The following is a 576716-nucleotide window of genomic DNA, read 5'->3' on the forward strand; positions in this document are numbered from 1 at the left end:
TGTCGGCCTGTGTGTCCTCGGGCAAGCTGCCTCCCCCCGTGCCTCAGTTTCCTCATCTGTAAATTACCGATAGGAACAGCCCTCACTGGTTTGCCATGACGGTGAGATGAGGCTAAATAAGTGCCCTGCGGCCACCATGGGATTAATGAGAAATTGTCTAGTGGAGAAAAGATGAAACCCAGGAAAGGCCCCTTGCCTCAAAGCTGGAAGGGGACAGCATGTCCCTTCCATGCACAGCTGTGGGGGCCCTGGCCTGCCCCGGTCCCATGGCCACCACCCCTCACTGCAAGGGGCTGGAAAAGTGGTCTCTCGGGAGGGTGCAACGGAGCGAGGACGGGAATGCACCCTGAGGGAGGGGCAGCCTCTCCCACGGGCGGGAGCCGGCGAGCCAGGGAGGGGTGGGGAGGGGAGCGCTGGGTCCCGGGACAGGGTGGGGAGGGGGCCATGGGTCGTGGGATCCCACGCTCCAGGGCGTCTGCCCAGCACCACCTGCTGTGCGGCCCACTGCGCCCGCCGGGCTCCACCCGACAGGCCGCCGGGGAGGAGCATGATGGGTGCTCCTCTCCTCGTTCCCCCGCTTGCAAGGTCCCCGACACGCGTTTTCCGGGGCTCCTTCCCGAGGCCTCCTCTGACCGGGGTGTCCGCAGATGCTGGGCTGGCCGAGGCCCTGGCTGCAGGACGCCCTGACACGTCTTGGTGTCCTACCTGTTCCCCAGGGCATCCGAGCGCCGGTGGGCGACCTCAGCCACTGGGCTCACAGTCCAACCAGAGCCCTAAGCCTGGGGCTCCTGAGCTGGTCGGCCCCAGACCTGCGTCCGTCCGTCTGCACACTGGATTTCTTCCTGATTGGTTTGGAACTGGTTGCTATTAGGGCCATTCAGCACAATTGTATTACCGTGCGTCCCCGGTTAGTTACTGAGTACTAACTAGTAGTTATTGACGAGTAGTGCTCCTAAATATCTGTTCCAACCTACAGGCATCCCGTTGAAGACGTGTCCCTGCAGCCGTTGCTCGCACAGTCCTTTACTGGGCACCACTGTGTGCTGGGAGGCCGAGGACAGGGGAGGGCACATCAGAACCGATAGTCTGGGGTGGATGGACGGACAGTCCACAGATAATCTCCCCAATAAGTCTGTAATTACAAATATGATTACAGATGCGGTTAACACTACGAGGAGAGGGAAAGGGGTCGAAGGAGAGGACGGGATAGGAGAAGGAGGCGCTGACTTCACGGGGGTGGTCAGAAAAGGCTTCGAGTGACAGTGAAGCTGAGAGGTGGAGAACGGGTCTGCAAGTGTCGGGCTTGGAGGGGAGGCGGACAGGGCCGGGCCAGAAGCTTGGGCCCAGTTCTAGGAGCTAAGGCTCAGGCCGGCCTGAGCAAGGCTGGGAGCTGACTGGGTACCTGTGACTGTGGCAGAGGCTGTCCTGCGGCTGTAAAGCGTGGCCGCTGTGGACTGCAGGAAAGCATTCCAGGGACAGCAATGTCAGGTGCAAAGGCCCCGAGGCCCTGAGGATTCTGAGGGGAGGAAGGGGCAAAGGGCAAGGGCGTAGGAGAAGCGGAGGGAGCCAAGGGAAGTGGGGAAGGAGATGAGGGCAGAGAGACAGGGGAGGGAGGACACTCTGGTGTCCAAGAAGATTTTGACTCCCCTCGGAGTGCAGTGGGATCCGTGGCAGCATTTTGGGACTTGAGCTCTTACCTGCTGGAGGTGTGGACAGACAGACCAAGGATGGAACCAGGGCCCACACGAAGGGTGCTACAGCCATGCAGGGAGGTGGCAGCTGGTGCAGGCTGTTCTAGGGTGGGAGAGATGGGTTCCAATTCACCGAGGGCCTTGGGGTCTGCTGTTGGCTTGGACGGTGTGTACATTTGTTGGTGTGTGTCTGTGAGTGTGTGTGCAGTTGTGATGACTCCAGCCTTTTGGCCGGGAAATATTCCCGCCTCCGCACCTGACCACTTGCGTCTCCCTCTCTGGCAGTGGCTTCCTTGTGCTTTCTGATTTTCCAAATCTGACTTAGCCCCCGGGCGGCACGGGTGCCCAAAGCCCCTTCCGTCCTTCCCAGTTCAGGTGGGACCCATTCCAGAAGCTCTCCTTGGCCATGGAGCAGCAGATCTCAAGTGGACTTTGGCCTCAGAAGGAGACAGTCAAATCCTGACCCTGCATTTTTTACTTGCTGGTAAATATCTAGATGAAGCTGCCTGAGTTTCAGTTTCCTGTCTCTGGATGGAGATAACAATGGTTCCAGGCTCAGGTCGCTAGGGCGGCCCCACGAGGGACACTGCTTTGCCCAGCGCGTGGGCTGCCTGCGAGCACAACTCATACTCCGTATGACCATTAGCTCGGACCGCACGCTCGCCTGCAGCCTTGTCAAGGCATGGCGTCCTGTGCCTGCTCCCCTCCGCTTGTGAGCATTTGGGCGCTCTGTTGTTTTCTGGCTTCATAATCCAATTCCCTATTGAGATTTGATGACTTCTCCTGTTCGAGTTTTCGGCTCCCACAGGCTTGAGGCTTTTTGAGGAACATCATTTCCCTGTAGGTCGAAAGGGCTAATATAATATGGGTTTAATAAAATCTCCTCTACTATTGGATAGTTAAATCCCGTCCTTCTTGCAGTCTCCCCAGCAGGTCCTGCTGCAGCTCTGTTAGAGAAGGGAGCCCCTGGCTCTGAGGGTGCCCAGGCCCAGTCTGCAGATTTACTCTCAAGTCTCCAGAGATCCGAGGTCTCAGGAATCGTCACCCCAAAATCTGACACCCCCTAACCCATACAGAATGAAGTTCATAAAAAATCACCTTCACATCCCATCTTTCATATACAGCCAAGAGGAAGGCTCTTTGGTAATGTGACCATAGCATCAAAATGTAAGTGTGCACACACCCGTGTGTATGCTTACACCAAAGCTTAAACATACAGAGAGCCATTGACCCAGGAATTCCACGCCTAGGAATTTTTCCTATGGATGATCCTTGCCCAAGACAGATGAAGAGGGATATTCATTGTTGCCTTATTCATAACAGCTGCGAACTGGAAAACCCAATTGTCCATTCATAGCAGACGAGCTAAATAAATCACGATAGCTCTGTACGACGGCTGCTGCTCCACGGCCAGTTAAGAAGAATAAAGCAAACCTATGTGGACTGGTGGGGAGCGATTCTCCAAGGTAGACTGAGGAGTCGAAAGCACAAGGGGTGGGCGATGTCCACAGCATGCGGCTATTCGCGTCAGTAAAGCAGGAGGGGACACCTGTCTTACTGGGACACAGAGACCCCTTCTGCCCTGGCTCATAGGTCCTGTGTCCATGGGAGCATCGGAGGGTCGGCTTTTCCCTGGATCATTTTCCATGCTCTTTGAATTCTTTATCACGTGCTGGCACGATAAAGAAATTTAAGGTAATTTTTTAAAAATTAGCGTCTTCTACGCAGTATAGCTTTATCAGAGAGCGGTTTGGGGCCTCCTCCTAACAGTCCAGGCGGCATAATTCTTGAAAGGTTGGGGCTTCTCGGTCTGACCCCTGCCTGATGACGTTGGCAGAAGCGGAGCGTCCTTGAGTTCATTTCAGCATTGGCATCTTGACATAAACGTTCAGGCGGCACCGTGCCCTTCACCAAGAGATTCACGCTCAAGGCTGTGGCTCTTTACCTTTCTTTATCTCACTGATTCCGACGAAAGTGCTGTGGGGCAAGTGCAGGAGGCAGAACTTGTCCAAGGCCACGGGCTAGAAAACGCTGGAACCAGGTTTGAACTCGCCTCTCCCTTCTCTGCTCCTACGTGGCTTGAGATGGCAGTCTTTCGATGTCGTCAGGAGACATTCAATTGACAGGTATTTATCAAGTGCCCTGTGGGCTGGTCACCTATGACCAGCTGCTAAGTCCAGGGTCACTTCTCAGGCCTCATCCAAGCTGACCTCTCAGGAGCATTTGGGGTGGTGGGTCACTGCTTCTTCCCCTGCATACTTTCTCCTCTGGGCTTCTAGGACATTCTTTTCTCCTGGCTTCCTCCACCTCCCCGGTCCCCTCTGTCGGCCCACCACCCTGCCTGCCGGACCTTCTGACGGTGGAGCGCCCGCCCGGCTCTTAGAGCCTGTGTCTCTCCCTCCACCCAGACCCAGGTGATCTGCCCCCACGTTGGGGGGCTGGACACGGGCCACATTTCTGCTTCCAGCCCACACCTCTCCCCTGAATGCGTTCCTCCAGCTCTGGGGCCATCCACATGACTGAGCTCCTCACCCCTCACAGGTCTCCCCACCAAGCCTATGCCCCGCTCATGCCCCCTGACCCGGCTGTCAGCAGCTCCCCCTCCCCTTCGCTCAGGTCAAAACAGCTCCGACCCCGGGACTGCCCCCCCGCACCTCGCACAGATGCGGCCGGCTGTGCCCGCTCAGGGCTGAGGTCAGCCCTCTCCAAAGCCTGCAGCTCACATGGACCCGTGCTGTGCCCGGGTACAGCGGGGGGGGGGGGTGTCCCCCTCCCCCAGCTCCTCCCTCAGCCTCCCTCCAGCCCCCCTCCCGCAGCTGCCCCCACCCCGTGGCTTCTTTTAAACACCACAACGGGGTGAGCCTTTTAGAGCATGCCAGGCTGCCATTCTTCCATGAAAAGACTCCAGGGATTTCCCACCTAATTTAGAGAAAAATTGAGCTCCTAAAAACAGCCTAAAGGACCTTCTGTGTTCTGCTCCCCTCACACGCCCTGACCTCCTCCACCACTGTTTCCGCCCGTGGCCACAGAACCTCCTGGCACAGTGACCTCCCGCAGGTCCTCCAACCCCCAGCAGGCACAGGGCACACTCCGGACACACTCAGGGCACACTCCGGACACACTCAGGGCCACTCAGGACTCAGACTTCCTCTTCTCCCTCACTCAGGAATTCTCAGTCTCGGCCCTAGGGGTGCTTTGGGCTGGGTAATTCCTTGTCCTGGGGCTGTCCTGTGCATTGCAGGAAGTTTTAGCAGCATCCGAGGCCTCTTCGCACAAGACTCTGGGGGCACTACCCACCCTTGCCCCAGTGGTGGCGAACAGAGGGGTCTCCAGCCACTGCTGAATTCACCCTGGGGTCAGGGGCAAGATGGCCCTGCTGGCTGGACCCGCTGTCCCACCCGGAATGCCCCCCTTCCCATCTCCTGCAGGCCTCCGCTGAGCTCCTTGGGACCCCCCCTCCGCGTATCTTGTTGCCAACCCCGATTCCCCTTCCTGCTTTACCCCCTCCACAGCACTTGTCACCATCTAATACACCATCTCCTTGACTTATTTTGTCTAGTACCTACACTTTCTTACTAGAAGGTAAGCTTCGAAAGGCCGAGGCTCTTTGTCCGTCTCGTTCACTGCTGTATCCCCAGCACTCACGAGAGGGCTTGGCACACAGTAGGCTCTCAGTGAAGCGCTCCTGGACGAACAGGTACACCCAAGCATTGTCCCCTCGTCTCCAGGGACATGCATTCTGTGGGGGCTGGGAGTAAGCAGAAGAGTACATAAAATGGCACACAGGGATCAGAGCGGTGAAGACAAATGAAGGGGGGTGTGGGCTTAGGGAAGGATGCTAGGTGCTGCTTTAGGGAGGGTTCCAGGGAGGGCTGCTTGGGGGAGGTGACATCTGAGCAGAGACCTGAGCGCAGAGGAGGACTGCGTCCTGCAGATATCGGGAGGAAGAGTGTTCTAGGCAGAGGGAGCAGCAAGCGCAAAGTGGCATAATCATAGCGCTTACCTGAAAAACTGCAAGGCCTTGATGAGTTAGTATGTGTAAGGAGCTGAGGCACGCGCCGCACGGTTAGCAGGCGGTTAACGGAAGCCATTATTATTACTGTTGTTTGTCCTTTCAGCATAGGCTGACTCAGTGCCAGCTGTGGGCCCGGCAGCTTCTACGGCTGGAGATCCAGAATGAACAAGCCCAGCGTCTGCCTCTTGGTACTAACAGCCTCACTGGGGGGAGCCCAAGAGACCAGCGTGTCAACAGATAGAGCAACTGCCTGAAAGCTGATGGTCACCCACGCTCACGGTCACGGTCACCCGTGAGACCATACGGCAAGGTGAGGTCCCAGAGTGGACTGCTGGGTGGAGTGGGGAGGTCTCCTCTAGATGGCAATCAAGGAAGGCTTCTTGGAGGTGGTGGCCTTCGAGTGGAAGGACCTCCCTGCTGAGTAAATTGTTCAGGGAAGTTCACGGAGCAAGGACCATGGGTCAGATGGAGGTCCATGGCCCTGGCTTCAGAAGGTGGCCTGGGCAGGCCGGGCTGGCATTGGCCATGGGGAGGAGCCCAGCAGAGCCCGATGGGCCCAGAAATGCCTGAAAGTCTCCCCTGCTTAATTATAAAGAGCACAGGCCCTGAGACCAAAATTGGTCTCAAACCCAGACTTCCTTTACCAGCCCCAACCGCTGCCCCGTCCCTACCACCGAATGAAGAAAACGAAAGTGAGAAATGGAGAGTAACTCCCTAGGACAGTCCTCCAGGTTCAGTCCCTAAGGACAGGCGGCCGTGGGTGTTGGGCAGTTCGGGAGAGAATTAACAGCATGGTGACCCACTGGCTCAGACCCTCCAACAACGCTCTGACTTGGGCTCAATCCCTCTCTTCTTCGTGTACCCTAGAAAATCGTTTTCTCTTGGGCATTCTTTTGTCTCCTAATTGTTTCGGGGCTATGTGCCAGCACATGGGAGGGCATTAAGGTGTTTAATGAATGCTGCATAGAACCGTGTTGAATCAAATTCGAAGTCCCTTCTTCCCGGCTAGAAAAGAATGTGGCGGTTTTGACATTCTCGCGGTCATGTCTCTGTCCTTTTGAAGTTACATTTGTTGTTTTGCTTCATTTCGGGAGAAAAGCCAGAAATCTGCCTTACGCTGTATTTTGTTCCACCATCTAGTTGGGGCTCTGGAGAAAGCAGAGGGAGTCAGGCCTGGGTTCAAAAGCCAGGATTTTGGGAAGAGAGAGAGAGAACACGAGTGAGAAATTATGGCCCCAGAGACTCCCCTGGACTCGACATTCATTCCACAAGGATTTATGGAGCTCCCAAGAAGGCTGTGCAGAGCTCTGCAGATCCACCCGCTAAACCTAAGTCAGCACTCAGCCCTCCCGCAGCTTACCGCTCACCGCGCACTCCCATCGGATCTGGACTCCAGGACAAGAGCCCCAAAGACCAGGGTATGCATGCCGGCCATCCGACTGAAGAGCAGGTCCTCAGTTTTCCTCCTCTGTAAAATGGGTTCAGCGATCCATGCTGCATAACTCAGAGGAGGGAAGTTGCCCCAGGAGCCTTGAGGCCTAGAGAAGAAAGGAAGGGGGTACTTGTTGCTGTTAATTGGGCCTGTATTGGGTGCTAAGAGCATGGTAGATGCTTTCTTTCAGTTCCTACCCCACCCTGCGGGGCTGGTGCTGTTATCTCCTCTACCCAGAGGCCAACACAGGTCAGAGGGGGTGAGTTGCTCTTCCAAAGAGTCCCAGCTAGAAGTGGGCCCCAGGACTTGGAAGCAAGAAAGGTAACTGAGGAGAAAACATTGCTGGGGAGGGTTTGGTGGGCACCAGGTTCAGAGCAGGCTGCTCAGTTCCTAGACTCACTTAAACTTAAGAGTTGTTATCTTCCAATGCAGCTGGGCCCCTGGATTGTTCATGGCTCAACGCGGCCACCCTACAGAGGTCCAGATGTCAGGCTGGGGGAGGCCGGCGCTCTGGCTGGTATTTATGGGACTGGAGGTGTGGGGCGAGGCTGGTGAGCCAGGAGCTGGGAGAAGCCAGTTTGTCGGAAGACAACAGAGGCAGGGTGTGGGAGAAGCGGGGAGGAAGGGAAGGCCCAGACTAGGTGATTTGTGCAGCTGGAAGCCAAACCTCCCATCTCTGGGGTGCTCCACCACATCTGCCTGCGAGCTCTGGCTTCAGGCGCTCTGGGCTTCAGCCCCTTTGTTGGAGCTGCTGGTTGTGAATGGGGTTGTCAGCCACCCGGCGTTGCCGCCCCTGGGCCACGCTCCATTGTCCTTTACGAATCGTCCTAGCTTCCTTTGGCAACCTGGTCATCCCCGGCAGGCTGCATTTTTCCTGGAAATGCTGCATTTCTGGGCCTCCTCAATTTCCACCGGGCTTTCCTAATTCTTTGATTTGAAAAATTGAAAGTTTGGGGCATCGTCGCCAATGATTCACACAAACACTCCCTTGTGCAACATCCGCCAAATTATTTTTTCCCCCCACCTAATTATTTTGAGCACCTACCATGTGCCATGGGGAGATAGAATGAACAAAACAGACATTAAACAAGAAATCAAACCACAAGAATTTATGTCCAATAGTTAAGCATGTGTTAGTTATTAAATTATGATTGTCATAAGTATCTCGAGGGCTTGGGATAACAAGGGGCCTGCTTTATCGGGGCAGCAGGCCTGAGAAGCTGCCCTGAAGAAGTGCCTTCCGTGCTGGGTTTTGAAGGAGTGCAGGAGTTCACCCAAAACTGGTACCAGACACCGTGCTCAGTAAGCGCTTTTACCTACTGAGCTCATTTAATCCTGACAGCATGCTAGCAGGTGCTTTAGCACCATTTTACAGGCCCAGAGAAGTTCAGTCACTTGTCCAAGGTCACCCAGCCAGTAAGTGGGCGAGCTGGGATTTCTGAGCACTGGCATCCGGGCTCGGAGGCTTCAGAGCAGCCCCGGGGCGATATGGCCGGGTGTGGTTAGCGCTTGGCGGCCGGAGCCCAGGCTGGGCCTCGCTGGGAATCCCTCTTGCTCCCTAGGCGAGGTGGAGAATTTGAGACTGCGGCCTTGAGAACAATGGGGAACCTTTGGAGGGTTTTAGAGGTGGGGGATGGAGGTTGGGGGTGTGTCCTGGACCAAATTGAAATTTCAAAAGCTTGGCTGGCCAGGGGGGCGGGGGCATGGGGGGGAGGGTCCGGGGGGGGGGGGGTGGAGGGCAGCCGTGGCCTTGCAGCCCCGAGCCGGGTGATGGTGGTTCTGCAGCGTGTGGCCGGCCGTGCAGCATGGAGCTCCGAGGCCGCACGCGACCCTGGAAGACATTCCCACGGTAACTCCCGCGGGTGCGCGCTCGGGAGGTGGGCGCCGCAGAGGTCTTGGCGACGCCCGGGTTTGGGTTTTGTGGAGCTGCATGGACGGGACCGCATGGACGGGGAACTCTGGGTGGGAACCGGATTTGGGTTTTGATCGAGTTGCCCTATGCCTGGGGTTTCCTTTGTGTCTTTTGGTGATTTTCGTGGCTAAATTGGCTCCTGACTGCCCTTAAGTGTTTCCCGTCCACTTTAGGTCCCTTTCTTTGTGGTATTAGTTTCTTGGAATTTTGGAGGCCGAGAGGATTTCGAGCTGAGTTTTCCCTACGGATATTTTCCTTTGTCGATGGTTAAATTATTTAATCTTTCCGGGCCTCAGTTTCCTTATCTGTGAAACAAGGATCCTAATAGAACCTTCCTCCTAGGATGTGGGGGAGGATTAAATGAATTCATATGTAAAATGTGCTTAAAACGGTGCCAGGCACGTGGGCAGCCTTAACTCTAGCCCTCTTAAAGGGAAAGATGAATGATGCTGTCGTCATGGCAACCAGGCAGGAGGTGGAGGCAGGGCCGCTGGCAGCTGCAGAAGGAACTGAAACCCGTAGAGGTCCCTCCAGTTACTTAGCAGGAACATCCGAGGGGACGTTTTGTACTCAACCAGAAGGAAACTGTATGTCCTTGAAGCTCAGGGAACTCACCTTCACTCAAATCCACACAGAGGGTCCCTAGCGCGCGGGATCCAGGCTCTGGGCTGCCGTAACGTGTGGACCATGAGGTCCCTGCCCTGGACAGCAAAGGCATCATGTAATTTAAAAATGTGCTAAGTGCTGGAAAGAAGATGAAACTGCTGTTGTGATGATGTGATCTGAGAGGGCCTCCTGGAGGAGGTGACATTGGGCCCTGGAACTGAAGCGAGAGGAGGAAATAGTGTAATGGCCCAGAAGGGGTGGCAGGAGACTACTAGTGTGTTCAAGGACTCCCAAGAAGGTCAGGGTGGCTGCAGTGAAGTAAACGGTTGAAGGAGAGGATTATTTGATTCATTTTTCTCAGTATTGCCATTGATAAAATGACTGAGATGCAGTCTTTTTAAAATTCATATGCAAATGATAACTTCACGTCATTCATCGTAATAGATTGCACAAGGGGCAAAATCCATATTAGGGTCGTGGCTGATCTACTGGAGATCTTATACAGAAATTACTTTATATAGGAAGCAAAGTTCGTTCATTGGACAAATATTTACTGAGCACGTATTATGCTGCAGGCACTCTGCTGGCCCTGGGAACGTTGGAGTGCGGGAGACCCAGAGTCCTTGGCTCCCTGTGTCTGTAAACAGACAAAAAGGAAGCCAGCGTCTGCTCATCGCGCTAGCTACAGTGCGCTAAGCCCTAAGAGGGAAATAACGGAGTGACATCTCACAAAGTGTTTTGGAGTCAGCTTCAGATGGGTGGTCAGGAAAGGCAGCTGCCAAGGTGACCTTGCAGGGGGAACTGAGCGACGAGAAGGAGCTGCCACGTGACTGGACCAGCAGCTGGACCAGGCCTGGTGAGGAGCCCGAGTCCCCAGAACCGGGAGGGGGGATGTCCTGGGAGATGCGGTCAGAGGGGTGGGACCAGCCCGGAGGGGGCTTTGCAGGCCGTGTTTGGAGTGACGGGATGTTCCTCTGAGACGAGGGTCGCTGAACATATTCTGTAACGGGCCAGATCGCCAATATTTTAGGCTCAGTGGGTCCTACGGCCACCGGCTCAGCTCAACCACCCCCCTCCACCACAGAGCCCCAAAGCACACAGACAACACGTAAATGCGTGGGCACGGCTGGGGTCCAATAGAACTTTATTTATGGACACCGAGATTTGAGTTTCATGCGATTTAACATGTGTTGCAGGTTACTGTTTCGGTTTTTGATTTTTTTCAACCATTCAAAAGTGCAAAAAGAAATAAAGGGCTGGATGAAAACGGCCGATGGGCTGGATGGGGGTAAAGGGCTGCAGTTTGCTGGCGCCTCTTCTAAAGCCATGAAGGTTTTTGAACAGGGGAGTAAAAAGGTGCAATTTTCCATGGGAGGCTATAAGGACATGGTGTGGTATCAGGAGTGGGGACACACGGTGTAAAATTGAGCCGTCATTCAGTTATTCAGCAAACACTCCCTGAATTCCTGCAGTACCCATGGTGCTGCAGGAGAGGCCACAGCCTAACACACAGGCCTGTACCTGCGGGGTTTATAATATTTCAGGGGTTGGTGAGCGACAAATGCCTGCAGACTGCAAGGCCAAAAGCAAAAGCTGATTGAGGAACAGCAAGTGGCTTTCTCTGGCTGGGGTGGAGCGAGCCAGGGAGAAACTGGTAGAAACGTGGGGAGTCGGCCATGCCGGGAGGCCATGCGGAGTTGGGATTTTGTCCTTAGTGCGATGGGAAGCAGGAAGGAGGTTTTTTCCCTTAATTGTAGTAAAATACACATAAGATTTACCATTTTAAAGTGAGCAATGCAGCGGCGTTAAGTGCCTTCACAATGTTGGGCAACCGTCCCCTCTGTCTACTTCCAGAGCTTTTCATCCCCCCCAAAGGAAACCCTGTACTCATGAGCGTCTCTCCCCAACTCCCCCCAATCGCCAGCACCTGGCAGCCGCTGGTCTACTCTCCGTCTTTATGGACTTGTCTGTTCTGGAAATTTTCATATACAGATATCATGGACGATGTGAATTCTGGTGGCTGCGTGTTGTTTTGGAGGTTCAGCCACGTTGTGGCATGGATCAGTACTTCATTTCTTTTCATGGCTGAAAATAACCCCATAATATGGCTAGACTACGTTTCCTCCTTCCCTCAGTTGAAGGACGTTTGGGCCGGGTCTGCCGCTCGCCACTGTGGACAGTGCTGCCCCAGGAAGGTTTGAGCAGGTAGGTTGCAGCTCCCGCCTCATGGGATCCCTCTGGCTGCTGGGTGGGGAGAGGCCGGTGCCAGCCAGGGGGCAAGCAGGAGACCAGACAGGGAAGGCTCTCAGGAAAGGGATCTGCTGGAGGCAAAGCAGACACCTCCCTGGCTTTGGAGTAGGCTGCCCCGGTGATGATAAGGCGAGGCGAGGCCTGGGGACTGGGGGTCGCTGGTTATAGGAGGCTGCACCACCTCCCAGGTGGACAGTGGGTGCGGGAGGCAGGGGGCCACCTTGGGCAGACACTCGAAGGCTGAGCTCCAGGTTTGCTGGTGCTTCCGACGAAGTGTGCGCAGAAGGGAGGGGTTGAGGGGCCATGTTTGAAGCAAACTCTTGAAGGGTTTGGGGGAACCAGGAAGTGGGGCTTGTCGTGCTCACAGTAAGGTCCCAGAAACCATCCATGCCAAGAAGCCACCAGGTAGGGCACTGTGCTTGGCTGTCACAGGAGTTCAGAAGCCGGGAAGCATCCTGGCTGCGAGGGGCACCTGGGGTGGGATTCAAGGCTGGGTGTCATTTCCATGGGCAGAGAGACCTGACGTTGGGCGAGCCAAGGTGGGCCAGCTGGCCAAGCAGGTGAGCTGTTTGGCTCCACTGAAACATAGAGGGAGACAGGGCTGAAAAGGTGGATAAAAGGGGCGGGAAGTCAGGGCTCTCCTTAGTAAGCAGTGGAGAATCACTGAAGGGTTTTTTTAAAGGGCAGTGAAAATGGTAGCCAACGTTTGTTTCGAATGGTTTGTTTATGGCGGGCGTTTTCATGCCCATTAATTCCTTTCATCTCCTGTGAGACAGGATTATTATTCCTAGTACAGAGGTGGAGAGCCAGTGCGCAGAAGCACGGCTATCAGCCGAGTTTACCTGGAATCTGAGATGGTGTGGACTAGGCGTGAAGGAGAGGGTGCAAAGGAGAGAGGGTGGACCTGGGTATCCAGACTGGGAATCGGCTATGGCAGTGGAGGGAATGGCCGCACGGAAAGATTTTAAGAGGAAGAAAGACCTAACGCCTCCTGTGTTAAATAATCCCCAAAACGACCCGGGGGGGACCACAATGCCCATTTTATAGATAGGACGATTGATGCCTGACAAGGTGAATAAATAGCTAGCCCGTGTTCCCATTAGGTGTTAAGGGGGAAGCTTGTGGCCGGGTGGGTGGGGCTCCCCAACAGAATGGCCCTGGAGCCTGCTTGCAGGCATCACAGCGTCACCAGGCTTGGAAGACGAGGCGAAGAAGGAGCAGCCAGGGAGTTGGGGTTGCTGGGCTGGACAGTGGCAGGGAATCCAGTGCTGGCCAGAGGTCAGGGCAGGCAGAGCCCAGAGCAGCTGGCTGAGCTTGATTCTTAGCGGGCAGTGGTGACTTCTTTTTCTTCTTAGAAACTTGGTGTTCAAGGATAATTTCTTTTAAAAAGGTACCTACACTTCGAAAATGAAGACATTGGAGATTTTATATAATTTATGAACGAGGGAACCCGTAAGATGTTTAAACCAGTTTGAAGAAGAATTCTAAGTACTGTGCACATTAGGAACGCTGCAATAAATTTACAAGTAGATGCAAAAAACAAAAAAACTAGCAAAACCGGTCAATATCCACTGGGCCTTAATCAATTGCATTCCTGGAAACTAAATTTGCATTTCAATGGACAGGAATCATTTGCATTACTATTAGTTCTCTACAACTTGAGTTGTGAAATAGCTCAAAGATAATGAAAGGTGCAGTTCGCCTGATGGAAGAATTAGACTGAATACTCACTCATCTTTTTTGTTTCTGCCTTTTTCACAATCTTTCACAGTTTATTTTCATTATTACATGTGTTAATTTATTTTAGAAGAGGTAATACATTTATATTGTTGAAATTCAAAAGGTATAAATGGGTATACCAGTGAAAATTTTCCCATTGCTGACTCTTGGCCACCCAGGACCGCATGTATTCATTCATTCATTCATTGTTAGCGATGCTGTTTGCTTCCCAAGAGAGCCTGTGCATAACAAGCAAACATGTTAACAACAACAAAAAATACACACACACAAAGGTTTCCTTTAAAAAATATAAAGCCAAATGGCTCTATGTACCACATATTGCTGCTATTTCCCGCCCCCACAGTGTATCTTAGAGATTATTCCCTATCAGTACATAAAGGTTTCCAGATTCTTTTTCATGGCCTCATGGTATCCTTTTGCAGGGCTGAGGTCACCCAAAGGCACTAAGAGGTGGGTGGGTGGGGAGGTGAGGACCCTGCCGGAGAAGCTCTCCCAGTAGAATGAGATCACTAAGAGCTCCTACATCAGTTTCCACATCTGTGAAATGGGATCAACGATTTTAAGGGCACCCGCCTTGTAGGGTTGTTGTCAGAATGACGGGTTAGTTCTTGTCAAAAGTTTAAAACAGTATCCGGCACAGAGCCAGTGTCCATCATGTGTTAGCTCTTAGTATTTATTATTCCCCTTTGGAAATGTGATGGTGAAGGACAGAAGAAAACTTTTGGAAATGTCCAGAAAATCCTTTTTAGGAAAGAGGTGCCCTACCTCTGTCGGCAGAGAGAGCTATAAACAGCAATTCGACTGAGCACTGACTCAGTGCCGGTGGACTGTGAGTGCTCGGCAGGGCTGACTCACCGATTGCTCCAGGTACCACTGTTATCTCCACTGGACAAATGAGGAAATCCAGGTGCAGAGAGGGAAGTAACTCCGGGAGGCCACAGCGCTGGCAGGTGGGGCAGCTGGGATTCAAACCACACAGTGTGGTGCCAGCAGCCAAACACTCAGCCACAGCACAATTCTGCCTCTTGATGTGGGGAAGAAAGGAAAGAGGTCAAAGGTGCAAGAGAAGCAGGGCTGGCTGTGGAGCTCGGGAGGGGAGCAGCTGATAGCGCAGGGGAGGAGATGCCAGTGTTGGCTCAGGCAAGAAGGCAGAAAGGTGCAGGCCTGTTGAGGCCCAGAGGAATGAAATGTTTTGTGTGAGGTGGTTTTGGGGAAGTGGGGAGATCTGAGAGTAGGAGGGGGTGGAATAGAAGGCAGGTGCAAAGGCCCTGTGGAGGGAGGGAATGCGTTAGGTGGGTGGAAAGGGCAGAGGGCAACCAGAGCGAGCCATGGGAAGGTGGAAGGAGACAGAGCCAGAGGTTGGATCTCTGTAGGATCGGACCCTGTTGGGAAGCCTGTTTTTAGGATTTGGGCTTTTACTCTGCGTTGGAGGAGGGTACGATCAGCTATGGCTGTTATAAAACATCCTGGCTGACCCCGCATGTCTGCAAGGGCAAAAGCCGAGGGCTCAGGTAGGAGGCTGCTGCAAACTACCCAGGTGGGAGTGATGTTTCGTTGAGTCCTCACTCTTGTGGGGTACTGTGGGTCTGAGGACACAGTGGTGAGGGGCTCAGATGAGGTCTCTGCAGGGTTTCTCTGCCTCTAACTGCTGACGTTCTGGGCTGAGGAAGTCTTTGCAGTGGGGTACTGTTTGTGCATTGTAGGCTATTCAGCAGCATTCGATGTGTTTGCCAACAAACTTCTGGTGCCATGGCTAACAGTCAACTTCAGTCAGTTTACCATTTTTTTTTCTTTTCTAGAGAAGAAAATTGGCCTTTTTTTTTATGGAGACTGATGGGTGCTTTAACGTTACTCTTTGTGTTTACAAAATGCCTCTAAAATGAAAAGGCCGAGCTTTCTACAAAACCAGGGTTTCTGAGCATCAGCATGGTCGACATTGGGGCTGAGGATCTGTTGGGGGGCTGTGCTGTGCATTTCGGGCTGTTGAGCAGTATCCCTGGGCTCCACCCAGGGAGATGCCAGCTGCACTCCACCCCCAACCCCCAGCCCTGACAACCAAAATTGTCCCCAGGCATTTCCAAATGTTTCCGGAGGTGGGGGTGGAGGTGGGGGTGGGCAAGCGCCCTTGGTTGAGAACCTGTGTTCTAGGAGACCTGGGAGGTGGGAGAGGCAAACAGCGCAAATAAATACACGCGATGCACTATTCCTCCAATAAGGATGAGTGCGAGGAGAAAAGAAGAGCAGGGAGAGGGGAGGTCCCGAATCTTCTTCCTTTTGATTTTCCTTCCGCCCCTGCGCCGTCCCCACCCACAGAGTGGCCATCTGCCTGCTGGGTCCTGCACTGCCAACCCCCTGCCCTTTCCACCAGCCGCTTTTGTTTTCTCCTCCCGCCATTTGCCTAATCCTGCCGGGCCCTCCTAGAAGGAAGTAAACCCCCCCCTCCAGAGTCGACTTCTCCGTGGTGGCCGCAGGTGCTAATTGCTCATGGTGGCTGGACCTGAGCTGGCCTGTGAGCCCTCCCGCCACCAGGCCTGGAGTTGGCCTTGGTTCCAGTGGGTCAAGGAGGAACAAAAGAAAACAGGATGTTTAAAATGCCTCCCTGCCCCCCTCTCTCTCCTTGGTTTCACTTAACGACGGCGAGGCCTGTGGGTACCTGGGGGCGCATGACCCCAAGTGCTTGTCCTAGCTGGAGGCTGGCCACCTCGGGGTGCAGCTTGCCGGACCTCTGCTCCTGCTGCTCGCCTGGCTGGAGCCCAGCGGGCGTGCAGGGCTGGGTCGGCGAGGCCAGGCCTCCCTGGGAAGGGATGTGGGGCCTGGCCAGGGGCCAGCCCTGCCCCCCATCCGCGGCCGGCTTTATGACATGACACTGCGTGGCTTCCTAAGGCCCAATTCTGTTCCCGGCTCTCTCCGTCCCCTGGGAATGCTGAGCGATGCGGTTTAATCTATTTTATTAGCTCATCGCTTATTAACATCACGGTGGAACCTGCTTGTTGGGGCCTGTGCCGGCTTTTCTATCCAGAGGCACAACTGGCTGCTTTTTTTTTCTCTTCCCTTTCATTTGAAGCAGGGTAACTCAGCTTCGGTACTGCTTGACATTTGGACCAGATAATTCTGTGTGGTGGGGGTGGTCCTGGGCTGTCCCTGGTGCCTGCCCACTAGATGCTAGTAGCACTGTCCTTTTCCACCCATTTGTGCCAAGAAAGAGTCCAGATATTGTCAATATCGCCTCTGGTTGCGAACCACTTGCTGCAGGAATATAAAAGCCTAATTTTAGGGATGGCCGTGTCGCCCCCCCACCCCCACCCCCCCGACATCTCCCTGGAGGTAGCTGGGAGAGGGGATTTCTCTCTGGGGCTCAGACTGTAAAGAAGGGTTTGAATAAGTATTCTAAAAACGTCTTTCCCAGCTCTACCATTCATTAAAACCTGGATCTTTCTCGAAGGGGCCGTGGTGGAGGGGGCACCACCTAAAAGGAAACAGTGTCGTAAAAGAAAACACACCTGCCCTTTGTGGACCCAGCCTCGTTCCTGCTGTCATGGCTCGGGCAGGTAAAGGCACAGCTTTAGGGCTATGGAGCCATAACTGGGCTGGACATCTGGTCTCTGCCATTTGCCCGCTGTGTGACCTCAGACAATTCACTCCACTTCTCTGGGCCCAGTTCTCTAGTGAAACACCAGCCCTCCCCTTCACCTGGTGCAAGGAATTCAGGAGCCTGTCTGTGTAAAGCACTGGTCAGCCTAGGCTGGCACACACGTGTGCCGTGGCTGCTGGCTACTCCTGCCACGCTGACCTCTCCAGCCGGGGCCCCTTACTGAGGGCGGCCGCATGGCTCTCTGCGTTGAGTGCTGCAATGTTTGGTTTCCATTTTCCTGCTTATCAGCCACATTCCATTGGGCCCAGGGCTGGGCCTTCTTAGGCCTGCCTTAGGCTTCCTTTACCAGCCTTGTCTTTCCCGGGATTCCATCTGCCACCATACCTTTGTCTCAGTCCCCTGCCGAATTGCTGTTTTCCAGATAACCTCAGACCTACCCAAATGCCAACAGCATTCCTCAAACAGAGCAGAGCTGCCAGAATCAGCCGGCAGCTTCCTGCTCTTTGCCCCAGAAAGCATTTCAAGTTATCAAGTGATCAGAGGTGGAGGGGAGGCAGGGGGAGGAGGGGTTGATGCCGCAGCTGCTTATGCAACAAACTTGAATCCCGGGGTTAAAATCTGCCACGCGCAGTGGCATATTTCATTTCCTGATTGGGTCGTGGCGCTGCACATAAGATCCGCCACGAACTCACAGCCCTGTCTGTTCCCCCACAAGTAACACCCGCAGAAACAAACGGTATCCCATATGGAATGGTGGTGAGGGCCGCTGCCCACGCAGCCGGGGGGGGGGGGGGGCAGGGAGAGAAGGCAGGCTGGTCTGCCCTGGCCTCCGCCTCTCAGCCCCCCAGTGGGTCTCCTATTCCACGTTTTCAGCCCCAGGAAGAGCAGCGCCCACCCCTACCCCTTCCGGAGAAGCCCAGGCCTGGAGTCCTGGGTGCTCGGCCTTTCCCACAACTTGGCCTCTGTAGCCTAAAAACCAACAACAAAATCCTGTTCCTTTTTCACAAAGCCTGGGCCCTGCCCTGCAGTACCGTGTATTTAAATTCCCAGCATGTTCCTGAGACTGCTTGATGTAAGATTCTCAGCTAGGAAGAATTTATGGACACACGGTGGGCATCTGTTGTCTGTGGCCGGGTGGGGGGCGGGGGGAGCAAGTGGCCAGCCGTCATTTTCTTTGTGGGAACCGCGTGGCCCCAGGAAGCGCACAAGTCCTAATTTTAGGAGCAGAGTGTCCAGCCCCCCCCTCCCGCCCTGCCCAATATGGTTGTGTCACCTCTGGAAGCTTTCTCCAGTCTTACAAGAATGGTGTTTACTCAGCTTCTGTGGTTCCAGCTTGCTGTTTTAAAAATCTTCGTCACTAACAGCACCTTGTCGTTTAAAAAAAAAGAAGGAAAAAAAAAGCGTGGCCATTATAAGATACTTGAGGCTCTGCCTTTTCTTTTTCAGGGTACGGATAAGCTGCAGAGGCAGCTTTAGGGAGGGAACCAGCAAAGACCGTCTAATACGATTGAAGTTGGAGGAATTATAAGCAGCTCTGAAAAACGAGTTAATATTTTACTGGGAAGCAGTGCCAGAGAGGGTGGGGGGGGGGTGCTGCCAAGAGCGGGACCGTGTGTGAAATAGCTGCTCCATCTGCCTTAGGGGACGAAAGGAGCCCTTGTCTGTGGAACTAAAATTAAGCAAGAAGCCTTATAAAGCCCATGGGATTTGGCTGCCCAGTAAGGGCCCAGATCCCCGGGAACAGACATACAGGGGTGATTGTGCCGGGAACAGCTAACCTGTGGGGAGGCCTGCCATATAATGGGGGTTCTTGTTTCCTTGCCGAGTCTGACATCTTTCTCTCTCTCTCTGGATTTAAATGGCTTCTCAGACCGAGAGGCACTGCCTGTGCCCTGGATTCAGAAGGTACACGCCTCCTCGGGAAGCCAAGGCGAGAGACAGCGGCTCTCTCTCTCTCTCTCTCTCTCTCTCTCTGCATCTGCCGGGAGAGCTGCCGCTGGTATTTTTCCACAGGCCTACCCTGCTATCTCAGGGCCTGGTTTTCCCAGCCGGGCCCGGAGTCCGAGAGAGGGTTAACAGGCAGGAAGCTGAAGGCATCACAGACTCACACGGAAGTCAGATTTGTGTTTAACTGACAGGTTCAGCAGGCCCTGGCGGGGGAGGGGGCCAGGAGGGGAAGGGAAGTTGTCGAGCCAAGCATGTGGCCCGCTAGCAGCGCATGGGGCTTGTCCTAGGGTAAGGCCGGCCAGGGGGCCCTCCTCGGCACCTTGGCAGGGAGGCGGTAGCCGCTACACTTTGGTTTTCTGGCCGAGGTGGGTGGCGGCGGTGGTGGTGAGACGTCAGCCTCTGCAGGGCAGTAGGCCCTTAGGCCTGCCTTTTCAGGAGGCGCCCTGACAATGACTATGCAAACTTGACCACTGGCCTGCCCCTCCTCCCCCCTCCTCTCCTCCTCTCCGCAGCCCCTGTCCCCTGTCCTGGCAGAGGCCCTCTGCGGTGTCTGGGGGTTCCCCTGGCTGCGCCCCTCTGCACGCAGAGGCCTGCCTAGAGCCCTCCCTTCTGGCCCCCTCGTCCCCCTCCTCCGCGTAACGTCCCCCTTGCAGGACCACGCTGCTGGACTGTTCTAGAAACGGGTCCAGGGCCGCTCCTGCGGGGGGGGCAGGTGAGCGCCAGCCCTGCAGTCACCCCAGGGCCCCTCGCCGGGCGCCCCGGGCCTGGGGCCTGGCTGGGCCGGGTCAGGCTGGCCGCCCTGGCCGGGCCGCGCCGGGAGCCGGGCCGGGGGTGGGAGAAGCGAGGCTGCGGGCCCGGCCCGAGCGCGCCGGCCGCTGAAGGCCTGGCCTGGCCGGCCTTCTCCTGGGCTCAGGATGGGTCTTGCTCACCAGAGCCTCACAAAGATAATCGCTCAGGAAGTGTCCCAGCCAATCCCGGGCGGCCTTCCTCTCCGCTCTGCCGGGGCAGCCAATCGCGGATGAGCTTTCATCGGGCGGCCAGACCATCAAGCCGAAGTGCCAAACCCTTTTTCTGTGTGAGAACTGGGAGCCTGTCCTCCATGTTTTATAAGTATTGACATTACACAGTGTTAACAATGCATCCACAGAGGTAAGCTCGACTTTTTAACCATCTTTTCTCCCCCCTCCCTCTGAGACATCCGACTGGTGGGCGAGCAGTGTGATTTCTCCGTGGCTGACCGTGCCACACTCACCCCACAGCACTTAGGGTAACTTGGAACTGTTTAGAGAGATTTTTTTTTTTTTTCTTTTTGCTTTCTTGGGTCACATGGCTAAGGAGCCATCAGCCATAGCCTGATTTTGCAAACTGGCAAGGGCCTGGCCCACCTTTGCTTTTCACCAGGACATGGTGCTTTTTGGAACAGTTTGAAGCTAGGTCCTGGTATGCCAAAAAAAGAAGCTTTTTTTTTTCTTCCTCCTCTCTCTCTCTCTCTCTCTCTCTCTCTGAGCAGTTCACCCCCCCCTGCACTATTGTCTGTCTTGTGTCACATGCCTGCTGGGGGAAGAAAATGGAAGGTAAGCAAGCAGGCTCCTCTCCAAGGAGGGCTCATGGCAGATAGCAAAGCAGGCAAGTTTACCTCTCCAAAGAGGTTCTGGGAAGGCTGGATAAGTTCTGCAAAGAGAAGATGTGCATTTTCAAAAGCCCCCAGCCCCCAGCGCACAGCAGCCCTGGGGGAGAGAGGAGCTGCTGGGCCCTAGGTGGGTGCTGGTGTCTCTCCTTGGTCTTTTCTCTCCGTCCAGGGCTTCCTCACTTGGAACTACATTGTTCAGCCTTTTTTCCTGACTCAGGTTAAGGCAGTGTTCTTCTGCAAGCCAGCCTACAGCCAGCAAATGTTTCTTTAAGTGTTTTCTAGGCTTTGGAGGAAGTTTTTGGAGTAGGGAAGGGGAGTGGGGGGGGCAGGATGGGGGCATATGTTGGGCAGCATCCTGCAGTATGCTGAGGACTCCTTTTGAATCCCTTAGCTTGCTACTCTTGCATGATTTTCAATGAACTAATGTATCTTTTATCCTTGTTTTCATTTTCCCTTCCCTTTTTTTTAACATTGTATCACCCTCTGTCCTCTGATAGAGTGCAGAGGAAATAAAATCATGCCTGTGGCTCATGACAGCTTTCCATGTTCACTTGTTGGGTTGTGTTGTGTGTGTGTGTGTGTGTTTAATAATACCATGTAACTGTTTAAAAAAATTTCCTTTTTGATCAAGTCCCAAATCTGCCAGCCTGTTCTCTCTCCCTAACTGTGGAAAAATGAGACGGTTGCTTGAACATTTGTTGGGTAAGTAAAGCAATCCATTTCCTCTGTGACCATGTATAAGGACTTTTGTGAACATGGGGGGGGGGTCTGCTTGTGATGGGGTGGGGGAAGAGTCTGGGCTTTAGCAGTTGGGGGCTTCATTAGCAGGAGCAAAAGAAGGACTTTTTTAAGTGTCTTGATTTTAGGTGACTGTTTGAATCCACTGTTTTCCCTGATATAGGATTGAAGATAACACTTCCTGTTTACCTTCGGCCAGGGTAGAAATATTCAGTTCATTGTGACTTGACTCTAGACTTCTAATGGGTTTGTTTGGATTTTAGAACTTGGGGTAGGTGATCTGCTTGTAAAATGTGAGGAAAATGCTCGTGTTAGAATCATAGAGCCCTGAACATGGGGGCAGGAGCTGCTGGTGGTGGTGTGGTGTGTGTGTGTGTGTGTGTGTGTGTGTGTGTGTGTGTGTGTGTGTGTGTGTGTGTGGGTGTGTGGGTGGGTGGGGAAGGTGGTGTCAATACTTATGTTTGAGGATACTTAGGTGGAGCGTAAAAATACCAGCCACCACCAGACTTGGTTTGATTCAGGACTTACTGAACAACAGATTTCGGCCTTTTCCCAAGCCTGACCTACACATCTGTGTATGCATGCTTGCCTTTACTTATATGATTTATTTCTCACGGTTTATGTTCCCCCTGACCTGTTAATGCTATAGATTCCTACTGAGCTTTACTTTCAGAATTTCCCTAGAAGTTCACTCCATACATTGCTGGCCTGAAGACCAATGCAGCATGGCTCCAGAGCTGGAAATAAATTCATTTGTTGTGTTATGCGAACTTTATGGGAATAATAAAAACCATTTTCTTTTCAGCTAGTGTCCAGCAGACCGCTTTTTAGCACTCATTGGAAAAGGGCTCTTTTAATACAGAAAACTGTATCAGATTCTAAGTTGAGAAAAGACTGCGTAAGGCAGGGCAGCTTTGTGGAGTAAAAGTGCAGGCGTGTAATGATCTTATATACTTGAAATTGAACAGAGCTGCTGTCCCCACACAAGTAAATTCAGACTTTATATTCAAATAGTTGGCTGTTTTCTTTGTTCTTATCGCCTTCCTGTAAATGGAAATTATATATTGAGGCTCTTGGGGGTCTCCCTAGGAGCAATACCTAATCATGAGTCTCCTGGTTTGGTGCTTTCACCGTTTGTGTAATACTGTGTTTGTTGGGCTGGAAGGAAACTTAAGAGCAGGGCATTTGTCCTGCATTTGTCCTCCAGAGGCTTGCATTAAAATGGCTCCTACAGGTTTGGAAAGCCAAGGCCTGATTTCAGAAGTGCAGCCCAACAAGTCCCCAGCTTTGACCCAGGCTGGCCCCTCTGCTCTGATACTGTGGCAACCATGAGCAGGAGTCTGGAAAAAGTTAATTGCTTTCAAAGTAGTATTGTTTCCCAGTTTCACTAAAGGGGGAAAAATAAATGTCTGCATTGCAGCAGGGCAAGGTAGGAGCTGTCGGACTGGCTCGCAGAGCGGCCCAATGGGGTTCCTCTCTCTAGCTTTTGAACCAATAGACTTGGAGGAAAGGTTAAAGATTGACAATTGCAGTGGCCTGACTGAGAACGGGCCTTCTGGAAATTTCTACCATCTTTGTTCTTTTTTTAGGAAAAGCAGAACCACCAAGTTGAAGCAGCTCCATTCCTAGGGCACCCCCACCCCTTTTTCTATTACATCAAGGTAGCGTGTTCTCTCTGGCACATTTGTAAATTGCAGAGGGAGGAACAGAGTGTTGGGCTGTTTTCCTTCTACCTCCTCAGTCCCCAAAGAGGTTGCACAGCTGCAAGGAACAAACAGACACACTGGAGCTTTTGATTCCTCTCCTTTTTTTCCCTTTAAGACCTCCAGGATGGACTCACTTTCTGCTCTGGGAAATTAAGGGGCATTCATTGGGGGAGGGGGAGTAACTGCTTTTATTAGCTCCAGAAAATGGTCAGTGTTCAGTCTGTAACTAGAGATTAATTATATATAATCACTCAGTAAACTTTCTACAGAGTTTTTCCAATTGTGAGCATGGACAGAGTTAGCTGGAGCCACGTCCTGTTACTTTTATAATTAACAGCACCAAGATTTGAGTCAGAAAGAAAGAAACAATGGGCCTCTTGGATTATAAATTAGGTTTGAAAACAATAGCTTTTTTTTTTCCTTCTTCCTTGTAACCCCTTTTCTTTTAAACAAAACATCTCCCCTTTTCTTTCCCAGGAGAACAGTGGGCTTCAGTTCTTAAATAGGAGAGGGGGAAAAATGAGTCACTTTTTTTTTTTTTTAAATGGGGTGACTGTAACCCAGAAAACCCTGAAGGCAAGGGTAGATTTTTAAAAAATCCAAGCACTTTCAAATGCGGGGTCTCTTTGTTCCTTTTTGCCTTCTCTCCCCTTCTCTCTCCTGTGGCAGAGGCAACAAATATTTGGCAGAGAAGGGCTCCACATCTGGCTTTGCCTCTGGTTGACCCTGGGAAAAAAAAGAAGAAAGAGAGAGACATTCAGTGGTGTCTTGTCATCTCAAGGCAGGGCCTTAAGAAGGAAACTGGTGTAGAGCCCCTTTAGTTGTTGTGCAAATAGCACAACCAGTAAGGATTCACCCTTGGCTTCAGGTTGCTAGGGCTGTGAACTGCCCTCCCCCCTCCCGCTCTCCTTACAGACAAACAAGCAGGCAGGGGCCATGTCAGCTCTGCGGCTCGCCGTGCTGCCAGCCTGTCTGTCCTCATCAAGATTACCTACCTACCAGGGGCCCGTCCTCGCCTGGCACAGCCTTGGGCACCATGTCTTCTCTCCTGCCCTGGAGCTGAAAAGCAGTCACCTTGAAACCCTTCACTCACGCCACCAGAACTGTCCCGAGGCCAGTTCTCAGACCTGGTTTCTCCTGTAACAGTAAATTCCCTTACCTACTGTTGTGCTATCAGTTGGGCCCCTGAGAGCGGGTTTTGCAAAACCCATTGTTAATTCTCAGGGCTTTGTTGGGGTGGACAAAAATCTAATTTGTGAGTATCCTGGGCTCTGGCTCAGTGAGTGTGTTCCCTTGTGTTTCTCCTCTACAGAGTCGGATTGTCTTTCCTTGATTGATGTCTTAGGACGGGGGGCTTCACAGGGTGGGTGTTTGGCCGTTTTCGGGCTTGTAAACAGCCTTTGGATATTACCTCGGCCTCAGACTGGGGTGCACCCCTGGGCTTGGCTTCTCCAGATGCCTGCTGAACTTGAAGCCCTTTCGTTTTACCTTGCTCCCTGCTGGGCTGGACGCAGAGCTGGTTTCTGGTAGATGGAGAAGGGGGAAAGGGTTTCCCCCCGCCCCCCCACCCTGCCCTCTGTGAACATTTTTGTGTTAGTGCAGACACCTTGTGTGTCTGCAGCCTGTTCCACGGAGCTGCACTATTCCTGAGCTTCCACCCACCTCGGCCGAGGGCAAGGGGGCCTCACCCCAGAGCCTCACGTTGGAGGTTCAGCATCTGAAAGGGAAGGCTTTTCCTTAGGAACCTGTGACTTCACATACCCCCCCGTCATTGCAGATTTTTTTTTTAAGCTTCTAAACGTTGGGTTGTTGGTGTCCTTTGGTCGAGCTTTTCCTAGGTCTGATATTTAGGAAGGTGGCTTTGAAACTAGCAGAGCTGCTTAAACAGGAGCTACAGCTATTGAACAAACTGCTACCATTTTAGCTTCAATACAGGAATGAGGCAGTGTTGCCAGACGCCATTTTAAGAATCCTGCATAAATAGCTTAGCTACCGATGACTCTGCCCGTTTTAGGTGAGTGCTTATATAAAGCTGCTCTGCTAACCATTCCCTTCCCCCATTTTTTTTTAAAACATTAATTGCAGATCTAGGGAAGCATGGTTTTTGCATTTTGATGCTCACTATTTTGTGATCTAGAAGAGGAGGATGTTGTGTCTTGGGGATTAAATATTTCTTGCAGCCTGGACCAGTTTGGTATTTTGAATGAAAGTAAAAACCAGAAGGAAAAGTCCTTTTGAATGATGCATGATTCTCGAATTGCCGTGCGATGAGCCTCATCTGTAGAACCAGTCTTGTGCATGCTGGTTATGTATTCTAGATGGGTTAGATATTCTTGGTTAAAAGTCAAGAGAGGGGAACTTGGGGAAAAGAAATATCTGGGCATTGTGTATCCATTTTACTGTCAAAACCAGATGCTTTCTCTTTTCTCTCTCTCTCTCTCTCTCTCTCTTTTGGAAGTATTGAGGGGATGGGGTTCCTGGGAATTACGGACCAGCCTCGAGCCCTCAGAATTAATAATCAGAAGGCTGAAAACATCCTAGAGGTTCAGCAGTTCATCTGCAACTTTTTAATTGCTCTTTTTCAGTGCATGCAGGTGAAGAAGTAAGCATAGGTTTTCTTGCTCAGGCATTTGGGGGGGGGGGTGTCTTTTATTCTTTCTGGGACGGGGTGGGATTTGCTTGTGCTTGCAGGCGCTGCTGTTTTCTTCTTTGAATTGCCAGAAATGTAGCAGTTTGTGACAGCCATAGGCAAGTGACTTAGGGTAAACAGGAATGCAAGAGGTGGTGGCGGGGTCAACATGAGCAGATACAACTAACTAGTGGATGGTGCATTTTCCTGTTGGGTGAGAGGCTGGTTTTCAGCTAACCTCACCCTTTGCTTTAGCGGCTCCCCCCCCAGCCTCCCCAGCAGACCTAATCCAAGAGAAAAAGTAATGTCAGTTAGAAACAAGGGCTTGTTGTTCCATTGCTTTTGATGTAAATAATCTGCGTTGCTGGAGGCTAGGAGATATGGAAGGAAAGATGGTGTTTTTTTTTTCTGAGATGGCAGGAGTTCCAAGTATTTTTTTTTCCAGCTGCTGTTTTCTGTGCTTTTTAACAGTTCTTGTTGACTTTTTTTTTTTCCTCCTAAATGACTGAACAATTTTAAGCCTAAATTGACCAACATCTGTGGGACATTCCAGACAGGTACAATTTTTTTCTCACTACCACTCTTGATGTAATATTCATAGTTCTTTCCTAATAATATACCAGTTCTTAACACTAAACCAAAAAAAAAAAAAAAAAGACAACCGAGATGAGTGGTATAGAAAAAGGAAGTCCCTTTAGATGTGGCTTATTCAAAATGACTAATTTTGCATTCTGATCTTTGCTTTTGTAAATGAATTTTTTTTTTTTTGCTTTTAATGCGTAGACACTGCGATTTCCTTTAGTCAAATAGCAAGTTACTGTGTCTATGTATTTGTGTGTGCGTGTGTGCGCGCGGTTTGGTTTCCCTTTGAAAGGATGCCTTGCTGAACTGTGAGAAAGATGGTTTTCTTAAATTGTTGTGCTTGAAATCCTTGGCTGAAGCTGGTGGTGCTATTGCTAAAGTTAGGTGATCGTGTGCCCGCTTGTAGTGATTGGAAAGATAAAACAGCCTAACTTAAGTCCTTTCTCTCGCTTTCCTGCCCCAGAATTGATTATTTTAAATAACTCAGCAGCAAATAGCCACCACATAACCAGTTTGCATTTTCTTAGCCTCACAGCAGCTCTCCTGCCTCTAGCTCTCACTGGGCTGTTACCAGCCAAATGCTTGTTCTCTTGAATGCAGCCCTCCTCGGTGATGTGTTCACCTTTGAATGTTTTCATCTCTGCAGAAATCCTTCAAGTGGTTTTTTTTCTTTTCTTTTTTTTTGGGGGGGGGGCCCTCTGTTATGCATAATTGTTTCTTTCACCAGTGTACTTTTTGGTTGGATCACAGATTAGGGTTTTCTCTATCACTCAAAATATGGGATCAGTTTCAAGAAGATTAGGATTTCACATACTTCATGCTAGAGAGGGAAACAGAATTCTGTTTGCTAGAAAGATCCAGGTTGCTATTTGTTGTTTTGAATTTAACCATCTCCCCCTCTCTGTGGGGTGCCTGGGGCTTTTTGTTGAAAGGTATTTCCAGTCACCCCAAGCAGGAAAGCGACAGCATGCAGTTGGGCAGCATGTGCTTGTCTCAGACAAAGTATTTTGGAGCAGAGAATGTTTGCCTCTTAACTTGGAATAGAAAGTATTAGTGCTAAATTCACCTTCGCCAGTTTGCCATTGTGTTGTTACTGCATGTTGGTGATGTGTTTAAATTTAGCAGGCTGCTTTCTTCTGATGAAAACCATTTGTGACAATATGTCAGTTGTTTCTTTGGTGATTTGTGTTACAAGCTTTCTCTACAGAGGCAGGATAAACGGAATTGTTAACGGGAGTTCAATATCAGAGAGCTAAATGTGTTAATATTCTGATTTAAACCAAATCTGCCTTTCTTCTCTCTGCTGGGACTAGTTAAGTCTGAGTGAGGCCTCCAAGCTTCTATAATTTAATTCTGCACTATGATTTTTTTTTTCTTTCTGTCTAGCTCCCTTCCCCACTTCTCTTCCCCGCGACAAACATGGAACTCTCCTAAGCACAGCTCCATCCGATTCTGGAGCTCCACGCCTGACGGTTGCCTTTTTGCTTTGTCATAGTCCCAGAGCACGGAAAACAGACAGGACATTCTAGGCCTTTCCCTGTTGTCCGGCCTCCTTCCTGTGCTGGCTTTGAGTCTTCCAAATGGAAAATTCCAGTCCTGTCAACTGGGGGTGCCCCCATTTCTTCTCCTTAACCATAGTCTGATAGAAATGCGTTTAGAGGTTGCTCCGAGGCTTGTCACTCAAGTTTGGGTCTGAACGTTTGGAATGTTCTAGGACCTCACATAATTTTCTACCTATTTTAAAAGCAGAAGTTAACGTCATTTCTTCCTCTGGTTTGCCTTGGAAAGTGTGAGTGTGGGATGGTCTGACATGGTCTGTGCTTTATTCAGCCCGAATTCCAGCGGCAGGGGGGGTGGCGAGAAGATTCTGGATGGGAGGCCTTCTCGGCGCAGGGGTCTGCTTTCCCTGCTCCCCCCCCCCCCCCAGCCTGTCTTTTAAATGATCTTTCCTCATTCCACTTTTGTGGCAGAGGATAATTAGTCACAGTTCAAAAGAGCATTGAATGCTTTCTCTAAGCAATGCCTGCTTCAGAGAGGAAACATCTAGAGGGTGGGAGAGTGTGGAGAGGAGATCCCAGCCCTAATTCCGGAGATAAATGTTGGTTGTCTCAGACCTTCCGCTTCTGGCCTGAGTATATTTCTCTGCTTTGTAATTTAACTCTTTTTATTTTTTAAATTCATGTTTCTACCTTGTTGGGAAGTTGTAAGATTTGGGGGAGAAGGAACACAGTTGGCGGTGTAGAATTCCGGGGGTCATCACTGGGTAGGGATAAAACACCTCCAACCTGTCTCTCTTTGAACCTGGCGGTAACAACTAGAAAGTTATTTACTTGGAGGCTGGGTTCTCATTGGCAGATGGGGCGCTTGTAACTGTGTGTCTAAAAAGTGCCTTTTTGCATCCCCTAATAGCATGACAACTGCAATAGTAACCACTTGGCGGAAAAAGGGTAACCTAGTATTTGAAGAGCTCCTTTAAGAATCTTAACCCTTGGTTGAGATCAGGGTGGGTTTCTCTTCCCCACTTCTGTCCAGGGATGGGGTTGTCTTAAAGGTGGGTTTGTGGTTGAACTCCTAAGTAGCTGCCCCCCCCCCCCCACAAGTTCTCAGCCTCCCTAAACATGAACATAATCTGCTCTATTTCAGTTTGGCTGAAGAGGAAATAAAAACAGAACAGGAGGTGGTAGAGGGCATGGATATCTCTACTCGCTCCAAAGGTGAGTACAAATCTGGTCTCATCTATTGCATAGCAGAGGACAAAATTGGAATTTCTTTTTGTTGGTGTTGCAGAGCAGGGGGGTGTGGCCTTAGGAGCCAGTGGTACAACTCTGGTCCGATTTTGACAGGTAGAGCCTTTGTTGGCTGAACCTAATTTAGGCGAGAAATCTCCGCCTTTTAATTTTCTCTCCCTTGAATGTTTTGTAGATATACCAACCTGTCAGTAATTCTCCCGATAGCAGATTGCATGTGTGTGCCATGGCTGAGGGAGCCTGGCCACCTCTCTGCTGGGTCACTTTCAGGAACGAGAATTTAAATAAAAAAATGTCCTAGAAGTGACTGGACTCCTCAGCGGCTGCTTGTTTTCTGGTTCTAATAATGGACCTTTTGGGAGCACAGAAGTGGGATGCTTGATCAGAAAACGGTGGTCTTGAAACAGATAAAAAGGGGGAATGTAGGACTTTCTGGAACAGTAAGGCCAGTGTTTGCATTTAGTACAGAATTTAGCAAATCAGGGGAAATAGAGTATTTTCTTTCAGAATGCTGTATTAGACTTCCAGAGTCTTCTAATTTAGGTTTTGTTACTTTTCATTTGTTCTGTGCAAGAGGCATTTTAATGAGGCTTCCCAAAAGGAAGGAAGTCATTCCCTTTTTCCTTTAGGGTGCTTTAAAAATGAGCGACTGGAGCATTTTTCATCTTTGGTTGATGAAAATACTCATCTCCAAGCATAATGGTTTCTCCAAGATGTTTTATTCATTCAACAAGTCCGGTTGAGTGAGTGCCTGCTCGGAGCCCAGAGCCCGCTGTGGGTTTTGGGGTAGGGAGGGTGGAGAGAGGGAAGGGCTGGAGAGAGGTTTATTACTCTCTACCCGGAAGGAGGGGCTAATCTAGTTAGAGAGTGTCACAAAAAGTGACTCCCTAAAGGCGCCTGAAACAAAAAAGGCTTTTTGAGGGTTTTATTGAACATCGTGTCATTCCAGGCAGAGCTGGGAGGGTTGGATCGCAAGTGGGGGGCAAGTGGGGGCTGGCGGCTGCTGGGTCCTGGCCTGCCCTGGGGGATGGGCAGAGCTCCGCGGGGAGGAGGGGCGGGCACGGGAGGCGGGAGGGCTGCGCGGCGGAGGTGGGGGGCTTGAGGAGGGCGGACTGCCTGGGCAGGTGGGCTCTGCCGGGCAAGCTGCAAAAGGAGGGTGGGCTGAGTCAGAGCTGCCACACGTCCCCCCACCTCCCCAGGCCTGGCCGTCCAGGAGGGCGAGGTTTCAGGACCTGCGATGGAGCAGGAGGGCCACGGCAGAGTTTCGTGCAGGGAAACTGCTGGAAGAGGCCTTTTGAGACAGCGAGGAAGTGCGTGTCACGCAGCTACGTCCCAGTGCCTGGTGGTGTGGTCACAGTTGAATGCGGGCCCCTGGGAGACAGGCAGACTGGGAGAGCCAGGGGCCCGGAGAGGCCAGCTGCGCCTTCCCTGGGCCGCTCCTTCTGTGTGCCCTTGGGTGGTTTACACTTTCTGTGCCTCATTTTACTGTTGTAAAATGGGATTAGGTTAGATTATAGAATAGACACTGGTGGTATTTACAGAGCCTTGTTTGAACGGGAAGGGTCTCTTTCCATACCCTTCCAGTCCCCTTAGGAAGGAGCTGTCCTTCCCGTTGGCCATGAAGAGACTGTCGCTGAGTGGTGACATTTTGGAGTCTGTTAGCAGCAGCGTGGGATTGAGCCGAGGCTCTGCTTCCGAGGCAGCACTGCCATCCCCGATGCGCTAGTGCCCACAGGACCCTGCAGTCCCCTTGTGAGACTTTTCTGGAAGGGTCCACGGAAGGGCTGGTCACCAGTTCAGAAGGCCTGGTCACCAGGTCAGAAGGCCTGCCCTGCTCAGGAGAACCCTTCTGTCCTCCTCCACGCCCCGAATGCTCCTGACCTTCACAGGATGGCACCTCCCCCTGCCCATGCCGTGGGCACCGTGCCAACTGGGGGCCTGTTGTCCTGTGTTCTCTCACCTGCCCCCTGAGACCCCCCTCCCCTTATTACCCAGAGCCGTCTTCAAAGCCAGATCAGATCAGCCCTGTCTGGGCTTGCTCCTTCTCTCACTGACCTCCACAGTCCTCAGGTCCAGGCTGTGGGCACCTGCCCCGCTGGGCCGCCCATCACCTTCCCTGTATCTCTGTTCACGACCCCCTTCACCCCCACTCTCCTCTTGGTTCACCCCATTCATCTGGGTCACCCCGAACCACCCCCATTCACCTCGATTCACCCCGAACCACCCCTATTCACCTTGGTTCACCCCATTCACCTCAATTCACCCCCATTCATCTGGGTCACCCCAAACCACCCCCGTTCACCTCGATTCACCCCGAACCACCCCTATTCACCTTGGTTCACCCCATTCACCTCAGTTCACCCCCGTTCATCTGGGTCACCCCGAACCACCCGCATTCACCTCAGTTCACCCCCGTTCATCTGGGTCACCCCGAACCACCCGCATTCACCTTGGTTCACCCCCATTCATCTGGGTCACCCCAAACCACCCCCATTCACCTTGGTTCACCCCCATTCATTTCGGGTTGCCCTGAACCACCCGCATTCCCCTTGGTTCACCCCGAATCACCCCCATTCACCTCAGTTCACCCTCATTCATACCGATTCACCCCCCATCACCCCCATTCATCTCGGTTCACCCCCGTACACCCCCATCCACCTTGTTCACCCCGGTTCTCCCTCAGCACCCCATTTCCTTCTGTTCATCCTGGTTCACCCCCATCAACCCCCGTTCGTGTGTGTTCACCCCCACTCACCCGTGATTTACCCTGCTCACCCCAGTTCAGCCCCACCCACCTTGTGATGTTCTGCTTACCTTGGCTGGTTTCCCCCTTGACTCCACCTGGGCACCTGGCCGCCCTCCTCACTGTCCCTCCCCTGCACCCTGGGCCCTTTGAGGGAGACGCTGCTTATTTCTCATCTCTCAGCTCTCAGCTCTGATCTCTCCTCCTCTGAGAGGCCTTTGGTAGCCATCCAATTCAGGGGGCCATTCCATCATTTTCTGTTCCGTTTGTCATTTTAGAATAGTTATAGGTTTACTAAGGTAAAAGTGCAAAAGTAGTTCAGAGAGCTCCACATAACGCCCCTCCCCATATGATTTCCCTGTTTCATCTTGCAGTGATATGGTACATTTATCACAATATCAACGTAGTAATATTAACCAAAGCCCATGTTTTTTTCTGATCTCCTTAGTTTTCTGCTAATGTCCTTTTTCTGCCCGAAGATCCCACTTTACACGGTTGTTGTGTCTCTTTAGTCTCCTCTTGCCTGTGACGGTTTCTCAGATCTTCCTGGTTCCTGATGACCTTGACATGCCGGAGGAGGACCGGCCAGGTGTTTTGTGGCATCTCCCTTGATGGGGACTTGTCTGATGTTTTTCTCATGGTGGAATAGGGGTTCTGGGATTGGGGAAGACTGCAGAGGTGACGCGCCATTGCTCATGGGTGTTACCAAGGCCGTGTCCTCTGAACGTGGCCTGTCGGTGTCGGCGTCGGCCCTGAGCCCTGGCCGAGGCAGTGTTTGTCGGGTTTCTCCATGGAAAAGCTGTTTTCCTCCATTTGGAAGGAGGTCACTTCACGTCCCCCATGCGTAACACCCGTTTGGGGAGGGGTATCTGTATGTTATTTGGACTTCATCTGTAGGGAAATTTGTCTATTTTCCCCCATTTATGTATTTTCCCGATCATTTATTTCTGTCAGCATGGACTCTTAGGAGTAGGTATTTTATACTTTTGTGATTGTCCAATACTACATTATTTACTTTGCTGCTCAGAGTGTTCCAGCTTTGGCCATTGGGAGGTTTTTCGGTTGGCTTTTGCGTCCCTTTGGTTGGTAAGACCCATGTCACTGTTTTTTTTTGAATACTTCCTTTTTGGTACCTCATAGGTGTGCTAGGTTAATTTGTACATTTCCTACCCCAGAATTGGCCGTTTTTCCCAGGAGCCCCGTTTCCCTTGTTGGAAAAGGTGTTAGAAACCAAGATTGAGCCCCAGGTGTGCTCTCTGCTAGGGGTTTGGCCTTCCTTCCAGGCCCTCCCACTTGGCAGAGGAAGGAGACAACACTTTGTGTACTAACCCGTGTGGATACCCATATATACATATTTCTCTGTGTAACCATCTGTGTCTGTAGGAAACCAGCCGTGAGTTCATAGATGTCTCCAACCCTAATCCATGACCCGTGGCTTGTGTTAGCCCCCTCCCCCCAGCAGGGAGGAGCCTGGTTCCCGCCACCCCCATCCCCTTACTGTTCTCTGGTGCTCACTCACTCACTCATGTATGTGTGCATTTATTGTGCATTTTTGATCTGTTGTGCAGTGCACAGCTTGTTGAATTTGTAACACACTTGCAGCCACCACCCAGCTCAAGAGAATCAGCTGTCTCCCATACTCCAGAAGGCTCCTCTGTTTACTCGCTGTTTTCTCCATTGTCCTTACCCGTGACCTTATATTTTCTTACGTGTTTGCCAGCTGTCTCCTCTGCTCGAATGCAAGTCCTTTCTGTCCCCACCACGCTGTTCTCTCCCTTACATTTGGGAGGCAAGATGGCATGGAGGTTTAACAAAACCCAGCTTCTTGAGCCAGACTTCTGGGTTTGAATTCTGGCTCAGCCTCATGCTAGCTGGGGAACCTCAGACACATCACTCCCTGTGGCTCAGTTTCTCCTGTAAGTGGGGGTGAGGGGATGATGAGGCTTGAATGGTGTCCAGCACAGAGTCTGAAAAAGCATGGTGAGTGCTGGAGATGCAGGTTGCTGAAGAGTCAGGGGGAAGCAGGAAGGATGAGCCTGTGGTGGTGGTGGGGGGGCCCTGTGCCCTGTGTTCTGTACCCCCCACTTAACAAGCTCCAGGAAGTAGGCATGGATGTGGGGACCAAGCCCGGACTCCCTCCCTGCTCAGCGGGGGCGCAGTGGTGAATTACATGTCACCCAGCAGGCGAGCTTGGGCTGGGATAGAAATTCGCATCTCTAAGTCTAGGATTTGGATGCTTTGTGCCACTCTGCCTGCTTCCTGATTCATTGGCGGCTGCGATGTTGGAATAAAGCCAGCCTGCAGCTGTTTGGATGGATTTTCACAGGGACATTGGAACCCCTGCGTTGGCGGGAATCCATGAGGGTGAAGGGGTAGTGGAGATGGCAGGGGCCACCCAGTTTCCAGCGAGCCCTTTGCCTCTCTCCAGGGTCAGCTCGGGAGACTTCCTCTGTGTGGCACTGACCTCCCACCTTCCTATGTAGTGAGTCCAGGTGGCAATGGGTGGCTGCTTTTGTTCCAGGACCCTTTCCTGACAGCCACTCACATCAGGTGAGCTGATGGCATTATGCCAAGGCTCAGAGCTAAGATACTGCATTGAGGCTCCCAGAGCTGAAATGGGCACGGTCAAAATACGACACTTGCAAAGGATAACTGGAAAAAGGCTTATCTCTCTTTCAGTCCTAATTATCTCAAAATCTATGGCGTGTCAGTTAGGACACAGAGAACGCATATTTATTCCTCCAGCTTGCTTCTCTTGGAGCTTGAGAAATTCAGCGCTTCAGTCCCCACATGCCACCATCCCCATCAGGATTCTTTGGTTGCGAGCGCCAGAAGCCGGCTCTGTTCATTTTGGGAGGAAGGAATACACTAGACGATTGTCCGATGGCTCCTGATGTCGATAGGAAGGCCGGAGAGCCAGGGCTGTGCTGGGGACGGAGAGCTGGTGCAGAATCTCCTCAGGGCAGCAGGGCGAAGTCCCCAGGGAGTCAGTCACCTGTTTGCCCTTTGGCCTGGGAAGGTCTGGTGCCTGGTCCTCGACCCACCGACACTCCCCGGGGGAAGAGATGACTCCTGAAAGAAGATGAAATGGCCACTCAGGCTTCTGGGAAATTGGCAGTGTTATTCCCAACGTGGGTCAGAAAAGATTGGCCCTGAACTAAACTGTGCGTGGGAGACTTACAAACTCTGACAGTCATTGGCTCAGAACTCTTCCATCCTGTACCTCCTTTCAGGGTCTCTAACTAAATTTCCGTTTGTCCGCTCCCTTTCCTGGGACACGTGCTCACTTATTAACTGAGTGATTCCCGAGTCAGTCATTGCCATCATGCCAGACTTGGCATTTGCTGGAGCGTTTTGGTTCTCTGGAGACAAAGCTTTGGAGCTTTTAAGATGTCAGGTTGACATTTGTGTCCGAGGGTGATGATCTGCCCGAGTGTAAATCCAAGGCACGGCTGGGTGTATTTGTGTAGTCAATACTTTATGAGGTATTGTTAATGTAGTGTGGAGTATTCTATATAAATTGCATCGTTTGATTCTCTTACTAATGCCAGGATGTAAGTGTGTTGCTGTTGCTAGCTTCCAGAGAAAGAAAGTGAGGGTCAGAGAGACAAATGAAGTGGCCTTTGCTCTTAGCCCCGAGGCATCCCTCAGGCTCCCATTCAAAAGCCTAAGGGTCTAGCAGTTAAGTGACCCTAGTGGTATCTGGAGGTGCCCTGGGGTCTTTGGTGCATGGGTGCCTGCCTGCACTAAGCAAGGCGGTGGGGGGCACCTCCTGTGATCTCTGCCCAGCAGGAATATGGCTCACCCTGTACTGCCAGTTTGGATATTTTTTCCCCTGTGAAATCACTTCATTTAGGAATGTGGTCTATGCATATCAGTGTCTCAAAGACGCTGCACAAACCCAGCAAAGCTCATCTGCAGGTCAGACGTGGCCAATGGTTGTCAGTCTGCATTTTCTGCGATAGACTGATGATGGCACGGTTGATTGCAGGATTTTGGCTTCACCGTGCAGGAGTCAGACCAAGTGCCTCAAAGCCCAGGGGTATGGCGTCTGAGAAACGACGGCTTCTGTGGGTTCCTGTCACGTCCCCATCCAAAGACCCCCTTCCCCTCTCCCGTCTGGGGGTCTCACAACTCCCTTCTGCTATGTGTGCGTTTTGGGGTGGTGATCGCAGTGCGTGGATGCCAGACTGCCAAAGCTGAAGCCATTTTAAAAAATGTCTGGGTAATGTCACCCGTGCACGCGAACGAGACACTGGGAAAGCAAGCACAGATGCAGCGGAAGCGCGCGATATTAAAATCATGAGCGGTATCACTCTTGCTGCGATTTGCCTGGCTGTAGATATGTTTTCAGAGGCAGGGTGCTGGAGAATATACAATTACAGCAATTTCCTAGTCAGCCCCAGACCTTAATTCCGACAGAATCCTTGTTCTCACTGTTGTATGTAAATTAAGACTGTTTCACAAAGGGATTGTTTGCTAGGACAGCTCAGAGCTAGAGACCTTCTGTCATTTTCCAAGGGAACTCTTTAAGAAAATATAACCATAAACACCTTAAAATCAGAATGCAATGCAGAGCTGCTTAGAAGTTTCCTTTAAAAAAAAAAAAACGAGCATCAGTATTTTTAACTCTGTTTTGTCTCTTCTGCATTTTCTGCCTCCCAGAGGTGCCACCCATGTAGGAAAAATTGATTGCAAGTTAGGAAGCCGCCACGTTGTTCCTCTCCTAGCAGGAAGCTAAAATGTCTCAGCTCTCTGAAGATGTTTGATGCTGGATTTCAAAATAAGAAGTCTACCCTCTCTTGGCCATCATGGTATTTTGGGTGCTTCTTTTCATGGGATCTGTTGAGAATGGCCGTACAGTGTAGTTCAGCTTTGGGGTTCACTTGTGGGAAGTCGTACATCGGTCCCATTTTTGGGGTCTGACCTACGTTACGTGTTTGTGGGACTGTTATTATAGAGGGTTGTTTCCTAAAACCATTTTCAACCTCAGTTCTAGAAGAACGGTCTCTTCTATTTTCTCCTGCAAATCCCTGTAGGGAAAGAAATGTACCCCGGTTTAGGTCCTTCAGAGACCCAGGCACAGGTTGGTTCTCTGAAAGTTTCAGTCCATCGGTACATTTTACCTTGATGGTGGTCAATCCTTCACTGATGATTGGAGACGAGTGTGGAAAGCGTGCCTCGCGTGGGGGGGACGAGTGTGAGTGTGAATGTGATGTTACAGTCCCCTGAACCCCCACTCTCCTGGGAGCCTGGAGAGCCAGTGTTTCACAGGCCTCTTCTTAAACAGCTTTTTGAAATACAATTTAATCATCATCCATTCACCCACTTACAGTGTACGATTCGATGATTTATATATAGTATGTTCATAGAGTCATGTCGTCTGAGTCACCACAGTGAAGGTTTAGCACAATTTCATCACCCCAAAAAGATCCCTCATGGCATCAGCGCCGCCTCCTATTTCCTGCCCCTCCCAGGTCCTGGTCGCCACTGACCTGTTTCTCTTTCAGTGAATTTGCCTGTTCTGAACGTTTGGTATAAGTGGAGTCATATACCCTGTGACTTTTTATATCTGGCTTCTCTCACTGAGCACAGTGTTTTCAAGGTGTGTCCCTATCGTAGCGTGGGTGCGCATCTCCTTCTGTTTCACGGCTGAATAATGCTCCGTTGCATGGATGGACCACACTTTTTCTAGCCGTTTGTTACTTGGACACTTGGGTTTCTGCTTTTTGTCTGCTATGAATAAGGCTGCTCTTAACGTATGTTGTGTGTGTTTGTGTGGATTTGTGTCTGTTTTTCTTGGGTGCACACCTAGGAGTGAAATTGCTGGGTCAAAGGGCAGCGGCTTTGTGGAAGGCGCAGGACATACCCAAGTCCCTCCACTCTGCTCCTTTGACCCCTCGTCTTTCCTGCCAGCTACTGTCCTGCCTCTAGCAGCTTCCTCAAAGCTTCCTCAAGAAGCTTCCTCAAGCTTCCTCGAAGTATCAGAACTCAAGTCTTGGTTTCTTTTCCTCCACCGTTGCCCTCTGCCAATTCCAGTTTGGCTCCCACCCAGTCCTTCCATGTCACTGGTTCTCACTTCTCATGGCTCCCTTGTTGCTTTCTCTGGCCGAGGCTTCCAGTTTTCAGCTCACCTGATCTCAGCACTACCGGACCTGGGTGATCATTTTCCCCCTGGACACTCCCTTCTTTTGACTTTTTTGCCAACATACTCTTGATTTCCCTCTTACTTCTCTGACAGTTCCTCCTCCTCCTCTTTCTTAGCCATCAAGTGTTAGGGTTGCTGAAAGCTTGTCAGAGACATTTTCCTCATCTCCTCCGGAATCTTCTTTTCCTGGGTGATATACATCACCTGCCTCTGTAGCTTAATGACTCCCAAATTTACCTTTCCAACCCTGAGTTACGAAGCAGATAGCCACCTGCCTACCTGTTGTTCCATGGGTGTCAAACTTGACATGTGCAAAACTGATTTCACATCTCAGCACCCCTCTCTGCCAAGAAATGGAACTTCTGCCATCCTCCCTGGCGAGTGAGCCCTCTGCCAGTTGTCTAAGCGACAGATACGGGACTCATCCTTGATTGTGGTGCCTCCTGTGTCATTTTCTTAAAGTGGAACATCATCCTAACTGTCGGTCCTCCCCAAGCTGTCCCTCTTGATTGTAGCCGTCTTTTGGCCAGTTTCACTGCCTCTGCCTGCCACACTTCCCCCACCCCCCATGCTTGCGAAAGGCATTTCTGCTCAGGCCACTCTCTCTTCTACTTGAAACTCTTAAGTGCTTTCTCATTGGTTTTAGGATGAAGATCAAAATCCTAAAATCCTCATCCTGGGCGGCCCCCGTCTGCCTCTCCAGCCTCCTCTCTTGCCGTGTTATACCCTGACCTTCCAGGGCGTTGGCAGAGCTATCTCTGGCCCCTGGGCCTTTGCTCATACTTGGAATGTTCTCCTTTCTCCCTTCTCCTCTCAGCTCCCCTCTATCCATCTATTTCAAGGCCCCAAATGAGGCTGAGGTCTGCCTTTTGCTTATGCTCATCACTTTTTTTCCATATGTCTTTTCTCGTCCTTGTACAGTAAGAATTTTTGAGCAAATGAATGAATGTCTTGGCTTTGTATATCTGATGGATAGAACTCTTATCCTGGAGAATGAAGGAAAATCTTTCGGGCTAGAGAGACTGACTTTGTTTCCATGATGATCCAGTGTCTGGAAATAATTATCCATGCTCAAATGACTGCTCTCTTTGAAATGATTGGTGGCCTGCCTTTCTTTTCCTTTGAGAGAGAGACATGATGCCCTTTGAAATGGTTCTGTTCCTTCTGATTTCTTTCCTCCCCAATGTTTTAATCCCACTTTGAGCAGATCTTTCAAACACACACGTCCAGTTGTCCACTCCTGCTTTAAATTTCCAGTGGCTTCTCGAGACCACCGTCATCACGGCTTTTCTCTGTGTGTCCTTGCTGGTCCGGCCTTGGTCAGCACAGCTGCGGCCCTGCAGACCTGTCCCTCCTACCCAGCCTGCCTGGCTTGCCACACTTGTGCCTTGCTGAGTCACCTTGCAGCTCCTTCCAGCTGCTTCCTGAGCCGCCCCCTCGCCTTGTCCACACCCGTGAGGTCTTGTCCTTCTCTCTTAGCCCCCCACATACTCCGTCCTAAAGAGGAACCTTTTGGGTGTCAAAGTCAGCCGAATGGTCCCTTCAGTTGCCCACGAAAGCACTGTCATCAGCTCACATCAGGAGTTCTTATGCATACTAAATCAAGGCTTGAGAATTTCCAGACAAGACTAAAGGAAGAATCAAAAGCAAGGCCACATACTCATTTCTGAGCATCAAATCATTCTGCCTGTAAGAAAACTACTGAATCCTGAGAGCCTGTGGGAGGGAGGGAGCTTCGTAGGTGCTCCTGCCCTCCTGCCATCCCTGCTGCCCGTCGGTGGATAGTCAGCTTCTCCAGCCCTGTTGTCCAACACAGTAGCCACTGACGGCGTGTGATGGCTTACGTTTACATTAATTAATTGAAATTAAATGAAATAAATTCAGCCCTCAGTCTCACTAGCCACATGTCAAGTCTTTACAGGCACATGTGGCTGCCACACCACGCAGCACAGAGTGTACAACTTTTCCACTTTAATCTCGGGCACCTCTTTAACATGGGGCTGCCAGTTAATAGCTGCTCAGTAGATGTGGTTTTTTTTAATAAAGCTTATCTACCGAGAAATGTAAATTGACTTTAAGGGCAAAAAAAAAAAAAAAAAACCAACACACAAAAAAACCAGTTTATTGAATTTTCCTTCCAGTGCATAAAAATCAGTGTTACAACTGGACAAAATATACAGTGATAAAAAGCTGAAAATCCTCTCCTGCCAGGTAGCCAGGCCAACAGCTCAGTGTGTTTTCACCTACACTTTTGTCCTGTCTGTGGTTATAAAGACATAAGATCTATACCATGCGGACATAATGGAATTGGACTTTTTAGAATGCAGCCATCCTAGCAAAGCATCCCCCACCTCTGACTTCTCTACTTATTTTCTTCCCTTTTTTTGCTTTCTCCTGCCCCGTTAGATTCTTAAAGCAGTTTTTAAGTTTAGATGTAATTGTATAAAAGGTAAGAGAAACGGAGACCTTGACAAATGGGAGTTTGCCTTCCGTCCCCAGAGTACCCCCTGGAAGGTCCCTGCATGTGGAAGTGCCATCCCATGTGGCTGGATCTTCTGATTTTTTTTTTTTTAACAGAAAAGTAAGAGTCTGAATTTTTTCATACAGCTTCTCCCAAATTAAGAAAAAATTATCACGGTAAAATAGATATAACGTGACATTTGCCATTTAACCATTTTTAAGTGTACAGTTCAGTGGCATCAGTTATATTTGCAACGTTCCACAACCATCACCACTCTCTATTTGCTAAACTTTTCATGAACCCTAACAGAAACTCCGTACCCATTAAGCAGTGATCTCCCAATGTCCTCTCCCCCAGGCTCTGGTAACCTCTAATCTGCTTTCTGTCCTTCATGAATTTGCCTGGTCTGGATAGTCACATAAATTGAATTTTTTAATATCTGCCCTTTGGTGTCTGGCTTATTTCACTCAACGTGGTGCCTTCAGGGCTCTTCCATGTCATTTGCATGCGTCCCAGCTTCATTCCGCTTTATGCCGTAACTTTCCCTTGTGTATATACTCCACGCTCTGATTCCCCGCTCATCTGTTGGTGCACGCTAGGTGTGTTTCCACCTTCTGGCACTTGTGAATAATGCTGCTGTGAACACGGTGTGCAAGTGTCTATTTGAGTTCCCGTTTTCAATTCTTTACACACCTAGCAGTGGAATTGCTGGGCTCCTAGGCTGGTCTCTCTTTTTGAGAAACTGCCAAATTGTTTTCCTCTCTCCTTTTAAGAGCCACATCTGGCTGTGGATGACTCCGGCCTGCCGCCCTGCCGGCCTGTCGTTGGCCACCTCCGGTCTAGGCGGTGGCTGTAGGGCCTCCTCGATCGGTTTCCTTGTCACTGACCACTCCCCTTCTGTATCACTTTAGTTTATGTGGCCTACTGTCACGTGACTCTCCTCTTAGGTCTGACCTGCTCGTGTCCCCATCTCCTTGAAGATTTCAGTAACTCCCATCTCTGCTCTTCCTTTAGGGGCTGCCCTGCGGCTCGCATGTCCACTTCTTGGGTTGGGACCAGGTGCCTTAGTAGTTGGTGAGCGTTGAGGGACATCTTGCCCGACAGACCTGTAGCTTTAAATTCTAGACTTATCTAACCCTGGCTAGATGCTGACACTGAGAAACCTGAGGGAACCTAGAAGGAGGAGGACAGAGCAGATTTAATGCCTCTTGCCTCATGCCCATTGAGTGGGATGGGGAAAGATGAACTTGTAAAATAATTTTTTACTTTCCCTTTTCCGAGGCTGAGCCCTCATTGCTTTGCATTGCACAGGCAGAAATGGAGACACAGGAGGCGGGGGTCAGGGGGAGGTGCTGGGCAGGGCTTCTCACACTTAAAAGGACAAGAACCCAGGACTAAAAAATGTGGTGAAGTGGTGAGCTCTGTGGGAGGTGGGAAGCCTCTCTTAGCAGGGAGTGTGTTTTCCATGGGGAAAATCATTGTTTTCTTTGGTAAATGACTCTGAAACAATAGCTCTGAAAGTATGGGTGACCTGAGAAAATCTCCTAGTCCCCCTCCTCACTTTTCAACAATCACTTTCTGCATAGAAGTCCTTATTTAGGGAACCTGGAACCCTTGTGGGGAAATGGCCCTTTAAGCAAGAGGCAAGAGTGGATGGAGCCCTGTAGAAAAAGGGAATTTTCTGCTCTAGTTTTTTATTTTCTGACTCTGAAATGGCCAGCTTCCCTTGTGTGATCTGCCCCATTGATTCTGCAACCCTCCTGCCGTTTGGGTTTGCTGGGAGAGATTCTGAGTCTGGGGACGAAAAGCTGGAGTGGCCTGTGGGTCAGGCCCGGCTGGCCCACGGGGGGCCTTTGCTGCCCCCTCCGGGGCTTGTTTTTTGCACCCTCATGTGTTTACGGGGCCGTGTACCAGGCCTGTGCTACAGCAGAGAAGGACAGTTAGGTAAGGTGAAGCACACTTCTGGGGGAGGCACAATAAACAAAGAGAGAAAATTGCTTTTAAGGTGGAAGTTACATAATAAGGAGTCTGGAGGCAGGGGGAGCTCCCAGAAGGCCTCTGCCGGGAGATGACGTCTTAGCCAAAAGCTCAGAGTTGCCTGCTATGGAAGGCTGGGGCATGGAACACTCTAGATGGAGGAGCCAGCAAGTGCAGCTGAGCTTGGCTTGTTGTGCGGAGCAGAAAGGAGACCTTTATGGTTAGAGCTGAGCAAATGGAGGAAAAAAGGTGAGCAGGACCCCATCAGTTGGGGCATCTAGGTCTTGAAAATGTTGGGTCTTGTATTCCAAGAACGAAGGCATATCTTGGAGGGAAGAAGGAGGAGAGGGTCTTGTTAGGTTTGAAGAAGGCTGATGGGGGGCAGGTGAGGGAGCAGGCCAGCCAGTGGGCAGTCACAGGGCTTGGATGAGCCTGGCACCTGTGAAGTAGCAGGTGTTACTGCATCCAGGTACCTGTCTGGATTAAGGCCGCGTTTGAGCGAGGCTCTGAAGGTTGGACCGAACTTGGATAGGGCAGAAGTGATGGCTGGGGAAGGAAAACATCTTGGCCGAGGCGTCTTCATCCAAACCTTGCAAGGTTTGACATTCTTCGGTGCATTTGGGACTCAGAGAGAGGCCACACAACCCATCGAGTCTGGACTTGATCTACTCAAGGATCAGTACCAGACTCCTTGGGCCTTGGGCCTCACTTGAGTAGGGAGAAACTTGCATTTATTTTGGAAATAAGGTCAATTAGGGAGGGTGGGGCTGGGATTGTGGCCTCCCCGGAGAGAAAGCCTGAGCCCTGGGGGGATTGTGAGTCTGGTTTGGTGGAACCTGTGCCAGCTGGAGAGAGTTTCCTGTAGAAGTTTTGTGTTTCTCACCAGGTGACTCTCTTTTCCTGGAACGGCTGGGAAGAACTAGTCCAGTGCAAACCATGGTGAAGATACCAATGGGTGTGGGGAAGCTCGAGGTTTCTGGGTTGTCTGCTCTGGCACCTGCTTACCCTAGTGGGTTTTAATAATAGTAACAGTCCTTGGTGCTTTGATATGCCAGATGCTGTTCCCTACATGTATTATGTCATTTAATCCTAAGAACCCTTTAGAGGAAGATCCCATGTTATACCCATTTTATAGCTGCATTGACTGAGGCACAGAGAGACTAACAGTGTGTGCAGGGGTGCATAGCGGGCAGATGGCGGCACTTGGATTCATAGCTACCTAGGGGTCTGGCCCCGGAGCCTACGCTCCTGGCAGAGGCTGTCTGTGTGGGCTTCGGCCTCGTGCTGGGAGTCATCAGGTGCCGCTCACGTCAGGGAGGCAGGTGACCAGGTGACCGGTGCAGGTGAGGGCTGTGGCGTTAGACCCAGCCAGGATGGAATCCCCGGCATGCCCGTGCCCCCCGGGCTTTATGCGCATAAGTGAGTTTGCCCTCCTGAGCTTCACCTGTAAAATGGGGATAGAAGCAGCATCATGACCTTATGCAATTCATAAAGTAGCTCCTCAGTAAATAGCAGCTGTGAATTGCATGAGCCTGGTTTGAGAAGGAAATACAGAAATGTTTCCTAGCTACCCCACTTCCCTCTGTACATACACAAACTCCTGTTGTTCCCCTCCGCCCCAGCTTTTTGTCCATCTGTAACCGGTTTCTCAATCATTCTACATTTACTAGCCACTTTTCCCCGTGGGCCCCTTTCTCTTGGACCTCAGTTTCTTTGCTGATTACATGGGGATATTCTCGGTACACACCACCTCGAAAACTGCAGTGTAAGTCAGTCCATAGGTGTCTTTTAGAATATGCCTTGCAGATCCGAAAGGGCTGCACAAAAGGAAGCTCTTTTCTCTTTTTTTCCCCCGCTCTTGTTCCTGACTCCCTGCCCATGAGGATGGACCTGCCGGCTCCCCTGGCAGCACGGATGTCCATAGTTGCTCAGTTCTTATTTGTTGACTCACTGGTCCTGTTCCTTTTCTCTTTTTGATAGCTGAAGTCAGGCTGAGTGGAAGAAGCATTAGGCATCGTTTTCCTTCTTCATGGGTGCACATGCCGCCAGGCGTGGATTATTTATTTACACAAGGAAGTTTCCTTGCACCGGGGTTTCTCAAGTCTTGCCATCGTGGGCTCCTGTGGCTGAGTCAGTCCTTGTCGTGGGGGGCTGTCCTGTGCATCGCGGGATGCGCAGCAGCATGTCTGAGCAGCCCCTTCTGAGGGGCACCCGATGGGTGCTGGAAGCTTGTATTGAGAGCCTACTGACAGCCCGCTGGGGTAGGCCCTGCAGATGGGGACCGTGCCTGGGCCTCTGTGTGCCTGGCGGGTAGTGAGAGAGAGCCCCCAGAATGTTATCTGTTCTTATCTGTGGACCCCACAGCCATTTAAAAGTATCTGCAGTTAAATACAGCAACATGACCGCAAAGACTTCGAAGCGGAGTCCTGCAGGTATAGTTTCCTGCGTGCTCTTCCAGCCCTTTCTAAACGCAGACCCCTGTTTCTTTTACACGGACTCTATTTCTGGCCTTTTTTTTCACTTGGATTTCATTCTGTGCCAGTCCATACAGTGTGGTTCCTCTATGGCTGCATCATAACCTATCGCATCGCGGTCTGCTGTTAGTGGACCTTGAGGTTACTTCCCGTCTTCTCTCGAAGGACCGCTGTGAGGTGGCTGTAGAAGCCTACCCTTGCACAGAGAACTTTCTTGTCTCCGTTAAGGTGACTTTGGAGAGGCCAAATGGGAAGCAGGGGCCCCCGGGGCGTGGAGGGACGTTGCTCGGTTCCCAGTGGCGCTTCCTTTATCTACCTCCCTTTCGACGAAGCCTCTTTCCTTCCCTTCCCTTCTCTCAGCTCTTCTGTGCTTCAGCTGCTGCTGGCACAGAACTCTTTTTGTCTCTGAATTGGTTCTCCGATGCCGCAATTCCCTGTTGCAGTTTGAAAGCCACGGGCACCTGAGCTTTCCTGAACCCGAGCGTGGCTGGGGGATGGGAGGGTGAGGCGAGATTGAGACGGGAATGCTGTCCCTGCCCCCGGCACCCCCCAAGGCCCGCCCTGGCCGAGTCCCTGGAGCCGGGATAAATAATACAAATGGGTCTCAGCCGCCAGAACCCCTCTGCCAGCCCTCATTAGCCACCTCCGATGTGAGGGCCAAAAGCAACCGGTTCTTCCACATTCTCCTGGGTGATTTGGTCGGGTCTGCAGGGCCTCAGATAATGCGCACACATTCGTCGCCGCTTTCTGGGGCTGCCGAGGGGTGGGCGCCGGCCGCGGTTTCTTGTAGGGAGCTGGGCTCCGCCCCGGGCCCCCTTTGTGAGGTTTGACCGAGGTTGGAATTCTTGAACCAGGAAATTCCTGTTGAGATGTCCTTTTTCCAAAAGGCCTCATCCCAGCTAGGAGGAGGAAAAGGGCAGCCCGCGTCGCAATTGGCTCTGTGGTTGTTGAGAGCTAAACACTGAATTCATTTGTAAATCAGCCTCGTTTCCAGAGATGGAAGCAATTTCGGTCCTGCCAGGCTAGTTTGGAAGTTCACCTTTTACATATGACTGTGCCCTTTAATTGCCACTTCTGCATTATTGTGTGTGTGTGAGAGAGAGAGAGAGAGAGAGAGAGAGAGAGAGAGAGAGAACAAGAGAGACACACACGCAGTCATACAGGGTGCGTGTGGGAAAGGATGGCTTTCTTGTTTCCAACACAGGCACATCACAACTAAAGATCATCTGAATTAGTTACAAATTAAAAAAAAATACCTTAAATACAACCACAACAGCCCCCCCCCACCCCCCTTCTGATATTCTTGCTTCAATCAGCAGAACCACCCTGATTTGGTTTGTTGATTCGCATCTGGTGAAATAAGTGGCTCTTGAGTGCTGTGTACTGAAGACTTCCCTCCTAGCCGAGTTGCTGTCGCGGGCGATGAGTTAGAGCCACAAGCCGGGGACATTGAGGCAGGTTGCTGCCCCTCCGAGGTGGTGGCGGACCCCATGCGCAAGACCAGGGCTGGCCTGGCGCGCGGGGCCTCCGAGTCTGGCCTCTCTGCTGCTTCCTCCTCCCCCTGGGAGAGGCCGCTGAGGATCCGGAAGCAGGAATGTCTGTCGTGTGTCAGCCTCTGCTCTCTGCGAGTAGGGAGGCCGGGCCCCCCGCGCCGCGCCGCTCTCCCCATGGCAGGTAAGTGCCCGCGCACGGCTCAGGCATCTGGGCCCTGGGCATCTCTCTCCCAGGCTTTGCCTCTGGAGCTCACGGGGTTCCCGGTCCAGTGACATTTCCCTACGTTGAGAAAGGCCCCTTTGTCCCACTGCCTCGTTTCCACGCCAGCTCTGCTGTCCCTGGGTCTGGAGGAGCCGTTGGCAGGCGGGGCCTTTCAGAGGCGCGGCACAGTCCCCGGTGCGGCCAGCCCTGCTGCAGGAGCTGCCCGGCCTCTGCGGTGTAGACGCGCAGGGCTGGAGCAGGTGACAAGGGTTTCCGCCCGCAGGTCTGTCCCCTTTGCTTAGGCATTCTCTGCTGTAAGAGGAGAGTCACCCGTTTCCCACCCCATCCCTCGCTCCCCACTTTCCATTCCTGCTCCCTTCCCCGGAGGACATTCCCTGCTTTTGTTTCATGATGATGCAATGATGCAATGACTAGCTGGGAGGACCTGCAGGTCTGGGGTAGAGAGGCCTTCTGGGTATCTGCTCTGTGTCTGCATTTGCTGCGTGCCCTGAAATGATGAGCCCATCTCTGCTTTCCTGCTCCTGGGAGAGCAGCGTGTGGCCCTGTTTGAAGCAGGCTTTGGGGAGGCCTGGCAGTTACGGGGAGTGTTGGCTGCGGTTGCCGTCCCAGCCCCGGCAGGGTCAACCTCTGCTCTGACCCTGCCTTCCCCGTTCCCCGAGGCAGCCCTACAGTCTGATGGAAGTGGAGAAATCACATCCTGGCCGATTTTGGCCTCCTGTTCTCTGTAACTTTGAACTTTTGGCACTGGTTGAACATACTCCTGTGAGAAAGCGAGGCTGTATTTTTAGAATGGTGGGTGGGGAAGAAGGAGGAGGAATGAGTCTCAGTTTTTAAAAAAAGAGTAACATTTATCGAATGCTTAGTCTTTGCCAGGTACTGTCCTAAGATCTTATACGTGAATTAACTCATCTAATCCTTCCGTGACTCAGCGAGGTGCCGTTATCTCCATTTTACAGAACAGGCACAGAGGCGTTAAGTCGCTCCCTTAAGGTCACACAGCTGGGAAGTTGCAGACCTAGATTCTGCAGTTTGATGCCAGCGAGCGTCTTGCTGACTGTGCTGTCTGTCTCTACGATCTGCCACCCCGGGTCGGTCCCTCAGAGCAGTCACCCCTGAGTTCCATGGAGGATGAGCGGCTCACTCTGGGTTGCCCAGGACTATCCCAGGAGCTTGTCTAGAAGCCCCCGGGCACCCCACGCTGACCCCCACCTCTGTGGCCTGCTAATCCCCTTGACCAAGTTTCCCTTGGACTCCAGCAGGCTGGCCGTCATCAAGGAAACCTGACACCCACGAAAACACCCCTGGGCTGGTCCTTGGGGGCAGTGCCCAGCCTTCCAGCTGCGGCCCTCTGCCTCAGGGGAGGAGGCAATTCCCTGTACTGGTGTGTCATTTCCTAGACCCTGGAGAACCGAGAGTGCTGTGACTCAGGCCGGATGTGGGTGGGGGGGTCTGGACACAGCAGGCCTGGACGGGGCTGGCACAAAGGGTGGGGAGGTGGCCACAGAGCATTGGAGGCTGGGTCCCGCGGTCCCGATTGGAAGATGTGGAGAAAAGCCTGCTTCCTGGGGACTGGCTTTGAGAGAGTGGCGTCGCCAGTGAGTGACCCAGTTCCTGGAGCTCTTTGCTGGAGAGCCTCCCACCCTGTCCCCTGACCCCTCCGCCTGCAGTTGGGGAAAAAAGAAGGACAAAGGAGAGCACACATTAAACACACAGGCCCTGGGGTGGGAAGCCCTCTAACTGCAGAGCTGAGACGAGCGCCTTCCTGGTGTTAAGGCCGTGTGGCCAGTGTCGCACTGGCTCAGATCCCAGCCTTGTGACAGATGCTGTGTGACCTTGGGCAGGTGAGCTGGAGTGAAGTACAGGGGCAGCATTCGAACAGGGCCTCGGACCTTGAAAGCAATGAAAGGAGATCCTTGCTGTTTCTCTGTGACCAAGGAGACCGTAAGAGGCCAGCTTAGTTGGAAGTAAGAGTGTCTGTGAAGTCAGAGGACCTTGTAGACAAGGACATTTGGGAAATGCTAAGAAGGGGGGGATATAGGTTTGTGACAAATCTCATCACACACTTGGTTCCTAATATCCAGCAGCTCTATCCATGTTATTAAGATTTCAGTGAAATGTCACATGGAGAGGACATTGTGCTGCCTTCTGCTCGCTGCCAAGCTGTTTTCCTGAGTCATTGCCCTGTCCTCGGGCCCCAAGGCGGCACCCCTCCCACGCCCCGTTAACCCATTAGAAGCCAACTTGTGGAGGCTCCTGTCCTGCTTCTCAAGAGAAGGCAGCAGAAAGTTCTCGGATCAAGGGGGAGCCACTTTGCCTGGTGACTCGGTCTCCGTTGGCTGTCATCGTTCCAAGCGTACAGATGAAATGTGCTTAGCAATATGTCCTCGTCAGAGTTAAATCATTAAAGAAGGGAGGGAAGAAAAAACAACCCAAAAACCTTTGACTCAGCTTTCTGGAAAACATCTTTAAGGTCTGTTTGGTTAACGTGCTCCAGCAAGGCTTCCCCCCACCATCCATCATCCCCAGTGGCCTTGTCCCCGCTGGTGTGCTTTGGTTTTAAAGTGGGAACCCTGACCTGCCATCTCATACGTCTGAAGGACGCTGAATCCAGCAGGCATTTCCCATTTTCTCTCCCTAAGCGCCTTCATTGAAAGCCTCTACTGTTGACAGATGTGTCTGTTGTTTGCAACCTATTAAATTTCTACCCCTTGGATATAGCTGCTGAACTCCCATTAACTCCGGGGGGAATTAGTCTCGGGGGGAATTAGTGTGTTTGTGACAGGGAGCAGGATTCGACTCTCCGTGTTTGCTGAGACCACGAGGCTGCAGTCTTCAGGGGTGTGCAGCCTTGGGCCGGTGGCCTCTTTCTCAGCAGGACCTCAGTTTCTCTTTTTGCTTCTTGGTGGGCACAAGCCTTCCTGGCTCTAAGTAGTTGTGATCGTCTTGTTATCTAGTGGGTTGTCTTCTCTTTCCCGTAGAATTACAGAGCTTTGCAGTTCAGAAGGGGCATTTGGGTCCTCTGGGCCTGTAGTTTCTAATACCTAGTGTTGAGGACACCTTGGAGAGGGGGACGTAGGCTGTGACCCCCTCTTCCCTGGAGAGCACGTCCACGTGCAGAATGGTGGTGGCGCGTGGCTTGCAGGTCCCTGAAACACTTTCATGGACCTCTGGTGAAGACTGGTCTGGTTTGTCTTGCGTGCCTTCCCCCCGCCCCCCTCCATTTTGCAGCTGAGGCCTTGAGGGTGAGAAGTACAGACTTGCCGAGGGCTTTCTCTTTGGCTTCGGTCCTCCTTTTCCACCCTGGCCACCTGGGGAGCAGTCCAGCCCCACGGCCAGTGGTAAGAAAATCGAGGGGTTGGCTGACCCGGGTGGAGAACACTGCCCTGGCCTTGGCACCCTCAGACCCTGTTTCACAGACACGCGCCCCGAGTGGTGGTTCTCAGGCTGGGATGCATCCAGATCCCAGGGAGGGCTTGTGATGAAAACCCAGGAATGGGCTCACCCGCTCCTGATTCTGCAGGTTTCTAGCACATTCCCAGGTGGTGCTGCTGCCACTTCTCCAGGGATCACACATGGGGAACCACCGTTCTGGGGGACCAGCCACAGGTGCAGTAAGCCTCCCAAGGAGGACCTTTACTCCTTTGGCTCCAGAGGTTGTTGACTGAGCTTTGGCTGGGCTCAGTGGTTGTTCAGAGGGTAGCGGTCTTGGGGTGAGGGGCGTGTTTGGGAAATATGTGGGGACACTTATTATTGTCATAGTTTTTGTCTTTTAATGCAGTTTTGTTGAGCTGTATGTTCTATATATATATAATCATCCAAATTGTGCAATCAGTGGTTCCCAGTGTCATCACGTAGCCGTGCATTTGTCGTCACAGTCGATGTTTTAACATGTTTATGTCGCTGTCTTTGAAGGTACTAATGGCATTTAGTGGGAGGGGGCTGAGAGTGTCCTTGGCAATGAGGAGGGATAATACATGTTTTTTCCTGAACATACTTCCTTTTCTCAAAATCCACCCACCAACAAAACCAAGCCTGTAAAACCAAAACCAAAATGCAAGATTGCTTTTGATTTTTGGCTGGCTGAGATGCCATTTCTTCCAGGATGCGTCAACCCTGAGACCCTCTTGCCCGTGTGCACACTGGTGCTCAGAGTTGTTTGGGTTTATCAGCTCCACCATTTGGTACCATTTGGGTTGGGGTAGTCCCCACACCCCTCAAAAAAAAAAAAAAATTAACGCATACATCCATGTTTGTACGAGCCTAGCATATTCCTAGGAGAACACAAAAGTATGATGAGCCTGCCGTGAGCCGGCCGGACTGGCCCAGCTGATGGAGTTTTTTGATCCTGTGCCGGGTCTCCCTCACCCCTCATTACTGACTTTGGTTTGCACCTGCTGCTTTTTTATGTGAAACTCAACCTTCTAAATGCATCATTTTTAATTTTCATTATTTTGATAAAGTAATCCATGCCCATGATAAACACAGTACACAGGGGTGCACGGTGGAAAATAATCCTCCCCCTCCAGGCAGGCTCTCCTCCCTCAGGGCAGCCGCCATTCCCCATTTTAGAGCCAAATCATACTTTTGTGTTCTCCTAGGAATATGCTAGGCTTGTACAAACATGGATGTATGCATTAGATTTTTTTTTTTTTTGAGGGGTGTGGGGACTACCCCAACCCAAATGGTACTAGACAGACATTGTCAGTAATTGTGCTGGACTCACGTTGCCTTTTTCAACCTGACACGGCAGCACGGAGGTGGTCGTGTGTCAGCCTGTGCCGCGGTGCCGCCCTGTGCTGCTGGGTACCTGTAAGGCTAGTGATAGCAGAGCAGTCTCTGGTTGTGCACTGTAGGTTGTTGTTATTTCTGGGTGTGTGGCACACACCCTGTGCTGCAGTGGAATCTTCTTGCATGTGCTTGGCTCGCCTGTGACTGTACAGAATGTGTTCTAGAAACTTCCTTCAGGTCAAAGGTTATGTGGAGAGCATGAGAGTTTGCACATTTGATGGCATGTGGGGTGAGGACCCATGCGAGACTGAGAGGTGCCTCTCTCCTGGGGACGCGCTGATCCCAGGCTCTCCCTTTTTAGTGAGTTTTCTCACTAACTATCTCTCTTGTGCCTTTGAGCCGACTGGGGGTGCTCTCGGGGCCTCCGTTTTGATGTCTGTGGGATGAGCGCCGCCGCTCTGGGGGTGTCTGCTCATTCTCAGGGTGCTATGGTTTGCATTTAATTTCCTCCTAGGGCTTTGTCTCAGCACAGCGCTCTGAAAATTTGTCTGGGATTTTCATCTGCCTGGTGGATCTGGAGCGTCCGTCCTGTGCATTGGGCGATGAAGCAGTGAGTTTTCCAGAGCAGTTCATTGGCTTCCGTTGTGAGTTGCTGAAAGGTGCTTCCATCAAAACCAGCAGAAGGCCTTTTAGGGCCCCTCCGGTGTGGCCATATTGCACCTCATTAATCTGCCATCACAGGACAGACGTGCATCTTGCAGCTGGGCTGGCCTTGGGTGCTGAAACTGGAGGGGAGTTCTGTCGTGTCAGCTTTGGGGATAGTTGCCTTCCAGATCTTTCCATCCATCATATTGCCTCCAGTAACTCTCGGCATCGTTTTCTTCTCTCCTGGTTCCTGTAGCTCACGTTCTCAGGACATAAGGGGCGCCAAGCTGCTCCCTAATACCATTTTTCCTTGGCTAACAGGACCACTCTGGCATGGAATGGATTCCAGTCCTTGCAGGTGAAGATGGAATGGTTGTGGAAGTGTTTTTAGAGGCGAAGGCAGTGAAGACTGAATGGTTTAAATGACGCTCTGGGAGAATGAAAAATAAGAGGGGAGGGATGACAAGGGTGGGTGAAAACTGTTGAGAAGTTACCTGCTGTGATCTCTTTGGAGAAGGGTGTCAAGCACATGCCTCCTGGACACTGGGTCACAAGAACTTGGTGCATTGTTTTTATGGGGTCACACTTTTTAAAATCCGATAAGCATATGCAAATGCTGTTCTTGTTCACAAAGAAATATATTCCCCTTCAGTTTTTGGAAATTTGTGGCCTGCTTGGTCTATGGTCGTGGTTTCTTGCTTTCGCCATCAGACATGGGTATGGAGAAGAAATATTTCTTTGGGCAAGAAAAATAACCCCGGTAACGGCACAGCAGGTGGGTCTCAGCCTCCCTGGCAGAGTCACAATAGGGAAGGGTGGGGAGTATGGCACAGTGGAGCGCACATTCCCGTCTAAAAGTAGGTGGCTATGTTTCAGCATCAGCTGGTCCAATGAGGGGAAACAGGCCCTGTTTTTTTTTAAAGTGAAGATGGAAATCTAGATTATCATGTGCAGTTTCCCAATTTTTATATTTTGACAACAAGTGAAATTTAACAACATTTTCTGTGGGTCAAATAAGACTGTGTAATTACTGAGACAGGTGACTGAGACGGGTGACAGAGTGGGAGGAGCGATGCTAAAATGATACAGGGAGTTTGGGGGACAGAATCAACTGTCCGTACAGCCCCATGGAGCCCAGTTCCCCTGGCTGCGTTGAAACGTGTGGTCCCGTGTATCTCTTACAGATCCTGGCTCGACCGAGAGAACAGCCCAGAAGAGAAAGTTCCCCAGCCCTCCACATTCTTCCAATGGCCACTCACCGCAGGACACATCTACAAGCCCCATTAAAAAGAAAAAGAAACCCGGCTTACTCAACAATAACAGTAAGGAGCAGGTAAAGGAGTCCTGGGGGAGCAGAGGCCACTGGGAGACGCGTGGGGCTCAGGGGGTTTTCGAGGAGCCCCTGCTCTGGGCATCCACGGAGCTGCCTTGTGCTGGCTGTCCTTTGCATAGGACAGATGGGACAGCTCAACATGTGCCCACATAAAAATTTCCAGCGGTTTCTTGTAAATTTTTTTTAATTAATAAAAAAAAAAAAAAAATTTCCAGCGGGTTTTGGGGACAGGGCAGTGACCCAAATGAGATGATATGAGGCTGTTTAGGATCTGGGGAGTTATTTTTCTTTGCTTATTACTTCCAAGTAATACCACATCCAAGGAGTAAGCCACAGCCCCCAAAGCTGTTGTAAAGACCCTCAACCCAGGAAACTAATGTCTTTTCCAATTGTTTTACTTCTCCCGGTGTGGCCTGGGGAGTTTCTCCCTCACGTGGGTGCTGTCAGTAAGACTCTGGGGAGGCGATTTGTTGGCTGAGGTTAAGTCTTGCTCCCTGCCGGACTCAGTTTTCTCATCTGTGAAATGAAGGGTTCACATCTGGGTACAAGGTAGACACTGATAATCATTCCTAATTCCTTGTCATTGAGTACGGACTGGCAACCAATTCTTTTCCAGACTGTACCCCCCGGGCAGCTGGGCCAGGGAACCAGGCAGGGTCGGTCTCTTCGCCATCTTGGGTCTTATCTAGGAACTTTCTGGCTTTAAAATTTCCTGACCCAGGGAGGGCCACAGTGGTGCAGTGGTAGAGTTCTCGCCTGCCGTGCCGGAGACCCGGGTTCGATTCCCAGTGCCTGCCCATGCCAAAAATAAAAAACAAACCCCTGATGCAGGCTAGCCGTTCTTCTGACTCAGAATGGCGAGAGGTGTGTCAGTGGATCTGGTGGAATTTCCCTCTCCCCCTGCCCTCCGCAAGGCTGCAAGGTCAGGCCTCGGAGCCCTGAAGAAACCGCGTCCCCCAGGGGTTCCCGTGGCGCACAGGGGTGCTCTCGTCCACGTTGTGTGTTGTTAATCCCTGGGCCGCGCCTTGGCGGGCTCAGGTCGAGTAAAACAGGGCTGTTGCTTTCACAGGAAGAGACCTAGCAACAGTTAAATGCCAGAGCTGTGAGAGGTGTACATTTCTAAGCACTAATCTATTTACATTCTCAAAATTATATAGTGAAATGTCAGCTCTGCTTTTCGTAGGGTTGTGACATTAACCTCTTTGTTACTGGTTTTCTCATCTGCTGAATTGGTTGCTGCTGGGTGATACTATTCATCTTACTGGGTTGTTGGGTGAATTAATTGAACTAAATGATATAAATAATAATAATAAACTAAAAGTTAAGCCAGGCTCGGGCGAAGTAAAACAAAACAAATGACCTCATAATCTATACGTTAGATAATACAGAGTAGCTGTGGAAATGTTTTCACATCTCTGCTGGTGCCCTGAGCACATGAGGCTGTGCAGAGCTCCAAAGTAACAGGTGTGACCAAGGGACAGGATTTTTAAAATGTAATTTTACTTGAATTTAAGTGGAAGCAGTGGCTACCCTGTTGGACAGCCCAGGCCTAACGAGTGGGGAATCCCATTCTGGGAGAAGCATCTGGTGTGTGATAAATAAATTTTCGAGACTGTCGCAATTTGAAGAAAACATGATGGTGTTAATGATAATGCTACCAGAAGCAGTGCTTGTGGGGTGCTGGGTCCTGATGTATTCCTTTTATGTGTTGTTCATGACAACCCTGTGAGGAAGGTTCAGAGAGGTTCAGTTTCCTTCCTGAGGGTTCCCAGCGGGTCAGCTGCTCATGAGCTTGGACCTGCCTACCTGGCTGTCAGCCGGCAGCAAGCCCCCTCCTTGCCCAGAAGCTGTTCCACAGCTGTTAGGACTGAAGGTTAACTGAGAAGCGTGAACCCCACAGATAACCCCAAGGCCCTAACTTGGCCAGAAATTCCGTTTCCTGGGCCACCCCTCTTTTCCCAGAGTTGCCCATCAGACCTTCTGTGTGTGGCGCCTCCTTGCTGCGGGCACATGTGGTGAGCGCCTGCCTGTCCTGCTAGAGCAGGCTCACGCCTCTCCTCCCGGAAGCTGAACTCCTTGGGTGTTTCCTTCTCTGGCTTTTCCCAGCCACGTGTTCGTACCGTTTCTGTAACGCCTCCAGCCCTCATGCCCGCAGCCCTGTGCCTGGACGGGCAGCCTCAGGAAGCTGGGGCCAGTGTCCCCCCGGTGCCTTGGACCCCAGTTGGGCTCTGCGTGGGTGCCCAGCCCGACGCTGCTGAATGGATGCAGAAGGCCACGGGTGTGGAAGGGAGCGGAGAGTGGGTGACGGCCACAGGGCCCGATTGTGCTCATTTCATCATGGGTGCAGCGGTCGGCGGGGGTCATGTGCTGCAAGGGCACGCTCCTGACCTGGACATGGGCCCCCCCCCCCACTGCAGCTGGGACGCTCCTGACCTGGACATGGGCCCCCCCCCCCATTGCAGCTGGGACGCTCCTGACCTGGACATGGCCCCCCCCCCCCCACTGCAGCTGGGACGCTCCTGACCTGGACATGCCTCCCCCACTGCAGCTGGGACGCTCCTGACCTGGACATGGCCCCCCCCCCCCACTGCAGCTGGGACGCTCCTGACCTGGACATGCCTCCCCCCCCCCCCCCACTGCAGGGCACGCTCCTGACCTGGACATGGCCCCCCCCCCACTGCAGCTGGGACGCTCCTGACCTGGACATGGCCCCCCCCCCCCACTGCAGCTGGGACGCTCCTGACCTGGACATGCCTCCCCCCCCCACTGCAGGGCACGCTCCTGACCTGGACATGGGCCCCCCCCCCACTGCAGGGCACGCTCCTGACCTGGACATGGGCCCCCCCCCCACTGCAGGGCACGCTCCTGACCTGGACATGGGCCCCCCCCCCACTGCAGCTGGGACGCTTTATGGGGGGCCTTCTCAGTTGCTGTCCCATCTCTGAGCTTCAGGTACCTCGTAAAATAGGGGTTTGGACTAGGAGCGTTGTATTTATTTCTCTGATCTAAAACTCCTGGATGCAACGACCGGGAAACCTTTGTGGGCAAAAGGGGAACAGCTTTAACCGCAAGGAGAAGAAATTCCTGGACTTTGACCCCATAATTCATTTTCCCATTTAACTCTACATAATAGGGCGTCCTGTCCTGTGAAAACTGTATTCTTCATGGGAATATAAATCCATCTTCTTTTATTCTGGACAGCAGTTTTTTAAAAGGAGAATTGTGGAATTAAAAGCAGAGAATTGTAGGTGTGCGTGCAGATGCTGAATTTGACCAAGCAACATAATGTAATTGGTTAGTTGTCAGCATTTAAGGATTGTGAGCTTTTAGATAAAAACCATCATTTCTGGATTCTCATAAAAACTCAGAAAATCATAAAAACGGAATAGAGTCTGCCCCTTTAGATGCAGAACCTGTGCTTTCCAGTTTTCTCCACTCCCCAGCGTGTCCTGGAGTCTCACGCCCACCTGCTTCCTTCTTCCTTCTGCTGCTGGGTCCCTGCTGGCATTGGAGCTTTTCTTTCTTTCTTTTTCTTTATTTTTTTTGACTTTGGTGTATACCAAGTTTCTCTGCCTCCTTTGTCTCTAATTTCTGTGTTCCAGCTTTCTAAAAAGAAGCCCTTCTGGCCTAATTAAAAATTAAAAAATAAACACAAAACAAACCTGAATTTTGCCATTTCTGGTGGAGACCTTGTATTTTACTAGGTAAAGGTTGAGCTTAAGTTTGGACCCTGTTTCACCATTTTTCATGTTTCAGAAATTCAGTACTTTTCGGAGAGCTTTAAGTAGAGCTTTAATATCCATTCGTTATTTTTAGAGGGAAAAGTATTCTCAGGTTTATGATTCATTTCTTAAAGCTCACTGGGCCAGTGGTTTCAGCCTCAGGAGGGATTTGAAAACGCGGGTGTTTTCTCTTGGAGGTGGGGGGTGTCCTGGAGGCTGGGACCTTGTTTTCGGCATCGCATCGGGCTTTTTGTGGAGAAGGGTCAGGCTGCTCAGCATCCTGCTGTGGACGGCGCAGCCCCTTACAAAAAAGGAATCTCTCACCCCGGGTGTCAGGAGGTCTCTTACTGAAAAGTACCACCCTGATCTTTAATTCTCAGGACATTTGAGTTTGCAGAGGTCTCCTTTGCTAATTAAAGGATTGGGAAATAACCTCTTAGCAGATTTATGCGCAGTGGCCGTGGGTATGTATCCTTTGGTCAAACGTGGCAGAGACCTGATGGGCCGCCCTGCCCCCTCCGAGCCAGGGTGTAAGCGGGCACGAGGGCAGGCGGGGGCTCCCTTTGCTGGGCCCATGCAGTGCATTCAAAATTGGGACGTTTCACCCAAGTCCTCTGTTAGGGAAACAGAGGTAAGAGCAGGATCCAGGTAAGGGCTGGGACCCCGGGCTTCTCCCCAAGGCGAAGCGGCTTGGAGCAGAGTGGGTGTGGCCCCCTGAGATGGCCTGGACTCTGCCCCTCTGCTGTCTCACCCGCCTCGAGGCCCAGCCCCAGTGCCATTCTCTACACTCGAGGGCCAGGTGGTGTTTTCTTTTTTTTTTTTAGAGAAATATTTTTTTAGTATCCATTCTTCTGCCCAATGCCTGAGAACAGAAGCTGGAGCAAGGATGTGTTTTTCCCGCTTCCTTTATTTTACCTGCGTGGCCTCTGTAGGAGTTTGAGTTTGTGCTCCTTTTCCCTCCCCCACAGGCACATGCACCCCATGCTTACAGCTGGAGCACCCTGTCCCTGAGCTGTGTAGACCAGGGGTCGGCAAACTGTGGCCCAAGGCTCGTTTTTGTAAGTGAAGTTATCAGCTGCAGCCACACTCATCTGCTGCCCCATTGTCAGTGCCCACCTGGGCACTCCAGTGGCAGGACTGGGTCGTGGTAGAGACGCAACCTGTAAAGCCTAAAATATTTATCTCTGGCCCTTTTTCCAGCTTCTGGGATACAGAGATCCTGGAAGTGGATGAACAGCCCTTCTCCATTTCTCTGTTTAAGGCAGCCCATGGAAGGAGAAGGAAAATAGAAACATCTGCTCTTGTAACCTAGTTATCCTATAATTAGACAGGTTGCAACTGGTTTGCCTTATTATCAGGGTGGTAACATACCTTTTACATGTGGTGAAGAAAAATCATAACTCATTTTAAATGGAAAAATGAGCTATGAGTTCTGAAATGAGTTAAAAATGAGTTATGATTTTTAAGATGAGTTAAGAAATGAATTACCTTGCTTTTTTTTTTTTTTTTTTTTTAAATGTTCCATGTTTGTTATCAGATTAATTTTATGGAGCAGGAAACTCAAGCTGTAGACAGGAAAGGTATTTGATTGAGAAGGCAATTAATCAGGCAGCTACTTCTTAGCAACAGTTGCTGCTTAAAGAGAAAATGAGAGCTCCCCAAAAGGGTATGGGACAGCCACATATCCCCATGATACTCCAGGGGCACCGACCCTCAGCCAGTGGGGGGAGCTGGGGACAGTGGGGCACACTTAATTTCTGAGATGTCAGTAGTCCAGCTGTTTGATGGAAAAGCTTGGCTTGGAAGTTAGGGAGATGAGTAGACACAGTCAATTCCTCCGTTTTGTTTAGGCTTTAACGAATATTCCTGTTCTGTATTCACTTGTTGACAGGAAGTCCAGCTGTTCTGTATTCACTTGTTGACAGGAAGTCCAGCACTGAAAATAAAGCTTACTTCTATCTTACAAAAGACACAAAAAGCATCCTGGAACAGGGGCAGATCTGACCCCTGAAGAAACATGACACTGTTTGGAGATACTTTTGATTGTTACAGCTCAGGGGAAGGGGTGCCCTGGCATGTATATTCTGGCAGCCTGTGTAACAGGATAGACCCCCACTATCAAAGAGCTGTACCCCCAGAATGCCACCGGTGCTGAGGCCGAGAACCCCTGCTTTATTTTCTTTATTTTGTTGAAATGAGAAACCTTGCTTTTATTTTTCTTTTCTTTTTTTCATCTCTAAGCAGTTTTATTTGGACGTCATACAATCCAACCTAAGTAAAAAATCGGTGATTCCCTGTATAATCACTTAGCCATGGCTTCACCACCTCAGTCTATACATTTCCTTTTTTTCCGCACAGAACTCCTAATCTACCCCCCACCCCCTACCCCGCTGGCTGACGTTTAGCTTTGGCACAGTGCCTTTGTTACATTCAGTGGAAGTATGTTACAACGTTACGGTTGACTATAGACTTTAGTTTGCATTGACCATTTTTTCCGTGTGTATCATCCCATTTTCAACACATCCATTTGTTCCTCATGTGAAAACATTCTTATATATGTACATTAATCACTGTCATTGTCCACTCTAGATGTTGCTAAGTTATACTGTCCCAGTCTTCATCCTCTGTCTTTTCTTCCGGTGTCATACGTGCCCCCAGCCCCCCCCCCCCCATGCTCACACTCAGCTTTGTCCAGTGTACCTACAATGTTGTGCTGCCACCAGATAGTATTGTGCTATCCATTTCTGGATCTTTACAATCAGTTCTGTTGCCCATTCTGTACCCCTTCAGCTCCAAATGCCCAATCTCTACCCTCTTTCTATCTCCTGGTAACTTGTGTTCTTAACTTTCAAAGTTCACTCATTCATTTCAGTTCATATCAGTGAGACCATACAGTATTTGTCCTTTTGTTTTCTGGCTAATCTCACTCAGCATAACGTCCTCAAGCTCCATCCACGTTGCATGCTTCATGACTTGATTCTCTGTTACAGCTGCATAAGATTCCATCGTATGTAAAAACCGCAGCTTATTCGGCCACTGGTGCACTGATGGGCTGTTTCCATCTCTCGGTTGTTGTGAATGTTGGTGTGCAAACGTCTGTCTGAGAACCCCTGCCTTGCATGCTGTTACCTCTTCGTCACCTTCTGTTAGGTTTCTAGCACTCTTGCTACTTTCCCCCCAGCTTTTTGCATAAAACGGGACTTATCTTGAACTACAGAGAATATTCTCTGAGGGTTTCACCCAAATCATCAGAATCTCTCCTGCGTCACATTGCATCTCATCTGGGGTGCTGGGGAGAGGGTGTTGGGAGACCGGGCCTCCAGCCCTTGCTGTGGGCTAAGGGCAGATAAGTCGTTTTCACCTCATTTCCCCACCTGGCACAGAGAACTTGTGTCTGTCCTGAGTAGCCCTCTGGGTGGGCTTGAGGGTAAAATGAAATGGGCTGCAATGGTGCTAAATATATCAGGAAACCCTTGATACAGTGTAACATGGAAGCAATTGTGTAACAGTGATGTAATGCTGTGGAAAGCAAACAGACAAGATGAACTTAAACAGGGAAAGAGCTGGGCTAAAGAATGAACACAATCACTCTTTTGAGTCCTTGCTGTTTACTTAGTAAATGTGAGAATAGGGAAGATTAGAAAGATTGGTTAACACAAATTTGCTAAATAAGCATCTTTTTCAAGGACTGAAGAAATAGGCATGTTTAGAATATTAAAACCTCATAATAAAAATGAGGAACAAGACATGATTGCCTGTTATCTAGGAGGCTTTTTCACATTATCTTGGAGGTCCTAGCCGTTAATATGAGAAAAAAAAAAAGAAAAAGAAAAGTATTGGAAACCTTACTTAGGGATGATTTTCAGTCAATAGTCAGTTAACAAACCAACAGCTTCTCTATGTAACAACAATAACTGTTTAGAAAATAAATTAGGAAGACATTCCCATTCACGGTATTGATGAAACTTATGTAGTATTTAACCAGTATGTGATGGGTATGGAGAAAACCATGATGTTTTATTGAAGGACATAAAAGAAGCTTGCATACAATGAGGTTTATTCTGAAGTAGGTCCTGTATTGTTGCTGAAGTGTTACCCATAGTTGTATCATCCAGGAACCAAGGTTCAGAGAGGGATAGTAGTTTTCTCAATACCGCTAGTTACCAGAACTTTTTTTTTCTTTAAATTTATTTTGTATTATCAAACCAAACCACATACAAACATGAAGATTCTTAACATACAAACATTCGCTGTGTGGTGTGTAGTCAGTGGCTCACAATATCATCACAGAGCAGTATATTCATCACAGTCATCATTTTTTAGAACATTTGCATCACTCCAGAAAAAGAAATAAAAAGAAAAAACTCATACATACCGTACCCTCCCTCTCATTGACCACTGGTATTTCCACCTACCCAGTAGATTAACCTTTGTTCCCCGTATTTTTTTTTTCTATACCCCTTACCAGTCCCTTTCATTGTTCACTAGTATATCAATCTACTCAATTTAACATTTGTTCCCCCATTATTTATTTATTTTTAGTCCATATTTTTTACTCATCTGTCAATATTGTAGATAAAAGGAGCATCAGACATAATGTTTTCACAGTCACAGTTACATTGTGAAAGCTGTATCATTATACAGTCGTCTTCAAGAAACATGACTATTGGAGCACAGCTCTACATTTTTCAGGCAGTTCCCTCCAGCCTCTCCAACATACCTTACCTAAAAAGGTGATATCTGTATAATGTGTAAGAATAACCTCCAGAATAACCTCTCGACTCTGTTTGAAATGTCTCAGCCACTGACACTTTATTTTGTCTCATTTCTCTCTTCTCCCTTTCGGTCAAGAAGGTTTTCTCGATCCCTTGATGCTGAGTCTCAACTCGTTCTAGGGTTTTTCTCAATCCCTTGGTGCTGAGTCCCAGCTCATTCTAGGATTTCTGTCCCATGTTGCCAGGGAGCTCCACACCCCTGGGAGTCATGTCCCATGTAAAGAGGGGGAGGGCAGTGAGTTTGCTTGTCGTGTTGGCTGAGAGAGAGAGGCCACATCTGAGCAACAAAAGAGGTTCTCTTGGGGGTGACTCTTAGGCCTAATTTTAAGTAGACTTAGCCTATCCTTTGCAGGGATAAGTTTCAAATGAACAAACACCAAGATCGAGGGCTTGGCCTATTGCTTTGGTTGTCCACACTCCATGCAAGAATATCAGGAATTCTCTAAATGGAAAAGTTAAATTTTTCCCCTTTCTCACCATTCCCTCAAGGGGACTTTGCAAATACGTTTTTATTCACTGTTCAAATCATTCTACCAGAACTTTTTTGACACATGTTCCTAGACCGTTTCTTGCTTTTTCCCTAAATGGGGGTTCCTGTTGGTTTCTGATTGACATTTTTTCAGTGAGTTTCTTCTGAATGGTTTTCTGTGTTGCGAGTGTGGTTTTGCTAGATCCTAGAATACATCATTAGGGAAACAAGACTCTCCTGACATTTTGAGGCAGGCGGGGTTGGATTGGCTTCCGTGAAGTGGCCATCTCATCTTTCTCAGAACCGCGGTTGGTTCTGTGGCCCCCATCAGATATGAGGACTTGCCATTTTCAAGAAGCAAGGATATCACGAGCCTTGAGAGGTGTTGGCCCACAAGTACTTCGGCATATACTTTAAGAGGGGATGATCTTTTGTTTTCCCGTGACGCAAATCCAGCTGATGTATCCCCAGTGCCTGCTCTTTGAGGAAGCCCAGGGCAAACTGCCAGGCTTTTATTGGCATTGGAGACTTGGACATCCGTACATTGGGCTCTTTCAACCTTACTGGCAATACCAGTCAGTGTGGCACTGCATGAAATGCATACGTTAGTTATATCATCCCATTTAATCCCAATCCCAGTCCCATGGAGTTAGGTATTGCCATCTCCGTTTTACAGATGAGAAAATTGAAGCCGAGAGGTTGAGAGACTTGCCTAAGGTCAACGGTAGGGCTAAAACTTGAACCCAGAGAGACCCGGTGCCAGAGCTGTGGGTTGTAGCACTTGTGCTGTCCTGCTAGGCTGCCCGGTACCTCTTGATACCAAATTTCAACCCACAGCCCCTTAAAGGAGAAGAAAAAAAAATGATCTTCCCAAGACCCGCAGACTCTGTATTTAGTAGCGTCATCTAAGATCCCTTGGCTTTTTAATGAAATTTGTGAAATGCTGTGTTTGCTTTTGTTGCTATTGTTAATGTGTTTGTTCAAATTCCTTTTGAGAATGCACATCTGTTTTGAAACCAAACCTGTCTCTCTTGCCTACATTTCAGTCAGAACTAAGACATGGTCCGTTTTACTATATGAAGCAGCCACTCACCACAGACCCTGTTGATGTTGTACCGCAGGACGGACGGAATGATTTCTACTGCTGGGTCTGTCATCGGGAAGGCCAGGTCCTTTGCTGTGAGCTCTGCCCCCGGGTTTATCACGCTAAGTGTCTGAGACTGACATCGGAACCAGAGGGGGACTGGTTTTGTCCTGAATGTGAGGTTAGTTCCCGGTGAACGAATGCATTTCCTGCCGCGTTTGCTCTCTTCTCTCATTCTTCCCTTTCTTTTTTCGTTTTTGAGGTTATCCAGCTGTAGGGAGAAAAGAAAGCTTTTGTTTCCATCTGGTACATCTGTTTTTGGGACCAAGCATCAGCCAGGAGCCATGCAGCTCTGAGAAAGAGTTGCTCTGAGTGTTATTTTCACTTCTGCTTGGGCCTTTGGATCACGTTGAGATCTGCAATGGTCTCTGATTCTCCCGTAGTGACTGTTTCAGAAGTCACTTAGGGGTCTTTAACAGCTCACATCTTTTAAAAAGATCCCTTGCTGTTTTCCTCTTTCTTGGATGTCGTCCCCTGCTGTGTCTTTGACTCATCATCAGTAGCCAAGCTGGGAAGACCAGTTTGGTTGTGTGTTTCATGTGATTGCCAGCTGATGCTTTCATTCATGCAACAAGTATTTGTTGAGTGCCTATCGGTGCTAGGGATAATTCCGTGGGGAAAAAACAAGACCAAACAGACATAAATTGCATCCTTTTTTGGGAGAAAAGAGCAAATAATGTGCGTTGGAAGATGAGTGCTCTAGAGCAGATGAATCAAGGATGGGGAAGAAGGCATGCAAGGGGACGCAAGGGTCACTGTGTCAAATGGAGAGGCAGAGGAGGCCTCAGGAAGATTCGAGAAGGACCTGGAGGAGGTGGGGTGGGATCCTTGCAGCCATCTGGCGGAGACCTTCCAGGCAGAAGGAGCTGCAGGTGCTGAGCCCTCAGGTAGCACACCTGGCTGAGTCGAGACCATGGATAGACCATTTATAGCCAACACTAAGAACTCTTCATTAAGCCATACTAGGACTTCCACCATTCTGAGGTTCAGATGTGAGCTTTGCTCAAGATGCTGGAAATAAGAACAACTACAGAATAACTTAGTGTGGAATGTCACTTGGATTCAAAGATCAATTGGAATTGCAACTCAAATGTGGAAGTGTTTGATGTATGAAATGGAAAGCTCTCCCAGATGTACCTGGCGGGAAATAAGGAAGCAGTAGGAAAGCACGTACAGTACAGCTTTTGTGCAGAGAGGAGAGAAAAATGAGAAAAAAAGTTAAGATGTCAGGTCATTGTGATGATGACGTTTCAATGGTGTCCTTGGAAATTCTGTATCTAAAATCGCACAAAAAAAAGGCCACTGGTTCCCTTTAGATTTCTCTAGGTGGAGAGACGTGTGGGATAAGCTTTGCTTGGTGATGCCCCTTTTTTCAGGGCCCAGTGTCACTCAGCCAGTTAGCGTGGGAATGGAGCTTTCATCTATTTTCTTTTGCCTTGACCAGCTCTTCCAGATTGTTTAATGATTGTGCAGGAAAGATAGCGGTTTAGATAGGGTGCTTGTCCTGCAAACAATAACAGCTCCTGATACAAGGTGGCCGGACTATAGGGTTTTATTATCAGTTAGCATCATGGTAGAAAGAAGCCTGAGATAGTGCCAGGCCTGAGCTTGATGAGAGCCCAGCCTTTTTGCAGCTTTTCGTTCTCACTGTGGAGGCAGTGTGTCCCCTGTGGGCTCAGGTATCACGTGTGGTTAGACAGAAACCCTTCCCAGAGGCAGGTATATCTGTCCTCTCATTTCTTTTTATCAAGGAGAAGGACTTGCCTGTCAGCCCCCAGCTGACTGGCCCGTGGACTCTTTGGTCAGGATTGGGTCTCAAGGAGACCCCTGCAGAAGAGACTTGAAAAATGCTTCCTGGCTCTTTTGTCCAGCTGGTGGGAACCAGGCACCCCCAGCCCAAGGAAGGATGGTGGGGTGCCTTGAATGACAGGTGGGTGGGCAACCCAAGTGCTTGCCATAGCTGCCTGGAGACTAAGTGGTATTCAACAGGCAGGTTCTGTGGCTACTCGGGGGCCTGAATTTCTTCCAGGGGTCATTGTACGGCCCTGGACTGGGCAGATGCTGCAGGCCGAGCAGTGAGGTATGTGCCGGGTACCGCTTTCAGCCGTTGGGTCACTCCTCGACAACCTTCGTCCTTTTCCTTGATACAGCCCATACACCTGGAAGCCCCAGACATAGGAAGGATGGGAACCGAATCTAAATGAATTGGAGAAAACTTTTCTCAGCTTTCCCTGCACCGATGGTTCAAGAGTATTTTCTGAAATTGTCAGAATTCACTATTTTTGTGGTTGCTGGATCAGGGTTCTGAAGCTCTGAGATACATGGTGGAGTTACATAGGTGAATCCGGTTTGAGACATTTCAGCCACCTCTGGCTCTCTTCTTGGACGGGAATTTCCTTTATGAACTGACACTTATTACTCAGGGAGATGGCAGAGTGCCCCTTACCTGTGTGCGAGCGTCCCAGATGGTTTTACAGAAACGTGACGGAGACTGAAGTCATTTTTATTTTTGATCTACTGCTGTCCTTTGGGTTTTTCTGCAGGGAAGACTCGTTTCCATCAGTGACATCACTGAGTTTTCTATTGTCAGTTTCTGGAAAGCCCAGAACTCTTAAGAGGATCGAGATGCCTGGTTGATCAGTGACCGTATCCCTCTGAGATCGTTCCCAGACCACCAGCTGCCTTTCTTTTTCCATCCTGCTCTTGAGATGCTTTGTACCAGTAAGAACTCTTCAGGTCCCTTCCTCTCCACACGCTTCATCATCATCTCCACGAGCTGGAGACACCTCCTCACGAGCTGTGTCCTGCCTGCGGGTCCACGAGCACAGGCGTCCTTGCCACGTGGGACAGCTAGTTTCGCTTAGATGGAATTTCCTTTCTGTATGAGCACATTGGACGAAGAGAAGGAAGGGGAAATAAGTACGGGGATGGTAATATTTTTTCTAACTGTTCTCTTGTGTAACTTTGACTTGTAGAAAATTACGGTCGCGGAGTGCATCGAGACCCAAAGCAAAGCCATGACGATGCTCACCATTGAACAGTTGTCATACCTGCTCAAGTTCGCCATTCAGAAAATGAAGCAGCCAGGGGTAAGGAGAACCTTCCTCTTGGTACCAGCGCCAGTGGAAATAGTGCCCTTTGGTCTGGTCCGTGTACTTTCTGATTCTTCGTAGGCTTCTTTTTTCAGATATCTCTGTTCACGTTTGCCTTGTTGTGTAGCTGAATTCTAATATTTCTAATTTAGGCATAAGTTAAATGGTGGGCAGTTAATTTTAAAAAATGAGTGGTTTCTACATCGGAAGGGTTTTGATATATTTTTTAAATTAATTAAAAAAATTTTTTTAAAGTACCGAAAAACACCAAACAAACGCAAACATTCGTAACTTTTGATCATTCTGTTCTACCTATATAATCAGTAATTCACAATATCATCACGTAGTTGCATATTCATTATCATGATGATTTCTTGGAATGTTTGCACCAATTCAGAAAAAGAAATAAAAAGAAAACAGAAAAAAAATTCATACCTACCGTACCCCCCACCGCTCCGCCTTACCGATCACCAGCATTTCACTCTAAATTTATTTTAACATTTCGAAAGGGTTTTTTAAAAAATTTTTTATTTATTAAAAAAAATTACAAGAAAGAAACACAAACATTCTAAATATGTGCTCATTCCGTTCTACATATATAATCAGTTATTCACAATATCATCACATAATTGCATATTCATCATCATGATCATTTATTAGAACATTTGCATCAATTCAGAAAAAGAAATAAAAAGACAACAGAAAAATAAAACAAAAACATTGAAAGGGTTTTAATAGGAAATAGTATATGGTAGAAAGTTTCCAATTCTGATTGGTTCTAAGGTAGAGCCTCATGCCCTGTCGGAAGGCGCTTTGGGTCCTTCCACAGGAGTTGGTAAAATTCCATTTTGAGGAAAGAGCTGGGCAGCACGACTTGGTTTCCTTATAACTCAGTTTTCCAGGGAGACTCAGCCAGTGAACACATAGGGGAGCTTTGGTCAATTCCTTCAATTTGGAAATGAGATTTGACATATGAACTGTGTTCCTTGCAGAAAATTTGCATGTGAAAGCAGAAAAGATATTATGACATTTTCCCAAAACTGAACCTTAAAGAAACTTGAGCGTGCAGAGCTCTTTTCCGTTCTGTGCAGTGGTACCACCTCGAAGTGGCCCTTTGTAAAATTCTTCAAAATTTGCTCTCGAGCCAGGTGACTGTGCAGATTTGTGGAATCTCAGGTTTTTAGTGGTTAGTGTGGTTTAATTCCTTTAAGACAATAACCACATGCTTTTGTTTTGAGATTCCTTTCCAGCATTTAACATTATGGTGAAAAAAATTCAGAGCATGCCAGTTGGGAAGCTGAGGGTTTCCTTAATAAAATAGTCTCAATCAAATCAAATCTCAAAGAAAATTTACTTCAGTTTGGTAAATTATTTTTTGCTGTGGAGTGATTTTAATGTTGTGAGACAAGAATTATTAACTGCTTTTCAGAGCCTGAAAATTGTATCTACGGAAAACGAGTTACAAGAAAAGTCGATTCTTATAGAGTTGTCAGTCCTGTAGCAATCTAAATTACAAAGAAAAACTGAAGATGTCAGTTTCTCATGTTAATTGTTTGTTGTTCAGGCAGGGCAGAAAGTTACTGATTTAAGACACTTTTTAACATTTTTTTTTTATTTTGAAATATATATATAAAAGCAATAAATTTCAAAGTACATTGTAACACATAGTTATAGAATAGATGTCAGAGTTTGGTATGTCATAGGTCGACAATTTTAGTTTTTTCCTTCTAGCTGTTCCAAGATACTAGAGACTAAAAGAAATATCAGTATAATGATTGAGCAGTCAGACTCATTTGTTAAAGCCTGTTTTGTCTGTTATAACTCCTTTCTTCCTTCTCCTTGGACCCTTCTCCACTCTTTAGGGGTATTTGGGCTACGCCCCTGTTGGAAAGGGCTGTCAGTAATATGGGGTAGGGGGATGAAACTAGCTGATGTTCTGGAGAGGCTGGGCCCTCCAGGTTTCAGGACCTATCTGGACCAGGGATCCATTGGAGGTGATAGGTTTCTAGAAAGTAATCACAGTGCGTGGAGCCTTTGTAGAGTCTCAGATAGAGCCCCAGGTGTTCTTTAGGGTTGGCAGGAAGGGTTTTGGTTGGGGTTTGGCAAGCTGTGGGAAATAACAATAGCTAGCTGAAGCTTACAGGTGTTTTAATTTATAAGTAAACACTAGCCATTAACATTCTGGGCTGGTTCAAGTACATCTTAAGAAACTGGATCAAGATGAAAAACTTATAGAAGACTCTGTTTTGAAGATAATTTGGCCTCTCAAAGGAGGAACAAAATCCCACAAAATTTTCCCCACACGTAAATACCTGTTGGCGTCCAAGGGAACCGCCCCAGGTGTGTCACTTCCAGCAGTGTGGGCTGTGGGCATGGCAGTGGGCAGACAAACGTCCTTTGACGTTCAGGTCTTACCTGACTGTCTGGGTGTGGCTCCTGTCAGTCTGATAGAGAGGACAGGATCTGTTAGCCGATTTATGCTGAAAGCAGGACAAATGACAAAACCAAAGCGTTACAGGGCGCGTGGTTATCACTGACAGGCAGAATTAGAAGGCAGACCTTCTGGAGGGCTCCAGGGTCACCCTCGGTGGAACCCTTAGGGCCATATTACCTGAAAGCCTGTCTCCATGTTAAAAACTCTCTGTAGGTGTTCGAGCTTGGCCTCCCCTCCCAGTGACAGGCGTGCGTCTGTGCGCGCTTATCTCTTTTTTTCTTGCAGACAGACGCGTTCCAGAAGCCTGTTCCTCTGGAGCAGCACCCTGACTATGCAGAGTACATCTTCCATCCCATGGACCTCTGCACTTTGGAAAAGGTTGGCCGCCTTCAGAGACCCTCCCGGGTGTAGCCCACAGGGCTCGCCATGACAGGCTGATCCCCTCACTTCCTGGCTTCACCCCAAGTTAGACAATTTCTCTCCATTTTTCAAAACAAACACGCTTTTACTGTTTCCAGTTTTCTGCTCTGGCTTTATTTGGATGGAAGGATTCTTGATTGCCTTACTTGTCTCCTCGGTAGCATTCTTCCATATTGGCATGGAGTGTTGAAACCTACTGATCTAGCTTCAAATATTAGCTGTGTGTGTGATTCCAGCTTTTTACCTGAAAAAGCGGTAGCTCCTAAGAACTGGCAATTTGATTGATTTGAGCCTTACCTCCTCTTTCCTTTTGTTTGGAGGCGCTAATGAGAGCAACAGAAAGGAAGAAGAGAAAATTAAGTGTCCGGGAAGCCTTCAATGAGAAATAAAGTGGCTTCTTAAAACTTGACTTACTCTTCTACTGAGAAGGATATTTCTTTAATGCCCAAAGGTGTTTTTAAAAGTTCATGCTAAAATTCCCTGCTGAAAATTACCCTGGTAACACTGTAGGTTGTGCCCATCACCCTGCGTGTGGAGTTTTAAACTTAGCATTAAGATACAGGTAATGAAAAACACCTATGGTGAGGAAATATGACTTCATATTGGCTGCACCAACAGCCACAAACAGTAATTCCAACCCGTACCGGAAAATCGCCCAGACTCTTGTGGCGTGGCGAAAAGGTGGAGGCTTTCGAACGAGACAGGGTTAGAATCCTGTCTTCATAACTTCATAGCTTTGGAACTTTGGATAAGTTCCTTGACATGACTGAACCTTAGTTTCCCCATCTCTGAAATGGAGATGAGGATAATTACTTTATTGAATTGATGAATAATAAGCAATATATAAATTGATGAAGTATCCTGGTTAATTGGAGATGGGAAAATTCAAGTCAGTGTAATGCATTTAATGAATGTGTTTTATAAGGTTATAGAATTAAAAAATAATAGCATCTTGGAAAATGAGTAAAAGTACATTAATTTGGCAAATGACTGCCAAGAAAGTGATGTGGGGCTTCAGGTGTGTTTGGCTGTGACTTGCACAGACTCAGTGGTGATTATGCTCCATCGTTTTCCTCCCAGAACGCCAAAAAGAAAATGTATGGCTGCACAGAAGCCTTCCTGGCTGATGCAAAGTGGATTTTGCACAACTGCATCATTTACAATGGGGGTGAGTGTTGAACTGGCTGCCAGAAAAGAGAAGAGTGCGTATCGCACGTTGTTCTGCCTTTCTTACACGCTTAGGCTTCTGATGGGGACACCTGGGCCAATGATTGAGAAATCTTGCGTTTAGGTTGCTGCCTTGTTAACTGGGGAAGACGGGGGCAGTGGTTATGTGCCTTGTAAGGTATGAGCTGATACCCGGGGTGGCTCACACGTTGTTGTAGTGCTGTTGCTTCTTACTGTGATTTAAAAAACCAGTTTCTTTTAACGGATGTGCAGTTTACTTACAATAAAATGCACCCATTTTAAGTGTACATCTGATGAATCTGACAAATGTATAGCCACCACCACCCCAAATAGGAGATCGATCATTCCATCAACCCATTTTGCTTCCATGTGTCCCTTTCCAGTAAACTATTCTCCAGTTTTCTGGCACTGTAGATTTGTTTTTCATATTCTAGAATTTCATGCAAGTGGAATCAGAGAGGATGCACATCCCCCCCCCCCCTTTTTTTTTTGGTTTGGCTGCTTTCTCTTAGTGTAATTATTTTTGGGATTCATCCATGACATGTATCAGTAGTTCCTTTTTTTGGTTGAGCAGCAAAACAATTTGTTTATTCACGTATTGATGAGCATTTAGATTGTTTCTAGCTTTCAGCTATTATGACTAAAGCTGCTGTGGACACTTTTGCACAAGTGTGTGTGTGGACATGTGTGTTCATTTCTCTTCTACAATGGACTGCAGAATCATGGCAAAATTTTTGCCTTTTTTTCCCCTCGAAGTGGTTGTATCATTTCAGTTGTTTCACATCCTTGTCAACACTTGCTATTGTCCATGTTTTAAATTTTAGCCATCCTTGCAGGTGTGAAATAGTATGTCATGGTAGTTTTAATTTGCATTTCCCTGATGCCTAATAATTTTTTCATGTGCTATTAGCCACTTGTAGATCTTCTTTGAAATGTAAATTCAGGTATTTTGCCCTTTTTAAAAATTCGGCTGTGCTTTTACTGTTGAGTTGTTTATATTGAGTTCTTTGTGTTCTGGGTGCAGGTCTTGTCAGTTGTGTTTTCATGGGCTAGAAGAGTCAGCCTTCTGGGCAGGATGGAGGAAGTTTTCTGTTATGATCTCTCCTCTAGGCATCCTTTGTCCCGCCTCCAGCCCCACCGTCTGGCCAGGTAGACCCGTCAGTGCCCTGCCCCAGCGTGCTGCCTTCACCCCACGGTCCTCTTGTGTGCCGTCCCCTCTGAGGGACCCCCTTTTCCTCTCTTTGCCTGGATAAACATGTCCTTTGGTCTTAGCCTCTCAGTCCTCTGAGAAACTTTCCTTGATGTTCCCAGACCATACCAGGTGTCCTTGTTTGGAGCTCTCAGAGTACCCTGCACCTTTCCATGGCAGCACTGAGCACATCTTCTGGATGGTGTTGTTTTGTTTGTTTGAGTTTCTCAGCAGGATGGAAGCTCTTTATTGGCAGACGCCATACCTTGTTCTCTGCATCCTCTGGAACTGTGGTCGGCTGTTAACTAGAGTTTAAGGGGAATGTGTATGAGCGGATGGTTGTCTGCTTCAAGCATGTCTGTTGTATTATGAACTAAGTAGTGGGACCAGGAGTGGAGGGAGGGGAGAAAGAGAGGCACTAGGCAGTGAGAATTCGTGTAGGGTTAGAGCCTCCGATACACAGAAAGGCCCACTGGGTCATACAAACCAGTGAGTCAGGCCAGGTGGAAGCAAAGCAACAGCACATGCCGGGATGACCCTGGTCTGGGGGGTGCCGGGCACAACAGAGGGCAGGGCGCTCCCTCCAGGTTTGAAGATGCAGCCCCAGTGCTTTGAGAGACGCAGAGTGAGCAGATCTCCTGATTTTTCAAGGCAAGCCAGGAATCTAGGTGTGTGTTGTGTGTGCATTTATGTAAAATCTTTTGGTGAACACACGTACAATTTCCTAAAATACTATAAGGACTGAAGAAAACATGCTTCTTGATTATCTTTCCTCTGATTTAGGGCATAGGTGAGGGATTTAAGAGATAGACTTGGGGCCAGAGCCTCAGCTCAGTATCTAAGGGGTCTCACGTAAGCGATGACCCCTGTGGCTTATTCTTCAATCAATGGGAGCATTCATACCTGCTTCCTCAGTTGGCTTCTTGAGGAATTGACACTGGGCACATCAGGACGGCTCAAATGTCTTCTCTCCCCACCCCTTACACCCCTGGGACAAAATGCAGAATAAGGCTCTTTTCCATGAATTGAGCCTTTAGGATATGAAAGCATTTTTCAAATATGAATCCATGAATTCTTGGGAAACCCACACAAAGTGCTTAGTTTGAGAGACGTCATTGATGTGCCAAAGATTGGTTGATTTTCATGGGAGAATGAGACAGTTTGAATTCATATTAGAAACTAACAACTTCTGTATTTTAGCCTTTAAAAGCTTAATCCTGGGGGAAAGCAAGTTGAAAGGATGTTAGTGGAGCTGCATTCCCAAGGCTAGTGTTAATGTGCTTCCGTTTGAATTAATCCTATTTTTTTATTCCCTCAGGAAATCACAAGTTGACGCAAATAGCTAAAGTAGTCATCAAAATCTGTGAACATGAGGTATGTGTTTCCCACTCTGTCCTGTTTAAATGCACCCAGAGTGAGGGGTTGGGTGGGCTGACATTTCCTTCTGCAGACTCTGGTGGTAGCTGTGGTGATTTTGGAATCTCCTGGGGGCATAGCTAGCACCCCCTCTCAGCAGGGAAAGTAAAAGCAAAAAGAGGAGTGTGTTATAAAACAGGCACTTACTTTAGCCATGATCGACAGGAGATGGAAATGATTTGTATTTTTCATCCTTAAGTCATTGTCAAACTCAGCACAAGTTTTATTGGTCCGTAGAGGTAGGAATTCCTGACCTTTGCCCCACAACTGGTAGGATGACAGACCTTTTGTAGAGCAGGTTTGGATGGCGACATTATTTGTGGGAGGAGCCGCAGCTGTTCTCCTCAGAGAGCTTTTGGGTCCCCGAGAGTCTGTCCCTCTTACAGATTCCCATGTTTTGATTGTTGGATGACTTAACCTCCTGGATGTATGAGCCCAGAGAAGTCGCTGGTGGTGGGGGTGGGACTGGAGGCGGACATGGTGTGAGAGGGGTCTTCCTTATATAGAGCCCACCTCAGAGTGACAGAGACATCACAGCCTTCAGCCTGTCTGTGCTGTTCCTTTCATCCGTTCACTCATTCATTCATTCATTCATTCATTCATGTGTGTGTAAAGAAAACATGGGAGCTCCTAGGAATATGCCCTTTCCTAAATATTTATATACATGTACAATATTATCATATACTTTTCCACTTAGTTTATTCTGAATATTTTACTGGGTAATTAGACATATAAGAACCCAACTTCATGGCTGCATGGTATTGCTACATATAGTCCATGGCCATTTGTATGATTAATTCTCTGTTTTCATTTAGGTAGTACACAGTTTATCAACATACCGATAACGAGGTGTTGAGTGTCATTGCTCATTGATGAGGACACATCTGATTATTTTCCTTAGAGTAATTGTGTTTTTTTTTGCATGGACAGGCACCGGGAATCGAACCCGGGTCTCCGGTGTGGCAGGCGAGAACCCTGCCTGCTGAGCCACTGTGGCCCGCCTGTTCTTAGTATAATTTTTAGAAATGTAGTTACCAGGTCAGAAGAGGGGGATTCAGGCCGATGTGGCCTGTTTGTCTACTGGAAAAGCTGTGGCAATGCTTGCAACAGCAGCCTGGGGGGATGAGGGGTGAACATGGTAATTTCTCTGTGCCCTTTCCAATATTGGAAGTTCTAATTTAAAAAAAAAGTGTGTCTGTTTACCCCCCCAGCGTTTCCGTGATGATAAGTGATGCTGGACCGTTCTGATATGTTCATTGACAGTGCCGAGATTTCTGTGACTGAGCTGGCCAATAGTTTCCTCTTGGGGATTCATCTGTTTTCCTCCCTGTGTTTGAGAGGTGAAGGCCCAGCTTTTAATCATGGGCTGCCCTGAGAGAGCGTTGATCACCCACAGATGCTCTGTGTCTGGCATTCCAGAATCTACCTGCTCATAACACTTTGCCGCTCTGTGGGCTGCAGGGCCAGGTCTGCCCTGAGCCAGGGCTTTCCCCACCTCTGTCCCAGTCACTCTGCAGGATGGCCCACTGGTTGTTTGTTGGTTCATTCATCAACCTCTTGAGTTAGTCGTAGTAAATAATAATTGAGCACCTACCGTGTTTCTAGGACTTTGCCTGATGGCAGGTACTATAGAGAAAAACAAGACTGATGATGATGGGAAGCTAATAGCAAGCAAGTTGTAGGGTGAAGTGCATGGGTTTTGGAGCCCGGCTGTCCAGTCCTGGTCCTATCACTTAGCTGTGCTTGGGCAGGTCACTTGATTTTGGGGTTCTCATTTTGTCCCTCTGTGAAATGGGCATGATGAAGGCTCTCCTCCATAGGGTGTGTGTGAGGATTAAATGAGTCCGTACACAAACAGCGCATGGACTGACCCAGGACTCTAGGTCTTCAGTAAGTGTTAGCTGATACGTTGATGACCGTGCCACTGAACGGCTTTGCATTGATTGTCTCACTTAATTTTTATATAATCCTGTGTCGTAGGTCTGCTATAGCCCCCAGTCTGTAGATGAGGAAGGAGAGACCCACAGCCATGTTTCCTGAAGTTACAAAGCTAGTAAATGGTGGCGCCTGGAGTCAGATATGAGAAGGAAGCGTCCAGGACTCTCAGCTCTGAGCCTGCTCGTGTGACTCTAGGGGAAATGACTTCCCAGAGAGGGAAGGGCAATAAGCAAGTCAACCCCTGAATAAGTCACAGAATTTTCAGATAGCTGTCAGGGTAAATGGATTTGCTGAGCTGCTCTGGGCCATGTGATTAGAGTTGAGCATGGCATGTGGTGCCAGAGCGAGTGGGATGGCTGGGGGGTGTGGGGGGATGGAGCTGGTACATGATGCGCTCCAGCAGGTGGGAAGGGCTGGGCCACAGGTGACCGGGAGGGTGGGTTGGGTGTTAGTATGGTGCAGGGCTTCTCAGCCTCACTGTAGACAGTTTGGACTGGATATTTCTTTGTTTGCGGGGACTGTCCTTTGCATTGTAGGGTGTTTGACAACATCTGGGCTCTACTCACTCGATGCCAATAACAGCTCCCACCTTCCCCCAGCCATGCCATGTGAAGACGTCTCCAGGCGATACCAGCTGTCCCTGGGTGAGGGGTGGGGTGGGCACAGAACTGCCCCGATGGAGAACCAGGGCTGTAAGGGGAAATCTTCGGGAACATAGTGGGGCAGGGACGAGATGAGATTTGTATTTGTTAAAGACGACTCTGGCCGCCATGTGGAAAATGAACCACGCAGGGGCACGAGTGGAAGCTGGGGGCCGTGTTGGGGGGGTCTGTGGTGGCTTTCACAGGTCTGTGCGGGGGACATTGGCAGCTTGGACTAGGGTGGAAGCTGGGAATGGTGAGAGATTGTTAGATTCATCTCCAGAGCATTCCTCACTGTGGGACTTGTTGAGCTGATCTTGCCAGTCCAAATCATCGGGCATTTCTTGAGGACCTCCAGCATGGAAGGCCTTGTGGATGATCTATTTCTAATGTATTTTTGCTTTACAGATGAATGAAATCGAAGTATGTCCAGAATGTTACCTAGCTGCTTGCCAAAAACGAGATAACTGGTTTTGTGAGCCTTGTGTAAGTTGGATTTCCATTCAGTCTTTCATTTTCTGAACTCGATGTCTTTGGCAGCCTTCACCAGGTGGCTTATTTGATGAGCCTTGAGGTGATGTTTTAAAATAATTTTTTTCCCCTTGAGCTTTCGGCTTAGTGAAAGTCATCCCGGTAGGATAAACCTTGTAGGCTGAAGGTCTGTGTGTGCCAGGGGGGCAGCTGGTCAGCGACCTGCGGCCGAGCACTGCAGACAGTGGATAATGGGTCAAGTATTAAATGAGCGTGGCGTTTACAAATCATGCTGGGTCTGCTTTAAGAGGTTGGAAAGGCCTCCCTGGATTGTTTTCTCGGGAGGCAGAAGGTCACCGTACTGTCCCCCTTTGGATCTACATTCTCCAAACTGAAGAGAGAAGTAGAAGTTGGGGTTACACTGCTGGTGTGTGCATCAGAGGGCGGAGGCAAGACTGCACATAAAGTTGCAGTCTTGTAATTTCCCTCTCTTGCTGCCATTGGCGATTAAAATAGTAAATGCCCGAGTTGTCCCTGATAAAGAATAAAGGTGGCCAGTGCCAGCCCTTGTTATTTGCTAGGCAGGATGCACATTTCGTCCTGAGGTCAGTGCAAGGTTTGGTGTTGCCTCTTTGTTGACCTGACGGGTGGACTCGCTTGCTGAGAGGCACCTGGCAATCCGTGGCGGGCCCGGCATTCAGAGCTGGCTTTGGCATAGCTCGGTTCTGCTGGCCTCGCCATCCAAGCCCACTCCCAGCTTTGCACAAGTGCATTGGCCACGCATCTAGGAAACACTGGTCTGGGAAGCCGTTGCCTGTCTGTTTGCGGTCTGCCCACCTCCACCTGTTTTACACTTGCACCTTGCTGTCACACATATACAAACCCCGGATTTTGTGTTTTCTTTTCCTAGAGCAATCCGCATCCTTTGGTGTGGGCGAAACTGAAGGGGTTTCCATTCTGGCCTGCTAAAGCTCTGAGGGATAAAGATGGGCAGGTGGACGCCCGCTTCTTTGGACAACACGACAGGTGGGAGTTCAGAACAGGTTTTGGACACGTAGCCTAAACTGAGTTTTGACATTGTCACTGGATGCAAAAGGGGCAGAGGGTGTGACTGTTACTTTGTTTATTGCCAGGAAACCAGCCATTTAAAATGTAATTTTCTGGTCTGTGATAAATCTAATGCCTGGGCTTCAGGTTTTTCAGGTGTATTGGAAAAGAATCTTGCTTTCGTGGTTCTATTTTTGAAACCAGTATTGAAATGGTATCAGTGGCTGTATTAAGTTCTGCTGTTCTTTTCTGGATTTTTCTGGAGTAAATTAAATTTATGGAAGTGGTTTTTCAAAATGCTTTCTGGGATCAGAAGTTATTTTCCCAGATTGCCTGTAAATGAATTGGTTATCACTGTGCTGAGTAGTTTCCTCCTAGTCCCTTTTCTCTGAAGCTAGAAAGGGAAGTTCTAAGGGGGTGCTATTTTGACAGGTGTGGCCCTTCCCTCCCAGGCTGTCTGCCTTCTCCTTTCCCTCTGCATATGGCAGAGGGAGTTATTTCAGCTAAAAATACGTCTCTTTGGAGCGGAGCCCCCTGCGTGCTCAGGAACAACAGGTAGAAGAGATGAGCAGGGGTTAATATCTTTGTTCCATTTTAGCAAGTTATGTTATGATTAAATGAGGCAGAAACGCTTTTAAGCCTTGCCAAGCGGTAGAGAAAACCATGTGAGTTAGGGGAGAATATTTAAAATGCAGATGTTAAAAATCTTAAATGTGTGTGTATACACATACACGTTCAAAATACTCAGAAAATACAGTGGTTTATAATTTAAACACTAGAATCTGAAATGCTGTTCTTTTTGTTTGGTTTTACCTGTCATCTTGCAAATCAAAGAAAAGCATGAATTCCAAGGTAACCTGCAAAATTACCTGCAAAAAATAGTAAAGGATTACTATTAGAAATTCTGGTGACCCATTGCCAGTAGATAAAGAGAAATTTAGTTGAGTTGGTACTGGGTTTGGTAGGACCTATTACACTTTGATTTTAACCTCTTTTGTTGGAAATCGTCCAATTCCTCATTTATTCCTTTATTCGGAGGAGTATGTATGTGTGCCCCAGGCTGTGTGCTAGGTGCCGAGGTTTTTGGGTGACCAGCCCAGCTTAGGATGTAAGGCTGCATCTAAGGGGCAGCCGAATAATGGGCTGGTAATAAACAGGCAAGATAATTCCAGATTAGGAGGACCGGTGGGAGGAGAGGACGAGGGAGACGCGGTCAGAGAGGGTGCCAGGGCTGCAGGTGCCAGGGAATCAGCGCCACGCGGTACGCCATCCTGTCCTGCCTCTTTCTCGGGCCGGCAGGTGTTAATTGTCTGTGTCTTATCTGATTTAGGAATGGCACTGTGTGAATGTACTTAGGAAATGGGGGGCGGGTGGAAACCTCTTTTGCTCTGTGTACCAAATACTGCTGGTCCCTTAGCGTCGGGGACTCTGCTCCCCCAGCTGTGCCCCCCTCTGCCCGGCCTCTCGCTCCCACCTGCCACGGGCCCACGGAGGTAGGTGGTTCCTGCGCGCGCTTGGCGAGCCTGGTCTCCGGAGCGCTTTCCCGGCCCCACCGCGCTTCCGGGTGGAGCTGTGATGGAGGCCCCGCCCCTTCTGCGGGTCTGGGAGGAGAAGGCAACAGGTGTTATACTGATGACCTTGCTGCTGCGGTGGCGGGTGGCGGGTGTGTGGCAGCCCCCCGGATTTTCCCACACCCCTCTCCAGGTCTGCGGGGTCTTTATCCCGACATGGTGGATGCTCTGAGCCGCTGGGCTCATTTTGGGTGAGGGGAGCACACTGAGGGGCTGTGAAGGGCGCCCCACACTGATGGGTCATGAGGCACTGGCATGCTAGGGATGTCCTGGGGAGCTTCTGGTGGCGAGTCCCTGGTGACTGTGAGCCAAGCCACTCCTAAAAGGTTCTTCATTCTGGGGCAGCGTCTGTTCCTTCCCAGGGACTCCAGGGTTTCCCCAGAATGGGGCAGGGGTTAGCAGCAGCCTGCTCTGGTCAGGATCCTGCGGAGGCTAAAGGGGGGCCACGCGAGGCAGAGTGCACGCGGCCCTGTCTCAGGAGCTCCAGTCTGGGTGTAAGCAGAGCCTGGCCACGCACGGGAGGAAGTCGGGGCAGCCGGGCAGGAGATGCAGGGTCAGATGGGAGAGAGGTTGGGGGTCCTTGTACAGGTCTGGGCAAGCACGAGGAGCCTCATCGCATGCTTTATCCTTGGAAAGATTCTGCTTTCGGTTTCTTTTATTTTAAAGGCGTATATACGTATTATATTATTTTAAAAACATAGGAAGTGTTTTAAGTGCCTGCAGAACTAAACATACATACATACGTATATATATATATATATATATATATACACACACACATATATGCAGTAGAATGCGGATAACAAGCAGATTCTATGCCACATGGTGTTGCAGAGATTAAACGAGCTAATAGGTAAAAAGCACTTAAATATATATATACATGTATAACCTTAGCTGAGTACTTATATCCATGGGCTCAGATTTAAGTGCTTTTTACCTATTAGCTCGTTTAATCTCTGCAACACCATGTGGCATAGAAGCTGCTTGTTATCCACATTCTACCCATAAGAAAACTGAGGCCCAGAGAGGGTTAGTTCCTTGCCGAGGGCCGCACAGCTTGGAGGCAGCCAAGCTGGGAGAACCAGACAGCCTGACCTGGAAATGAAGCTCTTCAGCCTCATGCTGCCTGGTCCCTCCAGAAGCTTTCCCTTGTTAAGTGAATTTCATCCCCCTTTACATATTTTCCTGGGCCTGCTTTAGGGAAGAGACACACTTTTACTGAGCAGCCTCATCAGAGGCCCCTGAGAATCTGGGAGGGTGCAGTGAAGGTCCCGAGATCACGCGAGAGAGTGTGTGTTTGGTGGGGGGGTGACACAGTCCCAGTGCGGGAAAACGACCGTCCTGATAACAGTGACCCAGGACTGAGAACCCCAGCGGTGCCTGCACTGGCTTCACGGCCTCTTGTTTGACTCCTGCCTAGGGGCTGAGGCTGGCTCCGAAAAGTTGGGGTCCCTGGCCCCAGGACCGCTGGGGCTCCTGAGTGCTGCTGGGGACCCTGTCGCCTTGAAGGCATTTGGCGCCCGCCCAGCCCTCCAGTCTGGCTGGAGATGTCGTTTCTCATGTCTACCCGGAGTAGCCACCGCAAGGGGCAGCGAACGAGAAGCTGGTCATTTCAGGCACCCAGAGGGAGCAGTCAGATGTGTCGGGCATTAGTTTTGGTCCTGTAGTCAAGTGTCACTCACCATGAGCTGGAGATGTCAGCCTGTGTTCTGAATTTTGCCCCATGACTGTGCTGTCATTTTCCCCAGGATCATTTTCTTTGAAAGAAAAGAAAGTGAATTAGATGCTAACTGTTAAAATTTGGGAGGGTGGGCCATCGTGGCTCAGCAGGTAGAGTTCTCTCCTGCCATGATGGAGACCCGGGTTCGATTCTCAGTGCCTGCCCATGCGAAAACAAAACAAACAAGCAAAAAAACTGGGTAAAATTTAATATTTATAAAATCCGTCTTTTCTGTTTCTCTTTCTATAATTGGATGACCCGGCACTGTCGGTCCCAGATTCCTGAATGGCCACTTTTGATGGCCGTTGAGAAGATGCTGCTTAGATTGGACATGAGTTTTCTCTAGTCCACATTTACTCCCCTTTGCTTCACGCCTGACTGGAGTTCATGGTCTGTAAAATCCAACAAGCCTCCCTGGAAACACGCATTCCCACCGGGTTCCCAGCTACCCCCAAGGAATGTATGTGATCACACGTTTTGTCCTGGACGCCCTGCAGCAGGAGCTCCCATCTCCTGCCTGTGCTCACCTGGTGGCTGGTGCCAGGGAAGCAGCCAGTGACACTTTTTTTTTTAAAGGTCAAAAAACTTATATTTAGGATTTGCCAGCTGGACTCAGTTTATGAGCCCAGTTTCGTTGGCAGCATCCAAAGCGCCATGGTCAGGGTTGAGGCGAACGTCCGCCTCCTTGTCCACGCCAGGCCTGACCGGTGTTGGCCTTGCCGCGTCAGTGCCTGTAGCATCTTCACAGCCCGTCTGATCTGGCGCTTGTTGGCCTCGACGTCCACAGGGAACACGTGTGTGTGGTCTTCGTTCTTCTCCATGGCTGCCTCGGTGGTTGGGGGACTTGAGACGGCCTGGTGGTCAGGCTGGTTTAGCCGGGGCGCTCTTCGGGTTGTCTTCTGAGACTCAGCGTCTTCGGCTGGTGCCTGGGGGTGAAGCGTGGCTCTCCTTTTTGTGTGTGTGGCTGTGGACGCCTTCCAGTACTGCCGTCTTGGCTTTCAAAGCCTTAGCTTTGTCTTCGGTTTTGGGAGGGACAAAGGCTTCCTTTCCTTCTGCGTTTTTGGCACCATCTTCTTGTAAAGGCAGCCAGCGGCGTTTTTGCTTTCTTGGTCTCTGCTGCAGAGCGAGTTGGTGTGTTGGGGTGTGGGAAAGTCGCAAATGGAAGGACAAGAGTGGGAGATGGAGGGGCCCGCCCTAGGCCAAGGGGTTGCTTTTGTTTGTTTTTCCTGTGAATTGTCTCCCGTTCCAAAACATTTAGGCTTAAGGTTTTCTGGCGTTTTCTTCTGGTCCCCTTGAGAATACCAAGGAGAGGGAGGTGCTTTAGGTCTGTGTGTGGCTGAGTGAGAGCTGGGGAAGCATGGATTCTCTTTTAGGCTGGGTGGTGCACTGACAATGCAGGGCGTTTTCCATCTCTCCAACCCAAGGCAAAAGGCATCAGCTTTTTTTTTTTTTAAATTATGATGGTTTTAATCACAGTCCAAAGGCACCTTTTTAATGGACTAGAAGGAACAAGTCTTTTGAGCCTTTTAACTTCTTAAAGTTTCAGCTGTTTTGCTGCCTGTGTTCTGTCACTATGACAGAGCGTATCTGTTAAGTGGATCGTTTATGTCCCATCCGAACCAGGTCACTTTAAGACAGAGTGTACAAGTATTTAAGAATCTTGGTGAAAATATTAGGCTGATTTGCTTTGCATTAAGAGACAAACCATCTCGGAAATTCCTGAAGCTGACTTAAACTCTTTTTTTTTTTTTTTTTTCCCCCCTTCTTTTGCCCTCCCAGGGCCTGGGTTCCAATAAACAATTGCTACCTCATGTCTAAAGAAATTCCTTTTTCTGTGAAAAAGACTAAAAGCATCTTCAACAGCGCAATGCAGGAGATGGAGGTCTACGTGGAGAACATTCGCCGGAAGTTCGGCGTTTTTAACTACTCCCCGTTCCGGACTCCCTACACGCCCAACAGCCAGTACCAGATGCTCCTGGACCCCGCCAACCCCGGGGCCGGCACCGCCAAGGCCGACAAGCAGGAGAAGGTCAAGCTCAGCTTCGACATGACGGCCTCGCCCAAGATCCTGATGAGCAAGCCCCTGCTGAGCGGGGCCGCCGGGCGCAGGATCTCGCTGTCAGACATGCCGCGCTCCCCCATGAGCACCACCTCGTCCGTGCACACGGGCTCCGACGTGGAGCAGGACGCCGAGAAAAAGACCACGTCCAGCCACTTCAGCGCCAGCGAGGAGTCCATGGACTTCCTCGACAAGAGCACAGGTCAGCCCCCCGCGGCGAGGGTCGCCGGCCCCTGCTGGACCCCCCAGCGGCCCGCGTCAGAGCGGTCACAGAGCAAGCTTGGGGCGTCAGCTCCAGGGGTGCAGGGCTTCAGCGAGTCCCCAGTGGGCAGGCCGGAGCTCGTTCCTACAACTGGGCAGAGATGGCTGGCCAGTCTTCAGATGCTCAAATGGCACTGCCACTTGGGTGAATCTCACCAGCTTCCCCTCCCTCTGTAGTTTTTTTATGCCAAGAATTCTGTTTTAATGGGAAAAGTATTTTCCTGTCAAAGCCGTACATTCACACACTCAACACTCAAATGTTAGAGATGCGTACAAGGTGAAAATAAAATAAGACACCCTGTCCAGAGCTGCCCCGCGCCTTATGGTGACTTGGTGTTAAGAGCTCTGCTACTTTTGAGACTCAGTAGGAGTTAAGAGTGTGATGCTGGAGCCACAGCGTGGCCTCTGGTTGAGCTCTTCCACTCACTAGCTGTGTGGCTTCAGGCAGGGTACTTTACCTCTCTGTGCAACATGAGGAAAAGAAAAGGACCCACAGATTGAATGAATCAGTATGCATAAAGGGCTGAGCATGGTGCTGGCCACACTAAGTGCCACCAAGTGTTGACTGCTACACTGTGTCTCATGGTGATTGCCAGTCCAGTGCCACACAGATTGAAGAGGCCGTGCAGATGACGGATGCTGGCTAAGAAAAGTAATGTTGACCAACATCTAATTTTTTCTACGTGTAGCAAACCTAATCTAGTTGCATGTTAAATACAATATGCACAAGGAAACGGGTTGGCTCCTGTTTTTCTTGAAATATATGGCCTGCAAAGTTCTTTGTCTTTCCACCTTTGAGAGATGGGTGCAGAGACCCTTCGGAACTAAGAAAGGTGAGGTGGTGGCCAGCCAGCCCTCAGGCTCCTGACTGGGTTGGGGGGACCATCAAGCTTGAGGGGTGGGTCTGGTAAAGCAAGGGGCACGAGCCCAATCTTTGATCTCTATCTGGCCCACGGTTGCCACGAAGGACTCACAGTTGTCAGATCTTGGCATTTTTTGAGAGAAATGGGAGATGTGCGTTTTTAAGGTAAAATCTCCAGTTAGTAGATGTCAGCTGAGACCACATAAAACACAAACTTCTGACTGAAGCGTTAACCGTGAGAGACTTGCAGTTCTGAGACCTTCCTTCCTTCCCCCCTCCCTTCCCCTTCCTTCCTTGTTCCTTTTTCCTCCCTCCCTTTTCTTAAGAACTCTTGAAGGAGCAAGCATTCATTCTTCAAGGGAGCAGGAGTATGCCCAGGGACGGTAAAGCAGAGGGGACACAGTCATTTGTGTTCTTGCTTTGGTTACTTCTGACCACTGCTTCCAGCTGCTCCTGGGACAGCTGTGGCTGGGCACAGAGTTAGTTACATCCAGATGGCTTTCAGTCCTTCGAAATAAAGACGATGTCTGTTTCTTAGTACATAGTTTCTGAACAGGTTTCCCTCTTGCCTTCTTGCTTTCTGACCAGTCCTAAAACCTCTCTTTTATTCTGTGACATGATACCGTTTTAGTCAACGTGACAAAATATGGTCACGATCACACAGGCTCTCGCTGAGTACGGCTTGTTGGTTGCTGTAGGGAGCACGCGTTTGAGAAAGTTTTTGGCTTCGGCAGCAATCTTGTAAATAACTGTGGCCTGAACTTTCATCTGCCTGATTTTTGTCATATTTAGTACCATCTATTTTATTACATACTTAAGTATTCAGTCTGCAACTGAGCCTCTTTGTAAGCGATAAAATCTATAAGCTCATGTGTTTAAATTGCATGCTGTATTTTTTCCCTAATAGACATGAAGTGAATGCATAACCGGTAAAATGTGTTCTTGTCTGTGAACTGCCATTGGTTCCCCACCACATTTCAGTAAACATAGTTTTCTAGGAACATCAGAACAAGTACAAAGGGAGACGGAGAAATGACATCAGAATTCCTGACAAAATTTAGGTGATAAATTAGCAGAGCCTCTGTTTCAGGGGACTCTAAAAGTCTTTTTCCCAAAATATAGCCAACTCCCTTTCAAGTAGATGCCTGGGTCATTTGCGAGTCATGAGCTGCACAGCTATTGAGAAAGGGAAGAGGTGATATTCAAAATCACTTTAATCTTCCCAGTTGCCCCCTTTTCTGCAATGGGCCAGGTGGTAAATATTTTAGGATACCTGCCACTGTCATCACCATTCAGTGCTGTCTCTGTAGCACGAAAGTGATACAAGACAGTAAGTGACTGTGCGCCAATATAACTTTTTTCCTTTAGAAAATGTTTAATTCCAGTATAACTTTATTGATAAGACACTGAATTTTGAATTTAGTATAATTTGCATGTTTCCTAAAATGTTGATTCTTCTTTTGATTTTTTTCCCCCAACCATTTAAAAATATTAAAAACCATTCTTATATCTCAGGCTGTACAAGACCAGTGGCAGGTTGGACTTGGTACATGGGTTGTGGTTTGCTGACCTGTCATATGAGACTAAGAGAATTAGAAGAAATGGAGCCATTCTCCCATTTACAGAAGGCAGACGGAGCCTTCCGGGGGCTCCTGAGGGAGGCACCCATGTGTTCCCACAGGCAATCCTCAGCCTTGGCCTGTTTTCTTTTCGCTGCACTGTACTGCCCTCTGCTGTTGGCAGCGGTAATAGCAGTTAGTGGAGGGAGAAGCAGAATATATAATGAGTTGTCCCCATAACCATGGATGATATAATTGTGATGAGGCTGCAATTTATCCAGAATCATGTAAGAAGGATTTTCATTTGATAGGAAAAACACAGAAGTAGTTTTAAACCATGAACCTTTTACAACCATCCATGTAAACCCACAAATAAGTGAAATAAATAAGCCACTAAAAGTAAAACTTAGGTGAGAGTTTAGAAGCCTGCCTTTTGTTTGTGCTCTGTAGGGCTGGATTTGACTTTCGAAGAAGCACTTTGCTTGGCCAGAGCCCTTTTTCTCACGGGCTCCTGGAGTCCTGCCATCTTAATGGCCAAACTGGTATATGTTCTCAGTCCTTTTTCTGGTTCCCCCTTTGTATTGCTGGTCAGAATTGATGCCTTTGCCAAGATTTACTTGCAGGGTCCTGGGTTAGTCATTAATATGTGTGAGGGTGAGAATCCCGGGCTCAGCTTTTACCCTCCCTGTGAGTTAATGGTCCTTGGGTCTTAGAGCTCCATGTACTGTCTGGGAAGGGCGAACTTCCCACACTCTTTTTTAAGGAGTAGCAAAAGAAGGCTCCCCTTTCAGAAATGAGGTGAGGTGGCCATGACATCCTGTTGGGTGTGGTGGGCCTGGATGAGCTGCTTATTACACACGTGTGTGCGCTGGTGTGTGCGTGCATGTGTAAACTTGCCCTTCTGTCATGGGTGATACACCTTTGAAATTTGCTCCGTGTTGCAGTTCTTTACCAAAAAATGCAGCTTTTCGCCCTGTGATGGGTGAGGGCCTGTTTTGGAGTGCAGCAGTGGAGGTGTCTGCCTTTTCTGATGGGACTGGTGGGCCCCTCCTGCTCCTTCTTACCGAGTGGGGAGGTGGGTGCGGTGCTGCCAGATTGCTGACTTTTCAAGAGAAGCCTTAAATCTATATTTTTGAAAATGGGAACCACTGCAGCTTTTACATATTGGCTCAGAATTTTAAAAGAGAGCTACGTGTGTCACATAAACTGTATCTGTATACCGCTCTGTTCACACATCACCTGGTGGTGGTGATGGTGGAGATTTTTTTTTTAGTTAACCTTTTTTTTTTTACATGGGCAGGCACCAGGAATCTAACCCCGGTCCTCAGGCATGGCAGGGAAGCATTCTTACCTGCTGAGCCACTGTGGCCCTCCCTAGTTAACCTTTTTTATGAATGCTTTTCCCCATTGGTTAGTAACCCTTTGAAGACGTGCTTTGTGTCAAGGCCCCTGGGTGCCAGCTCTTGTTCCAGGTGGAAGTCCGTGGAACCCGTTGGCTGGTCCCAGGGTTTTATCATTTTATACATAGAGGAATCCGAACACGAATCCTTAACTCCTCCACCCCCACCTGCCTAGAGCGCTGGGGCTTGTAGGAGGGAAGGGGTGTTTTTTTTCTAGTTTGATTCCAAGACTCATGTCTCATGGTCAGAATAGCACAGGCTAGGGTTTTGTAAACGTAAGTAATACATGATGTGTTTTAGCCCACACTTGTGAGTGGTACTTCAGAGTATAAAATCTGATTAAATTGTTTCTGATTTCACAGGCAATTAGTTCTTGCTTTGAGTGAGATTTATGGCTTTATAAAACGATTGGCATCCGTGCAAAGTTTTAGTTGAAAGGAGCATTTCTAAATGTCTTTTTGCTTTTTAAAATGTCTAGAGTTATTTAAGGCAGAGTTTCTCAACTTCAACACTATTGACATTTTGGGCTGGGTATTACTTTGCTGTGTGTTGTGTGTGCATGGGTGGGGGGTGTCCTGTGCATTATCGAATGTTTAGCCACCACCCCCCTGGCCTCTGCCCACTAGATGGACAGCTGCACCCTCCACCCCCACAGTTGTGACAGCCAGAAATGTCCCTGGACACTCCCAAGTGTCCCTTGGGGGTCAGAGCGACCCCCCCCAAGTTGAGGATTACCTATTTAAAGTACCACGATTACGAATTTTAGCCCTGGTGACAAAACTTGGGTTGTGTAACATTCCTCTCCCAAGTTCTCCAATGTTTTCATTTAATTTTACGTCATTTTCCCCTGAATGTGAAATACTCCTTTGAAAATTTTTAATATAATAGGATAAACAACATAATACAGTTCCCCACAAAAGTATCCCTTCAGATTCATTAGATGAATAAAATGTAATAATCTTTGTGGCAGAATTAACAGAGGTAATAGATTCTGTGGCAAAATACTGTGCTTTCTGTTTCTTTCCACTTAGCAATGTTCTTTGATACCCTTCTCAGTACTTAGGGGTCTAGTTGTAATTTATAAATGGTACATGAATTTGAAGATATGCTGGTAGCATGGGATTGAATTTTGGAAAACATTTTAATGTAAATTATAAATGTGTGTGTACACTCATGCATTCATACATACAAATAAAATGTCCTTTCCAACTTTCTAACCCCATATGTTCTAGACATTTTGGCCAGTTTAGCATTTAAAAAAAATGGAATTGAGTCACATGATGAAAATTAACCATTTTAAGTGTACAATTCAGCATGATTTGGTACATTCATAGTGTTGTCCAGCCGCCATTGAGTATGATGCTGGCTATCGGTTTTTCATATATTCCTTTTATCATATAGAGGTAGGTACCTTTGATTCCTATCTTCTGGAGTGTTTTTTTATCAGGAAAGGATGCTAAATTTTGTCAGATGCTTTTTCAGCATCATTTGAGATGATCATGTGATTTTTCCCTTTCGATTTGTTAATGTGCCGTATTACATTAATTGATTTTCTTGTGTTGAACCATCCTTGCATACCCTGGTATAAACCACACTTGGACATGGTGTATAATTCTTTTATTGTGCTGTTGGATTCAATTTGCTAATATTTTATTGAAAATTTTTTCATCTATGTTCATTAGGGAGATTGGCCTGTAGTTTTCCTTTCTTATGGCATCTTTATCTGGTTTTGTTATTAAAATGATATTAAGGGGTGGGCAACAGTGGCTCAGTGGCAGAGTTCTCGCCTGCTGTGCCAGAGACCCAGGTTTGATTCCTAGTGCCTGCCCATGAAAAAAAAAAAAAAGTACATATCTTTTAAGTGTGAGTGGCTGAGAGATTCCAAACATAGTTGAGAGGTTATCCTCGAGGTTATTCTTATTCATTAAATAGATATCACCTGTTTAGTTAAGGTGTAATGGAGAGGCTGGAGGGAAATGCCTGAAAAAATGTGTAACTGTGCTCCCGTGGCCATGTTTCTTGAAGCTAATTGTATGATGATACAGCTGTCACAGTGTGACTGTGTGATTGTGAGAGCCTTGTGTCTGATGCTCCTTTTGTCTACCTTATCGATAGACAAGTAAAACATATGCATTAAAAATAAATAATAGGGAGAACAAATGTTTAAATAAATTTAGTGGATTGAAATGCTGGTGATTGGTGAAGGGGAGGGGTAAGGGGTATGGTATGTATGAATTTTTTTCTGCTTTCTTTTTATTACTTTTTCTAATTGATGCAGATGTTCTAAGGATCAATATACAACTATGTGATGATAGTGTGAGTTATTGATTATATGACAAGAATGGAATGATATATGATAAGAATGTGTTTGTATGTGGTTATGTATCATAAATAAAAAATTAATAAAAAAACCTCAAAAAAATAGATAATGGGGGTAAGAGGTAAAAAATTGGGTAGATTGCAAGGCTAGTGGTCAATAAGAGGAGGGATAAGGGGTATGGGATATTTGGGTTTTTTCCTTGTTACTTTTTCTAGAGTGATGCAAATGTTCTAAAATGTCATGGTAATAAATACACAAGTACATGATGATGACATGGTGAGCCATTGATTGATGGACTGTGTGGGACATGAGGATATCTAAATGAAAATATTTTTTAAAAAGAAAAAAATGATATTAGCTTCATAAAATAAGTTAGGTAGAGTTCCTTTTTCCTCAATTTTTGGAAAAGTTTAGGCAGGATTTATGTTAGTTCTTTCTGGAATGTTGGATAAAATTCCCCTGTGAAGCCATCTGGCCCTGGGCTCTTCTTTGTGGAATGAATTTTGATGACTGATTGAATCCTTTTACTTCTGATTGGTTTGTGGAGATCTTCTATTTCTTCCTGAGTCAGTGTAGCTTGTCTGTGTGTCTCCAGGAATTTGTCCATTTCATCTAAATTGTCTAGTTTGTTGGCATATAGCTGTTCATAGTATTCTCTTATGATTTTTTTTATTTCTTCAGGGTCTGATTCTCATTTCTGATTTTGTTTATTTGCATCCTCTCTGGCTAGTGGCCCATCAATTTTATTGATTTTTCTCAAAGAACCAAATTTTGGCTTTATTGATTCTTTCAGTTCTTCTCCCATTCAGTTATCTCTGCTTTAGTCTTTGTTATTTCTCTTCTCCTATCTGCTTTGGGATTACTTTGCTGTTCTTTCTCAAGTTCCTCCAGGTTTGCTGTTAAGTCTTTGATTTTTGCTCTTTCTTGTTTTTTAATATGGGCATTTAGGGCAACAAATTTTCCTCTCAGCACAGCCTTTGCTGCATCCCATAAGTTCTGATAAGTTGTACTCTCATTTTCATTCATCTCCAGATAGCTGCTGATGACTGTAGCAATTTCTGCTTTGACCCACTGGTTGTTTAAGAGTGTGTTATTTAATCTCCATATATTTGTGAATGTTCTCATTTTTTTTTTTGGTGGTTATTGAGATCCAGCTTCGAGAACGTTGTGATCAGAGAAAGTCCTTTGAATAATTTCAATATTTTTATATCTATAAAGACCTTTTTTGTACCCTGGAGAATGTTCCATGAGCACTAGAGAAGAATGTATAACCTTATGCTTTGGGGTGCAGTGACCCAAGTTATTAACTTCTCTGTTTCCTTGTTGATCTTCTCTCTGGTTGTTCTGTCTATAGAGGTGAGTGGTGTATTGAAGTCTCCTGCTGTTATTGTTGAAACATCTATCACTCCCTTCAGTTTTGCCAGTGTCTGTCTCCTGTACTTTGGAACTCCTTGATTGGGAGCATAAACATTTATGATTGTTATGTCTCCTTGATGAATTGACCCTCGTATATAGTGTCCTTCTTTGTCTCTTATAATATCTTTACATTTGAAGAATATTTTACCCGATATTAGTACAGCTACTCCTGCTTTCTTTTGGTTACAACTTGCATGAAAAATCTTTTCCCATCCTTTCATTTTCAGTCTGTTTTTATCTTTGTGATTTAGCTGAATCTTTTGTAAGCAGCACATAGCTGGATTGTGTTTCTTAATCCTTTCTGCCGATCTGCATCTTTTAATTGGTAAGTTTAGTCCATTAACATTCAAAGTTATTACTGAAAATGTATTTCTTGATTCCACCATCTTATCTTTTTCATTTTATTTATCAGATCTATATATTCTTTTCCCTCTTTCTTTTTGTATTCTTTAAATTAACCTTAGTGGTACTCTTCAATTCTCTGCCCTCCTCCAGACCTCCCTCTCCTGTCTTTTTCTTTCAGCTGGCAAAACTCCTTTTAGTATTTCTTGTAGGGCTGGTCTCTTGTTGACAAATTCTTTCAGGACTTCTTTTTCTGTGAAAACTTTAATCTCTCCCTCAGTTTCTTTTTTTAAATGGGAAACTATTAGCATCTTATTTTATTATCAATGGTATTCATTTGATGTCAGAGAAATTAAGTCTATTTTCCAAACTCAAAACTTTTGCAACTACACGAAATTTCTGTTTTACTAGAAGATTTATGTAACACTAGTTCAAAAGCATTTTTCTAAAACTACTTGACCACTACTTGAATTATTTTAGTCATCCCTAACTTCACCAGAGAGATTGAATTTAAACAAAATTTCAAATGACTTAACTTTTCGAAAAGTGAGACGAAAATAGCAATCATTGGCGCTGTTAATCCCCAACAAAATACCTTGTCAAAATGTGTCTTCTGAGAGCAGTTGTTACAAGTTAGAACCTTCAAAAAAACAAGGCAGAACAAGTGTACAATAATAGAAGCTTTTGCAATTTAAGCATTCCATAGGCCTTCGCCTGACAGATGCCAGGCAATGCGTCTTCCTGCAAACTAAATGCCCCCCAATGTTTCCATCTAGTTGAGCTTTCAGAGAGAAAGGCCCAAGATATATCATTCTTACAAATATACCATCGTGGCTCTGGTTGCATTAGTTATGCCTGAAGAGTTTAATACCCGTCCAAGTCTAAAGGTGGAAGAGCACATAAACTGGGGTGGTTATTGGCAAGAGCAGACTGGAAAAGCACGGGCTGGCTGTCCTAGTGCAGCCCTGTGGGAAGGTTTCTTCAACAGAGGCTGACTAGAACAGTCCTGCTAAAGAGATCAGTGGAGTAAGGGCGGTCAAGGAAGGAAGAGACAGAAGCATTCTTCCCACTTCCTGCCGGCCAGCCAGGCGTTTTAAAAGTTACCTAGCATGAGTAGATTTTAATTGTGTGTTTTTCTTTAAATTATCATCTAGTGCCGCTCGGTTTCTTCTTGCCTCTTATTTTGATGTATCATCCTAGCTGCCTGTGGTATCATATTAGGAATGCATCAGTGATTCGAAATGCTATTCCCAACTCTTCATGCATCGAGTCACGTGTTGATGCTTCATATCTGAGCAGCTTCTTGGAGAGCGGGCACCGCAAGAACCCCAGCGGCGCCGGGTTGAAGGTGTGGTGGGGCGGCTCCTCCCGATCTGTGAAGCCCCCTGTGGGAAATTGCGGAGGCCGCGTGGGTGTGCCCCACAATGCAGAGGCGAGCCTTCTCTCTCAGTTTTGAAGGACAGTTTGGCTGGGTGCAGAATTCTTGGCTGGAAGTCTTTCTCTTTCAGGATCTTGAATATATCATTCCGCTGCCTTCTCGCCTCCAGGGTGCTGGTTGGGTAGTCATTGAGTCAGTGAGTCAGTCTCATTTGGTTTCCCTTGTATGTTGTGCATTGTTTTTCTCTTGTCGCTTTCAGGATTTTCTGCTCCTCTTCAACATTTGACAGACTGATTAGTATGTGCCTTGGGGAAGGCCTATTTGGATTTATTCTGTTTGGAGTTCTTTGGGCTACTTTGACTAATATATTTATGTCCCTTAGGGTTGGGAAGTTTTCCCCCATTATATCCTCAACTACTCGTCCTAGCCCTTTACTCTTCTCTTCTCCTTCTGGGACACCAGTGATTCTTATATTTGTGTGCTTTGTTTTGTCTGTCATTTCCTTGAGTTCCCATTAAGTTTTTTCCATCTGTTTTGCCATTTGCTGTTTTGAGTCTTCGAAGTCAATTATCCTGTCCTCTATAGCACTTATTCTTTCTTCTTCAGTCTCTTCAAATCTGGTGTTGTGTGCCTCTAGTATGTTTTTTATTTGGTCAACAGAGTCTTTAATCTCTGTGATATCCACTGTTTTTCTATTTATACTTTCAGATTCCTCTGTGCTCTTCTACTGTCTTCTTGATCTCCTTTTTGTCATTTGCTGTCCCATTTATTTTATTAAATACAGTTGTATGGACATCTTAGATTAGTTGTTCCAACGTCTGTTCTCCTCAGGTGTTTTAATTTGGTCACTAGGCTGGGCTATATCTGTCTGCATTGTGATATGCTTAGAGATCTTCTCCTGTCTTCGTGGCATGTAAATGACTGGCTTGGCTTGATTTTCTTTGGGAGTTGATTTCTTTCAGTAGTGTAAGGTCTTGTGTTTGTGGGATGGTTGTACAGCAGGGGGCAGGGCATGGGGTGGAACACTCAGTGCAGTGATGTGTCTCAGGGCAGGTATGGGCACTGGTTGGGGATGTTACGTTGATGCTTGTGAATGTGGGCACCAAACGGCCAGGGAGGATGGAGCTGTGAGGGTGCTCTGGTCTGGGGGATGTAACCCTGGTGTGTGCTGGTCTAAGGCATGGGGCCCTTTGTGTGCACGCGTAGATCTGTGGCAGCAGGTTGGCGTTACGCCTTCCTGGGCTGGGGCAGATGTGACCTGGTTGCGCAGGTCGGCACTTTCTCAGAGCTGGGAAGTAAGGCTGAGGGCTGGGCGCATGCGTGGTTCTAGGACTGCTGTAAAGTGCCGTTCCCAGAGCTGAATGACGTGATTGGGGGCCCATGCGCATGCGTGGGCCTGAGAGTGCCGTAAACGGAGCTCAGGTGGGGCGAGGTGAGCCTGTGCGACCCCATGGGCGGTGTGGGGGTAGCCTGGGTATGGAGATCAGTGCCCGCAGCCTTTAATCGCTGGCATCAGCCTGCAGGGAGCAGGGAGGGGGAGGCAATGCTTGGGAGGGGGCAGGAGAGGTGGGCTGGGCTGCCCTTGGGGTGGGAGTGTGGGGCGGGTCTGTGCACTGGGGGCTGGTGGGGTGGGGGCGCCTGGAGCGTGGGGAACGGGAGTGGTGATGGGGTTCAGGTGTGTGGGGTGTGGGGTGAGTCACGGGGCTGCGCTGGTGAGGGTAGCGTGCCCAAGAAACGAGGTCTGGCTCACTTTCTAGTCCCGTGTTCCCATCCATGCACTCCCGTGGGCTCTGCGATTTTGTGCCAGTCTCCAGCTTTCCACCTCTCAGCTCCTCGGCCTCTGCAACCAGGGCTGCCGCATGTGCTGAGAAGGCTCTGCGGGTCAGCCGCACCCCCAGATGGCCACCTCAGTTGCCCTCCTGTCCCTTCTCCAACTTCTCTGTGGAGCAGGGCTAAGCTTGAGCTAGTCTGTTTGGCCATCTTCCCAGAAGTCTGCCTTAACTCGGTTAACTTTGCAAATATTTTAAAGATTTCTGCCCCAGCAAAACAGTCGTAAGATAAGAGTCGATAGAGTAAGGACAAATGGGCTCATAAGCTGTACACCAATTTGACTCTCCTTTAAGTATCAGGACATGCATATGGTTAAAATGAAATAAAACAACCGATCGATATTAGCGCAGTATAGGAAAGTGTAAAGAAAGAGGTTTAAGCGCCTCCTGACCCCCACACTCTGAGCTGCCGTTTTTCTCCTAAGATTACCTCTGCTATCCGTTTATGGACTATGATTCTAGAAAGAGATTATGTATATCCTCAAATATGTGTATCCTTTAAAAAAATATTTCCATGCATGGAGGCATGCTGTATACAATCAAGTTTTCTTGGCTCTTTTTTCCACCAGATTGTTTATGGAGACCACTGTGTACCAACTCCCATGGATGTGCTTCACTCTTTCTGAGAGTTGCACGGTGTAACATATACACGCATATACCCTTATATATGTGTGTGTGTGTGTGTGTGTGTGTGTGTGTATGCATATACACCATACCATATATAGGATATATACCATGCTATTCATAAATATAAATATATATCACATTACTTATTATATATATAAGTCAGTCATAGCCATTCCTTGGTTGATTGACATTTATTAGCTACTTCCTGTTCTTCTCTTAAGACTACCACTGGAACATGTGGAAGATTTTACTGTCTGCGCTCCTCGTTGCTCATCTGCCCTCAAATACTAGATGTTGTTTTTGAACAAGTTGTTATGAACGTGAAAAGATAACATCTGGGTGTGCGTTTCTGTTGAGCCCAGAGATTTCTTTGCATATTTATTGACCACTGCATTTTTCTTGCACGCTGCATGTTCTATCTGTTCTTTGGGTTGTTCATCACTTTCTTACCGCGTCTTGTTTATCAGTCCTGTATAATATTGAGGAGCTTGCTTCAACTGTTATCTTTGTATGAAGCACATTTTAGTTTGGTTTTTATCTTTTCTTTATTGGTTGTCATGCCCACCATCATGAGAAGAGGGATGGAGAGCTCATTCTTCAATGAATTATATCTTGTATTTGCTTGTCCAGTGAATATATTGGGCCCCTGCTGAGCTCCATGCCGTGTCGTGGGTGCCTGTGGCATCTGATATTGGAGAGGGTGCCCGCTGTCCTGGGGCTGGTGTCACGGCAGGAGAGAGACAGCGAATGAGAGACTCCTTGGCGGTCTAGACGGGATCATCTCTCCCAGGAGGTGATGCTTGTGCTGGGACCTGAGTATCGAGAAGTGCACACCTTCTGCGATCCGGGGCTGGGGGTGGGGGGAGACAAGGGTGAGCCTTTTTTGGGGAACAACACTGAGTATAAAGGCTTGAGGGGGAACATCTTCCAGAAGCAGCTGGAAGGTTAGCACCTTCCAAAAGAAGGCACAGAAAGGTCCGATGTGAATGAGGTGGGAGAGGAATTGGTGTTCTGTGGGTGGGTTTGGCTGAAGGCCACTCTCTTGTCTGTGGCCGTGGCTGCTGTGGGGGCCGTCCTGGTGGTCTGGGTGGTCCCAGGTCCTGGGGACAGCAGGGAGCTCCTGTGGGGTCTCGGTGGGGAATCCCGGGTGGATGTGGTGCTGCACAGCCTTTTATTTCACCCTCCAATGCATGTCACCCTCTCATCCCCCATGAAATATGAAAATTATTGTGTCTGTTTTTACACTGTATGCATATCTATGACTTATACATAAGAAGAGTAAGGTTTTTTGTTCACCTCCTGTATTAGTTTAAATCGCCACAAACTGGGTGGCTTGAAACAGCAGACTGGTCCCTTTGTAGTTCTGGGGGCCGGAAGTCTGAGCTCAGGGTGCTCGTGGCAGTGCTGGCCCCTCCCAGAGAGGCTGGGGGAAGCGTCTGCGCCAGCGGCTGCTGCCCGGCCGGCCTCAGCATTGTTTGAGCTGGAGCTTCCCGAGGCCGGTGTCAGCCTCCGTCCCCCTTGGCCTCGGCCTCCGCCCCCCTGTGGCCGCGGTCTCTATGTCTTCTCCCTTGTCGTAGGAAGACATTTACTGAATTGTAGTCCGATGTGATGTCACCTCAAGATTCTCACCTTATTAACACCTGTAAAACCCCTTTTCTAAGTAAGGTCACATTCACGGGTGCTGGGCTTTACGACGTGGGGCATTTTTGGGGGGGGGGTCTGCCATTTAACCCATTAATCCCCCCCAGGAACCACCGTTCACACCCTTGGTAGGGGTTTTGTCCCTTGTCGCGGACTCATGGACCAGGGTAGTGCAGTGGGGGTGGGAGGGATTTGGGATCTGTTTTGGGAGTGGCGTGTATGGAGGCCTTGCTGCAGAATGAATGGGAAAGCGAGGTGGACTAGACTTGTCTGCCCAGGTGGGTGGACACTGCATGAACGGAGGTGAGGAAGGTGAGGTGAGACAGACTGGGAAAGAGGGAGGGGCGTGCAGGGTGGGCCCAGGAGATGTTCTCGAAAGCTGCAAAGGTCCGTTCTGCAGCTTGGGACCTGTGTGCTGCCACCTGGCCCCAAGGCGGTGGCCCCTTTTCCCGTCCTCCGGCGTGTCCCGCACGTGTGGGCAGGTGGGCTTCTGCCAGCTGCGTGGAGAGCAGCTCAGGTCAGGCACTGGGAAGCCAGGGTTTTTCCCACCTCTCTTGTGCTGGCCACACCCAAGTGTCATGTTTAAATTAAAAAAAATATATTAAAAAAAAAAATTTAGTACTCAAATTTATTTACAAAGACATCTCTTACCTCTATGAAATTAAAGCCTTGTTCAGGTTATTATTATTATTTATTTATTTTTTTAAAATGGGGAGATTTTTTTTATTAATTAAAAAATTAAAACATTTAGAAATCATTCCATTCTACATGTACAATCAGTAATTCTTAATATCATCACATAGTTGCATATTCATCATTTCTTAGTACATTTGCATCAATTTAGAAAAAGAAATAAAAAGACAACAGAATAAGAAATAAAACGATAATAGAGAGAAAAAAAAAACCTATACCTCACATGCAGCTTCATTCAATGTTTTAACGTAATTGCATTACAATTAGGTAGTATTGTGCTGTCCATTTCTGAGATTTATATCCACTCCTGTTGCACAGTCTGTATCCCTTCAGCTCCAATTACCCCTTCTCTCTCTTTTTTTTTTTAATTAACGGAAAAAAAGAAATTAACCCAACATTTAGAAATCATACCATTCTACATATGCAATCAGTAATTCTTAACATCATCACATAGATGCATGATCATCGTTTCTTAGTACATTTGCATCGGTTTAGAAGAACTAGCAACACAACCGAAAAGGATATAGAATGTTAATATAGAGAAAAAAATAAAAGTAATAATAGTAAAAACAAAACAAAACAAAACAAAAATCTATAGCTCAGATGCAGCTTCATTCAGTGTTTTAACATGATTACTTTACACTTAGGTATTATTGTGCTGTCCATTTTTGAGTTTTTGTATCTAGTCCTGTTGCACAGTCTGTATCCCTTCAGCTTCAATTACCCATTGTCTTACCCTGTTTCTAACTCCTGCTGAACTCTGTTACCAATGACATATTTCAAGTTTATTCTCGAATGTCCGTTCACATCAGTGGGACCATACAGTATTTGTCCTTTAGTTTTTGGCTGGATTCACTCAGCATAATATTCTCTAGGTCCATCCATGTTATTACATGGTTCATAAGTTTATCTTGTCTTAAAGCTGCATAATATTCCATCGTATGTATATACCACAGTTTGTTTAGCCACTCTTCTGTTGATGGAGATTTTGGCTGTTTCCATCTCTTTGCAATTGTAAATAATGCTGCTATAAACATTGGTGTGCAAATGTCCGTTTGTGTCTTTGCCCTTAAGTCCTTTGAGTAGATACCTAGCAATGGTATTGCTGGGTCGTATGGCAATTCTATATTCAGCTTTTTGAGGAACCGCCAAACTGCCTTCCACAGTGGTTGCACCCTTTGACATTCCCACCAACAGTGGATAAGTGTGCCTCTTTCTCCGCATCCTCTCCAGCACTTGTCATTTTCTGTTTTGTTGATAATGGCCATTCTGGTGGGTGTGAGATGATATCTCATTGTGGTTTTGATTTGCATTTCTCTAATGGCCAGGGACATTGAGCATCTCTTCATGTGCCTCTTGGCCATCCGTATTTCCTCTTCTGAGAGGTGTCTGTTCAAGTCTTTTTCCCATTTTGTAATTGGGTTGGCTGTCTTTTTGTTGTTGAGATGAACAATCTCTTTATAAATTCTGGATACTAGACCTTTATCTGATATATCATTTCCAAATATTGTCTCCCATTGTGAAGGCTGTCTTTCTACTTTCTTGATGAAGTTCTTTGATGCACAAAAGTGTTTAATTTTGAGGAGTTCCCATTTATTTATTTCCTTCTTCAGTGCTCTTGCTTTAGGTTTAAGGTCCATAAAACCGCCTCCAGTTGTAAGATCCATAAGATAACTCCCAACATTTTCCTCTAACTGTTTTATGGTCTTAGACCTAATGTTTAGATCTTTGATCCATTTTGAGTTAACTTTTGTATAGGGTGTGAGAGATGGGTCTTCTTTCATTCTTTTGCATATGGATATCCAGTTCTCTAGGCACCATTTATTGAAGAGACTGCTCTGTCCCAGGTGAGTTGGCTTGACTGCCTTATCAAAGATCAAATGTCCATAGATGAGAGGGTCTATATCTGAGCACTCTATTCGATTCCATTGGTCGATATATCTATCTTTATGCCAATACCATGCTGTTTTGACCACTGTGGCTTCATAATATGCCTTAAAGTCAGGCAGCGCGAGACCTCCAGCTTCGTTTTTTTTCCTCAAGATGTTTTTAGCAATTCGGGGCACCCTGCCCTTCCAGATAAATTTGCTTATTGGTTTTTCTAATTCTGAAAAATAAGTTGTTGGGATTTTGATTGGTATTGCATTGAATCTGTAAATCAATTTAGGTAGGATTGACATCTTAACTATATTTAGTCTTCCAATCCATGAACACGGTATGCCCTTCCATCTATTTAGGTCTTCTGTGATTTCTTTTAGCAGTTTTTTGTAGTTTTCTTTATATAGGTTTTTTGTCTCTTTAGTTAAATTTATTCCTAGGTATTTTATTCTTTTAGTTGCAATTGTAAATGGGATTCGTTTCTTGATTTCCCCCTCAGCTTGTTCATTACTAGTGTATAGAAATGCTACAGATTTTTGAATGTTGATCTTGTAACCTGCTACTTTGCTGTACTCATTTATTAGCTCTAGTAGTTTTGTTGTGGATTTTTCCGGGTTTTCGACGTATAGTATCATATCGTCTGCAAACAGTGATAGTTTTACTTCTTCCTTTCCAATTTTGGTGCCTTGTATTTCTTTTTCTTGTCTAATTGCTCTGGCTAGAACCTCCAACACAATGTTGAATAATAGTGGTGATAATGGACATCCTTGTCTTGTTCCTGATCTTAGGGGGAAAGTTTTCCATTTTTCCCCATTGAGGATGATATTAGCTGTGGGTTTTTCATATATTCCCTCTATCATTTTAAGGAAGTTCCCTTGTATTCCTATCTTTTGAAGTGTTTTCAACAGGAAAGGATGTTGAATCTTGTCAAATGCCTTCTCTGCATCAATTGAGATGATCATGTGATTTTTCTGCTTTGATTTGTTGATATGGTGTATTACATTAATTGATTTTCTTATGTTGAACCATCCTTGCATACCTGGGATGAATCCTACTTGGTCATGATGTATAATTTTTTTAATGTGTTGTTGGATACGATTTGCTAGAATTTTATTGAGGATTTTTGCATCTATATTCATTAGAGAGATTGGCCTGTAGTTTTCTTTTTTTGTAATATCTTTGCCTGGTTTTGGTATGAGGGTGATGTTGGCTTCATAGAATGAATTAGGTAGTTTTCCCTCCTCTTTGATTTTTTTGAAGAGTTTGAGGAGAGTTGGTACTAATTCTTTCTGGAATGTTTGATGGAATTCACTTGTGAAGCCGTCTGGTCCTGGACTTTTCTTTTTAGGAAGCTTTTGAATGACTAATTCAATTTCTTTACTTGTGATTGGTTTGTTGAGGTCATCTATGTCTTCTTGAGTCAAAGGTGGTTGTTGATGTCTTTCCAGGAACCCGTCCATTTCATCTAAATTGTTGTATTTATTAGCGTAAAGTTGTTCATAGTATCCTGTTATTACCTCCTTTATTTCTGTGAGGTCAGTAGTTATGTCTCCTCTTCCATTTCTGATCTTATTTATTTGCATCCTCTCTCTTCTTTTTGTCAATCTTGCTAAGGGCCATCAATCTTATTGATTTTCTCATAGAACCAACTTCTGGTCTTATTGATTTTCTCTATTGTTTTCATGTTTTCAATCTCATTTATTTGTGTTCTAATCTTTGTTATTTCTTTCCTTTTGCTTGCTTTGGGGTTAGTTTGCTGTTCTTTCTCCAGTTCTTCCAAGTGGACAGTTAATTCCTGAATTTTTGCCTTTTCTTCTTTTCTGATATAGGCATTTAGGGCAATAAATTTTCTTCTTAGCACTGCCTTTGCTGTGTCCCATAAGTTTTGAAATGTTGTGTTTTCATTTTCATTCGCCTTGAGGTATTTGCTAATTTCTCTAGCAATTTCTTCTTTGACCCAGTCGTTGTTTAAGAGTGTGTTGTTGAGCCTCCACATATTTGTGAATTTTCTGGCACTCCGCCTATTATTGATTTCCAACTTCATTCCTTTATGATCCGAGAAAGTGTTGTGTATGATTTCAATCTTTTAAAATTTGTTAAGACTTGCCTTGTGACCCAGCATATGGTCTATCTTTGAGAATGATCCATGAGCACTTGAGAAAAAGGTGTATCCTGCTGATGTGGGATGTAATGTCCTATAAATGTCTGTTAAGTCTAGCTCATTTATAGTAATATTCAGATTCTCTATTTCTTTATTGATCCTCTGTCTAGATGTTCTGTCCATTGATGAGAGTGGTGAATTGAAGTCTCCAACTATTATGGTATATGAGTCTATTTCCCTTTTCAGTGTTTGCAGTGTATTCCTCACGTATTTTGGGGCATTCTGGTTCGGTGCATAAATATTTATGATTGTTATGTCTTCTTGTTTAATTGTTCCTTTTATTAGTAGATAGTGTCCTTCTTTGTCTCTTTTAACTGTTTTACATTTGAAGTCTAATTTGTTGGATATTAGTATAGCCACTCCTGCTCTTTTCTGGTTGTTATTTGCATGAAATATCTTTTCCCAACCTTTCACTTTCAACCTATGTTTATCTTTGGGTCTAAGATGTGTTTCCTGTAGACAGCATATAGAAGGATCCTGTTTTTTAATCCATTCTGCCAATCTATGTCTTTTGATTGGGGAATTCAGTCCATTAACATTTAGAGTTATTACTGTTTGGATAATATTTTCCTCTACTATTTTGCCTGTTGTATTATATATATCATATCTGATTTTCCGTCTTTCTACACTCTTCTCCATACCTCTCTCTTCTGTCTTTTCATATCTGACTCTAGTGCTCCCTTTAGTATTTCTTGCAGAGCTGGTCTCTTGGTCACAAATTCTCTCAGTGACTTTTTGTCTGAGAATGTTTTAATTTCTCCCTCATTTTTGAAGGATAATTTTGCTGGATATAAGAGTCTTGGTTGGCAGTTTTTCTCTTTTAGTAATTTAAATATATCATCCCACTGTCTTCTAGCTTCCATGGTTTCTGCTGAGAAATCTACACATAGTCTTATTGGGTTTCCCTTGTATGTGATGGATTGTTTTTCTCTTGCTGCTTTCAAGATCGTCTCTTTCTCTTTGACCTCTGACATTCTAACTAGTAAGTGTCTTGGAGAACGCCTATTTGGGTCTAATCTCTTTGGGGTGCGCTGCACTTCTTGGATCTGTAATTTTAGGTCTTTCATAAGAGTTGGGAAATTTTCAGTGAAAATTTCTTCCATTAGTTTTTCTCCTCCTTTTCCCTTCTCTTCTCCTTCTGGGACACCCACAACACGTATATTTGTGCGGTTCATGTTGTCCTTGAGTTCCCTGATACCCTGTTCAAATTTTTCCATTCTTTTCCCGATAGTTTCTGTTTCTTTTTGGAATTCAGATGTTCCATCCTCCAAATCACTAATTCTATCTTCTGTCTCTTTAAATCTATCATTGTAAGTATCCATTGTTTTTTCCATCTTTTCTACTTTATCCTTCGCTTCCATAAATTCTGTGATTTGTTTTTTCAGTGTTTCTATTTCTTCTTTATGTTCAGCCCATGTCTTCTTCATGTCCTCCCTCAATTTATCGATTTCCTTTTTGAAGAGGTTTTCCATTTCTGTTCGTATATTCAGCATTAGTTGTCTCAGCTCCTGTATCTCATTTGAACTATTGGTTTGTTCCTTTGACTGGGCCATATTCTCAATCTTCTGAGCGTGGACCGTTATCTTCTGCTGCTGGCGTCTGGGCATTTATTCAGATTTCTCTGGGTGTCGGACCCAACAAGGTTGTAAGATTTTTCTGTGAAATCTCTGGGTTCTGTTTTTCTTATCATGCCCAGTAGGTGGCGCTCGTGGCACATGTTTGTCTCACGTGTTTGGAAGGGATCCCCCCCGGTCGCCGTTCTCCGTGGCCTGGGGATTTCCGATCCAATTCTCTCAGTTGGTCCGGGGGGCCGCGCGTGGTGGGGGCATCAGCCGCCGCGGCTTGAGGGGACCCTGTGGCTCCTTTATTAATTTCCCTGTTGGTGTTTGGTTGGACCCAGTCCCTGCCACTGTCAGAAATTCCCTTCTCTCCCTGGAGGGGTGTCGCTCGCTGGCCGCAGTGGGCCCGGGGAATTCCCCACCGGACTAGGGAGCCGCCCACGGGGGAGGGGCGTCAGTCGCAGGCCGCAGCGGGCCCGGGGAATTCCCCACCGGACCAGGGAGCCGCCCGCGGGGGAGGGGCGTCGGTCGCAGGCCGCAGCGGGCCCGGGGAATTGCCATTGGGCCAGGGAGCCCCCCGCGGGGGAGGGGCGTCGGTCGCAGGCCGCAGCGGGCCCGGGGAATTGCCACCGGACCAGGGATCCGCCCGCGGGGGAGGGGCGTCGGTCGCAGGCCGCAGCGGGCCCGGGGAATTGCCATTGGGCCAGGGAGCCCCCCGCGGGGGAGGGGCGTCGGTCGCAGGCCGCAGCGGGCCCGGGGAATTGCCACCGGACCAGGGATCCGCCCGCGGGGGAGGGGCGTTGGTCACAGGCTTCCGCGGCCCGGGGAATTAGCCATGGGACCAGGAAGCCGCTCGCGGGGGAGAGTCACCGCGGCTTGGGTAGCCCTCCGATCCGAGACTTGTAGCTGGTCCAGGAAGCCGCCCGCATAAGAGGGGCGCCGGCTGCTGCGGCCTGGGAAACCCGCCTCTCCGAGACTCTCAGCCGGCCCGGGAAGGAGGGAGGGAGGAGCCCCTGCCGCCACAGCTGCCGCTGCTCGGGTAGTCGCACGCCGCTCGGGGATCTCACCGCAGCCGAGTCTCGCAGTCAGACTAGGCAGTCCAGACTGGGGTACGCTGTGTGTCCATTCCCCGCCGTGGCCCCGGGAGCTGCCCTGTACTGTCTCTGCTCACCCAGTAGTTGCCCCACAGAGACCAGATGACTGGTACTCTCCTGCATCACATGTCTGAACAGATTTCTCCAGGATGTGTCTAGGAGGGACCACTTTTCCTCGGTGAAGTCTATAATTATATCTTTCAAGCTCACTAATTCCCAGTCAGAGGTCCTGGGGCTTGGATCTTGGTTCAAGAAGGCCGATGAAGTTCAGGGTTTCTCTCTCAAGTGGAAGGGCACATGGCAAACACAGTCAGAGTTTCTCCCTCATCTGGAAAGGCACATGGTGAACACAGTCAGGGTTCCTCTCTCATCTGGAAGGGCACATGGCGAACACAGCATCATTTGCTAGCTTCTTCTCCTGGCTTCCTGTTTCATGAAGCTCCCTGGGAGGAGTTTTCCTTCTTCATCTCCGAAGGTCGCTGGCTGGTGGACTCTGCTTCTTGTGGCTGTGTCGTTCTGCTCTGCTCTCTCTGAATCTCCAGGTTATTTTAGTACCCATGAATATATATAAACATCATCCTAAAAATAAAAAAGTCACTTTATGTGTATCTTCTCACCAATATCACCTAAAGGGCAAGGGCTGTGCCTACCAGTCTCTTCTTTTTGCTTTTTTAAAAACTTGACCATTAAACAGAGAAATGTGGATTCACTCATTTGAGTTCTTTACACACCGGCATGCTGGGGTTATGTTTTGTTGCTGTTCCTCCTTAGCATAGTTTTCCTTTTCCGAGTTCCCTGCAAGTCCCAAGCAGTGCTGTCACTGGCACAGTAAGCGAGCCCTTTCCCAGCCGACCTGCTTGCTTGTTTACCTAAGACAGCACAATCTGATAAACCTGGACTTGGGGGTTCCGTTATGTGACGCTCCTGAGCCCGTGGGGAAGCAGGAGAAACATAAATGAGTGAATTTTTAAAAATCCTATTATGTCAGTATTTCTTTTAAGTATATAGAACTTCGGTCTTAAAAAAACTTCAGTTTTTAAATGGCTTCATTTTTATTTCTTTGTGGCAACAAGCACTTTAGTTCTACCTGTTACCATTCCAGTGGAAATGCTAGTGATATCCCCAGGCGAGGGTGTGTTGTTTGCCAGCTTCCGGGTCAGGCATTCTCTCCTACCTTAGAGTGTCACTTTTAATTTAGTATTTTCAGTTTAATTCTCAAAATAACCTCTAGTTTTTATCAAGCACTTGGCAGACAGACAGCCATCGACATGCATTGACTTATCTGATCCTTTCTTCCCTCATTTCCCATGAGGAACAGGACCCCTGAGCTGTCTTGCTGCACCCCCACATTGGAGGCAGGGTCTCCCGGCCTCGGCACATCACTAGGGTCTGCATGATGTTTGTTGGGGGGCTGTGCTGTGCATTGTGGGGTGTAGGGCAGCATCTTGGGTCTCTGCCCCCTAGAAGCTGCGAGGACTCATCACCTTCCCATCCCCAGTTGTGACAACCAGAAATGTCTCCAGACATTGTCAGTGAGCATCCTCCTTGCACAGGGGTGGAAACCGAGGCAGGCACCCATCAAAGTGTCAGGGGAGGGAGTGCAGATTCCTGTCTCGTCGCATCTGCCTTTGCGGCCAGCAGCTTTCTCCTCCTGACCAGGTCACCTCGAGTAGATGTTTCTTGCTCACCTGCAGAAGGGGCTTGGGGGGCGTTAACAGGGCATTGCTGAGCGTTTGGAGTGGAAGGAGGGCAGAGGTCTGTGAGCTCGGAATATTTTGTTAAATACTGTTTCCCATCTCCCTGCCCTGGATGTGGGGCTCAGGAGGTGCAGTGGAGAGGGTGCTAAAGATGCTTTTAATTAAGAGTCCATGAGGGAGATAGAATTCCTTTCTCTTCTGTTTGAGTTTGAAACACAATGAGGAGGGAGATGATGTCCCCACTTTCCCCTCACTCCATCTGGCGCGGAGTTTGGCTTCACTCACTCAGCATTGGAGAGCAGGAAACGGGCCTTTGAAACAGGAAGCTGCAGAGTCCCCAGGGCTGGAGCGGGTCCTGGCAGGTGCCGGTGGCCGCGTGGGTCGCCCGCCGGCACACCCATGAGATGCCGTGTGGGAGCCTGGCGTCCGTCCGGCATCTGGACGCTGGCGGGGGGTGGGGTGGGGGCTGGTTACATCGCTCATTGTTTAGAGATTTACACCCATGAATGGGCCAAACCAATTTCAGTGGCGGCTTAGCCGATTTGTCTTAGGGCTTTGTGGTTGACAGTGGCCGCAGAAAACTGTCTTCCTTTGCGGTTTTAACGGTCTAACGTGGGTCTGGAACCCCTTGCTGAGGGTAAATGGCGTGCAGTCCCCTCCCTACCCCAGTGTGCCATGGTGAGGATCAAGCTCAGCTCGCAGTCCCTCCCCTCTTCTTCACCTTACACCTGAAAGTTTCATGTGTTTATTTGCAACCCTGTCATTTAACAGCTGTTGAACTTTTTCAGCTTCACCGGCCTCCACCAAGACCGGCCAAGCGGGGAGTTTGTCCGGCAGCCCGAAACCCTTCTCTCCCCAAGCGCCAGCACCAGCCATGACCAAAGTGGACAAGACCCCCGGGAGCATCCTGAATCTTAACCTCGGTCAGTCGGAAAGTTTGAAAGGACTTTTCTGTGATAACCACTAATATTCTTGCAAGTTGTGACGTCTTCTTTTGCATGTGATTCTTGAACTTTAGAACTCTTCTCCATGCCAAAAACTTTAAAAGTACAGGGTCTGGAGGTGCAGAGTGATCAATAAAAGGAATAGGTCAGGGCTTTCTCGGGGCTGGTTGACATCAAAGTGTTTTATCTGCAAGTGCCTTAGGCCAATATTTGGAAGGTTAATTGCCCTTGACCCGTAGTGACCCACTTTTCCTATTGGTGAGTATGTATGCATGCCTGGAAGTCTCAGAAGCAAGTTCTATGAATCACTGTTTATGTTACTGTGCGTGCTGTACGCTGATGAGCTGTTTTCTTAATTCGCTTCTTTTTCTTCTGTTTCAAATGTTGGTCTTCACCCTGAATTGATGTTTTTTGGTCATTGGGTTTCTGTTGTAGTTTTAAAAACACTGCCTGAAGCCAAAGTTTTCCAGCAAAAATTGGCACTGGAAACGTTAAATAACCAATTATGAGATTACTGTTTTACTGAATCATTCCATCAGGAGACCCAGTTTCTGGTGGGCATCTCCTGTGTGCTGTGTTCCCCTCCAGGCCTGGGGTAGAGTGGTCAGCAGGCCAGCTGGGCACTGCTCTTAGGGTGCTGGGGTCCCCGGGAGGGGGCAGTAGCAGCCCAGCTGGGTGAACACCTTGGGGGGCTGTAAGCACCCGCCATGGATGGGAGCGTGGTGGGCAGGTCCCGGCCCGGCCGTGGTTCCTTTGGGCAGGGAGGGGTCTCGAAGGGCTTCTTAGAAGAGGAGATACTTGAGTTGTGATTAGAAAAACCAGCCATGCCAGTATCTGGAAGACATTCTAGAAGGAAGGGTAAAGAGGTTTAAAGAATTAACTCAGAGTGTTATAGGGGGGTGGGGTGGGGGTGGAGGTGGGGGCTGCCCGGACATTTTAGGGCTGCTCTAGCTGCTGTGTTGAGTATACTCTAGACCAGGGGTTCTCAACTGGGGGTGATTTTGCCCCCAGCCTACCCCCCAGGGGGGACACTTGGCAACATTTGGAGGCGTGTTTTAATTTGTCTTGATGAGAGGAGGTAGCATCTAATGGACAGAGGTCAGGGGTGCTGCTGGACGCTCTCCTGGTACAGGAGAGCCCCTTCGAACAGAGAATCACTGGGCTTTGCCGGGAATCACGCCGCCAGAGCCTGTATCGTAGGAGGAGGGGGCAAGAGCTCTGTTTTAGATTCTGTAGTAGCACTTCAGAGACTCTTAGGTGGAGAGACCAAGGGGCAGTTGGAGCATCAGTGAGGGTGTCTGGACACTGGGTCGGGGCAGGAGGTCAGTTCTGGGAATCTTGATTTTAAGCATGGGTAATAACGAATGGTTAATGCATTCGTTCACAGAAGGGGGAAGCTGTCCCCTCACCCACTTCCCAAAGCACTGTGTTTCCTATACCACGAATTCTACTTTAATGGAAAAACTATTTTTCTATCAAGGCCATATATGCATATTATTTAACATTCAAATATTAGAGGATGCATAGAAGGCAAAAAGTAAGAATCTGTGTCCAGAGCTGTTCTACTGCTTGAAGGGCTGTGCTGTGGTGTTGAGAGTGGGTCAGGTGGACAGGTGGACAGGTCAGGGACATGCACGCCGAGCCATGGCCTGTCTCTGTTTCTCATTCTACTAGCGTACTAGCTTTAGCTTTATGACTTTGGGCAAGGTGCTTCATGTCTCTGTGCAAGATGAAAAAATTGCTCGGACTCCCTGGGAGGTGCTCATGAGGAGTAGATGAGTAAACAGTGGGCCTGCTTAGAGCAGAGTGTGCTGTGCTCAGTGCTACATTGTTTCCATGGGGGTTGCCAGTCCAGAGCCCCATTGGAGGTATCTCTGGTTGTCGGGCCTGGAGGGCGTTGCTCCTGCAGCTAGTGGGTGGAGACCAGGGATGTGCTAAATCCTGCAGTGCACAGGACTGCCCCTTCCGACCGACAGGTGTCCAACCCCAGATGTCTGTTGTGCTGAGGGTGAGAAATCCTGGCGTAGAACATCAAGAAAGCTTCGGGGCCCTGGGACACGTGACCTCGTAGAGGTGAGGAGGAGGAGGAGCGAGCAAAGGCCACTGACACTGAGCAGTGGACCAGAGGTTAGTTAGCAAAACCGGGGGGCCTCCAACACAGAGGGCTGCAGAAAGGGGTTGGGGGCAGCCACCCCAGCGAGCGACGGTCGCGTGGGAATTCACGGCCTTTGATGAAGGCCTCGACTTCCTCTTGTGCTGACCTGGAGGAGCAGGTCCAGGGCTCAGGCTGGCAGAGCCCGACCGCGGGCAGTGCTGGATCCTGGCCTCAGTTTCTCCGTGAAGCCAGTACCTTTTCCCTCCCGGGTCCAGGGCCCACCTCTTAGCGTGGCCCGGCTGCAGTCAGCTGAGGAGGTTCGCTTTAGGAGTTCCCTCTCAGGTTAGCTGTGGGAATTCCAGATTTGATGGGAAGGGGCCCCATTTGCTGGCCTGGGGGGCAGTCCCAGTCCCTGCCACGGGTCTCCTTTCTCCCACCGTCCTCCCCTCCACCCCGAAGGAAGTGCTGTGCACCGCGGGCATTCTCACAGCGCCATTTCCTCCTCCTTGGCAAGAGGGAACCCTTTCCCTGAAGCAGGCGGTCAGGGCCTGGGGTCTTTGGGTTTGTCCTACGCCGTGGGGAGGGGCAAACTTCCTGCAGCGTGTTTCGGAGGAACACGGTGGACCCAGTCCTTGGTGTGGCGCTCCCCCCAGCTCCTCCAGGTCCCGGGGTGCAGAGTCCTCACCCCCACGGGGTCGGCAGCCCTGGTCATGGCTGGGGCTTCGGTTACTAGTAGGAAGGGCCCCAGCACAGGCCCACAGGGGCCACACAGCGGCCGCGGCTGGACAAAAGAGCCCAAAGCAGCTAGGTAGCTCTCAGGCCACTGCCCAGGGACTGAGCAGTTGCTTTGTGGGGCTCGATTCCGTCTCTTGTCCATGGAATTACTTTCAGGCGTACAGAAATGGCAGGGGGCCGGGGATAATGAATTCAAAATTATTATTGTAACAAAAGGCAAAGTTAGAGAGACAGAAAACTGATCAGTGATTGCCAGGGGTTAGGAGTGGGGAGAGCTTGGCTACAAAGCAGGGTGGGATTCTTTGAAGGATGAAATCTTTCTGTATTCTGTCTGTGGTGGGGTTGCTTGCACCTATGCATGTAACCCATTCAACTGTATATGCAAAAAAGTGGATTTTACCACCTGTAAATTAAAACAGTTAAAAAAAAAATCAGCAACTGTCAAGGTAGATGATACCCCATTTTCCAGTTGTGGAAGCCGAGGCACCCAGAAGCACAGTTTCCAAGATTGCAGGCTCTCCTGGTAGCTGGGACTCGCAGCCTTGGGCCTGCCTGCAGAGCTGGAGAACTGTCCCCGCAGGGCCACACTGACCCTTTCGCGGCCTGGTGTGGTGCCCGCTGTGGCCGGTGGATAAGTCAGCCCTGCTATGGGCCAGCGCTAGGACGGAGATTGAGAAGAGGGGGTGATAGTAAGGAGGCCCCAGTGGGTTTCCCAAAGGACACAGCTGTGCCTCTCCCTCCCCCCCAGTGAGCTGGTGTTGTCAGACTCTGAAACTGGAAGAGAAAGAGAAATTCAGATTTTACGTGAATGCTTCTAGTTTTCTAAAGATGGTGAATAGTTTCATTAGAAAATACAAGAAACCTTACTTGGACCAAACAGACAAAACCAGAAGTATAAAAGCAAACCCATGGGTCCTTGGTTGTTACTTCAAAGCTCTTAATTATGGCATGCGATGGGGAGAGGTTTGGGCAGAAATCTGGTTCTCTCCCCCTTGCTAGCTAACAGGTGCCTCATTTGCTGTGTTGGGTCTCTTCTCTCGAGCTCTTTTTGGAAACAAGGAGCTGAGCCCTGTTGGGGGTTAAAGGCCCCCCTCTTTGACTCTACAGCGATTATAGATAAGAATGAGCTGTAACCAGGCGAGGAGAGGAAGACTAGATTCTTCCTTCTCCTGAACTTCTGTTTGCTTTCCCTGCAGTCCTGTCTCTTACTCTCTCAGGGGCTGAACAAACTTGGCAGTTCAAAAGTCCTGTTGGTGACAAAGACGTGCCATGATGCTCTGCTGACAATGCCGAGGGAGTGGTGGAAAGTTGTCAGACCGAGCATTTGTGTTTGCGTGTTTCTCCACTGGCTTTGACAGGAGGTCTCCTTGCTCTCTGCATAATGCAACCCCCTGTCAGCCGGGCATTCTTGGAGAGCACAGACACAGAACTAGGGTGTCGCATTCCAGATGCTATCTCAGTTTTCTTTGCAGAGAAAGACAGTGGATGAGGAGGGGCATAGTTCTGCTTAGTTTTGACTGATAACATAGCATCCCATAGGGTCTCTTTTCTAAATGGGGTTGTTCCTTTGAAGGAGCTACTGTTTATGGTGCCTGGAAGCCCATCTATTACAGTTTTGTCTACAGCTTCAGGACAAAGGAGATGCACGTCTATATTTTTGTTGAACTGAAAAAGAAATGCTTAGGCATTTCTTTTGTGTATTTATTTTTGCATGGGTAGGCACTGGGAATCGAACCCGGGTCTCCAGCACGGCAGGTGAGAACTCTGCTACTGTGCCACCATTTCCACCCGTGTTTTGTTTTTATAGGTAATGAATGTGCATGGTAAAGAGAAATTTTGAAGTGCAGAGGGACATTTATGAAAAGCCAGCTTGTCTGTCATTTCTAATCACCTGTTCCTATACCCTCTCCCCACAGGTGACTGCTGCCACCTGCCTTTAGTTTCCTTGGGGGGGGGAAGTCTTTTAGGTTTTACCACTCATTCTCAACCTGGGTGATTCTGCCCCTGGGACGTGTGGCAGTGTCTGCAGATATTTGTATTGTCATGGCTGGGAGGTGGGCTCCGCTGGCGTCTGGTGGGAAGAGGCCAGGGTGCCGTGAAGCATTCTCCAATGCACAGGGCGGCCCCAGAACAGAATTCCTCGGTTTCTCTAGTGCCGATGTCGAGAAACCCCGAGCTAGTCATATGAGTCTGTGTTCCTCTTCCTTCTCTTTCCCCTATGCTCCTGCTCATGTGCTCTCTCTACCTTTGTTCTGTTTTGTTCAACAGGCTTTCCGTATCAGTGCGTAGAGATGGGCTTCAGTTTTATTTTAGCAGCTGCATTTTCTTGCATTTAGAAGAGAACTGTTACATCTTTATCCAGGGCGGTTGTTTGTGGGCTCTGGGTTGTTTCCAAGTGTTTGCTGTTGAAAACAGAGCTGCACGGGAGAGCCTCTGTGTGCAGACAGCTTTGCCCACGTGGGAGTATATCCATAGCATGAATTGCTAGAAGTGGAGCTGCTGGGTCAGAGGCCTGTGCACTTGACATTTTGAGAGAGTTTGCAAAACTGCACTCTTAAGAGGTTGTTCTGATTTATAATCCCCCTTCCCCCAAGAAATGTAATTTTGTGCTTCTTTCTCTCTGTGGGTATTTTTTCCCTGGTTCCATTTGTAGCCTAAGCTGTCTTCCTATCAGCTGAAAAGTTCAAAATGTTGGAGCAAGGGTAGATTCTGAAGATATTCCTGATACAGAAAGGCAGGAGTGGATGGAGTCCCAATAAGCTACTCTGAGCTAAATGACAGCATGAAGCATTGCTTTTCTCCCTATGGAGGCGGCAAAGTCAAAATGCAGCTGAAAGTTTGTTAGATAATTACGTTTGGCTAAGCCCCTGAATTGTCTGCTCCTGGGGATCCGATGCCAGGGCACCGTCTTATAGGCACAAACATAATGGTGGCTTATTGCTGGAGAAATCCTGTTTTGTAAAATGGGGTGCTTTACCTTCTTTTCATTCCTCTTGATTCTGAATATTCCTGAGTCTGTTAGGCTGAAGTTAAGTGGTTATATTTACTGTGGACACATAAATAGATGCACGCACAGGTGTAATTTTGGCAAAGTGTATATTTCTTTCTATGAACCCCTAAGGTTTAGAATAGTGATGTAATTAACACAGAAACACAGAAAGTTTAGGCAAGTTGTGAGCTTTCGCCACTTAAATAGAAGTTGGTGTAATTCTGGGATTTGCAACCTTAACTGCTAATTAGAATCACCTGGGAGCCGGGTTCCCAGGCCTTCCCTGGGCCAGTTGGACCCTCTCGGGGGTACGGCCCAGACCTAAGTATGTTTTAAAGCTGTGCAGGTGATTTCAGTGTGCTGTGGTTAGGAATCACAGGACTGGTCTCCAATAGAGGTCGGCGTGTTACAGACTGCTGTCCGAATCTGGCCCTCACCTGTTTTTACTGATAAAGCTTTATTGGAACCCACCCTGCTTTTTCGGCAGAGATGGAATGAACCTGAGAGCCTAATGGATTGACTCTTTGGCCCTTTACAGAAAGTTGACTGACGCTGGGGTGGTAGATGGAGTTTTTTGCTGACTGGTCGTTTGGGTTTTTTGCATGGTCTCTATTAACCTACATATTGGAGTGTTGAGGGCTCTGAGAAACGGCTTCTAATGGAAAATATTTTGTAAGATATTTCTTTTCCAACATTGTGCTTGAGAGGCCTGCCTTTTCTCCTCTGGAATTGGGGGTGCGTCTCATTTCTGAAAACAGAAATTATGAGACAAGCCTCACATTCGTTCCCTTTTGCTGTCATAAATGCAGCTCAACTGCTCTTAAGTCCTCATGTCCTGCTTTACTGGCACTGCTCTTTAATCTGGTTTTTCTCTTTTTTTGTTTATCTCCTTCTCTCCCCCCCCCCCCCCCCCCCATTGTTTTATCACTGTTTCACTCGTGTGGGAAAGAGTTTTCATTGTGAAGGGGGCACTCCTGCCTCTGCTGGCCTCTTGGGGGAACCCTGGTCAGCACAGTCCGATATGTTTTTGGCATTTTTTCTGAATTATAAGCATGGGGAGTCTGCCTGCTTTGAGCCCTCACTTCTGGGGTGCCTAGGGGGTAGCACCTCTGTGTATATTTTGTGGGGAGGAGCCCTCCACCTGCTCCCGGGTTGGGATGTCTATAGTGACAGAATCCAGTGGTAGAAGTTCCCTTGCTTCTGGTGGCCTGAGGCTAGGTCTGGCGGGGCTTTTGGCGTCTGGTTGCTTTGAAAGAACTGAGCACACTGGGGTGTGCCATGTAAGAGGACGCCCCGTACTGGGTGATGGGGAAGGTGCACAGGTTGTGTTGGAAAACAGTGTACTGAGCCTCCGGAGAGAGCGAAGGCTTGCACAGCCCTTCCGGTCTGGCTTTCAGAATAGATCCTGCGATCTCTTTAACAGCTTTGGGGAATGGAGGTTGGATTTGGGGGTGCTGGGGTAGCAGGGAGATGAGGGCAAGAGACAAGGCCCAGGGGCTGGTGCACAGCGGGTGGGAACAGGATGGGGGGTGGCTCCTCACCTTGTCCTTTGATCCTGATGCCATGTGCTTTCTGACCTGTTTTCTGGGGTCGGCTGGGATGGCGCAGCGGCCCCGTGTGCTGCCGTGGGTGTCGGAGGGGGTGCTAGGCTACGGCAGGCTGGGTGATAGCCCAGCTGCCCTGCAGTTTCCTCAACTTTTTCCCATTGTGTTTCTGGGGCACTAGAGGAGGCAGCAGGGGGGGTGGGAAAGGAATTCAAGAAATGCAGACACACTGACCCTTTTGGACTCTGGTCCAGTGGACTCCACAGAGAGGATGGCAGGGGTGGGGACGCCCCGTCCTCACTGTCCAGTCAGCTCTCTGCTTGGGAATTACTAGCACAGGGCTCAGACTCGCGCCTGGGAAAGTGCATTTGTTGGGCACAGGTTTAGTCTCCAGAGCTCACCTTCACTGTTCTTTAAGTAGATGCTGTTGGCCAAGGGAAAGCCTAGCAGCCTGGCTGGAGGAGCTGATGCCTTCCTGTCCTCTTCCAGTGTGAGCCCTGGACTAGGCTAAGTGTGAAAAATGAAGCCCCTGTGGAACATGGGGGGCCAGTACCCCCAGTTATCAGAGGATTGTCTGAGGGACCCCATGGCTCTTACAGACACAGGCCCTCTGTAATGTGGACCTGGAGTGAAAAGCACACTTTGGCCAGGCTCAGTGTCACTGCATCTGCTGGTGCTGAGATGGAGCATGTTACTGTAGCCTTCAGCTTTCGAGGATGCCCAGTGACGCGGTCCGCAAACGAGCCGCCTGCCTGGGAGTGTGCTTTTCACATATGGAAAGCATCCCAGATGATTGGGAGTCTCAGAAAATCTGCCAGGGGTTTGTTTGGGCCAGAGTCGTCTTCAGGTCACCCCCTTTCACTGAGCAGATGATATTCTTGGGACAAGTGACAAGACGTGTTTCGCCCCCCATCCTCCCCACCCCCACCCCCACCCCCCGTGTCTGTCCTGTCGTGTCTGTTGCCCTGGCCTTGCGAGGAGGAAGCCAAGGGCTGGGCATTGTTGGGCAGCCCCCGCAGGCCTGGCCTCACAGAGACGGAACGTCGTGGTGTCTTCCAGATCGGAGCAAAGCTGAGATGGACTTGAAGGAGCTGAGTGAGGCCGTGCAGCAGCAGGCGGCCCCAGCGCCCCTCGTCTCTCCCAAGCGGCAGATCCGCAGCAGGTTCCAGCTCAACCTCGACAGGACGATCGAGAGCTGCAAGGCACAGTTAGGTGCGTCTCCCGGTGGCTTTGCTTTCGGTATTATTTCTTTGTAGGGATACCGTTGCATACTCAGATCAAATAAGGGTTGGAATGAATCCTGGCTCCCTGTAACAGCCGCTTTTACCTTGAATTGTTTCTTCAACTGAAATACAGTTCTGCGAGTGGCAGGCCATTTCAGATGTGCTCATGGAATCGTTAGAAGGGCGTTTTGAACTGAGAGTTTATTTGTGGGTTGAGGTGGACCGAGAACTTGAGAGGCAGGTTGCTAAGAAGGCTGGACAGTCTGCAGGTCCTTTGGCGTTGGGCTCTGCTCTGCCAGTGGCTGAAATCAGCACCGAGCGTGTCCAGGCGTGTCCACCACACCTCCCTGTCCCCTCCACACTGGGGCCGTCTCCACACACAGACCCTCCAGCTGCCCTCTCTGTTGCCTCCCGTCCTCTCCCCTGTGCTCTGCCTTCGCCTGCCTACCTGGATCCTGCCCCTTCATAAGGCTGAAGCTTCACCCTGGCCTTCCCCAGGAAGTCTTCCCTGACTGCCCTTCCATCTGCTCATTTCCTTTGGTACTTATTACCCCAGTTTAAACTGGGAGCCCCTCGAGAGCAAATCTCACAAGCATTTGCCTTCTCCAGTGTTCTTAGTCTTAATACATGTACTGGATGCTATGGAATATCTGTTGAATGAGTCAGTAAATCCAGAAGGTATTTATAAAGAAGTGGGGACAGCTGGGCCTCAGAAGAGAGCCACTTCTGGTGGTGTTTCTGGTGTTGACGGCTCTTCTGGCCTTCAAATGAGAAAGGAGCTGTGGTGAAGGTCACTGGGCTGTCTGGAGAAGAGCAGCCCTTGTTGGGTTGTCTCTTTGTTAGGACTTCTAGTGGTGTGGATGGGAGTAGGAAGTCATTTCAACCTTACTTGGGTCCTTCCATGCAGCTGGCCTAACTCCATTATTGTTAGTAACTCTGATACTGTCATTTACCAAGTACTTCCTGTGCGTCCTGTGCTGTGCTAAGCGCTGTGCACACTGTGGCCGGGAGGCAGAGTGTATAATCCCTCCAATTGTGCAGGTGAAGAAATGGAGGCTCGGAGGGGGCAGGTTACCCAGTCAGACCACACACCTAGTAGAAGCAGAGGAGCCGGGATTTGAATTCAAGTACTTTGGATTCCGGTGCTTAAAGCCTTTGCTGTTGCATATGTGGTCGTGTCTGCCATTTTTTGGGTGTGACCATTAGTTAAGACCCAGAATCTGGGTTTTTATTTTGATTTCTCATGGCTGTGGCTTGAGAATGACAGCTGTACATAGAGAAGATTGGGTTTTCCCATTATCGGAATTCTAGAAGATAAAGTAACATTTACCTACAGCCTCAGGGCAGTTAACTGAATGCATTAGTGGGAGCAGAAAACAAAAGTGGACCTATTGCTAGGAGTAGGCTTTTCCTGCTTCTGTGTGTGTATCATGGACCTGCCCTTTGTTTTTTCCCCTTTCCATAGAGATGTAGAAATATGGGACTTTCCTTTTGAGCGATTCTAAGCAGCACAGTGGGGCGCCTTGGGGCTTTGCTCAGCCTCAGTGCAGGGGGCGAGGGAGACCTGGCCCCTGGCTCCCCTGCAGAGCCTGTGCCCGCAGCAGCGTCCCTGCTCCAGCCACCGTGTTGCCTCTTAGGACCGAGACCCAGTGTGGCCAGATCTGCCCTTTCAGGAGAAGTCCCCCAGCCCAATTTCCACGTGAAATTTCCTGATGTGTGAATGCAGACAGCTAAAGCAAAATAAAAAAGCCAGTAGCAAATTAAAAAGCAAAAAACAAAAAACAAAAAAAACAAAACCTCCTTGTGCCAGATGAGTGCTTCCCAAATAGAATGTTTCTGCTGGCTGCACATGGCTTGTGGGCAGTAGGTTTGCAACTCCTGCTTTAAGGCTTTGTCTCTTCTCTTTGGGGTGTAGGCACAAGGCGTAAAGGGGGAAAGTACTTACACAATTCGGGAGCAGGTGGGCAAAGCACAGAGCGGTGCGCCGGGCTTCTGCTCCTTGCCTCTGTGTTGTGAGGCAAGTTATGTCTCTGGGTCTCCGTTTGCTGATAGATACAATGATTAGTTTTAGGAGCTCTTCTCTGGGGGTCCCCTCCAGCCTTCTCAATCAAGGCTGCCAAGACTTACCTCTACATAAGTCCAACATCTATTTTGAAAGATGCCCTACCTTCCGTTGAGTGGTATTGACTGAAGCCCTCTCCTAACGCCAGAGCTCATCAGCCTGGTTGCAGCTTTAGTTCCCCACTTACTGCTCCACCTGACCCCTGTAAGGCACTTCCAGATGTGTTTTCTCATTCCAGTGTTTGGCATGAAAAATGTTTGTGTCTTGGTCCTGCTCTGTATTTTGTGACTGCCCCACATGCTGGGTTTTCTTTTTTTTAATTTAGGAATAAATGAAATCTCGGAAGACGTTTACACGGCCGTGGAGCACAGCGACTCGGAGGATTCCGAGAAGTCGGACAGTAGCGATAGTGAGTACATCAGCGACGACGGGCAGAAGTCTAAGAACGAGCCGGAAGATGCAGAGGACAAAGAGAGCACTCGGATGGACAAGGAGCCACCCTCTGTCAAAAAAAAACCCAAACCGACAAACCCAGTGGAGATGAAAGAGGAGGCGAAAAGCACCTCGCCGGCCAGTGAGAAAGCGGATCCAGGCGCAGGCAAGGAAAAGGCCAGCCCGGAGCCCGAGAAGGACTTTTCAGAGAAGGCAAAACCTCCGCCTCATCCCACAAAGGATAGACTGAAGGGGAAAGATGAGGCGGATTCCCCTACGGTACATTTGGGCCTGGACTCCGATTCGGAGAGTGAGCTGGTCATAGACTTAGGCGAAGATCACTCGGGGCGGGAGGGTCGGAAGAGTAAGAAGGAACCCAAAGAGCCGTCTCCCAAGCAGGATGGTAAGTTACTGTACTGGCTTCGGGTTTTTAAATTTGGTTTAAAGTTTGTGCTTGTGTTATCCTAAGTTTCGTGACCGTCTAACAACCCTGAGTGGTAAAGGTCACCCAGCTGATGACTGGACGGGACCCAACCCAGCCACTGGGCCTCCCAGCCTTTTACTTGCTCAGCGCCCCAAACTGGTAGATATTAAGCCTAAAAAAAGTAAGTCTTCTAGATAATGTTAATTGCTGTAGAAGGTCAAGTCATTTTTATCCTAAGTAACCTCTTTTCCAATATGCTCAGTTCCCTAAAATGTTTGTCAATGTTCAGATATTTGATGGGGCTCAAATTGTTAAGTCTTCAGTTCACGTCTCTAGGACTTCAGCATCTGTGCCCTCCCCTCCTGCTGCCCAGGCATCTCACCGTGCATATCCTTACGAGAACATGAAATCATCTGGGTAGGCAGTTCCAGAATTGGAATGCCGAGTTGTTCCTGGGGCACTGCAAACTGCAGGGACATTGCACAGTGGGGTCCTGGGTTGGTGGTCCAACAGGCATGCATTTAGCTGACCTGAGTCTAGGGTTTCTCGGCCTCAGCTCTGTTGACATTTAGTGCCAGATAATTCTCTGCTTTAGGGGGCTGTCATATGCATTAGAGGATGTTTAGCAGCATCCCGGCTCTCTACCCATTAGATGCCATTAATGGGTAGATGTGGCAATCAGAAATGTCTCCAGACATTGCCAGATGTCTGCTGGGGAGAGGAGGGGTTTTAGGGGATGGTGAGGTCTCCCCAGTTAAGCGCCACTGCCTGAGTTTTAGCCGTCCTGCCATAGCTACTCTGGAGCCAGCCATGGCCGCCTCCAGGCTAACGCAGCCCAGGCCTGCTGGCCAGGCCCTCAGAAGGAACGCGTGGATGAGTTGAAAGGCATCCTTCCTGTTGACTGGGTAGCAAACTTGCTTTTCAGGTGGCTGGATGGTGGGTGGTGGAGGGGGTTCCAGCATGCCCAAGGTATTGATTGAATAATCAACCGAGGGCCCCAAGAAGCACTGCCTACGGACACATGAGAGGCTGTGCCCTTTGTGGGTGATGGAAGCCATAGCCTTTTTTTTTTCTGAAACATGGGCAGGCACCAGGAATCAAACCCGGGTCTCTGGCATGGCAGGCAAGAACTCTGCCACTGAGCCACCGTGGCCCGCCCTACCATAGCCATTTCAGTTTTTGACTTTGCCTCACCGCTCATGGGCAGGTGCTTCTCAGCCAAACCCCTTGAGTTGGGGTCAAGTCTGTCCTTGGGCTGGCAGCTAACGCAGTTTGGGGATGGGCCTCGGGAATTGCGCCGGCCGCCTTGGCTGGACCTGGTGCTTGAGCTGTGTGAAGAGAGAATTGCCACAGTTCCTCCATAGGGGATGCGATGCCTTTGAGAGGGGAATGGAGTGGGGAAGGAAGGCATTCAGGGGGCAGGGAGAATAGTCCATCACCCCAGCCCTGAGCCCATCTCTCTGAAATACCAGATTTTGTCATGGGTTAGGATTTGAGGGAATATTTCCAGTGTGACTGAGAACAATGGAACTAGTGTTTATTCCGTGAGGATTTATTTGGGTGAAGATGGCAGTGCTCCTATGAATGATTTAGTTATATTGTTCCTTTCCTTCTGGAGCAGATCTCTTGCTTAATTGATGGATTGATTTTATGCGCCTTCTTCTTCCAGAAAGGATGAGCTAGGATCCGTAACAAGATGTAAATGAATAAATCAATGTGAAAGGAAAGTGAGAAGTGTCTGGCAGAAGTTAGTATGCAGATATGCATACCGGTACAAAGTTGCACTTCCGTTTTGTCTTCTGAGCTTCCTAACGGTCACAGCAAAAAGGGAAACCCAGTTCCTTAAAAGAACTCTCCTTTCTCCCAAAAAAATATAACCAAAGAAGTGTTCCAGTTGCTTAAAAAAGCAGAGCTTTTCTTTGCCCTAATGTCTGAAGGGGCCCCCTGTGAAGGAGATTCAGAGTTGAGTGTGTGCTGAACTGAAGGTCTGATTCTAAAGCACTGCTCAGTTAGAGCCGCCTCCTGGGGGCAGGGGAGTCTTAACATCCAGACTTCCTAATGGCGGTTTTGGTCTTAGAATTGACTTTATGTCAGTCTCTGCAAAAGTGCATCCTTTCTGTGGTGTGCTTTCCCTTAACATTTATTAAGCAAAGGGCATTTTAGAGGGTGACCTTTGACCTACCTTCAGCAAAGAATGCGCTTTATGCATCAAATATGAGACCTCAGCTAGTAAAACAGCTTTTATAGGTCATCCCAGAACAGAAGCAAAGGGACCTCTGATGTGTTTACCCCCGAACATCAGCAATTTCCATTTTTCTCCAAAGGGGATGCTAATTCTTTTCTTGAAAATGTAGTCCCTTTTTGTACAAGACACTGCACTCTAGGATAAGTAGGTTAATTTGTTGGGGCAGCTTCTGGGGTGCAGAGCCTTTAAGAAATTGACTTTTATTTTTGCTGGTGGTGATTGATGACATGCGCTGAGTTTCGAAGACAAATGGCATTTCCAAGTAGCTTCTTGTTTTGCTCCGTGAACTATCAGAATAAAATATTATAATGTCTAAATGGTATCCCTAAAGAAGAAGCCTGGAATCTTTTCAGGTTGCACCACCCCCGTTTCTTATTTGGAAAGAGAGCCATCCATGCCCACTGCAGAGTAGTGCCTGCTTGATTTCACCAGTCAATAGTCAGATAATGTGGTCGTCCTTTGCCCAGAGGGGCTAGGCTGATTAATTCACCACCACCAAATAATGTGCTTTTTTGCCACCTGGCAGAGAAGGAGGTGGTTTGGAAGGTGCGTCCACAGGTTAGAAATCCCACTGGGGATTCCGTTGTATTGTGCTGGATATGGAGCCCCAGAAAAGATCAGTTCCCCTCCCATTTTCCATACTCTCTGCCGTGAGCTTGGCTGAGCTCTATTCTCCAGAGCCAGAGCCAGCCACCGAGAAAACCTTTTAGCTCCGGAATCAGAACAATCAGTCCTTCTCTTCCCTTCCTCTCTCCTTGGCTTCCTAGATCCATTAGCCTTTCCCTGGAATGGTCCCGCTCATGTCTTTTCTGGTGACAGAGCTCTAAAAACCGTTGACAGGCATGAGCCTTATCAAAGAGTTTGGTGTCAGGGTGCCACCTCCAAGAGCAGGGTGCTGGCGTGCACCCGAGGTCCCTGTGCATCCGGTCTGGGGGTGGATCTCAGCAGTGATAACCACCCGCCCCTTGGGGCCCCCCTTTAACGAACAGGCACTCCCATGCTCACCCCTTCTCGGCCACTCAATGCTTGTGGATCGAGCCTGCTTTCCAGCCACTCTTCATCAGTCCCCACGCCGTCCTTGTTCCTCAGCCTATCTCTGCTGGTCTGCACGCCACCCCCACCCCCACCCAGTTCCCACTCTGCCTGTTGAAACTGTACCCACCCTTCACAGCCCAGCCCCTTCAAGAGGGCACATGCCATGCAGCAGATTTTCGTACTTGTTAGTCACATTCGTTATTTTTGCCATTTCCAAGTCCTGCTTATGTAATTATTGACCTGATATTTCTAATAGTTGCCTCGCTCCTAAAAAAAGGGAACGAAACTCTAAATGTTATAACTGGACCGCCACTCAATAGGAAACCCATATTGCTGCTCTGCATGGATGACTGTGGCAGGAATCATTCCAATGAAAACAAAACAGTGCCGCTCAGCTCTAGATGCATGCCATTTTGTGGCTGGAGGTGAAGGTTCTGGGCTGACCTGAGCTCCCTTGGTTGAGAAGAGAGGAGACAGGTGTGAAGGCTGGGCTGCCTTCATGCTCTGTCCTGAGTGAATTGGGAGAAGTGAAGGGGGATGCTTTTCTTTCTGGGTGATTCACCCTTCGCTTCTTTGTGACACACACACTCTAGACACCCTGGCCGAATGGTCACTCTTCATCTCCAGATTGACCCGGGTCGGGGCTTCCCCAGGGACCTTTCGAACACGCCCCTTGCCGCAATTCTGCACGTCCCAGTTTGTCCACTGCATGGGCTCCTGAGGGCAGGGGCTGGCCTTGTTCATCTCGTCCCTGTCCCCTCCCTGAGGTCTCGACCTGTGCCTCGGGCGTAGGGAAGTGCCCAGTGAAGGAGGCCAGACCTCTTGGAGGTGGGAGATCTGCAGATGTGGCCTGGAACTTGGCGGTGAGCCCGAGCTCCCCATCGCGGGTGTCATCAGAGCGGTGGATTAGCGCAGCCTTCCCAGGCTTGCTGGTTTCACCCAGAACACTCTGGCCATGTGGTCCAACCCAAGTCAACCCCGCTTTCTTTGTCTTTTCTTTGTTTTTGGCGCATTGGCCTTAGTTGTAGGAAAAGCTCCACCGTCCACCACGGCAGGCGGCCAGTCTCGCCCTGCAACGCCGGTCCTCACCCGCTCTTCTTCCCAAACTCCCACGGCCGGGGTCACGGCCACCACCAGCACAGCGTCCACCGTCACAGCTCCGGCCGCCGCCGCCACGGGAAGCCCGGTGAAAAAGCAGAGGCCGCTCTTACCGAAGGAGACTGCCCCGGCCGTGCAGCGGGTCGTGTGGAACTCATCAAGTAAGTTTCAAACGTCCTCCCAAAAGTGGCACATGCAGAAGATGCAGCGCCAGCAGCAGCAGCAGCAGCAGCAGCAGCCGCCTCAGTCTTCCCAGGGGACGAGATATCAGACCAGACAGGCTGTGAAAGGTACCAAGCCTCTCCTTCCGTCCTCCGTGGCGCCCGGTCCCTTTTTGCCACATCGACAGGAGAAAAACGTCCTTTTGTTTTTTCAGTTCCCGTTCGTTTCTTGGGCATTGCAGCCTGCAAAGCTTATGCGTTCCATTTGGCCTAAATTTTTTTTTTCCTTAAACTGTGTTGCAATTTGCTTTTTAATTTTTTTTTTTATTTTGTAAGAAATGCATGCATAGGCTCCTTATAAAGGGGCAAAGTATGTCATCTTGATTGCCCTTCCATTTCATTCTCCTCACTTCTTCAGAGGCCACTGTGATCAGTTTATTTTATTCTTTACACAGCTCTCTTTTCTATGCATGTATGCATATATATTTACATATATATGGCCGGTGAAAACATTGATTTTCTTTTTTCTTTTTTTCAAACATGAAAATGGTACCATATCTGCTTTTTCCCCACTCATCAGCATGTTTTGGAGGTCTGTCCATGTTAGTACGTATAGCTTATTCTTTTGGACTGCTGCACACCATTCCATAGTTGCCCTGAGCGTCCCCTCTGGATGAGCCTTTGAAGTCGTTCCACTTTTATATGTGCCAGGCTGCAACAAGCACCTTTGTGTAAGCTCCCTGTGCACATGCCTGAACTTCGCGGCATTGTTTTGGAAAAAGCACAGTGTGAAAAGGTGGTAACAGAGGGTCACTTTGGCCAGGGGTTAGTCACACACAGAATAGGAGCCAGCATCAGGCAGCCGTTGCTGAAGCTGCAGACTCAGCTCCCACCAGCTGTGCAGAGGCTCCGTGGTAGCCGAGGTGAGGCCCGGTGTTTGTGAGCACTGATACAGGTCTCACTCCAGGGGGGGACCTTGCACCCCGATACTTGGAGGTTGAGCACCTTGGCTGAAGCTCTTGCCTAGATGTGCACCTGAGCTGTCAAAACTCTGGAAAGGAAGCCAGATCTTGGGTTGGGCTCCACAAAACCCTTCTAAGGCCTGGTGGTAGGGGAGAGTCTTTGAAAGACTGAGAGGCAAAATTGGATCGACCTTGCCATTTAAGGGGTTGGTGAATTCAGAATATTTAAGATTGGGTCACCCAGTTCCAGCCTTCTGTCTTCCCCTCGTCAGCATCCTGAGCCTTCCGTGATGGATGCTCGGTGCTGGCGAGAAGAAAGGCTGTTCTCAGTTTGCAGGATGCCAAGTAGAAAAGTGTGCAGGGCATGTCCCAAGAGGCCTCACCCCTCCCCGCAGTGCTGTGCTGGGCCGGGGTTTTCGGGGGTAGTGGGGGTGACTGGAAGCCTTTTGCTCTCCCAGCCGTCCAGCAGAAGGAAATCACCCAGAGCCCGTCCGCGTCCACCATCACCCTGGTCACCAGCACGCAGTCCTCGCCCCTGGCCACCAGCTCGGGGTCTACGAGTACCCTTGCGTCTTCGGTCAGCGCGGACCTGCCCATCGCCACCGCCTCGGCCGATGTCGCCGCGGACATCGCCAAGTACACGAGCAAAGTGAGTGGGCGGGAGTGGCGCGTGGGGCCGGCTGTCCTGGCTGCGGTGAAAGGGTCACAGCTTCACGGGTGGCAGGGCTGGGTCAGTCTCCTAGGGCTGCTGTCACAGGTGACCACAAACTCAGTCGCCTGAAACGGCGCATTTGTTTCCTCGCGGTTGTGGAAGCCAGAAGACCGAAGTCCAGGGTTTCAGCAGTGCCAGCTCCTTCTGGGTCTCTGCAGGAGGCAGGTTCTTGGTTCTCTCTCGCTTCTGAGGGTTGCCTGCATCCCTTGGCTTGTGGACATTTCACTCCATTCTTTACCCCGTCTCCACATGACATTCTGCCCAGTGTGCTGGTGTCCAAATTTTCCCCTTTTATAAGGACACCAGACACCTAGGCTCGCCCTCATCTAATGTGATCTCATCTTAGCTGGATGCCGGGGCTTTCCAGATAAGGCCGCGTTCACGGATTCTGGTTGGACATGAGTTAGGGACGGGGGACTCTTCAACCCAGTACGGAGGGAAGAGCTGTTCTTATATAGCTTCTCCAATACAGGATACTCTTATTTGGGTCTCAAATTTCATTTAAGCAGACGATGCAGTAGGACTGAATCTTGCTCCGAGAGGTCTTAGGTTTCAAGTCAGTTGAAAAGATGAAAATGACATATAAGGGAAAGTACCCATCCGTTAGGAGCAGGTTTACCTTGAGTGTTGGCGGGAACTGCTGCTGTCTCTTGGATTATTAGCAGAACAAAGGGTAGGTTTGCCATTGGGCCACGTGGAAGGGAAGTGGCAGGGGTTTAAAGGACAAACTTGGCAGAGGAGGTGCCCACACATTGATTCGTCCTGGAACCACCAGGGGTCCTGGGGCTCGAGGCTTCTCCTCCCCTCGCCACCCTCTGGGTCGATTCCTTGTTGAGTGGTGTAGGGGGCAGGGTTGCCTGCTGTGTTAGAAGTTGGGGGCAGCTGTTTCTCATTTGCTGCAGGCGGCGTTGCCCTTACTTACCAGGTGCTTTTATGCTCATGGTGGAGTTGGCACTGCCAGTAAAACGTGCGTCCTCCTCACATCGGCTGAGGGTGTGTGGAGTGGTGACAGGACGCCAGCTCCATGGCCGCAGGCATCCATCTGCTTCGCTCACTGCTGAATCCCCAGGGCCTAGACCAGTGCCTGGCACACAGTAGGTGCTTAGTAACTAGCAGTCGGATGAAGATGTTGCCTAGACTCTCTTCTTCGGGCTTATTACTTAATTATTAATAATTAAGAAGTAATGATTTACAAAGTGATTAGTAAATTGCTAAGGTGATAATTTACTCAATTACTAATTGAATTACTAATCAGTTACTAGCTAGTTATGAGAGTTTATAGAGAGAATGGGTGAGAATAGGTAGTTTTTAGGGTTCTTAAGGTCTCACTATCAGGAGATGTAATATTACCTTGAGTTAAAGCTAGAACCTTGGGGAAAGAAGTATATATGTTATTTTTACAAAATAGTTCTTGTTGCTCATTTTTCTTCCTGCTGTCCGGGTGTATTATTATCTCTTGCTGCAAACAAGTGAGCACAAGGCTTAGTGGCTTAAAACAGCACATACCTGGCACTTCGGTTTTGGAGGGTCAGCAGCCCAGCTTGGCTGGGTCGCCTCCCAGCTCCTTGTGAAGCTGCGTCCGTCAGGCTGTGGGCTTGTGGCTGGGTCTCGCCTCACCTGAGGACGGCTCCACTCCCGAACTCACTCAGAGGGTGTTGGCGGAATTCTCAGGGGCTCGAGTCCTCGCTGGCGTTGGCTGGAGGAGGCCTTCCTGACACAGCAGCTGACGGAGCCTAAGTAAGGAAGTGACGTCCGTCACCTTTGCCGCACCCTGCTAGTTAGAAGCAGTCGACAGGCCAGCCTACACCCACAGGGAGGGGCTCACATGAGGCGTGAATTCGGGAGGTGTGGAGCCCTCGAGGGTCGACCTGGGTAGGTGAGGTGATAACAGCACTGTAACAGCTGGTTTGCATAGTGTCTACCCCAGGCCAGGCGCGCTTCAGCGTTTGTGTGTGATAGGGTCTTTGTGACAAGTAAGTGAGGTAGGTTCTGTTTTATGCATGGGGACGCCAAGGCACAGTGGGTTACGTAACTTGTCCAGGGTCACACAGCCTGCAAGTGGCTGAGCTGGGATGAGAATGGTGGCAGCCAGGCTCTGGCGACTGTGCTCCTAACTGTGAGCTGTAGAGATGTGGAAGCCACATTCTTGGCAGAGGGAACAGCAGATGCAGAGGCAGGAGGAAGGAATAAACCTGACTGGGTAACAGAAGGAGAGGTGCAGTGTTTCGAGTATGGTGAGCAGGGGAGGTCCTGACCCACCCAGGAAGACTGCCCGCTGCTCTGGGCTCGGGGCTGCGGTGTGGATTCAGACCCTGCCTGCTGTTCCCGGAGGCTCAGGGCACACGAACGGAGTCTTCTTGTTTGTGGCTTTTTCAAGCAACCCACTTCATTGTCAGTTGAGTGTCTGAGTCCAAAAGATATGTCCACCTGGGACCTCAGAATGTGACTTCACTTAGCGAAAGAATCTTTGGAGATGTGGTTAAGGTAAAGGTCTCGAGACGAAGGCTGAGGCTCATCGTTGGACAGGGCGGGTCCTAAACCCAACATCCGAGGACACACATGGGAAGCCCACCGTGGGGCGGAGATTGGGGCGAGGCTGCCCCATGCCAGGAACCGCCTGCGGCCCCCAGGAGCTGGCAGGAAGGCCCCTCCCCTGGAGACTTTGGAGGGAGCTTGGCTGGCCCACACGCGACTGTGGACTTCTGATAATAAACTGCTGTTGTTTCCCCCACCGCGTTTATGCTGATTGGCAGTGGCCCTGGGAAACCCATGCAGAGTGGCTAAAGAGAGGGCCAGAGCCTGTGTCTTGGGGTGACTTTGGTTCTAATTTTCTCTCTCTGTTCTCCCTTTGGAGAACGCACATGAGTTGCCGGAGCCCCTGAGTTTCAGGGGGTGAAGGATTCAAGCATCAGTCATGTGTTGCTACCCCCAAGATTTTCATTTTACACTCTGGCCTGCTGAGCTAGTGTTGGCGTAATATTCTTACTTAAAGTGAGCCAGCATACTTAAAGTTGACATTGAACCTCAGCAGATATATGGAGCCTCGTCAAGGCTGTGGGGAGGGCAGAGCAGCCCCAGCCGGGGCTCCCCACGTGTCTGCAGGGTTGGAGGAGAACCGAGAAGGGAGTAATCTCTTCAGTACTGCCTTGAGGAGGTACCTGCTATTCCTAGAAGGATCTTTATTTCCATGTGCGCTGTCTCACATGCCACCCACAAATCTGGTCCCAGGTGATCATTTACGGCTGGAGATGCGGGCAGGGTTGGGCAGTGGCTTGCACAGAGCCACTCTCAGTTCCTGCAGCTGTTTTTGCCCATCACCCTCTTTTTTTAACTTTTTATTTAATTTACAGGGCACTTGCAAAAATAATACAAACCCCATATAGAGAACTCCCACTTCCCTGGATATCCATAGCCACCAATTTTAACATTTTGCCAGCATTACTGTGTCTGTCTTCTGGACATTTGAGAGCAGGTTGCACATATTGCTTTGAGCACATAATGTTTCCATGTTTTCCTACAACAAGGATGTTCATTTGTAGAACCACTTTAAGTGCAGTTATCAAGGTCAGTGATTTAACATTGATAAGAAGCTCGTAGTCTATGTTCTAATATTTTCTTATATCCCAATAAATGTCCTTTTTAACCTTTTCTCTTTTATTCTTAGATCCTATCTAGCCTTTTAGATAGGATCTAAAAGATATCAATACTATCTAAAAGTATTAGATAGTATTGCATTTAATTGTCTTTATCTCCTTGGTTTCTCTCTTTCATTTTTCTTTCTAGTTGTGGAAACATCAACATAAATCTTCCCATCCAGCCTCCCCAGCACACCATTCCATGGGGTTAATCACATGTATTCTGTGCGGTGCCCTCACCAGCATCTGTTTCTTTGACTTCCCCTTCACCTCTAACAGAAACCCTGCACTTGTTTTGCATGAGCCTCCCACTCCCCTTTGCCCCCTTCCTGGTAGCCTGTGCTTTACTTTCTGGTCCTGTGAGTTCCCATTTCTGTCATATTTTCTTTGTGGTTACCATAAGGCTTAAATTTAACATCCTTAATCTATACCAGTCTCATTTGCTTTGATACCAACTTACATTCAATAGCGTACACAAACTGTGCTCCTATACCCTGTCCAGCCCCCAGCTTTATATAGTTCTTGTCATAAATTACCTATTTATACATAGTGAATCCCAAACCCTTGATTTATCATTGCATTTTATACATTTTCTGTTTCATTCCTATGTAGGAAGTAAAAAGCTGATTTATAAACAAAAAATGCAGTAGTACTGGTCATTATATTTATCTGTGCCATTATCTTTACCAGAGATGTTTATTTTTCCATGTGGGTTCAGTCAGTTGTCTAGTGTCCTCCCCTTGCCACCTGTAGAACTCCCGCTAATATCTCTTGTAGGGCCTGTCCACTGGCAGTGAGTTCCTCAGCTTTTGCTTTCTGGTAATGTCTTAATCCCTTCCTTACTTTTGAAATGCAGTTTTGCAAGACGTAGAATTCTTGGTTGAATTTTTTGCTTTCAGCACTTTAAATATGTCATCCCGTTACCTTGTTACCTGCATGGTTTCTGATGAGAAACCGGCACTAAATCTTACAGAGGCTCCTTTGTATGTGACATGCTGCTTCTCTCTTGGGGCTTTCAGAATCCTCTCTTGATCTCTGGCATTTGACAGTTTACTTAAAACATGGCACAGTGTGGCTCCTATTTGAGTGTGTGTCCTCTGCAGTTCACTGGACATCTTGAAGGTACATATTGAGGAAAGATCTTTTTGATAGACATTTTTCTTTATAGTTAATTGAGCACGGTAACATTTTTTGGAGCTGTTCCTGTCTCTTGAGGTGACTGGGAGTTAAAGACTCAACTTTGTGTGTTTTGGCAGAAGAGGCTCTTTATTCCTGTTGAGTTCTTTGCTATATTTGGAAGTGAGCGTAGAAGTCCACAACTTCGTGATTTCTGTGAAATGGAATGTAACCATTACATCTGTGATGCATTGTATTTCATTGGCTTTCTGAACTTTTCTTATAAAGTGGAATAGTTTTAATTTTTTCTTTTGACAATGCTGGTGCGGTGGGATGAGAGTGATTGCCCACAAGCTGCATAAAGCTGAGCTTGTTTTTGCTGGCAGCCTCCCTGTGTGGTGCCGCAGCAGGCAGGAGCGCACGTCTCAATGGATATTTTATTCCTTCTACTCCCAATTTGGGGTGAATTTGGGGTCACTACTTTGGGGGGATGGTGGCTATAGTCAGGCAGTTTTGTATTCACATGAGTGTTTTCTTTTGTAAAAATAACAACAGTTACTTCTTTATGACTACCTGCTCTGGATCAGGCACAGAACCAAGGTCTTCTTGTGTTTTTTTTTTTTTTCTTCATTTATTACTTCCACACACTGTGAGAGAAGCACCTTTCTTATCCTGGTTTTCTAAATTGGGAAATTGAGGCTCAGAGAGTTCACATGGTAAGAGCTAACAGGAAGGAACAAATCTCAGGATTCAGATGAGAGGACACTCTTTATTCCACCTTCTTATAGAATTGGAGCAAATTGGAAAACACAGGTGAGCCTCGGCGGTCAGTCTTTGCCCCATGCCCTCTTTCTCAGGGGTCAGCTGTCAGATGGCAGGTGGAGGAGAAATTCATCTACTAAACCGATCACACATTTGCTCGGCAAATATCTGGGTGCCTGCTGCTGGGCCTGAGCTGATTTCATAGACTCTGATGTCGTGAGGGGCCATTTAGTTTAAGGAAAGGACAGTGGGAGGGGAGCTGCCTTGCCCAGCAGCATTCAGATAACCAGCTGCACTACAGAGAAATGTTAGGTGACAGTGCAGTGACTGCTGCCCTGTCCTGCCCCGTGGGTGAGCCTCGGAGACGTTATGCTACAAAGAATCAGGTTCCCAAAGACTGCATATCTATGATTCCATTTATATGAAATGTCAGGAATAGGCAAATCTGGAGCGACAGAAAGTAAGGTTGTGGTTGCTTTCTTACTCCCGTTAGTCCAGCAGAGAGAACCTTGCTTTACAGAGCCTTCACGTGCTAACCACGTAGGAAAGCCTTGTGGACGTGATCACCTGAATTGTTTCTTTTTCTGTCTTTCAGATGATGGATGCAATTAAAGGAACGATGACAGAAATATATAATGATCTTTCTAAAAACACTACTGGAAGCACAATAGCTGAGGTCAGAGTTGACACGTTCATTCCTTGTCTGCAAAGTGCGTTTGTGGGTTCCTGTACAGCACCAGGACGGAGCTGTTCTGTGGGTCCCTCCAAGGCCCTGGCTCACCCCCTCCCCACGGGCTCTCCTGCTTGTGGTTTCTGGTGACAGCGCATTCAGCCAGTCGCCTGGGGCTGGGGGGAACACACCCTGTTTTACGTGATAAATGCAATCCTAACAGAAGAGGCAAAACTAGATGTGGGGTTAGCCCACTGATGAACTAAAAGCAATTCCTTCTGCTTCATGTACAAGTAACTCCTTAATTTGTCCCTAAGTTTGGGCTTTTTTTATACAAGCGAGTCTTATGATCAGAATATTAGTGTACAGAGTCTCCTCAATTACGTGATTGCTGAGGGAAAAAGTAGTTTGAATATTGAAATGTCCACCAGCGACCCGACTTGCTTATATGTGTCGCTGAGCTTCCCCCCTGGCTGATCCCCTCCAGGGTGTGGGAGGTTGCTCACCTGTGGGGCGAGTGTGCGGACAGGGCAGTATCTGCAGATTCCTGCAGCCCCCCAGCAGAGAGGTGGCAGAGGGCAGGACTTCTCGAGGCCAACTGAGGTTGGAGATTGGGAACCCTGTGAAAAGCCACTGACCAAGGAGGTCCGTGCGTGCAGAGAGGAGAAATTCTCCGGGGAGGTAGCCAAGAGACCCATAGGGAGCCCCGAGAGAGATCGATGAATCCCTTTGAATCTTCTTGCCGCCATGGCCCGCTTCATGATTGATTATGCTGGAAGCGGCAAATAGGAAGAGAAATAAGATGTCCCTGAAAAATCTCTCTACCGCTGCTCTCTGCCACACGTCATGCCTTTTGTTTTTTTTTTTTTTTTTGGATGTGTGGCATCTCCCACATCGCAGGTAAGAATTCTACCACTGAACCACCTATGCACCCATGCCATTCCTTTTTGTTCATTTTAGGAACTAGCCAGTGTTTGGAAGTCAGGGTCCTAATGCACCCCTGGAACATCGAGGTCCAGTGGCTTGTCAGAATTTTTCAGATTTTAGTGAGCTCATACACGGCACCACCGTTAGATGCAGTTTCTGCAGCCAAACGTGGGATTATTCTCAGTGCGTGGGATTCCTGGGTCCTCGGCCTTGCCCCCGGGGCCTTCTGGGGCCGGGTCATTCTTGGCCATCTCGGCCCGGCTGTACCTGCCCAGCTATGCCTACTGGAAATGTCTCCACACGTGCCCGGGGCCCCCAACCTGGGGACACAGGACCCCCAGTCCATGACTCTGCGATAAACGTTATACCTAGACTCACACCCATTCAGGTTGAGTTTATCTACCTACTGCACCCTAAATGAATTTGGGCCTAAATTTACCCTGCCCCCCCCCCCCAAAAAAAAAAAATACCCTTTGGGTGTTAGGCTGGTGATAATCGGGTAAGGGGTTACGTACTGCTCCTAAGTGCTGAGTGGCACATGAAATACACCAACTTTATTTGTCTTGCTCTCTCTTTTTTTTAACCAAAGTCTTAAGTCAAACCTGTTATTTATTATGAAAATGTGGTCCATGTTTTAATTTTTAAGTGGCTTTTCCTGGTTGCTCATGCTTCTTGGGAAAGATGGACCGCTGGTATTTATTTGGTTTCCTGGATTTGGATTGCACTGCGGTGCCCGTGTCCCTTGACCTCAGGGTGAGGGGACAGCCGGGTCCACGGCGTGTGCCTCCCCTTCACGGCGGGGGAGGGCCGGGTGTCGGAGCACCCAGACCCATGCTTTGACAGTTTGCTCTCCCTCCTTACAGATTCGCAGGTTGAGAATCGAGATAGAGAAACTTCAGTGGCTGCACCAGCAAGAGCTCTCAGAAATGAAACACAACCTGGGTGAGGCCTGGGTGTGTGTGGGTGTCCTCTTGGGGGGAGGGGGGATGCGTGTCCCCGGGTTGTGTGTATGTGTCTCTGGGGCAGGTTTTGGGGGTGGACGTCAGCCACGCTGGGCTCGGGCCCCAGGTGTGAATTGGGTTAAAACTAGGCTTGTGTCTTGCGTAGCTCTTGAGGAGAGACAGAATTCTGGACTGTCTGACTTGGGAAAACTGGGTATAAAAGCATTTTCAGGGCATTTAAACTCATTTTCCTCCCCCGCTACATGGGACATGACTCCCAGGGATGAGCCCGGCCCTGGCATTGTGGAACTGAGAAAGCCTGTTTGACCAAAAGGGGGAAGAGAAACGTGACAAAATAAGGTCTCAGTGGCTAAGAGAGTTCAAACCATTGAGAGGTTATCCTGGAGGTTACTCTTACGCTTCAGCCAGGTATTGCAGATTGCTCAGTCTCAACCAACAGAATTCCTGAAAACTCTAAAGAAAACCCAGGGCTCTCAGACTCTTTAAAGGTTTTACTTACTAAGTTTATTTTGCAGAAACTTAAAACCCCCAGATTGTTCCTGTTCCAGATAAGCCCTGAAACTTAGAGGTACCAGTTAACAACATCAGCCAGTTGCACCCCCTGCCCCGTAACGTCCCTTTTCAACATGAAGAAGGTACAGTGGTCGTTGCCCAAATATCCCTGTAGAGTGAGAGAATGCTCAAATGAAAGGGAGGAGGTTAACCAAGAAATTAGAATTTAACCAAGGCTTATGACTAGTGAGTAATTATGCTTACTGAATGTAACTCCTAGAGTAAAACTGTATTTTGAAATTTATTACATCTGTGAATATATATTTTACAATAAAAATATGTTTAAAAAAAGCATTTACAGGTATGAAACCAGGTATAAAATTTCCTCTCATTTCCCCTTTACAAAATAACAAACAACGACAAAATAGTAACAACAGCAGCTTCTCATTCTTTTGCTTTTGGGTGCGGCAGGAAGTACTTTTTGATGAGTTAACTAGTTTAGTTCTTCCAGGAACGTTATGATAAAGGTTATCCCGAGGATTCACGTGAAGAAACCTTCGTGTGCACATCTGCTGAGGCATTTGTTCAAGGGCACAGTGCAGGCTTCACGCCGGGGCACTCTTACCACAGGCTTCTCTCTCACCCTCGCGTGCCTCCTGTGTCTCGTGCGCAGCGGGGAAGCCTTTGGCGTCTCCTCTGGTCCCACGGTAGACTGTCTGGATGATAATTTAGCCTACCGTTCTGTATAGGTTTTGTTACCACCCCCCCATGCTAGGATCAGTTTATTTGAGATGTGCATGCAGCAGCTTCGGAAAGTCAGGACGCCGGACCCACGAGCCCACCGCTTGCTGGGACGCGTGTTTCGATCGCAGCTTGCACGCTGGGCAGGCCCTACTGCCTCCCAGCTTATGCCACGCGGGAAGTTTGTTTGGGGGATTGTTGCTTCTTGTTTTTCTAGAAAAATCAGGGAGTCTGGTTTTATGCTGAATCTCTCCATTAAAAAATTTTGGCTTCAATTAAACACACACGTGGGGCCATGGCTTCAGAGGTGAATGATGAGAAGGTGCCACCTGGCCACAGGTGTTCTTAGTTTTCTTAACAGGGGGTTGATTTTCTTTACTGGTCCTTTTTGTTTTGTTTTGTTCTAGGGAGAGGATTTTAGAGACTCAAGGAGCCATTTATTTTTCTTTTATTTCAGTGTGCAAGTCTTGGCTAAAGGGTTCTTTCAGTCTAACCCATGAACCTGCTCTCAGGTGACGTGAAAATGGGTTTGTTGCCCAGAGTAAAATTAGAGAACCCTCTTAGACTGAGTCACTTGCAGTTTAGCACCAGGACCTGCCGTGGTGCTCCACCTGGTGGGCTCGCGCAGGGAGGTGTGTCTGGGTTCGGCCCGTGCTCTCACCCTCCTGCTGTGTGCCTCAGTTTCCTCATCTGGGAGAGGTGGAGGGTAGTATTTACCCCATGGGATTATTGAAAGGATTAAGTGAGTTGATGGTTATTAGGTGCTTAGAACCTCAAGTCGTACACTATAGCGGGCCTCCATAGGTGTTTAATTGATAGGAAAAAGGGCTTATGCTAGTGATAATTCTCAAAGCGAAACTCAAAAATGTTTCTTCAGCAAAAATTGTTTTTAGAGTTTCTGTGAGGAATTCCTCAGTGTGGTTTTGGGTTGAGCATTGCTGTGGGGTTCCCGTCCCTTCCACGTGTGTCACTGCCTGCAGCTCTGTCATTGTGCACTAGTGCCCATTTTACAGGTGAAGATGTTGGGGTTTGGGGCCCCCCCGCTCAGGGTCACACAGCTCGGGCGCCTGCGGCAGGACTCGCGCCCGAGTTCCTCTGAACCCCACTCATGCGCTCTCTGACCTGGTGTGAGCACCCCGCCCTGGGCCAGGTGGGGGCCGGATGCTGAGCCGGCGTCCCTGTCCGCACCCCTCAGAGCTGACCATGGCGGAGATGCGGCAGAGTCTGGAGCAGGAGCGGGACCGGCTCATCGCCGAGGTGAGGAAGCAGCTGGAGCTGGAGAGGCAGCAGGCGGTGGACGAGACCAAAAAGAAGCAGTGGTGCGCCAACTGCAAGAAGGAGGCCATCTTCTACTGCTGCTGGAACACCAGCTACTGCGACTACCCCTGCCAGCAGGCCCACTGGCCTGAGCACATGAAGTCCTGCACCCAGTCAGGTAGGCCCCCTGCCCCTGGACCCCGGGCCGCAGAGGGGCCTGCCCTGAGAGGGGCTCCTGCTGCCCCTGGCCAGGCTCACTCGTGGAGAGCAGCGTCTCTTCCGCCAGGAGTGCAGCGAGCCTTGCGTGGTTGGCCACGTGTCGGCCGTGGATGGCGTTTCTGCTGCTTTAGGTTTCAGTTGAGTGGTTGGTAGCCAGTGGTCCTCACGGCCGGGCAGTTTCCCTCCTGCGTCTGCAGGCGTGTGTGTGTCAGCCGTGCTGTTGGCATCTGGTGGGCAGGGCCGGAGACATGGCCCTGTGTGACCCCCACCCCCCAAAAAAGAGTTACCAGCCCCAAATGTCGGGTGTGCTCAGGTGAGAGCTGGAGGATTCTGGGGTTTAAACATTGTGGATCCCTGTTGTCGTGTTAACAGGGAAGGTCTCGCTGTACAGCTGTCTGCCACCCACTCCGCTTCTCAGCCTGCAGCAGCCGGAGGCACCAACTCATTAGGATTTATTAACAACGATTCCCTTTTATGTATAGCAGATGTGCACCCATAGCCTTGTATGTTGAGAATTTAAAGTTTCTGTTTGAGGCGCTTATTGAAATCAAAGTTTTTATACAAATGCGACAGGCAGCATGCCCGTGGGGCGGCACAGTTCCTGAAGGTGAGGTATGAATGACTCAAGCTGAGAAATGTAGCTGTAGACAGACGTTTTCTGTAAAGGGCCAGAGAGGAAACCTTTCCAACCCTACGGGCCACATGGTCTGGGGTGCAGTTTTTTGCCGCTCGAACACAGCTTAGGTGCCTGATGGTAGAGGGTGGGCCTGTCCCAGGAAGTCCGTGTACAAACACGCTGGACCCTTTGCTGACACCTGCCCTGGACAGATCTGTTACTGTGTTTTTATTTCTTTTTTTTTTTTTGCATGTGTTATTTTTTTTTAAAGGCAATATCTACGCATCCGTTGCTGTGTTTTTTACCCCTCTTTAGGTAAAGACAATCTCCGCGGTGGAGGAGATTGCCTTCTATATAAAGTGACTTTAAATTGATTCCTGCAGGAGTGTTAAATAAATTTCCTTTCTGTCTTCCCAGTTATAGAATGTGTGCGAGAACCCTTCTGCTGATATTATAGCGTGGCTGAAATGTCCGTCCGTGCTCCTTTATTTGTGGGGCGATAATGTCCATCCTTTTTAAATCCTCTGTAGATGCCCCATTTTTCAATTTATTCAAGTTTCCTTCATTCCCAGATGTTCGGGGCTTCCGATATTGTGTTCTCACATGGATGTGCTCACCCTGCCTTAGAAGAAAGCAAGTCTATGGAGCTAAAATAGGTCTAAAATGAGAAGCTATGAAATTGAGGAATTTTAAATCCGGTCCCAGACTGGCTTTCACTGATGAGCTATATTTGTTCTATAATGTGCTTTGGCTTCAGAGGGATTTAATAAAACTCCATTTGCCAGCTGTTACAGAGCAGCCTATTTTCATATCAAGCCTAGAATCCCACCTTCTGGAGATCTGGCTGCTTGGGCCTGCCCCCAGGTCCCGGGTGGGTCAGCGCTGGTTCGGAGCCCGGGGTGCAGAGCGTATTTTGCACAGACCCTGAAGCCGCTAGGCTCGGCTCACACGTGGCTCCCCCCCTGCAGCTACCGCCCCGCAGCAGGAAGCGGACGCGGAGGTGAACGCGGAAACACTAAACAAGCCTTCCCAGACCGGCGCCTCCGGCTCGCAGCCAGCCCCTCCGGACGCGGCCAGCGCCTCGAAGGAGAAGGAGTCCTCGGCCGAGAAGAGCAGGGACAGTGGCTCCGTGGGTACCCCTGCCTTGGCCAGTACCCGGCCCTCTGTGCCAGGCTGTCTCAGGGCCTTCCCTTAGCCGCCACCCCTGAGTGGCCGCGGTGGAGGAGGTTGTCTTCGGAGGGGACCAGAGAGCCATCCCTGGGCTCCTTCTCCCAGGGTTTCCAGGGGGCCTGTGTGCAGGGCAGGAACCGGAGCCTGAGTTGGCATTCATGACTTGGCAGCTGCCCCCAGGACTGTCCCGGGGGTCCCCCAAGTTTAGATTTGCTGTCCTCCAGAACCATCTGTAACAATGGAAATGGCCTATTTCTGCACTAATTTGGGGCCACAAGCCATCGGTGGCTGTTGAGCATTAGATTGCAGCACTGAATTTTGAATTTTGTTTAATTCTAATTAATTTGAATAGCCACAGTGGGCAGTGGCTACCCTGTTGGACAGCAGAGGCAGGACAATGGGAGGTGGCCCCTCCTGGTTTTCCAGTGGGTGGCATATGCCACAGTCTCGGTTGTACGCAAAATATATTACACATTGATAGTCCTTTACATTTTCATTGTCATTAGCCCCCCCACACCTTTCATTTCGCTGATAGGCTTGCTGAGGTAGAGGCTTATGTGAAATAAAAGTGAATTGGTAGAATTTTAAAGGCATGTATCCTCCTCGGGACATGAAAACATGTGCTGTGCCCATGAGTGAAGTTTTGGAAGCTGTGAGTGTCCCAGAAGCTGTGACTGTTGGGTTGAGTAAGCCCCTGCCCAGAGCCAGGGTTCCCCTGTTCAGTGTGGGGCCACGGGGCCAGCGGAGGGCGCCTCCCCCCATGTCCATGGGCTGCCGGGGTGCACCTTGGCCTGGGGCCTCGAGTCCATCCCCTTTTCTCTTTTTGTATTTCCAGACTCTCGACCTTTCTGGCTCCCGGGAGACGCCCTCGTCCATCCTCTTAGGCTCCACCCAAGGATCTGGTATGTCGCTCCTTGGCGTCTGAATGATACTTTTGCATGCCACACGGGCAGGCGGGAAGCCCTCTTGTCAGGGAGAGCCTTGAGGGTTTCGCAGTGGCTGTCCCACCACTGGAGCCTCAGGCGTCCTCAGTGCTGCCTTGGAGTCGGGTGGGGGGGGGGTGGACAAGTCAGCGTCCAGGCCCCCTCCAGACTGACCAGTTGGCCCCTCCATTGTTTTATTTGGGGGGCAGGGTGGGAGATCCACATGAACGTTTTTTGGATAAAGGATTTGGTTGCTGACCTGGGCTGGGGCAGAGATGCCCCCTCTGGTCAGACAGTCCCTCTGCCTCCCGGGAAGTGAGTGCCATGGATGACACAGTGTAATTCTTTATTCTTGACATCTGAACACCTGGGTTTGGTGTTTGAGGGTGTTTGAGCTTTTAGAAATATAAAAATTTTAGGTGAATTCTGCTTCTTGAAAAACTTTTACTCTCTTGCAGAATAAATACCCTGGCAGAGTGTTTTCAGGGATTTTCTCAGCTGGAAATCTGGTGTTTGAGCTGTCTGTGGGGTTTGAGGTGTCTTCCTTTTCTACCCAAAGGGACTTTTTCCTGCACTTCTGAACCAGTTCTGGGTCATTCCAAAAGGGTTCACAGATGGTGCCGTCCCCATTGAGTACAGTTGTGTGTTAGTCCAAGGTGCATGGCTGGCATCTCCACCCCTTTGCCTGCTGCTGGATAATTCTCACGCACACATGAGTCATTTAATTCCATTTGTGCATATTGAGTGCATAGAGGCAGGAGAGGCCTACTGTGGGGTGGCTGGAAGACTTCAGGGCAGGTGAAGGATGGGGGTTCAGGTGGCAGAGGCCAAGTGGGAGCACGGGAGCAGACTTGTGGGAGAAAGTCACTCCGACACTTACTGAAAAAGAAAGTCCCTTCTCACTTCCCGGAGCCTTGGTCCTCCAAGTAAATCTCCGAGAAAAAGGTCAGTTTACTGCTCATGTGTCTTGAACATAGCTCTGGTTCTTTCTGCTTTCTCTTTTCACCAAAAGCACTCTTCAGACTTCAGCAGTCGGGGTGCCCAGCTAGAGTTTAAAACAACCATTTGATTTTTATTTTGTCTATTTGTCTTCTATTTAAAGCAAGTACTACTGACATTCTACCTTTTGGTAGCGATGTATTTTTTTGTTTGTTTGTTTAAATTTAAGCACAGTAATTGGAGAAAAGTTGCATCAAAAATTGTGCAGGTGGTTGTGAGAAAGGTTCAAGTTGGAGAAGACACTGTTTCCAGTGTGGGGGTGCTGTTGACTTTTGCAGCAGGAGAGGGACATGATGAGTGAGGGAGTTGGGAGCACTGATGGCTCCATGGTTACATACTCTTGGGGTGGGTGCCTGCACAAAGGGGGGCATGTGGGAGACGAGCATTGCCAGTTCCAAGTAGAATGAGCTGTTACCCGGTGCAGGGGCAGCAGACTTTTCCACAAAGGGCCAGTTGGTGAATGTTTTCAACCTTGTAGTTCACCCAGTCTCGGTCACAGCTACCCAGCTCTGCCGTTCCAGCCTGTGCGTTGCCGTAAAGCAGTTGTAAACAAATAAGTTACTGGGCAGTTTGCTGCCTAAACTGCACTGTTGTCCTCAGGAGTAGAAGGGAAGGTGGAAGGTGCAAGGAGGAGATTGGAGGCCTGGCCTCTGTGACCTGGTGCTGGAGGAGGGTGTGTGCAGGGGTGAAATGATGCTGAGGAAATAGGAGGAGGAGTCTGGCAACTCGAAGGAGGATGAGGAAGAGGGAGGCAGGGCCCGTGGGTACTGTTTGAGATTCTCGGAGGGCTTCTCGCAGGGGTAGAGCTCTGCAGCATGCGCTCAGTGGCCCCACGTGAGGGCTGGGCCTTAGGTGAACCAGGCAGACAGGCTCCTGTTTGCACGAAGCTTCGAGGGCAGTCAGAAGGGTACAGAGAGCTTACACACCTTGTCACGTTTATTCCCAACACCCACAAGAGAAGAATTATTTTCAGTATATGGATGAAGACGGTGAGGCCCAGAGGGGTTAGACCTTTCCTGCCAGGCTCCTCAGTGAGTAACGGTTGGACTCATGACTTAAGTCCAGAGCTCTGACTCCAGGCCCAAACTCATACTCACTACCCCAGGTAGTGCTTAGGTTGGCTCATCTGAAATTGCTTGTTTTCCTAAGTAAAAAATGGTTGAATAATGGCTCAGGTGAGTTGCTGTTCTCTGCTGTAGGTGGTGCTTTTTTCCTTCCAAATCCATCTCTCTCCCTTCTTCACTTCCTCCCTCCCTTCCTTCCTCCTTACCCAGCTTAATGTCTCTGGCCCATTATTCCAGCAGTATCCTCCTAATATAACCCAGTCTTCATACCTTCCTGTCTTCTCAACATGCCCATTTGGCGAACTCCCACCTTGGGGGAGCCTTTGTTACCCATCATTGACTCCTCTGCACCCAAGCAGCAGAGCTCAGCTGGAGAAAGGGGACAAACAACTTCTTCCAGAAAATATCTTATTTTTTTTTAATTAACTTAACATATGTATAACAGAAATTTCCCATTTTAACCACTTTCAGGTGTATAATTCAGTGGCACTAATTATATTCACAGTGTGGTGTCATCAGTGCCACCATCCACTCCAAAAGGCACCCACCACCCCAGGCGGGACGCCACACCCATTAAGCACGGACCTCCACCCCTCAGTCCCTGGCAATCTCATCTGCTCTCTGGCTCTGTGAATTTGCATATTCTGGCTATTTCATTTGTGTGAAAATATTACAGTATCTGTCCTCTTCCCATGAGAAATCTTGATTTAACCTCAGTGGTGAAGGTTCTCAGTGCCTGGTCATCTTACCGTTTTCCTCTCCCCAGCCTGTGTTCCCACCCTCCACAAAGGTGACTTCCAAAGCCCAGCTCTGCCTTACTTCAAACCTCCAACTCTCCCAGCCCTCCACCCTTGCTTAAGCACATGATTTGACCTTTTCCTCCCAAGGAACATTCTCTGGGCTCCCCCTTGCCTCCCACCAGTCATTCAAATCTTCCTATATCTGCACCTGTGTGTGTGTTTGCCATCACCTCTGCGCTTGCATTCCCAGCACACCTGTAATCAATAACAGGTGCATTCTGCTCTTTAATTGCAATGAGTTCGTCTTGCTTTGGTCATCAGCTGAGGCTGCAAAGTTGAGATGTGGTGACCCTCGTTTACATCACCGTGACCGTACTGTTGGTTGCAGAATAAGGGGCACACTGTGGTCATGTTGGCATTCTCGTATGGCCTTCCTTTTCCCTTGAGTTTCTGTTCTTTTCCCTTTGTCGTATGTTTGATTATTTCCCTACCAAACTCTTCACCATGTCAAATAATTTACGACTCCTGTCATGGCGATGCTTTTTGACTCTTTAATTTTGAATATGACTTGCCAATCGACGTCTTGCCATTGTAGACATCTGCCCCTGCTTTGCCTTGCCTCCCCATGCTGCCATCACTCTGAGCAGTGACTGAGTGAGCAGTGACTTAGTTGAGACTGGCCTTAAATCCTCTGGGTCACTTGGGTGACACCTTCAACCTTACTATGGTTCTAACTTTTCTTTTTTACCCCTGATTGCATCAGGCTTTGGCAGAGCTAGTGGTTCTCTGAGAATTTTGCTTTTAAGATTCTGAGCATTTGTGGCTTGCAAAGGCAGAGTGCTTTTATGTCATTGCATACTGTGGCGTTTGAAACTGTGGGCCCCAGGAAAGCGTGTTCTTTAAGTCAATCCATTCCTCTCAGCGGACCCACTGTAAGTAGCACTTGTAGATGAGGCTGCCTCAGTTAAGGTGTGACCCACCTTGATCTGAATGGGTTTTAATCCTCTTACTGGAGTCTAAATGTAGTAAACACACAGAGAGAGGGAGAGACAGAGAGAGAGAAAGCCATGGAAGCAAGAGGCTGAAGGCAGCGAAACCCAGAAGAGAGGGGAAAGACCAACAGATGCCACCACGTGCCTTGCCAGGTGGTACAGGAGCCGGAGGTGACTGGCCGCTGGTTTTTGGGAAGAAAGCATCACTTTGATGATACCTTGAGGACATTTTGTTGACCTCAAAACTGTAAGCTAATAGATTCTCATGGTTCAAGCCATGGTATATGCTTTAAGCAGCCTAGGAATCTAAAGCATCTCATTTCTACTGTAGTGCTTTACCATGGTCAGTGAAACTGGCTCATGGTTTAGTATATATATATTTTTAAGATCACTGATGCCTGTAAATGTATTAGGTTGGAGAACACTGCCAAAATGCAACAGCCGACCAGTTCTAGTAAGAGTAGCCTTTAGATGAAGAAAAACAGTGAGCCCTGGAGGTTGTGATTCTGAGTGCTCAGACAGACTCTGAGTCTCCCTTTGCAATCGCTTGAGTTAGCACCTGGTGTGCAAAGCGGCCCTTCTGTTCCATGACCACCACGGCCCCCCCAGCTGAGTCCCAACTACCCAGCCCAGACCTGTAAGTCTGACCCTACCCCGCAGAAGCTGCCAGTAGGTAGACCTAGCTCATCTTTTGTTTCTTTCTGGGCATGTCTTCTACTCTTCTTTTGAGTGATGGGTCTAGCTTTGCAGTGTTTCATCTTAGCTGTCACAAACTGTGTGACAGTAGGAAATAAGACAGCATGGAGTATGGTTTCTTGAGGTGGGTCATCTTTGCTCTTGCAAAAGGGTCCTTGGTTAGCCCTGGTTCCGCCTGGCAGTGACTGACCCCATCACCCTTTGTGCTCTGTCTTCAGTCTCCAGGAAGTTAGGGGCTTGCAGAGGCTCGGCTGGCCAGCCTGGCTGCGATGGGGAGGTGCTGAGCTCAGCCCTGCCCTCATTTCCTCTGGTGTCCCTGGCTGGTCTCTCCTTCACCAGCGCGGGGGGAACTTGGTCTGGTCTGACAATACAGTTGTAGGATTTTCTCGTGGGTGCCACACTCCCAAGTCCTTCCAGAAAGCTGAAGGTGTGGGCATCACGATGGGCAGAACCCATTCAGGACAGGGAAGGAGGCTCGGCGTCCCCAGCTCTGCCTAGCAGAGGACCTATTCCTTTTGGGTCATCAATGCAAAGCTCGGAATGTGTTCTCCCCTGGGTGATTACGTTACTTTATCGTTCTCTTTACTACTTTACTGTACTCATCTAAAGGCACACGTGCTTCTTTACCTGGTGATGAGAAATTCAGCCCCTCCAGGCTTTAGCATAGTCCCTTCCATGGTCTCCCCGATTCTGTCTCCAAGCTGAACCTGCAGTTTCTTTCATCCACATGGGATCACCTCGCCTCAAGAAATTAGAAAAGTAAAATGTCCCAGTCTGTCTGAACGTGGTGATCTGTCTAAGCTATGATGGGTTTTAGTGGTTTGCTCTTAGGTCTTCTCTTGTAGTCATCTGTCCCCTCGCACCTGAGGGCAGCTGTTTACAGATGCCCCCTTCAGCTCTTCCTTCAGCTTCCTGATTCCTCATCAGGCACTAAAAGCTCCTTGTGACACAGGCTGCCCTTTGTGACATCTTAGGTTTTACTGTGATTCTGCATCCTTCAGGGACTCTTAAGTTTTCCTTCCTAGGAGTCAGTAGACCTGTGTTCTCAGGAGGCTGAAGCTGCCCCCGTCCACAGTCCTTCCCCTGTGGTGTCTCTCTTGGGCTGTTGCGTCTGGTTTGGTTCTAGGTCCATGTTTTCAAGGTGCCTTTATAAATTGAGAAAAGGAACACCATCGGTTCGGATCAGTGCATCGAGGGCCCCGTTTTGGTGCCCCTCTCCCCTGGCCGAGTTGAACCAGAAGGGCAGGGCGTTGTGCAGTCTTGGAAGGAGGGTGCACAGTGCAGCCAGCACCAGGCACGCCTTCCTTCCCCAGGCAGGCCCTTGCCCACTGCTCGTAGTTTCTGTGAGCAGTACACACCGCTGTTTTTCCAACCAATTGTGACTAAATCCGGAAGAAATTAAGTTGTTCCTGTTTTGTACTTGGCGAAACCACAAGTTGAGGGAGGAACATGGCGGCAGGCAGTATTTTAGCCCTCAACCTGGTGTGAGGTGGGGAGAGGAAGGTGGCTTCCTGGAAAGGAGTGCAGTTGGAGTTTGAGGTTGGTTATATTTGGGGGGGGGGTCGGGGGGCATGAATGCTGACCCCTTTCTGTTGGGTTCCCCCCAGACCATTCCCGGAGCAGCAAATCCAGTTGCTGGAGCAGCAGCGACGAGAAGCGGGGCTCGGCACGGTCCGAGCACAACGCCAGCACCAGCTCGAAGAGCCTCATCCCCAAAGAGTCTCGGCTGGATGCCTTCTGGGACTAGGGATAAATTGCCACACATACCTCCACCCCAAGGCAGGGGTGGGGCGGACGCCACACCCAAACAAGAAGCAGGAGAGACACGGGGGACACGAGAACAGCCACTTCACGCTTGAGAATTCCAGACATTCAGACTTCACCTTGGCTCCTGGCGCCAAGGGCAGCTGACACTACACAATGTCCAGCATTAGCTTTGACCAAGGACTGTTCGACCCACAGGAAACCTATGCTTTAGATGTAAATAATGTACAATTTGTGGATGTCACCGAACCTAGAGTACCTTCCCCTTTTTATATTTGTATTAACTTTAACTTATTTAAAAAAAAAAAAAAAAAAAGAAAAACAGTGAAGAAAAAAAAACCCAACAACAAAGAGAATGTTTTAATGTTAGAGGAGGGATGGCCAGTCATACCTGCCACCACCAAGTAGCGATAGAAGCCTGGACCGGGGGTGGCCGTTGTGCCTGGTCCTTGGATGCCACAGGAAAGCAAGGTGTTTCCATTCGCGTTTCTGTCCACAGTACCTGGAGCTCGGGAGTTTCTGTACAGGCTGTACTGTCGTGGACACATCGCAGCAAGCCACTGGCCCCTTTCAGACACCACAAGTTACATTACAAACGCAAGCTCTCTGAACCAGGAGGACATTTGGAGAAGTTATTTTATTTTATGTGATTTCAATGACGACTCTACTCCGAAAAGGGAAAATGATGTCCTTGTTTACAGAAATCAGACAGAAACAGACCCTGCTCGGCTCAATTGCGAAGAGAAGAAAACAGAAAATCGCCAGGGTCCTAAGCTCTGAAACCAAGAGTCTTTGCTTTGTGGTTCCTTCAAACACACGTACACACTTTGCAAGAGATGCTGTGCCTCTCAAGCAAGAGCTCAAAGGCAAGATGCACACAGAGGACTTTGGAGTCTGGGGTGAAGCATGTATGTATTATTTATACGACGGGATTTACGTTTTTATGTAAGCATGAAACAAAGGCAGTAGGAGAGAGCGAGACTGCGCCATGCTGTCTTGATGCACTACGTATGCTGTAGTACCATTTTGTATGTTGTGTAAAACAAAAAGCATTGAACAAAGCAAAAGGTGATGTATGTATATGAGAAAATTAATTGTACGATAGCATTCCAGTACATTCTGTTGTACATTTTAGTCTCGTTTACTTTCTCTTCATTGTCAATAAGAAGATGCAAACTGTACAGTTTCCAAGCTAGTTACCCATATTAGAGAAGAAATAAAAAGAGTATTAGAAGAAAGCAGGAGAGAGAGAACATTTGTGAATTGCAGTTGTCAAAAAAATAGCCTTAGCCGGCCTTATTTGTGAAGCATAATTGCTTTTAGCATATGGAAGTATTTTTTCACATTTTCTTTGTATAAAATTTGTATTAAACTTAAATATCTTTTTTGATGGTTGGTGTTTCTTTGTGACGGAGGCAGTAGACTCACACGGTATGCTCTTTTGGGTTCCCCCCCCCGTTTTTTCAGATTCTTCACTTTTTTTTAATTAAACTGTTTTGGAACAATGGCCTGGTCTGCCTCGAATTTGCAGTTTTCCATTTGGTCGGGATGGCTGTGTGCGGGAAGGCCGCTGAACTCAGGGGAGGGATGGCCAGGAATCAGCTGCACAGGTGAGGCCGCTACAGATGGTGTGGCCCCCTACAGAGGGTGCCCCGTGGGGGTGGGCAGGAATCACCTGTGCAGGTGTGTCCCCTACAGATGGTGCCCCTGGGGGTGGGCAGGAATCACCTGTGCAGGTGTGGCCCTTACAGACGATGCCCCGTGGGGGTGGGCAGGGATCACCTGTGCAGGTGTGGTCCTTACAGATGGTGCCCCTGGGATTGGGCGGGAATCACCTGTGCAGGTGCAGCCCCTTAAAGACAGTGCCCCATCGGGGCTGGTCTGGAAGTTCCTGCTCCTTGGAATTCGTTGACAGAGATGTCAAACAGGAGGGGCATCCCGGCTCAGTTTCAGAAAAACAGCGAAAGCAGCATGAATTACCTGTCCACACCCCCAGGGGCTTGCATTGTCCTGGAGCCACAGGCCCTCAGCATGTGTTGAGAGGCCAGCATAGTTCCCGCCCCTGGGGATGTAGTGCTGAGCAGGGGGCCCCACTCTTGGCCTCCTGAGCTGGCATTCTTTACAGGACACAGACCATATGTAAGTTTTTAAAATCACACTGCACGGTGCTGTGTAGGCAGGGGCCAGCAGAAATGTGCGGCCTGTGGGGCCGTGCGCTGTAGCTTGCTGCCGGATGCAGAGGCGCTCAGCAGTCCCACTCTCCAGATGAGGAAACTGAGGCTTGCAGAGAAGGAAGTGACTTCGCTAAGGTCACACAATAGGTCAGTGTTGGTGCCAGGATTCAAACTCAGCTGTGCAGGTCCCCAACCAGGGCAGTGAACCGTGAGCTCTGCCCTGAGTTACAAAGTGCCCTCCAAGGCATCCTTTTCCCAAATCCTCTTAACTGCCCATTGGAGTAGATCTGGTTCTACTTTTCATACAGATTGGGAAACTGAGGCCCAGGGGCTAACTGAATTGGAGGTGTCAGTTTTTCAGTTGCAAACAGCAGAACCCAGTCTAGCTAATTTGAGCAGGGAAGGAATTTATGAAAGGGTATTTCATGGCTCAGACAACTCTGGGAGGGCCAGAAGGATGCTCTAGGAGACTGCACACACACCACAATGTCTGAATTACATTGTGGGGCCTTGCATGACATCTTCCCCTCATCGCTACAACTGGGCCCAGACACTGCAAGTCCCTTCTTCCTCCTTGCTAGATTGGATTCCATGCATTAGAATCCACTTCCATTGCTTTTTCATGTGAATGTTATCTGGATCACCTGAGCCTAGGTCCCACATGGGTGTATATGACTGTCTGAGCCTCGGTCCCACATTGGTGTATATGACTGGTTGAGCATCGGTCCCACGTTGGTGTATATGACTGAGCCTAGGTCCCATGTGGATGACTGGCTGAGCCTAGGTCCCATGTGGGTGTATATGACTGGCTGAGCCTTGATCCCATGTGGATGACTGGCTGAGCCTAGATCCCACGTGGGTATATATGACTGGCTGAGCCTCGGTCCCATGTGGATGTACATGACTGGCTGAGCCTCGGTCCCATGTGGGTGTATATGACTGGCTGAGCCTCGGTCCCATGTGGGTGTATATGACTGGCTGAGCCTCGGTCCCATGTGGGTGTATATGACTGGCTGAGCCTAGATCCCACGTGGGTGTATATGAGTGGCTGAGCCTCAGTCCCATGTGGGTGTATATGACTGGCTGAGCATCGGTCCCACATGGGTGTGTATGACTGGCTGAGCCTCCGTGACATGTCTACATCCTAACTGCAAGGTAAGCTGGGGATATGAGATTTGGGTTTCTTCTGTTGCAGACTCATAAAGTTGGAAATTGTCCAACCAAAAGGCATTGAAGTTGATAAAAATGAGAGCACTCATTGCAAAACTGCCCAAGGCCTCTTGGTCAAGGTGGTTGTGGGGACTGGAATTGACTTGGCTAGTTTGGTTGGTAGGTATGCTGGACTTACTGTGTCTGTCAGTGTGGCCGGGCTGGAACGCCATCCATTTCTCAGAATCCCTTGTAGGGCTCCGAGTTAAAGTTGACCAAAAGAGGTACTTGTGGGAGGTTTCAAAGTCAGAAAGTATTTTTGGTCGGATGTGACTGACAGCTGCAGCAGTCCTTGCTCCACTCCACCCACATCCAGCTCTCCATTCTGACCCTTGGACGTCAGCCCCAGGCCCATCGCTTGGCTGCAGAGGCCACGGCCCCCTTGGTGTCCACCAGCACCCCCTCTGCAGCCTCCCAGTGACTCCCTCTCCCCCTTTCAGAACTTCCCTTTCTCAGCTCCTCCCCCAAGGGTGCAAGACCTAATTCCCATGATAAATTACTAATCCCACATGCGTGGCCTGAACTGGCCTGATTGGACTCTGCCACGTTAAGAGCATTACAGAATCACAAGGAGGGCTGAAGACACCCTCCGAATCAGCCTCCAGGAGCCACGCTGCAGGACTGGGCTGCCCGGGGACCTGCCGGGACAGGAAGCATCACAGCTGAGGGAGCAGATGCAGCACCCGCTGGGGCCAGAACTGCGCCGGCACTGCCATGCCCCACGCACAGCCACCTTCTCCCCGGCTGCCTCAGGGCCGGCTCCAGGTCCCGTGAATGTGTTTGCTTGGTGGTCCTTGGACACTGCAGAACCCTTGCTGTCAAGAGCTCTGGGAAGTCACGTTTTCAGTGCTTCAGCACAACCTGAGCTGGACTCGAACCCAGTCTGGTGATTCAAACCATCACTGCATCTTACTCGTAATTTGGGAAGTTTTGTATCATCACACATTCATTTATTCAGTATTTACTGGGCACTCAGTTCTCCACTAGGTGCAGTTTCAGGTGCTGGGGATATAGCTGTGGACAAAACAGGTAGGGCCAGGCAGAGAACATAGACTAGGGAAGCATGTGGGGTGGTGGTGGTGGTGGCAGAAGGAGGATTGTAAAATAGATTTACTTATTTGCACATTACACATGTTGAAATATGCAAAAAAATGTTCTACAAAGAAATGTTCATGTATTTACATTTTTTTGAAACATGTGACCCCCTTGATTTGGTTTTTGTTTTTCCATTTTTGATGGAGAAATATTTCTCACTATGAGAGGAGGAGCAGAGCATGTGTGATGATTGCTGACAGCAGATGCTGGCTTCAGTTGGGGAGACATCAGGGGGTGGTGGGGACTGTGGCAAAGGTGAGCTTGCAGAGCACTGGCGCCAGCTAAAGGGGAGGCTGCAACAAAGCTGCAACACAGCTCCAGCCGATGGCGCACAGCTGCAGGCCTGGCATTGCCATAGCTGCTGCTTTTTTTTTTTTTTTTTTAGAGAAGCCCAAAATCTAGATTGTGAATGAAATCTAAGTTTTGAAGAGTTGCCTTGAAGTTTTAAAAACCAATATGAAGAACAAGAAAAGTTACCTGTGGGCTGGGTCTGGCCATGAGCTGCCAGTCTGCAGCCTCTGGCCGAGGAGCCCGAGGGCCCCGGGTTGGCCCGTCTCTGCTCCCACCCAGCCGTGAGGTTGTGGGTAAGTCCCGGTGTCTCAGGCCTCTGTTTCCCTCTCTGGGGCTTATAAAAGTGGCAATTCATTGGGTGAGTTTATTATTTGCCAAGTGTTGTTCTAAACCAGTGTTTTACACACTGTGGGTCGTGAAATTGATTTAGTGGATTGTGATCTGGAGAGTAACAGGATCCGTCTCCATAGTATGGGCAGGCACTGCTTTGTGAGATATTCTTTATATAGTTTATATACACACACACGATTCACCTACACAATACATGTTACACGGGGTCTAGATGTGATAGGCATTTCTTATTGTGGGTGGCAGTAAAAAGAAAAAAAAATCAAAAGCTGCTATTCTAAAGCTGTTCATGTCTGAATGCACTCCAGCCCTAACGACACATCTGTGAGGCTGGATGTATTATCACCCCAATTTTCAGCTGGCAACGCCGACGACGTGCAGAGAGGCGAGCCTGACGGCAAATAAGAGGAGGAGCTGGGGTTGGCCCCTCACGTTGTCTCTCCTTTCCAGCACACAGTGATGAATGCGGGTCAAGGGCATGACACTGTCAGAAGCTGGGATCGTGATGGCAACACAGCATCCCACTGGCCCGGGCCGCAGAGAGTGGGCTGGGCCCGGCCTTCTCCTTTAGGCCACGAGGAAGGGCACGGCGGCTCCCCGTGAGCTGGGCCTGGAGGGCAGGAGTCCCCTGCCTCTCTGCGATGCCTGGAGCGCACCAAAGACCCAGTTTTGGCTAAATATCTAATGGTTGAAGTGTAAAATCAGTATTCGGTTGGGGCTGGAGCTCATGATCCTAGAGTGAACTTCCGGATTTAAGAATAAATCGCAAGACTTTTTCAAGCCGTTTTAGCCATTGTTACACTTGTGCTGTTTACAAGAGACACGTGCGTGCTCGGGCCAGGCGCGGGGAGGAGTGTTTCCCAGCCCTGTGGGCAGCTGCCGGGGACCAAGGGTGTCGCTCCCCACTGGCTCCTCCCGGACGCGGCCGCGGGCAGCACTGCCCCCTGGTGGCCACTGGGCTCGCGGTCTCCTCTGCGCGGGACGAACGCGCCTCGAATATTAGGAGAGCAGCGGGGCCATCGGCCAATGTGGACATCCTGCACACACACACTACTCGGTGATAGGAATCATGACGGTGGAGGGACGCGGGTAGAGGCTGGGAAGGGCCCGGAAATGTCTTCCATCTGATCTGGGTGTGTTATCCAGTGTGTTCACGTGTAAAAACATTTAAGATGCTCACTGGAGGTCCGTGCAGCAAGCGGCACGGAAATTATAAAGGCTACAAACTGTCCTGTGCTGTGGTTCGTGGAGGACCCAGGGGGACGCGCCTGGTGGCCCTGCTCCCGCCCTGCCCTGCTCCAAACCATTCTCCCCATTTACACTAAAAACGTAAACCAGCTCACACCAGGCTCCCGCTTTAGAATAAAGCCCCACATCCTGGACCAACGCTCTCCTCTGACCCCAGGGCCTGTGCCCCTCGCCGGCCTCCTCTTTCATTCCCGGACCCATAAGCTGTACCCCCTGGGCACCTTCGCCCCTGCTGGGCCGCTCCCTGCAGTATTTTCCAGCTTTTCTCATCCCTGAGGCCTGAGCCCAAAAGTCACCTCCTTAGGGTGACCCACCTCCCAAGTCTCAAGCAGCCCCCACGCCACCTTGCATCACCCCAGTATTTCTTTCCGGGCACCAGCCACTATCAGACGCTGCCCCCGAAGGAGGGGAAAGCTGCCTCCATCCCTGAAAGAACCCACAATTCACACAGTCTACAAGTTAAACTCTCAACCAGTGAGGGCCTTGGCCCCTGGACGAGCGCTGCGGCCCCTTTCACGGATCCTGGACAGGCTGCGTCTCTTGGGAGGGCTGGGCTCAGGATCCCTTTGGAAAGGTCTTTCTGACCCTGCTGACCAGGGGCCCCAGCAGCCGCCGGCCCGGCCCTGAGAGCACCCACGGCCGCTGCTTTCCTGCACACGTGGCCTGGGAAGGGGACTCGGGCTGGGCTGAAACTGGGGTGTGAAGGAACTGGGGTGGGGGTGGGCTGCGTCTGGCCGCTCAGCACCCCCTTCTCAGACTGACGCCAGCGTCAGACAGAATCAACTCACCCACTTCCTTTGGGGTGTCTTCCCCAGGAAAGCCACTCCAGGACTGTAGCACCCCCATCGCCTCCCCTCCCCACCCCCCCGCTGCATCCACAAGCCCCGCACAGCACCTGGGAAACGGCAGCCTCCCTGGGTTTCCCCCACGGACAGAGAGGACCTTGGCATCCCAGTCATATGGTGCAGGCACTGCCTTGTCCTCTGTGAATGGCCCAAGATGCCTTCCGAACTTCTCCAGCTCTCTGTCCCTGCCCCCTTGCCAGATCTGGGACTTACTTCCCATCCATAAGAATAAAGAAAGACTTGTCAATAGCACAGAAGTCTCATATGTTTCAACCCAACCCCTATCTTCCCTTCTCTTAGCAGCCGTTCACTCATTTTCCCTTTGGGGACCAGCACTCCCCAACCATCCGCTCATGAGGGGCTGTGACCCAGCTCCATGGGGGCCCACGCTGAGGTTGGCCGCGAGACACAACCCCGAGGCTTTTGCCAGTTCCGTGAACAAGGGCTCTCCTTCCGCTGGGATGGTCTGGCTGGAAGGTCTTGACGCCATGTCTGCCCCCCAGGGACGGCGTGCCCGAGGGCCACGCGGGAGGAAGTTAGTCTATCACCTGGATCCAGCCAGGCCTGAAGAAGCCTCAGCTTCCCACAGACAACCCCCCCCCCCCTTTTTTTTTCCTTAAGCCGTTTGAGTTGGATTTTTTTCTTTTTTTAACTGAGAATTCCTGAGAAACACCAACACATTTGGAGACTTCAAAGAGTGGCAATAAATTAGCTACATCCTACCCAACTTCAAAATGTAAACGTGATTTTATTTAATGCCTTTTACCCATCACAAAGTACTGCCCCCTTCCCAGAGCCCCCTCTTCCTAGGAAGCAGGACGGCGGCGCTGTCCCCACGGCGTCAGGGAAGGGCTCATAGCCAGAGTGCGCAGCTTCCCAACACCCCAAGCCGCCTCCCGCACTAAAGGTCAGAGAATGATTGTCCCCCCAAAGCACAACTTGGAGAAGAGAGTGCCTGAATTAGACCCACCAACTGCCCCCACATGCCAGTTTAAAAAAACCAAACCAACGACTAAGAAAAACACCAACACAGGTACAAGAGCATAATGCCGGAATAATGAGATTAGTCCATAAATTAAAGAGAAAAAAAAAAAAAAAGCCTCCGCCCCTCCACACCACCAGCCCTCCCCTCGAACCGGCCACTCCTTGCTTTTGTCCTGTGGCCCTTGTTGGGAAGTCTGGACTCAGCCACCCCTTGTTCCCAGGCGCGACATTCAGACGGCACGGACGGAATCCTCGCTGCTCGGGAGCCTGGGCACATCCCAACGCCCGCTGTCCAGCACCCGGGTCCCTGGGTGTCCGCGGCCTGGTGGCTGCGACGTGTCCGGCCATGCCAGGCGACCGGCCGGTGCTGCTATAAATACTCCAGCTCCAGGGCGTGCCTCAAGGCCTCCAGGTCAGCGTGGCAGGATATCCTCCAGAAGGGCATGTTGTGCTGCAAAACAAGACGGCAGCTGCAGTTAGGGCCCTGCCGCCCGCAGCACCCCTGCCCCCCACCCCTGCACCTGTGCTCACCGCTGGGCGCGCTCGGTGGCGGAGCGTGGGGGACAGCCAAGGGCTTACAAGGAAGCCTGTCTGTGCCTCTGCCCCTGGGCTGGACAGGTGTGACTCTGGTTATTTGTGGCGGGCCCAGGCCATACCTGACGGCTTGTGCTGGCAGATGAGAGCAGAGCCAGCCGTGGCACGTGACCTTAGGGCCGGGCGCTGGCCACACCTGGCCACACCTGAGCTCCAAGCGTGCGTTCAGGGGGCTGAGCCGGGTGCCGCCAGCCTGACCTCCCAGCAAAGGAGGGGGCTGGAGACTGAGTTCAACTGCGTGGGCTGAGTCCACCTGTCACGCCCAGGTAATGAAACCCCAATAAGTGCCCTGGACAGCGGAGCTCAGCACAGCTTCCCTTATTGAAAACAGACACTGACGTGCCTGGCAGGTGACTTGTCCACGAGCTGAGGACAAGAAAGGTCAGCATTTGAGAACCTCCCAGAGCTCACCCTGTTCGTCCCTTCTTACTTGTGTCCTTTTCACCATAATAAAACTGACCCTAAGTATCGCGCTTTTCTGAGTTCTGGGAGTTGTCCTAGCTAATCATTGATCCTGAGCGGGTGGAGGGTTCCTGGGACTTGCAGTTGGGTTGGACGTGGATGCAGTTACATGCAGGAGGCATTCCCACACCGTGAGGCACGCCAGGCCACAGGCCCAGACCCCACGCCGCCCCCCAGGGCTGGTTCTGACTGGCTGGGGTCTGTGCGCGCAGGTGGTCACAGTGGACCCCCTCCCACGTGGGCACAGGCAGCACCGACAGGTGTGCAGTGAGGAGACGATCCTGTGAATAAAGTGTTTTCACTCCGGCTCCTAGAAGGAGGGGATCTTGGCCAGGTCCTGTGGGGAGGGTCTTGAGACCCTCCCCAACTCTTGCTAAACTCCGTTTTGAACAAACCGATCTCTGAGCGTCTCCGCTATAAAATACCATTAGTTTGTTTTCTTTGTAGCTTTTGTTTTTCATCTTTTCCCTTTTTTGCCAGCAGGTGATGCTTGCTTTATGTTCATGGTCACGATGTCAAGTTTTCAGTGTCAAGTAAAAAGGAGTGGCCCGAAAGGAGGACATTAAGTAGCCAATAGTACAGGCAGTGGATGGACACCCCAAATGCTGTGGCTGGCACAGAAGTGGCGTGTGGATTATGGCGAGGACCGCTGAGGTGGAGCAGGAAATTTGTGAAATGTTCCTAGAGCAGGATGAATCAGAGCAAGAGTGCCCAGTCCAAAGCTCCGCTCTCCCATCCTCAGCTGTGTGACTTGGGCAATTTAGTTTGCTGCTTTGTCTGTAAAATGAGGATAATGCCTGCCGCATACACAGCGCCTGGCACGTACTAAGCACTCAATAAACACGGGCTGCTATCGTGAATGCGTCTCCAGTCCTAATGGACAAATCCATATAAATGCAGGACAAACTGTCTATATGATGTGCAGATATATGTAAGGATGTGTTTGGAGGTTTTCGGCAGCTTCAAAAAGCATAAATAAGGCTAAATCATGAAAAGGGTGAAAAAAAAAACCACCATTAAGGCAGGTGTAAATAAAATGTCATGGGAACCAGTGAGACGGAGCAGCCTTTTTGGTAGTCCCAATGAGGGGTGCTGTGTGGTGTCCCGGAGGAGGGCTGCAGGAGAAGTGAGCCATGGAGGATGGGGGCTCCAAAGTTGGCAGGTCGCAAGGGAAGGGGGTGGCGGGCAGGGCGCCGCTGGGGGAACCAAGGGCTGCGAGGGCTGGGACAGGGGGCCTGGAACCCGAGCATGTGTGCTCATGTGTAAACGCAGGTGAGTGCATGTGCCCCCACAGGCATGTGTACGTGGGCGGGCACACGTGTGGGAAGGAGAGAGGAGTGGAGAAAGGCCAGTTGAGTAAAATTCTTATCTGTCACGATGCAGTTTGGATTTTATTGTGTAAGAGCCTGTGATACCTGATTTAAAAAAATTATTGAGGTGAAATCCACGTAATGCAAAATTACCCATTTTAAAGGGAACACAATCGGTGGCATTTACTGCATTCATAATGTTGTGCAAGCACCACCCCTGGTTCCAGAACATTCCATCACTCCAAAGTAAAACCCTGTACCCAGGAAGCAGTTTCTCCCCATCCCCAGCCAACCAGCAATCTGCATTCTGTCTCCATGGGACCCAGTGTTTTAAATAATCCTTTTATATACTTCCATTATTGAGCCAGACACGGCAAGGGGCTTTATGCTTATCTCACTGAATAACCAAAACCAAACCAAAACCCCCAAAAGCAACATTTTGCAAGTGGGGATTGTAAATAGAAGAAGAGAGAAGAGAAAGTGACAAGCCAGTAATAATAAAATCACTAACATTTGTTAAGTGCTTACTATGCGCCATGCCCTGGGCGAGCCATTTTACATGCATCACCTTTTCAACAGTCCTCTGAGAGAGGTGCTATCTTTAGTCCCATTTTACAGATGAGGAGACTGAGGCACAGGGGAAAAGAGCCAGGACTTGAGCTCAGGCGACTGACTGCAGAGAAGGAATTCACCTGCATTTTTTTTTTCCGCATGGGCAGGCACCGGGAATTGAACCCGGGTCTCTGGCCTGGCAGGCGAGAACTCTGCCACTGAGCCACCGTGGCCCACCCTCACCTGCATTTTTATCATTGGAAAATTTCATTTTTGGTAAGACTGTACCCTGCCCGACAGCCATCCTGCCTTCTTTCTTGCTCACGGAACCCTGAACCTGGAGCACCACGTCCAGACGCCCAGGATGGGTCGTGGCTGCGATAACCCAGTATGAGAATCCCTGCCCTGTTTGCCGGGTTTTCGTCTGGATTTGTCCGTGTGACCCCTCAAGCCAATGAGGAAGTCAGCTGAGGCTTTTGGAAAAGGCTTTCCCCCACGATTAGAGAGAGAGAAAAGGAGAACCCCTTTCTGCCTTCCCTTCCCTTCCTATCTGGATGCTGTCGGGTTAGTGTGTGATGTCTGGTGCTGCAGTGGCCATTCTGTGATCATGGAGCAACAAAACAGAAAATAAAAAGCCAAAGATGGTGAGGAAGACGGAGCAAAGGGACAGAAAGGGTGCTTGGTCACTAAGCCAACCCATCCTGTTACAACTAATGTTAGTGAGCAAGCGTAGAGCCGCCATCACATGGGTCTCCCCTAGTCACTGTCCCTTCGATTACCGAGTGGACAGACGGTGCTTGGCGAATGCACGGACACACATGGGAGGCTCTTTTACACAGGCTGGAAAATGCAGCCTCTCAGCTCCCGGAGCTCACCCAGGCCGTCTCATTTCTGGGGCTCTGTTCTGCACAGCCCTGTCCACCCCTGCCCTGCCGCCCTGGGTGGTCACCATAAAGGCCCCCACAGACGTCCCCGCCCGGACTTCAGGACCTGCAGGGGGCCACCTGGCACGGCAAAGTGCCGAGGCGGGCGTGGTTGGGGCAAGGGGGGTTCTGGACTGGGAGATGACCCTGGACCGTCCAGGGCCCCGAAGTAATTACGGGCTCCTCATGGGGGAAAGAGGGAGGCAGGAGAGGTGGGGTCAGGGGGTCAGAGAAGGAGACCTGAGGACGGAAGGATGGAGTCACAGGGAGGGAAGGGAAGGGAAGAGGCTGCGCCACTGGTGTGGAGGGTGGAGGGAGGGCCGCAAGTGAGGAGTGCAGCGTCTCCCCAGGCGGGGGAGCAAGCGGGGTCTCCCCCAGAGCCCCACAAGAGCCGGCCCTGCCGGCCCGCTTTAGACCTCTGACCCCCAGAATGGACGGTCAGTGGCCACGCCGTGTGTTGAGCCACCAGGCGGGCAGTGGTTTGCTTCAGCAGGAAGAGGAGACGGACGTGGGGCTCGGCTCCCTCCTCTCCCCCAGGTGTGGTGCTCCTGTCCCCGGCAGCCCCAGGGCCTCCCCAGCTCCACCCCGGTGTGGTTTTCGCAGGGCCTGAGTGGAAGGATGTGTGGTCCCCATCCTCTTTGCCCACCTCGTCCTCTCTGCCTGCGCGGCTGCCAAGGCCACGGCCTGGACCGCAGACCCAAGGGCAGCCGATGTGGCGGCGTCGGATGGGAGGGCCCGGACCCTGGCGGATGTGCAGGACAGACGGACAGGAGAGCAGTGAGAGCCCTGTTGGGCCAGCGGTGCTCCCTCTGCCCCCTCCTCCCACGCCCCCTCCTCCCCCCCAGGCCCCCTTCCAGGAGGTCTCCCTGGTACAGCAGCGGCAGCTGTACTTTAATCCAGAGGGACAGCAGTGGCCCCTCTGGCCCTTTCCTGTCACTCAGTGGACTCCAGGAAAAGGCTTCGAAAAGCCCCGGACTGACTGCTTTACATATGTGACCTTTAACCCCCACTTCGCAGTCCCAGGAAGAGGGCACGTCTATTGTCAGCCCATTTTCCAGATAAGGAAGCTGAGGCTCACAGAGTTATGCAGCTGGAACAATGGCCCGCTGCGAGGAAGGGACAGAGCCCACAGTTGGTCATGGGGCCGTTTTCCGTGGACAGGTGGGCAGTGGCCTCAACCACAGCCCTTTTCGGCCTTTGCCAAAAAGCAACAAATCCAAGAAACCCACTGCCCTGGGGTCGGGGGGGGCTCCTTCTGTGCTCGCGTCTGGTCTCCCGGGGGCGGGGCCTTCTGTGGCTGCTCAGTGCCATGTCCCCAGGTGAGACGGACACAGGTAAACCCACAGGTGAGTGCCATGAAGGACACATCAGAGAGGCTAGGGTAGGAGGCAGCTGGGTGGGGTCAGCCTTCCAAGGGTGGCCAGGGAAAGCCTCTCTGGGGTGCGGGTGGCATTTAACAATGAGCAGGAGGAAGCCATGCCAAGGTTGGGGGGGGGGGGGCGTCCAGGCGGAAGATGCAGCCAGTGTAAAGGCCCTGAGAGCTATGCTGACCCCTGCGACTCTGGGTCCCAGCACAGACGAGGGGCCCGAGAAATCTTTGCTGGAGGAGTGAAAAGAGGGGAGGGGAAAGCGAGTTTTTCAAGCAAGCCATCAATGAACCCGTTTCTCCCTCTTTTGTTCTGTAGCTTCTCAACAACTCCCAGCTCAGGGAAAGCAGAAAATGATGAATCTCGGAAACAGACACAAGCTCTTGGACTCCTGGTTCGTCTCCAGCTCCCCTTGCCCTCTCGCCGCTCACCCCTGAGCCTGCCCTCCCCTGCTCCAACTTCAACTGCAAAGCCAATCCTGCCCCCCTCCAGAGAGTGCAATTCATTTCTCTGTGAGAAAATGAGCAAAACTGCAAAAACCTGTCTCAGTCTCCCCAACCCCAGGCTCAATGGCTCCACAGTGTTGAGGATTTAGCACTTGCGGAGAGGTGGAGACAAATGACCCACTGAAATGGAGATATTAACAGCACTGTCATCACCACCAGCCCAAGACCCCCACCCTGTCGCCATGGATGGAGGTGCTCAGGTGTCCAGTGGCTGGGGCTAATGGCTCCCATCCATCAGACCAGCAGACAGCCTTCTCACTAATGAGCCGGGGCCTCTGCCTCACATACCCTGGCTGAGTGATTTTTCGGGGAGCTCAGTGGGCGGCCCCACTCTTGCCTGGGGTGTGGATCAACAGCTTTTGAGACCCCCACATCCCCTCTCTCCTCCCCACCAGGTATGAGGAGCAATGCATAGGTGGGCTTGCAGGTTCCTGCTGTGTGACATTAGGTAAATGGATTAACCACTCTGAGCCTTAAATCCCTCCTCTATAAAATGGGATGTAATGATACCCACCTTGCCGGTGGTAGTGAGGATCGAACATGATGATGATGTCATAATGAACAGTTGTGGTTAAGGCATGGAGTTGGGTTGGGCACCTCAGGGTGCCAGTCCCAGACTGACCACATGCCATCTGTGATCAGACTGCCGGCTACCCCCAACCTCCGTTCTCCCCTTCTCTCTCAGAAGAGACTCCCACTTTCAAGCTGGGCACCTGGTGGCTAGGACTAAAGGGCACATCTAGCTTCCCTTAGCAAGTGGGATCAGAGGATTAAAATCTGGCACTGGAGTTTAGCACTGTGGCCTACAGGGGACGGGGTGTGCTCGCCCTTCCTTCCCCCTGTACTGCTGCTGGGGGAATGTGGATGGTGGGGGGGCACCCAGGCTGCGCCCACTCACTACAAGCACCCACGCCACACTCCCCAGAATCTGGGTGGCCGAGGCTGGCCCCACCGAGACCCACTGACCCGTGGGAGGCCACCCCAGCACACGTGCAGCCTGCTCTCCGCTACGTGCTCTCCCCACGGGCTCTGGGCAAACAACAGCACAAGCGCCCATGTCGTGTGCAAACTGGCTTTTTCCTGGGGTCCACAGACTGCGAAGACCCCCTCTGAACGTCTAAAGGTTGTCCTGCCCTCTGTCAGCCCCGTCCCCAGACATGGGGAGTGACAGCAGAGCTACTGCTCCCGAGAGGTGACCATGCCCGGGACCCTCTGCCGGCCCTTCTCAGTGGCTGGGAGGCAGGTCTTCCTGTCACCCTCATTTGCCACATAAGGAAAAGCAGCTCAGAGAGGTGGCGGCATCTGGTGAAGACCACACAGCCAGAAATGGAGAGTCATGGATTCGGGGCAAACCACGCTCCCCTGGTCTCACGCCTCTGTGGGAGCAGAGCCCGAGCACCTCCCTTGCCTCTCCCTTGTCCGGGCCGTGTCTGGAAAGATGACCGTCAGACCAGTGCTTCTCAAAGGGGAAAAGTCCGTCCCCCCTAGGGTCAGGATGAAATTTCTAGAAGTGTGTTTTTGACTGTCAACGACTCAGGGATACTGCAGGGGAGTCAGGGATGCCAGGCGTCCCACACCTTCGACCTGCGTGGTTTCCCCACGTCTCACCTACATTCAGTATGTGCAAGACCCGCTTATAATGCCTGAGCCGGGACTCCACAGAAGCACCAAGTACCTCTTGCAGAGTTTCAATGAGGCTTGTATTTTCTAGGAACGCAACTCGGCTTCCCTGAGATTTGTTCAGAAGCTTTCCATGAGTCAATCAGCTCAAAACCCCTGCCTGGGCTGCAGCACGTCCCACGGGGCACGAGGGGCCCAAAGCCCACCCCGGAAGCAGCGCCACTGGGCTGCTGCACTTCATCTTCGTCGGCTGTGCCCCACACGTGCACACTGAACTGCACGTGCGATTAATGTCAACAGCCTTCCCTTTATTTCCCCACGAGAGCACCATTCAGTGTTGATTTTTGGACCCCATGGTTATGAGCAGGTTTATTTTCCAACAGTATTTCATTCCAGGATAGTAAAGGGGACATTTCAAAGTATTTGCTGCCCTGCCTGTGTGCCTGGCTGGCTGGGGGGAGGGGGACTCCCGGCCTCTGGGCCTCCGTGCCTGCCCTTCCAGCCGAGAGTGCAAGGACAGGTGCGAGGGAGCCGGAGCTTCTCCAAACCAGCCTGGTTATAAGCAAAACTTAATTTCGCATCCCTGTCACATACTTAGGCAGAGAGTGTTCAGTTCTGAACCTAGGAGAGGAGAGAGGGTTTCAGGAACCCCCTAAACCTGGCCCGGCCAGGCAGTCCCCCGCCCCAGCCATGCTCTGCTCACCATTTCCAAAGCACCCCTAACTCCTGAGGCAGCGCAGGCGGTAACCCACGTGACAATCTGACAATTCTTGGGATTTGCCGCCACCCTTGTTGCCACATCCTGGGGTGTCACCATATTCCTTTTATTTGCTTCTTATTTTTTTCCTTTTTTTCTTATTTACTTCTTATTTTTTTCCTAAACCAACTCATTTCTCAAGTTAAAGAAATGTGTCTAAAGAAGTGCTGCTCAGAGTTAAGGCCGAGGTTCCCCCGATGGCCTCAGGCAGCCCCCCGTGCCCCTCCTGCCCCCGTGCTCCTCCTGCCCCCCACTGCGCCCCTCCTGCCCTCTGCAGCCAGCTGAGCCCTCAGCCCTTCTGCTCCTGCCCCCCACCGCTGTGTCCCTTGGGCTCTCCTGCCTCTCCTGGTCCTGGTTCAGATGTCACCTTGCAGTGAGGCCTTCCGTGACCACCCCCAGGAGCCCCCAGGGGCTGTGAGCATGGACAGGGCAGGGCCACGACCGCCTGCGCACAGCAGGATCCCAGTGCGGAGAAGGGGGCGCGGGAGGCACTGCTGACGGGGCCTGCCCTGGGCTGCGGCGTCGGTGGCTGAGCACACATCACGTGGGCAACTGCTCCGTGAGTGGGGACAGCGGCCCCCGGCAGGGGTGGTCAGGGCTGTGCTGGCTGGAAGGGCAGGGTCGGGGTCGGACAGGCGTTCCTCTCCTAGGAGCCGAGGCAGAGGGCCACAGGGTGAGTCCCCGCGGGCTTCCAGGAGGAGGCAGCAATGCCAAGGCTTTCTAAGCTCCCTTCTCCCAGCCCTCTCGCTGCACAGGGGCTCCTTTTTCTTGGGGGCTTCATCTGCTGAGAGCCTTAATGTCTTTTTGTGTTTCCTCGGTATTTGCTGCGAAGGGGGGATGGGGGAAACCAGGCCCCCCAAATTAAGCTCTGTGACATTAACAATCTACTTCCCAGGCCTCTGGGTGGGGGGTGGCAGGGCATCTGGGATGCTGTTGACAGGCCCAGACCCTGGGATCTCGGCAGCTGTTTCTTTTCCGAGAACAGAGCTGTGGCCACCAGAGCCCCCTGCCTCTCTCCTCACGAGGCTGAGATCACAAAAGTGGGATTTTCTTTTTCATTAGCTTAATGCTGTCTTTATTAACTGGGAAGGGTTCCTGGAACATATGATCAGTAAGCATTAAATGCAGCACACACACGTGCGCAGCCCCCAGGCAGCCCGCCCTGCCCCCGGGCTCCTTGAGGAGCTGTCCCAGAAACAATCCAGGGCTACCAGGGGCCGCAGCCAAAGGCAGGAGCCGCAGAAGGAAATTGCTCAGGATGCTTCTGCGATTTGCAAATGGGATGGCCTAGCAAGAAGGAGTCTGGGAAGGAGAGCCCAGGGGCAGTGGGTGGTGGGGGAGGGCTGTTAAAGGGCCCCTGGAGACCTGGAGTCAGACTTGGAAGCCGAGGGACAGGCAGCCAGGGAGCCGGAAGGAAATACCTTTTTCGCTCCTTGCTCCTCTTCGACCCCGTCACCGATGACGATGTAGACGGCCTTCCTGCCAAACCTCTGCATTATCCGCTCAAAGCAGCTCTCCTTCCCTGTGCACGGGGACCAAGGACAGAGAACAGCTCCGTGAGGCCCTGGACTGGGCCGAATAGCCGCCACTATCCCCAGGGGAAGGATGAGGACACTGGGGCACAGAGAGGTTAAGGAGCCCTCCGGGGCCACACAGCAGGAGAGGCAGGGCAGAGCTGGGGTGGGCCTGGTGCGGCGGCAGCCTGCTCATGGGCCCACGTTACTGATGAGGGATCGGAGGCTCTCGGGGTGAAGCCAGTTGCCCAGGATCACAGCGCCGGGAAGGGGGCACGTGGGCCCCACACCGCAGCCCGGGCAGCCGCGGAGACGCCCCCGGGCACCTGCTGTGGCTGCCTCCATGGCCCCTCTTTCTGCTCGCCTTCTTCCCAGATAGCTGGGCAGTAGCACAGACCCGGAGCCGCCCGAGTCACATCTTTTCTCATCATGATTGTGTCAGCAAGGTTGAGTAACCATCATAACAGGGAACATAACAGTAATAGCAACCACAGCTCCGCTTATTGAGCTTTCTTCTTTTTTTTAGAAATAAAAAGAAAGCAGAAAAAAATCATACATACCATCCCCCTTACCCCTCCCTTTCATGGACCACTAGCATTTCAATCTACTAAATTTATTTTACATTTGTTCCCCCCATTTATTTATTTTTAATCCATATGTTTTACTTATCTGTCCATACCGTAGATAAAAGGAGCATCAGACACAAGGTTTTCACAATCACACAGTCACACTGTGAAAGCTACATCATTATACAATCATATTCAAGAAACATGGCTGCTGGAACACAGCTTGACATTTTGAGGCAGTTCCCTCCAGCCTACTGAGCTTTCTTCTAAGTGCTTTGCCGACATCAGGGTTTCTCACCCTCAGCCCTCCTGACACTTCAGGCAGGGTGACGCATTGCTGGGGGGCTGCCCCTGCACCTCAAGGTGTCTAGTAGCATTCCTGGTCTCTTCCCACGGGAGCCAGGAGCATCTTCCCAGTTCTAACACCCTGAAATGTCTCCAGACATTGCTAAATGTTCCCTCACATCACCCCAGGGGGGGAAGCACTGAGCGACAATAATTCTTTTTTTTTGTAAGGGTAGGCACCGGGAATTGAACCCAGGTCTCCGGCGTGGCAGGCGAGAACTCTGCCTGCTGAGCCACCGCGGCCTGCCCTACAATAATTCATTTAATCACTGCAACAATCCTTATGACATGGGAATCAATATAATCCCCATTTTAGAGGTGAAGAAACTGAGGCTGAGCCAGGCTGGTGCGCGTTGCAGAGGAGGGGAGAGTGGCGGGAGTGACCCTAACACTGCTGCCTCGTGTGAGCGTCTGGACCCCTCTGCTGGGTGGTGCCGCCTGCTGCACACTGCTTCATTTTATCCCGTGATGAAGGTCCATTTTACAGGCAGGGAAACCGAGGAGGAGAGAGGTGAAGCCAGCCGCTTTCAGGCACCCAGCTAGTAAGTACAGAGCCAGGACTGCAAGCCAGGGGACTGGGCAGTGAGCCGCCTGTTGTGCCATCCAGGGGCCAGCTCTGCTGCAGACAGCGGATCCCCACCGTGTCCTGTGAGGGGACACAGTGTGAGCAGAGGCTGCATCGACACAGTGGACAGAACTGCATCCTGAGCTCACAGAATCACACCTCCTCACCCTCTGCATCACACAGGGTTTGGCCTGGCCTCCTGCACAGCTTTCATCTGTCATGAGAAGAGCGTCCTGGATGGCTGCTGGTTCCAGAAGCAGGGCTATGTGGGACAGACCTGATCCTGGACTCGAGACCAGCAGAGCCACAGCTGACCCCCAGACCCAGGAGTGAGAAATGAAGGCTGGTTGTTTTAAGCCACCAAGGGTCGGGGATGTTTGTCACGCAGCATTATCACAGCAGAAACCTATTTATTTATTTATTTTTAAACTATGATTTTCAAATTAAAACAGGGAGCTAGAGGCCAGAGTCTTGTCCTATCTCAACTCTGACTACTTTTGGCTGTCTGATCCCACAGGCTCCCCAAGTGGGAAATAAGAGGGTCTGGTGGCATTTGAGTCCTCTGACAGAGAAACAGAATCTGTGGGTTAAATGAAAGGTTTAGATGTGCCTGGACTAGGGTTGCCTTCTTGAGAAATTTGAAGTTAAAAGGTTCTACGGTCAAATAAAACGTTGTTTAAAAATCTTCTTTACTTCAGGACTTAATGAAGACTTTGATATCCTCATGTTCATTGTGAGTTTTCCAAAGTTACCTGACCATTGAGCGCTTTGTTCATAAATCATCTCTTGAGAAATGCTACCCTGTGTTTCTCAAACATTCCAGAGCCTCCTTCACAAACACCTGACCACATGTGAGGAATACTGTCCTCTAATACTCTCTTAAAATCAACCCACACTTATTTTGTACTTAAATAAAATTCATTTAAATCGGGAACAGAAATGCTGCAAATTTCTGGTTGTTAAATTCTCATAATCTGAGGAAGGCTCTGAGCCTGAGACTTGTTTTCTTTGTTCACCAGTGAGATCAGCAGGTATTAGAGAGGTGTCAAGATGAGCTAGCTGTGGCAGTTAGGTTCAGGTGTCAACTAGGCCAGGTGAAGGCACATAGTTCTATCGCTGCACACATGTGCCAATGGCATGTGAACCTCAGCTGTTGCTGATTACATCTGCAGTTGGCTAGGAGGCGTGCCTGCTGCAATGAATGACGTTTGACTTAATTGGCTGGTGCTTAAATGAGAGACTCAACGTAGCACAGCCCAAGCAGCTCAGCACACCTCATCTCAGCCCTCGCAGCTCAGCCCTTGCAGCTCAGCCCAGGCCTTTGGAGATGCAGAAAGGAATCACCCTGGGGAAAGTTGTTGGAACCCAGAGGCCTGGAGAGAAGGTCAGCAGAGATCACCCTGTGCCTTCCCACGTAAGAAAGAACCTCAGCTGAAAGTTGTTAGCTGCCTTTCCTCTGAAGAACTAACAAAATAAATCCCCTTTTATTAAAAGCCAATCCGTCGAGCAGGCCACGGTGGCTCAGCAGGCAAGGATGCTTGCCTGCCATGCCAGAGGACCCAGGTTCGATTCCTGGTGCCTGCCCATGTTTAAAAAAAAAAAAAAAAAAAAAGCCAATCCGTCTCTGGTGTGTTGCATTCTGGCAGCTAGCAAACTAGAACACTAGCACTAACCTAAAACTCTCCTTGAAAGAGAATTAAAAAAAAGAGGATAATTTTCTATGTATTTCAGGTGTACTACATTTAAATTGCCTCATATACCATGCTCTACGGGATGTCTCTCTCCTTTCTCAGTAATAGAATTTGTGCGTTTCAGCCAGGCTCATGGCCCCTCCCTGAAGACCACATTTCCCAGCTTCCTTTGCAGCTATTTGGTCATGTTTGAGCTGGGACCAACAGGAGGTGAGTAGACGTGATGTGTCGCTTTCTGAGTCTCGGCCTTAAAATATTCCTTCCTGGGAGCAGTGGAAAAATAAAACGGGTCATCCAGGTTCCTAAATGACTTTGAGAAGAGGGTTGCTCCAACATCCAGGATCACTCACCTCTGGTTTGTTATACGAGAGGAAGGAATGAGCTTTGTTTTCTTATTTAAGTCCTTGCATTTTGGGACATTTTGTTACAGCAGCTTTGCTTGTCCCCTTACCCACACTTTGGAAAACTGGTCCCAACCAGTTTCTCTAGAAGCAGAGTTTGGAAAGACAAGTGGGTTATTTGGGGGATCTGAGGTTCGGCTGTGGACAAGTTCCTTAAACTTCCCATACGCAGGTGGGCAGGCAGCCCCCCACCCGCCACATGTCCCTGAGGTCCGGGTTCTCCCCACCTGTCTTGGTTGCGCTGTAGATGTTCTCAATAGGAAACACGGAGCCCAGTCCATACAGCAGGACTTTGGCCAGGGCGGGAATCAGCTGAGTGGTGGTGACCAGCACGTTGACACAGTTGGGCCTGAAGACAAAAGAGACCGGGGGGTCAGCACTCAGAGGTACAACGTGGCCAGGATGCTCACCGCCTCCTGTAAGCCTGCAGTGGCGGGAGGTTTGGTGGGCTTTGCAGGCTCTGGCTAAGTCATCTGGGGTACAGCAGGGACCAGGTATCCTCCAGTTGTTCCTTTGTTTTAAGCCTGAGGCTGCCTGACACATTGAAATTTTCTTATTTTGAAAGCAAGTACTTATTTCAAGGATCAGACACTCACATCATATAGGGGCCAGACAGTGTGAACGAGTGATATGGAATAAGCATACGACAAGGAGGGAGGAGGCATCTGTGGTAATCTGGAGAGCACTTGACCATTCAAATCTTTTGAGAGATTCAGAAACCTGAAATCACGAGAACTTTCCCAGTCTTTGAGACACAGTGTGGGGCAATGAGACAGCAGCAGGAGGGACTCTGTCCACGGGATGTCACTTTCAGTCATTCACCTGTGGGGTCACGGGATTTTTAGCCGCCAGTGCAGGGGAGTTTTTTGTTCTTTGGGCCAGAACATCTTATTTAAAAAAAAAAGGGGCAATTTATTGGGGAGCCTTGCATGAGCCTGGGTCCTCCTCACCTCATCTCAGTTGACCTGAGAAGCCCTATAAAATGGTTCGCAGGGACAGTGCTGTGACTGGTGGGTGTTCTGGGCAGAGGACGGGACAAGATGGACCTTCTGTACTAAGGGTCTCACCCCTGCTGGACCCTGACAGATATCTGGGGCTGTCTGCTCAGCTATGTTTCCAGACATCCGCCGTGTCTTGCATACCTCAGTTTGATCCAATGTCTGGGAAGTGTGCAAGTGAGCATGTGGGGAGTCCAATCCCCCCAGCTGTGGAAATGGAACCACCCACCACCCTTGGCTGGGAGAAGGGAGTACGGGGGTCCCACTTACCGAGAGTTGATGAGGTTTAGGGCCTTCAGGGAATGGGTCAGCCAGAGGTCAGTCAGGGCTTCCAGCTCGGCTCTGAGCTGGAGCCAGGTCTCCCTTTTGGGGGCGCCCATCAAGCCTGCGGACCGGGGAAATGAAGATGCGGGGGCCATCACTTTAGAAAGGCCAAAGGGCAGGGGTGGGCAGGGGTAGGGAGGGGAGTCTGGCCACCACGCCGTGAGGGTTCAAGTCAGATGCCACCCAAGGTCAACTTCAGTCCAGCTGCCCCCTTAATCCTAATCGGAGACCGATCACGCCACCATCCATCCAATTGCCTCCATCCACCCACCCAGCAAAGGCTTCAGGAGAGCCCACTGTGTGCTCAGGACAGCGCTGAACACACAGAGATGCACAGAACATGCAGATCACAGAGCTTACACGGTCATGGCAGAGAGAGAGGAAAAAAAAGTAAAAAACAACGATGAGCATTTACTGAGTGCTTCCTATGTGCAGGGCCCTGTATCTTTAACATGATTTATGTCATTTCATTCTCACAGTGACCCTGAAGGTGGACACTATTTTTATTTCTATTTTCCAGATGAAGGAACGGAGGCTTTACGAGGACACATGGCTTGCTAGCAGTAGGGAGGGGATGGTTTTGGCATGCAGGTGGCTGACCTCTAGAGCTGACTCTGTGGATATTTCTAAATGTATCATTCCTTCAGCCTTCGATGCTCTTAAGATAAAGAGCAGATTCCACAGACTGATCCCATCCCTGCCTGATCTACAGCCTCATCTCCTGCCCAGGCCCTGCTGTCCTTTCATTCCAACCTGAGTGGACTCCTCTTTATCCCTTGGAACACCAAGTGTGTTCCTGCCTCAGGGCCTTTGCACACCCTATTTTGGAACCTGGATTGCTGCTTTCTTCTAAGCCTCCTCTTGTTGCTTCTTTCCCCCTTTACCCCACATTTGGGCCTCATCTTAAATAGCATTTATATTGGAAGGCCTATCCTGGTCTCCCAGGCTGGGTCAGATCTCTCTGTTTCATCCTCTCTCGACACACTGGACGTCTTCTTCACAGCACGTCTCACAACTACAATTAGTGTGTGGCCAGTGCTCAATGTCATCTCTGCCTTAGACTGCAAGCTCTGCGAGGGCAGGGACCTAGTCAGTCTTCTTCTCTACCACGTCCCAGCCTCTGCAGCAAGGGTTGCCACGTGCTGTGGTGCTGAGTCAGTATGTGCTGGAGGAAGAATGAATTTGTTGGGACAAAATGCTGTCATTTTCCCGTGCTATTCAGACATCTTTTCAACATCGAAGACCCCAGCTGTCTTCCCTGTGGGGATTCACATAATCCTGCTCTCAACCCTAGGAATTGGGCAGCACTGCTTGCCCCATCTTACACACGAGGAAACAGAAGCACAGAGTGATCAAGTAACTGGCTCAGGGTCACACAGGAAGTGGCAGAGAAAGGTCTGAAATCAGGCCAAGGACTCTGAGCCACACCCCGGCCTCCCAGATGTCAAATTTTAAGCATTTTCTCTCTTTACCCTGCAGACGCCCCTTTTCTGAGCAACCTCCTAGAAGCCCCCAGTTCAGAGTCCTGGGCTCTGTGGGGATCCCCAGGCTGGAGGCATCAGCCCTGCCCGGGGGAAACAGCCCCTGTCCAGCTAGGGCAGGTGTGGGGGCAGGGCGGTGGTATCCTGCCAGGAGCGAGCTCTGGTGCCTGCTGACACCTCAGGGAATTTCCCCTCAGCTTATGGGAAAGCAAAGCAGCCCGACAGCAGTCCCGGGCATTTCCCAAGGCTTAACCTAGATGGGGAGCAGACGTCCCGCCGGCAGACTCCATCCCTGCCTCCCCCAGTCCCAACACACCCTGCTCCCCTCCTCTGTCCATGAGAGGCCAGCATCAAACCCCAAGGTGAGCAGGCAGGGCTGACCCCCAACCCCAGGGCTGATTTGGACACGAGAGGAATAGGGTGTGGCCAGCGAGTTCTGCTGCCTGGGTTGTGAGATGCTGGGTAATGCTGGGCAGGTTACTCAACCTCTCTGATTTCAGTTCCACCTCCATACCACAGGGATGGTAAAAGCTCTTACTTTCTAGCGGTACTGGGAAGAGTAAGTGATGCCATGAAAAGCCCTAAGACCCAGGCTGGCACAGAGTAAGCCCTCAGTGAGTGTGAGCTATGCCAGCATTGAAATCAACAACTGGGCCAACGAGTTGGGACCCAGAGACAGACAGGACAGAAAATCTGTCCTGAAGAAGCTGGTGGTTTAGCCTCGGAGAGTAGAGAAACAGGGGAACTCAGAAGATTCCCAGGTAAACCAAAAAGGAGCCAATGATAACTTCTATTTATTGAGCACCTACTATATGCCAGGCCCCATCTCATGCCTTTGTAAGTATTAACAATAAACCTCCCTATAACCCAGGGAATTACTTTTATCCCCATTTCACAGACCTAGAAACTGAGATTGATTATGTATCTTGCCTCTGGTCACAAAGCTAGAAAGTGGCAGAGCTGGGGCAGGAACCTGGTTCTGTCCAGTTTCCTGGATTCTTCCTGCGGCTCTATTCTTTGTTGGGACAGCAGGAGAGTTCTAGAAGCTTTTGGGGTTCAAAGGTAAACATATGGGGCAGATACTATTAGCTGCCTATTGAGCTCTTTCCCTTTGTGGACTGGGAGCTGGTTCTGGATACTGTGACAACAAAACAAACACCCCCCGACATTGCCCTGGAGGGAACAGTATCACCTCCCGTTGAGATCCCACTGGCCTAGAGAATTTCAGAAACAGTGACCCAGGCCTGGCCACTGGCGAGCCATCCCTGCCCACAGCCCTATCCAGACTTCCTGTTCAGTGCGGTCAACAAACGCGCCCCTGGTGCAGAAGCAGGCGGGTCTCACCCTGGCTGCACACGCCAGCCACCCAGGGGATGTGAAGGAGCCTGCTGCCCAGGCCAGGGAGTGGGAGCCGGAGGCAGGGCCGGAACTCCCCAGGTGGTTCCCACAGGAGCCAAGGTTAAAAATCAGCGCCCTCCTGCGCGCCTGCAACGTGAGTGCTGACACTCGTCACCTGGGGACCTCGTGAAGGGTGCTGCCCGGACCCAGGTGCCCGGGGTTGGGGGGGGGAGAGGGCTAGGGTCTGCATATTGACAGGTGCCCAGGGAGGCTGCTGGGCCCCCCGAGGCTTGGAGGCGGTGGTGCTGGGCTGGGGCCAGGGGCTCTGTCTTTCCGACAGGTCCCCAGGTGACGCTGGGACCCCACGGGGGGGCCTGGGCTGCCAGGGACCGAGCCCCCCTCCCGGGATCCCCGGGGTGCCGGCTTCCTCTCGGCCCCCGCGCCCCGCTCACCGCCCACGTTGTCGCGGTAGGCGTTGTACATCTCCTTCACCCGCCGGTAGCGGAAGGCCAGCTTCCTCATCCAGTCCACGCCGCCGTGCACGCCGGCGCCCAGGCACAGGGCGGGCCCCGGCGCCGAGCTGTGGAAGCCGTCGGCCGAGAAGTTGTAAGTGCTGCGGGCGGGGCGGACAGAGGGGCGCGGAGAGCCGGGGTTGGTGCGGGGCTGGGGGCGCGCGCGGCAGCCCCAGCTCCCGGGGGGGGCCCGTCCGTGCATCCTCCCCCCCCCCCCCACGTGCACAGCGGGCTGTGCGTGCGTGTGCACATTTGGGGGAACCAGGACCACTGCTTTCATTCGCTTCCCCAAGAACGTGGCGGCTTTGCTCCTGCCTAATCAGCACGCCCCGCCCTTCCTTTTGGCATTAAGGGGCGTCTCTTTTCTTCTGGGGACCCTTCGCTGGGCCCTGCATGCAGAGGCCGGGGCAGGCCGAGCCCCTCTCCCGCCAGCGTTTGAAGCCGGGAGGGAGTTCCAAAGCAAGGCTGGAGCTGGCCCAACCTGACAGAGGAGGGTCCCCAGATCTGCCCTGGTCCAGGTCCCTTCTAGGGCCCGACTGCACTCTCTTTCCTCCATTCTGAGAGCAGCAACTTGTCCTGCCACAAAGGTGCCCTCTTTATATTTGCTGGGGAAAGGGGAACCCCCAGCTTTCTGGGGAACAGTATTTCCCTTCCCTTCACCAAGAAGCTGTGCTCCCATAGGGTTTTTTTATTTTGTATGCTGTTCGGCAGGGGTCACATTTTATTGTTTTTCCATGTGAGTATCCCCTTATTGCAGCACCATTTGTTGAATTTTTTGTTTGTTTGTTTGGGAAGTGCATGGGCCAGGAATCGAACCCAGGTCTCCTGCATGGCCGGTGAGAATTCTGCCACTGAACTGCCTTCGCACCCCCTGCTCCTGTAGGTTTTTAGAGTCAGGGGAGAAACACCAGTGAGGTAACACCGCAAGGAAAATCCAGGAAGAGAGTTCTGCAGGGTCCACCGAAAGCCCTAAGACAAAAGTGAAAGCCTCTTCAGAGAAGAAGACTGGAAGGAAATATCAGCACGGTGCCCTGGCTGTCTCAGGGAGTGAGCTCTTTATACTATTTTGTTGTTTTTAAATTTCCTATAATTTAACAGTGAAAAAAAAAAATGAAGAGAAGCGATGCAGTAGGAGTGAAGTAACCTGCGGAAACCGGGTCTCGTGTGTGCATGTGTGCACGGTGGGCTGTTTGGCATCTGCGGGTCACTTGCCACCTGCCTGTCACCCACTGCTCCCGGGGAGGGCGGGTCTCGCTGCCTGTGTGGGAAGCTCTCCCAGGGACGCTGCCCTGCCATGGGTGGCACCTACCCCCTCGGACCCACAGGAACCTCAAGCTCACAGCACACTCCACCTCAGGGCTTCGTGGGGGCACCCAGGGCTGGCCGGACCCCCGAGGGCCTGGCAGGAGGTGCTGGCTTCCCTCTAGTCTAGGTCGTGGGATAGTCCCAGGGACACCGAGAGGTGGCTGCAGTCCTTCTTCAGACACGTTAAATTGTTGGCTATTACAGGACCAAGAGCCTGGTGTTCAGAGACTGGTGGGGGGAGGTTTACACACACGACTATGTTACATGTGTGAGCATGCATACACATCCATATACACCTGTGTAATTCTATATGCATATTATTTATATGCTTATACATATGTAAGTGTATGTGTATACAGTGCATATACCCATGTGTATACCTGTACATACTGTATAGATGCAGGTATGCTTATATGCACACACACTTACACATATGTACACATATATCCCTACATATTTTTGTGTGTATGTGCATATGTGAACACGTAACATCTATCCAAGTGTGGTAGTTAGATTCAGTTGTCAACTTGGCCAGGTGAAAGCACCTAGTTCTGTTGCTGTGGACATGAGCCAATGGTAGGTGAATCTCATCTGTTGCTAATTACATCCGCAGTCGGCTAGGAGGCGTGTCTGCTGCAATGAGTGACGTTTAACTTAATTGGCTTGTGCTTAAATGAGAGAATGCAATGTAGCACAGTCTAGCAGCTTGGCATTCCTCATCTCAGCACTTGCAGCTCAGCCCGGGCCCTTGGAGATGGAGAAAGAAATCACCCCGGGGAAAGTTGTTGGAACCCAGGGGCCTGGAGAGAACACCAGCAGAGACCATCCTGTGCCTTCCACGTAAGAAAGAACCTCAGTGGAAAGTTAGCTGCCTTTCCTCTGAAGAACCAACAAAATAAATCCCCTTTTATTAAAAGCCAATCCGTCTCTGGTGTGTTGCATTCCGGCAGCTAGCAAACTAGAACACCAAATATAAATGATGGTGTGCTGGTTTGAATCTGTGGTGGGCCCCAAAAAGGCCATGTCCTTTAATCCTCATCCAATATTGCTGGGTGGGAGCATTTTTATTATCCATGGAGATGTGACCCACCCAATGGCGAGTGGTAACTTTTGATCAGATAGCTTCCATGGAGTTGTGACTCCACCCATTAATCCTTTAAAAGAGGAAACATGTTGGAGAGAGTCCCTTTTTGTAGAGCCACGAGGAAGCCAGCAGATGCTGCCATGTTCGCCATGCGCCCTTCCAACTGGGAGAGAAACATTCAAAGTCATCGGCCTTCTTGAACCAAGGTGTCTTTTCCTGGATACCTTAGATTGGACGTTTCTATGGACTTGTTTTAATTGGGACATTTTCTCAGCCTTAGAACTATAAACTAGCAACTTATTAAATTCCCCTTTTTAAAAGCCATTTTGTTTCTGGTATATTGCATTGCAGCAGCTAGCAAACTAGAACCGACAGTGGACAGTGTGTACACATATGCATACATGTATACATATCCTATAATTATTTTTTTCTAGTGCAATTGCATTTCAGGTCACTGCCAGCTGTGGTGGAGCATTTTAAACAAAAAAATCTACATATTACAAGTGACATAGAGCTTCCATTCAACCTCAATTGTTAAAAGTAGTTTTTTTCAAGAAGTGTAGTGACATTATTTTTTGCAAATACTCTGATGTTTCACATCAGTTAAAAGTACTTCAGGGTGGGCCATAGTGGCTCAGCAGGCAGAATTCTCACCTGCCATGCCAGAAACCTGGGTTCGAATTCTGGTGCCTGCCCATGCCAAACAAACAAACAAAACTTCAGATGCTATTTGTGTGTGAGCACTGTAGGAGATGCTGTATGTGCTAATTTATTAAATGTAGAATTTTGAAACCATTAGTTTTTTCCGAATTCCCTTTGCCACGGGTTCGTTTTTTAACATATGGTGGTCTTGAGGTCCAGAAGTGGTCTGAGCCACTTCTGACCTCGTGCTTCTCCAAGGGGTGTCAGTAGGTGGCTGTGAGGTTTGCTTTACCCAGCCAAGGAGGGTCAGCGAGTGGGTGAGGCTGGAGGAAGAGGCTCCCCAAATTAAGTCAGACATAGTCTTGGTGTTAGGAGAATGCCAAATGGGTTGCAAACACAAGGTTCTGGTTGTATTGTTGACATCCCTTTTCAACGTGAAAAAGTTAGAATGCACATAGCCCAAAACTCCTATAGACTGGGAGAAGGAGCAAAGGAGAAGGAGGCGTCATAACCAAGAAGGTAGGATTTCAGAAGCGAGTGTAACTGCTGAATCATTAGGATGATATTTCTTTTAGCCTCCAGTGTGTTGGAGCAGCTAGAAGGAAAAACTTGAAAATGTGGAATGGTAACCCATATCAAACTTTGAAATCTGGTCTGTAATTACTTATTAAAATGTACTTTGAAAATTATTTCAAATGTACTTTTTTGGTATATATGCTATATTTCACAATAAAAAAAACATAAAAAAAAAAAACCCCACAAGGTTCTAGGAAAAATCTCTGAGCGGCTACATCATCTCATCAACATTGTGTGACGTTCTTCCGAGGTCCCTGAGCTGACTCGAGTCACAGGATGCTGCTCAGGATACCCTCAAAGCATCAAGCTATCCTTGGATGGAACCAGAGAGACTTCCTGGTTTTTCATCTTCCAGGCGCTTCTCCAGCCATGGAGGGGGGGGGGGCGTGTAAGCGGGTGGGAAGGACAGCACCCTTCACCTGTGTCACCTTTCACAGGCACTCGGGAGGCCGTGAGTGTGTATAAAATTGGAAGCAAATCCGTCAGAGCGTGAGAAAGTGGCTAGTTTGACATGGTGCGAATACAGGGAATCATCGTTTTCTTCTGTGCTCTTTACGGAGCAGTTCAAATAATAAAAAAAAGGTCATGGAGAGGACAATATGTCCCTTCTCACTGGTCGGACAGAAGCAAGCCCTCCCCACCTGCGATGGCACTGGGTTTAGTGCCCAGGCCAGTGCCACTGCTGCTTCCTCCTCGGCTCCCCCTTGGGAGGTGGTGAAAGGGACTAAAGAGATGTGAAGTCTAAAAGCAAGCAGGCCACCATTTACCAAGGACCATTCTGTGCTGGGCACTTCTCCAGCACAGCACACACTCGTCACCTGACGAGGAGAGGCGTGACTTTACCTCATCCCCTGAACCCCCCCACCCCATTTCTAGCAGCCATGCAGTTATCCTCGCCAGTGGAAACGTTCCAACTTGCTAGATAATTTATTCCTGGAAAAGTGAACGTTGCCCTTGAACCCAGAGGACAGCCTGGGGGAGATGCCAGCTCTGTTAGGAGCTGGAGGAAAGGGCAGCCAGGCTGGAAGAGAAGAGCCCGGAGCTGGGAGACGTGCCCCCCACCCCGACCAGCCATGCGAACCGGGCAGGCGACTTCATCTCTCTGTGCCTCGTACCCTCCAACAGTAAGATGGGGATGATTTTACATTGTAATAGCAGGATCTCCTGGTCTTACCCTGAAGATGCAATGAGTCAGCCACATGAAGAGTTCTAACAGGGCTTGGCAAAATAGAAGGGCTCAATCAAGGCTGGCTCTTATTGCTAAGTGACAAAAGCAACACAGGGCATTTAATGCTTGGTGCCCAGCACGGAGTAGGTACTTGGTACATATTTCTTAAATGACGAAGTGAGGAGTTGGGTGTCCATAGGGAAACACCCTTGGGTTGTGCATTTTTAAAAGTTAGATGGCAAACAGCTCAGCATGAAACAAAGGAATATTGCTCTGAAGTTCTGAGCCAGCTACTAGGGAAATTTTACAAAAGCGGAACACTGGTTTCTGACCATGACTTCATGGAAAGGACACAATTAACCCTGATCTGGGGTTTATTTACTCCATAAATTGTGAAGTCTTGGCTGGCGCTGGAGCCTTGCCCGTTGCCAGTTCTGATTGTAGAAAGGGATTTTCTGAACAGCTAATTAAAATGAAGCAGGAGCCTGGCCTGCCCATCACTTGTAATTGTGCTGGAGTTTTGAAAAGACTTGCAGGGCTTTGTAACAGAAATTTTGATTTTTTTTTGTGGCGTAAGCTGGGAGACGCATCTTGAAAGCAAATGCTTGGTGAAGTTATGGTGACTGGTCCCATACGCAAAACATTATTTGGTCTAATAATATTTTTGATGGGCCTAGAGGTGTTGAATTGTGACAATTTTGGGTAAGTGCAGATTAACTGTGGTTCTGTTTTTGTAAAGACTCCCTGGGGGCAGGTCTGGAACAATCCAGTCACGTCCCTCTGAAAGCTGTCTCATTTTGAGCCGTAGGGTACCTGATTTTTGGAATCCGTGTCTTAAGAGTGTTTCTCCCTAAAAACCAGATGGCTTGCTTACTTGTTCATTCAAGAAATATTTTTTGAGAATTGACTGATCAATTCTTATATTAAATTTAGTATGTATGTTAAATGCACTAAACTTTTGAGGAATGAACACCAAACTCTTGAGTTGTGAGTCAGGGTGGGGGTTGAGTTTTTTGCACTATGTACGTATTATTTTTTAAGCAGCGAAAGAAAACAGAGAGACCAACCTAAGCGGAGTCATGGAGAATGTGCGGAAATATCAGCCTCAACAAATCTGAGGTGATGCTGAAGAGGCTGCAGGGTTGGGTCTGGGGTTGTGATTTTTGAGTTCAGAGAAACGTTAAGTCCCAGTTCCGGCTGAAGGCAGGAACGTAGGGGAGGAGTGATGTTTCCAGATAAAACCACGCCTCTCCTCCTGATTACCAGGCCACCCCTTCTCTGCCACCTCTTAGGGGAAGGTGAGCTTGATAGGGAACCAAGAGGGGCACTGTGACCCTCGAAATCCCTACCTTAAGTCCTGGCCGTTGTCATCGGATGAGACGTCGTCGACGTGGATCTGGTCACAGTCCTGGGAAGATGTGGGAAAGGACAGAAGAAGAGAGAGACATGGCTTGTTAGTCTGATGTAGCCTCTGAGAGCTGGTTTCCTAAGCTGGGGGGTGGAATGAGAACTGGGCAGGAGCCACAAGTCCTGGGTGCGAGTCCTGACTCTGCCACGGAAGGGTGGATGACCCTGTGCCAAGTCTCATCCCCTCTTTTGCCTCTGGCTTCCTTCTCATTGAGCAGGTTGGCACTCAGGAGGGTACCCACATGCTGTATCTTCCAATCCAAGCTCCTTTTGCAAGTGGACTGGGCTGCTATTAATAGTACCCCAGGAAGAGGGGTGCAAACCACGTCCCGATGGGTACCACCCTGGTCATAAGGTGGAAGCTTTTTTAGCCTTGCACGTGGTGTTTCCTGGGCTTAGACTGCCCTTCCCACCTTCATTTGCTTCGGGAACCTTGTAGCTTCTGGAGATCCACCCTTCCCGAGTCCCCCTGTGTCCCCGCAATCTATGGGACAGGTCATCACTTACTGAGCACTTACTATGGCCTGGCATTGCCAGCCAGTGGATTCTGATGACACGTGCTCACCACCCACAGGCCTCTCAGTTTTAACCCCCTCCCCAGGGGGGCGAGGAGGATGAAGGGTGACAACTGACCCGGGCTTGACCAATCGGAGGGACCCAGCATCCCTGTAGCCATCGTGCTGGCTTCACTTCAGGGATGAACACATGGGCTAAGCCAGGCCAAGGGGAAGCAGGCCTGGGAGTCTGGGAGGAACTTTCGGGGAAGAGGTGCTCTCCTCTCACTGAGGATGTAAATGAGGGGATGACGATGGGGCAGCTGCGGGGACGCAGGGCTAAGGGCTGGAGAGAGATGAGACCCCGATCGCATCATTGGAGCCCCTGGGTCCATCCTGAACTGAAGCCAGTCCTGACTGCAGGAGCTGGATAACGCCCCCCAAAGACACCCGGCCCTGAGCCCAGTCCCTGTGACTATGTTACCTGATACGGTGAAAGGGGCTGTGCAGATGGGATGAAGTCAAGGATTTAAAAAATATATATTTTTGATGAGAAATATCCACACACTACAGCCCAACCATATCATACAATAATGGCTCAGGATAGCATCACATAGTTCTGTGTTCTTTACCGTGATCATTTTTAGAACATTTGCATCACTCCAGAAAAAGAAATACAAGGAAAAAAAAAACAGAACTCGTACATCCCATAGCCCTAACCCTTACTCCTCCCTTTCCTGGACCCACAATATTGCAATGTACCCAATTTTTACCCTTTATCTTCTACTATTTATTTTTTTATCCTTATTACTTTTTTCACTCATCTGTCCATACTCTGGATAAAAGGAGCATCAGGCACAAGGTTTTCACAATCACTTGGTCACACTGTAAAAGCTGTATCATTATACAGTCATCTTCAAGAAACAAGGCTACTGGAGCACAGCGCAACAGTTTCAGGAACTTCCCTCCAGCCACTCCAATACACCATAAACTAAAATGGGATATCTATATATGCGTAAGAATAACCTCCAGGATAAACCTCCCGACTCTGTTTGAAATCTCTCAGCCACTGTGACTTTATTTTGTCTCATTTCTCTCTTCCCCCTTTTGGTCAGGAAGGCTTTCACATCCCCATGATGCCAGGTCCCAGCTCATCCCTGGGAGTCAGGTCCCACGTTGCCAGGGAGATTTACACCCCTGGGAGTCATGTCCCACCTGGGGGGAGGGACATGTCCCCCCTGTCCTGGCTGAGTTGGGCCACATCTGAGCAACAAAAGAGGTTCTCTGGGGGTGACTCTTGGGCATAGTTATCTGGGTGGGCCCTAAATGTAACCCCAAATACCCTGTAAAAGGAAGGCAGAGGAGGTTTAACCACAGAGAGGAGTGATGAGATGATGGAAACAGAGGTTGGAGGAAGGGGCCACAGGCCACGAGAAGTTGAAAAAGACAAAGAGGGGATCCCCCTCAGAGCCTCTGAAAGGAACGCAGCCATTCCAACACCTTGACTTCAGCCCAGAGAAACTGATTTTGGACTTCAGACCCACAGAGCTGTAAGATAATAAATTGCACTGTCAGCCACCAAGTGTGGGGGTACTCTGCTACAGCAGCAGTAGGACTGTTTTTGGGTTTAAGTTAGCTGGGCTGGATTCCTATCACTTGCAACCAGGGGTCATGGGACAGAGTTCAACAGTTTCAGGCACTTCCCCCTAAGGGAACCTATCCACAATCCACCTCCACCTCCATCTCCACGGGCCATGTGCTGATAAGGCAAAGGTGGGGAGGAGTGTGCCAGCCCCTGGAGAGCTGGATGAGAGCTCAGGGCCCGGAATCTCACCACCGTGTGACCCTGGGCATGTCCCTAACCACCTGGAGGTCAGTGGTCCGAGTGGTAAATGGAGATAACAGCTGAACCTACCTCACGGGCCGAGGTGAGTGAAACGAGATGCCGCATTTCAATTGTCTGGTAAAATGCCTGGCACAAGGTAGGCACTCCAGAAATGTTGGGTTTTATTAGTGTGTTAAGACTTACAAATGCCCACAATTCGGTTGCCAGGTAATTTCTACAGGGCAGAGAAAGGGCCGATACTTCTTTGCAAAGACTGCTAGGGGGAGGAGAAGCCCGTGGAATGCAGAGCTTGCCTTTTATTTATTTTATTTTTCGAGTACGACTTCTGAGAAACAAATTGGTTGTAAAATCTCTGAACCCCTTGATGGGAGGACAGAAGCTGGAAAAAATGGTATTTTCAACATTACAGGCAGATCTCTTTAACACAAGGAACAGGCTTGCCTGTGTATCTCTGAGAACAGGTTCTTTGTTGGGGAGTCACAGGAAATCCTTCCCTCATTATTTAAAAAATAATTAATTTAGCTTTTTAAATAGAGATGACGTAGGTTTACAGAGAAATCACACATACACAAACTCACAGTTCCCTTGTACAGTTCCCTCACAAACAGTTCCCTCATAAACAGTACGCCATATTGTTTGACACCTTGCCTAAGTGTGGTACCTTTGTTACAACTGATGAAACAATATTATTACACTTACACTATAAGCATAATCTGTAGTTTCCCTTAGGGTCCCTTATACTTCTATATACATTCGATGATTGCTTTTCCACTTCTGTGAAAAAGGCTACTGGATATTTCATTGGGGTTGTGTTGAATCTGTCAATTGCTTTGGGTAAAACGATTGTAATGATATTTAGTCTTCCAGTCCATGCACATGGGATGTCTTTCCACTGATTTAGGTCTTCTCTGATTTCTTTAAGCAATGTTGTGTAGTTTTCCATTTACAAGTCCTGTACATCCTTGGTTAAATTTATCCCTAGATATTAAATTACTTTAGTTGCTATTGTAAATGGATTTTTTTTTCTTAATTTCCTCTTCAAATTGTTCATTGCTAGTGTAAAGAAACACTACTGATTTCTAAGCGTTGGTCTTGTATCCCGTCATTTTGCTGAATTCATTTATTAGCTCTAGTAGCTTTGCTGTGGATTTTTCAGGATTTTTGTCTATATAGGATCATGTCATCTGAAATTGGGAAAGCTTGTCTTCCTCCTTTCCAATCTGGATGCCTCTTGCTTTTTTTTTTTTCTCTTGCTTAATTGCTCTGGTTAGAAGTTCCAGTACAGTGCTACCAACAGTGGTGACAGTGGACAGCCTTACCTTGTTTCTGATCTTAAACAGATCTGATCTCAGTCCTTCACTATTGAATATGATGTTGGTGGTGTTTTTTTCATAAACATGCCCTCTATCGTGTTGAGGAAGTGTCTTTCTATTCCTAGTTTTCTAAACGTTTTTGTCAAGAAAAGGTGCTAGATTTTGCCAAATGCCTCTTCTGAGTCAATTGAGATTATTATGGTTTTTTTCCCTTATTTTATTCATGTGGTGTATGACATAAATTGATTTTCTTATGTTGAACGACCCTTGCATGCCTGGAATAAACCCCACTTGATCGCGGTGCACAGTTCTTTCAGTGCTGTTGGATTTGGTTTGATATTATTTTGTTGAGGATCTTTGCATTTTCATTCCTAAAGGATATTGGTCTGTAATCTTTTCTTATAGCATCTTTATCTTTTGTGGTATTATGGTAATGCTGGTCTCTTAGAAAGTGTTAGGAAGTGTTCCCTCCTTGTGCTGGTCTCCCAGCTCCTAAACAAAATGCAATACAACGTGCTGGCTTAACAACAGGAATTTACTGGTCTATGGTTCAGCGGCTAGAAGGCTTGCCTCCTCTTGGAACTGGAATCTTCTGGCTGGATGGCAGCCTCTGGGGTTGCTTGGCTTTTCCATCACGTGGCAATGCATACAGCGGCGTCTTCACCTTTCTCTTCCAAGTGCCACTGGCTTCCAGCTTCTGGCTGCTCCATGTGGCTTCCTTTTCTGTTTGTCTCTCACTCTGCTTAGGGAGGACTCCAGGAATCCGGATAAAAACCCTACCTGGTTCAGCCGGGCCACACCTTAACAAGGTGACATCTTGAAGAGAGCCTAATTTTGATGGTTCCACACCTCCTGGGTTGCAGACCAAGACCAGAACGTGTCTAAACTGGGGGAGCACCATTTAATCCAGCACACTCCTCAACTTTTCCTGGAAGAGTTTGAGTAGGATTGGTGTTAGTTTTTGGAATGCTGGGTAAAATTCACCCAGCGAAGCCATCTGGTTCTGTTTTTTTTTTTTGTTGCTGTTGCTGGGAGGTCTTTTTTTTTTTTACTGATTGAATCTCTTTACCTGTTGTTAGTCTGTTGAGATCTATTCCTTCTTGAATCAGGGTAAATACTACGTTTTTAGGAATTTGTCCATTTCATCTAGGTTATCTAATTTATTGGTGTACCGTTCTTCGTAGTATCCTCTTAAATTCCACTTTATTTCTGTGGGGCCAGTAGTAATACCCCCTTTCGTTTCTGATTGTAGTTGTTTTCACCTTCTCTATTTTTCTTTGCAGTCTAGCTAATGGTTAGTTGATTTTATTTATCTTTTCTAAGTTTCATTTATTCTACTGTTTTTCAAATTAATTTTAAAAAATTTTATTAGAGAAGTCAGGAGTTCACAGAAAAGTCATGCATAAAACACAGAGTTCTCATATACCACCTTATTAATACCTTGCATTAGTGTGGTACATTCGGTATAACTTACGTGACTTACATTAGGGCTCACACTTTGTGCTGTTCAGTCCCGTTTTGTATTTTTTTTTTTGTTCAAAAATTTTTATTCTAGTAACATATATACAACCTAAAACTGCCCCCTCTTAACACATCCAAATATATAATTCAGTGCTATTAATTACATTCACAGTATTGTGCTACCAATACTACCGCCCATTACCAAAACTTTTCCATCACCCCAACCAGAAACTCTGTACAATTTAAGCACTGATTTCCCAATCCCTACTTTAACCCTGGCCCCAGGTAGACTATATTATAGCTTCTGACCATGAATTTACTTATTCTAATTATTTTAATATAGTGAGATCTTATATAAAAAGAGAATGAAAACATATATATATATATATTCATTCTCTTTTTCATTTATCTCCATTCTAATCTTTGTTAAATTCTTCCTTCTGCTTGCTTTGGGTTTAGTTTATCTTTTTTCTGCATCCTCCAGTTTTTTTTTTTTTTTTTATATGGGCAGGCACCGGGAAGCGAACCTGGGTCCTCAGGCATGGCAGGCAAACATTCTTACCTGCTGAGCCACCGTGGCCCGCCCCATCCTCCAGTTTTGACATTATGTCTGTGGTTTGAGATCTTCTTTTTTTAAATGTAATTTTATTGAGATATAGTCACATAGCATACAATCAGTGGCTCACAGTATCATCACATAGTTGTGTATTCATCACCATGATTATTTGTAGAACATTTGCATTACTCCAGAAAAAGAAAAAAAAATAGCTTCAAACCTCCCATACCCCTTTTCCCACCCACCTACTGACCACTAGTATTGGGTTCTATCCAATTTTTTACCCCCCTTAGCACTGGGAATCGAACCTGGGTCTCTGGCACGGCAGGTGAGAACTCTGCCTGCTGAGCCACCGTGGCCCACTCTTTACAATTAAACTTTTACTGCTCATTATTTCATATTTCCTTTCTCCACATACCCAGGATCCTAAAATGCTAATGATCCTAAGAATAATCTATCCTTATCTCCCATTCCTAAAGTAGTTGAGTGCTATGGTGCACCCCAAATTTAAACAATTCATAGTGGCACTGCCCAATACAGCAGCACTGGCCACATGTGGTGACTTATATTTATGTTTAAGTTAATTAATGAAAAACTCAGTTCCTTAGTCCTATTTCGAGTGCTCAGAAGCCACACGTCGTTGGTGGACAGCACTGCTGTAGAGTATTTCCCATCACTGCAGCAAGTTCTCCTGGGCAGCGCTGCCCGAGGGTAAGGGGAGTTGGCTGACAACATTTCTTCTCTGTTGACAGAATTTGCAAACTGGCCTGGAGACATATCTTACAGAGATGGCAACATCCTACGCCCAGCAGTCCTGATATGCTAATGGAAATGGTATTTAAAACCAATGTTGACTTCACAGATACAGGCAGAGAAAACAAAATGAATAGCAGATTTCTCCCAGTACATAGCTCTGGGAGCCATTTCAGCTTCTGCCTGAAACTGGAAAACACCTTCCCCCTGCCCCCAGTTCTTTCCTCCAGCTCGAAGCTCTGGGGGCCACGCGGCTCAGGTCCTCGGGCAGGGATCCACGGGCTCCCTCTGATGTCAGCAGAAAGGTATTCGGGGAGGCTCTGTTTTTCTCATTTGCAAGGGGATTTTTGGGGGTACTAAAGTGTGACAACAGTAGCGATCACATTTCGGACTTAATAAAATACCGTGACGCTCAGCTAGACACTACCTCATTCTCCTCCAGCTGACCTGCATCGGGTTACAGGCTCAGCTGGCAACTGAGGGAGCCGGACAGGGCAGAGGACGGGAGGACAGGGCCTGGGGACTGTGCCCTGCTGCCCCCTTCGAGGCCTCCCAGATGCAGGGGCGACATGTCTGCACAAACCCCAGCCTCTCACAGCCCGGGACGCTTCTGGCCTCTCCGGGGCCAAAGCCTGAGTACCCTGGGGTCTGAGCTGGGCCAGCAGGCAAGGACAGGGAAAGGGTGTGATGGCCCCGACATGGTGTTTGGCCCCGTGGAGTTGAGGCACAGGCTCCTGTGCGTTCACTGCCTCACGAAATGTATACTCCCTGACCCCAGGAAATGTCAGCATCCCCAAGGAGCCTCGTGCAAGGATGTTCATTGTCCAGGCGGGTCTGGAAAACACCTGAAGGTCCCTCGATTGGGTCACGGTGAAACAGAATGTGGTATATCCATTCAGAGGAACCCACCTAGAAATTCAAAAGGATGAGGTAGATTTATGTGTTAGTACGTGGGAATGTCTCCAAGCTATAGTGTGGAAAAGGCAGGCTAGAAGATGACACAGCTGGTATGACCTCATGTATACAGTTATAAAACCCCCTGAAAGCATGGGCTGTGTTATACGGACGCTGCAGTGATTTGAAGCTGTAAGTATCCCAGAAAAACATGTTTTTATACTCAATCCGTTCCTGTAGGTGTGAACCCACTGTAAGTGGGACATTTCGATGGGGTTGCTTCAGTTAAGGTGTGAGCCACCTGTCAGGGAGGGGTCTGAATCCTGTTACCAGAGTCCTTTATAAACAGAAAGAAATTCAGAGAGAGAGAGAGAGAAGAGAGAGAACCATGGGAAGCAAGAAGCTGAAGGTCGATGGAACCTGGAGAAGGGAGAGGGTGTGAGAAACCACCACGCACACTGCCACGTGACGCAGGGCAGCCCCGGGATGCCATCTTTGGGAGCAAAGCATCATCTCCATGATGCCTTGGCTTGGACTCTCTCCTGGCCTCAAAACCATGAGCCAGTAAGTTCCTATTGTTGAAGCCAAACCACTGCATGGTATTTGCTTGTGCAGTCAAGGCAACTAAAACAGACACATACTCATGTACATGGACGTAAACAAATAAAACCGCAAACATCTGGAGGCTGGTGTGTCCAAATGGAACCAGCAGTTCCATCGGGAGGGTACTGGGATTCAGCTGGTAATCAAAGGAGTACTTAGCCTTATTAAACTGGTGGTTAATGAGACCAGCTTTCACGTCTTTTCAGGAGAAGAATGCGTAACCGTATTGCTTTTGTAAAACAAGCACATCACTGAAAACATTACAGAACGTGCATCCCACAAAGCCAGAATACAGGAGACAGGTTACCAGGGGACAGGGTGGGGACAGAGGATAGGGAGTTAAGGCTTGCAATGTGCAGTTACTATTTGGATGGTGGGAAAGTTCTGGCACTGGAGGGCGGTAACAGCAGCACACCATCCCAAATGTCACTAACGCCACTGAATTGCATACTTGAAAGTGGTTAAAATGGGAAACTTAGGTTGTATATAAAGTTACCAGAATAAATAAATTAAAAAAAACCCATACAACTATACAACATAAAGGTGACTCCTAAAATAAACTATAGACTATAGTTCATAATATAATTAAAATAATATTGCTTCATTAATTGTAGCAAAGTTACCACATTAGCGCAAAGTGTTAGTAAGGGAAAACTTCGGGGGTGTACGTGTGTGTGAAGGGGATATGGGGACTCTGTACTTTCTGCGTGACTTTTCTATAAACTTACAACTGTTCTAATTAAAAAAAAAAGCCCATAAAGCCTGAAATACATACTGTCTGGCTCTTTACAGGAAATGTTTGCAGATCCCTGCACTAGACTTTTGCAGTTATCTCCTCACTCTCCCTGCTTCAACTCTCCCCGTTCAGTCTCCACCCAGCAGCCAGTGTGACCCCGTTAAGCCTTAAGCTGGATCACGTCTCTTCCTGCTCAAAATCCTGCAGTGGCTCCCACCATTGGGAGGTGTATATCAGAATGCTGCTCAGCTGGAGTCTGCCTGATGCCTTTCTCATGATTACACCGAGGTCAAGTGCCCCTTTTTTTCCTTTCTTAGAGAAAAGAGCACTCCTCGCAGGGGCCCTGGGACCCCGGGTCAGCACGCCCTCCGCGCATCACCTTCCTGACCTCATCTCCCAGCTCTCCTCTCGCTGTGCTGCAGAGGCAGCTGGTCTGCTATTCCCTCCACAACCAGGCCCGCTCCTGCCACAGGGCCTTTGCACTTGCTGTCTCTCTGCTCTGAATGCCTCCCTCACTCTCTCCATCATCAGAAGCCTATACAAGGTTCTGAGGACACCACTTCCTCTGTGAAAACTTCCCCAACTCCTCTCCAAGGCAGAATGAATGATTTCTGTCTCTGATTACCCACATCGCTTTGGGGGCCTCTCTGGCTAATCCAGGCCTGACTTAATGGACGATTTCTTCTTTCATCCACTAACTTGGGAAGCTCTGAAGGCAATGACCACTTACTACTGATTTTTGCAAGGTTGTAGAGTAAGGCAGTTAAAAACATAGATTCTGAGGCCTGGATTCAAATTCTGGCTGGGCTATTTACTAACAGTATCTTTGGCAAGGTACCAAATCTCTGAGCCTTCGCTTCCTCAGCCTTAATTGAGCTAATTAACAGTATCTACCTTCTGGGGTATCCTAAGGGTTAAGAGAACAAATGCAGATAAAGCACTTTGAAGAGTGGCTTGTCCATAGGAAATGTGCTTGCTGTCACTATTACTGTTATTACTTTTTTGGGTTCTACAGGCCCAATGAGCTTATCACAGTCACTGCAAAAATGGACTCCATCATCAAGACAGTCTCGTCAATGGTGCGCTCTGCTGAGGAGGCACTTTATTTATTTAGCAGCTTTATAAAAATACAATTACTACCATACAATTAACCCATGTAAAGTATATATACAATGTAGTGGCTTTTAGTTTTTTTCACAGATACGCGCAGCTATCCCCACAGCCACCTGTAAAACATTTTCATCACCTCAAACAGAAACCCTGTACCCTTTGGCTGTCATACTCCCAAGTTCCCATCCCCCAACCCCCATCTCTTGGCAAACACCAATCTATTTTTTGTCTCTGCAGATTTCCTTATACTAGACTCTCATAGGAATGGATTCACATAATACGGGTCTTTTTTGACTGGCTTCTTTCACTTAGCATAGTGTTTCCAAGGCCCATGCATGGCTGTAGCATGGGTGAGTTCTGTGGAGGGAACTGAGAAGCAAAGCAGGAGACGACATTCCTTAGTCCAAACTCCGTGGACAGTTCAGATTCTATGTATTAATGAATCTCAGGGAAAGGGGGAGAGGAGGGCTGGGGGAGAGGCATTCAGGCTCATACATCGTAGCGTGTTGGTCTTGGCATTCAGACCGCCTTCCCGACCTCCAACCCTGCCACTTTCTAGGTGTACGGTCTTGAGTAAGTCATCTAACACCTTTGAGTCTTCAGGGTTTAAAAAAAAATAACCTTTTTATTTTAGGACAATTTTAGATGGACAGAGTTGCAAAGATAGTAGAAAGAGTTCCCGTAGACCTCAGTACAGAAAGTGGCCATATTCCTCGCGCCCAGTTTCCCACTGTTGACCTTTGAGTGTGGTACATTTGTCACAACTAACAGATCAGCCTTGCTATAAAGTCAATACCTCATTCACATTCCCTTAGTTTTTATCTGCTGTCCTTCTCCTGGTCCAGGGCATTACATTTGCTTGTCCTGTGTCCTTAGGCTCTCCTGGGCTGTGACAGTTTCTCAGAGCTTCCCTGTTTTTTGATGGTCTTGGCAGTTTGAAGGAGGACCAGTCAGGCGTATATCAGCGTGTTTCTCAGCTGGGGCCTGCCCAATGTCTGCCTCATGATTACACCGAGGTAAAGTGCCCCTCTCATCACATCACACGGAGGCTACTGTTATGGGTTTTATTGTGTCCCCAAACTCCCATATTAGTCAGGATGTCTGCACGTACATAAAGAGATTTATTTTAAGGAATCGGCTCACACCATATAATTTGGGGGCTGTCAAACCTTAATTCTATAGGACAGGGAAATTCTGGTAAGAGAGATTTTGAAGTCTTGGGACTGAAATCTGTAGAAGGTGAAAACTCCGAGGGAAGCAGAAAGTGCAGTCTTTTGGGGCAGAATTTCTTCTTCTCTTTGGAACCCTCAGTTTGGTTTTAGGCCTCCAGCTGATTGGAGGAGCCCCACGTAGTCACGAAGGGTAATCTTATAAAGTCAACTGACGGTAAGGTGCTAATCCCACCTACAAAAGTCCTTCACAGTAACCTCAGTCTGTGTATGGCCAGACAACGGACACCATGGCCTAGCCAGGTTGACCCATAAACTTAACCTCACCCCCCTGGCACCTGTGAATGCGGCCCTGTTGTTGGGAGGCAGGGTCTCTGCAGATGCAATCAACTAAGGTGAGGTCAGGCTGAAGAGAGTGGGTCCTAACCCAACATGGTGGTTCTCTTACAGGGCAAGGAGAGACACAGGCAGACATGAAGGGAAGAAGGCGACGACGGAGACCGAGGTGGAAAGGATGCAGCTACTCGCCAAGGGATGCCAAGCATTGTTGGCACACCAACAGAAGCCAGGGAGAGTCGAGGAGGATTCTCCAATACAGGTTTCCGAGGGCGCGTGAGCTGCCGGTGGGTACCGACTTCCCACTTCTGGCCTCCAGAGCCGTGACACAATACATTTTGGTGTTTCAAGGTCACCCAGTTCGTGGTTTTTGCCCTAGCAGACCTCGGAAAGGAACACTAGTCAACGACTTCCCAGGTGATGCTGACCTCGGTTCCCTGGAGACAGCGTTTGTCTTCCCCCATCTTTCCATGCTGCACTCTTTGGAAAGAAATCACCACGAACAACTCACACATAAATTATCTCTTCTGCACAGGAGACATGTCTACTCTTCCCCATCTATTTATGCAACCAGTTATTTATAACAGTAAGGACTCATGGATATTTATTTTGTACAAAACTGTGTGTTTTATTCCTCAAATTGTTCCAGCTTTGACCACTGGGCGCTCTCTCAGTTGGCTCCTGTGTCCCTTTGACAAACCCCTGTCATTGTGGTTTTCTTTCTTTCTTTTTAAAAGCAATTTCTTACTTTCTGGCATTACACGATGTTCCAGGCTCATTTTGTAAATTTCTTGCCTCAGTCCCAGAATCAGCCATTTCTCCAAGGAGCCCTGGTTCCTTCTGTTGGACAATGGCATTGGAAACCAAGCTCTGGGTGTGCTCGTTGCTACAGGGGTGCCATTGCTTTTATGCCCTCTCAGTTGACAGAGCCAGGCCTTCAGTTTGTAAAAAATTATGAAGCATGGCTAATGCCACAACGTGTAGGTGTTTTACAAGGTATGTGGCAGCTGCTCAATAAATGTACCAATTATAGCTCAGATCCTTTCTCTCACAAACGTGGAGATGGAATCTCGGATAGGATCCAAAGAATCATGGCTCTGGGGAAGGTATCTTCTGGAATTGCAGCATCACCCACCTTTATCAGTGATGACTGATTTGTCCTTTTGTTGTGTCAGAGTCCAGCTTTTGTATTAGGATAATGCTGGTCTCATAAAATGCATGGGACAATATCCCTCGTTTTTCTTTACTCTGCACAGTTTGTGTAGGATGAGATTTGCCCTTTCCTGGGAGGCTCAATAGAGCTTTCCTGGGAGGCTCGATAGAGCTCTTGCTCAAAACCAGTGGGATGTGTGCCTCTTCTAGGGAGTTCGTCTTCAACTACTATTTCGGTTTCTCCTGGTCATTGGTTTATTTCTTTTTATTTCCTTCCTGAAAAAGTATCAACTCCATCTAGGTTTTTTAATTCATTGGTATAATACTGTACATGGTATTCTCATAATTTAAGAAGCAAACCTCTGAATCTGCAGTAATGTGCACAATTTCATTCTGGATATTGGGGTATATCCTTTTAATTTTTTCCCCTTGATGATGCTTGCCAAAGGCTCATCTATTTTATTGGCCTTTTCAATGATGCGTTTTTCTAATAAACTCACAATAAAGCTTTCAGGGTCCGCCTGAATCACCTGGGCTGCTCCCCCCAGGTGTGATACTCAGCATCCTCGCTGCTGCTCTTTTCCAAACAGTAAACTCGGTGACAAATACCTAGCAAAATCCCATTCTGACTGAGCCAACGAAGGCTGGCCTTCCCAGCCGCCCCGCCGTACTCACCCCCCTCACCTTTGGTCCCTGGGTGCCTGGAAACATGAACATGGGAAGGAAACAGCCGACATGCTGGCTTTAGGAAAATGACCTGGGGGTGCAGATGAAGCCGTGGGCTGCCCTCCTCCTGCGGGGCAGGGATGGATTTAAGTGAGGAGCCCTAATGCTGCCTCTGGCCAGGCCGGACGGGGCCTCCTCCACCCCTCCGCGCAGCCTGAGGGTCCAGCTGCTCTGGGGGCTGCAGGAGGCCGAGGCCCAGCCCACACTCACGGCCGTCGGGCAGGGGCCTGGGGGCGCAGCGCGGGGAAGCGGGGCAACCCGGGGACTCCCGCAGCCCCGCACATCAGCCCCGCACATCAGCCCCGCAGATTCAGCCCCGTGTCCCGGGTCTCAGCGTCAGCCGGGGACTTCTCAGTCCCTCCAGCAGGGCCCCCGCCCTGGCCCTGCCCCCCCTGGGTCACCCTGAACCAGGCCACGGGCACCTGCTGCCAAACACCCTTAGGGCAATCTTTTTATATTTTTATCATGGCGCCAGATCTGCAACGTAAAATTTCCCATTTTAACCACCTGCAAATATACAAGTCAGTGCTACTGATGACATCCCCAATGTTGTTTTTTTAAACATGGTCCAACCGGCTTGCTCTCCTTTGAGGAAATCCCTTTTTTTGATGGCCATCGGTCTACTTGGAAGAGCAGTGCCCTCTAGTCTTTCCATTTATTTTTTTAATTAGAGATGCTGTGGGCTTGTCGTTGGAGCAATCATGCATAAAATGCTGGATTCCATGTTTCACCCTATTTTAATGCCTTGCGTCGCATGGTACATTAGTTACAACTGATGAAAGCACATTTTATAATTATATTAACTGTAGTCTAAGGCTTACCTTAGGGATCGTTGTGAAGCGCAGGTCCATGGATTTTTAAAAAAATGTTATTCTAGTAACACGCATACCATCTAAACTCTCCCCTTCTAGCCACATCCAAATATCTAATTCAGTGCTGTTAATTATGGTCCTAATGTTGAGCTGCCGTCACCACATCCAACTTCTCCAGCACCTAAACTGAAACTCTGTGTCCATTAACAGTAACTCCCCATTGCACCCCACAATGTAACCTACTATCTACTTTCTGTCTCTATGAATTTGCATGTTCTACTTATTTTGTTTAAGTGAGATCATATAAAATTTGTTCTTTCTGTGTCTGGCTTATCTATTCAATATGATGTTTTCAAGGTTTCTATGTAGCAGGTCACTTCATTCCTTTTTACAGATGAATAATATTCCATTGTATGACTGTATCACATTGTTTACCCATTTACCTGTTGACGGACACTTGGGGGTCCTTCCATCTTTTGGCTACTGGGGATAATGCTGCTATGAACACTGGTGTACAGATACCTGTCTGAGTCCTTGCTTTTGATTTTTTTGGCTACATACCTAGAAGTGGAATGGCTAAGTCGTATGCAATTCTATAACTAAATTTCTGAGGAACCCCCAGACAGTTCCACAGCTGCGTCACCATTTTACATTCCCAGCACACCAACTTAAACTGTCTAGCAGAGGGAGAGAATGGGCAGGTCCAGGTCCCAGGCTGGGGTTGGAAAATCTGAGACCAGAGTTCGAGAAGGAGGAAATGCTGTCAATTAGTAAAACACAGATTGAGAGTTAGGTGCTGTGACGCACTGCTAGTTTTCTCCTAATACCTGTTCCCCCACTACCATGGTCATCACATTTTCAATTGGGCACATGAATAAAGACTAAACTCCCCAGGAAACTGTGATTAAAGTTTGGCCAATGGAGCATAAATCCAAGTCTTATGTGGCAGCTTCTGGGAGCAGTCTCTAGAGCCAGCAGGGTGCTCTCTGAAAGGAAACGGTGGCTCTTCTTACCCTTTCCTCCATCAGCCCCTTGGGCCTTAGATGCCACCATCTTGGATCATGAGTGCGAGACAGATACACTCAAGAGAAGGTAGGGCTGTAAATTGGCAGGAACCTGAGTTCTTCATGGAAAAGAGCCCCCTGGATTGCCTACCTCTGAAGTTTATGCACAAGAGAAGTACATTCTATTTTGTTTAGACGACTGCCACCCTACTTTATTTTCTCTCATTCACTTGCAGCCTAAGTGAATCCTTTGGCTAATAAAGTCAAAGTCAAGAAAATAAAGTCAGTTTCCTGAGTGAAGGTTAGAAACTCTAGAAGGCAGCTTTGGTATGAACGGGGTCAGAGGGCAAGCTCCCCAACAGCCAATAATCTACTAATATTTACCGATCACCTACGATATAGCAGAGAACAATGCACATATTCTCTGTCCTCATGCAACGCTCAGTCAGTGCGAAGACAAACTGCAAATAAATTATTGCAGATAATCAGTGACATGGTTACAAGTAAAGCACACCAGAGAAGTATGAGGTGTCTTGGGAACACATAAGGAAGGGCTCTGACCTTTTTTCTGAGGGAGAGGGAACAGGTAAGACTTCCCAGAGAAAGTGGTGGTCAGAGATGTGAAAGATGAATAGGAATCAGCTAAGTCTTGGACCTTGGAAAGGAGGGGTGGGGAGATGGTGTGGAAGGTGCTGTTGGCAGCACAACCGGACCAGCCAAGGTGCACCTGTGCCCCCACCCGCTCCTACCTTCCGTTATTGCACCTGGAGGGCAACCTGTCCTGGCATGAGAGCTTCCAGTGCTCCCGTTCACGCTGAGGATTCTTTCAGGAAGAAGCTTGGTTCCAATTCAGCTCTTTCACATTCTCTTGGTTTTGGCAAAGGTTGGGGTAGGAGACCAAAGAGAAGACTAAGCTGTTTATGTCTCCCAAAGCAATAAAGCCTAATATCGGAGCAAGATTTAACCACTAGGTCCTACCCCCTCTCTAGAGATATACACATGTGTGCATACATACATGCCGTATCACATTTTAGGGGTTCATAGTCCCCAAAACACAGGCGATGTATCTCCTTAGCTGTAAATTCTTCAGGGCAATCACCTCCAGGCCACTCACCTGCCTGTCTAGCACTTCGGACACCCACTTCCATCCAAGGTGGTGAGGAGGAGTGGTCAGGAAGGATCTGTCTGCAGGAGACTTGGCTATCCAGGGTTCCCCAAGCAGACCAACCAATTTCTTGCCTCTTGGCCTTTGCATATACTGTTCCATGACCCTGGAATTCCTTTCTCCTCAATTATCCCTCTCCTTCTCTTCTTCCCCAACCACCTAACAAATTCCGATTCTTCCATTAATGCTCAGCTCAAGTACCTCCTCCTCCTCCTCTTTGAAGTCCTCTGTTTATCCCAAAAGGAGTTACTTAATCCACTGCTGCTTTGGGCCCTTACTGAAGAATTCCCATCAGAGCAGCTCTGGTCCACCTGGCCTATGATGACCAGTTCTGCACTGGTCTCCCTTCCCAAGAGGTGGGTGGTCTCCCTGAGGACAGGGCCCACGGCAGACTCATCTCTGCGGTCAGAGTCCCTGCTACCTAACAGCTGGGAAACCGTGTTGATGGGGGGAATAAAAGATGGAAGAAGGAAGGAAGGTGAGGTGGGTAGATGGAATAAAGGAAGGGAAAAAGGGTGGAAGGGAAGGGAGCCAGAGGGATAAATGGAAAGAAGGAAGGCAGAAGATATAGAGATGGAGAGATGGATGAAAGGAAGAAAGAACGGCTAGATGAATCGATGGGTTGGAAGAAAAACGAATAGAGAAATGGATGGAAAGGGTAGACAGAATACACAGGTGGATGGAGGGAAGGATGAAAGGACGCATAAATCAAAGAAAGAAAGAATGGAGAGAAGAAAAAGGGAAGTGGATGGAAGGAGGGGAGAGGAGAGGCCAGAGCAAGTGGAAGGTGGAGGGGCTGGAGAAGAGAGAGAGCACGCTAAGACAGAAGCAGGGCAGGGAGTAAGTCAACCCCGTGCCCGAGGGTTTCGCTTTGGCTGGGATGAAGCCCGCAAACCCGGGTCCCACAATTCCGTGGTGGCACCTGCTGCATCTAGGAAGCAGGGGCTGGGAGGGTTCCCACATGAGGGCTTGCAGGGGCCTGTGGTTTAGTGGGGCCTGAGGTTGGTTCTGACAGATCCCGAATGCACAAGTACCAGTCAAGCTTCCGCCCTTAGCCCACAAGGCAGCAGACATCTCACAGGAGGCTGCTCAGCCCTGGGTCCTACTGCAAAGAAAAATGGCTCTGCCACAAAGGGAAGCTGGCTGGGAGTGGGGGAGGGGTGGCCGGGAGTGGGGAAGGGGATGGTCAGGAGTGGGGGAGGGGTGGCCAGGAGTGGGGGAGGGGTGGCCGGGAGTCGAAGAGGGCCTTGGGTAACATTTATGTCCAAACTCTGGCCTGGGACACAGGGCCATGCTGCCCCCCACCCATGCAGGTCTGCCTCATCTCTTGGTCTGTTTTTGAAATACTGTAAAATACTGTAAAATCAGGGCTTGGGCCAGATTGTACACTTTCTGACTGATGGTAAAATATGTATCTGGCTGTTGAAGTGAGAAGCATGCCCTCCTACCACGTAACCCCTCCTTGCAGGGCCCCATGGCACGTGTGGCCCTCTGGCGGAAAGGCCTGTTTATTGGGCACGCCCAGGGTGCCAGGCCCCGCGCCGACGGCTTTCATGTATCTCCATCCTCATGACAACCCTGGACCCAGGGGCTCTTCTACCCATTTAACAGAGGAGGTAACTGAGGCTCAGGGAGCTGGAACGCACTGCCCAGGTCCTACATCCAGTGTCAGGTGGATTCCGGGCGCAGGGGCAGGTCTGACAGGTGGGAAGGGGCGGCCCTGCACCTCTGTTCTCCGCCAGCCAGTCTGGGCGACCTGAGATGCGGCCGAACTGGTGGGCCCACCCGGGCCTGAGCGCTCCTGGCTCCTTCTCTGTGAAGGCGTCCACCTGGCTCCTAATGGGCCTCTTGCTGCCCTAAACTGCCCCATTCACTTCTCCCCAAAGTGGCCTCCAAGGGTTGTGCTGAACTCTCCAGCTTCAAAACCCTTGTGAGGGTTTCCCTTGGGGCTTAGGACAAAGTTCACGTGCTCAGCAGATCATGCTCAGTCTCACCTCGCCCATCTCCTCCCTTCCTTCTAAGCTCTGCCCTTCCATTCCCTCAGGCCCCCTCTCCCTCCCCCTTGGCCTCCCCTCTCTTCTCCTGCCCGTCTCCCACCTTGGCTAAAAGGACATCTCCTCCAACAGCACCCCCCACCCTGGCATGTCCACGGTCGCTCCTACGGATTACTTGTTTCTGTCTCTGGAATGGGTCCGAGTCCTGACACCGTCTCTTGCTATCTTTGGGATCCTGAGCAAGTTAGTTAACTTCTCTGGGCCTCAGTTTCCTTAGCTGTAAAATGGGCTTTGAGATGATTAATACAAATGGAGTGCTTAAAATGCTGCCGCTCATTCAACTCTCTACAAGTAAAGCTCTTATAACCATTCCATTGCTGATCTCACTTACATCTTAAAGCAACCCCGCTCCCCCTGGAGCTGACAGTATTTTTGCCCTCACATTTCAGATGAGAAAACTAAGGTACAGCTATGCCATTTCCAAGGGTATTTTTTTAGGATGAGAAGATGTCCTACTAATGTTTTAAAAATATAATTTTTGGCTCTTTTTTCATTTATGAATTGATGGTGCTTGTAGATGGTAGAACTATTTTCATGCTTCTAATTTTCAATGACCTTACTTACAAAAATAAAAGTACTGTCCACCCTAATTCATTTCCAGATTCTTTTTTCAGGAAATTTGATGGATTCCGCCCTGGCCCACTTTGGTCTATTCTCCACCCAGCAGCTAGAGGGAGCCTCCGAGCTGTAAGTCAAAGCACGTCACTCAAAACCCTCCAATGGCTTCTTGTGGCTCTTAGAATACTGTCCAGAGCCTTACGATGGACCCCCATGGGATCTCTGCCCACCCCCTGCCCCATCACCCACCACAATCCTCTCTGCCTCTTCCCTGTTCCTGGCACCCACTAACCTCGACCCTGCCTCCAAGCCTTTGCACTGGCTGTTCTTTTTACCTAGAACACTGTTTCCCGAGGTTGACTCCTTCACCTCCTCCAGGCTGCCACTCAAATGTCAGAGAGCCCTTGGCTGGTTATACCTGGTGCTGTAACAGCCTCTGTGACAGTCCCTACCTGACCCCTACCTGACCCTTTCAGTCTCTGTCCAGTGTCAGCTGCTTTTGGTCTGCCCCCTCCCGCGCCCCTGCCCCCCAGAGGTCAATGCTCTGAGGGTGGGAGCCTCACCGTGCTTTGCTGGCTGCTCTAACCCCAGCCCTTGGACTACGGCCTGGCAAACGGTAGGTGGTCCACAAAAGGGAGGAGCCCCTTTATTCACAGATAGACAGACTACAGTCTTAGCCAAGGGGACCTGTCCCGGTTCCCAAAGCCTGTCCGTCTGGGAAGGGGTAGGCCCCTGAGTGGACAACTGAGTCCCCCTCTGCCAGCCGTGCCCCGCCCCCACCCAAGCCACTTGAATGCGACTGTGTACAGCATGCCACCTCCCACCCTGAGCAGCTCCGGGGGGGCGACAGGGGGCCGCTGTGCACCCATAAACATCCTGTTTTCAGTTGGGTGAGCTTTAGCTTTTCCAGCTTGTAACATGGTTTCAATTCTGCAGAGGTGCCCCGGGACCGGCTGGCATTGTGGACACTTTTGAAAAAAAATTAGAGAATCAAAACAAACTGGCTTCCCTGAGTAGCTTCAGCTCGTCATTAAGAGCCTTCTCCAAGAGATGCCACCTTGACTTGGGGCCAGCGAGAAGCAGCAGAGGGACGAAACGCTGAAGACGTCGCCTGACACACACCAACCCCGTCAAATACCTGCTCAGTCTCAGGTTCAACAAAGAATAATCACATGCGCCCAATGTGTCCGATGCTTTAAAGGCAGACGAGCCGCCAACTCAGCTGTCTGCCCCTTGGCATCTCCCCTGGGTGTCTCAGACACCTCGAACCCCAAACCCAGCATGCCAGGACAGAGGGTGCACTCCCCCACTGCATACCAGCTCCTTTCCTGTCTTGCCCACCTCACTAAATGCACCAGCACCCTGGGAGGTCAGGCCAGACCTAAGTGTCATCCTTGACCCCTCTCTCTCCCTCTTGTCTTTACCTCCGGCCAGAATCCCCCATCTTCTCACCACTTGGATCCAACCCACTGTTTTCTCGGGTTCAGACAATTGCAATAACGTGTTCGTTGTCTCCACGCGTCCATCTTTCCCCCCTGTTGTCTATTCTCCAGGCAGCGGCCAGAGTGGTTTTAAAAAACATAAACCAGATCCCGGGAGATTTTCACATTTACCTCTCCCTCATCTTACGTCTGTCCACAGGACTTAGAAGGAATTCTGATTTCTATGACCCACGGCTGGTCCATTCTTCCTTCTGCAGGCTCAAGCGTTCCGGCTGACTTTTGCTCTTTTACGCATTCATTATAGCCAGCCTGACCTTCTCTCTGATCCTGCATCATTTTAAACTTGCTCTGACCTCAGGGCCTTTGCATGTGTGGCACCCCACTCCCCCCGCCCCCATATCCACCCGCTGGCTCCTCAGTTATCTTTCAGCCCCCACCTTCCCCGACCACCGTCGAGAAGGCTGCCCTTGCTGTCATTTACTGTCAGGTCTGGCTGTTTTATTTTCTTCTCATCCACCTCATTACCACAAACAATGCCATTTATGATGTATTTGGTTGTTTATTGCCTGGGCCCTGGGGATTCAAGGAGAATCAGACAGTCACAGCCCCTGCTCTCATGGGACTGACATTCCATGGGGGAGGCAGGCAAAACAGAAATTTACCCTGCACTTTTCAGTGACAAGAGCCCACCGTTTTCATTCTTTTGTTAAAGCAACCTGGATTGAGATTTGATTTGCAATCAATCATGTTTTCACTCCTTCATTAGGCTCCACGAATACTTGATGAATTCAGTTGCTATGGTTTTTTTGTTTTTTTTTAAACTCATAAGTTCTTTTTTCTCTTTCTCCTTTCCCAAGCCATCAGCGGACACTGGGAAGTGAGCTGCAGAATGCTCCCGGGTCCAGAGACAGGCCTGGGCCTCGATGCCACTGGCGTTCCCCATCGCTCCAAAGCTCTCTTCTTTCCCCACAAAGTTTCTTTTTTTTTTAATTTTAACATTTGTTCCCCCTATTATTTATTTTTATTCCATATGTTCTACTCGTTTGTTGACAAGGTAGATAAAAGGAGCATCAGAGACAAGGTTTTCACAATCACACAGTCACATTATGAAAGCTCTATCATTATACAATCATCTTCAAGAAACACGGCAACTGGAACACAGCTCTACATTTTCAGGCAGTTCCCTCCAGCCTCTCCATTACATCTTGAATAACAAGGTGATATCTACTTAGTGCGTAAGAATAACCTCCAGGATAACCTCTCGACTCTGTTTGGAATTTCTCAGCCTTTGACACTATTTTGTCTCATTTCACTCTTCCCCCTTTTGGTCGAGAAGGTTTTCTCAATCCCTTGATGCTGAGTCTCAGCTCATTCCAGGATTTCTGTCCCACATCGTCAGGAAGGTTCACACCCCTGGGAGTCATGTCCCATGTAGACAGGGGGAGGGTGGTGAGTTTGCTTGTTGTGTTGGCTGGAGAGAGAGGCCACATCTGAGCAACAAAAGAGGTTCTCTTGGGGGTGACTCATAGACCTAATTTTAAGTAGGCTTGACCTATCCTTTGTCCCCACTAAGTTTCTACCTAGATTTTTCTTTGAAACAAATTTGGGCAGAAACATCAGTTGCATTTCAGAGATGGGAGGCCTAGGGCCTAGGCTGGACAGTATGCAAGACTGATAATTTCAACAAGGATTGCCCCCTCTGGAACGCGAGGCCTGAGGAGAGAAAAACCTGTGTCCTTCCCTGATGATAAACATTATAATACCATGAGCTAGCTAGGACATATTTGGAATTCATAGCCTCTATAAAGAATACTTCAGTTTAGCCCTCATGGATTTTTTTCATGTTCCAGAAAAGATTTCTGTAGGAGGAACAGAATTATTCTTTCACATACAGTTCCATTTCTGGCTGGGTTTTTCAAACTATTAACCCAATAATGCAAATATAATTTACAAAGTCAGAAGATCCCTACACTTACCATCCTTCTTCACCTTGGAAAAAGCTGCTTCCCCTTTCATTAGAGTTAAGTAATTCATCAGTTTCCCCTCCTTGCTTTGGTTGCTAGGAAGCTCAGTGATTAACTCTGAACCTGACTGCAGTAGTTAGACTGTGCCTGGGTTTTTTTGGTTCAATTCTTTACCCTTATTCATTACATAGCTTTTTAGTCCTTTGCCTTTGCTTTACTAGCAGTATTTTATATTTTCCATTTAAAATCTTACCAAATCTTTCTGACATAGACTAGAGATAAACAGATGAATTAAATTTATTTCTGAAGCTACTCTCCCTTTTTCCTACTTCCCTTGCAGATTGCTTAGGGGCACAGGAACAGATACTCTAAATAAGAATAGTCCCTTTGCTCACTCTCTCTCTCTCTTTGTAAAACATGCTTTCAGGGGAATGTAAATTGTTTTAAAAGCTTCCATCCTGGCCCACTGCTAATTATTACTGACCCAGGGGGATCTGCACTAATTTACCTTAATAAACTTATTAAATAGCAAATTTCAGGAGGAAGAAACTACACAGCCCTTATTGGATTAGCGAAACTGCCAGTGGACATCACCACTAAAGCAGAGAGAAAAGCTCATTAGCTGCGTCAGGAAGGCAGCAGGATAATCCAAAGTGTGTTTCTAATAAGCCTCTGCTGGCCAGTTTTGTGCCTTCCCTGGGATACTAGCAAAGGTTCAAAGCCTCCAAAAGAGCAAGTAAAAAAGACAAAAAAAGAAAAAAGAAAAGGCCGAGTCTCTTCCCCCAAAGCAGTTGCAGGTGGTTACACATTGAAAAGATTAAATGAAACAAGTAATTTCAAACCTCCAGGTCATTAAAGAACAGATGTGTATCTGCAAGGTTGAAGATCATTTCTTCCATCATCAGGCCGACGCGGACGGATGCTGTGGTGTCCTGTTGGAGAGAAAAAGGGAAAAACACACGTCTTGGGGTCTTCTGTGACCTTGGCCTCCTCCTCCCTCCCCTCCCTCCCCTGAAAGACAGTTTTGGTCTTTCCCCGCCTGCTTGGTTCATACATGGCCTGAGCTGTGTCTCCGTGTGGCACTGGCATGATAATGTTGGACAATTTCTGAGACTTTACGCCAAACTTTTCACCCTTTATATTTACCTTCTTCAGTATTAAAGCGCCCCTAAAATGCCCCTGTAGTTTCAACCATGTTCAGTGTTGCGAGGACCAGAGATGGCTGCAACAAAGGAAGGCGTCTCGGAAAATCTGTTTCCAGGGGTTCCCTACAACCCTGTTTGTTTGCAGGGAGGGCTTGAAGATTTCAGGGAAAGCAGTACAAACTATGTCTAAAGTAACTGGGAGAACTGGGATGCTGGTTCTCTCTTTGCAGGGATCTCCCTTATCATGGACACTGGTTTGCTCCCCTTGTTGTTTTAAAAATAACTGCTCTCCAGCCACAGAAGATAAATTATAAAAACAAATGCATGGACAAAAAACCACTATGATACATCCACACCACAAGAGACTGGGCAGTCATTATGAAATGAAGCCACGCTGAACCTACTGATAGGAAACTACTGTCCAGAAATACAGTATTAAGAAACAAAAACAAGTTGTGTCGCAGTCCGTGTGAAACAACTGTGCAATAAAAGCGTCCAGGAACACGTGCATGCATTTCTAGATCCAAAGTGACGTAGACGGCAGTGCTGTCCACCTGTATTTGGGTCCCTCCTTGAGCTGCCTCTCCTTGCAGGAGGAGAACAGACATCAGGGCTTGCAAACTTCAGCTCTCGGGCCAAATCTGGCCTGCTGTCTGTTTTTGTATGGCTCCCAGGCTGGGAATGGTTTTGATATTTTTTAATGGCGTATAGGTGGTTACCACAGAGGTTGTGTGTTTGCAAAGTCTAAACTATTTACTATTGGGCCCTTTAAAGAAAAAGTCCTGTGGCCCCTGATATATGGTGACTGCATGACTTGTTTGGGCGAATGAAATGGGAGCAGAAGTTACATCTCACTTCAGGTCAAAACTTTAAAAGCCAATCACGGTTGGCCAGGCTCCCTCTTTTCCCGCTTCACAAGACAGTAAATGCCTTGGATAAAATCTCTGTCAGCCTGGGTAAAGATGACAGGGATCAGAGCTGCAGCTGACCGCGACAGATATTACCACAAATGAGAAATAAATCTTTACCATTATAAGCCCCTAAGATTCAGGGGATGTTTGTATCGCAGCTTAACCTCACTTGTCCTGACTAATGCACATGGACAATATGGAGTCCAAGGCTTCTCCACCCTGGCTACACAATGGAATGCTCTAGGGAGCTTTAAGCAATCCTGAAACCCAGGTTGCTCCCCAGATCAAAAAAAATCAGAATGGTTGGGGGGGGGGGTCCTGGCATTGGGGGGTGTCAAAAGCTCCCAGGTGCGGCCGAGGTTGAGGATCACTGGTCTAAAAGGGAACACAGCCCCCTGCCAGGCCCGTTCCTGGGGGCTGTCTGCCAAGGCGCTCTCTCAGCCACTCCACAAGCATTGACTCATTTCGTCCCACAGAGCTCTGTGGGATGATGAGCGCCATTATTTTCCCATTTTACAGATGCACAGACTGAGGTTCACAGAGGTTAGGTAACCTGCTCGAGGCCACACGGCCAGCACAGTCAGGATCTGAACCCAGGCCATCTGTTTCTGGAACAACAGTGCTTCTGAGGGCCTGGGGGGGCGGGGGCTGGCTGGAGGAGAGGCACGAGGTCTTTTCTGGTTTTTACCGGGGGACTGTATTACTTCTATTATAAAAATAAAGAGTAACATAAACCCCTCTTGACCCTTAAAAAAACCAACCCCCAAAAACAAAGCTGGTGAGCTGAGCTCCTCACACACAAGGCATGAGCCCAGGGACACTTCATCAGGGTCAGTGCCAGAGCTTAGCACTCTGGGGCCTGGCTGCAAGTCCTGAAAAATGAGGAGAAAACAAAGAAAACAAGCTCTTCAGGGCCTTGGAGGGAACCTGCGTGCGACCTGGGAAAAGGTTTGGGTGTTATTTACACCCAAACCGCTTCACAGCTGTGTGATGCGCTGCCTGCCCCCTCATTGCTGCACCTATTGGGGTGCCCCCCCCCCACCATCCTCCCATCTTACGGGACATGAAGCCAGAGGAGCTGCGACCCAAAGAAGGCATTAAAAGGAACTACTCAGAAAAACGTCGACTCCCGGGCCAGCACACAGAGGAGGAAAAGCGACGCTGTATACTACATGGCTTCTCTGTGAAAGGATTTAACAGTCATAAGAAGGCGCACTAGACATCGAGAAAGCTGAGAGTATTATCTGCTGATACTGGGAGGGTGTGAAGAGAAGGTCTGCACGTGTGCCATGGCGGCAAGGGAGAGGAAGGAGACCTGAATGCTAGTCTCTCTTGGGAAGACAGAGACCACGCCTAAAAGAGAAAAATCAAGAAGCAGGGACCTAAGCGTGTTGTTTAGAAACTTGGAGATAAGTACCAAACGAATCAGCAAGAGTCAGAAGTCTTGTCTCTGGACAGAAAGAGAGAATGGGGCATTATCAGGGCCCACTGCTTTTCAAAGTACTTTCTTTCCTTTGTAGAATTCTACGAAGTTTAAACTATGCACATGTTTTAGAGAAAACGGAATTAAAGTACAGTAATTCCACTTCTCATTATCTACCCCAAAGAAACTCATTCACGTGAACAAGGGGACTTGTCAAAATATGTTCATCACAGAACTGCTTGCAACAGTAAATGATTGGAAAAAATTTAACTATCCAGCCAAAGGAAAATAGAAGAATAAAATGTGATATGCTCATACAATGGACAACAAAACTACAACAGAAGGAGATGAACCAGGTTTCAGTTTAACGTGGAGAAAGCAAATATATGTACACACACACACACACACACACACACACACACACACACACATAGTTGAGTGAAAAAAAAACCCAATTTACTGTTAATTATATTACTACATATTTTCCATGGGCACTGATATATTTATAAATATCTAAAAGGATAAACCCAGAGCCATTAAATTGGTATTTCTTTTAGTCTCCAGTACCTTTGAGCAGCAAGAAATAAAAACCTAAAATTGTGGAATTCTAACCCATACCAAACTCTGAAATCTGTTCTGCAACTAATTGTTGCGATGTACTTTGAAATTTATTATTTTTTTGTATGTATGTTATTTTTCACAAAAAAGGAAAAAAATAGAGAAGATAGGATTTAACAAATGAGTATGACTGCTATATAATTATATATAGTTATAATATATAATAATTATAACAGTTACCTCTGGAAGGTAGAGGGGAGGAAACAGGAATTAGAGGTCATGAACAAAGTAAACTTAAGCATTACTGAGAATATTTTAAAATTCTTTAAAGAGGAAGGGACTCAGGTATTCATCATATATTTAAAAATTAAAAAAATATTTTAAAGACACCCAAAATGATTCTGTGAAGAACTTTTTGAATGCCTACCTACTCTTCATTCCCATTATTTCAGGTATCCTAAAATCTGTTTGCTTGTGCCCAGATTGTTTTAAGATGCACTGGTGGCACCACCTTTTTTTTTTTTTTTTGCATGAGCAGGCACCGGGAATCGAACCCGGGTCTCCGGCATGGCAGGCAAGAACTCTGCCTGCTGAGCCACCATGGCCTGTCCACCACTTTTTTTAAAATACAATTTTATTGAGATATAAATAAACACTAAATAATCCATCCGAAGTATACTATCAAGGGTTTCACAGTATTATCATATAGTTGTGCAGCCATCACCACAGTCATTTTAGAACATTTTCATTACTCCAAGAAAAAAAAGATTAAAAAGAACATCCAAAACATCCCTTGTCCCTTAATGCCCCATTTGTGCATTTATTTAGTCTTTGTTTAATCTCTCATCTGGGCGGCAGTATTTTCATTTTTTTGTATTTTTTTAATGGTTTCTTTAATTGTAAAATATAACATATATACAAAAAACCAATAAATTTCCAAGAACATTTTAACGAATAGTTAAGGAACAGATTTTAAAGTTTGGTATGGGTTATAGTTCTACAATTTTTTGTTTTTTCTTCTAGCTGCTCCAAGACACTGAGACCAAAAGAAATATCAACATAATGATTCAGCAGTCAGACTCATTTGCTAAATCCTAACTTCTCTGTTATATTCCTCCTTCTCTTTTTTCCCTTTTTTTGTGAAAAATAACATACATACAAAAAAGTAATACCTTTCAAAGTACATCGGAACAATTAGTTGTAGAACAGATTTCAGAGTTTGGTATGGGTTATAATTCTACAATTTTAGGTTTTTACTTTTAGCTGCTCTGAGACACTAGAGACTAAAAGAAGTATCCATGATTCAGCAATCATACTCATTTGTTAAACCCTACCTTCTCTGTATAGCTCCACCATCCCCTTTGATCTTTCTCCCACTCTTTAGGGGTATTTGGACTATGCCCATTCTAACTTTTTCACGTTGGAAGGGGCAATAATATGGGGTAGAGAGATGGAACTAGCTGATGCTCTGGAGAGGCTGGGCCCTCTGCATTTCAGGACTTATCTGGTCCAGGGACCCATCTGGAGGTTGGAGTTTTCTGGAAAGTTACCCTAGGGCATGGAAACTTTGTAGAATCTTATATATCGCCCTAGGTGTTTTTTTATGATTGGCAGACATGGTTTGGTTGGGGGTTGGCAAGTTATGATAGGAAGCAATGTCCACCTGAAGCTTGTGTAAGAGTGACCTCCAGAGTAGCCTCTCTGAACTCTCTCAGCCACTGACACCTTATCTGTTACATTTCTCTTCCTTCTTTTGGTCAGGATGGCATTGTCCATTCCACGGTTCCCAGGTCAGGCCCATTCCTGGGAGCATCTCCCACACCGTGGAGGCAGCACTTCTTTTTTTTTTTTTTTTTTTACATGGGCAGGCACCGGGAATCGAACCCGGGTCCTCGGGCATGGCAGGCAAGCACTCTTACCTGCTCAGCCACCGTGGCCCGCCCGAGGCAGCACTTCTTAAGGAACTTGATAAAAACCAGCAGTGCAGAGGGGAGAGAGTCTGGAGCGACCCCAGAGAAGTGGCACCGCCCCAGGGGTAAAGTAACAGGGAGTGTTGCCCAGCGGCCAGACCACTGTATCCAAGTAGAAAATGTTTTTCCAGAGTTGCAAAACAAAACAAAACAAAAACCCCAAACACAAATGGTGGCGACAGTTACCTAATGCGAACTGCACCCGGACTGAGGGCGATGGGAAAGCCGTGGAGTCACCCCGGGCTGCCAGCAGCGCCCCAACGGGCTCCATAAACACCCGGCCAGGTCAGCGGGCTTCAGACCCCTGTGCGGCTTTGGGGGTGGGCAGGGGGGAGAACCCTCTGTCTGTCCGGTCAAACCGAGGAGGGTTGTCAGCTAATAAGAGGCCACTGACCCCTTCAAGCCCAGCCTGATGTCACCCCCGCCCCGGACGCTGAGGGCGCTGGCACATATGTCAGCACCAGCCCAGGGCATGACACAAGGGTAGTTTATTGCCAAAATCGCACCCCCAGTCCACTTTCCCGCACCTGCCAGCCTACTTCCGTAAACCCAGAGAGAACACCCGAAATCGGATGTTCCAAAAGCCTTTAAGACGCCACTCACGCGAAAACCATTCTTGTTAATCATCACATACTCTTTGGATTAAAAAAAAAAAAAGAAATCCGTGGTTCATTTCTTAAACAAGCGACAGCAGAAATGGAATGCTTTTTAAAAATTATCAATTTGAACCAGAACCCAGAACTGGGAAAAGGGAGTTTTTTTTTTTTTTCCCTGAAACAGCCTGCAGTCTGTCGCTCAGCCTTCGGGGGGCCCGCGCTGGGGAAAGCAGTGCCGTCTTTGTTTGATGACAGTGGTCGGCGGTGGCTGTGTCCCAGGGAAGACACACATCGGACTGCAGGGCTGCCGAGGTTTTCATCGGCCTCAACGCCCTGCAGCCTTCTCAGGGCTTGGGTTTCAAACCGGCCAGGCCGCGTGTTCACTTCGGAAGCTGCCGAGGGGGCTGGGGGTGCGCCCCGGGCCGCAGCTCTGCAAACTAATTATTATGCATTCTTGGGGAAGCCTCTTAATTAGAGGAGAATGGTCTGCCCTCTGGATCAGTCACTTATCTCAGGACACGTGGTGGTATCTCCTGCATGGACAGGAGGAGGTGAGAGCATAAAAAGAGAAAGTCTTTCCTAAAATGAAACTAACCTGATAATTAACCAAACGTGCATGAAGAAACCAAACCTGCATGTGGGTTTCTGGAGGTTTCAGATTTTGAATGCAAAAGTTACTCAGGGTCAATTCTGTTGTTGGACAGAAAACAGCAGTTGTTTTCTATCGAAACGTCTCCCCCAAAGGTTATCAGCTCCCGGTGTAGGCTGGCCCAGGGAAATGTTTTTGCCAAAAAAAAAAGCTGCTTTAATGAATCAGAATTCTCTTTGGTAAAGAATTTCCTTTTCTGTGTTTTCCAAGTTTTCCGTGTTGAGCATGCAGGCACGCAGTGTGCCTTTGTAGGAGACGGTTCTAACGGTTCGATTCAAAGAGGTAAGATTTCTACGCTATTTATTCAGAATCGCAAGTGTGGACAAAAGCAAGGCACGCCCCCAGTTCATCCTGAAAAGAACAGAAAATGGTTCCGCTCCTGTTCCTGTGAATGTGCTGGTGGGGTTCTCTCACAACGCTGGTCGAATAATTGAAAATATAATACTACTGATAATAGCCAAGCTTCATTGCAGAGTAGGAATTAACAGTGTGGGCTCACAGATTGCCCGAGATCAAGGCCAGCTCCATTTCTAACTCGCTGAATGACCTTCTCCAAGTTACTTAATCTCTGTAAACCTCCGTTTCTATCTGTGAACTGGGGTTAATAATAATACCTACCTCCCACAGTTATCATGGGGTTAACATGAGTTTTTCAAAGCTTGGGTATAATTAAGTCAAAGTTTACTTTTAATCACCAGTGTCAAAAAGAGAAAGGAAATGGAAGAAACAGGACAGGGGTTGGCAAATGATGGCCCACTGCCTATGTTAGTAAAGAAAGCTTTGCTGGAACCCAGTGATGCCCAGTCACTCACTCACTGTCTAATACGACTTTGGGGCTGCACTGACGGGGCTGAGCCGTGGCTATGGACATCACGTGACCTCCAAAGCCTAAAGTATTTATGATCCATTTAGAGGAAAAGTTTGCCAATCCCTAGAATGGATGACACCACATCGGCGTGCATCATACACACATAACGGGAGAACCTCTACTCACGGGGGGGGTGGGGTGGGGGGTGGGGTATGAGCAGGTACTGGGCCATGATGTAAAATGTATTTACGTGATTGCATTAAAAAGTTTACAAAGCTGGTTAACGACGGCGAAGAGCTTAAAACCATGCCTAGAACGGAGCAAGTGCTGGATCAACGTGAGCGTGATGCCACTGACTATTCATATTAGTATCACCATCACTGTGATTACACGCGGCTGTACAAGGTCGTTTGGTCTGTGAGCGGCGGTGGGGGCGCTGGGACTCAGGTCTCACCCGACCGCAGCCTCCGTGACTCTCTGGCTATGCCCTGGTGCCAGCTTTCACTTCTTTGGCCTGAGGAATGTCCAAGGCCACAGCCCAGAAGAGGTGCGCTGTCCCCTGGCCAAACGTCCCTGCAGCCAGAGCCACTTGGCCTCTGCGGGATCTGCGGTCTCTGCCTGAGCTGAGCCACTTACTTGATCTCATTTGGGATACCTGTTATAAAGATTTAGAGACCGTCTTTACTAGACATTAAAAACAAAACACTAGTCAGCTAGCAAACGAAGCAGTATGATGATATGGAGACACGTAAATGAGCAGTTAATAAATCTTAGCAAAAATAATACCACTTATTGGCCTTCTAGGTCTCCTCTTAACCTAGACCTGGCCAGGACCATGGTGATTGGTAGAGGGATGGTCCTGTGGCCAACCTGAGCCAATGGAAACCGGCCCCGGGACTTCTGCTTCAACTACTGGGAGAAAACACCTTTTCCGAGCGGTGGCTCGGCTGGGTTGTGCACGCGGGAATCTGGCCACCACGCTCACCTCGACGCAGGCGGAGCTGCCCCCCAACCACGCACACAGCTCTGAGGACCTCGATCCCACCAGAAGTGGACTTTTTGGTTACATGAGCAAATACATTTTCCTTTTTGGCTTAAACTAATATGAATTGGGTTTCCTCTGCTTACAGAAGGTTGCAATCATATATATTTTTATTTGGGTGTGTGCAAATGCCTGCTTGAAAACAGTCAATGCCAAGTCTTATGGAGTTCCTGCACTTGTATTTGAAAGTTCCATCTGTGCCTGCATTGCAGCCGTCCCATGTCGGTGCAGAAGTGAGTGTTTCTCACACAAGCACTGACAGCGGGTGAGCTCCTGCACCTCTGCACATTTTAGCCGAGGCTGAGTCCTGCCAGGGAGCACTCCAAATGATGGACTGTCTTCTCCTCTGATGGTGTCTCTTACTTCCCTTAGCCCCAAGGTGATTTAAGCCAACTGAAGGAGGGTCCAAGTTATTATCTGGTCTGAGAGTAACTACTTCAGGTAGTCACTGCCTAATGGGGCAAATGGCCTTCCCCAGATGACACTCCAAATTTCCTCTGTCATTCCCAAGTGGGCATGAAAGTGGCCACAGGCAAGAAGCTCTAGGAAGCAACTGGTTGCGAGTATCAACCTCAGAGTCACTGAGACCCAAGCTCAAGTCCCAGGGCTACGATTCCCCAGGTACGATGACCCTGGATGAGAGTTCACCCTCCCTGAGCCTCAGTTTCTTCATGTGGTAAGAGTGGGCCCCTTCTAGGGCCCCTGCAGGATACCACTTGTGATGTGTCTTGTAAAAACACCCGGAGCCCAGGTGTTATTAGCAGAAAGCAGCACAGCCCAGAATCTTCCAACAGAAAAATTCCCCACTCAGAAATGCCCAGTGCAATCAGTGAGTCTGGTATTTTCTAAACCACAGTCCTTCTCACAGCAGTTTTCAAAAGTTCTGTCAACTGCAGAGCAGCGATGCTATTATTAATGCACTATTTTTCTTAATTTTAGCTTCCCACCCTTTTAAAATTTCAACTTCAATGCATTTGGCTTAGAAAGAAACGTGTTATGATCATAAATGTACAACCTGAACCAATCACCATAAATGAAGGTAACCGTGAAGATAAGTACGTAACTGCAAAAATGCAAAATGCTGCTCTTTTGGGTAAGTCATCTCATGTACCACGAGTCAGGGCAGTGCCTCTCTGCTCTTGAGGGGGCTGAGCCAATCCTGACCTTCCTCCTGCTTCAAATTCCAGAAAGGTCTTCTTTGACCACCTCACAGAAAACAGCCCAGATGCTGACCTCCCATTCACGCCGCATCCCATTACCCTGTCACTGTTTTTAATTTATGATTTACGTTAATGAAGCATTTACGGTTACCTGAAATGAGCTTATTCACTTTGTTTCTTGGTGCATCTCCCCCAACCAGAAGGCGAGCTCTAAGAGAGCTGCCGCCTCTCTGGGTCTGTCCACTGCCGTGACCCACGTACTGGCCACACCGCCTGGAACGCAGCAGACGCTCGGCAGGTGTCTGCTAAATGAACACACGAGGGTGTCCAGCTTTATGCTCATCCACCACATTTTAGCCTCAAAGTAAACCGTCCCTGCTTGGCAGATAAATTAAGACTCACAGGGATGAAGGGACTTGCCCAAGGTCACGCTGCCGGGATTCAAACCCAGGACCAACCCAAGTACCCAAAATGTCAACCCATTTACCCACTGACTATGTGACTTATTAGCAGGAGCTAATAAAGTAAAATAAAATTCTTTATTCAGGGAAAAAAAGCTTACAACAGATTACAATCACACATATTTTTATTTGTGTGTGTGTGTGTGTGTGTGTGCAAATGCCTGTTTGAAAACGGCTGATGTCAACTCTTAAGGAACTAAATGATTTATTTATTTCTGATTAAAATTTAAAAAAAATTCCCATTTAATTAAATTATACTTCCAAAGGGGGAAGAAATGACAGGAGTTGCCATGGAAAAACCAGCCCCACTTCCTGCCTAGGGCCCGGGCTGTCTTTCCTCTCTAATAACCGCTATGCTTCTGGAGCAGGAAGGGGCCACGGCGGGAGGAAAGGCTCTCTCCTTATTGCCTCTGAGCATAAGTGCCTTTAATTTCCTGGCCCTGATATGGAAAAGCGAAGTTAGCTGGGAAATCTGTCCCTCGCTGTTTAATGAAAGCCTGGAGCGGCTCCGGGGCCAGCAGGCACCCTGGGCAGGACTGGAAATGTCTGCTCCAGCGACCAGAAGCGCTCGGGCCCTTGCTTTGCTCCCTCACTGTTTCCTTACTGATTCGCAGTCCATCACTTTCTAGGATGTCGTCACAGGAGTTGAACGGGGGTATGTTGTGGGAAGACCCCCTCGGCTAACCGACCTTGGGGCAGTCTTTAGATTGATCGATTGGATCAAATACAACGTTTCCAAAAGTAATTTGCAGAAAAAGAGATCCCATCTGAATGACAGCTGGGTTTCCTGGTGCTGCTTTTTCGCCCTTATCATGGGTCTCTGGTTGGGGCTGTGTCACCCACAGGAACCCTGACATCCTGAGACTGGCCGAGCCGCCCCAGACTGCCCATGGGAACACAGCTGGGAGCACTCCTAGAGGAGAAACGTCTGGGTGGCTCCAAGGAAGCATCTGGAGGTCTCTGCATCTTTTCTCCTCACAAAACTGCCCGGATGACGACCTTAACCAGCCCAACTCCATGTGCCCCAGGAGACATTTTCGTAAGGAAACCCGTAAAACAGGTAGAGGTTTGGGGAATCTTCAGATAAAAGCCACGCTTTAGCCATTTCATCAAGAATGAGTGTGAAGAAATAGTAGCTCTTTAGATGTGTTTCTGAGCCCTGGTGCCATGGTCAACAAACTCACTAAGTTCCTTTCTTTTTTTTTAAAAAGAAAGTTGTATCTGTTTTTTTAGGGGAACCAGTGGGTGCATTGATACTGTTTTTGTGTGTCTACAAAATGCCTCTAAAAGTCTGAGCGCTCTATAAGCCAGGGTGTTTCTATCTGGGCACAGCTGCCACTTGGGGCTATTTCTTTGCTGGGGGGCTGTCCTGTACCTGCGGAACTCTGAGCAGCTTCCCTGGCCTCGACTCACGGGATGCCGGTAGCTCCCACCCCGAGCCCAGCCAATCAGGACCATGAAAAAATGTCTCCAGACATTGCAAATGTTCCCTGGGGGGCAAAGTCACCCCCAGTTGAGAGCCACCACTCTGAAAGATTTTAAAATAATCAAAGGGCTTGGGCCTTAGTGTCAGCAAGCCAACTTTGTAATGACGAAGTGGATAACCTTATTAATGAACCTAGCTTCTAAATGATGAGCTAAAAAAAAAACCCAGCTGGACAAAATGGAAACCTCGCCGCCAGGTGAGTGGGACGGTGCCACTTCCTGTGCGAAAGCCCGTGTCACGGCTAAGAACACACGCTGGGACCACACTGCCCGGCTGCAGACGGGCACTCAGCCACGGACTTCTGGAAGGTGTGTGGCACCGGGCAAGTCACTTAACATCCCCCCCCAGCCCGGGCGCCTGTTTCCTCCACTGTGCGAAGGGGTATGTGCACACCTGCCACCTCGGGTGCAGGTGAGAGCCAGTCTATGGAGAGCGTCTTAGATGGGTGTGCAACTCACATTAAGCACTTCTCCTGGGCTGGCCATCCTAATTCCCAGAGCTGCACCCACACCCGCACCTGCACCCGGCCAGCCCCTTCTCCGCAGGCGGCTGCACCTGGAGGGAAGAGCCGGGGAGAGGTGGGGTGGGAGCTCGGCGGTGCACCCTGCCGTCCCAGGCCCTTCCTGCTCATCTCGGCACCCAGACAGCCGGCGAGCCAGGCTTGCGTCTTGGCGGGGACCTTGTCTGGGCTTGCAGACTTCTGCAAAGAGCAGACTTGCCCACTCTAACATATACAGGGAGCCTGCCGCGTACATTTGCCTCACTTTTCCGCTGTCAATTACCCTGACATTCCAAACGTCAGAATAATATGCTTCTCCACCTATTCTGGAACGGAGCTCGCTCTCTTTTAAAGAGAAAACACACAAACCAGTCAAAACCATCACACCACCCAAGCCAACCGGGCCTTTAAAAAATCGCTGCCAAGTAGCTGTTTACAAGCTGAACAAATAATTACTCTGCCACAAGGAAGAAAAGTATTAATTGAAGCTATTCATTAAACCAGCTTCCCTATTCTGTGGGGTTTATCTCTTGGAGGTGTCAGCCAGGGGTTAGGGATGGATTAACACACAAAGGGGAGCTTTGCCAGTTAAATCTCCTCCTTGTGGTTAGCTTTTAATAATAAAGTTGTCATTAAAAGAAAGAATGTAATGGTTTTAATTGGGTTTAATTACCTGGAAACTCCTGGAAAACAGATCAGCTTGTTTAAAAAAAAATGTTAGAGGGAGACAAGAAAATGATGGTTGTAAAGAAAAAATAGGTTGATTCATATGTTTAAATAGTAAAGTTAAAAATTAAAAAAACCCAATTTGCATCAGCAAATGGTCTCACTGTACTAACAAGAAGTTCACCAAAAGACTGTGGGCAAATCTTTTCATCCCTGAGTACAAAATAGTCAAACTGATGACAAAAGGTAAAATCTTGGTGGGATTTAAGAGAATGAGCAGAAATGTCTAAACTGGCCCCTCTTTTGTGGTTTTATGCAACTAATCAGCCTCTCAGATTTTCTGTCCTTTGACAATATTCTTTTAGCTGGAGTCTTATGGGGCATTTTACTGGGACGTAAGTTTAAAGGCATAAAGTGACAAATAAGGCGGTACTCGGAGCTGGGAACGCGGAGCAGGGCGACCAGCCTTTCCGGTCTGCCCCGGGTGAGGGGTTTCCCGGGATGAGGGTCTTTAGGTGCTGGAAGGTTCCGGGCAACCCGGTCAAGCCGGTCAGCCTCACGGGGCTCAGGTACCGGATCCAGGACCATACCATGAGACCAGGGTGCTCCGGGAGGCTCGGCCAGGATGCTCAGGGGGTCTCCGCCCAGCACGGACCCGCCACCGACGGGTGTCCTCTGGTGTCCACAGCAGAGCCACGCGCCGCGCCTTCCCCAGACGGCGCGTCCTTCCACGACCACAGCCTGCTCCTACGGGCGCAGCGCTGAGCCTCCCTTGTGCACAACTCGTTCAACCCTTCCCCGCCCCCGTGGGGACAGCACTGCCGCCACGCCGCCATGCCGCCGGGCCACCAGGCTGCCACAGTGCCGGGCCACCACGCTGCCACGCCACCATGCTGCCATGCTGCCAGGCCACCATGCCACCACGCCACTGAGCTGGCCGCTGAGGCCCTGGGAAGCGAAGTGACTTGTCTGAGGACAGGGGCGAGGGAGTAGAGCTGGCTTTGAACCTGAGCCACGTGGGTCCAGAACCCGTGCTCTCCACCAGGGCCAGCAAATGTTTTCCACAAAGAGCTGGCGAGTAAACACGTGTGGCCGGTGCCCGCGGGGGCAGCCATGTGCTCTGCCATCCTGTGCGGGAGCAGCGACAGACCAGATGGAGCGAACGGGCCTGGCTGCGCCCCAACAACAGTCCATTTAGAGAGCGGCCCGGCAGGCCGCCTCGGCGCGCGCACGGAGGGTGCTGACCCCTATCCTGGAGCACGTGCTCCACAGTCTCCTGCTCCCAGGCCCTGGAGGTGCCTTGTCGCTGGAGCTCACTTTCCAGGAGAGGTGGAGAGCCGCGGAGAACCCAGAAACACTGAATATCAGGTGACAAGTGCCGTGAAGCAAATGAAACAGGAAGATGGGCTGCAAGGAGAGAGAGAGAGAGAGAGAGAGCGAGAGAGAGAGGGAGAGACTGTTTTAGGGAGGGCGCTAGAGGAAGGGTGGTGGGGGAAGGCGTCTCTGAGGAGCGAAATAGGAGTGAAGACCTGACTGATACGTGGAAGAGAGCCAGGGGATGCTATGGGGGAACAGCATTCCAGGCAGAAGGAATAGCCAGAGCAAAGGCCCTGAGGCAGGAACAAGAGTGGGGGGCGTGAGGAACAAAGGCCCATGCAGGGGAAGATTAGTAATGGCGAGAGGGAAGGGAGAGCCACGTGGGAGACTCAGATAATTCACCCGCTTTTCAGCCAGGGTGCGGAGTTTGAACTTTATTCAAAGTACAGTTGGAAACCAGGGAGCGTGAAGATGTCTGATTTATATCCGCCCTCCTGGCACTGCCTCGTCACCTCCGACCAAAAGCCCAGAGGGGTCGGTATTACTGTTCCTTCACCTGTTCTACAGATGAGGGCCTGGGGCTCAGTGAGTCTCCAACCTGCTACGTAAGAGGAGTGGAGCTCAGCGCCAGGCCAGGCTGGCTCCCATCTTGTCCCTTCCTCCCTGAACCACTCTCTCCTAGAGGATGCAACTTCAGCTGCCTGCACTGTCACCTCCCAGCCCAGAGGTTTCCTTCTGAGGGTCAGGAGAACGAGGGTTTCCGGCAGGAGCCAATGCTGGTGCGATTTCAGTCTAACCCATAAACACCACGAGCGGGTGTCAGGGGTGAGGGTACAGGGTAAGAGCCCGTCACCCATGCCCGGGGACCTAAGAACAGGAGGGCAGGAGAGAACAAGCAACGCTTTTGAACAACAAAAGCGCTTTCTTCCGAAGTGGAAACATTCAGGGCACAGCACACGCTGTCACCTGGGGGGTTCGAGAAGGAACCAGAGGACATTGCCTGGAGTTGCTTCTAGTCCTGAGGTGGGGGACACAGGGCTCCCCTTCCCTCCCGGCCCCATCCCCACCGCAGCACCAAGGAGGAGGGTGACAGCAGTTCATTCATTCATTCAACACACTTTCTGAGTGTCCCCTGTTCACTGTACAGCAGGCACTGGAGAGGGCGGGTGACAGCAGTGACAATGCAGTGCAAAGAAACAAACCGTGAGGGCAAAAACTGTCACGTGCTTGATGGCAGGGCTGCTGTGTGCGACCGCTCGGGGCTGCTGTGTGTGATTGCACAGGGCTGCTGTGTGTGACCGCACGGGGCTGCTGTGTGTGATTGCACGGGGCTGCTGTGTGTGATTGCACGGGGCTGCTGTGTGTGATTGCACAGGGCTGCTGTGTGTGATTGCACGGGGCTGCTGTGTGTGATTGCACGGGGCTGCTGTGTGTGATTGCACGGGGCTACTGTGTGTGATTGCACGGGGCTGCTGTGTGTGACCGCACGGGGCTGCTGTGTGTGATTGCATGGGGCTGCTGTGTGCGACCGCTCGGGGCTGCTGTGTGTGACCGCACAGGGCTGCTGTGTATGACCGCACGGGGCTGCTGTGTGTGATTGCACAGGGCTGCTGTGTGTGACCGCACGGGGCTGCTGTGTGTGATTGCACAGGGCTGCTGTGTGCGACCGCACAGGCGTGTGCACTGCACAACTCAGGGGTGCCAGCCACATGGCCCCCACATAAGTGGTGCCCCTGGAGGTGAGCAATATGCAGTCTGCACAACAACTCGTCCTACAAGGAGGTGAAAAATGTTACAGAAAAAACATAAAGCAAAGAAGGGGATGGGGAAGCCCATGTGCTGAGGCACTGCAGTTGTACAGGGCAATCAGGGACGTCTTGCTGAGGAGGTGGCATCTGAGCGCATTCACAGGAGAGGGAAGGAGCGACGTGGATGTCTAGAGGAGCAGCAGCAGGGCAGAGTGTGCAGAGGTCCTGGGACGAGAGAGTCCTGGCAGGTCGGAGGACTGTACAGGAGGCCTGTGAGGCTGGGGCAGAGGGAGGGAGGGAGGCGCACTGGGAGATGGGCACCGGGAAGAAAGAGGGGCTGGACCTTGTAGGGCCACGACTAATCACACTGACCCTGTGACGGGGCCAAAAGATTACATGTCTGTAAACATTTACTGAGCACCTACTATGTCCTGGGTCAGTACATGGAGGCTCTTGGCTCCCACATGGCTTTTAATACACACACTGGAGAGGAAGCCTGTTGTTTTTGCCTAGCAACCATCCCCCCTTCTTCTGGGTATAACATCCTGGATTTCCTTTGGGGAACCAGCATTTCCTCACTCTTAGTCCACGTGGCCCACACGGGGCTGATCCTGCCTCCCCCAGCTCCACGAGGGCATGGGACCCCTGTCTGGCCAGAATGGTTTAAGCCAGGCTGAAAGAGTTTTGCCTTAGAGAGAAGGAAAATGATATTAGGAAAGATGTACCCTTTTTTCACTGCTTTTACTGAGCTGACAGGGTGTTGGCCTGGAGCTTCTTGGAGGCATCTTTGCCATCACAGACGAAAAGAATGAAGTCAACCCAGAAGAGAGCAGAGTGAAGAGATGGGGAGAGACTGAGTTCTGTTGACACTGTTTGAACTGGATCCAGCCAGGCCTGATAGCCAATACACCCCTTGGGCTTTTTGGTTATGTGACCCAATAACGTCACTTCTCTCCTTAAGCCAGCTTGAGTTAGATTTTTGTTACTTGTAATCAAAAAACTTACTTTGACAACAAACTATGGGGCACAAAGAATGTGCTGTGTTAGAGAGTGGGGGTATTTGAGAGAGCTAAGTTGTGGTCATGATACCTGCACTTGAGAAGCTGCAAAGTCTAGTTGGGGAGATGGTTAAGGAAGTAGGTGATAAAATACCTGGTGATAAATGCTGCAGCAGGGGCAAGAACAGGGTGCTAAGGGGATATTTGGGAGGTACACCTAACTCAGTCTTGGGGTGGTCAAAGAAAGCTTCCTGGAGGCGGTGACATCCAAGATAAGACCTGAAAGCTGAAATATTGGCCAAGTAAATGGGTGGCAGCAGAGGACACAGCAAAAATAAAGCCCTAGAGGTGCAGGAGTTTGTTGGTGCAACTGCTGGGCTGTAGCCCAAAGTGCCAAGTCTGGAGTCGTGAGAGACGAGGGAGGAGAGGATGGCAGGAGCTGGGTCATGAGGGTCTGGAAGCCAGGCCAGGGAGTTTGGATTTTATTCTGTGGATGAGACACAAAAGACAGCAAGACCTACAGGGATTAAAAAATAGCAGGGAGAAAGGAGTGAGCCAGCTGAAACATGGCCTTGCTCGTCTTTCCGACTTTTGATAGAAGAAATATTGAACTTTAGTTTTAACTTTTCTTACAGAAAGACAGCAGCGCAAGTGAGATATTAATCACAGCTGATGTGTGGCCTTACTGTCAGGGGTGTGACAGGATGTGACAGGGAGTGGTCAGGAAGGTGGCGAACCGGAGTACACCTGCCTGCTCTCTGTAAAGGAGGCGGCCAAAGGATGCCCTGTGGGATGAGGGCGCAGCAAGGCCAGGCCTTCTGATTTTTTAGGAGAACCCCGAAATTTAAATTTTTATGGGAAATCCCCTGATTTCAAATGCTGGCAATCTTTTTTAATGTAACCAAACAAACAGGTCTGAGGGCCAGATGCCCCACAGTATGACATTGGCACAGGAAGGAAATGGGGTTGGATGGAGAGCTGTGAAGACAGGCTGCGGGACTGGTGGGGGTCGTGGTTGGCTGGGTCAGCCGGGGTGGCAGAGGGCTTAGAACCGACCTGAGAAGTTGACAGTCCAGGATGACCCTTCTCTGTGACTTTTTAGCTTGGGCAGGACCTCTGTGTCCTTCTCGGTAGAATGAGAAGTGCCGTGTCTATTTTGTAGGGGTCATCTTAAGAACCAAGGAGAGACATGGAATGAGCCTGGTTCGGTGCCGTACACGTGGAGGGCACTTTACATTTTTTACCCCTGTGAGAGCTGACTCCTGGGTACAGGCTGTATGCTACAAACAGAAAGTCACCATAGAAATAGCCACCTAGTTTTCAGCTTTATATGCACAAATGTGACAATGAATGAAATGAATTAATCCTCAAAACCCACAAACTACCCAAACTCACCCAAGATGAAATAATTTCAAGTATTAAAGAAACTGAATTCATAGTTAAAACACTCCCGCCAAAGAAATCTCAAGGCCCAGATGGTTGGGTAGGATGGAGAATCCTACCAACCAGTGCAGGAAGAATTAGCATCAATTCTCTACAATCTCTTCCAAAAAAGAGAAGAGGAGGAAATATTTCTTAGCTGATTTTATGAGACCAGAATTATCCTGACACCAAAGCAGGATGAAGATAAAACACAACACACACACACACACACACACACACACACACACACACACACAACCACTGCGGTTTGGTTCATCGCTGTACTGTTTCCAGTTGTGTTCCAACAATGGCACCTACAGCCCCCGCTGGGAAACATCCCACGATTCTCAGCCTGGTCCTGTGAGGTCAGTGGTAAGGCATGTTTATTCTGACTTTACAGGGAGAAAACGGAGCCCCCCACCCCCACCCCAGTCTGTCCAGAGGGACTTGTTGTAGGTCTTGGATCCGGGAAGCGGTGGGGATGGGATTCCACCCAGGTCTCTGGACCCCACACCATGCTCTGCCCAGCTGGAGTGGTCCTGGGCTGGTGGAATGAGGATGTGCACAGACACCTCTTACCTGCACTTATCCTGGGATGGCAGAAATGAGGTGAGAGCTTCAAGACGTTTATGGAGCTTTCCAATACTCAAAGTACCTTCACACACACTGGCTCACCCCATCCTTAGAACAACCCCGAGGGGACAGACAGACCAGACTCCACCGGACAGAAGAAAATAACCTGAGGATGTCAGGTGACTGGTCCAAGGCCACAGAGCGAGGGACTGGCAGGGCCAAGTCCTAAGCCAACCTTCCACCTGGCTGTGGTCTGTCTTCTCACCACCCTCCCACCCGGCTTGGTGGACTGGTACCCAGGGCCAGCAATAACTCGGTGTGACCAAGCCAAACTTCAAAGGAAATCACGGGCACACGCCCAGGGCTCCATTTCTCTCCTGGGCACAAACATTCAGGGGAGAGGAAGAGAAGAGAACTACCATCGTTTTATTTGGTGTCAGGCACTTGGACCCGCCATCTTGCTCCACATTTATTTCCATTTTACAGATGGAAAAAATGAGGCCGGGTGTGGTTTCCTTGTCCAGCAGCTAGTAGAGCTGGTAGAGCTAGTACAGCTAGTAAACAGCAGAGCTAGCAGCCAGCCCAGGCCTTGCAGTGACTTTGCCCCTTCAGTCCACCCCCCCAGGGTTCTTGGAAGGAAAATCACGTGCTTATACTATTATGAAGGACAAAATGAATCACAGGGAGGACTGCAGGAGATCATTTTTACTGTGAATTCTGCAGTTGAGGAGAGTATTTTGTATATGCATAAGGAATTTCTGGGCCTAAAAAATAGTTAGGGATGATGTTTAAAAGCAGCCAGTTCCACGAGATTAGGTGAAGATGGGAAACAACAATCTGAATTATTAATTCTTCCAAGCTAAAGACAAAAAAATCACTATGAGAGTGAAACAACCAGTTCAACTGTTTTCCGGTAAAAGGCTTTGTTGATTTTGTCCCTGGGTGCAAATATCACAGCGGAAAAGACAAAAGAAGCGGCACAGTGGCCGCAGGGCACGAAGCTGCTGCCCCCCGGGGCCTCCTGTTCGGCTCGGCACCCAACGCAGTGACCAGGACTGGGCTAAGGGACCTACAAAACGCTGCCACCCGAAGAGGCCCTGCGACCTCACACTCCTGCGTGCGGGGGGGGACCTGCCCCCTTGCCCTCCACCGGAGAGGTCTGCGAGCTCACAGAGGAAGTGGGCGGGGGGACACCTCCTGTTTCCCTGTCAAAGTCAACCCCAACCTCGACCGTGGTGACACCTTCCTGCCACTCAGCCTGTGACACCCTCACCACCAAAGGCTCACGGGCGTGCCGCGCTCTGTGGACGAGCTCAAGAAGCTTATTGTTGGAAAATAAGTACCATGAAGAGTGCAGGTGGGGAGCTGGGGGGACAGCTTCTCAACCTGCTCGTTAAGTGAAAGGGAAAACTGTCCCCATTCTTTAGGCTCACAGGGCGCCTGGCATTTTTTTTCACCGCTTACCATTGTGAGCAGCAGCCCCTCTATTTACAGAAGACAAAAGAGCGTCTCAGGCTAAACCAGCTGACAATTTGCTGGAGGTTCTGGACCAGAGATTTAAATCCCTCTTATTCATTTTCCCCTTCAACATTCAGCGAAAGGTGGGGCAAGAAAAGGGGGGAAAAGTTGGCAAAAGAAGCCTAGAGGAGCAGTTGGCATTTGTCAAATTTGTGAGTGGAAAATTTGGAGTAATCAGGAATCGTAACTACCTCTAAAAGCTGAACCCAAGTTGACGTTTTCTAGGAGGAAATGGTTCCCTCTCAACGCAGCCCAGAGCACCGGATTTCAAACAAAGTCTCTGCTAATGAGCACCTTTCTGATAACCCCAAACCATCTCTAAATAAATATTTTATGTTGGAAATAATCCTTTAGTGATCCAGAATGTATAAGCATAAGCACTTCACCCGGAGGCACTGCCTAAAGTCAGGGAAACCCTGCCTAAGGGATTAAACCCACCAGCCCCTGCCCACCGCCCCTCAAACTATGCCACTCAGCTCAACAAAATCTTCCAAAGCACTTCCGGCTTCTCCCTCGTCCACTCTCGCAGGGCAGACAACCACAGATGAGTTTTTCTCCTGCTCACTGGACACAACGAAGCGGCTCGTGAAGCCACCTCTGCCCCCAAGTCCTGCAGAGAAAATAATCACTGGGCGAGTAGCCCAATCAAAGTAATCATTTCTTTATTAGCCCCAAGGACCAAATATCATTTACTTCACTGAAAAGAGAGCTGGAGGCAAACAAAAAAAAAGAAAAAAGAGAGAGAGAAAGAGAGGGAGAGATTTAAATGCAAAGTTTAACCCCCAGTGGGGAAAAGAAATCTCCGACTTCCTCAGAAAATCCTTTCCAAATTATATTCATCTTGACTTAATCCACATCTACCGAGTGAATTAGGCAGTATTTATTTTGAAAATCTATTTTATGGAGTTCCAAGGACTCTGTTTTCCTTGGGCAGGGCTGCGCTCCATCTCGGCTGAGGGCTGGGACCAGGCCTTGGAAGTTCGAGGTGCCTGGCACACAGGGCTGACGAAAGGTAAATAAACACAGCTGAGCTCGGGAGAAATGGGAAGGTTTTCTCATTAAAGAAATAAAATAAACAGATGTCCTTAAGCACTTTGGCCTGTGTTTGTCAAAGGATGGAAAGCTCGAGATGTCGGGCCGACAGAGGTGAATTTGAGCCGCATCTCGAGGCAGGCGGGGAACGCGCGAAGGGCGAGCCCTGCGGGCTCCGAATTAACTAAGCGACCTCCAGGGAGGCTCCTCTCATTTGAACCTTAGCAACTTCTACAAATACTCTTTAACTGCTGGGTCATAAAACCAGTTTTTTTTTTCTTCAAATTTCTTCTCAGTTTGTAGAGCCGTAAAGGACAGGCCCAGCCACGTCCCGCCAACTGGACTGATTGAATCCTGATGGCACTGCGCCGGGGGTCGGATTCCGGAATCCAAGCCGGAATCACGTAATAACCCCCGCTGGGGACTGGGCCGGGGCTGGGGGGGTGAGGGGCACCTGCGGCTGGCCGAGGGGGCGTGCGGGGCCCAGGCCTGGCCCGGCGGTCTCTCCCCGGGGCCACCGGGAGGCTGGAGAGGACCCACGAGCCGAGCGGTGACCAGGGAACCCAAGGCTCACGCCCGACTTCCTGGACACAACGTGGGAAGCAATCACAGGACCAAGTTAAAATGCAGATGCCGCTTCTGTCCAGGCAGGCGGGGAGCAGGGGTCCCGCACTCCCACCCGCTCAGCTCCCCGGGGGTGCTCACCTGCTGGCCCGTGGCACACCCTCTGGACACCGGGCAGAGCTCACGCCACCCCCGGGCTCCCGCAGCAGGGCTTTCCAGGCCCCGGGAGAACCAAGCCTGAAGACGTGCGGACACTCAGACCCCAGATGCGCCTCGGCTGGGGGTGCCCTGGAAGTGGGCCTGAGCCTTGGATTTCAGTGGGGGGTGAGAGGGGAAGGCCGCGGGGAGGCAGGGAGGCTGCTGCGGCCTCCCAGAGCGGAGGTGAAAGTGGGCCGGACAAAGGAGGTGAGGGTGGACGCAAAGAGAACGGGAGGGGTTCGAGAGACACTTAGAAGGAAAATAACGGATGGGTTGAAGCGCTGCACGGGCACAGCACAGGGGACCAGAGGAGGCGACTTCTGAACTGCTGCGAAAACTAAGCTGCAGTTTCCCACCGGGCAGAGGAGAACGGTCCAGTACGGCCGATGCCGGGCCCAGAGCTGACGGGAATTTGGTGCTTTGGAATAACTGGAAGGTGTCAGGTGGCTGGAGTGCAGAGAAGGGACAGGAGAGCTGCTGGGGCCGTGCAGGGCTGGGCTGTGGACTGCCTTGAGAGGGCTGATTCTTGACCAGCAGTGGGGAGCTCTGCAGAGTTCTAACAGGGTGGACAGGACCTGATTTGCCTTTCTGAAGGATCCTCTGACGAGGTGGCCTGGAGGTGGGCAGCATAGGCCTCATGCGTGGGCAAACGCAGCCAGGAAGACCCTCCAGCCCACCTCACTGGGACCCAAAGCTTGCCTCGCCATTCTTAAGAGGTCAGGCTTAAAAAGCAACAGCAAACGGGCCCAGGAAACCCAGGGCCAAGGCTCCTTCCAGAGTCCACCAAGTCTGGTACTAGGGTGTGGTGAGCCTAAGAGAAGCCCTGAGGTGGGAAAGAAACACCCAGACGAGGGCTTGGGAGAAGGTCACACAGAGCTGGACCACAGCGACCGAGTGGGAGAGTTTCCAACATGCAGCTGGAGAGGCGGCAGCCGCGCAGAGTCGCCCAGACACTGGAAGGAAAGGGATTCCCAATTACTCGTTTACATATCTGCCTCCCCCTCCTGCTAGGATGTGAGCACAGGAGAGTGAGACCTTGTCTGTCGTGTTCACTGTTAAACCCTCATCCCCTAGCACAGGGCCAGACACACAAGCATTCACAAAATAGTTATGAGTGAAGGCGTGAATGAATGAGATGGATGAAGGAGGGAGGGATGGGAGGAGGGAGTGGCGGGTGCTGTGGTGCCCCCCACCCCCCGTTGGTTCTGTGACCCATCCCTCAGCTTACGCCGGCTTCCCTTCTAAGGGCTGGAGGCTGAAACTTTCCCCAGAGGACTCTGCTTGGGCCCTGGAGCCCTGTGCCCGGGGGTTCAGGCGCCCCTGGGAGGTCAGCCTCCAGGGACTCGCTGGTGTAGGGGTAGGAAAGTCAGCTCCCTTCCTCGGAGGCCAGACAGACTCCAGGTGGGCTGCGTTCCAGAGCCCCCACGGGCTGGGGCTGGGGCTTTGTGAGACCCCCACCTCCTTGCCTGGCTTCCTCTCCGTCCCTTGTGTTTCCCCCAAGGAGAAACCTGGGGGTTCTTCTTAGGACTGCTTTGCACAAGGGTCCTGCCTCAGGGTCTGCTGCCAGGGAACCCAACCGAGGGCGAGAACATTATACTCGGTGAAGTTCTGGAGACCCCAAACCTCCCGGCAGAGGCCATTCAGTCAGAAAATAAGTTTACTTTTGGAGGAGGGGAAGGTGGTGGCGATGGTGGCAGATTTAACCCACGACTCAGTGGATGTGATAATGGATTTCCAAGAAAGGTGATCGTGGGGGAGTAAACCGTCTGCTTTCCCTGGAGGATCCTAAAGACATGGGTGGAGAAATCTTGAAATCCCAATTAGGGGTGTCGGGTCTCAGAGTCCCCACAGAGGGGCCACGGGGGAAGGGGAAGGGTGCCCCCCAGACCTGGGTACAACCTGGCGTTGGTGGGACACAAACTCCAATGCCTTGGGGTCAAGGAGCCCCCTACATGCGTGACACGGCTCCAGGAACCACAGCTCAAGAGGGGTGCAGCTCACGCTCCCCCCCAGAGGGCAGTGGGGTGCAAGGCTTAAAACCAAGACTTCGTAGATGTGTGGCAAACTGGGGGGGCCTCGAAGGGCCCAAGTGCAAGTTCCGTACCCCACCTGTGGCTAAGTGCCCCAGCAGGCAGCCCACCTGGCGAGGACCAGCCAGCCCCTGTCTCCCTGAGCAGACAGCACCTGCCACCGCCACAGGGTTGTCCCAGTCAGGCACCTTTCGGGCGTCACTAAGCCCCGGGGGCTCGGGCTGCTCATCTGAACCCACGGGCGGTCCCGCGGGGCAGGAGGCAGCCTCTGGGGCGTGACTATGTGACAAACTGCCGCTGCCCTCACCTGTCGCTGCCCTCACCTGCCGTCCCCCTCACCTGTCGCCACCCTAAACCTGTCTCCTGTGGCGGGCGTGGGTGTCCCTGCAGCCCTGGGGCGGGGTTCCCACCCTCCCACCCTCCAACCGGGGTGGTGGGGAGGCCATCCAAGCAGGGTGCACCCATGGGCACACGCGGTGCCTAAAGGGCTCAGCCTCACAGTTCCCAGCTGCCACTCTTTGAAAACCCAGGCCTGGTGTTGCCAGACCGTCCAGCTTTTCCAGAGAACTCAGCCATCCAGACTTTGATGTAAAAATCCAGATTAGAAAACACTGGTGATGGATGTAGAGTCTGGAGAAGCGCGGAGGGTCCAGACCACACCTGTCCTGGGTGGGATCGGGTGTGGCTACAGAGGGGGACAGGTCTGGCCCCGCAGACGCCGGCGCGGAAGGGGCCCGGGGGCGGGGGGCACTCAGCTCACACAGGCCCCCTGAGGCCCCCTGACCCCCACCAGCTGCCTCGCCTCCTGGCCCCGCCCCCAGAAGCCCACCTGCCAGTGTCCCTGGCACGACCCTGCCTGGAGGCCACGTGCTCCGAGTCCATGTCCCACGGCGTCTGCCGAGCCCTCGTGGGGACCACGTTCAGGGCGAGGCCAGCCCCGGCGCCACCGGCACCTCAGCCCGGAGGGACGCTGCCAGCCCGTCTCACACGCGTGTGGACACGGGTTCCCCCGAGGGCCAGGGCCCTGGCATCTCCTTTCGGCGGCACTGGACTTCACCTGCACAGACACCCCTCCCGGGAGCCAGTTATTTCTCTGTATGTGCAGCAAACACCTGCCACACGCACGTGCCAGGCACCGTGCCGGGGGACAGAGCCGCGAGCCACTCAGACCTCGGAGCTCACCACCGAGCGTGACTCGCTGCCGCCCCGCGTCACTCCCCTCTCAAGACCTGCACCAGGCCACCTGGGGCGCTGTGGGGAGCCGGGGCTAAGAGCAGGGGCTCCGAGCTCTTTCCCTCCCTCCTGAGCGTGTGACTGGGCCGTCCTGTCATCTCCCGCAAGGGCTGTAGCAGAGCCTCTGAGCCCACAGCTTTGGGGTGAGAATCAAATGGGAGAGAGGTTATTAAGGGTTCCGGGCAGCCCATAAGGCACACTCGTCACAGTCTTGTGGGGGAGGGGAGCGCGGGGCCTGGCTGCCCCCTGCCCAGCGGGGATAAGAAAGGTGTGGGGCCGGGGTTCTGAGCAGCACTGAGGGTGGCACTGAGGATGGCACTGAGGGTGGGCTTCACTGCCGCTCTCTGGACACTGGGGCCAGACAATTCTCTGGCTGGGGCCTGTCCACCCACTGCGGTTAGCAGCAGCCTCAGTCCCTCCCCACTGGGCGCCAGCAGCACCCTTCGGCCCCAGCTGTGACAACCCAACGTGTCTCCAGGCACTGCCAGGTGTCCCCTGGGAGGCAAGACCAGCCCTGGTGAGAAGCATGAGTCAGGGCACAGCACAGCTACTGAAACAAGGCGTTCCCGTACAGAAACACATGCACACAAAACAACAACACATTTTCCAAGGAACAAGCAAAAGGCTACACCTGAAACCCTGCAGGAGGGGAGGGGATGAGAGTGCAAACGGGCTCACACATTCGTACCTACCTAAAGCAAGGAAGGGGCCTTGGGAGTAAAACAAATTGGGTAGATGGAAAAACTGGTGGTCAATGAGAGGGAGAGTGAGGGGCATGGGATGTATGAGGTTTTTCTCTTTTCATTTCTTTTCCTAGAGTGATGCAAATGTTCTGAAAATGATCGTGGTGATGAATACACAATTATGTGATGATGCTGTGGCCACGGATTGTACACCATGTGTGGACTGTATGTGTGTGAAGATGTGTCAGTAAAAATATAAAAAAAAAAAAGAAAAAGAAAGGGGCCTTGGGCGGGTGAAGGATACGAATAACTCACCCCCTCCCGCATTTGAGATCCGACTTGGAATAATGATCAAGCTCAGAGCAGAGTGCTTGGCACACCGCGAGGGTGCAATAAAAGTTGGGGCTTTGTTCAAGACGAATGTGGACCTCTGAAGGGTCCATGGGGAGACCATCGACAGAAGCAGCGGGCATCTTAGGAGCTCCGGGCTGAGGGGAAGGAATCACTTGGATCTGGGGTTGGTTCTGCCTCTAGAATATATCCAGACTCCCCCGCCATACAGCATACAGTAGATTTATATACATATCTCCGGCTGCTACCCGTCACTGCCCATCTTCCAGCCTCCTCACTGGTCTCTCTGCTTCTGTCCCCCGCTGCTCTTTCCCCATGTAGCCAGAGGGATCCTTTAAAACTCAGAGCCTGTCCTTCCTTTACTCCAAACCTCCACGGCCCCAGCTCGGGGTGAAAGCCTGTTGAGTGATCGCTTGCCCCTTGCCCACTCGCCTCCTCGCTGCCCCCCAAGCTCGCCAGTTCACCCCCGGGCCCCTGAGTTTGCTGTTCCTTCTTCTTTTCTGCCGGCTATCTGCTCCTCCATTTTCTTCAGGTCTTTACGTAAAACTCAGCTTCTCCCCAAGGGCTCCTTCCCTGACTACCTTTTCCCAAATCGTAATTCCCATCCCCTATATTATATTACTTAGTTTGCTTCTCCTCCTTCCATGCTTTAACGTTTCTCTGCATTTATCACTTGATCATACTTACCTCGTTTACTGTCAGCATCGTTTGCCCCATGAGGGGAGAGACCTTAATCCGCTTTTTCTCATGCTGCGTCTCCAGTGCCTAGAACAGTGCCTGGCACACAGGGCTACTTGAGAAATAGTCGTTGAATACACAAAATAAATGCCTGTGTCCCAGCGGAGCCCGCTACTGGCATCCTAGTGGAACGATTCTTTGTCGTGTTATCCCTCTGTCACCGTGACGATGGAGACCACCCTCCCGAATTCCTTTCCGTCCCCATTTGTTCCTCGAAGTCCCTGCTGCGTCTTCCGACAGGACCGTGGGGCCTGGCTTTCACAGTTCCTCTGCCCCGGCCTCCCCTTCACGTGGGAGCAGCCTCTGAACTTGCTGGCCTCGGGAGTGAGGGGGAGCACTCACTCCCTGACCTGATTCCCCACCGGCCGAGGGTCCCGGAGAAGGGTCTTCAGAGGCCCCCCCACTCTACCCCCCATGCAGGGAAGCGGAACCTAACAGAGAGAAGGCCAGGGGTGGGGCCAAGCAACAGGCCACAGGAAGCGTCCCTGAGATTCCAGGAGCTGCCAGACCCAAAGGGCTCCTGGGGACAGGAACTGGGCGCCCCTAAGTGGTGCAGGGTCCTGACTGAACAGAGGCTTGGGGACCCTGGGTACATGAGCCCCCTCTGGAAATCTGAGAGAATCCAGAGAAGGAGGAAGGACGACGCAGGAGGTGGAAGACTTGAACTAGAAAGTGAATTACATTATAGAGAAAAAAATTATTTCATGCACTCTATGTGGGCTGCGATTTCTCCATTACGTCAAAACATTCCCTGCTAGCACTCATGCAATCATCAAATACTTCCCAAGCTCCTACTGTGCGCCAGGCCCCGTGGGAACTGCAGTGAACGAAGCCCCTGGGTGCTAGTGGTGCAGCGCCGGCCGTGGAGCCTGAGGCAAAAGGAAAATGGGGCCCCTGCCCAAGCCTATCAAAAGGACCCCCGTATTCTGACCCAAACGGAAAAACCTAAGCAGAGCTACACAGTCCATAAACCATGGATAAGGCTGAGCAGCCTGTGCCCCGCCGGTGTCCATGCGCAGAGACCTGCTCAGTAGAGATGCGGCGGCCGAGGGTCAGGGACTGCAGGGAGCGCTCGTGCCGGGGCATTGTAACGTGGGGTTGCAAAACAATCAAGCAACAGCCCGTCTTGATTTAGAGTTTGGGTATCATTAGGATACTTTAGCCTTGATTTTGATTTTTAACATATTGCACTAAACTATTACTTATCTTGATTACTGAATTACCCACTTAGATTTTGTGCACGAGGTGTCTTGATCCTGGCCCTGGCATTTGCTTTCATAAAGCCTGTGTTCTAGAATATGGGTCTGGATGTGGGGGACAGACAATAGATACTACATATTTTACTCACCCGGTAGTGATAAGGTCCCCTTATTTGATGAGGGAACATTTGGAATAAAGCAAAGGGATAGTGACGTGGAAAACTGGGAGAAGAGCTTGCTGGTGGAGGGATCAGCAAGTGCAAAGGCTCTGAGGGAAATCACAAAAATTAAACCAATGGAGATGCCAGTTATAAAGGTTGAGACTAGTCCTAAGAAGGAAGTTGGAGGATGCACCCTTCCCATTTCCAATCTTACCACAAAGTTACAGTAATCAAAACTGTGTGGTACTGGCCTAAGGGCCGACAGCAGATCAATGGAACAGAACTGAGAATCCTGTGCAAATAAACCTGTAGATGTTTGGTCAACTGATTTTCAACAAGGATGCTGAGAGAATTCAATGGGGGAAAGAAACGTCTTTTCAACGAAGGTGCTGGGTCAACCGGATAATCCCATGCCAAAGAATGATGAACTCATACATCTTACACAAAAATTAACTCAAAAGGGGTCAGAGACCTAATGTCAGAGTTAAAATGACATGTTTTGAAAAACTGGTAGGCAGTACCTGAAGTAGCATAAGTGCCACCCATCCTTCCCATGTACATACTTAGAGCATTGAAAATTTAAGTCTACACCAAAAATGCACTCAAAATGTTATAGCAGCATTATCATAAGAGCTCAGAAGTGGAGCTTCTGTCTATCAAATGTATAGACAAATGTGGTACATCCATACAGGGGAATATTATGTGGCCATAAAAAGGAAAGAAGTACTGCTACTTCTACAGCATGGGTGAACCTTGAAAACATTATGCCAAGTGAAAGAAGCCAGTCACAAAATACCACATACTATATTATTCCATTTCTATGAAAAGCTCAGAATAGACAAATCCATAGAGACAGAAAGTAGATTAATTGTTGCCAGAGCTGGGTGGAGTGGGAAATGGGAAGTCACTGCTGATGGGTAGGTGGTTTCTTTTTGGGGTGATGACAGCGTTCTGGAATTAGACAGTGACAGTTGCACCACTGCATGAATACACTAAAAACTCCTGAATTGTAAACTTTTAAAGGGTGAATTTATGGTCTGGGAATCATATCTCAGTAGAGCTGTGGAACCAACTGGTCCTAGAGTTGGGTTTCAAATTGGTGCTGAGCTGCCGGAGGGAGAGGCACAGAAGGAGGGGTCAGAGATGACCTACGGTGAGCTCCCGGGGGACTCCTGATTTAGCCTTCTAATAATCCCTTCCTGGCCACAGACAAGGCTCCTGGCCACCTGGCACTGGCCGAATCCAAGCTGGGGAAAAACAGTGTCAGAGGCTGCGGGGGCGGAGGGACTGGGAAGAGGGGATTCGAGCGAGGCGCCCATCACTGCTCCAGCCCTCTAGGGAATTACTAATGCATCCACAAGATGCAGGAGAATGCAACTGCCAAAGGGATGCTCTGGCTTCCAGCACTGGGGGGAAGAGATGGAAAGCCTCACAGCCTCTGATTGGGAACAGGACGAGAGTCCAGGTTCTGCTTTTAAATTCAAGCTCCCTCTGTTTTGAATCATTCCTTAATCACTTTAGCTGTGCTGGTCTTAGTTCCCTGAGTGAACAGCAAGTTCCCCTTTTGGCTGGGACCACAAGCGACTACTTCCTGCACAGCGCCGTGCACAATGCCACAAGCAAACAGCCGCCGGGCCTTGGTGTGGCCGTGCCAGGGTCCTCGGTCTTCAGAGCCCATTTGCTGGACATCCGTGGTCTTCATTTTCTTCTGGAAAGAGCACTCTGGTTTCCTTTGGGGAGCCATCCCGCCCTCATCAGCCCATGTGGCTGGGATGGAGCTGACCTGCCCCCCCACCTCTTTTGTGCCAGGGGCGGGACTGTGATCAAAGATGGCCAATCTGAGCCAGAGGGTGCTGTGCGGATGGTGGTGGGGGCCAGTTTGGGCCAGTGAGAATTAAGCCTGGGAGTGGTCCTGGAATTTGGGAAGGACTCAGGTGAGACTGCTGAGGGGGAATCGCCACATGGAGTGAATCTGCTGAGGGACTCAAAAAGACCAAGTCCTGAGCACAATGCTTGAGTTCCTGGATCCAGCCAGACCTGAATACCAGACACCCCATGTGTTTTCAATTATGGTGAACCGATACATTCCCTTTGCAGCTTAAGTGCTCTATGCTTCAAACTGAGAGTCTTGCTCCATGCTGGCTGTTATAACAACCTTCACAAGTCTGCACCTCCTGGAGCTATGGAGGCCACATATTTTAGCTCTGTCATGAATACCTTGATTGCATAACCTCCCTGTGTTTCAATTACTCTGGCTGTGGACCGGAGCTAAGACTCCTGCTCCTGTAGATCCTCTCCACTTCTGACTTCTAGGCTTACAGTGATGGGACACTGTATCTTTCTTGAGCTTCAGACCCACAAATCCCATTGTCTTCTAGGCTTCACAAACAAAACTAACTTTCTTTTTTCTCAGCCTTTTTCTCTTTCACTATTCTTCCTTTACTACATGGTGCTTTATGCAAGAAATTGCTAATTGTCCTCCAATATCCATTCTTCCTTTCTCCAACTTAGAGTAGTAGAATCCGTGAATTTTTTTTTTTTCATTAATTTTTTTTTGCATGGGCAGGCACCGGGAATTGAACCTGAGTCTCTGACATTGCAGGTAAGAGCTCCGCCGCTGAGCCACCACAGCCAGCCGGAAGCCATGAACTCGGCGGATTCATGACTATTAGGCACATGACTACCCCAAATAAAGACTACACCTACCAGGCTCACTTGCACCTAGATGCAGCCACGAGACCATGTTCTAACCAATGGCATGTGAGCAAAATGATGTGTGCTACTTCTGGGTCTGGCTCTTAAAAAAGACACAAAAAACGTAAAAAAAAAAAACCTAGAAAGAAGGTCGGGGGAACGGGAAAGTGCACTGCAACTGGAGCTGTGGAGGCTGTGTTGCCCCTCCCAACATGGCTCCTGGAACGGCCCCTTCCGGACACCTGACTTCCAGAACTGATGAACCGCCCCTTCCGACCACCTGACCTCTGGAGAACCGCCCCTTCCGGACACCTGACTTCCGGAGAACCGCCCCTTCCAGACGTCACCTGACCCCCCCTTGCTTAAAAACCGCCCATGCCATCACCCAGGCCCTGATTCAACTCTCTCCACGTTGGGTTTGGTGGGTTCAGCCTCGGAGCTCAGAAATAAACCCGCCTGCTTTAAATTTCCCAGTCTACGTTCCTTCTTTCTCACCCTTTCGCCTCCTAAACCTTTCAGGGGCATTCTCCTTTCCCTGTCCCCTTTACCCAATGGCTGGATTCTGGACATGGTGGGAAGCTATGGTATATCTTTCCAGTGAATACGACGCGCCAGGGGCGGTGAGAACAAGAGGGAAGGAGCCTGGTCTCCAGTGTGGGTGGGGCAGTCCTTCCAGCTCGAACTACTTAAAGGTGAACAGCAGGTGCGAGACAAGTAAACTTTTATTTTCATTAAGCCACGGTTACTCTGGGTCTTTCTTAGGGTTGCCAAATTGCACAAATAAAAATTCCCATTCCTCATCTTAGATGGAGCTGGAGGAGGGAGAAAATTCCAGAAGAGTAATGAAGATGGCACAGGAGACCTTGGGCTCGAAGAGCTTGTACTCTCATGACCTGAGAGCATGCAGGGAGGCAGGTGAACTTGAGGTCTCCCCCCTTCTCGGCTGGCTGATTTTATCCCCGCTGGGTCTCAGTCTCTCCTTAAGTACAATGGAGGCTGTCAGAGCAGAGCATGACGACTCTTAGGCCTGCCTGTTCTGATGGCCTGTGACTCTGCAATCCCAGGACCGGTGCTGAGACTTAGATGCCCCTGGGGTCAGGGAGTTCCCATGAACGGTTAAACAGGGTCGGCGAAGCCTGGGACGGGCTGCAGGGCCCCCCGCCCCCACCAAGAGGGCAGTCACTACTCAGCTGCTGCTGATTGTTGTCACGTGGGAAGGCAGGGCTGCCAGATGCCCTACTTTTTCAGTAAGAGGTGGTAATCAAGATTGTTTAGGTCTGTGCAATCTCCTGATTTTTAAATGTTGGCGACAAATTCACATTTTTTCAAACACCCTGGAGGCCAAACAAAAGTGTCTGCAGGCAGGATTTGGCTGATGGTCATAAGTTAGGAATTTCTGTCCTGACATTTTCTTTCTTTTCCTTCATTCCCATTTAAAAACTATTTGACGCCCACTAAGTGGGGAGCACTGGGGATGCAGCGGAGAATAAAACAGGAAAAAAAAAAAACCCACCCCTGTCCTCATGCAACTTACATGCCAGTGGATTGTCCTGATTCATTCATGTAAAAAGTTAAAAAAATTTTTTTTATTGTGAAATATAACATCTATAAAAAAAGCAATAATTTTTAAAGTACACTTTAACTTAGATTTCAGAGTTTGAAATGGGTTACAGTTCCGCAATTTTAAGTTTTCTAGCTGCTCCAAGACACTGGAGACTGAAAGAAATATCAATATAATGATTCAGCAGTCATCCTCATTTGTTAAATCCTGTCTTCTCGGTTACAACTCCTCCTTCTTTGATCCTTCTCCCAGTCTTTAGGGGTATTTGGCTATGCCCATTCTAACTTGTTCATGTGGGAAAAGAGCTGTTGATAATATAGAATAGGAGAATGGAACTGGTTGATGTACTGGAGAGGCTGGGATTTCAGGACTTTTCTGGCCTAGGAATCCATCTGAAGGTTGTAGGTTTCTGGAAAGTAATCAGAGTGCATGGAAGTTTTGTAGAATCTCAGATAGAGCCCTGGGTGTTCTTTGGGGTTGAAAGGAATGGTTTTGGTTGGGGTCTGGCAAACCATGGCAAATACAGCCTCCAGGACAGCCTCTAGACTCAGTTTGAGCTCTCTCAGTCACCTATACCTTATTTTGTTACATTTCTTTGCCCCCTGCAAAAAAGTTATTTATTGAGTAGTTCTGTTCCGTGCACTGGGCTTGGATGGGAAAATAAAAAACCTTCATGGTGCTTGCTATCATGAAGCTTATAGCTCCAAAAGGTGCATAATTATAATATAAATGAAAATACAGTTATGGGGAGAGATGTAATTTAGATCGGGGCAGGTAGGAAAGTCTTGGAGGAAGCGGAGAACTGGAAGGTAAGTTGCGTTTAGCCTAGTGAAAGAACGTTCTAGATTACAGCAGAGGTGCCAGTGTGATCCCATCCACAATTAGGGGGTTTCTACTGTCAGCCCCTGTGATTCCCTGGCCTAGGGCTCTGCTAAGGCAGGGCAGAGTTTAGGGAGATAAACCCAGGAGAACCCCTCCACCCTCACCAGAGGGGGCCGGGTGGATAAACTACCCTCGGGTGAGCCATCCCTGCGCTGTGCTCTGCCGCCTCCCAGAGGGCCTGACGGACCCAGCCCCAGCTGCCCCTGGCAGTGTCGTTTCAGCACCCTGCACTGCTTCCTTCCTTCCTCCGCCTCAGTTTCCTACGCTGCACCCACAGATTATTTGGGGAGATCTCCTCCCAAATAACCCACTGTCCTCCCTCAGGGCCCCGCCTCTGGGAGAAACCAACAGAGCACAGCGTGGACAGACACCCTGAGGGGGGAGAGGCCGTGGCAGACTCCAGGCCGCCGGGAGTCGTGCTCCCAGTGGTAGGAAAGGAGCTGCGGAGTGCGGCCTGACAGCTGGGTTAGAGTGTGCCAACGGGGTGGCCGTGGGCAGTTTCCCAGCCGCGGTGTGACTCCGCGGGGGGCTTGGGTTGTCACGCGGGGAGCTGGCAGTGCAGGGAGGAGGCCACGCCAGACGGGAAAGGGGCCGGGATTCGGTGGGAGCTGCAGAGAGCTGGAGGCAAGGGGGGGTGTGTGTGACAGCGTCACACGGGGCCCAGAAAGGAGCTCTGGGCCTTGTCCCTCCCTGCCTTGAGGGAGCCCCGCTCCCGTTTAGAGGGTGGGGGTGAGACCCCAGTAACCAAGCCTCAAGCCTTGCACAGCCCCTAAGAAGTGAGTTCCTGGACGGAGCTACAGAGCGTCACTGGGGGCTTCCAGAGGCAGGAAGAGCAAAAGGGAGGCTCCGCAGGGGACGTGAACCGAGTGGGCCACTCACCATGCAGGGGACACAGACTCCTCCGGCCGGCCTCGCTTTCTTTTTTTTTCAAATGATTTTTTATCGATGTATATTACATATTCACATACCATGTAATCATCCAGAGTGTACGCTCGGTGGCTCACGATATCATCCTATAGCTGTGCATTTATCATCACAATCGACTTTGCCTTTTCTTTTTTGTGAAAACTAACATATATACAAAAAAGCGATACCTTTCAAAGCACATCGCAACAATTAGTTGTAGAACAGCTTTCCGAGTTTGGTCATGGGTTACAATTCCACAATTTTAGGGTTTTACTTCTAGCTGCTCTAAGATGCTGGAGACGCAAACAAATCTCGATATCATGATTCAGCAGTCACACCCATTTGTTAAACCCGACCTTCTCTGTGTAACTCCAACCATCACCTTTGATCTTTCTCCCATTCTTTAAGGTATTTTCGCGCATTCTGACTTCTTCATGTCGGAAGTGTGGACAGCCCCACTTTCTGCAGGGGCTGCCAATTCCATGCTCTGGTGTTTTCAGCAGCTCTTGACTCCCCCATCTCTTGCCCAGGCTGTGCGCAGCCCAAAAACTCCTGCCGGATTTCCCGCAGGCGCTGCTAGACATATTAACGGCATTCCTACGCGGCGAGAGATTTCTGCACCACCAACACCATTTTTATATTCTTTACAACATAATGGCAGACAATAAATCTATCCTGCTAATTACACATCCAGCTTGTTATAACCTCCATAAAAAACACGAACAGCTGGGAAAGCCATGAGGTGATGTCAAATCATATTCCTGGTCTCTAAACAGAAACAGAAATATTTTCCAGTCGCTGGCAAGTCTCAAGTTTCCTACCCATGCGTGGAAATAGCAGCCACTGGGGTCACCCACCTCTGATGGGCCCAGGACCGGGCTATCTTCTAAAGCACCCCGAAGTGATGGCAGCTGCCCAGGGCAGTCAGATGTTCTAGCTGAGAAGACCACGGGATGAATGCAAAGAAGCGGTGGGGTTAGAGTTCTGGCTGCTGGGTTCATTTTTGTATTATTAAGGCAGTTTCAACGTTTCTTCCACTCACCACCAATCAGCCGATTATGTGTATCCAGAATCCTAACTGGCTGAGTTCCCCAATATAATTTGTTGAGGACACACTTGCAAAACTGATGCTAAAACCCACGCTGCAGCTGACAATGCCTCCCCCTCGTCTCACAGAAACGGAAGGAAAATTAAATTCATCTGCCGGAGACAGTAAGATAAACAACAGGGAAGGAAAAAAAAGTATTTTACCTCGTTTGTGAGCTAGGTTTACTGTTTCGGGCTGTAATGTAGCAGAGCCCTCTTAAGAGGGGGACAAGGGTAGACTACAAGCTTATGTCCTACCAAGGAGACACTCAACGCTTCATGTGATGAAAGAAAAGGCATGTGAGGCAATACAAGGGGCAGCTAATTAAATGTTCACATGTTGGAGGAAAATTCCATAGGAGTTCTCAATCCTAGGCTAACACAAAGCGGCAGCTTTGGCTAGAGAAGCTGCCTCCTAAACTGCCCCACCGTTCCCAGAACAAAAGACAAAAACAATTTCTTACCTTCCCGTATCTGGATGCAAACGTCCCCGTGAGTAAGGAGTGAAAAATAATTATTGTCTCATCCAAGTCCCACACGAACACACGCTGTGATGAAAGAGGAAGAGAATGGAGACAAATGGCCTTGCTTGCATCTGACTTAATGTCTGCAGAAATTAATTCCCTTGGAGGAAAAAGAAGTCTTGAAAAGTATCATCTTTAAGTTATAAAACATGTGACTGACTGGGGCGGTGCCGCGATCGCAGCCAGTCTTATCTGGGTACAGGGTATTCTCATGAGCCTCCAATTTTGGGGGGGCTTCTATCAACCCAGTAGATTCCAGGACCAAGAAGCCAGTTCTTGCCTTCCACATAAAATCTCACAAAAGGGGAGTGCAAACCAGACGCAACAATAAAAATCATACATTTGACAAAATGGACTGCTACCATCCAACATTCGTCCCTCATCAAAAGCCCTTTTTTTTTTGCTTTTAACCATTTCTGTCTGTAGCAATTCTGGCGATTACCTCTATAACTCTAAACAAAACATGTACTCGCTTTTTCCTTACACTCCAGCCAGTGCTCAAAATTATGCCATATCTCAATTTATCCATATCTGAATCATGCCTTGCTGGAAGAATTTTTTGTTTTTGCTGGAGTTTATTAATTGCTTTTATTTTTTCTTTTTTGCAACAATGCACCTTCATTATATTCTCAAATTCAGCCTTACCCTCTACAGCACGGAATCTCTGTGCCAGAGGTGTCCATGCTTGGTTACAGGATGAGCTAATGTGGGCTGGGTGCTCTTTGGCTGCCTGTGGAGTTAGTGTCCCAAGACTTCCCTTCATTGCATATCTGGGTCAGGTCCTCAGTTCCCTGGATCTCAAGTCTCTTTCTTGTTTCTTCTTTGCTTGCTCGAGTCCATCCTTCAGTTACTTCTGAAAGGGTGCATGGAAAGTAACCTTTCTGAATTCGTGCATACCTGATTATATCTTTATTTTGGGCTATAGTTTCTCTGGGTAGAGAATTCCTACTCAAAATAATGTCTTTGAGATCGCTGAAAGATTTCCATTATCTCTAGTGTCCCGTGCCATCGATGAAAAGTCTGCTGCTTCACAGATCTTAAGACCCTTGTAGTTTTATTTTTCTCTCTAGGATTTTTTTTTTTTTTAGGATTCTTTCTTTATACTTGGCGTTCTCAAACTCCATGAGGATATATCTAGGTTTTTGTTTACATTTATACTGTTCAGCACTTGAGTTTTTTTCAATCCAGTGACTTGAATCTTTCTATAACTCTGAAAACTTTTATTATTATTTTTTAATTTCCTCACATCTTTCCAACTATTCTTTCCTTCCAGAATTCCCAATAGTCAAATATTAGATTTTTAAGCTACATTCTTTTTTAAAAAAATAATTATTTATTTGTTAAACATAACAACATACAAACACAAACATTCTTACCATATGATCATTCCATTCTTTTGATACACTTTCATCCTTTAAAAAATGTTTATTATATTTTTCTTTTTAGTTTATGTTTTGGGGAATTTTTAAACTTTCTCTTCCAACCATCTTATCAAACTTCTGATTCTCATAGTCATTTAAAAATTTCCAATAACTTTTTCTTTTTCTCTGAGCATTTCTTTCCCAATAGTCTCCACTTCTTATTTTATGGATGCAACATAATTTTTCCAAGTTCTCTCCTGTTTCTTCAATTTTCTCTCTATTCATTTATCCTATTTATTTATCTTGGCCATTATTTTCATACTGTTTGGTTTCCTCATTTTCCTGGTGATTGTAATTTTCAAGAACAAAGGGCCTGGCTGATAACATATGTAGCTGGTGTGCGGAGAGGAGGCAAATGCACCCACTCAGCCCGCCATCTTGCACCGGCCACCTCTGACTTCTCTGGAAGCCAACATCTGCTTACACATCGGCATTTGCCATGCCTTTAAAATAAACAGCAGAGGGGTACACAGTAGGTAACAGGGCAGTTAGCATTCCAGGCCCTGTAGCTCAGGGTTTTCCAAAGCCATTCGTGGCGCTCAGCATTGTTTCCTGGATTTTTTGGTTCCGCTCTATTCATGTGTATGTGTGATGGGTCACAATACTAAGCATATTTCTCAAATGGGTCAGAGTCAAAATAGTTTGAAAACGATTGGTTTTGAGTGAGTGGCTTCTGGGCTTTGTAATATGCTAAGTCCTAACTTATCAGAACTGGGTGGGATCAGTCAAACTTATAAATTTCAGTGAGAGAAGTTTTAAAAATCAGTCAATATTTTCAAATGCAAGCAGGCTCTGTTTATTGATCTCTTACAGCCCCTCCAAGAAAGCATCTGCCCGTCTCCAACGGCCTCCCTTTCAACCACTCCATCGCTCTAAGTCCCTGCCCTAGACCCTGAGTGTGAAGTATCCCAAGACCATTTTGCAAGTTCCTACTCCACAGTGGTTTGGGCAGGGGTGCCTCACCCTGTTCGCTTAGAGGCCTTTCCGTGGGAATGTGAAGTAGGGAACCTGGAAAGGAATTCATTGTGCTGGGTGGCCGTTGGTAGCCAAGGCTGGCCATGTGATCTGAAGAATATAATTACAGAAAGTCAGTTTGAAGAGAGAGAAAAATGGAGGGATGAAAGACGGAAAGAGAGCCTGAGACTCCAAAACTTTTCCAGGATTCCAGCTGGGAACAGAGTGAGGGTGGGAGGGGGCCCAGAGGACAGCTGTGCCAGTCTTCAGTGTATGGAGGCACTTCAGAGACACTGTTGTTGGAAAATTCTAGAACCATCGCTGTGGCGTGTAGGGAGAGGAGGCATTAACGCGTTTCGCTTCCTCCGGCTACCTGCTGTTCCAGCACCTTTCTGACACCCTGCTGTACCTCTTACCCTTGAGTTCCAAGAGGGCCCTTGTAACCTTAAAATAAATTCTGCTCTTTTGCTTAAGCTAGCTTGGGTTGGTTTCTGGCACCTGCAGCTGATGGGTTTTAACTAATGCTCACCCAGCATTCTCCTCCTTTCCACTCTTCTACAATAGTTTCTCTCTCATGGGCTTCAGTCATTAGCAAAACTGCCCAAGACTTAAGAGGTGTGACCTATGCAAACCCTCTATGCTGAAATTAAGCCCAGAAGTGAAACACGGCTCACACCTTCTCAGCTGTGCTCGCTCAATGGTACTTACTCTGGAATTGAGAAGCAGATGTTTCCAGAATAATATCACCCCACAATCCCTGACTTCCATGCCACAATTCAGCCCTTCTCAGTTTCATGGAAAAATGTCTCTCCACCCCCACCATCCTCTACTAAGAACAGAAACATGTTAGGTGACCGGAAACTTTTTTTTTTTTTAATATTAATGTGTTGCTTTCTGTGTTTTCTATAGCTCTGCAACTTCAAGCTGGTGGAAAAGCGTCAGGAATACGGCCGGGCAGCAAGCAAATGGAACCTGAAGCCAATTAATTTTCATCCAGACCTAAATCTACTGAAGGGATTGTGTAAACTCTCCTCGAGGTAGAGTGGGGTGGAGCAAGGGGTGGGGGTGGGGAGCTTCCTAAATGAGGAGGAACAAAGAACAGAATTGCCTGGACTGAGAATGGTCCTGTGAGCAGTGATGACCTGCTTCGTAGGTCTTCCCTGTGGTGGGTCAGGAGGTCAGAGGAGATGACTGCTGGTCAGCCACAGGAGGCTGCCATGTGTAGTAGACAAGGGTGACGTTCAAAATACTGAACACCTGCCGGGGCAATCAGCATAGACAGGAGCCCAAGACAACCTGCCGGGCTGTACTAGAGGACACAGGCTAAATATCAGCTGGCCTTGTAGTGGGCATTTCTGTTTGGGCAGCTGGCATTCAGCCCCAGGTCTTCTGAGAGCTGCACTCTGGTTTTCTTTGCCCATTGCATGCTATCTTGGTGTGACTGTCAGTCAGGGGAAAGCATGAGACCCGAGCCAGGCTGATGGGAGTCTCGCCTTGGATTTTAACCCTGAGTCAAGTGGCACCAAAATTTAAAATGGTTCACTCTGGCAGGAGCCGGCACCCCAGGGTTCTCCAGGACTCTCAGGGCTACCTTTGTTTCTGTTATTTCTAAACCTGGTTTAGAAAGTCTTTTCCTTCTAGTATATTCTTTTTTGCTTAAGTAACCAGAAGTTGTCTCTGTTGCTTGTGACCAAATGATTATGGCTAATATTCCACAGTACTCAGACTCAGAAAGGATTCCTACATTTAATGCACGGCATGGGAACCGCAGAGAGTGGCTATTTAACAGACCAACTGCAGGCTTTGATGATGAGGAAGGCTGCAGTGGCCAAGTCGGATGGGAGATCAGAGGCTTTTTTCTGGTTTCTGAAACCACTTGAATCCCTGGACTTCTCACACAATTCCAGAAGGGGAGGGGCCCTAATAGTGAGAGGGAATTTCCTACTATTCTGGGAGGATGGGCGCTCATAATCTGAAGTATGCTGATGTCAAGGAAATAATGAAAATGACACTTCCTAGTACATCTGCATTTATGGGTTGAGTTTGTAGCAGCTACATAAAGTGCACGGGACATGGACTGGGATGTAATGATGACGCATTTGAGTTTCTTGGCACTGACTCAAGCTTTGCTAATCCTAAGCCATAGACCCATGGCTCACTCATGCCACAAATGACTGACTTTTACAGAGAAGTACAGACCTGTAAATTTGCCCACATTTCTCCCCACTAGCACCCTCCCTTTCCTTGAAGCATGTGGTTTTACTTTTTAAAATTTGTTTGGGAAAACATCAATGCCTGACCCGTAATACTAGATTTGCTTTATTAAAAAGACTGGAGCATCCACTAGACCATGGTGCTCAAACTTTTAAAAGCACCCCTTGTTTTGGTTTGCTAAAGCTGCCAGAAGGCAATGTACCAGCAATGGAATGGCTTTTACAAAGGGGATTTATTAAATTACAAGTTCATAGTTCTAAGGCCATGAAAATGTCCAAACTAGGGCATCCAGAGAAAGATACCTTGATGCTGAAGAAAAAGGCTGATGTTGTCCAGGGTTTCTGTGTCTCATGGGAAGGCACATGGTAATGTTTACTGTCCTTCTCTCCAGGCTTCTGGTTTCAAATGGCTCTGATTCCAGTGGCTTTCTCTCTAAGCATCTGTGGGTCTTCCGTGAGCTTCCTCAGGGCAACTACAGGTTTCATCTCTTAGCTTGGCATCTCCAAATGTCTATCACCTGGTCCCATTTCTCTGCTCACTGTCCACGCTGAGCGATTTCTTTCTCCCTGAGCTCTTTTAAGGACACCAGTAAACTAATTAAGGCCTTCTTGGAATGGGCAGGACCACAACTCCATGGAAATGATCTAATCAAAAGGTGGCACCCACAGCTGGATATATCACATCTCAACGGAAACAGTCTAATCAAAAGGCCTCACCCTAAACAACAGTTGTGCCCCCACAAGATAAGATTAGGATGAAAAGAACATTGCTTGTCTGGGGCACTTCAGAGTTTCAAACTAGTACACCCCTCAGTATACATTTAACTGTCTGGGATGGGACCTGGGAATTCATATTTCTAAGAAGAATCCCAGGTGTTTCAGTTTGTTAAAGCTGCCAGAATGCTATACACCAGAAATGGATTGGCTTTTATAAAGGGGATTTATTTAGTTACAAATTTACAGTTCTTTGGAGTAAAGGTAGTTAGCTTTCCTCTGTAACACGGGAAGACACACGGCGACGTCTGCCGGCCCTCTCTCCTGGATTCTGGTTTCAAACGGCTTTCCCTAGGGCATTTCCTCTCTGCGTCTCCAAATGTCTGGGTCGATGTTGGCTCCGAGCTCTGTCCTGAGTTGTACTGAGCTGCTTCTCCTTCTTCTGACTTCTCCTTTTACACCTCCAGCTGATCAAATTAAAACGTCACTCATGGTGGAAGCCACTCCCTTTAACTGACTGCAGATGTCATCAGCCATAGTTGAATTTCACATGCTGAAGTTTAAGTCCACAGCAACAGAACTACTGGGCACCATCACTAGGCCAAGCTGACACCTGGACCTAACTACCACCGTGTCCACCCCGGTTAACTTGGGCACTATACACCTCACCTTAAACCACACTTAATCTCTAAATAGAAAACAACAGACATATTTTTTGCCTAACAATGCTCATCTGTCCTGCATACCACACACTAAATCTTTCCATTACAAAATACAATCATTTCATTACAATATCACAAATGCCTTAAATCATTTCAGTAACAATATAAATACAATACCAACTCAAAGAGAGTATAAAACCTCATCAAGGTCAGTTACAGGCATGATCTGTTTTAAGGCAAATTCTCTGGCTGTGGGACTTGTGAATTTAAAGCAACTTATCTGTTTCCAAGATACAAAGAAGGTACAGCCACAGGATAAACGATTCCATTGTCATAAGGAGAAACTGAAAGGAAAACAGGGGCCACTAGACCTAAACAATTCTGAAAACCTGCAGGGAAAACTCCATTAGATTTCGAAGTCTGAGAATTATTCATCCTGTTTTAGAGAGCAGGAGTCCCGCCCTTTCCTAGGTCGATGCAGGGGTCCTTGTTCTCTCCAAACACTGGGATGAGGGTCGCAATGTTGGGGAACATTGGGGAAACCACCTTTTACTCAGTCTAACCCTCCTCAAGCATCTGGGTGGCACCCAGATTCACTGCCATCTCTGGGGCACACATTCAACCCCCTCAGAACAATGGGGTGGTAGCCAGGCTCCTCCCAATCCCTGGAGAATGTGCTCCAGCTTCTCCAGGACCATAACTCTTCCTGAACATCAAGGTGGAAGGCCCACTCTCTGCCTCTGGGGCAAACACACTCCCTCCACATGCATGGGTGGATCTGCACTCCTGGCCCAAGGTTTCTTGGCTTCATAAATTTTCTACCATAGTTCTGCCTCTGAGGTTATTTTTCCTTCAATCTGTCCCATTTAGTCCAGACTGGCAAGGTTCTGGGTCTGTGTCAGCTCTGTGCTGAGTTCTGCTGCGCTGCATCTCTCTCTTCTGGCTTCTCCTTTGAAGCCTCCAGCTGATCAAATTAAAATGTCATTTACCGAGCAGGTCACTCCCCTTAGCTGACCACAGATGTAATCAGCCATACGTGAATTTCATACGCTGATGATTTAAGTCCACAGCAACAGAATAACTGGGCACCATCACTACGCCAAGTCGACACCTGAACCTAACTAGCACACCAGGTGATTCTAATATGTAGCCAGGGTTACGAGCTGCTCTAACCCAGCTGGGAAGACCTACTAACTTTTATCTTCTTTATGAGGGCCTCTCAAAGGGTGGTTCTCAACACAGCAGCAGCAGCATGACCTGCGAGCTTATTAGAAATGCACCACCCCAGACCAGGACTGGGAAACTCTGAATGAACAAACTATTTCTGCAAGTTCTCAGCATACTTCTGAAGTGCTGGAATGTGAGGTTCTTGACTATCTCCAGGGTCATCTCCTCTTAGCCCAGTAAGTCAAAAGTGCACATTGGAATTACCTGATGACCTTCTTCCTTATGTCCAACCAAATCATTCCTTTCTTTATCTTTAAATGCTCTTTTTTCTATGATTGTGTTTTGGACACAAGGTTCGACTCTCCCCCAGGTATGTGGAGACAACGGGTCGCGCCACCCTCTAGTGCTCAGGCCGGAGATGGAGATCACATTGACCAAGTCAGCAAGGGGCTGTGTGGAGTTACCTCAATCTCGTTGTCCCCCGCTGGGGAGGGGTCACTGCTGCGCTTAGACCGGCCTCGGAGCTTCCCGTCGGAGGCCCGGAGGGGCCTGTCTGTGTCTCCCTCTTTTGCCGGCGTGGAAGGTCCATTATGTGTGTTATAGTCACCTGGTGTAAGAAAGGGAAGGGTGGACATGTCAGAGGCCTTGCTGGGTGTCTCTTCCTGGAAACCATCCCACTGGCACTGTCTAACCCCAATGCGGCCCGTCCCATGGGCAGCACTTGAGGCATGGCATGGAGTTAAAGTGACTTTTAGAAGGCCCTGAATTGCCCATTTGCAATCATCCATTCATCCAGCAAATGCTTATCGAGTAGGCACTGATCCGGACACCGGGGATATGGCCCGGTCCTCCCAGCACTTAAAATCTAGTGAGGGGAGAAGACATTAGACAGATAAAGTAGTGGATATATAATATGTGACCCAGGGACCTGTGACATAGAGAACTAAATCAGGGCAAGGGGGATAGGGAGTGCTGAGGGGGCTGCAGTTAGCATGGAGGTGGTCAGGGAAGGCCTCTGGGTAAGAGGATATTTGAGTAGAGATCTGAAGGAGGGGAGGGGCGCTGGGGCTGCACTTACAGTGAATGTAGTTTTATGCTTAAACTCTGTATATATCTTAAAGCTTGAGCATCCCTAGACTAACAGAAGGAATATTTATATCTAAATGGGCACTTAAACTCTTTTAGCTTCAAGAGACCTCTCCCTAGAGGTAAACTGGTGTGTGTGTGTGTGTGTGTGTGCAGAATCCTCTCTGTTCCTCTCCCTATGGGGCTTATTCCATTCTCTATTAAAAGCAAGTCTTTTAGGCATTACATGATAAATGGCTTGTCATTTTAAGACTTAAGTGAGATCATATAGGTGACAGCCTCTGGCACATGCCTGGCAATTAGGAGGTGCTCGGGAAAGGATCTGAACGGTCTGGCTTGAGCAGACCTCCCCCCCCAGCAGACGACCAGGGAGAAGAGGGAGGCAGCACCCGGGCTCCTGCTGCTCTCACCAAGGTGGCTTTTCTGGCTGCGGCCCCACCCAGGGGCTGCCCGCTCCTGCCCCGGGGCAGTGGTCTGAGGGCCTCCCGGGGCTCAGGTCCCAAAGCCAGCACCGAAGCCTGGCTGTTGCTGACAGGCACAGGGGCTGTAAATGCGTGGCTCTCTGTCATACTGTGTTACGTCACCTCTACTTGAATGCTGAGGAGCCTGAGGCTCCAAGTGGTGACATCGCTCACCCATTATTGCCCTGAAAATCAGTGGCAAAGCCAGGGATAAGATTTGGGTCTTATCCTCGTCACCAGAGAGTGACGGGAATTGGAAACAGGCATGGAACCGTAGACAGCCTCCCGTCCCATGCTCTCCTTTTACAGCTGCTTGCTTTAGCTCCCAACGGTGTCCTGCTGCCTCCATTTCTCCTCTTCTCCCTTTATACACTCCAGCTCTCCAATGACTGGGAGAAGGTACCTTCCCCTAAAAGTACTTGGCAATGGACTGATTTTTTTTTTCCTACTCTGGAAGGACTATTTCTGCCCCCATTCCAAACCCAAGGGACTGGGCTTTATTTAATATTGATATAATTTCTTAGCAGACTAAGGACATAATAAGAAAAGATGTGATTCTGAAACGTCAGGACTGCTGACTCCCTCCAACTTCATGACACACTCAGGCACAGCACTGAAGCTACAGATGCTTTGGCACCATGTAAAAGGGTTATCCTGCCTCTGTCTTCGAAGGCTGTTGGAGCTTAGAAGTATTTGCTGTCCCCACTGAAATCCAGTCAAAGTGGAGAAATGCTGGCCACTTAAGAAATGTCTAAAATAAGTGTGTGTGAAGCCGATTTCTAAGGGGAGCGGGGGAAAAACGCAGCTCTTTCCCCAACCTTTACACTCTTGAGAATGAGGGTCAAAGTTCAAGGTCACAGAGTTGTGCAGGCTTCAGCAATGTTGGAAACTTTTCTTGGAGTCCCTTAACTCTTTTTCCTTAACCTTTTTAATGAACATGTACACTTATTTAGACAGCTTTATGGAGGCATAATTGACATACATTAAAATGCACATACTCAAAGCGGACAATGTAAGCTGTGATGTGTGTATGCAGCAATGCATATAATCTCCCATCCCCACAACTAAGGAGATGAACACTCACCACCCGCAGCTTTTCCTTGCTCCTCACTGATGCCCCCCTCTTGTTCCTCTCCCCAGGCAACCACTAACCTTCCTGTCACTATAGATCATTTGCCTCTTCTATGGTTTTGAACGAATGGACTCATGCAGAGTATGTTCTTTTTTCTTTCAATTAGCATAATAATTTTGAGATTCAATCCATCATAAAATTGAATGCTGCTCAGCAATACAAAGGAGTCAACTACGGATATATAAGATGGATTGAATATATCCGTAGTTGACTCCTTTGTATTGCTGAGCAGCATTCAGTTTTATGGATGTGCCACTGTTTGTTCACCAGTGGATGGACATTTGGGTTGATTCCAGTTCTTTGCTATTGCAAATAAAGCTGCTATGAACATTCATATGTAAGTATCTGCATGGACATAAAGTTTCTTTTCTCTTGGGTAAATATCCAGAAGAGTGATTGCCGGATCATATTATATATAAGTGGATGTTTAACTTTTTAAGAAACTGCTAAAATGTTTTCCAAAGTTGTTGTACCATTTTACATTCCCTCCAGTAGTGTATAAAAGTGTGAGTTGTTCATGTTGTCACCAACACTTGGTAGGTCCGTCTTCGTGCTTATAGCCATTGTAGTGGGAAGGGAGTGCCATCTCACTGTGGGTTTAATTTGCATTTCTCTAATGGCTAATGATGTTGAGCATCTTATGTGGATACTGCCATTCCTAAATCTTCTTTGGGGAAATGTCTGGTCAAATCTTTTGCCAATTTCTTTATTGGATTACTTATTTTCTTATTGAGTTTTGAGAATTCCTTATATACGAGATATAAGTACTTTACCAGATATATGCTTTGCAGTTATTTTTCACAAAACTCGGGCTTATCTTTTCACTCTCCTAACAGTTCCTTCAAAGAACAAAAGTTTACAAATTTTATGAAGTTCAATTTACATAATTGTTTTTCCTTTTCAGATCATATTTTGGTGGCACATCTAAGAAATCTTTGCCTAAGACAAAGTCACAAATATTTTCTCCTATATTAGTTCTAGAAGTTTTATAGTTTTATATTCAAGTTTATGATCTATTTTGAACTAGTTTTTGCATATTATATAAGATATGGAACAAAGTACAGGACTTTTCATTTGTTGTTTTGTTTTCCAGCATCATTTTTTTTTTTTAAAATACTACACTTCTCTATTGAATTGCCTTTACAGCTTTGTCAAAAATCAATCATCTGGGTGGGCCATGGTGGCTTAGCAGGCAAGAATGCTCACCTGCCATGCCAGAGGACCCGGGTTCGATTCCCGGTGCCTGCCCATGTGTTAAAATAAAAAAAGAGAAAAATCAATCATCCGATGAGTAAAAAAAAAATAAGAACGAAAATAATTACATAATAGTGGGGATAAGGGGCAAAAATTAGGTAGATTGCAATACTAGTGGCCAATGAGAAGATGAGGTAAGAGGTACAGCATGTATGGGTTTTTTTTCTTTTTTTTTTTCTGGAGTGATGCAAATGTTCTAAAAAGGATCATGGTGATGAATATGCAACTATGTGACAATAAAAAAATTGTGGTGATGAATTATGTGATGATACTGTGAGCCTTCAGTTCTATATTTTGGATGAACTGCCTGCTTTGTGAATATAATGCCATAAAACTGCATTAAAAAAGGTAAAAAAAATCCAGTTGTCCATATACATGTGGATTTATTTCTGAACTCTCCTTTCTGTTCCACTGATTTATTTGTCTGTCTTTATTCAAATGCCACATTGTCTTGATTACTGTGGCTTTTCGATAAGTCTCAAAATCAGGTAGTATCAATCCTCCAACTATGCTACTCATTACCAAAACTGTTTCTCTATCTAGAAACAGCCTTTCTATTTTAATTTCAGAATCATCTTGCCAATTTCTAAAAAAATAAGGCCTTGGATTTTGATAGAGATGGTGTTAAATCTATAGATCACTTTGGGGGAGAACTGACATCTTAACAATACGAAGTCTTCTGACCCCTGAACAAGAGGTATCTCTCCATTTATTTAGGTTTTCTTTAATTCCTCTCAGCAGTGTTTCATAGTTTTCAGTGTATAGGTCTTGCACATCTTTTGTCAGATTTATTCTGAAGATTTCATATTTTTGATGATATCATAAATAGCATTTAAAATTATATTTCCTATTGTTTGTTGTTAATATACAGAAATATAGTTGATTTAAAAATAGATTCCATTGGACTTTTTCATAGGCAGTCACGTCATTTTATCTCTTTTTACTTCATGAAGTTTTTCTCTTTTTCAATTAGAATGTCTTTATTTCTTTTTCTTACTTTATTGCACTGGCTAGACCCTCCAGAAAAAAATGGGATGGATATGGTGACAGTAGACATTAGAAAGTGTTTCTAATTTTAGGAAGAAAGCTGTAGTTTTTTGTAAGCTTCCCTTTATCTGATCAAGTTCCCTCCTAGGTTCATATGTCAACTTGGCCAAGTGTTGGTACCTGTTTGTCTGGTTGGGCAAGTGCTGGCCTGTCTGTTGTGATGAGGACATTTCATAGAATTAAATCATGACCATGTTGGCTGCATCCACCACTGATTTCATTTGTAATCAGCCAAGGGGAGTGTCTTCTGCAATGAGTGATGCTTAACCTAATCACCGGAAGCCTTTTAAGGAGGATTCAGAAGAGGCAGGCTCTCTTCCTGCTTCGGCTGGTGAGCCTCTCCTGTGGAGTTCGTCCAGACCCTCCATCAGAATTGTTGGCTTCACAGCCTGCCCTGTGGATTTTGGACTCTGCGTTCCCGCGGTCATGTGAGACACTTTTATAAATTTTATATTTGCCAGTGTTCCCTGTTGATTCTGTTTCTCTAGAGAACCCTAACTAATACATCTTGGTACCAGGAGTGGTTCTTAAGAAACAGAATTTTAAAAATGGGTTTTTATGAATGGTTTTCTACTCTGACTGGACTCAGAGACACTAAGGACTCTGATTCCCGTAATCAGAATGACACTCCCAATCCATGGAGTGAGTTGGCAAAAGAGATAGTCAAAATATCACCATTCGATTCTCCTAATGCTTTGCTTGTATGAAGCCAGGCTGTGGGGGATAATGTCTTTGACACCCTTACAGAGTTTTGTAGAAATAAGAGGTATAGAGATGCTGGTTGGTTGTTGTTAGATACACTGGTTACATTAAGGAGTAAAAGGGATGGGCTTAAGGCTTCAAATGAGAAGATTAAGCACTGTCTGACAGATGTAGATGTTTCTATTAGTATCCTGAAGGAAAATCTTATTTCCTGTAGCCATAGACTTGGGATCTCTGAAAATCAGACTCAGAATCTTATTGTTAGAGTAGCAACTTTACAACATAAATTGAAATCTCAATCTTGCATGATGTCTGCTGTTAAAGCGAGGGCATTGATTGGAAAGGAGTGGGACCCTGAAAAATGGGATGGTGACGTATGGATTGATAATGATGTTGGGGGTGAGGTTGAAACCCTAGGTCATGCTGAGTCTTCTCTAGATGACCCTGTAATAGTCTGCCCTGAGGACATAGCTGCCCCACCTCCAGCCTGCCTTGAGGAACTGGCCACCCAACCTCCTCCTGAAGGGATTAGCCCTAGAGTTATTAATCCTGTTTCACCAGATGAAACTGCAAATGAAAGCCCTGAAGCAAATGGCTTGGAATATATTTCTAATTCTTTTCATGACCCACCCCCACCACCCCTCATTTCTTCTAGACCTATAACTAGACTAAAGTCCCAACAGGCCCCTAAAGGGGACGTACAAAGTATCACACATGAGGAAGTACGTTACACTCCAAAAGAACTGTGTGAGTTCTCCAATTTATATAGACAGAAATCAGGGGAATATGTGTAAGAATGGATTTTAAGGGCGTGGGATAATGGTGGGAGGAATATAAGGCTGGATCAGGCTGAATTTATTGATATGGGCCCACTAAGCAGAGATTCTGCATTCAATGTTATAGCTCGAGCGGTTAGAAAAGGTATTAACAGTATGTTTGGATGGTTGGTTGAAACATGGATCAAAAGGTGGCCAACATTACCTGAGGTTGAAATGCCAGAACTGCCCTGGTATAATGTAGATGAGGGGATCCAGAGGCTTAGAGGGACTGGAATGTTAGGGTGGATTTATCATGCAAAGCCTGCTCTTACACCCCAGGAATGTCCAGAGGATGCACCTTTTACCAGAACAGTGAGAAATAAATTTGTGAGACTAGCACCATCATCCCTGAAGAGCTCTGTGGTTGCACTTCTCTGTAGATCAGATATTACTGTGGGAACTACTGTCACTGAGCTGGAATCCTTAAACACAATGGGGATGATGGGGTCCTGAGTTGGCAGAAGCCAGGTGGCAGCACTTAATTGCCAAAGACAGGGTAGACGTGGCTATTATAATAGACAGTAAACTCAAAGCAGGAGTCAAAATTATATGACTCACAGAGATTTGAGGCATTGGCTAGTAAATCATGGGGTACCTAGAAATACAATAGAAGGGCAGTCTACTAAATTCTTGTTCGAGCTGTATGAACGAAAGAGTTCTAGGTCGAGTGAACAGAAGTCTAACCAGAATTACAAAAACACAGAGTCACGGCCCCTTAATCAATTTCCAGACTTGAGACAGTTTACAGACCCAGAGCCCCTTGAATGAAGGGGAGGCCAGGTCCTTTGGGGGAGAACCCTGTTACACTGCACAAATTTATACTGTTAATCTTCCTTCAAGCCTTCCCTAAGGAGACCGACAGCCTTTTACCAGGGTAACTGCGCACTGGGGAAAAGGAAATTATCACATATTTTGGGGATTATTAGACACCGGTTCAGAAGTGACATTAATTCCAGGGGACCCAAAATGTCACACTGGTCCACCAGTCAGAGTGGGGGCTTATGGAGGCCAGGTGCTCACTGGAGTTTTAGCTCAGGTCGGTCTCACAAGGGTCCAGTGGGCCCCCAGACCCATTCTGTAGTTATTTCCCCAGTTTCAGAATATATAATTGGAATAGACATACTGAGCAACTGGCAGAATCCTCACATCGGCTCTCTAGCTTGTGCAGTGAGGGCTATTATGGTGGGAAAGGCCAAGTAGAAGCCACTAGAACTGCCCCTACCAAGCAAAATAGTAAATCAGAAGCAATATCAGACTCCTGGAGGGATTGCAGAGATTACTGCCACTCTTAAGGACTTGAAAGATGCAGGGGTGGTGATTCCCACCACAACCCAATTCAATTCTTCTATCTGGCCTGTGCGGAAAACAGATGGGTCTTGGAGAATGACAGTGGATTATCGTAAGATCAATCAGGTGGTAACTCCAACTGCAGCTGCTCTTCCAGATGTGATATCATTGCTTAAGCAAATCAATACATCCCCTGGCACCTGGTATGCAGCTATTGATCTGGAAAATGCTTTTTTCTCAATAGCTATTAGTAAGGACCACCAGAAACAGTTTGCTTTCAGCTGGCAAGGTCAGCAATATACTTTCACTGTCCTACCTCAGGGCTATATCAACTCTCCAGCCCTGTGTCATAATCTTGTGCACAGGGACCTTGATCGTTTCTCCCTCCCACAAGACATCACACTGGTCTATTATATTGATGATATCATGTTGATTGGACCTAGTGAGCAAGAAGTAGCAACTACTGTAGACATACTGGTAAGGCATTTGTGTGTCAGGCTGGGAGATAAGTCCAACAAAAATACAGGGGCCTTCCACCTCACTGAAATTTCTAGGTGTCCGGTGGTGTGGGACATGTCAAGATATCCCTTCAAATGTGAAGGATAAGTTGCTGCATCTGGCCCTTCCTATGACCAAAAAAGAGGTACAATGCCTAGTTGGTCTTTTTGGATTTTGGCGACAACATATTCCTCATTTGGGTGTGCTACTCTGGCCCATTTATTGAGTGACCAGAAAAGCTGCTAATTTTGAGTGGGGACCTGAACAAGAGGAGGCTCTGCAACAGGTCCTGGGGGCTGTACAAGCTATTCTGCCACTTGGGCCATATGATTCAGCAGATCCAATGGTGCTGGAAGTGTCAGTGGCAAATAGAGTTGCTGTTTGGAGCCTTTGGCAGGCCCCTATAGGAGAATCACAACACAGACCCTTAGGATTTGGGGACAAAGCCTTACCATCTGCTACAGATAACTATTCTCCTTTTGAGAAACAGCTTTTGGCCTGCTACTGGGCCTTAGTAGAGACTGAACACTTAACCATGGGCCACCAAGTTACCATGAGACCTGAGTTGCCTATCATGGGCTGGGTGTTGTCTGACCCACCAAGCCATAAAGTTGGGCATGCACAGCAGCCCTCTATTGTGAAATGGAAATGGTATATATGAGATAGAGCCAGAGCAGTTCCTGAAGGCACAAGTGAGTTACATGAGGAAGTGGCCCAAATGCACATGGTGTCCACTCCTGCTGCATTACCTTCTCTTTCCCAGACCAGAGCTATGGCCTCTTGGGGAGTTCCTTACAGTGAATTGACTGAGGAAGAGAAAACTTGGGCCTGGTTTACAGATGGTTCAGCACGATATGCAGGTACCACCCGAAAGTGGACAGCTGCAGCATTACAACCCCTTTCTGGGGTGTCCTTGAAGGACAGTGGTGAGGGGAAATCCTCCCAGTGGGCAGAACTTCGAGCAGTGCACCTGGTTGTTCATTTTGCTTGGAAGGAAAACTGGCCAGAGGTGCGTTTGTATATTGACTCATGTTGCTAATGGTTTGGCTGGATGGTCAGGGACTTGGAAAGACCATAATTGGAAAATTGGTGACAAAGAGGTCTGGGGAAGAAGTATGTGGATAGACCTTTCTGAGTGGGCTAAAAACATGAAGATATTTGTGTCCCATGTGAATGCACACCAGAGGATGACTTCAGCAGAGGAAGGTTTTAATAATCAAGTGGATAAGATGACCCATTCTATGGATACCAGTCAGCCTCTTTCCCCAGCGACTCCTATCACTGCTCAAATGGGCTCATGAACAAAGTGGTCATGGTGGTAGGGATGGAGGTTATGCATGGGCTCAGCAACATGGACTTCCACTCACCAAGGCTGACCTGGCTACAGCCACTGCTGAGTGCCCAATCTGCCAGCAGCAGAGATCCACACTCAGCCCCCGATATGGCACCATTCCCCAAGGTGACCAGCCAGCTACATGGTGGCAGGTTGATTACATTGGACCACTCCCTTCATGGAAGGGGCAGCGATTTGTTCTAACTGGAATAGACTCATACTCTGGATATGGGTTTGCTTTCCCTGCACGCAATGCTTCTGCCAAAACTACTATCCATGGGCTTACAGAATGCCTTATCCATCGTCATGGTATTCCACATAGCATTGCTTCGGATCAAGGAACACACTTCACAGCAAATGAAGTGCGGGAATGGGCACATGCTCATGGAATTCTCTGGTCTTACCATGTTCCCCATCATCCAGAAGCAGCTGGATTGATAGAACAGTGGAATGGCCTTTTGAAAACTCAATTATGGTGCCAACTAGGTGGCAATTCCTTGAAGGGCTGGGGTAATGTTCTCCAGGAAGCTGTATATGCTCTGAATCAGCATCCACTGTATGGTGCTTTTTCTCCCATAGCCAGGATCCATGGGTCCAGGAACCAAGGGGTGGAAATGGGAGTGGTACCACTCACTATTACCCCTAGTGATCCACTAGGAAAATTTTTGCTTCCTGTTCCTGTGAGCCTGAGCTCTGCTGGTCTACAGGTTTTAGTTCCAAAATGGGGAGTGCTTCCACCAGAAGAAACATCATTTCATTGAACTGGAAGTTAAGACTGCCACCTGGTCACTTTGGGCTACTCATGCCTCTGGATCAACAAGCCAAGAAGGGGATTACATTATTGTCTGGGGTGATTGGCCCTGACTATCAGGGGGAAGTAGGACTGCAACTACATAATGGAGGTAAAGAAGAGTTTTCTTGCAATATAGGAGATCCCCTAGTGCTTCTTTTAGTACTACTATGCCCTGTGATTAAAATCACTGGAAAACTGCAACAACCCAATCCAGGCAGGACTACCAATGGGTCTGAAACTTCAGGAATGAAGGTTTGGGTCACCTCACCAGGCAAAGAACCATGGCCAGCTGAAGTGCTTTCTGAGGGTAAAGGGAACATGGAATGGGTAGTGAAAGAAGGTAGTGATAAATATGAATTTCGATCATGTGTTCAGTCATATAAAAGAGGACTGTAATGCTGTTTTGTTCATGTTATACTACTGAAGTTGTAAGATATCAAGTTTAAGAATGAATATTACCTAAGGATTTGTACCCTATTCTGGAGAGATTTAATGTGTTTCCAGTTATATGCAGGACAACTGAGTATTGTTAGATGAAAGAAAAAAATGTGTGTTTTATTGTTTTTTACTTAGAAATTTGGTATGGTTTAAGTTGGTATGTATAGCTGCCAAACTGACAAGGGGTGGACTGTCATGTCAGGTTCATGTGTCAACTTGGCCAAGTGTTGGTACCTGTTTGTCTGGTTGGGCAAGTGCTGGCCTGTCTGTTGCGATGAAGACATTTCATAGAATTAAATCATGATCATGTCAGCTGCATCCACAGTTGATTCCATTTGTAATCAGCCAAAGGGGAGTGTCTTCTGCAATGAGTGATGCTTAATCTAATCACTGGAAGCCTTTTAAGGAGGATTCAGAAGGGACAGTCTCTCTTCCTGCCTTGGCTGGCAAACCTCTTCTGCGGAGTTCATTCAAACCTTCCATCGGAATTGTCGGCTTCACAGCCTGCCCTGCAGATTTTGGACTCTGCGTTCCCATGGTCATGTGAGACACTTTTATAAATTTTATATTTGCGAGTGTTTCTTGTTGATTCTGTTTCTCTAGAGAACCCTAACTAATATACTCCTATACCTAGTTTGCTGGGTTATCAGGAATTGGTGACGGATTTTGTCAAATCCGTCGTTTTCTGCATCTCTTGAAATGATCATTTTTTTCCAGTTTGTTAATATGATGAATTATACTGACTGATTTTTTGCCAACCTTCCATTCCTGGGATATATACTACTTTTAGGTGATATTACACTACTCCAGAGTATAATAATCTTAGAATACTGCTAATTCTCTCCTTTAGGACTTTATGCTATTGTTGTCATGTGTTTTACTTTAATATGTTTTTATGTTTATAAACCAGAGGATACATTGTTATTTTTTTACACTCAATTACCTTTCAAAGAGATTCAAATAACAAGGAAAAAAGCTCGTATGTTGTCCATGTAGTTACCATTTGCAGTGCTCTCCACTTCTTTATGTAGATACATATTTCTACTTGATGTCAATTTCCTTCTACCTAAAGGATGTTTTTTACATTTCTTGTACTACTGGTAGGCTGATGATTTTGCTCAGTTTTCATATGCCTGATGAAAAAGTCTCTTTTTTGTCTTCATCTTTAAAAAGCATTTTCACTAGATACAGAATTCTAGATAGCTTTTTTCTTTCAACACTTTAGAGATGCTACCACTGTCTTCATGCTTGCATTGATTCCAATGAGAAATCTGCTGTCATTCTTATCTTAGTTACTTTGTTCTTTATGTTTCTTTTTCCTCATCGGCTTTTCAAATTTTCTCTTATCACTGGCTTTAAGCAATTTGATTAAGATATGTGTTGGTATTGCCCTCTTCATGTTTCTTGAGTTTGGGTGTTGGGTTGTACTGAGCTTCTAGGATCTCTGGGTTTCTATTTTCATAACATTTGGAAAGATTTCAGCCTTATTCAATTTTTTTCCTGGCCTGATCCCCTTTACAATTATTTTAATTACACATATATGCAGCAGCTTGAAATTGTCCCATAGTTCACTGATTCTCTTTTCGTCCTTTTTATTCCCCCTGTATTTCATCCTGGATAGTTTCTTCTGTTATGTATTTGAGTCACTAATATTTTCTTCTGCGACAGCTAAATCTTCCATTATTGCCATGCAGTGTATTTCTCACCTCAGACATTGTAGTTTTCATGTCTAGAAGTTCAATTTAGTTCCCTTTTGTGTCTTCTAAGTCTCTAGTTAACTTTTTTATACATCTGGAATACAGTTATAACAGTGTTAATGTCCTTCTGAACTAATTCTGACATCTGTGTCAGCTCTGGGCTGATTTTGACTTACCAATCATTTTCCTATGAGTTATGTTTTCCTGCTTCTTTGAATGCCTGGTAATATTTGAGTAGGGATCAGACATTGTGAATTTTGCCTTGCTGGATACTTCTATACTCCTATAAATGTTCTTGAGTTTTGTTCTGAGATGCGTTTAAATTACTTGGAAACAGTTTGATCCTTTTAAGTCTCCCTTTTAAGATTTGATAATGGGACAGAACAGTGTTTAGTCTATGGCTTCTTATTTCCCACTACTAAGATAAAACCATTCTGAGTACTCTAACATATGACCCATGAACTACATGGTTTTCCAGTCTGGTTGGTGGATATAGACACTATTTCCAGTCTTGTGTGAATGCTGGGCATGGTGATCTAATCCTTTCACATTGATTTTTCCATGGCCATGGGTAGTTAGTTCCCATTCATATAGTGATTGGTACTTCCCTGAATACTCAGAGGGGTCATTCTGTAGTTCTCTGCATTTCTCTCTCTTTGCAGCTTTCTATTCTCTGGAACTCTATACTGCAGATTCTAGCTGCCTTGGTATTCCTGTTCTCTCAATTCATCTTCTCAATTCAGAAAGTCCCCTGGGCTCTGCCTGGTTTTCCTTCTCCGAGTTCCAGCCTGGAAACTTGCTCTAGGGAGTAAGCTGGGGCAATTGTAATGCTTACCCCATCGTTTTTCATCTCTCAGGTATCACTATTCTTTATTGCCAGATATGCAATGTTTTGAAAGCAGTTTTTAAAATATTTTGCCTGCTCTTTTTTTCTTGTTGTTATTGTCTCAGGCAGGAGGGTAAATCTGTTCCCTTTTACTCCACCTTGTCTGGAAGCACAAGCCTTCATTTTTATTTTTAGTTCCCTGTTTTAAGGAACTTAAAAATTAACTCTATTGAGAAATCACACACCATCTAATCATCCAAATTGTACAAAATTTGGGGGGATTCTGTTTTTGCAGGGTTTTTATCACAGTGAAAAAGAGAAAATAAAAATGTTTAGGATTAGTGAAATCTACTATTTAAAAAAAGTAACTTTATTATTGTCATCATCAGAGGAGTGGCAGCAATTAGAAAATGAGATTATAAAAGAGTTATCAATAGTCTTTTCCTTTCATTTCATATCCCTAGCTTCCCTCCTCAGAGACAACCACTACTAATAGTTTCTTTCGTGTCATTCAGAAATTTCCTATGTATATATAGGCATTAATCTATACTCATATGTTAAAAAACCCACAAGATTGTGTAACATACATAGTTCTGTACCTTGCTTTTTTCTACCTATGCAATAGCTTAGAGACCCAAATTAACACAGACAGAGCTACCTTTCTCTTTTTAACAGCTGCCTAGTCTCCTACCGAGTGGAAGCACACCCTAATTTATCTAACCTGTGCCCTGTTAATGGCCATGCAGCTTGTTTCCAGTCTTTTGCTATAACAATACTGCAGTAAAAATATTCTTTTTTTTTAAAGCTTTGTATACATGCTGGAGTTTATCTTTAGAATAAATTCCTGGGAGTAAAATAGTTGGGTTAAAGGGTACATGCATTAAAGTTTTGTTAGATGCCACCAAATTGTTTTGAAGAGGCTCCTGAGTTTCTCTTTGAGAGATTTTTCTTTTTTCAAAATATCTGCCCCTACTGGCTGAGAGAGATGGTTTAAGAAGTTAAAAAATCCTCCAACTTCTTTTAGATAATTTGTATCCACATTTAAAATTTTATAAAGGAAAAGTCCTTAAGCAACCACTGCTGATTGTCCATACCTTTGAGGGAAACCACATGTTCAAATTTTGACTTCAACATCAGCAAGTTGCCCTGCAATCATCTCCAAACTGCTGGTGCATCATACAAATGTAATCGCACAGCAGTGAAGACTGTACTGGAGGGAGCATCTGAATCCTGTATCCAGGCAGAGCCAAGACTGTTTAAACCTCTTCAGTCTCTGAACTTGGGAGTCAACCACTCAGGGAGATCCTGGATAATTTCAAAAGTGGAGTTTTTATGAGAAATTTTAGGACAGTGCCTGTGTGTGTGTGTGAGTGTGTGTGCACGCATGCACAGGCAAGCTTACACGCCCCTCCTTTATAATGGACACTGGGGAAAAGAGGCAAAAGACTTCGGTTACAGCTCACAATTATTTATGTCATTAGGTTTTATGTGTGCTTGTTAGACACACAATAAAAACCATCTCAGCCACTTATTGTTGAATGTTACACCAAGGGATAAATGAAGAACAGGGAGAAACAAGGAGGAAAAATTTCAGGGAGACACAATGAGCCTTTATATTCACTCCCGAGGGGACTGCAAATGGTCTTTCCATATAGCCCTGAGTCCTGGGAAGTAAGCTTTGGATTCAGCTCTCCACTGGACTGTAGAAGGTAGGGGCATCTGCTTGGTAATTTCCTGCTGATATCTACTGTCTGCCTTTATTTCTCATCAGCTTTTTGTTTGTTTTTGCTGAAAACAGTTTGGAGGAGCCACCGTCTGAAAAGCAGCATGGCCCCAAATAATTCTAGACTATGATGAAGAAGAGTCTGCTAATTTTCAGACCCTTCAAAGAAAGCAATTTGGAAAATGTTAAATAAGGACTCTGCTTTCACTAAATACTCTGTGCTGAGACTATGATAACTTAAATTAATGCTCAAACTCTAAACTTCCTCAAAAGTTGAATTAAAAGTGCTTGGTCATGTTGTCTCCATTTGTTGCCAAACCAAGGATCACTAACTCTCCCTCAGGGATGGAAAATAAAGGCTGAAATCAGCAACTGAGGATCACCAAGAACCCCAGAAACAAAGGAGGTGGGTCCTCCCTCTTGTTCAGTTCCTAACCCACCCACCTATTCACTACTGAATGAAGGTCCACTCATCACCACACTAGCTTAGTTTCCACAAAACCCCAGATCATCAGTAGGTTTCAGAAAAGAAGGGGAAAAAAGGAAAATTCAGTGCTATCTACTGTGTCAATTTGAAGCTATTATATAGCCCAGAAAAGCCATCCTCCTTGATTCTCATTCAATATTGCTGGGTGGGATATTTTTGGCTGTTTCCATGGAGATGTGACCCATCCAATTGTGGGTGGTAACTTGAGATTAGATGGGCTCCATGGAGATGTGTCTCCACCCATTCAAGGTGGGGTTGCTTACTGGAGCTATTTAAGAGGGAACCATTCTGGAAAAAGCTTTAGAGCCAAGAGAGCCCAAATAGCCAGAGACCTTTGGGGTTGCAGAGGGAGAACTCCCCTGGGGAAGCCTTATGAGAGGAGCCAGGAGAGAAAGCTAGCAGACGTCACCATTTGCCCTCCCAGAGGTGTTCCGGACCCATCAGCCTTTCTTGATCAAGGTATCTTTCCCTGCATGCCTTAGTTTGGACATTTCCACGGCCTTAGAACTGTAAACTTCCAACTTAATAAATTCCCCTTTTTAAAAGCCATTCCATTTCTGGTATATTGCATTCCAGCAGCTTTTATAAACTAAACATCTCTTTACATTTGGACATTCTAGTTTATCGCTGGCCATGTGATTTATCATTGATAAGTCCAAATAATCCTATGAAAAGAATATATGTGCATAGCAGATTTGTGGAATGAATGAATGAATGAATGAATGAATACTCAGACTGTAGAGTTAGTTCCAGGGGGTTGCGCATAGCAAGTTCTGTGATCACAAAGGGGCCAGGAAGTGGACGCTACCACATGGAGCTCGCCATCCAGGTGGGACGCACACCAAGGTGTGGACCTGGGTCACTTTTGTCCACCAATGTCTCTTCTGCCTTCTTCCAGTTTCAGTGTCTGGGTTTCTTTGGGAAGCCACCTCTCTCTCACTCTGAGTCCAGGTAGTTCGAGTGGGGCTGATCCCAGCTCCAGCTCTAGGTGTGGGCATAAGAGCCAGGTCTGTTGTCCTATCACAGCATCCATTCCACCTACTACAGAGATGGGCTCAGGCATGGGCCAGTGATCTAAGCTGGGCCAGTGGGAGCTTTACTTGGGATTTTTTTAAGGACTATTGGGAAAGAGGAATTCTCCCTCTACTGGGGTGGGTAAGTGGCAGAGAGAATTCTGGAGCAGTTGGTGGCCATGTTTGCCACCAAGGGGGAAGATCCTGCTTGAGAGTGAAATGAACCCAGGGAAATGCAGAACAGAGAGAGTCTCAATATTATCATATAAACCTCTGGATCCAGCCCTGGACCTTATATTTCTTGGTTACCATGTTCCCAATTCCCTTTTTTTTTTCTTAAATAAATTTGAATCCAATCACATACTCAACGAATACAACAGCTCCCTAAAAGCATCGTGCCATTTGGAAGGAACACTTCAGGATTTTTGAAGGACTTTACAACTCTCGAGGTCCCCCAGCCACTATATCTAAACACCTCTTAAAGAGAAAATCACGGCTGAGGCCTCCTGCCCTCCTGTTCTCCGGTGGGGTTTAGACGACTCGTTCTCAGTGTGTACTGTCTGGTGGGTAGTATTCAGCTCTTCCAATTACTAGCAAGTCACTCATCACTCTGTTCCTCCATTATTCTTATCTGGATAAAAGGAGGTTAATATAAAACCTGTTTTTGTGAGGATTATGGCAGTTCCTTATTATAGCTTACAATTATGTATTTGTGTGATTATTTAATTACTAACTGGACCTTCCACACAGTGTGTACAGGATCAAATCTATACTGTACTTTATTTCTCAAACTAAGGCAAGTCCCTGGGAAACATAAGTGCTTAATGGATATTTGTTGAATGAATGTCTAATTAAGTGATTAGAGATGCCCACGTGAGCAGGTGTGTGGCACGCAGTGGATGGAAACTAAGAACTAGCTTCCTTTCTCTTGGGCCCAAGGCCAACCTGGGCCAGGCAGGTAATGAACTTGGGAGAGACTGGCTAGCTGCAGAGTCGAGTGTACCCCTTCAAATGGGGAGACATTACTCAGCTTCAGCCAGGCACGGCCACTTGGGATCTTGAGTGACCAGATATTCTTTCAAGAGAAGCCAGAAACTAGAAATTTTAGGCAAAAATCTCCAACATTAAATGTGTACAAATAAGCACAGGGGCACACACATATCCAGAAAGGCAAACAAAACCTGCCGAGAGCTGGACTCACCCCTCGGGAGACCGGTTCTCTACAGCTGGGACCTGAGAGCTGGAGTCACCCCTTGGGAGACGGGTTCGCTACAGCTGGGACCTGAGAGCTGGAGTCACCCCTTGGGAGACCGGTTCTCTACAGCTGGGACCCATGTAGTGCCTTCCCGAAAGGGCTTCAGGGGCACGCAGTGGCTGCGCGGTGGTGACTGTACCTACCAGCCAGCGACGCAGGACTCTGGTTGGGGACGCTGTGAGACGTCTCCTGCAGGACGTAGGTGGACGTGGAGAGGGGAGAAGGGCAGATGCTGCTGGCCGGGACGTAGGGAGGGCTGTAGGAGGCGCTGTAATACTGGGGGTACTGGCTCTGAGGGAAGCCGGGGTAGGAAGGGTAGTCCTGGGAAGGGAAAGAAACAAAGACAAGACGACTGTAAGCAAGGCTGGCCGGGCCCGCCGTCACCGGCTCACAGGGACCTCGGGTGGCCCCTGGTGTCCGCCCTGCTTCCCCCTCTCTGCTAGAATAAAAATTCTGTGATAGGAAGGGCTGCCTTCATTCTGCTTTCTCCAGAAGCAGACCCTGAGACAAGGGTTCAGGTATAAGCAGCGTGGCTGGGAGGTGAAGAAAATGCCCGTAGGGGAGTAGGGCGGTGAGCCTGGGAGAAGAAGGATGCCGGTGCAGCTGCGTCCACCCTGGGCCAGCGCAGCCCGGCGCTACTAGGGGGAGGCTGGGGTGGGAGAAAACCCATACTCAGAACTCTCTCTTCCAAGGCGGAACGGAGCTGGGGAGTGGACACACCGATTCCACTCGTTTTTGTTTAAGGGTTGCTTCCAGGGGCTTTAAATCCCCCGGCACTTCTTCCCTGCCCTGGGCGTCGGTTCTAGACCAAGTCCTCGGGCTGAGAGAGGCAGGCGCTGGCAGCTGGAGGTCAGCAGGTGCAGCCCAGGGGACACGGCTGTGGCACCAGCATCAGTCATGGTCACTGGGGTGTCAGCCTGGGCCAGCGCCTGGAGATACAGACTCTTCATCCAGATGCTGGATGAGTTAATGAAAAACGAACGAGCAGGAAGGGCACACACGGGCACACACCCGGGAGCTAAGTGATATCTCGGCTTCAGGGTGTGTGAGCACCGCAGCACCTGTACAGTAATAGGGATCTGGAACATTCTCGGAGAGAGTCTTGGGGATCCACCGTTCCTCTTTCATCAAGCTTTGCTTAAACCGACCAGATTTTCCAACAACAGTCACTGTTTCAAGTTCTCTGCCCACCTTCACCAGAACCAACCCTGCGAGGGAACTCGTGGACGATTCCGTTTCCTGGCTCCCACCCAAAACCCACGGAGTCAGAATTTCTGGGTGTGTCATCTAGGAAGTCTGTTTCATGCTCCCGTGGTGAAATGGACATAAACACCCAGAGTCAAGAACCCCTCCTTATAAAGTGCTGCCTTCTTCACAAGTATTTTATCTATGTATATAATACACTGGACATAATCAAAAAATATATAAAGCCATTTTCAAATGTCCAAGGTTTAAGCCATTTACACTCTCCAGCTCACTCAAGAAGAAAGAGTGAATTCTTAATTAAATATGTTAAATATCTGTAAGGCCCATCTTCCCCGGGGCAGTTTTGTTTTAACTCTAGCTTTAAAGCATGTTAACTTTTTGTTTTGAAATAAATTTAGACTTACTAGAAAAGGTGCATAAATAGTACAGAGTTCCCTTATCCGTTTAGCAAGTGAATTCTTAATCACTCTCCACATGAAACCAAGAGAGGCAACATATGAGCCTTTATTCATCTTTATAGTGCTCACTTAGTTCAACTTAACTTAAATAAAAATAAATAAATAAATAAATGCACTAATTTATTAGTGCATTTATTAAGCGCCTACTGTGTGCTGGGCCCTAGATGACCAGAGGCACTGAGGAGGCAGCGGAGGAGGAGGAGGTGTATATTTGGTGTCTTACAGAAGAGCACAGGCATTTGCAGTTCATATTCCAGGTTCTATAGCCAGTTGGTGTTGAACACATAATATGGCCACGACCTTAACATCTCTGAAGTCCTGTAGGGATCCCAACCCCCGTTCTTCTACCCTACATCTGTCCAGCGGCACTCTGCACAGTCTGGTCCCCCTGAGCCCCCCAGTGCAGTGGCTAAGAGGCCGGGCTTCTGGGGGTGACGGTGTGTGCCAGCGGGCTGTCTGGGTGCTGTGATTATGGGAGTGCTTAAGGAAACAGCTGAAAGAACAACGGGGGGAGAGGGGCCTACCTGGTGCACACTCCCAAAGCCGGCTGCGTTGGTCAGCCCGTTCGTTCCTTGATAGATGCCCCCTGTGCCTGTGGGAAGGAGGGGCAGGGAGACAGGTTAGGTCCCTTTGGGTTGGAAGGCACGTGAAGGACAAGGCTGCAACTCAAAGGGAGGGTGCCTGGGTCTGACAAGCTGTGCTAAAACCTGTGACCTCGGCAAGTCAGTAAAGCTCTCTGAACCTCAGCTTCTTCCATAAATGAAGAAAATAAATATCAACTTCTTTATAGAGTTGGGGTGAGAAATAGAGGAGCAAGTGCACACAACCCAGACTCTGGCCCTCCCTAGTTGTGCTCTGAATGAATGAACGAAATGATACTACCCCTCTGAGCTTCAACTCCCCCATTTATAAAATGAGAATAAAGATGATACTGCTACCACGAGAAAGTGCTGTTTAGGGAGTGAGTGGATAAATGAGTGAAATGAATGAATGGGTATCCGCTTAGACGGGCGGTCGGGGCAGACGTGTGAGCCGAGACTGGAATGACTAGAAGAGGCAGTGGTGGGATTCCTGCCAACCAACTTCGAACTTTAAGTGCAAAGACCCAAAGGCAGAGCTGAGCGCAGCAGGTTCGAGAAACCAACAAGGTGTGAAGGGGACAGGGGCTGAGCCAGAGAAGCCGGTGGGGCCAGTAATAACAAAAGGGAGCTCGTGGGTGTCAGGCACGGTTCTGAACTCTATCTGTATTCACCCGTTGGATCCTTTGAGAACCCTGCTGCGGGCGTCACGACCACACTCACTCTGCACACGGGGAAGGCGGGGCTGGGAGAAGCTGAGTATCCAGCTGGCACCAGCCGACACGTGACGGGGATTGGGACGGGTACCCCATGGTCTGGCGGCAGAGGCCACTTTTTTAATTTAATTTTTTTTTATTTATGATACACAACCACATACAAACACAAACATTCTTACCATATGATCATTCTGTTCCTGTTATATAATCAATAACTCACACTATCATCACATAGTTGCATATTCATCATCACGATCATTTCTTAGAACATTTGCATCAGTTCAGAAAAAGAAATAAGAAAAAAATTCATACATACCATACTCCTTACTCCTCCCTTTCACTGAACACTAGCAATTCAATCTACTAAAGTTATTCTAACATTTGTTCCCCTAGTATGTATTTGTTGTTAATCCATATGTTTTACTCATCTGTCCATAAGGTAGATAAAAGGAACATCAGACACAAGGTTTTCACAATCACACAGTTACATTGTGAAAGCTATATCATTATACAATCATCATCAAGAAACATGGCTACTGGAACACAGCTCCACGTTCTCAGGCAGTTCCCTCCAGCCTCTCCATTACATCTTGACCAACAGATGATATCTATTGAAAGTGTAAGAATAACCTCCAGGATAACCTCTCCACTCTGTTTGGAATTTCTCAGCCACTGACACTTTATGTTGTGTATTTCGTTCTTCCCCCTTTTGGTCGAGAAGGTTTTCTCAATCCCTTGATGCTGAGTCTCAGCTCATTCTAGGGTTTCTGTCCCACGTTGCCAGGAAGGTCCACACCCCTGGGAGTCGTGTCCCACGTAGAGAGGGGGAGGATGGTGAGTTTGCTTGTCATGTTGGCTGAGAGAGAGAGGCCACATCTGAGCAACAAAAGACGTTCTCTGGGGGTGACTCTTGGGCCTAATTTTAAATAGGCTTAGCCTACCATTTGCGGGGTTAAGTTTCATATGAATAAACCCCAAGATTGGGGGCTCAGAGGCTGCTTCTTTTAAAAACTGTTTACTGAAGTATAATTTCTATATTATGCAATTTTCCCCCTGTCACTGTCAGTTCGATGAGTTTTAAAGTGCGTTGATACAACTGCGCAACCACCACTACCACCGTTTTAGACCCTTTTATCACCTCCCGGGTTCCCGGTGCCTGCTCTGCAGTCAGTCCCGACCCCCAGCCCCAGCTGCAGGCAGCGCTGGTCTGTCCCTCATTCTACAGTTCTGCCTTGTCTAGGAATTTAATATAAGTGGAAGCACATGACATATACTTGTGTCTGGCTTCTGTCACTTAGCATGACGTCTCTAAGTTTCACCCATGTTGTTGCGATCGTCACTTCCCTTCTATCACTGAGTGATTCCCTACCGCATGGGAGGCAGCACCTCTCGTTTATCCATTCACAAGGTCACGGGCATTTGGATTGTTTCCAGTTTTTTGCCATTATGAATAATGCTGTTATCAACGTTTGCATGCAAATTTTTTTGTGGACATGCTCTCAGTTCTCTCGGGTCGATGGAGCAGAACTGCTGGGTCATGTGTATGTTTGTTTGAAGAAGCAGCCAAGCTGTTTTCCCAAGTGACTCTACCATGTATGAGAGTCCCAGTTTCTCCAGCAGTTGGCATTTCCAGTCTTTTTCGTTACAGCCATTCTTGTAGGCATATGGTGGGATCTTATGATTTTAATTTACATTTTCCTAATTACTAATGATGCTTTCATGTGCTTATTAACCATTCATATAGCTTCTTTGGTGAAGTATCTGTTCAAATCTTTTGTCCATTAAAAATAGGTTTGTCCTCTTATTATTGTATTTTGGCATAAATGTGAGATTTACTTCTGGATTCTCTACTGTGTTCCACTGATATATCTATCCTCATACCAATACACTCTGCCTTGATTACTGTAGATTTCTAGTAAGTTTTAAGATCGGGCAGGGCAAATACTCCAACTTTGTCAATTTCTACCAAAACCCAGCTAGGCTTGTGGTGGGGTCTGAACTGCACCGATATGCTTCTTGTATTATAAAATGAGGTCAGATGAGAAAATTGTGGCTGATGGTGCGGGACCCAGAGGCCTGGAAAGGCGTTTGTATTGGCTGCAGGAACTGTGGGAAGACATCAGAAGTTTTTAAAAAGGGGTCTGACACAACCGGATTCACATTTTTAAACATTCACCCTAGCTGCTGGGTAGAGAAGAGATGGCTGCACAGATAAACTACGACCCACATCAAACCAAGAAGCTTCTAGAGTCCTGGGCTGCCTTTGAGTAGTGGCTGGAATGAGCACAGGGACCTCTGTTCCTGGGGAATGGGTAGGAGAAGATAAGAGCACAATGAAGGTGACACAAACACCTCCAAAAATGTCCAAAACGATGGGTCCCCCTGGGCCACAGGAGCTCACGCCGTCGCTCTGGGTTAGACTGTCCTGGGGGGGCTCAACGGAAATGCCAACGCCCCCTGCAGGAAGTCCGATTCCGTCTGCCTGCGGTGGGGCCCAGGAGTGAGTGCTTTATTTTTTTTTTATCCCCAGTGTATTCTAATGCCCAGCCAGAGTTGATACACGACAGTCGATGCCAAATGGGGACACTCTCCAAACGGGGATACTGAGGCCCAGAGAGGGAAGGCAAAGGATGCTGACGCTGAGACTTGGCAGCAGAGAAGGGCTCGAGCCCGAACCTCCTGCCTTCCAGGTCAGTGCCTTCCGACGGCAACACAGCACCGCTCTCTGCAAGGCCACCGGGGCCACTTAGTCCATTCACACCTGGGTCTACTCATTAGCACCGTACTGGGCACGTTGTACCTCACGTCATTTCTTTCTCACGCTGATCCTACGAGGAAGGGACAATGATCATTCCCATTTTCTAAACAGAGAAACTGAGGCTCAGGCAGGTAACCTGCCTGAGGTCACGGAGATGGTAGGCTGTGGAGTTGGGATTCATTCTTTCATTCAATAAAAAACAATTTGAATGATAGTAGATTTCTCTCCGGGAACCATGGAGGACAGGAGGAAGTGGCACGACAATTCTCAAGGGCAGGAAGGAAGGAACTGTCAACCCAGATTCTACATTCAGAGAAAATATACGTCAGGGATAAAGGGTAGATCAAGGCATTATCTGATGAAGCTAAACTAAGAGAATCTGTTGTAGCAGACCTATGCCATAAGGATGCCTAAAGGAAGTTCTTGGAACAGAAAGGAAACGATTAAAAAACAAAAAAGGAACATTGGAACATCAGGAAGGAAGAAAAAACAACAGAAAGAGTAAAAGTATTGGTATATAAAGTTCACTTACAATTGTTTGTTTCTATGTGGTTATGACACTAACTTGTTAGACGGTTTGGCTCACTTGGTTTGGTTTGCTCTCAAAATTTTTTCCATCTACCCAATTTATTTTACCTCTTATCGCCCCTATTATTTATTTATTATCCACATTTTTTACTCACCTTTCCTTACCTTGGACAAAAGGAGCATCAGACACAAGGTTTTCACAATCCCACACTCACACTGTAAAAGTTATATCTTTATACAAGTGTCTTCAAGAATCAAGGCTATTGGAACACAGCTCTAACAGTTTCAGGTACTTCCCTCCAGCCACTCCAATACACCATAAACTAAAAAGGGATATCTATATAATGCATAAAAATAAACTCCAGGAAAACCTCTGGACTCTGAAATCTCTCAGCCACTGAAACTTTTGGTCTCATTTCTCTTTTTCCTTTTGGTTAAGAAAGTATTCTCAATCCCATGATGGATGCCAGGCCCTGGCCCGTCCCAGAAGCCCTGTCCTATGTCGCCAGGGAGATTTACACCCCTGAGAGTCATGTTCCACATTGCGGGGAAGGCACCTGCTGCAGCGTCTTGGAGAGGCCACATCTGAGCAACAAAAGAGGTTCTGTGAGGGTGACTCTTAGGCATAATTTTAAGTTGACTCAGCATATCCTTTGCAGGACTAAGTTTCATGGGGACAAATCCCAAGATTGAGGGCTCAGCCTATAGAACTGGTTGTCCCCACTGCTTGGGAGAATATCAGAAATGCCCTAAATGGGGAAGCTGAATATTTCTTCCTTTCTCCCCAGTCCTGCAAGGGAACTTTGCAAATACTTCCTTATTCTCTGTGCAAATTACTCCGGGATATATTGGGGCATCACACTAACCTGGACAAACCAACAAAATCTTCAAGATTCCATGTACTTATGGTGTTCAACTAAACTAATCACACCGTTAAATGAGGTAATGTGCTACTCAAAATATAAATTTTGCACCAAATAAACATCTCTCCTTTTGGTCTCACACAGAAGTTGAAGTTTTAAAATACGGACGATACCATCCTTTACTCTATATTCTGAGCTACCTTAGTCCTATCCAGACCAGCTTCCTTCATATTCTCAAAGTCTGATCCCTTTTCAACTTTTTAAACAATTCCTGCATGGGGTACTGCTGACTTTCATAGCTTCCGAGCTCCAACTCTGAGTCTCAGGTGTCACATAAATACCCAAAGTTTCAGGGAACGACAGGTTATATACAAACAGCTCAGTATCTCGGAATTTAGAAAGAACAGTTACAACTCCTGAACACATGTCCTAGAGCTGACAGTCTAGGACCCTTTACGATAGGCCCCAACCTGATAACCCATGCTGTCGACTTCAGTTCTCTGAGGTTTTATAGTATAGTCAGTCCGTATGAGTGAGGCATGATGATTTGTCTTTTCTTTCCTAACATTTCATTCAACATACAGTCCTTAAGGTTCGTTCACCTGGTTGCCTGCTCACAACTTCATTTCTTCTTGCAGCCGCTCAGTAGTCTGCTGTATGTGGACACCACAGTTCCCCCTTCCATTTTTCAGACGCAGTACTCTTAGGACACCTCCATCTGTTGTGAATCACAAACACTGCTGCCATAAACACGAACACCCATGTGCAAACATCCATTCGTGTCTCCACACTCAGTTCCTCCAGGTAAGTTCTGAGCAACAGGGTTCCGGGATCCTATGGCAGCCCCACCCCTGGCCTCCTGTGGACCCACCACGCTGCCCTCCAAGGGCTGCAGCTCTCAGCTCCCTACTAACAGTGAACACGTGCATCTCTTCTTCCACATTTTCTCTAGCCCTTGCTTCTTTCAGTTCATTTTTAAACAGTTTTATTTGCAGATCATACAATCCAACCTAAATATAGGTTTGCCACCATAATCTGTACGAAGATATTTCCTTCTGCAAAGAATCCATGCCCTCCCACCCCACCCTGCTGACGTTTAGCTTTGGCGCAGCGCCCGTTATGTTCAGTGGAAGCACATCACGGTGTTGCTGCTGGCTACCCGCCCTAACTTCACTGATTGTACCTTTTCCCATATACGATCCATTTTCAACACCTTGCAATGTTGACAATCACTTGTCCTGCTCTCAATTTTTAGCAATTTCAAATATGCCCTATGATTAGGTAAAATATTTATACGGTTCTAAAGTAAAATCTACAAAATAAATGATATTGGGGTGGGGAGGTGGGTATGCTCTGGGCCCCGGGAAGGCAGTGGAGAATTTGCCAGGTAAGACACTCACAGGGAGCTCAGGGACATAGGAAAGGCTGAAATGCAGATTGGGGAGAAGGTGCAGTCAGGGAAGGCTTCCTGGAGGAAATGACATCTATACTAACCTCTGAAGGAGGGGTAGGAGCTGAACGGGTAAAGAGAGCAAGAGTGTGGCTGATCACACATAGGCCCTATGTCCTGAGAGTGATCACACACAGGCCCCGTGTCCCGTGGCTGGTCACACGCAGGCCCCGTGTCCCGTGGCTGGTCACACGCAGGCCCCGTGTCCCGTGGCTGGTCACACGCAGCCCTGTGTCCCGTGGCTGGTCACACGCAGGCCCTGTGTCCCGTGGCTGACCATACGTAGGTCCTGTGTCCTGAACTCCATCACTCAGGGCTTGCTGAAGGCCTAGACACCAGAGAATGCATCCACATCAGCGCGGCAGGCTGGGACCCTTCCTGGCCCGCACAGGCCTGCCCAGACAAGCCTGGAAGAGGGTCTGCGTCCGCCTGTTCCATTCAGAGCTGGTTGGGTCCTAGTCATCACGTCTTCCCCACCTGCTGAAGCCCAGAAACCCACCCCCTGGGAAGCCTCCAGCATGCAGCGCTGTCCCTCCCGATTTCTCTTTCCTTCTGTGCCCATCTTCTGAGTGACAACTTAGGAAGGGCTTGGAAACAAAACAGCCCAGCCTTGCCCCTTGGTATTCTTTCTCCAAAATAACCTCTTGTTTGTTTCCACTTTGCAAGTTTGTCTGCAGAAGGCACGGAGCTGAGCCAACCGGTGTGCCACGGGCAGTGACAAAGCTCCCGCAGGGAGAATGCATTCCGTGCCAGAGAGGACGCAGGAGGGGCGGCGCTGTGCTGCAGGGCACGGCCTCCGTGGCTGACCACGGACCCGCCCGGGTGCCGGGAAGGTAAACGCGGCCTCCTGCCTGCGCGCTGATGCTGGAACGTCCAGTGCGGGCTGGGAAGGCAAACGATGAGTGATGAAGAAAGCATCCTCTCTTGCGGCGATGGGGGCAGGTCCCGCTGGGGGCCCTCCAGTCCCCATCCCCCTTCTCTCGTGGTTCCAGAAGTCTTGCTTTTAAGCTGGGCCCCGGCTGCTTAGAGCAGTCACCACATGCCCCAGCCGCCCTTGGCCAGGGGTGGCCGTGCACGGAGTTCCAGGCCAGGGAGGAAGGGGAGGTTACCTCCAGGCCGTGGGCTTGCTGGTCGGAGTGGGCCACGTGGGATCGGGGGCCGAGAACAGGTTATAAGGTGCCTGGAGCCCTGGGACATCTGCAGAGCACAACTGCCACATGAGCCCATGGGGCGGGCCACGGTGGCTCAGCAGGCAGAGCTCTCGCCTGCCAGGCTGGAGACCCGGCTTCGATTCCCAGTGCCTGCCCGTGCAAAAAAAAAAAAAGTAATAGACTTCTTTTGAGTTGAAGACGTTGCTGTTTTGAGTTTCTGTCATGGTGGAGAACTGCCACCTTTCCCAGTTGACTGGCTTTCTTGGGTTGTAAGTAACACTGGACTTCTTGGCTCAGGAAAGACAAATTTTAAGGAGCCATTCAACAATTCATTTATTCATCAGTTCATTTGCTAGTGATGTGCCAAATGCTGCTGTGTGCCAGGCACTGTGCTAGATAGGTGGTGAGACGGGGGTGACGTTGCCCCCTGGGGAAGACAGATGGACAGCGGTCACGTGAGTGGGTCCACAGGAGTGGACGCCTCTCGGGTGGGCCAGGGTGCAGGGGGCGGCGCAGCCCAGCTTCCTGAGGGCTGCGGACGGACCCACGCACACCATTTCTTACCAGGTCTCCGAGGTTTACTGTGTGGAAACGTCTATAGCAATTTCACAGATTAATTTTACTTTTGCTGAATCTGATAATAAAAAAAATCAGGTCTTATAAGCTGTATGTCCTTTTTTCCCTTAAAAATTCATTGTTTCCCATCCCTTTGTTTATTACTGCTACCCTACCCAAGGATCTTTTTAAAATATACTTTTTTCTAGTCACCCCCTCCCCTGTGACACTTTCATTTCAGAGATACACTGTATGTGTGTTTTAGGACCCCACGCACATTTGTGCTTTACACATACAGAATGAGAGTTTTTGCCCCACCTTGGCTCTTTAAATCCGTTTTTGCCCCCTTAGCCTTAGGCGTCTGTTGAGAATGCATGCTCCAAGGATTCATTTTTATTGTATACTATTCTAAAGAAAGACCAAAAAAAAAAGGCCTGGTCCTCCCTCGCAGGGGGCAGCTGGGTGCTGCACACCTGGGGGTGGGGGCTCCGGGCCGGCACTGGGCCCCTGGTGCCCTGGGGAGCCGCTGCTGTGCAGCTCACAGCGGCGCCGGGCTGGGGGTCCCAGACTTGCCAAGAGAGCCCGGGCTGGGACAAAACGGCTGCCACCCCACTTGCGGCCTCCCAGGCCCCTGGCAGTGAAGGGAGGGCGCAGGGAAGTCCAGAAAGTCCCAGGCCCCTCGCCACCCGCCTGCCACTCCAAGCCTGATAGAAGAGACCACACCTGAGGCCCAAGGGTCCCTCAGCCCCAGCCCGAGCTCTGGAAACACATCTTGCCCCTGCCCCTCTGGCAAAGCCTCGTGTTCCTTTCCCATCTCTGTGCTGCCTCTGTCAGCAGTTGCATGGCCTGGTGCCACCCAGGCTGCCAGGAGGCAGAAGGCATTTCGGAATGAGGGAGGGCAAGGCGGGCGCGGCCCACCCAGGAAGCACGAGCTGGTCTCCGGGACATGCCCGCGAGGCTGGGGAGCCTTCAAAAGCTGTCAGTTTGAAAAGTGCCTCGGCCTGCCTCTCACCTGTGGGCAGGAGGGGTGGCGCGGACCCTGGGCAGCCACCTGCTGTCCACACGGACAGCCGCACCCGACACGGAACCTTTCTGAGCCCCCAGCCCAGGTCATTCCAGAAGAGAGCCGCTGCCCGCCCACCCCGCGGCGTGACCGCCCTGCGAACCCTGCACCAGCTGCGCACTCAAGAGAGGGCACCCCGGAGTGGCCTGCTAAATTCCAGATCGCACTGTACATGCAGGATTACACAACTGAAAAATCATACACATAGGGATATGTTTAATCAAGAGCTAACAAAGAAAATGCCGAGGAGCGGCGTGTGTTTTGTCCACTTCTCTCTGACTTCCCTGCTGAGAAAGTGTCTCCAGTGTTTCCATCCGAGGGGGGTGATTTGGCCTCACCCTTCCCCACCCGCCACCTCTCACTTGGCAACCAGGCGAAAGACGCTGGGGGAGCCGGGCCTGGGGAGGAAGGTGAGTGCGGGCGGGAACGTTCTGAGACACGGCCTCGGGACTCGTCCTGCAGCCATCTCTTGGATCCTGAGCCGGGAAGCAAAAGGGTGGGTAGAAGAAACAGCAAAATCACTCATCCTGTACGCCATCGTTTAGGTCACGGAGCCTGGTAGGGTTTGAGGAACAGGCCGATGCTTCGGAAACCATCTGTGGGAAAGGGTCAGCTTTCAGTCCGTCGAATCCCACGGGGACTGGGCAGAACTTCTACTGCCCATGACGTGCACCCAGCTCAGTCCAGAAGCAACTCAACAACTCCAGCGCCCGTCTGCGTCCTGTGCAGTGAGACCGGTCTGCGGTCACATGCTTGGAAGTTCAGGCAACATCTAACTGCAGTAAAAGTCTCTCAGTACTTTCTCGCAGGTTTTAGGTTATCACAGACAACTGACCCCAGTTAATGGCCCATACCATGAATTAGGCAGAGGTAGACAAAATGGCTTAGTAAGAAATATGAAGGAAGAGGGGTTTTCCTAAGTTGGGGGGTGAGGAGCAAATTCTCCTAGGCTAGGGAAAAGGGAAGATGAAGAGGAGAAAGAGAATGAGCAGGGAGTCCCAGGGCCGAGGGACTCTATTCTCTGTACCCAGATGTAGCTGCTGAGGAAGCCACAAGACCCCTAAATCAGAAGTGGCTGTGTGGGATGAGTCTGACTCAGCCAGCAAAAACCCCAAAGCTTTTGGGCCAGCAGGTAACAGATGTGAGGGAAGGGTCTGGGTTCAGGCACAATGAGAAGTGGTGACTGACACAGAGCTTCGGAGTTGGAGAACAATAGGGGGTGGTGGGGATTGTAGCAAACTGGAATGAATGCACAGGGGCTTTCTAAGCAGGGACCAGTTTGTGACAGACACTGTTTGACTTTGCAATAAGGCTTCCCAATTTCCTTCTCTCTTGCTAGCATCTCTTGATGAAGACTGACATATTCTTGCTTTCCTAGACACCTCTGCAGCTTGAGGATGGCCATGTTCTTGCAAGGGGACATCTGGGAAAGACTTTTCTTGTGTTCCCCTGGCCACCCCCTGACTCCTCTCCTGGGTCATGTAAGCATGTAGTACTTGGAGCAATGGCAGCCACTTTGGGACATGAGGCAACAAGCTTGTGAGTGGGATGTTTACGGGTGGAAAGGAATGAAAGGATGGCTCTCAATCCATGTGGTTGTGCTGCCAAAGCAACTTTGGGGTTCAGCCTCCTTGTTAAATACACAGTAAGTGTCGTTGTGATGTAAGGCAGTTCTAGTTGGGCTTTTTTATTACTTGCAGTCCAAAGCATTCCCAGTTGAAACAGTGCTACTAAGTTCCTGCCACTTCTGTCTAGTGCAACCGGAGCTTCTGGTCTCTCAAGAGAAATCAGATATGAATTTATACATGAAAATTCTCAACTTGTAAATACTGGTAAGAAATACAAACTACTTGGTAAAAAAAATGCACAAAATTAACAAACACGTGTGTGGAGTGGGTGTGGCACACGCATACCCAGTTGGCAATTTCTGGTCTCTCGCAGAACAATGAAAGGTTCCTGTCCCCACATGTGGCAAAAAAACCCAAAGAGCCACGGACACAAAGGGGCCTCGTGGACTATCCCAGCAGATGTCTCAACAGCACCCTGGGGTCTGGAGGGGACCCCCTGACCCAAACATGCTGGCAAGTAATAAGATTTCAGAACCAAGGCTCAAGTTCTGAAGAGTCTGGGGGAAAGTTCCAAAAGACTAAGATGAAACTTGCCCACCAGCCCAGGGAACAGTGACTCAAAACAGAATTACATCGAACGCCAACAATAACGAGTTCTATTCTTCATGCATTTGAACGCACTGATTGAGATTTATATTTGCAACATGGGGGACAAAGAAATTCTTTACTTTTTCTCTTAAATTGAGATTTACTTTTTTAGAACAGTGCTCGATTTACAGAAAAACTGAGCAGATGGTAGAGAAGTTCCATAATTCCCTACCTCCCTGCACATGAAATCCTACTATTATTTAATTTTCTTACCACTATAAGTTGTGTGACTTATCCTTCCCTGATAGAGGAGTCTTTATGTCCCCGGCACGGTGCTCCCACGAGGTCAGGGAAACTGTGTGGTCAGCCCGAAGCCAGCACATCCGTTTTATGGCTCCCGGCCCTCGGGTGCTGACCTTGAGCTAATTCTCCTCTTCAGTTCAGGGCATGTTTTCCTCATCAGCCCACCCAAGACCCCTCTCATTTTCATTTGTTTCTTTGCATTCCCCCTCACTCCACTGGCAACAAATCCAGTGTGACTGATGCATGTCCTTTTGTGTGTCTGTGATTTTGCAAAAATGTGCATGAATGCTTTGTGGGCAGGTATTAACCTCTGCCAATTCTGTGTTACAGCTCGCTCTGTTTCTCAAGACTCAGCCCTGTGGCTATGGCATACCTCCTCTGTGGCTCTAACTGCTACCTCATTCTCTGGCGTCTGTATCCCCCCCCCACCTCCCCTGCTCATGCCCCCTGGGGCAGGCACACGGGTCACCTCCAGCTCTGCCCGCCACAAACAAGACTGCCATGAACATCATCAGACACGTCCCCCACGGACCTGTGAGCCGATTTCCTTGGGTACGTGCCTGGGATCAGGGTGGCCCTGCTTCCCTAAAGGACAGGGTGAGAACTCTCAGAGTGACCACCCAGCCCTCACTCCTGCTGGCAGTGCCCAGCAGTTCCCTTGTCCCTGCATCCTTACCCACAGCTGGCATAATCCTGCTTTCTGGTTTTGGCTAGAACTGTATAATCCTGCTTTCGGTTTTGACTAGAACTAACACAATTTCTCATTTGTTGACTATAATCTGCCTTACTCTGTTCACTGGTGAGTCTGAACACTCCATCCTGGGTCTGCTGCCCTCCACATAAAGCTTCCCTCCCTTCCCCGGGCCAAACTGAGCTATAACTTAATCCAAGTTCTTGGGGACCCTTCAGTTGCTGGCATTAGCAGTAGGATAAATAATATAATAATACTAGCCTTTATTGAGCAATTATTATCTGTCCCAGGGCTAATCATTTTACACATACCTTGTTTAATCCCCACCACAATGCTAGGAAGTAGGTGCTACTAGGAAGTGGTGGAGCAGGGTTCAAGCCCAGGGCAGCCTGACTCCGAGCCGAGGCTCCTGCAGCGTGCAGTCCTGCCTCCCGAGCATCCTGGGTCACCAGGGAACCGCCGGCCACTGCCTGCCCCAGGAGGCCAGCCTGGTTTCGCCATCACCCTGAGAGTTGACATGCCATACCAGGCAGTGTCAGGAAAGCCGCACGGATAAACCCAACGAATGAGCATCCCCTGATCAGCTTACTTGGCTTTGGAATCCATCTTACAACTTCTTTCTCCATAGCAGAGGGACCTATATATTGGGTTCACAGTGGCACTCAAAAACAAGCATTAATGAATCTTAATTAGATCTTACTGAGGTCAGGATTAAAACAAAATGACTGACAACATACGAGGGCCTGCAGGTGTAAAAGTGTAACTGGGGGGTGGGCGAGGTGCAACGAAAGAGGGGACCTGCAATCAGGAGGGTGTATAAAATGGGAAGAGCTGCACGCAGGCAGAGGGAGGCGGGGGTGTTACAAAACCTCACCCACCTAAGTACCCTACCCAGAGCCCAATTTCCAGAACGGGACAAATCTCAGTGGGTCTGTTTCTCTGCTCCTTTTCTTTACCCAGATACAAAGCGGTAAAGGCAAAGACTCGACCAGACCTGGCGAGCCCTGGCTGGCCCCACCTCCCACCGACTGTAAAAATCTCTAATTCATTCATACACTTGCTTTATCCCATCATTCATTCAATAAATATCAGCGGAGTGCTTAGCATGTGCTTTCTTGTCTTGAGAGAAAGAGATCGGTCCCACCTTCTTGGATCTTAGAGCCTAGAAGAGGGCAGAAGACAACAGAGAATCCGCACAATTGATTATTTACTGTGGGGACTGCGCACATGTGACTGAACTTTCTAAGCCTTGGTTTTGCTGTTTGTAAAATGGAGCTCAGCCTAGTTTAATTATCTGGCTTATTGTGAAGGGTCCGTGAGACAAGACAGACAAAGGACTCCGCCCCGAGCTGGGCACAGGCGAAGTGCCCAGTAAATGGCAGCTGCAGTTATTATTCATTGTGCATTAATAATCACCACTGGATGCATCCATCAGCAGTGCCAGGATTTCATTGATCTGCCTTTTTTTTTTTTATCCAAGGGAATAAAAACATTAGAGAACGATAAAAAAATAAATTTGGATAGGGCTAAACAACAGAGCCAGAATGAAAACAAAGGATTCTGGGGTCTGTATACCAGGAAAAGGGGTGGCCCTCTCTGTCTTGCTGATGCTGAGTTGTCTGGCCTATTTGGCCACCTTAAAAAAATCACACATACACCCCGAGCCTGTCCTCTTACATCTCTGCTCCACGTGGAATCCAGCCCACATCTGTGTTTAATCAAATCAGTTGCTAAATGTCACAATGGCCTCATTCACAGGTAGCATAAAGCATATTTAACTGGTAATAAAACAATCCGCATTCCTGAGCACGCCATTTCAGATGGGCTGCCCTGTCACTGTGTCTGCCACACGGGTCGGAATCACTGCCGGGCAGACGTGGGGGGAGAAGGGGGGTGCAGAAGGGCGAAAGTGCTGCACAGAGAACGCCGTCCCGGGCCTACCCGCATGTGCTGATGTGGGAAGAGGTCCAAAGCGCTGTGCTGGGTGGAAAAAGGCGATCTGCCGAATAGAGGGTGCTTTGAGCACAAACTAGAATGAGCATTCATATCTATTCATTTCATTAATCAGAGGATTAATAAGGCTGGAAGACCTCTTGGGGGAGGCAGTATCTGAGCTGAAGTCTACCAGATGGAGGAGAGCCAGCCACATGAAGATCTGGGGGGAAGAGTGCTCCAGGAGGGGGCTGGCGGGTGGGGACAGCAAACTGCAAAGACCCCAAACGGGAGCACTGAGAGGAGGCTGGGAAGAGTGAGATAAGCAGGATAAGAGGGGGCAGTATGAGAGGTTTTGGGGGGCTAAATAATGCAGGCTGGTGGGGAGTGGGGGGGAGTAGTGTTCAAACAAGGTGTTTGTTTTGAATTCTCTTCAGATTATAGCAGGAAGCCTTGGATGGAGGCTTTTAAACAAGGGACTTGCTTGTATCAGTGATCTAATACAACCTAGGAAAGGACAGACGGTCCAACTTCATACAGCGTGGTGGACACACAGATCAGGGGGGATCAGTGGACCCCAAGACCTAATGCACTACTCTTACTGTCAAGGATCTCTTCTGGAGGAACTCTTGAGAATGGTAATCCACAGGGTTGACATTTCTGAGCCAAGCTATGCATGTGGGAGAGAAAATTTCAGTGATTTTATGTCCCAGGAAGGCACCAAAGATGGAAATGCCTCATGAAGCTGGATACTTGGCAGGAATGGAGCATGTGGCCCAACCCAGGCTGATCCATGCATCATAATCCCCTGACCACACGGTTACTTCAGGGGTGTGGACTTGAACAAAGCAGGTCCAACAAGAGGGAAACTAAAGATGCTACGTTGGCAAAGAGGCTGGGGCTGCTGCAGCCGTTTGGCCATCATGAGGACAGAGTCTGTCTAAGCACAGCTGTAAAAGTTAGAGAGAGGGGGTGGGGTGGGGTGTCAGGAGAGACAGACCAACCAGGTCTGGTTAATACTTTTGAACCTGGGAAACAGCCATGCCTGGAGCCCATAATAGCTGGCATTTTCAGTTGTTTAAGTAAAAAAACTCCTTGAAAATAAGTTAAACCATCATGAGTTAGATTTTATTTTACTTGTGCCTGGAAAGGGTCCTAATTGAATGCAAAGTTCATAGGCAACAATTAGGTAGAGATGGGAACTAGCTGAGTCCTGGGATCACACATCTGAGCCACTGAATCTGAGAGATGTAGGATGGGGCAGTGGAAAGAACCCCAAACTGTATGTCAGCTGTTGGGTACTGAGCAAACAGCACTGAGAATGTTTACTTTTCGACTACCCCTGTTAGAAAAGAAGACCCAGGAGGGCAGGGATTTTTTTTTTCTTGCCTCATTGATTTATCTCAAGCCTCTACACACACTTGCACAGATGACACCGGTGCATAGCAGATGCTCAGTTATTCTCTGTGAAATTCAATAAGTGAATAAGACTTGGTGTCTGTCTCAGGAAGGACTGATGAATTCACGAACTCAACAAATATTTATTCGTCATCTCCCCGATACTGACACCATGTGAATTTCAGTGGAAACAGAGATGGGTAAGTTGTCCATATCAAAGGACAGACACGGTTTGTAAATGGAGAGTGTGAAGGGCTGCCAAATCATGCCAACACAGGGAAAAGTGGGGAAAGAAGGCTGTCATTAGCCAAGAGTTTGTGTCCACTATGGTGGCTTAATAGCTCCTCCCCTGGGGCTGGCTGAGGCCCCTGGCACTGCCCTCCCCACAAAGAGACCATAACATGCCCAGACCTCATTGATCAGATATCTGAAAGGCGCCTGCAGGGAGGGGAAATGGATGAATGAATCACCCCTGATGCCCCAACACTCCCCTCCCCTAGGTCTAAACACCTTCACCATTTTCTGTGAACAGGGGCCCTCAAATACCTTCCAGGTCTGTTGACCCTTCTGTCTCCACCACCGCTTAGTCCAGCCTCTGTCTCTCGGCTTGGGGACCGCGCTAGCGTCCGCCTCATTCTCCTGCACCCACCCGAAGCTCTGGCTTGACCCACTGTCCCCACAGCACCCTAAGCTCTTCGGCAGGCCAGGCACCCCCCTGCCCATGGCTTCCCACTGCATCTTCACCCCTCACGGTGGTCCATGGGCACCCTGCGGCCCGCCTCCTCCCTGAGCTCCCCTCCCCCACTCCAGCTGCCCGCACACCTGGACGCCATCCCAGGACGCTGTCTCCGTCCTTTCCTCTGCCTGGGATGCCCTCCCCCTGGCCCAGGGCTTCTCTTCTCTTTTTATTAATAAAACCAATCAACATTCAACATGAACATTCTTTTTTTCCATCACACAGTTGCATATTTATCATCATGATCATTTCTTGGAACACTTGCATCTATTCAGAAAAAGAAATAAAACGAAAACAGAAAAAAAATTTATACATATCATACCCCTTACCCCTCCCTTTCATTGATCACTAGCATCTCAAACTAGATTTATTTTAACATTTGTTCCCCCTATTATTTATGTTTATTCCATGTGTTCTACTCGTCTGTTGACAAGGTAGATAAAAGGAGCATCAGACACAAGGTTTTCACAATCACGCAGTCAGATTGTGACAGCTGTATCATTATACAATCTCCTTAAGAAAAGATTAAAGATTTAAAATTTTAAAGATAAAAGATTAAAGATTTAAGAAAAGATTACTGGAACACAGCTCCACATTTTCAGGCACTTCCCTCCAGCCTCTCCATTGCATCTTGAATAATAAGGTGGTATCTATTCAATGTGTAAGAATAACCTCCAGGATGACCTCTGGTCCAGGGCTTCTTGAAGGCCAGGGTGCCCAGGAGTCGTTGGGAACCTTACTATAAGCAGGTTCTGCAGGTGTGGGGCGAGGTCTACGGGCTACCTGTGTCCAGGTAAGGACCAAACTGCTGAGTGCGGTGCCCACATGGCAGCCCCGAGCCTCCCTGGCAGGCTCCTCCTCCCACGCGGGTCTCAGCCCACGGGCCACGGCCGCCCCGCTCCCGCCATGCCTTGCCCACCCCTCACCCCCTGCGCCCCTGTCACCTGCTCCAGCCAGGCCCCACACGTTCCCTTGGTTTTAATTTTCTTTAGGTAGCACTTAAGACATTCCCAAATCATCTTATTTGTGTTAAGCGTGTACTTACTGCTTCTGTCATCCCCACTAGGATGGAAGCACCATGAGGGCAGGGACTTCTGTTCCCAGAACCGAGAAGATTAGGAGGCACGTGGAAGACTCTCAGGCAATAATTTTGGAAAATGGGGGCATCTGTTTTGCTCATGGCATTATCTCCAGCTTCTAGCATAGTGTCTGACACATAACAAACATTCTAAAGATATTTATTGAATAAATGAATAAGAAGAAGTGAATGAGTTGACCTTAACATGAGCAACTGACACCTGATCAGGTAACAGTCCCACAGTGCCTACCTTCCTTCCTCACTTAGCCAGGACCCATGCTAAGTCTGCACCTGGGTTAGGCTGGTTTACCCTCCACACAGCGGGAGAGGTGCAGAACGGGCAGGCTCTGCCATGACTCCCTTTCACCCATTTCCCAGGCGTTTACTGAGCACCTACTATGCGCATACAGCCATGAACAAGATAACACGAATCTCTGCCTTTATGGCGCTGACATGCTAGTGAGGTTGGACAGAAAAGGAATAAGATGAATAAGTACATAAACTCACGTGCAGATGGTGACAGCGGCTGGGGAGGACACTTCAAGTGAGGAAGGGAGGTAGGGACTGTGGGACGTTGCTTTAGAGAAGGACAGTCGGGGAAAGCTCCACATTCCAGTAAAGACGTGCAGGAGGTGAGAACACGGAAGCCCAGAGAGGGGAAGTGACTTGCCCGTCCTCTCAGACTGAAAGAGGCAGAGCGGGGACTGGAGCCCAGGACGGTCCAACTCCGGGGCCTGTTGTTTTTAACTTCAGTTTTCTCCCACCTCCAACCTGCGGTAACTTCCCTCCCACTGGAAGGTTCCGGAATCGTGCTGGTGCGTGTCTGACAACCAAACGAAGAGTCCCCTTCCTCCCGCGAGCCTGCAGATGTTTCATGCACGTCCCTCTCCTGATGCCTGCACAGCGGAGGCCGGCCTGCTGGGGGGGTGCCCCTGAAGTTTGTGACGCCACACGTGTCACGGTCACACTGTTGCGACGCCAACAACATGCACCGTGGATGTGCTGCCCTGCGAAGCCCTCCCGGGGATTCCTGTCTCACTCTCCGGGGGCCGATGCCAACGCCCAATGGTGGGGAACGTTCTGGACCACCAGGGTCTCTGCATGGGGCAGAGGGAGGTCAGCGTCTGGGCTGCGACGGGGCGGCCGTCCAGAAAGCCACGTTACAGACCATGGTCTAAAGTTTCCTGGCAGTCACTGCAACCCACTTCAAATTGATACTTTTTTCAAATAGAGAGGTCAAGTGCTCAGCAAAATGACCTCCCACGGCAATCCTCGGCAACCTCAGATCCCAAATCCTACATCTGTCTGCCCCGATGGGGAAAACCTCGTAAAGCTCCGGGTCCTTCCAGGCACCTTCCTGCAGAGCTGGGCTCGCTCTCTCCGAATGTCAACCCCACTTCTCTGCTCACGAGACCGCCTATTTCAAATGTTTACCTTTAGGAATAAGGTTCCTTCTGCAGACCTGTAAATGCCAAGCGGGCACCTTTAATGCACCCCGGCAGGAGGTGGAAATAACTTCTGCAAAAGCGATGGCCTCCCTTAAGGAGTCTTCTGCTTGCAGATCAAAGCCATCTCGAGCTCGGTCCTGACAGCCATAACTCACTCCTCGCCCTAAAACCTCACGTTGCTTTTAAAGGTTTGATGGTCAGAACAGCTGCGGACCTTAGCTTTCATCTCTGCTGAATTTATTTCCTCTTTTCTGGCCATTTCTTTCCATCTCTGGAGCTTCCAATCTGCAGAGCTTAAATGATTTGCAAAGTCCCAGAATTACGGGGACCCACCCCTGCCCGCTCCCACCACCACGTCTGGGTGTCAAAGCCTCAGAACCCCAAGGGGTGGGCGCACTCCCAGAGCCTGGCTCCCACGCGGACCCGGGTGTGTCCTGCCGCTGCTTTGCACTTCTTTCACATTTCTCCCTCTCCCGCCACCAGGGGGTCAGGAGCACGGGCGGGTCACGGTCAGCACAGGGCGTGGTGAGGGCGACATGCATCGCAGAGCCCGGCACGGGGCGCTGAGGATTCAGCACCGCTTCTGGGGTCTTCCTGCCCCCAACGCACAAGGGTTGCAATTTTAAGACACTAGGTTTTGGGGTGGTTTGTTCCATAGCAACAGCCGACCCATACATGGGAACTATTTCAGTGTTTCCGTGTGTCAGCCCACGCCCATCTACAGCTCCTTAGAGCCCCGTCCCCCTCCTGCAGTGATAGTCACAATCGCAATAACTTAATTACGTGAATATCGGTTAAGTGTCCATCTCACCCCACTAGCCACTGATTTCTTCCCTGGTTTGGGACCCAGAGAAGGGTTGTTTTTTTTTTTGAACGGTAAGCAGCGGATACTACTCATTTACAAAATGGGGGCAATACTTGTATTTTCTTCTTGGGATTAAAAAAAAAATTGTTTTATTAATTTTTAAATTAAAAAAAAATACGACAAGAAAGAAGCACAAACATTCTTAACATATGATCATTCTGCTCTACATATATAATCAGTAATTCACAATATCATCACATAGTTGCATATTCATCATCATCATCATTTCTTAGAACATTTGCATCAAGTCAGAAAAACAAATAAAAAGACAACAGAAAAAGAAATAAAATGAAAACAGAAAAAAAAATTTATACATACCATACCCCTTACCTCTCCCTTTCATCGATCACTAGCATTTCGAACTAAATTTATTTTAACATTTGTTCCCCCTATTATTTATTTTAATTCCATATGTTCTACTCGTCTGTTGACAAGGTAGGTAAAAGGAGCATCAGACACAAGTTTTCCACAATCACACAGTCACACTGTGAAAATTGTATCACTATACAATCATCTTCAAGAAACATGGCTACTGGAACACAGCTCTACATTTTTAGGCAGTTCCCTCCAGCCTCTCCATTACATCTTGACTAACAAGGTGATATCTACTTAATGCGTAAGAATAACCTCCAGGATAACCTCTCGACTCTGTGTGGAATCTCTCAGCCATTGACATTTTGTTTCATTTCACTCTTCCCCCTTTTGGTGGAGAAGGTTTTCTAAATCCCTTGATGCTGAGTCCCAGCTCATTCTAGGATTTCTGTCCCACGTTGCCAGGAAGGTCCACACCCCTGGGAGTCATGTCCCATGTAGACAGGGGGAGGGTGGTGAGTTTGCTTGTTGTGTTGACTGGAGAGAGAGGCCACATCTGAGCAACAAAAGAGGTTCTCTTGGGGGTGACTCTTAGGCCTAATTTTAAGTAGGCTTAGCCTGTCCTTTGTGGGGTTAAGTTTCATACGTCATAGGATTTTTATGAGATGAAATGAGAAATGTTAGTTAGGCACCAGGCACAGTGTCTTGAACAGAGATGCACTCAATACATACATGCTGAGTGAAGGAATTAAAGGACCAACACAATAGAGTTTGACAAGCACTTGATGGCTGAACGAACCACCTGCTCACGCATCACCTCAGCAGACCACACCTGAACATTTGATTGACATGGGCACCTGGCTGACCCCACCCCCAGACCCTGGTCCTGCTGAGACTCTACTTCATTTTCACCCATAGCAATGACTCCCTTAGAGTGTAATGCATTTATCCATTACACATATTACATAAATTGACTTCTGCCTTTTTTCCCCCCATCACAATACTTTGTTCACTTATATCTCAAGGTCCTGGAGCAATGGCTGGCACACAGGAGGTGTCATCAAACGTTTGTTGGATGAATGAACAAGTGTAAGAGGTGTTCATGGGTGTGGTGGTTTGACGTTCTATGTACCCCAGAAAAACACTGTTCTTAAATCTCATCCATGCCTATGGGTATAAACCCCTTGTAAGTAGGATCTTTTGATAAGACTACTTCAGATAAGGTGAGACCCACACCATTCAGGATGGGACTTGGTCCTATTACTGGAGTCCTTTATGAACTATTCCTCTTGATCACAGAAAAGATTAGGTAATTCCTCAACAACTTCCCAGCGTTGGCCGGGAAGGTGTCAGCTTGTGCTGACCCACTCGTGGGAGATGATGATGATGATGGCAATGACATGAAAGAGAGAGAGACCCAGGAAGTAAGAAGAGGAGATCAGCAAAACCTGGGAGAGGAGGGAGGGACCAGCAGATGCCACCACGTGCCTCGCCACGGGGCAGAGAAGCCGGGATAGCCAGCAGCTGGTCTTCAGAAAGAAAGTAGCATCTTGATGATGCCTGGATTTGGATATTTTCACAGCCTCAAAACTGTAAGTGAGTCAATTTCCATGCTTAAGCTGAACCACTTCGTGGCACTGCTTTGGGCAGCCTAGGAAATGAAAACAATGGGGGAACCACTGAAAATGTGGACATGACACTTCCAGTGGTAAGCAGCCCTATTAGAAGAAGTCCCCTCAGGTGAGTGCCATCTACCAAGAAATGGCCCTGAATGTAGAGATTTCCATGATGCCTTGGATGGGAAGGGGACTCCCCAGGGCTGTGTAAAATCACGGGAAGAGCCAGCTCTGCTACACACCAACAAACCCTACAAGCACCTGCCCAACACCCTCTTTCCAAAAACACAGAGTTAGGTCTGTGGTTAAAAGGATTTTCTGTCTCTGAACAACTTCACTGGGACCTAAAAACCTCATAGAGTTGAACCATTTCTCTTGATCACAGAAAAGATCAGGTAGTTCCTCAGCAACTTCCCAACATTGGCCGAAGCAAAAGCTGACCCACTCGTGGGAGATGGTGATGATGATGGCAGTGATGATGGCTGATGGCTGCACAAGGAGATGATGATGATGATGGCTGATGGCCACACAAGAAGAGTAACTGAGACTGTGGTATGTGCCAGGTAAGTTTCTGTGAGCATTAACTCATATTGTCCTCGTAACAGTTCCATGAAGTAGGTATTATCATCGGCCCATTCTACAGACGAGAACACAGTAGAACAGAGAGGTTGAGAAATCTGCCCCAAGGCCACCCAGCTAGAAAGTGAAGAGAAAAACTGCTAAGGGAGGCCAGGTCATAAATGAAAAGATAAACACTGCCTTATGAGAGCGGCAGCATTGCAGGAAAGTTTCTGGCAGGCCACTTTGAAAAACATGGCCCGAAGTCCTAGCTGTGGGCAGCTGGGAAGGAGTGAGGCCATCTCCAAGACCACTCCCAGTCCTTGAGTGTAGCTGGACGGCACCTGCCACATTCTTCCTGCATTTTCGGTGTGACCCTCCCAGCCTGAACATTTGTTTCCCCTAATACAAAGCTTTCCCTTTCCATGGGTTCCCTGCCGAAACCTCCTGTTGTCCTTAAATACACATCTGCACGGCGGTGAACTTTCATTCCCCTGGAATAAGTTTGCCAGAAAAAACAAAAGTGGCCTCAACATGTAGAAGTTCACAGAGAAGCCCTTTTATGGGACAGTATAACACTAGTGCTCTTGGGTTCTGGGCTGCATTAAGACAGAGGAGGATGAATGCTCTTCCACCGCAGCTCTGAGGGGCTGGAATGGATATAGGATCGCCCCTTCCTCCCCAACGCCCTCCTGCCCGTCCCCTCTCCAGCCCCTCTGCCTCCTTTCCTGTCTTCCTTAAGCATCTACAGTCACTAATGGTTGCCGACCCAATACCCATTTCCTTTTGGTCCTTGCCAAGAGAAGCTCACTTTTGTTTGGAGAGGCAATGCACCCTGGTAAAAAGAATCAGTTCTCCATCCTCCCTTGCAGACTGAGGTGGCCTTATGACACTCCTGTTAATGAAACGGAACTTGGAAACTAGCTTTCCTGATCATGACATCATTCCTTCCCATTTCTTCCTTCTTCGGCCTGCCTGGAATGTGGATGTGAGGGCTGGATAGTAACAGCTATCTTGTGACTGCGAGGTGACAAGAACGAGGAGGAAACCTACATGGCAGGCTAAGGGCAGTGGAACAGAAACAGAGGGATGCCGGGACACTGGGCTTTCTGCTGCTTGTGGTGGAATAAGCCTAAGTGATACTGTATAAAGTGTACAACGTGCTGTGGGTCCAGGGAGATACGGGGGGCTCCTGCCGTGTGGATGCTCGAATACAGCCCCACCTCCTGCACTCTGCAGATGAGGAAACTGAGGATCAAGACTGATAGACAAGACTCGAATCTGGGTTATGTCCTAAGTCTAGTTTTGCTCTTTCTACCAGTCCAGTGTTCCTAAAGTGTGACAGGCACCCCCAGTGGGGGTACAAAAATATTTTTAGATGATTCCCCTTCCAATTCTCTTTTAATCTATCTCAGAGGCAGCCTAGAGCAGAGGGGAAGAGCTTGGGCTCTGGAGCCAGATTATCTGAGTCCAGTCCCGCCCTCTCTGTGCCTCAGTTTCCTCCACTATAAATTGTAGATGATAGTGATTTTATACCTTGCTCGGTAGCTAGGAGCATTTAATGAGGTAGTACTTGGAACACACCACGTATTAAATACATAGTAGTTCTTGCTAGGGAAAGGAAAAAAGCTCTAGCTCTCGCTCGTTCCCCCTGTTAACTGGGAGGCTGGGCGTCAGGCTCAGCGCCTTGGCAGGCACGAGTATCTGGCTAGGAGTTAATAATGCTGTCTTTGTTCAGAATTTATTTTCACTGATTACCTTTCATTTATGGTAAATGATACTAGCTTTCCTTTTAAGATAGTGCTATAATTTTTTTGCCTTTTAAAATGAATTTATTTTAAGCCAAAAAAGCTGACTAAATATAAGGAAAAGCAAATCAAATGATAGGACAGGTGGTGCTTTGAGGTGACTAAGACACTCAATGTCTGAAGTTTGGGGAACACTTAGCCGAGCAGGGAAGAAGGCGCCAGAGCCCCCACCCTGTCCCCACTCTGCCCTCCTTCCTAATGAGGGCAGGCATCGCCCACCGGCCCCACTTGCCTTCAGCTGACCCTGCACGACCCTGGCGGCCACCGACTGCAGTTCACAGGCCCCCTCAGTCGGCCCAGTCCTTCCCGACAGAATCCAGAGCCTGACGATTTCTGGGGAGGCGGCATGGGTGGCTGTGGGTCAGAGCAGGGCAGGGGGGGGAAGACTTAATTGCTGTCTTTTGAATTCTGTATTATGTGCATGTATGAACTATTCAGAAAAATGTCATTGAAATATCATTAGAGGAAAGCACGTGGAGCTTTTCTGGCAGGTTAGAGTTGCCAAGGTTTCTGGATGTGCTGGGGATCAGCGGGTCCTCTAAACACCAGAGAATGGAAAGTGGGTTTGTCTGCAGAATCCCAGCTCCAGGGCTGGGGGTGCCTGCTGAGCTCCTGCCCTCCTGCAGCAGGCAGCACCTTCCGGCCAGTTATCTAACCTCTGTGGGAGATGCCTCCAGCCAAGCCTTAACTCATTAGTGTGGGAGTTCTCTGGGGTACTTGGGGACCCCAGCAGCTCCTAGCACCCAGCCTAGGGTGACAAGGGATTAACAGAACACGCGATACGCCCCTGGATCTCTCTGGTTTACGGGATTTTCCCTTCCCCCATTAGACACCCCCACTTCTAGGGGGCAGTTCAACACGGTTACAAAGATCTAAGCTCCACTGCTTCTTAGCTGTGCAACCTCTCATAAGTTACTTAAGGTCTCTGTGCCTGAGTTTCCTTCTTTATCATATGAGGCAAATTTCAGGGCCTGCTTACTGGGCCGTGATTAAAGAAGTTCATTTGTAACACCCTTAGCCAGTTCCTGCCATGTTGCTGTTGTCTTTATTGTGTAATGCCAGTGCATAACAGAGTGGGGAATGACAGAAGCAAGGGTGCTGCATGCAGGTGTCCACTGAGGGCCAGCCCAGAGCTAAGGCCCTGACTCCGTGTTCTCCCACCAGGGTGGAGGCGTAGGGGAGGGGTGGGGACCACTGCCTCCATTCTGCAGAGCACAACTAACACTGCAGAAGGAACTCACCTGAGGCCCCTGTTTGGGAAGACACGGGGACAGGGTTCTAATGAGTGCCAATTGTCCCTCAAAGCTCACACCATTTCCAACATTCCACCGAACACTAAAGACTGTGAGGTGAGACCCACTGGTGGCCTGGAAACGACTCGCTGCCCGGCAACCAGCATTGCAGGAAGGATGCAGGACAGGCTTACGTGGCCAACACCTTCAGGCTCACACCCAGTGCCAAGCCCTTCCACACGCTGCACACACATGCTACTTAACTTACTCTCCACAAAACCCCATTTCAGAGATGAAGAAACTGAGGCACAGAGAAGTACATTAACTTCTCATGGTCACACAGCTAATGGCACACCTAGGATTTGAACTCAGGCAGGCTGGCTCCACAGTCCACGCCTTAATTTCTGCAGGAAGCCCTTCCTCAGCAGTAGAAGAAAAGAGAAAATTGAAAATATTGGCTCTCATCTCAGGGAGTAAGGGTAAGTGGTATTTTGTTGGCATCTTGTTTCAGTTGTGTGTACTTCCATGCGCCTGGGTGAGTGCCTGACTTAAAATATGAACTGTATTTCTTTCTGTGGGTCTAGATCAGCAGTTGCACAACATTTTCTGAAAAGGTTCAGATTGTAAATATTTTCTGCTCTGCCAGTTAGAGGGTCTCTGTCACCAGGTCTGTAGTGTGAAAGAAGCCACAGACTAGACTCAAATGAACAGGTGTGGCTGTATTCCAGTAAAACTTTGCGGACACTGAAATTTGAATTCCATATGATTTTCCCATGTCATGAAATATTCTTCTTTTAATTCCGCCCCCCCGCCCCCAATCTTCTGGAAGTGTAAAGACCTTCCTTGGCTCTTGGGCCCTCCAAAAACAGGGGCTGGGGAGCTCGGGCCCCAGGGCTGCAGTGGGCTGACACCTGTCTCGGTTGCAACTTGCTGCCACAAAGTTTTTGTCTGTATTTCCTCTGGCCCAAAGCACTTGTTCCTCACCCCCACTCCTCTTTCTAGAAGTTCTTACTCTTCTCTTTCAAAGGCCCCTTGGGACGGCCGCTGGGCCTGGCCTGGGAGCACGTGTGCGGGCAGAAGCAGCCTGCGCTGACCCCTTCCCACGGTGTCCACCACGGCGGTCTCCCCGGCTTCTCCCCGGCCCCTGCCCAGCTGCTGCCTCCCGGAGCCCCCCCTCGTCGCCCCGAGACTGCAGGGAGCTGACTGTGTCCCTCAGAAACGCATGTGGCCGCCCCTGGGGACCACCCTTTCCTGGAAGTAGGGTCGCGGCGACTCGGCCAGGTGAGGCCTGCAGGAGGCCGAGCAGCGCGCACAGGGACCCCGCAGCTGAGGTGAGAGGGGCAGGGCTGGAGGGAGGCGGCCACAAGCCCAGGAGTGTGGGAGCCCCCAGAGGCGGGGTGGGGGGGGGCCCTGGCATGGTAAGCTGAGGTCTGTGGCATTTCAGGCGGGGTCCCTCCTCCGTGGCTCCACGCCAGCTCTGGCCCTCACGGCCCCCTCCCCTCACCCCCTCCACTCCAGGCTGGCTGTCCCCTCGCTGTCCCTCAGAGCCCCGGGTCCTGCCGCCTCCGCCGGGACTGTGCCCGTTGCTGGGACACTCGCCTCCCACATGCCCCGGTGGGCTCGCTGCCTTGCCTCCCACTTCAACGCTGAAATTCACCTCCCCAGCCGCGCCTCCCTGACCACCCTCCCTAAAATGCACCCTCCACCCCACAGTTCCCTCCCCACCCCGCTTTCTCTCCATGAAGCCACCACTGTGAGACACACCGTAAGTTTTATTGACTGTGTCTCCCCCCATCAGAATGTAAGCTCTGCCAGGGCAGAGTCTTGACCTGTATCGTCACTGCTGGACCCCAACCTGGCAGCAGTGGACACCACGAGTAAATATCTGCTGAATAACGAAGTGTGGAAGGCAGAGTAATGCCAGCCCCGAGCATGTCCCCAGAGCCTGGGACTGGGTCAGGTTTGCAGGGCGGAGGGACTCAAGGCTGTCAGTCCGCTGATGTGACACCAGGAGGTTATCCTGGATTGGGTGGGTGGGTCCAAGGTCACCCCAAGGGTCCTTACAAGTGGTGAGGGAGGCAGAAGAGAGGGTCCTAGGAGGTGTGGACACAGAAGAGGATGAGTGAGGCGACGGGAGGACCCAGCCCAGGGCTGCTGGCTTGGCGTGGAGGCAGGGCCACGAGCCAAGGCGTGCAGGCAGCCGCCGGGAGGTGGAGCAGGCCGGACCCCATTCTCCTCCGGGGCGTCCAGCAGGAACGGGGCCTGGCCAGGGATGCCTGTGCAGACGTCTGACCTCCAGAAATGCAGGACAGTACATTCACGTGGTTCTGACCACTCCGCGGTAGTCTGTTGTGGCGGCCACACGGAACAAATAAGCAGCAGTCACGACCACGGGATGCTTCTCTGAGTCACCTCTGTTCTCAGTCTCTACACCTCTTAACTCACCTAACCTTTACAACCACCTACAACCAACAACTTCACAACGCCTCAACAGCGTGACGAGGTGGAGATTCCTACAAGCCCTGTCTTCCAAACGAGGAAACCGAGGCCCAGGAAAGCAAGGCTGTCTGCCTGTCATACAGCTGGCGAATGGCAGAGCGGGGGATCTGTGCCCCCGTGGCCCCGAATCCCCACACCTGGTGATGAAAATTACAGGAGGCTGAGCGTGCAAAGCTGTGGAGCCTATAATTAAATGAAGCTCTTTCGAATCAGGCTGTGTGGATGAGAATTCCGATCGGGGCTGAGCCAAGCTATAGTGCGAGTGAGACAAGAGGAAAAATGTTCACCTTTATGTACATTTATTGAAATATCCTCCCATATACTGAACTGAGTTCCTAAACATTCTCCCGTCAAAAAACATGATTATACAGAAAGCCCATTTGCCAAATCTGTCTGCAGACCCTCATAATGGGGCCTTTAGGGTTGCAGGCGGGGGGGCCTGTGAACCCAGTGTGCTGATGCAAAACGATTGTATCCCTTACACAATAATGTGGGGTCCTAAAACAAACACCAACAATCCGTCTGTTGAAAATTCTGATATTTTGCTCATCATGAACTTTTTGCATTGCTTTCAAAAATTTTAAATGCTGCATTTACATCACTCATCGTGATTTCTGAGTTTTGGGGCACCCAAGGCTACTGCCCTGCTCACCTCCCTTTGCACTTCCCCAGCTTGTGGCTTCCTTCCTCGGAGACTCGGTTTTCTCATCTGTTAAATGGCAAAGGATGGGCTCAGGACCCTGCCGAGAGGACCGGCCGGGCGCAGCAGGCCAGGTGCGGGCCCCCTAGGGCTCTTCCAGTGGGAGCTGGTCCTGTGGGCATGTGTGCCCCCCGCCTGCAGCCACACGACCTCAGACCAGTGCCGAGTATCAGGCACAGGGGCCTCGGCGTCAAGGGGCCGAGCTGCCACCAGAGCACTGGGGACAGGGGCGCGCTGCAGAGGTGACTATTATGAAACTTTTTCCCCTTGGGGAGGCGGTGGCGGGTGGTGGCAGACAGAAGGGGCTGGCTTTAAAACAATAAAGTCAATTTGGTACGGTCTGCTTCGGTGTTTTGAGATCTTTGAAAGAGATATTGTGTGGACCTGGGAGGGGGTGGCCGGGAAGGGGGTTCTATTTACACTGTGAAGAGGGAGCCCTGACCTTTGCGGGCAGCCGCCTCTCCTCACCGATCGCGCTGGGGTCTGCGCCGCCTCCGCCGCCGCAGTCTTAGACTGAGACTAATGCAAGCCAGCTGGGCGGCAGGGCCCTGGACCGACCTCTCTTGCTTGGGTGGTTTCAATTTTTGCAAAGCCTCTGCACCCCCCTCCCAAGCCATCTCGGGGACAGAACGCCGGGCAGCCCCCAGCCCCCGGCCCCCAGCCCCATGGCACGGATCTGGGCATCTTGCAGCCCTGCTGGCGTGTGTCACAGTTCCTTCTAACCCCGGGTGGACAGAATCCCAGGCGCAAGGACAGCCTGGGCTCGGAATTGGAAAACCCGGGGCTGCAGGCTCGCCTGGGCACCAGGAAGCTGGGGACCCCCCAGCAGAGCATGCCCCCTTCCTGAGTCTCGGCGTCCACACCTGTGCAAGGAAGATGCTGAGCTGGATTTGTGTCACCTAAATTCTACCCATTTCTTCCCCCGTCATGATTTTTACCATATCTGCCGGCCACCTTTCAGATAACTATACTTAATATTTTCCTTAGTTCAACTTTAAATGGACTCACATTTTATACAGGCTTTAAGTACATTGTCTGTAAAATTGTTCATTGGTTTTCCTGAAATAAATATATCTGAGAGGAAACCTTTGTCTCACTATTGTAAAGAGAAACTTAATATCATTTGCTATCAGTAATAAATACATAAAAATAAAAAATACATGGATGGTGTGTGACTATAGCTCAACAGAATTACAAAAAAAATAAAAATAAAAAAATAAACAAATGTTTTTAGTTCTAGCTAAATACCGTGGTCCGCCAAAGGCCCTAAGCCGGGAGTTTGCTCTCGTTTTGTTAAAACCTATACTTTTGTTTGCAGGCATTAGAGAGGTGTAAAGATATATTAGCACAAGATAGTGGATATATCTTACTCACTTTATCATTTAATCAGAAAGACTGAAAAAGACTAGAAAGGGGAATGGCTTTCTCACTAGACGAACCAGCGATTTTTTAGTGTCAATTTCAAGTATCACATAAAATAATCTCTTATGCCAATAAATCAGTCAGGAAAGGTTGTGTTATGCTGCAGTAACAACTATCTCCAATGTTTCAGGGGCTTAAATACATCCAGTTAATTTCTTATTCATCCTACATGTCCATGAACGGGTCACTCAGGAGCAGCTGATAAAGGAGGATTCCCCCAACGTGGACACTGACCGAGGGAAAAAGGCTGCTGGAGGGTGTCGTACAGGCCACTGGGCACCTCTACCGTGAACTCAGGTGGCCGGAATTAGTCAGCTGTCCCCTCCCAGTTCCCATTCCCACTCCCTGCCCAGCCACAAGAACAAGAAATGCAATCCTGCCACTTTGGGTTATTTTGGGTGACTCAGCAGTGGAAGCAGCAAAAATGGCAGCCACCGTGAGTCCCCAGATCAGGAGTGGGCCAACCACAGCCTGTGGGCCGGCCGCCTGACTGGTGAATGAAGCTTTTTTGGGACCCCGTCAGGCCCACTCATTTGCACATCGTGTACAGCGGCGGCTTAGGGGCTCCCAGAGCAGAGGAGGGTTGTTGTGACAAAGGTGGTGTGGCCTGCAAAGCCCAGAGTGGTTTCTCTTCGGCCCTTTACTGAAAAAGCCTGCCGACCCCTGTCCTGACATTACAACAGTGCTAAAAAATGTCCAGCTCTGGACAATAAATGATCTGTCACCCCAACCACAGCACTATTAAATACAAGGAAACAATGTCTCTTCCTTCATTTTAACCTAGTAATTTATAGTTGATCTCTAATACCCCTTCTAGGAGTACAATTCTGGGGTCCTATGTTATCTTGAGTATGGTTTGGCATTTACTTCTTCTTGCTATTCCCTTGCCCTGGAGTGATGAAAAACACTCTGTGGACTTGAGACCTCCACGAAATCGCAGGTGACTCCTCAAGAGAATCACAGACCTCTTTTGTTGCTCAGATGTGGCCTCACTCTCCAGCCAACACAACAAGCAAACTCACCACCCTCCCCCTGTCTATGTGGGACATGACTCCCAGGGGTGTGGACCTTCCTGGCAACGTGGGACAGAAATCCTAGAATGAGCTGAGACCCAGCATCGAGGAATTGAGAAAACCTTCTCGACCAAAAGGGGGAAGAGTGAAATGAGACAGAGTGTCAGTGGCTGAGAGATTCCAGAGTGGAGAGGTTATCCTGGAGGTTATTCTTACATATTAAATAGATATCACCTTTTCAGTTAAGGTACATTGGGGAGGCTGGAGGGAAGTGCCTGAAAATGTAGAGCTGTTTCAGTAGCCATGTTTCTTGACGATGATTGTATAGTGATACAGCTTTCACAATGTGACTGTGTGATTGTGAAAACCTTGTGTCTGATGCTCCTTTTATCTATGATATTGACAGATTGGTAAAAAATATGGATGGGGGAACAAGTGTTAAAATAAATTGAGTAGATTGAAACACTAGTGAACAATGAAAGGGAGTTGTAAGAGGTATAGAAAAAAAATAGGGGGAACAAAGGTTAAAATCTATTGAGTAGATGGAAATACTAGTGGTAAATGAGAGGGAGGGGTAAGAGGTATGGTTTATGTGAGTTTTTCTTTTTATTTCTTTTTCTGGAGTGATGCAAATGTTCTAAAAAATGATCATGGTGATGAATATACTACTATGTGATGATACTGTGAGCCATTGATTGTACACCATACACAGAACATTTGTATGTTAAGAGTGTTCAAGTTTGTATGTTGCTTTGGTTTGATAATACAAAATGAATTAAATTTAAAAGAAGAATTACAGACACGAAACAGCTAATGTCGATCAAGCATTCACAATATGCCACGAGCTAGTCTATGTATGTATTTCATAAATATTTACTCCTTTCAACTTTCTCACAATCCTGTGAGGAAGGGACTACTGTTGCCTTTTAGATGAAGAAGTTGAGGCACAGAGAGGCTAAGTAACTTGACCAGGGTCACACAGTTTCTAAGTGGCAGAGTGGAATCTAAACTATGGCAATTGACTCCATATGCTGCACACCCGAGCCCCGCTCGGCTCTACTTCTTGCGACAGAATTCAGCACAGCTTCCAGTTCATGGTATTAAAAATGAATAAAACAACTGCCACTTTTATCAAACTCTCTGAGCCTATGTATCTGAAGAGACAATTCCCACAGTAAGTTCAGGTGTGAATCCTCTGCCTGCATTGACTTTGACTGCAGCAATGCTGGATATTGAGAACGTTTCATCAAGATTCAATAAAAAGACTTAAAACTGAATGGCTCTCATCCCCGTGGGAAACCATGTACATTCATTAGCTCCCTGGCCGACAGGAGACACCGGCACCTGACCATCTACTGCTTTCATGGGTCCAGCCCCCCCCACCTCCTCCCTTCAGTCCTGCCACGGGGCGGGTCATGTGGCCAAGCTGGGCCAATCACAGGCCTTGACCACTGGGGCTGGTTTAAGGAGTGGGCAGTCTTGGACCAATCAGAGTATTTCTTTGGGATGTCTCAAACTGGAGCTGGGAGAGAGAAGCCTTTTTCTGTCTGGCTGTAAAACCGACAACCTTCAAGCCCCGAGATCCAGGAAGCCATGGTTCTAGCCCTGGAGAGAAGTCATGTGGTAGAAGGAAATAGATGAGTAGAGAGAACAAGACTTGAGAGATCTGAGTCTCTGGTTCTGGGTTCCTGAGTCCAGCTCCACTCCCTGTATGGGTGCTTTGCTTCCTTGAGCCAGCACATGCCTTTTAAAATCCTAACCCAGTTTGGATTGGGTTTTGTTAACCTGCTACAGAGTCTGGTGGTAGCTGGCTTGACTCTGGAGAACACGGAGGACCAGAGAGGCACATGGATCAGTCCAAAGTCACACAGTGGTTGGTGGCAGATCGAGACCCGTAAAACGGGCATAATTCCTACAATATCCCATGTGGTCCCAGGGCCAGGGTCCTCATGTCCTGTGGCCCACGGTCCTGCCAGGTTACATGGAAGCCCTGACGTTATTGTCTGTGGTGCTTCCTTTCATACTACGACGTGTCCAGGTCTGGTCACCCCAACCACCGTACCCCAAATACAAAGAAACAACTTCTCTTCCCTTCATTAAAAATTTTTTTTCTATGCTGTATGGTGGGATTACATCTCATTATTTTTCCAGGTGAGTATCCCATTATTGCAGCACCGTTTGTTGAATTTTTGTTTGTTTGTTTTTGGGAAGTGCATGGGCCGGGAATTGAACTCGGGTCTCCTGCATGGCAGGAGAGAATTCTACCACTGAACTACCCTCGCATCCCTCTTCCTTTGATTTTAACCCACTAATTTACATTTTATTCTGGGAACCAAAGCAAGCCAGAAACTCAAGGTTTTATCTTATTGCATTTCTATACATTTAAATACAATACTTAAAAAGGGGAAAGAAGGCCAAGCACGGCACGATGATGTGAGTACAAATATACTCTTTGTGGCATCAGCTATTAGACCAGGGGACAGCAAACTTTTTCTGTGAAGGGCCAGGTGGTAAATATTTTAGCCTTTGCAGGCCACGTGGTCTTTGCAGCGATTACTCAACTCTGCCCTTGTAGGACGAAAGTGGCTACAGAGGATACAAGAATAAGTGGATGTGGCTGTGTTGCAATGAAAGTTTGTGTGCAAGAACAGGCAGCCGGCTTGTACTTGTAGTTTGCTGATTTCTGTATTAGACTGAAGAAGCTGGTAACTACCTAATTGTCCATCATTATGTGACCAGTTAGATAAATTATGATACACCAATTCAACAGAATACTCTAAAGCCATTCAAATGATGTCACAAGAGTTCCATGAGAAAGTTTCCCATGAAAATGCACACAATATTAAAAAAAAAAACATAAATTCAAAATCCATACATTCAACCTGGTCTTAACTTATTTAAGACCACATATAAATTAAATTGAAAAAATTATGAAAGGAACTGGCGAGCCGAAAGTAAGATAAAACCAAGTAGCTTAATCAAGAGGGTGTCAATAAAAATTTCGTTGTGCTTTTTACGGTATTTCCACACATTTCTACGATGAACACATAGTATTTTTAAAGTCAAGGAGAAAGAAAATATTGCTAAAAAATAAAGTAAAATTCATCCCTCTCATCGCTAAACCATCATCGGAAAGGACTTTTGAGATCATCTGCTCCAGTCTGCCCCAAACTGGGGATCACAGCTCATCGGTTGGATGTAAAATCAATTAATGAGTCCCGACTGGCAACTTTTTAAAGAAGTGGAAGAGGGTATTTTTTGCTTGGGGTTTCTTCTTCTTTTCCTTTAATGACATAGAAGAGAAAATACCAGAGTGCAAAATATATAGGAAAGCACTGTTTTTGTAACTAGATGTGCATAAATACAACCGTACGTTCAGCTGTATACAGGGCTGTGATAAACATGTGTCTCTAGAGCAGACTGTGATCCCAAAAAGTTGGGCGCCACTGATGTCTTGTCCAGCTCTCTCATCTGGCAGAAGGGAAAGCTGAGTCTTCCCTGGATTCATCCCACTCTGGGTAAACACCAGAAGATGACCTGTCACACCTCTTCCAAGAACCTGGCCCAACCGTCCAGGTCAGTGCAATCAGCCAGCGGTCCCGACAGGAGAGAGAAAATATCCACACGATTAACACCTCCGTGGCAGGCACAGGCCTGGCCACAAAATCCACCCTCCCCTACCTCCCCCACCTCCCCCAAGGTGGAATCTTCTATGAGTCTCTTTTTAGCCACATGTGCATTTTGATTCTAGGGGTCTGATCCTAGAACAGTCAGAGGAGCTGGAGAACGTAAGGGTCAGGCAGCCAAAGGAGCCCAATGGTGGCAGCAGCGAGAATGGCCATGGCTATGGTTTGGGGGCTGCATAATCTTTCCCGGGCAGTCAGTTCTTGGAGGCTGCAGTTTAGGGCTGGAGCTGCAGAGATGACCTGGTGAGCCTGCCGCAGGCCATGGAGGGGGTTCCTGGGTGCCAAAAAGACAGACAGACACACAGAGAGATGGAGGACTGCGAGGTCCTCACCTGCGAGGTCAGCAAATGCTCTCCAGAAACCAACACCCCAGGGCAGGACAGGGGCAGAAAGCCTGAGGGCTGCGCCAGTGGAGCTTCACAAAGTGAAATGTTGGGACCAGTCTAACTGTCCGTTAAAAAAGGAGTGGCTAAACAAACCGGGTATATCAATACTACTAATAGTAGTAGTAGTAATACTAACAAAGTTTTCCCTTCTGCCTAATGAGAGCGTTGGAACAGAAATCAGCCTGACTTTGTGCCCTCCGCGGAGGTAAGCTCAGCCACCACCACGGGCTTGCCTGCACAGGTAAGGAAATCCGGGCTTGCCTGCACAGGTAAGGAAATCTGCTTTCAGAGCTGTCCTCTGCGGGAAGTCACAGTCAGCGGAAGTGCTGGGCTGGGCTTCCACCCAGACGCCTGCCTTTCCCTCTGGAGTACTATGAAGCTGGAAAACAGAATAAGGTGGGTCTATCTGAACTGACTTAGACAGCGCTCCAAGACAAATTATTTAGTTTAAAATACAAATGGCAATGTATGAAACAAGATGTACATCAAGATACGTATGGTTTAGCAAAACAGAAGACTTTTCCACTGATGAGAGGAAAAATAAACACACACATACACTCATTTGGAAATTCACAAAGTTCCAGAAAGATACACACTAATATTACTTATGTGATTTAAAATAAACACATGAACATTTACAGAGCAGTATAAAAGGGCAGGCGGGTCAGGGTTGGGAGGATTTCTCCCCCGCCTGGGGCAGGGAGCACACTTGGCCAGGACCCAGGGCTCCCTGAGACCTCAGGGTGGGGTGGCTGGATTCAGGCCCCTGCACCAACAGACTTTTTTTTTTCACTCTCATACTCTTTTATTTCTTGATCTGGATATGTTTACACAGATGTGTTCAATTTTTGAAAATTCAGTAAACTATTTTTTATGTATGTTATACTTTAATAAAAAGGTTAAAAAAAAAAAAAAGCCAGCACCATAGGGGCTCAAGGGGTAGACATACTGACCAATGGAATTGAATTGAGAGTTCAGAAATAACCCTCACATCTATGGCCAATTGACTTTTTTAAAAAAAACTTTTTCATCGTATAGTATAACATATACACAAAGCAAACAAATAAAAAAGCAATAGTTTTCAAAGCTCTTGTCAACAAGTAGTTACAGAACAGATCCCAGAGTTTGTCATGGGCTACCATACAATCCTCTCAGATTTTTCCTTCTAGCTGCTCCAGAATATAGGAGGCTAGAGGGCTTAAATACTTTTTTATCACCACAATCGACTTTTTTTTCCTTCTTTTTTTGGTGAAAAATAACATATATACAAAAAAGCTATAAATTTCAAAGCACAGCACCACAATTAGTTGTAGAACATATTTCAGAGTTTGACATGGGTTACAATTCCACAATTTTAGGTTTTTACATCTAGCTGCTCTAAAATACTGGAGACTAAAGGAGATATCAATTTAATGATTCAACATTCATATTCATTTGTTAAATCCTATCTTCTCTGTATGACTCCACCATCACCTTCGATCTTTCCATCCCTCTCTTTCGGGGTGTTTGGGCTATGGCCATTCTAACTTCTTCATGGTGGAAGGGTCTGTCATTGATATTGAATAGGGAGATGGAACTATCTGATGTTCTGGAGAGGCTGGGCTAGGTTTCAGGACTTATCTGAACCAGGGACCCATCTGGAGGTTGTAAGTTTCTGGAAAGTTACTCTAGTGCCTGGAACCCTTGTGGGATCTTATATATTGCCCTAGGTATTCTTTAGGATTGGCTGGGATGGTCCTGGTTGGGGTTTGGCAGGTTATGATAGGAAGCAAGGTCTAATTGAAGATTGTGTAAGAGCAACCTCCAGAGTAGCCTCTCGACTCTATTTGAACTCTCTCTGCCACTGATACTTTATTAGTTACACTTCTTTTCCCCCTTTTGGTCAGGAGGGAATTGTTGATCCCATGGTTCCAGGGGTGGATTCATCCCTGGGAGTCCTCTCCCACGTCGCCAGCAAGATGTCCACCCCTGGATGTCATGTCCCACGTAGGGGGGAGGGCAATGATTTCACTTGCAGAGTTGGGCTTAGAGAGACTGAGGTCATATCTGAGCAACAACAGAGGTCCTCCAGAAGTAACTCTTAGGCATCCTAAGAGTAGGCTAAGTTTCTCTGCTACCTACATAAGCTTCACAAGAGTAAGCCTCAGGATCAAGGGTATGGGCTATTGGTTTGGGTGTCCCTAAAGTTTGACACAGTATCAGGGGGTTCCCTGATGGTAAGGTTTAATAGTTCCATATTCTTTCTCCCTCCCTCAGGGGACTTTGCCAATACTCTTTTATTATCTACTTAATATATCCTAGGATGATTCCAGGCAGGATTAAAGGACCTCTTTCTTATTCTGTGCTCTCTCTGTTTCAGTTGTTCAAATGAGCTGTACAGATAGGTTGAATTAGATTATGCACTACAGAAAATTTCAGTTCCAGATCAAATAAACCTTTCTTCCATTGGTCTCAAAGAGTATGTGTGGTTCTAAAATACAGACACTGTCTTCCTTACCCCTGTGTTCTGAACTACTTTAACCCCAACCTGTGCGGCTTCATTCTTATCTCTAAATATCAGGTTATGTATATAAAACAGCCTCTCAAAATCTAGAAATAATAATCTCCACTCCGGACTTAATGTGTCTTCTCTAAAAGCTTACAATCTAGGCCCCTGTTTTCTTATATGCATTTTCGGTGACATACCATTGTTGTTTTCTTGTTTGTGGCTTATTTTGTCTCACCACATGTCCCATATGTTCATTCACATCGTTGCATGCCTCAAGGTTTTGTTCCCTTTTGTATCAGCACAACCTCTGTTCATAAGTATAGACCATCGTTTGCCAATCTACTTCTCCGTCATTGCATCCTTCAGCCACCTGCATTCATCAGGCATCATGTAGAAGGGCCCAAAGTCCACAGTCCAACACTCTCAGTTTTATATAATTTCATTGTTCCCAAGAGAAAGAAAACCAATAAACAGACCTTTGTCAAATAGGAAATCTTAACTCTTGTCCCTCCCCCCATTATTTACCTCTGCTGTTGCTGTGGTAGTGCTGATGGTTTCCTTTTGAACATAGCTCATAGCATGCAATAGCAGCTTTCCCCTGTACCCTGGACTTAAACAATTTTTATACAAGAATCATATCTTTGAAGTAATTCTTGTGAGAATTAATTCATATTTCTAGTGTTAATCAGTGGGACATGTAGGTCTATACAACCCCTTTCAATCTTGTTCATATTCAATATAGTAAAATTACTTACAGACCCACTAGAGAATCACCTTCGCTCCTATCTATTCCCTTACATTGGAGTTCAACCTCATTAGCTGTTCACCCATCTCCAACTTTATGTATCTCTAAGTCCCGTATATTCTGTATTATAAGCCTTTGATTATACCTTTATGCTGGTCATAAAAGTGGAGTCATACAATATCTATTTGGGTCTGGCTAATTTTAATTTCACTCATCATTATGTCCTCAGGGCTCATGCATCTCGTCATGTGCTTCAGGACATCATTTTGTCTTACTGCAGCATAATACCATTGTATGTATTTACCACATTTTGTTGATCCACTCGTCTGTTGATGGGCATTTGGTGTGTTTCCATCTTTTGTTGAGTGTGAATAATGCTGCTATGAACATCGGTGTGCAAATGTCTGTTTGTGTCATTGCTTCAGTTCTTCTGGGTATATACCAAGTAGTGCTATTGCTGGGTCATAGGGCAACTCAATATTTAGTTTCCCAAGGAACCACCAAACAGTCTTCCCTGGTGACTGCACCATTATACTCCACCAGCGGTGCATAAGTGTCCCAGTTTCTCCACATCCTCTCCAACATTTATAGTTTCCTGATTGTTTAATGGCAGCCATTCTTATAGGTGTGAGGTGGTAGCTCGTTGTAGTCTTTTTTTTTTTTTTTTTTAAATAGGGGGAATAAAGGGTATGGGATGTTTTGGGTTTTCTTTTTTCTTTTTATATTTTTCCTTTATTTTTATTGGAGTAATGAAAATGTTCTAAAATTGATTAATGATGAATGCACAACTGTATGATGATACTGTGAGCTCTGACTGTATACTCAGGATGGATTATTTGGTGGGTGAATATGTCTCAATAAAATTGCATTTTCAAGAAAGTTTTTCCAATAACTTAACTGAGAACTCCTGCCCCCCAAAAACTTTTCCTTTACTATTCACATCCATATAGGTAAAAATAATTAAACTTTTTTAGTGGAATTAATATGACTCTGAAACAGCATATCAGTTTCAAAACTGCATTTGTCCAAGTTAAATAAATTCACTAACTCTTGTGATAACGCAGCATTATAACATGAAATTCAAAAGCGTATTGCAAAATTGAAAAGCATCAATGAATTATCAATATCAACAAAATGTTCTCGAAAATTTCTTGTAGAATTTAATAAAATTTACATTTCTTGTAGCATTTAATTAAATTTGCATAATACTGTCAAATACAATTAAAATATTCTTCATATAGGTCTACATTAGGAAAATCTAAAAATCATTATCATCGATATTATTATAAGGTTTCAATTTTCACATAAATTCACACACCTGTCTAGCCAGGTCATATAAAAACTTATCCTCTCCTCTGAGCTTCAAATTTAGTTCACTTATATGCAGTGTGATATTGATGCAAGCTATAAGTTATATTTTGCTATTGTCTTTGATTACTGAGTATTTGGTATATTTCACATAATTCTTGAAATCTTCCAGGGGAAAAGAAGATACATTCCTCATTTTTATACTCTGTGAGATTCCATTTACAAAATAATACGAGGTAGCTGGTATTGAAACATGGCCTCAAATGTTCTGTTCCTCCTGTACTCTCAGGCCACCCCCCTTGCCAAGTGGCAGTGCCTTCCCCTTGAATCTGAACTGGGCACCATTCCATAACAGTTTTACAGTGGTCCATGCTAGAAATGGACTTGTCTTAGACAAAAATTTAAATGTGGATTTGTCTAATAGAGTGAATTATAATTTTTTGATGCTCATTCCATTCTTGATATACAATCAATAACTCACAATATCATCCCACAGCTGTACATTCATCATCATGATAATTTTTTAGAACATTTGCATCAATTCAAAAAAAGAAAAGAAAGAAAACAGAAAAAAATTCATATATACCATACCCTTTATCTCTCCCTTTTTTCATTGATCATTAGCATTTCAGTCTACTAAATTTATTTTAACATTTGTTCCCCCTATTTTTCATTTATTTTTAATCCATATGTTTTACTCATCAGTCCATAAGGTAGATAAAAGGAGCATCAGGCACAAGGTTTTCACAATCACACAGTCACATTGTGAAAGCTATATCACTATACAATCATCTTCAAGAAACATGGCTACTGGAGCACAGCTCTGCAGTTTCAGGCACTTCCCTCCAATCTTTCCAATACACCTTAACTAAAAAGGTGATATCTATACAATGCATAAGAATAACCTCCTGATTCTGTTTGGAATCTCTCAGACACTGACACTTTATTTTGTCTCATTTTGCCCTTCCCCCTTTTGGTTGAGAAGGTTTTCTCAATCCCTTGATGCTGAGTCCCAGCTCATTCTAGGATTTCTGTCCCGCATTGCCAGGAAGGTCCACACCCCTGGGAGTCATGTCCCATGTAGACGGGGCGGGGGGTGGGGAGTGAGTCTGCTTGTTGTGTTAGCTGAGAGAGAGAGATCACATCTGAGCAATAAAGAGGTTCTCTGGGGGTGACTCCCAGGCCCAATTTTCCTTTGCAGGGTTAAGTCTCATACGAACAAACACCGAGATTGGGGGCTCAGCCTATTACTTTGGTTGTCCCCATTGCTTGTGAGAATATCAAGAATTCTCCACCTGGGGAAGTTGAATTTTCCCCCTTTCTCACCATTCCCCCAAGGGGGCTTTGCGACTATTTAATCCATTCACTGTTCAAATCAGTCTGGGATTTATCAGAGCATCACTCTGGACAAACCTACAAAATCTGATGTCCTACTCAGGTCTCCATGTACTCACGGTGTTCAACCAAGCTGTCCACATAAGTTACATTAGGAAATGCACTAGTAAAAATATAAATTTTGTATCAAATAAACATTTTTTTTGCCTTAGTCTCACACATAAGTTAAAGTCTCAAAATATTAATTATCATCTATTTTCAATACCCTGCAGTACTGGCATTCCTTTGTTCTTCCTCATGCAAAAACATTTTTAAATTTGTGCATTTAGTCACTGTCATTATACACTCTAGGCATTATATACTCAATCTATAATTCCTAGATTATACCAACTCGGTCTTCATCATCTATCTTTCTTTTGATTCTTTTGTGCCCCCAGGCCTCCTCCTCCTATCCTTCTCACATTCAGCTCCATTCAGGGTTCTCACATTATTGTAATACAGTTAGGTAGTATTGTGCTGTCCATTTCTGAATTTTTACAGTCAGTCCTTACGCTGGTTTAAAAGGATGTATACCCCCTAGAAAAGCCGTGTTTTAATCAAAATCCCATTTCATAAAGGTAGAATAATCCTTATTCAATACTGTATGTTTGAAACTGTAATCAGATCATCTCCCTGGATGATGTGATTTAGTCAAGAGTGGTTGTTAAACTGGATTAAGGGACGACATGTCTCCACCCATTTGGGTGGGTCTTGATTGGTTTATTGGAGTCCTATAAAAGAGGAAATATTTTGGAGAATAAGAGATTCAGAGAGAGCAGAGAATGCTGCAGCACCACAAAGCAGAGTCCATCAGCCATCAACCTTTGGAGATGAAGAAGGAAGACCTCCTGGGGAGCTTCATGAAACAGGAAGCCAGGAGGGAAAGTAGCAGATGATGCCTTGCTTGCCATGTGCCCTTCCAGCTGAGAGAGAAAACTCTGACTGTGTCGCCATGTGACCTTCCACTTGAGAAACTTCATTGGCATTCTTGAACCAAGGTATCTTTCCCTGGGTGCCTTTGATTGGACATTTCTATAGACTTGTTTTCATTGGGACGTTTTCTCGGCCTTAGAACTGTAACCTAGCAACTTATTAAATTCCCCTTTTTTGAAAGCCATCCCATCTCTGGTATACTGCATTCTGGCAGCTAGCAAACTAGAACAGTTCTGTTGCACAATCTGTAACCTTTAGCTCCAATTACCCTATATCTTCCCTATTTCTATCTTCTGATGGTCTCTGTTCCCAACTGAAATTCTCCAAGTTCATTCACTAATGTTAGTTCATATCAGTGAGATCATACAGTATTTGTCCTTTTGTTTCTGGCTAATCTCACTCAGCATAATGTCCTTAAGGTCCATCTATGTTGTAACATACTTCATAACTTTATTCTGTCTTACAGCTGCATAATATTCCATCGTATGTATATACCACAGCTTGTTTAGCCACTCATCTGTTGATGGACATTTGGGCTGTTTCCATCTCTTTGCAACTGTAAATAATGCTGCTATAAACATTGGTGTGCAAATGTCTGTTTGTGTCCTTGCCCTCATGTTCTCTGAGTAGATACCTAGCAATGGTATTGCTGGGTCATATGGCAATTCTATACTTAGCTTCCTGAGGAACTGCCAAACTGCCTTCCACAGTGGTTGTACCATTTGACATTCCCACCAACAGTGGCTAAGTGTGCTTCTTTCTCCACATCCTCTCCAGCACTTGTCGTTTTCTGTTTTATGGATAATGGCCATTCTGGTGGGTGTGAGATGATATCTCATTGTGGTTTTGATTTGCATTTCCCTAATAGCCAGGGAAGTTGAGCATCTTTTTATGTGTCTTTTAGCCACTTTTATTTCCTCTTCTGAAAAAGTGTCTGTTTATGTCTTTTGCCCATTTTGTAATTGGGTTGTTTGTCTTTTTGTTGTTGAGTTGAATGATCTCTTAATATATTCTGGGTACTGGAACTTTTTTCTGATATATCATTTCCAAATATTGTCTCCCATTGTGTAGGCTGTCTTTTTACTTTCTTGATAAAGTTCTTTGATGCACAAAAGTGTTTAATTTTGAGGAGTTCCCATCTGTTTATTTCTTTCTTCAATGCTTGTGCTTTGGGTGTAAGGTCTAGGAAACTGCCTCTTATAAGATTTATAAGATATTTCCCTACATTTTTTTCTAACAGTTTTATGGTCTTAGATCTAATGTTTAGGTCTTTGATTCATTTTGAGTTAATTTTTGCATAGGGTGAGAGATATAGATTCTCTTTCATTCTTTTGCATATGGATATCCAGTTCTCTAGGCACCATTTTTTGAAGAGACTGTTCTGTCCCAGGTGAACTGGCTTGACTGCCTTATCAAAGATCAATTGTCTATAGATGAGAGAGTTTATATCTGAACACTCTATTTGATTCCATTGGTCAGTGTATCTATCTTTATGCTAGTTCCATGCTTTTTTGACCACTGCAGCTTCATAACACGCCTTAAAGTCAGGTGGCATGAGACCTCTGACTTTACTTTTCTTTCTCAGGATATTTTTAGCTATTCGGGGCACTCTGCCTTTCCAGATAAATTTGGTTACACATTTTTCTATTTCTGAAAAGTAAGTTTTTGGGATTTTAATTGGAATTGCATTGACTCTGTAAATCAATTTAGGTAGAATTGACACTTTACCTATATTTAGTCTTCCAATCCATGACACAGTATGCCCTTCCATTAATTTAGGTCTTCCGTGATTTCTTTTAACAATTTCTTGTAGTTTTCTTTATATAAGTCCTTTGTATCTTTAGTTAAATTTATTCCTAAATATTTTATTCTTTTGGTTGCAATTGTACATGGAATCTTTTTCTTGATTCTCCCCTCAGATTGTTCGTTACCAGTGTATAGAAACACTACAGATTTTTGAGTGTTGATCTTGTAATCTTCCACTTTGCTGTACTCATTTATTTGCTCTAGTAGTTTTGTTGTGGATTTTTTTGGGGTTTTCGACATACAGTATCATATCATCTGCAAACAGTGAGAGTTTTACTTCTTCCTTTTCAATTCTGATGCCTTGTATTTCTTTTTCTTGTGTAATTGCTCTTGCTAGAACTTCCAACACAATGTTGAATAACAATGGTGATAGTGGACATCTTTGTTTTATTTCTGATCTTAGGGGAAAGTTTTCAGTTTTTCCCCATTGAGAATGATGTTTGCTTTGGGTTTTTTATATATTTCCTTTATCATGTTGAGGAAGTTCCCTCGTATTCCTATTCTTTGAAGTGTTCTCAACAAGAAAGGATGTTGAATCTTGTCAAATGCCTTTTCTACATCAATCGAGATGATCATGTGGTTTTTCTGCTTTGATTTGTTGATATGGTGTATTACATTAATTGATTTTCTTATGTTGAACCATCCTTGCATACCTGGGATGGATCCTACTTGGTCATCGTGTGTAATTCTTTTAATGTGCAGCTGGATTCGATTTGCAAGAATTTTGTTGAGGATTTTTGTGTCTATATTCATTAGAGAGATTGGTCTGTACTTTTCTTTACTTGTAATATCTTTGTCTGGCTTTGGTATGAGGGTGATGTTGGCTTCATAGATTGGGTTAGGTAGCCTTCCCTCCTCTTCAATTTTTTTGAAGAGTTTGAGCAGGATTGGTACTACTTCTTTCTTGAATGTTTGGTAGAATTCACATGTGACGCCATCTGGTCCTGGACTTTTCTTTTTGGTAAGCTTCTTAATGACTGATTCAATTTATTTACTTGTGATCAGTTTGTTGAGGTCATCTATTTCTTCTCAACTCAATGCTGGTTGTTCATGCCTTTCTAGGAAGTTGTCCATATCATCTGCATTGTATAGTTTATTAGCATAAAGTTGTTCAAAGTATTCTCTCGTTACCTCCTTTATTCTGCGGGGTCAGTGGTTATAAAGAAATAATCTTTATTATTTCTTCCCTTTTGCTTGCTTTGGGGTTAGTTTGTTGTTTTTTCTCTAGTTCTTCCAGGTGGACAGTGAATTCCTCAATTTTTGCTCTTCCTTCTTTTTTGATATAGGCATTTAGGGCAATAAATTTCCTTCTTAGCACTGCCTTTGCTGCATCTCGTAAGTTTTGGGATGTTGTGTTTTCATTTTATTTGCTCAAGATATTTACTGATTTCTCTTGTAATTTCTTCCTTGACCCACTGGTTGTTTAAGAGTGTATTGTTGAGCCTTCATATATTTGTGAATTTTCTGGCACTCTGCCTATTATTAATTTCCAACTTCATTCCTTTATGATCTGAGAAAGTGTTTTGTATGATTTCAATCTTTTTAAATTTATTGAGACTTGTTTTGTGACCCAGCATATGGTCTATCCTTGAGAATGATTCATGAGCACTTGAGAAAAAGGGTGTCCTGCTATTGTGGGGTGTAATGTTCTATTAATGTCTGTTAAGTCTAGCTCATTTATGGAATTATTCAAATTCTCAGTTTCTTTACTGATCCTCTGTCTAGATGTTCTGTCCATTGATGAGAGTGGGGAATTGAAGTCTTCAACTATTGTGGTAGATGTGTCTATTTCTCTTTTCTGTGTTTGCCTCATGTATTTTGGAGCATTCTGACTTGGGGCATAAATATTTAAGATTGCTATGGCTTCTTGTTGAATTGTTCCTTTTATTAGTACATAGTGTCCTTCTTTGTCTCTTTTAACTGTTTTACATTTGAAGTCTAATTTGTTGGATATTAGTATAGCTACCCCTGCTCTTTTCTGATTGTTATTTGCATGAAATATCTTTTCCTAACTTTTTACTTTCAACTTATGTTTATCCTTGGGTCTAAGATGTGTTTCCTGTAGACAGCATATAGATGGGTCCTGTTTTTTTAAATCCATTCTGCCAGTTTGTATCTTTTGATTGGGGAGTTTAATCCATTATCATTTAGTGTTATTATTGTATGAGCTGTACTTTCTTCTACCATTTTGCCTTTTGAATTTTATGTCATATCTAATTTTTCTTCATTTTACCTTTACCAACAGTCTTCATTTCTACACTCTTCTCCACATCTCTCCCCTATCTGTCTTTAGTGCTCCCTTTATTATTTCTTGCAGAGCCAGTCTCTTGGTCACAAATTCTCTCAGTGATTTTTTTTGTCTGAAAATGTTTTAATTTCCCCTTCATTTCTGAAGGACAACTTTGCTGGATATAGAATTCTTGGTTGGCAGTTTTTCTCTTTTAGTAACTTAAATATATCATCCCATTGTCTTCTTGCCTCCAGATTTCTGCTGAGAAATCTACGCATAGTCTTATTGGGCTTCCCTAGTATGCGATGGATTGCTTTTCTTTTGCTGCTTTGAAGATTTTCTCTTTCTCTTTGACATCTGACATTCTGATTAGTAAATGTCTTGGAGTATGTCTCTTTGGGGTATGCTGCACTTCTTGGATCTGTAATTTTAAGTGTTTCATAAGAGTTGGGAAAGTTTCAGTGATATTTCCTCCGTTAGCTTTTCTCCTCTTTTTCCCTTTTCTTCTGGGACACCCACAACACATATATTTGTGTGCTTCATGTTGTCATTCAATTCCCTGAGTCCTTGCTCATATTTTTCCATTCTTTTCCTTATATTTTCTTTTGCTTATCAGATTTCAGATGTCCCATCCTCCAGTTCACTGATCCTATCTTCTGCCTCTTGAAATCTGACATTGTAGGTTTCCATTGTTTTTTTCATCTCTTCTACTATGCCTTTCATTCCCATAAATTCTTTGATTTGTTTTTTCAGACTTTCGATTTCTTCTTCTTGTTCATTCCTTGCCTTCTTTATATTCTCCCTCAATTCATTAATTTGGTTTTTGATGAGGTTTTCCATGTCTGTTCGAACATTCCATATTGTCAATTTTCCTAGTATGATTTGTTATTTTTTGCTGGCATCTAGGCATTTAATTACTTTAATTGGTTTATTCTGGAGATTGTTTTCACTTTTTTTTACCCAGGATTTTGTTGCTGGATGACTTTGTTGTCTATCTGTTCTTTGACATTCAGTTCAGCTTATTCTAGACCTTTAGCTTAGGTTTTGTTTAACATCAGAATTTTTCAGTTCTTGCCCTGCCAATATGGTGCCTTTTTTCCCCCTTAGGAGGGTCTACTTAGGTATTATAGACCCCAGGCAGATTTTCCCAGACCAAATTGGCCTCCTCTCAGGAGGAAAGTGTCACTTGTGTCAGTTTTCCCTGAGTGTGAGACCCAGCAGGTTGAAAGACTTTCCTATGAAGTCTCTGGACTCTGTTTTTCCTCTCCTGCCCAGTATGTGGCACTTGTCTGCCTGCAGGTCCCACCAGCATAAGGTGATGTGGTACCTTTGACTTCAGCAGACTCTCCCTGGGGGGGCGTGGTGGAGACAGAGGAGAGGTTGTAGGCTGGTTTTAATCGCTTCCCTTTTCCAGACCCTGGGTTCTGAACTCCTTGAGGGAGAGATTCCACCTGAACTGGGCCCCACCCCTCTCCTGGGGAAGGCACAGGTTCCAGACAAGCCCTCAAACAAGTTTAATTCCGCCCAGGCCTGGGGCAGTTGGAGCCCAAGGAGCCCTGCAGCTGTATTTAAAGAGTAGTCAAGCCATAGAAGCACAGCCTCAAAAAAGAAAGAGAAAAATCCTTTTCAGAGCAGGACCCCCGTTCCTCGGGTTTGCCAGTCAAAAGCTTAAGTTGAGATGTTGCTTTGTGTATCTCCAGGTCCTATGTGCCCCCTCCTTTCCTTCAGGCCCAGACCCTTTCAAGTGTTATGAGCTGTCCGATCCAAAAAACCTTTTTCTTTTCTGTCAGCCCTGCCCTCTTGGTGCCGGGGCAAAACCAGCAACCTCAGGTTTTACTTGGCGTTCAGCTGAGCGGGGCGCCTGTTTTTAGTTGTCAGATTTTGTGAATGAATTCCACAATTGGTGTTTAGTTGGGCTCAGCCCCTGCTGCTGGTAAAGTCTCTTTCCTTTCCCCTCTGGGAAGCAGCCTGTGGGGGAGGGGCACCAGCTGCCACAGCTTGGGGAACTCACAGTTCTGGGGGGACGCACAGCCGGTCCAGCTGGTCCAGACTGGGGTACGCTGTGGGTCTGGCCACTGACGTGGCCCCAGCAGTTGTTCTGTTCTGTTCCTGGCTATTGACTAGCTCCTCTGGAGGACAGACTAAATCCCACACCTCGCCAAGCCGCCATCTCGGCCCCAAATCTCATTGCAGTCTTGATCTGCATTTCCCTTATGGCCAGTGAAAATGAGCATCTCTTCACGTGCTTTTGAGCCATCTGTATTTGCTCTTCAGAAAAATGCCTATTCATACCTTTAGCCCATTTAATACCATCAGAACTTTGAGGAGTGGGAGAATCTGGTGTGCTCTGAGGGGCAGTTGACGCGTCCCATCACCTGTCCCCTGGGTCCCCTCTGGGTGGGCCTGGAAAAGGATGTGCAGCGTCTGTGCGTCATTCTCTCCTTCTAGTAACCAGCTCCTGGCCTGGCTTCCCTCCCTTCCTCTGGCTGTCCATCCCCCAAGTACCCCTCTCAATTCCTGAGCAGAGGGCAGCCCACCCCGTCCCAGGCACGGGCCTGTCCTCTTAGCTCTAAGCACTCACCAAGGCAGGGACTCATACCTCAAATCAGACTTTCCTCGGTGTTTCTGTCTGGAGGGTTTTGGTTTGTTTGTTTGGTGTTACTTTCTTTTGCGCTTCCACCTCAACTATCAGGTGAGAGACAGATTTATTTGTCCATCTTTTCAACACATTTTGTGGGCACGGACCTCGGGGTGGGCTCAATTGCTATTTCTGGGAATGTCAGAAATAAAAATGAAAAACCAGTGACACAGGAACAACGACGGCGTCACAGCTCCCCTCTCGGCTTTGTTTCCTCGGGAGCCGAAGGGCAGGGGGTTCTCGAGCCGGCCGAGGCCACCAGGCTCTACTGGGCACAGCGTGGGGCACCCTCGCGGGGGCAGGTCCCACTGCGCCCGCTCGGCCTGAGCTTCCCCCTGGCCTCCCTCCCCTGCGGCTGCTCCCACCCCCCACCCCCCCATGGAGCCGTCCTTTCAGGGGAAACCAGATCACCAGCCCCCCCTTGTTTTAAACTCCCCCGGCCCCGGCTTCCCAAGGCCCTCAAGACAGACTCCACGCGAGTCCCCGTGCCCACAGGGCTGTGCATGGCTCGGCCACCTGCCTCCGACCTCATCCTCCACCCTCGCCAGCCACACAGGCTCCTGTGAGCCGGGGACACTCGGGACCATGGAGCTCGCCTGGCCTCTGCTGGTCTCGGCGCCCCTTGGCTGGGGCAGACGTCACTGCCTCGGTCCTCACGTGGCCTTGCTCCCTGGGTTTCCTGCGTCTCTTCTTAGGAAGACACGGCGCTCAGGGTCCACGCTAGTCCCAGCAGGCCGTCATCTCAACTAGCTACATCTGCAGAGCCACCACTTCCACAAAGGTCCCGCTCTGAGGTCCTGGGGGGCCAGGAATTTGGGGGGACTCCACTGAGCCCACTGCAGCGAGCCTCATCCCATGTCGTCAGGGGTCTCATGCCCCTCCCTGGCGCTTATAAGTGCAGCCAGGGGTGGTTTCCACACGGCAGACACCACGTGTCAGGAGAAGGACGGCTGTCCGTGGATTGGTTTGGAGTTTAACAAGCTCTGTCCACCTGTCTGGGTGGTGGTGGTGAGCCCGGCAGCCCCCCCGGCAGCCCCCGTTCTCGTGAGCTCCACCGGGGACGTGGCCGTTCTGTCCCACTGCGCGTGCCGTCTGGCATGGTCAGTCTTGGTTGATGACAAGTTCAAAAACATTTTTAGGACTTATTTTGTAGTTGGGGCGTTATATTTGTCTCTAAAAATATGTATAAGTGAGCTAACATACAGGAATTAAATTTTAAGAGCATAAAGGGGCTTCTAGAATGTTCACTATGAACTGGGGGTGCTGAGTCTGATGGGGTTCTGAGCCACAGGAGTGAACAGCCCTGGCATCCAGGCTGCCTTCCAGGGGAAGCTGGGTCTGAAAACGAAGCTCCTGACATGGCAGTGGAGAGAAACAGAGCAGGAGCCTCACCTCCAGGAACCCACCCGGGCTGGGTGCTGGGCACGGGCATGCCCGGGGCCACGGGGTCCCACCAGCCTTGCCCCATCCTCCTCCCCTGCGTACATGTCTCCCTCCTACCTCACGGCCAGCCCGTCAGCAGCTCGTGTCACTTTAATTCTCAAAATATCCCCAGAACCTGACCTCCCCTCCCCACCTCCACCACCCATCACCTTGCCTGGCTGTGGCAGCTGCACCCTCACTCGTGTCCTGCTTTCATCCCTGCCCTACGTCTGCTCTCCCCACAGCAGCTGAGGTTCTGTCAGAGCTGAGGCATCACACGTCACCCCCTGCTCGCAGCCTCCACTGCCTCCTTGCTGCAGGCCCAGTAACAGCCAGAGTTCTTCCCATGGCCTAATGGGGCCTCCTGGGTGGCCCTCCCCTCCCCCTGCCCTCCCCTCCCCTCCCCCTGCCCTCCCCTCCCCTCCCCCTGCCCTCCCCTCCCCTCCCCCTGCCCTCCCCTCCCCTCCTCCTCCCCTCCCCCTGCCATCCCCCTGCCCTCCCCTCCCCTCCCCCTGCCCTCCCCTCCCCTCCCCCTGCCCTCCCCTCCCCTCCCCTCCTCCTCCCCTCCCCCTGCCCTCCCCCTCTCCCCCTCTCCAGCTGCACTGGACTCCCTGGTGCCCTGAAATGCACCTGGGGACCTGCTCTGAGATGGCTCCGGGGTCCCCCCTTCACTGCCCTTGGGCCTCTGCTCAGTGGGCACCTTACATGCACCTGTCGTAAAAAAACTGGCAAATGTCAACACCTTCTGCCTCTGTCTTTCTTTTCCTTAGCGCTTATCAACATATGACACACTCGCTTGTCTTGTTTGCTATCTGAATCCCACCACCAGACGCCAGCAGCAGGGGGCAGGGATTTTTGCCTGTGTGCTTCCATAAGTATTTGTTGAGAGAATTCCAGATTTCTGGTGTTTTTGACATTTTGCAATAACCGACCCCTGGCATAGCAACGACTGGCTCGAGGGCAGGAGGGCTGCCCCTGGCATGGGGCTGGGGCTCCCCCAATTCACCCCAGGCCCCACCCAGCCAGTTCTGGCACTGCCTTCATGGGCCTGGCCCCCGAGGTGTCCCGGGCAGCGGCCAGCCGGTGGGGAAGGGGACAGGAGTGGAGCCCAGTGGCCTGGCAGCCCCGGAATCCCTCCTGGCCCTGCTCCCTCGGCACCTGCCACACAGTTTGACACACGCTGTGCCATGATTTGATTATTGTCCATCTCCGCACGCAGGGCCGTGAACTCCGTGAGGCAGGGTCACATCACTCTTGCTGTTCCCTGTGTCCTCAGCACCTGGCACTGGGCCTGCCCCAGGGAAGACGCTCAGTGAGCATCTGCTGAGATTACGGCCGCCTGGGGCACGGCCCTGGCCCCACGAGCTCTCACTGCAGACCCAGACCCAGGCCGGCTCCTGTGCCCGCAGTTCTGCAGCTCCGCCTTGAAAACCCCTTTCAGAGAGAGTACCAGCAGGAAGAGAAGAGGTGAAGCGTCTCCATGAGAGAAACAAAAAATGTTCCATGCGCCCAGCTTTGCCACCTCTGCTGTGGCAGAAAAAAACTACTAACCACCCTCCTCCAGCCCCAGAATTAAGCAGATTAAGAGCTTGACTTCTGAGCATCCCTTCGAGCTGTGCACCCCATATGACTGCCACTGGCTGCATTAACAGTTAAGTCTAAACCAAAACATTAAACACCATTAGAATTTCAGTTCCTCTGTCACACTAGTTGCATTTCAAGGACTCAACAGCTACATGTAGCATGTGGCTACCAGTCTGGACAGCACAGGGGGACAGCATTTCCACCGCCCCCGAAAGGCCTACTAGATAGTACTAGCTTAGAGAACTGTTAACCAAACTCCTCCTTGACCCCCTAACTAACTAACTAACTCTCTCTCCACTCCTCACTCCTGCCCCAGTTTTTTCCGTCATGATCTCCAGCAGCTTTCAGAGCTGTGGTGACCAAATCACACCTGTTATATAACGAGAGGAAAAGACCATCCATTCAGCGTCTACAGGTCTAAATCCGGAAGACTTCGGTTCAAGCCGGCGGTGGTGAGCCTGCCAACGCAGGGGAAGGTGACGAGCAGGTGACCTCAAGGGTAGGAGGTGGCTGCTGGGAGCGAGTGTGCCCCAGGAAACCTGCACCACCCCACCGCCCACAGAAGAGCTGCTGATTCACACCAGGAAACCTGACCTCGGCCCAAGAACCCAGGGCTGCCAGCCTGATGCCGGCGTGACCGGCCGTGAGACCAGGCAGGCTCGGCCTGCTCAAAACTGGCTGCGCAGGGACAGCCGGAGAGGCACGGCTGCCAGGGACAGGACATGTCACCAGGAAGGGCTGCTGGGCTCCAACCTCAGCTGCACCCACAGCCAGCACACAAGGCTCCGTGGATGGCCCTCCCCGAGCAGACATGCAGAGGTGGGGACCAAAGGGGACTGTTTCCCTGATCCCCAAGTCACTGCTTGGCTAGGCGATTTGCTCCTTCCATTCCTGGCCTCGGGACCTGTGGTCTGGATAAGAAAGTCCAGAACAAAACTGCAAGACGGACCAGACGTATCTATGCTTGTTTGCTCCACCACATACTTGAAAAAGTGTTTAAAGCAGTTGCCAGTACTGAAAAGGAATATGGAGAATGCAAATTAAATACAGTTTTGAAGATGACCTTGAAAAATGGAAAGACCTGGCTTTTTGGGGGTCCCATTCCAGTGCAGCAGCAGCAGGCTGAGGCCAGGTAAGGCCTCTTGCGGCCCTGGGATGGAGCCAGCTTGCCACAGCCCCCACCACTCCCTACGTCACTGTATCTAGTTCAGCCTCACTTTTCTAATACCTGCACACACCCCCGTACCATCTAGTTTCCAACCCTGCTTTAGAACCACAGCATCCCAGAGCAGGCTCAATGCATAGCCCAGTAGGTATCTTTAAAAGAGTAACATCTGTCTGTGATTCGAGACGTACGTATTTTCCAGTTTGTCATTTTTTTTGTTTGCATGTGTTGTTGCTGTGACTTTGCTTCTCATGTTCTTTGCCATGCAGAATTAAAAAAAAATTCTGAAGTTCACCCTGTCAGTCTTTTTGTTTATGACTTTTGGATTTTCCAGTCATGGTTAGAAAAGCTTTTTCCCCTCCAAGGCTATAAAACTTTTGCTCATTTTCCTTCTAGTACTTTTATGGAGTTATTTCTGACATTTAAACTTCTGATGCATTTGGATTTTTCCTTCATATACAGTAATAGGGCTAATCTTTTCTTTTTTCTCAGGTGGTTAGCTAGTAGTTCCAACACCATCCATTGCACACTCCATTTGTTCTCACTGACTTAAGATGCCACCTTCCCCATCTACTAAATTCCCTTATGGGTGGGGTCTCTTTAGGGAAGTTTTCTTGGTCAGTCAGTCTAGTCACATACCAAAACCACATGCTTTTGATTATTGAAGCTTTATAATATATTTAAATACCTGGTCTGGTTAGAACCTCCTCATTGCTTGTCTTTTGTGAAGTCTTTTTTTACTCTAATCTCCTAGTTCACAGATAAAGAAATTCAAAGTGGTCAATGATCTGAAAAAGTACTCCACCGTGCCCATCAGGTAAGACTTGTAAAATTACTATTACACTGAGATATCATTTTTTTTGTCCATCATATTGGCAAAATCTGCAACACTTGGGTCACAGTGGGCTGGTGAGGCTGCGAGGGAACAGATGCTGTCAGACACTACGGTTGGGAGTTTAAACTGATGAGATCCTTTTGGAGGGTAACACGGAGATAGCTGCCAAATTCAAACGTGGGCTTGCCCTTTCCCCCAGAATCCCACTTCGGGAAATGCACCCTTCAGATAAGCTTTCAACAGGCAAAATGATATGCACATAGGTTATTCAGTGCAACATTATTTGTAATTGCAAAAGACTAGAAACAAAGCAAATGGCTCTCCATAAGAGATTGGATAGCACCTCTCAATAAGAGATTTGTAGCACCTCATTTAATGGAATAATAGGCATCTGTGAAAAAGAATCAGGAAGCTCTTTCTATGTACTGATGTAGAACACTGTGCTGGTTTGAAAGGAAGTATGCCCCCTAGAAAAGTCATGCTTTAATCAAAACCCCATTTCATAAAGGTAGAATAATCCCTATTCAATACTGTATGTTTGAAACTGTAATCAGATTGTCTCTCTGGAGGATGTGATTTAGTCAAGAGTGGTTGTTAAACTGGATTAGGTGACAACATGTCTCCACTCATTTGGGTGGGTCTTGATTGGTTTACTGGAGTCCTATAAAAGAGGAAATATTTTGGAGAAAGAGATTCGGAGAGAGCAGAGAATGATGCAGCACCACGAAGCAGAGAGTCCACGAGCCAGCAACCTTTGGAGATGAAGAAGGAAAACGTCTCCCAGGGAGCTTCATGAAACCAGAAGACAGGAAAGAAAGCTAGCAGATGACACCATGTTTGCCAGGTGCCCTTCCAGCTTGTGAGAGAAGCCCTGACCATGTTCACCATGTGCCTTCTCGGATGGGAGAGAAACCCTGAACTTCATCGGCCTTCTTGAACCAAGGTATCTTTCCTGGATGCCTTAGATTGGACATTTTTATAAACTCGCTTAATTGGGACATTTTCTCAGCCTTAGAACTGTAAACTAGCAACTCATTAAATTCCCCTTTTGAAAAGCCATCCTGTTTCTGGTATATTGCATTCCAGCAGCTAGCAAACTAGAACATTCTCCAAGCTATATGGTTAAATAAGAAAAGGAAGGTGCCTGAAGGAGTGCCTAGATGCTATCTATGAAAATAAGAATATATACAAGTGTTTTTGACATATGACTTCCAAAAAAGCATATTTTACTGGTGCCACAGACAGTACCAGATTTCATAAATCCAACACACACCAACCTCAGATGTCCCAAGCTATGAACATTGGCTCACAAATCCTTCTACTGTCACACACCGTTCTCAATACTTCACACACATTAACTCATTTAATTCACATAGCACTCCATGAGGGAGATGCTATTAGTGTCCCCATTTTACAGGTGAGAAACTGAGGTACTGGGAAAGTAGCTTTCTCAAGGTCACATGGCTTGTGTGTGCAGAGTAGGTCTGACTTCTGGATCCCCACTCTCTAACCACCATGCGGTGAAAGGGATAAATAACAAGAATAATAATAAGGAAATCCAGCCTTTAGGGGCCACTCCTGATGTACCCACAGTCAGCCCACTTTGTCCTCCAACAGCCCCATGGGGTCATCTCTCTCTAGCTATGATGCTGGTTTCAAAGGTGAGGAAACCGAGGCACAGAGAAGTCAGGCCCTTGCCCAAGTCACACAGTTGTGCATGGCCACAGCTGGAATGGACACAGCCCTCCACGCTCCTAACCACACAAGTGCAGAGCTCCTGAGCCTGCCCTGCAAGTTCTCCTAACACACTTGAGATGTTGTTTTCTTCTCTTTTTAATCTTTGTGGTCATTTCTGAGAAGAGCAGTGTTCCAGCAGGAGAAGCCAAAAAGAAACAAAACATCAAATCCATAAGAAATGTATTTTGGCTACAAAAACCCCCTGGGTAAACTTAAAAAAAAAGAAAATAAACAATCTATGCGAAAGCTCCATGCGTGATGTGAACTCTACCCTTTTACGTTTATTGTACATTCAGTGGAGGGCAGTGTTAGCCAAACAGACACAGATCTCAAGCCAGGGCCTTGCGAGGCAATGGCTCTGGTGAGGTTTCTGGGAGTTTATGAAATTAACTAGAAGACCTAAAGGGAGGCATCTCAGTTCTCAAATGCTTGTTCTGCTCTGCTGCCATGCCTCGGCCTGCTCATCTGTAAAAGGACAGGGTTGAGCTCCACTTGGGTACTTTTTGCTTCTACAGATTTGTGAATATAATTCCCAGAAGAGAAAGAGACTCATCCCAGCTTCTACACACGGATCAGTTTTGCTCTATGTCCTATCTTTTGGCCCTAAAAGTCATCATCTCCATCTTTTCCTTCGTTTCCCTCGCCTTCTGAAACACTGAGCTGGACCAACACCTTCCACTCTGAAGTGCTCACAGAGCAGTCTGAGAGGGGATTTCTCCTCTGGAATGACTTGGAAAAAAAAAGTTAATAGAAAGCACATGGTCACGGTGTGTGAGTGTTCTGTTTGTGTTTTTTTTTTTTTTTTTAAAAAAAACAGAACTTAGGGAGGAATATGCCAGGCTTGCAAAATGCCTGGGCTGTTTCAAGAGCAGTTTACGGCCATAAGCACTGGACGGGAGGCCGTTAATTGGGACAAAGCCCAGCTGCTGCTGTAGCCCTCCTGGCATCTGGGCCAGGAAGACGGCAGGAAAATAACCTGGATTATTCCTGTGCTCAAAGAGAAACAGAGCAGAGACGTTTTTGAATTTATGAGGGGCTGGGTGGGAGTCAGGGGTGGGGGAGTGTCCTAGGCCAGCCCCATCCCTAGAGAACCACTGTACGGCTGGATACAGTAGAGCCGGGAGGGGCCGATGGTGTAGGGGTCGTGGGCCCAGGTTCTGGAACACAACTACCTGGCCTTAAATCCTACCACCACCACCACCACGTGAGCCTGGGCACGGTACTTCAGTACTTTGTGCCTCAGTTTCCCCACCTGGCAGAACCTAAGTCACAGAGCTACTGGGAGAACTAAGGCCCTCGGAGCATGCACAGAGCTCAGGGCAGTGCCAGGCATCCTGGAGTAGCCCAGAAATGTCAGTGCTTAGGGAAAACAGCACAGGCTCCGGAATTCTAGGAAGCTGAGCCTAATCCCAGCTTGTCATACTTGCTGGCTCTCTGTGGTCTTGGGCAGGCCACTTCTCCTCTCTGAGCCTTACTTCCATCAACTGTAAAGCAGGCTAAAGGTAGCACCTTCGTGGCTGCTGGGGGGGGTGGGCAGAGAAAACAAGAGCACCACTATACATGTCCCGGGCCAGCCAAGGCTTCTGCTTCACCTTTCCACCGCACCTCCCTTACTCGTGGCACCCCAGCTGCAGGCACCCCTTCCTGCCTGGGGTCCTTGCCCCCTCCCCAGCTGCTCACGTGGCTGCCTCTTTTTCATCACTCTGGGGCTCCCTAGCCAGCAGACATCACCTAGTCACACTCTATCTCACGGCCCTATTTTAGTCCTTCAAAGGTTTTATCAAAACCTGCAATTGTCTATTTATTTGTTAATTGGCTAATGTCCAACTTTCTCGACGAGGGCAGAATCCAGTGGCCTCAGTCGACTTCTGAGCGACAGGCATAAAGCTGGAGCTCAATAATACTTACAGAGCGAATGAATGAATGAATGAAGAACCACGCCTACATAATTCAGATCACTTATTATGCAGCCAGGGGTGTGTGAGAATGAGGAAGGGTGGACTCTGTTTGTTGTAAGCATCTGTACCTTTAGAGCCCTGAGGGAGGAAGTTCCATTTTTATTTGCAAAGCTGGAAAGAAACTGGCTTGAGAAATGACCGAAATGCAAGTTCAAGTTCAGGGTCTTCACGAGTCTTTATTATCAGGATTGGTGCCATAATTTACTCCCCACTTCGATGAGTCTCAGCTGCTTATTAGTGGGACTCAGAAAGGCCACTGTCAGGAAGACAGAGGCAGAAGGGGCAGAGAGCAGAAGCAGAGGAGGCGGGAGCGGAGTGGTTAAGAGTAAGGGCTTGGAGTGACCTGGGACTCCCACCAGCCACCAACAGGCTCAGCACAGTCCGTTTCTCGTTGCACTTGCAGTAAAATCTAAACTCCTTGCCCTGATGTTGGGCAAATTGGTCATTTCCTCTATGCCTCAGTTTCCTCTTCTGTAAAATGGGAATACCACCAATACTAAAACTTGGAGTGTTGTGAAGATCGTATGAGCTAACCCACACCACGTCCCCGAGCATGCACCATTGAGCTGACAGTCTCACCAACTCACTCCAAGGGCTGGAGTTAATGCCAATCACCCCCTTTCTCCATGTGAACCCCTAAGATAATTTTTTTGCCTCTTCACAATTTCTTTCCTTTAAAGGCTGCCCTTCGCATTCCTTCTTATTGCTTCCTTAATAAAAGTTTAAATATAAAAGATGAAGGGACAATATCTGCAAGTAGTTTTCTCTCTCTTTTTTTTTTTTTTAAAGAAACTACCTTTGACATTACCCACCACCTTGTCATCACCATCCTTGTTTTTGTCTAGGATTTTTCAGCCTCTTCTTGGTCATCCATAACTAGTTTTCACAAAGAAGAAAAAATACCACAACGGGACCCCACAGTCACTGACGCTGGCCCTCTGCTCCATGCAGCACCCCAACATGGTCCCAGGGGGCCCTGGAGCCGAGAAGGAATTCCCGGGTGGTAAAAGGGTGGGGAGTCCAGTATGTCACTTCCTCGGGGCACGCGCCAGAGTTCCTGCTTCCCTTTAAAGCCACCCTAGGGGGATGCAGAGCCCTGGACCCCCTGCCTGGAACAACAGTTCCTTCACCTGCCTGTCCACTGTCCCCCCTACCCGGCATTTCTCTGCATCTCTACAATGGACTTGCCTGCTCCATCACACTCAAAATAAGAGCCGACTCCTTCCCACAGCACACAAGGACTGGACTTAGCCTCGTATGTTCTCTGAGACTCTCTCCTCCCCAGGTCCCTGGGATGCTGCTCCAGCCTCACTGGCCTCTGTTCTGAAGCTTAAATACACCATAGCTTTGCACTGGCTGTTCCTTCTGCCTAGAATGCTTTTCCTGCAGGTTACACACTCCTCCTCTCTCACCGCTCCCCACCATCGCACAGCAGTCTCAATCCCAGCACCATGTTTATTGGCTTCGCGACACTCAACCTCACACAAAATACCTGTTTATTTGTTGACTTGCTCACTACCAGTTTTTCTCCCCAGGGAAACACCATGAGGGAAGACCCCATGTCTCTTCTGTTTGTAGCCCCACTATGTAAGATAGATCCTGGCACATAGGAGGCACTCGGTAAATCTGCTGAATAAACGAAGGAACGAATGGACACCCGACTCAGGCGTGTCCTGGGCGCTGGGCAGGGGGTGGGGGGGGGGTGGCGCACACACACTGACCGTGCATCTGGTAGGGGTAGGGGCTCTGTCCAGTGGCTGGGGTGCTGAAGCTGGAGCCGTAGCTAAGGAAGCCGCTCTGGCCAGGGGAATGGTTCAAGCTGTCTTCTGTCTTGATGCCTAGGAAGGAGGGAAAAGAAGCACCAAGGACACATGATTAGGACGCCCTCTGTCACCCTCAGAAAAGCTCCTGAGGCAAGACAGCACAATTTTATCAGCTTCCAAACTAGAGGGTGAAAAGTGGTGGCTTGTGAGCTGAGGTTGGCCTACAGACAGACTTTTGTTTGGCTTGCGATCTTTAAAAGAAGATTTATTAAAAATAAGATCTCACTAAAAATATGGACTTCTGGTTCCTCTTGGGCAAGGGGATGTCTGACAGTGACATGTCTGTGCTCCGCGGATCCTGTCCCATCTTCCTGACATTGAGATCAGTTTGAAGGAGCGACTTTATCATTTCAGCTGTACCTTTTTAATATTCAAGGACATTACAGAAGAGGGGAAGGGAAAGGCAGCCCAACAGGGTCTCCTATGTCTTCTATGGGCTCAGCTTCATGCTCCCTGCCTGTTCCATAGGTACGCGAGTTTGCAAAACTCTTCTCCAGTGAGTGGGGCCATGCTTGGCTTACATGTCCATTAGGGTTTTAGGTGACAGTGTTAAAGGACCCAGCCTTCCTGTGCGAAGACGATGACACTCAACCATAAGACCCGGTCTACGCTCTCCTTGCTGAGGACCTGCTCAGCCAATGGCTACAGTTCCAAACTGCTTTCTGCCTCAGCCTGGAAACTCAGGTGTGTCTTCCCAGAGCACACAGGCAATGATTCCATAAGCAAATGGAGAAAGGTTTGCACTGAGGGAACAAGGCTGATCCATCATCGGTGGCTCATAAATTTGATTTTTGTAGAAAAGGTAGTAAATGCATTGTAGTCAATTCAAACAGTAAAGGAGGCACAGACTGAAAAGGAAGCATGTCTCCTCATCCTTGATCTCAACTCCCCAGCACGCCTTCCCACAGGCAACCACGCACGCCAGCTTCTTGTGCTCCCTTCCAGATCTGTTCTGCCTATATACAAGCTGATGAATATCATATATGAAAATATAATATATTCCCTCTTTGAAGAAATGATTGGAAATATTCTGAAAATACTATTTTGTATTTATCTTGCGTTATAGTATGTCATAATGACCATTCTTCATCAGCTCACAAAATTCTTCCACACAAAAATACAGAAACTTGGCTGTGACATCTAAGGGTCTCTTTCTAGGCTTGTATTTGCAAGTTTTTGCTTTTTAATATTTAGGTTCATGTTTCTAGTAATTCGTGTTTATCATATTTTATTAAAGCATCAGTCTGCAATGGACTGGAAATGAAAAAGCAAAAAGCAAAATCTGGGTTTTCATCCAGATGAGAAGAACTGTGTAAGAGATTGAGTTTAAAGGAAATCTCGTCAAGGTTTGGTTGACAGATGGTCTCACTTCATCAGCTCTCCTCTCCCCAAGCCGCTCTGCTAAATATCTTCATGGCAAAGAGGCTTCCAGAAGATCCTCAGGAGTGACCTTCAGCTTCCACTGGCTTCAGCTTATGGAAGCAATGAAGTGAGTGTGCTCGTTTCAGAGACGGTGCCAACCACAGCGATGTCCTGGGCCTGCCTTCATTCGTTCCCAAATATCTGCTCAGTACCTACTACATGCCAGGGGATGCAGGAGATTCTTGATGCTGGAAATAAAGTAGTGAATGGAGCAGTCAAAAGTCTCTGCTCTCAGGGAGGTTACATTCTAGTGGGAGGAAACTGGAAGCAGAAAAATAAGTAAAACACATCGCATAGTAGAACCACACAAAGCACGCTGGGTAAAACAAATCTGGATATAAAATGACAGGCTCCCAGAGGCAGGCCTGCTGCACGCACACTTTCCTGTCACCTTCCGATCCTCACACTAACGCAACCCTGTACACGCATTTGAATTCTCTGGATTCCGGTTAGTCTTACGGTGCTACTGAGAAGAATAAACCAGAAAGGGAGGTAGGAAAGTGGCTGAAGGAGAGTGGGAGTTGGAGTTTTTTTTTAACTTTTTTTATTAATTAAAAAAAATGAACAAACAAAACATTAAGATATCATTCCATTCCACATATACAATCAGTAATTCTTAATATCATCACATAGTTGCATATTCATCACTTCTTAGAACATTTGCATCGATTTAGAAAAAGAAATAAAAAGAAAACAGAAAAAGAAATAAAACAATAACAGAGAAAAAAAAGATTATACATACCATACCCCTTACCCCTCGCTTTCATTTACCACTAGCATTTCAAACTAAATTTATTTTAACATTTGTTCCCCCTATTGTTTATTTTTATTCCATATGTTCATCTCTTCTGTTGATACAGTAGCTAAAAGGAGCATCAGACACAAGGTTTTCACATTCACAGAGTCTCACTGTGAAAGCTATATCATTGTTCAATCATCATCAAGAAACATGGCTACTGGAAAACAGCTCTATATTTTCAGGCAGTTCCCTCCAGACTCTCCGCTACATCTTGAATGACAAGGTGATACTACTTAATGCTTAAGAATAACCTCCAGGATAACCTCTCAACTCTGGAATCTCTCAGCCATTGACACTTAGTCTCATTTCACTCTTCCCCCTTTGGTCGAGAAGGTTCTCTCAATCCCTTGATGTTAATTCTCAGCTCATTCTAGGGTTTTTCTCAGTCCCTTGATGCTGAGTCTCCGTTTATTCCAAGATGTCTGTCCCACGTTGCCAGGAAGATCCACACCCCTGGGAGTCACGTCCCACGCAGAGAGAGGGTGGATGGTGAGACTGCTCATCATATTGACTGGAGAGAGAGGCCACATCTGAGCAACAAAAGAGGCTCTCTTGGGGGTGACTCTTAGGCCTAAATTTTAAGTAGACTTGACCTACCCTTTGTGGGGTTAAGTTTCATATGAACAAACCCCAAGACTGGGGGCTCAGCCTATAGCTTTGGTTGTCCACACTGCTTGTGAGAATATCAAGAATTCAACTTGGGGAAGTTGAATTTCTCCCCGTACTCACCATTCCCTGAAGGGGGCTTGTAAATACTTTTCTAATCACTGATCAAATCACTCTGGGATTCATCGGGGCATCACTCTGGACAAACCAACAAAATCTCATGTCCTACCCGAGATTCCAAGTACTTATGACATTCAATCAAACTATCTACATGAGTTATATTAGGAAATGCTCTAGTTAAAATATAAATTTTGTAACAAATAAACATTTTTTGCTTTAGTCTCACACATAAGGTGACATTTTAAAGTATTAATTATCATCTATTTTCAGCACCCTGCAATAATGACATTCCTTTGTTCTTCCTCATGCAAAAACATTTTTAAAATTTTTACATTGTACATTTCACTATTATTATACACTCTAGGCATTCCTAGATTATACCATCTCAATCTTTACCATCTATCTTTCTTTCTGATTTCATTTATGTCCCCAGCCCTCCTCCCTCTATCATTCTCACATGCAGCTTCATTCAGTGTTTTAACATAATTACATTACAGTTAGGCAGTATTGTGCTGTCCATTTCTGAGTTTTTATATTCAGTCCTGTTGCACAATCTGTATCCCTTCAGCTCCAATTACCCAATATCTTACCCTATTTCTATCTCCTGATGGTCTGTTACCAATGACACTCTCCAAGTTTATTCACTAATGTCAGTTCACATCAGTGAGACCATACAGTATTTGTCCTTTTGTTTCTGGCTAATCACACTCAGCATAATGTCCTTAAGGTCCATTCATGTTGTTACATACCTCATAACTTTATTCTGTCTTACAGCTGCATAATATTCCATCTTATGTATATACCACAGTTTGTTTAGCCACCTGTCGGTTGATGGACATTTTGGCTGTTTCCATCTCTTGGTAATTGTTAATAATGCTGCTATAAACATTGGTGTGTAAATCTCCATTTGTGTCCTTGTCCTCGTGTCCTTTGAGTAGAGACAGCATATGGATGGGTCCTGTTTTTTAATCCATTCTGCCAGACTATGTCTTTTGATTGGAGAGTTTAATCCATTAACATTCAATGTTATTACTGCATGGGTAGTAATTTCTTCTACTATTTTGCCTTCTGGATTTTATATGTCATATGTAATTTTCCTTCTTTTTACCTTTACTCATAGTCTTCCTTTCTACCCTCTTCTCCACATCTCTCTCTTCTGTCTTCGTATCTGTCTCTAGTGCTCCCTTTAGTATTTCTTGAAGAGCTGGTCTCTTGGTCACAAATTCTCTCAGTGATTTTTTGTCTGAAAATGTTTTAATTTTTCCCTTATTTTTGAAGGACAATTTTACTGGGTATAGAATTCTTGGTTGGCAGTTTTTCTCTTTCAATAATTTAAGTATATCATCCCACTGTCCTCTCACCTCTATGGTTTCTGCTGAGAGATCTATGCAGTCTTATTGGGCTTCCCTTGTATGTGATGGATTGCTTTGCTCTTGCTGATTTCAAGATCCTCTCTTTCTCTTTGACCTCTGACATTCTGATTATTAAATGTCTTGAGTACATCTATTTTGATCTGTTCTCTTGAGGGTATGCTGCCCTTCTTGGATCTGTAATTTTAAGTCTTTCATAAGAGTTGGGAAATTTTCAGTGATAATTTCCTTCATTAGTTTTTCTCCTCCTTTTCCATTCTCTTCTCCTTCTGGGACACCCACAACACGTATATTCATGCACTTCATATTGTCTTTCAATCCCCTGAGTCCCTGCTCATAGTTTTCCAATTTTTCCCCTATAGTTTCTGTTTCTTGTCAGATTTCAGATGTTTCGTCCTCCAGTTTTGAAATCCTATGTTCTGTTCTCAAAATCTACCATTGTAGGTTTCCATTGTTTTTTTCATCTCTTCTACTATGTCTTTCATTCCCATAAGTTCTGTGATTTGTTTTTTCAGACTTTCAGTTTCTTCTTTTTGTTCTTTCCTTGCCTTCTTTATATTCTCCCTCAATTCATTGATTTGGTTTTTGATGAGGTTTTCCATGTCTGTTCGTACATTCTGAATTAATTGTTTCAGCTCCTGTATGTCATTTGAATTGCTGATTTGTTCCTTTGACTGGGCCATATCTTCAATTTTCCTAGTGTGATTTGTTATTTTTTGCTGGCGTCTAGGCATTTAATTACCTTAATTAGTTTATTCTGGAGATTGCTTTCACTTCTTTTATCTAGGGTTTTCTTGCTGGATGAATTTGTTGTCTATCTGTTCTTTGACATTCAGTTCAGCTTTATCTGGACCTTTAGCTTAAGTTTTGTTTAACAGAGGAGAATTTTTCAGTTCTTGTTTTCTTGTTTCTTGCCCTGCTTGTATGGTGCCTTCCCCCCACCCCCCACCCTTAGGAGGGTCTACGTAGGTATTATAGACCCCAACCAGATTTTCCCAGACCAAACTGGCCTCCTATCAGGAGGAAAGAGTCGCCTGCGTCGGTTTTCCCTGAGGGTGAGACCCAGCAGGTTGAAAGACTTTCCTGTGAAGTCTCTGGACTCTGTTTTTCTTATCCTGCCCTGTGTGTGGCACTTGTCTGACTGCAGGTCCCACCAGCATAAGATGATGCAGTACCTTTAACTTTGGCAGACTCTCCCTGCTGGGGGCGTGGTGGAGACAGAGGAGAGGTTGTAGGCTGGTTTTAATGGCTTCAAATTATCAAGTCCTGGTGTGTGAATTCCTTGATGGAGGGATTCCACCTGGGTGGGGCTTCACCCCTTCCCTGGGGAAGGCGCAAGCTCCAGATAAGCCCCCCAAAGAGCTCACTTTTGCCTATGCCTGGGGCAGTTGCAGCCTGAAAAGTCCTGCCGCTGTATCCAGAGGCAGTCAAGCCTTTGCAGATACACAGCCACAAAAACCTCTGTTTCCTTCTTTTTTTTCCCCCCTTTTTCTGTCAGTCCTTGTCCCTTAGCGCCGGGGCAAAAATGAGCAACCTCCGCTTTGATCAGGTTCACCTAAGCTGGGGGCCTATTTTTAGTAGTCAGAATTTGTTAATTAGTTCCACAATTGGCGTTTGATTGTGCCCAGTCCCTGCTGCTGGTAAAGTCCTTTCCTTTCCCCTCTGGGAAGGGGCCTTTGGGGGAGGGGCGCTGGCCACCGCAGCTTTGGGAACTCACGGTTCTGGGGGGTGCTCGCAGCCAGTCCAGCTGGTCCAGACTGGGGTATGCTGTGTGTCTGGTCACTGACATGGCCCCAGGAGCTGTTCTGTACTGTTTCTGATTATTTAGTAGTTGTTCTGGAGGACGAACTAAAACGTGCACATTGTTAAGCCGCCATCTTGACCCGGAAGTCCGAGTTGGAGTTTTAAAAAGAGTGATCAGGAAAGGTCCCATGGGGAAGGTGACGTTTGAACAAAGATCCAAAGGAAGTGAGGGAGCAAGACGTGGATACCTGGACGGAGAGAGACCAAGGCAGAGGAGACAAAACGTGCAAAGGCCCTGAGGCAGGTTCAGGTTTACAGGTTGGAGGAACAAACGGCAAGGAGGCCACTGTGACTGGAGGCCTTAGAAAGACTTCAGCTTGATCCTGAGAGAGGAGCCGATGGAGGGCTCTGAGCCGAGGGCAGCTGCGAGCTGGTCTGTGTTTTAAAGTCAACATCCCACTGCCCCCACCTGAGCGTGCCCAGTGGGTGTGTACCCAATAGCCCACTGCACAACTTGGCAGGAAAGGCCCGGTGCCTTATCCTCCTTTGTGATGTCACATAGACAAGCCTCCTCTCCTCTTCATGTCCATGTCTCATGAATAAATGAGGGGATTGGACCAAATCTGATATCTTTTCCAGTTCCAACCACGTGCGAAGCGCCCGCTTGGTTTTCTCCTATCCCGGGACCACCAATACAATGATTCACTTCATCTTCTTCCTTAAATCAACTCAATGCTAAAACTGTTTTGCTTGCCCAAGAAATTACAAGTTTGCTATCTGCTACCTTTTTCTAATGCATATTAAAATAAATATGTAACTACAGAATTCCTTGAAAGGTCATCTGTGTACCACCTAGATAGCCCTGGTGATACACAAACCACCCGACAGCTGAGGTGACAGTTGCAAATGGTCTCTATGACAGCCACCCTGCCCTACACTGGCTCTGTGCCCTGTAGCTCTAACCGAGCTCTCCGCTACGACCATCTTACCGGCTCCAACCATGCAGCCAGAGGTTCCCGGGACTTGGGGCTTGCAGCCAGTGCAATCCAGCCAAGAAGGAGAATGTGGGGCCCGGCTTCCATCCCACAGCTCATGTGAAAGAAAAGCTCCATGGCTGCATTCAGGGGCAGGGCTGGGGCTGGGGCTGTTCTTTTCTTGCCCAGCAGAAGAAGCTGTCTAAATAATTCTATCAGACAGGCATGGAAAGCCTACCCAATGCTCCAAGGACCACCTTCTCCTGGTTCCTGATTCCACAATTAGATACCAACAGGTTCATTTTCTGTTTGAGCAGAGGCCTTTATTACAATAATAAGATATGATAAACAGTATTTTTCAGCTTCCTCCCACCTAGGGGTGGAGCCTGCTTTCACACCTCGAGCATCTACGCTGGCCTGGCGACTCATTTTGACAGGCAGAGGTGGCAGAAGTGAAGTTTGTGAGTCCTGAAGCCTGGGCATCAGGAAGCCCCCTGGAAACCAGAGGCCCTGTGCGGAGAAGTTCAGGATTAAAGACCCCAGTGAGCTGAGGCCCAGTCCGCCCAGGTGAGCTGCCATCTGCATAGAGCTGCCTGAGAGCAGGTGAGAGCAGCAGAAGGCTACCTGGGGAATCCACAGAGTCCGGAGAAATAAGTCAGTGCTATTGATTCTTTTAAGACAGTGTTATTTAAGCCACTAGATTTTGGGGGTGGTTTGTAACACAGCCACAGATATGACAAATGTTTATTTATAGTTATCCCGTAAAGTAGAAAATGTGTACAACCCGTGACCCGGAATCCCTCTCCTAGGTTTCCACCCCTGAGAAATGCACAAAAACCCCAAGCCCTTCACGGCATTCAACAAATGGCATTCAAGTGCTGAAATGACAATTCAACGTTCAACTGAATAAATCCATTGTGGTAGAGTCAAATACTGGGTAGCAGTGAAAGTGAATGAATTATGGCTACATGGGTGAATTGGGATACATTTCGCAGACTGATGAGTGAGAAAAGCAAGTTGCAAGAGAATGCAAGCTTGAGATAAAATATAAAATTCTCAAATATGAAAAATCCTATTTTTACATCAGGGATCAGAATTAGCAAACTATGGCCAACAGCCAAAGGTAGCCCTCGGCCTGTTTCTGTAAATAAAGTTTTATTGGAACACAACCAAGACCCTTGCTTTCTAATTGTCTTTTAGCTGCTTTTGCATTACAAGGACAGATCTGAGTAGCCGTGTTAAGAGACTGACTGTGTGGCCAGCGAAGCTAAAAATATTTATGATCGGGCCCTTTACAGGAAACTTTTGCTGACCCCTGTTTTACACAAACAAAATGCATGTGAACACCAAATTCAGGGACGTCTCTGAGAAGAAAGGGAGGTACTTTCCTTGTATCATTTTTGTTGTTGTTTTCTTTTCTCTCTTTATTTTTTTTCCTTCCCTGTACTTTTTTATTTTTTAAGTTTGATGGTCAGTTCATGGGTAATTGTAGTTATACTCTTTATGCTTTGATAAATGTCCCAAATATTGCAAAATGAATCAAGGAAACATACTCCACGCTTCTACCCCCTGTCTCTAATTGGCTCGGTTGGGTCATTTCCCTGCAGCTATTTAAGCAAAGATAGATAATGCTATTTGCCAAGGAGTGATGAAAAGTTTCCTAACAAGACTCAACAGCATTTGTCCAGACGATGTGCAAACACTGCTCGCTCAGGCATCGGCAGATGTGAAGGGGAATGGCTTTTCATCCCTCCTGTTTTTACTCAGTGACACAGACTTTCTGGGTATGTGGCTGCCTAGCTTCTCCAGATAAAGCCTGTGTCCATCAAGCATTTCCCTGGGCTGGGCCCTGAGAGCTAAGCCCTAAAGGGATCAGAGTTTGGCAAATTATGGCCTGCGGGCCAAATCTAGCCCACGCCTGCTGGTGTAAATAAAGCTTTATTGGAACACAGACACACGGGTTCATTTACATAGGGCTGGTTTCACCCAACCACGGCAGGTTGAGTGGTTCCAATAGAGACTCAGCGGCATGCAAAGCCTAAAATATTTACTATCCGGTCTTTTACAAAAAAAGTTAGCTGATCTCATCCTCATAATAAGCCCAGGGGGACCAGCCTCACTGTGCCTCTCACACTGTGAATGAGGAAATAGGATCAGAGACGTGCAGGGTTTGCCCAAGGACTCACAGCCAGCCAGGGGCCCAGGTGGGATGTGAACTGAGGTGGGAGAACTACAGAGCATGTGCCCTTCACACCTTATCCCTGTACGGTCAGGGATCGATTGTCTGAAATTAACTCAGATATAAAAGAACTTTGAAACAGATTAATTTCCAGCGGATGCCATGTTTCGTCTGGGAACAGGGTGAGTTTTCTCTTTCTAGGCTGAAAAATAATATGGGCTCATTGCACGTGGCTGCAAGTCCTCTAGCACAGCAGGGAAAAGAAGTTAAGGGAAGAGCCCCACACCTGTTGGTCTGCCAGAGGTACCCCCCCGGGTTCTAGGGAATGCACGCCCCGGCAGCAGAGCTCAGAGGGCACGAGCGTGCACCCCAGAGCCAGGCTGTCTGGGTTCAACCCCAGCTCTGCCGCCAGCCAGCTGGGAGACCCTGGGCGAGCTGGTCTCCTTCTCTGTGCCTCTGTTTCTCCATCCCCGAAATGAGGATGACGACGTGACCTTCCTCATAGGGTTGACGTGGGGGTCACGGGGGTTGGTGGACATACAGCACCATGACTGGCAGGAAATCAGCCACAAGGCCATCCCAACGCCTGACCCGATGCCCCCACGTGACCTCCCACTGCCGCCTCTAGAGTCATTCCCGGCAGGCCCACCTCTGTCCATCGCCTCCGGCCTGCTCCAGGCCCGGCCATTTCTCTCCTCCTTGGCCTTGGCAGTCTCCCAGCTGGCCTTCCTGCTTCCCCTCTTGCTACCCACCAGCCCAAAGGGATCTTTAAACAAGCCTAAATTCTATCATACCACCTTCTGCTTACAAACCTCCATGGCGTCCTAGCTCACTTGGAATAAAATCCAAAATCCTTCCCGGGCCCTCCAAGTCGCTGCCTACCTCCGCTCACACCAGGCTCCAGCCAAAGTCTGCTGGGACCCACCGAATTCCCTTCCGGGCCTCGGCCCGACTGCTCTCCCTCCAGTGCTCGCCCCAGTCCGCTCTCAGGCTCAGCTGACCGAGTCCCGCATCTCAAAGGCCCTCCCAGGCCCGGGCACCTAGGTCGAGTCTTCTTTGTCATATTCTCTCTTATGACCTTCCTCTCCTCCTTTATACCACCCATCGTGATTTAGAATGAAAAAGATTACACATTGAAAAAAATTCCCTTAACTTTTTCCAGGCCAGGGGTTGCACACTCAAACGTCCCCAGGGGCCAGGCAGATAACATGCTGGAGTTGGGGTGGGGACGGCGGGGACGGTGGGGACGGTGGGGCCGGAGGCCGCCGGGCCAGCCCTGCTCAGAGCTGCCCAGCCCCGACCCAGGGGAGGGCAGACCTGGCGCTGCACCAACTCTGCCCTTAAAAAAAAATTTTTTTTTTCTTTTTTGAATGCCCAGCAAGTGACCCAAGGCTGAATGAGTGAATGAGTGAATGAGCAAACAGGGCAGAGGAAGGGAGCAAAAAGAGAGAGAGAAGGAATACAAGATCCAGTTTCTGCACTCAGGCAACCCCGTCTAGTTCTGAGGATAGGATGATCATGTGAATTTTATAGCTGGGAAAGCGACGGCCTAGGGAAGTCAGAGGTGGCACCCGTCCCGCCTGCCCAGCACCGTCCCGCTGGGTGCCAGGGCAGGGTGGAGGACGGAGGCATCTGCAGTGGCCATCTGTGGCTCCCGCCTGCCCCTCGGCCCCCTGTGTGGACGCCCCCCTTCCCCTCATTCCGAGCAGCTGTTAGAGGTGGGGCTGACCCGACCCCTGGCACATGACCATGGGTGGACAGTGGCTCACTGTGGCCACCAAATGATTTCTTCCTCCATCCTCAGTGCCTGAGTTTGGGATGGGCATGTGAGTCAGTCAAAGAAACTCCCGGGCCTCTGTGGGAGCCCTGGGAAGGAAAGGCCCTCTTCTCTTCAGAGCTGCTGAACCGTGAGGACAGTAGCTCGGAACTGCTGGGCGGATTCTGCGGCCTGGGTGGGGAAGGCTGCCGGAGGCTGCAATGGAGCCCACACGGAGAGCCGAGGGGCCACTTTCTGCTGTAACTGAGCTCCTGGATCCAGCCATGCCTGAGGCTGGTAGTATGCCCACATCTCTCAGTTACGTGAAAGATGAGATTCCCACTTTCCCAACGAGCTTGGTTTCGACTCCTGCAATCAACCGGGCCTTGATACAGTCGGTAAGATTTCAGCCACGTTAAAAGTGTTTCTCCTTCTCCTGTATCTCAACCTGAAATCCAACAGGCTGCCTTTCTCACTGTGCACGTAAGTGGGGCACTGGAGGGAAGGGGGGATGGGGCGGTACTCACTGTAGGAGGGGAGTCCATAGGCTTGTGCTGGAGGCGGGTAGGCCGCGTAGGGGGGCGTCTGCTGGATGCCCGTGCTGTACTGGGTCTGGCCGTAGGCGGCCATGGTGGTGGAGGGCTGGCCGGGCAGGCCGCGTGGGCAGGGCCTGCGTGGAAGGAGAGAAAAAAGGGTCACATCTCCCAGCGTGGCCCCATATCCCTTTCCGCTCACCATGGCATCAGTACCACCATTTTCCTTTGGGTATTTACTCTTTCTGTGGCAGAGACCACGGCTGGGTTCATCCAATCCCATTTCATGTCTCTCCTCCTGGCCGCCGAGGGGCTTATATTTCCGTCTTCTCCGTGGTGAGACTAGACTGTGCGACTGGTTCTACCCAAGGGAACGTGGGCAGAGACACTGTAAGGCAGACCTGGGCCTGGGCAATGAACACACGCCTGGTGGCCCTTCTGTCCTCTCTCCTCTTTTGGCAGCAACAGTTCGGGGGGATGGGGGCAGGGGCTGAGACGGCAGAGCCGCCATGTAGGAGGGTCCTGGAGCCTGAGTCGGCGGGCGGTGGGGACCCACCCTGGGAGTTTTCCCTGATCCACATTGGACTTTGTGTGCATAAAAAATAAACCTTTGTTGCATTAAGTCACTGTGCTGTCAGGGTTTCTTATTACGGCAGCATAGCGTAGCCCATCCCACCTGCCCATTCTAACTTACATGCCTTCCCAATTGACTATAGTTTTGACAGAATTATCAGCTGAAATGCCCAGCTTTTGGCTGAGGGGTGGACCCATGATGCCAGGTCATCCAATCAGGCTTAATTTAAATCTTGGGCCGAATAATTCATTCCAACAGCTACGCCCTGTAGAGCCCGTTCTCCCCTACGATAGCCTCTACTCTTAGACTTTATCAAGGCTCGATTATTCTATTTTTCTGCACTCTGAGTTTCCCCAGAGAACTCTTCCCCCCGCAGAGAATCCTTCTGGGCTTACATCAGTTGAAGTCAGTTTCTGTCACCTGCAACCAGAGAAACCAAATGGATTCTGTACTCCATGGCTAATAACTCGGCGGGCCATGAAGTGAAGAGTCACTTACTTAAAACACCTGTAACGGGATAACTGCCAGCAATCACTGCGTCCTTAATATGGGCAAGGAACTGTGTCACCTGGTATGTGCTTCATATCCCATCAAATGTTCAGATCAACTCCAGGCCGGGGACTCCATCCCTCCCATTTTAGAGCTGAGGAACCCAAAGCTCAGAGACTGGAAGTCACAGCCAGGAAGTAGTAACTCTAGGACTTAACTCTGGAGTTTGATTCTAGACTCCATGGCTATACCACAGGGCTTTGCTGCTTCTCACTTACAGGACTGGGGTTGACCCAGCCCTATAGGCAGCTCTTCTGCAGCCACAGATGAGGTCAAGGTGAGTTATTTTAATGTGGAACTGGCCAAGTGGAGACACAGGGGGCCATACCCAGTGCATGGATCCATGGACATATTTCTTTTGGCCAGCGCACGTTTTGTTTTTCAATTTGAGTTCATTGCCAATATTTTAAAACAATGCACCCATAGGCATGCATGCACAGCTGTATACACACACACACACGCACACACACACTCTCCTTATTGCCACCTTCTCGTGGAAAGCAGGTTTGGCAAGCCTGGGTCTGCCTGCCTGCGAGGAACCATCAGCTTGGATTTGTGGAGTGGCTGCTCCTTTAGACAGTGTGAAACAGCCCTGGTCGGGCCCCATTCACTTCGAGGGAAACCAGCTCACAATTCCTGTGTCTGTTATGTGCCTGGCTCTGTTCTAATGACTGTACATGGACTGACTCATTTCAGTTCCCACAGGGACAGCAACAACCCTTGAGGTAGGTATTCTTACCATTCCCACTTTACAGATAAGAAAACAGAGGCAGGGCGAGGCTATGTGATGTGCAGAAAGCATACAGCTGGCTTAGGATCTGAACGGGCTCTGGAGGTCACACTTCACCGCTGCCCTCTGCCGCCCTCACCCCCTGGATTATGAACCGGGCACTTGAGCCACCTGCAAACCGATGTCTCCATCTAACTCCTCTCACCGGTGTGCTGGCCAGGAAATGCAGATGAGACGCCCCACCACATCTGACTCCATTTTGGTGACATCACTTAGGTTAAAACCCACGGGTTCCCAAGGCCTTCCGACATGGAAGACCAGGGCAGGTGTGCGGTGGATGCAAAAGATGCAGGAATTATACATAAAGCTGGCCTCTTGCCCTTCTTCCTTCTGGACTGCCAGTGTGATGAAGGGTTATTCTAGGCAACTTGATCCGAAACGCACAGGAAACTAATTTGGGCTGAGATACCAGAACCAATGCCGGACGCTGTTTCACCAGCTGACCCTCCAGCTCTGGGGCAGACGGGGCCTGCGGCCGGGCAGGGAGCCTTACTCGAATATTCCCAACCATACCCTTCATTAGGAGCAGAAGGGAGACACCTGAAACGGTCAACTCCCGCTTCCCCTTGAGCCCCGTTCATCCACCTCTCATTAACCTGGGGCTCAGGTTAACAGTCAGAGCATGGGCAGCGAGGTCTCCAACCCAAGGACTTAGAAAACAACTTAGGTAGGTTTTAACAGTCCTTATCGCTACGAACGACCCCTGAAGCATCCTCTGGAGGGAAAGAAAGGCTAAGAAAAACAGATTCTCCGGGGTTGGCAAGGAAGGAAGTTGGGAGATGCCGAAGCGTTCGTCCAGGCAGCGGGGGGTGTGGCCGGCCCAGTAGCCCCCCATCATGGGGCTGCCCCACTGCGGGGTGGGGGTGGGGGTGGGGGCTCACACCAGCAGCGCCTGAAGGGCAGCACTAGGAGGCAGGGGTGGGGCCTCGTCCACCAGAGCTCCCACCGCCCCGTTCCCGCTCCACCCTTCCTGTGCGCTGAGAGCCCTGTCTACTGGTCTCCTCTCCCCACCGGGCTGGAGGCTCTCGACAGGCGGGCAGCGTGCCTTAGGCTCCGAGGCCCTGTGGCTCTGTGCAGGGTTTGGTCCTGAGAAGGGTGTGGAGTGGAGAGAAAGGATGAAATAAAAGGAGGGAGGGAAATTAGAGAGGAGAAGGAGGGAGGGAAGAAGAAGGAAGACAGAGGAGCGTGGGGGTGGGGAGGAGAAGGGAAAGAGAGGGAGCAGGTAGGGGAGAAAGGAAGGGAAGGAAGGAAGAAGGAGGGAGAGGAGGGTGGATGGAAGTAAGGAGAAGGAACGACGGAAATGGGGAGACAGGAGAGAGGGAGGAACTGAGGGTCTATGCCTGGGAGAAGAGAGTGAAGGGAAGGCAGGAAAGAAAGAAAATGGAAGGACAAAATAAGAAAAGAACCAAGAGAAGAAAGAGCAAAATGGCAGGGAACTCACTCGGCACACCGTCTGAGGTCCCATGTCAGGCGCTTCCTACATGCCCAGCTCCCCTCACGAGGCGGCTGCGGGGACTGTCCCCCTTTGCAGATAAGGAGCCAGAGACCCAGGGAGGGGAAGCCCTTTGCTGAAGTCACCCCAGCTAGTAAGTGCTGCACTGGGGCTCCTACCCAGGAGGCCTGGCTCCAGAGCCTTTCTCTTAACCTCCATCCTTCATGAAAGAAAAAGGAAGGAGTGTGTGAGGGGGACAAGGCAAGGACACTCACCTTGTGAAGAGCTGGGACACACACGGAGGGGCCGATTTGGTGATGCCTGGAGAGGAAAAAGAAACATTTGAAGGGCTTATCTGTCAGGGCGATATCGTGCAGAAGTTGTGACTTCAGACATCAGTGAAAGCAAGAAGAGACTTGGGAAGGAACCACCAGGAACTTTCATAAGCAAAAAGTGGAGCTGCGGTGAGACGTTTCGGCAGTCTCCTTGACACCCGATCCTGGGCATACTGTTTCTCCAGGTATGGTCAAGATTCTCCAGCATCTCGAAACATCAGAGTGGGCCCCTGCCCCATGTAAGATGGAGAAACGGAGGTCAGAGAGACAGGAAGGATGGGCTTAGCCAGGTGGCATGACCAGCCAGCAGGACAGATGAGCCCTGACCCAGGTGTGCTGTCTCCCAAGCAGGTGCCATTTCCTCTCCTGGCTGGAATACGGCTCCCTTCCCTGGCTCAAAGGAGATGCCGAGAACCCTGGAATGGAAGGCACCGGTTGGCTCTGATTGCCCAACATCCATTTCCCTTCTGACGAAAACACCTTGATATTCTCTCGGGGACCCCTCCGTCCCCACTCTCAGGACCTGGGGTTCAGGTGGGGCTGGCCCAGCATCTAGGGGAAGGCACAGCTTGGAGCATCTCTTAGGCCAGGGTGGTGGGGCCAGGAGGATGGAAAAGGCCTGAGCTCCCGATGCAGCGGCCTTAGGCTGGGTCACCTGGACACACACCATCCAGTGATCGGTGACAGGCAGTGCAGGAGGTGACAGAAAGCATGTAAAGCCGGTAGAGATGTTTGCGAGAGTTCTCGTTTTATGAATGAACAGTTCATTGGGAAGAATTTTTGTGCTATATCATCTTTCACACAACCTCTTCACTGTGGAGTCCTGAACAAATACTAGATAATGACTCTACTGGCAGGGACAGAATGCGCTAACCTGCCAATTCACACTCCCTGGCAGGCAAGGTAGAGGCCTGGGCATCCTCATGCCTCCTGAGAAATGCCTCCATGGTCCTGGGAGCTCTGAGCCTCTCAGCCCCGGACAAGTTGCAATTCCAGCTCGACCACTTATGAGCTATGAGACTTTGGATAGGTTGCTTAGAGTTCCCTCCTGGGCAGTGGGGATAAAAATACTTATCTCACAAGGATGCTGTGAGGGTCACATGAGAAGACGATGATGATATCCATCTCTTATCTAGTGGTGGTTATGTACCCAGCTCTCTTCTCAGTACAGATGGCCCTCATTATTCACAGCTTCTATATCTGCCAAAATGCCTATCCTGTAAAATGTATTTATATCCCCCAAATCAATGCTCACAGGGTTTCTGTAGTCATTCATGGGCACGTGCAAAGAAGTGAGAAATTTTAGTCGCCCGATCTGCACTCCCCCAGCAGAGACGGAACCAGGCAACGTTCTGCCTTCTTGTTTCAGCTCTCATATTCTAAACTAGTGTCCTTTCTGTGCAATGTTGAGTGCCATACTTTTTGCTTTTTTTGTGCTCTGTTGATGATTTTGCTGCTTAAAAAATGTCCCCGAAGTGTAGTACTGAAATGCTGTCTAGTGTTCCTAGGTGCGAGAAGGCTGGGCTGTGTCTTATGAGAAAATGCGTGTGTTAGATAAGCTTTTCTCAGGCCCGAGTGACAGCCGTTGGCCAGGAGTCAGGGGCTAAGGTGGCAACAATGTATGTTACTCAAAACGTCTTTAAACAAAACGGATGATGAAAATGTGCTCACAGGAATCTAAGCCCTAGGAGCAAAGGTCCATAATTCAGCAACTCAGTGTTCATGGTGACTTTACGAAGCGTAACTACTGCGAATAAAGAACTGACCGCACTTGACCTGGATTGATGATTTCAATCCTCATCATGACCCCATGAAGTGGGCTCTGTTCACGCTACAGATGAGGAGCTAGAGGAGCGAAGGAGCGCGTCCTTGGCCACACAGGTCATGTGGGGTGGCTCTGGGACGTGGGCCCAGGTGTCTGGTTCTGAAGCAATGATGACAGTCATCGTGACAGCATCTCTTAGAGCCTGGCGAGGTGCCAGCCTGCGTCACTGCTTCTCTACATGCCCACACTCGGCCCTCAGCACCAAAGGCAGGCACTATCATGACCCCCTTGTACAGATGGAAAACCTGGAGCTCCAGAGCTGATGTGCCTTGCTGAAGCCACGTGCACGAGAGAACTGGGACCTGAATCCGGGGCTGTTTGAGTCCAACGTCCCTATCCTTAGTCAGCTCCCTTGCCGAGTCAGAGGCCGTGGGGGTCCCAGTCCCCCAGGCAGGGGGCCGGGGGAGGGTCCTGAAGTCCATTTAGAGAGCTACTATTGAAATGGCAAAACAGAACAGACGCTATCAGCATGCACTTCCACAGGGAGAAGGACCTGTGTGAAACCTGAGTCACAGGGATAGGGATGCTTGTGTGCATGTGTGTGTGCCTGGGTGTGCACCGAAAGGTTGTGTAAAAACATTTCCTCCTATGCATCACATTAAACACACCCTTTGATCAGCAGGCGTCAAGAGAGGGAGGCCCCCAGCACCCAGTAGGTGCTGGACCAGGCTCAGTGCCCACCCTGTGTCCGGCCCCCAGCCAGGGCCTCCTGCAGCGCCTCCCACCCCCCAGGACCGGGGAAGGAGCATCACCGTGGAGCAGCCACAGTTCCATAAACGGTAAAAGCCCACGACTCGAGTGTGCTCCTTAATACACAACTTAGTGAATTAAACATTTTGAATATGTTTCCTTTAATAAAAATGCAAATATTCATAAAACAACCTGGTCTATGGGACCAACACTCCGATGGACTTGGATTAACCTGGCGTTCCGTAAATCCGGAGCCGGCGTCTTCCCTCCCAACCGCCGTGGCAGGATGGGCATCTCGCTTCACCAGGACAATTGTTTCTTTTTTTCAACTGGTGGCACCACGAACCTTGTCATCCCAGGACACTCCCAGGGATCGAGAACTTGCAAATGAATGTAGTATATGTACAGTGGTCTCCTTGCTCCTTTCCTTCTTTCCTTTCCTTCCACGCGTCCTTCCTTCACCTCTTCCTCCTTCCCCTGCTGAGGACGGCGTCCACGTCACTGGTGACTCTGATGGTGCAGTCCAGGGCGCCTGGGATGGGCCTGCGTCGAGGGTGGCGATTCTCGGCACACAGATGTGGGCAGGGACCCCCGGAGCTGAGGGTCTCTCTGCCTCCTGCGCCTTTGTCCTCGGAGCTCACGGACCAGGGGCGGCCACGCGGCTGTGTCGTCACCCCGGTGAGTGGGCCTGACCACGGCCGCCGCGCTGGGGAAGGTGGTGCTGGGCGCTCGGCCACTCACAGGACAGGCTGGTCCTCGGCGGGGCCCCAGGTCTTCCCGCGGCCCCCAGAGGCCACGCCGCCACTCTCTCCACGCCACTGTATCTGCTGGCTTTTTCCAGGGGGCAGGAGATCCACCGAGGAGGGGGGATACTGAAGACCAAACAGCGAGCTTCCCCTCAGCTCAGGACTGACCCTGCCCATGGCGCCGGCAGTGCCACTGGAGGCCGGCGCAACGCTCCAGGCAGTGCCACGGCCACTGAACTAGGAGCTGCCGGGGGGTGGGGGGGAAGCACCAAGGGTGTGGACCGTGCCAGGCGTCAGAGCACACGGAGTGGTCCTATTTCCCAAGGGGTCACCCCTGCCCTGACTGTGAGGCCCCTCATGGAACCTTCTGTCTAGGGGGCAGGTCGAGGACAAACAAATAATGACATAAATCAGTTTCCTAATCACCATGGCAGCAGGCTGCAAAAGGAGAAAGCGCAGGGAATAGATGGGTGCACCTGGAACCAAGTGTGCGCGGAATCCCCTGACAGTCTCGGAGGCTGCGGCGGCCCCTGTGCCACCCTCCGCAGAACGGGGGCCTAGACCACTGGCTAAATCCAGAACCACAAGTTACTAAAAGTTACCACAGTTCTAATGCCATGAAAATAAATTTCCATACCGTAAGTTACAAACACAAACGTATATGGGGGCCAAGAAAGCAACAGAAATGAGTGAAGCGTAAGCACCAACCCTCTTAATTTTTCTATAAGGAAACAAGAGCTGGAGTCTCTGTGTGAGTGCACACTCGTGTGTGAGTGTGTTTCTGTGTGTGCAGAGTGGCCTGCCTAAGGACACGCACGGTGTGTTCATTCATTCATTCACTCATTCATTCCACAAATACTTATCGTGCCCCCACTATGGGGCAGGTCTACAACCCAATCCTCTCAATTTGTTAATTTAGTGTTCTTTCTGGGGAAAGCAAGTGGGCTTAAGTGGACAGACGTACTTAAATTCAAATCCTGGCTTTGCTACAATAAAGCTGTGTGACCCTGTGCCCGTCACTTCCTCTCTGGGCCCTGGCTTGCTTCCAGGTGGGTGAAATGGGGCAAGATCTCACGCCTGCAGGGCTGGGGCAGGGATCGTGAGGCAGGGACCTGCCAAACTAGCTGCTCCGCTTGCAGGAGTGATTCTGAGCTTTCCTCTCTCCGGGGGCCCAGGTTAAAGCCCACTTAAATCCTAAACCCAATTTGAATGTTCACACTCTTTCGACCACTCCCCAGGAGGGTAAAGAAGCTAATGATTCTGAATGCAGCCGTGGCTGTCCTGCTGCCTAATTGGAGCCCAGGGGCTGTTTCCAACCCACCCCATTGAGAGTGACATAATTGCTCTAGAGAGAGAGTTTGGGGCAAGCGTTTGCCTTGCTATGAGAGGTGCTCGTCTGTAAGTTGTAAACGCCTGTCTCCCTTGTGTGGGAGATTTAAGTTGCTCCTGCCAAGGCTAGTGAGAAGAAACCCGTTCTTGTAGGAAGGAGCACTCTACTAGGAGGCCAGCAGCGTGTGCCCCAATTTCGACTCGCTGAGTGGCTATGTGACTGCAGGCAAGTCATACGTCCCTCGTGGGGGTTGCTGAGGACAGAAGGGAATGGCGCCAGCATATCCTGGGGGGGGGGGGGGTGACAATTTCACGGGTACCTGTGCGCTTCTCTACTTGAAATCATCGCTGCCTTATTTTCGTGCATTTTAGAATCACAGCAAGACAATCAAAGTGATCACTCTTCACTTTTGGAATTGGTTTTAAGCCAGGCTTTTAAAATGAATTTATTCAAATAAAATAGACATTTTAAAGAAAAATTATTATGCAAATAACAGCACAGGTGATACGAATATACGGCAAAAGCAGTAGGAGAATATCGGAAGTTTGTGAGTCCCCACTGTGGCAGCTGAAAGCTCTTCACCCGCGGGGGGGCTTCATTGTGCAATAATAGTCAGCACCCTTTTTTTCGAAAGAGGGGATTAGCGGTTTTCTTAACACTGTAACCAATACCCCAGAGGGTGCACTTTCTGCCTGTGCAGGAAGACGCTGTCCTGGGCACCGGGGCCTCCTGGGAGATGGCTTTGAAAGGCTTTAAGGTAGGAAAGGGGAAGCGATGTGTGGCTCCTGCAGCCAGGAGCTGGGCCAAGCGCTGGGCAGCTCAGCCTGACTTGGATGAAACGAACCCAAATCCACCAGCCACGGGCTGGAACCGGTGAGACTGAAACAGAAAATCAGACCTTGTCACCCCCAAGGCAGAGGAGGTGCAGGAAGCTGGAGAGATGACAGCCCAGCTTGTTCAGTGACTTCACCTCTCTGTAGAAACACTTAATGAGATTATAGCCTTTTGAAAAACGCATCTGCATTTTAAAGGAAAATCTCCCTCTTTTCAGCTTTGCTTTCTTAGTGTCTCTAACCTTCCCCCTTCCTTCCAGAAGGCAGGGTGCAATTTAAATTCAATTTTCCCCTTGAATAGTAATGAATGATAACTAATATTTCTCAAGTGTTTCCTATAAGCCAGGCACCGTGCAAAGGGCTGCATTTGTATTGCCTCTTTTATTCTCCGTCACAACCCTGTGTTAAAGTTATTGGAAAATGATGTGGGAAAGGAGGCAGGGGAAAGTCAGGAAAACTTTGCTAAGGATTCAGTCAACATCAACTTGAATTGTCTGATTCCTCAAGATCACTCTATGTTCGCCCATCCATCCATCCATCCATCCACCCACTTCTAAGGAGCTAACATGAGCCAAGCACTATGTACTAAATAGGAACAGGAAGTTACATGCATGTATGTAGGTATATATATATATATATATATAAATTTATTTATTAATTAAAAAATATGAAACAAAATAAAACATACATAATCAGTAATTCACAATATTATCACCTAGTTGCATATTCATCATTTCTTAGAACATTTGCATTAATTCAGAAAAAGAAACAAAAAGACAATAGAAAAAGAAATGAAACGAACATAGGAAAGAAAAAAAAAGATTATACCTATTATACCCCTTACCCCTTGCCTTCATTGATCACTAGCATTTCAAACTAAATTTATTTTAACATTTCTTCGCCCTATTATTTATTTTTATTCCATATGTTCTACTCCTCTGTTGACAAGGTAGATAAAAGGAGCATCAGATACAAGGTTTTCACAATCACACAGTCACATTGTGAAAGCTGTATCATTATACAATCATCATCAAGAAACATGGCTACTGGAACACAGCTCTACATTTTCAGGCAGTTCTCTCCAGCCTCTCCATTACATCTTGGATAATAAGATGATATTTACTTGATGCATAAGAATAACCTCCAGGATAACCTCTCGACTCTGTTTGGAATCTCTCAGCCATTGACACTTTGTCTCACTTCCCTCTTCCCTCTTTTGGTCGAGAAGGTTTTCTCAATCCCTTGATGCTAAACCTCAGCTCATTCTAGGGTTTTTCTCAATCCCTTGATGCTGAGTCTCCCTCCGCTCATTCCAAGATCTCTGTCCCACGTTGCCAGGAAGGTCCACACCCCTGGGAGTCATGTCCCATGTAGAGAGGGGTAGGGTGGTGAGACTGCTCGTTGCGTTGGCTGGAGAGAGAGGCCACATCTGAGCAACAAAAGAGGCTCTCTTGGGGGTGACTCTTAGGCCTAATTTTAAGTAGACTTGACCTATCCTTTGTGGAGTTAAGTTTCATATGAACAAACCCCAAGACTGGGAGCTCTGCCTATAGCTTTGGTTGTCCACACTGTTTGTGAGAATATCAAGAATTCAACTTGGGGAAGTTGAATTTCACCCCGTTCTCACCACTCCCCAAAGGCGGCTTTGCAGATACTTTTCTACTCACGGATCGAATCACTCTGGGATTCATCGGGGCATCACTCTGGACAAACCAACAAAATCTCATGTCCTACCTGAGATTCCAAGTACTTATGGCATTTAATCAAACTATCTACATAAGTTATATTAGGAAATGTACTAGTCAAAATATTAATTTTCTACCAAATAAACATTTTTTGCTTTAATCTCACACAGAAGGTGACATTTTAAAATATTAATTACCATCTATTTTCAGTACCCTGCAATAATGACATTCCTCTGTTCTTTCTCATGCAAAAACATTTTTAAAATTGTACCTTGTACATTTCACTATTATTATACACTCTAGGCATTCCTAGATTATACCATCTCAATCTTTAACATCTATCTTTCTTTCTGATTTCAATATGTCCCCAACCCTCCTCCCTGTATCATTCTCACATGCAGCTTCATTGTGTTTTAACATAATTACATTACAGTTAGGTAGTATTGTGCTGTCCATTTCTGAATTTTTGTATCCAGTCCTGTTGCACAGTCTGTATCCCTTCAACTCCAATTGGCCATTATCTTACCCTGTTTCTACCTCCTGCTGGACTCTGTTACCAATGACATATTCCAAGTTTATTCTCTAATGTCAGTTCATATCAATGAGACCATACAGTATTTGTCCTTTAGTTTTTGGCTAGTCTCACTCAGCATAATGTCCTCGAGGTCCATCCATGTTATTACATGCTTCATAAGTTTATTGTGTCTTAAAGCTGCATAATATTCCATCTTATGTATATACCACAGTTTGTTTAGCCACTTGTCTATTGATGGACATTTTGGCTGTTTCCATCTCCTTGCATTTGTAAATAATGCTGCTATAAACATTGGTGTGGAAATGTCCATTTGTGTCTTTGCCCCTATGTCTTCTGAGTAGATATCTAGCAATGGTATTGCTGGGTCATATGGCAATTCTATATTCAGTTATTTGAGGAACCGCCAAACTGCCTTCCACAGTGGTTGCACCATTTGACATTCCCACCAACAGTGAATAAGTGTGCCTCTTTCTCCACATCCTCTCCAGCACTTGCATTTTCTGTTTTGTTGATAATGGCCATTCTGGTGGGTGTGAGATGATATCTCATCGTGGTTTTGATTTGCATTTCTCTAATGGCCAGGGACATTGAGCATCTCTTCATGTGCCTTTTGGCCATTTGTATTTCCTCTTCTGAGAAGTGCCTGTTCAAGTTTTTTTCCCATTTTGTAATTGGATTGGCTGTCTTTTTGTTGTTGAGTTGAACAATCTCTTCATAAATTCTGGATACTAGACCTTTATCAGATATGTCATTTCCAAATATTGTCTCCCATTGTGTAGGCTGTCTTTTTACTTTCTTGATGAAGTTCTTTGATACACAAAAGTGTTTAATTTTGAGGAGTTCCCATTTCTTTCTTTCTTTCTTCAGTGCTTAGGTGTAAGGTCTATAAAACCGCCTCCAATTATAAGATTTATAAGATATTTCCCTACATTTTCCTCTGTTTTATGGTCTTAGACCTGATGTTTAGATCTTTGATCCATTTTGAGTTAACTTTTGTATAGGGTGTGAGATACGGGTCCTCTTTCATTCTTTTGCATATGGATATCCAGTTCTCTAGGCACCATTTATTGAAGAGACTATTCTGTCCCAGGTGAGTTGGCTTGACTGCCTTATCAAATATCAAATGTCCATAGATGAGAGGGTCTATATCTGAACAATCTATTCGATTCCATTGGTCAATATATCTATCTTTATGCCAGTACCATGCTGTTTTGACCACTGTGGCTTCATAATATGCCTTAAAGTCAGGCAGTGTGAGACCTCCAGCTTCGTTTTTTTCCCTCAAGATACTTTTAGCAATTCGGGGCACCCGGCCCTTCCAGATAAATTTGCTTATTGGTTTTTCGATTTCTGAAAAGTAAGTTGTTGGGATTTTGATTGGTATTGCATTGAATCTGTAAATCATTTAGGTAGGATTGACATCTTAATTATATTTAGTCTTCCAATCCATGAACATGGTATGCCCTTCCATCTATTTAGGTCTTCTGTGATTTATTTTAACAGTTTCTTGTAGTTTTCTTTGTATAGGTCTTTTGTCTCTTAAGTTAAATTTATTCCTAGGTATTTTATTCTTTTAGTTGCAATTGTAAATGGAATTCGTTTCTTGATTTCCCCCTTAGCTTGTTCATTGCTAGTATATAGAAACACTACAGATTTTTGAATGTTGATCTTGTAACCTGCCACTTTGCTGTACTCGTTTATTAGCTCTAGTAGTTTTGCTGTGGATTTTTCAGGGTTTTTGACATATAGTATCATATCATCTGCAAACAGTGATAGTTTTACTTCTTCCTTTCCATTTTGATGCCTTGTATTTCTTTTTCTTGTCTAATTGCTCTGGCTAGAACTTCCAACACAATGTTGAATAACAGCGGTGATAGTGGACATCCTTGTCTTGTTCCTGATCTTAGGGGGAAAGTTTTCAGTTTTTCCCCATTGAGGGCGATATTAGCTGTGGGTTTTTCATATATTCCCTTTATCATTTTAAGGAAATTCCCTTGTATTCCTATCCTGTGAAGTGCTTTCAACAGGAAAGGACACTGAATTTTGTCAAATGCCTTCTCTGCATCAATTGAGATGATCATGTGATTTTTCTGCTTTGATTTGTTGATAGGGTGTATTACATTAATTGATTTTCTTATGTTGAACCATCCTTGCATACCTGGGATGAATTCTACTTGGTCATGATGTATAATTCTTTTAATGTGTTGCTGGATTCGGTTTGCTAGAATTTTGTTGAGGATTTTTGCATCTATATTCATTACAGAGATTGGTCTGTAGTTTTCTTTTTTTTGTAATATCTTTGCCTGGTTTTGGTATGAGGGTGATGCTGGCTTCATAGAATGAATTAGGTAGCTTTCCCTCCACTTCAATTTTTTTTAAGAGTTTGAGCAGGATTGGTACTACTTCTTTCTTGAATGTTTGGTAGAACTCACATGTGAAGCTGTCTGGTCCTGGACTTTTCTTTTTGGGAAGCTTTTTAATGACTGATTCAATTTCTTGTGATTGGTTTGTTGAGGTCATCTACTTCTTTTTGAGTCAAAGTTGGTTGTTCATGCCTTTCTAGGAAGTTGTCCATTTCATCTACATTGTTGTATTTATTTGCATAAAGTTGTTCATAGTATCCTGTTATTACCTCCTTTATTTCTGTGGGGTCAGTGGTTATGCCTCCTCTTCCATTTCTGATCTTATTTATTTGCATCCTCTCTCTTCTTCTTTTTGTCGATCTTGCTAAGGGCCCATCAATCTTATTGATTTTCTCATGGAACCCACTTCTGGTTTTATTGATTTTCTCAATTGTTTTCATGTTCTCAATTTCATTTATTTCTGCTCTAATCTTTGTTATTTCTTTCCTTTTGCTTGCTTTGGGGTTAGTTTGCTGTTCTTTCTCCAGTTCTTCCAAGTGGACAGTTAATTCCTGTATTTTTGCCCTTTCTTCTTTTTTGATATAGGCATTTAGGGCATAAATTTCCCTCTTAGCTCTGCCTTTGCTGCATCCCATAAGTTTTGATATGTTGTGTTTTCATTTTCAATTGCCTCGAGATATTTACTGATTTCTCTTGTAATTTCTTCCTTGACCCACTGGTTCTTTAAGAGTGTGTTGTTGAGCCTCCACATATTTGTGAATTTTCTGGCACTTTGCCTACTATTGATTTCCAACTTTATTCCCTTATGATCTGAGAAAGTGTTTTGTATGATTTCAATCTTTTTAAATTTGTTGAGACTTGCTTTGTGACCCAGCATAAGGTCTATCTTTGAGAATGATCCATGAGCACTTGAGAAAAAGGTGTATCCTGCTGTTGTGGGGTGTAATGTTCTATAAATGTCTGTTAAGTCTAGCTCATTTATTGTAATATTCAAATTCTCTGTTTCTTTATTGATCCTCTGTCTAGATGTTTTGTCCATTGATGAGAGTGGGGAATTGAAGTCTCCAACTATAATGGTAGATGTGTCTATTTCCCTTTTCAGTGTTTGCAGCGTTTGCCTCATTTATTTTGGGGCATTCTGGTTCGGTGCATAAATATTTATGATTGTTATGTCTTCATGTTGAATTGTTCCTTTTATTAGTACATAGTATCCTTCTTTGTCTCTTTTAACTGTTTTACATTTGAAGTCTAATTTGTTGGATATTAGTATAGCTACTCCTGCTCTTTTCTGGTTGTTATTTGCATGAAATATCTTTTCCCAACCTTTCACTTTCAACCTATGTTTATCTTTGGGTCTAAGATGTGTTTCCTGTAGACAGCATATAGAAGGATCCTGTTTTTTAATCCATTCTGCCAGTCTGTGTCTTTTGATTGGGGAGTTCAATCCATTAACATTTAGTGTTATTACTGTTTGGGTAGTACTTTCCTCTACCATTTTGCCTTTTGTATTTTGTATGTCATACCTAATTTTCCTTCTTTCTACACTCTTCTCCATACCTCTCTCTTCTGTCTTTTCATATCTGACTCTAGTGCTCCCTTTAGTATTTCTTGCAGAGCTGGTCTCTTGGTCACAAATTCTCTCAGTGATTTTTTGTCTGAAAATGTTTTAATTTCTCCCTCATTTTTGAAGGACAATTTTGCTGGGTATAGAATTCTTGGTTGGCAGTTTTTCTCTATTAGTAATTTAAATATATCATCCCACTGTCTTCTCGCCTCCATGGTTTCTGCTGAAAAATCTACACATAGTCTTATTGGGTTTCCCTTGTATGTGATGGATTGCTTTTCTCTTGCTGCTCTCAAGATCCTGTCTTTCTCTTTGACCTCTGACATTCTGACTAATAAGTGTCTTGAAGAATGTCTATTTGGATCTATTCTCTTTGGGGTACACTGTACTTCTTGGATCTGTAATTTTAGGTCTTTCATAAGAGTTGGGAAATTTTCATTGATAATTTCTTCCATTAGTTTTTCTCCTCCTTTTCCCTTCTCTTCTCCTCTGGGACACCCACAACACATATATTTGTGCACTTCATATTATCATTCAATTCCCTGAGTCCCTGCTTATATTTTTCCATTCTTTTCCCTATAGTTTCTGTATCTTGTCGGATTTCAGATTTTTTGTCCTCCAGTTCACTAATCTTAACCTCTGTCTCTTGAAATCTACCATTGTAGGTTTCCATTGTTTTTTTCATCTCTTCTACTGTATCTTTCATCCCCATAAGTTCCGTGATTTGTTTTTTCAGACTTTCCATTTCTTCTTTTTGTTCCTTCCTTGCCTTCTTCATATCCTCCCTCAATTCATTGATTTGGTTTTTGATGAGGTTTTCCATGTCTGTTCGTATATTCTGAATTAGTTGTTTCAGCTCTTCTATCTCATTTGAACTATGGGTTTGTTCCTTTGACTGGGCCGTATCTTCAATTTTCCTGGTGTGATTTGTTATTTTTTGCTGGCATATAGACATTTAATTACCTTAATTAATTTATTCTGGTGATTGCTTTCACTTCTCTTACCTAGGGTTTTCTTGCTAGATGAATTTGTTGTCTATATGTTCTTTGACCTTCAGTTTTTTCTGGACCTCTAGGTTAGGTTATGTTTAACAGAGGATAATTTTTCAGTTCTTGTTTCTTGCCCTGCTTGTATGGTGCCTTTTCCCTCCCCACGCTTAGGAGGGTCTACGTAGTTATTATAGACTCCAGCCGGGTTTTCCCGGACTAAACTGGCCTCCTATCAGGGGCAAGGAGTCACCTGCTTCAGTTTTCCCTGAGGGTGAGACCCCGCATGTTAAAAGGCTTTCCTGTGAAGTCTCTGGGCTCTGTTTTTCTTATCCTGCCCAGTATGTGGCACGTCTGCCTGCGGGTTGCACCAGAAAAAGATTTTGCAGCACTTTTAACTTTGGAAGACTCTCCCTGCTGGGGGCGTGGTGGAGACGGAGGAGAGGTTGTAGGCTGGTTTTAATGGCTTCAAATTGCCAAGCCCTGGGGTCTGAATTCCTTGAGGGAGGTATTCCACCTGAGTTGGGCTTCACCACGCTCCTGGGGAAGGCACAGGTGGGAGATAGCCCTGAAAGCAGCCCGTTTCTGCCTATGCCTGGGGCAGTTGCAGCCTGAGAAGTCCCACCATTAAATCCAGAGGCTGCCAAGTCTCCGTAGAGACATAGCCACGAAAGCCTCCATTTCCTCCTCTTTCCTCTTTTTCCGTGAGCCCAATGAGCGACCTCTGCCTTGACCAGGTTTAGAGTCTCTTTTCTTTCCCTCTGGGAAGCCGCCTGCGGGGGAGGGACGCCGGGCACCAGGCGCCGCGGCTTGGGGAACTCACAGTTTTGGGGGGGGCTTCCAGCTGGTCCAGCTGGTCCCGACTGGGGTATGCTGTGTGTCTGGTCACTGATGTGGCTCTGGGAGCTGTTCTGTACTGTTTCTGGTTATTTAGTAGTTGTTCTGGAGGACAAACTAAAATGCGCACATTGCTAAGCCGCCATCTTGGCTCCTCCCTCCCATCTGTAGGTATATATTTTTAAAAAGTTACCTTTGTCCCGGGAGACAGTCTAAAACAATGGTTTTCAACCTTGGGTGCACAAAAGAATCATCTGGAAACCTTAAAAAAATTTCAGCACCCCAGTATAGACCCTATGACGGCAGTCTTCTGTGTTGTCTCTTTAGTACTTACAACAATGCTGAACCCTCATTTACTCATGTGGCTGAATAAATATTTGTTGGATGAATGAATGAACAGTGCCTTTCCACAGGAAAGCCCTCTCTGAAGAGGTGAAGTGCAAACTGAGAACTGAAGGCTGAAGGGATGGTCCTGCAGAGACGGGGGGAAGACTGGTCCACGCAGAGGGCATAGCAAGTGCAAAGGCCCTGTGGGTGGAAACACGCTTGCACTGAGAGCAGCAGAAAGAGAAGAGCAGGAGATGCTGAGTGTGAGGCTGGCAGGGCCAGACAAACAGGACTGGTGGTTAAAGGTAGGGGATTTAGACTTTATTCTACACTCTTTAAAAACACTAAGTGTTTCTCCATGCTTTAATTCCTTTCATCCTCACACCAACTCAGTGAAGGCGGGGCAATAATTATTCGCATTTGACAGACAAGGTATCTGAGCCCTAAAGAGGCTAAGCCCGTGGCTGGCCAAGAGAGAGCCAGGAATGCAATGGGAGTCAGTGGAGAGCTTCTTTGGGTCCATGTTCCTTCCAGGATCACATCACAAGAAGGATGCACAGCTGACACCTCACCAGGACCCTCCTTTGTGCTGAGCACTTTAAGGCGCTCAGTAAAGACTCCATAACAGAATGAAGGACCCAGCAGCTAAACCTGGCACTTGGGGCCCACACTCCAGGTGGAATGTCCCCTGCCGAGACGCTGGAGCTCACCGCCCATCCCACAGGTTAGAGAAAGAAGAGCGAGAATGCAACATGACCCCACCAGCCCTGATTCCTCTGAACTTGGGGGCAACCTCTGTCCACCCCACTGTTCCCTCCCCCAGTCTCTGCCACAGCAGCAGCTTGCCCAGGGCAGTGGGAACGCCAAGCCACCTCCATGGGGTGAGGTCCCACCGCTGACGGAATTGGACATCTGAGGTCTTGGGATTCTTAGGAGCTTGGCAGAAAGTGGATTATTGTACTTGGAAGTGGCTCTGTCACTAGCGCTATAACTTTATGCTGGTTACTTACCTTCCCCATTCCTCACCTTGGACATTTGTAAGATGGGCCCACAGCCTAACAAGGTTGTAATGATTAAATGATAAACATTACAATGTACTATTAGGAGAGTACATTTTGGAACCAGATTGCCCAGGTTCCATTTGGGCTCTGTTTCTTAACTGTGTCACAGGGATAACACGACTGAACCTCTCTGTGCCTCACTTTCCTCATCTGTGCAATGGGCTTAACAATGGGGCTACTTAGAGTTGTGGAGACTAAATGAGTTAGTAGTATAATGCATGGAGCAAGTGCTGTTTGTTACTACTGATGAGGAAGAAGAAAGAGGAGAGTTAACACAGATTCACACTGTCTTAAGCAGTGCCCAGCACAAAGTATGTGCACATAAAAATTAATTACAAAGTCACTGTAGTACATTCCAGAACGTGGTTTTGAACTTCGCCCTGAGTAAATCACCAAGGGATAGAAAAACAGCCCTAGGAAGGTCTGTGGTCTGACCCCTTGGGGCCAATTCCTTGCATTTTCCCCAGCGTCTGGGAGAGTGTGGAGGGAAGGTGCCCTCTTCCAAAGCACACAGTTTAGGCATAACTTTGGCCCCGCTGTTGGATGGCTACAGGGCAGGGGCTGTAGACTCAAATGCCCGCAGAGACCAGGCAGGTCTCATAAATGAGGGAGGCGACCTTTCAAGAGAAATGGGCATTTCAAGAGAAACCAGAAATCCTGAGTTTTATGCGAATTCTCCCAATTTTCACCAGTTCATTTTCCCCTAAAGCCTGGAATGAACCAAAGGCATACCAGAGGGCCAGACTCGGCTGTGGGCTGTCAGTCTGCAGTCTCGGTTTTGCACTCTGTGTGGTTATCTGGTTCAGAGGGGAGTGACACTGGAGTAAAAACTCTCCCCACTTACCAAGCCCCCAAGGTGTGCCAGGCACTCGACATAACAGTACCTCATCCAATCCTTGCAATCAGCACCCTGTGAAGTGGGTCGCTATTGTACTCCCATTTGACAGGTGAGAAAACCAAGGCTCAGAGAGGTTAAACAATTTTCTCAAAATCACTGGGCTGGGAGGCAGCGGGGCTTGGTTTCTGACTGGGATCTTGCCTACTCAGCAGCCTAAGCCCTTTCCTCTCTCTGCTGGCTCTGAAATGAAGACAGTCTTAGGCTGACCAAGTGCCTCTACTCAGAAAGAAAAGGATGGTTGTCTCTGAACAGGGCTCAACAAGTTTTCTCAAACTCTCAGCAAGCCCAGGGTGGTTTACAGGGATGCTTCAAGGTGCCAGCGAGAATGAGGGCGTGCCTCTGCCACCCAGCTTTGGCATGCCTCCTTGGTGGCACTTCCAGCTTCAAAATCAACAGGCAAGTGATCTGTCACTGTCTCAGGGGCAGCAATAATTTCTCATGGAAGCCTTAATTTGCTTAAAAGCAAATCCTTTGTGACTTTATATTTGACTAGACATACATTCCTTTGGATTCCACAGCAATTGCATAGCATGTGTGCCCCACGGGCTGGCATCAAATGCAGACCATGAAGGAGAGACAGCCAGGGTAGCAGGACACCAGCAGCAAATCCCAAAGCTAGCCAAAGAAAGGGTTAAGTTCAATGGTTAAACATAATAGCTTAATGCCTTCTGCTAACTCGGAGCTCTACCAGGAAGGCTGACAGATCCCAAACAGAGCAAACAATAGCTGGGATTGTTCTAGTGGAAACTAGTCTGGCTGCATCATTTGCCAATAATTTTTAAAACAGATTTAACTCTCCTCTGCTTCCTTGACTCCAGCCCGACCTGAAAGCAAAAGGTGGACAAGTTCTTGTCCTAAAAGCACCAAACCCCCGTAAACAAGAGACCAGGGCAGGAGAGAGCTGAGAACACAGATCTTAGGGCTGGAGAGTGCGAGCCGGCGGTCCACTCTCAGGGCCGGGCTGGGCAAGCCCACCTGCAAGGAGCTCAGAGCGTGGGGAGGCGCCAGCATTTCTCGGAACTGAGGACCAAGAAGGGAAGTTGAGAGCACGAGTGGGCACACTTTCACCTCTAATGCCTGGTCAGACATGTGAGTGTTGTGCATCAGAGTTTTGCTCCAGAGGCAGCAGTTTCAATGGCGGAGGGAGAAGTTGTTACAATGACAGTAGTTTAGAAGGACACATTTCTAAGATGGCCACCCTTTGCCCTATTCCACAGGGGAGAACCACCACCAGCCCCCAAAACCCGCCCAGGAGACCTACCTTCTATGTCACTCAGGGTCCGGACATCAGCGTTGGCTCGGATAAGCTTCAGTTTATCTGGACAGTCTCTGTGTACAGTCAGGCTGGGTGAGACCACAAGTTCTAGCATTTCCTTGTACCTGATAGAAAACAAAGGGAAAAAATAATTTATTCATTGATTATGCATGTTTACTAATGATTCCCATTTTTTCCCTAAGAGTATAAATATTAAAGCTGACTACCTAACCCAGCCTTCTTATAAATTCTACGTAATAAAAATTCACTAAAGTTTTCATCAAAGGGAAATGAGGAATTAAAATGAAGTACTTGTTCCTCTCTGGAGAGTCCACCCACTCGATTAAAACTTTCCCCTCTTTTCAAGTATATGTTGCCATTAGAAGACTCACATCCCAAGGTCCCTTTTAAATGTCATCTGTGGATGAGCTGGAGCCACCGAGGGAGGCTTCCTGGCAGAGGAAGGGAGAAGCTTGGGGAGAATTTGTAGTTTAGTGCAGTTGAGAGAGGAAAACGGACACAAATGGAGAAAGGCTCAAAAAGGCATCGTGATATTTAATAAGTCCTAGTGGCAGCAGGACCCTGCATCCCTTAACCGTGGCCCCTACCAAGGAAGAAACCCCAGGCCCCAAAGTATTCACGCTTTTGACAAAATGTCACGAGGTTGGGGAGAGAAGGGTTGCGTCTCCTAGGGCCTTTCTCACTTTTTATTGGGAACTTTTCCAACTCTTAGCACCACGTCAGGAATTATTTCCCCTAAAATCCTACTCACTGTGGTTAGGAAATGTGGTTACTACACAGCACAGTATGTAGTGTAGCCATTTTCAAAGGCTTAAACTGCAACCGATAACATTTAGCACTAATTCAAACTGCCCTCAGAGAAAGGCTGCATTTATGGAGAGCACATGGCATCCCAAGGCCATCCTCAGCAGGATCAGTTATCACTGCATTAATAAAACAATTCTGTCACGGAAAGTATGTGGCTTTCAATCCCAATTCTTTTAACACTACCCTGGGCACGTTACCAAACCACTCTATGTCTGAAGTTTCCTCATCTGGGAAATGGGCATTATCAGAGTTTCTCCCTGACAAGCTCATGGTGAGGATTAAGTGAGCTGATGTATGTAAATAATGGACTTTGTAGGAAGCAACTTAAGTGTGTGTCTACTACTCTAGGACTGAATGATTGCAGGTAGGAAGTTCATACAATGGAATACAATGCAGCAGTGAAAAAGACAGAGCTGGAGTTTGCACAAGCGTCAACTTGCCAAACAAAGCACTGAGCAAAGGGGCAGAAAGGTCCCCACAGTGCGACACTATCTCTATGAAGTTCAAAACAGACAAACAACTCTCATAAACTTTCTGGGATACAGGCACATGCAATAAAAAGATGAGGACATGTGTGGGGATGACAAACACCAGTTTCAGCAGAATGGCTAACTCTGGGGAAGGAGGGAAGTGTGTTTTTGGAAGCAGTATCTGGGGGGCTTCCACAGTGTTTGTTAAGTTTTAGCGCAGGGAAGGATGCAAACTGTGGCCCACAGACCAAATCCCGCCTGCCACCTGTTTTGGGGGGACCCTCAATCTAAGAATGGCTTTCACAGTTTTAAGTGATGGACAAAAAAATTAAAATAGGAGTATTTCATGACATGTGAAAATGACGTGAAATTCAAATTTCAATTTCCATAAGTAAAGTTCTATTGGAACAGAGCCCTGCTCATTATTTTACATATTGTCTGTGGCTGCTGCAAGAGACTGTAGGGTCCAAGAAGACAAAAAAAAATTTCTATCTGGTCAGAGGAGTCTGCCAATCACTATTTGAGTTGGGAAGCAAAGTGGTGGACACAACACTGCTGTATTATTTACTATACGAGTCTGTATGCCTGAAATACTCAATGAAGAATGCACTTACATGAGGATTTGGCACAAAGAAGGCCTGCATGCTTATACACACACACACAGATACATATTTTTAATTGGAAAAGAGAGAATCCCACATTATCAATTTCTAGTGTTTAAAAGGCTTATCAGCCTGAAAAGGTGCTTGGATCCTAAACATTCCCACATGTCTGTATTTCCTGGGGTCTGTTTTCATGCTCCCCCAAAGCCACAAGGTAGTCAGGATGAGGCCTACAGGCGTCTCATTTCTTTAAACCATCAAAGTATATTGTACGGCGCTTGGCAAAGTGCAAACACTAAGCCTGCTACCTGACTGTAGGGGCCAGTAATTTGCATTTTATCCAATCTCACTCCCTTCAGCCTTTTGGTGTGTGCAAATTAAGCTAAGGTTAAGAATGTTACAATGAGGTAAGAAACAGCGTGGGGACCAGAGGTATCACCGACTCAGCTGGCAGACCCCACAACCAGACAGCAACACCATTATCAATCCATTGATAATGGAAGAGTTTTGGCAATGAGCAGTGGTGACCGAAGTACTGAATTATGCATCTGAATGCGGTTAAAAGGGGGAATTTAGAGATTGTATACGTTACTAGAACACAATAAAAAAAAAAAACAAAACCCGTGGAATGGCATAACATAAACAGAGAACCCTAAGTTGAACCACAGACTATAGTTAATAGTACAATTATAAAAAATGTACTTTCACCAATGGTAACAAATGATGACACCGATGCAAGGTGCTATAACAGGGTGGTATATGGGAATCCTGCATTTTATGCCTGATCTGTAAACCCAACACTCTAATAAAAAAAGAAACAAAAAAATAAATTCTTTGGCCCTCTCAGGGTTTGAAAGCATGTCACGTAGTTGCCAATATTTAAAAATCAGGCAATTTCACATTGAAATCTAGATTTTTAGCTTCTCTTGAAAAGGGATGGATATTGCCCCATTCCTGCACGGCAACGAGCTGGAGCTGAGAAGTGGCTGCCTGCTTTAGTCAAGGCATATGGGCTCATTTCGCCACAGTTCCTATGTTTCCCTATTGCCTTACATTTGACCCTTTTCACCCATTTATATCTTCTCCTGGTCTCTGTTGGCATTTCTGTTTGAGAGCCATGCATATCATTATCAGAAAATCTCCTGAGGAAAGAAACAGCAGTGTGACACTTCTGGACTCGGCCACACAGCTTATTTAGTCTACTGAGTGTTACCATCATCTTTGAGAGCTCTCAACATGTTCAAAAAGCATATGTTGATTGTACTGCAGAGAGGGCAGGTTTCTGTGAGTTTTAACTCTGGGACAGAGGACTGCTGCGAAAGCTTTTGGCGTCTTCACGTTAGTTAGACTCTTGCCTAAAACCCTTGAAAGCTCAGTCAATGTGGAAATCATCTTTATTTCCCATGTAGCACTTGACACAGTCTTGTACATTCTGGCATCCAATTAACATGAGATGGAAGAAATGAGGGAGGAAAGGAGGGAGATGAGAGGGAGGGGGAGAGAAAAGAAAGAAGGAAGGAAGGAAATCCATAATCAGGTGATAAGTTTCTCCCAACAAGGTTTTTTTAAAATTCCTGTTTATTCTCATTTTCTACCCCATCATACTACTCCAATGTATCATGTATATCTCCTTATAAATGATGCCATATTTTACGTGTAATACTTGTTTTAATTTACATGAGTAGTTTTGTGTACATGATCTCACTCTATTTATTAGTTTTTTGTTGTTGTTCTCAGCATTTACCATGATTTTAAAGTGCATACGTGTTGCTGGCTGGACATCAAACTTGTGACTAGAATTCCACATTGAACCTACTCTACTGCATTTATGCAATGCCCAAGTACTGAATAGCTAGGAAGTCTCCATCTCTGCCAACATAAACAATGCTGCAATGAACATCTTCATCCAGGCCCTATGGACGATTTTAAGAATTTCTCTGCACACACACACACACACACACACACACATACACTTTTATTTTTCAAGCAAGAGGACTGAATCATGGGGTCTATCTGAACTGAATTTGACCACGTATTAGCAAACTGTTCTTCACAATTCCTGTGCTAATCTATATTCCCACCAAAAGTGCATAAGGGTTTCAGTTTCATAAATTCCTGCTAGCACTTGACATTGCCCAGATTTCTAAATTTTGCCAAACTGATGAGTTGAAGCAGCATCTCACGGCTATTCTAACTTGCACTTCTATTGTTATTAGTGAGCTTGAGGACTGATGCATGAAACTATGGGCTATATGAGTTTCTGAGACCTAATTAATACCCTTCATTTTTGCTCATTTTTCTATTCAGTTTCCTTTTTTTTCTTCTTTTTGTATTCATTTGGTGGAGTGCCTTATGGAGTCTGGATATTAGGTCACTGTTTGTTTTAGATGCTGCAAATGTCTTCTTTTAATCCACCATCTGTCTGTTATCTTTATTCCTGGTTTCCTTTGTAGAACAAAAAAAAAAATCATTTCTTGTTTGCTCAATAATTTCCCCTTTTTAGGTATGAAAATTTCCCCCTAACCACGGGCTATTAAAAATTCTTCTACATTTAAGTTACTCTCTTTGAATTTTACCTTTCACACTGAAGTCTCTAATTCATCTGAAGTCTGCTGTTTTTATGGTTTAGGATTGTATCTTTTTCTAATGTTGGAGACAATGAAAATACACCACTTTTCCCAACATCTATTAAACTGTCCAACTGATTTCCACCCCCAGCTATGATAAGATAGCTTGTATTAGTTCAATCTTTCTACCACAATAAAATAGACACATATAAAATTTATTTAAAGGCATCAGAGGGCAGCCAAGGCAGCCAGAACATGTGGGCCCAAGATCCCAAAGAGATGAGAAATGGATGGACCATCTCTACCATTTCTCCCCTCAAGACATTTACCAGTTTATAAGCAAAGATGACAAAAGTGACGGCTTACAGTTTTCCAGTCTCAATGGAGGGAGAGACAAAAACTGGAGTTCAGGGCTACCAAGGCATCAAGGACACAAGGGACATATAGAGAAATATGAGAACCATAGAGACATGAGCCTGATATTTTTGACAGTTATTACCTTTGAGGAATTTGCTGATACCAAAGGTAGGTGGAGTGCGAGGCAGAGAAGCCAAGCAGAAAAGGGTAGTTAAAAAGCTAGGAAACTAAGCTGAGCTTCTGGCAACCGCAAGAATTGGAGTTCCCATCCTGTGAAGGATGAGGAGCCTTGGTGAACACATCTGGCTTTTATCTGAACCCCTGCAGGGTTAGGTAATTCCTTGGAGGAAGGGCCACCCAACAGATCTTCCCTGGAGTTATCTTAATGCTGTACGAGATCAAAGTGACTGGCCCCTACTATCAGCAGTGTCAGAAGAAAAGTAAGTTAAGTTTTCTTTTGGAGAAGATGTCCTCACCTGGAGTTTTCACAATTTTCATAACAATGTTTGGCATTTAATCAAAGATTTCCAGGCTTGCAAAGAGATGAGACTAAATGATTTTTTTTTCGATGCTTTTAAGTTTATTCATAATATTAGGATATTATGAAAACAAAGATTTTTTTAACCTACAATAGAAAAAGGTAAACACAACTGCAAAAATGCAGTGACAAAGTCTAATCCTAATCCCGTGTTTTTTTTTTTATTAATTAAAAAAAGAGGCGGGCCGCGGTGGCTCAGCGGGCAAAGTGCTTGCCTGCTATGCCGGAGGACCTCGGTTCGATTCCCGGCCCCAGCCCATGTAACGAAAAAACGGAGAAACAAAATACAATAAAACAAGAAAATGTTTAAAAGATGTTTCCCTTTCTTCCTCTCTTCCTTCCTTCTATCCTTCCTTCCTTCTCTCTGTCTTTCCTTTAAAAAAAAAAAAAAAAAAAAAAAAGAATTAACAAAACAATTAGAAATCATTCCATTCTACATGTACAATCAGTAATTCTTAATAACATCACATAGTTGCATATTCATCATTTCTTAGTACATTTGCATCGATTTAGAAAAAGAAATAAAAAGACAACAGAATAAGAATTAAAACAATAATAGAAAGAAAAAAAAACAAAACAAAAAACCTATACCTCACATGCAGCTTCATTCAGTGTTTTAACATAATTGCATTACAATTGGGCAGTATTGTGCTGTCCATTTCTGAGTTTTTACATCCAGTCCCGTTGCACAGTCTGTATCCCTTCAGCTCCAATTACCCCTTCTCTTTTTTTTTTTTTTTAATTAACGGAAAAAAAGAAATTAACCCAACATTTAGAAATCATACCATTCTACATATGCAATCAGTAATTCTTAACATCATCACATAGATGCATGATCATCATTTCTTAGTACATTTGCATCGGTTTAGAAGAACTAGCAACATAACCGAAAAAGATATAGAATGTTGATATAGAGAAAAAAAATAAAAGTAATAATAGTAAAATCAAAACAAAACAAAACAAAACAAAACAAAAACCTATAGCTCAGATGCAGCTTCATTCAGTGTTTTAACATGATTACTTTACAATTAGGTATTATTGTGCTGTCCATTTTTGAGTTTTTGTATCTAGTCCTGTTACACCGTCTGTATCCCTTCAACTCCAATTGGCCATTATCTTACCCTGTTTCTACCTCCTGCTGGACTCTGTTACCAATGACATATTCCCAATTTATTCTCGAATGTCTGTTCACATCAGTAGGACCATACAGTATTTGTCCTTTAGTTTTTGGCTAGACTCACTCAGCATAATGTTCTCTAGGTCCATCCACATTATTACATGCTTCATAAGTTTATCCTGTCTTAAAGCTGCATAGTATTCCATCGTATGTATATACCACAGTTTGTTTAGCCACTCTTCTGTTGATGGAGATTTCGGCTGTTTCCATCTCTTTGCAATTGTAAATAACGCTGCTATAAACATTGGTGTGCAAATGTCCGTTTCTGTCTTTGCCCTTAAGTCCTTTGAGTATATTCCCAGCAATGGTATTGCTGGGCCGTATGGCAATTCTATATTCAGCTTTTTGAGGAACCGCCAAACTGCCTTCCACAGTGGTTGCACCATTTGACATTCCCACCAACAGTGGATAAGTGTGCCTCTTTCTCCGCATCCTCTCCAGCACTTGTCATTTTCTGTTTTGTTGATAATGGCCATTCTGGTGGGTGTGAGATGATATCTCATTGTGGTTTTGATTTGCATTTCTCTAATGGCCAGGGACATTGAGCATCTCTTCATGTGCCTCTTGGCCATCCGTATTTCCTCTTCTGAGAGGTGTCTGTTCAAGTCTTTTTCCCATTTTGTAATTGGGTTGGCTGTCTTTTTGTTGTTGAGATGAACAATCTCTTTATAAATTCTGGATACTAGACCTTTATCTGATATATCATTTCCAAATATTGTCTCCCATTGTGAAGGCTGTCTTTCTACTTTCTTGATGAAGTTCTTTGATGCACAAAAGTGTTTAATTTTGAGGAGTTCCCATTTATTTATTTCCTTCTTCAGTGTTCTTGCTTTAGGTTTAAGGTCCATAAAACCGCCTCCAGTTGTAAGATCCATAAGATATCTCCCAACATTTTCCTCTAACTGTTTTATGGTCTTAGACCTAATGTTTAGATCTTTGATCCATTTTGAGTTAACTTTTGTATAGGGTGTGAGAGATGGGTCTTCTTTCATTCTTTTGCATATGGATATCCAGTTCTCTAGGCACCATTTATTGAAGAGACTGTTCTGTCCCAGGTGAGTTGGCTTGACTGCCTTATCAAAGATCAAATGTCCATAGATGAGAGGGTCTATATCTGAGCACTCTATTCAATTCCATTGGTCGATATATCTATCTTTATGCCAATACCATGCTGTTTTGACCACTGTGGCTTCATAATATGCCTTAAAGTCAGGCAGCGCGAGACCTCCAGCTTCGTTTTTTTTCCTCAAGATGTTTTTAGCAATTCGGGGCACCCTGCCCTTCCAGATAAATTTGCTTATTGGTTTTTCTATTTCCGAAAAATAAGTTGTTGGGATTTTGATTGGTATTGCATTGAATCTGTAAATCAATTTAGGTAGGATTGACATCTTAACTATATTTAGTCTTCCAATCCATGAACACGGTATGCCCTTCCATCTATTTAGGTCTTCTGTGATTTCTTTTAACATTTTTTTGCAGTTTTCTTTATATAGGTTTTTTGTCTCTTTAGTTAAATTTATTCCTAGGTATTTTATTCTTTTAGTTGCAATTGTAAATGGGATTCGTTTCTTGATTTCCCCCTCAGCTTGTTCATTACTAGTGTATAGAAATGCTACAGATTTTTGAATGTTGATCTTGTAACCTGCTACTTTGCTGTACTCATTTATTAGCTCTAGTAGTTTTGTTGTGGATTTTTCCGGGTTTTCGACGTATAGTATCATATCGTCTGCAAACAGTGATAGTTTTACTTCTTTCTTTCCAATTTTGATGCCTTGTATTTCTTTTTCTTGTCTAATTGCTCTGGCTAGAACCTCCAACACAATGTTGAATAATAGTGGTGATAGTGGACATCCTTGTCTTGTTCCTGATCTTAGGGGGAAAGTTTTCAATTTTTCCCCATTGAGGATGATATTAGTTGTGGGTTTTTCATATATTCCCTCTATCATTTTAAGGAAGTTCCCTTGTATTCCTATCTTTTGAAGTGTTTTCAACAGGAAAGGATGTTGAATCTTGTCGAATGCCTTCTCTGCATCAATTGAGATGATCATGTGATTTTTCTGCTTTGATTTATTGATATGGTGTATTACATTAATTGATTTTCTTATGTTGAACCATCCTTGCATACCTGGGATGAATCCTACTTGGTCATGATGTATAATTCTTTTAATGTGTTGTTGGATACGATTTGCTAGAATTTTATTGAGGATTTTTGCATCTATATTCATTAGAGAGATTGGTCTGTAGTTTTCTTTTTTTGTAATATCTTTGCCTGGTTTTGGTATGAGGGTGATGTTGGCTTCATAGAATGAATTAGGTAGTTTTCCCTCCACTTCGATTTTTTTGAAGAGTTTGAGGAGAGTTGGTACTAATTCTTTCTGGAACGTTTGGTAGAATTCACATGTGAAGCCATCTGGTCCTGGACTTTTCTTTTTAGGAAGCTTTTGAATGACTAATTCAATTTCTTTACTTGTGATTGTTTTGTTGAGGTCATCTATGTCTTCTTGAGTCAAAGTTGGTTGTTCATGTCTTTCCAGGAACCCGTCCATTTCATCTAAATTGTTGTATTTATTAGCATAAAGTTGTTCATAGTATCCTGTTATTACCTCCTTTATTTCTGTGAGGTCAGTAGTTATGTCTCCTCTTCCATTTCTGATCTTATTTATTTGCATCCTCTCTTCTTCTTTTTGTCAATCTTGATAAGGGCCCATCAATCTTATTGATTTTCTCATAGAACCAACTTCTGGTCTTATTGATTTTCTCTATTGTTTTCATGTTTTCAATTTCATTTATTTCTGCTCTGATCTTTGTTATTTCTTTCCTTTTGCTTGCTTTGGGATTAGTTTGCTGTTCTTTCTCCAGTTCTTCCAAGTGAACAGTTAATTCCTGCATTTTTGCCTTTTCTTCTTTTCTGATATAGGCATTTAGGGCAATAAATTTCCCTCTTAGCACTGCCTTTGCTGCATCCCATAAGTTTTGATATGTTGTGTTTTCATTTTCATTTGCCTCGAGGTATTTACTAATTTCTCTTGCAATTTCTTCTTTGACCCACTCGTTGTTTAAGAGTGTGTTGTTGAGCCTCCAGGTATTTGTGGATTTTCTGGCAGTCTGCCTATTATTGATTTCCAACTTCATTCCTTTATGATCCGAGAAAGTGTTGTGTATGATTTCAATCTTTTTAAATTTGTTAAGACTTGCTTTGTGACCCAGCATATGGTCTATCTTTGAGAATGATCCATGAGCACTTGAGAAAAAGGTGTATCCTGCTGTTGTGGGATGTAATGTCCTATAAATGTCTTAAGTCTAGCTCCTTTATAGTAATATTCAGATTCTCTATTTCTTTATTGATCCTCTGTCTAGATGTTCTGTCCATTGATGAGAGTGGTGAATTGAAGTCTCCAACTGTTATGGTAGATGTGTCTATTTCCCTTTTCAGTGTTTGCAGTGTATTCCTCACGTATTTTGGGGCATTCTGGTTCGGTGCGTAAATATTTATGATTGTTATGTCTTCTTGTTTAATTGTTCCTTTTATTAGTATATAGTGTCCTTCTTTGTCTCTTTTAACTGTTTTACATTTGAAGTCTAACTTGCTGGATATTAGTATAGCCACTCCTGCTATTTTCTGGTTGTTATTTGCATGAAATATCTTTTCCCAACCTTTCACTTTCAACCTATGTTTATCTTTGGGTCTAAGATGTGTTTCCTGTAGGCAGCATATAGAAGGATCCTGTTTTTTAATCCATTCTGCCATTCTATGTCTTTTGATTGGGGAATTCAGTCCATTAACATTTAGTGTTATTACTGTTTGGATAATATTTTCCTCTACCATTTTGCCTTTTGTATTATATATATCATATCTGACTTTCCTTCTTTCTACACTCTTCTCCATACCTCTCTCTTCTGTCTTTTCGGTTCTGACTCTAGTGCTCCCTTTAGTATTTCTTGCAGAGCTGGTCTCTTGGTCACAAATTCTCTCACTACTTTTTGTCTGAGAATGTTTTAATTTCTCCCTCATTTTTGAAGGACAATTTTGCTGGATATAGGAGTCTTGGTTGGCAGTTTTTCTCTTTTAGTAATTTAAATATATCATCCCACTGTCTTCTAGCTTCCATGGTTTCTGCTGAGAAATCTATACATAGTCTTATTGGGTTTCCCTTGTATGTGATGGATTGTTTTTCTCTTGCTGCTTTCAAGATCCTCTCTTTCTCTTTGACCTCTGACATTCTAACTAGTAAGTGTCTTGGAGAACGCCTAATTAGGTCTAATCTCTTTGGGGTGTGCTGCACTTCTTGGATCTGCAAATTTAGGTCTTTCATAAGAGTTGGGAAATTTTCAGTGAAAATTTCTTCCATTAGTTTTTCTCCTCCTTTTCCCTTCTCTTCTCCTTCTGGGACACCCACAACACGTATATTTGTGCGCTTCATATTGTCGTTGAGTTCCCTGATACCCTGTTCAAATTTTTCCATTCTTTTCCCGATAGTTTCTGTTTGTTTTTGGAATTCAGATGTTCCATCCTCCAAATCACTAATTCTATCTTCTGTCTCTTTGAATCTATCATTGTAGGTATCCATTGTTTTTTCTATCTTTTCTACTTTGTCCTTCACTTCCATAAGTTCTGTGATTTGTTTTTTCAGTTTTTCTATTTCTTCTTTATGTTCAGCCCATGTCTTCTTCATGTCCTCCCTCAATTTATCGATTTCGTTTTTGAAGAGGTTTTCCATTTCTGTTCGTATATTCAGCATTAGTTGTCTCAGCTCCTGTATCGCATTTGAACTATTGGTTTGTTCCTTAGACTGGGCCATATTTTCAATTATTTGAGCGTGATCCGTTATCTTCTGTTGGCGTCTGTGCATTTAGACAGATTTCCCCGAGCGGCTTCTCTCAGCCAGCCAGCCGTTCCAGGATGGGGTACGCTGTCTTTTTTATCTCTGTTGTGGCTTTGGGAGCTGTTCTTTGTTGTTTCTACTCCCCTAGTAGCTGTCCTGGAGAAGAAACTAAGATCCGCGCGTCTTACTAAGCCGCCATCTTCTCCGGAAGCACTAAATGATTTTTTAAAAGAGAGAAAAACAAACCAACCAACCCACATGAGACGTAGATATTGGAATTATCAAACATGGATTCTCCAAAAATTGTGATAATAGATTAAAAAACATAGATGTAAGATGAAGAGTGCTACAAGAGAGCCAGTCTTTGAAAACAAAAATCAAATGGAAATTCTACAACTGAAAAACATAACTAAAATTCAAAACCCATAGATGGGCTGAACAGCAGACTGGACATAGTAGAAGAAAGGATTAGTGAACTGGAAGATAAGTCAGTAGACAAATTTCAGGGAAAAGATGGAAAAATAGATAAAATACCTATGAGAGACACAGGACATGGTAAAACTACACACATGTAGTAGAAATCCCAAAAGGAAAGATGTGAGAGTAAATCAGAAACAATAAAGAGAAACCAGCAGACTTTCCAAGAATGATAAAAAACATCAAGCTATGGAATCAAGAAGCTGTGAAATCCAAAAGCAGAATAAATACAGAGAAAACCACTTTTTTCTGGTCATATCATAATCAATTGCATGCCTGCCGAGAATATATAATCTTAAAGGCAGCCAGAGAGGAACTAAAAGACACATTACCTTCAAAGAAGGAGTGATAAAACTGGTAAGTGACTTCTCAACAGAAATGATGGAAATCACGAAATATCCTTTTAAAATTTAGTAAAATAAAAATTCAGGAAGGAATGAAGAACATAAAAGGATAAATACATAAGTAAGAAGGAGTAAGCATGTTAACATGTTCTAAGGACCCTGCATTTTCCTGGAAGCATTAAAAGTACTAATTTGTAGAAGATTTTGGGATATATCTAGAGTACATGCTATAATCTTTAGGGCAACTACTCAAAGACCAATTAAAAAATGCATAACTGACAAGGTAATAGAGGGAAAAAATGGAGCAATGAAAATACTTGATTAATCCAAAGTAGGTAAGAAAGTAGAGAAAAAGCAGAGATGGGCAAATAGAAAATAAAAGGGTTTAAGTTTTAACCCAAATTTATCATTAATCACATTAAACGTTGCACTAGGCTGATTTTTGCACCCCAGGAAAAACATGTTCTTAATCTTAATCCATTCCTGTGGGTGTGAACCCATTGTAAACCCGGGCCTTCTGAAGATGTCATCTGTGGTTAAGGCCAACACAATGAGGATGGGGCTCAGTCCTATTCCCGGGGGATTTCGAGAGAGAGGAGGGGGGCCAGGGGAGGTGGACCTGGGTGGGCAGCCGTGGGATGGGGCGGGGCCCGGGGAGGGGCCCTGGGAGGCAGGGCCTGTGGGGGGCGGGGCCCTGGAGCCAGCTGCAGGGGGGCGGGGCCTGTGGAAGGCAGGGCCAGTGGGAGGGGCCCAGGGGAGTCAGCGGCAGAGTGGGGTGGGGCCTGTGGGAGGGGTGGGAGGGGTCCCGGGGGGGCGGGGCCTGTGGGAGGCGGGGGCCCAGGGCCAGCCACGGGGTGGGGCGTGGTGCCGGGAGTCACGGGACCGGAAGGGAGGGCATGGCCACGCTTCCCACGAGAGAAGCATGAAAGGGCGGTCCCCCTGAGTGACGCGAACTTCAGGCAGAGGGCACCATGGACACCCGGATTTTAGTTTTCTTCTAGCCTCAAACCATGAGCCAATAAATTCCCGTGGCCGAAGCCGACTCACTTTGTGGTCCTTGTGATTGCAGGCTGGAAAGTCAGACAAATGTAAACAGACTAAATGTTCCAATTAAAAGACAAAGATTATCAGACTGGATTTAAAAAAATATATGCTTATTACAAGAAACCCATTTTAAATATAACACCACAGAAAGGGTGAAGGCAAAATACTGGGAAAAAGTTACATGATTCAAACACTAAACAAAAGAAAGCTGTCATAACTTCAAGTAGTTAAAAATATCTCCATTACTAGAGATAAAGAGGAACATAAAGTAATGATAAAAGAATTCATCTGCCAACAGGTAACGGTCTTGTTATTTCCCAATCAATTTGCACGATACTGGTTCCAAAAAGGAAGACACAAAAATAGGGGACTGATATTGGTCTTTTTAGGTAATGTAACATCTAAAATTCAAACATAACAATAGCAATTCAAACATATCACCCTTTCCTGCAAAACGGATAAATAGCCCTAAAAAAGCCAAAGCAATATCCATGTTGGTCCTCTGACTTCGGAACCTGGAAACTGTGCTCTCTGGTTGCCAGCTGTCGCCACAGCCCCTGCTGTCTTACAGAAGCAAACGTTAACCACCAAGTATAGAAACAGGAACAACTCAACTCAGTTTCAAGAGTTAGCAAAGCCCTTCCCAAAATTCTTACCATGGCTTTCATTTCCCAAGCATCTATCACATGCCAGGCAATTTTCCCGATCACTTTTACAAGACCCCCTTTCATTCTCTCAACCACCCTGGGAGATACAATTATCTGTCCTGTATTTCCCAACAGGCCAACTAATCACAGATTTAGATCTATGCAAAACCTGGGTACGAAGAAAATGTGGATAGCTCTGTTTTGGTGCACTTACCCAGATTCTGCCAGCGGGATCTAACATGAAGCTTTGAAAATTCCAGCACACAAGTGTGTTTTGTGTTTTAAGGGTCATACTGTTTTATTGTTGAATTACATGTGGCAGGAGGGGAGGGAGGCTGATCTCAGGTGTTAGAGGGCTCTAAAGGTCTTAACCAGGTCCTGATAACAGTGCTTGTTTTACAGATAATCAAAATAAACTAGCTAACACTCGAGGAGAGTTTGCTCTGGAGCCAGGCTCTGCTCCAAGCAGGTACTGGCTCACTTAATCCTACGATATAGGTAAAGATGAGGAGACTGAGGTTCAGAGGGTGACCCAGCCAGTTAGCAATCGAGTCAGGATTCACAACCAGGTGGTCTGGCTCCAGGGGTTCCGTGCCCATAACCAAAGTAGAACAAGGGGAACTGGGTCACAATTTGAACTCAGGACCCGCTCAGCTCCAAAGTCCACCAAACAACCTGGCCAGAGCCTCTGGCTGTAGGGGTTCCAATCTCTGCTACATCTCTTACCAGCTGTATGACCTCTGGCTAGTTATTTAACTTCTCTAAGCCTCATCTTTAAGGATGGAGAAAATAATAGTATAGTTCTCTTTCTGTCCAGGTTATCCTGAAGGTTAAGTCAGAGATGGCATGAGTAGGGTGCTCAAAAGGGGAGCTACTGACATTATTTCCATTCACACAGACAAAAGCTGGAAACACAATTAGTTTCATTCCAGGCAGACACTGGGAACTGTCCAGAGAATCATCAGGAAGCCACGGGTCCCTACTGTGTTTGAGGGGCCGAACTGGATTCTCCTGCAATTTGGGGGGGGGGAAGGCTTTTCTCCTGCCCAACAATGACCTGAAATAGGAGACCAGCTTATTCTCTTTGCAGGGGAGGGAAGAGAGAAATCAGACAGCCTTAACAGATCTAGGAGGAGAAGATTTAGCTCCCCTTTCATGAAAAAGCAGGCACAGGAAGCAAAGGCAGGGGATTCATTTACAAAAACATTTTCTTCTGTGTTGTGCTGTTTCCAACCCTGATCCCCCCCGCTGCTTCAGACAGAAGCAGGGCGAGAAAGAGGCATCTCAAACGCCCCGCCCTCCGCCTCCTCCTTGGCCTGCTGCTGCCGGCGGCTTGCACCATTTGTTACCCTTGTCACCACCCCTGTCCCCGGGGACCAGGAAGCACCGAGAGATGACAGCTGGAGGGTGGGGGGTGGGAGAGACTTCAAAGGCTGCAAAGGGATCAAAAGCAGACGGAGGGTCCCAGGCGGCCGGGGGGGCTCACCTTTCCGCGCCCCCGAGCCCGCTGCACTGCCTACCTTGGCTGAGGACAGTGGCCCTGCCTGCTGGAAGAGTGAGATGGAGAGGACAGATGGCCAGTCGGCCAAGGGGACCTAAGAGAGGGCCAGCTCCCAGCATCTTTCAAGAGCTAAGAAACCCAAACCTGCTGGCAGCAATCACAGGCTTCGGGATCGATTGCAGCTGTGGCACAAACTGGGCCGTTTCTGGCTGCCTGCAACATCCCCATTTGATTTAAATTTAACCCACGTCTGCTGGGCCTCACCCTGCTCTGTCCAGGCTCCCCCATAGCAGGGGGTGCAGGTGCTCACACCAAAGCCGGGATCGTCCCCTCCCCTCCCTCTCCTTCCATCATCACATCCAGTCTATCAGCCGGGCTGGTCAAATTCACCCCCTAAACATTCCTGGCACCCATTGTCTGCTCTCTACCTCACGGCCGTCGCCCAGGTCCAGGCCACCCACCCCCCTCACCTGGATGGCTGCCACAGGCTCTGTGCACATTTCTCCATGGCCAGTCTGGCCTTCCTCCAGTTAGTTCTCCGCACACAGCCGGAGGGACTTCTGACAACATCTATCTCAGGCTGCTTTATAATCCATCCACTTGTTCTTAGGATGGAGTGAAGATGCCTAAACACAGCTGGCACGTGGCCCGACCTGGCTCGCTTCACGTCACCCCTCTGCCTCGTGTCCACTGGCATTGCTCTTCCATGCTCCCTCCTGTCACAGGGCCTTTGCACATGCTGTTTCCTCTGCTGACGGCACCACTCCCTCCTGTTCGTCCTACAGAGTCACAGCTCTAGCATGAACTCGCCTGCCCAGCTCCTCTCCGAGTGCGGCCGATCCCCTGCAGCCGCTTCCACGGGTCCTTCCACCTCTCTCACACACTGGTCACTTAGAACAATGTTTACAGGTGTTTGCTGTAAACTTCTGTCTCCCCTACCAGAGTGTAAGTTCTCGGAGGGCAAGAACTATGCTATTTTGCCCACCATAATATTCCCCAAATTACCCGTAGGGTCTGGCCCTTGATATCTTTTACATAAATAGTTGTTGATTGATGAATGAATGAATGTGCTGTTGAATGAATGAATTCATTCATCCAGTATTTACTGAGTACCTGTCATGTGCCTAACACTGTGGCAGCTGCCAGATAGAGCAGTCTGTCCTTTTAGGGGGCAGAGTGCTTGCCAGTCTGCCACAGCCACCACCCCAATCCTGACCTCGTCTACATTCCCTGACCGGCCCGTGGCATGGAGCTTGAGACCCCTGGTTTACTTTGTTCTTTCCTACAGTTACACTGTAGGTAGGACAAGGTCAGAAGTACCCAAATGGTGATGCCACTGTCCCCCAGGCCATCTCAGAAAGGAGAAGTGGCCCTAAAGCTATGTCCAAATGCTATAAGGGGTCACCTGACTCATGGCTATTACCCTACAAGCACTGCCTGGCCCGCACGCTCTTGGCAGCCCAGCTCTGACCCGAGAAAACAGAAATGGCTGCAGCCACACCTGGAGAAGAAAGCTGTCGCTGAAGAAGGAGCATGGTGAAAGGAGTAGGCTCCTGGGCATTTGGGCCTGATGAGTCTTGTGGCTCAAGTGTTCTCCTCTCTTTTGGGGAACTGCCTCTCCCCCACCGTCAGTCCTTGTGGCTTGGGTGGGGCTGACCCAACTTGGGGCTGGGCCTGGCAATGAGCGCCTCCCATCCCTCTGTCCACAGTGGCCGGCTCAGGGCCGTGGCCACGTGACACCACCAGGGCCAGTGGGTATCAGGTGCAGGGTGAGCTGCTGGAGAAGGGAGGCTTTCTCTACCGCTGGACTGAACCCTAGAGGACGCGCGCCCACTTGGAGCTGCTGGTGGCCAGCTGGCCGCATGTGGGGTCTGAGGATGCTGTGACCCCGGGAGGTGATGAGATGCCAGGAGAGATGCCTGTTGAGTCTTGAATCCGCCAGTCCTAAAACCAGCTCTGTCTCAGACCTCCTGGAGTGCAGGAGCTAGTACCTTTGCTTTTTCTGCGTAAACCAGTCTGGATGGAGTATTCAGTTAGTTTTGCGAATAAAAGTGGGAAAGGAGAACATTTTTGAGTTTTCATGGACAGAGCAAAGCTTTGAGTAGACCAGTGAGGGATAACCTTTAGTGTGACAGGCCAGCCTCAGGCTGATTTGAGCGCAATAATAAAAAATAAAATATGTAATTTAACTAACACTTATATTTCACAACTTACAGATTGATAGCTCCTTTCTGAACCTCTCCTCGGAATGCAAGACTTGCCCCTCAGCTGCCTACTCAACTCTCACTTGGGTGGCTGAGACATACCCCAAACCTCCTGGTTTTCGCCCTCCCTGTCTCCCCACGGTCTCTTGCTTGCCGCGAATGGCACCTTCAGATGCTCTGGTAAAAAATTTTAGGGTCCTTCATGGCTCCTCACTCTCTCCCATACTCTACAGACCACCTGCAGTAAACCTTGACAGGTCTGCTTTCAAAATATGACAAAAACCCCACGTCCATGGCTGCTGCCCCAGACCGGGCCACCAGCAGCTCCTCCCTGGTTTACTGCAACAGCCTTCTCACGAGTCGCCTTGGTCCTGTCCTCAGCCCCTTAGTGTCTACACTCGAGGGATCCAGTCCCGTGCCTGCCTTGTACAGTCCGGCAGGGTGTCGAGGGCACAACCTGTGAGGCCACAAGTGGCACATCTGGTTAAAATGCAAACCAGATCACGCCACTCCTTTGCTCAAAACCCTCCGGGCTGCCCATCCTACAGGGAGTAAAACTCAACCCCCTAACGCTGGCTTCCTCAGCCCCACGCCACCTGGCCCTGTGCCTGCCCGGCCCCCACCTGCCCTGGCTCAGCACCCCCCGCCACGCTGCCTCGCACAGACCTGCCACGGTCCCCCCCCCAGGGCTGTCGCTCGGGCGGGTCCCTGCCACCTCATTCTCTGCAATCCACGCGCCTCCCCCAGCATCTCCGTCTGTGCCAACGACACCCCCGTGAAATCCCCAGGCCCTCCTCACACACCCTGTCATCCCTTGTGGCTTTTTTTCTCTCTGTAGCACTTTTCACTATAGACTTTATTTATCTTGGTTACTGTCCCCCTTTCTCCCACTAAAATGTAAACCTCTTAAGTGCAGGGATTTTTACAAAAATCTGTTTTATTCACTTCCGAATCCCCAGTGCTTAGGACATAGAAGGAGCACAATAAATATGTGTTGGACAAACTAATGAATACGATTTCCAATAATAACATTGGCTAACAATAACAGCAATGACAGCTAATATTTAATGAGCATTTATGTCAGGTGTTTTGCTAAGTCCTTTATATACATGATCTCATTTAATCTTCAGGAAGGCTCTAAGAGGAGGGTTTATTGAATAACTCCAAGAGCATATTTCTATGCTCATTGTATGTATGAGGAAATAAGCTCCAAGAGGCTAAAGCGCTGGCCCCAGGCCACACAGCTGGTTTGCTGTGGGGCGAGGTTTGGACCCAAGTCCCTCTGTGCCACGGGGACAGCCCCAAAGCACCGCGGCTTACCTCGCCTCAGGCTGCAAAAGAGCAAGGAATTCTCATCCTTATTTTAAATCAAAGTGACTTCGCGTTCACTGGGAAGCTTTCACAGCACCCCTTGACCTCCTGGTAGCCCTTGTATGGGCGTCCCAATATTCAGCCTGGAAATCTCCCTGCGAATGCCTCAAAGACGTGAGGCTTTGAAGAAGAAAAAAGACACCAGACCCATCTGGATATAAAAATATAAAAGCACCAGCTTTTATTTGCAACCCCCCCTCTCTTTCTTTTGCCATCTGTACCAGAAGGGAAAGGAAGCGTCCCAGCTCATGGAACACAACAGGAGTTCTGCGGTTCTCCAGGCACAGTTCAAGCCGGCATCGCAGCTGGCCCCACACCCGAGATTGTGTCCCAGACAGCGACGGGCGAGGAAGGGCTGGGCAGAAGGGAAAAGCCAGGTGTCCCAAGCCACCGGCCTGAAGCCTTCCCAACCCCAAGCCTCACATGTTCCTCCATGGCTAACACATTTGGAGGCAAAGGGAACACATAGAATTTCCAGAACATTCTCAATTTCAAATATTTAGACTTAATGTAGGTTCAGAAAATATGATCAAAAACCCACAAAGGAATAAAGAAGAGAACAAGAAACTTATGAGATGACTTACTTTTTGGAGCGCGATCTGGCAATATCTATAAAACAAAACAAAGCAAAACAAAACACAAAACCAGGCGTTGCAGAGGAGGAAGCCGGGCTGAGAGTCCCCGGAGAACGAGGCTGAGCGCGACGACAGGGCACAGCCAGCGCCCCACGGGCCGGGCTCCGCTCTGTGCCCTCCACGAGCGTGACCTCACTTAACCTTCTCAACGACCTTATGACATGGTAACTGCTATTATCCCCATTTCACAGAGGAGGAAACTGAGGCTCCTGGAAGTTAATGGCCTGGCTAAAGGTGCAGAGCTCTCCAGCGGCGGGGAGGGGGTGGCGCCCAGCAGCCTGTCTCCAGAAACAGCGATCCTGGCTTTACCTTGACCCTAAAACCATCCATGGGTGGTCACGGGGGCACAGCCGGCAGCACTCTCACCTGCCACGCTGGAGATGCGGGTTCAATTCCCGGTGCCTGCCCATGCGAAAAAACAAAACAAAACAAAAAACCACCCACGGTTCTACCAAAAGCCAGCCTTCCAAACAGAGGGTCAGTTCTGGTCGACCCCAGAGACATTCGATGTTTTGCTGGTTGATTTGTTTTTTACGCTATTAAAGCAGCGTTTTGCAAACTGTCCATGGGAAGGACGAGTATTTTTTTTTTCTCAATGTCTAATGCATTGCAAATTAATCATTCTGTAAAATGAAATAAAAATTGATTACTAGAAAAGTATATTTTTAAAAAAACCAATGCCATGCAAAATACAAACCCCCCAATTTAAAATGTCAGTTTCAAGAGACACATAATTATCTAGTGAACCTGCTCCGAAAGTTTAAAAGTGTTTTCATCCTGGTTCTCATCCCCTCGCAGACCGTCATGTGGCTGGGAAACCCGTGCCGGCCACTGGGGACTTGTCACATGCATGCCACATCCTAGGGGCTCCCGTGCGAAAGGTGGAGAACAGACCATGGGTGCAGCATGTGGGGTTCAGGGGCCACATTCTCCCCAGCAGACTCACACCGACTGGTCACAAACTCCTCCCTGTCCATCCTGCCACCGCCGCCCCCCCCCCCCCCCACCGTAAAGCCTGGAAGGTGCCGGGGCTGCAACGCAGTGGGAGCCTCACCCCCGGGACAAGTCTCCTCTCCAAAGCCGAGGAGAAGGGCGGAAAAATAAAGCATGGGACACCTACTTATCTCACAACGTACAGACTGGACCTCTCCTCTGAATGCAAGACTTGCCTCTCAGCTGCCTACTCAACTCCTCACTTGGGTGGCTGAGACATACCCCAAACCGCCGGGTCTCTGTCCTCCCCCAGTCTCCCCATGGTCTCTCGATGCCGCAAATGGCACCTTCAGATACTCCAGTCATTCACTTACTGATTCATTCAATGAGTCGGGCTGCCAATCATTTGGAATGAACCATAAATGCTGTGCATACTGCACTCTAAAGAGAAAAGCTGCTGCTCATTCACTGATTTATTTCATCTTTTTTTTTTTTTTTTTTTGAGTGCCTTCTAAGTAAGAGCCAAGGCTGCTCTAGACAGAGGGGCTCGGCAGGGACTCAGTTAGACAAGCTCCCTCCTCTCATGAACTCACCAGGCTGGAGAGGGACTGGCTGCCCTGACAGGTGGAATTCATCAGTGGGTGACCCCGCGTAGTCAGGTACCCGGACAGCACAGTCAGCCCGGGCTCTGTACTCCAAAAGTATAAAATATCTCGGTGTTCATTCCAGGTCACAATGCAGACCCGACTTATTCTTTTTAATTGCTGCATGGTACTCCAAGGTATGTCTGTAGTGCAGTTCATCTGGCCATTCTCCACGTTTCCCAACTTTTCATTATTATAAGTCACCCCACGACGAACTTGACAGGTCTTCCTGAGTACACACGCATGTATTTCTCTGGGAGATATGCCTCGAAGCAACACACATGCATGCACTTCTCAGGGAGATATGCCTTGGAGCAACACACACGCATGCATTTCTCTGGGAGATATGCCTCGAAGTAACACTGCTGGCTCCACACACTTAAAATCGTAAAAAGGCATTTGCAAATTGTCCCTGAGTAGTTAATCCATTTTATATTCCCAACGCCCATGTCCTGCTTCCTTGACCCCTGTACTATTTCTATTTTCTCATCTGAAAGCTTTTATCCAAAACTCTCTTAGGAAGACTTAAGCCATTATTTTAATTTACCCCTACAGCAGTCTATTCCTCAGAACCATCTCTCAGCCAATTAGATGAAATGCTGAGAAGTCTCACGTCAGAAAGGAAAACCAGCACCGATCTAGAATCTTAGACCCACACTAAACTCTTCCACTCGTACCTGACGTATTTATTCTCTTTCATGTGAACTCTGTGCAGAATAAAAACGGTTACTGGGGGAGTTTTACCGCGCTTCCCTTATTCCCAATTGCATTTAAAACTACAGCGCATTACTTGACTAATCCAGTTTTGTGGTTCATGACATCTTTTTTTTAACTCTCTATTGTGAGATATTTATAGAGCCACAAGAAATTGCAAAAATCTTACCGAGATCCCAGGCACCGTTTACCGGTTTCCCTCATATTTAGGGAACTACAGTACAATGTCAAAATCAAAAGACTGACGTGGGGGAACAATACGGGTGTAGTTCTGTGTCCTTTTGTCATGTGTAGATTCCTATAACCATCACTGCACTGAGACTCAGAGCTGTTCCACCTCAGTTGCCTTTTGTGGTCGCATACAACCTTGTCCCCTGCCATTCCTAACCCTCGCAACCACTGATCTGCTCCCAGCTCTGCAATGGTGTCATTAGGGAGTGTTACACAAACAGAGTAATACAGTATGTGACCGCTGGAGATCAGCTTCTTGTAAATCACATGACCCAAGTTCAGCTACCTACATTCTACAATACGTTTTCCAATATTCCCGAGGCCCCCCCGCAGGCAATCTACAGACAAAGCATGCAGTGAGTGGTGACAGACCGAGCCAGGGCCACACACATTCGGGCAGATTTCTGGGTAGGTTCAGCAGGGCCCTAGAGCAAAATGCAGAACTTTATAGCCTATTTCTCATCCGGAGCCATAAAAACAACAACAACAAAAAAACCCACATCCCAACCCATAAGAAACAAAACAAGGCACAAGCAAAACGCACAGGACTTTCACTGCAGGGGCAGGCCCACCCTTGCCAGTGGCAGCTGGAGAACTCGACTGCTCACAGGCCATAGGTGGGGTGGGGTGGGCAGGGGTGGAGGGGGTGGGTGCCAGCGACACACCACGGCGGGACTCAGTGGCAGTGGTGCCTTGCGATGCCTTCCAGCCCCAGTCGTCCACGCAGCCCCCCGCCCCCCGCTTCCCGACGGCCCCACAGCCCTTGGCCCGTCCCCCGAGCCACCTGGAGCCATTCTAAACCATTTTTGGAGACCTGCTCTGAGGCCTCGTTCACGGGCATTGTAATCCGGGGAGAAGGGGAACCAGACTGGAGGGAAATATTAGAGGAAGAGGAAGAGATACCAAACATCAGAAAAGCTTCTCCGTGGCGCCCAAAGCCTTCCCTGTGTCCCCACGAAGCAGCCACTGTCAGGAAATGGAGAGTAACAGTCACATCTAGGAAATGCTGCCCGTGAGCCTGGCACCATCACAAGTGCTTTTTTGTGTGCTAGCTCATGAAATCTCCCCAGTGCCTCCCGCAGGGCTGGGAAAATGTGATCGCATTTTACAGATGAAGGAAATAAGGAGCAGACGTTCCGGTCACCTGCCTGAACCCCCGTGAGGTAGCAGAGGGGGCCCCGAGATCGCCCCACTCCGCTGCTGGGGCCTCGAAGGCCCCACCCTGCCCCCGCCTGCCCCGGCAGCAGCAGATGTCTTAAAATTATTCTTTCCTAATGACTGATCTCCTCTAATTACATCATTCCCCTGAAACTGCATGAGCTCTGCCATGATTTATGAGTTTTTAAATGTTTTTCTTCTTGTTTTGAGATTGGCTCAATTTTACCTGATTTCATAAGTGGATTTTTTCCCCTCCTCTCCCTTTTTTTAAAAAAAAAAAATGGTTTTATGTTGAGGGCTAGAGTTTTGTTTTTTTTTTGTTTTTTTGATGAAAACTGTAGAACATGTACAAAAGCAGAGAGAATATAGAGAGATGAGTCACTGTATCTATCACTTGGTTTCAACATTTTTCCACACGTGTCTCATCTAAGCTTTTCGGTTCGTGGGTTTCATCCTTCGCTGAAATGTTTAAGCACAGCCAAACTTCAAGTCTCTGCTCTCTGCCATACGTCATTTTAAAACACGCACATCTCAATGATCACACCCAACAAAACTCACATGAATTTCTGGTACCACCTTAACCCTCCCCATGCGTCTCAAAATGCCATCTGAAGGTTGATTCAGGAGCCTCAGGAGCCAAAGAAAGTCCACACGTTACATGGGCTGATTGTGTCACTTCCATTTATTTACCCTGGAATAGCCTCTCCCTCCTGTTTTCCCAGATGCTGACAGGGTGAAGGGACGAGGTTAGTTTCTTAAGAGTATCTCCTATTGCGGACCTGCCCGCGGCTTTTTGGGCTGGTCCCCCTGCTGCTTCCCCCCCAGGCGTGGGTCAGCCATGAGAGGGCAGCAGGACCAAGGCTCCCTAAGAGGTGTGAGGGCCTCCCCCGGGCCACCTCGGCTGATGGAGCTTAGCGAATTCTGGGTCACCCTGCCTCCTCGTTGGTAAAGTTCCCCAAAACCCTTCCATCTACCAGCTTTGTCCACTACTGCTTGGAGCCTGAATCAGTTATTTCGCTAGAAATTTAGAAATCTGGAAAAAATAAAATACTTTTTAGAGAGAGAGATTCAAGACTATTGCAGTCAACAACACACTGCCCAGTGTTTGTATTCTTGCAAACTTCTGACACAAACCCTTCTCCCTGCACTCTCCCGCCCAGCCCACGATGCGAGCAGAGCCGGAAGGAGCTAGAAACAACGTGGTGGCTGATGAAGCAGGTCCACTCGCCTGAGGGTCTGCAGGGCAGCTTCAGATCCCGGCTCCACCACCTACCGCAGCGTGGGGCGCTGCCCAACTTCCCTGCCTCCGTTTTCTCACCTGTCAAATGGGGATAAAAATGGTCCCCACCTCCTACTGCTGTTGTGAGGATGAGATGACTTATTACGTGCAAAGGTCTTAGGACAGAAGATAATGCGCGGCAAGTTCGCACCTCCACGCTCAGAAATGAAGGAACCGAGAGGCCAATGAGTCGAGTAAATTTCCTCAGGACCCGCAGCTAATGAGAGGTAGAGCTGGAAAAAACCTCCTTCGGCCGCATTACACTGCATTACACGGCGCCAATGGAATGCTCTTCCACGTTTTGAAAAGAATCACAAATAATTAGGGAAAAGAAAACCTTTTGTCCATAATGACTTAGACTAAGGCCTAAATTGCCTCACACGACACTTGACCCAAGGCCCCACGTGCTGTGGCCCTGCCCGCCTCCCACCCTCACCCCTCATGGGAAGGCTACCCTCACCCCTCTCCTGCAGGGACGCCAGCCTCTTCCTTATCATTCCTCAAACCCTGTGAGTTGGTCCCCACCTCACGGCTTTTGTGCTTGCTGTCCCCTCAGCAACAAATCCTCTCCGCCCAGATCTTTACCCGGTCCGTTCCCACACTTCATTCAGGTGTTTCCTCAAAGGACACCTCCTCGGAGATGCCTTCCCAGATCACATTAGCAAACCCATTCTCCCAACCACCTCACTGTTCTCTAGCCTCCTCCTCTGCTTTCTTTGCCTTTACAGTTGTGAGACCTATCTTTTTTTCCCTTAACTTTTTAAATTGTATAATATATATACAAAGCAAAGAAAGAAAAAAGCAAGTTTTCAAAGCACTCTTCAACAGTTACAGGACAGATCCCAGAGTTTGTTATGGGCTACCATACCTACCATCAGCTCAGATTTTTTTCCTCCTAGCTGCTCCACAATATAGGAGGCTAAAAGGAATAAATATATTTTTTATCATCCCAATTGACTTCTTCTTCTTTTTTGTGAAAAATAACATATATACAAAAAACAAAACCAATACATTTCAAAGCACAGGGCAACAATTAGTTGTTGCACAGATTTCAGAGTTTGGTATGTGTTTCAATTCCACAATTTTAGGTTTTTACTTCTAGCTGTTCTAAGATACCAGAGACTAAAAGAAATTTCAATATAATGATTCAGCAATCATACTGGTTTGTTAAGCCTCACCTTCTCTGCATAACTCCAGAGTCCCCTTTGATCTTTCTGTTCTTCTCTTTAGGGGTATTTGGGCTATGGCAATTCTAACTCTTTCATGTTGGAAGGGTCTGTCAATAATATGGGATAAGGAGATGGAACTATCTGATGTTGTGGAGAGGATGGGCCCTCTAGGTTTCAGGACTTATCTGGTCCAGGGACCCATCTGGAGGTTGTAGGTTTCTGGAAAGTTACCCTATTGCATGGAACCTTTGTAGAATCTATCACCCTAAGTGTTCTTTAGTTTTGGCTGGAACTGTTTTGGTTGGGGTTTGGCAAGTTATGATAGGTAGCAATGTCTAACTGAAGCTTGCATAAGAGTGATCTCCAGTGTAGCCTCTCGACTCTATTTGAACTCTTTCTGCCTGTGATACTTTATTAGTTACACTTCTTTCCCCCCTTTTGGTCAGGATGGAATTGTTGATCTCATGGTGCCGGGGCCAGGCTCATCCCGGGAGTCATCTCCCACGCCACCAGGGAGATTTTCACCCCGGATGTCACGTCCCATGTCGGGGGAGGGCAATGATTTCACTTGTAGAGTTGCATGAGCCCTATCTTAAAATACACCGCATAGGTATTTGTCCATTTTCTGAGGGCAGGGGTTTGTCTGTCACTGCTGTATCCTTTAGCAGCTTGTACAGTAATTGTAATTGCCACCACCCCATCAGCCAACAAGTGTCAATGAAGTGAATAATGACCCTACAGCTTCAAAATGTTATAGACAAGGATCATTTATCAATGGGATTTTTTATATTCAATTCATTTTTACAACAGAAGATTACACACATGTTCATAAGAAAAGAATCGACTGGGCAATATATATGTAAAAGGAAAAAGTCACCCATAATCCCATTGGTCTGTACTAATCTTCATTCACAGTTTGCGGTACACTGTGGTAGACTAAGTGATCCCCAGCATCCTTTGTCTTCTTCCCTTCTATGATGGAACTCCTGGTTCTCAGCTGGCCACAGCCTCCTTCAATGAAGACTACATGTCCCAGCATCCCTTGCAGTTAAGCTGTGATCATGTGACTAAATTATGGTCAATAGGATGGAATAAAAAATAATGCACCCAACATCCAGGTCACACTCTTAGGGGAATGGGGTGGACTTTCACCTTTTGCCCTCCCTACTTGCTAGAATGCATCATGACAGACAATAATCTAGAGGAAAAGGAAAACACTTTAGGGATGATGACACCACAAAATGGAAGAAGTCTGGGCTGCTGATGACTTCACAAAGCAGAGCTGCCGTGTCAGCTCAGATTTTTATATTAGATGGTATTTTTGCCAACATTATTTTGGTCTCTTTTACACAAAGCCAAACTATGTCTGTCTGTCTGCTTGCCTGCCTCTCTGTTTCCTACCAGGTTTTCTTCTATGCCTTCATTAGTGTGGATGGGTACCAACACTGCATGGGGGAATTTTGAACATACACAAAAATACCTGGAGTCATCTAACGAATCCCCATGTAGCGATCACCCAGCCCCCCAAAACCAACAATGCATGGTCAACTGTATCCCATTTCCATTCCCACCTATTTCTCTTTCTCACAGTATTTTGAAAGAAATCTTGGCCATAATATAATTCGTCTATAAATATTTCAGGTTAATCTCCCTGAAAAAATAAAAACCTTTTTTGAATTTCGTTTTTGCTAATACCATTATCATGCCTACAAAATGTCCCAATGTCACCAAATGCAGATATCAGTTCATTCTAACAAAAACCCTGTTGCGTACATTTTCATTCCCACTTAAAAATACTTTGTGGACAATGTCCGATGTCAGGACATGGAGCTACTTCATTTCTTTTATCAGCTGCAGAATATTTCATTGAAGTGACGTGCCAAAGTTGATTTAACTACTCCTCAACTGACAGACATGCAAGTTTTTTACTGTTCTTTTGCTTTTTTAATCAACAAGGCAATGAACTTCTACCTATCTCAGGATTTCTTGGCCTTGGCACTGTAGAGAATTGGGGCTGGATAATTGCTTGTGGTGGTGGGGGCTGGCCTGCAGATTGCAGGGTGCTCAGGGCACCCCTGTCCCTTCTCCCGAGATGCTGGTAGTACCCTCCTGCAGTTGTGACAACCAAAAAGCACCAAATGTCCCCTGGGGCCAAAATCACCCTGCTGTAGAGCCTCTGCTCTGATTATTTATGTGCACATTTGAGCAATTCGAAAACTCGAATTTCTACAGCTAGCTCAGTAGAGAAAGAGAAACAGAGTGGTTTTCAAAATGGCGGCCACTTGAGAAAATATCATTCCTCACCCACTCTCAATTTTAATAGATACTTTTCCTGTGCTTCAATCATGATTACCGTGACTATCTGAGAATTGATTCTTTACAAAAAACTGCAGTGAGTGTCTACAAATTTAGCATGTCAATCCAAGACCCCTTGAGTTGGTCTGTTTTTAACATCACGGCTCAGGCCAGAGGATCTGATGAAAAACATGAGATACATTTTATAAAATTGGCCTGAGAGACAGGAAGAACACTGTAACTTCTACGGACCAGCACACACTTAATTGTAGAGTTTGTTTTAGGGAACATGTATGCCTGACCCTCTCCAATCCCTTTGTCTCCACACATTTAAAAACAAACTGGTTCATAATGGTATTTGTACACAAAAGGGAGAGGGACTTCCAAATTCTAAATGAAGGCTAAATGAACAGCCTTAAGGACATTTCCTCTCTGAGACGTGCCCTGGGCTGGGTTTATTATCCACCCAGAACCTGCTGGGAAAAATTAAGCAAACCCCATCAGGTATACTGGAGGGCTAAAAAGGGACAAAGGGAATTACCAAAATAGGCTTAAGGCTCCCAAGTTAGGTTACGTCAGCTGAAAGCAGTGCTGAACAAACTTCAGGGTCTGCAAGTTCTGGGGTAGTAAAAGCTCAGTCGTCTAAGGGTGTAAATCTCCCTGGCAATGTGGGACATGACTCCTGGGGATGAGCTGGAGCCCGGCATCATTGGAATGAGAGAGCCTTCTTGACCAAAAGGGGAAGAAAGAAATGAGACCAAATAAAGTTTCAATGGCTGAAAGATTTCAAATGGAGTCGAGAGACTATCCTGGAGTTACTCTTATGCATTATATAGATATCCCCTTTTTAGTCTATGGTGTGTTGGAGTGGCTAGAGGGAGGTACCTGAACGGTAGAGCTGTTATTCCAATAGCCTTGATTCTCAAAGACAACTGTATAACGATATAGCTTTTACAACATGACGGTGTAATTGTGAAAACCTTGTGTCTGATGCTCCTTTTGGTATGGACATATGAGTAAAAAAAAAATAAGGATAAAAACAAATATGGGGAGATAAAGGGTAAAAACTGGGTAGACTGAAAAACTGTGGATCACAGAAAGGGAGGGGTAAGGGATATGGGATGTATGAGTTCTTTTTTTTCTTTTTATTTCTTTTTGTGTAATGCTGCAAATGTTCTAAAAATGATCATGGTGAAGAATACACAGCTATTGATGATGTTGTAGGCCATTGATTGTATAATATGGTTGGACTGTATGTGTGTGCTTATTTCTCGATAAAAACACTTTTAAGAAATGCCCTATTCAGCCATGCCCTCGATCCTGAGGCTTACTCTGGTGAAGCTTATGTAGGTAGCATAGAAGCTTAGACTACCTGTAGGACGCCTAAGAGTTACTTCTGAGGACCTCTGTTGTGGCTCAGATGTGGCTCACATCGCTCTCCCCACTACGTGGGACATGACATCCAGGGGTGAAAGTCTCCCTGGAGACGTGGGAGAGGACTCCCAGGGATGAATCCAGACCTGGTACTGTGGGATCAACAATTACATCCTGACCAAAAGGGGGAAAAGAAGTGTAATTAATAAAGTGTTAGTGGCAGAGAGAATTCAAATAGAGTCGAGAGGCTACTCTGGAGGTTGCTCTTACACAAGCTTCAGGTAGACCTTGCTACCTATCAGAACCTGCCAACCCCCAACCAGGACCATTCCAGCCAATCCTAAAGAACACCTAGGGCAATATATAAGATTCCACAAGGGTTCCAGGCACTAGAGTAACTTTCCAGAAACCTACAACCTCCAATGTGTCCCTGGTCCAGATAAGTCCTGAAACCTAGCCCAGCCTCTCCAGACATCAGATAGTTCCATCTCCCTACCCCATATTGGTGACAGACCCTTCCAGTATCAAAAATTTAGAATTGCTATAGCCCAAACAACTCCAATGAGAGGTACAGAAAGATCAAAGGTGATGGTGGAATTATACATAGAAGACAGGACTTGACTTCCGGAGAAGATGGCGGCTCAGTAAGACGCGCGGATCTTAGTTCCTCCTCCAGAACAGCTACTAGGGAAGTAGAAACGGTACAGAACAGCTCCCGGAGCCACGACAGAGACCAAGAAGACAGCGTACCCCATTCTGGAACGGCTGACTGGCTGGGAGAACCCGCTGCGGTGAGATCACCGAGGGGCGCGCGATTTCCCGGGCCGGAGCGGCAGGCGGCCGGAGTCCCTCCCTCCCTCCTTCCCAGGCTGGCTGGGAGAATTGGACAGGCGATCCCCTCAAGCCACGGCGGCTGGCGCCCCCCCCACCACGCGCGGCCCCCTGGACCAGCTGGGAGAATTGGATCGGAGATCCCCCAAGCCACGGAGACCGGCAACCGGGGTCCCTTCCAAACACGTGGCTTCCCAGTCCGGCTGGGAACAGTGGATAGGCACTCCCCCAAGCCACAGCGGCCGGCGCCCCCCCGCCATACTTGGCGCCCCGGGCTGGTTGGGAAATTTGGACAGGGGCTCCCCCAAGCCGCGGAGGCCGGCGCCCCCCCGCCACGCTTGGCGTCCCGGGCCAGCTGGGAAATTTGGACAGGCACTCCCCCAAGCCACGGTGGCCGGCGCCCCCCCACCACGCTTGGCGTCCTGGTCCAGCTGGGAAATTTGGACAGGCGCTCCCCCAAGCTGCGGAGGCCGGCGCCGCCCCACCACGTTTGGCGTCCCGAGCCAGCTGGGAAATTTGAACAGGCGCTCCCCCAAGCCGCGGAGGCCGGCGACCCTTCCCACACGCGGATTCCCAGGCCAGCTGGGAGATTCGGATTGGCACTCCCCCAAGCCGCTTCAGCTGACGACCCTCCCCCACAGCGAGAGTTTTCCAAAGTTAAAGAAGCCACATCATCTTCTACTGGTGGGACCTGCAGACAAGACAAGCACCACGAGCGCCACCTACTGGGCAGGATAAGAAAAACAGAGCCCAGAGATTTCACAGAAAAATCTTTCAACCTGCTGGGTCCCACACCCAGGGAAATCTGATTAAATGCCCAGACGTCAGCAGAAAATAATGGATCTCGCTCGGAAAATTGAAGTTATGGCCCAGTCAAAGGAACAAACCAATAGTTCAAATGAGATACAGGAGCTGAGACAACTAATGCTGAATATACGAACAGAAATAGAAAACCTCTTCAAAAACCAAATCGATAAATTGAGGGAGGACATGAAGAAGACATGGGCTGAACATAAAGAAGAAATAGAAAAACTGAAAAAACAAATCACAGAACTTATGGAAGTGAAGGACAAAGTAGAAAAGATAGAAAAAACAATGGATACCTACAATGATAGATTCAAAGAGACAGAAGATAGAATTAGTGATTTGGAGGATGGAACATCTGAATTCCAAAAACAAACAGAAACTATAGGGAAAAGAATGGAAAAATTTGAACAGGGTATCAGGGAACTCAAGGACAATATGAACCGCACAAATATACGTGTTGTGGGTGTCCCAGAAGGAGAAGAGAAGGGAAAAGGAGGAGAAAAACTAATGGAAGAAATTTTCACTGAAAATTTCCCAACTCTTATGAAAGACCTAAAATTACAGATCCAAGAAGTGCAGCGCACCCCAAAGAGATTAGACCCAAATAGGCGTTCTCCAAGACACTTACTAGTTAGAATGTCAGAGGTCAAAGAGAAAGAGAGGATCTTGAAAGCAGCAAGAGAAAAACAATCCATCACATACAAGGGAAACCCAATAAGGCTATGTGTAGATTTCTCAGCAGAAACCATGGAGGCTAGAAGACAGTGGGATGATATATTTAAATTACTAAAAGAGAAAAACTGCCAACCAGACTTCTATATCCAAGCAAAATTGTCCTTCAAAAATGAGGGAGTAATTAAAACATTCTCAGACAAAAAGTCACTGAGAGAATTTGTGACCAAGAGACCAGTTCTGCAAGAAATACTAAAGGGAGCACTAGAGTCAGATACGAAAAGACAGAAGAGAGAGGTACGGAGAAGAGTGTAGAAAGAAGGAAAGTCAGATATGATATATATAATACAAAAGGCAAAATGGTAGAGGAAAATATTATCCAAACAGTAATAACACTAAATGTTAATGGACTGAATTCCTCAATCAAAAGACACAGACTGGCAGAATGGATTAAAAAACAGGATCCTTCTATATGCTGCCTACAGGAAACACATCTTAGACCCAAAGATAAGCATAGGTTGAAAGTGAAAGGTTGGGAAAAGATATTTCATACAAATAACAACCAGAAAAGAGCAGGAGTAGCTATACTAATATCCAACAAATTAGACTTCAAATGTAAAACAGCTAAAAGAGACAAAGAAGGACACTATCTACTAATAAAAGGAACAATTAAACAAGAAGACATAACAATCATAAATATTTACGCACCGAACCAGAATGCCCGAAAATACGTGAGGAATACACTGCAAACACTGAAAAGGGAAATAGACACATATACCATAACAGTTGGAGACTTCAATTCACCACTCCCATCAATGGACAGAACATCTAGACAGAGGATCAATAAAGAAATAGAGAATCTGAATATTACAATAAATGAGCTAGACTTAACAGATATTTATAGGACATTAAATCCCACAACAGCAGGATACACCTTTTTCTCAAGTGCTCATGGATCATTCTCAAAGATAGACCATATGCTGGGTCACAAAGCAAGTCTTAACAAATTTAAAAAGATTGAAATCATACACAACACTTTCTCGGATCATAAAGGAATGAAGTTGGAAATCAATAATAGGCGGAATGCCAGAAAATTCACAAATACGTGGAGGCTCAACAACACACTCTTAAACAACGAGTGGGTCAAGGAAGAAATTGCAAGAGAAATTAGTAAATATCTCGAGGCGAATGAAAACGAAAACACAACATATCAAAACCTATGGGACGCAGCAAAGGCAGTGCTAAGAGGGAAATTTATTGCCCTAAATGCCTATATCAGAAAAGAAGAAAAGGCAAAAATGCAGGAATTAACTGTCCACTTGGAAGAATTGGAGAAAGAACAGCAAACTAACCCCAAAGCAAGCAAAAGGAAAGCAATAACAAAGATCAGAGCAGAAATAAATGAAATTGAAAACATGAAAACAATAGAGAAAATCAATAAGACCAGAAGTTGGTTCTATGAGAGAATCAATAAGATTGATGGGCCCTTAGCAAGACTGACAAAAAGAAGAAGAGAGAGGATGCAAATAAATAAGATCAGAAATGGAAGAGGAGACATAACTACTGACCTCACAGAAATAAAGGAGGTAATAACAGGATACTATGAACAACTTTACACTAATAAATACAACAATTTAGATGAAATGGATGGGTTCCTGGAAAGGCATGAACAACCAACTTTGACTCAAGAAGAAATAGATGACCTCAACAAACCAATCACAAGTAAAGAAATTGAATCAGTCATTCAAAAGCTTCCTAAAAAGAGAAGTCCAGTACCAGACGGCTTCACATGTGAATTCTACCAAATATTCCAGAGAGAATCAGTACCAACTCTCCTCAAACTCTTCAAAAAAATTGAAGTGGAGGGAAAGCTACCTAATTCATTCTATGAAGCCACATCACCCTCATACCAAAACCAGGCAAAGATATTACAAAAAAAGAAAACTACAGACCAATCTCTCTAATGAATACAGATGCAAAAATCCTCAATAAAATTCTAGCAAATCGTATCCAACAACACATTAAAAGAATTATACATCATGACCCAAGTAGGATTCATCCCAGGTATGCAAGGATGGTTCGACATAAGAAAATCAATTAATGTAATACACCATATCAACAAATCAAAGCAGAAAAATCACATGATCATCTCAATTGATGCAGAGAAGGCATTTGACAAGATTCAACATCCTTTCCTGTTGAAAACACTTCAAAAGATAGGAATACAAGGGAACTTCCTTAAAATGATAGAGGGAATATATGAAAAACCCACAGCTAATATCATCCTGGGGATGGGGAAAAATTGAAAACTTTCCCCCTAAGATCAGAAACAAGACAAGGATGTCCATTATGACCACTATTATTCAACATTGTGTTGGAGGTTCTAGCCAGAGCAATTAGACAAGAAAAAGAAATACAAGGCATCAAAATTGGAAAGTAAGAAGTAAAACTATCACTGTTTGCGGACGATATGATACTATACGTCGAAAACCCGGAAAAATCCACAACAAAACTACTAGAGCTAATAAATGAGTACAGCAAAGTAGCAGGTTACAAGATCAACATTCAAAAATCTGTAGCATTTCTATACACTAGCAATGAACAAGCAGAGGGGGAAATCAAGAAACGAATCCCATTTACAATTGCAACTAAAAGAATAAAATACCTAGGAATAAATTTAACTAAAGAGACAAAAAACCTATACAAAGAAAACTACAAAAAACTGTTAAAAGAAATCACAGAAGACCTAAATAGATGGAAGGGCATACCGTGTTCATGGATTGGAAGACTAAATATAGTTAAGATGTCAATCCTACCTAAATGATTTACAGATTCATGCAATACCAATCAAAATCCCAACAACTTATTTTTCAGAAATAGAAAAACCAATAAGCAATTTATCTGGAAGGGTAGGGTGCCCCGAATTGCTAAAAGTATCCTGAGGGAAAAAAACGAAGCTGGAGGCCTCACGCTGCCTGACTTTAAGGCATATTATGAAGCCACAGTGGTCAAAACAGCATGGTATTGGCATAAAGATAGATATATCGACCAATGGAATCGAATAGAGTGCTCAGATATAGACCCTCTCATCTATGGACATTTGATCTTTGATAAGGCAGTCAAGCCAACTCACCTGGGACACAACAGTCTCTTCAATAAATGGTGCCTAGAGAACTGGATATCCATATGCAAAAGAATGAAAGAGGACCCATATCTCACACCCTATACAAAAGTTAATTCAAAATGGATCAAAGATCTAACCATTAGGTCTAAGACCATAAAACAGTTAGAGGAAAATGTAGGGAGATATCTTATGAAACTTACAATTGGAGGCGGTTTTATGGACCTTAAACCTAAAGCAAGAGCACTGAAGAAAGAAAGAAAGAAATGGGAACTCCTCAAAATTAAACACTTTTGTGCATCAAAGAACTTCATCAAGAAAGTAGAAAGACAGCCTACACAATGGGAGACAATATTTGGAAATGACATATCTGATAAAGGTCTAGTATCCAGAATTTATAAAGAGATTGTTCATCTCAACAACAAAAAGACAGCCAACCCAATTACAAAATGGGAAAAAGACTTGAACAGACACCTATCAGAAGAGGAAATACAAATGGCCAAAAGGCACATGAAGAGATGCTCAATGTCCCTGGCCATTAGAGAAATGCAAATCAAAACCACAATGAGATATCATCTCACACCCACCAGAATGGCCATTATCAACAAAACAGAAAATGACAAGTGCTGGAGAGGATGCGGAGAAAGAGGCACACTTATCCACTGTTGGTGGGAATGTCAAAGGGTGCAACCACTGTGGAAGGCAGTTTGGCAGTTCCTCAAAAAGCTGAATATAGAACTGCCATACGACCCAGCAATACCATTGCTAGGTATCTACTCAAAGGACTTAAGGGCAAAGACACAAACGGACATTTGCACACCAATGTTTATAGCAGCATTATTTACAATTGCAAAGAGATGGAAACAGCCAAAATCTCCATCAACAGAAGAGTGGCTAAACAAACTGTGGTATATACATACGATGGAATATTATGCAGCTTTAAGACAGGATAAACTTATGAACCATGTAATAACATGGATGGACCTAGAGAATATTATGCTGAGTGAATCCAGCCAAAAACTAAAGGACAAATACTGTATGGTCCCACTGATGTGAACCGACATTCGAGAATAAACTTGGAATATGTCATTGGAAACAGAGACCAGCAGGAGTTAGAAACAGGGTAAGATAATGGGTAATTGGAGCTGAAGGGATACAGACTGTGCAACAGGACTAGATACAAAAACTCAAAAATGGACAGCACAATAATACCTAATTGTTATGTAATTATGTTAAAACACTGAATGAAGCTGCATCCGAGCTATAGTTTTTTGTTTGTTTGTTTGTTTGCTTGTTTGTGTCTTTTGTTTTTTATATATATATTTTTAATTTTTTATTATTATTATTATTTTTATTTTTTCTCTATATTAACATTCTATATCTTTTTCTGTTGTTTTGCTAGTTCTTTTTCTAAATCGATGCAAATGTACTAAGAAATGATGATCATACATCTATGTGATGATGTTAAGAATTACTGATTGCATATGTAGAATGGAAAAAAAAAAGACAGGACTTAACAAATGAATATGAATGCTGAATCATCAAATTGATGTCTGTTTTAGTCGCCAGTATTTTAGAGCAGCTAGAACTAAAAACCTAAAATTGTGAAATTGTAACCCATGTCAAAATCTGAAATATGTTCTATAACCAATTGTGGTGCTGGGCTTGGAAATTTATAGCTTTTTTGTATATATGTTATTGTTCACAAAAAAACAAGGAAAAAAAAGTCCATTGTGATAATAAAAGAGTATTTAGCCCTCTAGCGTCCTATATTCTGGAGCAGCTTGAAGGAAAAATCTGAGAGGGTGGCATGGTAGCCCATAACAAACTCTGGGATCTGCCTTGTAACCACTTGTTGAAGAGTGCTTTGAAAACTGTAGCTTTTTTCTTTCTTTGCTTTGTATATATGTTATACTATACAATAAAAAAAGTTTAAAAAAATGTGCTATTCGGAGCAGGCAAAGACAGGGAAGGGAGAGTCCTTTAGGGAAACTGTGTGTGTGTGGGGGGGGCAGCTTTGTAGGCATCCATGAGGAGTTAACTGACTTACGCATTCAATAAACACTTCAGGCACAGCTCTACTTCCTGGGAAACCAGAGGTGGTAAGACAGATGGCTCCGTGGTTCCTAGAGCCAACATCCTGGTGGATTTTACCATGGATCATGGAGTTTTACTCTTCTTGGTAAAATCCAGCTAGCAATCCCTGTTAGCTGAAGACCGACGAGAAAGAGGGGGAACATCTGAGCCAAACCAGCACATCTGGAAGGTGGTTAGTACATGCTCAGCATCGTGTAAGGTGCTTTACATATACTGCCTTATTTAATCTTTACAACGACTCGTGAGCTGCAGCAGCTGGAGGGAAATGCCGGAGGCTGGTGAATTGTGTTCCAGTAGCCTTTGTTCTTAGGGACAACTGTGTGACTATGCAGCTTTTATAGTGTGACCGTGGGCTTGTGGGAACCTTGTGGCCGGTACTCCCTTTGTCCAGTGTATGGACAGATGAGTAAAACATAAGGACAAAATAATAAATGAATAGGTGGGGGGGGGGGTGCTGGTTTGAAAGGAAATATGCCCCCTAGAAAAGCCATGCTTTAATCAAAATCCCTTTTCATAAAGGTAGAAAAATCCCTATTCAATACTGTATGTTTGAAACTGTAATCAGATCATCTCCCTGGAGATGTGATTTAATCAAGAGTGGTTGTTAAACTGGATTAGGTGACGACATGTCTCCACCCATTTGGGTGGGTCTTGATTGGCTTACTGGAGTCCAATAAAAGAGGAAATATTTTGGAGAAAGAGATTCAGAGACAGCAGCCCCACAAAGCAGAGTCCACCAGCCAGTGACCTTTGGAGATGAAGAAGGAAAACGCCTCCCGGGAGCTTCATGAAACAGGAAGCCAGGAGAAGAAGCTAGCAGATGACGCTGTGTTCGCCACGTGCCTTTCCAGCTGAGAGAGAAACCCTGAACTTCATCAGCCTTCTTGAACCAAGGTATCTTTCCCTGGATGCCTCAGATTGGACATTTCTATAGACTTGTTTTAATTGGGACATTTTCTCGGCCTTAGAACTGCAAACAAGCAACTCATTAAATTCCCCTTTTTAAAAGCCGTTCTGTTTCTGGTATATTGCATTCTGGTAGCTAGCAAACTAGAATGGGGGGGAGTAGATAAGGGGCATGGGATGTTTTGGGTGTTCTTTCTCATTTTTATTTTTATTCTTATACGTATTTTTGGGGGGGTAATGAAAATATTAAAAAATTAATTGTGATGATGAATGCACAACTATATGATGATGCTGCGAGCCACTGATTGTAGACTTTGGATGATTATGTGGTGTGTGAATGTCTCAATTAAACTGCATTAAAAAAACAAACACCCAGAGATGAGCAGCATTGTCTCCCCATCTCAAAGAAGAGAAAAATGATCAGAAAATCTAAACCATCTTCGCAAGGGCACAGAGCCGCCCAGGTGGTTGGCAGCAGAGCCTCTTTCAGAGCAGAAGTTTTTGGCTCTAAAAAATAAACTTTCCAAACCAACCCGTTGAAAAAGGGAGAGGCAGTTAAGCGCAGTGGTAAAAAGCACAGCCAGGAAGCCTGGTTCCAGCCACGGCTGAAGTGTGAGGGGGGGCACGGCGAGGTTCTGACCTCAGAGACGTGCTGCAGGGACAAAAGCGGGCAAGGCGCTCCCCAGGGGCCCTGGCACACGTGAGTGCTACCTAAGCTCACTCCACAGAACGCGTGTCCCAGGGAACCCAGCAGACATGTGCTACCCTCGCCACCGACCACAGATGGTCTCAACGAGGCGGAGCCAGGCAGGTCACAGGAAACGAGGTGCAGTCCTAGCACCGCATCCTGACATGACCCTATGCCAGGCAGGCAGGAGGTGGAACGGGGCTCCCCTTACAGCCCCCAAGTATCTGACCCAGAGGGCCATCTTCACCCGCATCCACCAGCAGACTTCTGCTCCATCTCACTGGACCACACGGTCACACGGGACCCATCCCAGGCAGAGGGGCTTAAAGGGGCTCCGTTGGCTCGTCCTGCCTCCCCTGGTGCAGAGCACGTGACCACGCCAACCAGACCGGGTTCTGCTGGCCGGTGAGCAGGAGCCCCGCATCCCGTGCACCTGGCCAACCCACTCCCTAAGTGCGAAGAGCTGCAGCCACAGCTGGCCATCCGGTGCCAGCTGCATTAGGAGGTGAGCCTCGCTCTGGGGCAGCACGGTGATGGGTGCGTCTCCTGAACCGGCTCCTTCCGGCCCCGCTCCCATCCCGTTCCTCACCACCCTCCCTACACCCTCCCTGCCGCCGTGTGGCCTTGACGCCCACCCCTCCTCAACCTTCGGGTTTCTGCATCAACGTCCGGATGCGACTGCCTCCAGGAGGCCCTGCAGAGACCAACCATCGCTACCCCCCCGCCCCCCACCTCGGCATCCTGAACTTCTCCTTCATGCCATTTATCGCCATCGTAATTAATAATTAGCTGAGCATTTAGCTGTGCACTGCCTTCCCCTCCCTTCAGGCTCTATAGAGCAGTCACTGATATGTGGTTCTTAAACATTTTAAATGTGACTGGTCCAAGTTGAGATGTGCAGTGGGTGTAAAATAGACACAGGATTCCAAAGACAGTTACACAAACAAACAAAAATAACACATCCTTAATTTTTAAAAAGATTGATTATATATGAAATGGCAATATTTTTAATACATCACGTTAAATGAAATATATTATTAAAATTAATCTCACTTGTTCTTTTTATAGTTTTGTTGTGGCTACTATGAAACTTAAAATCACAGATGGCTCACATTTGTAACTTTTATATTTTTACTAGCCAGTGCTAATAAAGAGGCCTTAGTCCTCTCCATGAAATTATACCTAGATTGTTCCTTCTCTATCACCAATACTTAGAATAGTGCCTTGCACAGAATATGAGCTGAATAAACACTTGTTGAATAAATGAATGAATGAATGAAATTAAAAGACAGCTTTCTTCACACCCTGGTTGTCAAGAACAGTTCATTCATATGCTACATTTTTAAGTTTTCAAAAGAATCACCAAGGGCTAAATCCATGAAATTACATTTATTTCAGTTGCCTAGACAGCCGTCAGTCCCAGTGTGGGTCCCCAGGCCTGCTCTGGAGGGAGCAGAATAAGGCTGACATGCACGCTTGGGTGACTGTGTGTCGTGCCACTTACCAGGAGGCAGCCTGAAAGATGGAGCTGGGAAACGCACCTCTGGTTCTCTCTCCCAGAACCTGTCCTCCAGAAAGACACAGCTTGTGGACCACTAAAACTGCAAGAAACAGTTAAGTAAAAGCAAGCAGCCTGGCGCAAAGGATTACCTGGCACCCAGGAGGGGAAAGAAGTCTCTTTCATAGGGAGTAGAAGGGGTATTTGAATTGCCATAAATGAGGGAATTCCTAAGGCCACAAGAAAGCATGAGCCCACTTCACATTTACTCCAGGATAATCTTGATAGGAGGGCTAGATTCTAAAGGAAAACATCAGCCAATTCAGAGCCAATTTGCAAAAACTGTAAGAAGTGTTTTGTTTTTTTTTTTTCATTGCTGGTTTGTTTTTGTTAGCTCCTGGCACTCAAGAAAATCTCTGCCTTATCACTAGCTGGAATCAAATTTAAGGAACAGATAGCTCAGGGACTAAATTCCAGAGCTCAGGTTTTAAAATATTAGAATGTACAGTGTGCAACAAAAGATTACAAGACAAACGAAGAAACAGAAATGATGGCCAATCCAAAGTGTGGTGGTTTAAGCTGTATGTGCCCCAGAAGAACATGTTCTTAAATCTGTTCCATTCCTGTGGGTGTGAACCCATTGTAAGTAGGACCTTTTGATAAATTTATTTCTGCTAAGGTGTAGCCCAGCCCAATCAGGATGGGTATTAATCCTCCTACTGGAGTCTTTTTTATTCCATCTGGAAGGAAATTTAGACAGAGAGAGAAAGCCACAGGAAGCCAGAAGCTGATACGAAACCCAGAAGTGAAGAAGAGACCAGGAGACTCCACCATGAGCCTTGCCATGTAACAGAGGGACCAAGGATCGCCAGCAGCCAGCTGGTGCTGAAGACATCAATAACTGAAATGAAATATTCTCTAGAGGGTTTTAGCAGCAGATTGGAGCCGGCTTAAGAAAGAATCAGTGAATTCAAAGATGAGACAATTGAGATAATTCAGGCTGAGGAGCAGAAAGAAAAAAGAATGAAAAAAAGCAAACAGAGCCCAAGAGACCTCCAGACACCATCTAGCATATCAATATATACATTATGGGTCTCAGAAGGAGAAGAGAGAGAGAAAGGGGTGGAAGGAATAGTCAAATGAATAATGCCAGAAAACTTCCCAAATTTAATGAAAGATATAAATGTGCTCATTGAAGAAACCCAACAAACCCCAAACAGGATAAATTCGAAGAGAACCCAGACCAGTCACATAGGAGTACACATAAGATGGGAGGGAGTTCTGAAAACTGAAAGAGAAAAGTCGTGTGTCATGTACAAGGGAGCCCCGATGAGACTAAGTGCTGATTTCTCATCAGAAACCATGGAGGCAAGAAGGCAGTAGGATGGAATACTAAAAGCGCTGAAAGAAAACAACGGCCAAGCAAGAATTTTATATGTGGTGAGAATTTCTTTCAAAAATGAGGGAGAGATGAAGGCATTCCCAGATAAACAAAAGCAGAGGGGGGTCATCACTGCCAGACCTGCCCTTTGGCCAATGTTAAAAGGAGTCCTTCAGATTGAATGGAAAGGACACTAGAGAGTGGACAGAGCAGCATAAAGAAACAAAGACCTCCTGCAAAGGAACCACATAGGTAATTAAAAATGCCACAGTTATTGTATTTTGGGGCATGTATTTCGATCTTTTACTTCTTAACAGGTTCTAAAATGTAAATGCATAAAAAATCATGCTAAATCATTATTTTGGACATAACTTTCCAAAATTATAAAGGCATAATTTGTAAAAAGTACAACAAAAAAGTGAGGGGATGGAGGGATACAAGAATAGTATATGTGTACGCTACTGGAGTTGGTGTTAAATCAAATGTGACTATTAAAGATTTAGGATGTTAAATTTAAGTTTAATGGTAATCACAAAGAAAATATAAGAAAAATATACAGACAGAAATGAGAAGGGATTCAAAATGATACAATACAAAAAAAAAAAACAACAACAAGAAATAAATATGAAAGTAGGCATCAATGGAAGAATTAAGGGTCAAAAAATGTAGAAGAGTTACAAGGATCACATAGCAAAATGGCAGAACAAAACCCTACATTATGAGTAGTTACTTTAAATGCAAATGAAATGACTCTCATTCATTGGTTCTGGGAATGTAAAATGGTGCAATTGCTATGGAAAACAGTTCAGCAGTTCCTCACAAGTATAGAATTACCATGTGACACATCTAGTAATCCCACTTCTAGACATTTAACCCAAAGAATTGAAAGCAGGGACCAGAAAAGATGTTTGCACACTGATGCTCCTACTCGGATTATTCACAACTGCCAAAAGATGGAAGGAACCCAAGTATTCATCAACAGATGAATGGGTAAATAAAACACAGTAACTATATACAAGGAATGTTATTCAGCCGTGAAAAGGAATGAAGTCCTGACATGGATGGACCTTGGAGACACCATGTTGAGTGAGATAAGCCAGACGGAAAAGAACAACTATTGTGTGATCTCACTGATATAAAGTAACCAGAATAAGCAAATTCATAGAACTAGAAACTAGAATACAGGTTACCAGGGGCTGAAGGAGGGCTGGGGGATGTGGAGTTAATGCTTAATTGGTAGAGAATTTTGGTTTGGGATGGTCAAAAACTTTGGAAACGGGCAGTGGTGAAGGCAGCACAACACAGCGAATGCAATGAGCACCACTAAATGATACATTTGAATGTAGTTAAAAGGAGAAATTTCAGGTTGTCAATATAACAATAGACTAAAAATTTTTTGAAAACCTTGAGACTGTACCAAATGGGGGAAAAGAAGAGTAATTAATAAAGTATCAGTGGCAGAGAGAGCTCAAATACAGTCAAGAGGCTACTCTGGAGGTCGCTTTTACACAAGCTTCAAGTAGACCTTGCTACCTATCAGAACCTGCCAACTCCCAACCAGGACCACTTCAGCCAATCCTAAAGAACATCTAGGGTCATTTATAAGATTCCACAAGGGTTCTAGGCACTTGAGTAACTTGCCAGAAACCTACAACCTCCAGATGGGTCCCTGGTCCAGATAAGTCCTGAAACCTAGCCCAGCCTCTCCAGAACATCAGATAGTTCATCTCCCTACCCCATATTAGTGACAGACCCTTCCAATATCAAAAATTTAGAATTGCCATAACTGAAACACCCTTAAAGAGAGGGATGGAAAGATCAAAGGTGATAGTGGAGTTATACAGAGAAGATAGGATTTAGCAAATGAATATGAATGCTGAATCATTAAACGGATAACTATTTTAGTCTCCAGTATTTTAGAGCAGCTAGAAGTAAAAACCTAAAATTGTGAAATTGTAACCCATGTCAAAGTCTGAAATCTGTTCTACAACTAATTGTGGTGCTGTGCTTGGAAATTTATAGCTTTTTTGTATATATGTTATTGCTCACAAAAAAAAGAAGGAAAAAAAGTCGATTGTGATGATAAAAAAGTATTTAAACCCTCTAGCTTCCTATATTCTGGAGCAGCTAGAAGGAAAAATATGAGAGGCTTCTTTATTTCTTTGCTTTATATATGTTATACTATACAATAAAAAAAGTTCAAAACCAAAACCAAATCAAACCATGGGACTGAACTACACTGTGGACACTGATGTAAACTATGGACTATAATTAGTGACTTCATTATTGGGATATCGTTTCATCAGTTGTAACAAAGATACATACCAATGCAAAGGTTCGTAAGAGGAAAGACTGTGTGCGTGAGAGTATGGGGGCACTGTCGATTTTCTGCAAGCTTTTTCGATAAACTGAAAACTTCTTTCATAATAAAAGCAATAAAAAATAAAATAAATAAATAAAACAAAACTAAGAACGTCCTGGAGGCTGAACAAGCCTGGGCCCGCGTCACCCAGGTGAGGTCACCTGCCTCCATCCTGCGCCAAGGAAAACAGTCACTCGCCACGGAAGGAGGGGGACACACGGGGGTCAGCACCAGGCCCAGGCCGGGGGGGGGGGTGTTACTAAGCAACTCTGATGGCCCCCCCTGGGCCTGCAGCTGTCGTTTGGGTCCACTCTCGAGGGTTAGCAGTGGCCAGAAATGAATTTTGAGAGGTCAGAAGTGAAACGAAACTTAGTATCTTGGCCCCTTTTCCAAACTGGGCTTCCTCTGCCAAGGCATGAGCCGGCTGTTCACTGACCCCTAGCTTTGGCACTTGTTTTCCTGCTTCACTTTGAGCATTTGGATAAACAGCTGGCACATAGAGAGGCATCACAATTACAGGCCAGGCACTGCTCTAAGTACATGCCATAGAGTGTCTAATCACGACAGCTGATAGTGCTGTCACACATCAGAAACCCAGCAGGTAAGTGGCAGAGACAGGATTCGAGCCCCGGCCACAGGCCGTCCTGTTTCCCAGTTATGTGGGTTGATAGCGGGCTCGGCTATGTACCTGCTACGTCAAGTTAGGGTAACTGTGGGAGCACAGATAACTGTGGTTTATCTAGCACTCTCTAAGCTCCAGGCATGCACGGCTGCAAGCACACCCCTCACTGAATCCTCACTGTACCCTTCGGCTCTATTATCATCCCCTAAATCCAAACTCAGGCAATCTGGCCCCCGAGGAACCTCCCAGGGGCCACGGAGGGTGGAGAGCAGACCCCAGGGTGGTCCGGCCCAGCTGGAATGGCAGCCTCACCCCTCCACAGCTGCAGTCGCAGACAAGGAACTCACCTTCTCTGGGCCGCAGCTTCCTCCTCGGTAAAGGACAGTGACCACCTAGGGCCTGGCTGTCTGGGCTATATGAGTTAATACTGGAAAGCATTCAGCAGAATACCTGGCAACGAGGGAACGCCAAATAAGAGCTCACTGCCCGTTATCCCTGCAGTACCTGTGCCACAGGAAGGGTCACCCAAGTCGGGGTTCAGGGGTCCCCAGGCCAGAAACCTCCCAGCTCCCTCCATGCCATGTGTCCCATCGGCTGCTCTCTGTGGCCCCCACGTGCTGCCACTCTTCTCTCCATGACTGATCTCAGCAGCCTCCTGAGGCGTGTCCCAGCTCTGCCACCCCCCAGCCCCCCAGCCTGTTCTCCACATGCCGGGAGGGAGCTTTTAAACAGAAATCTGACCTTGTCATGCCCCCACTAAAAACTCTTTAATGGCTCCCCACTGCCCTTGGGCTAAATTCCAAACTTTCACAGGAACTGAAAACAGGGGCTTTCAAATTCTTTGACTGAGACTCCTGGAAAGAAATGCATTTTACAATGCAGCTCAGCGTACAGCTTTGTAAAACATGACATAAAAGTTTCAAGGAACCGCACTGACCTCACATGTGACACACTCTGGTCTTTTCCTGTCTATTCCTTCCTCTCCTTCCCCTCTGGTGCTGGCTGCGGCCCACCGAGCTGCCTTCGCGGCCCGGGACACGCTAAGGCCTGCAGCCTGAGCACCACGGGTTCAGGCCCCCCCTGCCAGACAGCGGCCCTGCAGCCCCCACCCCCCCAGCAGCTCATGCGGAACGCTCTGCCCCGTCTTTCCTCTCACTGCTGCGTCTTTGCACGCGCAGTCCCTTCTGCCTGGAGGGCCGGTCCTGCTTGTCCACCCGACTGGGCCAAAGGTGGCTCCTCAGAGAGGCCGCCTGCCCACCCACCCAGCAGTGTCCCCTCAACACCGCCCACCCACCCCAGGCCCCTTCTGCACACTGGAGCCCCCTTGGGTGTTTAAAAAATGCTAACTTGCAAGCCCCACTTCAGACCAACTGAATCAGACATCTCTGGGGGTGGGGCTTGAACGTCAGCGCTTCTTTTTCATCCCCCAGTGAGGACAGAGCATTCCTGCGCTCCTTCCTCCAGCTACAGCACTTGAGACGCCCTAAAGGCACCTTACGCATTCTTGTGCTAGTTCACTGCCCCTCAGCCACGAGGACCCCAGTTTTTGGGGGCAGGGGCCTCTCAGCTCCTGCTTCTGCTGGGTCCCCAGGGTTGACATAGCGCTGGCCACATAGTAGCTGCTCAATGCACTTCTTTTTCAATGACTGAGCGGCTTGAGCTCCTGCTCGGAGCCCAGTGCTGGGTGCTGGCACCAGAGAGACAAACACGGCACAGCTCTTGCCCTTGGGAAGTTTCAGCCTGAAGGAGAAGGGACAGTGACTTTGGCTTGAGCTCCGCAGAAGCAGACACAGACACTGGTGTGTAGTGGGCAGAGGCCAGGGGTGCTGCTAAACATTCTACAATGCAAAGGAAAGCACCCCCACCCCACCCCAAAGATTATCTGGACCCAAATATTAGTGCGAGATGTTGAAACCCTGAGCAAAAGGGAGGGATTTTCTTGTACATGATGACAGGAATGAATGCAATTAGAAAGCTCTTTTTGGCTTGGTCAGGTCTGTTCTCACATATTTATTCATCCACTGAACGACTGCTTCCTGAAAACCTACAATGTGTCGGATGATGTGGAATAAATACGGGTCCATCATGGGAATATTTTATTTCTGTAATGCTACCATCTTCACATCAACCTCCAGTGAAGAACCATTTAACATGCTCATGGTTTTCTCATAATTGTAGAAAATGTGGGCTGAGATTCATCAACACTCATGACATTTTATTGCACCCAGCCAGGCTTGGTCTCCCTGTGTCCTCCTGTGGTTAACAGTCAGCTAGAAACAGGACTAGGCGGCCAAGTGGAGGCATTTTCCAGGTTTGGCAGAGCACCTGGCCATTTTCTTACAGGGACAAAAGAGCCAGTGGAGAATGTTCAGCCAAGGAACAATTCTGGAGAGATTTATTCCCACAGCAGAGGGGCAGGTGGTGTGGAGGGAAGCGCAGCTGCGGGCAGCAAGACCAGCACGGAGACCAAAGTTCTAGAAAGTTTAGGCAAAAAATGTGACTACTGCAACTAGGGAAGGGCGTGATGGTGAGAATAAAGCACTGGGGTGGATCTAGAATTTAGTGATCAACTGGACCACTTACTTTGGGATGCAAGAGATGTGAGATTGGCAGGTTACTAGCGTGAGCCACGAGAGGACGGCAGAGTTGACACCCAACAGGGGGAGTTTGGGTAGGGAAAACGGAACTTGGTTTGGGACAAACTGCAAGTTGCGGCGCTTATGTGTTTTGTTCATAAGAAAGACCCCAAAGCCTTCACTTGGTATTGACAAAGTTTTATAGTAAGTGAAATACTAACAGGTTTGGATAATTAGCTCGCCAGTTCACAGGTGAGCGAAGCAACTTTCAGAGCAGGGATACAGACCGTCAGAGGCACAAGCATCGGTAATATTGAGAAACGTTGAGTAGTCACAGTGGGACATGTCAGAAACACTTACGGTAGTGTTGTCTGGGTTTCCAAGCTGGGAGAATCTGGCTATTTCATGCAGGGGCAAAGAGCCCACCGAGAGACCTAAGGGCATCACAGTACAAAAACACTTGTTCATGATGCTAACTGAGGTAGCATTTATTGAGTGCTTCCTCCCTACCAGGCACTACAGTCACGGCTTTATTTGCTTATGTGCTCACCAAAACCCAGTTATATTCTTTCTGAGCACAGATCCAGACCACATGTCACAGCCTCCTTTGCAGTTAGGGGCAGTCAAAGACGAGTTCTGGCCAATGGCCCATGAGCAGAAGTGACGCTCGCAAGGCCCAGGATGGCCCGTACACATCCCTAACGCTTGTCCTTGTCTCTCTTCTCACCCACCTGCTGAATGGACTCCCCCTGAGGCCCGAGAGGAGGGTGGAGCTACACAGTGGAAGGAGCCTGGGCCCCTCCTGGCCCACACGGAGGGCCCCGTCTACTGAGAACACTGTTCCTGGTCTTCATGTGAGTAAGAAATCAACTGTGATTATGTTAAGTCGTGAGACTAACGAGTTTATCCGTTACAGCGGCCAGAATTACTTCGGCCAATATAGGATATTTATCCATGCAACAGAACCTTATGCATTAAAAACAGAAAGTAAAGGTAAAAATGGTTGTCTTGGAGGCATTTCCTCAAACATAATTGAGGGGGGAAATGAACTGCAGAAAAGCATATGTAATACAGCATTAAAAAAAAAAATTAGTGATCCCCCCCACCCCAAAATAACACCTAAATCAAACAAAAACAAAAACCCCCCTAACTAAACCCAAACCTAAATACATGTCTTTCAGAACACATGAGGATGGAAAAAATGTGGTGGGCATACAAGGTCAGCTGCTGGTAAACTATGGCCTAAAGGCCAAATCTGGCCCATTACCTATTCTTATAAATAAAATTTTACTGGAACACAGTCATGAACTTTTGTTTACATCTCGTCTACGGTTGCTTTCATGCTGAGATGGCAGAGTTGAGTAATTACAATAGAGACTCAGGAAGCCAAGTGTTGAGTGGCTGGCCCTTTACAGAAAAGTTGGCCAATCCCTGTCCTAGGGAATCAACAGAGGACAAATAAAGCTGGTGATACACCCACAGAATGAACTATCAGCACCTGGCAGAACAGATCTAGATGTGCTGACATGGAAAGATGCCCAGCAATATAAAAGGGAAACAGTAAGGTCCAGTGTGTGTGGTCTGATCCCATTTTTGAAAAAAAGAAAATAAATTTGTAGGACAGCTTGTGCAAGTATTAAAACCCAACAGTTCACAGCAGTCATATCAGGAGGAAACTGGGGACTAGTCACTTTTTACTTTACATAAAGTGTTATTTCAATGCTTCACAGTGAGCATGTTATTTACTTCTGTCTTTAAAAAATAAAACCAATAAAGGGAGAACAAAATCACAAGAAACTTCAACCCCAAAGGATGAAAAGTTGCTAGTGACATGAAATTTGCTAAGGACAGTTCTTATACCTCTTGAGGCCCCCCCAAAAAGCCAGGTGTCAGGGGCTGACCCACCATCAGTGCTCATTGAATGTTTGATGACTGCATGATCAACTGTTGAAGAAAACGAATAACCCAGCAAAAGAACGAAGAGACAGGAAAAGGAAAACTTCACCTCCCTCGATGTACCCAAGAAACCAACCGAGGCTTGGAAAACATGCTGCAGGGCTAACTAACATTCCAATCTGATCTTCAGACTAACCAAAGTTACTGTAATTTCTTCTTTCCCACTCCCCAATCAAGGCAAACAAACGAACGAAAACACCCAGAATAAATCCTCTGCCAGAAAGTTCTGGCCGGCAGACCACCAGCCCTCTCCGCACGCCCATGACTACTGCCCCTGCCTCATTGAGCTGAGGACCACCAGGGCTCACTTCCCCACGGGGTCCAGTCCAGGCCTGATGTGAGCTCAGCTCCGTTTAACCCCAAAAATGACACTAGGAGGAGGTGGTGGCTTTGTACTCCCTCAAAGAGCTGGCTTCCAGGAGCCTGCCTGCCACTCAGACCCTTTGTCCATCAGCCACACCCTTTGTCCAAATGGGTTGGAATTTAGGGAGAAACACAGCTGTGTGGGCTGAAGGATTGCTCCTTTCCTGGAAGCCTCTGAATTCACTGATTTATTTTTCTTAACTGCTGTCCTTCCTTCCTTCTCCCTCTCCTCCCACAAATATTTATTGAACTTTTACTATGTGCCAAGCATTGTTCTAGTTTCAGGGGACAGAGCCGGAACTAAATTAAAGTCGCAGCCCTCCCGGACCCTTCTAGTGGATGAGATAAAAAACAAACAGGAAGCACACAAATATTCTAGACAGGGAGATAGGGACGGCCTTGGTGGAGGGGACCCGTGAGCAGGCACCTGAACTGAGTGAGCACATGATGTGGGGGGGAAGAATAACCATGCCGGCAGCACGTGCCAAGGCCCTGAGGTGGGCACAAACAGGGACAGGAACAGCTGAGGAACAGAAAGAAGAAGGACACGGTTGGAACGCGGCGAGGAGGGTGAGAGGGGAAGGACCCAGGGGTAGGTGGTGCAGGGTCTCGTCGGCCTTTGGAAGTCTAAGGATGCTGAGAATCCCTGGGAAGGTCCTGAACAGGAGCGTGGCACCATCTTTCCTGATGCTAACTTCGTTTCAATTTACACATGCAATCCATGCCCATTTAGGGAAAAGTGGACATTATACAAAAGAGAAAGGAAAAATGCCACCCATGGCCTTAGTATTTAAGCCACCGGTCCTCAATCCGGGGCCCTGTTGTCCCCAGGAGACAATGTGTCTTGTCTGGAAACACTTTTATTTGTCACATCTGGGTGTGGGCTGCCACTCTATCTAGTGGATAGAGGCCAGGGGCTGTCACTAACATCCTACAATGGCTGGGCAGCCCTACAACAAAGACTTCTTCGGCCCTCATCGGCAGTGTGCAGGCTGGCAAGCCCTGCTCCAGGCCAGTTGTTTGGGGACATTTCCCCCACTCCCCACCCCAGTCGTTCTTATACACATTTTTTTTTTTAACTGTGGATGGTGCCTACTGAATCTTCGTGTGATGAGGCCCTTTCCATTTAACAAGCAGGCACACTCATCCCCCCAATTTTTACGAACATTAGCCTATGACTACCATAGCCCCAGGTCTGAGCTGTCGATGTGTGTGTGATGTGGGTGTGATGGGTAGGGACACAGCTTGGGCCCCCACTATCAGCAGCGTTAACTTAGGGAGTGAGCCTTCCAGCCTGAGCGCCCCACGCGGAAAGTGGGGTTAACGGGGCGCCTCCCTCAGAGGCTTGTCACAGAGATTAAATGAGATAGTAAACATAAAGCACTGAACAGCAGCATGTAGGAAGCATTACAGAAACATTATGTTTTATGATACTCAACTGCTTCCCTTTTGTTTTGTGCCGTCTTTTTTTTTTTTTTAGATGAGGTTCACGTTAGAATTGTGCCTGAGGTCGCTTCTAGCTTAAAAATTCTGATTTATTTTATCTTTTTTCCTATCTTTTTAGAAGAGTTACGGGTTTGCAGAACAATCATGCATAAAATACAGAATTTCTGTATATTAACACCTTGTTTTGGTACATTTGTTACAACTGATGAAAGCACATTTTTATAATTGTGGTAGTCACTATAGCTTTAGCCCAGGGTTCTCAGCTTGTGTAGTGCAGGTCCATGGATAGTTTAAAAAATTTTTATTCTAGTAACATACACAACCTAACATGCCCCCTTTTAACCACATTCAGATATATATTTCATTGCTTTTAATTACACTCACAATATTGTGCTACCATCACAACCACTCATCACCCAAACATTTCCACTGTTCCAAGTAGGAACGTTGTACATTTTAAGTCTTAACTCCCTACTCCCCAACCCCACCCCATCCCCTGGTAATGGGTATTCTAGATTCTGACACTATGAGGTCGTTTATTCTAATTATTTCATATCAGTGAGCTCATACAAATTTGTCCTTTCGGGTCTGGCTTATTTCACTCAACATGATGTCTTCAAAGTTCATCCATGTTTAATATTAGAAACAATGCTGTAAAAAAGATTTTTAAAAATTGACTTTCAAGATCTCAAACACTGGGTCTCTCACATTTGAAAACGGAATTGCATTTTGATGGACTACCTTTGAAAACTGTAATTCAGATTACATTTGAAAATGGGTTACATGTGAAAATTTGGATTCATCTGAAAATTGCATTCTATGAATTGTGCAAATCTGAACTAGGGAGAAGGAGAAATACTGGTGAAGTCCCATTTTCCGTGCAGTTACAAGTGGAATGATTCCTCCTTTACCTTCATTCCCACAGAGAAAAGCCTTAAGTTTTGCATCTTAAAATAAACAAGAATTTAGCTGTCAGCTAAGTGTCCCCAGGAGAACCTTCTTCAATGGCACAGGAGCTGACCTGGCACAGGCTTCTTGTCTAGGGAGTGTGGGCACTGCCCACCCCAGGGAATCTGGGGGCCTGACTCACTGCCCTTCAAAGGCAGCGCTCCCGATGGAGGCCTGAGGTGGGGCAGCCCATGGCAGCCACCGAGGCGTCCCTCTTCCTGAATGCACAGCCTCTGGGAAGGTCCACTGGTGAGCAGGAAGTGCAGCAGGGGCTGGGAGAAATGCTCATCCCCCTGTCTTGGTGGGTTCGCTCCCTTGCCTGTACTATCCATCCGGGGAACAAGAAAACCACCTACTAGGAGCACACAGCTGCACACAGTAGGTACTCAGCAAATACTTTCTGAAGGAATGAATGGATGGATGGATGGGTGAATAAGTAGGAAATGGAATGGACACCTCTATAATTCATCACACTGAGTTCTACATAGGGGTTAAGTGAGGTCAGCTTCTGCCTTGCTCAGAATGAAATCTCAAGAACTTGCCTTGGCCTCCAAGTCCCTGTGTGACCTGGCTAGCCCCCGACTTCTGGCCTTCAGCCCTTTCCTATGTGCCCTCCCTCACTCCCTTCCAGGTACACTGGCCTCCGTGCTCCTGTCCACAGTACTTGTCCTTCAGCCAGGCCCCCAGGGCCCCTCCCACACGTTCCAAGTTTCTGTCGGAGAGACCACCTGATACTCCATCTGGAAGAGAATTCCATCCCGCCATCCGCTCCTGGCCTACCTTATTTTCTTCATTACATTTAGCACTCCTAACTGTATATGCCTTAGGCTAAAGGTTTATTATTTCTCCCTCTCTCCTCTAGAAGCTAAGATTCATGAAGAAATTTGCTGAAAGACAATTGATTATCAGCATTAATAATAGTGCTTGGCATACAGTAGGTGCTCAATACATATTTGTTAAGAGAAATGAAGCAGCGAATGAAAGCAACAAGGAAGGGAGGAAGGAAGGAGGCCAAACTTCTTTGCACTTGGAGTCTTCCTTCCGACTTGCACCTTAACCTCTGTCCTGGGGTCAGGTTCTGGGGGAGCCAGGCTACGACATCACACCTCGCAGCACACACAAAGCTGGTGGCCGGTCCCTGGGACCTCTGCTAAAGCTGTGCAGGAAATCCCACCTACTACAGACGTGCCCAGCAGCAGAAACAGTAGAGGCATTTCAAGCACAACCTCCACCTCACCTCTGCCTCTCAAATCTCACGGAACTTGCCGAATTTACACAGCTTCTAGAAATCCAGATGCATCTGGGTCCAAGAAATGTCACTGTTAGCTTTCCAGCCTCTGCAGCGTGCGAAGGCCCAGGAGAAGGAGCTGGGACAGGCGCTGCAGAGTAATTCACGTTGTCCGTGACACAATGTGGGCACCCCACATCAATTTTTGCAATTTTGGAAACGCGGGAGCCCAGCTGTTAGATCTCCAAACTCATAGCCATCAAGTCTCCGAATCTTAGAATGTCAGAGGCAGAAGGGTTCTTGGAGGTGGACTGGATCATTCTGTGGTTATGAAAACTGAATCTCAGGGTTGTGTCCTGAAGGACCCACAGCACACTAGGGCCAGGGGGGGAAAGAAGAACTTAGATTTCCCAGAGCCTGGAAAAGTGATCGTTTTTTTGTATCACTTAACTGCCTCCCTCACACCCATGCCTGGTGTGTCCTCCTAGGAAGAGCCCTTGTGCATGCCCCGCATTACCTTTAGGTATGTGCACACTTACAGCTCTCTCCATCACAGGCTGCTCACTCTGTGCTAGGCCTGGTGGGATGCATCTTGCACGCCCCGTGGATGATAGAAGGGCTGTGGGCCAGACCCCTGGGCATATGCCGGCTCCACCACTCGCCTGGAACGAGCCCCTGGGGGCCTTGTGTCTGTGCTCCCCAGTGTCATGTGCTCACGACAGCACCTACTTCCCGTGGCAGTGGTGGTGGCAGGGCGAAATGAGTAAAAACACACAAGCCCTGAGGACACTGCCCGGGGCCGGCTGCCAGGAAGTGGTAACATTACCACAACCTCATCTGCACTTCCGGGCAACTCCACGGGGTGGGCGCTTACTCGCGGCTTCCATCTGCAGGTGCAGAACCGAGGCACGTGAAGGCTGAGCCCCTTGCCCAAGCGAACAAAGTGGCTTCAATCAAAGGAATTTGCTTCCAGCACCCACACACTTATTCTCATCTCTGGGCAATGCATGACTGCCCAAAAGTCTTAAAAGGAGTATCAATTTAACACCTAAACAAATGTATCAAGCTTTGAGTCAATTTTGGGTAATCCATTCATTCAATGACCATCTATTGAGCACCTACTGTATGCCAGGCACTGAGAAGTCATGGTGCTGGAGTTACCCTCCTTCTGGTCCCACAGGCAGCCTGAGGGGGAAGCCCCCAAAGCAGGAGAACAAAATGGGGTCAAGAGTCAGAAGGCACCTGCATCTGGACCCTGGACCCAGCTAAGCCGGCCGCCTGACCCACCCTGCGACGCTTCTGCCCGCAAATCCCCTTTATTGCTCAACCTGCCTGGACTGGGTTTTCTGTCACCTGTAACTCAACATCTTGATGGGGAGAGCAGGTGTGGCCCAATCTGATCTCATCCTCAGCAGGACGGTTTCTGAAGCATCAGCCCTTTCCCACTCCCACACCTCAAGGTTAACTTCAGATTACTTCTGTAAAAGGAGCCCTGCAGTCCTGGACACCTCCGTCCCAGCTGCTCCACTCCGCTACTGCGCGCAGGCGGCCCTGGCCGGATCAGAACAAATGGGCATGGCTGTGTGCCAATAAAACTTTATTCACAAAACCAGGAAGCAGACCGCCTTTGGCCTGGGGACCCCTGCTTGAGAGGATGAAACAAAGAAGTAGCAACAGGCTGAGGCTGCCTTCAGTAGGACTCACATCAGATCCATGGAGGAACGAGAGGTGAGCCCCAATCCGAAGAATAGACCCCCCCCCCCGTTGTCCATACATGAGGGATGGGTCACTGGCCCACGGGCCAAATCTGGGGTGCCGCCCATTTCCGTTAATAAAGCTTTATTCCATTTACGTGCCATCTGTGGCTGCGTCCACGCTGCGACAGCACAGTTGAGTACCTGCAGCAGAGACCATCTGGCTCGCAAAGCCTAAAATATTTTTATTTTATTCTGACGCTTTGCAGAAAACACAGCTGACCCTGCCTGACCTGCGTGGCCTGATGTTATGCCCAAGCTCAAAACAACAGTGTGTCGGGTGGACCCAGGGGCACACTCAGAAAAACCCTGGGAACAAGGGCAGCCCCGAGCAGAATGATATTTTTAATAAAATAAATAGGGCAAAAGCCAAAAACGAATCAAAGCAACCCCGAGCCTTGCACCCTGGAGAGCTTCTCACCGCAGTGACGCTCAAGAAATGAGTTCACAGCTAAGACGTGCTCCATAAATGTTAAAATAACAAGAACAATAAATAGAAATAAAACACAAACCCATGCACTGTGTCTCTATGGGAAAGACCTCCCAGAGTTTCAAGCTTAGAAGCAGAGAGGGAGCAGCCCTCCCCAGCTGTGGAGAAGCAGTGAGGGGGCAGCCCTCCCCAGCTGTGGAGAAGCGGTGAGGGGGCAGCCCTCCCCAGCTGTGGAGAAGCGGTGAGGGAGCAGCCCTCACCAGGGATGGAGAAGCAGGGAGGGAGCAGCCCTCCCCAGCTGTGGAGAAGCAGTGAGGGAGCAACCCTCCCCAGCTGTGGAGAAGCAGGGAGGGGGCAGCCCTCCCCAGCTGTGGAGAAGCAGGGAGGGAGCAGCCCTCCCCAGCTGTGGAGAAGCAGGGAGGGAGCAGCCCTCACCAGGGATGGAGAAGCAGGGAGGGAGCAGCCCTCACCAGCTGTGGAGAAGCAGGGAGGGAGCAGCCCTCATAGCTGCGGAGAGGCAGGGAGGGGGCAACCCTCACCACTGATGGAGAAGCAGGGAGGAGGCAGCCTTACCAGTGATAGAGAAGCAGAGAGTGAGTAGCCCTCAGCAGTCATAGAGAAGCAGGGAGGAGGCAGCCTTCACTACTGATGGAGAAGCAGGAAAGAAGCAGCTGTCATCAGTGATGGAGAAACAGGGACCCTCGGGCATCTCCTCCCCAAAGCCCACCGCCGTCTGCAGTGACAGAGAAGCAGGGAGGGGGCAGCCCTCACCAGTGAAGGCCAGTTTGGCAGAGGGTTTGGCTGTCCCACAGGAACCCAATGGACAGGTCCAGAGAAGAGGACACCTTGGCCACTAAGACTCCAACTTAGATGCAGATCACGTGGGCAGTACTTCTCAAAACCCTCAAGGAGCACTCAGGGTCTTCCATCCCAGATCTGCCCAAGTTCTGAACCCACCCTTGTCCCAGGCACACAGGTCACAAAGGCTGACCCCAAGCCAGAATGAGCCAGCTCGGTGTCTTCGGCAGCCCAGGCCACCAGGAGGCGAATCGCTAGCAGACGAGGCTTGGCTGGGTTGTCCCGCTGCCTCCCGGCTCTGCAGCAAGGCACCGCAGAAGGTCTGAAAAGCTAAACCAAGACACAAGATCCGCATGTCAAGAGCTTGCTGCAAAAGCTGACTAAGCAGATAGGAGCAATGAGACATTCTCTTCCTGCAACACGCCCAGAAGGGCCCAGCAGGCTGCAGAGGTGAAAGGCAGGTCTTGTCCAAAATCATCAGATGCCATAACGATGACTGGATTCAAGTTATGAAAAGTCTAAACAAGCCTGAGCTTCTCAAGTCTCCAAGGAGCCCTGAGAATGTGGCTCGTGGTCACAGGTCCGGAGCAGCCAGCACTTCTGCAGGCCTCGAGGACGCTGCAAATGCCCATGGTGCATGTGTGCAAATGCTCATGATGTATGTGTACATGCGTGCAAACATGGAAGACGGTAGAGCAGAAACACTGAGGCATGGGAGAGGCTGCTCAGCACTCCAAGATGTCTTGGCACTTGCTAAAAGCAAGGAGCTTAAGGTTTCTAAAACTCTGCCAGGCAGTCACTGAGAGTTCTGCCACCTGACTCAACAGGGGAAACACTTGAATAGCACTTACGAAAGGCCAGGCACTGTTCCGAGCACTTTATATAGAAGATCTCATTGAACTCATCCAGACCACTGACATGCAGGCATTATGATTACCTCCATTTTACAGAGGTGGAAACTGAGGCCGGCAGGGCTAATGCTGCCAAGGTAAAGAAGGGCCCTCCCTCCCACAGATCTGATGAACCAATCGAATGCCCGGAGATGGTGAATGTGGCATCTTCAGCACTCACACGCCTCTCCTCTCCCATGTGCCACCCCTTCTCAGGGCACAGTCGGGGTGAATTTGGTAAAATTTGTGATGTACAAACATTAACTAGCATTTTCTGAGCACTTCACGGTGTGCTGGACCCTGCTGGAAGCTTTACAGGAACGAGCTCAGTGAGTCTTCCCAACAATACCATGCAGCCAGATACGATGTTTCTGTCCACCACAGATATGGTGGCCCCGCAGTACCAGTGGGTGGAGCACCCCAGGGAGGCGCACGTGCTCCCACCCCCTTACTCGCCGACTCCTCCCACTGGGAGCCATGTGCGCTCCCTGCTCCCACTGCCCAGATGAGGGGACAGAGCCACACTGCCCGGAGGTGGGGACAGGCTTTAGGCTTAGGTCCCTCTGGGAGGGACCCTTGGGCATCTCCTCCCCAAAGCCCACCCCCATCCGCAGGGCCAGAGCAGGTGTCACCTACAGCGGCCTCTGCATTCGAGGGCTGAGATGGGACTGTTCCTGCGTGGCAGGGAGGACCCTTCACACCCGTGGCCCTTGGTCTTAGCCTTCCCTTCCCCACGGTGCCCAGAGCCCATGCGAGGACACAGGCACGGGGCTCTCAGGCACAGGGAGTGCCTGAGCCAAGGCCAGCGCTTGGGGACACCGCGCCCACCCAGGCGCTGTTAGCATCCAGTTGCTTGATTTTGGCAGAAGCCGACTTCCTGCACTTGAGAGAAAAGGCCTCTTTTTCTGAGAAATAAAGGGGAAGCCAGGGTGGGGGGAGCCAGAAAGAGAGAGCGAGAGCAGGAGAACATAAAAATGAAAGTCTGCAGAGGATAGCAAGCGTCAGAGAGGTGCTGTTACAGAACAGCCTCAGTGAATTATGCACAAGTGAGGCAACAACACGGGGACAAAATTTCCCTCAAAATTCTTACAGCTTTGGAATTGAGCGAGGTGGGAGACACTGGCGGCCAGGTGGCTTCTAGCATCCTTCAGTGCACTTTGCCTGCACCCCTTCTTGTCTGGCATATTCTCTCCTGAAGCCCTTCAGGGAGAAAACAGTGGGTGCTGCGAGCACTACACGCTGAGCGCTACATGCCTCCTGCTTGGGCCTTCCCGTCCATATGCCAGGTCCAGGTCTCCCCACCAACCCCCAATGCCCTCCAGCATGCACTCATCTGCCAACGACAGTCACCAGGCTCCAGAGAAGGCCATGCCCTGGGCCAGGCACTTGGTGACATTTATCTCTGAATCTCACAGCAAGCCTGTGAAGTAAACACATTATCTCCATCCCACAAATGGAAAAGTTGAGATTTGGAGAGGGCAAGTTCATTTAGTCATTCAACAAACACGAACACTTAGCATGAATCTGCCTCATGCTAAGACCAGAACTCTATGTCAGGGTTTCTACTGACACTTTGGGCTGGATACTTCCTTGCTGCTGTGTGCACTGTAGGATGCTTAACAGCATCCCTGGCCTCTACCCATTAGACTCCAGGCGCAACCCCCACACCCCACCCCCCAGTAGTGACAACCCAAAATGTTCCAGACACTGGGGAAGGCTGTCACCATCCCCGCTGGGAATCACCACACTGCATGGATTAATCCTGGGACTCTCCCAGGAGGCAGGAATTGTTGGTGTGCTCATTTTACAGATAAGGGACCCAGCTGGCGAGGCTGAGTGGCTTACCCAGGGACAAGCAGGAGTGTCAGAGAGGGGATGCCAAGCCAGCAAACCGCACCCCGGAGGCTGGGTGTGCAGTTCCTCTCGAGACTGGCAGGGCGGGAAGATCTCGTGAGGCCGCTGAACTGCTCCGGTTTGGAGTCTGATGAGCCCAACTCCAAGGCTCTCTTGAGTGAACCAACATTGTCTCTAAATGTCAGCAGGCCTCTTGCCCCATTCTTTCTTGTATAAAGTGGCACCTCCCCTCAAGTTGTCCAGCAGCCCTCCTTGAGGAGAGCGGTGGTGACAGAAAGAACAGCAAGAAGAAAAATCTAACGTTCCTTCATGGCCGCTCACTTCCACCCAGCACCTCTGGAGTTTTACGAGCCGCCGCCCAGCGTGAGCTCACCGTGGGCTCAGCACCCAGGCATTCATGGAATTTCATCTAATCCTTACGACAAGCCTTGGAGGCGAGGCTAGTAGCATCTCCATGTTACAAGAGGAAACTGAGACCCAGAGAGGGGAAGTAACTTGCCTGAGGCCACACAGCTGGAAAGTGGCAGAGCCTGTTCTTGACCACACTGCTAAGCCTCTTGCTCGAGCTGAGGAACGTGCCCAGGGCACCACACGCACCTGCCCTGAACCCTTCACAACAGCCCCGGCAGCAAACAGCATCGCCCGTTTTACACTTTTAGAAACCGAGGCCCAGCTAGGGAGGGCCAGACCCAGGATCTGACCTTAGGAGGGGCTTCCCCACATGACCAGACCGCGTGCATAATCTACACCATCGCCTTCACTCCTTCCAACAGCCTGGTGGAGTACCCTGTGCCCATTTTACCGAAAAGAAAAAAACTGGGTTTCATGGGTTGCATGGCTTGCGGGAGGTCAGGGAGCTCAAGTGGCAGGGGTGGGATCTGAACGCAGCCTGGGGGAGTCCAGTGGCACAGCTCTGCCCCCGGCACTACCCACCTTGCTGGCCAGCCCCTGACCAGCTTCTCAGCCAAATACACCTGCCAGCCAGCAGGCCCAGGGCTTGGAAGGAGGGAACTCAGCAGCACGGAGGCCTCTCTGCTGTTCACCCCCTTACACCAAAGGGAAACCTCAGAAATGGCTCTTCCAGGTGCTGAGACAGATGGCGAGTCAGGGGGCTGAGGGCTGTCGGGCAGAACCTTTCACCTCGGGGTCACAGCTCCGCTCTGCAGGTCGGGTGGCCCGTAGGCCCCACTCCCCTTCGCCAGCTGGTGGGGCCTGGCCCGTGACAGCCTGGGGGTGCACCAGCCTGGCCAGCGGGAGACAGCTGGCCACAGCCCCAAATGTCCCCAGCCGCCTGGAGCTCTTGCCCGCCCACCCCCGCAGCCAACCTGTCACCCTCTTCTCCCGGAGTCCTTTGCTCGGGTCCGGCCACCCACACAGAACAAAGTGTTTAACCCCCTCGGGCAGAGAGCCCAGGCCCTGCCTGTGCCCACCGGGCAAAGGCCGCGTGCCTTCTTTTATGTCTTCGTCATCATCCCGCCCTGTACCTGCCGACGACCTGCGGGACCTGGGGAACTGCTGCTGCGGCTATTTTTTTATTAGAGCAATTGAGTTCCCGGTTTACAGAAAAATCATGCAGAAAGGATGGAGTTTCTTTTTCTCTATTATCATTCGCTTTTCTCTATTATCAACATTTTGCATTGCTGTGGTACTTCCGTTACAGTTGATGAAGCAGCATATTACTATAATTATGTTAGGAACTTCCGCCCACCCTTTTTCATTAGGGTTCACTCTCCCTATGTTGTACAGTTCCATATTTGTTTGTTTTGTGGTAATTTATATACAATAGAAAATTTCCCTCTCTATCCCTTTGCCAGTATGTAATTCAGTGGTGCTAGCTACATGCACAAGGCTGCACCTCCATCACCGTCATCCATTGCCAAAACTTTTCCATCACCCCAAAGAGAGACTCCATGTCAATTAAACGTTAATTTCTCAGTCCCCTCCCCACCCCGTTTCTAGTTTCTGACTTTATGATGTTCTGCTTATTTCATATAAGTGGGATCATACAGTGTTTTTCCTTTTGTGTCTGACTTACTTCACTCAACATGATGTCATCATGGTCCAGACACACTGCTGCAGGAATTAGAACATCATTCCTTTTTATGGTTGACTAATATTCCATTGTGAGGGTATACCACGTTTTGTTTATCCATTCACCTTTGATGGACACTGGGGTTGCTTATGTCTTCTGACAATTGTGAACAGCATAATTGCTGTTATAAGCAGCAGCGTGCAAATATGTGTTCAAGACCCTCCTTCAATTCTTTGGGGAATATACCTAGAAATGGATTCCTGGGTGGGTCATACCGTAATTCCACACTTTCTGAGGAACTGCCACACTGTTCTTCATAGTGGCTATGCCATTTTACACACTCACCAAGAATAAATAGGTGCTTGTATTTTTCCAGATCATCTCCAACACTTGTTATTTTCCTTTTTTAAAATATAGAAGCCATTCCAGTGGATGTGAGATGGTATCTCATTATGGCTTTGATTTGGAATGCCAAGACAGCTAATGACATTGGGCCTGTTTTCATGTATTTATTGGTCATCTGTACATCTTCTATTCAAATCTTTTTCCAATATTTAAATTGGATTGTTTGTCTTTTTGTTGTTGACTTGTAGGAGCTCTTTATATACTCTGGATATTGAGCCATTATTAGATACATGTTTTCCAAATATTTCTCCCATTCTGTGGGTTATTTTTCATTAGTAATAGTAATATTAGCAGAGTGGTTAAGAACATGAGATCCAGACATTCATGGTCCAAAACCTAGTTCCCCACTTAGGAATAAAGTGACTTTGGGCAAATTATTTAACCTCTCTCTGCTATCATGCCCTTACCTGCAAAACAGGTAATTATGATACTGACCTGGGTGTATGGGAATATGATGCAAACTGACATGTGAGAGGCACTTACAACCACGTTTGGCACATAGCAAGCACTCAATAAATGTTAACCATTATTATAAGTTTCTGCCTATTTTGCCTACAAGGTTGTAGAGGGTTGAATAGTGTCCCCCCAAAATTCACGTCTACTTGGAACCTCAGAATGTGACCTGACTTGTAAACAGTCCTTGCAGATATAATCCAGGTAATCTGTTGGGGCTCTCAAGATGAGACCATCCTGGACTTAGGGTAGGTCCTAAATCCAATGACTGGTGTCCTCATAAGAAGAGTAGGGGGCACAGAGCTCCAGGGAAGATGGTCGTGCGAAGACAGAGGCAGAGAGTGGGGTGGTGCAGCCACAAACCAAGGAATGCTAGGAGTCACCAGGGGCTGGAAGAGGCGAGGGGAACCCTTCCCTAGAGCCTTCAGAAGGAGTGCGGCCTTGATTCCAGGCTCCTGGCCTCCAGAACTGTAAGAGGATAAATTTCTGTTCTTTGAAGCCATGCAGCTTGTGATAACTTGTGATGGCAGCCCTTGGAAACAAATACAGAGGACCTCTTCCATTTATTTATGTTTTTTAAATTTAGGAGACTCCTTGAAAGGCCATGTGGTAGTTAGATTCAGCTGTCAACTTGGCCAGGTGAAGGCACCTAGTTCTGTTGCTGTGGACATGAGCCAATGGTACGTAAACCTCATCTGTTGCTCATTACATCTGCAGTCGGCTAGGAGGCATGCCTGCTGCAATGAATGATGTTTGATTTAACTGGCTGGTGCTTAAATGAGAGACTCAACGTAGCACAGCCTAAGCAGCTCAGCATACCTCATCTCAGCACCCACAGTTCAGCCCAGACCTTTGGAGATGCAGAAAGAAATCACCCCAGAGAAAGTTGTTGGAACCCAGAGGTCTGGAGAGAAGGCCAGCAGAGATCGCCCTGTGCCTTCCCACATAAGAAAGAACCTCAGTTGAAAGTTAGCTGCCTTTCCTCTGAAGAACTAAAGAACTAAATCCACTTTTATTAAAAGTCAACCTGTCTCTGGTGTGTTGCATTCTGGCAACTAGCAAACCAGAACAGGCCAGATCAAGCCTTTCCTCCTTCTTGAAGATTTCTGAGATACCTGGGTCCACACATCCTACTTCCTGTGCACTCCTCCACAGGTGGTTGCACAGTATGGGCTACTGTAAGTCCAGCATCCTAATAATAGTTACTAATGGCTAAGTTTTAATTGAGCATTTACTACATGTGTAATACTGTGCCGACACCTAACTATTACCACTGTATTCACCCTTCACCTTTAGAGGCCACCAATAATAAATGGAACAACTGGAGCCTGATGAACTTTCTGGGGATGTGCAAACCCCTTATGGGAATGGAAGGTAAGAGAAGACTACAGTTTTTGCCAAACCATCTCTCAGACTCTTGGAAATAGAAGGCGGAAAAAAATAACTCTGATTTCTACCAGTCCTTCTTCTCATAGCAAACTTCTACTGCAAAAGAATTAGTTTCTGTGGTTAGGATTTACAGTAATTCATTCTCTTTCTCTGGGAGAGGAGTATGCATTAGGCAGGACCCTTTTAGTTGCAACTGACAGGAAATTTAGCTTAAATTAGTTTAAGTAGAAAGAGGAATTTATTGACTCGCATAACTGAAAACTAGCTTTAGGCATGGCTTAATCAAGGGATTTTTAAAAAATTAAAGTCATCACCCTCTCCCAAATTTCATTTTGCTTTCCTCCATGCTGGCTTCATTCTCAGGCAGTCTCTCCTTCCCTAAGCTGTTGGCAAAGACAGCCTCCAGTGCCTTCAGGCTGACCCTAACCAGTTCTTCAAACCTAGTGGTAAGATAGTACCTTTCTCCTAAAAAACCCCAGGGTTATCCTGATTGGTCCAGCTAGAGCCATGTGTTGGCCCCTTAACCAAGCACTGTTTCCAGGGTGCTGCTGTACACCCCACTGGCCAGATCAGAAGCATATGCCCTTCCATGGTTCCCCTTGTTGCTGTTTGGGTGGGGGCTGGACTGGTCAGCCCCTCCTAAAATACAGGCTTTACACCAAAAGATGCTTTAATGTGAAGAAGGTGGAATGGGTCTAGATGAGGTACTCATCATCCAGGAGTGGATGGAGATACATAAGTACGTCATGAAACCGTGGGATGATAATATGATAATAAACAGTACAAGGCACAGAATCAGAGCAGAAGCAAATGCATCCAGTCTGAGAGTGGGCGGCGGGTGGCTCTGCAAAGGGAAGTCAGGGTAAGTTACCTGAAAAGAGGAGGAAGTCCAGGCAGCGCCGCAACTTGGGTCTGGACTGGAATGGTAGGACTGGAAAAGACCAGGGATTATTGCACATGCATTATACTCGTTTATCTTCCCAACAACCCTATGAGGTAGCTACTGGTAGTATGTCCAGGTGAGCAAGCAATGAAACAAATTTAAATCCTGAATGTGGGCTCCAGAGTCCACGCCCTTAACCACTCTGCCAACTGCTTCTCCTAAGAGGGGCAAAATTGGACTCAGGTGATGTAACTCATCATGAAGAGCAGTCTTTATTTGCTTTAAGCACCATAAGCTGATGCCCAGATTTCCAGGCAAACTCCCACCTCCATTACCCTACTTCTTAAAACCTCTGACCTTTCGGCACTCACCTGTTCCTGAATCCAACCAGTCTTTCCTTCTCACTTCTGCAACAGGTAGGAGATGCCACCTTCTGGATCTCTCTTTAATCCTTCCCCTCATCCCATCCTGAGGCCATGATTCCTGGCTCAGATCATATCCTCATTCCTGCTTGGATGACTGCACAGCCTCAGACTGTCCTGCTGCCCCTGCCCTGTCTCCTCCCCAAATCTGGCTATTGCATGCTCTACTTTGGACCCTTTAGGGGTTTGGTTCCCCAAGGCTCATGGGATGACGTTCAAACTTTTTCCCACATAGGGTGGACAGCTGTCTCTACTGCTGGCTAGCAGCACCTTTGAATATCCCTCCCACTTTGAGGCATTCCCTTATTATGGGCCTCAGATCCCCATGGCAGATATTAGAAACCTGCTTTCTCAGCCTCCCTTGCAACTAAGATGCAGACACGGGACCTGGGCTCCAACTACCAGACTCATCCTCCTGAATCTTAGATTTGGACCTGATGACTCAAAGGAGTAGATGCCATTCCAGGGGTGGCAAAGGCATATGGTTTCTGGAAGCAGCAAGGGCAGACCTTTTAGGGGTCAAAGAAGGATGTGCCAGGTCTGGGGACTGTTGCAGCAGTCAGCATCTACTGGAGCATCCCTAAGCTCCAGGAGCTGCTCTCAGCGGAGTGGACACCACGCGGGATCCCAATGTCCATTCTGCTTAAACTAGCTGAAGTGGATTGTGTTGCTTGCCACTAAGAACCAGGACTGATCCACATGACTTAGCATGTGCTACATGGTTTCAGCCTCTTCCTAGCTTCTGGCATCTTTTGCCCACCTGCCCTTGCATTCTCCAAGTCAGCAACTCTGAATTTCCTTCGGTTCTGCCGACTGGCTGAGCTTCTTCACCTCTGGGCTCTTGAACATGCTGTTTCCTCTCACTTTCCCCTTTTTTTGCTGGGTCACACCCACTCATCTTTCAAGTCTCATTTTTGCTGTTACGCCTCCTTGGATGTCTTTCTGAGCCCAGCCCCTGACACGGTGGGTCAGATGCCCCTCCTACGGCACCCCCGTGGTGTCCTGTTTGTGCCCCCCCCCCCATCATCTTGCTATCACTTAGCACACTGTGCAGTAACTTCTCTGACAATTCCCCGAAGGGTGATAAAGGGCGGCAGCTAAAAAGACGGGCTCTCCAGCATCGCCTACGTGGTATAGCTGACAAAACGCTCATCTGAATAATCAAGAGGGAGCATCAGATAAATCTGAATTGTGAACATTCTACAAAATAAATGGCCTGAATTCTTCAAACAAGACAAAACAAAACACACAGACGTAACCGACTGAGGAACTGCCGTGATTTAAAGGAGGCTAAAAAAACATAACCAGGAAATAATATGCAGGATCCCAGACGAGATACCAGGTTGAAAGAAGGTCTGATTTTTAAAAAGGACATTACTGAGATAGCTGGGGAAACGTGACTATGGGGTGAGTGTGAACAAGAAATGCCCGGCAGCACCGCAGCGAGGCAGGAGGACGCCTTGCTCTCGGGAGAGACACGGTGTGGTGTCCGTGTGGTGGCCGGCATCTGTGCCTCCAGCGCCTGGTGCTTCCGTCTGCATTGTCCCGTGCAGCGCCCCCTCCCACAGTGCACCACGCCATCCCCTCCCACAATGCACCAAGCTGTTCCCCCCCCACACAGTGTACCACGCAGTCCCCTCCCACAATGCACCAAGCAGTTCCTCCCACAGTGCACCGCGCCGTCCCCTCCCACAGTGCACCGCGCCATCCCCTCCCACAGTGCACCAAGCAGTCCCCCCCTTCCCCCCCACAGTGCACCACGCCGTCCCCTCCCACAGTGCACCACGCCATCCCCTCCCACAATGCACCAAGCTGTTCCCCCCCCACACAGTGTACCACGCAGTCCCCTCCCACAATGCACCAAGCAGTTCCTCCCACAGTGCACCGCGCCGTCCCCTCCCACAGTGCACCGCGCCATCCCCTCCCACAGTGCACCAAGCAGTCCCCCCTCCCCCCCCACAGTGCACCACGCCGTCCCCTCCCACAGTGCACCGCGCCGTCCCCCCCCACAGTGCACCACGCAGTCCCCTCCCACAATGCATCAGGGTGTGGCCAAGAGCACAAGGCGGATGTGACGGTACACCAGTCCCAAGATTCCAACGTTAGGTTTAAAGACTGTGGCTCCAATTTCAGGTTCTCTCCCTCTGTCCCTTGGATCACCTGCTTTGGGGAAAGTCACCTGAGGGGACAGCAGCCCTGCAAAGAGGCAGGCAAGAGCCCGGTGAGTGGGCTCGGCCCTCCCTCTGGTGAGGACGGCACAGCTAAGCCCCTGATTGCAGCCTGTGAGGGATCCTGAGCCCTAGCATCCAGCCAAACCGCTCCCAGATTCCTGACCCACAGCCACGTCAGATAAATGTTTAAGCCACCAAATTGTGGAGTAATTTGTTACACAGCAGGTGATAACTAATGCACACACTGAAGTATTTAGGGGTGAAGAATCATGTTGTCTGCAAGTAATTTTCAAATGGTTTAGCAAAAATAAATGTATAGGGAAAGAGAGCTATAAAGGAGGTGTGGCAAACTTTCAACACTTGGTGAATCTGCATAACAGGTATATGATGTTGTAGCATAGTGTTAAATTTTCTGTAAGTTTGATATTTTCCAAATTGAAAACTTGGGGAGAAAATGAGTAGTGTGCAGACTGGGGCCAGGCTGCCTGGGCTTGACTCTGGATATTCTTTACCAACTGTTGGTGTCTCAATTTCCCCAGTTGTAGGATGGGAATAAATACAGCATCTGCACTATATGATCATAGTAAGGATTAAACGGGGAAATGTAAGCACGGCTCTTAACTCAGTGCCTGGCTCCCCAAAGGAGTCAGCTTTACTACGTCATCCTCTCTGTGTCCTCGCTGGGCCTGGCACAGAGACCTGGCAAACAGCAAGCCTGTAGGAAATGCTTGTAGAATGAATGAATGATAGGGTCAATTTTCTAGTCAGTGGTTTGCAAGCGTCTCTTGGTTTTGAAAAGTTCCTCTGTAGTTGTGTGGCCAGGAAAAAAAAACTCTCTGGAATTCAAGAATTGCAAAATGCCTTGCTGTAAGCAGGTCCTGAAAGGTTGGATTTAAAAAAGAAAAAAAAAAAAAAAATCAAGTCATGAGGAAATGCGAACATTTGACTCCTAAGACACACAGTTGTTTCTGTTTCAAACAACAGGGCCACTCTGGAGACTGGGTTTCCCACGTGCCAGACCAAAAATCACCACTAGCCCCCCAAATAAAAGTCTGTGTAAGGTCATAATAACTAACCCTTCCCAAGTGTATCCTCTGTCCCAGACACTGTCCTAAATGCGTCACATCTTGTAACTCATTTAACCCTAACAACAACCCTAGAAACTAGAAACTAGTACTATTATTCATCCCATTGTACAGGATGAAGAAACTGAGGCACAGAGAGGTGAAGAAACTTGCTCAAGGTAACAGATTTCAGAAGCTGTGATCCCAGACAGTCTGGGATTGAATCCTTATAAATTATGCATGTATTATAATGATAAACTTTTTATTCTCTATGAAGTTCCTCACTAAATAATTTCAATCCCAATGCCCCGGCCAGCTGAGAATTTTGTTTTCCTCCTGAAACTTGAGCTAGATATGTCTGTACTTTTGATATACACAAAGGGATTTCTTGGCAATCAAGCTGCTCCAGAGCGGTGTTGTCTTTTTCTTCACAGGGCAAAACTGTAATAAATTAAAAGCATTCCCCATTCGGCCCAGCACTTGGCTGGGCCCCTTAAAATCACTTTGGACTTTGCCCTCGACTGACCTTTCCAAGCCGCTTTCCAGGTATTACTGCTTCTGGGACTTGGGCAGGGAGCCCCAGATCATTCCAGGCACAAGGGAGAAAAGAAATCCCCCAAATCACAAGATCGAACACCAGCTAGAGTCACATTCCGGGAGTGACAGGGGGTGGAGGGCCAGAGGGCTGCACTTTTGGTTACCCTGGGACCAGGGGGGCGAGGGGAGCACTACCAGCCCCATTCTCCTGTCCTGCCTGGGCAGGGACCTGGGCAGTTTTCCTCAATAGGCGTCTCTTCACCCGCCCAAGGAACACAACTCAATATCCACTTGCTCCGGGGAGAAAGGCTCTGCCTTTGCGGGAGGAAACGGGGCCAAAACCCCCCCAAACCAAATCAAAGTATCTGCTGGGATAAGATGATGCTACTGATAAAAAGCCATTATTTAATGAGCTCTTATTTTGTCATATCTCATTTAATTATCCCTAATTGTTAAAAATATACTTCCTTTATTTACTTATTTTTTATTCATTCATTTGACATTTATTGAGAGCTTAGTAAGTAGGTATCAGGGTTTCTTCTAAGTATTTAACATGATTCATTCATTTAATTCATACAATAGCCCTATAAGGCAGGTACTAATATTAAGCCTATTTTTCAGAACGCAAATCCGAGGCACAGAGAAGTGGTATCATTTGCCCAACCTCGCACAGCTGTTAAGTGGTCAAGTTGGGATTCAAGAGCCGGCTTTACCTCACCACTAAGGTAAATGCTATTATGGTCACATTTTCCAAAAATAACAAAACAAAACAAAAAAAGGAAGCTCAATATCAGGAGGAGAAGTGCCTTGAAATATAGTGATAGAATTAATAACATCAGCATTTACTGGGTTTGTCTGTGCCAGGCATTCTGTAATGCATGTTGCAGACATTGCCCCATTTAATCTGCGTGACAGCCTTGCGAGGTTGGTGCTGTCACTAAGTCATTCAGTGGAGGAGACTGAGGCCCAGAGAAATGAGGCTAGTAAGTGAGGCAGCAAGGATTTAAATCTAGGCTTAATAATTCTGTTGGTAGGAGCCTGAGCAAACAGATCCAACAAAATTGCTCCCCCAGCAGAAAGTCCTGATAGAACATCAAAGAAGAACTTGGCAATCTGCACCAGACACTCTACATAGGAAGAATTGGCATTGAGTAGAGCTGTGATGCAAGGGACATGTGCCCATAACCCAGCTAAGTCTTATCCTCTCCTGCCTGGACCAGGGCACGGGCCTCCTCACTGGCCTCCCTGCCTCCAGACACATTCTCCCATCACAGCCTCAGGGTGTCATTGAACACAATCAGAGGCTTTGTTTTATTCAAAAAGTAGATGCTCCCTATAGAAGCTGAATGAATAAGTTCTAAACACAAATTTCCTCTTCCTATCACTTGGCAGTAAGGGCTTTGGCCAGTCTCCAACCCTGCCCACCTATCCACCTCCTGGCCCAACCCCTTAGCTCTGAGTCCTGCGCTCCACTCACACCGGCTTGTAGGTTTACTAAACCTGTCAGTTCATGCCTCCGGGCCTTGGCTCATGCTGTTCCCTCCGCCTGAGTCTCCCTTCTCCCTGCCCAATGCAATGATCTCTTAGTCCACAGACTTAAGCTCAAAAGATCTGCCTTCTTTGCAGGTCTAGTGGCCACTGCTGTCTGGATGCTTCCGGCACCTATCCCCTCCTGACAGCAGCCCCCATACCCTCTGTGGTACTATTTGGGGGTGAGGGGAGCCGACCACCAGCCAAGAGCTCACAGAGCAGTTATGTAGGGATAGGCACATGATCCAAGCCTGGCCAATGATAGCATTCCAGCACCTCTGGCCCTTGTGATTGGTTTGGTAATGGGCACTTGACCCAAGCCTGGCCAATGAGAGCCATCCATCTTCCCTGGCTCTTATGATTGGCTCAGGGATGGGCACATGACTTAAGCCCGGCTATCAGAGCCCTGCATCTCCTCTGGCCTCTGTGATTGGTTCTGTAATGGGGACACGACCCAATCTGGAGCACTGACAGTCACAGCTGTGACTTTGGGAGCACGCTGCTGGGAGAAGCCCTCCTTCAGCTGTGGGGCCGGGGTTCCTCCTGCTGAGAGCCAGGAGCTGCCGGAGGCCCCCAGGAAGGTAAATCCTGCCCAAAGGGGGACAACGCAGAGGAAGACAGAGCCACGAGATATGGCGGGGACAAAGGGGCGAGAGATGCTCCCATGTTGTTGGAATGCCTGGACACAGCCAGGCCTAAAGCTGCGTGAAGTTTTCAGTCTGTGAGCCAGTGAAGCTCCTTTTTGTGTGTCAGCTGCTCTGTGGTTCCTATCACTTGCCACTAGAAATGCTCTAATACAGGCCTCCATGACTTCCCACAAAGAAACTGCTTAGCTCTGTTAGAGCCCTCAACACCCTGTTAATGAACAGCTTATGCATCTGTCTCCTGGGCTCCAGTAGGAGGTCTTGAGAGCAGGGGCTGGGTATTACCTCCAAGTCCCGGGCAACCAGCACAGAACGTGTGGCACGGCGGTGTTTATTAAATGTTTGAGTGAACTCATTCATTCATTCAACAAATATTTATTGAGCACCTACTATGTGCCAGATACTGTTCTAGATGTGAGAACAAATGCCTTCCTGCCTCTCCCACCTACTCCCCATAGGGAGTGGCTTGCCCTGGCTCCCTGGTGACATTGCACATTTCCACTTAGCCCACACAGGCGAGGCTCAACCACAGTCTGCCCATGTCTTGATGGGATTCCTGGTGACCCAACCTGGGACATGGCGAGATGGGCAGCTTTGTGAGGTGCTTTCCCCAGACAGATTCCCATTTGCTTCCCTGGTTCTGGTAAGGCATGGGACTTTCCAGATCATCCGAACCCACCTCACCCTGGGGTACAGCTGCAGACTATAAAACTACTTAGCTGCAGTCTAGAGTTGGCTCCTCAATGACAGAGTGCCCCACTGCTCATGTCATCTGTTCCCTCCTGTTTGGTGTGGTCTTGTTAGGACAAGGAACATGGGATGGTGACAGCATACTGATCTTGCTTGTGTTGCTGTGAAGCAGTAAACTGTCTAAATCTGTTTGGGTGCTTTGTCTTTTTACCAGGCAAAGCTACAGAAGGGCCAGCCAATCTAGTAGCTGTGGCCTGGGGACTGTGTGACCACCTGGCACTCCCTCTAGCCACTTTAGACCCTCCATGAAGTCTAAAGAGTTCTACTGCCCCACTATTTAAAGGGACCCTTTTCTGCCTCGTCCATCCTGAGCTAACATTTACTAAATCCTTGACGCGTATGCCTGGCATTGTGTAAGCACCTACCACACCTTTTCTCATTTAAATCTCAGCCTATCTTATGAGATAGGTAGCAATCAGCTTTCCCATTCTTGTAGGGGACAGAAACTAGGGTTCATAGAGTAAGCCCATCAACCTTCACCTAGGCAGCTCACACCTTAGCAGAGCTGGGATTTAAACCCCATCCTAGAGCTCACACCCTTTAAAACCATATACTGCCTCTCAGGGAAGGGCAGGAGAGATGGTTCCAGGCTTAAAGGATGATGAGCCACCAGAGGCTTGAAGAGGGAAGACCAGATGGAGGACCTAGGCAGACAGAGGTGGGAAACCTGGGGGCTACACCCTAGTTTCACTTGATTGACGTGTGGGTGGCTAGGAAGCAGGTTTACGATGGTGATGGTGATGGGTGAGGGGTGGAATTAAAACAACCAAACTATTTAATCCCATCCCAGCCCCTATAATTCCTAAGGGGTCCCCCAGAGAGGAACACTAGGCCATTTGAGGTGGGCCTGTGGCTTTTTGGGCTGCGGAACTGGCACCCTGAGTAAACTTCAGAGGATTCTAGATCACAGCACTGAGGACACAGTGTTCAGGCTATTTGTAGCCACATGAATTAATCTCTTCCATGTGCAAAGACATTTCCATAATTCTCCAGAGACTCCTATTGGTGGACAAGCTTGGATGGTTTTCCTTCAGGCCACTCAAGCCAAATCTGGCTACTCCTGCAGCTCAGAGACAATTGCTCAGTGGTCAGCAAAAAACTGACCCAAATTGCAACCCCAGGGTTTGACTACAAAGAAGCAGAGTCAGCTGCATGGGGATGGTGTCCTGAAATATCTCAGTGGGGTCTGCGTTCCAGATCTGAATGCAGGAAATGCACTTAAAAATGTGCAAATAAGAATAACAGCTCATATTTATTGATGCTGAACATGTGCCAGGCCCTGCTTTATACACATTATCTTCTTTAATCCTTTAATGTGAGGAGGTATTATCATTAGCCCCATTTTACAGAGAAGAAAACTGAGGACCAGAGAGGTTAAGGAGTGGCCCTGGAGTTTTAGAGCTGGTAAGTGGACTGAATGAAGGCATCTGGCTCAAGATCCTGTGCTTACAGCTGCCATGCTGCAGTCTTCCTTGGAAACTCAGTGAGCCACCAGCGTCTCCTCTAAGGGAGGCACTGCACTAAAAAAGAAAAGATCCCATCTGCACTGTAGTGCCAGCCTGTGGCAAACTGTCAGGTGTGGGTTGTTATCATTAGCTAGTTTCCTCCGGTTGGCACTGAAAACACATTTGGCTCAAATCCCAGCTCTTCAGCTATCAACTACATGGACCCAGGGCTCCCCTTCTCCAAGCCTCAGTTTCTCATCTAGAAAATGGACATCATGACAGCTGGTCGGCAAGGTAACTAACGATAATGTATATCACATGCCTATCCACAGGAGGCCAGTGGCTCTTGACCAGCGGTGACTTTGCCCCCCAGGGGACACTTGGTAATGTCTGGAGACATTTCTAGTTGTCAGAACTGAGTGGAGGGTTTGCTACTCGCCTCCAGTGGGCAGAGGCCAGGGATGCTGTAAACATCCTTCAAGACACAGGACAGCCCCGCGTCAGAAAATTATCCAGCCCCAAATGTCAGCAGTGCCTAGGGCAAGGAACCTGCAGTAGGTATTCAAAAGTGACCCCTGCATTAATGTTGTCTCTCAAGGTTATGGTGAGGACAAGATGAATGGATATTTACAGTAAGGCTCCCAGCTCAGTGCCTGGCAGAGTGCACTTTTCAAATCAGCATGTTTTCTCCCACTCTGTCTCCCAGCCGTCATCTGTGAAATAAGGGGAGAAAAGAACAAAAATGTCCCACATGATTCTGTGTATTAAGGTTCTCTTTTAATGTGTCTCTGTGGCTTCTCTTAGTTGGCACTAAACTGCAGAATCCCTCAAAATGCACAATGTAGAAACCCTGGCCCCGTTTTTTCATCATCTCTCTACTGGTTATCTTCTGGTTCTTTCTGCAGCACCTCCACCCCCACGCCGCCCCCCATCTTCTCTCACCTCCTGGAAGAGCTGACTGAACCCACCCCCTGGGTGGGGCAGCAGAGCCTCTTCAGTCTGACTTGGGTTCTTGAATCACAAGGGCCTGTGGCTCCCTGTAAGGCAAAGCAAGTCACTTCACCTCTTTGATCCTGAGTCCTCATCTCTACAAATGGGAGACTAATTAAATACATAATCTAAAGAAAAGCACTTAGCACAGAATCCAGTAAACACAGTTACTCTCATTATCTCTTTTATTTAAATTTAAAAATTTTTGTATCAAAGGTCATATAATTCATGCATGTAATTTAAAAATTAATATAATACAGACTCGATACTTAAATCTCACCTCCAGCTCAATTTCCCCGGGCAGTCATTGTTAACTTTTTAGCTGTTCCTTCTGGCATTCAAGTCAACATCTCTAAATAATATGCCGACGTGGTCATGTCATGATATATTGGTTTGGGGCTTGATTTTACACTCATTCCTGCTATCCGAGGTTTACCAAATCAGAAGCATATTCCCAGAATATCTTAGCAATAGAAAGCTTGGGTATCATCTATTCTGATATTTCCAGACTTTTCTATTTCACAGACCAGTAATTTTATGAGACATTTGAACAACTTCCCCCCCACCCCCCAAAAAGAGTACATAGTCTCAAAGGACAACCTTTTAAATAAAATCAGCTTCATTTTTAGGATTAAAACCTTACTATTTTATCCTTTTTGTTCTTATTTCACTGCGGATAGGTGAAAACTGTCAGAGAGCAGCACTGGCACATCACTCGGTGTTTGCGAACCTCTGCTCCAGTCCATTGTCCTACCTCAGAGCAGGAGGTCATCCTCATCCAGGCTCTGCTTGAATGCTTCTGGGGATGACCCGCTCACTACTGCGCAAGGCAGGCTCTTTGCAGTGTTAAGGCTCTAACTAGTGTGGAGTTGGAACCGTCCCTGTTAGCTTTATCACACGGTCTTAGTTCATCCCTGAGAACTCTAATTTCCTCAAAAAGGGGCCCTTTCCCCATTATAAGCTCAACACACAGGCCTGTTTTCCTGCCTAGCATCGTCCGTGTCAGCGGAGAGCACTCCACCACCATCACTGCCCCTTCCAGCCGCACAGTGTGAGTTTCCTTCTCCAAACATTCTCTGGCTCCTCTAGAGGAGAATTCACTGGACTGTGGGATTTCTGGACCTTTGGACGTTAGCTTTGCCTGCCCCTTTCTCCCTTCAGCTTTAAGGAAACACTTTAAGTGACTTTTCTCTTTCTCTCACTCCTTTTTTTTTTTGCACAACTTATTTGTGATGGCAAAGCCTGTTTCCAGGCCTCGCCCACCCCACCGTTCCCTGAGTTTGCTCCAAACGCGCAGGAACAATGCTTCCATTTTGCTATTTTCTCACTAATTTCCCTTCTTATGATAGTCTGCCCTTGCTAAAAGTAGCTGTTGGCAGAAGTATCCGCATTTAAAGTAGTCTGGGTGGGAGACCATGACCAGAGCACAATGTGTGCTTGTTGGAGGAAAGGATTTGCTTGTGGTTTAGAGGCAGAGGCCCCCAGTATCAGCACAGTGCCACTTCCAGGCCTCACTCCCGGTACCAAAAGCTGTTTTAATTTCCTACCTGCTAAACAAATACCAAACAACAGGTTGGCTAAACATCAGGAATGTACTGGCTGATGGCTTCAGAGGTTAGAAGGCTTGCTTCCTCCTGGGGTGGGTATCTGGTCTGGCTGGCAATGCTTGTTTGGGTTTTTTTTTTTAGTTGGCTAAGGCTGCCAGAATACAACACATCGGAAATGGTCTGGCTTTCATAAGGGGATTTAATTAGGTACAAATTTACAGTTCCTTGGAGGAAAGGCAGCCAGCTTTCATCTGGGTTTCTCTGTCATACAGGAAGGCACACGGTGACATCTGCTGGCCTTCTCTCCTGGCTTCTGGGTTCAAACAGCTTTCCCCAGGGCGGTTCCTTTCTACATTGTGCTGGGCTGAACTGAACTTTTTCTTCTGACCTCTCTTTTTAAGCCTCACTCATTGCTGAAGACATTCCCCTTAATGAACTGCAGATGTAATCAGCCATAGATGAATTTCATATGCTGATGATTTAAGTTTACAGCAACATAACTGGACACCATCACCTGGCCAAGTCGACACCTGAATCTAACTATCTCAGGGTTCCTTGGCTTTCCCATCCTATGGCAATGCACATGAAAATGTCTTTTCCTTTCTCTTCTGGGTTCCCTTGACTTCCAGTTTCTGGCCATTCCCTGTGTTTTCTCTTTCCGTGGGCAATTTCCTTGGCTTTTAAGGACTTTGGCCATATTGGATTAAGATGAAGAACACAATTAACTGTAAGCCATCACAGTCTAACCTCTGTACCCCCAAGACACGTGTTCTTCCCGCATGCAAAATACATTAATTCGACGACAACATCCTCAGATCCTTAAGCCATTTTATAAAAATGCTAAGTCCAAACTCTTATCAGAATTGGTTACAGGTATGTCCTGTCCTAGGGCAAAATTCCTTTTCTGATGGACCTGTGAAATCTAGAAACAAGTCTTTGCTTACAATATACAGTATACAAGGGTGGGTACAGGGTAAACATTCCTGTCCAAGAGGAAGTGGGAGGCAAACAGGGTTCCCAGCAGGACAAACTCCATTAGATCTCAAGGTCTGAGAGCCACCTTGGCTTGACGCTTTGTTCTCCTGGCCTGATGGGGTGGCAGCCCCACCCCCTCCACATGCTCTCAGAACATTCTTCAAGGTCTGAATGGCAGCCAGGCTTTCCACAAATGCTGGGTCACAGGCACCGCCATCTCCAAGCAGTGGTGTAGCGCAAGGCCCGCTCCCTCCAAGAATCGGGGCAGGTGGCCTGTCCTCTCCAAGAGCATGGGCAGACTCACCCTTGCCACACACTTGGGTAGGCCTGCTCAACTGGCCCAGAGAGATCTTTTCACTTCAGACCTCAGCTTCCATGGTTCTGACCTTGAGGTCGTTCTTCTTTCAGTTTGTTCCTTCTCCATCCCTTTTAGTCCAGGCAGGCAGTGGTTCCGCATATATGATTTTCACAAAAATCTTACTGGGTTTGGGTCCAAGCCATCAGACAGAAGAACTTCAGATCCTTCCCGAGTAACTACATTTCCAACCTGACTTGCTCTGAAACGGCCAGGTGGAGTCATATGCCTCCTTAACAAAAGGCTGTCAGCTAAGCCCGTGGACAGAGCCACGTTCTCTGGGCTCGCTTCCTGGAAGCTCAGAGAGGGCCCTGACAGAGCCACTCCTGACCCTTGTCTCAGAGTACGACTGTCTGGATACACTGATAATTTTCCACATTTTTCTGTGGTTAATGTCGACTGTTGCTTAACAGTCCAACCCTCAGCGTACCCCTTTTCTCTCCCATTTCACTGTAAACTGCAAGGAGAAACCGGGCTGCACCTTCCACACTTAGCCTGGAGATCTCCTTTACCGAATATCCGAGTTCATCACTACTTTCAATCCAACATCAGAATACAATTCTGCCAAGTTCTGTGCCCCTTAATAAGAAGGATCACCTTTCCTCTGGTTTCCAGTAACACATTCATCATTTCCTTCTAAGGCCTTGTGGGAAGTACCTTTATCATCCATATATCTATAGACAGTCTCTTTGAAGCAATCTAGACTTTTTTCTATCAAGCATCTCACAATTTTTACCCAATTCCCAAGCTCTTTCCACATTTTTAGGTATTTGTCATAGCAGCACCCCACTTTCTCGTACCAAAAACTATACCAGGCCTCTCGTCATTCTAGAACCCTTTCTATAAAGCATTCCTTGAAAACCCCCACCTCCACATCCTGATGCAGCAGAGGAGAAGGCAGAGACCTCAGAATGGTCACACTGAAATTTTCACGATCAAAGCTAGCATCACCCCCCCAGGCACTGGTGAGTTTACACACCAGCTACTGTGTACCAGGCACCACAAAAAAGACAACATCCAGGCTTGGAGCAGCTGCCCAAGGTCAAGGTCCAGGCATGATGGCATCCCCAGGGTCTGGAACTAAAGGGAGTTTGCTTCAAATTCTGTCTTTACCACTTACTAGTTGTCTAAGATATTAGGACCTCTCTGAACTTCAGTCTTCTCTTCTACAAAATAGGGATAACAGTATTTACCTCAGAGAGCTTAAGTGAGGGTAAACTGAGACATGTAAGGCCCATAAAGCCCTCATCACAGTGGCTTGCTCCTAGCAGGTGCTCATTAAAGGTGACATTACTACAATTCTCTTCCTTGCTTTATATGAGAAAAAAAGATGTTCGGGAAATTTAAGAGTGGTGAAAACAGTGCTTGAAAGTACATGTCCACAACAGATTCTTGCTGATGGTTTCAGATTCCTGTTTCTTCATTCGTGTAATGCATTTCCCTGAACTTGCTAAACAGACTGGCAGAGTCTGCTCTGCTCCTGCACACGGGTGAATTTCAGAGCTTTCTATGTTGGCAAACTCAACCTACAGCAGATGTGCTTGGCAAGAGGCTATCTCCTAACACTTCCTAAAAAGGAAGAGGGAAATAAGTGCAGTTTAAGGGTGACCCACTTCCTTGCCCAATATTATACGACCACTCCATCTTTTACTTTAAGTGAGATTAAACATCTTCTCATGTATACAAAGTCATCTGTATTACCTTTTCTGGGAACAGCCTGTTCATGTTTTTCACCCATTTTTCTAACAGATAGTCTTTATTATTATCAATTATCAATTCATCAATTTCTAGGAGTTTTGTTGGATAAACCCGCCCCTTTTCTGTCATATACATTGTAGGTATTTTCATTAGTGGGTCATTCATTTTTGACTTTGCATACGGTGCGTATTTGCTCTGTTGAAAATTTTATCTTATCCTTCTTTGCCTTTGAATTTTTGAATGTTTCCTTCGTGAATTTCCAGCCTAACCCTGCTATGCCTCATACCTCCAGATCCTGAGAATTAGGGAAGTAGGACATCCTGTGTGTGATAAGGAAGCAGGACCTCCTGTGTGATGAGGAAGCAGGACCTCCTGTGTGTGTGATGAGGAAGCAGGACCTCCTGTGTGATGAGGAAGCAGGACTTCCTGTGTGTGTGATGAGGAAGGAGGACCTCCTGTGTGATGAGGAAGCGGGACCTCCTGTGTGATGAGGAAGCAGGACCTCCTGTGTGATGAGGAAGCAGGACCTCGTGTGTGATGAGGAAGCAGGACTTCCTGTGTGTGTGATGAGGAAGGAAGACCTCCTGTGTGATGAGGAAGCGGGACCTCCTGTGTGATGAGGAAGCAGGACCTCCTGTGTGATGAGGAAGCAGGACCTCCTGTGGGATGAGGAAGCGGGACCTCCTGTGTGATGAGGAAGCAGGACCTCCTGTGTGATGAGGAAGCAGGACCTCGTGTGTGATGAGGAAGCAGGACTTCCTGTGTGTGTGATGAGGAAGGAGGACCTCCTGTGTGATGAGGAAGCGGGACCTCCTGTGTGATGAGGAAGCAGGACCTCCCGTGTGTGATGAGGAAGCAGGACTTCCTGTGTGTGTGATGAGGAAGCAGGACCTCCTGTGTGATGAGGAAGCAGGACCTCCTGTGGGATGAGGAAGCAGGACCTCCTGTGTGTGTGATGAGGAAGCAGGACCTCCTGTGTGATGAGGAAGCAGGACCTCCTGTGTGTGGGATGAGGAAGCGGGACCTCCTGTGTGATGAGGAAGCAGGACCTCCTGTGTGATGAGGAAGCAGGACCTCGTGTGTGATGAGGAAGCAGGACTTCCTGTGTGTGTGATGAGGAAGGAGGACCTCCTGTGTGATGAGGAAGCGGGACCTCCTGTGTGATGAGGAAGCAGGACCTCCCGTGTGTGATGAGGAAGCAGGACCTCCTGTGTGTGTGATGAGGAAGCAGGACTTCCTGTGTGTGTGATGAAGAAGCAGGACCTCCTGTGGGATGAGGAAGCAGGACCTCGTGTGTGTGATGAAGAAGCAGGACCTCCTGTGTGATGAGGAAGCAGGACTTCCTGTGTGATGAGGAAGCAGGACCTCCTGTGTGATGAGGAAGCAGGACTTCCTGTGTGATGAGGAAGTAGGACCTCCTGTGGGATGAGGAAGCAGGACTTCCTGTGTGTGTGATGAGGAAGCAGGACCTCCTGTGTGTGTGATGAGGAAGCAGGACCTCCTGTGTGATGAGGAAGCAGGACTTCCTATGTGTGTGATGAGGAAGCGGGACTTCCTGTGTGTGTGATGAGGAAGCAGGACCTCCTGTGTGATGAGGAAGCAGGACTTCCTGTGTGTGTGATGAGGAAGCAGGACCTCCTGTGGGATGAGGAAGCGGGACCTCCTGTGTGATGAGGAAGCAGGACTTCCTGTGTGTGTGATGAGGAAGCAGGACCTCCTGTGTGTGTGATGAGGAAGCAGGACCTCCTGTGTGATGAGGAAGCAGGACTTCCTGTGTGTGTGATGAGGAAGCAGGACCTCCTGTGGGATGAGGAAGCGGGACCTCCTGTGTGATGAGGAAGCAGGACTTCCTGTGTGTGTGATGAGGAAGCAGGACCTCCTGTGTGTGTGATGAGGAAGCAGGACCTCCTGTGTGATGAGGAAGCGGGACTTCCTGTGTGTGTGATGAGGAAGCAGGACCTCCTGTGTGATGAGGAAGCAGGACTTCCTGTGTGTGTGATGAGGAAGCAGGACCTCCTGTGGGATGAGGAAGCGGGACCTCCTGTGTGATGAGGAAGCAGGACTTCCTGTGTGTGTGTGATGAAGCAGGACCTCCCGTGTGATGAGGAAGCAGGACCTCCCGTGTGATGAGGAAGCAGGACCTCCCGTGTGATGAGGAAGCAGGACCTCCCATGTGACGAGGAAGCAGGACTTCCTGTGTGTGTGATGAAGCAGGACCTCCTGTGTGATGAGGAAGCAGGACCTCCCGTGTGATGAGGAAGCAGGACCTCCCGTGTGATGAGGAAGCAGGACCTCCTGTGTGATGAGGAAGCAGGACTTCCTGTGTGTGTGATGAAGCAGGACCTCCCGTGTGATGAGGAAGCAGGACCTCCCGTGTGATGAAGAAGCAGGACTTCCTGTGTGTGTGATGAAGCAGGACCTCCTGTGTGATGAGGAAGCAGGACCTCCCGTGTGATGAGGAAGCAGGACCTCCCGTGTGATGAGGAAGCAGGACCTCCTGTGTGATGAGGAAGCAGGACTTCCTGTGTGTGTGATGAAGCAGGACCTCCTGTGTGATGAGGAAGCAGGACTTCCTGTGTGTGTGATGAGGAAGCAGGACCTCGTGTGTGATGAGGAAGCAGGACTTCCTGTGTGTGTGATGATGAAGCAGGACCTCCCGTGTGATGAGGAAGCAGGACCTCCCGTGTGATGAGGAAGCAGGACCTCCCATGTGATGAGGAAGCAGGACTTCCTGTGTGTGTGATGAAGCAGGACCTCCTGTGTGATGAGGAAGCAGGACCTCCCGTGTGATGAGGAAGCAGGACCTCCCGTGTGATGAGGAAGCAGGACCTCCTGTGTGATGAGGAAGCAGGACCTCCTGTGGGATGAGGAAGCAGGACTTCCTGTGTGATGAGGAAGCAGGACCTCCTGTGGGATGAGGAAGCAGGACTTCCTGTGTGTGTGATGAAGCAGGACCTCCCGTGTGATGAGGAAGCAGGACCTCCTGTGGGATGAGGAAGCGGGACCTCCTGTGTGATGAGGAAGCAGGACCTCCTGTGTGATGAGGAAGCAGGACCTCCTGTGGGATGAGGAAGCAGGACCTCCTGTGTGTGTGATGAGGAAGCAGGACCTCCTGTGTGATGAGGAAGCAGGACCTCCTGTGTGATGAAGAAGCAGGACCTCCTGTGTGATGAGGAAGCAGGACCTCCTGTGTGATGAGGAAGCAGGACCTCCTGTGTGTGGGATGAGGAAGCGGGACCTCCTGTGTGATGAGGAAGCAGGACCTCCTGTGGGATGAGGAAGCGGGACCTCCTGTGTGATGAGGAAGCAGGACCTCGTGTGTGATGAGGAAGCAGGACTTCCTGTGTGTGTGATGAGGAAGGAGGACCTCCTGTGTGATGAGGAAGCGGGACCTCCTGTGTGATGAGGAAGCAGGACCTCCTGTGTGTGTGATGAGGAAGCAGGACTTCCTGTGTGTGTGATGAAGAAGCAGGACCTCCTGTGGGATGAGGAAGCAGGACTTCCTGTGTGTGTGATGAAGAAGCAGGACCTCCTGTGTGATGAGGAAGCAGGACTTCCTGTGTGATGAGGAAGCAGGACCTCCTGTGTGATGAGGAAGCAGGACTTCCTGTGTGATGAGGAAGCAGGACTTCCTGTGTGATGAGGAAGCAGGACCTCCTGTGGGATGAGGAAGCAGGACTTCCTGTGTGTGTGATGAGGAAGCAGGACCTCCTGTGTGATGAGGAAGCAGGACTTCCTGTGTGTGTGATGAGGAAGCAGGACCTCCTGTGTGTGTGATGAGGAAGCAGGACCTCCTGTGTGATGAGGAAGCAGGACTTCCTATGTGTGTGATGAGGAAGCGGGACTTCCTGTGTGTGTGATGAGGAAGCAGGACCTCCTGTGTGATGAGGAAGCAGGACTTCCTGTGTGTGTGATGAGGAAGCAGGACCTCCTGTGGGATGAGGAAGCGGGACCTCCTGTGTGATGAGGAAGCAGGACTTCCTGTGTGTGTGATGAGGAAGCAGGACATCCTGTGTGTGTGATGAGGAAGCAGGACCTCCCATGTGATGAGGAAGCAGGACTTCCTGTGTGTGTGTGATGAAGCAGGACCTCCCGTGTGATGAGGAAGCAGGACCTCCCGTGTGATGAGGAAGCAGGACCTCCCGTGTGATGAGGAAGCAGGACCTCCCATGTGACGAGGAAGCAGGACTTCCTGTGTGTGTGATGAAGCAGGACCTCCTGTGTGATGAGGAAGCAGGACCTCCCGTGTGATGAGGAAGCAGGACCTCCCGTGTGATGAGGAAGCAGGACCTCCCGTGTGATGAGGAAGCAGGACCTCCCGTGTGATGAAGAAGCAGGACTTCCTGTGTGTGTGATGAAGCAGGACCTCCTGTGTGATGAGGAAGCAGGACCTCCCGTGTGATGAGGAAGCAGGACCTCCCGTGTGATGAGGAAGCAGGACCTCCTGTGTGATGAGGAAGCAGGACTTCCTGTGTGTGTGATGAAGCAGGACCTCCTGTGTGATGAGGAAGCAGGACTTCCTGTGTGTGTGATGAGGAAGCAGGACCTCGTGTGTGATGAGGAAGCAGGACTTCCTGTGTGTGTGATGATGAAGCAGGACCTCCCGTGTGATGAGGAAGCAGGACCTCCCGTGTGATGAGGAAGCAGGACCTCCCATGTGATGAGGAAGCAGGACTTCCTGTGTGTGTGATGAAGCAGGACCTCCTGTGTGATGAGGAAGCAGGACCTCCCGTGTGATGAGGAAGCAGGACCTCCCGTGTGATGAGGAAGCAGGACCTCCTGTGTGATGAGGAAGCAGGACCTCCTGTGGGATGAGGAAGCAGGACTTCCTGTGTGATGAGGAAGCAGGACCTCCTGTGGGATGAGGAAGCAGGACTTCCTGTGTGTGTGATGAAGCAGGACCTCCCGTGTGATGAGGAAGCAGGACCTCCTGTGTGATGAGGAAGCAGGACCTCCCGTGTGATGAGGAAGCAGGACCTCCCGTGTGATGAGGAAGCAGGACCTCCCGTGTGATGAAGAAGCAGGACTTCCTGTGTGTGTGATGAGGAAGCAGGACTTCCTGTGTGTGTGATGAGGAAGCAGGACCTCCTGTGGGATGAGGAAGCAGGACCTCGTGTGTGATGAGGAAGCGGGACTTCCTGTGTGTGTGATGAGGAAGCAGGACCTCCCGTGTGATGAAGAAGCAGGACTTCCTGTGTGTGTGATGAAGCAGGACCTCCTGTGTGATGAGGAAGGAGGACTTCCCGTGTGTGTGATGAAGAAGCAGGACCTCCTGTGTGATGAGGAAGCAGGACCTCCTGTGTGATGAGGAAGCAGGACCTCCTGTGTGATGAGGAAGGAGGACTTCCCGTGTGTGTGATGAAGAAGCAGGACCTCCTGTGTGATGAGGAAGCAGGACCTCCTGTGTGATGAGGAAGCAGGACTTCCCGTGTGATGAGGAAGCAGGACTTCCTGTGTGTGTGATGAGGAAGGAGGACCTCCTGTGTGATGAGGAAGCGGGACCTCCTGTGTGATGAGGAAGCAGGACCTCCCGTGTGTGATGAGGAAGCAGGACTTCCTGTGTGTGTGATGAGGAAGCAGGACCTCCTGTGTGATGAGGAAGCAGGACCTCCTGTGTGATGAGGAAGCAGGACCTCCTGTGTGATGAGGAAGCAGGACCTCCTGTGGGATGAGGAAGCAGGACCTCCTGTGTGATGAGGAAGCGGGACCTCCTGTGTGTGATGAAGCAGGACCTTCTGTGTGTGATGAGGAAGCAGGACCTCCTGTGTGTGTGATGAGGAAGGAGGACCTCCCGTGTGTGTGATGAAGAAGCAGGACCTCCCGTGTGTGTGATGAGGAAGCAGGACCTCCTGTGTGATGAGGAAGCAGGACCTCCTGTGTGATGAGGAAGCAGGACTTCCTGTGTGATGAGGAAGCAGGACTTCCTGTGTGTGTGATGAGGAAGCAGGACCTCCTGTGTGATGAGGAAGCAGGACCTCCTGTGTGATGAGGAAGCAGGACTTCCTGTGTGATGAGGAAGCAGGACTTCCTGTGTGATGAGGAAGGAGGACCTCCCGTGTGTGTGATGAAGAAGCAGGACCTCCTGTGTGTGTGATGAAGAAGCAGGACTTCCTGTGTGTGTGATGAGGAAGCAGGACCTCCTGTGTGATGAGGAAGCAGGACCTCCTGTGTGATGAGGAAGCAGGACTTCCTGTGTGATGAGGAAGGAGGACCTCCTGTGTGATGAGGAAGCAGGACTTCCTATGTGTGTGATGAGGAAGCAGGACCTCCCGTGTGTGTGATGAAGAAGCAGGACCTCCTGTGTGATGAGGAAGCAGGACCTCCTGTGTGATGAGGAAGCAGGACCTCCTGTGTGTGTGATGAGGAAGCAGGACCTCCTGTGTGATGAGGAAGCAGGACCTCCCGTGTGTGTGATGAGGAAGCAGGACCTCCTGTGTGATGAGGAAGCAGGACCTCCCGTGTGTGTGATGAGGAAGCAGGACTTCCTGTGTGTGTGATGAAGCAGGACCTCCTGTGTGATGAGGAAGCAGGACTTCCTGTGTGATGAGGAAGCAGGACCTCCCGTGTGTGTGATGAAGAAGCAGGACCTCCTGTGTGATGAGGAAGCAGGACCTCCTGTGTGATGAGGAAGCAGGACCTCCTGTGTGATGAGGAAGCAGGACCTCCTGTGTGATGAGGAAGCAGGACTTCCTGTGTGTGTGATGAGGAAGCAGGATCTCCTGTGTGATGAGGAAGCGGGATCTCCTGTGTGTGTGATGAGGACGCGGGAACTCCTGTGTGTGATGAAGCAGGACCTTCCGTGTGTGATGAGGAAGCAGGACCTCCTGTGTGTGATGAAGCAGGACCTTCCGTGTGTGATGAGGAAGCAGGGGACCCCCCCCCCCCGCACAGGGACCACAGGAGGCAGTGTCTCTCACCCCAGAGGTCATGAAGTTAAGGGAGGAGCATCCACCCACCTGCAGTGGCTGTACCGTAATCCTTCAGTTACACCTTCCCATATCCCCAGCCTACTCACACTGTGCAATTCTTTTCTTAATTTGATATAAAATGGAAGGTTGATATCAAAACTACAAATTGTTGCCCCAAACAGAAAGTCTCCAGGAAATAGAGATGATGAAACCACACAGAAAATATTCAGTTCTCTCTAGATGCTACTGCTTGCCTTGTGGTTCTTCATGATAAAATGGGAATTAACAAGTTTCAGTGTTAAAAACCACCTAGCACCAACATGAGGGTTTCTTCCATACTCAAGTAAAAGAAGCAAAAATGATGAATGAAATTTTTAAAAATAAATCACTAAGTGATACGCTTTTGAGTGCTCTGTTCAGGCACCACCTAAAATCATGCATGCAAAGTGCCACAGGCTTTGGGAAATATACTTAGTACGTAGTGTGGACGCAGGAGAGAGACTGATGTGGGAACCCTGACTTCTCTACTGACCCGTGGGAACCTTGGGCAACTACAAACCTCTCTGAGCATCAGTCTCATCATCTGGGAAAAAGAGGCAGCGACAGCAGCCAACGTTAGGGGCCTCTGAGATGTAAGTGACAAAACACAGGTATTGCCTGCACCTGGCTATTTGGTAAATGCCAGGTACTAATAGCATTATGATTCTTTTTGTAATGACAGTAATTGAATTTTTTATTTGGAGTTTATTTCAAACTTACAGAAATTTTGCCAGAATAGTACAATATTACTCGTATATCTTCTACCCAGTGCCTGCTGTTAATATTTCTCCCCATTTGTTGTATCATTTGTGTCCCCCTTCTGTACACAAACACACACACACATACACACACACACACACGTCATTTTTCTTTTCTGAGCTATTTGAGAATAACATACATCATGGCCCTTTAACTCCAAAAACTACTGTGTGCATTCCCTGAGAATAAGGTGATTCTCTCTTGTAACCACCACAGTTGTCAGCAGCAGTAAATGTAACACTGATAGAGTATCTGATCCACTCACCATATTACAGTTTTGTCAGTTGACCAGTAATAACCCTTATGGCAATTTGCCCTCCTATATAGGATCCAGTCTGGAACTGGAATTACATTTAGTTGTCGTATCCATTTAGGCTTTTAATCTGGAACATTTCCTCAGTCTTCTTCTGTCTTTTTTGATACCAGCATTCTTTAAAGAATCAGGTATACAGTGTTCCACCTGATGGGTTTATCTGCTGCTTCCTCATGATCAGATTCGGGTTACGTATTCTCGGCCAGGATACTGCAGGGGTGGTGTGTCCTTCCCAGGGCGTCGTGTCTGTCTGTCCTTGTGGAACTGCTAATTCTCATCTCTCCGTCAGTGTGTCCTCTGATTTCTCCACTATGTAGTATCAATGTTTTCCTTTGAAATTAATGAGCTATCTGGTGGAGACAGTTTCAGAGCATGCAAATATGAGGCTCTCTGTCAATATCCCACCCCACTGCTGGTATCCACAGGTGACTTTTGCCGAAACCAGTCTTTCTCATGATGGTTGTGGAATGATGAATTTCCAATTCCAGCTCTCCTTTCACATGTCCAGTTGGGCCCAGCATTTTACTATCACCCGAACCCCCTTTCTCCCTGCTTATGTTCTGCATATCTGTTTACTAGTGGTATAGACTCATGGATTCCTATTTTGTTGATGGTTTGTAATTCACCATTTGATGTTCTAATTGGGCCATATGAGAGCCAACTATTATTGCATTTCAGAATTTTCTGTTTCTAAATATAAAGCAGCTCATGCCCCTGTGTGTTTCGGGACACAGAGAAGATAAAAAGTGAAAAATAAAAGTCTTCCTCCCACCCATTTCATCTCCCATTCTAGGCAACTCAAATTACTATTAGCATTATTTTTATTATTATTCTTGGTAATGCAATTAGAGTCTCCCATGCCTTTGCTCAGTTGTTCACCAAATCACTTAGTGCCACCCCCCCCAGGGGGTGGAGATGTCTTGGGTATTAAAAACTGTCCTTCTCCACATTGAAAGTTGGTAAAGATCTTCCAAGGGGAAAAAAGAAGTAGATCAGATATTAGGAAAGCCAGATTCCATCCCTAATTTGTTTCACTTCCCTTCTGTGCCTTAGATCCCTCATCGATAAAATTAGGCCAACCCGGTCCTCTAGAAATGAGTCCAATTACTTCCAAGAGGCTTGTGAGAGAGCTTTGTAAATGCAAGGGAGTTTTATGATGACTAGAGGACGTGTGGCAACTCAGTAAATAGAACGCCATTTGTGTTATTCTGTAACAAATGAGAGAAAACTCCAGTCAAACGTTCTTAAATAATGGGGCTGTGAGGGTAGTTCAGTGGTATATTCTCACCTGCCATGCGAGAGACGCGGGTTCAATTCCCGGCCCAGGCAGTTCCCAAACAAACAAGCAAACAAACAAATGAAAAACCAAAGAAACAAAAAAAATCAACAAATGTGCTACAATAAGGGGATAATCACATGGAAAAAGAATGAAATGGACCCCCGCCATACAGTATATAAAGAAAAAGAAGTGGTACTGGCTAATATAACTGAATAATTTATGATAATGAGCTTCAGGGACAGCTGCGTCCAGCTGCTCAGGTAATGTCATCTGGAATTTCTGGTCCTCCACCTCTTACTTCTGGGCCACATTTTACTAGATTAGCAACCCAGAGCAAAGAGGGCTCCTTATCCCCCCCACAGTTCCAGCAACGTTCCCAGGACTGGGTCCCACTAAGCCTGTGCCTGCATCAGACCCTGAGGGCAGAAGCCCTCCACACAGTGACTGCCCAGGCTGAGGGCACAGGTCTGCATCTGGGAAATAAGGGTGTTGGCCTGAAAGTGCAGTGATTCCCCAAGGAAAACCAGAGGATGGAGGAACGGATGCCAGGGGAGCAAGATCACCCACTCCAGAGGACAGACCATGGAAATGAGAGAAAATAAATGGACACACCCTTTGTAAACTGTCACGTTCTGTGCACACATAAAAGGCCATTCTCCAGCCCTCAGCACAGAGCCTAGAACCCCGTCCCGAGTAAACCTCCATAGCTGTCTGATCTTGGCACTGAGGGCAGGGCCCAAGGGCCAGCCAAGGTTTGCCTACCACAAGCTGCCCTAGCCGGCTGTGGAGAGTGACCGCAGGGTCAGTGGTGGGCAGTCTCAGAGGTGAAGCCTTGCTCAGCAGGTGGTTATGATTGACCTGGCAATGCAAGGGGTCTGGATTTATCCAGAAAAGGAAAAAAAAAAAAAACAAAAACAAAAACCCAATGTGCTAAAACAAAACAGGCACACAAAGTCCCCAAAAGAGATGGCATCTTAACCGCATGTCTCCTGGAGGCTCTTGTTTCTTCCAGAGAACTGGTGAGTCACGCCCTTCCTGGTCAACTGCAGGGCAGGTACTGGCCACCCTGAGAGGTCACTGCACCACCGGGGCCTGGCGTGGGGAAGACCCACTGCCCTCGCCACCACAGAGGAGCAGTGAAGTGCCGCGTGGGGGGGGCTCAGAGAGTTCTCCAACTGGTCGGAAAGCATCTCCAGAGGAGCCTGAAGTTCTCTGACCGTTAAGGGAGCTGCCATTTTGATTTGCCAATAAAGCATTTAGATGCAACAACGAGATATTCTACAGTCACAAGAAGAAAATTCACAGTAACACTCCCTAAGTGGGAAACAATTAAAAAATAACAGACCATCCTTTTACATCGAAGTAGTTTAGCTTTGTAAATCCTCTCTATGTCGACCTCATTTTTCTCCTTTTGCTATGGGCCAGCTGCCATGGTCTGACCTGAGTCCCACATTTCGATGGTTGGCAGAGAATTCACAGACTTTCTACAGCCTGAGAGCCACAGGTTCGAATCCTGGCTTTGCCATATCCTCACTGAGATGCATTAAATGAGTCACTCAGCCCCTCTGAACATCAGTTTCCTCATCTATAAAATGGGGACAGTAATCCTGCCTTGCAGGTTATCTGTGCACTCATTGCTCCATATTCCTTGAGCACCTGCTACTGCCTGGGGCTCTGCTAGATGCTGGGATTACAGTAAGGAAAAGACTGGCAAAGCCCCAGTTAAAGGAGATAAGTAGATTTATGCAAAAGAAGACACAATTAACTATTTAATTACACATTTCAGTGCTTTGAAGAAATACAGGAGCTTACTAACTTAGGGGCAGGCTGACCACCTCACTGCTCCTGAGAATTGCGAGGATTAAATCACACAGTCATTCGTTATTTTGTCACATCTACAAACCATCTGTACTACTTACATAGTTTTCTTCAAATGAACGCTTTTTTCTTCTTAAATAAACTGAGCCACAGTCTAAGAAACAGTATTCCCGGAGTGCTGGTATTTAAAAGCTTACTTATGTATTTTTCCCTAACACACGTTAAAGTTAACATGTAGGTCCTAAGAGAAAGTTCCAAAGCTCGCTTTGGAAAATGCAGACATGTGGCACACACTAGGCAGCCTACAGTCAGTCCCCTCTCCCCTAGGCAGCTCCCCCGGAAAGAAGGCACTGATCATTTTTAAAACTTGGTGTCCCCACACTCGTTTCTCCACAACCCCCAGTATGCCTCAGAAGGAAGGAAAGTCAACCTTAATTCAACCGTACTCTAGCCCACTGATGAAACCACTAAAGGAGAGTTCAAACCACCTTAGATTTGCACCCTTGCTTAAATTTACAGCAAAGCCCAGAGATGCTAGTCCCAGAGCCAGAGAAAAGCATTTCTGTCCAACTCTATTCAGGGGAAATCCCATAAATCAAGAACACATCATATACGCACATATGCACACACGCACACTCATACTCCCTTGCTCTTTCTTCAGCAGTTATAAAGATTTAAGCTTTTTTTAAACTTCTTAATTTGGTTTAATAGCATTTCAAGTTTCAGAGAAGTGGGGCAGGTTTAGGTCAAATAAGTTTAATTCTGCCTCATAAAAAGAAGTGGGAACTATGGCCCTAGTGTGCTGTAAGGCAGAGTCACAAACCCCAGCAGACCCGAGGAAGATGCAGCAATGACTGAAGTGGGGTAGCTAGTTCTGACACTGATGGATTCTGTTTGCATATTAAATTCGTAGGCATTTTCTTCACTGCCACAAAGAAATAATGCTCTGCTCCATTATCTCTTTAAACTAGTGGCCATTTTGTCTGATTTTTTGTTTCTTCATTTTCTATAGAGATGTGAGTTCAAGAAATTTTTGCTTCCCTCTAAACATACTCATAAGAGAACCCGGAGGGCAAGCTCTATAAAAACGGCAACTAGTGTTGGGGGATACGCTGTAGGGAGGGGTGGGGACTGTGGCAAACTGGAGAGGACATGCGCTGGCTAAGGGAGTGGCCGTTACTAAGATCTGTCAATTGTCACCATTCAGGAATGCAGACCTCATTTGGCAGGTCTCCCAGTGGTCCGGGAGAAGCCAGAAATCTGGGTTTTTATATGGAATCTCCTGATTTTCAAATGCTGGCAACTCATTCAAATTAAAACACTCACGAGCCAAAGAAAGCACATCTGTGGGGTAGAGGTGACAGCAGGCTGCCCGTCTGTGACCCCTGATGAAGAAGGAAAAAAATGAGAGTGGAACCAAGAGATGTGGGTATATCCGAGGCTCCAAGACCCACTCACCAGGCGGGGCTCACCCCCGGGGACGTCTGGGCCTTAGTGTCCCCATGGGTACAACGCAAGGGACGGCGAGGTCACACCCACACTGCTACAGATCTAGGCCTCCCCAAAAAGCAGTCAGTGGAAAGAAGGGCGTATCCAGGGGTGGAAGCGGGGCACAATCCGGCATCATTTCAAAACCCAGTAATTCAACGAGAAATGTTTCTCTTCCCCGGCTGAGGTTTTGGAGTTAGTGGGTGTTTTGTTTTGTTTTTTAAAAAAACACAGCTCACCAAATCAGGAATTTCATCAGGGAAAACGTGGCAGCCCCAAATGGGCTCACATCTGGGGACCTGCTTGTTGAGAGAACATGCCGTTCTGCCTTCAACAAATGACAACTCAAGGCAGGAGGCTCGCGGGGCTGAGGGCAGCTCCTCTGGGGACCGGGCCTCCTGGTGAGCACAGCAGGGGCTTGGCTCAGATGGAGGCCCCCAACCTCCAGTGGGGGGGGGGGCACCAAACCACAAAGGTCTGCAGCACGACCTGCTCTCCAGCCACTTGTCCCAGCCAGCTTCGAAGGAAAGTCAGGCTTTGTCTAAAATGAAGCCCGACTTGCCAATTCCTTCTCTAAATGGTAAGGACCCTGACCCCTCCATTCATCGAGCACTGCCTGTGCGCCAGGCGCAGTGCCAAGGGTCCAAGCACATGATCTCATCTAATCGAAGAGGAGCTCGTAGTACCCCACTCCACAGATGAGAAAACTGAGGCTCAGGCAGGCAAAGCTAGTAACTGGGGGAGTCTGGATTTAAATCTGTGTCCACAACAAGACCACAGCATCTGAGCCACTGCTGACAATTTTTTTTTTTTTAAGTGTGAGTTCTACTATGGACTCAATCTTCCTGGGGTTAATCTAACAAATTTGTTCTGGAAAAAGGCCAGTGGTGGAGCCACTGAGCAGAACCAACATGTGCTTGGGGTCACCCACTGGGACTCGTTATGAAGAAGGGAGGGGCCCTAGCCCCTCGGCTGGCTCCTGTGCAGTTTCTCTGTCCCTATTTCCTCCAAACGAAAAGGAGAAACGGGGCTGGGGGTGCCAAGAAAATGGGGCAGGACCACACAGCAGTAGACAGAAGGGGCCCTGGCCTGGCCACAGGCCGTCGCGGACATGCTCTTTAGGCTCCCATCACATCCTCTCTAAAGGGGGGAGAGTAAAAGAACCCTCCTGCTGTGAGGGCGCATCAAAGCATGTGCACGATGCCAGGCGCTCAGGCCGTGCCCCTGCCCTTCCCAAGCCTGCTCCCTGCGTGCCCTCCCCCTCTCAGGATGGCACCCCCATCCTCCCAGAGGCCCGGGCCATATGCCTTGGGGTCACCTTCGGCTCCCACTCTTTTTACCCCATCCCAGATCTTGTCCCTCCACCAATCCCGCCATCTCTACCTTCAGAGGACACCCATGGTCCCAGTCACGATGGGGTCTCCCCCCCTGCACATCTTACAGGTGCCCGCTCCACACCCCACCTGGCAGCTGGAGGCATTCTGGCACAGGCATGTCAGAGCCTGCAGTGGCCCACAAAATGCAACTGTTAAATTTGTAAGAATTTTCCAGGCCGGTTAGTAAAACACTGGTGGCTGAAATTGGCCATGGTGGGAGAATTTATACCATGGGAATCGGCAAACACTACAAATTAGAGCTTTTTCCTCTCCAGAGAGTACCAGCACGTCACTGCACTGCACTGCATCCATCATTTCAAACGACAATCCCCCGTTCCCAGCTCCTCTGCACACTCCCTCTCTTCATTTTTCTCCACAGCGTTAACACTTTCTGTATGACTAAATGTATTTGCTGTGCTTGTTTATTGTCCACCTCCCACGCTCTAGAAACACAAACTGCAGGAGAGCAGGGACTCTGTCGGTTCTGCTCCCAGTTGCTCGCCAAGAGCCAGGCACAGCGGCCTCCTGGTGAGCACCCAAGACATGTATGCTGGCAGGCTGGATGGCAACTCGCATTGCTCTTAGGAGAAACCCAAGCAGGGTCAGTATTCCTGACAGCCTTCGGAGCACCTGTGAAAGGCCAATAAGAAAGTAGCACTTCACCCACAGTTTTAACCTCGGAAGAAAAATCTTCCCTCCCTGGACACTGAAGCCCCTTGGGTGTCAGCACGGATGCCTGTTACGAGTTGCCAAGACGTAGCAGGCAACATTCTGTACCAGTCTTGGGGACAGTCACTCTTTGAACCTCAGCTCGCTGAAGCAGAGCAGAGGAGATGCTGAGAGGCCATTTGGTCCCTCCCTCTGCCCTCCAAACGAGCCTGCTCTACCCATGGGGGCTCCACCCCCGCCCCAGAGGAGGAACTTCTACTGGCAGGTATTCCGGATAAGGCCGTATCCACCACGGCCTCTCTCAGTTCAACGGTAACTTCTGCAAAGACTCTTCAAGATGGTTCAACCTCCCATCCAATGCTGAATTCCTTCTAGAAGATCTTAGGCAGGCGGTCGTAAACAGCCTCAATGGTTGGCAAGCCCACCTATGATTAAACCCAAACCAGCCAACTCATAACCTCCGCTGCCAATGCTAAGCCCGCCACAGCACAGAGCTGAACAAGGACAGCTCTCCTCACTTATGGTAACTCTCACCAAATTGGTGGTCGGTGCCTGGAGCCCAGGGAACTATTTACTCCTGGACAGGGTGTGGGCTGTGTGTGGGTATGTTAAATGCCAGCCGAGTCTGGGCCCATAAACCCAAACGCTTCTAGGGTGCAGTCAGGTGTTCTCAGATGGCAGAATGAGTATTTGCCAATTTAACACTAAAGATCCAACCTTCACTTACTCCAGAGGTTCTCAGCCAGGGAGACTCTGCCTTCCAGGGGGACATATGGCAATGTCTGGAGACGTTTTTGGTTGTCACAATTGGGAATGAGGGGGGGAGATGCTGGCAGCTAGTGGGCAGAGGCCCGGGTGCTGTTAAATATCCTTCAATGCCCAGGACAGCCCCCACAACAAAGAATTATCCAGCCCCGAGAGTCCATGCTGAGGTTGTGAAACCTCGCCTAACTGAGGACACATGGTTTCTCCCCTTTTCTTAATCCTGAGACCAACCTGGTTGATACTTCACACTTTTGATGGCGACATGGATGTAAGAAAGATGTCCTTTCCTCTTAAACCTACCCTAGGAAAACATCCCCATCCCAATGATAAATGGCAACTGACCCTGAGCCCCAATGTTAGGGGGTCAGTAAGAAAAGGCGGGGACGATAGAGAACCCAGAACTCATCCCATTTGCAAGGGACAGCCATCGTTCCAGCTCCCACCCATCAAGCTCAGGTGGAAATGTGTGCTTGTGAGATATTCTGATTTTTTAACAAAATGGAAACCAGAAATCTGCATTTTGTGTGAAACATCCAGATTTTCAAATGTTGATTCGTTTTGCTTTATTTGTAACGTTGTACAGACTAAAGAGAACACACGTTGGCTCCAGTCTGCACCCCCGTGCTGCATGGACATTACTGCAGTGGATGGACCACAAGAGAGCACCCACGGAGGCCAGAGTGGAGGGCTGAGCCCCGAGGAGGAAAGGGAGAGAGGCCGAGTGTCAGAGGCCCACAGATGTATGTGGTGCCAGGTCACCCCTCCCACTGCAGGAGAGACTGCTCCATTTCAGCTTTCCTCTACATCCAGCACGTCTCCCATGCCTGGCAGGGGTGCCCCCGCATGTTTACTGAGCGGTATTCTTGTACAAGACACCGTGAAAAGAGATGAACAGAAAACACTCTGAAAACTCTTACCTGTAACAAAAGACAACTCTCCAGGTCTGCAGGAAAGAGCACACGGGGAGCAGAAGGTTCGTGTGTCTTCAAATTAGCACTCTCTCAGGAGTGGCCGTGCAGCAAGGCGAGAACACGCACACACGGCACAGCACGGGCGCCGGCAGGGAGCACAAGCGCCACGAGCGGTATTTTAGCCAGTAGAAGAGGGCGGTATATCCACAGTGCATTACAGACGTTCACAGTTTTAGGGTCCACAAGGAATCAGCCCACCCCACTAACAGCAAATGCTTCTGACTTCAATGTGGGAACCTATCCTTTCTCCCGCCCCATCCCCAGCTCCAGGGGAGGCGCACGACCCCATACAGAATCCGCCCCGAGCTGGGATTAAGAGGACACATGCCCTCAATATGAGTTCTTGAACCAGCTGTACCTGAAACTAGAATTTCTCCTAGGCAATAAATGTCCTTCTTACTAATCAACTGGGAAGTAAGTTTTCTGTCACTTACATGCAGAACAATCTCAACTGCTAGGGGGTCCCTTGGCTGGGTTCTTGCTGAGCCCCAGCTTTGGGGCTGAGAAGGGAGACTGTGATTGAGGTTGTCAGTCTGGCCGTCCTAAGTTTTTAAGAGCTCTGTGAGCTTTCTCCAGCAGCCCCCCACCCACTGCCCCATTGCTCAACTTTCTACTCTCCCCGTGTGCAGCCCCCAGAGCCGTCCCCTTCTCCGCTTTCCTGCCCGCAGCCTCAGAAACTGTCACCCCACCCCTGCACCGGGAACAACACAAGAAGCTCCATGCCATTCTAAACAGTGGCTGACAACCATTTATGAAACCTGCAAACATTTCACCACTCTTAAATCAACCCCAGATGACATAATCATCGCCACAAAATAACGCAAACCCAACGGGGCTGGACTTGGGCCGTCCTGCTGTCCCCGTGATGAGAGGTGATCGTGAGACAGTCCTGAGAAAGACATAAAACGAAGCTAACTGATTGCTACTTGGAAGGATTCTTCGGCTCCGTCCCCATGAGATTCAAGTCCTACTTTTTCCTGGAAACAATTTTTAGCATCTCTTGGCATCCTTTCTAGTCAGGAATTGGCAAAAAGCAAAGCAAAGCAAAGGGAGAGAGGCAGAGGCTTAATGCCTTTTTGCTGAAATTAGATTCCCAGGTCTGTGGCAATGTTTCAGAAAGAGGTCCCTGACTGTCAGCCCATAGGTGCATTTTGGTGGTTCCTCATGGAAATTTAGAAATCAGGAAATTCCTCATAAAAATCCAGATTTCAGGATCTTTTCAAAAATCAGCAACAGGAGACACCAGTCGGCAGGAGCCCAGGACAATCTGTCTCCACTCCCAGCTCATCCCCCCCCAACTCTGCGCCTGTCCGGCCACTCCGGGTATCTGTGTTTGTGATCAGTGATTTCAGATGTAGGCGCTGGGTAGCTTCATCCCCCCCAACCTTTTTTTTTTAATTAGGGAAGTTGTAGGTTTACAGAAAAATCATGCATAAAATTCAGAGTTCCCACATACCACCTTATTGTGAACACTGGCTCGAGTGTGGTGCATTTGTGATAAAAGCACATTTTACTAACTGCACAGTTCACTGCAGCCCATTGTTTAACTGAGGGTCTGCTGTCTGTGTGGTGCAGTTGCATGGATTTTTTTAAAAACTTATATTCTGGTAACACATATACAACCTAACGTGTCCCCTCACGTGCTGAGCTATCCTCACCACCACCCATTACCCAAACCTTACCGTGGACCCGCTCAGAAGCTCTGCGCGATGTCAGCACCAACTCCTCACTTCCACCCCCGCCCTGCCCGGTAATCTAAAATCAAGATTCTGGCTCGTCTGTGTGTTTTTATAAAGTCATTTTAAAACTAATCATTTTGACTTGGGAGATGTGTGATTGACACAAAATAGTCACTGGACCGGGCCAAACCCTACCTGATCTGCTGCCCACCCCACCTCAGTGACCTCCTCTCTCCAGCCCCTGCTCACTCCGCTGCAGCCTGCAAGCCGCTCCCTCTCTGGAATGTTCTTCCCCTGCTATCAGCAGTGTCAGATGCCAGGGTCCCAGCAAGGCCCCTCCCTGGGCACCTCCCACTGCTGTCCCTCGACTGTCCCCCCCCAGGTCACCGGGCATTCTGCGTACTTCATGTTTGTACGTTTGTTTTCAATCTTTCCCCACTTAATCCGAGTTTGTGAGGGAGGGCACTGGGCCACTTTGGCCCCCTGTGTATCCCCATTTCCAGCACGGAGCCTGGGGTGCAGCGGATGCTCAATTGGCTGTTAACCTGACTGTGAGCCCATCCACAGAACACACACCTTGCCACCTGACCCATTTCCGCGGGTGCCGTCCTGCAGCATTACGGCATTTGCTCTGTTGTGCGGCCACACCACCACCGACACATCTTTTGGGAAGAATGCATAAGGGAGTTCGGTTTTCCAGATTCAAGAGGAGATGGGAGTGGGGGCTGAGGGTGAGGCAGAGGAGGAGGGGGAGGCCAGGAAGCCTGGCCGGAAGCCAGGCAGATGCGGCTGGAGACAAACCCGCTTTCCGCGCTGGAAGGAAAGGACAAGAAAACCGAAATCCTGAAGTCGGAGCCCTGAGCGCCGATGGAGTCTGCACGGACGGCTGCTCACGGGTTGCGCCCGGTGGTGTCGCCGTCCTCCCACCAAAGCCCGGCTCCTCTTGGGCCAGAGCCACCTGGGGCCCTAGAGCCGGGCCTGCCGGGGCTGCAGCCTCCAGGCTGCCCGCTGAGAACCCGGCCCAGGACTGCCCCGAGCATGGACACGAGAGCCAGTCTCTGTGGCTCCGTTTTCCAGCTTAAGCCCCGAATCTCAGCCTCTTTTCCCTTTCCTTCCGCACCAAGCTGGACTAACCTGCATCTGCACCCTACAGAGAGATATGATTTCTGCAGTTCCTCTTTCCCGGAAAGGCAATACATAGCATTTTTCTTTCTTTTTTTGCATGGACAGGCACCGGCATGGCAGGCGAGAATTCTGCCACTGAGCCACTATCGCACTGCCTGATACATAGCACTTCACAAGCACTTGCTTGCAAGCAGGTGGTATCTGTTCACTTGTCTGACATAGGTTCCATTATCCTCGCTTCCTGAATGGGGACACTGAGGCTCAGAGAGGGAGACGAAATGCCCAAGCTCAGAGGCTCCAGCAGTAGAGGCTGGCCCTGGCCTGGCTCCACTCTGGCTCGGCACCCCTGCCCCCACTGGCCCCTGCTCTACCACCGCACACTCCCACATCCTTGTGGAATGCAATGCTGCAGCCGAGTCGGAAGTGGCCTGGGTCCTTCTCAGCCTGGGCAGCTCATGAACTGTCCAGGTGAGAGACGGCAATATTGGAAAAGGCCAGTTGATTCCTTCCTTGGGGGTTAAGGAGGCAGGTTGGTGCAGGGGTCACCGAGATGGGCTCAGCACACCCTCTTGCACACAAAGCTTGGCTCTGGCCCTCTTCTGCTGTGTGTCCTTAAACAAGTTTCTTAACATCTCTGGGTCTCCTTCACAGAACTGTGAGAAATAAAGGAGTTGATTTATTCAGAACTGATCCTGGCACAGAAAGCAACCAAGTCATTCTTTATTACCATTACATTCAGCCAAAGGTCAGTTATTTTTCTTTCAAAGAGAAAAAGACCAAAACCATGAGGCTCATTGTTTCACTTCATTCTCCTGAAAACAGGGTGCAGAATTGTGATTCTGGTTAGCTGAAGGTTCTGGTTATCGGGGGGAGGCGGGATGTGTTGCAAGCCTGCAGGGAGGAGCTTTAGAGTAAAATACTTAATTTAAATGAATTGATTTTGCAGAAAACTTCATGTCTTAAGATTCATGTTTTTCAAACTTGGGTCATGAATTCTGCCACACCTCTCTCTGTACTACTTGTACTATTAATTATTTGAATGGACTTGATTTTTAAACCTTTTGTCTTAAGCGATAAAAACTTCTTGAGTCATTTATTTGAAATGCAAGTTATATCTTTTTCAAAAGCATAATCAAATAAAGACAGAACTCTAAAGACTAAAAAAAAAAAAAGTTCATGGGTGACTTAATGTGGAAAGGGCTCACATCCCATTAAAAAAAAGACTGCCCTCCTGGGACTCTTAGATTCTTCCAGAAGGTCTAAAAATCCCTGCTACCTGCAGGGAGCCAGAAGCCGTCATTTTCATCCCTTCTTTGAGTACTTCTGAGGGTGGGCTCAATTCCATAGTCCGCTGAAGCCTACTTCAGCATCTAGGGACATGCCCCCCTCCCATCATTTTATTTAAGCTTCCAACAAACCTTATATGGAAGCATATGCCCCATGGACTGCAAGCCCAGAGACCCCAGTGACCTGCCCGAGGTCACACAACAGATCCGTGATGCACTGGGGAATCCAGTCCAGCCCAAGGCCCACCTGGCCTGGCGTGGGCTGAGGAGGAGGCCACCCTCCCCCCAGGTCAGCAAGGAAGAGCGGGTGCTTAAGGGATTTCTCCTCTAGAAGGACTTGATACCCTACTTCTGGTATTTTCTCAATTTGTTGTTCAAGAAAAAGTCTACTCCTTCCCCATGGAGAGGAGTGTGCCTAGCCTATTGAAAAGAAGTGGGGTGGGGGGTACAATCCGGGCTCACTGAGGAGGAAGGCTGCTGCTGAAATGTGAGAGCGGACCCTGGCCGAGCGCATGAGCAGGCCTGAGGTGCCCCTGCCCGCTGCGATGGCCCCCGGCCCCAGGACGAGGCTGTGCTTTGGGTCGGACAGACCTGGAATGGAATGGCAATTCCTTCACGTGCCCTTGGGCAGCCCCTTGACTTGTCCAAGCCTTGGTTTCCCCATTTGTTAAATGGACACACCTAGATTGTGGGATTTTTTTTGAGAGCATTAAATAAGTTCTGTAGAAGTTTCTGGCACGTAAGAATGCTGTGATGTGAGAGATTCTTAACGTCACTTCTGTCCTCCCCAACTCCCCTGCCTGAATACTGAGATTATTTTGATTCATAACTTCTGATAGAAGCATACTTATATTCTTTAATTCTTCGAAGTTGCAGAAGTCGGAAGAAGTTTCAATTCATTCGATAATAGCACAAGGTTAAAATATCAGTAACAGTAGCTACCTCGTGCATTCTTACCACACGTCAATGCAGTAGATATACTATGATCTCCATTTTGTGGAGGGGAAACTGAGGCAGAGCTAGGACATGGCAGAGCTGGGATCTGAACCCAGACAGGTGAGCTCCTGAGTCCAGCGATGCACTCCACTTCCAAAAAACTGGTGCAGACCAGGATTTAGACTAGGCTAACTCACGGAGCTATCAGATCTGGAATATTTTGAGTGGGTACCATTCAAAGCTGGGGTGAGAACAGGGTCTTTGGCAGGATAAGGTAGCACGAGAAAAATGAGAAACCTTTTGTTTTTCTTTTCAATTCATTAAGTTTGTTGAGGTAAGCAGGTAAGAACCTCCTTTTTTTTTCCTTCCCATGACTTCCCTTTTATTTTACTGGAGAAACATGCATTTCAAAGACAGCACCATAGCAGTGCCGCAGTCTCAAGTTCAGTCACAATGTTTCCATTGTGGCTCGAGGACTCCCTGCCCTTTAAGCTTGAGTTATAAAAATTTGGTCTCAGCCCAAAGTCTGGGTTTAATAGAATATTTTAATTTTGTTTAATGAATATTATTTTAAATCCGTTTGGCAGTTAAAAAATGTGTTCTTTTATTTCCAAATTAAAATTTACTGATGTGCAGTGCTTTCTTGGGCGGCGTGCGGCATGGTACGGGGGCGATAAGAATGCAGCCTCTCGCTGACCGGGTGCTTGCTGTGTGCCCAGCACCCTGCCGTGTGCTCCCTGGGCACCACTGCTTTTGGTCCCCACGCCCGCCCAATGGACAGTGGCCGCCGCCTGGGCAGCTGCGAGGGTCAGTCTCCGGTCCCAAGTGGCGCCGCCAGCATGTGGGGAATCAGGGTTCAGGCCAGTCCTGGGGCCGGGCCCACATGGCTAACCAACGCCCTACACCCTCTCGAGAATGAAAAAGGACTCGACTGGCCCAGGTTACTGGCCCCCATATCCCCACGGTGAAAATGGCTGGCCCCTAGTGATCATTCCACGAAGGCAGGCACTGCAGTAAAGTGGAACATTTTGTGTGCATTGTTGCCTTCAAATTCTCACAATGCCCTTTGAAGCACTGCTACTTTGTTAGTAGCAGTGTTTCCATTTTACAGAGGGGGACACTGAGACCCAAAGACCCTGAACGATTTTCCCAGGGACGTGCGGCTTTAAGTAGCAACAACAACAGCAGCAGCTGACGTGGATATAACTTCATACTACTTGCCGGACGCTATTCCAAACACTCCATATCCACTAACTCATTTAATCCCAGCAATAACCCTTTGGGGAAGGTGCCCCATGATGCACCCCGTTCTGCAAGTGAAGAAACCAAAGCACAGAAAAGTTGGGTAACTTGGCCAAGGTCAAACAGCTGGGCAGAGCTGAGCAGGGGCATGAACCCAAGCACCCAGCCCCCGGGCCCATCGCTCTCACCCTCTAGCCTGCACGCCAGAGCATGGCTTAAGTTTGGGAAGCCTGGTGCCCCTCTCTCCTGCTCTTCCCCCCACTTTCACCCCTGAAGGGCAGCAGAAAGTCGTGTCTCTGAGACAGGGAGGGGCCCCGCAGGCATCTGCGTGTGCCACGATACCTGGCACAGTTCAAGGCGGAGAGGACCCTGCAGTGCCCTTAGTGCGTGAGACACAGCTTCTCTGGGTGAGGGTCTCCTGAGCGGGTCTCCTCCTCCAAACCACCTGCCACCTCAACAGTGAAGAGCTCACGAGGGCCTGCCACCACCCGCTTGTACCCTCCCTGACCCATGGAGAGAACAGGTAGCCTGTGGCCCCAGTGAGAACACACTGGGGTCCTGCTCGCAGAGACTCTGGATCAGGGTCCTTCCCCCAAAACCCCAATAATTAGCGTAGGGCCTAGAACACAGCTAGATACCCATGGCTGAATGAATACATCTGTAATTTTCTCCCATAGGAGGCATACAATAAATATTTAATAAGTCAAAGAAATGGCACATGAAATGTCCTCAGCGCAGGTTCTTTCTCTCCAGTAAAGTTTGTCTTGTCATATTGCAATAGCTCTAGGGGTTAGCAAACATCTCCTGTAAAGCGCCAGCTCTGATACAACAACTCAACTCTGCCACTGAAGCACAAAAGCAGCTAAAGGCACATAAGCAAAGGGGTAAGGCTCTGTTTCAATAAAACTTTATGTACAGAACAAATGACAGGCTGGACTTGGTCCATGGGTTGTTATTTTCCTGACACCTGCAATAGCTCATCAACTCTGCACAGAACCAAATGGCACCAGACCTGAAAAGAGCCAGATTCTGGTGCTAGAATAGCAGATACCAAAAAGGTTAACCAGGTCTCTGTTCCCCCCAGGAGGCACAGAATGATGAATACACTTGTTTAGGCCAGCTAACTGCTGGCGAGTGATGCAGCCACCATTTGAATTGGTTCTAACTCGAAACTTATACTGATTTCTGTGAGGACAAGCTCAAGATTCTGTGAAAATCGCTGATGTCTGTTCATTTCCAAGCCCAACTTTTGTACCTGACAAAAAGTTACTATCCACAGTGTAAACCAAATGGAGAATGCCTTAAAAATCTAGCTCTCCAGAAAGCTTCACTCTTACTACACCAGGGGGGCAGGCTGTCTACCCCAATGATTAGGGATCAAAACCGGGTTCAAATCCTGGCTCCGAAACAAGTCATGTGACTTCGGAGACGTTACTTCACCTCCTTGAGACTCAATTTCCCCATCTGTAAAACAGGGATAATGACAATACATCCCACCCAAGGCTGCTGAGAGAATAAAATAAACAGAGTGTTTCTGTAGCACAGTGCAAATAAGTGTTCAATAAAATATGGGCAATTCGTTATTCCCAAGCAAGTCTTAAAGTTCTTTTTTAAAAAAGAAATTTAACTCACTGAAAAGATAAACAAAGAAATAACAGCAAAACCGCGAGAAAAGATGGCAGTTCCCCAATCAGGTTCCTAAAGACATTCCAGCAAGACACGTGGGGGTCCCAAGGTATCAGAAAATTCTTCGCTCTAAATTAAACCGCGAAGAATCCCCACCATCTCTCCGCCTCCCCCCACCCAAAGCCAGCTTTTATGTTGTTTTACCACAATGCCTTTCTTGTGGGTGCCTGAGCAATGCTGAAGACATTCCCAGAGTTGCAGACATTTGCTGAGTTTAAGACATTCTTTCTCCCTGCCTCGCCCGCTTCCCTCCACGCCCCAGCCAGTCACTTCTCCGGCGGCGAGTCTGGTCTGTTGGGCAGCAGGAGGACAGCAGAGAGGGCTGCCCTCAGACTGGAGGTAAATGCTCGTCTTGGCTCCATTCCTTTCACAAACTCTGTTTACAACACAAGGCGGCAAGTCACAACTTGTCATATCACATGACACCGTCACAGCAGGAGTCACAGCTTCATCACACAAAAGGCCAGAGGTGCACGTGGCCCCCCCCGCCCCCCCCCCCCCGCCTTGCTGCTCCCACACCCCAACCCTTCCCACCAAGAAGCACGCTCAGACCTTTGCTGGAGGAACAAATGCTTCTAGAACACCTGGAAGCAAAAGTCCTGATACATGCAAATAGTACACACCCACCAAAGAAAACAACCTCTTGGAACCGATACCCTCCCTTTCTTCCCTAAGAGCAGATCTTGTCCCTACGTGGAATTTCCATCAGCTCCCGGGTTTGGAGGAAACTCGAGAAGGCGGCGGACCAGCTTCCCTCTCAGTGTTCCGGAAGCTGCCCATCGAGAAAGACCTAAACGTTTGCACCTATATCCTACACCCAAATGCTAAAAATACTTACATGTTCCTTGGAATGACCAAAAAAATTGTTTTGGAAATTATTAATCCCTGAATCACAGAGTTACTACAGGAAGGGAATGGGAGGTGAAGAAACTGACTAGAGGCACAAGCATGGGTTTCGGCCTCTGGCTGCCACAGATCCAAACACCAGGAAGCAAACATCTGCTTTGGAGCAAGGAATGGTCCAGAACCCACTTTTTCTCCAGAACAGGCTGAGGGAGCCATCCTCAGAACCGGAATCCACTCGAGAGCTTTCAACTATGGGCCCCCAAACCCCCTTGCTACATCCACTCCCACCAAGCACGTCTTAACAGGCAGGAATTTAGACTTGGCCAAGGCAGCGAGAACTAGTGGTTTTCACCCCATTTTGGTGACCTTCCGAGGGCTTATTTATGCACTTCAAGCTCATGACCTAATACATGTTGGTTTGGCTTCTCTTCTCGTAATAGCAGCCTGTAAAAAGCTTTTGAGAATTCCCCGTGTTTTCTCATTTTGGGTAAAAAAAATAAAATTGATATCTAAGAAACTTAAAAAAAAAAAAAAAAACCTGGCCTGCACAGCCTAAACTTTGGAATGTTTCCACAAAGACCAAGGGTATCTTTGGACGTCTCAACGATTAGCAAAGTTAAGACCAAAATTTGCCACTTTTAAAGCGAGCTATCTGGGAATGGCACATGTGAGAATTAGCTAGGAGGGGCTTTTTGACATAAGTCAAACAATGACATTTAAAACTCACGTTAAAGCAATTACCATGTGGAATTTTCCCGTGTTTTTCCCATTTCTTAAGCAGAAGTGTATATGTTTTCAACATAGTTTCTTGCTGTAATTTTCTTTCTTGGCAAACCCACATCTAACCATGAAACCCAAAGTATGCACACTACAGAAACAATAATGGTTGAAACAGACCCGGCCGTCTCTGGCATGGTTTTTCTTTACAAAATTAAAATGTCTTTTTGGCTAATACACGATACATTTCAGTTATGAAAAACCATTCTTGGGAGATGAATAGAAAAGAAAGGAGAATGGACAGATTCAGCTGATGCAAGACAAAAGTAGGCTGCGCGATTCATACTGCAGTTGGATCCTTCAGTTCCCCATTCTTTAGATAGAAATGCATAGATTTGATCATTTTTTCTTTAGTTAAATTCACAAGAATGGACAATTCTCCTCTGAATGACTGTGAGTAGCTAGAGACGTGAATGCACAGACTTTTAAAAAATCTAACTTTACTAGGTGCTCAAAGGGAAAAACAGAGAGGGGAAAAATAGAAGCCTATTGGAACCACATGCATTTTTCACGTTACTGAAACACTATCGACCTTCGATGACAAAGTAGTTTCTAATATCTCATGAATATTTTGTTCATTAAAAAATATGTCTAAGTTGGCATAATCATGCCAAAATACAGCTGACCAGGGACACTGTCAAATCTGCTGAGATGCACACCCGCCTCCCCAGCTGTGCGCTCACCACAGTCCCCGTTGTATATTTTCTCTGCTCGTGTCTGAAATCAGGCGGCCTTAACAACCACAACACACACAAGCAGGTGCGTCTGTGCCCCAAGTAGCATCCCAGGAAGGCGAGGCCCGTACCCAAAGCCCCTGGTCCGTACTGCCAGCTGCGCCCCAGCAATGCAGCTGAGAGGCACAGATTGTGCATCGTTCCCGCTACCTGCCTCTCGGAACCACCTGTCCCAAACGATACTCTGCTCCCCAGATGTTTATAATCCAACCCCAAAGAGCAACCCACCCCGAGTGACCCAGCACCTCCCTGTCACCTTGACATGGGCTATGCCTTCCCCAGCATTTTAGGGCCTCCTCATTGCAGGCAAACTTATTGTCTGTTTTTAGGAAGTGAAACACATATGATTATCGAGGTAACAAACCAAACTAGCCCTTGAAAATAAACGTTTTCCTTTTACAAAATCAAATCCGACTTGCTAAACTACTGTGACTCAGAAAGGCTCATTTGTGTTTTTGAAGTACTAAACTTTATTTTTCTTCCATTTAAAACGACAATGGCAAATACCATCAGGGCAGGTCCGGAGAATAATCGTGTTCCACACACTTAATTAAATGCAATCAAATGCAGCATCTCTCACCCAGAGAAACGGTAGCAGAAATTATCTCCGAGCTAAAGTCTTCATAGGATGTGGGGGGGAACCAGAGCATAAAAGGACTGATTCTGGTTTCCTGCGTGAATCATTTCACCTGAGACTCAGTCTCCTCATCAGCCACGCTGGCATCACACCCACAGTAACAATATTACAATGAAACTAACTGCAAGGGTTGTGTGAGACGCCACCCCAAAATACATGCCATGCGCCGACTTCACATTTGACATACAATAAGTGCTCGATTAATAAGAGCTATTTTCATTATTATCATTGAACATAAGAACATAATCTGCAAGTGAAGAAAAATGTCCAAGCCAACAATATCATACAAGTGACAAGGGAAAAAAAAGGCAATAAAAATACATTAATAAGCCTGAGGCTTCCTCCATCCCCTTCCCCGTAAATAAGCCCGGCAGGTACTCTCCTACCTCAAAAATGATTTTAAGTCAATGCAATAAAGAAGTTCCTGCCCCTCGCATTCAAGTGGGTCTGCAGCCACATCCCTGTCACCCGAACACTGCAAGAATCTGCCACCTGATTGAGGGGGCTAATCCTCCTGGGATTATAAAACGGTGTTGGTCAAACACCATTAGGCCAGTTGAAATCCCCACATAGCACTGTCTCAAGGGAATTCAGGCAGCTAAGAGTTTTCTTACCGACTCCTCTTTTCGTTGCGTATGTTTGGGACGTTGGAACTGCCACAAACAACAGGGAAAAGAAAAGGGGCCACACTGAAAACGGTTATGATGTGGGGGGTAGGGGTGGGGAGGGGACACGCGAGGAGGGGGCAGTGCTCTGCCGGCAGGCTGTGTTTTCTCAGCTCTGGGGTGAATTCTCTGTAAGGAGAGCCCTCGGAGCAGAGTCACCGACTCCTTTTTCAAAGCGGCCAGCTCGGAAAAAAGTTCCCTTCCGCCACAAAAGCCAGTCCTGGCAACATACATTGTTCAGCCTTTGGAGGTAACTGGACTACACCCAGCCACTGCCCCTCCACAAACCCCACGGACGAGGGGGAACAACCAATTAAGTGAACTTTTCCCTTTTTAAAGTATTTGGGGGGGGGGGTTCCCCTCTCCCCTAAGGAATTCATGTCAGGCCAGACAGACTTGCTTTTTATCTTCAACCCAGGTGAGAAGCAGGTAAGTTTTTACCGTGCCACATAAGACAAATCCCTCTCCTCCAGCCTGCGTGTGCCTCCACGCGCACGTACACACACACACACACACACACCCTCCAGACCTTAATACTTAGGCTCATGCTTCACCTGCTCCCCCAAATTTTTTTTGTGAAGGTCCCATGCACAGGAAAGACAAAACCCTTTCTTGGTTGCAACTTCCTTCGCCCCCCTCGTAGCGCATATGTGCGCGGATATTTGGGGACCCTGCAGGGGTATCTGGGGACCTGCATGTGTATGAACAAGAGATCTCCACTCCCTGCATTTTCTCCTGACAGCCAAGGGTCCCTCTCTCTGCCTAAAGAGGCATCTGTGATAAGCTGCCGAGTACCCCACTTATTAACCATAACGGCCTGCGATTTTATTATACAAGGAGTTTATGACCAGCCTAATTAGTTTCAAACTGGGCATTCCAGCTGAGGACACCTAAAAAACATCTGGTGGAAGGAGAGAGAACGAGTTCTCGTTCTGAGCTGGTTATGGTTGGATTTCTGCATAACTCTGGTCTCCTGCGCCCGACAAAAGTTATCTTTGGAAAGGTAACTGAAAAAATAAGGAAACGGTTTCTTCTTTGTGGGAAAGGAGACATCTTGTCATGGGTGGGGGGGGACCAGAAACATCTTAAAGTGGACGTGTTTTGAACCGCAGATACTTTTTCACAGACTGCCAGGGCTCTAGAGCTTGCTCAACCCAAATCAAAATGTATTTCGCTCCTCCACGGAGCGTTTTTGCTGAGGGCTTTTCCATTCTCCCAACAGCAGCTAGCATTTTATCAATTTATCCGTCTGGAACAAGGCTTGCAATCTCCTGCATGTAATTTAAAGCAGAGGCCATACCACATATTTGCAACAGCGTGTCCTGGGTGTTTTTGCCAAATGGTAATCCTATAACAAGTCAACAAATCATATCTCCTTGTGATGTGTTTAATAGAATGCAAAAGGCATGAAAAGAAGACTCTAAAACCTAAGTGATTAAAACAGCCGTTTTTTTTTTTTAATCTCAAAGCATTAGAGTACATATCTTCTGGACCAAGCAATTTTATTTCCTTTAGTTAATTAATATTAGAAAAGTAATCTATGTGTTTATAGAGTATTCTTAGGCACACAGCCCCTACACCAGTTGAGCTAATTTCAAGAGGCAGGGAAAATGCCCATTCTTTCAAGGTAAAACGATTAATAATAATTTTGTAAACCTAAAGTTACAAGCGAAGAGGGGGTAAATACTATGTATAAGGACATACTAATTGCTTTTTTAAAAAATGCCCATCTCCTTTCATATTTAGCCACATGGTGTTTTCACAATTGCAAAATTTAGAGTTTCCTCCAAAAGCATGGAGATCTTTACAATTTTAAGCCATCTTCCTTTACTATCAAAATGATCTATTACTTTTCCCTAGTCAGAAGATATTTAAATGCAAAGAAATATAAAGGGCTTTAAGCTGATGGGTAAGACAAAAATGGGGGGAAAATAAACATTTCTTGGGTAAATATTATTTTAGCGAGAAAATGTGCTTCTTTTTTTCCTTCCTTTCTTTCTCTTGCTCCCTTCTCTACGTATAAGCCTATATTAAATCCAGCCAGGGCACGTGCGTTAGCTGGTAACAAACGGGCCACAGGCTGGTAACGTGGCCAGGCTCACTTAGCACCCACACTCCGATGGCAGGAATTTCACTCAAGCAAGAAACGGCCCCTGAAATTAATAGATTCGGCCTGAAATGCAGTTGCGCACTGGTTATAATTTCCTCCTGACGGCGCTCCCGAACTCGGACCTAATTCAGCACTCAAATTCTTACTTGATGTTTGTAAATCCTTCACCTCTCCTCCGCCCCGCTCCGATCTTCACTCATTTCACTGCGCCCCGTCATTAAGAGGTACCTTCATCCGAGGTGACTTATATTGAACGTTGTCACGGAATATAACTAAAGATTGCACAGCATCTCGGGGGAAGGGGGAAGGAAAGAGTGGCCTCCGTTAAAGAGGAGCATCGGTCCTGCTTCTGGAGAAGCACAGCGCGGGCGTGCTCGCTGTCAACCCAGCCAGGGCACAGGGGAAGCGGGGACCGCGCACGACAAAAGCGCTTCTATTTCCACCCCGAGGAAAGCGCAGGAAGGGCTTCGCGATACCAGTATTTTCCTAACAGTCCCGGAGCGTATCATCGATTTACTTGGGGGCAGGAGTAAATTTGAGGAGCTACAGCCAGCAGGGCCGTTTCATTTCCAGACTGCACGGCTAAAACACAATCCCACTCCCCACTTTCCCCCGTCACAAAAAAACAAAACAAAACAAAACAACAACCCTCGCCTCCTTCTAAACACCCTTTTGGTGCAAGCCTATGTAATGGCCCCCAGCCTCCGCACGCGCGCGCGGGTGGGCCGCTCCGCTACAAAGCGCCGAGGCTGGACCCGTGGGGGCCGCGGGCGAGTGACTCGACTCGAAGGAGAAACGTGGCTGGAACCGGGAGACTGCGGCGGCCGCTCCAGTCCCTGCGCGGGGTCGGGCCGTTCGCCCCCAACCACCCGCCGGCACGAGTCGCCCCGCCGGCTCCGGAGCCTCCTCGGGTCGAAAGTGGGGGGCGCCCCTCGTGCCCCGAACCCCGCGGACCCAGACGCCGCGGTCCCGGCCGCGTCTCCGCCGCCTGCGCACCGTGCACTTGCCCCGCGCGCGGGAACGCAAACTTCAGTTTCACGGGGAAACTGAGGTCCGGAGCCAGGGAGGGACTTTCTCGGCAGGATCTGCCCGCCGTCGTCCCCCCCGACCACCACCACCCCCGCGGCCCGGGTGCGGGACGGGTCCTGGGAACCCCAAAGCGGGCGGGTCCGACCCGTGCGCCCCCCGGAGCGCCCCGACAGCCGCGGAAACCGCGGCTCGGCGAGTCCCGGGGAGAGGCGCAAAGGAAGGGGTGGGGGCGCGTCCCCGGCCCCGCGAGCCCCGGCGGGTGGCCCGGGTGGACGCCGCGCGCGGGCCGTACTTACCGCGCTCGGTGGACAGGGCGCCCGGCGTGGGGCGGGCGGCGGGCGCGGGCCGGACGCGGCCGGGCTGACTGGGGAGGGCACGTTGCCGCCGCCGCTGCCTCCGCCTCCTGGGCTGCCGCGGCCGCTGCCTGCGCGGGGAAGACCGGCCCCTTCCCCTCCCTCGGCCTGGCCCTCCCTCTGCCCCCGCCCGGGTCCCCGCGCCGCTGCGTGGGGGCGCCGAGGCGCGGCGCTGGGCTCGGCGGGCGCGCACACAGCCGGAGGCTGGCCGCGGGGCGCGGGGCGCGGGGCTCCAGCCCTGCCTCTGCCGCCGCGCGGTTCTCTGCGCCCGCAGGCGACCCCAGCGCGCGGGCTCTCGCGGGTCCCCGCGGAGGCGAGGGCTCAGCCTCCTCCCCCACCCCAGCCCACCCCACACCGACACCCACACCTTCTCCCTCCCCGCCGGGCAGCGCGGCCTCCTTGCAACCCACCCATGGCCCCTAGGAAAAGAGAGTGCTTGTAGGAACCGCAGCAATCGACTTACATTCATTCGTCTATCCATCCACCTATTCATTCGTTCTACACTGACCACCTACTGTGCCAGGTACAGCTCCCAAGGGATTCAGCTAGGACAAGACAGACTGCTGTTCTGCCTTCCTGGAGCTTACATTCACCTGGGGAGACCGACCGTAAACAACGTATCAAGTCAAGAAGCAAAACAATTTCAGAAAGTTATAATTACTGTGGAGGGGGAAACAAAATTATACGCCAGAGAATGAGGGGGAGGGAGGGGACAATTTTAACTAGAGTAGTCAAGGAAGACCTCTCAGAGGAGGTGACGACTGAATTGTGAGAAAGTGTCATTCGTGGGGAGAACTGGGGGGAAGGCTCCTGGGATTGTCTTCCTACCTTTCTCTCACTTTACAGATAGGGAAACTGAGTTCTGGGGCTTAACTTTGGCAGAGGCAAAGTCAGTGGCTTAGTCTCCTCCAAACACGCCCAAATTAAGACGCCCCACCTTCTTCACTGTGAGCAGCCCCTTTCTCAATCTACTCAACGATAAACTGTCATAAACAGCGTCCGTACTGTGTTCTCCTCCTCGCCCACCCGCTGTTTGTGAACTCCATCTTCAGACACCCAGGATACTTTAGTCCAAAAACAATGCCAACACTGCCATTCATTAAGCTCAATAAAATGCAGGGCACCCAGCTAGACTGGAATTTCAGAGAAACCAGGAATAAGTATGTCCTGTGCAATAGGTGGTACACAGTTATACTAAATTATTGTTCATTAACACATATTTTATGTGTTAAATCTGGCAATCCTAAAATCACGCAATGTGCCCCACCCTTCCTTGTCTCGTTTAATGCCCTAAAGAGACCGGCCAGGTAGCTGCTGCTCGTGTGCCCATTTTATAAATGAGCATATCCCGGCTCAAAGCAAGTGGAAGGTGGCGGGACAGGAGCTGAAATTCAGGTCTGCCTGACTCCGAAGCCCCTTGCTGCTGTTATATAATGTAGAGCCTTCAATTGCAGTTTGGGGCTACCAAGAAGCTGATGAAGCTTTCATTCTTGGGCCCCTCACTTGCCTGGCCCCTTTTCTAAGGCACTGCCTAGGGCCTACCATACCATCACTTGTTCAGTGATGATATACAAGTTCATTTGCATTGTCCAGTTACCTGCGATCGGGAAAGCCCACGTTCTCTTCCCCTCTACCCACTGCAGCCCTCGCTTTTGAGTCTGGTGGCACGGGAGTGGCCGCTGGCACTTTTGGGCTCCAGCTGAAGGAAATTTTGTGATGTTTGTGGTACTCGTCAGTGCTTTAAAATCTGAATTCGTTGTGATTTCTTTTCTTATTCTAAAGCAATATTCGCTTTTGTACTGCTCCTGGACTCCTAATTTAGTACTTTTTGTAGAGAAGGTCTCCGAACTGTGTATGCACCGAGCCCGCCATCCCTGGCTCCCCCTCCAGGCACAGCTTGCCCAGGTCCCCTTCTACTCTCAGACCTTCAGAGCCAGGCGATGCCTTCAGTAATCCTGCTTCTCCTCCCAGGAGCCAGGGGAGCATCCCCCCTGCTGGTCTCGGCATTGAACCGGGTCCCCCTGAGCTGTTCAGCAGAGGAACTTACATCGGTTCTGGGCCTTGATTTCCTCATCTCTATAACGGGCAACAATCGCCATCTCGTGTTATTGTGGAGATTTACAATCTCCTGTGATCGTAGCTGGCAGTTGCTTTGCAAATATGCTTATTATTACTTGTGGTGACTTGGAATTATGTTCTGCAGAAAAGCAAGTTCTTAAATCTTAATCCATTCCTTTGGGTGTGAGCCCATTGTAAATAGGCTGTTTTGAGGAGGTGATTAGTGAAGGAGTGCCCGGACTGAAGCAGGACGGGTCTTAATCCTGTTACCGGAGGCCTGATAGGGAGGCCCTGGGGAGCTCGAGCAGGGCAAGTCAGTGAAGCCCAGAAGAGAAAGGAGAAGGCGCAGCCGTGGGCATTGCTGCGGGACAGCACAGCTGAGGAGCCCCAAGCAGCCAGCCCAGGAACCCCAGTTTTCAGGGGGAACCATCGCCTTGCTGATGTCTGAGTTTTGGACTTCTCCTAGCCTCAAGCCATTAGCCAATAAATTCCTGTTGTTTAAGCCAACCCATTGTAGGGTATCTGTTCTAGCAGCTGGGAATCGAAACCATCCCTTGACATTTGACTTCACCTCCCATAGCATGTTTGCAAAAAGCCCCAAAGCCATCCTATACTGAGAGTCTTAATGTTCTCCAAAGGTATTTGATATATCTTAGCCCACCTTTTTTTTTCTTTCTCTAATTTTTTTAAGCCCACCTTTTCAAAAAAGATATATATATATATGTTCTTTTTTTTTAAGAAAAAATATGGAACGTTTCATGAATTTGCGTGTCATCCTTGCTCAGGGGCCATACTATTAAAAATATTTTTATTGACGTAGCTTTATACACATACAGTCCATCCGAAGTATACAATCAGATCACATAGGTGTGTATTCATCGCCATGATCATTTTTAGAGCATTTGCATCACTCCAGAAAAAGAAATAAAAGAAAAATGAAAACCTCATACAACCCATACCCCTTCCCCCTCCCTCTCATTGCCCACCGGTATCTCCATCTATTGGCCCCCCTTTAACGCAAAGTTGTTTAACAGTGATAGGAAGCAGAATATTTTTCTAAAGGAAGAGAATAGAACAGACTGGAAAAGAAAATGTCAGAGTGAATTGCATTCAATGCATTTGTGTGTGTGTGTGTGTGTGTGAGTGTACTGAATTAGGATGTAAAATGTGTTTCTTCCTGCAGATCATGGGGAAAATATTGAATCAAACTTATTAACTAAGGATACCCTATGGAATGCCAGGGGTTAAGCTGCTTCCTTCAGACCCTTTTACTCATTCACCAGAATCTGGTCCATTATCTCATAAATCCCAGCCACACCCTACTGTCCCCCTGAGAGAGAAGCAGGCGGCAGGTGCTTATTAATTGTATTTTTCCTGCTCTTAGGGCACTGGGTCTCAACCCTGGCTGCACATTAGAATCACCTGGGGAGCTTTTAACACTCCCAATGCCTGGGCCACACCCCGGATCAATTAAATCTGACTCTGGGCGTGGGGCCCAGGCCTCAGTGTGTTTTGAAGTTCCCCTGGTGATTCTGAGATGCAGCCCAGGCTGAGAACCACCACGTCTCAGCGGCCGGACTGCAGATTCCCAGTAGATGAGGCAGAAGCTGGGACAGGACTAAGACGCCCCAATCTTATTCAAGACCACCTAAAATTCTGCCATCCTCCTATGCAGCCCCACTCCCTTTCGGTCTCTTTCTTTCTCTTTGTTAAGCATTTGTCCTCATCTTATAAAGACCAGTAAAATAATCCCAGTCGAAACCCAAAAGTTTTGCTGAAAACTCAGTTACTTGCTTGATGATCATTTTACACCTTGACACCACCGTGTGTTACTTATTAGAAGACATTTTACACTGCTTTAGTTCCCTTTTAGGAAATTGCTTTGGAGTTCGGGTTGACATGCTGTGCATTAAAATTTTTGGAAATCAACTCTTGGGTAATGTTTGGGCAGAGCGTCCAAGTCCCAGGATCACGGATGCTCAGTGGGAGATGCTAATTCAGCCATACGGAGAAGGAGCTTTGAAACTCCCAGATATGCCATGCCGTCTGCCTGCCTCCTTCCTTCCGGCCACACTCTTTCCCCCTCACTCCCAGGTCTCTGCTCCGATGTCTCCACCCCAGGAAGCCCTCCTTGACTACTGTGGCTAAATCGGCATCCCCATGGAGCTGACCTCCCCCACTGTGCTCACCCAGCTCTATCGTTCCTCAATATGAGAGCAGGTGACATGTTTTCCTGCTTCGTTATTTTCTGTCTCCCCTATTGAATATCAGCCCCATGTGAGCAGGGGTTTTGTTTTGCTCATGCTGTATCACCAGTGTCTCCAACTGTGCCTGGCTCATGAGTAGACAACTCAATAAATGGTTGAAGAATGAATGAGAAATACAAATGAAATGACATGGGCATTTTTACTGAATTTGCTGCAGCATGCACAAAACCATGACAATCACACTGCCCTTTCCAAGTTCCTTTACCACCTGCCCTGAAATAAGTACGTAACCAGGAATAAAGGTGTATGAGAGGCCTGCTTTTCTGCAGAACAAGGAAGAGCTCAAGAAAGACTTTTCCTGCTCTTTTTCTTGAATGCCCCCTCTTTCTGTTTGTACTTCCAAGAAGACCCTGAGGATTTACAGGCGGGAAATCGGGAGTGACCTGATGCGTCAAATCCACTGTGCTGTTTGGGGATGAGTTGAGACCACAAAGAGAAGCCACCAGGAGGTAAGTTAGATGGAGCTCATGCTTGTTGATTGCAAATTCCAGTGATGGAGCAGCAGCCTCAATGCCACTGCCCACGTGTCTTACTCTTGAGCAGTTTTCAAATCCGTTGCAAGGTGAGGGGCTCTTACCCAGCTCCAAGCACCCTCTTTCCCAAGCTGGGGGTAGGCTGGCTTTCTACCAGTGACCCCAAGGATTTTTACCTCTCACCTCCTTGCCATGTCCTCCAAAGACCTGTTACTTTTTGCTTTCTCTTTTTCCCTGGAGAGAAAAAGCAAATGGAGTGTCAACATTTCCGGCTTTTAATACATTTAGGCTTCTCTCTTCTTCCTGCTTTTGGCTGCATATCACGTCGCTGGCAGTGAACGGAGCACCCACAGTGGGTACCAGGGCCGTGGTATTGAAGCACTGAGAGACACCAGCGGGCTCTGGACCTCAACCACACGTGGTTTGAAGCTGTATGAACCCCAGCAGACATCATGTCCTTTTAATCGGGTCCTGTGGATGCAGAACTACTGGACGTGGGACCGTCTGATTAGGTTATTTCAACTGAGATGTGAACCACACCTGGAATGAGTTAGCCTCTTATCGGTCCTTTGTAAGAGGATACTAAACAGAAAAAAGCCCCATAGAAGCTAAGTGAAGTAGAAACTAAAAGAGAGAAATGCACAGAGAAGCTGAGAAAGTAAAAGCCAGAAGCTGAAGGCCACAAAACCCGGGAGAGAAGCACCAACAGATACGGCCACGCGCCTTCCCCGTGACGGAGGAGCCCCAGGTGGCCAGCAGCCTGTGCTCAGGTACAGGTCGCATCCTGCTGCTGCCTTGACCTGGCCGTGTTCCATGGCCCCAGAACTGGACACTTGTAAGTTAATAAATCCCCATTGTGAAAGCTGACCTGTTTCCGGTATACTGCATTTCTTCTGCTTTAGCAAACTCTGAAAGAGTTCATGGTCCTAAAGATAGGGGGTATCTGAACACATTATAGGATTCTCTCAAGTTCAAAGGTCTCAAGAAGTTTTGAGAGTGGGACACCGAGCGCAAAGGGGCCTGGTAATAACAGAGCACAGACCGGGAGTGTCACAGGTGTGCCAAGGCGGACAGCCACCCTGCTTGGCCAGGACAGCAGAGACGTGACCAGGAAACAGAGAAACGTGAAACCTGAGCAATCATCACTCCGGGGGCAGTTGCACGCTTTGGGGTGTAGATTGGAGCTGCGGGTCACATCCTCACCCCCTCCTGAAGTTGCAGCTTTACTGATGTGACACTCTAAAGCAGGACCCGCCATCCCGGCCACGTTGCTAAGACTCCAGGCAGCGTTCTGACCTGAAGCTCTGGCTGTGCGCGGCCTCAGCCACTCCGAGGGACCCGCACACATCGGGTGTGGCGCGATAATAGATTCCCAAGTGGGTCCTGAGTACATTTTCTCTGGATGTCTCCAGTTCCTTATCTGCTGCCCGGCGGGATTTGCTAGAGCAGGGCTGCTTGGCCTCTTGTGTACTTCCTTGGCAATCTTATGACGTCTAAGGACCTCTTCTCAGAATCATGTCTCTAAACACGTGAAAATGCATATAATGCACAATGTTTCTGGAAAACAAGAAATCCATGTGGCAAAAAAAAAAAGTGAACAAAGACTCTGAGCTCACACTGCACTAAAAAATTACCTTGAAATGGAACAGAGATTTAAATATAAAGCATAAAACTTATAGAAGAAAACAGAGAAGAAAATCACAACAGTTTTGGGGCAGAGCACGAGAAGTAGAGACTATGGTAGAAAATACTGATAAATTGGACTTCACCAAAATTTAAAAATTTGGTCTTTGAAAGACAACACTGAAAAAATAAAAAGGCAACTAGGAGAATTGCAACACATTTATCAGACAGGTATAAATAACATATAAGAAATATATAGCAAATATATATGGAGTGCACGGGTGGCTCAGTGGTGGAATGCTTGCCTGCCATGCGGGAGACCTGGGTTCGATTCCCAGACCATGCATGCCCTTCCCCCAAAAAATGTATATATAGCAAACATATGAAGAATTTCTAAAACTCAATAACCAATACTTCAGGAAAGAAGATACACGGATGCCTAATAGGCACATAGAGAGATGCTCAATGTCATTTTCATCAGAGAAATGCAAAATAAGACCATAATGAGGTACGACTACAGAGTCATTCGTTTGGCTAAAATTAAAAAGACTGAGCATAGCAAGTGTGGTCAAAGACATAAAGGAGCTGGGACTCACATACTGAGTTCAACCACTCCTGCAAACAGTTGAGCAGTTTCTTAAAAAGTTTAACAATCCCATACCATCCATTCAAACCATTGCAAATCCAAGAGAAAGGAAAACATGAGTTCACACAAAAGACTTGTATATGAAAATGCATAGCAATTTTATTTGTTAACAGTCAAAAACTGAAAAAAGCCCAAATGTCCATCAGTAGGTAAATAGATAAAAAAAAATTGTGGCATTTTATCCAATGGATGACCCCTCATCAGTAAAAAGAAATGAACTATTGAGGCAAACACAACATCTCAAAATTATCATGTTGAGTGGAAAGAGTCAGACCATAAAAGACTACATAATGCATGACTCCATGTATATAAAATTCTAGAAAATGCAAACTGATTTATAGTGACAGGGATCAAACAAATGGCTGCCTGGGGATGGAGAATAGGGAAGGATGGACTAGAGGGGGCAGGAAAAAACGAGGGTGACGAAAAAGTCCACTAACTTGATTGTGGTAATATTTTCATGGTGTGTACATGTGTCAAAACCAATCAGATTGAATCTTAAAATATGTCTAGTTCGTTCTACTTCCATTGTACCTCTAGAAAGTTATAAACATTAATTCATAGGATCACAAAGGAGCATTATATAAAAATACAGATATCAAAATATTAAAATATTATGATATAATATTATATCCCTGTATCAGTTTGTTCTCCAGAGAAACTGAACAATAGGATGTATGTACATGTAAAATTATATATATATATGATTATTTTATATCATATATGTATGATTTATTTTACGGAATTTGCTCCAAAGTTGTAGGGCCGGCAAGCGCAAATCTGTAGTATGTGCCAGGAGGCTGGAAAGTTGGACAGGAGTCAGTGTAGTATTGAGGCAGAATTTCTTCTTCTCCAGGAAACTTTACTTTTGTTCTCAATTCTTTCATCTAATTTGATGAGACCCATCCACAGTTTCTAGATACTCTCCTTTACTTAAGTCCAGTGATGATAGATGTTACTCACATTTGCAAAACACCTGCCCAGCAATATCTACACTGGTCATTGACCAAACAAATGGACACCATAGCCTAGTCAAGTTGGCAGATTAAATTAACCATCAATCCTGACATTCTCGCAGGCAGTGGGGACAACCAAATCAATAGGCCGAGCCCTCAGTCTTGGGGTTTGTTCCTGTGAAAAGTATTTCTGCAAAGCATAGGCTAAGCCTACTTATAATTAGGCCTAAGAGTCACCCCCAGAGAACCTCTTTTGTTGCTCAGATGTGGTCTCTCTCTCTAAGAGAGCTTGGCAAGCGAACTCACAGCCCTCCCTCCTAAGTAGCAACGTGGGACAGAAATCCTGGGATGAGCCGGGACCCAGCATCAGGGGATTGAGAAAACCTTCTGGACCAAAAGGGGGAAGAGAGAAATGAGACAAAATAAAGTGTCAGTGGCTGAGAGATTTCAAACGAAGTTGAGGGGTTATTCTTATGCATTATATAGATATCCACTTTTTAGATTAAAGTATATCAGGCTGGAGGGAAGTACCTGAAATTGTAGAGCTGTCTTCCAGTAGCCATGTTTCTTGAAGATGATTATATAATGATATAGCTTTCACAGTGTGACTGTGTGATTGTGAAAACCTTGTGTCTGATGCTCCTTTTATCTATGGTATGGACGGATGAATAAAACATATGAATAAAAAATAAACAAATAATAGGGGGAACAAGGGTTAAAATAAATTGAATAGACTGAAAAAAATTAACCATCAGAGTGAACTTCCTTATTAATGCATTAAATAACAGATCTACCAGCAGGCCTGATAACTTTCATAATTTCAAAGTAGGGCTGACAATAAAGGTAACTCAAGATAATTATAACAACTGTAATGCGATGTGAAGATACCTGTAATTTCTGTTAGTGACAAAACCCCAAGTCCTGCTAATGCCACTGTGATTTGTTGTCATGTTTACACTTGAAGGAAATGGTAAATTTCAGTTAAAGGTTGGTGAAAATAAAGATGCTTGAAAAAATGCTTTCAGACTTTCTGAATTCTATTCACAGACCTCAAGTTAAGAAGCAAATTTGAAAGTAATCTCAGCTACCTGAAAAGGTAATGTTCTTCCTAGAAAGAGAGCATTTTTAGCCCCAGGAATATTTATAATTAATTATAAAAACCTCTTAAGTGGGGAAGCAATTTTCTCAGAAGCATGTTTTAACTGAGATAAGATTCAGATACAGGTGTGGAAATATTTGAGCAGCCAAATTGATCAGATCAGTACTTTTTTTTAAAACATCAGTTCATACTTTGTCGTTCACATACTTTGAGTGGCTTATGTTTAAGAGATGTAAGCCTATTAGAGTAAAAGTTTGGTCAGACTTATCAATTCTAATTCAAAATGTGTAATCAAATCATTGTAATTTCAAAGTTGACATCTTAATAAGCTTATATAAAGTCATTAGAACCTTTAAGAGAATTTAAGATTTGATGTGTACGTGACACTTATTAGACTTACAAGAACTGACTGAGTAAACAGAAAGGTTGGGCAATTGATGTATTTGGAAAGGAAATCCAGAACATCAACTTTAGAAATTCAGTTTATAATGTTTAGAAGCATTTAACTGGAGATTTTCATAAATGGGATCAAATATTAACCAACGACTTCTTTAAAGATTATGGCTGATTTTCATTATGCTGTCTTTATAAATAGATTTGGAAAGGAAAAGTTCGAGGGAAAAATCTAGGTTTGGTAATGTGTAACTTCGTTAATTTAAAATTATTTCCTAGAGTTTGCATCTAGTTTATTCTGCAGGTAAAAACTGCCTTCAGGGCCCCCACCTCACATCCCACAAACTCCTACAGGACAGGATGGATGTTTGAAAATGGAAAGAGCCACAGGAAATCCAGGCTCTGCTCTCATCCGATTTTATTTTTCACCTAAGCACACTTCACATCTCTCCTGTCCCTCTGGAGGGGCCTCTCTCCCAGGGAGGAATTAGCCACAAAGACAAGAAAATTCTTTTCAGTGACCGAAGGAGAGGAAAGGTCATTCATTCCACTGGGCTTAGGAACAAATTTAAAATACTGAGCCACTTAATTTTCAAAATGGTGGAATCTAAACAAATGCTGAACTGGTGGACAAATGTGTATTCATTGACAAAACCCCAGTTGGTTTGGACAGCATTTTTTTGTTGTTGTTCTGGTTCCTTTAGCAGAGCCAAATCCTTTGGCCTGGCCTCTCCAACAGCTTAAGAAAATCCCAAGGGGGAGAAACAGTTGTACCACAAGCATTTTTAACAATCTGTGACATTAAAGGCAGTTAAATACCAATATACACACTTTGCTCCTCCTAGAACTGTTGGGAGTTTCAAATAAAATAATCTTTTCATGATGTCCCCTGTTTTAGATGCCTGCTTTCTTTCCCCGCAGCTCTCTTTCAGCATGCTGTGACTACAGTATCGAGGCTATCAGTTTCACTGCTGTGTCCGGAAGACATTCCCCCAACGTGGCTTTTGTATGATACATTTTTTCCTAACTTAAATGTATGGATAGGCTGGTGGTGGCTGCTATGGAGGCTCCACAATGATCGGGGATCCAGAGTCCTTTTGTTTTGTTGCTTTACAATCATCCACAAATAGCTTCCATTTTGCAGTTAAAGATGGCTGCCTAACTCCTGCCATCCCACCTGCATTCCAGCCAGTGGGAAGGGGGAAAAGAGCCTTAGGGCAGATCCTTTCCCTTTAAGAAAACTCACCGGAAGTTGAACATGTCACCTCCATTCATAGTAATTCACATCTATTGGCCAGAACTTAGCGATAGGGTCGTGGCCACCTGCAGGGAGGTGGGAAATGCAGACTTTCCCTAAGCAGAAAGTGTGAAACAAAAAATATTCTATTGCTATGAATGAATGGGAGAACAGACACTGGGTGATGGCTCTCAGTCCAAGCCATATTACACAACAAGATACTAAGCTTTATGTAGCAGAGAAGCTTAGCCTACTTATAGCTATGCCTGAGAGTAACTTCCAGAGGAACGCTTTTGTTGCTCAGTGTGGCCTCTTTCTCTCTAAACTCAACTCTGCAAGTGAAATCATTGCCCTCCTCCCTATGTGGGACGTGACATCCAGGGGTTAGAGTCTCCCTGGTGGCACAGTAAATGATTCCCAGTGATGAGCCTGGCCCTGCCACCGTGGGATCGACAGTGCCATCCTGACCAAAAGGGGGAAAAGAAGTGTAATCAATAAGGTATCAGTGGCTGAAAGAGTTCAAATAGAGCCGAAAGGCTACTGTGGAGGTCACTCTTATGCATGCTTCAACTAGACATAGCTACTTATCACAGTTTGCCAAACCCCAACCAAAACCATTCCTGCCAACCCTAAAGAATAACTTGGGTTTTGTCTGAGATTCTACAAAGGTTCCAGGCACTAGGGTGACTTTCCAGAAACCTACAACCTCCAGATGGGTCCCTGGACCAGGTAAGTCCTGAAACCTAGAGGGCCCAGCCTCTACAGAACATCAGCTAGTTCCATCTCCCTACCACATATTATTAACAGCCCCTTCCAACATGAAAAAGTTAGAACACCCATAGCCCAAATACCCCTAAAGAGTGGGAGAAAGATCAAAGGTGATGGTGGAGTTACACAGAGAAGGTGAGGTTTAACAAATGAGTATGAGTGCTGAATCGGTATATTGATATTTCATTTAGTCTTCAGTGTCTTGGGACAGCTAGAAATAAAAACCTAAAATTGTGGAACTGTAACCCATACCAAACTCTGAAATCTGTTCTACAACTAATTGTGGTGCTGTGCTTTGAAATTTATTGCTTTTTTGTATGTGTGTTATTTTTCACAACTAAAAAAATAATAGAGGAAACTGTGTATGTGAGGAGGGAGTTATATGGGATCTCTGTACTTTCTGCATTATTTTTATATACGCCTACAACTGCTCTAATAAAAATATTTCTTAATTGAAAAAAGCGATCCTGAGCTTTGTAAGTATCGTGACATACTAGGTGCTGGTGGGTGAGAGAGGGGCTCCCCTGGGCCCCGGCTCCATGGCAGAGGGCAGCAGTGGTCACGGGGAAGCCAGGCACAGCCCGAGGCACCCCAAGGACTGGGGTAAGGTAAAGGGTGATGGGAAACCCGGTCTGCAGACGCTAGGAAATGTAGCATTTTTGTATTCTAGTTTATTTAACCAAACCCCTACTGATTTGACTTGTTTCTAATTTTTGCTATTATACACTTTGATGAAGAGCCTTACAAATGCTTTCTTGTGCGTGTCTATTCTCTCTATTACAGAAAAATGGAAGTTGAATTTATATAATAGCAAAAACTTTGGAAGCAAGTTAAATCAATAGCGGATTGGTTAAATAAACCAGGATACAAAAATGTTACATAATTAGGTAAAAAGAAGCAACGGTATATATTCATAAAGGCTCTCCAGGATAAACCATTAAATGAAAAAAGAATTACAAAATTACGAAACAATATGTAAAATATGGTCCCATTTATGTAAAAAAAAAAAAAAAAAATCCCACAAAGCACAAGTCTCTCTCTCTCTCTGGAAATGTACACATAAAGCTGTATCAGTGGCTACTAAGGGGAGGGGACGGGTAAGAGGAAGGAAGGAGTCAAGGGAAACTTTATTTGCTTGTTTGATTTTTTTTACGGTAAAAATATAACATCTTATATAAGATGCTAATATAGTACATGGGTAATTAAAAATAAATGTTAAAAGTTGGATCGTTTGTATATGGTGTTTTGTTATAATTAATTAATTCATTTTCAACCTTTTATTTTGAAATAATTTCAAGCTTACAGAACAGTTACACCAATAATGCAAATGGCATACAGAGAACTCCAAAATACCTCCCCAGATACCCAGATCCACCAATTTTAACATTTTGTCACCTCTGCTTTATCATTCTATCTTTCTATCTATCTGTCTGTCTGTCTGTCTATCTATCTAATTTTCTGAACATTTGAGAGCAGGTGATACACACCATAATCCTTAAACACAACGTACATCCTCGTGCAGCTCCTTTGAACAAGAACATTCACTTACGTAATCACCTTAAGTGCAGCTATCAAATTCAAGAAATCTAGCATCGATATAAAGCTAACGTTCCGTATTCCGGGTTTTTCTTATGTCCCGATTATGTCCTTTTGAGCCTCTTCTCTGCCATTCTTAGCTCCCATCCAGCTCCGTATGTTGCAATGAGCTGTCACTGCCTCTGAAGTTTCTCTCTCTTTTTCAATTGTAGAAACAGACAACACAAATCTCCCCGTCCCAGCCCCTCCGAGCCCACATTTGGTGGGGCTGAGCACACTGGTAAGGCAGCAGCACCCTTCCCACCGCCCGTGGGTGCTTCCTTCGCCCGGGCCGATGCCCTGCGCTTGTCCTGCATTTACTCCACGCCCAGGAACCTGGGCTCCACTTCCTGTGTCATGGGGCTTAAACCTGACATCTTAAATCTAAGACACCCTCATTTACTGTGAAGCAACTTAACTTCCATAGCACACGTAAAGCGCTTCCTTCCCTCCTTCCCCCACCTGCATATAACTCTTGTTACAAATAAACTTGGATCACTTTTTAAAAAACCATTATTTTAGGCTTAAAGAAAGAAGTGAAAGATGTAAATTGTTTACCATGGACCTGGCGAAGAGCAAGCACTCGAGAAATTTTAGTTAGGGTTTTTCTGGTTTTAGGCATGTGATTTTGGACAAAACTCACCGCCCAGGAGGCAGGATCTGTGTCCCCGACTTTGTCACGAACTTGCCTGGCTCTGTCCCCTTCTCTGATTCCCAGTTGCTCATCTGTAAAGCGACGGACTTGCGCTAAAGTCTCCCTGGGCACTGAAATTCTACGATTAGACGCATTTTTCCAAAGTTCTCGCGAATGAACACGGGTCTGAGTTTTCTCTGGCTGTGTAATAAATGACCTCAAACTTAGCTTAAAAGGACACACGTTGAGGGCGGGCCACGGTGGCTCAGCGGCAGAGTTCCCGCCTGCTATGCCAGAGACCCGGGTTCGATTCCTGGTGCCTGTCCATGCAAAAATAAATAAATAAATAAATAAAGCAGATGTGGAGACCCGGGTTAGGTTCCTGGTGCCTGCCCATGCGAAAAAAAAAGGGCCATATGTTGATCGCTCACGGGTTCCGAGGTCCGGGGGGGCGGGTGGTTTAACGGGCTGGTCAGCTTAGGGACCTGGAGGCACACCGAGGGGGAGCCCACTTCCGGGTGGGGCGGGTGACTCTCTACCATCTCCTGTGGCTGCACCGCCCAGGGCTCACATCCCGGGGGCCACCCACAGTCCCCTCCATACCTCTTGCCACAGACAGTTTGCAACATGATGTTCGCAAGGCCAGCTGGAGAACCGCTTACTCTAGTGCTCGCTCAAGGTGGGGTCTGCCAGGTTTAAGGAAACATGGTCGTGACGGTGGCAGCCCAGCATCTCGGCCAAACCCTATTTGGCACTGGTCACAGGGGGTGCCCACACCTGGGAAGGGGGGATTTATATGGGACGTGACCTGGGTAGAGATCACGGGGACCGTCCTAGAATTCCACATTCCACAGCATCTCTAAATTGCAATTATTTAAAATAAATTTCTCTATCTTTCCACTGATGAGATTATTTTGCTGGGGTCAGGGGAGAGAGGAGGAAGGGGGATTTATCAGGAAAGGAGAATTTCATTTTCAAAAATGGAGTTCTGTAACGAAGAGGTTACAAATCTTAGCTGCTGAAATTTTAATTTTATGATTCAGAACCCACTATATACACTAATTTAAAATTGTCCCTTGAAGCCATAGAGCACAGATCAATACATATTTAAAGAGTAGGTGAAATTGAATCATCTCTAGACAATTATTTTTGAAAATTAATTTCTTTCTCATTATTAAAAAGAAATCCAGTCTATTGTTTAGATTCCACATTTTCTCATAATTTTTTTTGTGTGTGTGTGCAATTATTACCTTGGCATGCTTGGAGGGCAAAGTGAAAGATTGAGGTTCAAATAAAAAGAGTCTCCTCTGAAATGTGCATTCAGGCAGTGATCATTTGCATGAAATAATGTGAAGCAAAGATCATAGGAATTAACCTGATATCCTTTGAAAAAATATGACAATCTCAACCAAGAGGCAGGGCCGACTAATGAAGATGCATGGGAGAAAGCGGGGAGGAGAGAGCTGCCCTTCACAGATTAGTGTGGAGGGCATCTGCCATGGTGACTGTCCAGAATTTCCCTCCAGGTGCTGAATCCGCCAAGCTGGGATGTAAACTTGCATCCCGTCTGCACAGGCAGATGCCACCTAGGCTCAAGACAAGGACAACCCTGTTTACAGAGAGAAGAAACAAACAAATCTGCAAACACTTTCAGCAGCCGGCCTAAGGAAATGTTTGTGGGGCGAAAATATTTGGCCATTCTGTTTTGCCCCCCGACAAATGGATGATTTGCCACAACATTTAAAGCAAATGTTTCTGTTCGGGAGCCTCTTTCCAAGCAAATAACCATTCTTAGCAGAAGTAAACATCACGGGTGTTAGGACAGGGCAAAAGGAAGTTCTTTCCAGCCAATTTTGCCAGTGAAGTTGAAATGCAGTTATGGGGAGAAAGTGTTCTAAAGCGACGGGTGGACTTTGTCCACCCCACGCAGTGTTTCAAAAAGTGTTTTGCTTTTTTAAATTGAATGCCATTGTTAATAATAAAGAAATGTTATGTGATATTTGGGTTCCTGGGACTGGAACTGAGTACTGGTTACTCTCTCCAGTTTGCTTCAGTCTCTACCACTCCCTGCTGTCAGGTATGGGGCTTTCTTTGGCCATTGATCTTTTTTTTTTTTTAAATATTTTTATTGCGTTATCTTCACACACACACACACACACACACACACACACACACACAGTCCATCCATAGTATACGATCAATGGCTCACAATATCATCACACAGTTGTGTATTCATCACCATGATCATTTTCAGAACATTTGCATCACTCCAGAAAAAGAAAGAAAAAGAACAAAAGAAAAAGTTTATTCATACCACACCGCTTACGCCTCCCTCTCATTAACCACCAGTTTTTCCATCTGCCCAATTTATTTTTAACCCTCATCTCTCCTATATTTATTTATTTATTATCCATAGTTTTTTACTCATCTGTCCATACCCTGGATAAAAGGAGCATCAGACACAAGGTTTTCATAGTCACATGGTCACATTGTAAAAGCTCTATAGTTACGCCATCATCTTTAAGAATCAAAGCTACTGGAACACAGCTCTACAGTTGCAGGTACTTCCCTCCACTCACTCCAATACACCAAAAACTAAAAAGGGCTATCTATATAATGTATAAGAATAACCTCCAGGATAACCTCTCGACTCTGTTTGAAATCTCTCAGCCACTGACACTTTACTTTGTCTTATTTCTCTCTTCCCCCTTTTGGTCAAGAAGGTTTTCTCAATTCCACTTTCATTGCTTTTTACTCTGGCCCTTGAGTTTGCAACCCTCGAAGTTATGGATAGGTAAGCTTTTCAAGGAGACCATCTAGTCTAACTCTCTGCTTTTACAAGTGGAGAAACTGAGGCAATCACTCAGGTAGGCGGGGGCTGAACTGGATATCCCAGCCTCCCGATTGTAAGCTAGCCCTGCCCTGTTGTGACCTTGCCTCTACTGCTCTACATGCATTACCAAGAGGGAAAGTCGCTAAATTTTCCAACAAGGTGACTAAAATGCATTATTGATTTTTTTTCTTTTTTGAGAAGCCTTGATTGTTATAGGAGAAAGTCTCCCCTGAGACTTTTTTTGCTGTCTCTTATTGGAATTCATGATTTAAGTTAGTGTCTCCAAACTGGGATCAGTCAGACTATCCACTGGAATCTAGGAAGACAAAATAAGAACTTCTATTTCTGTGTATCACATTTTGCCTAAAATTATAAGAAAGAAATTAAACTTTACTAAGCATTCCAATAAAAACAGGTGCCCCCTCTGACCGTGCACCAGGGGGAACCCAGTCTCTTAGGGCATTTGAGACATTCATAGGAGAGAGCCGGCGTTTTCCAATCGCCGACTTGTTCATTTGCCTCTGTAGTGAGTTCAAGTTGATTCACAGATTATATTGTTTACAGTGAGGCCACAAACTTTAGCTGAGGTTATTCCTGTGCCCTCTCCATTCTCAGCACAACTCTCCATTTTTCCCATGTGTGTGTGTCTGAGCGCCTTCCACGTTGGCTGTTGGGAGTGAGTAGAGCAGCCCTTGAAAGGATTTCTGGGTTTTTGAAGAACTGAGACCATTGCTCTTTCCCAGTGTACCAAAGGAACCATCACGATGGTGGCGGGTCTGGACTTCACAATCAACGCTCAGCGCACCGTTCCCGGGAGGGTCAGCGCCGAGGTCCCTGTGTGGAAGAGCTGGGGGTCCTGGTGGACACTCTCTGGCTACCGGTGCCTGGAGATCTCTTGCAAATAAGAAGCCAAGTGAAAGTGTGACCGACACTTGTGTGGGACATGCAGAGCCTCATCAAGTGACCTTCTGAAGTGACTGCCCATGGATAGGAGGGAACGGAGTGACTTCATCGGGCCCCAGGTCTGTCCTAGCGGTTTCCAAGTCCTGGGGCAAGAGCCGTGTCTAAATATCAAACGTTAAATAAAGCATCTCCCAGCCTCCTACTTTACAAGTACATCTTCGTAGTGACCTGGAGAGCCATGTGTCCCAAACTCTGGGCTAGCTCACCTTTCTTCCGACCCCAGCACCATCCTGCATGAGCAGCTCTGTGCATGCACATTTATTTGCACGTGGCAGCCTGCATGTCCAAGCTCCCCGCCCCCGGCCTGCCCTCAGGCTGCAGGTGTGGGCGCGGAGGAAATCTGTGCTTGGGAGGCAGCTCTGGGGAGGAGGCTCCCCCAGGCCCTGGAAGGAAATTCTGGGGTGCGTGGTCTGGAGGGTTGAACATTGGGTGTGGCTATGCACATCCTTTCAGCTTTGCTGAAGCCTGCCCTGTGGAGAGGGGCACAACCAGGGGACAACCAGATGGGGCTTGGTGGCCACTCTATTATAAGCGAATCAACTCTTTCCTTATGGAGATGGACGATGGCCAAAGGGATTTTTTTGGGGGAGAAAATACTAGAAATAATGCAAGTGCTAGGAAGGAGGGAGTTGACATTCTGCCTAACCACATGTTTATTGAGCGCCTTCGAAGTAAAGGTGGCGCTTACGAAAATGAGACATAAAATGATCGCTTTTAAAAAGAAACCTGCTATGGAGAACACATTTAGAAAACATATGTTTGGAAAGGTGAAGGGATTATTGTGATATCATTTACATTATTCTGAAATGATGTAAATCCCCTATATAAATGCTCAAACTGCACACACTTTAAAGACCCAGAAACAGAATTTTCTAATATAATTTAAAATCATCCCAACACAGCATTTCAGTGGATTTTATTCCTCTGTATTAAAAATATTAAAATTCAACAGTTTTCCAGAATTTTAAGAACAACACCTTGACCTCAGGGGAGATAGCCGAAGCCTAGCCCACTTTTAACAAAAACTTTTGTAAAATTGGTAGATAGATTTGAAAGATGGAAAGCATTAAAAAAAAAAAAAAAAGTACAGCAAGCAATACCCTTCTTTCGGTGGGAAAATGTATCTGTATGACGTTACTTTTTCATTCACAACAGCGTGAGATCAAGTACCGAAACAAATTGTATCATATAACATCATATAACGTTAAACCATATAATTTTAAACCAAGGGATTCAAAATAATGAAGGATATTGTCACATTGCTTACAATATTTAAGCACTAATAATAATTTAGTGAAAGTGAAGTTTTTTTAATATCAGGAACACATTTTTAAAAATATTGTTTAATTTTTAATCGCTTCCTCTTGAAATTTTTTCCTTGCCTATGCTTCACCATTGAAATGTTAATACAGTAGTGTATATTATAAGCAAACAAATGAATTAACAAAAAACAAATACTAGGGGAGTTGTTTCAGACGTTTTTTTCCCTAATGTGTGCTCCTGATTGGAAGTATGAAGACCGTCAGCTTAGAGGAAAGCGTGGTCCAGGATAAAACCCAACACGGTTCCTTTGTCATCGACACTCTACCAGGTCAGTGGGAGAATGGGTGCTCTCTTGGTTTTCCTCTTTGATTTTTTTCAAATGAAGGATGCCATCTGCCTCGTGGGTGCTGGGGTGGGCTGGGCGGCGGTCCGTGGCTTCCATTAGCAAGTGGGGTGACTCAGGCAGACACAGTCATGGTTTACTTTGTTTAAACTCTTGTTTTTTAGGACTGATTTGCGGACACTGTTTTCCCACCCCCAAGCAGAGGAGTTGCTGCTGAGGGCAAGAGTTCGTGCAAGGCGCCAAGACTGGAGAGTAGGTGTGTGATGACAGCAGAGAAGGGGCAGGCAGGACCAGCCACGCGCGGCTAAGGCACGTGTATGCGGCATCGCGCTGACACCTTCATGTGGGCTCCATCACACGCCACCCCTGTACGGTGAGAGCTACTGTTCACCCCAATCTTTAATTTTGCCTTTTGAAATAATTTTATACTTTCAGAAAAGTTGCAGAAACAATAGTGTTCCATAGCCACTTCGCCCACCCTTCCCTGACGTTAACAATTTATTTACGCATAAGACATGCATTAATCCCAGGAAATTAACGTTGGCTCCATACCACTAACCAAGTTAGAGAGCTTAGTCGGGTTTCACTGGTTTTTCTGAGAATGGCCTTTTTTTTTTTTTCCGTCCCAGAATCCAACCCAGAAGCCCACGTTACATCTGGGTGGCTTTTGCCTCTTACTGTCCCCCGCTCTGTGACCGCTTCCGCTTTCCTTGATTTTCACGACCCTGGCACCTGTGCCGAGCCACCAGTCATTTCAACAAATGTCTTTCAGTTTGGGCTTGTCTGATGTTTCTCATGGGGAGACTGAGGCCGATTGTTCTCGTTTTTTTGGCAAGAGTATGACAGGAGTGTGTAACCTCAGGGCAGCAGACCAGGGGCCCCGAGGTGTGACACTGCCCTCTGGGAGGTGGCGCCCGCTCGTGTCCCCGCAGCAGCGCTGGCTGTGGGGAATGGGCATCTTCGGGGGGTGCACTTTGAGTTTATGCGGACACCTTGGCTCTCCCCAGACTGCCCCCCGTGCCTTTGGCATCCACCCGCGGCCTTGCCTCCAACAACGATCACCTAATGGGGTTCATCCCATCTCCTGGAGGAGGCAAATGAGGCCCACAGAGCCAAAGCCACTTGCCCAAGCCCCACAAAAACCACGGCCTTCCTCTGCTCAGAATCCTGCCATGGCTCCATCTCATTCAGAGCAGAAGCCAAAGTCCCTTTGCCACCCATGAGGCCCCGACGCCCCGTGCATCTGGCCCCCAGACGTCCCTGGCCGACCTCATGCGCCCCTGTCTCCCGCGCCTGCTCCCCAGGACAGCTTCCCTGCTCGCCCTCCAACTGCTCCCACTTCCCAAGCCCTGCGCTGCCTCTTCCCTTGGCCTGGAACGGCCCTGCCCCCACCTGCTTGTGTCATTTCTTCACTTCCGCGTCTCTGCTCAGAAGTCACCCTGTCCACGAGGCTTCCCCAGCGGCCCTGTCTGAACCCGCGCTCCCGCCCACCACGTCGCATCCCCGGCCCCCTCCCTTGCTTGCATCCTCGCCAAGGTGCCACGGTCCTGGCTGCAGCTTCGTGAGGACAAAGGAGTTTGTGCGTTTTCTTTCCTGCTGTAGCCCAGGAATCCAGCGAGCGCCCAGCACAGAGCAGCACTCAGTCAACTGCTATAGAATGAGTTAATAAACTTCAAAACATGACTGAAGGGCTTTTGTTTTCAAGTAACAGAAAAAAACTCAAATGGACGTAGCTTTGCAGGGGGCGTCTGGGCAACTCCAGGGGAGGGAGAGGCCACAGGAGAAGGGCTTTTTGTACGGTGGCCTCAGCTCTGCGGGACACTCTCGGCCCTCTGGGGCACCTGCCTGTTGGCCCAGCCTCGGGCGGCCCCTCGGAGCTGAGGAGAGGCTGCTGGGCTCCTGCGACGTCATCGAGACTCCAGCTCCTTCGCTCCCCACCTCTCCTCAGCCGAGTGAAGGCTTTGCTCTCGGGCAGGCCCTGACAGTGGGTGGCTCGTGTCATCTCGTAGCTACCACTTCCAGTGGAAGAAAGGAAGACTTCTCTTTCCCAAGATTTCCAGACAATTCCGGGTCTTGTTGGCCCAGGTTGCGTGGAACGCCCATCCCCAAACCAACCACTGTGGACAGAGGGTTTGAGTCCTCTGATTGGCCCGGACTGGGCCATGCAGCCCCCCTTGGTGCTGGGGTGGGGTCATTTCACCCCCACCCGTACCCCACCTGCGTGGACTGGGACTGGAGAGGGGAGGCTTCAGGAGGAAGACTGGGGATTCTTGGGGAAAAGGAAACAAATGCTGGCTGAGCCAAATCCTTATCATCCTGTACCTAGCATCACAGGCCCCTCCCGAGCTCCCCCCACCCCACTGGGTTCTGCTTCTAGGCCTAGGTGGGGTCCGGGCATCTGTATTTTTAGGAAGCATGCCAAGCAGATTTTGATTTGCAGCCAAGTTTGGGAACGATTGGTCTATGGAGTTTCTCTTACTTCCCCGGAGTAAGAAGGAGGCCCATTTCACAGATGTGATTCTCAGGTTTCTCAGTCGACAGGCACCGGCCGGAGTTCATATTCATCCTGTTCGAGACGGGGTTAGGAGACACCAGCCGCCGACTGCCCCCAGCATCTTCTCCCTCCTCACCCCCAGGGGCTGACGTCATGCCACTGCCTCCCCCACTTCCGGGCTAACCACGTGGCCCAGGACGGTCAGGATGGCCCACCTTCCTGGCCAGAGTGATGGATTGAAAAATGGGCACATGGCAGAAGCCAGGCCAACAAGGGTCTTCTCTGGGGCTTTGAGGGGTGGGGGATCACCCTCATGCAAGTGTGTTCTCTGCTCACTTTAGGGACCCAAGTACAAAGACCACATGAGTCCAGAGGGCTGACAACAATGTTTATCTCAGTGTGGGAAAAGCACAGCCTGAGAATAAAAACCAGGGTAAAGGAAAGCAGAGCTGAGAGCTGGAGAGACGCTGCTAGTTATATCACGTTCGCGACCCGCATTCAGCAGTGACCAAAGCAAACGCAAACACTGGTCATCTCGGTTGTATGGGTCCACACTTCTCTCCTGCTTCACTTAAGCCGGTTGGGGTTGGAATTCTGTAAGCAGAAATTAGAGCAGTGCAAATTAGCTCAGCTGTGGATGATGAGGGACACATCACCTCCCCTACAATCAATGCAAGGCGAAGACCTGTGGGTGGGTTAGAGACAAGCATTAGAAATGTCTTTTGCACTAGGAAGGTTGAAGCATCCCACCTGGAAGCCAACACATTTGCTAAGCCCGTCTGTTCATGAGGCCTGGTGCAAACCCCCGAGGGAGACAGAGGAGCTTCCGGAACACTGGTAAGACATGGCATTGCCCTCGACGCCTGAGAATTCTGGGCAGTCATTATAAAAACCACCTGGGAAACAAGTCGCACAAAGCCTGGCGTGCGCGCGAGGACAGGAGAGAAGGACAGGGCAGACGAAATAACTGGAAAGATAATAGCTGCATTTTTTCCAAAATTGAGGAAAGATATTAGCCTACTGATTCAGGAAGCTTATGGAACCCCAAGTAAAATAGATACAAAGAAAACCACAAATAGGCACATCAGAATTTAACTGCTGAGAAGCAAAGATAAAGAGCAAAGCTTCAAAGAAGCTAGAGAAAAGGTACATTATACGTCATGAATGACAACTGACTTCCCATCGCTGGAAGCCAGAAGTCCCCGGAACAGCATCTTAAAAACGCTTAAAGGAAAAAGAAGCCTGCCAACCTAGCCATCCATATCTAGCCAAAACATTTAGAAATGAAAGTGGAATAAAGACATTTCAGACAGACAGTAGCTGAGGTGAGTAATTTACAAAGGACCGGCACTAAAAAAGATGCTAAAAGATCTTCTTGTTGAAAGGAGCACCAGAAAATTCAAATTCCAGATACATGTAAAATACCTTTCAAATTGTCTTGATTTTATACATCTTTAGAAAGGTCTTGACTGTTCAAAGCAAAAATAACAAGATATTGTAGAATTGATAGCATATGTAGAAGCAAAGTAAACACAAGAACATAAAGGAAATTATGTTGTCAAGTCATTATTCTGATGGAGAAGTTAAATATTATTCAAAAGTAAATTAAGCTAACTTAAAAAACATGTGAAGAAATAAAAGGTAAACGCCAATACTGGAATTAAAATGGAATGCTAAAAAAGATGTGATTTAGTCAAAAGAAGGCACGGAAGGAGGAACAAAGAAACCGAGCAAATGAAATGACTAGAAAACACACACCAAAATAATCCAATTATATCAATAAACACAATAAAGGAAGTACACCAGCCACTCTAATAAGGCAGAGATTTAAATACTGGATAAAAAAGAAAGACTCAATATATGACGTTTATAAGAAACACACTTCAAGTGTAAAGATACAGATAGGTTGAAAGGAAAGGAGTGGTTAAAAATGCATCATATTAATGCTAATATTACAAAAATGGCAATATTGATATCAGACAAAATATACTGTAAGAAAAATATTATTACTAGAGCAAAGTGGGATAATTTATGATAAAATGGTAATTAATCAAGAATATTTGATAATCCTAAATGTGCATACACTTGAAATTAGAGCTTCAGAATACATAAAGCAAAAATTGATGAAACAAAAGGGAGAAAGAGACAAATTCACAATCACAGTTGGAGATTTTAACACAACTCTCTCACTAATTAGTAAAACAACTAGACAAAAAAGTCAAAGCGGTAGATAATGTGAACAAACTACCTACCCTGACTCAAGAAGAAATAGATCTCAACAGACTAATAACTTATAAAGAGATTGAATGAGCAATCAAAATCCTCCCAACAACGAAAAAAGCCCACATGGCTTCACAGGGAAATTTCATGAAACATTCCAAGAAGAATTAACAACAGTCCTACTTAAACTCTTCCAGAAAATTGAAGAGGAGGGAACACTCCTTAATTCATTCAATGAGGCCAACATCACCCCCATACCAAAGCCATATAAAGATATCATACACCGGTATCTCTCATGAATATAGATGTAAAAATTCTCAACAAAATGCTAGCTAATCGAATCCCACAGCACATGAAAAGAATTATACACCATGATCGAGTGGGGTTAATCCCTGGAATGCAAGGATGGTTCAACACGAGAAAACCAGTTAATGTAAGGTACCACATGAACATAACGAAGGAAATAACCACATAATCATCTCAATGCAGAAAAGGAATTTGACAAAATCTAGCACCACTTCTTGATGAAAACACGTAGAAAACTAAGAATAGAAGGAAACATCCTCAACATGTTAAAAGGCATAAACGAAAAACCAACTGCTAACATGATACTCAATGGTGACAGCCTCAAAGCTTTCCCTCTAAGATTAGAAACAAGATAAGGATGCCCACCGTCACCACTTTTATTCAACAGTGTACTGGAAGTTCTAGCCAGAGCAATTAGACAAGAAAAAGAAATAAAGTCATCCAAATTGGAAAGGAAGAAGTAAAAATTTCCCTATTGTAGATGACATGCTCCTATAAACAAAAAATCCTGAAAAATCCACAGCAAAGCTCTGAGAGCTAATAAATTAATTTAGTGAAGTGGTGGGGTACATGATCAACACCCCAAAATCGGTGGTGTTTCTGTACACTAGTAATGATCAATCAGAAGAAGAAATCAAGAAAAAATTTCAGATACAATAGCAACTAAAAGAACCCAACATCTAAGAAGAGATCTAATCAGGGATGTAATGGACATTTTATTCAGAAGACTACGAATTATTGCTTAAAGAAATCAAAGACCTGAATAAATGGAAGGACATTCCATGTTCATAGATTGGAAGATTAAATATTGTCAGGATATCAATTCTACTAAAGCAATTTATAGATTCAATGCAATTCTGATCAAAATTCCAACAACCTTATTTGCAGAAATGGAGAAGCCAATCACCAAATTTAAACGGAAGTATAAGGGGCCCTGAACATTCACAGCCATCTTGAAAAAGAAGAATGAAGTTGGAGGACTGATACTTCCCAATCTTAAAACTTATTACAAGGCCACAGTAATCAAAACAGTATGGTACTGGGTCAAGGGCTGTATTAGTTAGGGTTCTCTAGAGAAACAGAATCAACAGGGAACACTTGCAAATATAAAATTTATGAAAGTGTCTCACGTGACCGTAGGAACGCAGAGTCCAAAATCCACAGGGCAGGCTGCGAAGCCGATGACTCCAATGGATGGCCTGGATGAACTCCACAGGAGAGGCTCACCAGCCAAAGCAGGAATGGAACCTGTCTCCTCTGAGTCCTCCTTAAAAGGCTTCCCATGATTGGATTTAGCATCACTAATTGCAGAAGACACTCCCCTTTGGCTGATTATAAATGGAATCAGCTGTGGATGTAGCTGACGTGATCATGACCTAATCCTATGAAATGTCCTCATTGCAACAGACAGGCCAGTGCTTGCCCAATCAGATGAACAGGTACCACAACTTGGCCAAGTTGACACCTGTCCCTAACCATGACAAGGGCAGATACAGAGGCCCAATGGAATTAAATTGAGAATTCAGAAATCGACCTTCATATTTATAGTCAACTGATTTTTGGCAAGGGAGCAAAGACCACTTCATTAGGAAGGAATGGTCTCTTCAACAAATGTTGCTGGGAAACCAGATCTCTATCTGAAAAGAATGAAGGTGGATCTTGCACCATATACAAAAAAATCAATTCAACATGGATCAAAGACTTAAACATAAGAGCCAGAACTCTAAACGTCCTAGAAGAAAATGTAGAGAAGCATCTTCAGGACCCTGTGTTAGACAATGGTTTCTTAGACTTCGCACCCAAGGCACAAGCAACAAAAGAAAAAAAAGATAAATGGGACCATATCAAAATTAAAAACTTTTGCACATCAAAGGACTTTATCATGGAAGTAAAACTACAAACTACACAATGGGAGAAAATATTTGGAAACCACATATCCAAAAAAGAGTTTAATATCGGGATATATAAAGAAATCCTTCAACTCAACAACAAAAAGACTAATAATTCAATTTAAAGATGGGTGAAAGACTTGAATAGATATTTCTCCAAAGAAGATATACAGGTTACCAAAAAATACATGAAAAAATGATTAACATCATTAACCATTAGGGAAGCACAAATCAAAACCAATTGAGATACCATTTCACACCCACTAGAATGGCTACTATTTTAACAAGTGGAAAATAACAAGTTTTGGAGAGGGTGTGGGGGAATCATTAACACTCAGCTGCCAGTGGGAATGGAAAATGGTACAGCTGCTGTGGAAGACAGTCTGGCAGTTCCTTATAAAGTTAAGTACAGACTTATCATGACCCTCAATCTCACTTCTAGGATATATCCCAAAGAATTGAAAGCAGGGATTCAAACAGATAACTTGCACACTGATGTTCCTAGTGGCATTATTCCCAATTGCCAGAAGATGGAAGCAATCCAAATGTCTACCAATAGATGAGTGGATAAACAAATGTGGTATAGGCACACAATGGAATATTGTTCAGCCATAAAAAGGCTGAAGACCTGATATGTGTGATACATGGATGAACCCTGAAGATATCCATTGTGTGACATAAGCCAGACACAAAAGGACAAAGATTGTATGACCTCACTGATACGAAATAACTAGAATAAGCAGACTCATAGAGTCAGAATCTAGAATATAAATTACCAAGGAATAGGGGAATAGAGAGTTAAGGCTTAAGATGTGCAGAGTCTCTATTTGGGACAATGGAAAAGGTTTAGTAATGCATGGTGGTGATGGGAACACAACATTGTAAAGGTAATTAACAGTCTTGAATGCAGTTAAAGGGGATATTTTAGGTTATAAATATGTAACTAGAATAAAATTAAAAAAAAAAATCCACGGAATGCACAACACAGTGAATCCTAAATTAAGCCATGGACTATAATTAACAATAAAATTATAAAATATACTTTCATCATTTTTAACAAATGTACTGCCCCAAATGTAAATTGTTACTCATAGGGTGTGTTCTAGTTTGCTAGCTGCTGGAATGCGATATACCAGAAACAGAATGGCTTTTAAAAGGGGGAATTTATTAAGTTGCAAGTTTACAGTTCTAAGGCCAGGAAAATGTCCCAATTGAAGCAAGTCTATTAAAATGTCCCATCTAGGGCATCAATAAGAGGTTACCTTCACTCAGGAAAGGCCAATGAAGCTCAGAGTTTCTCTCACAACTGGAAACACACGTGGTGAACATGGCGATGTCTGCTAGCTTTCTCTCCAGGCTTCTTGTTTCACAAAGCTTCTCTGGCAGCGTTTTCCTTCTACATCTCCAAAGGTCTCTGGCTGCTTGTGATTCTCATGCTGTACTCTTTTCAAAATATTTCCTTTTTTAAAGGATTCCAGTACACTAATCAAGACTCACCTGGAATGGGTGGAGTCACATCTCCCTCTAATCTGTGGGATAATCTAATCAAGTTTCCAACATACAGTACTGAATAGGGGTTAAAATAAACAGCTGCCCCAGCAAGGTGAATCAGCATTAAAGCACAGCTTTTCTAGGGTACATCATCCTTTCAAACCAGCACAGGGTATTATTCAGGAATCCTGTATTTAACACATGATTTTTCTGTAACACTATAACTTCTCTAATAAAAACAGTAGAAACATTAGATTAAGTTGAGTGAAAGAAGACAGATATAAAATAGTAATACAGTATGATTTCCCTCTACGTGAATCTCTAGAACAGGCAAATCTGTCTTTGGCGATGGAAACAGAGGATGCCTGGAGTGGGAGGATTGACTGGGAACAAGGGATAGAGGAACTTTCTGGGTAGGACTTTGAAAATGCACCTTACCTTCTTTTGGGTGCTGGTTAGTTATGGGTATATAGTTGTAAAAACTAATTGAACAGAATACTCAAGAACCATGCATTTATATTCCTTCAATTTTATACCTCAATTGTAAAACCCTCTGTAAGACAGGCAGCATCATGTTCCCATTTTCAAGGTGAAGGAGCAGCCACAGGGAGGGCAGGTGAACTGCCCAGGTGTAAGGTCAGTAAGCGCAAGTTGTGTGTGTGGGGGTAGGGGGATGCAAATCCTACTTTGCCCAAAGCCAAAACCAGAGCTGTGAACTTTCGCTTCCTGCAGCTTTTCTCTTCCCGTATAAATAAAGGCATAAATACGTGATCACATCAGCCAAGTCCAAGGACCTTCAACATACTAGCATTTGAATGTCAAGTGCCTTGAGACAGATCTCAGGGGAAAGGACACAGACTTTGAAGAACTTACATTTTGACGCGTTTTCTTCTAACTGGTGAAATTTCTAAACATTTGTAACGGAGAACGAAATGCACATTAGCCGTTAGAAACCCAAACTGGTGAGACAGCAGAAGAAATTCTAGAAAGCAGCTGCGGACACTGCTGAAGCGTCAGAGCAGAGGGGCCGACGGGCTGAGCGCCCCCGGATGTGAGGCCCGGCTGAGCCCGAGCTGCCCGAGCTGCAGGGCCTCTGCCTGTCTTCACCTTTCCACCTCTTGCTCCTCGGCCTCCAGGAAGCGCGTCTCCGGGAGAACTGAACGGAGGCATTGCACGCGGTGTGTACTCTCAGGTGCACAGGTGCTCCAGGCAAAACCCTGCTCTAGGCCACTCCTCAGCTCTGCTGAAAAGGCATCGCGGGGCTGATTTGGTCCTTGAGACTCTGTCTGAACCACCAGAGAAAGAACCTTCCTTCCTCTTATCCTTCCCTTCCCACTCCCCACCCCCACATCCAGTAAGATGTGCCTGGAAATCGCTCCAATTTGTCGGTGGGGCTTCCAGTCCTGGGAAGCCAGCAACAGCTGGTATGCACGAGATTTTGCCATCAGCCAGGAAGTCCTTCACCAAGGGCTGAAATTCAGGACTCAGCAATGTGAGATTCTCAAAAGGATCAAGGAAACAAGCATCAACTATAAATCTGAAATCAAGAGTCCTGTGAAGACTGAATACCTTCCACAGCGCTAGAGAAAGGGAACTTTTTCAAGCAGAGTAAAAAAATCCATATAGCAATAGCTGGAAACAAAGGAGGCAAGGAAATAAAAGGCACAAATACCAAACAGAAAGCATTGTGTTTAATCTAGAAGACAGAAATAAAACCAAACTTATCAGTTCTGACAACATACCTAGGCAATGGATTTTAGGAACAAAGCTTTTCAGAATCTTTGATAACATGGAAAAATACTCTTAATTTAATAGTAATTGAAAAAGTAGGACAGTAAGCCATAGAAAAAAAGCTTTCTCTCTCTGGTTTGAAGGAAATATACCAAAATATTAATAGTGATTATCCCAGGTGGTACGATTTTAGGTGATGTTGATTTTCTTCCTTAAAATGTTCTTTAATTTCCAAGAATTCCATAATAAGCCAGTATTTGCAATGCATTTGGCAGTGAGTTATGGCAATTCAGAATGTTGTAGCCTTAAATCATGAGGACATTTTTGTTTATTTATAAGAATCTGAAAGTTAATGGTTTCAGGGTTGGTCTAGAACCTCACCAGTGTAATCAAGGAAGAGGCTTTGTCTGTCTTTCTGCTCCACCATCCACATTGCATTGGCATTTGTTGTTAGGCCTGTTGTCTCATAGACATAGAATGGCTGCCACAGCTCCGGGCACCGTGGTCTTATTCAAAGACAAGAAGCAGAAGTGTGGCCAAGGGCAGAGGCAGAATTTTTTCTCAAGTCTGCCTTGCCTTTTATTAGGGTGCAAAACTCCTTACTAAAAGCTCCCTCGTCAGACATACCTTTACTTTAAATTGGTCATAGCTAGCACATATGGCCATCTCTATACACCTTCCCCGAGATCATGGGAAACTGTAGTTAATACATGAAAAAAAAAAAAAAACCAAGAAACAGGATTATGCTGATAGGGAAGGAGGAATTGCTTCTGGGAAGATGCTCATAGAGTCTGCTCCAAATTATAAAAGAAAAAGGCAGAATACAATAGTAAAGGGCGATATGCTTCTGATAGATAAGAGGAGGAGAGACAGCTACACACAGACACATCCTAAGCCTGTGTGAATGCTTATTGCCAAAAGAAAGAGACAGAAGGAAAGGCATTAAAATGTCAACTGTTTCTTCTTGGGTAAGATTTTGTTTCAGTCATGTTGATTTTCTTTCTTGTACGCCTCTCTGTAATTTCAAGGTCTCTGCAATGAACACAATTACAAACTTTTTTTCTTTCACAAATCTTCACACAATACAGTCCATATATGGCGTACAATCAGTGGCTCACAATACCATTGCATGGTTGTGTATTTATCACCATGGTCGTTTTTAGAACATGTACATCACTGCAGAAAAAGAAAAAACTCATAGATCCCGTACCCCTTACCCCTCCCTCTCATTGACCGCTAGTATTTCAATCTATCCAATTTGTTTTATCCTTTATCCTCCAATATTTATTTATTTTTTATCCATATATTTTTTTCTCATCTAACCATACCCTGGATAAAAGGAGCATCAGACACAAAGTTTTCACAATCAGGTCACATTGTAAAAATTGTATCGTTATACAATCATCTTCAAGAATCAAGGCTACTGGAATACAGTTCAACAGTTTTAGGTACTTCCCTCCAGCCACTCCAATATGCCATAAACTAAAAAGTGACATCTATATACTGCATACGAATAACCTCCAAAATAACCTGTCGACTCTGTTTGAAATCTCTCAAGCACTGACAATTTATTTTGTCTCATTTCTCTCTTCCCCCTTTTGGTCAAGAAGTCTTTCTCAGTCCCGTGATGCTGGGTCCTGGCTCATCCTGGGAGTTCTGTCCCACATTGCTAGGGAGATTTACACCGTGGGAGTCATGTTCCACGTAGCAGGGAGGGCAATGAGTTCACATGCTGAGCTGATTTAGAGAGAGAGGCCACATCTGAGCAACAGAAGAGGCTCTCTGGGGGTGACTCACAGGCATAATTTTAAGAAGGTTTAGCCTGTCCTTTGCAGGACTAAGTTTCATAGGGGGGAACCCCAAGATCCAGAGCTCAGCCTATTGACTTGGTTGTCCCCACTGCTAATTACAAACTTTTTAAATTAGAAAAATCTTAATTAAAAAGAGCGCTCAGGGGCATGCAACGGTGGCTCAGTGACAGAGTTCTCACCTGCCATGCTGGAGTCCTGGGTTTGATACTTGGAGCTTGCCCATGTCAAAAAAAAAAAAAAAAAAAGAGAGAGAGCCCTCAGAATTCTCGCTTGGCATGCTGGAGTTCAATTCCCAGTGCAATTCCCAGTGCATGCCCATGCTAAAAAAACAAAAACAAAAGAGCCCTGTGACTTGTGGTTGACTTTACTGTCAACTCTTTTTTTTTTTTTTATTAATTAACGGAAAAAAAGAAATTAACCCAACATTTAGAAATCATACCATTCTACATATGCAATCAGTAATTCTTAACATCATCACATAGATGCATGATCATCGTTTCTTAGTACATTTGCATCGGTTTAGAAGAACTAGCAACACAACAGAAAAAGATATAGAATGTTAATATAGAGAAAAAATAATAATAATAGTAAAAACCAAACAAACGAACAAACAAAAAACCTATAGCTCAGATGCAGCTTCATTCAGTGTTTAACATGATTACTTTACAATTAGGTATTATTGTGCTGTCCATTTTTGAGTTTTTGTATCCAGTCTTGTTGCACAGTCTGTATCCCTTCAGCTCCAATCACCCATTATCTTACCCTGTTTCTACCTCCTGCTGGACTCTGTTACCAGTGACATATTCCAAGTTTATTCTCGAATGTCGATTCACATCAGTGGGACCATACAGTATTTGTCCTTTAGTTTTTGGCTAGACTCACTCAGCATGATGTTCTCTAGGTCCATCCATGTTATTACATGCTTCATAAGTTTATCCTGTCTTAAAGCTGCATAATATTCCATTGTAGGTATACGCCACAGTTTGTTTAGCCACTCTTCTGTTGATGGAGATTTCGGCTGTTTCCATCTCTTTGCAATTGTAAATAACGCTGCTATAAACATTGGTGTGCAAATGTCCGTTTGTGTCTTTGCCCTTAAGTCCTTTGAGTAAATACCTAGCAATGGTATTGCTGGGTCGTATGGCAATTCTATATTCAGCTTTTTGAGGAACCGCCAAACTGCCTTCCACAGTGGTTGCACCATTTGACATTCCCACCAACAGTGGATAAGTGTGCCTCTTTCTCTGCATCCTCTCCAGCACTTGTCATTTTCTGTTTTATTGATAATGGCCATTCTGGTGGGTGTGAGATGATATCTCATTGTGGTTTTGATTTGCATTTCTCTAATGGCCAGGGACATTGAGCATCTCTTCATGTGCCTTTTGGCCATTTGTATTTCCTCTTCTGGTAGGTGTCTGTTCAAGTCTTTTTCCCATTTTGTAATTGGGTTGGCTGTCTTTTTGTTGTTGAGTTGAACAATCTCTTTATAAATTCTGGATACTAGACCTTTATCTGATATGTCATTTCCAAATATTATCTCCCATTGTGTAGGCTGTCTTTCTACTTTCTTGATGAAGTTCTTTGATGCACAAAAGTGTTTAATTTTGAGGAGCTCCCATTTATTTATTTCCTTCTTCAGTGCTCTTGCTTTAGGTTTAAGGTCCATAAAACCGCCTCCAATTGTAAGTTTCATAAGATATCTCCCAACATTTTCCTCTAACTGTTTTATGGTCTTAGACCTAATGTTTAGATCTTTGATCCATTTTGAGTTAACTTTTGTATAGGGTGTGAGAGATGGGTCTTCTTTCATTCTTTTGCATATGGATATCCAGTTCTCTAGGCACCATTTATTGAAGAGACTGTTGTGTCCCAGGTGAGTTGGCTTGACTGCCTTATCAAAGATCAAATGTCCATAGATGAGAGGGTCTATATCTGAGCACTCTATTCGATTCCATTGGTCGATATATCTATCTTTATGCCAATACCATGCTGTTTTGACCACTGTGGCTTCATAATATGCCTTAAAGTCCGGCATCGCGAGACCTCCAGCTTCGTTTTTTTTCCTCAAGATGTTTTTAGCAATTCGGGGCACCCTGCCCTTCCAGATAAACTTGCTTATTGGTTTTTCTAATTCTGAAAAATAAGTTGTTGGGATTTTGATTGGTATTGCATTGAATCTGTAGATCAGTTTAGGTAGGATTGACATCTTAACTATATTTAGTCTTCCAATCCATGAACACGGTATGCCCTTCCATCTATTTAGGTCTTCTGTGATTTCTTTTAGCAGTTTTTTGTAGTTTTCTTTATATAGGTTTTTTGTCTCTTTAGTTAAATTTATTCCTAGGTATTTTATTCTTTTAGCTGCAATTATAAATGGGATTCATTTCTTGATTTCCCCCTCAGCTTGTTCATTACTAGTGTATAGAAATGCTACAGATTTTTGAATGTTGATCTTGTAACCTGCTACTTTGCTGTACTCATTTATTAGCTCTAGTAGTTTTGTTGTGGATTTTTCCGGGTTTTCGATGTATAGTATCATATCGTCTGCAAACAGTGATAGTTTTACTTCTTCCTTTCCAATTTTGATGCCTTGTATTTCTTTTTCTTGTCTAATTGCTCTGGCTAGAACCTCCAACACAATGTTGATTAATAGTGGTGATAGTGGACATCCTTGTCTTGTTCCTGATCTTAGGGGGAAAGTTTTCAATTTTTCCCCATTGAGGATGATATTAGCTGTGGGTTTTTCATATATTCCCTCTATCATTTTAAGGAAGTTCCCTTGTATTCCTATCCTTTGAAGTGTTTTCAACAGGAAAGGATGTTGAATCTTGTCAAATGCCTTCTCTGCATCAATTGAGATGATCATGTGATTTTTCTGCTTTGATTTGTTGATATGGTGTATTACATTAATTGCTTTTCTTATGTTGAACCATCCTTGCATACCTGGGATGAATTCTACTTGGTCATGATGTATAATTCTTTTGATGTGTTGTTGGATACGATTTGCTAGAATTTTATTGAGGATTTTTGCATCTATATTCATTAGAGAGATTGGTCTTTAGTTTTCTTTTTTTGTAATATCTTTGCCTGGTTTTGGTATGAGGGTGATGTTGGCTTCATAGAATGAATTAGGTAGTTTTCCCTCCACTTCAATTTTTTTGAAGAGTTTGAGGAGAGTTGGTACTAATTCTTTCTGGAATGTTTGATAGAATTCACATGTGAAGCCATCTGGTCCTGGACTTTTCTTTTTAGGAAGCTTTTGAATGACTAATTCAATTTCTTTACTTGTGATTGGTTTGTTGAGGTCATCTATGTCTTCTTGAGTCAAAGTTGGTTGTTCATGCCTTTCTAGGAACTTGTCCATTTCATCTACATTGTTGTATTTATTAGCATAAAGTTGTTCATAGTATCCTGTTATTACCTCTTTATTTCTGTGAGGTCAGTAGTTATGTCTCCTTTTCCATTTCTGATCTTATTTATTTGCATCCTCTCTCTTCTTCTTTTTGTCAATCTTGCTAAGGGTCCATCAATCTTATTGATTTTCTCATAGAACCAACTTCTGGTCTTATTGATTTTCTCTATTGTTTTCATGTTTTCAATTTCATTTATTTCTGCTCTAATCTTTGTTATTTCTTTCCTTTTGCTTGCTTTGGGATTAGTTTGCTGTTCTTTCTCCAGTTCTTCCAAGTGGACAGTTAATTCCTGCATTTTTGCCTTTTCTTCTTTTCTGATATAAGCACTTAGGGCAATAAATTTCCCTCTTAGCACTGCCTTTGCTGCGTCCCATAAGTTTTGATATGTTGTGTTTTCATTTTCATTCGCCTCGAGGTATTTACTAATTTCTCTTGCAATTTCTTCTTTGACCCACTTGTTGTTTAAGAATGTGTTGTTGAGCCTCCATGTATTTGTGAATTTTCTGGCAATCTGCCTATTATTGATTTCCAACTTCATTCCTTTATGATCCGAGAAAGTGTTGTGTATGATTTCAATCTTTTTAAATTTGTTAAGACTTGCTTTGTGACCCAGCATATGGTCTATCTTTGAGAATGATCCATGAGCACTTGAGAAAAAGGTGTATCCTGCTGTTGTGGGATGTAATGTCCTATAAATGTCTGTTAAGTCTAGCTCATTTATAGTAATATTCAGATTCTCTATTTCTTTATTGATCCTCTGTCTAGATGTTCTGTCCATTGATGAGAGTGGGGAATTGAAGTCTCCAACTATTATGGTAGATGTGTCTATTTCCCTTTTCAGTGTTTGCAGTGTATTCCTCACGTATTTTGGGGCATTCTGGTTCGGTGCGTAAATATTTATGATTGTTATGTCTTCTTGTTTAATTTTTCCTTTTATTAGTATATAGTGTCCTTCTTTGTCTCTTTTAACTGTTTTACATCTGAAGTCTAATTTCTTGGATATTAGTATAGCCACTCCTGCTCTTTTCTGGTTGTTATTTGCATGAAATATCTTTTCCCAACCTTTCACTTTCAACCTATGTTTATCTTTGGGTCTAAGATGTGTTTCCTGTAGACAGCATATAGAAGGATCCTGTTTTTTAATCCATTCTGCCATTCTATGTCTTTTGATTGGGGAATTCAGTCCATTGACATTTAGTGTTATTACTGTTTGGATAATATTTTCCTCTACCATTTTGCCTTTTGTATTATATATATCATATCTGACTTTCCTTCTTTCTACACTCTTCTCCATACCTCTCTCTTCTGTCTTTTCGGTTCTGACTCTAGTGCTCCCTTTAGTATTTCTTGCAGAGCTGGTCTCTTGGTCACAAATTCTCTCAGTGACTTTTTGTCTGAGAATGTTTTAATTTCTCCTTCATTTTTGAAGGACAATTTTGCTGGATATAGGAGTCTTGGTTGGCAGTTTTTCTCTTTTAGTAATTTAAATATATCATCCCACTGTCTTCTAGCTTCCATGGTTTCTGCTGAGAAATCTACACATAGTCTTATTGGGTTTCCCTTGTATGTGATGGATTGTTTTTCTCTTGCTGCTTTCAAGATCCTCTCTTTCTCTTTGACCTCTGACATTCTAACTAGTAAGTGTCTTGGAGAACGCCTATTTGGGTCTAATCTCTTTGGGGTATGCTGCACTTCTTGGATCTGTAATTTTAGGTCTTTCATAAGAGTTGGGAAATTTTCAGTGATAATTTCTTCCATTAGTTTTTCTCCTCCTTTTCCCTTCTCTTCTCCTTCTGGGACACCCACAACACGTATATTTGTGCGGTTCATATTGTCCTTGAGTTCCCTGATACCCTGTTCAAATTTTTCCATTCTTTTCCCGATAGTTTCTGTTTGTTTTTGGAATACAGATGTTCCATCCTCCAAATCACTAATTCTATCTTGTGTCTCTTTAAATCTATCATTGTAGGTATCCGTTGTTTTTTCCATCTTTTCTACTTTATCCTTCACTTCCATAAGCTCTGTGATTTGTTTTTTCAGTTTTTCTATTTCTTCTTTTTGTTCATCCCATGTCTTCTTCATGTCCTCCCTCAATTTATCGATTTCGTTTTTGAAGAGGTTTTCCGTTTCTGTTCGTATATTCAGCATTAGTTGTCTCAGCTCCTGTATCTCATTTGAACTATTGGTTTGCTCCTTTGACTGGGCCATATTTTCAATTTTCTGAGCGTGATCCATTATCTTCTGCTGGCGTCTGGGCATTTAGTCAGATTTCCCTGGGTGTTGGACCCAACAGGTTGAAAGATTTTTCTGTGAAAACTCTGGGTTCTGTTTTTCTTATCCTGCCCAGTAGGTGGCGCTCGTGGCACACGTTTGTCTGCGGGTTCCACCAGTAAAAGGTGCTGTGGGTCCTTTAACTTTGGAAAACTCTCGCCGTGGGGGAGGTTCGCCAGCCGAAGCAGCTTGGAAGAGTGCCAGCCGTCCCGGGGGTCCGAACGCAGGGAGGGTCACCAGCCACCGCAGCCCGGGAGAGCGCCCAACCAAATTTCCTAGTCGGTCTGGGGCGCCAAGCATGGCGGGAGGGCACCAGCCGCCGCAGCCCGGGAGAGTGCACCGTTCCCAGCCGGACCGGGGAGTCACGTGTTTGGAAGGGACCCCCCGGTTACCGTTCTCCGCGGTCTGGGGATTTCCGATCCAATTCTCTCAGTTGGTCCGGGGGCCTCGCTTGGTGGGGGCGCCAGCCGCCGCGGCTTGAGGGGACTGCCTGCCCAATTCTGCCAGCTGGCCTGGGAAGGAGGAAGGAAGGGACTCCGGCTGCTTGCTGCCCTGCCCGGGGAAAGCCCGCACCCCTCGGCGATCTCACCAGAGCTGGTTCTCCCAGACAGTCAGCCATTCCAGGATGGGGTACGCTGTCCCTTTGATCTCCGTCATGGCTCCGGGAGGTGCTCTGTATCGTCTCCACTCCCCCAGTAGCTGTTCTGGAGGAGGAAAGGTGAGGATGGCAAGGCTGTCGAGGCCAGTGGCGGAGGAGCCGGTGAAGGCGGAAGAGGGCATGGTGGTGGTTGGAGAGCCGCTGGAGCAGGAGGAGAAAGGGAAGGATAAGATGGCGGATCGACTTTACTGTCAACTCTTCACACACCCTGACCATATAAACTTCATTATAAATATGCTGTCGTTTACCCTTACAGATTGCTCAAGTGCAATGTTGTATGTGGGTTATCTAATTTAAGCCTCAAAAAAATCCCTGTGAGGTTGAAATCATTATTGGTCTCACTTGTCATATAAGGAAACTAAAGTTCAGGGAAGTAACGTGACATGACCTACATCACACAGTAGGAAATGGCTGAGCCAGGATTCAAATCCAAGGTCTATCTGATCCCGGGTCTTGAGCCCATAACCACAACCCATACTTCTAAGCACAGCGCCATCCCATAGTGTCGGATGCGATGTACATAATGTAGTCCCTTATTCCCATTCCTGTTTTCCCTAATTTTGCTACTCGTATGTGCCTCTACACAGAATATATAGCATTACGTTATCTTTATAAATCATACTGTTCTATATTGTGCTGGTTTGAATCTGTGGTGGACTCCAGAAAAGCCACGTCCTTTCATGCACATTCAATACTGCTGGCTGGGAGCTTTTTGACTGTTCCCATGGAGATGTGAGTAACTTCTGATTAGATGGTTTCCATGGAAATGGGACTCCACCCATTCCAGGTAGGTCTTGATTAGTTTACTAGAATCCTTTAAAAGAGGAAACATTTTGGAAAGAGTCCCTTTTCAGAGCCATGGAAATGATGAGAGCCAGAGCCCATGCCACCGGAGACCTCTGGGGATGAAGGAATACATCCTGGGGGACCCTTGGGAAACAAGGAGCCTGCAGAGGAAGCGAGCAGACATTGCCAGGTTCACCATGTGCCTTTCCAGTTGAGAGAGAAACCCTGAACTTCATCGGCCTTTCTTGAGTGAAGGTAACCTCTGTGGGTGCCTTAATGTGGACATTTTTATAGACTTGCTTTAATGGGAATAGTTTCACAGCCTTAGAACTATAAACTAACAACTTATTAAATCCCCCTTTTAAAAAGCCATTCTGTTGCTGGTGTATTACATTCTGGCAGCTAGCAAACTAGAACATATACGAATCTTTCTGAAATTTGCTTTTTACACCTAATGCTATGATTTTGAGATTTGGCTTTCTTGATACGTGGCCCTTCTTTTCATAAAATATTTACCTTCATATGATAAGATATCTTTTCCACTCTCTTGTGGATGGACATTTAGGGTTTTGCTCCATTGTCTTTCACCATTATAAATGACACTGCAATGATTATCCTTGTGTGAGCACCCAGGGATACATGCAGGGGCTGTGACCAGGGGTGGAAATCCGGGGCTGGGGGTCCTGGATGTTGAGAGCAGCTTGTGACAATCCCTGTAGCTCCACATACTTGCAAATATTTGATATTACCAAATAAATAATTTTATCATATGGGATAACTTTAAAGTTAAGAAGATAATCTTAAGTTAAAAAGAAAACTTGTACTTTTTAAGTATTCGGGACTTATCATGTCATTGAATAGTGCTCAGCTAAGAGTCAAATCATACTGAGTTTGTCAAGGCAGATAATGCTTTCTTTTAAAACCAGCTTTAATGAGGTACAATTCACATGCAATAAAATCACCTACTGTAAGTACAGTCGATGAGTTTTGATGACCGCTCATGTCTATGTCTCTGCTGCCACAACTGAGACATAGAATATTTGCATCACCCTAAAGATTCCCTGTGCCCCTTCCCAGCCAATCCCCACTCCCTCCCTGGGCCCAGGAAACTGCGGTCTGCTTTCTCTCCCTACCTATTGGACTGGTCTTTTCTAGAGTTTCATATAGAGGGAATCACACAGTATCTACTCTCTTGTGTCTGGTTTCTTTGACTCAGCATGTTTTTGAGACTCACCCACATTGTTGTGTGGTCAGGAGTTATTTCTCCTCTGGCTTTGTCATATCCCATGCTCTCCACCCACTCATCAGCTGATGGACATTTGAGCTGTTTATACATTTTTGGCTATCATGAATTATGTTGCCATGGGAGAATTTCATGTGCAGGTCTTGATGTGGACAAATATTTTGATTTCTTCAGTGTAAATATAGTAAGGACACTGGGAGCTCATGGCATTGCCGGCAAGGCTGCGGTTCCAGGTGGAGAAGCAGGCAGGAGCAAGGGGACTCTGGGAGGAGGCAAGTGTGGACTTACCCATGTCTCCAGCTCTTTGCCACTCTGAGCTCAAATTCCAGAGACAGAGCCCCTGGTTGGCCTGGCCGGGGTCACTCCTGTGCCCTGTCCTCGGCCAGGTTAGGGTCACACCTAATCAGCAGCTCCCCTAGGGTCCCCAATGCGCATGTGGTGGGAGAAGAGAGTTGGTAGAGGACCTGGACTGGATATGGGAGGAGAGGTTAGAAAGCCTTCCCTCCCTCCCTCCCTCCCTCCCTTCGTTCCTAAAATATTTATTTTGCGCCTACCAGGGGCAACTTCTGTGATGGCTGCCACAGCAAGACACAGGTAGGGAGGGCAAGAGGAGGCAGGTCCTGGGCTGGGCAGGACCCACAGTTGAGTTTGTCCACGACCCCACACCAGTCAGGGCAGTGCCGTGGTGCCGGCCAGACCTGCACTGGGATCTCGGTTCTGCTCCTCGCTAGCTGTGTGACCTTGGCAGGTTGCTGCACCTCTCTGAGTCTGTTTTCTCATCTATTAAATGGGAATAAGAATTCCTACCTCCATGGGATGATCCAGTTTTGTGGGGTCTGTTGGGATTCTTTTTTAAGAATACGGATAGAAATTGCAAGTATTACACATGGCCACATGAGCATATCACGGCCAGGACTTTGGAAGGGTCCTTTGCAAGTGAGGTCCCAGGTGCTGGACTTCCATGTAAACCCCCCTTGCAGAAGTATTTTTTTTTAATGGTGAAATGAACTAATGCATTTAAAAAACTAAACTTTGTGCCCTGGCATAGAAGCGTTCTTTATGAACAGCTAGCACGTCAGCAGCCCTTTCCGTGGGGCAGGCACTGTTCTAAGCTCCTGACAACATGCAGTCACTTATTTAGCCCTTACGGTGAGTTTATCAGGTAGGTAAAAGTGAATGCTCCATTCTGCAGGGTAGAGACTGGAGCCAGAAGGATAGATCATGAGAGCCTCGACTCCCAGCTCCTGGTGAGGGAAAGACAGGCAGCCTCCAGGGCCCTTCTCTTATCCACTGGGCTTGACTGCCTCTCCTTGGGCTTGACTGCCTCTCCTTGAAGGGCAGGGGGGTTTACTACGTCTTCTTGGATATCACGAGCATGGCTCATTGCAAAAAAAGTCTCAATAAGCAAAATGATCCTGCAATGTAGGTGAAAGCCCCTTTGGGACCTCAGAAGCCTGTTTTCTGAAGACTGCACTGCTGGTGAAAGAAAACTTTTCTCTCCCAGGGAAGTCGTATTAAAACGCGACCCCCCAGAACACATGCTCCACATGCCCCGCTTGCCAAAGTCCCATTTCCCTGACATTACACAGTGAACTCTGAACTCAATTAACTTCCGCCTCCACTTTATATTATCCCTAATGGAAATACCGGGGACAAATCCAGTTGTGCTTTCCGTGTAATTTAACCACGCAGAGAAACAAACTTGCAGACAGTGATTTATGAGCGGAACTATGGCTCGCCCCAGATGGCTCCTTCCGAGGGAGGGTTTGTCCTCTGTGGACGCAGCTTCCGGGTGCCTGCTGGCGGGGGGTTGAGGCTGCCGAAGGGTTAACTCTGCCCATTTTCTAGAAGCACTGCGGCTTCAGACCGTTGGTCTGTACAGGCTATAAGAAGCAGATTTTTTAAAACTGCAGGACACGCCATGCAGTGACATTTTCCTCCAGGTGAGGAATAAAACCACGTGTATGAACCGTAGCAAAGGACACAGACATGAGAGGGCCACTTCTGTGCCAGGAAAGCACTCCTTGATCGCTGTACCAGCCGGAGGAGCTCATGGCACCGAATGGGAGCCCATGGGAAATGTGATCGCCAAATCGCATGGTTCGCTCCAACAAGGTTGTTTCCAAGATCGGATCTTGAAAAGCAACGTTTGAACCCTTCTCCCCGCTACCCACAAAGCTGTTAATGCACCAGATGTGAGACCAATTCAGAATCTTCAATCTCCTTCAAACTCTGCAGTGGCCTCTCACTGCCCCTGGGATAAAGGCTGTACCCTAACATGGTTAAGAGATCCCAGCCTTGTCTCTCACTCTCTGCTGAGACCTGGGACTTCCCGTCCTGAACTTCCCCCAGTTCCTCCAGTGCATCACAGGTTTTTTATGGGTTTTCAGAGCCTCTCTGCCAGGATATTGGTCTAGATAAAATAGGCTGTTTTTGCTGGCCCAGCAGAATTCCCTCTTCTCCTGTTAATGGTGTCTCAGTTTCCTTGGAGACTTACCCTCCCTCAGTCTCCAACCATATAATTTGACCGAGCTTTTGGGGAGGAAAAGGACCAGGCCTAGCCAAACTGGAGTCAACCCTCAGGACTTTTGCTGGAACCACTGAGGATGAGCAAATGTCTTTCCACCAGGGTTGTTGAGCAGATGGGAGGTCAGCCTGGAGCTACTCAAGCTTAACTTTGTCATCATGAGAGCATTGTCTGCTTAAGGATGGAAGGGCAGAGAGGAATTCAGAACCAAATGAAAGAGAGAGAGTTTCCTGATGATGTCACTTGAGCTCCTAGATCCAACCATACTTGAAGCTAACCACTCTGCTACTTTCTAGTTGCCTGAGCCAAGGCATTTCCACTGCATGAGCTAATGTAGTTCCCTTTTTGCTTAAGGCAACTTGAGCTAAGTTTCTATCAATTGCAATGAAAAGGTTCCTCAAGAAATGTGCTTTCTCTTTTATTTGGTTAACACTCAATCATCTCCAGGTTTCAGCTTGGAGGCCCCCCTGATTCCTAAGTCTGGGTTGCACTTCTCCTCTGTACACCCACAGAGCCCTATATTTTCCTCATATTAGGACTTATCCCATTGCATTGTTTGTGTGTATTTACTTCTTTGGTTCCCTCCCTAGACTCGGAGCCACGAGTCATGGGCCGTGCCATGATATCTGCCATTGAGCCCTGACTGGTGCTGCATGGTAGGCTGTTAGTGATTTTTGTTGATCTGATGAATTACTTATTTAATTAAAATCATTGAACCTGTATCAAGAAGGCTATATCAATCAATTTCAAGTGGATGGGATAGATGTCTGAATCACTGTGTTGAGAATTCTGAGACCGATAACAAACTCATCAAGAAAAAGTGCTCCGATCGATTAGTGATGTCTGGCGTGGGTGTGGGAACAGGAGCTGCAGTATGTGTGCAATGTGCCAGCCAACTTTGCTCTGCATAATGGCTAGGTTATTCTTCTCCGATTGTTCTCTATTTGTTCCATGGTGGATATCTTGTGTCTTTAATTTGATCATGCTCTCATTGAAAGCACAGACCAGATCTTTCTGGATCAAATATATACCTTCTCTGAATCAGAGCCCGGCATTTCGTGGCAGATGGGCCTCCGTCCTTTCAGTACCACGCGGTGCAGCATCACAGCTGTAACCATCCAGCCTGAGCCACCACTCCCTGTGGCCTGATGTGGGAAGGGCCAGGAACTGCTTCTCCCCCACTTCATAGATCAGGAAAGACAGAAAGACTCTTTCTACTCAGTGGTGGTGCTACTTTTTGACATTCAGGAGCACAGGCCACCCATCAATCAAAAGGTTAAAATAATCCCTAAAAACAAAATAAACAACAGGCTTCAAAAATCCCTAGGAACGAAACCAGTGAGTGAGTCGGATGTGCCAGTTGATTCTCGGGTCCACTTGATGATATCTGTTCTCTTCCATACTGTTGGGCTGGAAACCTTCAGACTGCAGCACCTAGACCCGGTTCTACCACGGGAAGAAGTGGGGGCTTCACAGAAGGTGGGAGGCAGGGAGAAACCAGGGACCCAGCGACGCCTCTGGCAGCATGGTGGTGGTATGGCAGCAGCGTGGTGGTGGCAATGTGGCTGTGGTGGCGGTATGGTAGTGGCATAGAGGTGGTGGGAATGTGGCAGTGGTGTGGCAGTGGCATGACAGTGACGTGGCAGTGATGTGATGATGGCATGTAGTGGTGTGGCAGGGGCAGTGAGGCAATGGTGTGGCGGTGGCGTGGCGACGGCGCGGTGGTGGTGTGGCAGTTGTGTGGCAGTGTTGTGGCAGTGGTGTGGCATTGGCAGTGTGGCATTGGCAGTGTGGCAGTGGCAGTGTGGCAACTGCAGTGTGGCAGTGGAAGTGTGATAGTGGTATGCCAGTGGCAGTGTGGCAGTTGTATGGTAGTGGCAGTGTGGTAGTGATGTGGCAGTGGCCATGTGGCATGGTGTGGCAGTGGTGTGGCAGTGTTGTGGGAGTGGCAGTGTGGCAGTGGTGTGGTGTGGCAGTGTGCCAGTGGTGTGGCAGTGGTGTGGTGATGGTGTGGCAGTGGCAGTGGTGTGCTGGTGGCATTGCATTGGCAGTGTGACAGTGGTGTTGCTGTGGTGTGGCAGTGGCAGTGTGGCTCTGGCGTGGCAGTGGTGTGGCAGTGGCGGTGTGGCTCTGGTAGTGGCAGTGATGTGGCAGTGGCAGTGTGGCCGTGCAGTGTGGCAGTGACAATGTGGTAGTGGTGCGGCAGTGGCAGTGTGGCAGTGTTGTGTCAGGTATATGGAGGGGGTGGCAGTGGTGTGGCAGTGTGGCAGTGCTGTGGCGGTGGTGTGGCAGTGGTGGCAGTGGCAGCAGCATGGCGGTGGCCGCAGCGTGGTTGTGGCCGCAGAGTGGCGGTGGTGGCAGCGTTGTCGTGGCAGTGGATGCAATGCAGCCCTGGGCTGGAAGTGCGGCCGCCAACCCTGCTCAGGCAGTGTCCCCCGCAGCAGCCCCCCGTGGCCCTGGGCTGACCCTGGGGTTCCCATACCCTGCTGTTCCTCTGCCTTAGTCCTTGATTCTTCCGCAAAACACAAGACTGGACACGTGCTGACAAGACGAACTGGTCGCGTACGCAGCTTTGGGGTTACCTGCCTCACCCAGGGTCCCACTTGCTGGGAGCTGCCTCCCCCTACCCCCAGGGTGACCCGCCCTCTGGCCATCATGGGCACACCTGGTTCAGCCCGGGCCAGTCAGACGTTCTCCCCAGGAGTTCAACACTCACACCCGAGCACTGGATCTTGCTGTGTTCCTTGTGCAAGTTCTCACCTGGGGCAACACGGTGACAGGGGGTGCAGGACACTGGAGAGCCGGGGTGGGCGACACGGCAAGGCAGGGCACAGGGCACTGGACAGCTGGGGGCGGTAATAGGGCAATGGGGACACAAGGCACTGGACAGCCGGGGAGGGGGCAGAGTGTGGAAGTTGAAATCCCCTGATGGAGAGACCGGCGGTTCCGAGGCGGCGGCGCTTGCCAACGTGCCTTCTGGAGAAGGAGAAGACAGCTGACAGCGAAAGAGAAAGGGATGCAGACACGTGGGGGGGGGGGGGCCTGTCACGGAATCGCCCAGGCACCAGCGCGCATGCAAAGGGAAATTGCATCTATTTCCTAATCAACTGCCCCTCACGCGCTCCCTTCCCCTGAGTAGGTGGGAAGGAATGGACTTTTACCTCTCCGCTCAAAACGCTGTCTGGGAAGAATGAATGAATCACAACCGCCTGAAACTACACGGATAAATACTTAGAAATACAATGTTGAGTTCAAAAAGCAAGGCCCTTTGAATGACATACAATGTGATGCCATCTTTGTATATCCCCCAGGCAAGTAAGATTTTACATATTTGTTTAGTGATGCATCCATACGTGATAAAACTGTGAAAGGAAAAAGCTGAGTGATAAACACAAAATTAAGAATTATGGTTGGGGCCTGGGAGAGGGTGGCGGAAGGCACAGCAACAGGTGAGAGGCAGTGATCTCATTTATTACTGTGCTTTATGACATGTATTTCACATATAATTTTTGCCTGTGCCATACATTACAGGGTCAGTAAACTACAGTGCTCTGGTGAAATCCAGCCTGCGGCCTGTTTTTATATGTCCTGTGAGCTGAGTGATTTTTACATTTTGAAATGGTAGAAAAAAATCAGAAGATTAATATTTCACTACACATGGAAATTATAGGAAATTCAGGTTTCAGTGTACATAAATAAAGCTTTATAGGCATATAGCCACATTCGTTCATTTATGTATGTCTACGAGTATTTGTGACAGACACAGCATAGACCACAAACCCTAAATTATGTACTAGCTATCCCTTTACAGGAAAAGTATGCCAACCTCGTAAATATTACGTTAAAGTGGATAAAGACAAATGATCTTTAAAAAAACATCCCACATAGTCTAATCTAGTAACTCACATTGGTCAGCAGAGAACATGTGGTGTCAGGGCGAACTGGGCCTGGGTTCGGTTCCTGCTGGGTGGGACGAGGTGAGGGCATTGGGGCTGGGGGGCTGCACGGCACGGAGGGGGTCTCTGTCCCCAGCACAGCCTGGGCTCCGGGGACTGCTGGCAGCTCCACGGGCCTCTGAGGTAGAAGCTGACCTGGCATAGTGGGACATCTGTCCTTCCAGCTTGGCCAGAACCCAATGGCCACGTCACTCTCCCTGCAGCTCTGACTCTTCATGGCCCTTCCCCGGCCCCTGGTGCCTGGCCCCCCAGCCCCCAGCCCCTGGCCCCCTGGCCCCCTGGCTTCTGGCCCCTGGCCTGGGCTGCCCACCAAACTCAGTGACCAGGTCACACCCCCCCTGTCACACACACCCCATGACAGAGCTGCCTGCTGAGTCCCGCCTTGGGGGATCCAGGGACTGCAGAGGCCCATCCTGATCTGGAGGAGCCAGGGAAGCAGGCGAAAGCAAAACGTCAGGATCCCCGCCTTGGCCTCAGCAACTTCGCATCAGCGCAACCACCCTGGGCAGACACGGCCGTGAGAGAAGCCAGAGGAGGCCTGTTTCCTGCTGGACCCTGGAGGGAGGCCACCCACGCCCACTTCCCATGGCTGCCTGAGCCCCACCCCGACATCGAGACAGGAACAGGTGAATGCCTGTCTCTCCTCCTTTTCTGGCTCAGGTAATTCCTTGCCCCCACCTGGTGACCGTCAGTCGCAAGGTGGGAGTCTGCACGCCCAACACAACTTAAAGGGCGAAATTAAAAGGGGTCTCTCCCCTCTGCGGAAATGTTGCCCAGAGTGAGAAGGCCTGAGGCCAGGCAGCATCGTTTGGACTCTGGAGTCCATGATCCACCCCTGACCCCCTATAACGAACCCCCTGGTTTTGCTCAGAAAGACTCCATTGCCATTTATTTAAGTTTCTCTTATTCTCAATAGAGAGCCTGACCTAACCCAGCCCACACCACAAAGAAATCTGTAATGCATTCAAGTCTTTTAGTAGAAATTTCCTTGATTAGAGCATGGGTGGGGCAGGGAAATTCTTCCCTAGCAGAAATACCTCACTGCTGATTACGTCTTCAGATGCCCCCTCAACACACACACACACACACACACACACACACACACACACACACACACACACTTACTCAAACATTTGGCCCAAAAATGAAAATTGGCTTCTGGTGTATCAGAAAAATCTACAATATGTCTCTTCTTCATCCTCGACTTTTGAGGGTGTTGAATGATATTCAAAGAAGGCAGTCTGGAAAAGATAATGCAACAGATTAAAGTGTGTTTACTCACTCGACGAACGTGCCGACAGACGAAAGACAAGGGAGCAGCGTGGCTCATGGTGACAAGGTCACCGCAGCCACCATCTGCGTAGTATCTGCCAGTGCCAGGGACTGGCCACGCGTTGGGTTCAGGACGGTGTTTGAATTATGGACCCCAGAGGAAGGCATGTCCTTCCTCTCATCCACACCCGTGGGTGTGAAGCCACTGTAGCAGCCCCTTCTGAAGAGCCGTTTTTATTAAGTGTGGCCAACTGAATCAGGCTCTTCCCCTGGCTTTCTGGAGTCCTTTAAAAGCAGAATTAAACTCAGACAGAGAGAGAGAAGCCACGGAAAGAGGCTGGAAATCAATGGAACCCAGAGGAGACTAGAAAAGGCTGCCGCATGCACTGCCACGTGACTGAAAAGCCAAGGGCCAAGGATTACCAACAGCCAGTCCTGAACACCACGGTCTTTGGGGAGACAGAATCACCTGGCTGATGCCTCAATTTTAGACTTATCTGAGCTCAAAAGTGTGAGCCAACAAATTCCTGTTCTATAAGCCAACCCATTGCATGGCATTTTTTGGGAATGCTGAGAAATGAAGACAATACTTTAATTCATTCAATCACCTTAAGGTTCTGTGATTCGGCTATTATCCCCATTATACAGATGAGGAACTGGAGTAGAGAGATTATATTTTGCACATCTGGACCCCACAGCCAGGACTGGGACAGCCCAAACTGGACACAGGCTCCCCTGACACCCAGCCCTCAGCCCCTAACCATGTGGCTATCTGGCTCACTTACCAGGTGGTCTAGTTTGCTAGCTGCCGGAATGCAATATACCAGAAACAGAACGGCTTTAAAAGGGGAATTTAATAAGTTGCTAGTTTACAGTCCTAAGGCTGAGAAAATGTCCCAGTTAAAACAAGTCTATAGAAATGTCCAATCTAAGGCATCCAGGGAAAGATACCTTGGTTCAAGAAGGCCGATGAAGTTCATGGTTTCTCTCTCAAGTGAGAAGGCTCATGGCAAACACAGTCAGAGTTTCTCTCTCATCTGAAAAGGCACATGGCAAACATGGCATCATCTGTCAGCTTCTTCTCCTGGCTTCCTGTTTCATGAAGCTCCCCGGGAGGCATTTTCATTCTTCATTTCCAAAGGTCGCTGGCTCGTGGACTCTCTGCTTCTCATGGCGATGTCATTCTCTACTGCCTCTGAATCTCCTCATTCTCCAAAATGTTTCCGTTTTTTATAGGATTCCAGTAAAGTAATCAAGGCCCACCCGAATGGGTGGAGACACGTCTCTACCTAATCCAGTTAACAACCACTCTTGATTGAGTCACATCTCCAGGGAGATGATCTAATTACAGATTCAAACATGTAGTTACTGAATAGGGATTAGCAGAAATGGCTGCCTCTATAAAATGGGATTAGGATTAAAATATGGCTTTTCTAGGGGACATACATCATTTCAAACCAGCACACCAGGCTATACCAGGGGTTGGCAAACAGTGGCCTGGGGGCCAGATTTGTCCAGCCACCTGTTTTCTTTAAACAGTTTTACTGGAATGCACACATCCATTTGTTTGTGAATCATCCATGGTGGATTTTGAGCCACAACCGCAAAGCTGAGTAGTTGCAACAGAGATTGTATATCCCGTGAAGTCTAAAATATTTACCATCTGGACATATACAAAAAAAGTTTGCCCACCCCTGATATATACAATATGTTTTCAAGTGAAATAAATCAAACTACAAAACTGGAACTATATTGCAAAAAAATAAAATAATAAAAGCATACATGGATCATGGTCAAATAAGACCAGGAAGAAAGGTATTCAAATGGATTAGAGATAAGGCTTTCTTTCAGAACGTTGGGGAGAGGCTTAAAATGTCTTAAATAATAGTACACTTTTAAATTAAAATATCAATTAATTCAAATTTTAGAAAACGGGATCAAAATCGAAATGTCACCGCTTGACTTGGACGATATTCACAAGATAGACAAGTGTCCTCTCTTCAGGCTGACCCCAGCCCTCCGGAGAGATGAGCTGACTCTCCCTAACTCATCAGAAAAATTCTGAGTGTCTCAAAAGGCAAGTCACCACAAATTGTGGGAAGCACTCAGATCAAAATCTGTGGTCCGCTGGGGAAGTTTGGAAACTTGTATTGCCTTGGAGTTGAGCTTTTTGAGCTTTCCAAGTACAAAGTGGGAGCAAGGCCGGGGGGCAGCTGTCAGGAGGAGAGATGAATTGAACAGCCCCTCAGAAAGCATGTTCAGATATTCTCTCTCACCCTGTATTACTATCATCTGGGAGGAGTGCGTGTACTCACAGAGTGGGCAATGCAAGCCAAGGTGTTGGAAACACAGACCTTGCTACTGATTAGCAGATGACTTAAGGGAGTGATATTTCTGTGGCTGCATTAAAAAATGGGGGAAATACAGAGTCGAGAGGCTACTCTGGAGGTCACTCTTATGTAAGCATCAGTTAGACATTGCTACCTATCATAACTTGCCAAACCCCAACCACAAAGCCATTCCAGCCAATCCTAAAGAACACTTAGGGCAATATGTCTGATTCTCCAAAGTTTCCATTTACTAGGGTAACCTTCCAGAAACCTACAACCTCCAAATGGGTCCCTGGACCAGATAAGTCCTGAAATCTAGAGGGCCCAGCCTCTCCAGAGCATCAGCTAGTTCCATCTCTCTACCCCATATTATTGCCCCTTCCAACATGAAAAAGTTAGAATGGCTGTGTTAGTTAGATTCAGTTGTCAACTTGGCCAGGTGAGCATACCTAGTCTTGTTGCTGCGGACATAAGCCAACGGTACGTGAACCTCATCTGTTGCCAATTACATCTGCAGTCGGCTAGGAGGCGTGTCTGCTGCAATGAGTGATGTTTGACTTAATTGGCTGGTGCTTAAATGAGAGATTGCAATGTAGCACTGCTAAGCAGCTCGGCATTCCTCATCTCAGCACTAGCAGCTCAGCCCAGGCCTTTGGAGATGCAGAAAGAAGTCACCCTGGGGAAAGTTGTTGGAACCCAGGGGCCTGGAGAGAAGACCAGCAGAGACCATCCTGTGCCTTCCACGTAAGAAAGAGCCTCAGTGGAAAGTTAGCTGCCTTTCCTCTGAAGAACCAACAAAATAAATCCCCTTTTATTAAAAGCCAATCCGTCTCTGGTGTGTTGCATTCCGGCAGCTAGCAAACTAGAACAATGGCCATAGTCCAAACACCCCTAAAGAGTGGGAGAAAGATCAAAGGGGATGGTGGCGTTATACAGAGAAGGTAGGGCTCAACAAACGAGTATGATTGCTGAATCGTTGTATTGATATCTCCTTTAGTTTCCAGTATCGTAGAGCAGCTAGCAGTAACAACCCGAAATTGTGGAATTGTAACCCATACCAAACTCTGAAATCTATTCTACAAGTAATTGTTGTGTGGTGCTTTGAAATTGATTGCTTTTTGTATATATGTTATTTTTTCACAAAAAAAGAAGAAGAAGTCGACTGTGATGATAAAAAAAAAATATTTATCCCTTCTAGCTGCCAATGTTCTGGAGCAGCTAGAAGGAGAAATCTGAGAGGATGGTATGGGAGCCCATGACACACTCTGGGATCTGTCCTGTAACTACTTGTTGACGAGTACTTTGAAAACGATCACTTTTTTTCTTTCTTTGCTTTGTATATGTGCTATATAATATAATAAAAAAGCTGAAAAAAAAACCAAATGGAAGAAATAATAGATCTTCCTTGATGGGTTTGTGGAAGAAAGTGGGGTCACACCTATGAAGTGCCCAGCAGAGGGACTGTTAGCTGGCTTCATAAGTATGTCCCAAATACCGGGGCAGGGAGGAAGTAGGGGTCAGGAGGAAAGGGAAGCTAAATAACTCCCAAAAAGCTGCTTCAGCTAATTTGTTCTTTGCAATATTGGGGGCATATGTAAATGAAAATATATTATTTATTTGATATTTAAATTTAATTGGGCAAGACTGTTGGAGGTGGTTTGCAAACGGCTGAAATTTCTTAAATGCTGTGTTAAGGCCATTCATTTCTACCTGAAGCCCATAATTCCTGTCACCATCGGGGCCAAGTGGGGCCCCCGCCGTGGGTCACGGCAGATTCTACCGTCTGGAGCTTTCGGCAGTGCTGGTCACCGGGCTACACTGGTTACCCCTGAGAGGTCCACTGTCCCAGCCCACAGGCCCCTCTGATGTGCCCTCCTACGCCTGGGGCAGAGATTCGGGGCTGAGACTGACCAGGAGGGGGGTCAGCCCCTGTGGAGCCCTCGGTGTCCCCCCGGGCAGTGCCCAGGAGCGGGGAGCAAGAGGGGCCAGGACCCACGGATGTCTCTCTCCTCTTAGCCGGCTTGGGGAAAGCTCCTCCTTCTCCAGGAAAATCCCGATTCTCTGTAAATAGGCAGCGGCTTTTAGAAATAAAAACAGGCAAGCCTTGCCAGCAAAACCCCTTGAAATAAGGCCCGTGTTAAACATGGCCCGTGTTTCCAGGCTGACTGGGTGGAGAGAGGTGGGGGCGCACTGGAAGAGACCCAAGACAACACCTGAAGCTCCTCTCCTTCTAGGCACTGCACCCCTGCTCTCGTCTCCAGCCACAGCCAATGATGGAAAGTCCCAGCGCATACAGCAGGACCCAGCTTCCTCTGCCTGTGTCCACTTCCGTGGGGTCTCTCTCTGATGTGCCTCCGTTATCTCTCGGGCTCAAGGGCTTGGAGCCAGACCACGTGGGCTGGAATCCCAGTTTAGCATTGATGTGCTGAGTGATGCCGAAACCGTCCTTAACCTCTCTGGGACTCGGTTTTGGTACACGCCAAAGCACTACGCCTGTGTTACTTAGGGTTTTTGTTATCTTCTGTGCCACAATACTTTCAGGTCACCTTTCCAGGGGAACTGGATATTATTTTATGTAACAACTTCAGGACTATTAACAACAAATGCACAAATGATCATCTTTTTTTTTTTTTTTAACATATTGCAAGCATTTGCATTACACCCAGTAAACTAGTTGCAAAGCAACTCCCCTGGATAGGGACTGCTGTCCTCATTTCACAGATGAGGAGATGAGGCTAGGGGAGGTTTGTATCAGCTATCCAGTGTGCGTAACAAGTCATTCCAAAACTGACTGGCACGAACAACTTCTTTCTCAGGGTTCTGTAGGTTGGCAGGGCAGTCTCTCTGCTGGCTTTGTCGGGGTTCACTCACATGGTGGGAACAGCTGGCAGTTGGGCAGGCAGGTGGGATCTCCTCCACGGGACCCCTCACCCCTGGGGGCTGGACTCGCTGCTTATCCGTCATCTTGGGGCTGCAAGAGGCTGGAGGCAGCAGCTCTCCTAAGGCCCAGGCTCTGGAATTTGCCCAGTGTCCCTTCCACATTTACTGGTTAAATCGAGTCACAGGGCCAGGCCAGGTGCAGGGGAGGGGCGGGGCAGACGCTGCCTCGGGGCGGGAAGAGCGGTGGACGCTCCCTGCAGAGAACTGTGGGTGGGTAACAGAGGGACTTGTGGCCGTGATGCCATCTCCCTCAAGAGGTGAGCTTGTGGGGGGGCCACGGTGGCTCAGCAGGCAAGAATGCTTGCCTGCCATGCCAGAGGACCTGGGTTCAATTCCCGGTGCCTGCCCATGTAAAAAAAAAAAAAAAAAAAAAAAGAGGCGAGCTTGTCTGTCCTGGGTCCATGGCAAGAAAGAAGTAGAGAAGGACAGAAGCCCAGATGCAGTCAGGGTCCTGGGGAAAATACTGTAAAGAAGAGGCAGTGGCCAGCCATTCAGCTACAGCTTAGCGAGGAACAGCCATCCGATTCTGCAGACGGGGCTCGTGGTTTGCTCTGTGTGGCCGCTGCTCTCCGGCCAGGGTCCCGGGGCTGGGGGGCCCCTGTGGGTCCCACTTTCTCATTGCCTGGGTTGAAATCTCTCCCAAGTTCCTTGACAACCTCTAGAGCTTTGTGTGTTTGAAGTTCCTTGTCAAGCAAACGCTCTCCTTCCCTTGGTGACATTCACTCGTTCAGCAAACACATCTGTGCTCCGACTACAGACTCCGCAGTGACAGATAAAGGCGTCCAGCCCAGACCGTGCCCTGAGTCCCAGCTTCCGTCCCCTGCTGTCAACGCGACCTGTCCTGCGGCGTGTCTACCCGGCAGTCCAAACTTCACACGGCTCACGCCAACCCCTCGTCTCACCCACACACACACACTTGCTCCTCCACAGTTTTCCTCTTAGGAAATGTCAACTCCTTTCTTTTAGCTACTCAGACCAAACACCTTGCCATCCTGCTCGGCTCCTCTCTTCTTCGGCCACTCCATCATCAAACGCTGGTCCTTCTCACTACTTCCGGGGCCGCCACCCGACCCAAGCCAACGGACCCTCCCGCACGGCTGGATTACCGTGTAGACGCCTCACTCACCGCCCTGCTATGATCTGTTTCCAACATAGCATCCTGGGTCTATGAGAACACAGACAGAACATGCTGTTTCTCCGGCCAGGACCCCCAGCTGCTTCCGTCTCACACAGAGTAAATGCCCATCGCCTCTCCACGTCTATACAATGGAGAACCGCCCCGGACGCTCCTGCGTCCCCTGCCATCACCTCTCTGGCCTCACCTTACACTCCTCCCTCTGGCCCAGCCGCTGGTCCTCCTGCTGCTCCCCAAACACCCCGGGTCACTCTCAGAGCAGACTTTTGCTTCTGCTTTTCCCGCTGCCCGTTGTGAAAGCTGTGCCCAGCCATGGTCCCCACCCCGTGGGCTAATGTGAACTTAAAGCAAAGATCACTGCTCCACTGGGAGAATTCAAATTATGATTGCAGAGTTATTTTATTTGGTCTTGAACAAAATTAAATGTACACTCAGAAGCCACACATTTTTAATAACACCCTAACAGAAAGAAAATTCAAACCATGGGCTTCAAAATGCAAAGCATTGAGCTGGCGGTTACATTTTGTCACCCAAATAAGGGTGAAAACTGTTAAATGTTATGTCAGACCCCTGAAGACTTTAAAAATGGAAATATAAGTAGGGAAAATAGAAAGGCTCTTTCGTGTCAGTTAAATATAGTGAACTCATAAAATTAAATTCAACTGTATGTTTGTTTCCAACTATATGTTTTTTTAAAAATGTATCCTTGGGTGTGAATTTACAAATCAGCTTCCTAATATTTAACTCAACAACAATGACTTTGTAATTCTCTTTGGCTTAGGGAAGAACAGTCTCCCATGTGTAAATTACAAAGCAAGTAAAATAAAATTATGGACATAATTTCATGGAATCAAATAGGATGTGAGATCTTGTTGGTTTGTACAGGTTAATGTGATGCCCCTATATATCTGAGAGTAGTTTGGGCAGAGAATAAAAAAGTATTTGCAAAGTACTTTTGGGGGGAGACTTGGGATAAAAGAGGAAATATTCAACTTCGCCATCTGGGGAATTCCTAATATTCTCGCAAGCAGTGGAGACAACCAATTTAATAGGCTGAGCCCTCAATCTTGGGGCTCGCCCCACGAAGCTTTTTCCTACAAAGGAGAAGCTAAGCCTACTGATAATTATGCCTAAGAGTCACCCCTAGAGAGCCTCTTTTTGTTGCTTAGATGTGGCCTCTCTCTCTACGCCAACTCAGCCGGTGAACTCACTGCCCTCCCCCCCTACATGGGACATGACTCCCTGGGGTGTAACTCTCCCTGGCAATGTGCGACCTGATTCCCAGAGATAAGCCAGGACCCCGCATCATGGGATTGAGAAAACCCTCTTGACCAAAAGGGGGAAGAGAGAAATGGGACAAAATAAAGACTCAGTGACAGAGATTTCAAGTAGAGTCAAGAGGTTATTCTGGAGGTTATTCTTTTGCATTATATAGATATCCCTTTTCAGTTTATGGTGTATTGGAATGGCTGGAGGGAGTACCTGCAACTTAGAGCTATGTTCCAGTAACCTGGATTCTTGAAGACAGTTATATAACTATATAGCTTTTACAGTGTGACCATGTGATTGTGAAACCCTTGTATCTGATGCTCCTTTTACCCAGGGTGTGGACAGATGAGTTTAAAAACTAAATAAATAATAGGGGGGATAAGCGGTAAAATAAATTGGGTAGACAGAAATACTGTGGGTCAACGAGAGGGAGGGGTTAGGAGCATGGGACATATGAGGTTTTTTTTTTTCTTTCTTTTTTTTCCTGGGTGATGCAAATGTTCTAAAAATGATCACGGTGGTGAATGCACAACTATGTGATGATATTGTGAGCTGCTGGTTGTATAATATGGTTGGGCTGCATGCGTGTGGCTATTTCTCAATAAAAATATTTAAATAAATTGAATGATGGCCATAGCAGGAACAATTGAAACAAACACATGCCCTTGGCATTTCTCACCACGTCCTGTGGTACCAGTAGAAAAGAGGCAGACAGGGAGGGAGTGGCAGGGGACTGGCTGAATGGGCTTCCCTGCCTCCCCTTCCAGCCCTGTGAAGATGGGTAAGGGGAGTGGGGAACAAAATGGATTTTTCCATTCCTGCACAGACGGACCTGTATTCAAATCCCCGCTCTTTCGCGTGCTCGCTGTGTGACCTCGGCCAGATCACACCATTGGCCTTTCTTTCCCAGCTTTTCTTTCCTCATTTGTGGAGGCAATGGTCCCTCCTCGATGTTGCTGCAGCCTAAGGTGAGATATTGTCCGTAAGGTGCTTACTCGGCCCTGGACATGGCGCAAAGCAGGCTGTCTCTTTGATCCATGGAAACTTTAAGAGCCCAAAGGAGTAAAGAAGCCCAGACGGGGTGGGGACCGTGGCCCAAGGTCACGGAGTTGGGGAGGACCGGAGGTGGGGTTGGAACTCACATGGGTGTCACTCCCCCTGATGCTCTTTCCAGGATGCCAGCGTTTCTAGAACTTCATCCACTCAGGAACCCACTTCATCTCATGCTTTTTTGCCAGATATGCACACCATCTGTAACGTTATTTTCTTGGAGTATTCATTCAGATCAATTCATTTTATTACTGCAATAATTTACTTCAATGAGAAATATCGTGTGTCCACTCAGACACGGAAATCCAGTATCACTGTCATACGTTCCCACATAGACAATAACTGTCACATGTATATACATATATTTTTTATTAAACCAAAACAATATTGTTCAATTGCAGACATGCCACAGCCTGCTGGGAGCTCTGAGCCCGAAGTCATCTCCTCCTCTCACAGGGGAAGAGGAGCAAGTGAAGGAGAGGAACTAAAGTCATCTTTGCCCCCACCAAGACTTTCTCCTGGATGTAATCAGAATGACTGAAGTAGAATTGAACACGGATTATCACTGTTATCACTAAGCTCATATACACGTGCAGGGCCCAACTAAAAATCACTTCCCATTCCGCCAGGGGAAAATACCCCACACTTTGCTAAGCATGGCTTTGCCTGAGGAATCGTCAGAAGTGCTCTTATAATGCAATGTTTTTCAAAAGTGTCCGGCCACAATCTGTGGGGACAAGCCCTGCTCGCATTCACGCCCACACCCCTTCTGCCCCTGTATCTATGCACGCCTAGTGCAATGCACGCCACAGATATTTACTGCGACCAGCACAGACCTCACTAAGACTCTGATTTGCACCTCCCCTCCCCTTCATCTATTTTATATGTTTTTAAAAATGCTAACTAGGGCCAGTAAAATAGATCCTGAAGTTACACCAACTAATCAACAATTAGTTAAATAAGGAATAAGAAGTCTTGTGTGGTGAGAGAGAGAGAGATTTAATGCCTCTAAATACTCCAAGACCCTGATTCTCAAAGTGTGGTTTCATGGGCCAGAGGACTCCCCAAGATCATTTTAGGGAATCGACAAGGTCAAAGCTGTCATCACAATAATGCTAAGACATTATCTGCCTTCTTTGCTCTCATTCTCTCACGTGTGTACAGTGGAGTTTTTCAGAGACCACATGACATGCGATGATATCATCACTCTGAGGTTAATGTGTAATAAATCTGTTGTCCTTTTATGCGAATTCATAAGGATGTTTACAATTTCTCTGTTGTAATTCCTAATGTGGTACACAGCAGTTGATAGAGTCCACAAAAATAAAAACTCCTAGGGATCCCTGACAGTTTTTATGAGCGTAAAGGGGTAAGGAGGTCAAAACTTTGAGAACTGCTGCCCAAAGACTCAGTGGTCAAATGAATAGATGAAGAATTAAACTGCGTAGCTGACTTAGGAAAAGACAAGAGTTTGGTTGAACTGTGGCTTTCAGGGAAGGACTCAGGTGGTGGAGGCAGCGCTCTTCCTGGGCCCCGAGACCGGAGAGTCTGTGGGGAAGGGGAGGGAGAGGTCCTGGGAAGCGGCCGGCCTCCCAGGCAGTGGGGGCCGTGGAGTGGGGGAGTGGGGGATGGCTGGGAGGGCAGTTTAGAGTCCCTGCCCTGGGACCCATCTTGCCAATCTACCCACCCCTTGGTGGTCCCTGAGGGACTCAGAGCCCCATCTCCCCCTCTTGGCCAGAGAAAACCAAATAGTCTAGTTTGTACTCCCCACATGTTCCCACCCTCCGCTCCTGGGGCTGAGACCTCACCCATGGGTCCCCCGTGCCACGTGGGGTAGGGGTCCGTGATCAGCCATAGAGCGAGCAAAACCCAAGCTGTTTCTTTTCTTTGGAAGGCCTCTAGAAACAGGAAGAAAGGCTGTTTTCCAGGATTTGCCAAGAGTTAAGTCATTCCTCACTGATACAAACAATTTCTCAGGTTACTCTTTGGCGCCCAGGAACATTCACGGCCTGCCCTGGGTTTGAACTCTCCCGCTCTGACCTCCGGCCCCCTTGGGTCATCCGCCTGGTGCTGGGACACTGCTCTCTGGCCCCGCCTGGGATTTCGGAGCTGCTGCTAAGCCACAGGGTGGGTGAGACAAGGCCCAGCCACCTGCAGAGTGAGAAACCTCAGAAAGTCCCACCCAGAGCCGTTGTCAGGGGTGAGCTGCCTTCAGTTTCAAGTCAACCGGTGCCCCCGAAGCAAACGGCCAGGGGCTTCACAGCGAGAGCAGTGCACAGCCGGAGAGGCGGCCAGGGAGTTTGGGGCACCTTGTTTTACACGAAGAGTAGCTGGAATGTGCCACTTACTTGCTGTGTGACTTGGATGAGTTACTTTACATTTCTGAGCCCCAGTTTGCAAATGAGGGAAATGAAGAGGATTATATTACATATACTCTATAAAGATGTGGGGAGAGTTAGACAATGAACTACTTACTAGAGTATGGTAAGTGCTTAAGAAATGGCAAGTGTTTAATAAAAATTATTATTATGAATTCCTCAAAGCTGCTTAATAAATAGAAATAAGACTGCATGCATTTAGAACCTGACACTACTGTTTTCCCTAATCTGTGACCCTGAGAAAATGACTTAGCTTCTCTGGGCCTTAGTTTACTCACCTATAACCTAAGACTAGGAAATCTTCCCTCCCATAGCCCCTTCCTTCTGCTCTGCTCCATTCATTTCATAAATGAAATAGGTTGGATATTAAAAAAATAACACACAATGGGGCATACAAATTGATGAATGGAACTGATGTGAGTCAGCACTGGGGGGCAATAAAGAGTGGCAGGGACTGTGGCAAACCAGAGCCAAGGGGTGTGTTTCTGAATGGGGCAGCCACTGACAACGCCAGCCAATTGTTTTTCTTCAGAAATCTGGTGCTGTGTCTTCTGGTCTTCTAGTTCTTCAAGAAAAGCCACAAATACAGATTTGCATGTGAAATCTCCCCATTCTTAAATATTAGCAACAAGTTTAAAATCTTAAAAAAAAAATTGCTGGGTCAAATAAGTACGTCAGTGGGCCACTTTGGACCCCAGCTTAGTGGCGAGGTGGTTAGGAGCGCCCTCTGAGGACCAGCGGGAGAGAAGTTGCCTCCTCTGCACCCAGCATCCCTTGAAGGACGGTCCCTTCCCGCCACAACCTTCACAGCCCTTCTGATCCCATGGAAATCTCACCGGCAACTCCAGTGTGCCTTAGCCCTTTTTTTTTTTTTTCCATTGCTACCTTAAGGAACTTTTTAGACATTTTTTTTAGTTGTCCCCCACCATGAAATTTTAACCCATACCTGTGTATGTACTCTATGTATATCTGTGCTTCAGACAGAAAGAATATGATTTTTTTCACTTTGACCACGTGTGTTCAATGTTGAAGTGGGGGAGTATTGCCAAGGGGTTAAAATTGGGTCTTTGGGCGTGGGGTGGAAAAATGTATTCATTTTGTGTATAAACGAGAAATATACAGTATACAAAGTGACATACAATTTATCTGTGGAATTAGAAGTTCATGAAAAGGAGGGTGGAATTAGGGGAAAAAAAAGATCTAAAAAGGTTCCTGGTGGGTGAGGCGGTGCTCCAGTAATAAGAAAGTTCGAGACGCGGGGTCCAGGCACTACTGTTATGCCAAGAGCTGCTCTTGGGATCCTCCCAGCCTGGGGAAGCCTCTGTTCCACACTCATCCCCCCCAGCATGGCTAAGTGCCAGGGGCCAGGGTGCTTCCTGGGAGTGGGACGGGGCAGACTCAGGAGGACACTGGCCCAGGCTTAATGCTCTGCTATTGCCATTTTGAAATTCTTAGTAATTGTTTAAGAAAGGAGCCTTATCTTTTGCTTTGCATTGGTCCCTGCAAATTATGCAGTTGTCCTGGCTGCGGTTTTGGAAGCTGGTGTGAAGCCCAGCTTTGCCACTTACCAAATATTTAACTTGGGCACATTAACCTTTCTGGGCCTCAGTTTACTCATCTGTCAGTTAGGAATAACATGCGCTTACCTTAGAAAGCACTCAGGCTCTCTGCTACATCCACCGCGGGAGGAAAGCGCACCCTCGGCAATCAGACTGCGGACATTGCAGAAGAAGTCAAAGTTCTGCCGGGTTACCGAGAAGCGCCCCGGAGGGGACAGCGGGGTCTGCGGCCGCATCAACCCAGAACTCAGCCTCCTTGGGAAGAAAAAAGAAGCGGCTTCGGGTCGATGAACGGTGGGAAAACAAAAGGCAGCTGGCCACCGCCCGCACACCTACAGTCACGCGCAGATTGTGACTCAAGGTGCGACATGGGGCTTCCCTTACGAGAGGTCCGTGTGTGCTCGCTTCCCCACCGACGGCGTCATTCAGGGGAGTGGGTCTCTCGTTAAAACCCCAAATTTCTTGCATGAAAAATACATGCACAGGGTTCAGATGAGGCCAGGAGTTGCGTGTCCAGTATCTCAGGCACTGAATGATGAGTTAATTCTTGCAAGAAATAAACTTCAGCTGCCTTGATTCAGCAAGCCGCAACAGTTAAAAGCAACACTATCACAAGATGCAGGGATGGTCTCTATGTTTCTGGAAAAGGAGCAGTTCAGCAGGCTGACGAATGACATCCAAAAGTCATCCAGCTAAGGAAGCAACAAGATGCCAGACCTATTGGTGATATTTCAAAGATGCAATAAAACCCATCCGTTGGGGGCGTGGGGGTGGGGGAGTTGTTGAGAGTGCAGACCCTTTCCCTGGCATGGAGCAGGCACTCTAGCTGGGTGGCTTCCAGAGCACAAGCCTGGAGCTGAGGGACTCGATGCCAAGGGTCCTCACGGAGCCGGCTGAGTTTGCCTGGAGACCATTCTGACGGGTTTGTAGTCGGTTGAGATGAGCCACACCTGCTATGGCTTCTTTTCTCCAGGTGCCCCCTCTCCCACCCACCACATTCTGGCATGAAGCCACGGCTCCCTCTGAGGGGCCCCGTGTCTGTTCCCCAACCAGGGCACATGTCCTGCCAGATCGGGGGTCGCTATGCCCGTTGCTAATCTATTTAACACAATTTCAGGATCCCCAAAATGGGATTTTGCACCAAGATCCGGGCTTAGAGCCTCACATCTCTGCTGAGTACAAACAGCTGAGTTTTTCAGGAGCTTGTCTCCATGTTGCTGTAGAACATGGAGGTTTGGGGTGCCTCATAAAACCTTTTCTGTTTTGCACGGAGGAGCACTTCTCACCTCTTCTCCTCAGCCATGGAAAGGAGATCTGGTCCAAGACAACAGAAGGGAACAGTGGATTCTACGATTGTGTGTGTCAGGGGATGGGGAAGGGTACACTGTGTTGTGGTTTAGCAGCAAAAGCAACAGAGAGAATCAGACACGAACTGTGCCTCAGCCAGGCCACAGAGTCCCTTTGGGAACTTGGGCAAGTCATACATTTTCTCTGGGTCCCTGTTTCCCCACTTGCAAAATGAGGAATATGCCAGCTACTTTTTGATTATAAATGACAAAAACTCAAATCAAGCTGACTTAAGCCGCAAAAGGGAATTTTCCAGCCTGTGGCTTCAGACAAAGCTACTTCCAGGCTTTGTCTCAATGAGTCAGGAGTGTGTCTCTTTTATCTCTCGGCTCTGATTTCCTCTCTCCTGATTTTTCCCTCTCAGGTGAGCAGGCTCAGCCCTCACCAGCCTCCCCCTGGGCTGAGAGCTACAGCAAAACTCCCGAGTTCAGCCCTCACCAGCCTCCCCCTGGGCTGAGAGCTACAGCAAAACTCCCGAGTTGGACTCTGATTTGTCCTACTTGGATCCCACGTCAACCCCTCAGCACTCACTGTGCAGGAGGCACTGTTCATTGGCTTCGGCCACATGCCCACCCTTAACCCAGTCCCTAGCTGGGTGACCATTGCTCTGACTGGCTGAGGCCGGGTCACTTGACTAACCCTGGCCCTAGGGCATGGGGCCAGCCCTAATAAAGCCACAGGGACAGAAGCAGGGCAGGGAAGAGTATTCCTTGTGCTGAGGACGTGAAATTATTTGATGCCAGGTTGGAGGGGAAAGGGGGAGTAAGGGTTGGAGGGTGTTAAAAAATGAACCTGATATATCCACACGGCTCAAATTCAAACAGTCCACTTTCTTTTTACCCTATTCCTTTCCTCTCCCATCCCGCAACTATCTTATCTTCACAGAGGCCACCCCTGCTACCAGTTTCTGGGGTGATTTATATTAGTTTTCTATGATTACAGCAAATTATCACAATCTTAGTGGCTTAAAATAAATCAAATTTGCTACCTCACAGTTCTGTGGCTTAGAAGCCTAGCAGGGGGTCTCATTGGGCTAAAATCAGGGACGCCTTCCTTCCTGGAGGCTCTGGGGGCGAGTCTGATTCCTTGACATTTCCAGCCTCTGGAGGCTGCCAGCTGTCCTCCACACGCGTCGCCTCCTCCGTCACCAGAGGCCTGGACAAGCCTTTCTCACGCCGAATCCCTCGGACCTTCTTTCTCCTGCCTCTCCTCCACGTTTAAGATGCTTATGAATCCAGGGGCTTGCCTGGACAGCCCAGGCTCACCTCCCCATCTCAAGGCCAGCTGATGAGCAGCCTTATTCTGCCTGCAGCCTTAATTCCCCCTTGGCCCCTAGGTCGGACATTTTCACAGGTTCCCAGCATGACAATGTGCCGTCTTTGGCAGGTGACAGGCGTCACTCTGTCTTCCACATTTCTTCAAGAGAAAATCTGTGCGTACAGAAGCAACTATCTATTGTAATTCCAAACCTGATAAAAGGCAGCACTGCATACTCTAATGTGGTATATACTGGAAATCTACTGGAAACGTGCAACATATAAATCATAAAAACCATATAAAAAAATTATAATCATGACCTTCTTTCTTTTTTCCAGGAAATAGAATGCATAGCACATGCTAAAAATAAGTATTGCTTTGGGAAACTTTTGTTTCAGTCTTGTGTGGGTGAGTATATATGTGTGAACTGGGTCATGATTATAAAAAGCATTTCTTACTATGAGTCACAGTAAAAAAAATGTGGAAGTCATTATTATATAGTTTAGTGGTTATGTGAGGTTTTTCTGGGGTCAGACAGTCTGGCTCCATCATTTACCAAGTGTTGACCTTGAACTGACTTAATCACCCTGGCTCTCAGTTTCCCGGTCTGTAGAATGGGGATATAGTTGTAATCCCACATTGCGAGCTGAAATATGCCAAGCACTTGGCACATGCCAAGCACGTGTTATTATTCCTATTGTGCTTTTTATTATCTTTATTCCCCCCTTAAAGGCAGAAAGGAGATGCAATTTTCAGGGGAGAAAGAGCAGAGGTTAAGAGAGATTTCCGTCTGGACAAGGAGTATGACTGCAGCTCAGAGGAGTAGCTAACAGGACTCTGCGGTGAGCTGGGGCAGGAGGTGCCCAGGCCAGCCAAAAACAGGGGCGAAGTGCCTGGGCGGTGCCCACCATGGTGCCCGCCGTGCCAGTCCCGGGTGGAGGTCTGGGAGGCACCTGATGACAGGTGACAGGCGGATGACACCCAGACACCCGGATGTGTTTGTAATCTGCGGGGGCCAGTCATTCACGTAGCAGCATCCTCCAAATCTGGGAACACAGAAGTTTATCTGACTCAATTATTTATTCGGTGAATAATCATGCAGCGCCTTCTGTGTGCCAGGCCCTGCTCTAAGGGTGGGGCCCTGAGACAGTGTCCTTGCCCTCGCGCGTGCACAGCCTGAGTCTGCAGGCACAGGCAGGTGGGTAATCACAGGTGTGGGGGGTGGTATTAAAGGCAGGGCAGCCGGTGAGGGCATGGGAAATGGGGGGCTGTGCCCCGGGTGGGGGGAAGGACGCAGGGGATCCCCTGAGGAAGTGCCACTTGGCTGGCAGAGCAGGGGGTGGAGTGCAGAGGGCTTTGGGGTCAGGAGGAGAGGTCAGGGGACAGCAGGCAGTGGGACGGCGAAGACCGCGACATGCCTCGTAAGGGGACTGAGCGGCTCAGTGTGTCCCGAGGAACTGGAGGAACCAGAAGGCGTGAAGTTGGGACAGGGAAGTGTAGAGAGCAGCGGAGAGAAGAGAGGGTGAGAGGGTAAGGTCTCTGGGACTCAGGGACGGGGAAGGAGAGGCCACCCCCCAGCCCCCTCAGAGGAAAACTTGAGAGCTGGGTTAGAAGGAGGGCAGGGAGGGGTAGGGCAGGGAGGGGTGTGGGGCAGCTGTTCAGGACAGCAGTCAGGGGGCTGCACACGGGTCCTGGAAGAAGGGATGAGAAGGAGGCCCTGAGCCAGCTGTGGACCAGCTGTCCAAGAAACTCCAGACCCAGTGGCACATTCTGACAAAATGCCGAAGGCTCCCCAGGGTCAGCAGCTGTGGGTGACACAACACGTTCACCTTTTTTATCAGAATCCGCATTAAGGTCAACCTCTAGGTCGTTTGTTCATCCAACACACTTTTGTCAAACCCGGCTTTGATGTCAGAGAGGCCTGGGTTGAAATCTGGAGTCTGTCACTGATTAATTTGCCTAAGCAAGTGTCTACACTCTGCCTCAGTTTTCTCGCTGTAACTAGGGGAAGGCAATACCTACTTCCTAAGGGAGTGGAAAAAATTAAGTGAGATAATGTTGGAAATGCATTTAGCATGTTGTCTTCTGGGGAGACAAAACACAAGGCAATTACCAGTCACTGTTGGGGCTCCAACAGCGGGAACTCAGGATGTTGTAGAAGCAGAGAGAGGGATCCCTTAGGTCAGAAATTCCCAACCAATGAATTCCACCCCAATGAGTCATCTGGAGGATCTCTTTTTAGTTGTAAGTGATGAAAACTCAAAACGACTTTGTATGGTTTCATATAATGGGTAACTCCAGTGGTAAAGGCTTCAGGCCTGGCTGGATCCAGGAGCCCAGTTGGGGTCCCAAAGACTTGTTCTCAGTCCATCTCTCAGATCTACTTTTCTCTGTATTGGCTTCAATTTCAGGCACTTTGGGGGGGTAAGATAGTCTCCGGTAGCTCCAGGCTTATTTTCAGCTTAAGTATGCCAGTGGAAAGCGAGATTTCTTTCCTAATAATTCCAGCCAAATTCCAAGGATTGAGTTTCATCCCATGGGTTTGGGTCATCCCTGAAGTAATCGTGGGTCCAGGGGATGGACTGTGCTCATATGCTCAGCTGAGACCCAAGTTGGGGTCACCCGGGCAGGGTGAGGCCTCCAGACCACACAGCCCTGTGGCCCCCAATAGCCGCCAAGAGGTGGCAAAATGCACCTTACACTTTACCCTCTTGCTTTCCAGATAGGAAAAAGGACAACATTGCTTGAAGGATTTCTCTAGAGAAAAGACCAATCAGTGAGGAAGAACTAGACTATTCAACTGGAACTGTGTACAAGACGGGGTGGGGGTGGGGGCACAAAAATTGACAGCAAGGACAGCACAAAAACTAAGAGGTACACGGGTGCACTGTTTTCAGAAAGGAAGCCTACGGCTGCTGGGGCCAGACATGGGAGATCCTGCCGCAAGTAGAGAAAGGGAATTCTCATGGTATCATTGGAATGCCTTGATTCAGCTTTGCCTAATCCCGCATTTAGATTTTTTTCTCTTTTTGTGCATGGGCAGGCACCGGGAACCGAACCCGGGTCTCTGGCATGGCAGGCGGGAGCTCTGGTGTTGCGCCACCGTGGCCTGCCCCCGCACTTGGATTTTAAAAAATTGCTTGAGCCAACAATAGTCCTCCGCTTTTTTCATTAAGTCAGTTTGAGATGAGCGTTTGTCCCTTGTAGCCAAAATTGTCCTGCTTAACATGAGAACTGCATCGTTCTCGTCCCCCCACGTCCCCAGGTGGAGAATGACCCAATTTAGCCAGTTCACACGACCCGAAGTTAATGTACGGCAGTGAGCGCTTTGGGAGTCCCTGCTCTGTGCCACTCCCAGAGCCAGTCCTGGGGATACAGAAATGCATGGCTCATAGCCTCTGTTCTCACAGTGACACATCCACAGGGAATTACAGCAGCCCCAGATTGCGACAAGCGGTATCAAATCAATTTGTTCAAAACCCTCTGTTCACCGTGTAAGTGGTATGCATGATTTAGGGGAGAAGGTGAACCACAAACAAGCAAATTAACAACAAAATAAAATGGGACAAAATGAGATAAAAATAAAAGAAAATAAAGAAAGACCCATCAGTGCTCAGGAGCAAATAGCCTGGGTCCAGGGAGGGTGCCGGGGCTGCTGCTGAGGCCTCACTGGGTGCCGGGAGCCCCAAATGCCTTTTCCGGTCTCACCCTGGGAGTGAAGGCTGCACCTGTCCCCATTTACAGGTGAGGGTCCGGAGGATGCTCAGCAAGGTGGACTGGTTTGTAGGGTCTCCCAGGAGGTAAGTGGCAGGGCTGGGCTTCCAGTCTCCCCGCACCCCAAACCCGAGAGCACAGAGGCAAAGCGGGGGACTGCCAGGGAAATAGATCTCTTGTGAACCTTCTTGAGGAAAAATAAAGAAAATGATACACATCGGGTATGAAAGAGGACATGTACTTGTAAGTCCCAAAGAAAGTAAAATGATAAGGAAACAGTTCGGGGAGTCCATGGCAAAGACGTAGAAAATAGAGAGGAAATAAGTTGATTTCTAAACAAAATATAAATGACCAAAATTAAGAAGAAGTCAAAATGTCAATATTCAACCAATTGTAGAAAAGTGAAAAGTTATTGAAAATTTACCAAAATTTTATGCAAATCCACAGAAATCACCCACCAAGGCAAAGCACCAGCGAAAGCCAAGGTTTGTCATTCCAAGAACAATTAACTCTAGATCATATTTACTATTTACTTGTGAATAAAGATGCTGAAATTCTAATAGGTGTTAGCAAATATAATTCAGGGGTATTTTAATAGAATACTGTGTCATCAGCAAACAGTGTTTGTTTCAGGAACGTAAGGCTGTGTCATTGTTAGGGGGACCTGATGATACAATCCATTACAGCATTACATTAGTAAATTAGGGGAGAAAAACTGGGGGCTATCTCAAAAAAATGCTGGAATGGCAAATGATAAAATGCCACAGCTGTTCCTAGAAAAATAAAACTCTGAGAATAGAAGGAAATTACATGAATTGAATAAAAATATTTACTCCAAACTAACAGTAAGGCATAGCATTACACTGTGAACCCTAGTCAGGTCCAGTTAAATAAGAAATGAGGCAGGAATCGCTGCTGTCTACACTGTTATTTCAGAGTTTCTAGCTACCGCAATTATAAAAGGAAGTGAAATAAAGAAATAAGCAGTGTAAACATTCTAAATAAAGAGGCAAAATTCTCTCATTTTTTTTGCAGATGGTACAATCATAAGCTTAGAAAATCCAAACGATCCTACTAAAAAATAACATTCGCAAGAGTATTTACTAATTTGTAAATAACAATTTATGAACCGCTTGAATATACACTAAATACAAAGAAATCAATAGCTTCTCTTTTATTTGAAATTAACCAGCTAGAAATGAGCAAAGGGAAAGATTTCATACAGATCACTGTTCAAAACTATAAAACACAAGGGAATTTATCAAGAAAAGTACAAGATCCATATGGAAATGACTGTGAGATTTAGTTAAAGAATAAGGAACAAAAGTCGAAATGAATGGAGTACCAGGAGAGACAGTCATTTCCTGAATGAGAAGATTTACTATTACAAAAGTTCAATCCTTCCCAAATTAATCTTTAGATTGTATAGAATCACATCCTAATCTCCACCAGGTTTTTACAGGGTGTGAATAAAAACTACCACGACGCAGTTGAAAAAGTAGGCTGGGGCCGTGTGCCGGGCAGAAGGGACTTGTGTGCCGAATTGCCAAGTGGCCTTGGGCTGGAGGTTGCCATCTGTCCCCCTTCCCGTGCCCTGCCGGGGTCCCCCAGGCTGACCTCTAACTATGACCTTGTCCACGGCTCCCTTGTTTGCCCTCTGACACCTGCTCCAATTTGGACAGTGGGAGGCACTGCAAAGGACAGAAGGTCAGGAGGAGATCAAAGTCAGAACGCCGATTCCTCAGCTCCCTCCCCACTAGAGCTTCTCCTGCTGCTAGACAGGCGTCCTGCAGGACTCTGCTGCTGGCAAGCAAGGAGACACTTCCTCCTGGGGCTGCCCTGGTGAATGGAAACGCTCTGTTTTGGAGTGTCGGCCAATGTCTGTGGTGTAAATATTTCAAGCCCCGCACCTGAAGAAGCTCTGCATAGATAGAAAGCGGTGCTGACATTCGGCTGTCAAAAATGGTGGTGGCGTAAGTAGTTGTCCATCCAGAATAAGAAAGGTTGACTCTACCTAACACTATGTCCAAAAATAATTCTAGGGGGATTAAATACCTGAATGTAGGAAACTACTAATATTATTTGGATAATGCTTCATACAATATTTATATAGCCTCAGGATAGGTGAGACTTCTTATGCAAAATAGGAAACTCAGAAGTCAGAAAGAAACAGAAAACAGATTGAAATTTTCTTTATGGAAAATACCTTAAAGTCAAAAGGCAAACTATAGCATGGAGGGAAATTTGCAACAGGCGAAAATGCACCATCTCTCATCTGCAAAGGGCTCCTAGAATTTGACAAGAAAAAGATCATTATTTCAATAGCAAAATGGACAAAGGATAGTCGCAGAATGACAAATATAAACATGAAAATATTCTGAACCTCGTTCATAGTCAAGAAAATCTAGAGTGATTAACTACGTCACACTCCTTTATTGACGAAAGTAGAAAAGATTGGTAAAGAAGTGAGGAAACAGTCATGCCTTCATGGTGGACTGTGAAGTGCTACAATGGTTTTTTTTTTTTGAGGTATTATTAAATAAAAAGCATTAGGATAGCAATATTAAACTAAAACTATTGTGAAAGTATTATTCAATTTAAAATGCTTGGATCCTTTGACTCAGAAATCCCACATTTGAAAGTCAATCTTACGTAAACAAAAACATCAATATATGAGGACATATCACCAAGATGCTTATTGCTGCATTAACCATGCAGGCAAAAAATTGGGGACAATTGAATGTCCTGTTGTCCTGAAGGCTCTATGACAATTTAATAAATTGCATTACATCCATACTCTTACTTCTGTGTTGCAGTTTAAATTATATCTCTATATACATCAACTTTCAGAGGTCTCCATAGAGTGTATCAATTAAATCAGATTTTGGAAAGAGCAGTAATCTAATTTATGTGACTTTACGTTGGCATTTTACTGCGTGAGCATCAAAAAATATTCATATAGGAAGATTTTCACCCACGTATTAATGCTTGAGATGTGAGTTGAGTGTCAGGGTGGGTGGGAAGGAGATTGTGAACTTTTAAAAATTATTTTATCTATTTGGGTTGTTTGATTTGCTGCAAATAGCATGTACTGCTATTGTTAGGGAGAAAATTCCTCCCTCCCCACACACACACATGCACACATGGCTGCATGTGCTCTCTCTCTCTCACGTTTAAAAACTTTTAAAAATAGCTGCATAGAATTCAAATGTATAGATATTTTGCAGTTTTGTATTTAACAAATTTCCTACTGCTAGACATTTAATTTATTTTCAAATTTCACTACTATGAACACCACTACTATGGGTTATCCTTGTACATATAAAATTACATCCATCATCCATTCATTCAAAATATCGTTCACGTTTTTGTGCCTTCTAAGTGTCAGACACCATTCTCAAGCTTGGGGACACAGCCCTCGTGGAACTGACTTTCAGGTTGTGGGACACATAATTAAAAACTTGTAAAATACAATGTCCGCCAGTGAAGAGAAATAAAACAGGGTAAGGGAAAGAGCGTGTTGGGGACAGGGATATGGGGCAGAGATCCGCTGTTTTAAATAAGCTGGTCAGGGACAGCTTTGATGACAAAGCGATGTGTGATCAGAAACCTGAACAAAAAGGTGGAGTGAGGCAAGCATTCAAATATATAAAGAAGGAAATAGAAATAATCTGCAGTCTTACCAACCAGAGATACTTCTAGTTGCAATGTTGGCATGTCCCTTTCAGCTATTTTCTATGCAGCCATTTCCTAACACTATAAAATGGGACTGATAACAATGTGTGAAATTTTATATATTTTCTCTCTCTCTCTCTCTTTTTTTTTTGTTGCTGGGCTTTATGCTGTCCCATTTCCTTCTGCTCTAAATTCGTTTTTCTGATTATTTCCTTAGGGACAATTCCTGAGCGTAAAATTGTTGGATTCAAAGGGTATGCCCACTTCACATTTTGATAACTACCTTTTATACCAGTTTACATTCCACCCGCAGTATAAAAGAATCCCCATTTCTACATATTTTTGCCAGCACTCTGCGTGGCTCTTTTAAATCTTTGCCAGTCAGGTAGTTGATTTTTTTAAAAAGGGGAACAAAATCTCATGGTTCTTTTAACTCCTTTTTGATTATTGGTAGAGGTTAATAATCCCTCATTTTTCCAAAAAGTAAAAAATAAGACGTAACGCTAGGAATTCATTTATTGCCTCATACAACAAATGTTAAGAGCTTCCTTTGGGCCAGGCGCCATGCTTCTGCAGATGAGATCATGGAATTGCAGAACTGGCAGGCGACTCAGAGATCTGGTACAACTCCTTGGTTTTATGGATGAAGAAACGAAAGCACAAAAAAGTTTAATGATTTGTCCAAGGTCACGTGGTGAATTAGTTAAAGATCTGGGACTAGCGATTGTTTCTCAATGCTCCTTTTAAAATAAAGCACTGCCTCAAAGCACAAAACAAAAAAAAAATCACCCTGTTTTCTATGGAAAGCTATGATTTGTGTGTAGGAGGTCAGAAGCGAGACTGGAATGAGGGGAAATGGTTTAGTTCAAATCTCAGTAGCTGGGGAGCCTTGCCTTTGAGGTGCAAGAGAGAGAGAGAGTGCTGTATATATAATAGTCTGCAGTTGGTCCCTGTGCCTTCTGAAAATTTGGAGAAGAAAGTAAAAGTCAGGAAATTGGCCCTGCTGGCTGTCTTTGTCATCCTGAACCCCTCGCCCCCACTCTCTCCCCCTCCCCAATCCCATTTCAGAAATCCGGTCCCCTTTTTCTTGCCTCTGACCCTGGTGGCTGAAGTTTCTCTCAGTATCGTAAAACCTGGGGTTGTAAAATTCATATTGTACCTTTAAGAGCCACATCTGTTTTAATCATTTTTTTTTTCTGTTTTAAGAACACAATGGGATTTTAATGGCAGCAATAAAATGGAAGAGTTGAAGGAAATTATCACAGATTTGTAAAGCTATAAGGCAGGTTCCTGGGCTCATGTGAGCAGTCAAATTACAAAGAAATAACCCAATTGCTTTTATTGCAGGCAGATCTCTGGTTTAAGCATTTCTCAGTTTAATCTGTTGCCGAGGATTAGCGTTTTATTCACTCCGGCACGTAATAGCCTCGGTGCTTACACCCCACGGGCAGGATCGGTGGGAATCACGAACCTCAGAGACGCAGAGAGACCTGGAGAAATCGCAGGAGGGCCAGGCCTGGCAAATCAGACCGACCTGGTCTTAATCCCAGATCTACTATGTTTACCCAGGTATGTGGCTGTAGGCAGTCCTAACTTGTCTAAGCTATGTTGCCATCTTCATCCAAATATGAGATATTAACAAGCTTTTCAGTGAAATTATGCAAGGGAATCACTCAGTGTGGTGCCAGCAAACAGTAGATGCTCAATAAATGGTGGTGCACCTCTGGCTCTCCCTCTGAGGAGTGAGCTGTCGCAGCGGCCTGGGTGGGTGCCGGGCCACCTCCTTTCATGGTGCCCTCCTCTCCCCCAACTGCTCACAGCAAGCCCCTCAGTTGTCCCCTGAGGCTCTTTCTCTGGCCCCACAAGCAGGCTTGCTCAGGGCAAGACAAGTGCCAGCGACAGAACGACCCCGGACGTGGCCCATCCAATGACGAGGCACACCTGTACCCCTCTCCCTGCAGATGGGTCACTCTGGGGCCGGGTTCCACGCTGCCTCCCAGGAGCCCCCAGGCATCAGGCCAGTGACCCAGAGAGGCAAACTGGCTTGGAAGTACACTCGGTATTGGCTTCCTTCCCTGCTCCACCTTCCCGTAGGGAACCAGAAGGAAAAGGGACTCCAGGAAGGAAGAGAGGCAGCAGGGGAGGGGCAAGGAAAATGGTCCCTGGAAACGTCCAGAATATTCCAGTAACCTGCAGCTTCTGTGGCTGTGCCTGGGGGCTCCTTTTCCTGAAACTGTGGTAAGCCTTGCAGCTGGCAGGACAGAAGTATCCACCATCACACACACCCCCCGCCCCAGATCTCAACCAGAACCCTCAGGAGTTACTGCACAGACGCCGCAGCTCCTCGCCCTTGGGGAGAAAGATTCCCAGGTGTGTGCTCCGCAGGGTTTCCCAGGGCTTCTTGGAGGACAGAGCTGCGGTCACCCGCTGTGGCCACCTGCTGTGGTCACCCACCGCGGTTGCCGGCTCCAGGCACCCCGACTTCCTGCCTTCACTCCCGCCCCCGCACTGTCCTCTCCCATCTCCCAAAGAACCCTCTCGCACTCAAGTTCTTGTCCCGGTGTCTTTTCTGGAGAAACCCAAATATCCCGTGTCAGCTGTGAGAAATCATTGGAAGGGGTCAGTTAGGAAAACTGTTAGGAGAGAGTAGCCTGAGAAGTGGTACCTGGAGACATATAGATAGATGGATAAAGGTAGAGCTAGAAAAAGACACAGCTGTGCTGGGATGTGTGTGTACAAATGTTTAAGTGTCTAGTGTGTCTGTGTACAGATGGGGTGCGGGATTTTCTGAGATAAGTAGGAAGGAATCGGAGGCCACAGCCTTGCAGTAAGAGCAGCATCCACCGCCAGCCCACTGGGTTCAGACAGGACCTTGATCACTGATCACCTGCAGGAACTTAAGCAAGTGACCGGGTGTTTCTATGCCTCGGTTTCCCCATCTTTAAAATGGAACAAAAACAGCCTCTGCCCAGGTCCTGACGATCGAATGGGCTGATATGCGTCAAGTGCCCAGAGCGGCGCAGGACCAGTAACCACTAGCTCTCGGTACTGTGGTCTTGCTGTGGTTGTGGGCGACACCCGGTCACGAGGCTGAGATGCCCCTTGACAGGCCCAAGGGCTCCCAAGTCTCCCGGGACGACAGTGGTGAGGTAACAGACCTGAGAGCGTTTGAGAAACTCTGTGTTCCCCGTCTGTCTGTCCCCCAGAGCCCCGGAGACCGTGGCCAACTCGCCTTTAGCCCAGGGCTTGACTCAGGTCTGCCCGGAGCCGTGGCTCAGGCTGTCAGAGGAAGCCACTGAAGGGAGTGGCTCTGTTGGCCACGGGGAAGGGGACATGGAGGAGGTTATTTCCCGGAGGTTTTAGGGTTTGTCTAGCTGGAGATGAAAGTTCCCAAGGTCTGTGCAGATGTGACCTGTGGCAGCTCTGGCGGTTTTGAGGGCTCCTGAGTGAGTGAGGACAAACAGCCACGCAGTGGGCAGCCAGCACCGCGCCCGTGGCCGAGGGCCCGAGTGGGGACATGGACCCTCTGCCGAGAGCAGCTGAATCCAGAAAAAAGCTTGTAAGCCCAACCCACTGCCGCCCGGTGCACCGAAAGCTGCAAGCTCTTGGAGAGGCAAATTCACAACATCCAGTGCCCTGCTGAGCCATGCTGAAGGAAAAGTATGCGCCCCTAATATATATATTATGCATTTTTGTACGTTAATTTCTCTCCTGAAATGGATCTTATGATTTACTTCCATTAGAGCCAGGAAAGTAAAATGAATGCAAATTCTGCTTTGGATATAAACAAAATGTTTACATGTAAATACTGTTGAGTTGTAATACACATACTTTTCATCTTCTCAATATATATATATATTTTAACCACCTTGATGTCCTGGAAAAATTATCATTTAAAAATGCATAAAATAAGTCTATAGAGGCACACATTTCCTTCGGCTCCCAGGTCCCAATATGGTTTGGCAAGTGACTACGGGATCCTGTCTTTATTTAACAATTTCATTATTTTGTGCATTCTGGATCTTTTTAGCATTAATTTTTATTAAAAAATAAATATTGCATTAACATATGATTTATTTTTGATTACCGAGTTTTTTAGGCACCGTCTTAAACTTCGTGTCTGTCCAAAGTGAGTACCACGCTTGCCTCACCCTCGCACTGGCCTGAATAAACAAAACCACATGGGCTTTACCCAGAAACGTCACACCGGGAACTGACTGCAGGAATTCGCACACCAGCCCACAAAGGTACGCACTCAGGGGTGTTGACTGCAGCACGGGAACCAAACCCAGAGCCGCTCAGAAGAGGAGTGCATAAATAGGTGACGGTTCACGGTATTCTGCCACTGTTTAAAAGAATGTGGTTGCTTTGACTTTTCCGGCAAAGAAAAATGTCTAAAATACACTTTTTAAAAAGTTACAATAATATCTGCAATTATAGCTAATATTTCCACTTGTACGATTCTAAATGTTTTATGAGCAGTAGCTCAGCTAAACTCACGACCTTCCTACCAGGTTGTAGGTGAGTAAACTAGGGCCCAGAGAAGCTAAGTCATTTTCTCAGGGTCACGGAGTGGGGAAAACAGTAGTGTCAGGTTCTAAATGCATGCAGTCTGGCATCCAGAGTCCAGGAATGTAACCATGAAGTTAAATTGCCTCTCATTTTACTTTGAAATATGGTATGTGTGTGTGTGTGTGTGTGTGTATATGTAACAGAGAAAAAATTGTGAGGCAAAACAGAATTTTACTAAAGTTATCTCACGTGGGGATGAAATTATAGGGTAGTTAGCTTTCAGTCATATAACATGATGAAGTGTGAATTCTTACCGTATATGGATTACTTTCGTAAGGAGAAATAAGAACAGAATATTTTATTCAGCACTTACAGTGTACCAGGCCTTAGGCTAGGCTCGCTCCAGCATTATCTCATTTATTCTTCCAACAGCCCTTTTACTATCCCATTCCCCGGGAAGGGAAACCCGTGCTGGAGAGCTGAAGTGACCTGTCCAAGCTCACAGAGCTCATAAGAGATGGAGCCAGAATTCAAACTCGGATCCCCAAAGTAGGATTACACCAAACATACAAATCCCCGAGCTGGCTTTCCTTCTTTTATACAATTTTTCATGGCTGTGGGTCAGTATCCTGCAGAATCTGGCACATATTTCCTAGTCAATCCCCTATTGGTGGACACTTAGGTTACCGAGCTATTTTCCAAAAGGAGCTCCCTCTTCGCAGCGCGGGAACTGGAGCCCGAGGGGAGGCCACCTGTCCAGGTGAGGTTTGCGGGCCAAGCGCGTGGCTTGCTCCTCCCGCCCTGCGCCGTTTCCCCGGGTCGCCCCTTCCGCCAGATTCCAGGCTCGGGGCGCCCCTGCCCTCGCCCCGCCCGGGAGCAGCGTCCAGGACCGGCTGCGGCCCGCGGCACCATCTGCGCCGCGCAGGTGTGCCGGGCCCGCGGCCCCACCTGGGGGCCGCCAACACTGGGCCGACGTGGCCCCCGCGCGCCCAGCGGGCAGCTGCGCCCCGGCCGCCATCTGTGTGCTCGCGGCGGCGGCGGGGGGTGGGGGGCGCCGGGACGCGCCCTCGCCGGGCCCCATTCACGCGCTGCCAAGGCCTAATTGATGAGAAATGGCCCCGAGCAGGTGTGAACCTGTCTCCCGAGGCGTCGCGGCGGACGGCGGGGGCGGGCCGGCTGCCTAGTGGGCTGCAGCTGTCGGGGGTCATTACCGCGGCCTCCCCCGGGGCATTCCAGTCGAGCTGCCGGGTGGGGAGAGGGGGGCGAGGAGGGTAAGGGGCAGAGGAGGGGGTGGGGAGAGGGACCCCAGAGTCCCTTCCCGCCAGGACCTTGGAGCTCCTAGGACCCCGCTGGCTCCTGGGGTCTCTGTCATGGGTGGGGGGTGGGGGGGTTGGGGGGACACTGAGGCTGGCTTGGACCCGCTTCACCCTGAAACCTACCAGCAAGTGAGACTCTCAGCAGAGGTGACAGGTGAGTGACACCTTCCTTCCAGTTCTGGCTCCTCTAGGTGGACACATGAAATGATGGAGCAGGCTTTTGAAAATTCTGTTTTATTTTAAATGTTTGTGCTCATTGCCCCTCCCCACTACGAAAAAAAAGTGCAATCCAATTGTGCTTTTCCCGGAATGTTTACGGGACTGAGCTGTCCAGTTCTCCCTTGTAGGGTCCTACAGACAGAGGCACCCAGCACTGCGGTCTAGGGTCCTCTTTGTTCCCCTTTGTGGATGCTGAGCCTCCTGTCTGTGTCAGATCCTTCTTGATTTGGGGGGTCGGAAGGAGAACCCATTTAGATGTAATTTCCAAGGGCCCAGCACGAGGCCATTCACAGCAGTGAAGCCCTGGGAAAAGGGGGTTCTCCTTGTCCCATCCCCCTCCCTCAACCCCCCCCCCACTACCCACCTCCCACCTGGTCCTCGGTGCTGTCCTTCCCCTCTCGGCTGCCCCAGAGGTCAGCTGAGCAGGATCTGCCTTCTCAGCGCCGGGCGCCGTGCCGGCCTCACCCTGCAGTAGCTGGAGAGATCTTCTCAAAATGAGAATCAGAGCTGGACACTCGCTGCTGAAAACCCTCAGTCATTTCCTGTTTTACAAGAATAAGATTTTGACCCTTCCCACGACCTGCAGGAGTGGTCTCGCCTGGGGACCCCTCTGTACCCTCTTTTCGTACCCCTTTCCCTGGTCTGCATACTTCTGCCACAGTTGGGCAGAGATTCCACCGCAAAACGCCTGCTGGGTGCTTGGCAAACAGCAGTGTAAAAAACAGGCAAAACCCCTTCTTCACCCAGTGGCATTCTGGGGGGGAGGCGAACAGGAAGCAAACAGTTGAATATGCCTTCACTTAGGAATGCAGACAACAAGCCACAGTCGTGGCAGCCAGGTCTGTGACTTTGTCTCCAGGAGAAATGACAGATGTCTTCATACTGCATGACAGTTGTCACAAATGTCTCGTTAATATCATTTATAGCAACCTTTTTTGGTAAAGGTAGAGTTAGTACATTTTAGACCATCAGATCTTTGTCTCAGCTATTCCACTCTGCCACTGCAATCCCCCAAACAGCCATATGCGAGACGTAAACAAATGACCGTGGCTGTGTGCCAGTGACACTTTCTTTACAAAAACAGGTGGCGAGCATCATCTGGCCTGTGGGCTGTGTTTTGCTGAACCCTGATTTGTACTCAGTGCTGCTTTGAAACTGTGGTAACTATTAGACCTGCCACTATGTCTTGTTTAATGTGCTAATAAAGAAGTACCCATGTTAGTAATGGCAAATTAAAATTGTGTTTTGATAGCTATGTTTCAATATAATTGCCGTCCCTTATAACCCTATGTTTTATATAATATATTTTAACGCATGGTTCTGCAGTGCAGTCCACAGACTTCATCCTGCTGCCAGGGGCTTAGGATGTGCAGGCACATGGTGGCCTGGCCAGCAGCAAGAAGGAGGTTTGGAGCCCCTGCCATGCTACCCTCCAACCTATAATGGTGGGACATGAATGAATAAGAAGCCTTTTTTCTTTTTTAAATTAACTGAGATGCTTGTTGAAGCATCGGGCCTGCCCTGATGCACTCCCCAGGGAGTGTCAGCTCCATGAGGGCAGGACCTTGTTTTGCGCAGTCACAGCAGCTGCTATGAAAGGGGCATGTAAGGAGCACCCGGCCCAAACATGTTTCTGGTCAAGCAGGGTATTGCATCAGGCCCCGAGGGAACCGCGGGGTATGCTCGGGTGGCAGCAGTGAGGTGCTTGCTCCATTGGTGGTAGATTTGGGGGTGCAGCTGGGGCAGAGTCTGAGCTTTGAGGGGGATGAGGCAAAGAGAAGCCTCGGAAGGAGTCCAGCGAAGTCAGGTCCAGTGCAATGGAGGGGCTCAGATCTCAGCTCTCTCCCTTCTGATTCCCTTCATCGACTAGAGGCTCCATTTCTTTTGAAACTTCTACATTGAATGACCAAGTGATGCTGTGACCACGGGGCAGACCCCTGGCAAATGGTGATGTGAAATTGAAGCGGTGCCTGCAAGAGAGTGCTGGCCGCTCCCTCCTCTCCCTGTCCTGGCCCTGCCGCTCTCCTCCCCCACACCCCCCAGCTGCCCCACCTCAGTACCCAGACTGGCCTGCAGCCCTTCTCTCTCTCTCCCTTCCTCCCTGGCTCCTCATTTCTCCTCATATTACCTGAATCCAGCTGCCTACCCTCTGTACCTCAGTCTCTCAGCTGTAAAATGGGGATGATATGAAAAGCTTCTTCCCTGCAGGGTCGAGGTGAGGATTAAGTGATGGAAGGTGTTGTAGCTTCCCAGGTGACCTGGCACAAAAGGAGAAGCTGGAGCATCCAGCTCCAACCATTGTAGAATGTATCGGAAAAAAATTGAAGTGGTACTTCAGACTCCCCCCCCTCACCAATTCTGCAATTGTATTGCTTAGGATGAGGCAAAATCTTTAAAATAAATCAATTCGAAGAAAGATATTAGGTACATGGTAAAAAAAAAAAAAATTAAGTAGTTTGTGGACATGGAAATTATCATGCAGGCTGAGGGAGTGATTGAGTTTGGCCAACTCTGCTTCGTGGACGAGAGCGTTTCCTCTGGCCATTTGCTCTCAGAGCCTTTGCCGCCTGGGGATGGGAGCAGGTGCTGGAATCACGCGGAGCCCCTGAGCCCAGCTGTGACGGGACGGTGGTCGGGGCAGCTGAGGCTTCTCTTTGCAGTTAGCCCACCTTGGCCTCAGTTGGTTCTGCTTAAGGCCAGCACTGCTGACCACTTGTCACCCAAAAAAACCCCTGTCTGCTGCTTTCCCTCTCTCTCTCTGGGCCTTGGGGCTGGCCTGGGACTGTGTGGTGTCGCCGGAGAGAACACTCCGTACCTGGACTCACCTGAAGGCAGGTTCCCTGAGAAGTTCACGCTCCAACCTCAGGCCCGCCACCTGCCTGGGTGCCCCAGGACACACGCCACGCTCACGGCCCGCGTGCTCGTGAAAGCGGCAGAAGGAAGATCTTACAACCGCAGTCCACTCACACCGCCGCGTCCCTGGGCGGCCTCCCCACGCGTCCGCCCGTCTCCCACGCCATCGGTGACCGTGGGGCCAGGCCAGAGGGACGTGCGGGCGGGACTAACTCAGCCCAGCGTCCAGGGTCTGTTGTTCAGATCCAGGAGTGAGAATGGCTTCCCAGGACGGATGTCCCAGCGTGGACATGTCACCAACGACCCTGGCTGGGAGAGTCACCGGTTACGTGGTGGTTTTCTCAAATTGAGTGACAGTCCTGCAAATATGCGTGGCCTCACCAATCACTGGGCTGCGAGGCTGGCAGATGGTTTCTAGTCCATCACTGAATTGCTTTTCCCTGATCAACCCTGGTGGCGGGAAGAATGAGTTGCCTTTGTTTTCTTCCTATAGAAAATGATGCTTAAAAGACGAGGCCATCAAAGAACCTGTGGCCAAAAAGGGGAAACAGCGATCAAGTTTCTTTCCCAAATGAGCACACGCATTTCACATTTTCTTGTGCGGTGGCCTAAGCTTAGATACTTACAGGGTCGATAACTCTCAGAGTGTGTCGGGAAGTTAATTAATAAAAGCATTATGTTATTTTTTCTGGATTTTGTGATGTTTTGTGTCAGCTTTTAAAGACAGTAATTGGGTGTACTGTCTTCTCTCGCTTTAAATAAATGTTTGCTTTTATACTTAATTTTTATTAGTAAATTTGTCTTTTTCTTCGAGAGGACTGCCCCCTCCAACCCACCTAAGCTTCTATAAGCTTCAGGGCCAGTTGCCTCATCTCCACCGCCCCCATCTGTGCCCAGCAGGCCCCCATTTGGGGGGGGCCTTCACCCCCCACCCCCACAGGGACGCTTTCTAGCTCTAACTACTCTGAGCTTCCCCATTTGGGCTCCCTTTCCAGGGAGGTGGTGGCGAGTGCAGAAGGGAAAAATGCATAATTGATGAAACTCCAAGCCTGGCAGGGATGAAGAGGCCAATTAATTATTAAATACAGACTCAATGAGGAGAAATTTCATTATGGGGTCATTTAATTAAGTGGCAGGCCAGAGGGACATCTGAGATGGGATTTCAAAGGGTCTCGTTTCTGAGTTTGTTTCTGGACCAAGGCTGAGTGTGTGAACAGAAAGGAAACGGCCCGGAAACCTGGAGTGTCTGTGAGAACCCACTCCTCTCCACTCTTCCTTCTCCCCCTCTCCCCTTCTCCCCTTCTCTCCTTCCTTCTCTGTCTCCTCCCTCCCAACCTTTTATCTTCATTTATTTCAAATTTATTTATTGAGCATCTTCTATGAACAAGGCTTTGCTCTAAACTTTGGGGGTTAATATGATAAAAAAGTTAAATAAAGCAGCTTAATTCTAGTGTAGGAGATAAGCAACGGCCAAATAAAAGAATAAAAAAAGAAGACATAGCTGCTGTACTTAAGCTGTCAAGTGGGGTGACAGGAGACCACCCTCATTTTCGAGGATGTCCTCAGGAGGGGTCAGTGTGTGAGCTGAGTCCTGAGAGTGAATGGAAGCCACTGTATGACAACCAGAGGAAAGCACGCCAGTCAGAGGGACAGCAAGCACAGAGGCCCTGCAGTGGTGACAAGCTGGTGTGTTTCAGGAATAGCCAGGAGGCCGGTGAGGCTGGAACAGAATGGACGCAAGGAAGTGTGGTAAGGTATGAGTGGTCAGGGACCTACGAGATGAGTGATGGGTTGACCATCACTCACTGTATCGGGGAACTTTGCAGCTCTCTATGATGGAAATCCATGCAAACTGTCTTATTCAAGACAGGGAACATTATTGGATGATGTATCTGAAAAAAAAATAGAAGCAACAGACTTCAGGAATGGCTGAATCCAGTAGCTCAAAGATGATTATGTCATAATGAATTTGTATCTCTCTCTCCCTCCCTGCTCTATGTCCCTCTTAGATGGCCTCATTTTCAAGCAGGCTTTCTCATCCTATGGCAAAGATGAGCTTTAGCATTTCCAGGTTTCTTTCTGCAAGCTTAGAAATCTCAGTTCAAAAAAAAGTGCTTCTTCCTGAAAAATTCCAGCTAATGTCTTGGGTAAGAATTTCCTAGAATGGCCTGCACCAGTTGCCCATTGCTGAATCCATGACTATGGCTGGGAACATGGGACATGGACTGGCATAGACTGAGAGTGGAGGAGCAATGGGTTCTCACAGCCTAGGAGTAGGGAAGGGGTGGACCCCTAGATGAAAATTGGGGTGCAATTTCCAGAAGAAGAAGGAATGGATTCTGGGTAGATATAAACAACAGATGTCCTCTACGCCACTTGGACCATCGGTCTCTTTTTCGTTGTTGAATTCTTAGAAGGCTGTTGATGTGAAGGATTCATCGAGAGGAGTTATCTCATCTTAACAATGAGAATGCATGAGCTGTGGACACTGACATAAATCCTGATCACATGGGATTGCCAGACATAGGGTTTGAGTCAGAGTGTCAACATGGAAAATTGGGAAATAGGCTCAGGGACCCAACACATAGAATTTGAGATAAAAATCTTTGAAAAGAACAAAGAGGAAAAAAACAACAATAATTTTGAATTTTGGTGAACATGACCATGGAGCCTCGAAATGTAAAAAGTAATCCAAACAAAATGTTTGGTTGGGTGAGTAGTGTGATGTAGCCATTCTGAAGAGCAAACAGGCATTGTTTAGGTACATTAATTATATATAGGCCCTACGACCCAGCCATTTTTCTCCCAAATATCAATTTCCAGAAGGGTTCAAAAGAGACCTGGACGATGACGACGGTTCCAGTGTTTTTGGCCGTGGTGAGGAGCGGGGGCTATCCTGGGTGTCCATCCAGGGAGGAACTGGATACAATGTGGATGCTCCTTGGGAGTCTGCAGCAGCAGTTAGCCCGAGGGGTGAGACATTTACACCACGACACGGACGGATCCTAAAAACCGAGCACGGAGAGCTACAAGTAAGAAATATCAGCACAATACCATTTACATTAGATCTGAGAAGTATGCATACAGAACAACACAAATCATATATGAACACTTGCCAACAAAAATATCCATACTACACACACTAGAATAGTTGCCGACGAAGGAAAAGAGAAAGGCGACATGCAAAGGAAATAAAAGAGGCTCAGTCCATGTCCCAGGACTGAGTAGGAGGGTTCACGCCACCTTCTTGAGAGTGAAAAAAAAGCAACAAAAGGAAAGATTGATAAATCCTCGCTTATAAGTGGGAAACAAACACACTCTCAGTTAGGAATGTGTTTGGCTGCAGGTAACACAATATCTCATGGCCGGTGGCTTAAATAAGAAAGGTCATGCCCCACACAACGAGAAATCTGGGGCGGCAGCTGCTGCTGTTGCTTTCTGTGACCCTCTGAGCTTTCTCTTCTGAGTCACACTTGCTTTCAAGGCAGAAAGAAGGGGGGGTGCAGCCAAGGGTAGTTAGTATCTGTTGCAACTCTACCCTTCTGTAAGGAAGGGGGTTTCTGCAGCCTTTCTAGGCTGATTTCCCCGTAGAGACCCATGGCAAGCGGCGAGTGGGAGCCTCCCAGACAGGAGCACAGCAGAAACAGCGGAACACGGGCTCGGGCCGGCTGGGAGCTGTCACGCAGGGTGGGCTCGAAGCAGCCCGAACAGAACTCATCAGCTGGGGAGACAGGGGTGCCCGGCTCATCCCACAGACCGGACGCTGCTCTGGGGGTGTGGTAGTTAGGTTCAGGTGTCAACTTGGCCAGGTGAAGGTGCCTAGATCTATTGCTGTGGACATGAGCCAATGGCATGTGAACCTCATCTGTTGCTGATTACATCTGCAGTTGGCTAGGAGGCGTGCCCGCTGCAATGAATGATGTTTGACTTAATTGGCTGGTGCTTAAATGAGAGACTCAAGGTAGCACAGCCCAAGCAGCTCAGCATACCTCATCTCAGCAATCACAGCTCAGTCCAGGCCTTTGGAGATGCAGAAAGGAATCACCCCGGGGAAAGTTGTTGGAACCCAGAGGCCTGGAGAGAAGGCCAGCAGAGATCACCCTGTGCCTTCCCATGTAAAAAAGAACCTCAGTTGAAAGTTAGCTTTCTTTCCTCTGAAGAACTAACAAAATAAATTCCCTTTTATTAAAAGCCAATCCGTCTCTGGTGCATTGCATTCCGGCAGCTATCAAACTAGAACAGGGGGCTTTGCACATAGTAGCCCGTTTTGTCCTCACAACAGCTTTAAGCAGAGCTGCATCATCCGTGGGGGGTGGGGGGTGGGGGTGGGTCGTGGAGGTAAGTCGTCCCTGGCACGTGGGCACAGGCAGCCAGAGTAAAGAGAGCCCCCAAACCTGAGCGGCTGGGCACACAGCTCCTGGGCAGGAGTTCAGCGCCACAGGCGAGCAGAAAGTGGAAACCAGCGGGGGCCAGAGCGACCTGAGAGTATGTGGGATTCGCGTTTCCCAATTAAGAGCCTTTCATCATCTCCCTCTCTGCGGGGGGGCAGCGGGAGGATTGGCCTAAGCACGAAGGAATATTCAGGTGCTGCAGGAAAGCAGGCGAGCCAAGACTGAGGCGGCTCCGTGGGTGAACCCTGGTCTGTGCCGGGTGTGGAGGTGGGAACTTTGCCAGTTCAGGGAGCGACGCTCCGTCCCTACACCAGAGCCGTGCTTCCAATCAGCTTCCAGTCTTCTTTTTTCTAATTTGTTTTTTTTTTCTGGTTTACAAACGCAATACCTGATTCATTATGAAAAGCAAACAAAGAAACCTAGAGAGTTATAAGTGAAAATAACATCCCCTCCAACCCTCCTCTTACCCACTAGGGTAATGACTACTGACAGTTTGGTGTTTACTGCCAAGCAGGTTTCTGTGCTCACACGCGGATGATTTTGCGTTTACAACAAACGAGCTCACACCCTGTATGTGTGTGTGTGTCAGGATCCATGGGAAACAGATGGCACCTTTGGTCTGGGTACTAGAGGGGAGTTTAGCAGATAGTCTGTTGACAGAGTTGTGGTCAGGGGCAGGGAAAATGGGCGGGAATGCTGCAGCCTACCTGGGGGCTCAGACCCAGAGAAGGACGCCTGGGCCATGGAAAAAGCCATTTCCACAAAAAGCTGTGGCCTTCAGGAGAAGGCCCTGTGAATCCTCCGGGACCTGGCAAGGAGGGAGGGCCAAAAAAGAGCCTGCCCGCCTTCTGCCCTCCCATCTCCTGCACCGGCCGAACCCACAGGAAGCAAAGGAAGGGGAGCCCTTCGATTCGGCCCCTGGATCAGCCTCCAGGGTGGATTTGGGGAGCACCAGAAGTGACCCACATTGTGTGCCTGCCTAGGCCTCCCCTTCCATCAGCAGGCGTGAGGGGGTGCTCCAGGGCTCTGCACACTCTCAGGAGACCCCCGCCCCTCCCAACCCTGCCCTGACAAGTCTGTAGATCAGGACACACCCCACCCCCACCCCTCACCCCGTTTTCTTATCCTGCTTTATTTTTCTCTGTAGCATTTATCGCCATCTGGGATATTATATATTTGACTTGATTTTTTGCTCATCCTTCCTTGACATGGGCAGATATTCTTGTCCATTTTTTCCCCTACACTACCCCAAATCTTTAGAAGAGTGGTTGGCACATAGTAGGAGATCGATAAGCGGTTGTTGAATAAATGAATAAATAATAAACCTTCCACATGCTTCCGCGTCAGCACATCCAGCCTTCCGGATTCTTTTAAATCCACACAAAATCTATCATAATATGTACCATGACATGGGTAGCCATTCCCTTAAAAATTAACTTTTACGGAAGCTCCGATTTTTCCCCAGAACAAACGTGGCAGTGAACACTCTTCCGTGCTCACCTTGTCTGGCTGTTTTTGTTGGGTCAATTCCTAGAAATGGAATTACATTTTGCATTTTTCGATAGACAGTCTGAGTTCACAGGCAGAGAAGACCTGAGCCCGCGGCTTTCCTTTGTGGTTGACCCTGCTCCTTTGCTGATGCAGAATTCTCTGTCCACTGCTGGCAGAGCTCTTACTCTAGGGGGACAGAATGAATTCAGACCAGGCTCTGTGCTTGATGAGTCTGGAGTCGAGTTGAGAAGCCACTGTGTTTCCAGAGTGTTCTTCTCCCTTCCAGGCAGGCTGCCAGACAGTCAGGGCCGGGAGGTTTCAGAGGGCAGGAGTCCCAGAGCTGGGTAGGCAAGGCGACTCCTGGATGAAGGAGCCACGAATGAATGGGCTTCATTAACGTATTCAACAGCCATTTATTGAGCACCTACTATATGTCGGACCATTCGAGGAACTGGAAAAGAGTTGCAAACATATTAGAAACGGTGCCTGTTTTCACAGTGGGAACATTCTGGTGGGGTGAGGGAAGCAGTGACCAAGTAAAGAAATAGACAACAGAGGAAAAGCCACAAAAGCAGTAAATGGGATCCTGCGATGGAGACAGGCTGGCTACAGAGAAAGGGACAACCAGGGAGCCTTTGGGAGGAAGCCTTGAGCAAAGATGTGGATGAAGAGGAGGAGTGAGCTACGGCCAGGGCAGAGCATTCTGGAGCAAGGAAGCAGCGATCTCTAAGGCTGTGGGTTGGGACAGAACTGGAGCCAAATGGGGAGCAGGGAGGAGGGAGAGAGAAGGGGTGCAGGATGAGGCCAGTGAGGGCGTCCAAGACCAGAACCTGCACTGCCAGGGAGCCAGTGGAGGGAATTGGGATTTTATTCTAAATGCAATGGTCTTTGGTGCATTTTAAGCAACCGGCCGGCTGCTGTGTGGACTCACTTGAAAGGGGTCAAAAATAGAAGCAAGAAGACTGGTGAGGAGGCAACTGCAATAATTTAGAGATGATGGCTGGGACCAGGGATGGGTTTCGGATGCATTGATTTTTAAGAGCCAATGGGTTTATGGGATGACCATAGAAAGGAAATGGGATGACCTTTAGGTAGGGCTGGGGGGAGGAACATGGAATCCAGAAAGCAGTTTGGTCTGGCTTGTCCCTGAAGTGTGAAGGATTATTCGCAACTTCATGAGTCTCTTCCTGCGGGCAGCTCTTCACCCAGCAAAGGTGCAAGAAGGACTGAGGCCAGGCAGAGACCTCCCCCAGAGCTCACAGGATGCACCCTGAGGATGGCTCACCACGCTGCTTCTTGGGGGCGAAACTGACAAGGTCAGGTGCACAAATGCCATAAATATTAGAAGAGACACATTCAAAATGACAGGCATAACCAAACCAGAAAATCCTCATTTCTAACCAGATACATTAAGTATCTGTTTTTTGCTCCAACCCAGAGATGTGCACAGCTGCCTGGCACCTGCCAACTGGCTCAGGCTGCTTAACTACCACCTGCCTTCCTGGGGTCAGGCCTTGCTGCTGAACTGGGATATTTGTGCCACTGCTACCAGCAGCTTAGGTTTACTGGGCCAAGAGACTTCCGGCGGGAAAGGAGAGGGGGCCTGGGGCTATTGAAGGGGTCCTGGGAAGGGAGTCTGGCTGAACCGGGTCCGAGGCAGACGGAGATCCCAATGCAGTCCAGTGGGGGCCGGTGGAAAGAGTTCCCTTCCCTTCCCCAGCAAGAGTGGAGGTCTGAGTGGGAAGGAATTGGGAGGAAGAACAAGGCATTTTTTACTTGTTTGGTTGGTTGGTTTAGGGATAGGTGATGGAAGTGGTAAGAAGAGTAAAATGGAATAGCTTCCAATGACAGATGCTGTTATTGAGTTGACCACCACTAGCCATTCTCTCCTTTTCATATGACCCTGATTTTGTTTCAAGCCACTGGATCGAGCCCCAGGGAAAGGGGTCAGCATTGAACCAAGCGGTTCACAACCACCTAGTCTCCCTTCCAAGGTGATTGACGAGGAGTAGACGTGTGGCCAAGTGTGTGTCACTGTCCATGTAATGGGATGTCTGAGAAAGACGTTCCTCTCTCAGAGAGAGACAGATAAATGTTTCTCCTTGGAATGAGGGTGTGTTACTTGGAGCCGTGGCAGCCATATTGCAACCTAGAGGAGAGTCACAGACTGAGAGCCTTGACGTTGCTGAAGTGCCAAGCCAACCCTGAGACGATGTCAGTCTACGCCAAGGTGCCTCAACCTCAGCACTATTGACATGTGGACCAGATAATCCTTTGTTGTGGGAAGTTATCCTCTGCCTTGTAGGCTGTTTAGCAGCATCCCTGGCCTTCACCCATTATATATATTAAGAAATTAGTTTTACAGAATTGTCTCATGACTGTGGGAGCTGCCATGTCTGAAATCTGTAGACAGACCAGCAGGCTGGAAGCTCCTAGAGGAGTTGACATTGCCATCTTCAAGCCCAATTTCCTCTTCTCCAGGAGACCTCAGTTTTTTGGCCCTTTAGACCTCCAACCCTTGAGGTCCACACATATTATCAAGAGCAGCCTCCTCTACTTAAGGTCAACTGATAGTGGGTGGTAATCACGTCCACAGAACGCCTCCATGGAAACATGCAGGCCCGCGTCTGACCAAACAACTGGACAACATAACCTAGCCCAACTGACCCATAAAATCAACCACCACGCTGTGGCTTTGAGAGTTGGCATTATCTGAGACCCTGTTCCCTAGCCCTCTGCACGGACTATCTCGTTAAGCTTCTCTACAACACTGTGAGGCAGCTACGACTCAGAGCTGTGATCTATGCAAGGCCATTCACAAAATCAGTGGCGGCGCTAGGACTCAGGGGCACAGCTGGTCAGACCCGTCTGACTCCTGGAGTCCTGCTCTTAGCCAATGTGACCAGTGACTTCCGTACCGGAGCGGTCACCCCCAGACCAGGTACACAAGACAGTCCATGGAAGCGGGAGAAGAAAACATTAGAAATTCTATTTACATTTATTTTTATCTAATTATTGAGAAATTAAACATAATGAATATTTAATAAACAGATTGCCATGGTGTCATCACTTTGTCTGCTTGTCAGAGTCTATGCGACAGGGCACCCTGGGGTGAGAGGGGCTCTCAGCCCCTGGAGGCTGGCAGTGCTGTCCTCTCCCGTGGCCTTATCCTTAGCCTCCCGCAGCCCGCACAGGGCGAATTACGTGGATTCACAGGTTCTATCATCTGGCTATAGCCACCAATAGATTACTCCGCTGGCACTTGGCAAGGGACGGGTCTTCGTTGTGCCGCCTTGCCCTGGCACTGCAGATGCGCCACAGCTCTGGTCCATGCACACCAAATTCCTGTTGTGGCCCCCAGTCATCTGACAACCAACAGCAAGATGAGAGGTGGACAGACAGCACACCTTAGCTAAGCAGCCCGTGTGCCAAGCATAAATATATATACACACACACACTCGCACACATAGAAAACCTCCCTTGGTCCTCATGACAATTCTGCAAAGTGGGTGCACAACTAGTACATAGTTATCTGATGTTGAGTGCAAATTTAGCCACTTAAAACACATTTGTCATCTCAGTTTCTCTAGGAGTCTAGGCACTGCCAATCGGGCTGCCTTCTTTCAGAAGTTTACATCTTCAAAGCCAGCGGGGCAGAGCGAGGCTCCGCCCAGTGGGGAATGAGGATCTTAGGGAATGTAACAGGTAATCAGGTAATCAGGTACACCTAATGGCGTAGTGTCCACCGCCCTTGCCTCATTTGATTGGCTAGAAGAAAGATGCAGGCCCCACCCATGCATGAAAGGGGGCGTGGCCACGATGCAGGCTCACTGGGCCATCTTAAGGGTGTCCTTCATAGGTACCGTTACCTTTCTGTTTTCCCAGGGGAAATCACAGCCCAGAGACAGCGTGTAACTCTTCAGCCCCGGTCTGCCTGTCTCCAGAACCCCGTGGTCCTTCCTGTGCTCTCCGATGGGCAATAGGCACATGAGTTGGGCCAGGTCCCTGCAGGTGGAGGGACTCAGGCAAGTAAAGGTGGGGAGGTTTGACAATGTGGGGAGTGGCTGGAGAGGGAAGATTGGGTAGTGTGGTAAAAGGTGGGAACTGAAAGGGAGGGCTGCGGCCAATGTTTTGGTGACCTTGAATGCCAGGGATTTGAGCTCTAGAATCAGCCCCAGTCCTGGTCCTCATGCAGTTCAGTCTTATAAAGTCATCCATCCACATATCCATACATCAGTCTTTCCATCCATCCATCCATCCATCCATCTATCCAACCATCCATCCATCCATCTATCTATCCATCCATCCATCCATCCATCCATCCATCCATCCATCTATCCAACCATCCATCCATCCATCTATCTATCTATCCATCCATCCATCCATCCATCCATCCATCCAACCAACCATCCATCCATCTTTCCATCCATTCATCCATCCGTCCATCCATCCATCCATCCATCCATCCATCTATCCATCTTTCCATTCACCCATAGTTTTGCCCACATGTTTGATTATTCAGCAAATAATCTAACTGGGCTCCACTGTTTTAGGGGCTGGAGATATTACAGGGAACAAAACAATGTTCACCCTTTCAAGGATCTTACAATTTCAGGGGGGCAGAAAATAAACAAAGCCCATGCAGTTGGTGACACATGTGGTGAAGAAGCACAAAGAAGAGTCGGGGGTAGAGGGAAGCTGCAGAGGGGATGTTGCTTCACATGCATATTGAACAGTCAGGGGAACCTTCTCCAGCAAGGTGGTATTTGAGTAACTGGGGAGAGGGCCAGTGCCATTGACACAGCCAGGGAACACTTTGGTAGGAGAAGCACATCTGGGGAGTAGAAAGCTGAGATTTTGTTGAATTTGAGTTACCTGTTATATATCTGTTGGCAATGTCGTGGAATGAGTCTGGAGAAACATCTAGTGAAGTGATTTTCAAATAAATTGCTCTCCTCTTCTTGGAGCCTTCATATAGCTATTCTCTCAAGTTATTCAGTAGACCTCAGGTTCAATGTGACCCTTCTTAGGGAGACCCCCTCACCCTGCTCTGGCCTCATCCCCAAGCCTCAAGTCCCCACAAAGACTTAGAGCAACCTGTTCTCTTTGTAGACTGTGCCATGACTGTAATGGAACAATTGAGTCTGTGATTATCGGTTTCTCGCTTGTCCCTCTGTTAGTCCATAAGATCAAAGACACTGTGTTTATCTAAATCACCTTCAATCACCAAAGCTTTATATAGTGCAGGTCTTCAGACTTGAGGAATTAATGAATGACTTATTTGTTCAATCATTCATTTATTCACCTGGAAGACACTGCTAACACCCCACCTGTGTCCCCTTGAACTTGACACCAGTGTGCCCAGCCTGACCCCGGCTGTGCTCTGCATCTCTCTAAGGCTTGGGGGCCTCATGGCCCTGGGACCCATTCCACCATACACGTGGTGGGTAGAAGGTACCAAGGAATTCACGTCTCCTCTGGTTGCCACCCGAACGAATGGCTGAGAGGACGTGGGAATAAGCTCTGCAGTTGTACCCCACACTGTGACTCTGCATGCGTGTTCCAGTGTCCCCAAGTGCCCAGCTGGGATTACGCCCCACCTGCTTGGCGATGCCCCCGAGGAGCGGCCCGCCTTCCCGGGCCATGGCCCACCCGCCTGGAGGCGTTCCCCATGCTTCTCAAGTTAACGTCTGCGCTCACATCCTTGTCTCCACATCGCTTTTGGGAAAGTCCAGCCGAAGACACTTGAGTGATCATGTGCCGAGCCCCGGCTCTGGTGGTAGAAATGCAGACGTAACCAGGTACCCCTCACCCTGTTTCCTAGGTTGGGATGGACTCACAATAAACAAGAAAAGTAGTGAACCAACAACCACCACAAACCAGGTAATGCTGATGCCGTGAAGTACACAGAGCTATGATTGAGGGGTGGCAGCTGCCTCGGAGGGGGGCGAGCAGGCGTCTCTGAGAGGTGGTGTCGTGGGTGCTCTGAGGGAAGGATGTCCCAGGAGGCGAGAGCAGCTGGTGCTGAGGCCGGGGGCCGGCCGGGGCGGGGGAGGAAGGGAAACAGCGGAAAGGAGGGTGTGCGAGCCCAGGAATCAAAGCGGGAGAAGTAGGAAATGAGGTCAGAGAGGTGGACAGCGGCCTGAAGGAACGAATGAATGAATGAATGAACAAGCAGATGCCCTTAAGCTATAGAAATAGGAGAGGAGATGGCCTGGGGCAGGTCTGTCCCAGCCACTGCAAGAAGAGGGAGAGATGACCCTCTGAGATGTATCTGGAACCCTCCAGAAACTTGGCGGCTGGGCCAGAAGCGCTACTTATTGCTATAATAACTGTTCAGAGGTCGAGGAGGGAGACGCAGGGAACCAGACAAGGTGAGGAGGGAGGGCAGCCCCCAGCCGCTAGCTCACCGGTGCCCAGGAACCTGGCAGCATCTGCCACTGGGAAGTCTTGGCTAATTGTCCCGAGGGATGCAAATCTGGCTGGGGACACACTTAGGGCCACGCTTAGTGGCTGGGCTCCCTAGGGAAGGAGAGGCCTCTTCCCTCCAGAGCAGGATGAGGGGACCCCAGGGGCTCCCGCCCCCCAGAGGTCTCACTGACTCCCGAGACGTGCTTGTTTGTGGACTGAGTCTGTTTGGAGTCACGCCTTTGGGCATAAGTACTCTTCACAGAAGCCTCTGTAAATCCACAAATCCATGAGCCAGAGGAGATCCGAGCACTGGCGTCCAGCAAGGCCTTAGTCCGGATATCTTCTGTTTCAATTTGTGGAAGAGTGGAGCTGGTGCTTCATGTATATTAGGCAGGACTTGTGGTTGTAGGAGGGGGAAATGCAATTCAAACTGATTTAAACAGAAAGGAAGTTATTGTTTCTTTAACTAAAGAGTTCATGCGGCAGGCTGGTGCACACCTTGTGGCAAACCATTTCCCATCTCCATGCTGCCTCCCCTGCTTTGACTCCTTGGCTTGACTCTCAGATGGGATTTCCCTTTGGGATGTCAGGGTGGTGGGCAGAGCCCCAGCCTGACCCCCTCTCCACGCCAAATCCGGCGGGACAGAGAGACACTCTTGACAGTTGTTCAAGCCAAAGCCAGACATTCCCTTATAGCGGCCTGCATGCCTTGGCTGAGGCCCTTTGTCCCTCCCCACCTGAGCCAGTTGCTGTCCCGTGGGAGAAGGTGGTTTCCAGAGAAGAATCAGGGTTATGCTATCTGGGGAGGGGTGGAAGCGTGCTACCCCACGAAAGGTGGCAAAAATGACAGCTACTCACTACACCCTGGGTCTCACGCGGTCTTTCAGGCCTGAGCAGTTGACACAAACCAGACTGAGGAGAGTCATCCAGAGTCTAGCTGCAGTGACTTGAACGAGGGTTGCTAAGCTCATCGGATGAAGGTCCAAAGCCACTTGAGGCCACCACGCAAAGAGGGCTTAAATGAGCCACAGGAGCCCAGAGCTGTGCTATGCTGAGGAACCGAGTCCTGAGAACAGTTTAGACCCCTGGACCCTGCTGTGCCTGAAGCAGTTTCTACATCTAGGTACGACAGTTCCGTGAGTCAACACTTTCATGTTTTTGCTTATGGCAGTTCAAGGTTTTATATTTTTGTGACTTACTACCTGAAGAATTAATACTACTTATTGACCACAAATCGGCTAAGAAGCATGAAACTGGATGAACTCTAGATGCCCTTCCAGGCAAACAGTCTAAGCTTTTAGGATGTTTGGGAAGGCTTTGTATATTATCATTAATAGTAACACAGTGTGCAGAGTCACGCGCATACGTGATTGTACACACTCATACACCCAGACTCCACAGGCCCCGCAGCCACTCCCTGCTGCAGACACGCTTGCCTGTGTCCACGTGAACACACACCCTCACAAATAGACACACTCACGTCCATGGGTTTCCTCACACGTGCACACTTATGTCCAAATCTTTGTGTAGGCCAGTGCACTCCCCCACACTCTTCAGATGTGCACACACAGAAGCATGGCATTGCACGCTCGTGTGTGCTTACTCCTGTTCCCTGGCATGTACACGCTCACTGGCACTAGCCTGCACTTGTAGGCAGACCCAGCGACCCCCCACGGGCCTCACACTCCTCACACCCTCGCACACACAGTTATAGGCAACTGTGCACATGTTTAAACACATAACAGCCGCCTTCTCTGCTCACCACCACCTCCTCCTCCTTTGGATCCACCTATCACAGTGTCGAAACAAACATTGGAAAATCATCCTGCTCCTACGTGATTTCAGGAAAAGCTGGGGGCAGGGGGCGGTTTATTAAATCTGGAAGGGCTGCTTCTCTGGGGAAGCTTTCTGAAGCAGGAAAAAAGGAAGAAAAGAAAGAAACAAAAGAGCCCTCAACCGATGATGGAAAGCCGGCTCAGAGCAGGGGATTATGGAGCTCAGCCGAGATCACCCCACTGCTTTTCTTAACCCCGGAGTTTATTTTCCCCTCTCCTTCCTGACAAGTTCATGGGAGACTGACAGCCGCAGCCGCTGGCCGCCAAGCCCGCCTCTCCGCTCGTCACTGGGGAGGCCCCGTAGGGGCTGCGGGGTGGGGGGGCAGCTGGGTTCTCGTCCAGCTCTGTCTCTTTACTGGCTTGAATAGTGTCCCTCCAAATCCTTGTCCCCCCAGCACCTCGGATGCATTTAGTTCAGATGGGGTCACACTGGGTAAGGGGGACCCCAATCCAGTGGCCGCTACCCTTACAGGAGGAGAAGGGACACCCAGGGACAGAGGCCCCGCCATGTGAGGCGGAGGCAGAGGGCAGGCAGGAAGAGGCAGGGGTGGTCCTGTCTACACTGTGACTCCGACTTCTCCCGGGACCGTGAGAGAATGAATTCCCGTTGTTTCAAGCCATCTTGAAACAATGGGAATTCACTGGGCGAGTCCCACCACTCTCCAGGGACTCAGTAAGGGAGGGCTCTGCCTCCCTGCGCTGGAACAAACCTAAGACTCCTGTATTTACAGGAAGCCTCTGATCCTCTCTTCCAAGGGTAATTCTTCTCTGCTGATTCCTTTCCCGTCGGTGTCATGCTTGAGGACCAGACATGCAGTTTGTTCAGATGACATCACACTGAGCACGCTGAGGCTGCCTTCCTCACATGGAGGCAAAGACATTGGCTCTGGCCCCAGGTGGTGTGGCCTCACACTCCTCACACCTGCCTGGGAAGAATTCCAAACCGGGTGAGACCTGCTGTGTGACCTTGAACAGGTTACTAGACTTCTCTGAGTCTCGGTTTCCTCTTAGATAAAATGGGACTGCAGTAGTCACTAAATATGTGCCAGTCACTGTTCTAGGCATGAGGGTCAGGATTCTGTCCTCTAGACTTACAGACCACTGGTGGGGCAGACAAGCAAAGACAAAGGGAAGGGAGAATTTCTCAGATTGAGGAGGGCTCTGAACAACTGAAATGGACTGGACAATGTTTGGATGGAGAGGACTGGCAGGAGATGGTCACAAGGGGAAAATAGCATAAGGCAAAACGTTGATTAATTCAGTTATGTCAAAGTGAAGGAATTCCATTCTATGAAGGATATTGTGGACAAAGTTAATAGTTGACAGAACGAGAGAAGGTATCTTTAAAGTGTAAAAGAGATAAGGGATTAATACATAACGAACTCTTGAAAATCAACAAGAAGAGAATGAAAAACTCATCAGAAAAAAGGCAAAGATTATGAACAGACATTTTCCAGAAGTGGGAACCCCAAAAGCTAACATGCAAAGTGTTGCTCAAACTGACTAGTAATCAGAGAAACGCAAATTAAAGCAGCGTCGACATTTCATTTTATACCTGTAGACTGGCGAAAGTTAGAAAGTTAGATAATGCCAAGTGTTGGCAGAGATGTGGGAATGCAATGCTGGAAGAAAACAGGCAGAGCAGCCTTCCTGGAGCACCCAGCAGTACCTGGGCAGTTAAGTAACACAGACCACGTGACCCAGAAGTTCCAATCCTGGCCACGTATCCCACAGATATTTCCACCCAGGCGTATAATAAGACACATTTAGGATGTTCATTGCAGTCTTGTTTATAGCAAGGGGGATGTGGAGGCAAAAGGGCTCTTGAGCACAGGGAGACTGACTACCTGAAATGTGCAGCTGCATACCTCGGATGCTTAGAAGCAGAGAGTTAGATGGTGCTGTAGTTTGCTAGCTGCCGGATGCAATATACCAGAAGCGGAATGGCTTTTTTTATTTCTTTTATGTGGGCAGGCACCGGGAATCGAACCTGGATCTCCAGCATGGCAGGTGAGAACTCTGCCTGCTGAGCCATGTGGCCCTCCCCAGAACGGCTTTTAAAAGGGGGAATTTAATATGTTGCAAGTTAACAGTTTTTAGGCTGTGAAATGTCCCAATTAAAGCAAGTCTGTAGAGACGCCCAATGTAAGGCATCCAGGGAAAGATACCTTGATTCAAGCAGGCTGATGAAGTTCAGGGTTTCTTCTCTCAAGTGGAAAGGCACATGGTGAACACGGTCAGGGTTTATCTCTCGGCTGGAAGGCAAACAGAGCATCATCTGCTATCTTCCTCTCCAGCTCCCCGGGAGGCGTTTCTCTTCATCTCCAAAACTCGCTGGCGGGTGGACCCTGCTTTGTGGTTCTGTGGCACTCTGTCATGCTTCTCTGCTCTCTCTGAATCTCTCTTTTATAAGGTTCCAGTAAAGTAATCAACACCCACCTGGAATGGGTAGAGACACGTCTCCGCCTGATCTAGTTTAACAACCACTCTTGACTGAGTCACATCTCCTGGGAGATGATCTAATTACAGTTTCAAACATATAGTACTGAATAGGAATTAGAAGAAACGGCTGCCTTTACAAAATGAGATTAGGATTAAAACATGGCTTTTCTAGGGGACATACATCCTTTCAAACCAGCACAGATGGATAAATGGAGAGATGGAAAAATGGATGGATGTATAAATGGGCAGATGGATCGATGACTGGAGTACCACAATTTCAAAAGACAAAACAGGATGAAATAGAATAGAAAGTAGAGTGCATTACATAGTAAGGCTTTGTTTGTGAATATTGCTTTAATTATACATATATGTAAAACTATTATGCAAAATGTATTTCCTCCTATGGCAGCCAGACCTCTGCAGTGGAGAGTGGGCAGCATGGAAGTGCATCTGAGCGCTGGAGACAGAATGCTGGAGTGCAGATCTCGGCTCCCCTACTCGCTAGCTGTGTGACCTTGGGCAAAGTATTTAACCTCTCTGTGCCTCAGTTTTCTCCTCTGTGAGTAGGGTAATGTGTAGGCAGCTTTCTGCCTGGGATTGTTGTGAGGCTCTGTCCATCTCAGCCTGTGTTATGATTACTGCTGTTGTTGTTACTGGGCCTTTGCTGGTGGACCTTTGCTGGACACTCTCCACTTTTGAATGTGAGAAAGCAAAACGGTCGTGCGCAGGTCGCCCCCAGCTCTCAGCTCACTGCAGTGGAGCTGAGCAAACTGGCCATGCACAGCGACCTCATCAGCGTGGTCCAGCCACCTGCCCCAGCGACCTGCTCCTAGGGAGGCCGGCGGAGGTGGGGGTGGGTGGCGAGGGGAGGGGGTGTGTGAGCAACCCCCGAGGAGCCTCAGCTCTCCCAAGGGCACGAGCTGGGTCTGGTGGACCATGTTTTAAAAGGCTCACCTGACTGTTTAGATATTGTTACACTGAGAATGTATTACTTTGCTTCAGCAGTTGTTCAATAAGTATTTTCTGAAGACCTACTAATTGCCAGGCTCTGTTCTAAGTGCTGGAGACACAGCAGCGAACAAGACAAAGTCTCTGCTACCTGGAGCATAGAGTCTAGTGAGAAAGAGAAAAATAAACGACATGCGTAGCCTGGTATGAGGTAGTGAGAAGTGCTACGACGGGAAAGGAAGCAAGGACAAAGAGAGGGAAGAATGCGGAGATGGGAGGACGCTGGCATTTCCCCCCAGGTGGTCAGGAAGGCTGAGCGGGGGCATCTGGGAATGGGCCCTGCAGGTGCAGAAGGAAAGGGCTTTCGGGGCGGTGGCCCCGGCCTGTTCTGTTTGGGGGAACTGCAAGCAGGCTGGTGTGGCTGGGGCCAAGTGGGTGGCAGGAGGTGCTGGAGGAAGTGAGGGGTGACAGGGAGCCAGGGCTAGCTCAGGCGTTCCAGGCAGAGCCGAGGGTTACCAGCTGAGCCATTTCTGGGCTTGCCTTCCCAACCCCAGCGGTGTCCCCCTTTCGGGCCTCCCTCTCTTCTCTAGGGTCCCCTTGTGCCCCCTCCCATGTCCTGCCTGGAGTACTGGTGGGCGGCTCAGACCCAGCCTCCAGCCTTGCCTAGCCGGCAGGATGGCAATCTCCCGCTCCTGTTCTGTGGGCGTCATGAGCCCCTGAGCCAGGAGGGGGCTGCAGAGATGGGCGGGGCCTGGGGAAGCTAAGCGGGGCGGTGCGAAGGGTCCCCTAAACCTGCCACGCAGGGAGAAATCGGGGTGGCCACGCTGCCTCTTGGGGTCCCACACCGGCCACGCCCCTCCCCCAGAACCTGCCTCTGCCGTCAGGTCACCCGGTCACCGAGGCCGGGGACATCTGGAGCCTGTTAGGGGCAGCGGTCCCACTCGGGGATGTTTTGACTGGACCCCTGGATGGGATTCCTCCTACGTTAACGGTGTTTATTTTCCAATAAAGATTCTTAACTCAGGATCACAGCCCTGCCTCCTCCTAGGGGGAGAGCCAGCCGGAAGGCTGCCCCTCTGACCGCAGGCCCCTGGGGGCTCCTCCCGGGTACTGTGGAAGCTTCCAGACGTGGAGCATGGCCCTGGAGCCCGAGGTCAGGCCCAGCTCTCCCCTGAGGCCCGCAGCCAGGTCGAGCGCCCACACAGCCGCGGAAGGAAACAATGTGGTGCCCTCGTTCAACTGGGACCACTCCACACTCACCGGGCGCCCGTGCTGTCCCCGAGGAGAAGGGAGTTTTCTACCGGTAAGGACACCAGGGCACAGACAGGCCCCAAGCGCTGGACGTGGACCCAGAGCTTGGGGGCCCCTCAAAACACAAAAATTAAAATAATTCCAGACATTTCCAAAGCCCCCTGCTCTTGGCCATGCCCTGGGCTGGGGTGACTGGTCCCCACCCCAAGGGGCTGGGCGGGACGGTGTCCTGAACCCACAAACACGCAGATGAGGGTTTCATCAGGATCTGACGTGGGTCTTGAAGGAACTGAAACAGGGCTGGGGGCAGGCTGTGGGGATGGGGGGCAAGCTGTGGGCAGGGGGGGAGGACTGTGGGGCTGTGGGGGAGGGCTGTGGGGGCGGGGGGACGGGCTGTGGGGGTGGGGGTGCGGGTGGGGGGACCAGGGCTGGCCTGGTAAGTCAACCTCTGAGCAGAGCCAGCCCTGACTGGGACAGGGCCCCACGGCTGGAGGCAGAGCCCAGCCCGAGGGGGCAGCGGGAGGCCTGTGGGTGGGGCTGCATAAAGGGGGCCCTGGGTGGGGGCGGTGGGGTGGGGGGAGGCTGTGCAGGGCTGGGGTGGGAAGGCTCCAGCCTAGGGCCCTGTAGGCTGTGGCCAGGACTTTCATGATGGACATTCCTGGGGAGGGTGCAGAGGGGGTGCACAGACTTTCATTTGTAAAGGGTCATCCAGTTGCTGGGGTCACTTGACTTTAGGGCGGTGGCTGGGAGGTTGGCATGAGGGCACCTGGTCAGGAGGCCAGTGTCATGGGTGGGAGTGGGGTGGGCATGGGTGCCCGAGCCGTGGACGGAAGCCTGGGCTGTCCCTGGCAGCCCTGGAGCCAGCAGACCTGTGTCCCAGGTCATGGGGAGAACCTTGAAGAGGTGGCCGATGCCATGGGATGGTCCAGGTGGGCAGACCTCACAGAGGTCCCCACCCACAGCCTGGTGGGGCCCTGTGATCGCCACTGGGCCCCGAGAGTAATGAGGACGCAGCAGAACGAATCCCTGCGTCTGCTGGCCCCCGAGGATGCAAACCTGGGGCGGCCACCCAGCTGCCGGCCGAGACAGAGGCCAGAGCCTGGCAGATGTCTCAGACGGCCCTGGGACCACCCCACCAACTCCCCTCAAGGCCTGGGCATGGCACAGACGTCCCGAAGTAGAGCAGGCCTGGGGGGCGTGGGGGAGCCTCAACTTGGTGGAATTAAGATTTCGTTGCTTCACAAACAGGAGACCATCAGGAGACAGAATAGGGTAAGATATTGGGTAACGAGCTGAAAGGGTACAGATTGTGCACCAGGACTGATTGTAAAAATTCGGAAATGAACAGCACAATACTACCTAACTGTAATACAATTATGTTAATATGCTGAATGAAGCTGAATGTGAGAATGACAGAGGGAGGAGGTGAAATCAGAAGGAAAGATAGAAGATAAAGATTGAGATGGTATCATCTAGAAATGCCCAGAGTGTACAAAGATAAGTGACTAAATGTACAAATTAAAGCATGTTTTTACATGAGGAAGAACAAAGGAATGTCAATATTGCAGGGTGTTGAAAATAGATGGTAATTCATATCTTAAAACTTTAACTTATGTGTAAGACTAAAGCAAAAAATGTTTATTTGGTACAAAATTTATAATTAGATTAGTGCATTTCCTAATATAACTTATGTGGACAGTTTAACTGAACACCATAAATACATGGGACCTTAAGTAGGACATGAGATTTTGTGGGTCTGTCCAGAGTGATGCCCTGATAAATCCCAGAGTAATTTCAACAGTGAATAAAAAAGTATTTGCAAAGTCGCCTTGAGGGGATGGCAAGAAAGAAGGAAAATTCAACTTTCCCATGTGGAGAATTCCTGATATTCTCACAAGCAGTGGGGACAACCAAAGTAATAGTCTGAGCTCTCAATCTTGGGGTTTCTTCATATGAGACTTAACCCCACAAAGGACAGGCTAAGCCTACTTAAAATCAGGTCTAAGAGTCGCCCCCAAGAGAACCTCTTTTGTTGCTCAGATGTGGCCTCTCTTTCCAGCCAACACAGCAAGCAAACTCACTGCCCTCCCCCTGTCTACGTGGGACATGACTCCCAGGGGTGTGGACCTTCCTGGCAATGTGGGACAGAAATCCTAAAATGAGCTGAGACTCAGCATCAAGGGGTTGAGAAAGTTTTCTCAACCAAAAGGGGGAAGAATGAAATGAGACAAAATAAAGTGTCAATGGCTGAGAGATTCCAAACAGAGCCGAGAGGTTATGGAGGTTATTCTTATGCATTAAGTAGATATCACCTTGTTATCCAAGATGTAATGGAGAGGCTGGAGGGAACTGCCTGAAAATGTAGAGCTGTGTTCCAGTAGCCATGTTCCTTGAAGATGATTGTATAATGATACAGCTTTCACAATGTGACTGTGTGATTGTGAAAACCTTGTGTCTGATGCTCCTTTTGTCTATGGTATGGACAGATGAGTAAAACATAGGGATCAAAAATAAATAAATAATAGGGGGAACAAATGTTAAAATAAATTTGGTAGATTGAAATGCTAGTGATCAATGAAAGGGAGTGATAACAGGTATAGAAATAAAATAAGGGAAACAAAGGCTAAAATATATTGGGTAGATGGACATACTAGCAGTCAATGAGAGAGAGGGGTAAGGGGTATGGTATGTATTAGTTTTTTTTCTTTTTATTTCTACTTCTGAATTGATACAAATGTTCTGAGAAATGATCATGGTTATGAATACACAACTATGTGATGATATTGTGAGTTATTGATTATATACCAAGAATAGAATGATCATATGGTAAGAATGTTCGTGTTTATATGTTATTATGTTTAAAAAAATTTTTTTAATTAAAAAAAAAGCTTCACAAAGCAGGCGCTCATAAATTAAATCAGCCTGGAGAAATGAAGAGTTACATTCCTTGCCCACTACATTTGCGGACTGAGATTTTGGCACCTCATCCATCACTCTAGCTGAGAATCTGACTATTTTATTCCTTTCTTCTGTGAATGGCCAGAACTCAAGTAACTTCAGCTTTGCGGGTTCTCTGTTCTCTGTTGCTAAGACTCGACTCTGCTGTTGACAAACAGCCGTAATCGTAATCAATACCGGAACCAATGCACAGGGTGGTGTTCCAATAAAACTTTATTTGCAAAAACGAGCCGTGGGCCGAATTTGGCCCCCAGGCCGTGGCTTGCCAACCCTTGCCCACAAGATTGTGGACACGGCCGGCCCGTGAGCAAAGCTGTGCTGGTCTGATGAAGGAAACTTGCTGTTGCTAGCTGCGACCTGGGGCAAGAAGAGCCCCTCTCTCTAAGCTTCCATTTCCTCTTCTTTAAAATAAAGAGGATAAACCTGATAGGCTTTGATATTCTAAGAGTAGGCTGTGGTTTGAGAATTTCGAGGGCTTACAGTATTTCTCTATTATTTTCTTACCTTAAAAAAAAGTGGTGTGTGCAGGGGGTGCCAGGATTTATGGGTTTTCACGATCCCTGTCTTTGATTCATCTTTACTGCCGCTCCTTTATCCAAAAGGGCTGGTCGTAAAGCCTTGGGGTCCCCGGCTCCCACAGTTTGCGAGGGGAGCCCCTGACCTGTGCCCCCGCCTACCCCCAGGCCGTCTCCCCCAGCAGCTGTAGCCGTCAGGACCCTCCCAGGTGTACATGACAGAAGCCCCAAATTAAACCAGTTTAAGCAAAAGGGAAAGGTTTGAACTCATGAAATAAAAAGGCTGCATACAGTACAGCTTTAAGCATATTTTGATGAGAAACTCCAAGGAGTCTGAGATGTCTACGTTTGAACCCGGCCTTCCAGGTATGCCGGCCCAGGTGGAAGGAGAGAGTGCCTGTGCAGCACTGTGCGCAGCTTGGTTTGCGCCTTTTGCATAACAGACATCTGGCAGGTCAGCCCCTGGGTGTGTGCTGGGCTCTGGGTCCGGTGAGCGGCTTCTGGCAACATGGGGGGACGCACAGGGGGTGGCGAGATGCGGGGCAGGGGGCTAAGCAGTCTTTTTTAAAACAGGGCTCAAAATAAAGTCTAAGTCCCTGGGTTGTTGTGAGACACGAGTGAGATAACGTGCGAACGCGCTTTGAGAAATCTTATATGACGGCACAGACTTATTATTATTACTGGAAGTGATTAGAGGCAGATCTGGTCTCATTATCCTCCTGAGATCTGGGAAAGGTCTCAGGAAAGGGGAACAGAGAAGGGCTGAGTGCAGACGAGATAAGACAGTTGGCTTAATATGGCTGGAAATCTCAGGAGCTTGGTAAATAAAGTAGCTTGTTGATCAGACATCAGCTGAAATCTCCCTGTGCTGGAAGGTTCCTGAAAAGGCAAGCCAAGAGCCATGTCACAGAGTGACCTGAGCCCTCTGTGGTTCACCACTTGGCCACCCAAGGAAAAAGAGTGGCCCTTGCTGTCCGGTCCTCCCCACCCCTGTGGCATCATGGTCTAGACAGAGCCTGGGATCTGTGTGCAGAGGGGCGTGGAGCAGTTACAGACAGGAGAGAGGACAGATGGGAGTGGACAGGGGAGAGGAAGAGAGGAGAGAAGGGGAGTGTGGAAGATGGAGCCGAGTGGAGGCTTCCAGCATTTTAGAGCAGGAAAGAGTTCAGAGATCCAGCCAACCCCCAGGAAGCAGAGACCCAGAGAGGTTAAGCAATCCACCAAATGTCACACAACTAAGTATTGGCCTCAAGAAAAAAAGGGACAATGGTCTGCAGTAAGTGAGAGGTGGGAAGATTGCAGAAGCTGCTCCAAACAGACCTCCAGCTTGCAGTGCCAGCCCTAAGCTGGGTGGTGAAGATTGGGCGAAGAAACTAACATTTACTGAGCCCCACGCTGGCTGCCTTTCTAACTTGCCTGAGAAGTGTTCTTGAATTATTTTTGGTCCACAAACACAGGGCTGTTTTGTTTTGTCGGAAGCATTTATTTTGGTCTCCAAGCCTCATGGCAATTCAGCGAACCGGTGGGAAAGCCAGCCTTAGTCCTCCTTTGTGCTTCCCACCCAAGATTGTACGAGTATCCCAGGGTCTGGGGTAGACTGTGCCACAGAAGACCAGTCTTTGCAGTGCGCGTCCCCACTAAATGAATTGTCCAGGTCCCACCTGGCCCCTCCAGAACTTCAAGAAGCTGCATCATCACTCATGCCATGTTTGGGGCCAAAAACCTTGGATTAGGTTAGGGTCCTCTGTGGCCAAGGGCACTGTGCAGCCATGATCTTGGAAGGGCAGCTGTCAATGGCTCTGGAACTAGACTATCTGGATACCACCTGTTAGCTGTGCACACTTGGCAACTGGCTTAACCTCTCTGTGCCTTTCTATGAAATAGAGAACAAGAGTTAGGTTGAGGAAGAAATTAACAAAACCACATAAGGTACTTCTGACAGGGCCTGGTATAGAGTGTGTTCTCAATGAATGGTAACTAATACTGGAAAATTCCCCCTCACCTCTCTTTGACTTCAAAGGCTCTCTCTTATCTTTCGTAACTCTAGGACACCATGTGTCTGCAGGGGCCAGGGGATAGAACAAATGAGTGAACTGGGCAGAATTAAGGTCGATAGGGGCTGGTGAGGAGAGCGCTTGTCCCTCTGCAGGGTTCTCACCATGAGCTCATCCAGTCGCTGCCACACGGGAATGCTAGCCTGGTGCTGGATGGTCTCCTGATTTATCAAGAGTAGCCCCAAATCCACACTGTCATGGTGAATCTAATTTATTAAAAATGTTGGCAATGAATTCAAAAGTGATTTTCAAACACTGAGTAAACCAAACAAATTGCGCCTGTGGATTGGATTTGGGCATCAGCTGCCACGTTGACATCTTGGGCTTAACTGGCTACCAAAAGAGCAATAATTGCTGCCATCAGGCTATCTCTGCTTTTTATCCAGCAAAAAGTTCTAGAGTTGAGCGAGGAAAAAAAAAATTCTAGAGTTGAGGAATTGCATAAGGACTGGCTACTTTCTTGGGAATATGGGAAGAGAAATGTATAAGGGAAAAAGCGAAAACTAATATTTCAATACAGAATCCTTCTACACTTGCATTTATACATGTAACTGATATTTCTTGTGTCTACTGTGAGACAGGCACTTGGGCCCAGGTATGAAAAAAATGACACAAACTTCTGGGCTCAGGGAACTTGCACCCTGGTGGGGGAAACAAGTAAACAAGTAAAAAATATGGTTTGTCTATGGAGAGGAAAAAGCAGGGAAGGAGTGTGTGGAGTGCTGAGTAGTAGGGATGAAATTTTAAATAGAGAGTCAAGGGAGGCTTCACCAAGAAGGTAATGCTAGAGCTAAGACGTTATGGAGTGGAGGGAGCCATGTGGCCATTGGAGAGAGAGTGTTCCAGGCAAAGGAGACAGCAGGTGCTAAGGTCCTGAGGTGGGCTTATGCCTGGGGAGATCAAGAAACAACACCGAGCAGTGTGCTGGAGTGCACTCCACCCCCCATGTGGCCTCCTTCTCTCACTCTGATCTGGCTGTGAGTATTCTGGCTCCTCCCAAATAATCCAGGGCACTGTCCCCACCTCAGGGTCTTTGCATTTGCTACTCCTTCTGCTTGGAATGCTTTCCCCCAGGGAGACCTACAGCTCATTTTTTCTCCTCCTTTCGGTCTTTTCTCGGATGTTCCCCTTTCAATGAGTCCTTTCCCAACCACTTACTAAAACTTCCTACCTGTGCTGGTTTAAAACTGTTGTGTACCCCAGAAAAGCCATGTTCTTTAATCCTGATTCAGTATTGCTGGGCAGGATCTTTTTGATTCAGTTGTTTCTGTGAAGATGTGACTCACCCACTTGTGGGTGGGACCTGTTGATTAGGTGGTTTCCATGGAGATGTATCTCTGCCCATTCAGGGTGGGTCACTTACTAGAGTCCTTGAAGAGGGAACCATTTTGGAAAAAGTTTCAGAGCCCAAGAGCCAGAGGCCTTTGGAGATGCAGGAAGAAGACGCCCCTGGGAAAGCCAATTGAAGAGGCCGGGAGAGAAAGCTAGCAGACGTCACCATGTGCCTTCCCAGCTGAGAGGGAAACCCCAAATGTCATCAGCCCTTTCTTGAGTCAAGGTATTTGTCCCTGGATGCCTTAGTTTGGACATTTTCATAGCCTTAGAACGGTAAACGTGCAACTTAATAAATTCCCTTTTTAAAAGCTGTTCCATTTCTGGTATATTGCATTCTGGCAGCATTAACAAACCCAAACACTACCCCTCTTGACTTCCCATCCCTTTCCTGCTTTATTTTTCTCCAATTCATTTACCACCTCTAGTACATTCTAGATCTTACATTTTGTTAGTTTATTTTCTCTCTCCTCACTAGAATGTCAGCAAAGGATTTTGCTTTGTTCACCGCTCTATCTGAAGTACGCTAACGGTGCCTGGGATATAATAAATGTTCAATAACAAGTAAGCATTTGTCAGATGCTTGCATTACCTTCGCAATGGGAGACCGGTTTGGCCGGGTGGCTGAGAGCGTAAGCCCTGGAATAGACTGACTCGATGAAATGCCAATTCCATCGTGCAAAGGCAAGACCTTGTGACCTCCCTGAGCCTCAGTTTCCTCACCTGTCCAATGGGCTAATAAGGCTAGAATACAGGCTGCTGGGGGCCCCCAGGGCGAGTGCATGTGGAGGGCTTCGCCTGTGTGTCCGCGGTTTGTCCTCACCTCGCTCATGGCGTGACTTTGGTCAGTCCTAGGAATGCACGAGGAAGTATCTGCCCTGTAGATGGGCAAGTGCACCGGCAAGCACTGGGTGAGTACCGGAGAGAGCCTGAGAGCCTGGGGGGAGGGAGGGAGGGGTAGGCCCAGCTCTCAGCCTCCCTGGCAGACACCCGCTCCCCGTCCTTGGCCTCAGCCGGCCTTGCTTCGTGCCCTGGAGGCTGGACTGTCAGCTCCGGCCGCCCCAGGGTCTCTCTGATCCTCCCCCCACCGCCCTCCCTCCCGGGCCTCTGCTTATTACTTGACCAAAGTGTTGAGGAGAATGGGCCAAGCCAGATTCCTGGTCCCGGTATTATTATACTCATCAGACAGGTGGGGACACCCAGGGCCAGGGAGGGGCCGTGACCGCCCTAGGTTGTGCAACGAGGCGGGGCAGGATGGGGTCCGAGCGCCTGAGCCAAGGCCCCATGCTGCTTGCTGCCCCCCCACCCCGCCTTTGAAGAGAGGCACCGCGGGTGATGGGTGAGAACCGAGTTGGGGCAGTGGTTCTCAGCCAGGGCCAGGCCCCTGCCCACCAGGGACATTTGGCAATGTCCAGAGATACTTTTGATCATCACAACTGGGGGTGCTGGGGGTGTTACGGGGGCTGCTAGGAGATAGAGGCCAGGGATGCCGCTAAACTTCCTGCAGGGCACAGGCCAACTCCCCTCCCTGCTGACAACAGAGAATTCTCCGGCCCCAAATGCCAATAGCAGCGAGGTTGGGAAACCCCAGTCCAGACACACATGTAGCAGCTTTAGCCCTTGGACCAGATATTTAACCCCAGTTTCCTTTTCTATAAAATAGCACCAACAGTACCGGGCTCGTAGAATTCAGGAAGGAGTAAAGGACCTGACATGTGCCATGGTGGCAGGCAAAAGCCAGTTTACTCTCAGGCCTGGGAGGAGACTGAGCCCCGTAACTGAACCCCAGGAACTGCACTGGAGCACCCCATTCTCCAAAGCCCAGCCAGAGTGGCGCGCCTGTGTCTAACCGAATTTTGAGTTTCTCTCCTCTTCCCATCATCAGCCTCTGCAAATTCAAACGTTAATTTAAAAAGAGAAACTGCATTACCTGTTCTCCACGCAGATCTGAGCTTCCATTTTAATTTGCCTTCATTATCACTTTCTCTCATTAAGAACGGTAAATCTGTTTTGTGTTTTCATTATTCCATTAGCTCGAGGAAGCTCATCAGTAATGTGGGGAGCTGCCAACATAAATAGCACAATTTTCATGCAGATGATGCAATAATTGACTTAAATCACTATTCTGCCGAGGCCGAGGCTCACAATTAGAGACAGCGGCGTGATTTAAAAATGAGTTACAATTGATTGGATTTCAGGGGAAACCGGGTTTGGAGTGTGTTAATTGGATTCCGCCTAAACACAGGTTCTAAATGAAGCAGCCAGAGATTTAGGGAAATAACAAAGTCTTTTCTACAAACGGCCCCAAATTGCTTAATAGGATAGGAGAGATCTGATTAAGATGGGGGGCTAATGGCATCACTGCATTTCCAGGGTGATGGGCTGAATTTCTCATCTTGGAAACTCCTCGAACCAAGGGGATGGCGGGCCTCAGCCTTCTCCAAGGCTCAGCTGGGTTTGGGGGTCAGATGTCACTGGTGCCTCCATCTTTCCAATGACTCAGGCTAAAGCCTTTTGGGCACCCTTGGGCCTCTTTCCTCTCATGCCCTAGATGAGCCATTGGCGAGACCTGTAGGTTCTTAACTTAAAAAGCAATCAAACAAAACCTACACCACTCAACATCTGGCCTCCTCCGCTGCCACCACAGGGTACTGGCCAGCAGCATCTTTTGCCTGGACAATTGCTATCATCTCTTTCCCGGTCTTCCCGCCTCCCCCTGGTTTTCCCTGCCAGTCAGTTCTCCATGCAGTAGTCAGAGAACCTTAGTGCAACTGTGTCCTAACTCCAAGGACTTCCACCTCATTCCAGCAAAAGCCAGGTCCTTAGAAGGCCATGTGCGCCCCAGGTCAGCCGTCCCCCTCACTGGCCACCAACCTCACTGAGATGCCAAATCGTCTCCACTCTCAGCTCCTGTCTCTTTATTTTCTCCTAGAGTCGCTTACAACCCCCTGATGGCCCAGGATCTGCCTTGCCACAGAGCCTTTGCACGGGCAGCCCTTCGCTTCCCATTTCCTAGGCTAATTCCTCAACTTGCTCACATCTTCTCGGCCCATGCACCCCTCTCCTCCTGGAAGCCTTTGCCTTGACGTCCCTAGGAACTAAAGGAAGAAAAATAATTCGGAGACAAAGCTATTTTATGGTCCCTGTCCTCAGATTTCTGGACCTTTCCCCTCCTTCCCCTAACGTGGGGGCTGATGCATTTGTGTCCAGTGGTGCTGCTTGTCACGGGTGATTGTCCAAAGGCAGCCTCCCACCCAAGCTGGCCATCGAGGTCCTTCCCTGGAATTTGGACTGAGAGATTTGAATCTCAGTCTGGCTGCACCTCTCTCTTTTTTTCTTTCTTAATCTTTTTTTTTTTCTTAAATTCATTTTTGTACATATTTCCATACAAAAGAATATATATCATGATGTACATTTTTTAGTGCTTGGTTACCTCATTCTTATTTCCTCCCTTTTTTCCCTATATCATCCCCCCAAGCCAGCGCTCGATAATCCGCATTAACATCTCAGAGTGTTCAAGATGTTTTCATTTAGGCTTAAATTTATAGCCATGTGTATATATATATATATGAATATATATATGCATATTAATATATAAGCGTATTTGTGGGTATGTACATATACCCACATATGTGTGTGTACATACCCACAAATAAATGCAAATGGTTGAGATTTTCCAATTATGGTTTGCTTTATAAAAATGGAATTCTGTTTTACACTCTTCTGAACTTGTTCTTTCCTCTCATTTGAAACATCTCATTGAAATCCCTCCCAGTCAACGGGCAAAGCTCTGATTAATTCTGGCAGATGGTGGCACGATGGCCTGGGTGAGTCTACACGAGAAGAGGCAGCTGATAGGCTCCGAGTAGAAGCAAAGAAAGTGGATGGAGAGGTGGAAGAGAGAGAAGCAGGGTCCCAGAGAGAAACGGAGGGAAGTCGGGGCAAGGGGCCCCCAAAGAGCCCACCTGTCTCCCAAGTTGGAGGTCTTGGGGAGCCCCCTGCTTTGTAAGAGAGTCGCCTCGTCTGGCTGAAGCCAAGTCAGCGGGCATCACTGTTCACAAGCGAGAGTCTTGATGAACACAGTTGAATCAGGCAGGATGCTTTCTGCCATCTGTCACTTTTGTGGACTCTGGGTGATGAGGGTGAGGTTTAGCCAAACTCAGTTAATGACATATTATAGTGGGTGCACGCAGGCTCCAACCCTTGATTAATTTGTCGGTTGTTTGTTTATTCCACTCTATTCTGTCTCCCACTTCCACACCTCTCCACCACCCCATCCCCCCACTACTCAAGTCTGCTTTCTCTATGTCTTTGTTTTGTAAGACTGCAGAAACCGTGCCCGTGCTGTCTGGGGGTAAGTATTTTTGAATTACACACATAGTATTATGTGATCGACTACTTTCCCTCTTTATTTTTGGAGCAGAGGGCTGAGCCAGCCTCCCTCCCTTGACCATGCTGCATTCTCCATCTTGGTCGTGCAAGGCCCCAGTCTCGTCTTGTGCATTTTAGCTCCTGTAACCTCCCTTCTCCACTCCCTTGCCTCCCGTTGCCAAGGCTGTGTGGGTTCGCAGCTTTGTGGCATCTATGTTTAAATTCTGTACATGGGACTGCACCAAGCCCTCGCCATATCTCTGGGCAGACACCTGGGTGCTGGCTGGCACCATGTCACGTGTCTCTGCATCGGGCACAGTCTACTTACTGTCCAGGAATAACTCAGAGGCACTTGGTTAGCTTCGTACGCGCTTCAGATCTCATGTGAGGAAGTCTCTTGTCCCTAGACTGTATCAAGAACCAAGGCTAAGACAGAATTTATGTAAGTGAGAGAGAGAAAACCAACAGCAGGCTGGCGGGCATGGTGGCTCTTGCGTGTATGGTTTAGGAGTAAATGGATGCTCTGGCCTTGTCCTTGAGTCCCCAGCTAGAGGCAGTGAAGGGGACTATTTCAGCCGTGTGTGGGTTTTCTGCAAGCCTGGGAAGCCCACTGTGGGCACGTGGCCCTGGCTGGGCTGTGGGCACCTGCCACCAGCTGCCTTGGCGTGATGACAGCAGGCGTCTCTGCAGCAGGTACCATTCGTGATAACTGTCATCCGTGTGCACAGGGACAAATGCCCAGGTCAGCCACCAGCTCCCATCACCTCGAGCTGAACGGCCGTGAGCATGCCTGTGCACGCATTCTCAATGGGGTGGCCTCACTCCTAAGAGGACAAAGATTAGTTCTTGGGGGACTGGAAAAATCGCATTCTTCTTATGTACATACCTGCAGCCCATAAAGAGATAATGCAGTAATCTGTGGTATTGAAATTTCATGGGGGTGGGGGGTGTCTCCGTTTCCCATGGCTGTGGGAACAAAGCACCCCAAACCAGGTGGCTTGGAAGGACAGACTGTATCATCACAGCCCTGGAGTCTAGAGGTCGGAAAATCAAGGAGTCTGTGAGGCTTGCTCGAAACACGTAGTGGAGGGTCCCACCTGGCCTTGTCTACTGCCGGAGCTGGCCGGGCTGCCCTGGCTCCTCGGCTTGTGGTGTGTCCCTCCCTCCCGTGTGGCCTTGCCTGAGTCTGTCGTCCTCTCCCTGTAAGAACAGGAGTCACACTGCATTTCGGTCCCCTAATGCAGGGCGCTCTCATCTGAGCTCCATTACATCTGCACAGATCCTACGTCCAAATGAGAGCACAGGTGCTAGGGGTAACATTTCAATGTATCTCTTTAATGGGGGTGGGGGCAGCCCGATTCAACCCATAACGGGGGACAAGTAGGGGGAAATGCCTAAAAAGGCTCCATATGGGGACGACAATGGCTGCTGCCTTGGGGGGTTTTGGGAGTTGCTCTGCACGCTGTAGGACGTTTAGCAGCTCCCCGGCCTCTGCCCACTAGATACCACTGGCACCCCCAGCCCAAGTTATGACGACCCAATACGTCCCCAGGCACTACAAATGCCCCTTGCAAGGCGAAATCGTCCCGCTTGAGAACCACTGGCCTGGGCTCTGCGCCAGTGATGGGCCCTCCCGGCTGAGGACACTCACTTTCCCCAGGGACTGCTGGGTGGGTCCCCAGGGGTTCCCCTAGGGCCAGCTGTGCCGAACATCCCGACCCGGGAAGAGGCTCTGGAGGAGCCGGTGCCAAAGGAAGGGGCAGCTCTGAGACTAGCCAGGAGGGTACAGGCGTCTCGCCAGGTTCTGGACATAGGACGGGGGGCTCCCGGCACAGGGGGCGGCCTGTGGCCTCTGGTCAGCTTGCCCAGCTGCTGTGGCCAGTGAAGCCGGGGCCCTCTCCCCATTCCCGGGCGTCAGGCTCCAGAGGGCACCTTGAATGGACAGAGCTGGGGTGGTAGCTTCTAACAATGCCCCTGCCCTGCCTCCCAGCCCCGCTCTGCCCCTGGCTGAGCCTGCCCGCCCCGCCACACCCCGAGGCTTTGTATTCATTCATCCGTTTCATTGACACATAGTTATTGAGTGCCTACTGAGTGCCAGGTACCCTATGGGGCTCCGAGATAAGATCCCTTGTGAATAGGGGGCCGGCTCCCGGCTCCAGGCCCACCCAGGAGCTTTCTGGAAGCCGCGGGCTCTGGCTGACTGCCCCTGAGGCAGCCTGTGCAGGCGGTGCAGGGATTCCAGTGGAGCCGAGTGGCACCCAAGTGAAACCTCAAGGTGAATGCAACGCCCTTCCACCACCTCTGAGTCATAGCAGCAGTTACCGTAAAAACGCCGGCCCCTCCCCGTGGGATACTTCCCAAGTTCCCGCCGCTTCTTTCCCAACATCTCTGCAGTGGGTCCTGGAGAAACGAGCGCCATCGCAGTTCAGACACCTCCGCACCCCCCCCCCCTTACTCCTCCCGGCCCCCCCCCAGCCTGTTCCAGTCACCTGGGCCTCCTTGCTGCTCTTTCCAACACCCTGGCTTTTGTGGCGGGACCTTCACAGGAGCTGCTCAGACCTCGGGGTGCAAACACCACCCCCAGTGAGCCCCGCGGCTCCTGTCCTCAGCATTGCTTAAATCCCACTCACTGTTACTACCTGCTCCCCGCCCGTTCACCTCCAACTGCTGCCCTCTGGTTCTCCTTTGCACTTGTCACTACCTAACGCATTCCATGGAGTATGTGTCTATCTGTCTGTCCGTCCGTCTCTCCCCATTAGAAAGGAAATTCCACCCGGGCTGGAATCCCCACTGTCCTCCCAGCATTTACAGCCGAGCCTGGCACCCAGTAGGTGCTCAACAAAAACGCGTTGAGGCCATGCATGTCTCGCAGAACTGCTAGGAATTTGGTCCGTGCTTCCCGAAAGTGAGTGCACACACAGAGCACCTGGGGGTGTTGAACTCTGACTCAGCAGGTCTGGACAGAGGCCTGAGATTCTGCAATGCTCCCAGGCTCCCAGGAGGTGCTGTCCTGCTGGTCCTCCCTGCATGACGTGTCCTGAGCAGCAAGCACCTGGACACACCTGGACACACCTGGACGTGACCATTGTCCACTTCACAGAAGTGTAAAACCAGCTGGACAAGGTTAATTGGTTGTTAAGGGGGAGGGACTGGGCTAGAAATCCAGGTCTATCAGCAAAGGAAAGTGAAGGGGTGTAGAGGAGGAGAATGTTCGAACAGAAGGAATGGACAGACCTCCACAGATCATGGCAGGCTTTATTAGAGCGCTTGAGAGGGACAGCCTGAGGGGCAGTGAAGCTAACTGAGCCAAGAGCCGTGCTCAGAGGAGGGAGAGTGGCATATTTACAGAGCAGGGTTTATTGAAATCAAGAAAAATAAAAAACAAAAGAACAATGTATTTTGTGGTTACACGTCTGTGGTTAAGCGTTCGGTATGCCTCGGAGATTGTTAGAATAGGCAGGTGGGGCTCTCTGGTTTGCCGGGGTGGGTGAAGTTCAATCAGCCACGAAAGGTCAGGTTGGTTTCGACAGGTCAGGCCAGTTTTCTGTTTTCTGTTAGTTCCATCGTGTCAGACCACAGAAGCCTAGGCTGAAGTCATCGCTCACCTTACTGTATGGCAGACCCCAAAGCTGAAAGGAGTCCCCAGCTGTGGGCAAGACTGAAGTTCCACGTGAGAGTATCGCGGATGCCAAATCAGGGCCACCACTGACCTGTCCCGCAGTGCGGGTCCCGGCCTGGACAGAGACGCTTTGCCCTGCCATCCTGCACACCACACCCACCTCAGGCTCTCCCTTGTGCTGGGACGCATGTGTGTGTGCGTGTGTGTGTGTGTGTGTGTGCGTGTGTGTGTGTGTGTGCGTGTGTGTGTGTGCGTGCGTGTGTGCGTGCGTGTGTGTGTGTGTGCGTGCGTGTGTGCGTGCGTGCGTGTGTGTGCGTGCGTGCGTGTGTGTGTGTGTGTGCGTGCGTGCGTGCGTGTGTGTGTGTGCGTGTGTGTGTGTGTGTGTGTGTGTGTGTGTGTGTGTCGTAAACCTCCCAAATGGCTTTCTCGGCTCATTGAGAATGAAGTAAATGTGAACTGGCAAACTCGCTGTGCATATGGGGGAATCTGCAGCGTGCTCTCATTAGAAAGTCGAGGCCCTTTAACTTCTCCCTCTTATCCGCTCCCAGAGGTCCATCAGAAACCCCAGAGAGGAGGGCAAAAGTGGCCAGTTTTATCCAGAACCTTCTTATCCTTTGGTTTCTGAACACAGTACTTGAGAGGGCGAGGCTGGCCCTCAGGCTCCCACGTTCCCTCTCAGCTCTTAGTGCTGCTAATTACCAGGGCTGCTATTCCCAAATCTAACTAACATCCCCGTGATCACAGCGCCATCTCTCCCACTCAGTCAGCTCTATAAAGCAGCTGGCCTTGCTGCCCCTGCCCCCAGCCCAAATGCCAAGTTCATTGGCCATTATTTCCCCCGGTATTGACCACTCCGAGCTGTTCGCCAAAGCCCAAGAAGAGAGTCTGAGTTCTGGGTTCTCTCCCAGGCAGCCCAGGGTTAAGTCAGGAGAAGGCCAAGTCAGGAAGATTCGGGGAGTCATAAAGGCAAATGCCTAAAGGGCCAGGCAGGTGAGGTAAGTAAGGTGGGCCAGGCAGGAGGGCCATCTGGAGACCCCAGGCAGGTTTCCTGAAAAGGCAGCCACAGCTCCTCTGTTCTGGCCAGGAGTTGCCATGACGGAAAAGACAAGTCTCCTGTGGCCAAATCTCCCCTCTTTTATTTTCCAGAGAAGCCATAAAACAAATCTGGATTTTGATGTAACGTCTCAGCAGTTAAAGGCTGCAAATTAATTTGAAAGCATTTTCAAGCTCTGCATGAATTCAACTGAATTCAACACACCAGGCCCTCCGGTTTGCAATCTCTGGCTTAGAAAGTGAAGGAAGGAGTAAATGTGAACTACAGGGGTTCTCGATCAGCCAGGGTCTGAGGGGGGAACGGGTGGCACAGTTCAACGCGCATTGGAGAGGGATTTTCTATTGGCAAAATGTAGGCGGAGTGGCGGGAAAGCAGGAGGACTCCCGCACCACCTGCAGGGGTTCCATTCTCAGCCTGAGGCCTAGAGCTGGGAGGGAGGGAGAGGTAACTGGGACCTGGAGACAGAGGTGTCCTGGGGCAGAGGAAGGTGGCGGCCCTGCGGCTCAGCAGGGCGGGGCCAGGGATGCATCTCCCACCTCCGTCTCCTGTCTCCCACTTCCTGCTCAGCCCCCTGGCCAATGCCAGCCAG

At 48.0% G+C, this 576716-nt stretch overlaps 3 protein-coding genes, 1 long non-coding RNA gene and 2 pseudogenes across 25 annotated transcripts; 2 read left to right on the forward strand and 4 right to left on the reverse strand.

Moving 5' to 3' along the window:
* The first annotated feature begins 3657 nt into the window (after nt 1-3657).
* On the forward strand, nt 3658-145239 carry ZMYND8 (zinc finger MYND-type containing 8). Of its 21 annotated transcripts, XM_077167683.1 has the most exons (26): nt 18899-19473; nt 20118-20334; nt 21447-21517; nt 29114-29184; nt 51979-52074; nt 52366-52467; nt 53294-53442; nt 63455-63673; nt 66528-66641; nt 69364-69456; nt 70579-70666; nt 73194-73249; nt 76279-76356; nt 77252-77367; nt 82459-82940; nt 106244-106378; nt 114822-114974; nt 117373-117882; nt 122206-122571; nt 123863-124053; nt 130225-130305; nt 132090-132168; nt 134617-134856; nt 136482-136642; nt 137519-137585; nt 143705-145239. In XM_077167683.1, the coding sequence occupies exons 6-26, from the start codon at nt 52443-52445 to the stop codon at nt 143842-143844; spliced, it is 3543 nt and encodes a 1180-aa protein (XP_077023798.1). In that variant the 5' UTR covers nt 18899-19473; nt 20118-20334; nt 21447-21517; nt 29114-29184; nt 51979-52074; nt 52366-52442; the 3' UTR covers nt 143845-145239. The 21 variants fall into 21 exon arrangements, with proteins under 21 accessions (XP_077023766.1, XP_077023784.1, XP_077023795.1 ...); XM_077167651.1 differs by lacking the exons at nt 18899-19473; nt 20118-20334; nt 21447-21517; nt 51979-52074; nt 52366-52467 and adding exons at nt 3658-3817; nt 5251-5388; nt 5810-6016; XM_077167634.1 differs by lacking the exons at nt 51979-52074; nt 52366-52467 and having other exon boundaries at nt 18902-19473.
* LOC143689081 (phosphatidylinositol N-acetylglucosaminyltransferase subunit Y-like) lies at nt 91744-91959 on the reverse strand (annotated as a pseudogene).
* Nucleotides 145240-151900: 6661 nt separating the features above from the next.
* EYA2 (EYA transcriptional coactivator and phosphatase 2) lies at nt 151901-462694 on the reverse strand. The gene is made up of 16 exons (XM_077167750.1): nt 462646-462694; nt 353319-353437; nt 336318-336363; nt 332692-332834; nt 321094-321210; nt 262173-262240; nt 260128-260305; nt 242599-242741; nt 234944-235027; nt 199054-199143; nt 176006-176064; nt 169822-169982; nt 166497-166611; nt 165456-165577; nt 161568-161668; nt 151901-152506 (listed from the first exon to the last, which is right to left on the reverse strand). Exons 2-16 carry the CDS (start codon nt 353425-353427, stop codon nt 152426-152428), a joined length of 1617 nt encoding a protein of 538 aa, XP_077023865.1. The 5' UTR covers nt 353428-353437; nt 462646-462694; the 3' UTR covers nt 151901-152425.
* Nucleotides 419556-447987, forward strand: LOC143683193 (uncharacterized). The gene is made up of 4 exons (XR_013175418.1): nt 419556-419727; nt 420877-420920; nt 421900-422003; nt 447210-447987. It is a non-coding gene; the product is annotated as an uncharacterized LOC143683193 (long non-coding RNA).
* A 2806-nt stretch (nt 462695-465500) lies between the features above and the next one.
* LOC143653619 (U6 spliceosomal RNA) lies at nt 465501-465590 on the reverse strand (annotated as a pseudogene).
* Nucleotides 465591-484708: 19118 nt separating this feature from the next.
* LOC143683201 (uncharacterized) lies at nt 484709-508872 on the reverse strand. 2 transcript variants are annotated; one of them, XM_077159402.1, is made up of 3 exons: nt 508580-508872; nt 507434-507649; nt 484709-484921 (listed from the first exon to the last, which is right to left on the reverse strand). In XM_077159402.1, the coding sequence occupies exons 1-3, from the start codon at nt 508844-508846 to the stop codon at nt 484895-484897; spliced, it is 510 nt and encodes a 169-aa protein (XP_077015517.1). In that variant the 5' UTR covers nt 508847-508872; the 3' UTR covers nt 484709-484894. The 2 variants fall into 2 exon arrangements, with proteins under 2 accessions (XP_077015517.1, XP_077015518.1); XM_077159403.1 differs by lacking the exon at nt 484709-484921 and adding an exon at nt 492998-493140.
* Nucleotides 508873-576716: the final 67844 nt, after the last annotated feature.

This window comes from Tamandua tetradactyla, chromosome 1, assembly GCF_023851605.1.
Source record: "Tamandua tetradactyla isolate mTamTet1 chromosome 1, mTamTet1.pri, whole genome shotgun sequence".
In the NCBI taxonomy this organism is placed as follows: Eukaryota; Metazoa; Chordata; class Mammalia; order Pilosa; family Myrmecophagidae; genus Tamandua; species Tamandua tetradactyla.

Coding starts and splice junctions, on each gene's coding strand:
- EYA2 (XM_077167750.1), bottom strand. CDS start 353,427: ATGCTAGAACTTGTGGTCTCACCCAGCCTGACTGTACACAGAGACTGT. Junction 321,211..332,691: donor CTATGGACTCCCCTCCTACA/GTGAGTACCGCC, acceptor CCTCCTTCCTAG/GCATCAAGACAGAAGACAGC. Junction 235,028..242,598: donor CGGGGGACAACGAGATTGAG/GTAACTCCACAC, acceptor CTTTCATCACAG/CGTGTGTTCGTGTGGGACTT.
- ZMYND8 (XM_077167588.1), top strand. CDS start 46,511: ATGCGCAAGACCAGGGCTGGCCTGGCGCGCGGGGCCTCCGAGTCTGGC. Junction 66,642..69,363: donor AGAAAATGAAGCAGCCAGGG/GTAAGGAGAACC, acceptor TTTTTCTTGCAG/ACAGACGCGTTCCAGAAGCC. Junction 106,379..114,821: donor CATCCTGAATCTTAACCTCG/GTCAGTCGGAAA, acceptor GGTGTCTTCCAG/ATCGGAGCAAAGCTGAGATG.
- LOC143683201 (XM_077159402.1), bottom strand. CDS start 508,846: ATGAAGAGTCAGAGCTGCAGGGAGAGTGACGTGGCCATTGGGTTCTGG. Junction 507,650..508,579: donor CATGTTCTCTGCTGACCAAT/GTGAGTTACTAG, acceptor CTCCTTCTCCAG/AAGGCACGTTGGCAAGCGCC. Junction 484,922..507,433: donor CTGTCACCGTGTTGCCCCAG/GTGAGAACTTGC, acceptor TTCTGCTTACAG/AATTCCAACCCCAACCGGCT.